Genomic DNA, 576716 nt, shown 5'->3' on the forward strand with positions numbered 1-576716 from the left:
TATCGAATCCAACATTAAATATTTGCTCATTTATAATGAATTAATTATAACAAATGGCAGATGTGTTGGTCATGCATTGCGGATGCAGTGAAGAGGGCGGTAAGGCAAGCGGCACTGGAATGCGGCTGGTTATGCAGTGGCACAGAAACGAAGTGTCTGGAACTACCAAGGAAAGGTAGCAGTGGCGTAAATAAGTTGCTTGTATCACATCAGTAACGTAGAATTTCCACTTAAGGTGGCGTGATGATGACAGTTGTGACACCTTGGACACAGATACATGCAGCATGATCGTTAGGGTATTAGTTGTAGCTGGTAGTAACGGCAAAGGATCGTCAGCAGTCGGAGGTGAAATAATGACAGGAGCATCTCGTTGCATGTCGTACTCGGTCGGTGTCGGTTGCAGCATGTGTAATTCATATTGTACCAACAAGTTGTATGTCGCAATTTGCTCAGTTGTTCAGGCGAAAATGTATGTCATGAAGCAGTCTGCTGTGTAACACTGAGTAAGATGGGGTCGAAACCAGAATCTGTCTCTATCAAAGGGTGACCTGGCGTACAAGACAAGGTCAGCAACACAGTATTCACATAACAGTTTGAGTAGAAGAGATCGTGTGTGTGATCGTGAATGTGAAACTCAGTACTCGTGGCGGCGGAGTGAGAACATGTTCACTGCTGTATGAAGCATTAATATGGCTGAAATCGTCTTCTAGGGTGAGTGAACAAGTTGCGGGCGCGACTGAGTAGTGAACGGCCGGGCGGTAAGCGTGCATAGTGTCGTCGAGTTGTTGACAAGATGCGGATGCGGTAGTTGTGGCGGGATCATATGTCACGCAGCTGTTTGTTTTGACTGGGTCAAGGTCAGTGAGCCAGCAGGTGGTGGCCGTGACATCGCTGTCGGTAGGGGTTGGGCAGAGTCAGTCCAGCTCGGGTGCTGTGTAGAGGGAGGCGTGGCACATCCAGTGATGCACTGAGAAACAGCCGGCATTGTCATTGGTGTACTTGTGCACTGTCGTTGATTGGTAGGATGTCCTATATGAAATTGTTCCTGTGAATTCGACCAGGCATGCAATTTAGCCATAGTTCGGAGTTCGTGTGAACTGGGATTTGCAACATAGTCCCCGTTTGTTGCAGTCCATTGTTTGGCATGATTGTCTGGTGTCAAAGCACTGCGCAAAGCTAATGCATTACACAAAAGCAAGTCAAAATCATCCAAATTAATCAGCAAAGGAACACTGCACTGTCCGGAAGTGAAATTACCGACGCGTTGAGCGGGTTTCGACAGATGACGTGTGTGCCTCAGTCGGATTGTCGATGTGTGAGAAGGTGACGAAAGTTACCAAAAAGCACAATTCACACAAGAGTCGGGAATTTACACACTAATTACACTTCCTGTACACTGCATCCAGATGCGGCACGATGTGAAGTCAATGGACGTATAAATCCAACAAAGGGTTGCTGCATTGTTTGTCCATGGCAATGTTCCAGTACACATTTCTGGCGTCATAAGCAGTGTTCGTGAGCATTGGGGTCACCAGTATGGCGATCGAGATGTTACGTACAGTAATGTCGAACCCAACATTAAGTATTCACTCATTAATAATGAATTAACTTTATTTTGATCATTTGGTACAAACACATCCACTCAAATACAGAGTTCAGAACATACTGAGATCAACAGTTTTCAAAGAAGTTCGTTCTCAAAGATGAGGCGGTTGCCTCTTGCTGTCGATAACTGCCACAAGCTTAAACCTAGACCATTACAGTGACATAACTTTCAACTTTGTAGCACCAATACCTTTGAAGTTACAAACGCTTTGGCTGCATGTTAGTCTCAGAAGAATTAGTTGTTGTTTCTTGAAATCAGAAAAACAAATTATCTGTGCATTGAAAGGGTATAACTTTTGTATCTCTCAGTTACTCCATTGGTACCAAGTGGTTATAATTAAAGTGAAGCTGTTCACAGAGGTTCAGTGTGGACTGGAAAAACTTGGTAGATATGCTAATGCGTTAATGTGGAACCAATTTACACTAGAAAAATGATAGTTCCAATTTTGGCCACCAAGTGCAAATCTGGTGCTGTACAGCATCTCATCAACATCACCAGTGCTCGTATTGAAGACACTGTGTAAGCAGTGGTTAATAATAAAATCAACATTACGCCTTTGTCTGGAGTTTTCAAACATTTTTTCATGGCTACAATACCTGCTCTTTGACATAGTAATCATGGAGTGTGTAACATATATTCAGCAGGGCCACGTAAGTAGTTTTTAGCTTTGTCATTTGCTGATGCATTTCTGTAGTAACCCAAAGTCCATACAGGCACTAGTATTCCTGAGCGAGACATAATGTTGGGGCTAAGGCAGATCACACCATTGCTAAATTCATTCATTCATTATGTTTTGTAGATCCCATCAGGAGGGAAAACTGCCAGGAATGTGGAATGAGTCAAGGCACATATTTAAAAAAAATAAAACAAGTAAATCATTAAAAAAAATGGTAGTATTATGAAAAGAGTAGTTGCTACTCACCATATAGTGGATATGCTAATTTGCAAATAGGCACAACAAAGCTTTTGGCCATATAGTCCTGCATCAGAATAGACAACTTAAATATAAACACTCACACAAACACAACTCACACACATGACCACAGTCTCTCAGTCTGCCATCATATATATATATATATATATATATATATATATATATATATATATATATATATATATATATATGCGCTTGGGTCTGTGTATGTGCGGATGGATATATGTGTGTGTGTGTGTGTGTGTGTGTGTGTGTGTGTGTGTGTGTGTGTGCGTGTGTGCGCAAGTGTATACCTGTCCTTTTTTCCCCCTAAGGTAAGTCTTTCCGCTCCCGGGATTGGAATGACTCCTTACCCTCACCCTTAAAACCATTCATCTTTCCCTCTCCTTCCCTCTTTCCTGATGAAGCAACTGTTGGTTGTGAAAGCTTGAATTTTGTGTGTGTGTGTGTGTGTGTGTGTGTGTGTGTGTGTGTGTTGCAACTCAGCATCTCTACTATATGGTGAGTTGCAACTCTCCTTTTCATAATACTGTCATTATTCGACCCTGGATTTTCCATTTATATCATAACATGCTGCTTTATTATGAACACTGTTACTTGTCATACATTTGAGGGAATATTGAATAGTTGTAGGTAAACAAATAGAACTCTCTCAAATACAGATTTATTCACACTTAGCTTCTACACAGATACACGTCCGGAGGCTAACTGCCATTAGTGTCCAACATCCTGCCCAAAGCCCTCTCCTCAAAGATAGCACACTTACGCACAGAACAAATATCGATATTTATGGCACTCTATGCCACATAGCCCCCCCCCCCCCCCCCCCATGCACAGTATGGAGTACGTCCCTGTGAATGGGGGGGGGGGGGGGGTGAGAAGTTAGGAAGGTAACGTACAGTTCTTCTGCGTCAGGCGGAAGCAGTCGACTGGTAGGAGACCGGGGGGTGAAACCCGGTACGTCGACGGTGAAGTCAGCAAGCGACGCCGGCAGCTGAAGACGACGTCCCGTCCTGGAGTGGAGGTGTAGCACTTCGTCAGCCGGCAGGTGGAGAATCACCTTGCCAGATGGCCTAACAAAGGCATGCAAATTGCCACTCGCAGCAATTCTGCTCAATTTAAAGCGGCGCACCACACGAGATTCTTCACTTCCTCCCTCAGTATTGTCACACGCGAGTACCACACACACCGTATCGCCATCTACGACAACAGATAATTTATGTATGTCATCAGGTTGCACATGTGTTGTGAATTCTTGGATGGCACCTGTACGAGCAATGGTAGGGATGCAGGGAGGTGTGGGAAAGCCATGGCAGGGGGAAGCATCTGCTAAGAGGGGGGTGGCAGGTGCACTGGACTGCGCAGGAGACAACCTCGGGCGATCAGCTGACAGACGAGGGAGCGTGACCGAAGGCAACGAGGAGCCAGTGTGGATTGAACGGCATGACAAAGAGCTGTCACACAAAGATGGTAACACAATGGTAGAATCCGAGTGGTTGGCAGTTTGACTGCGAGGTCTGTGAGGAGTGAAGCCCCAAAAAGATTGGCCACTCGAATTAGATGAACGCGGAGAAGGAGCAGTGCTCGGCAGAGAAGCACGCTGTGGAAAATCAATACCCGAATGCATGGTGTGGGAAGATGGATGGCCGCTCGAAGCAGGAGTGGGAGAAATAGGGACAGAATCAGGGAGGTTCACCTGAGGCTCAATGAAAGCTGGTTTCACTCGGTTGAGTGAGACCGTGGTTACAGAGTCTTTTATGAGGAGATCCATGTTATTCTCAGAGCGTTTGACAACCTTGTAAGGACCTGTGTAGGGCGACTGAAGTGGGGCTTTAACTGAGTCGTCTCTGAGAAACACGTACTCACAAGAGTCTAGCGTGCGCAGTACGTGCACGCGCGGAGGTGTATGAGCAGTGAATTATGCTGCAGTGCAAGCGCACCCGCTCGAGAAGTGAGGGGAGTTCAGAGGGCCATGGAAGTGGGGTCAGAGTGACTAATTATCCAGGCAAAACCAGAGGTTGGCCATACACAAACTCGGCTACGGAACCCTTGAGGTCTTCCTTGAAAGTCACACGAAGGCCAAGAAGCACGAAGGGCAGTGCCTCTGTCCATAGTGAGTCATGGCAACGCAGGGCAGACTTTAAGGTGCGATGCCATCACTCGACAAGCCCATTGCTTTGGGGGTGGTATGCAGAAGTATGAATTTTGACAATATCACACATTTTACATAACTCAGAGAAAACTGAAGACTCAAATTGTCGCCCCTGGTCAGTGGTGAGGTAAACAATTGAGTCAAATCTAGAGATCCACGAATCTAAGAATGCTTGACTTACTGTCTCAGAGATAATGTTCAGAATAGGCACAGCCTCAGCCCACCGAGTCATCCTGTCAATAGCTGTAAACAAGTAACGGAAACCCTCGGAGGGGGCAAAGGGCCTACGAGGTCGACATGAACATTGTGAAACCAGCCTGGCGGTTGGGCAAAACAGCCAAGGGGTGGAGAAGTGTGCCTGGAAACTTTGTTCTGTTGACACACCATGCATGCCCTTGCCCAAGACTGACAGTCACGGCGCATGTCTCTCCAGACAAACAGTTCAGCTACCAGACGGGTGGAAGCTTTGACACCGGAGTGTGCTAATGTGTGTAGTTTGTCAAAGACCTGGCGTTGAAGGGGCTTAGGAATGAATGGCCGCAACGTACCAGTCGATTCATCACACCACACTAAGTCAGATATGCCAGGGAAAGTAGAGCGTACCGGTTGGAGAGAGGAGCTGTGGTCTGAAATTAACTGCATGGTTTCGGGGTCTGCCGATTGCAACTGAGGTTGTGACAGCACCAACACGCGAGAGAAAATCAGCGACCACATTGTCCACTCCTTGGATGTAGCGAATGTCATTTGTAAATTGCAAGATGTAATCAATGTGACGAAAGCATCGTGGGGGCGGATCAGCTGCAGGATTTTTTATGGCAGGAACCAACGGCTTGTGATCAGTGAGCACATAGAAATCTTGTCCCTCAACATCAGTTCTGAAGTGTCTTATGGCCTCGTAAACTGCAAGTAATTCTCTGTCGAATGCTGAGTATTTCTTCTGCGCGTTGTTTAGCTTTTTTGAGAAAAACTGCAGGGAGGTCGTAACATTGTTGTATGTCTGACTCAGTACTGCGCCGATAGCATTGTCACTAGCGTCAGTAGTGATAAACATTGTGGCGTCTGCACGTGGGTGAGCAATAGTGACAGTGGAGGCCAACAGCTGTTTGAGTTCATTAAATGCCTTGTTCATGTCTGGTGTCCATGGTACCCGGCGGGTGCCACAAGTTTGTGGGCCAGCGAGAGCATCTGTGAGAGGAGTTGCACCGCGGAAGCAGCTGGCAAATGTTTCCGGTAATAATTAACTGTTCCGATGAACCTGCATAATCCCCTACAGGTCTGAGGGTGTAGCATCTCGAGAACAGGCTTGATCTTGTCCTGTGGTGGTGTCAGACCGTCCGATGACACAACATAACTTAGGAATGTGACGGATGACTGGTGCGATTGAGTCTTTTTATTGTTCATTTCAATACCAGCGGCTGCTAACATATCTGTCATGACTTGAACACACTCCTCACTCTGTTCCAAAGTAGAAGGAAAAACCAATATGTTGTCCATGTATACGAAACAAAAGTCTAGATGGGATAAAGTTTGTAGATGAAACGCTGCCACGTTTGGGGGGCGTTTTTCAACCCAAACGGCATAAATTTGTATTGGAACAGCCCGAAGGGAGTGGTTATGGCAGTCTTTTCAATATCCTCCAGAGCCATAGGAATCTGATGAAATGCGTGCTTACAGTCCAAAACAGAGAAGTTCTTTGCACCTGCGAGCGCATAATTGAAGTCTGCAATGTGTGGGACCGGATATTTATCAATGATGGTGTGGGCATTTAAACGCCTATAGTCTCCGACCATACGCCAAGTACTGTCTTTCTTTTGGTCAAACAGGATAGAACTAGCCCAGCAACTGGAAGAAGGTTCAACTATTCCCTTTTGTAACAGATCATCCAATTGTTCTTTTGCAATTTTCATAAATTCCGGCTTCAGGCGGCTTGGGCGTTGCGATATGGGCGGCCCATCGGTTAGACGTAACCGATGAACTGTGCCACTAGTGACTACTGCAATACGTGGCGCGGCACGACAGTCAGATGTCTGTGAAGCAGAGCAGGCAGTGGCGGATGGGCCAAGCTGTGGCGCTGAGGGCATGGAAGTACAGGTGTGCCACCCGCTTGTAGGCTGCGTAAAGGCCGCACACGTGTTAACATGGACGAGGTTGGTACACTGGTTCTTGGCAGTGGGCCGTGCCGCTATGAGCGCTGTAGGCACGAATGGGCGTGACCGAACAGCAGATGGCCGTAGTTCATTGCCACGAGCTTGGCAAGTTAATTGTCCATTCGGAACGCAAGGAGCATGAGCACTCGGGCATACACTATCATTACAAAAGGGGGTGCTGACACAGTTTACAGATTTCACAACATTGTCGTTAATGTGCGCGGGCATGGGAACACCAGATTGGCATGGACTGACCTTGTCTGTAGCTGTCGAGTCGTCTGCTTGTAGAGCCGTAAGGCGTTCTTGTGTGGACGCCAACTCGTGGTGTATGTCGCGGAGATGCAGCAGCATTTCCGTACATTCCATCTGCAATTTCAAAGACTTGGCGCATTCCACTAGCCATTTGTTTGTCCAAGATTGCAGCTCCAAGGATAGGTTTACACACTTCTTAGCACAGCACACATGTTTGGTGTTAGCCGAACTGTCACTCGGCGAAGCGAAAGGAATATGTTTGTTAAGGGAGGGGTAAAACACAGTATTTTGCACAAAATCTAGTGACAACTGATAGTGCTTGAGGAAATCAATTCCGAGAATAGGTTCTTCAATTGTTGACACTAGAAACGTCCACTCCAGCTTGCACTCGGGCGAAAGTTTCACTGTATACTAAGTGGAACCCAAACACTGTAGGGTAGACAAGTTCACTGCATGAAGTACTGTTTTGTGTGGTTGCACTTCATTGGTTGCCGCAAAGAGACGTCTGTGCCAGTGTCTACCAGAAAACATACACCTGATCGTAAATCGCGAACATAGACTCGACCACACTTACTGTTATTGTCCGAAACGGAGTGCAACGTGGGATGGTGCCCATTGTTTGCATCGCAGGAGGTGGCACCGTAGCCTACCTGCAGTTGGAGTTTGGGTAAGAACACGGTGACTGACATTTGCGGGCTTGCTCCCCGAATCTCGCGTGGAAGAAACAGTAAGGTTGGGCGGGCCTGTGCTCCTATGGGTAGTTGCTAGGTGACGGAGTATGTACCCCAGAGTCTTCCACAGAGGCCGATGCACTGTCGTTGCAGGGAGTTGAAGGTGCAGGCAGGGCGGCTAGTTTAACAAACTTGTTATTAGCAGCACCAGACAAGGGCGTGGCATCAGAAAGCGTCTTAGTGCGGTCACGTCCAGAATGCAGTGCACGGAGCTCACGTTGCCTGGCGGAGTATGCTCTGTCGGCGGCGCGTAAACGTTCATTTACTGGCCTATCTTCATACGCAGAGATTGCAGTCTGGACAGGCAAAGGCAGCTTTTCAGTCCAGATTTCTGCAAGCGTGTCATCGGGCATAACTTGCTCATCGACGAGAAGACGGATGCACCGCCACAGCTGGGATGGAGACCTGTCGCCGAGACGCTCTTTGTAGATGAGCTGTCGCACATTTTCTCTCCTGGTTTTAGAGACGCGCTCCAGTATTGTCTGTTTTGCCACAGCATACTTCCCTGCTAGGGGGGTGCTTTGACCAGATCGTAAATTAAATCGATGCGGTCATGAAGATGGTTCATGAGGCAGGGGAAGCGTGCGTCGTCAGACATTGAATGTTTGTTCAACCAGGTTAAACCAGAACTCCGGGTGAGTGGGTTTGAAGTCTGGTAATTTCGGCAGATTTGGCACTGCAGTCACTACGGAGGTGCGCCTATTACTTCGGACGGAAGTAGAGCATGCAGAAGATAGCGAGTCCGAATTATTGGCATCCCGTAATGCGGGAATCGCAAAATTCACTTGACGCCGGGGGGGCCGCTGAGAAGCGACGGACGCTCAAACAGTGTGAGGATCATAGTCAAAATGTGCATTCTCATTGACGTGGTAGCTCGGAGAGAAGCCACAAGTGCTTAAGTACGCCGGTGAATGTCCGTTATGCACACGGTATTCACTCGACCGTGAGTGGTGGGGCTGGTTGTAGATGTCAGAGTAATTATTGTCCAGCACAGAATTGTTGACTTGATTAGCAGCAACACACACGTCCACTAGGATGCACACTCGGTGTGATATTTGCTGTTTGGCGAGCATTGAACACCTGTTGACTTGCCGGCACGGAAGGATACACACGTGGCGGGAACTGATTCGAGTTTGAAGTTACTACTGGATTTTCCAAAGTAGCAAAACCTCGCTCGACGCCATGAACTATATTGAATTGTGCGTTTGACACAGGAGTAGGAATGTTCCAACCAACACTCTGTGGAGAACACGTGGGAAGGTCTAGGCTAACAAAGCCGGAGTCCACGACCGTTGGTGGTTGAAAGAAACTGGCGGCACTCGATGAATTCCACTGCATGTTCTGGCTGAAGGATTCCAAAGATTCTTGCGGCAGGTCCACTATGATGGCAAGAGTGCTGGAGAGATGTTGCTGCAATCCGGGCGGCGGTAAATACTGAAAGGCCATTGACTGGAGCTGAACAAAGGCCCTCACGATCGCGGAGAAACCCGACGCGGTAGGCACATAAATAACCTTCGGGCGGTAACTCGGACGCGTATTACACAAAAACGGGGTCACCAGTGAGGGAATATTGAATAGTTGTAGGTAAACAACTAGAACTCTCTCAAATACAGATTTATTCACACTTAGCTGTTACACAGATACACGTCCAGAGGCTAACTGCCTTTAGCGTCCAAAATCCTGCCCAAAGCCCTCTCCTCAAAGATAGCACACTTACGCACAGAACAAATATCGATATTTATGGTGCTCTAAGCCACACATTTTTAATTTTCTTTTGACTTAGCAGTATCTATGTTTAATGTAAGTAGACAATGACCAACATTCACAAGCCCAAACTGTGGACTGTTCAAAATTATTTTCATATGCTTGCTTCTTTCAATATAACTCCTGAAGCAGGCTGGTTTCTAATATTAGACATTAAAACCATTTGAAAATGGACCTGAAGGTCTGAAACTAGCTGTGTACATCTACAGCTGAGACAGGACTTTCCATACTGTGTTAACAATAAGATATATTTCGGTGTCCATTGGAGAGGTGGTGATGACAGTAATATTCCACCTGGTGTGTAAGATATATGAGATGAGAAGTACTGTCAAATTTTGAGGTGAATGCGAAGGCATAAATATTACCAAACTATCAGTTTAATAAGTCATGGATGCAAAATACTGACACCAATTATTTACAAAAGAATACAAAAAACGGATAGATACTACCCTCTTAGAAGATCAGTTTGGGTTCCAGAAAAATGTTGGAAAACATGAGACTGTACTGACCGTATGACTTCTCGTAGAAGATAGGTTAAGGAAAGGCAAATCTATGTTTATATCTTTTGTAGAATTAGAGAAATTTTCTGACAATGTTGACTGGAGTACACTCTTTACTATTCTGAAGTTTCTTGTTGCTGTGGTCTTCAGTCCTGAGACTGATTTGATGCAGCTCTCCATTCTACTCTATCCTGTGCAAGCTTCTTCATCTCCCAAAACCTATTGCAACCTACATCCTTCTGAGTCTGCTTAGTGTAACACATTTCCAGGGGCAGATGTGGACTCTGACCACAATCTATTGGTTATGAACTGTAGATTAAAACTGAAGAAACTGCAAGAAGGTGGGAATTTAAGGAGATGGAACCTGGATAAACTGAAAGAACCAGAGGTTGTACAGAGTTTCAGGGAGAGCATAAGGGAACAATTGACAGGAATGGGAGAAAGAAATACAGTAGAAGAAGAATGGGTAGCTTTGAGGAATGAAATAGTGAAGGCAGCAGAGGATCAAGTAGGTAAAAAGACGAGGGCTAGTAGAAATCCTTGGGTAACAGAAGATATACTGAATTTAATTGATGAAAGGGGAAAATACAAAAATGCAGTAAATGAAGCAGGCAAAAAGGAATACAAACGTCTCAAAAATGAGATCGACAGGAACTGCAAAATGGGTAAACAGGGATGGCTAGAGGACAGATGTAAGGATGTAGAGGCTTATCTCATGAGGGGTAAGATAGATACTGCCTACAGGAAAATTAAGGAGACCTTTGGAGAAAAGAGAACCACTTGCATGAATATCAAGAGCTCAGATGGAAACTCAGTTCTAAGCAAAGAAGGAAAAGCAGAAAGGTGGAAGGAGTATATAGAGGGTCTATACAGGTGCAATGTTCTTGAGCACAATATTATGGAAATGGAAGAGGATGTAAATGAAGATGAAATGGGAGATATGATACTGCGTGAAGAGTTTGACAGAACACTGAAAGACCTAAGTCAAATCAAGGCCCCAGGAGTAGACAACATTCCATCAGAACTACTGACAGCCTTGGGAGAGAGAGTCCTGATAAAACTCTACCATCTGGTGAGCAAGCTGTATGAGACAGGCGAAATTCCCTCAGACTTCAAGAAGAACATAATAATTCCAATCCCAAAGAAAGCAGGTGTTGACAGATGTGAAAATTACTGAACTATCAGTTTAATAAGTCACAGTTGCAAAATACTAACGCGAATTCCTTATAGACGAATGGAAAAACTGGTAGAAGTCGACCTCGGGGAAGATCAGTGTGGATTCCGTAGAAATGTTGGAACACGTGAGGCAGTACTGACCCTACGACTTATCTTAGAAGAAAGATTAAGGAAAGACAAACCTATGTTTCTAGCATTTGTAGACTTAGAGAAAGCTTTTGACAATGTTGACTGGAATACTCTCTTTCAAATTCTGAAGGCCGCAGAGGTAAAATACAGGGAGCGAAAGGCTATTTACAATTTTTACAGAAACCAGATGGCAGTTATAAGAGTCTAGGGACATAAAAGGGAAGCAGTGGTTGGGAAGGGAGTGAGACAGGGTTGTAGCCTCTCCCCAATGCTATTCAATCTGTATACTGAGCAAGCAGTAAAGGAAACAAAAGAAAAGTTCAGAGTAGGTATTGAAATCCATGGAGAAGAAATAAAAACTTTGAGGTTCACCAATGACATTGTAATTCTGTCAGAGACAGCAAAGGACTTGGAAGAACAGTTGAACGGAATGGACAGTGTCTTGAAAGGAGGGTATAAGATGAACATCAACAAAAGCAAAATGAGGATAATGGAATGTAGTCAAATTAAGTCGGGTTATGCTGAGGGAATTAGATTAGGAAATGAGACACTTAAAATAGTAAAGGAGTTTTGCTATTTGGGGAGCAAAATAACTGATGATGGTCAAAGTAGAGAGGATATAAAATGTTGACTGGCAATGGCAAGGAAAGCGTTTCTGAAGAAGAGAAATTTGTTAACATCGAGTATTGATTTAAGTGTCAGGAAGTCGTTTCTGAAAGTATTTGTATGGAGTGTAGCCATGTATGGAAGTGAGACATGGACGATAAATAGTTTAGACAAGAAGAGAATAGAAGCTTACAAAATGTTGTGCTACAGAAGAATGCTGAAGATTAGATGTGTAGATCACATAACTAATGAGGAGGTATTGAATAGAATTGGGGAGAAGAGGAGTTTGTGGCACAACTTGACTAGAAGAAGGGATCGGTTGGTAGGACATGTTCTGAGGCATCAAGGGATCACCAATTTATTGTTGGAGGGCAGCATCGAGGGTAAAAATCGTAGAGTGAGACCAAGAGATTCTGAAGGTAGCAGTGGTTAAATACAGGGAGCAAAAGGTTATGTCCAAGTTTGACAGAAACCAGACATCAGTTACAAGAGCCAAAGTGCATGAAAGGGAAACAGAGGTTGAGAAGGGAGTAAGACTAAGTTGTAGCCTATCCCCTATCACTTTGTACACTGAGCAACCAGTAAAGGAAGCCAAAGAAAGATTAGAAGAAGGAATTGAAGTTCAGGGAAAAGAAATGAAAACTATAAGATCTGCCAATGACATTGTAATTCTGTCAGAGAGAGCAAAGGACTTGGAAGTGGAGTTGGAAAGACTGGACGTGTCTTGAAAGAAAGATATAAGATTAGCATTATCTGCTAATTAATTAATAATTTTGAGGATAATAATTACAATGGAAATTTGCTGGCACTGAACAAGAGGTACAACAATAGTGAGTTCACTCAGCAGTGTGTGTCTCAACTAATTTACGCACAGCGACACACACTCCAGACACTCAGGCTTATTATTTTTCATATACACGAAAAATCTGTAACATATAATATCGGAGTACTAGATGATAGTTTTTTGAGCCTTGAATTTATTTACCTTGTCTTCTTCTTTGAAGACAATATAATGGCATCCAGCTTGCTCTGCTTAAATTTCTTGCTTCTCCAAAGCATTACAGATACCAGTAACGCAGATATATAGATCAGGTGAAATAAGGAACTAGTAAATGAAGTTGACCTCATACTATAAGAATTAATGTGTTTCACATTATTTCAGAACTAAATTGAAATCCATGTTCTCTTTCTATCAAGGACAGTAAAAGACAGACAGTATAAATTGATAAAACATCTGGTAGGAGTTTTTACAAATATAAGAAAATTAATGTTCATCTTTTCTCGCTAGCTCCACAGGTTAATTGTTGTGGTCATACTGCATTTTAATCTTTTCCATAAACTACTTAGGTAAATGAACAAATAGAAATAGAAGGAAAAATAAAAACCATAGGTTACAACTAACCCACTACTGTAAACTGGCATGGTCCATGATTGGTGGACAACAGTATACAATTGTTGGTGCCCTTTCTACCTAAAATTATAACAAGTTAAATTTTATTTCCAGGTATAACTTATATTGTATCTTTGACCTTATCGGGGTTTAAAATAACTTTATTATGGCCATTCTTATTGTAATGTATACCCTAGATGTGCCAGCTCTCCCTTTTACATTTTTATCTACATACTCTGAAAGTTTAATTTTCCACGTCTATGCTGTGCCAAAGGCAGCTCAATTATTGTGAAGTGACCACTACATGCCTCTTTCAGGCCTACACTCACACTTGTAAGCGATGTTTATTGTGCACACACCTTGTAAGTCTGTTGGTGCAACATGGCTTTGCAGTACAGTTTTTTCCACAATTTTTAGATAATTACAAATTCCATGTCATCAAAATGTCCCTAGAGCTGCTCTGTTGGATAGTGTGTATAGGCAAGTGTGTGGTTGAGAGTTTACAATGCTGCAGGGGAAAGACCCATCATTACTACCTTTGGTACTGGTGCCACATCGAGCATCATATATTTCAGTATCCAAGGCCAGCCTGTACTTCAGCATCATGTCAAGATCTCACCAAATTGCAGGTTACGTCCATGAACATTTTCACCTTTTATGTTTTTTGTTGTAACAAAGTCTAACATTCCTCACCGCTACAAATGAACAGAAAACTTTTGGCTCATGGTAAGCATCTGCACCTTCACTCACATTATCACACATAAATGTAACCCTTTTACAGAACAAACCAAGCATTTGATAATTGAATGGTTCCTCTTGATGTCTGTTTTGTCAATACATACATGGTTTCACATAAAATACACAAAATAAACATTACAATTCAACATTATTTGATTTAACCTAAGCACAGATAAGCCTACACCTAAGTGCTGCTGACATGTCAGGTACATACATGGTACAATTTATACATACTCACATCTAGATTCATTATAACGTTTATAACTCGTGCAGTAAACAATGTTTCAGTACCACTGTATGTCCTTTAAGATTTCATTTTCATCCTTAGGACACATATAACATCTCATGACATTTTAAATACACAGTACCTGACATTTTCTTTGACCCATAGAATAACAATTATAATCATTCTTTCAGTTTCATGCATGCGTGCATAAACCACTAGCCTCACATTTTGACCGACTCATGCACCTGTATATCCAGGTTGCTAATGAAAGCGAAGAAATCTTCATTATGTGTTAACCATTTCAAGCAAACATATCTACGCTTATCCCCGCCTCTCTCAAGTCTGTTGTCTACTAGGAATCTGTCTACTGATCTACAGGGAATGGATAGAAGCATTTTTTATCTGCTGCTGAAATTCATCACCTACACACCATAGACTAATTGAGTAAACTGTACTTTCAACATTGCAGCCCAGTCAACAATTGTGATAATCTAATATATAAGAAACTATCAGCCTCGATTGTGGTAATGAAACCAACCTTTACCTAGGTTTCAGCCCAAATAATTGAGCCTTCTTCAGAAGATATACCTGAATATATACACTCCTGGAAATTGAAATAAGAACACCGTGAATTCATTGTCCCAGGAAGGGGAAACTTTATTGACACATTCCTGGGGTCAGATACATCACATGATCACACTGACAGAACCACAGGCACATAGACACAGGCAACAGAGCATGCACAATGTCGGCACTAGTACAGTGTATATCCACCTTTCGCAGCAATGCAGGCTGCTATTCTCCCATGGAGATGATCATAGAGATGCTGGATGTAGTCCTGTGGAACGGCTTGCCATGCCATTTCCACCTGGCACCTCAGTTGGACCAGCGTTCGTGCTGGACGTGCAGACTGCGTGAGACGACGCTTCATCCAGTCCCAAACATGCTCAATGGGGGACAGATCCGGAGATCTTGCTGGCCAGGGTAGTTGACTTACACCTTCTAGAGCACGTTGGGTGGCACGGGATACATGCGGACGTGCATTGTCCTGTTGGAACAGCAAGTTCCCTTGCCGGTCTAGGAATGGTAGAACGATGGGTTCGATGACGGTTTGGATGTACCGTGCACTATTCAGTGTCCCCTCGACGATCACCAGTGGTGTACGGCCAGTGTAGGAGATCGCTCCCCACACCATGATGCCGGGTGTTGGCCCTGTGTGCCTCGGTCGTATGCAGTCCTGATTGTGGCGCTCACCTGCACGGCGCCAAACACGCATACGACCATCATTGGCACCAAGGCAGAAGCGACTCTCATCGCTGAAGACGACACGTCTCCATTCGTCCCTCCATTCATGCCTGTCGCGACACCACTGGAGGCGGGCTGCACGATGTTGGGGCGTGAGCGGAAGACGGCCTAACGGTGTGCGGGACCGTAGCCCAGCTTCATGGAGACGGTTGCGAATGGTCCTCACCGATACCCCAGGAGCAACAGTGTCCCTAATTTGCTGGGAAGTGACGGTGCGGTCCCCTACGGCACTGCGTAGGATCCTACGGTCTTGACGTGCATCCGTGCATCGCTGCGGTCCGGTCCCAGGTCGACGGGCACGTGCACGTTCCGCCGACCACTGGCGACAACATCGATGTACTGTGGAGACCTCACGCCCCACGTGTTGAGCAATTCGGCGGTACATCCACCCGGCCTCCCGCATGCCCACTATACGCCCTTGCTCAAAGTCCGTCAACTGCACATACGGTTCACGTCCACGCTGTCGCGGCATGCTACCAGTGTTAAAGACTACGATGGAGCTCCATATGCCACGGCAAACTGGCTGACACTGACGGCGGCGGTGCACAAATGCTGCGCAGCTAGCGCCATTCGACGGCCAACACCGCGGTTCCTGGTGTGTCCGCTGTGCCGTGCGTATGATCATTGCTTGTACAGCCCTCTCGCAGTGTCCGGAGCAAGTATGGTGGGTCTGACACACCGGTGTCAATGTGTTCTTTTTTCCATTTCCAGGAGTGTAATTTCTCTAAGAGGGCATGGCCTAGAAACGAAACTAAAACAGCCTGAATAGGTGTAGTCACATTTTAAAAATGCGGTACATAAGTACTAAGTCAACACCAAGACTTAACTTAAGCTCTGGTGTGTGCCTCGTCTCCATAGACGCAATGCGGTGGGCCTCGGGAGCTCACGTGAATCACCTGTTCAAGCAGTTTTAGTTTCATTTCTAGACTATGCTCTCTTGGACAAATTATAGATTCAGGTATATCTTCTGAAGAAGGCTCAATTATTTGGGCTGAAACCTAGGTAAAGGTTGGTTTCATTACCGCATTCGAGGCTGATAGTTTCCTGTAAATTGAGTAAACTCATTGTGCACACGTCTTTGTGTCTTTTTGAAACTACCTACTCAGTGTTTGCTAAACTAATTGCAGAATTATGAAAGTGTGGTGTCATATAAGTCATCAGTATTAATTGTCTGAAACTACCTGTAGTGAGTGTAATTCAATGTACCTAACTTATATCCCTATCTTCAGGATACCACTTCTGTGTATATAATATATTTAAATATGTCACTACAAAGATTGTGCTGAGAAAATATTGTAGGAGAATGTTCAGGTAAGTCGTGATCCCTTGTAAATGCACCATGAATATTCATATTTGGCACTCATATCAGTAGCTTCCACTTTTTACTATGTGGTCCCCACCACTTTTTTTATAAGCTCACAAATATTCAGAGCATCTCTCTCATTTCAACTAATCTTTTTTAATCCCTCCATGTTCATAGTATGATTATACCTGCAATTAATATGTGTTATTGTAGACAGGCACACTTCATTATCTTTCTTAGTTTGTCCAGAATGTGACCATACTCCTACAAGTATTCTTTCTTTCATTGTATATAGATACTTTCCTTGTAGTATTTGATTTATTTTGTATATAACTGCCATGTAAATTTGTATATACTGTAAATTATAGTGTAGTGTACAGGCAGGTTTCTGTAGTTTGTCATTCTTTCTTCCTCTGTGAATTTTCTTTGATTTTAAACCTCATTACTGTTTTAGTTTCATTGTTATAGTGTAGGCTATTTCATTGAAATAGTAATTGTGTTAAAACCTTTAGAAATGTAGCTTATTTGGTGGCTAGGTGCCAAGTTAGTGTGGGATCCAGCACGCTAAGCGGCTTGTTGGACTGAACTGTTTCTGTGCACGCGCTGAGGTTGCTGACCCATGTGTTAGCTCCTACTATGACTGTGTGTCCTCTCCCTCTCATAATGCTGCTTCATGTGTTTACATCTCAAGCTCATTATCACATTGTATTTGAGAAATGTACATATTTTAGAAAGAAACAAGAATCACCACAATCGTGTTCGATTTTCGGGGTTTATATAGCCTTTTGACATCAGACAGAATCTTAAATTACTGTAATTTACATTGCTTCCATTTAAAAACATATAAATAAATAAAGTGAAAATTTTCATTTAAAACTAAGTGAACAATTGTTGTGTTCATATTATACTGAAATATTTCATTTGCTCATGTAAAGTACTTCAAGTGAGGTTTGGTCATTGTCCAATTATTTTAGTGTACAAGTTCTCTTGGATCCTTCTGTGGATATAGTCCCTTGTCGTTTCCACTGTTAGGATAGGCTAATCTACCATGTGTAGAAGTATGAAACTGGAATTTGGTTGCAATAATTACACATCTATTGTTTGAAACTGATAAACAATATTTTATTCAAAATAATTTCCATTGCTATTTATACAGGGTGATAATAATTCAAGTTAAACTTTCAAAATGCTGTAGAAATGACGCCACTGGTCAGAATGACATCAAATTGCAACTGAATATTATCAGAGAAGGGGGGAAACATATGGCAAAAGAAAAGAAATAGTGTGAAAATTGATCAATAGATGGTACTGTATGTGTCAGAATACATAAATGAAAACACCTGTCATGCACACAACTCACTGAAGTTGATATAAAAATGCCAGGTGCACGGCTTTTCCTCCTTTCGCATCTGCAGTGTTTGCCATGACTGTCTCAATGCAGGATCGTGCTCTGCCTGCAAAGCTGTATTACAAGAATGATGACTATGCACGGGTCACACTGCAGACATTCCAGACACTGAAGGGTTTGAAAAAGGGCATTGGTCTGATGACTGCCGTGGGTCTGGAGAAAATGATTCGGAAATATGAAAAGACAGGTTCTTTTGGTGTGTAAGCTGGTACAGGGGGGGAAACAAATTGATTCAATGTCAGTAGAAGCAGCAATGCAGGAGGAGATGAGTGGTGGGTGTAAATGTGTAGTGCACAGAGAATTGCCCGAACATTGGGCATACCTGTGAGCATGGTGCGTAAAATCCTACGAAACATCCTTCTTTGCCATCCATTCAAAATTACCCATGTGCACGAGTTGCTACCTGTTGACCTGCCAACAAGAGAGACCTTTGCTTTAGAATTTCTTGCTCACATGGAAGTGGACAATGATTGACCATGGAAGATTTTGTGGACAGACAAAGCCCACTTCCATCTGACAGGATATGTCAATACACAGAATTTTCGAATATTGGCAATGGAAAATCCACACACAAATCAACCAGCCTCACTTTATCCTGAAAAGGTCACTGTGCGGTGCCAGTTTATGGCATCACTTGTCATAGGGCCATATTTTTTTAAGAGACAGGTGCTTCTGGTCCTGTTACCTGTACCATCACTGGTAAGTGCTATGAGTGTCTTTTGTGCAACCACGTCATTCCAGCTCTCCAACTGTGTAGATGGAATCATTTTTGTGCAAGATGGTGCACATCTGCACTTTGCAAAGCCAGTGAATTAGCTGCTGAAGCGCCATTTCGGAAATGCTAGAATTATCAATTGCCATTTCCCTACATCCTGGCCGTCCCGATCACCTGATCTTAATCCGTGTTTCTTCTGACTGTGGGGCTATCTGAAAGATGTTCTGTTCAGTGTTCTAACTGCAAACTTAGCTGCATTGAATGCATGTATTGCGCAACACATTCTGAGCATGATCCTGGAAACACTTCGGCCAGTTGTGGAATGTGCTGTTTCTCGATTTCAACTTGTTGCAGAATGGTGGACAGCATATTAAACATTTTTTGCACCAGTCACATTGAAATTAATAATCTGATTTGATTTTGATTGATGTTTTTTATGCAGTTTTTGGCCTCAGGACAATTAAAAACTGATGTGAGTGACACTTTTTATGTGGTTTTTGGCCTTAGAAAAAATTAAAGACCGATTTTTCCCAGCCGATGTGATTGACCTTGCTGTGGTGGATGTGCTTACATAACTAACAGTATCACACCTTACATCCATGCACACTGAGTAGTACAGTTTGTTTAGCATCAAATGTACACCTTAGGCATTGCTGTATGATTCATTTGTCATTTGTAGTTGACCACTATTAAATTATGATGCTTACAGCACCACCTATTGCTACAATTTATAACTATTTATTTTTCTTCTGCCATACGTTTTCCCCCTTCTCCGATAATATTCTGTTGCAATTTGATGTCATTCTGACCAGTGGTGTTATTTCCACAGCAGTTTGAAAGTTTAACTTTAATTTTAATTATCCTGTACATTTCTCTCATCTCTCCAGCAGGCTATGAATATCACACCAAAGAAACAGTTCTTCTTTTGAAGTGAACCAGTCAGCAAGCAATTTTCATACATTTTCATATGAATTGAGCTTTGTTCAGTGAGAGTGTGTCCCAGTGATGCAAACAGATGATAACTGGATGGAGTCAAGCTGGAGAATAAGCTGCATGCCCTAGTATTTCAGAACTAAAAGCCTCGATCATTTCCCTGACCCATTTTCCTGAGTATGATGGGGTGTTATCATGGATCAATATGACTTTGTGTTGCCTTTTTCCATATTCTGGTCATTTTTCACATAATGCTCGAATTAAATCAATCATTTGCTGTTGGTAGCGATAAGTGTTAATGGTTTCACCAGGTTTTAGCAGCTCATAACAGATGACACCCTTCTGAACCCACCAAACACAGAGCATTGTCTTCTTTGCAAAGCAATTTGGTCTTGCAGTGGATGTCAATGGTTTGCCTCGATTCACCCATGATTTATGACAATTAGGATTCTCAAAATACATCCACTTTTCTCATCACCTGTCACTATTCAATGGAGAAATGACTTTCTTTTCTGTATCAGACAATGGAAAATCCAGGATGGAATGTAACAATATTATGAGAAGGAGAGTTGCTACTCACCATATAGCGGAGATGTTGAGTGATGATAGGCACAACAAAAGTATATGCAAGCATCATGTCACAAGAGGTACTTCGATTTGCTTGCAGTCTTTCATTCGGTTTATGCGGAACCCATTTTCCCTCTTTTTACATCTTCCTCATAGATTTCAACTGAAGAGAAACAGCTTTCTGCATCACTTTCAATTGTTCCATGAGTTCCTGTTGAGTTTGAGTATCATCTTCATCCAATAAGGCCTGCAATTTGTTGTCTTCAGAATTTTTCAGTGGTTTCCTGCAGTTGTCATTCCTCATGTCAAAATCATGACTTCTGAATTTTTTGAACAACTCAAAACACTGTGTTTTACCAATAGCATGTTTTCTGAAAGCTTTGACAAGCATTTGATGCGATTCTGCAGCAGTTTTCTTCTAATGATAACAGAAAACCGGTGCTGTCCACAACTCGTAGTTTGTAGGCACAAAACTCGACATGTTTATGGGTCTGAAACAGATACCAATGTATGGAACTTGGGTTACTGTGTGTGTGTTTACATCCGTCATCAGCCATTACAGGAAGCATATGGCACTGCAGGTACAGTCTCAAGGGCCCTACACAGACAGATAGCACCATCAATAGGGAAATTCTGATTTCATACTTCTACACCTGATATATGCATCTGGGTGTGGGATTTTAGTAACTACAAACGGCCCAGTGTACAAAAATTACCATTTATGACTGGGGTTACCATATTTCATAGGGTTAGGGTGCATTCATAGTAATACCTCTTGTCCTACTTGAAATTGTACTTTGCGCCCTAATCTTTTGATGTACGACTTTTTTCTCTGTCCAGCCTTTTTCTCCAGATTAATCAAAACCTGGCATATTTTTTCTTCAAGTGACATTTCTCCACTGGGTATCTTGGGCAATGGTTTTTCCCACTCATTGACTTCTCTCCTTTTAAACATCAATTGAATAGGTGTAAAATTGGTTGAATTGTGTGGTAAGTTGTTAATGATTTGTTCAAATGGTGAGTCAAAGTGCTTCTGGGGTGTATAGGTGCATATAAAACTGTTAAATTGTTTGAATATCCCTTCTAATGGGCTTGCTTTGGAGTGCAACTGGAAACTGCTGTATGTTTTATCTTGTTTGTGTTAGTAAATTCCTCCCATCTGTTGCCTACGGAGTACAATGCATTACCAGTTAATGATGTCTGCAACTTCCCTCTCTCAGCAGGTAATCTTCTGTAATCCTCCTAATAATAGAACCTGCAATCACAGACCACACTGCACACAAATTAAAATAGTTTGTGAAAACACTGTACAAACCAATAACACATTTGACACCTCCCTACCCTTGTGGTTAGGATCCAGCAGCATCCAACAACACTAATTCTAAAGATTTTGTGGACACTGTAGGATGTAGTTCAGTCTACTTGGACTTGTTTGACTGCTTTGTCTTTTGGAAAGTAATACACTTCTGAATCCATTATCTTCAGTGATCTGAAATAGGCATGCTCCTAGTCCCTGTGAAGATGGCTCTGTACTCAAGCAAAAATCCTGTGACATGTCACAGTGGTGTGTATGTTTGCACATAGTAAGGCTTCCTTTATTTTGTCATATTCTGCCTGACGATTATCAGTCCATATCTATGGATTATTTTTCCCCAAAAGATTCAGCACTGTGTCACTATTCAGTAACTGATCTAGAATGAATTTCCTAAAAAATGAAGCCAAATTCAAAATTGCATTGAGTTGTTTCTTATTCTGTGGCAGTGGTAAATGTACGATCATGTCAAGTTCTCCTGGATCAGGTAGTATACCTGTAGTTAGATAATATGACCACAAACTCCAACTTCATTAAATTAGCTGTGATCCCATATTCTGCAAATTAATATAATACCTGTACCAAAAACCTCACATGTTCCTCCCATGTGAGAGTAGTGACTAACAGGTTGTCAGCATGGAGAGTGACTCTACTGAGGAGTGGTGGTCCCAAAACTTTGTCCAATGTGGAAATGAAAACACCTGTGCTCATGTTCAGGCCGAACAATGGAACAAAAAAAATTATAGTTTCTACCCCCACACATAAAGGCTGTATATTTCCTACAATCTTTGCATAATGCTATTTGCCAATACCACACTTTTAAATAAATTATAGTGAGGTATTTAACATTGTGAAATTTCAGGAACTGTTTTTCAAGGTTGTCAGGATGCATCCTGGTAGGAACAATGATTTGTTTTTACACTTCGGGCATAAAGCACAAGCCTGATGCTACCTTTGGGCTTGGCGGCAGCTAAAATAGTGAAAGGGGCTTGGTGGCAGCTAAAATAGTGCTACAGTGTGGGGAACACGAGGGTTGTATGATCTTCCAGTTTTGTCATCCTTTCAGTTTCTTTTCACAGCTTCTCTTTTTACCCAAGGAATTGGATGTGAAGAAAAGCAGAATATCTCATGTCGGTAAACCTCCATTTTGTATTCATAACCCTTTATTTCCCCAGGGCACCTTCTAAATACTTGTGCATACCAAAGTATTTCTTCTTGTAACTTCTCCTTCTGATCCTCTGACAAACAAGCAGATTCACTTTCTTGGTTCAGACAGTCTCCAGGTCCTGTCTTCTTCAGACAGCTGCTCGCCCTTTTTATATCAAGAAACAGTATGCTTGGATATGACATTTGTTCTCTGATATCAGTAATCAGTTTGAATGTATTTTCAGTTGTGCTGGTTTTAATTAAATTTACTGATAACCTGTGTTCATTGATTGTAAAGAAACATTTTCCTTATCCTATGTCAGTATGGACTTTGTATTGTCTATTGTTGTTGTTGTGGTCGTCTTCAGTCCTGAGACTGATTTGACACAGTGTATTGTCTAAAGGTATCCATTCCAATAAGACAGTTTACTATTTTCTTTTCCACTACCAGAAAAATACACTTTTGAGAAAAATTGCTAATGATAATGGGTATTAATGCCTGAAGTTTAACTCCTTTTCAATTGCTCCCCACTGTGGTCAGAATATGGTAATTTTGCATTGGATAAGTTGGTATTTAGAATAAACTTTGCAGCTTGTTAAACAGACCTTGTGATGTTACATTTGTCGATGCACCCATGTCAAGTACACAGGTACATTTGGATCACATATCCAGGCATAAATTACTGCTTGCACTGACTCCTCATTATCCTTGTCCTTAAACATTTTCCTGTTACAGTTCTTTCATATTTACCCCTTGTTCATATCTGAGAAAGTAATTTGGAATAAATTGCATGCATTCACCCCATCTATTGGTCTGTGACAGGGGGCTTATTGTGACCTAATTGAGTTTTCCTGATTAGTTGGAGGGGTAGCCTCTTTATTGTGAATAACTTCAACTATCTGCATGTTGCAGGTTTGACCTCGCTGGTTCGTTGTGGTGGTTCCCTCTTTTTTTATGATTAGATGTGTGTTATGAATAGTTGGAGTTAGTATTATTCTGCCTGCTGCACAACTGGAAAATTATTTAGATCAGTGATGCAGTTGTGGTACTTCTCACAGATAGTTTGCACACCATGATAATTTTATATTAAAAGACGCCACCAACAAACAAAATTCAAGAATCCTCCTACATTAACATTTATTTTTATTTCTCAAAATTAGAAAATATTAAAATATTTGTTATGACTCTGGGCCATTATCATTTAGAACAATGGCGTTGACCTCTGCTCCAATGTTCCCCTATAAAATTTGCATCGAGCATTTAAGTCATTCACTTCATGAATATAGGCTCTGTTACAGTAAAACATTAGTGACACAAAATGGCTTCTTACACTACCAAGAAACAAAACGGAAGTGAGTCCCATCCTTTCTCAAAAGGAACAGAGATTACAATAACATTCGCTTATCATATTAGTTGATTACAGAGTCTTTGTGAGTTTTCTGTGATAATATTTATTTCGTTGTGACTTCAGTTTTTTTATATTTGCAAAGTTCTGCAATATTATTTTTTCAAGTTATGTAGTGTACCACCACATGGGCCCCCTAGTGAAGGTGTTGGCACTTACTACCAGACCTGATCACTTCACATGATTTTTAAAGTCTGCAGTCACACTTGTCACTGCACTTTAACTTACACCTACAGTATTTGTTTACAATGTGTTTCAGCTTTATAATTATTTTGTCAGGGTTTGTGTTTAACTTACTCTTTGCCCTGTGTCTGCACATGAAGGCAAACAGTTCAGAATAACCTATGACCCAATAACAAAAAGCTTATACTCTCCCATTCGGGTTACAGGCGCATGGGAAAAAATGGGTTGAAAATAACCCTGCCCAGAGTCTTCGAACTGTTTAGTTTCCTGTGATATTTAATGATTTTTTTGAATGATAGGCATTTAAACATACACATATACAACAATTATGATAAAACAGTATTTACCTCAACACAAAAGAAAAATAGTTCATGTAGAAGTTGGCTAAAATGCAAATTATTTTAGAGAGTTTTTCATTTCCACTGGTTAAGAATGTCCATGACATGTCTTGTCACTTAAGGTTCAAGTCCATACCAAGTTATACTAGTTTCACATATAAGGCAAAAGTCTTTGTCAGTTTAGCAATATTAGTGAAAAGTTTGACACATCAAGTTCATTTGACTTTACACTCACGAGCAAAATGTTCCACGTTTTCTGAAGTGTTCATCTCAAATCATTGCAACGGCAGTTGACAATGATTTTGGTGAGTATTTAGAGCAGGACAGTGGCATAAGCAGGAACAAGGCACGCAGAAAGCAGGATTGATGACCCGTGTGTGACATCAGCAAACAAGTGAGCGTCACCTGGCACCGATCAGCTAAGCAGGCCAGAACTGCTACACGACCGCTCGCCACTCGCACAACGTGAAAAGTAACCCACCACGCATTACATTTCTTATCAATAGTGCTACAAAATACACTGGCTGTAAGGGAAAGATTATTAGGCCATATGCTCCACAGTCACGTGTGCATTTGTAAGTGTCTGTAGTATGTTCGCCGAGAAGAGACAATGACAGTATTCACTTGGGATTTTGGCTTTTTCAGATCACTCTTTTGCTTTAATGTAAGTAGTGATTCATAACACACATGTTCACTATGATTTTCCTGTGCATCACTCTGATGGGCGTCCGTACAAGGTTTATCGTTGTGACCCTTTCACAGTGTTCTGCTAGCATTTGTGCCGCTAACACTTGTGCCACTTACATTTGTGACTTTAGCTCACGGTCAGCTGTTTCTTAACCACACAGTTTTAACTCCAATGTATAGGTTCACTGTTTCGCAATAAACACCACTGTTTCCCGCTATGCACAGTTTAGTGAAACTATAACAACCATATAGCACTTTACTTATTACAGTTCAGCCATATGTAATGGGCATGTACCCTTGTCTGGTTAATGGCTGACACTACAATTTTCCAAGTCCCTGCAGCCATGCACTGATAAGTGGTTACATAATCACTGAGATGGGTTCACACAGAGAGCATTCCAGAGTGCCCCAGAGAGCTACAACACCAAGAAGAATTGCTTCTCGGCTTTTGGAAAGACCAATGTGTAGAGTTTTTTTTTTTTTTTTTTTTTTTTTTTTTTAAATTTAAGGAATAAGGTAGAAGGGTAACTTTATTTAATTTCTATAATAATGTGTGAGATCTCTGACTATTTTTATTTTATTACAGTTGTCAACACCTTTGACCCATACTGACACAGATTCAGATCCATTTATTTTATGATGATTCCTTGTCCTGATAACCAACGGCATGGTGGGCATGTAATACAATTTACCCAAGTCTCTGTTGTACACCTCACAGACCTGAAATATCCAAAGGCAATGATGTCATGACTGTTAATGATTTGAGCCTTGGTACTTTTTCTACTTTAGGACCACGTGCTAGAGCAATGGTAACCCAACCATTGCCATGCTGTGTGGCATCATTATTCGTAAGTGTTAAGTTCAGAACACTACCACAAAACATTGAAGGACCATGCAGAATTACTTGTGCTCCTACGTAGTTCTCGGTAGTAATAGCAACATTAGCAATTGCTTTATACACTGTGGGGCAGGTATGCCTTCTCCTCCTATAATAACATGCCATCTTCTGTGTGAGCAGTCCAATACTGTTGCTCGAGTGGCTGTATGAAGACTTATTTCCTCATGTCACTATCTGAATGTCCAGAAGAGTAATTCATATTAAAGGCACATTGAGGATATTTGATCTTTTTCATTACAAGTACATACATAAATACATATACAATCGATATTACAGTTTTTGTCAGCTTTATTGACAAGTAATTTAATCAGTAATATGCTTTGTCTATTACAAAATTATCATGTTATTTGCCAAATCCTCCTATTCATGAAATGTAAGCCATGTGGCCACACTGATATTGTGAGTTCAGTAAATTTTGCACATAATATTATCATTCAATAATAGATATAGATAGCCGTACCATAGGTGCAACCACAACGGAGGGGTATGTGTTGAGAGGCCAGACAAACGTGTGGTCCCTGAAGAGGGGCAGCAGCCTTTTCAGTAGTTGCAGAGGCAACAGTCTGGATGATTGACTGATCTGGCCTTGTAACACTAACCAAAATGGCCTTGCTGTTCTGGTACTACAAACAGCTGAAAGCGAGGGGAAACTACAGCCATAATTTTTCCCGAGGGCATGCAGCTTTACTGTATGATTAAATGATGATGGCGTCCTCTTGGGTAAAATATTCTGGAGGTAAAATAGTCCCCCATTCGGATCTCCGGGCGAGGGCTACTCAAGAGGATGTCGTTATCAGGAGAAAGAAAACTGGCGTTATATGGATTGGAGCGTGGAATGTCAGATCCCTTAATCTGGCAGGTAGGTTAGAAAATTTAAAAAGGGAAATGGATAGGTTAAAGTTAGATATAGTGGGAATTAGTGAAGTTCGGTGGCAGGAGGAACAAGACTTCCGGTCAGGTGAATACAGGGTTATAAATACAAAGTCAAATAGGGGTAATGCAGGAGTAGGTTTAATAATGAATAAAAAAAAAAGGAGTGCGGGTAAGCTACTACAAACAGCATAGTGAACGCATTATTGTGGCCTAGATAGACATGAAGCCCACGCCTACAACAGTAGTACAAGTTTATATGCCAACTAGCTCAGCAAATGACAAAGAAATTGATTAAATGAATGATGAGATAAAAGAAATTATTCAGGTAGTGAAGGGAGATGAAAATTTAATAGTCATCGGTGACTGGAATTCGAGAGTAGGAAAAGGAAGAGAAGGAAACATAGTAGGTGAATATGGATTGGGGCTAAGAAATGAAAGAGGAAGCTGCCTGGTAGAATTTTGTGTAGAGCATAACTTATTCATAGCTAACACTTGGATCAAGAATCATGAAAGGAGGTTGTATATGTGGAAGAACCCTGGAGGGACTAGAAGATAGCAGATAGATTATATAATGGTAAGGCAGAGATTTAGGAACCAGGTTTTAAATTGTAATATAATTCCAGGGGCAGATGTGGACTCCGACCACAATCTGTTGGTTATGAACTGTGGATTAAAACTGAAGAAACTGCAAAAAGGTGGGAATTTAAGGAGATGGGACCTGGATAAACTGAAAGAACCAGAGGTTGTACAGGGTTTCAGGGAGAGCATAAGGGCACAATTAACAGGAATGGGGGAAAGAAATACAGTAGAAGAAGAATGGGTAGCTTTGAGGGATGAAATAGTGAAGGCAGCAGAGGATCAAACAGGTAAAAAGACAAGGGCTAGTAGAAATCCTTGGGTGACAGAAGAAATATTGAATTTAACTGACGAAAGGAGAAAATATAAAAATGCAGTAAATGAAGCAGACAAAAAGGAATACAAACGTCTCAAAAATGAGATCAACAGGAACTGCAAAATGGCTAAGCAGGGATGGCTAGAGGACAGATGTAAGGATGTAGAGGCTTATCTCACTAGGGGTAAGATAGATACTGCCTACAGGAAAATTAAAGAAACCTTTGGAGAAAGGAGAACCACTTGTATGAATATCAAGAGCTCAGATGGAAACCCAATTCTAAGCAAAGAAGGTAAAGCAGAAAGGTGGAAGGAGTATATAGAGGGTCTATACAGGGGCGATGTTGTTGAGGAGAATATTATGGAAATGGAAGAGGATGTAGATGAAGATGAAATGGGAGATATGATACTGCGTGAAGAGTTTGACAGAGCACTGAAAGACCTAAGTTGAAACAAGGCCCCCGGAGCAGACAACAATCCATTAGAACTACTGACAGCCCTGAGAGAGCCAGTCCTGAGAAAACTCTACCATATGGAGAGCAAGATGTATGAGACAGGCGAAATACCCTCAGACTTCAAGAAAAATATAATAATTCCAAAGAAAGCAGTTGTTGACAGATGTGAAAATTACCGAACTATCAGTTTAATAAGTCACAGCTGCAAAATACTAACGCGAATTCTTTACAGACAAATGGAAAAACTGATAAAAGCTGACCTCGGGGAAGATCAGTGTGGATTCCATAGAAATGTTGGAACACGTGAGGCAATACTGACCCTACAACTTATCTTAGAAGAAAGATTAAGGAAAGGAAAACCTATGTTTCTAGCATTTGTAGACTTAGAGAAAGCTTTTGACAATGTTGACTGAAATACTCTGTTTCAAATTCTGAAGGTGGCAGGGGTAAAATACAGGGAGCGAAAGTATATTTACAATTTGTACACAAAGCAGATGGCAGGTATAAGAGTCAAGGGGTATGAAAGGGAAGCAGTGCTTGGGAAGGGAGTGAGACAGGGTTGTAGCCTATCCCCGATTTTATTCAATCTGTATATTGAGCAAGCAGCAAAGGAACCAAAAGAAAAGTTTGGAGTAGGTATTAAAATCCATGGAGAAGAAATAAAAACTTTGAGGTTCACCGATGACATTGTAATTCTGTCAGCGACAGCAAAGGACTTGGAAGAGCAGCTGAATGGAATGGACAGTGTCTTGAAAGGAGGGTATAAGATGAACATCAACAAAAGCAAAATGAGGATAATGGAATGTAATCGAATTAAGTCAGGTGATGCTGAGGGAATTAGATTAGGAAATGAGACACTTAAAGTAGTAAAGGAGTTTTGCTATTTGGGGAGCAAAATAACTGATGATAGTCAAAGTAGAGAGGATATAAAATGTAGACTGGCAAAGGCTAGGAAAGCGTTTCTGAAGAAGAAAAATTTGTTAACATCGAGTATAGATTTAAATGGCAGGAAGTCGTGTCTGAAAGTATTCGTATGGAGTGTAGCCATGTATGGAAGTGAAATGTGGACGACAAATACCACAACAACAACAACATTATCATTCCATACACAATCATTCGCTTAACACAGATTGCACACTTGCAGCTGCCTTGCATGTGAGAGTGCAGCCACAAGTACTTCTAGCTGGTTGTTGTGGTTGTGGTCTTCAATCCTGAGACTGGTTTGATGCAGCTCACCATGCTACTCTATCCTGTGCAAGCTTCTTCATCTCCCAGTACCTACTGCAGCCTACATCCTTCTGAATCTGCTTAGTGTATTCATCTCTTGGTCTCACTCTATGATTTTTACCCTCCACCTTGCCTTCCAATGCTAAATTTGTGATCCCTTGATGCCTCGGAACATGTCCTACCAACCAGTTCCTTCTTCTTGTCAAGTTGTGCCACAAACTCTTCTTCTCACCAATTCGATTCAATACCTCCTCATTAGTTACGTGATCTACCCATCTAATCTTCAGCATTCTTCTGTAGCACCACGTTTCAAAAGCTTCTATTCTCTTCTTGTCCAAACTATTTATCGTCCATGTTTCACTTCCATACATGACTGCACTCCATACAAATACTTTCAGAAACGACTTCCTGACACTTAAATCTATACTTGATGTTAACAAATTTCTCTTCTTCAGAAACGCTTTCCGTGCCGTTGCCAGTCTACATTTTATATCCTCTCTACTTTGGCCATCATCAGTTATTTTGCTCACCAAATAACTCCTTTACTACTTTAAGTGTCTCATTTCCTAATCTAATTCCCTCAGCATCACTCAACTTAATTCGGCTACATTCCATTCCTTTTGTTGATGTTCATCTTATATCCTCCTTTCAAGACACTGTCCATTCCATTCAACTGCTCTTCCAAGTCCTTTGCTGTCTCTGACAGAATTACAATGTCATCGGCGAACCTTAAAGTTTTTATTTCTTCTCCATGGATTTTAATACCTACTCCCAATTTTTCTTTTGTTTCTTTTACTGCTTGCTCAATATACAGATTGAACAACATCGGGGAGAGGCTAGCCCTGTCTCACTCCCTTCCCAACCACTGCTTCCTTTTTATGTCCCTTGACTCTTATAACTGACATCTGCTTTCTGTACAAATTGTAAATAGCCTTTCGCTCCCTGTATTTTACACCTGCCACCTTCAGAATTTGAAAGAGAGTATTCCAGTCAACATTGTCAAAAGCTTTCTCTAAGTTTACAAATGCTAGAAATGTAGGTTTGCCTTTTCTTAATCTAGCTTCTAAAATAAGTCGTAGGGTCAGTATTGCCTCATGTGTTCCCATATTTCTATGGAATCCAAGCTGATCTTCCCCGAGGTCGGCTTCTACCAGTTTTTCCATTTGTCTGTAAAGAATTCGCGTTAGTATTTTGCAGCCGTGTAATTTTCACATCTGTCAACGCCTGCTTTCTTTGGGATTGGAATTATTACATTCTTCTTGAAGTCTGAGGGTATTTCGCCTATCTCATAGATTTTGCTCACCAGATGGTAGAGTTTTGTCAGGACTGGCTCTCCCAAGGCTGTCAGTAGTTCTAATGAAATGTTGTCTACTCCGGGCGCCTTGTTTCAACTTAGGTCTTTCAGTGCTCTGTCAAACTCTTCACGCAGTATCATATCTCCCATTTAATCTTCATCTACATCCTCTTCCATTTCTATAACATTGCCCTCAAGTACATTGTCCTTGTATAGACCCTTTATATACTCCTTCCACTTTTCTGCTTTCCCTTCTTTGCATAGAACTGGGTTTCCATCTGAGGTCTTGATATTCATACAAGTGGTTCTCTTTTCTCCAAAGGTCTCTTTAATTTTCCTGTAGGCAGTATCTATCTTACCCCTAGTGAGATAAGCCTCTACATCCTTACATTTGTCCTCTAGCCATGCCTGCTTAGCCATTTTGCAGTTCCTGTTGATCTCATTTTTGAGACGTTTGTATTCCCTTTTGCCTGCTTCATTTACTGCATTTTTATATTTTCTCCTTTCGTAAATTAAATTCAATATTTCTTCTGTCACCCAAGGATTTCTACTAGCCCTCGTCTTTTTACCTACTTGATCCTCTGCTGCCTTCACTATTTCATTCCTCAAAGCTACCTATTCTTCTTCTACCGTATTTTCTTTCCCCATTCTTGTCAATTGTTCCCTTATGCTCACCCTGAAACTCTGTACAACCTCTGGTTTAGTCCGTTTATCCAGGTCCCATCTCCTTAGATTGCCACCTTTTTGCAGCTTCTTCAGTTTTAATGTGCAGCTCATAACCAATAGATTGTGGCCAGAGTCCACATCTGCCCCTGGAAATGTCTTACAATTTAAAACCTGGTTCCTAAATCTCTGTCTTACCATTATATAATCTATCTGAAACCTATCAGTATCTCCAGGCTTCTTCCATATATACAACCTTCTTTTATGATTCTTGAACCAAGTGTTAGCTATGATTAAGTTGTGCTCTGTGCAAAATTCCACCAGGCGGCTTCCTCTTTCATTTCTTAACCCCAATCCATATTCACCTACTACATTTCCTTCTCTTCCTTTTCCTACTATCGAATTCCAGTCACCCATGACTATCAAATTTTCATCTCCCTTCACTATCTGAATAATTTCTTTTATCTCATCATACATTTCTTCGTCATCTGCAGAGCTAGTTGGCATATAAACTTCTACTACTGTAGTAGGCGTGGGCTTCGTGTCTATCATGGCCACAATTATGCGTTCACTATGTTGTTTGTAGTAGCTTACCCACACTCCTATTTTTTTATTCATTATTAAACCTACTCCTTCATTACCCCAATTTGATTTTGTATTTATAACCCTGTATTCACCTGACCAAAAGTCTATTTCCTCCTGCCACAAAAATGTCAGATCCCTTAATCGGGCACGTAGGTTAGAAAACTGTAGATTAAAACTGATAAAACTGCAAAAAGGTGGGAATTTATGGAGATGGGTCCTGGATAAACTGAAAGAACCAGAGGGTGTACAGAGTTTCAGGGAGAACATAAGGGAACAATTGACAGGAATGGGAGAAAGAAATACAGTAGAAGAAGAATGGGTAGCTTTGAGGAATGAAATAGTGAAGGCAGCAGAGGATCAAGTAGGTAAAAAGACGAGGGCTAGTAGAAATCCTTGGGTAACTGAAGATATACTGAATTTAATTGATGAAAGGGGAAAATACAAAAATGCAGTAAGTGAAGCAGGCTAAAAGGAGTACAAACGTCTCAAAAATGAGATCAACAGGAACTGCAAAATGGCTAATCCGGGATGTCTAGAGGACAAATGTAAGGATGTAGAGGCTTATCTCATGGGGGGTAAGGTAGATACTGCCTACAGGAAAGTTAAAGAGACCTTTAGAGAAAACAGAACCACTTGCATGAATATCAAGAGCTAAGATGGAAACCCAATTCTAAGCAAAGAAGGGAAAGCAGAAAGGTGGAAGGAGTATATAGAGGGTCTATACAGGGGCAATGTTCTTGAGGAGAATATTATGGAAATGGAAGAGGATGTAGATGAAGATGAAATGGGAGATATGATACTGCGTGAAGAGTTTGACAGGGCACTGAAAGACCTAAGTTGAAACAAGGCCCCCGGAGTAGACAACATTCCATTAGAACTACTGACAGCCTTGGGAGAGCCAGTCCTGACAAAACTCTACCATCTGGTGAGCAAAATCTATGAGACAGGCGAAATACCCTCAGACTTCAAGAAGAATGTAATAATTCCAATCCCAAAGAAAGCAGGCGTTGACAGATGTGAAAATTACACGGCTGCAAAATACTAACGCGAATTCTTTACAGACAAATGGAAAAACTGGTAGAAGCCGACCTCGGGGAAGATCATAGTGGATTCCGTAGAAATATGGGAACACATGAGGCAATACTGACCCTACGACTTATTTTAGAAGCTAGGTTAAGAAAAGGCAAACCTACATTTCTAGCATTTGTAGACTTAGAGTAAGCTTTTGACAATGTTGACTGGAATACTCTCTTTCAAATTCTGAAGGTGGCAGGTGTAAAATACAGGGAGCGAAAGGCTATTTACAATTTGTACAGAAAGCAGATGGCAGTTATAAGAGTCAAGGGACATAAAAGGGAAGCAGTGGTTGGGAAGGGAGTGAGACAGGGCTAGCCTCTCCCCGATGTTGTTCAATCTGTATACTGAGCAAGCAGTAAAAGAAACAAAAGAAAAATTGGGAGTAGGTATTAAAATCCATGGAGAAGAAATAAAAATTTTAAGGTTCATCGATGACATTGTAATTCTGTCAGAGACAGCAAAGGACTTGGAAGAGCAGTTGAATGGAATGGACAGTGTCTTGAAAGGAGGATATAAGATGAACATCAACAAAAGGAATGGAATGTAGCCGAATTAAGTTGAGTGATGCTGAGGGAATTAGATTAGGAAATGAGACACTTAAAGTAGTAAAGGAGTTTTGCTATTTGGGGAGCAAAATAACTGATGATGGCAGAAGAAGAGAGGATATAAAACGTAGACTGGCAATGGCAAGGAAAGCGTTTCTGAAGAAGAGAAATTTGTTAACATCAAGTATAGATTTAAGTGTCAGGAAGTTGTTTCTGAAAGTATTTATATGGAGCCATGTATGGAAGTGAAACACGGGCCATAAATAGTTTAGACAAGAAGAGAATAGAAGCTTTCAAAATGTTGTGCTACAGAAGAATGCTGAAGATTAGATGGGTAGATCACATAACTAATGAGGAGGTATTGAACAGAATTGGGGAGAAGAGGAGTTTGTGGCACAACTTGACTAGAATAAGGGATCGGTTGGTAGGACATGTTCTGAGGCATCAAGGGATCATCAATTTAGTATTGAGGGGCAGTGAGGAGGGTAAAAATCGAAGAGCGAGACCAAGAGACGAATACACTAAGCAGATTGAGAAGGATGTAGGCTGCAGTAGGTACTGGGAGATGAAGAAGCTTGCACAGGTTAGAGTAACATGGAGAGCTGCATCAAACTAGTCTCAGGACTGAGGACCACAACAACAACAGGGGATGGAATAGGTGATGCAGCAGAATGTATCATGTGCTCGGACTTTCATATTGTACTCATACCCTGTGATTATACCGTGTCTTTTGGTGAACACACTGGAAAATTGGTTAAGCAACTGTGTCAGTTCACTTTGTTGCTGGTCACTCAAATATGTTGATCCGGCTACCTTTTCGACAATATTTTCCTTAATGTTCTGTAAATCCTGCACCCAGGAATATACCATATCATTTTCACTCTCTACTGAGAGATTATTCTCCTCCATTAGTTTGGGAATATCAGGGAGCACTACACTAACGTTCATGCACACATCAGGTGGCCTGATAAACACCAACTTGATCTCCTTATCATGCTATATTAAGGTGCAGATGCCCCATGCCAGATCAGTTTTTGCCTTCATTTCACTGAGAGCAACTTAACCCAGGATACAGAGTATGGTGAGATTTCTAACCACCAGGAATGAGCATGTAAATGTTTCTTTGTACAGTGTTAGCTCTACTTGCACCTCATTTTTTAGTAACTTCCACTTCCCTTGTAGAGCTCCTACCACTCTTCAGTTTTCTACTGGTAAAATCAGCAGCTTCCTGATCTTGTTCACACAATGGAACAATTGTCCATCTATCACAGATGTGCTGGCACTGGTGTCCAGAATCACTGTTATTAAAATGTCATTAATTTTAGGGTGAAAGGCAGCCTGTACCCATTCCATATCATCTGTACTTTGCTGTCGCAGTTCAGTTATTAGCTCGTCCTTTAAATGCTGGCCATCATTGTACCTCAGCATACATATATTTACATGCCGTGCGCCCCCTACTCCTCCACTGCCGACCGACCGGAAGGGGCCTACAGTGGTCAGCCAGTCTTTGACAGCCCTGTATCCTGATGCAGGTGTCTCATTTGTGATGTCCACAATCTTCACACACTCATTTTGAATGCAAGACTGACTCTGTTGTATGTGCACCGGGCATTAGGGTTAGGTGGAAGCCACGGTGATGGTGGCATGGGTATAACATTTATGTGATGGATCAGTACATTATTACATGGCATTTGACTTTGTGATTGCCAGTCTGCTGGCCCTGGCCACTGCCAGTGGTCATCGGCAATGGGCTTGTTTTTCTGGAAGAAGTTGTGGTTACCCTCTCCATCACCTCTCCTTTTACAGTTGTATTGTTTATTGTCGTTTTTTAATCAGTAAGTAGGTTATGAATATTTGTTTCCTTCCGCATGGTTAGGATGCCAATTACTATTACTCAGTTGCTGGTTATGTCCCACCTGCCTTTTATTGTACACTTCTCCATTTGAAGAGTCATTATTTTTTGTGAACCCATTCTTTCTGGGGCTACTACTATTCGACTGTCACAATTTATTGTTGTTTTGATTACTTCCCACATTGCCATATTCGTTTTGACTTGCGTCTTCTTGGATCAAATCCAAAGAATCTAGTGCTGACAAAAATTGTTCTATGTCCATGCCTGGGACATGCACAAGTTTTTCTCGAATGGGTAGTTTTCCTTTAAGAATTTTCAATATATCTCTTGCCAACATCGATTTATCCCAATAGTGCACTGTTTGACTGTTTCTAGTGCCCTCAGTGCTGCATCTCCTGTTATAAAGGATGTGACAAACTGAGTCTTTTGCCTCTCAGTCCATGAGAGAGGCAAAACATTTTTAAAACTTTTTATAAAGATAGGAGAATGCACAACCTTTTTCTCATCAATGTATATTTGTAATTGTATTTGTTTTGCTCTTTGGCAACACATGATGTGATGGGTGGGTCGACCTGCAACTGGCCTACCAACTCAGAGATACGCTCGTCAATGCATTGGTCCAAGTATTGTGTGAGGTCATCAACCATCTGGCTGATAACACTCACCTGACCTTCAAGCATGGACTGGGAATTGTCTAGTTTATTTATTCTATCATCAAGGTCATTGATTTTTTCTGGAACAGCTTTGCTTTGTTCTACAAGTTCCAAAACTTGTTGTTTTATCACATTCATCTCTTGTGATGGATGTGAGATGATAGCCTTGTCTCATTCTTCCAAAAGGTCATTTCATTTCTGTACAAGAGGGGCATCACACTCTTTCTCTCCTTCTCTCTTTCTTCAAGAGCTTTGGGTTGTACCCTTTCCCTATCCTCATGTTTGTTACATTCTGATTGTAACCCATCTTTTACCAGATGTAATAGTGCTTGTTCGTTTTGTCTGTCCTGGATATCTAATTGTGCTAACAGCATCACAAGAAAATCAGGACTGGGATATGCTGCTACTGATGCTCCATCAGCTGATGCTGTGACATCAGTCTTCATCTCTGGCCTAATTTCATGAATGTGCATGCTCACTTGAGCTTGTTCAGTATTTTCAGGAAAATTGTGAGATGTTGGTCTCTGTTCTGGTTCCTTTTGAGGAATTTGCAAACAGGTATTGTCTGATGGATCAGTTATTTTGAGCTCATGGACATTATCGTATCAGAGAGAGCCTCACTCTTGGTATGTTTCTCTCAATGTGGCCTATCCATGCTTATTCAATAACAATGTACACCAGACACACACAAAAACACAATTTCTACTTACATTCACTTTATTTTAGTTATGTAAGGCTATCATTAACTAAAATTCTTTTAAATTGTCTCAAAACTTGACTCTGTACATGAATTGAGATAGTACACCTATACAGAGCTGTACCCATTCCATATCACCCATACTTCACTGTCGCAGTTCAGTTATTAGCTCGTCCTTTAAATGCTGGCCATCATTGTGCCTCAGCCTACATATGTTTACATGCTGTGCGCCCCCTACTCCTCCACTGCCGACCGACGGGAAGGAGCCTACAGTGGTCAGCCAATGTTTGACGGCCCTGTCTCCCACTGCAGGTGTCTCACTTGTAACGTCCACAATCCTCACAATCTCATTTTGAGTGCAAGACTAACTCTGTGGTATATACACCGGGCATTAGGGTTAGATGGATGCTACGGTACTGGTGGCATGGGTATAACATTTATTTGATGGATTGGTACATTATTACTTGGCATTTGACTTTGTGACTGCCAGTCTGCCGGCCCTGGGCACTGCCAGTGGTCATTGGCAGTGCGCATGTTTTTCTGGAAGAAGTTGTGGTTACCCTCTCCATCACCTCTCCTTTTACAGTTGTATAGTTCATTGCCGTTTATTACTTGGTAAGTATGTCATGAATATTGGTTTCCTTCCACATGTCTTGTATTCCAAGGAGAATTAAGTTCTCCTTGACCTTGACCCCCACTGGATATATAATTGTTATTCCATTGATTGCAATTACAGGGTAGAGGACTTCCTGATGATCTATTTGTGATCAGTTCCTGCCAATAATGGTTTTGGTTATTGCTACCTGCTGGGGTGCATTGTGATCTTGTTGGCCATAGCCCCTCTGTCCAGTATAAGCTGGTCTACTGTAATTCTGCATGTGATTTCCTTTGATATCTCATATGTACTTTTAGTTTCCCCAGTTACCATAATTATTTCTTGTATTATTGTTGTTGCATCGGGTATATAGGTGCCAAGTGTGCTGGATATTGCCACCATTTCCATTCTGCTGTTGACTATTTTGTGGAAGCACACACAGCATATTGATGTTCTGTGATTGCAACTGCCCCTCTTCATATATTATGCCAATTGAGCCAAGTAAAGGTAAGAAATACTCTGAACCATTTTCAGGTGTAATGATCAGCTTTTTCCTGATATTGTGGAGCAGGCAATTTTTCAGTACTTTCAATAAGTCCACATGACAAAATGGGTTTGTCCAATACCTGGTTTTTCTTAAGTATTTTTCAAAATATGAGGTTCATTCAAATGAAACCTGGTCTGTGTGTCTACCTTTGCCTTACATGTAAGGTGGCACCATGTAATTGTGGGTATGGGGGCACCGTCTATTGGTAGAGAGACTGATGTGTGCACACTGTTTGTTTTTGCATAGCGCCAGTTCCACACCGAGGAGAAGATGATCACACAAGTTATCGTCCACTACCGAACAAGCAGGCGAGTAAGCAGGAACAATGATGAATGATTCGATTTTTGGTGGAAGAAGGAGTTGGAGGCTGTGAAATGTATCAGTGGATAAAGGCTGTGTATGGTGAGTACAGTGTGAGTCATTCAAGTTTTGTGGAATGGCACAGATGATTCCTTGAGGGGCGCGAGTCACTGGAAGATGATGCTCATCCCGGACAGGCTCATCATGTCATCACAGCATAAATGGTTGTGGAAGTGAATGCTTTAGTGGTCTGGGACCACCACAGAATCACCATGGATGAGATCCATCAGTTACTGGGTATTAGCATGAGCACCACCCACACCGTAATGCATCAACACTTGAACTTTCAAAAAATCTGTGCGCACTGGGTTCCCCACCAACTGACTGCTGAACAGCTCAATACTCAAATGCCGCTGCCTTTGAGTCATCTGCAGTGTTATCATGAGGAAGAATATGGCTTTCTGTCACATATTGTCGCAGGAAACAAAACATGGTGTCACCATTTTGAACCATAAAGCAAGTGTCAGAGCAAGCAGTGGAAACATGTGACTTCACCACCTCCAAGGAAATCAAAGGCCATGCACATCAGTTCTAGTAAGGTCATGGTGTCCTCCTTTTTTTGACCACAATGGCCCAGTCTTGTCAAGTTCCTGGAATGGGGAACCATCATCAATGCCCAGCATTATCGAGCCACTTTACAGAACCTTAGACAAGATATCAAGTCAAAACGCCAAGACATGTTGTCCAATGGCATTATCCTACTACATGATAATGTCTGCCCACACACGGCCAATGGGGTGAAGACAACATTGCAGCAGCTTCCCACTCTTTCACCATGTGACTTTTATTTGTTTGGACCTCTAAAACAAGCTATTTGCGGATATCGATTCACAACGGACAATGAAGTGTGTGACTGGGTCCAGGCCTGGATCCGACAGCAGCCTACTAGCTTCTTCAAGGATGGAATCGACTGGCTAGTGTTGCAACAGGATAAATGTGCCAACAGTAATGGTGACTAATTTTGAGTATGTCTACTGTGTATAACTACATTTTTGAGTTAATAAAATCATTACTGTTACTTTACACTAGTGACTGGGTTTCATTTGAATGCCCCTTATACTTTCTCAGTCCTCCATATTTACTACTCAGTGATGAGAGGTTGAAAGCCTTTCAAAATAGCCTTTCTTTGACTGCTGTGGACCAACATTTGTCCAAGAAAGCCTATTCAAATTACTCATAGGTATGGCATACCTCAGCTATACTTGTTGCCCACAATAAAGCATCTCCCTGTGTATACCCCACAACGAACAGAATATTCTGTACTTCTGTCCAGTTGTGGGGTAACACATTGAAAGAAGCTCTGATAAACACTACAGGGTTCATTCTCGTACCCTCTTTGAAAAAATCAGAAATTGCCTATGTGTGAGCAAACTCTCATCCCGAATGAGATTTTCACTCTGCAGCGGAGTGTGCGCTGATATGAAACTTCCTGGCAGATTAAAACTGTTTGCCGGACTGAGACTCAAACTCAGGACCTTTGCCTTTCACCTCAGGACCTTTGCCTCCTGCAGGAGAGCTTCTGTAAAGTTTGGAAAGTAGGAGACGAGGTACTGGTGTAAGTAAAGCTGTGAGGACGGGGTGTGAGTCGTGCTTGGGTAGCTCAGTTGGTAGAGCACTTGCCCGCGTAAGGCAAAGGTCCCGAGTTTGAGTCTCGGTCCGGTACACAGTTTTAATCTGCCAGGAAGTTTCAAACTCTCATCCGCTAGTAATGTAGACAAACTTGCAGTATCATTTGTTGCCACTGTGGCATTGTTCAAATGCATATGATTATACTCTGTTTATGTACTGGGAGATGTACTCTGTATATGTCTGCACAACTGGCATTGACATTGGCAGTGCCTGTTGCATTTTATAATTCCTTTCTTCTCTGTCTGAAGTGTTGGTAGCAAGTGGTTTGTAAGTATTACTGTATGCCCGACTCCACCTGACTGCTTGCTATTTGCGTCTCTCTTGTGACATCCACAACATTAATTAGACTGCTCTGTAACTTCTCTTCTGCTACCTTTAAGCCCACCTCAGTCCTAGCAATCAATTCGTTTTCCCTTTCTTTCGCTACCTCTTGAACTGCTTTGATATAGGTCTTATGCTCTTGTACAACCATCTGTGTGGAGGTTGTATCCTTATCTAGCATTCCTGGTTTGGCTCTGTCCTTTAAATTCTTTACTTCCTTTTCAATTTTTTCTTGTGCATTCATTATGAACTTAAGTGTCTAAATCTAAATTACTCAATTTTACTGACAGCTCCTGTAGTTCTTCTGGAAAATCTTTACATAAGGATTGTAACTCATTGTCAGTACTTGTCATAGTTACTAAATTTTGCCAAATTTCCACTTGAGCCTCTTTCATCTGAGTCTGCGTGTCACTCACAATCCTTAGCTTACCTGCCATTTTCTTTTGTGCCTTGTCTATAAATGACACTTTTCGATCAAGGTTGTTTGTCTCCTGAGACAAATCAGTGAATAATTCTGCCTTTAATTTCTTCCCCATATCTGCAAGTTTGCTTGTTAAACCATTTTAAATGTCAGTGCATAGGTTATGATTTAATTATTGAACCTCTGTAATAGGTCTTTTTAAAACCATTGAATGTTTGCTCTCATTGGTTTTTAAAATCAAGAAATTTTTTATCAAGTTTTTTCAATTTGTTCTGTAGAAATATTATTAAATAAATTCTTCATTAGGTCATTGAGGTCTTTATCTGTGTCCTGCATTGAATGCATCAATGACACATTAGCATCTTGTGTACTACCATGTTCTGTTCCATCACATTTGAAACAAGTTCTCGTGACAAGGAGAAATAGAAATTTACCAATTCTGTACTAGCGCATCTTTCACTGGCTTCATGCAAGAAGATTCTCAGTGAGATTTAAGAATTAGACTTGTCTACCATGAGCATGGTAGCATCATGAGGTAAGACATTATTGTCATTAGCATAAATTGAATTTGTGTAATATTCCCAGCTGTTGTCAATATGATTGACATTTTCGGTGTCACTATCATTTGTTGTAGCACCCATTGAGGCAACATTTTGTATCTCAATACTATTTTCATTAGTCAGCACAACCTTTTTGTAAATCTTTATTAAAGTTATGATTATGAAATAAAACCGAATTTTAATCTTAAAACTGATTTTGAGAATTTTTCCGATCAGTACATGATGTATTCTATGACAGTAGTACAGCTTATGGTTGCCTTTTACAATTTTTGTATCACATTCCAAAAAAATCAAAATAATTTTAATCCAAATCCCTATTGCTTTAAAAAAATACTTCAAATTTATCACTGGATAGGTTAAGGAATGGATACTAATTTTGATTGAGGCATTATCAATCGCAGTCATGTGAGCTATAAGTTGGAATTCATTCCTACCTTATAGATGATCTTATTAAATGTTATGTTGTTGGTACAATTTCTCCAGTTAACCACTTGTAATTTTGTAGTGTATGCATACTGTATGGTATCTGCCCTCAGTTTTCTCTCGGCAATGTTATTCCAGATGTGAAACAAAGTAAATAAAAAAACAGTTAGTGCTATAGAATGTTAGACAGCATGGATTATATCATTTAATTATTTCACCTGTCTAATCTATCTGGCACCGTCCTGGGAATGGTTGCCAGTTCTACTGATTAATTAATAATTTATGTGCAGCAATGTGCACTCCGGACAGTAAGGCTTATGATCTGTAACATATAATATTGGATTATTAAACAATGGAAAATCCAGGAAGGAATGTAACAGTATTATAAAAGGATAGTTGCTACTGACCATAAAGCAGAGATGGTGAGCTGCAGATAGGTACAACAGAAAGAATGTCACACAATAAGCTTTTGGCCAATAAAGTCTTTGTCAAAAATAGACAAAACAAACAAACACACACACACACACACACGTCCACAGTCTCTGTCAGCTGAAGCCAGACTATGAACAGCAGCACATGTTGGAAGAGGCAACTGGGTGGGGCAAGGAAGAGGCTGGGGCAGGAGGGCAAAGGATAGCAGGGTAAGGGTGGAGGAGGGAGGAGGTAAAGTGCTGTTGCTGAAGAGTGTAGGGACGAGGTGGAGGGATGGTAGGGCGCTAGATGCAATTGGAAGGTTAGATGGAGGGCGAGGGAGAGAGGGAGGGTGGCAAGGGTAGCAGAAAAAGAAAGAAGTAAAAAGAATGGGTGCATTGGTTGAATAGAGGACTGTTTAGTGCTGGAATGGGGGCAGGGAAGGGACTGGATGGGTAAGGACAATGACTAGTGAAGTTGAAGCCAGGAGGGTTATGGGAATGAAGGATATATTGTATGGAGAGTTTCCACCTGTGAAAATCAGAAAAGCTGGTGTTGGTGGAAAGAATCCAGATGGTACAGGCTGTGAAGCAGTCATCAAAATAAAGAATGTCATGTTGGGTGGCATGGTCAGCAATGGGGTGGTGCAGTTGTTTTTTGACCACAGTTTGTCAGTGGCCATTCATGTGGACAGACAGCTTTTTGGTTGGCATGCCCATGTAGAATGCAGTACAGTGGTTGCAGCTTAACTTGTAATTCACACGACTGGTTTCAAAGGTAGCTCTGCCTTTGATGGGATATGAGGTTATTAGATGATAGTTCTTTGCAGCTTGAAGTTCTTTATCTCCTCTTCTTCTTTGAAGACAATGTTACTTCATCCAGTTTGCTCTGCTTGAATTTCTAGCTTCTCTGAAGCATTACAGATACTGTAACACAGATAGATATATCAGGTGAAATGAGGAATTAGTAAATGAAGTTGTCTTTGTACTATAAGAATTAATGTATTTCACATAATTAGTGAACTAAACTAAGATCCATGTCCTCTCTCTGTCATGGATGGGAAAAGGCAGAAGTACAAGATCAATTAAACATCCGATAGGAGTTTTTACAAACATAAGAAAATTAATGTCCTTCATCTTTTCTTGCTATCCCCAAAGGCTTGACTGCTACATGCACACTGCATTTTAATCTTTACCGTAAACTACTTAGGTCAATGAATGAATAAAAATAGACAGAAAAATTAAATGTATACCCATATTGGCAAACCAGCACAAGTTCCAATCCAATTAACAAAGGCAAAACAAGGGTAATCAAATGAAATCGAATTAAATCAGGCAATGCTGAGGGAACTAGATCAGACACTAAAAGTAATAGATGAATTTTGCTGTTTGTGCAGTAAATTAACTGATGATGGCTGAGTAATTTGTTAACAGTGAATAAAACTTTAAGTGTTAGGAAGTCTTTTCTGAAGGTATTTGTCTGGCGTTTAGCCATGTTTGGAAGTGAACAGGACTGCTGAAGATTACATGAGTAGACCGCATCACTAATGAGGAGGTACTGAATGAAACTGGAGAGAAAGGAAATGTATGGCATAACTTGACTAAAAGAAGGGTTGGTTGGTTGGTTTGAAGATTAAAGGGACCAAACTGCATGGGTCATCAGTCCCTAAAAGAAGGGATCAGGATGGGAAGCATTCTCAGTCATCAGGGAAATGTCAGTTTATTGGAGGAAAGTGTTTTGGGGTAAAAATTGCAGAGGAAGACCAAAAGACAAATACATTAGGCTGGTTCTGATGGATCTGGGTCGCAGCAGTTATTCAGAGATGAGCAGGCTTGCATTGGATAGAGCAGCAGGGAGAATTGCATCAGATTAGTGATCAGGCTGAAGACCACAACAACAGCACATTTGTAAGGGCAAGACATGCTGAACTGAGCTTCTTGATTAATGTATCCACATGTTTGCTTCATTTTAACTTGTTATCCAGTTGTAGCCAAGGGATTTTAAACAAATTGTTTCATTTAGCATGTGAATGTTACTCTTTGTTTAATTTGCTTGTTTCAAATAGCATAATGTGAATCTTTGTGGGATTAAGACTTAAACCATTTGCTGTGAGCAGTTGTAAGCCTATTCAGCTGTTGTCCTAATTGTTCATGATAAGGTGAATTTGGACACTTACTACATTTGGGTCATCAGAAAACATGACAGTTTTTGACTTGCACTTTTGCCATTGTAAAATCATTGAAGTTAGTTAAGAACAAGAGTAGACCCAGTACTCTGTGTGTCACTGTGATATAAGTGATGTAGTGGATAACACTGGAAGTTCCATGAGGCTTTTAGCACACAATGCTGCTGTCTATAGCAAAGTCGGAATGCTTTATTGAACTGTAGAAAGTCCTGCAAAAGATTGATTGGTGCAGGGATTGGCAGTTGACCTTCAACATAATTAACTGTGCATAAATAGGTATGATTGCACAATTGCAGAACAATTACAGGAAACAGTCACAGCAATTAATATCAAGGACTAGGCATACAGAGTGATTTAAAGTGAAATAGCATTATAAAACTAATTACAGGTAAGGCAGCTGCCAGACTGAAATTCATTGAAAGGATCCTCATGAACTTTGATCCACCTGTAAACAGGTAGCTCACAAAACTCTCAAGCTACTAATAATTGAATATTGCTTGTCAGTCTGATAGCTGTACCGAATAAGATTGATATTGCAAATAGAGATATTCCAAAGAAGAGCAGCATGTTTTGTTGCAGGTACATTTTATAAATGCATCATGGGGATGCTCAGTTAACTCCATTGGCGGCTGTCTGCTACAAGAGGGCATTCTGCATTATGGCACAGTTTACTGTTAAAATTTTTGAGTCAAGAATGTAGGTTCCAAGAAGAGTCAATCAATATGTTGAACTGGCTGCATGTATGTTATGAAAAGACCTAGAAGGTAAAATTAGAGAGATTCAAGCTCACTGAATTGTTCTTCCTGTGGACCATCCACTCATGGTTTCAGAGGCTAGAACAGACCTGCAGTTATTTCTTGCCTTACTTGGTCAAGCTTTCACATTGTGACCAGTTTTAGGTTATTTCACACCATTTCCCCTTATCATTTTTTGACATTGTTATATATGGTCCCTTTTTAAGGTTTGACCTCCACTTTCCTTAACTTCACATAAGTCCAGGCTGTTTAGGGAAGTACATCTTACACGGTGCATAATGTATCCACCATGTGGTGTGATCACCTGCACCTCCTATTAGAGAGGATTTACGTTCACACCCAAAATCCAGTGTGGTAGCCAGTCCATGATGGTGGGGGAACGTCATATACCCTCACAGTTGTAGCCCCCTGACAATGCAGGCATTGCGCTGCTGATACCTGAGCTGTAAATATCCCCATGTATGCTGAAGAGTAGGTGTCTGTCCAGTCTGGGCCACTGAGTCCCCGGCCCATGGCTTCTATGCCAGGTAGCCTCGTAGCATGGTGGCACCCATGGGGAGAGTCTCCGATCTGAGTGAGTGGCATCAGAGCTGATGATCTGCAATGAGACAGATCAAATCCACCCACATCACTGCCCATGCCAACATGGCTGTCTCACCAGAAAGAAGACAAGATTGTAATGCAGAAGCTTACAACTCCATGGTGTTTCTATCTTTGGACACATTATGGAATGAGAATCAGACAAAGAGGAATGGAGGTGGACAGTTCACCCAATTCTTGGTTGCTCCAGAACTGATGGAGAACATTTTGCTACAGTAAAACCACTGTTTTTCATCAGAAATATTGAGAATGCAATGGAGAAAATGAAAAATGGATGTTTTTTATCAAAACTTTAATGACAACCAAGCATGGGCACTTCAGGTCTCTGACAATTTCAGCAATATACCAGTTACCATCTCTCCTCATAACAAATTTAACAGGATTCAAAGTGTTCTAAAAACTACAAACAGATGATAAACTCCATGCTAACCTCGTGGTGAACATTATTGTGTATACTCAGACAAGTGCTACTGCAAGAAGCAAGCGGCGAAAGGTATTATGTGTGTTAAATGCAAAACTTTACACCATTACAGTTGTGCAAGTGCTAATCCGAAACAAAAATTCTGGACTTGTCGGGAATGTTATGTAGACGACATTGAAAAAAAAACTGATCAGTGCAGAATGCGAAAGTGAAGTGATTGCAACATTGCTAACCGAGGTCGGCATTTTAAAATGTAAATATGACGCCTTAACACAAGAAGACCTACAGCCTGATATATTAAAATATAAAAGCGAACTGGAAGAAGCAAAAATAATAATAAGTTCATTAACTAATGAACTACAAAAACAGGCCTCACATAGAAAACCCGCAGAGATCGATGAATTTCAACAGAAAATGCATACTAGCGAAGCGAAAATCTGTGCCCAAGTGAAATATTTGTCTCCAAGAATAAATAATAAATCTTCAGGAAATCTCACTGAGCTAAATATCTACTCAGATAACCATGGATGTGGATTGGCAGAAGTACTACAAAACCATTACGATCTGGAAGTATGCAGTCACATGAAACCAGGAGCACCAATGCGGGAAATTATTAGGGACGTTTTAGTGGACCAACAAGACAACAAAAATCGTCATGTTGTATTAATTGGAGGAGCAAATGATGTGTTTTGTAACGAGTTAGCTAACGCTATTATCAGTCTCAAAAGTGCCCTCAGTTCGACAGAAAACCAAAAAGTAACTGTTATTGGTATACCACATAGGCATGACCTCATATCTGCTTCATGTGTGAACGCCGAAATTAAGGAAGCAAATAAACAGATACAAACAGTGTGTAAAGTGTACCCAAACATAAGATTTCTATCAGTCGATTTCCTGGATAGATGCAGCTTTACAAAACATGGCATGCACCTGAATAGAAGAGGCAAGTCATCTCTGTGCAAAGCAATTTATGAAACGTTAGAAACATATGAAAAACAGAGTATCTATGAGTCAGTACCAGCCATTGTAATGAACTACCAATATATTACTGAAAGCAACCATGCAGGAAGTGAATCTATCTTGGAGACAACAACTAAAGCAGCTGCAGAGCCACCAACTGTTACAGCATCTCGATCAAATTCAGTAACAATTGCAGCACCAGCAAAACCAACAGCATCTGAACCAGCTCAAGCAACAAGACCAATAACAGCAGCAGCACAAGCAACAGAAGCAGAAATGGTGTCAACAACAACTGTAACAGTTCCACTGCAGTCACTGGTAGAAAAGAGGAAGGAAACCACAGTGAGTATTGTATCACCACCTCCATCCTACGCCAAAGTGTTATCAAGTGCCTCCACTCAGCCTGCCCACATAAACTATGTAACATGTGAGACAAACAAGAACCTTGAGAAACAGACAACAAAAATGTCACCTCGATTAGCAGATAAGAAGACAGAAACCTCACAAGGGAACCTCCCCATCGCACCCCCCTCAGATTTAGTTATAAGTTGGCACAGTGGATAGGCCTTGAAAAACTGAACACACATCAATCGAGAAAACAGGAAGAAGTTGTGTGGAACTATTAAAAAAATAAGCAAAATATACGAACTGAATAGTCCATGTGCAAGATAGGCAATATGAAGGATATTGTGAGCCAAGGAGCACCGTGGTCCTGTGGTTAGCCTAAGCAACTACGGAGCGAGAGGACCTTGGTTCAAGTCTTCCCTCGACTGAAAAATTTATTTTTTTATTTTCAGACAATTATTAAAGTTCAAGCACTCACACATAATCAACTTCGCTCTCCAAAATTCCAGGACATGTTCAGTTTGCTTGGACATATGCATGATTTGACGGTCTACACACAGAAAAATTTGAAAACGTTAAAAACGTTTTGACAGAGCACTGAGAAAACTGTGCGACTGTGAAACTGTTGCATTCATTTGTTGCGGTTTATGTGACAAACTCTTATGTTTTCATCACTTTTTTGGGAGTGATTATCACATCCACGAGAAAACCTAAATCGGGCAAGGTAGAAGAATCTTTTTACCCATTCATGAAGTGTACAAGTTAGGTGGGTCAACAACATATTCTTGTCATGTGACGCACATGCCGTCACCAGTGTCATATAGAATATGTAAGACGTGTTTTCCTGTGGAGGAATCGGTTGACCTATGACTTTGCGATCAGATGTTTTCGGTTCCCATTAGAGAGGCACGTCATTTGTCTACTAATCGCACGGTTTTGCGGTGCGGTCGCAAAATGCAGACACTAAACTTATTACAGTGAACAGAGACGTGTCAATGAATGAACGGACAGATCATAACTTTGCGAAAATAAAGAATGTAAAATTTACACTCGCGGGAAGGCTTGAACCAAGGACCTTTCGTTCCGCAGCTGCTCACGCTAACCACGGGACCACCACACTCCTGGCCACATGTGATCAATAATGTTCATATATTGCACATGGACTACTCAGTTTCTATATTTTGTTTATTTTTTTCATAGTTCCACACAACTTCTTCCTGTTTTCTCGATTGATGTGTGTTCAGTTTTTCAAGACCTATCCACTGTGCCAACTTATAACTAAATCTGAGGGGGTTGCGATGGGGAGGTTCCCTTGTCAGTAAGTATTGTATCATCTCCATCCCATAGTGAAGTGTTATCTAGTGCATCAAATCAGCCATCCCATACTAATGTGTTATCAAGTAGGCCTATATCCAATCCCCCCTGCCAGATAAATTACGCAGGAAGTGAAATAAAAAAGTCTGCCACCCGAGCCTCAAACCGAACCAAAAACATACCACAGAGAAGTAATAATTTTTTATGGCCTGCCGCAAGGAAGTCCAGCCACTACCGAAACATAACACCATCACCACACCAAACATGAGGACCAGTGAAAGGCAAACAACCATGTGTGCATCCAGTTGGGCCCAAGAGACCATGCATCATCCCTCTTGCTGTGAAAAATCAATATTATTCATGCACATAAATATTAGACCTCTGAAATATAAAGCTGATGAACTTGGTGTTGTATTGAATGGAAACAATAGAATAGTATTATGTATTAATGAACACTGGTTAAGAGAAAAAGAGATAAAACTGTATGTACCACCATGTTTTAATTTAATTACAAGTCACTGCAGACCCAATGAAGGTTATGGGGGTTCCTTAATGTATATAAGTGACAACCTAGGGTTGAGATATACTGTGCTTGATGTTAGGGACGTATGTGTTAAAGGCATTCTTGAAGCGACTGTCATGCTACTGTCAACATTAAAACTCACAGTTATTTCAATATACCATTCTCCTGATGGTGATGCCGATCAATTTGTAGAGTGTTTAGATAAACTTACTCACCGTACAGAAAAATAAACCAAACACAAGACAGTAATTTTAGGAGATTTAAATTTTGATGTAAGGAAAAAAACACACAAAAATACTAATTTGCCTAACATGCTAAGATCCCATAATCTCTTCTGTGCAAATTATAGTCCCACAAGACAACTTTCTTGTCTCGACAATTTTATCACAAATATACATTTGAACTCCTTAATGTCGACCATCTGACAGATCACAAAGGTGTATGGTTAAAACTAACAATTAATGAAACAATGGGGGATTGTGAACCAACCCAGTATGTCAGGTTATTAAATGATAAAAGCATAAATAGCTTCAGGGATAAGCTGAAGGTACTAAACTGGAATAATATAATATATGCTTCCAACAATGTTGAGGGGGCTTGTAGCAGGTTTGTTAGTACTCTATCTGAAATTTTCAATACCTCCTGTCCAATGGTTACCAAACAAAACTATGGCAAGAAAGCATGGTAGAACTACTCCACATAGGTGGTTCACACCATCTTTACAGAAGCTAAGATTAATGGTTTTGATATGCTATGATAAGGTAAAAAATGGTAGCGTTGACAATGCAACATATGTTAGCCTCAAGAGACACTATAGATCACAAATCAGATTAGCAAAATGTAGAGCAAATGATATCTTCATTAAAAACTCCAATAATAAGTGTAAGGCTGCGTGGAGGGTCATTAAAGCAGAATTAGGTACAGGTAGTCATAGGGTAAAAGTTACAACTAATGTTAATGTCAACCCAGATGAATTTAACCTCTTTTTTATCAATGCAGCAAACCCTAATCCCTCATCTCCTCATAAGAAGAGTTCAAAATCAAATTCACAATCTACTTACATAAACCAGTTTTTACAAAACTTTGCTGATACTGTGCCAACCTGTAATTGGGGACATGTGGAAATAAGTGATGTAATTAAATCAGTGGCAAAGTTAAGTGACTCCAGATCGGAAGATATTTATGGCCTCTCAAATTTTGTGATAAAAAAAAATAATCAACTTGATATCATTCCCTCTCTGCACACTCACAAACTGGATATTTGACAGTGGTATTTTTCCAGAATGTTTAAAGAAGACAATAGTAATTCCATTACACAAAAAGGGTGATAAAAACTGCACTAATAATTATCGTCCAATTTCTCTGATACCTATTTTTTCAAAAATAATTGAATATTGTATACAAAAGCAAATTAACATGCATTTGTCAAAAAACAATGTACTGACTAAGTCTCAATATGGTTTTAGGGCCCAGTTATCAACAATTAATGCTGCTGAAAATGTTGTTTCTATTGTGCAATCTTCTTTTGAATCCAAATTATCTGCTGAAGCCACACTGGTGGACTTAAGCAAAGCATTTGATTCTGTAAACCACACAATACTGCTGGAAAAACTATGGTGTTATGGCATTGGGGATCTCAGTAACAGAAAGCAAACTGTAAGCTACAACGGTCAAAAGTCATAGTTACTGAATGTCACTAGAGGTGTACCCCAAGGATCAGTGCTTCGGCCATTACTGTTTATAATATTTATAAATGACCTGCCCAGCAATATGCCATGCAAATCTGTGCTTTACGCAGATGATACAACTTTCATCAATTCAGGGAAGGACATAAATAAACTGAAGGAGCAAAGTAAAGATTTTCTCAGATTATCCAAATGTGGTTCAAAGCCAATGAGTTAGCTATTAACTATGAAAAGACTGTAAATATATCCTTCAGTTTATCCAATGCTGATGTTGAGTACACTTCTACCAAACTTCTTGGCATATACTTAGATACGAAATTAACCTGGCAGAGTCACATAGACAACATATCTCGAAAGCTTTCGCGAGTTATCTATCTACTGAAAAAATTACGCACATGTGTTTCTGAAAGCCTGCTGATAAATTCCTGTTATGCATTCTTTCATTGCCATATTAGCTATGGTATTCTTCTATGGGGTAATTCTCCATGGTTCAGGAAAATTTTTATTTGGCAGAAGGAAGCCATCAGGAGCCTCTTTGGGATTACCAAAAATAACATATCATGTAGGTCATACTTCAAAGAATTACAGATAATGACAGTCCCTTCTCTTTTTATATACAGCTGCCTTTTGTACATAAAAGAAAACTTTAACAGTTACAACCTTAGGCAGTCCGTTCATAATCATAACACTCGTCAAACATTTAAGATAGACATACCAACAACTTGACTCAAGAAAACACAAGACAGTTATGAATACATGGGAATAAGGCTTTTCAAAACATCACCTGTGCAGGCACATTGTGTCTCTCTTAATATGTTTAAAAGTAAGACTAAAAAATGGCTGAAAGACAAAGCTTTTTACAGTGTTAAAGAATCTGAAAACTCTTCAAAAATAGACTTGACTTATGAAACAACTTGCAACTCTGTTTGTACCTCTTCCTAAGCTTTTTTTGTCTCTGTAGTTCCACATTTAACTGTTAAATATGTGGAGAAATCCTTATGTATGAAATGTATTCTTTTATTATGCACATTCTTTAAAATGCACACTTTAGTTATGTGGGATATCTTTATGTATCAAATGTATTCCTTTATTATAGATGTTCTTTTAAAATGTATACTTTAGCTTTGTGTGATACCTCACAATAGCTATATTTCTTAATATGTAAATTGTACATTACTCATGACGACATCGATTGCATGTAAATGCTTAAAGATGGATAAATAAATAAATAAATAAATAAATAAATAAAAAGAGCAGCATGGAGTTCACTCTATCCATCACATCTAGAGGGGATCTACGGATGACAGGATGGACACTGTAGCTTTCATACTAGCCTTTGATGGAAATGTTTTACCTGCGAAAGCTACGGTCATGGTTTATAGATGTAATGTCAGGCCCTATTTTGCTCCTTCTGTGAGATGTTTTAGGCACCAGATACTCAGACGTGTCTTCCAGCTGCACTGATTAGGATATTTGAGGGACATAAGGAAGGGTAATGCCTGAGGGTAGCCCTGGCCAACAACTGCCTACATGTGTAAACTGCCCAGAATCCCACGCCCTTCATTCACTGATGTGTACAGTTTTCAAGAGGCAGTAGAAAATCCATTAATATAAAATGCTTGACTGCCTGTCTTATAAATATGCTGAGAAAATTCCACACCTAGCATGATGAAAATGTCTTCCAGGGACTCAGCATCCATTTCTGGGTAAGAGCTTGGCAACCCTGGGGTACCTGAGCTGGGGCTGTCACCATGAGCTTTTGGCATATTCCAGCAATCACTATACAGCGCAGTGGTGGAATGTTGTGTGCCACAGGAAATGCGAATCTTGGCCTGACCACCTGGATCCAAAGAACAGTAAAAACCTCCATAAAAAAACTCTTAGTCACAAGGTGAGCTGTGCACCAATGATGTGGAACAGTCATTATTGGGAAACTTCCGGGGACTCTGTCACACTTCACATGTACAAGGCTTACCCTCAGTTGTGTGTGGCTTACTGTATCTTCCTTGAAGAAATTAATATACAGTAGATTAAAATGAGAAAGTGTATCCTATATGGTGAGTACAAAGGCAAGGCCATGCAGCCCCCATGTTCACTACCTCCTTTGTTTCAGTTCTTAAGCAGCCAGTTCAGAAAAATTATGATGCTACGCAAAAGGAGGTTTCTAGTGTCTGCACTAGTATCTGCATTTGTCAATGCACTTGTGCTGCTGTGGTTATTTCAAAGTCTGCAGATCCACTCAGAACATCAGAAAAGGCCACTGCTAAAACCGCTGATATGATTGTGGCTCTGAAACCTCCCTAGGCCAAAAAATCAAAGGCCAAGTGTCAACCTCTGTCAGAGACAGGAAGTAAGCAGTCCAACAATGTCCACATTGCTGTATCTGACATTTCTCCCAATTCATCTTCAGAGCCAGTGGACCTTAATGTTGTCTTGGGGTGCTCATCTCACTCCAAGGCTGAGCCTCCACTCATTTTGGACTCCCTTCCGCGGCTGAAAAACAGGGTGAAAGTGCTAACCCCATAATAAATGACTCCCACGCTACAGTGTAACATTAATTGGTTAAAGGCCTCTACAGCTACATCTACATCTACGTGGATACTCTGAAAATCACACTCACTCTCAGGAGACACCTCCTTAATGAAACACTGTCCACGCGGGCGAGAGGGTTTGTGTGATCCAATGATGTGGAGGGCTATACCGGCAGTAGTCTAACTACCAGCAGGGCCTCCCAAGCTGGACAGGTCTCCGTAGAGGATCCAGATGAAGTGTGTCTCGCAATGTCCCATCCAGTGTCTTGTCCTGTCCAATCCTATCCTATCCTATCCTATCCTCTCCTATCCTATCCTATCCTATCCTATCCCATCTTATACTCTCTCTTCCTGTCCTTTCCCTCTCTCTGATTGTGTGGCAGCAGGCACAGTCCCGTAATGTGGACAGTGGAAGATCCTTGGAAACCAGGACAACGGTGATGCACATAGGCCTTACTGTGAAGGGATGGATAGCGTGCTGTAGTCATGGTGAAGACAAGCCATGTAAGGGGTATAGCCTTGAAATAAAACCTTGGCAGGTGTCCAATCCATGAGGTGGCAGCCCCACCAGGACACTTGGGGGCTATGGGCTGATAACCTGCACCACCAAGAAACACATATCACAGAAACTAAAAGGTGAAACAGTCAGACAGATCTTAAGGATATTATCTTTTGCCTGAAAAGGAAAACCCATATTGGTTTTTGGAATGTAAGAATGTTGACAGAGGTAGGAAGGCTAAGAAAGGTTGAAAAAGACATGGAGAACTACTGACTAGATATATTGGGACAAAGCAAAATAAGGTGACCAGAATCTGGGGAATTCCAAAGACAGAATGGTGGAGTGTTGCTGTATGTGGGTCAGACAGGTGAGGATGTGATGCATAGGAATAGTGTAGTGTTCTTACTATCTAAAAGCAGCATGAAGAGCTTACTGAAGTGGAAACCAGTCTTAGAACGGATAATAACAGCATGTTTTAAAATAAATGTGCGATATGTCACTGTAATTCAATGCTATTCACCTACGGAAATAGCTAAGGGAGAATTAAAAGATGCATTTTATACAGAGCTTAATGGAATCTTTAGACAAACAAATTCTAGGGACATAAAAATTTTAATGGGTGACTTGAACGCAAAAGTTGGTCAGAAAATGAAGGCCTTGAGCATATCATGGGTGTGCATGGCATGTGGATCATAAATGTAAATGGTGAACTGTCGATAGATACATGTGCTGAACATGACCTAGTCACTGGAAGCACATTGTTTCCACATCGTAACTGCCATAAGATAATGTGGGTTTCTCCAGACCATGTTACTGAAAATCAAATAGACCACATAGCCGTAAGCCGCAAGTTTCGACACCCTCTGCTAGATGTCACAAATAAAAGAGGAGCAGACAGTGGAAGTTACCACCACCTAGTTTTGGTGGAATTCAGACTGAAGATAGTGGCAAATAGAATCAAGCTCAATCACAGGAGCAAGAAAATATATGTGGCTAGGTTAAAAGATAAACATTTGCCCTTGAACTACAAAACAGATTCCAGGTCCTCTCTGAAGAAAACTTCATGGAAGAGGGAATTGAAACAGGTTGGCAAAAAATCAAAGACAGTTATTTAGATGTGGGAGAAAAATTTTTAAGATTTAAGGCACATCAAAGGAAGGAATGGATTTCCGATGCTACATGGATTGAAATCAGCCACAGGAAAGAACTAAAATGTAAGTTAAATCTTTGTAAGACAAGAGTGCAGAAGAGCGAAGTACATGAAGAATACATCGAGGTGAACAAAAAAGTGAAAATATGGCTATGTTGAGATAAAAGAAAACGGATAGATGAGCAAGCAAAGTTAGCAGAAGAGGCAGCAAGACAAGGAAATATGAAGGAGCTCTACAATATAACCAAATTGTTGTCAGTGAATAACTTCAGACATGAAAGACCAGTTAAGAACAAGAATAGGGTGATGCTTACAACTCAGCAACTACAGAGATGGAAGGAGCACTTAAAGGAACTGTTAAATCATGAAGACAACCAAGAGGAACAGGTTAGAGATATTCCAGAGGAAGTTGAAGAAGATAAAGGTATAAATCTGCAGTGCCTCACAATGGATAAAATGAAGATTGCTTTGAAATCCTAAAGAATGCAAAGGCTCCAGGCCTAGACAACATAACACTGGAGCTCTAAAAAGCTGATATTGAAAGTACTGTTAAAATGCTCCATCCCTTGCTGAAGCATATTTGGCTTGAAGAGAAATCTCCAAAGGAGTGAAAAAATGGTTTGGTGGTAAAGCTCCCATAAAAGGGAAATTTATCAGACTGTAACAACTGGCTTGGTATTTCATTGTTGTCAGTTACCAGTAAGGTCCTCACCAGAATTATTTTAAACAGAATTAATGAGTCTCTTGAAAATCGACTGCATAAAGAACAGGCTGGTTTTAGGGCACAATGCAATAACGCAGTTGTGTTGATCTTATTGACACTCTTAGGATCAGTTTAGAGCAAAGCAAAGAATTCCAAGCAACCATGTAACTGACAGTCATTGATTTTCGAAAGCCCTTAGATTCTGTGAAACATAAAGTGCTCTGGCAGGTATTGTGGAAGTATGGTATACCACAGAAGATCTTAAACATCATCAAAGATCTATATGATGGCTACAAATGTTGTGTACTCCACGAGGGAAATATGACAGAGCCCATGAAAGTAACAACTGGAGTCCAGCAGGGTTGCATTTTATCACCAACGCTTTTTCCACTTGTTCTAGACTCAGTTATGAAAAGAGTCACAGCAGGCAGCAGACGAAGAATCCAATGGGGAATCCATAAACATCTGGAGGATTTGTATTTTGCAGATGATATAGTTTTATTAGCTCAATGCTGACTGATATGCAAGCTAAATTAACCTTGTTGAAAGAAGAAGCAGAGACTGCTGTCCTCAAGATAAAAATAGGCAAAACAAAGGAAATGAGAGTAAATTCACAGAACATGGAGGTGCCACTATTAATAGGGGAGCAGCAGGTGGAGACTGTCAACTCAATTCTGTATCTGGGTAGTATAGTGACAGAAGATAGTGGAGCTGGAGATGACGTGAAAAACCACATTAAAAAGGCAAATGCTGCCTTCATAAAATTGTATCCAGTATGGAAAAATAGAAATTTTAGGTACAAAACAAAAATCCATTTTTTTAATACAAATGTGAAGACTGTCCTGTGCAGCAGTGAAAGCTGGAAAATGCATAAAAAGATAACATCCCAGTTACAAAGCTTCATAAACAGATGTCTCCGACGTACCATGAATATCTGGTGGCCAGAAAAAATATTTAATGAGGAGCTCTGGTGACTAACAAACCAGATACCTATAGAAGACCTGATACGAGAGAGGGTGGTTAGGGCACACATAGAGAAAACCAGTTGGAGCCATTGAGAAAAAACCATTGGCATGGAATCCCCAGGGAACAAAGAAGAGAGGAAGACCTGAGGGCACATGGAAGAGGACAGTAGAAGAGGAAGCAAAAAGAGTTGGCAAGACCTGGGAGAATTGAGACAAATGGCCAAAGACAGAGATGGTTGGCGAGTTCTCCTGGATGCCCTATGCCTCCCATAGGGACCAAAGGAATTAAGTCAAAGTCAAGTCAGTTCAGAAAAATGATGCTGCTATGCAAAAGGAGGTTTCTAGTGTCTGCATTAGAATGTGCATTTGTCAAGGCACTTGTGCTGCAGTGGTTATTTCAAAGTCTGTACATCCACCCAGAACATCAGCGAAGGCCATGGTTGCTGATGCTGCGGAGCTCCCTGCCCCTCCAAAAGTTCAGACTACCCCACTGTCCAATGCTGCTACAACCACTGATATGATTGTGGCTCTGAAACCTCCCTAGGCCAAAAAATCAAAGGCAAAGCATCAAACGCTGTCAGAGACGGGAAATAAGCAGTCCAACAATGTCGACATTGCTGTCTCTGACATTACTCCCAATTTATCTTCAGAGCCGATGGATCTTATTGTTGGCTTGGGGCGCTCATCTCACTTCAAGGCTGAGCCTCCACTCATTTTGGACTCCCTTCCCTGGCTGAAAGACAGGGGGTGAAAGTGCTGCCCCCATAATAAATTGCTCCCACACCACAGTGTAACATTAATTGATTAAAGGCATCTACAGCTGCATTTATATCTACATGGATACTCTGAAAATCACACTTAAGTGTCTGGCAGAGGGTTTATCAAACCACCATCACGATAACTCTCTATTTCCCAATCTTGAACAGTTTGTGGAAAATGCAAACGCCTATGTCTTTCTGTGTGAGCCCTGATCTCCTTTGTTTTATTATGATGATCATGTCTCCCTATGTAGGTCAGCATCAACAAAATATTTTTGCAAAAAGAAGATAAAAGTTTGTGATAGAAATTTCATAAGAAGTTACTGCCGCAACGAAAAACGCCTTTGTTTTAATGATGTCCATCGCAAATCCTGTATCATGTCCATGACACTCTCACCTCTATTTTGGGGTAATACAAAATGTGATGCTCTTCTTTGGCTGGTGCAGGGACTGGCAGTTCATCACGAACATAAATACATGTAACATGTTGCACATAAATAGGTGAAGAGACCCACTACCTTTTTTATTACATTACCTGTGACAAATTATTGAAAACAGAGACTGCTGCAAAATACTTAGGATTAACCACCTTGGGTGACCGAACATAGACACAGGCAACAGAGCATGCACAATGTCGGCACTAGTACAGTTGTAGGGAAGCAGCCTACTCACGCTGTAGTAAATTCACATCAGTTTCCATTGTGTGCCAGCCAGTCTGCTGTAAATAGCTCTGACGTCATAAATGTTGCGCAATACCTTAAAAATCAAGCAAATGACCTAAAACTTTTCTAGCATGTCAGGAATAATACTAAATTAATGTGTGTTAAATATCAGTTCGATAACTTCAGCCATTTCCAAAATAGTTGAGTATATTCTGAAATTCACTGATAAAAAACACAAGTATCCCTACAACCTAACTAACAGAGCAGTTCAGAGTCTAATGCGCTGATGCAACTATAAATGTCCGAATTAAATGTTAAAAAGAATGCTCGCCATAATTTGATGAAAATACTTCATCAAACGCCATGCTAAATATTTGGTAGAATGTCTGTCCCGCGACTGCACGTGAAAATATGACAATACGCAAACTGAATACCGATAATTAAAGTCAACCCAGAATTAACACTATACGGCATCCGAGGCTGTTTGTAGCAGTGACACTGATGCGACGCGACTCCCGACACAGATGGCGTGTCATTCAGCGTCTGGAGAGAACTGGGGCCTTTTTTCCTCGTGCAGCGTTCTTATATATAAAGCCGCGGTGCGGACGGCAAAGAGAACGCCTGATCAGATTGGCTGTCTCGACTAGCCGCTGGGCTAGTAACGCACCACTTCAAGTTACATAATAATTTATTGCTTCTTTTGCTGATGGCCGAAGAAGCTCTTAATTTAAACGTGCATTCAGCACGCAGGTAAGTATTGATAATAAAATTTTGACGTGGCTAAGTTAAATATTCTGGGCGAGAGAATTAATTAAATTACACTGTACGCAGTAGATGAGCTCTGAACTGGCCCTTTTGAGATCCGCTATCGCTATAATTTTATAGGTATTCCAAAGAAACTTTTCACATTTTCATAGTCATAGCGGACCTCCAACCTATTTAAATCTAAACATCCTAGCCTTATTTATTAACCTACTTAATCTATCTTGCTTCCTTCAGTTTTGAGACGAAAACCAGAAAATCATGAATTTCCACTAAAGTCTTAATTTGTGAAATCCAAAGTACTGTTTTTATTAAATCATTATGAAAGATGAATCTAAATATAAATTTTGAAGTCTCTAGCTCTTTTCTGTTGCGCCAATGATTTTTTCAGAAACACGTCCAAATTTCGAAAATGGCTGAAGTTATCGAACTGATATTTAACACACATTAATTTAGTATTATTCCTGACATGCTAGAAAAGTTTTAGGTCATTTGCTTGATTTTTGAGGTATTGCGCAACACTTATGACGTCAGAGCTATTTACAGCAGACTGGCTGGCACACAATGGAAACTGATGTGAATTTACTACAGCGTGAGTAGGCTGCTTCCCTACACAGTGTATATCCACCTTTCGCAGCAATGCAGGCTGCTATTCTCCCATGGAGACGATCGTAGAGATGCTGGATGTAGTCCTGTGGAATGGCTTGCCGTGCCATTTCCACCTGGCGCCTCAGTTGGACCAGCGTTCGTGCTGGACGTGCAGACCGCGTGAGACGACGCTTCATCCAGTCCCAAACATGCTCAATGGGGGACAGATCCGGAGATCTTGCTGGCCAGGGTAGTTGACTTACACCTTCTAGAGCACGTTGGGTGGCACGGGATACATGCAGACGTGCATTGTCCTGTTGGAACAGCAAGTTCCCTTGCCGGTCTAGGAATGGTAGAACGATGGGTTCGATGACGGTTTGGATGTACCGTGCACTATTCAGTGTCCCCTCGACGATCACCAGTGGTGTACGGCCAGTGTAGGAGACCGCTCCCCACACCATGATGCCGGGTGTTGGCCCTGTGTGCCTCGGTCGTATGCAGTCCTGATTGTGGCGCTCACCTGCACGGCACCAAACATGCATACGACCATTATTGGCACCAAGGCAGAAGCGACTCTCATCGCTGAAGACGACATGTCTCCATTCGTCCCTCCATTCACGCCTGTCGCGACACCACTGGAGGCGGGCTGCACGATGTTGGGGCGTGAGCGGAAGACGGCCTAACGGTGTGCGGGACCGTAGCCCAGCTTCATGGAGATGGTTGCGAATGGTCCTTGCCGATACCCCAGGAGCAACAGTGTCCCTAATTTGCTGGGAAGTGGCGGTGCGGTCCCCTACGGCACTGCGTAGGATCCTACGGTCTTGGCGTGCATCCGTGCCTCGCTGCGGTCCGGTCCCAGGTCGACGGGCACGTGCACGTTCCGCCGACCACTGGCGACAACATCGATGTACTGTGGAGACCTCACGCCCCACGTGTTGAGCAATTTGGCGGTACGTCCACCGGGCCTCCTGCATGCCCACTATACGCCCTCGCTCAAAGTCTGTCAACTCCACATACGGTTCACGTCCACGCTGTCGTGGCATGCTACCAGTGTTAAAGACTGCGATGGAGCTCCGTATGCCACGGCAAACTGGCTGACACTGACGGCGGCGGGGCACAAATGCTGCGCAGCTAGCGCCATTCGACGGCCAACACCGCGGTTCCTGGTGTGTCCGCTGTGCCGTGCGTGTGATCATTGCTTGTACAGCCCTCTCGCAGTGTCCGGAGCAAGTATGGTGGGTCTGACACACCGGTGTCAATGTGTTCTTTTTTCCATTTCCAGGAGTGTACATCTAATAGCTTTCTTCTGCCAGAGGAAAACATCTTTTGCCCCAGCAGAGTTTCCCCAAAGAAGTATTCCATAATGCAGATGAGTATGAAAATAGGCATGGTATGCCATACGTATGCACTCCTTACTGACACAGTCCTTCAGTTTCCTAAGGAGATATTGAACTCTTGCCAACTTACTGCACAGCTTTCTGTGTGGGTATTTCAGCACAATTTGGTATCAAGATAAATGCCTAGCAATTTTACTGAATTTCTGAGTTCATTAGGTCCATCATTAATATCTCTAAGGGAAAAGAGCATGTGTTCAGTTTTATTTTTATTTAATGACAGCCTATTTTCATGGAACCAGTGAGCTGCCTTTTCCATCATGGATTTGTTCATTTGTCTGACAACATTCACATCATTATGTGATGTGATAAAAGTTGTGTCGTCACCATACATTACAGATTTATATGGTAATGTGTTGGGCAGGTCATTCACATACACAATGATTAAGAAAGGTCCCAGTACAGATCCTTGTGGGACTCCATATTTTACCTTGAGAAGGTCAGATTTGTTGTTTGAATTTGTATAGACATTTGGTTTCTGTTTGTCAAATATGATTTTAGCAGTAGTAGTTCTGTTTCAGTTATTCCATATTTTTCTAGTTTATTAATTAAAATGCTGTGTGAGACAGTGTCAAATGCCTTGGTTAAATCAACTAAAGTTGTATAGGTATGTTCCCTATTTTCAAAACCTTGTAATATTGATAAGACAACTCCCTGAACTGCTTTTATTGTTGATAGCCCAGTTCGTAATCCATACTGACTGAGCCTTATTGAGAAGGTTGTGACACTCAAAAACATCATTTAATTGGTCTTTCATTAATTTTTCAATAATTTTAGATAATATTGGTACTATTGCTATAGGTCTGTAATTTTGGGGTGAATTTCTGTCTCCCTTTTTGTATATGGGCAATACTATTGTCAGTTTAAGGCAGTCTGGAAATGTTCCCTCTGTAAACATCCTATTGATTAAGTAAGACAGTGGAATGCATATAGTGTCTATTATTTTCTTTATGGTAAAATTAGAAAAAACATGGATGTCCTCAGTTCTGGAGTTGCTTAGTGACCTGACTACATCCAGTATATCCTTAGGATAAATGGTTCTCCATTCAAATTTTGGCAAGTCTCCTGTCAACTCTATTTGCTGCAGTTTGGGAAGTCTGTCCTCAATATCATCTAAATTACTTTCATCTGTCATAGCTAATTCTCCAGAATTTATGAAACTATTATTTAGTTCAACTGCACTTAGAGGAACAGGTAAATTTTCTGCAATTAGCCCTGTTTCTGCTTTAACTATTTTTCATGCTGCTTTATATTTGTTGCTGGACTGATAAATACAGTTATCATTAGCTTTTTTCTTTGCAGAAATGATTTCTTTTTTCTCTACAGATTTTTAAATTGGCATATGAGTGTCTATACTCATTATTCAAGCAAGATTTATCACAGTAAATTCTTAACAGAATCGTTAAGTTATTTAAGTAGGCCTAAGGTGTATACCAGTCAGTTACTTTTCTTTTCTGTTCCCTCCTTGCATTTAGTCTATTGTGTTTAATGTGTTTAATGATTCATTAAAGATAGTGGTAATGGTGTCTAAGAAATAATCAAAAGCAACACTCAATGACTCATCTGGCAGCATTACACCAGCCCATGATCGTAAGTCTTTGTGTGAGATTTGTTATATTTGATGGGTTTAACTGTCTCACTGTCCTAGGTTCTATTGGTTGAGTCTGTTCTTTTTTTGAATGCCATTAATTTTAGGAAAATTCCATCATGGTCAGAGAGCACTGGTTTAACAACATTTAAGATTACATCATCTTTGCAAATGTTTGATATGGCATTATCTAGGCTGGCATTCTGCCTGGTAGGCTCATAGTTAAGGCAAGCATAACTGTATGACTTGAGGATATCTAGCAGCAATCTACTTTTAGTATTTTGCACCAACACATCAGTATTAATGTCACCAAATATTAAAATTTTATGGTTCTTATATCTAAGTAAGTACATTAAGAGATTATCTACATGCTGGACAAAAACTTTGGCACCAGTCTTAGGGGCACAGTACATGGATACTACAACAATCTTGCATTCGGGGAAGTGAATGGCAGCAATTTCAATGTCTCCTTCGTGGACTAAGTGCTTGAGATCTATTATCTTAACTGTATGATTTAGTTCACTTTTCATTAGTATTGACACTCCTCCATTTTCCATAGCTGATCTGAAATAGCCAGTTAAAAATTTAAAACCAACAGGAGTATACATCTTGGATTCATGTTCTTTAAGCCAGTGCTCATTTAGGCGCAGGATATCACAATGCAAGTCTTCCAAAAGCAGTCCAAGTTCATGAAGTTTATTTCTCACTGACTGTATGTTTATATGAAAGAAGGACAGATAATCACAATCTTTAACTTTCGATTTTAGCACAGAGTTACAATCATCTGACTTTGTAGTTAATGGTGGTGGTTGCAGTTTAATAGGCCTAGACCAAGACTTGTAAGGGCAGGTCTTGGTCATCACTGCAAGTTTCCCTGTTGGAACATTTATATTCAAGACTGTGGATTGTTTTTAGCAGTTTTATCTTATCAATAACAACTTCTTCAATAGCCTGGCATAAAGCTAATTTACCAGAGTAATTAAAGTGCTGCCCATGTTTTGTATAACAATCCCTTTTGAAAGTGCTTACATTTATTAGTGTCATGTTATTGAAATGATCACAGATTTGTTTATATCTATTATTCGTATTTAATACTTCCTTGTTTACACATGAAGCTTCTGTCAAGTCATGTCGATGTGGTATGTTCACTATGATAGTATTTGTATGTGTGAGGCTTGCTAGTGTTTTCTTGAGGGCAAAGGTTGCATCAGATGCTTGATTTTTGCTAACACCGTTTGTTCCCTCAATTACAACAACAAAATCTTTAGTAGAAAATTCAGGGAAGGCAGTTTTACCTGCAACGTTACTCAGAGAGGCTCCAGGTTTTGTAAACCCATCCACTTCAAACTTGGTTGAGTCATTCAGGACTTAACTTAATACATTGGACATGCCTCGACTATGGCTGTCTGAAAGAATCCTTATTTTGTGTTTGCTTGCAGACTTGGGCACATGACTTAAAATTTAAAGAATTTTATTTTCCCTTTTTGTTTGTTTTGCAGTAATTTCCATTGTCATTTGACACTTTTGAGTTGCAATTTTCAGATTTGGTTAATGCTTCAAATCTATTTTTTAAAGGGGGAAAGTTGATTTCATAGTCTATTAACTTCTTTGTAAGTGTTCTTTCCCTCAAAACACGTTTCCAGGGCATAACATCGTTGTATGTTTGTACAGTTTTTTCAGCACTGTTGGTAAAATTACGTTTGTTATGTTTGATATTAGGCCTACACTCTACAGCACTGACCTGTTCCCTTAGCTTCGCGTTCTCTAACTGGAGAACTTTAATATCTTCCTGTAACACTGAAATAACTTTTGTAAGGTTCATTTCTTGCAGGGCATCTCAATTTGAAGCAGGTCTACAGGTATTTTCATCCGCCATGTTTATCGGACGTATCTGTTTTCTGTTTGTTTTCATGCAACTACGGCACTTCCACTTGGTATTTTCACCTGGAAGATTATTTTCCGACACTTCAGCACAATGAAAATGACACCATTTGTCACAAGAGTTGTACAGAATTCTGTTACGTACTATTTTGTTGCACTTAACACACTTTATATCTAGTAAAACACGACTTTTTTGTTGAAGTGAAATGGACACAGCATCTCTACAGATGGCATCTTGATAACTCTACTGCAACGAGCAGAACAAATTTTGATTGGACTCCTATGTAGGCTGTTTACAGTTAGCCCAGTGGCAGGAATCATTCCTAATGCTTGGAGAACACTGATCGTTGTTTTCATTCCAAAGCCAGGGAGAACTGATCATACCAAGGCCTAGGATACAAGACCGATCAGTCTGTCTTCCTTTATTTTAAACACATTACAAGAACTTTTTAATGCACGTGTTAGGAAAGAAGGTTACCAGAGGTTGCTCTACATGTAAACCAACATGCATATGAATCAGGCAAGCCATATGAAACAGCATGCAAAAAAAGCACCACACTTTCAGGAAATTGCTCTCTGCATCTTACTGGATATCAAGAGGGCTGTTAGCAATATGTTCTTCAAACCCATAATTAGAGCTGCAGAATGGCATGGCGCTGAAGCCACCATTGGGCAGAAGAGAGGTAGAAGCCACCACAATGAATGAAAAAATAGTCATCGACACTGCCAAGTGTGTCCATAAGGAGGCACTTTGTCCCCATTACTGTGACACTTAGTGAAGGAACTCACTGAAAAGCTAAATACGTGAGGCTACTTTTGCCAAGTATATGCATATGACTTAGTCATAGTAATACTTGGCAAATTCAGTAGTATCGTTACAACAATGGCATTATTTTCAGTGAACATTGTGTGAAACTGGTGCAGGAAACAGGATCTAAGGGCCAGTTCCAAGAAAACTGTTGTAATAACATTTATGAGGAGCATATCCAGCACACATACTGGAATCTTAAGCTTCTTGATAAAACTCTAGCTGTAGAGGGGGTAATGAAGTTCCAATAGGTAACCCTTGATGCAATGCCATCGAGGACCCCTCACACACGGAATATATGTTCCAAGGCAAAAGGTACTCTTATGACATGGTTTAAAAGCACACAAGAAAAAAAATTCCTAGATTTTCCCCCAATTTCCCGGTTAAAAATACACTTTTTCCTGGGTGAAAAAATGCTATAGCCCTGTCGGAAGTAAATTTTTCTGTGTTAAGTGACATTCCCTTTGTCATAAAAGTTCCGGGGCAGGTTTTTTATTTCTGAGTTTGCAATACTAAAAAGAAACAAATGATTTTATGTTACCTGGTGTGTGTACGTCCATGAAATGACCTTAGTCATGTTTCTGCACAAACTCACTAGGTGGCAGGGCTGTGCTTAGCAACAAACTGTTTGGGTTCTTGGCACATTAGTTACAGTGACACAATGGATGCTGATTGTGAGCAAAGAGTGAATGTTAAGTTCTGTGTTAAGCTCGAGAAAACCCCAGTGAAACATGGCAATGATTAAGCAAACATATGCAGGTGAGGAACTTACAAGAAGTCATGTTTTTGAGTGGCACAAAAGGTTTTGTGATGGCAGAGATTCAGAGCAAGATGATCCCAATGCTGGTCACCTATCTACAGCACATACCAGTGGAAATGTGGAATGTGTAAGGCAGTTATTGCAAGAAGGCTGCCATGTAACTGTATGTGAGATATCAGAAGAATTTAATTTGAATTGTGATGTGTGTCATAAGATTTTACAGAAAGATTTAGGGAAATGGAAACTTTATGCAAAACTTATCTCTCATACACTAACTGGTAAGTGGAGAGGAAAGACAAAGAATTTCTGCTGAATTGCTGCATAGAGACAGACATGATCCCACATATCTGTCAAAAAGATTATTGCTGAGGATGAAATCTGGTGCTACCAGCATGACCCTTACAGTTGATGCTACCAGTACGGGTCACACGAAGCATCAAAGTGTTGAATGGTGGAGTCCTGGATCAGCAGTCTTGAAAAAAAGTTAAACAACAACCTCTGAGAACAAAGACTATGTTGATTGCATTCTTTGATAGTAAAGGATTAGTTCACCATGAGTATGTTCCTCCAGGTAAAACAGTGAACCAAACTCTTTACATCATAGTCTTGAAATGTTTGTGACAAGCAATTCGACATCACCACGTAGTTTGTAGCATTCTCAGGACTTGTTCTTATTGCATGGCAATGCAACACCCCATACTGCTTTATCTGTTACTGAATATCTGGTGAGACATTCTGTTATTGGCATCCCACATCTGACATATTCACCTGACCTTCCACCTTGTGATTTTTTTCTTGTTTCCACAAGTGAAAATGTGACTGAAAGGAAAGCTCCATCAAGAGACTGCAAACATCCAATGGGCTGTGACAAATGAGCTTACAAGCATTGCAACTGAACATTTCCCAGCTTCCTTCCAAGACATCCAGAAATGTTGGCAACTGCTTATAGATAGCCAAGGGGTTTACTTCAATAGGAGCTAGGATCATTACTTGGTACATGCAGTTTTGTGTTTTTAAAAAAACCTGACCTGGAGCTTTTCTGACAAAGTGAGTACTTTCCCTCGGAGCTGTAAAATTTGCTAATCATTTGAATGGTGAAGGTTTTATTCATCAGCATCAGACTTCCCTGCACTTTAGGAAATAAAACGCAGAAAAAAACAACACTTTTGAAAAGATCTTTGATGCACAGCACCATTTACAATGCATATTTTCATGTTACGAAAGTATAAAAATGTATTCCACCAAATACAGCAGGGTAGCCTCTGAAGCACTAAAATCAAGATTGAGATGTGGTTTTGTCAGCTAATCATAGCAAATGTCATGTGATCTCACCAATCAATGACAGTAGATATTCAGAGCATAGGACACATGATGTAGTCAGCCAGCAGCAACACCATTGTTAATTAACATAAACACAAAAATAGGAAAAGTCAATGATTTAAATTAATATACATACATCATAGCTACAAGAAAAGCTAAGCTTTCGCATATAATATTGGTCATCAAAAGACTTTTTTCCCAAGGGTGTGGTCAGATAGGCTCCTCAGAGCACAGCTGAAATTGCAGAAGCTGAACATTTCTCAGAAGAGTGATTATAAATTTCACTGCAGTCACCGAACATTTTGTGGGCTATCTGGCTGAGTACATGTTGTATCACATGCTTAAACTTTACCATAGAAAACCCAATTACATATAAAATTTCTCAAGAAGACACTTTTTTTAAGGACAGTTATACTTTTTGGCGCCATTATTGCATAATCTGTAATCTACAAATGAACTAAAAGAAATATGAAAAACTAACCTTGAAGTTTGGTCAATTTTAGCATGTGTTACCCTTTAAGATATATAAAACACAAATGTACCATTAGAATATTAAACAGTGGTATAAATGGCTGGTCTTCTAAGCCTGAAATTATTCTAAGTTGCTGGTCCTCAGTGTTAAGTTTTGAATGAGAGTCTAATGCTCCAAGATTTAATAAATCCATCACACATTCTCACATGTAAAATAGTTCATCCAAAGATCATTGCAGAAGACCACAAAGCCATTGTGAGAGTGGGAAAAAGCAACAGGGTAAACCTGCTGTGGTCCCTGGTTACTCAGGAATCAGTAGCAATGAACAAGCTGATAGGCTGGCCAGGACAGATGCAATGACTCCATTTATTGTAAAAGGATCTCTCTGAATCATTGCTAAGGTGATGGTTAAGTCAAAACTATAAAACTGGATCAGAAGACAACATATAGAGACTATGATAAAAAAATGAAAATAAGGCAAGCTAATGAAGTTCAAACCACATTTTGAAAGAAGTTCTGCAATTCTGGGCTTGAGCAGGAGACAGACTAAACTCATGACAGACCACAGGAACTGAAGGAAACACCACACAAAAGATGGGTATAGAAAATGAAGTAGCCACTAGGTGTAGGCTGTGGTGATGGTGATGGAACCTAATCTTCCAATGTAAAACCTGGGAGATCAGAAAACTGCTCAGGTCATCAAGACCAGAAGAACTTGTGTCTAATAATGAACTAGTAAAGGATCACCTACTACCCTTTATGCATACTGGTTGGCTTTACTAGCATCACAGGGAGTGAAACTGCACAGTAAACACTGTTTCAGGTGGGAAATCCTGGGCTTAGGACCACTGTTGTTTTTATCTCCCTGTTCAAACCCAAATCAGTTGCAATGTCATCAGCATCAGCATATATCTGACTAGTTTTCATAAACATGGCACCTCTTCATTGATTTTATTTAGTATGCTATGGAGGGATATACTGAATAAGATAGTGGAGGGGGCTATCGAATTGCTTCACACTTTTATTAAAGACAAAGCACATGTACGAGGGCCGTTCAGAAAGTAACCTCCGGTTGATTTAAAAAAATACACCAAGTTAAATAAAAATATTTTAATATATACATCTTACAACTACATCTTTGCACTATTTTTCTACATAGTCTGCATAGCGATTGAGGCACTTATCATATCTCTTCACAAGCTTTGAAATTCCTTCTGCATAAAAATCACCCACTTGTGCCTGGAGCCAGCCTGTGACTGCATCTTTGAGCTCTTCGTCGTCATCAAACCGCTGTGACCCGAGCGATTTCTTCAAATGCATGAAGAGGTGATAATCACTTGGCGCCAGGTCTGGGCTGTAAGGTGGATGGTTCATAACGTCCCACTTGAAGGACTCAAGAAGGGCCGTTGTTCTGCGAGCAGAGTGAGGACGGGCGTTATCGTGCAAAAAAACGATACCGGAAGTCAGCATACCACGGCGTTTGTTCTGTATAGCCCGTCGTAACTTTTTTATTGTTTCACAGTACACGTCTTGATTAATGGTCGTACCACGTTCCATGAATTCAACCAACAACACCCCTTTGGCATCCCAAAACACCGTTGCCATCAGTTTTCTGGCAGAAAAATCTTGCGAGGCTTTTCTTGGTTTGGTAGGCGAATTTGAATGTGCCCACATCTTTGATTGTTCTTTTGTCTCAGGGTTCACGTACTTAATCCAGGTTTCGTCACCGGTCACGATTCTGTTTAACAATGGTTCTCCTTCGTCCTCATAACGTGACAGAAAGTCTAATGCAGAGGCCATTCTTTGAGTTTTGTGGTGGTCGGTAAGAATTTTGGGCACCCATCGTGCACAGAACTTACGGTAACCCAATCTTGCTGTCACTATCTCGTACAAGAGAGTCTTAGAAATCTGTGGAAAACCAGTAGACAACTCTGACATTGAGAAACGTCGATTTTCACGAACTTTTGCATCAACTGTCTGAACGAGTTCGTCAGTCACCAATGATGGTCTACCACTCCTCTCTTCATCATGAATGTTTTCTCGTCCACTTTTAAATAAACGTACCCATTCACGGACAACTCCTTCACTCATAACTCTTGGTCCGTACACGGCACAAAGCTCATGATGAATAGCTGCTGCAGAATATCCTTTGGCTGTAAAAAACCTTATGACAGCACGCACTTCACATTTGGCGGGGTTTTCTATTGCAGCACACATTTCAAACTGCCACAAAAACTAAACTAGCGCAGGTACGACGTTCACTCGACCACGGCTTGATGCCGACTGACCTGTTGAGTGCGTGAACGCACAGATGGCGTCGCTACTCCCCCCACAACCCGCATTGTGACCAATCGGAGGTTACTTTCTGAACCGCCCTTCTTTCAGCACTCTGCATAATTCTTGGTAATTTATGCTGTCAAAGGCTTGTTTGTAACCAATGAATATGAACTGCACATCCACAGGTTGATTCAAAATTTCTATTACAGGCTTACAGGTGTCACACAGGGGCCATAGTAGATCAAGTTTTGATAAGGAACCCATGTCCAGAAATGTGTTGTTTGTTGTTGTGGTCTTCAGTCCTGAGACTGGTTTGATGCAGCTCTCCATGCTACCCTATCCTGTGATGTATGAATGTAAAATCAATTTAAGGATCAGATTACTCTCAAATCTCCCAATTCGCAGTACACACTCAGTGGAGGCAATGAGTTCAGACCTGTGTGCTGTAGGAGCACTTGGCATGGGCAATGTTTCAAGAACTTGTTCTCGGATTCTCTTTGCATGATGAAGGATGTACTCTTCAAATTTGACAGTGCAGTGTGTCTGTGGAGCACCACTGCCAACTTTCCTAGTTTCAAATGCACCAATTTCTTGCAGCTGTTGTAGTTGGAGAAAGATGTTGTGATATAATTACAACACGGACTGACACTGCCGCTCTCTTCTCAGTTTGTGTGCATACAGTGAAGTGGGAGGTTTGAAGCCAATCTTATTTTATATCCAAGTGGTACATTTCTAGAAATGGGTTCCTAATCAAAACTGCACATACCAAGTAACCTCCACAAACCCTATAAGCCTGTAAGAGGAATTTTTAATCACCCTGTATATTATGTTCACAAGACTTTCTGATCACAAATGTTTGATCAGTTGTTCCTAAGTCTGGTCAAAAACCACACTGATATTCCCCAAGTATGTTTTTTGCATACTGCTGTACCCTTTCATTTAGTATACTTGTCAAGATTTTTTAAGTCACTCTTAGTAGTGTTATAACTCTGCAAATTTCACAAGCTGTTGCATCTCCTTCCTTATACATTGGGATTATTAATTCAGTTTCCCAGAACGTCTGACATTAATATGTGTAGTTCCTTTATTACAGCAGCTCCACCACTTTTCATTAATTCAGAGATTATGCCATCTTCAATGGGGTCTCAATTGTTTTTCATCTTGTGGATACCCAGACAAACCTCTTGCAGTGTCAACTATCTGGCGTCACTGCCTACTCCCAGCTCCCTTTGAAGTATTCTGCCCATCTGCCCACTATGTATTTTGCTCCATTATCATTTTCTCATCTTTACTTGAGCATGCCTTTATTTTTGTTTGGTATCTGCTACTTATTTTGCCTACAGCATGATAGAATTTTCTTATTTTGCTATTTTTGGTTCTTGGAATTTCTTCCTAGTCCACTCTCCTTCCTCTTAAACTGGCCATTATCTCTCCTCCTCTTACACACAGCATCACTTAATTTTTGTCTTACATCCTCCACAGTCTCACAAAACATAACTTTAATAGAGGCCATCTGATACTGACAATCAGTCATTTCTCCCCATCAGTGCTACTTTACAATATGATCATACACCTAACTTCCATGCTGTCAGTCACAATAAGTGTCAATCCAGCAAGCTTCAGTAAATGAAAATAATTCAACCAGTAGGAGGCAACCACAGCAAGTGTGCTCATACCTGGTGTTACACCCTTCCACAGCTCTTGGGGAGGGGGGGGGGGGGGGGGGGAAGGGAATGGTCAGGTGTTGTGCTTCCAAGAAAATGATTTAATCCCTTAACTGACAAACACGTGTGAGTCTCATTGTCTGGTATTCTGGCCAAATGATGTTATCATGAGCCTGACATGTGGTTTGTTGGTTGAGCGAAATGTAAACTTCATGGGCCTGGATCACGGTACATCAGTCAAGTGAAATGTAAACTGCATGGACCTGGCCCCCAGTATGTTGTTAGGGGAAAGTTTGCAGAAAAACAAAAACATAGTGAAACAACCTAGGACTGCAAAAGATGTAAAGTTCCACTAGACATCCTTGTATGTTTCAAATCGTACCATATCCCTGAAGATTACTGATTTGTTGGTTGATTTGGGGGAGTGGACCAAACAGCGAGATCATCAGTCTCATCAGATTATGTAAATACAGGGAGGTAAGTCAGCCATGACCTTTCAAAGGAACCATCCCAGCATTTGCCTGAAGCGATTTAGGAAAATCATGGAAAATCTAAATCAGGATGGCTGGACACAGGTTTGAACCATTGGCCTCCCGAATGCAAGTCCAGTGTGCCAGCCACTGTGCCACCTCGCTTGTTTACTGATTTGTGTTATTGCTTTTTGCAATAATGCTAAATGTGTGAATTGTAAATGTTTTCAGGAGTTGGAGGTAAATGGTATTGATGTATGCGGTATCATATTGATTGATGATAAATCTTTTGTGGTATTAGCAACCCAATTATTACATAAACTTCTGATTAATTGTCAAATATTTCATAAAATTAAACGAGCTAGATCTTGCACATGTACTTACATTCTGTAAGTTGTGTGCAAGTGGTACAACATCAGACTGATTTGCCGAACCATTGAATGGCTCGATGACCAGGCGATCACTTTTTTTTATTTTGGGCCTGGTACATTGGAACTTAAATCATAAGTTAAAGGATTAAAAGTCAGTATTACACAGGTTTTTAACGGGGTCAGAACTGGTACCTTTTCTGTGGCTACTTACAAGTTATCATTTGTCTTTCAAAATGTAAAAATACTCAATACCCCTACGTCTAGACCCTCCCCACCCCTAAAAACTATCATATGGGTGCCCTTGGACCACAGTGCCCAGTTCTCAGACTCGTCACACTTGTGGAACTACAGTGGGAAGGTACAGCACTAATGTAACAGCAATGCCTCGATTTACAGTGCATGCAACCCTCAATATTAGACTCATATTCACTCTGTTTCTGACTGTAGGATGTCCATAACATAATATAATATCTGACAACTCATGCACATAGATTCATATAGTAAATGTCAAACATAGAACTTTGTGGCACATGCAATGTTATGTCCACAACATTAATTATTCTATTGTTGAGCTGCTGTAGTTGTTTTCTGTCACTTAAGTATGAGCTGATCGAAGAGATTTGTTTTTCATCAGGCTCATGTGCATGACTTTGTCAGATGCTTTGCTGACATCCACTGGCTCCGAATTAACAGATAGACTGTGGCTAAAATGAGTGTAGTAAAAATGAAATAATGTTGTCAACTGTTTTCACCACTGACAGACTGTACTTGAAGCCATCCTGTGAGTCAATGAGAAAGTTATTTGTTGAAAGATGTTCACAGATTTGGAGTTGTATGCAGCGCTTTTGAAAGGGTGGGTACAAGAAAGATTGGGCAGTAATTATTAGGATGTGCTTTGTCATCATTTTTGAATAGAGGTGTAACAACTATAATGTTTAAGGATGGAGGGTAACAGACACTCAGACACTACTAAATATGCAACAAATCAATGAACACAGAGGGTGTATTGTTATATCCATGTTTTTTTTTTTTTTTTTTTTTTTTTTTTTTTTTTTTTTTTTTTTTTTTTTTTTTTTTTGTTACAAAGTTGGAGAAACCATAGATGTCCTCTGATTTTGAGTGACTTAACATAGCAATTTCGGACAGAGTTCAAAATGTTTCTGAAAGTTGTCATTATCTGAGTTTTGGATTTTTTCATATTTAGTTCTTTTTTCTTCTTTTTCATTTGCAGCAATATTATTTGAATCACAAGCCTTAATGAAGACTGCATACATGCAGGCTGAAGTAATGATTGAAAATCTGTACCCCTTGCCAGGATTTGAACACGGGTCACTAGGCAGATGTACTAACCACTACACCACACTGGCACACCAGTTTTGGACAACTGCACAGACTACTCTAGCGAGCTTCCCTCCTCAAGCCATATTCCAATTCACACCTCAGCCCACCCAGTATTCCGCCTAAACTCAAACGACGTTATTATTAATGAAGGAACTATTGGAATAATCTGAAATGATACCAACTTTGGAGGAAGTATTTTTGCTATTCTTACTTCTAGTCAATTGGGTCTTGATAACATTTCATACAGATTTACATTGTTTTGAGAGCTACTAATGTACTCCTCATACACCTTGCATTTGGCCAGTCTCATTGCCACCAGATACTTGCTTTTTAACCTTGTCAGACTGATATTCTCTAAAATGTGACTGTTTGATTTTTCACAACAAATTATGAACAGAATTGTGAGACTTCACAGGTCATGGGTGAACCATTTATACATTAGTGCATGATCAGGTTTCCTGGTAGTTGTGTTTTTTCTACCTTACAGCAACCTACTTATAACATGTCTGAGAGTGCACTGATAAAGTACATGCATCATCAAGGAAAGAATTTTCAAGGGTGTGAATATTTTGCCATCCTTTACTGTCTTATAATTCTCAATGTTCTCACCATTCATGTCATTGCAATGCAACGCAGACATCTTAGCTTTTACCTTTAACCATATATCTATATGGGTAAAAGTTATGTAATGGTGCCCCCTTAAACTCATAACCAAACAGTCGTCTTCCAACAACACCTAGACCCTGGTATACACTACAAATCAGTCTGTCACCAAAACCTATGTAGGGGGTGGGGAGTAATTGATGCACTATCGCCCTACAAAGACCTTTATGGTCTAATAAAAAATGTGTATTGAACAACTCAGCCTCATACTGAACATTGGTTATTATATTATCAAGATGAAAAATTGTCAACTTTAATAAATTAATGCTTTATGGTCATGGGATCTTAGCATATTCAGAAAACTAAATTGTTAGGGTGCTTTTAGTCTTACATCAGTATTTATGTCTCAAAAAATAATACCCTGTATTTAGATCTTTTTTCAATACATAAGATTCAATTCAATTCAATTCAATTTTTATTATCACATAACATGTCTTATACAATCAAAGATTGTGACATAGGGGACTTGTCAGTTTTACACTATATATAATAATATTAAAAATAGACAATAAACTAATAATATATATGGTGTAACATCTTCATAGAGGTATTTTAATTACAATTGTAACACATTGTTGCCATTCATGAAATCTTCTACACTATAGTAATACTTATCTTTCAGATATTTTTCCAGGTCTCTTTTGGTACCTTTTACATTTGGGTCATCCATATCTCTCCATATTTTATTTACAAATTTCATGCCCATATAGTACGGGGTTTTTTCATATGATTTTAAACGGTGGGTAGGTAACATGTAGCTCGTTCTATACCTAGTATCATATTGATGCAAGAAGAAGTTGCCCTCAAAAAGTTGTGGGTTTCTTTTCGTGAAAGTGAGAGTTTCATAGATGTATATGCTTGGAATGCTCATTAGATCTAGTTTTACAAATAAAGGTTTGCAATGTTGCTTTGGTTTTGCTCCCACCACTGCTCGGATGATTCTTTTTTGTAGTCTAAAAGCTCTAAGTAAATTTGTTTTTTCAGACCCCCCAGAAAATTATACTATACCTAATGACTGAAACAAAATATGCATTATATACAGTTTTTCTTACAGCTAAATCAGTAATACTATACAAGATATTCATAATATATACAAGGCTATTCAGTCGACCCAGTATGTTGTCCACAAGGTGACTCCATAACAGATTTTTATTGACTAACATGCCAAGGAATTTGACACAGTCTGCAGTCTCTAATTTTTTGTCCATATACCTTATTTCACTTATAGACTGTGCAGATTGCTTTGTGGTAAAATGAACAATTTCTGTTTTTGTAGAATTTAATGTCAATTTATTGTTTTTGACCCATGCCTCCACTTCCCCAAGTGTTTGTTCAATATGATGAATTAGGTCTACCTCATTTTTACAACAGACTACAGGCTGTTGAGTCATCTGCATAGAGGATAGTATCAGACTGGACCTGACATGGCATATCATTAATATAATACAGAAAAAGCAGTGGCCCTAATATTGAACCTTGTGGAACACCTAGTATGATGACATCCAGCTAAGATATTTGCCTTGAAAACCATAGCGTGCCAATTTTTGGAGAAGCAGGTCATGATTTACTGTGTCGAAGGCTTTGGACAGATTACAAAAGATGCCTGACACACACATTCTATCATCAAGACATCTGCTGACTTTTGTGACTAATTCATTTATTGCATGGATTGTATTGTGGCCTTTTCTGAAACCATATTGATTGCCTAGGATAATGCTGTTAGATGAATTGTGATTTTCGATCTGATCACATGCAGCTCTTTCAAATATTTTTGAGAAAATTGGTAACAGCGAGATTGGCCTATAGTTGCCCAATTCATCTTCTTTGCCTTTTTTATGTATGGGCTGAACTTCTGCATATTTTAATCGATCTGGCAAACACCCCTCATCAAAAGATTGGTTGATTATGAAAGAGAGTGGATATGCAATACTGTGGCGGACTATTTTTATTATTTCAGTGGGGACCTCATCCCACCCCACAGATTTTGAATTTTTTAGGGACATTATGATTTTGATGACATCTGAGATGGAAACATGAGAAAACTTAAAACATGGGCAATTGCTATCTGTCATATTGGGCTTTGTTTTTGGTGGTGAACAGCCACCAAATTTGTTACAGTTATGAAAAAGTCATTGAATGATTCACAAATGGCACTGGGTTCTGTAACAGCTCTACCATTTATCACTATTTTAGAAGGGCATTTTCTCTCTGCCTCACTGCCAACTTCGCTTCTTATAACAGTCCAAACAGCTTTTGATTTGTTTTTTGCATTTGAAATGAAGTTGTTATTCGCAGTATGTTTTGCTAGTTTAACTATTTTGTCAGTTTCTTTTTTTTTATGTGCTTACATACTGAAGAAATTGAGGGCTTCGATTTACTTTTGCTTCCATATGCAGTTTCCTCTTAGTAGCATTAGACACTCTAATTCCCTTTGTTACCCAGGATCTACTTTTTTGGGACCTGGTCCTCACTGTTACAAAAGGGAAGCATTCATTGAATATACCCAAGAATTCAGTTAAAAAGTTATTGTAATTGTCACTTGTGGAAGTGTGTTTGCTGACTGTCCATTTGGTTTGGCTTATTTTTTTGCAAAATACTTCCGCATTTTCTTGACTGAAATTCCTACATCTTTTTGTTGTGCAGACTGAATTTTGCTTCGGTAGTGATACAAATAGTGCTTTATGGTCTGATACTCCCAAATCTAGAAGAAACTTTTCTTTTACATAATAATTATAACTACTTACAATATTGTCAATACATGTTGCAGAGGTTGCTGTAATTCTTGTATACCAATCAAAATTGAGATTTAGCCCATTTGTGGCTAACAGGTTCCTTAAGTATGAAGAAAATTTGTCATCAGTCCTCACATCTATGTTGAAGTCAGCACATATAACCACTTTCTTGAACAGTTTCTCACGTTTTAGTTTATGTAGCAATGTATCAAACTTATCTAAAAATACACAGCTTATATGGTACCCAGGGGTGCGATTGTTGTTGTTGTGGTCTTCAGTCCTGAGACTGGTTTGATGCAGCTCTCCATGCTAATCTGTCCTGTGCAAGCTTCTTCATCTCCCAGTACCTACTGCAACCTATAATCCTTCTGAATCTGCTTAGTGTATTCATCTCTTGGTCTCCCTCTACGATTTTTACCCTCCACGCTGCCCTCCAATACTAAATTGGTGATCCCTTGATGCCTCAGAACACGTCCTGCCAACTGATCCCTTCTTCTAGTCAAGTTGTGCCACAAACTTCTCTTCTCCCCAATCCTATTCAATACTTCCTCATTAGTTATGTGATCTACCAATCTAATCTTCAGCATTCTTCTGTAGCACCACATTTCAAAAACTTCTATTCTCTTCTTGTCCAAACTATTTATCGTCCATGTTTCACTTCCATACATGGCTACACTCCATACAAATACTTTCAGAAATGACTTCCTGACACTTAAATCTATACTCGATGTTAACAAATTTCTCTTCTTCAGAAACGCTTTCCTTGCCATTGGCAGTCTACATTTTATATCCTCTCTACTTCAACCATCATCAGTTATTTTGCTCCCCAAATAGCAAAACTCCTTCACTACTTTAAGTGTCTCATTTCCTAATCTAATTCCCCCAGCATCACCCGACTTAATTCGAATACATTCCATTATCCTCGTTTTGCTTTTGTTGATGTTCATCTTATATTGTCCTTTCAAGACACTGTCCACTCCATTCAACTGCTCTTCCAAGTCCTTTGCTATCTCTGACAGAATTACAATGTCATTTCTTCTGCATGGATTTTAATACCTACTCCGAATTTTTCTTTTGTTTCCTTTACTGCTTGCTCAATATACAGATTGAACAACATCGGGAGGAGGCTACAACCCTGTCTTACTCCCTTCCCAACCACTGCTTCCCTTTCATGTCCCTCGGCTCTTATAACTGCCATCTGGTTTCTGTACAAATTGTAAATAGCCTTTCACTCCCTGTATTTTACCCCTGCCACCTGTAGAATTTGAAAGAGAGTATTCCAGTCAACATTGTCAAAAGCTTTCTCTAAGTCTACAAATGCTAGAAATGTAGGTTTGCCTTTCCTTAATCTTTCTTCTAAGATAAGTCGTAAGGTTAGTATTGCCTCACGTGTTCCAGTGTTTCTATGGAATCCAAACTGATCTTCCCCGAGGTTGCTTTCTACTAGTTTTTCCATTCGTCTGTAAAGAATTCGTGTTAGTATTTTGCAGCTGTGACTTATTAAACTGATAGTTCGGTAATTTTCACATCTGTCAACACCTGCTTTCTTTGGGATTGGAATTATTATATTCTTCTTGAAGTCTGAGGGTATTTTGCCTGTTTCATACATCTTGCTCATCAGATGGTAGAGTTTTGTCAGGACTGGCTCTCCCAAGGCCATCAGTAGTTCCAATGGAATGTTATCTACTCCGGGGGCCTTGTTTCGGCTCAGGTCTTTTTTAGTGCTCTGTCAAACTCTTCACGCAGTATCCTATCTCCCGTTTCATCTACATCCTCTTCCATTTCCATAATATTGTCCTCAAGTACATCGCCCTTGTATAGACCCTCTATATACTCCTTCCACCTTTCTGCTTTCCCTTCTTTGCTTAAAACTGGGTTTCCATCTGAGCTCTTGATATTCATACAAGTCGTTCTCTTATCTCCAAAGGTCTCTTTAATTTTCCTGTAAGCAGTATCTATCGTACCCCTAGTGAGATAAGCCTCTACAATCTACATCCTTACATTTGTCCTCTAGCCATCCCTGCTTAGCCATTTTGCGCTTCCTGTAGATCTCGTTTTTGAGACGTTTGTATTCCTTTTTGCCTGCTGCATTTACTGCATTTTTATATTTTCTCCTTTCGTCAATTAAATTCAATATTTCTTCTGTTACCTAAGGATTTCTATTAGCCCTTGTCTTTTTACCTACTTGATCCTCTGCTGCCTTCACTACTTCATCCCTCAAAGCTACCCATTCTTCTTCTACTGTATTTCTTTCCCCCACTCCTGTCAATTGTTCCCTTATGCTCTCCCTGAAACTCTGTACAACCTCTAGTTCTTTCAGTTTATCCAGGTCCCATCTCCTTAAATTCCCACCTTTTTGCAGCTTCTTCAGTTTTAATCTACAGGTCATAACCAATAGATTGTGGTCGGAGTCCACATCTGCCCCTGGAAATGTCTTACAATTTAAAACCTGGTTCCTAAATCTCTGTCTTACCATTATATAATCTATCTGATACCTTTTAGTATCTCCAGGGTTCTTCCATGTATACAACTTTCTTTCATGATTCTTAAACCAAGTGTTAGCTATGATTATGTTGTGCTCTGTGCAAAATTCTACAAGGCGGCTTCCTCTTTCATTTCTTAGCCCCAATCCATATTCACCTACTACGTTTCCTTCTCTCCCTTTTCCTACACTCGAATTCCAGTCACCCTTGACTATTAAATTTCCGTCTCCCTTCACTATCTGAATAATTTATTTTATTTCATCATAAATTTCTTCAATTTCTTTGTCATCTGCAGAGCTAGTTGGCATATAACCTTGTACTACTGTAGTAGGTGTGGGCTTCGTATCTATCTTGGCCACAATAATGCGTTCACTATGCTGTTTGTAGTAGCTTACCCACACTCCTATTTTTTTATTCATTATTAAACCTACTCCTGCATTACCCCTATTTGATTTTGTATTTATAACCCTGTTTTCACCTGACCAGAAGTCTTGTTCCTCCTGCCACCGAACTTCACTAATTCCCACTATATCTAACTTTAACCTATCCATTTCCCTTTTTAAATTTTCTAACCTACCTGCCCGATTAAGGGATCTGACATTCCGCGCTCCGATCCATAGAACGCCAGTTTTCTTTCTCCTGATAACGACATCCTCTTGAGTAGTCCCCACCCGAAGATCTGAACGGGGGACTATTTTACCTCGGGAATATTTTACCCAAGAGGATGCCATCATCATTTAATCATACAGCAAAGCCACATGCCCTCGGGAAAAATTACGGCACCCAGGGGTGCAATATATGCTGATAATTAGTACGTTACACTCTTTAAATTCTATACAACAACTTTCAAATGTACCTTCTTCATTCAGATGGCTAAAATTCTGTCTGATATCATAGTCTACCATTGAATGAACTAGTACGCAAGAGCCTCCATACCCATTGCTCCTACAAAAGCTGGTTACCAGTTTATAACCTGTAAGTTTATTTAGGAGACTGATATTTTCAGATTTTAGCCAATGTTCATTAAGGCATATTACTTTCACAGATTGTTTCACAATTTCTAGCAAAATTTCTATATCATGAAGCTTCCTGATCATTCCTTCAGACAGACCTCTGATGTTTAAGTGCATAACGAAATTACTACTGCTGCATGTATTATTTGGTAGAGGGTCTTTAAAACTAATTTGACTATAAAGTAATGGAACGATCATTTTCTCCAAAAACTGTGCAAACATTTCAGTTTTACAGTCATGTTCAGGAATGACACTATTCAGCACTTCTATGCCAGGACTAAGACATTGTATAGACGGGTTGGAAAAAGCTATGGAAACAGCACTAGAAACACATGCTTCAACATACGAGGGTGAGAACACAGCAAGTCCGTCACCTGAACTCCCAAAAACTTCACTCAGTGGTAGAGGAGCAAAATAAGTGGACACATGTCTCGGCTCACCCAAAGGTACTCCAGCTTTTCCGAAAAAATGATGGTGAAAGTTTTCGAGGTACATTTTGTGCCTTTTACTGCACGACATCCTAAGACAAAATGATGGCACAATGGTTAGCATCACAGCTTTGTAATTTTGCACCACGTACTTGAAACTGTCTATTTTATTTTTATTGTTTTCATTTATCCATCCATGTCTATGGAAGGTTATTACATGAATGTTTCATATAAATTTAGGGATACAACAGTTTACATTACTTGCAAAATTACAGCTAGATTTCACAATAAGTGTCACTCATTTCTTATATATGTGTGTGTATGCTATGTTGAGGTGCTACAATCTTTATCAGTTTTCATATTCTGATAATTCATTCTCATATCCATTTTGATACTAATTCTTACATTTTATTCATATGTTTATTCTTCAGGAAAATTTGGTGCATTCCCTTGGATAATACGAATCATGAACACATTCGAAACACACATATTCGGAAGACACAAGCATCACAAAAAGGCAGGTTTGCCACACTGTCATTTCATTGTATGAATTTCATTCAGGAATGAAACGTCGTTAACAATGGTGATGATTTTGAGCATTGGCAATAATTTCCCACGAAACCATGCATAACGAATCACTTTTCAGAAAACCAATGTCTGCAATTGATTATGAATCAAGATACACTACAAGAATTTCAGTGAAAACAATTTCAAATACTTTTCCTCCCTCCCCCCACCCCCCCACCCACCCCGCCCCCCCACCCCCTCCCCTGGCCCCCTAATTCTCACACACATTCATCCGACATATAATTGAATAAGGACGACATATCAATATACTCTGGAAAACATTCATGTAGTATTCTTCTATAGACATGGATATATAAATGAAAAACACAAATAAAGGAAATAATTGGGTTTCAAATGAAGGGTGCAAAATTAAGAATCCATGACATTAATCACTGTGCCACCATTTTATCTGAGAATACAGCATCAAATGGTAAAAGGCACATAAAATACCTCGAAAACTTTGTCATTTTTTCAGAAATGGTCAAGTGTCTATGTATAAGCCAAGAAATGGGTTTGTTTATTTCGACCGCTCTTTCACTGAGCAAAGTTTGTGGGGAAGCAGATGGCAATTGCTCTGTTCTCCTTGTAAGTGAATTAGAACGTGGGCAAATTGCTGGTGCTCATATGGTGGATGTTTCTATAACCAAGGGAGTGAAAAGTGGAAACAAGGAATGCATCCAGGAACATTGTCAAACAGGATCCTTTTTGGGTCCAGATGTTATGGTATGGGGAGGTATAATGCTGCATGGGTGTACTGAACCCCAATACGCATCTTTTCAGGGGTGCATTCAGACCTTACTCCTTTTTTATGGATGACCCTGCATGACTGGATCAAACTTTGCAGTTGAAGGAGCCCTTGGAATGAGATATCTAGCTAATGGAATGGCCTCCTGTCACCTCAATTGAAAATTCCCTCGAGCACATGTAGGACGTGTCTGGAAGATATATTGCAGCACATCCACGTGCATCAACCATCACCCACCTGCCAACTGCAGTGATGAAGGAATGGAACACCCTACCACAAGCACTCCTCACCAACCTCGTTGTCAGCATGGGGAAATGTTGCAGAGCATGTCACTTTAAGTGCACAGAATTTTCTCAACAACAGAACCTAAAACAAAATTTTTCTTTTCTTTAAATCTGTGGAAGAGAGACAGATCGTGCTACAAGTGTGTATAATGTGTCGCATGCATTTGGAATATTGGGAAAAAGCTCTGTACTGTGGCACTCTTACCACCAACTCAGACTAGAGTAGTAAATTTAGTCCTCTATGGAAGAAACTATTTGAAAGAGAAGTACAGCATCAGGTGAGGGCAAGACAATTACCAGAGAGTGGCCAAAATAAAACTGCCCTGAGACAGGCATTTTGTAATAACAGTTTGGTAACTTGTTCACATCATCAACAGTGGTACTTTCTGACAAGTTTAATTCTTTTCATTAATTAGCAGCATAAATAGTTTGGACAAGAAGAGAATAGAAGCTTTCGAAATGTGGTGCTACAGAAGAAAGCTGACAACAACAACAATTAGCAGGAGATCTACATCTACATCTACATCTACATTTATACTCCGCAAGCCACCCAACGGTGTGTGGCGGAGGGCACTTTACTTGCCACTGTCATTACCTCCCTTTCCTGTTCCAGTCGCGTATGGTTCGGGGGAAGAACGACTGTCTGAAAGCCTCCGTGCGCGCTCTAATCTCTCTAATTTTACATTCATGATCTCCTCGGGAGGTATAAGTAGGGGGAAGCAATGTATTCGATACCTCATCCAGAAACGCACCCTCTCGAAACCTGGACAGCAAGCTACACCACGATGCAGAGCGCCTCTCTTGCAGAGTCTGCCACTTGAGTTTATTAAACATCTCCGTAACACTATCACGGTTACCAAATAACCCTGTGACGAAACGCGCCGCTCTTCTTTGGATCTTCTCTATCTCCTCCGTCAGACCGATCTGGTACGGATCCCACACTGATGAGCAATACTCAAGTATAGGTCGAACGAGTGTTTTGTAAGCCACCTCCTTTGTTGATGGACTACATTTTCTAAGCACTCTCCCAATGAATCTCGACCTGGTACCCGCCTTACCAACAATTAATTTTATATGATCATTCCACTTCAAATCGTTCCGCACGCATACTCCCAGATATTTTACAGAAGTAACTGCTACCAGTGTTTGTTCCGCTATCATATAATCATACAATAAAGGATCCTTCTTTCTATGTATTCGCAATACATTACATTTGTCTATGTTAAGGGTCAGTTGCCACTCCCTGCACCAAGTGCCTATCTGCTGCAGATCTTCCTGCATTTCACTACAATTTTCTAATGCTGCAACTTCTCTGTATACTACAGCATCATCCGCGAAAAGCCGCATGGAACTTCCGACACTTCCAGGGTTCAAATCCCCACCTGGCATGCAGTTTCACTCGTCTCTGCTGATTCTGTGTAAGTCCTGATGCAGTTGCTGCCAGTAATCCTTCCCCTTTCCTTTATCCCACTCCATCTTAAATTTACATACAAGGTTTTCTGTTTATACTGGCTCAAGCACTGAAAGTTTAAGTATAATCACACTGTACATGAGGAGATACGAGGTGGCCAAAATAAAATTTTACTGGAAAATACTTGAAGCCGTGTCTGTTCTTTCAGACATGTGGGTCAATCCATACCAAGTGCTCCAAGAAAAAAATAATTGGTTGCTTGACCATCGCAGAAAATTTTTATATTTGCTGGGTGAATTCCCCAATGTTTAGTAGTCACAGAAATTTTTTTTTTAATTATTGTTTATTATTTTGAAATGGGGGCCATATTTGTTCCAGGCTCCATATGTTTTTTCGCATTTGCAAGCAACTACATTTTTTTACAATTATTCAGTAGTGGATCGTCCTAAGCCTTTCAGATAAAATGCATTTAGTTCAACACACTCTGGGCTACAAAGTAACATCATTATTACTTAGCTGAATGTATTCTTTAATATATTTTTAAATGGACTTTTTAATATTTCCATTTTGTGGTCTGCAATATCTTTGTTGGGGGACAAGATAAATATCTGAAAATTTTACAGTTAGTAGACCTTTATGACATCAAACTTCAGTATAAATTTCAACTTTGAGATCCAACTGGAAGTCATGGAAAAAAATTAAAAACAAGAGTCAAAAATATGTTTTTTAACATCTGCAATATCTAGGCTTATGGAATAAGTTACAGTATATTATTTAATCATATCTATGATTACTTACTTTTTTATTGAAAATAAGCCTACTAATTACATTATATTGTTCTCTTGTTATTTGTTTCTAGTACATTGCTCATTGAACATTTGTTCACTAAGTTTGGGTGTTAGATTATAAATTCGCCCAGTCACAGTTGTAAATTCCATGGGAGACAGTTTCCTTAGTACATTTTTAAGTGGCATCCAAACTTGATTGTTCTCAATTTTTTTAAAAGATGTCCTTCGTCCTGGAGAGTGATGAAATACAAATGTACATCTCGGTTTGACAGTCAATATTATCAACTTCGCCAATCCACTACTGTTCATCATAAACACGTCCGCCCTCGGTAGCTGAGTGGTCAGCGTGACAGACTGTCAATCCTAAGGGCCCGGGTTCGATTCCCGGCTGGGTCGGAGATTTTCTCTGCTCAGGGACTGGGTGTTGTGTTGTCCTAATCATCATCATTTCATCCCCATCGACGCACAGGTCGCCGAAGTGGCGTCAAATCGAAAGACCTGCACCAGGCGAACGGTCTACCCGACGGGAGGCCCTAGCCACATGACATTTCATTTATCATAAACACAAGCCACTATGTCCTTATTTTGAAGAACCAGTTGTACAAGCTTTCCACACTAATGAAGTTCACTATCAGGCAAAGTTGATGTGATCTTAGACTTCTGTAAGTTGTGTGAATGGGGTACAAAACAATGAAAAGATCGAGTGCCTTTAATCTTCTGACAAGTGTTGTACCTTTCCTTCAAGACACTGTCATAGACTTCTTGTATTTCCTCACATTGTACAAAAACATAGGTAATTCCTTTGATATGTTTTTTGCAGACTTCAAACATTTCTTGAGGTGTTATGATATGATTGTCATCAGTCTGCTGCAGACTTGCTTTTGTGACAGCTCACCTCATTGTACCCCAACACCATCATCACAAGCATTCTTCCCATGGCATGAAGCGAAAAAGTGCCATTCTACATTAAACCCAGAATCTTCTTTATGAAAGGAGATGTTAATAATTTTTTTTATATTGACTTGCTGGCCCATCTGAAAAGAAAATCAGTTTTTTTTTTTTTTATGGAAGGGTGGTGCTGTTTAATGTAGTTTGTTAATTTTAGTTGAAAAATGTGCACTGCTGTAATGTTGTGTTCAAGGTAGTCACTTATGACACAAAAGCTGTGGCTCATTAGGATATCTTCATCTTTATAACAGAATACAAATGGATGAACTGTGGCCTGTTTGTTTACCCAGTGGTGCCCTTTTACTTCATCTTGAACAACAAAGGAATAATTTTCCGAAAAGTCAGCAAGAACTAAGCATTCATCAGCTGCCAAGGTTCGCTTTTTGTCTTTCAAAAATTTACTTTGAGCTTTTGCAATAAAATGATGCATTTTCAGATTTTCAAGGTTGGCCACCAACACTTCAAAAAACTCTTCTCGTGATTTTATGACTGTCACCATTTCAGTTCGGTCTTGTGTCACCCATTGTTTGTATTTTATATTGTCAGGCATTAAATCGTCTTCTTCAGATTCTTCAAACATGTCAAGGAAGGCTTGTTTGCCTGGACAATCTTCATATTTCCCTTGATCATACAATTGTAACTGTCAATACTGCATATCATAACTTCCAAATGGTCTTTAAGATTGGCTCCATCTATCACCAACTTTATGTTCTGATGATACAAACAAACACAAACATTATCGGTGCCAGATGCCCCTGCAACAATACGCCATCTTGGTCTCAACTCGCAAAACTATGATCTTCCAATTTTAATGTCAGGATTTTATTTTTTAAATTCAGTGAATAGTTCATTTAAATTACACAATATTAACCTTTTTTGTCTTTGAATCTTAGAACCATTTTCTTTCACAGAAACAGTCTTTTTTGCCTGACGTTAAACAGCTGTTATCATCATCGTCATAATACTTAATAACTTTATTGATTGTGTTTCCATCTACCAAATTAGATACACTTTTCTTTTGTAATGCTGGTAAAATTCCCTGTTCTTTTATTAATTGCCTTGTTAACTTAACAAGATGTTCTGACACATTAAATTCATCACTTAACTTTTCCTAGACTCCAAGAATTCGGCAGTAAACTGACAATCTTAATTTTATCCTCTTTGTTTGAAATGCTGCATTTAGTTTTTAGTTTTCCTATCAAATCATCATATTTGGTTGGTGCAGTTCCATCTGTTTTAGTACTAATTGTATTTTGAAATGGAACTTCCAAATTCTTTTTGACTGTAGATGTCACTTTCTCAATTTTTGTATTCAAGGCACTTGGTCTTTTATCTTGACTTAGTTTTCTAATTTTACTGTTGTTGTTGTGGTCTTCAGTCCTGAGACTGGTTTGATGCAGCTCTCCATGCTACTCTATTCTGTGCAAGCTTCTTCATCTCCCAGTACCTACTGCAACCTACATCATTCTGAATCTGCTTAGTGTATTCATCTCTTGGTCTCCCTCTACGATTTTTACCCTCCATGGTGCCCTCCAATGCTAAATTTGTGATCCCTTGATGCCTCAAAACATGTCCTACCAACCGATCCCTTCTTCTAGTCAAGTTGTGCCACAAACTTCTCTTCTCCCCAATCCTACTCAATACCTCCTCATTAGTTACGTAATATACCCACCTTATCTTCAGCATTCTTCTGTAGCACCACATTTCGAAAGCCTCTATTCTCTTCTTGTCCAAACTAGTTATCGTCCATGTTTCACTTCCATACATGGCTACACTCCATACAAATACTTTCAGAAATGACTTCCTGACACTTAAATCTATACTCGATGTTAACAAATTTCTCTTCTTGAGAAACACTTTCCTTGCCATTGCCAGTCTACATTTTATATCCTCTCTACTTCGACCATCATCAGTTATTTTACTCCCTAAATAGCAAAACTCCTTTACTACTTTAAGTGTCTCATTTCCTAATCTAATTCCCTCAGCATCACCCGATTTAATTCGACTACATTCCATTATCCTCGTTTTGCTTTTGTTGATGTTCATCTTATATCCTCCTTTCAAGACACTGTCCATTCCGTTCAACTGCTCTTCCAAGTCCTTTGCTGTCTCTGACAGAATTACAATGTCATCGGCGAACCTCAAAGTTTTTACTTCTTCTCCATGAATTTTAATACCTACTCCGAATTTTTCTTTTGTTTCCTTTACTGCTTGCTCAATATACAGATTAAACAACATCGGGAGGAGGCTACAACCCTGTCTTACTCCCTTCCCAACCACTGCTTCCCTTTCATGTCCCTCGGCTCTTATAACTGCCATCTGGTTTCTGTACAAATTGTAAATAGCCTTTCGCTCCCTGTATTTTACCCCTGCCACCTTTAGAATTTGAAAGAGAGTATTCCAGTCAACATTGTCAAAAGCTTTCTCTAAGTCTACAAATGCTAGAAATGTAGGTTTGCCTTTCCTTAATCTTTCTTCTAAGATAAGTCGTAAGGTCAGTATTGCCTCACGCGTTCCAGTGTTTCTACGGAATCCAAACCGATCTTCCCCGAGGTTGGCTTCTACTAGTTTTTCCATTCATCTGTAAAGAATTTGTGTTAGTATTTTGCAGCTGTGACTTATTAAACTGATAGTTCGGTGATTTTCACATCTGTCAACACCTGCATTCTTTGGGATTGGAATTATTATATTCTTCTTGAAGTCTGAGGGTATTTTGCCTGTTTCATACATCTTGATCACCAGATGGTAGAGTTTTGTCAGGACTGGCTCTCCTCTCCCAAGGCCGTCAGTAGTTCCAACGGAATGTTGTCTACTCCAGGGGCCTTGTTTCGACTCAGGTCTTTCAGTGCTCTGTCAAACTCTTCACGCAGTATCGTATCTCCCATTTCATCTTCATCTACATCCTCTTCCATTTCCATAATTTTGTCCTCAAGCACATCGCCCTTGTATAGACCCTCTATATACTCCTTCCACCTTTCTGCTTTCCCTTCTTTGCTTAGAACTGGGTTTCCTCGTCTTTTTACCTACTTGATCCTCTGCTGCCTTCACTACTTCATCCCTCAAAGCTACCCATTCTTCTTCTACCGTATTTCTTTCCCCCATTCCTGTCAATTGCTCCCTTATGCTCTCCCTGAAACTCTGTACAACCTCTGGTTCTTTCAGTTTATCCAGGTCCCATCTCCTTAAATTCCCACCTAATTTTACTAGCAGGCAATATACCCAGGATTTCACAAGCTGTATCTACTTTTTTAATGGTTGCTGATACGTCACAAAATTCTGTATCTGAGGTTTCACTACCCCTTTCTCTTGTGAGTAACAAATATCTTAGAATAGCATGTTGGACACAATGATTTTCCTGGTATGAGATTGACAAAAGGGCTTTTATTTTTAGAGTAATGATCAAATGTTATTTCTCGCAGACCTTTTGTTATAGGTTTCTTATGTTTCTCAAAAAGGTCCATGCAAGACGGACCAAAAAGGTGATGAAATTTCTTATGTTTCTCAAAAAGGTCCATGCAAGACGGACCAAAAAGGTGATGAAATTTTTTTAAGTACAGTAGAGCGTCGATTATCCGAACATCGGTCAACCGAACGACCACTTAACCGAACTGTGTACTTGCTCGCACCTGTTACTCTCCCACCCTACCGTCCATCATCCCCCTCACTCCCAGACCAAAAGTTTCCCACAGTAGTCATCGCACTGGGCCACCATTGGCGGAACATTGCTTCTAATGGGGCCTTCACAAGGCGCTGCTGACCGGCCAAGCCGCCAGTCGCTGTGTTTCAACAATCAGCACACTTCTTTCGGCTTGGCACTGGCAGTAGAAGTAGCGGTATTACAGCTTTGGCTTGTGCTAATGCTACTGGAAGTCACCGACTGCCTATGTTCGTCACTGGTAAAAGTAAAAAAAACCACGTTGTTTCAAGCACGTTAATATGTCAGCCTTGCCTGTTGTGTAAACCTCACAAAAGAGTGCCTGCAAGGATAGTACGATTTTTATGAAGTGGTTTCTGGACATTTTCATACCCTCTGTAAAAGCTCATCAGCTAAAGAATGGGAAGAGGGAGAAAACACTACTTCTCCTTGACAATGCACCAACTCATCCGTCATGTGATATTTTAAACGAAAAAGACGAGTTCATAAAGGTAATATTTCTTCCACCTAACGTAACCTCCTTATTACAGCCCATGGATCAAGGCGTTATTGAGACTTTCAAACGATATTACAGGAAAGAATTGTTGCGTAAGTTACTGTTAGAAAGAGAAGAGTATGGAGAAGAAAGTCTCTTAAGAAATCATACGAATATTGACTTGAAAGACGCATCCTACATGATCAGCACAGCATGGAATAGTGTAAAGGAAGAGAATTTGAAGAAAGCCTGGAATAAAATTTTGGACACAGAAGAAAATTCACAAGGCACTGGCAGTAGAAGTAGCGGTATTACAGCTTTGGCTTGTGCTAATGCTACTGGAAGTCACCGACTGCCTATGTTCGTCATTGGTAAAAGTAAAAAAAACCACGTTGTTTCAAGCACGTTAATATGTCAGCCTTGCCTGTTGTGTAAACCTCACAAAAGAGTGCCTGCAAGGCACAGAATGATATGTCCGAAATTCTCGGTATGCTAAAGGAAACAGATTGCCACGAATGTGATGAAGACGTTCATGAATGGATGAATATCGATGATGCAGATCCAGGACACCAAATCATGCAGGACAGCGAGATAGTAAACGTCGTCACTGATAAAGATGATGCCGCCAGCATCTCATCAACCAGTGCTCCAGAAAGTGAAGATGAAAGTATACCAACAGCTTCTGAGGCGTTCACTTGTTTAGATACTGCCTTGCGATGGTTTGTAGCCCAAGATGAAAGTGACCAGTTTCAGATATCTGTAATGAAAAAAGTACGACTTAGCTGCTCGTAAGCGTGTAGGCTTGCTTAGACAGACCAAAATAAAGGATTTTTTTAAACGTTAATTTTGTATACTGTGTGTATTGTTCATGCAAAATGCGTATGTAATATGTATATATTTTTGTTTAATAAACTGTGTCACATACTATATATTTCTACTGAAGTTGACTTTGTATGCTATTTTGTAAAACTAAAAGAGATGCCTGTTCTTATGAATAAATTTACTGTGCAGTACTTCTTATTGGCAAATAAACATGTACAGTTCGATTATCCGAACAAACCAGTTTTCCGAACACCCATGTCCCCCAATTACTTCGGATAATCGATGCTCTACTGTATTTCATTTCATGGGACCTGTATGTTGATTTGACCTCTGGACCAACTTGTAGGTAAAACAACACTTTTTCTTCTTCACTGTAATCTTCGATTAAAGAAATGTCTTTAGGATACACTCCATAAACACTTTTATGACATGCTTCATTAATAATAACACCAACAGAACACTGAGACACCATTTTTCAATTGCACACTTCAAGAACTTCTAGCGAAATAAGTGTGAGTAGACAATAGTTAGTGTAAGAGGGAAGACAACAATCAGACTTGTATAGGCTTGCAGATGCAATTGTTAGCCTGCTGAAACAATTACCACAGCATTTTTTTTGACAAATAATCATTTGCAAGTGTAATGTGGTGTGTTACTTTATGCAATTGGTTTATTTTGATTAGCCTACCAGATATCGAAGATGTTAAAAAACGTATTTTTTACTCGTGTTTGTAATCTTTTCTTCATAACTACCAACTGAATCTCAAAGTTGAATTTTATATTGAAGTTTGATATCATAAAGGTCTATTAACTGTGAAATTTTCAGATTTTTATCTGGTCCCCAACAAAGATATTGCAGGCCACAAAATGGAAAAATTAAAAATATCCATTTTTTTAAAATACTGAATTTTTTTAAGTGTAAGCTACTAACCATTGATACTCTAGAAAAAGTAACTAAACTATAGAGTGTAATAGCAGAAAAACTGTTGTTGTTGTTGTGGTCTTCAGTCCTGAGACTGGTTTGATGCAGCTCTCCATGCTACTCTATTCTGTGCAAGCTTCTTCATCTCCCAGTACCTACTGCAACCTACATCATTCTGAATCTGCTTAGTGTATTCATCTCTTGGTCTCCCTCTACGATTTTTACCCTCCAAGGTGCCCTCCAATGCTAAATTTGTGATCCCTTGATGCCTCAAAACATGTCCTACCAACCTATCCCTTCTTCTAGTCAAGTTGTGCCACAAACTTCTCTTCTCCCCAATCCTACTCAATACCTCCTCATTAGTTACGTGATATACCCACCTTATCTTCAGCATTCTTCTGTAGCACCACATTTCGAAAGCCTCTATTCTCTTCTTGTCCAAACTAGTTATCGTCCATGTTTCACTTCCATACATGGCTACACTCCATACAAATACTTTCAGAAATGACTTCCTGACACTTAAATCTATACTCGATGTTAACAAATTTCTCTTCTTGAGAAACACTTTCCTTGCCATTGCCAGTCTACATTTTATATCCTCTCTACTTCGACCATCATCAGTTATTTTACTCCCTAAATAGCAAAACTCCTTTACTACTTTAAGTGTCTCATTTCCTAATCTAATTCCCTCAGCATCACCCGATTTAATTCGACTACATTCCATTATCCTCGTTTTGCTTTTGTTGATGTTCATCTTATATCCTCCTTTCAAGACACTGTCCATTCCGTTCAACTGCTCTTCCAAGTCCTTTGCTGTCTCTGACAGAATTACAATGTCATCGGCGAACCTCAAAGTTTTTACTTCTTCTCCATGAATTTTAATACCTACTCCGAATTTTTCTTTTGTTTCCTTTACTGCTTGCTCAATATACAGATTGAACAACATCGGGGAGAGGCTACAACCCTGTCTCACTCCTTTCCCAACCACTGCTTCCCTTTCATGCCCCTCGACTCTTATAACTGCCATCTGGTTTCTGTACAAATTGCAAATAGCCTTTCGCTCCCTGTATTTTACCCTTGCCACCTTCAGAATTTGAAAGAGAGTATTCCAGTTAACATTGTCAAAAGCTTTCTCTAAGTCTACAAATGCTAGAAATGTAGGCTTGCCTTTTCTTAATCTTTCTTCTAAGATAAGTTGTAAGGCTAGTATTGCCTCACGTGTTCCAACATTTCTACGGAATCCAAACTGATCTTGCCCGAGGTCCGCTTCTACCAGTTTTTCCATTCGTCTGTAAAGAATTCGCGTTAGTATTTTGCAGCTGTGACTTATTAAACTGATAGTTCGGTAATTTTCACATCTGTCAACAACTGGTTTCTTTGGAATTATTATATTTTTCTTGAAGTCTGAGGGTATTTCGCCTGTCTCATACATCTTGCTCTCCATATGGTAGAGTTTTCTCAGGACTGGCTCTCTCAGGGCTGTCAGTAGTTCTAATGGATTGTTGTCTACTCCGGGGGCCTTGTTTCAACTTAGGTCTTCCAGTGCTCTGTCAAACTCTTCACGCAGTATCTTATCTCCCATTTCGTCTTCATCTACATCCTCTTACATTTCCATAATTTTGTCCTCAAGTACATCGCCCTTGTATAAACCCTCTATATACTCCTTCCACCTTTCTGCCTTCCCTTCTTTGCTTAGAACTGGGTTGCCATCTGAGCTCTTGATATTCATAAACGTGGTTCTCTTCTCTCCAAAGGTCTCTTTAATTTCCTGTAGGCAGTATCTATCTTACCCCTAGTGAGACAAGCCTCTACATCCTTACATTTGTCCTCTAGCCATCCCTGCTTAGCCATTTTGCACTTCCTGTCGATATCATTTTTGAGACGTTTGTATTCCTTTTTGCCTACTCCATTTACTGCATTTTTATATTTTCTCCTTTCATCAATTAAATTCAATATTTCTTCTATTACCCAAGAATTTCTATTAGCCCTCGTCTTTTTACCTACTTGATCGTCTGCTGCCTTCACTACTTCATCCCTCAAAGCTACCCATTCTTCTTCTACTGTATTTCTTTCCCCCATTCCTGTCAATTGTTCCCTTATGCTCTCCCTGAAACTTTCTACAACCTCTGGTTCTTTCAGTTTATCCAGGTCCCATCTCCTTAAATTCCCACCTTTTTGCTCATAACCAATAGATTGTGGTCAGAATCCACATCTGCCCCAGGAAATGTCTTACAATTTAATACCTGGTTCCTAAATCTCTGTCTTACCATTATATAATCTATCTGATACCTTTTAGTATCTCCAGGATTCTTCCAGGTATACACCCTACTTTTATGATTCTTGAACCAAGTGTTAGCTATGATTAAGTTATGCTCTGTGCAAAATTCTACAAGGTGGCTTCCTCTTTCATTTCTTCCCCCCAATCCATATTCACCTACTATGTTTCCTTCTCTACCTTTTCCTACTGACGAATTCCAGTCACCCATGACTATTAAATTTTCGTCTCCCTTCACTACCTGAATAATTTCTTTTATCTCGTCATACATTTCATCTATTTCTTCATCATCTGCAGAGCTAGTTGGCATATAAACTTGTACTACTGTAGTAGGCATGGGCTTTGTGTCTATCTTGGCCACAATAATGCGTTCACTATGCTGTTTGTAGTAGCTAACCCGCACTCCTATTTTTTTATTCATTATTAAACCTACTCCTGCATTACCCCTATTTGATTTTGTATTTATAACCCTGTAATCACCTGACCAAAAGTCTTGTTCCTCCTGCCACCGAACTTCACTAATTCCCACAATATCTAACTTTAACCTATCCATTTCCCTTTTTAAATTTTCTAACCTACCTGCCCGATTAAGGGATCTGACATTCCACGCTCCGATCTGTAGAACACCAGTTTTCTTTCTCCTGATAATGACGTCCTCCTGAGTAGTCCCCGCCCGGAGATCCGAATGGGGGACTATTTTACCTCCGGAATATTTTACCCAAGAGGACGCCATCATCATTTAATCATGCAGTAAAGCTGCATGTCCTCGGGAAAAATTACGGCTGTAGTTTCCCCTTGCTTTCAGCCATTCGCAGTACCAGCACAGCAAGGCCGTTTTGGTTAATGTTACAAGGCCAGATCAGTCAATCATCCAGACTGTTGCCCCTGCAACTACTGAAAAGGCTGCTGCCCCTCTTCAGGAACCACATGTTTGTCTGGCCTCTCAACAGATACCCCTCCGTTGTGGTTGCACCTACGGTACGGCCATCTGTATCGCTGAGGCACGCAAGCCTCCCCACCAACGGCAAGGTCCATGGTTCATGGGGGGGGGGGGGAACTATTAAAGCTGAGAAATTAATCTTTCTTTGGAAACCTACCGTTCAAAAATTGAGTTTTTTAAATTTGTGTCTGATAACTTTGAACTATTAAAAATATAATAAATAATACATTCAGCTAAGTGATAATGAATTTAATTTGTAGCCCAGAGTATGTTGAACTGAATGCATTTTATCTGAAAGGCTTCGGACAATCTACTGCTGAATAATTGTAAAAATGTAGATGCTTGCAAATATGAAAAAACACATGCGGCCTGGAACAAATATGGCCCCCATTTCAAAATAATATACAATAAATGTTTTTAAAAAATGTTTTTTGGCTACTAAACATTGGAGAATTCACCCAGAAAATATAATTTTTTTCTGAGATGGCCAAGCAACCAATAATAGACCACTTGGTATGGACTGACCCATGCATCACAGCTGCAAATTCACATAAACAGGAAACTATTTACTATTCAGGCACCCAAGTCAAGGAATGATGTTCAGACTGTGCACTGCAGGACTTGCGCTGTCAGTAGTTAGTGTCATGACTTGCCACTAGGCATCAGTACTGGCAGGGCAACATAGGGATGAAACATAAGCATTGGTGTGCATTACAGTTACAGATAGTCAACGTGTGTTTGGACAAGGTGTGCCGGGCATTACTCGTGAAGCCATTTTAACAAAACAGCAGCAATAGTGCTGCTATTCTTCACAAGTATCAAAGCATTAGAGTAATACGGATGGGTCCTCTCTTTCTGCACTTGAACATGATTTGTGCGTTTAATTAAATGGCGACATGGGAATTGCTCCTAGGAGAGACCGACAACCAATTGCACCACAAATTGTTGAAGAAGTTACTGTTGCCGTGGCTCAGAATGCTACACGCTATGTGCAATCTTCAAGCAGTGCATGAGCAATGTCACAACAGCTGACCATTCCTTGTTCCACCATTGTTTTGGGCAGTAGTAGAGCAGTCTCCAGTGTGGTTCCACGTGTCACAGATACAGATGGTCTTCACATTGAGTTTGTAACCCAGAACTTGATTAACAAATGTTACCATCTCATGTGTGAATTAAAATGTGTTCCTTTCAATGGCTAATTTTTTACTATTCTGCCACATGAGCATGTTTTCACGAAGTTTCACTGTCATACAATCACTTGCTTGTTTTTCATGGGGGCCCTCTAAAGTAGCGAACTTCAATTGTAACAACCCTGTATTATGGAAGCAGCAGTACTTTCAAACATTTTATTAGCCATCCATTGGGCAGTTTTACATGAGGCAGGGGCACAATATACCAAAACGATCAGAGCTTCCTTTGGATATGTATGTTTTGATCTAATTTACACATTTCTGTATGAAACTAATAACTGCTCATCAGTTTTATCTTTAAAGCCATCTAGTCTTTGAACAAAGAACAAATTACTGAATTTTTTACTGTGGATTTAATTTTACTGCCAAGCAACACGTGGACACCGGAAATCAAGAAAACAGTATACAAGGGGACAAGGAGAGAAATGTTACTTATTTTGCCATTTCAATACAATAATGGCTTGTACTATAGTTTGGGGCATAAATTTCCAGTAGGCAGGTAGTTATTCCATCCTGGACTTTCAATTTTCTTCATTAATACAATATTGTCAAGCAATGTAAGTAAGAAACTTAATGAAACGAATGGAAAGGGGAACTTTATATCAAACTGATCAATAAAGCAAGTTTCTTATAGATCACACTCACTCTCATCATGATGGAGAAAAGCTGTAAGTACGATGCTACAAAGGAGAAGAAATACTTATCAAGTTAAACAGCAACACCTCATGCAATGCTAATATCGACACATTTACTACCACTACAGACGGACAATCTGAGCAATAAAGGTGCCCTTACTGTTATCCAATACTGCAGCTTACCTATAGGACAAGGTATTAAAACAGCACATAACATGCTACTCAGACCAATAGCAAAGCTACATGATAGTGTAAAACTGTGGAATTCTGAAATCTCACTTCAACAGATCAGAGCTATGATAATCAGAACTTCACACAAAAATGAGACTACAACCTCATTTCTTGCCACTCTACAATACTGATCAAATGTTTTGCTACAAATTTGTGTATGCGTTTGATGTGGTACTTTACAGACTAGTGCTAGAGTGCCATTACACTAGCACTGTAAATATGCAGATTTCACCTGTTGGGTGAAGTCTTAAATGTACATCTGTGACTTGTTTCTTCGGTGATTCTAAAGATACCAATATTTTAGGCTATTCAATCTTAGCAGATGCTAAGGCTTAGCAATATGATGCTGTCAACCACCCCAAATACACTCAGGTGACGAAAGTCACAAGACAGTGATACGCACATATAGAGGTGGCGGTAGTACCGTGTACACAAGGTAAAAAGAGCAGTGCACTGACAGAGTTGTCATTCGAACTTAGGAACTTCTTAAGAAAAGGTTTCCAACATGATTACCGCTGCACTATGTGAATTAAGACTTAAAAAACGGAGTGGTACTTGGAGCTAGACACATGGGACCCTACATTTCAGAAATCATTAGGAAAGTCCATATTCCAAGATCCACAGTGTCAAGAGAGCGACAAGGATGCAAAGTTCAGGCATTATATCTCACCACAGACAATGCAGTGGCCAATGGTCATCATTTAACATCCAAGAGTGTTTGTATAGAGTTGTCAGTGCTTACAGACATGCAACAGTGCATGAAATAACCACAGAAATCAATGTGGGACGTACAACGAACATATCTGTTACAACATTGTGACGAAATCTGGTGTTAATGGGCTATGGCAGCACATGACCAACACGAGTGCCTTTGCTAACAGCACGACACTGCTGGGCTCATGACTAACGGTTGGAACCTAGATGACTGGAAAACCATGGCCTGATCAGATGAGTCTCAATTTCGGTTGGTATGAACTGATAGTAGGATTCAAGTGTGGTGCAGACCTCATTAAGCCCTGGATCTGAAGTTGACAACAAGGTACTGTGCTGGCTGGTGGTGGCTTCATAATGGTATGGGCCGTGTTAACATGGGATGGACTGGGTCTTCTGGTCCAGGTGAACTGATCGCTGACAAAATGGTTTATTTCAGCTACTTGGACACCATTTGCAGCCATTCATGGATTTCATGTTCCCAAACAATTGAATTTTTATGAATGACAAATGCTTTTGTCACTTAAGTGTATAATCCATCATACCCAGCAGTTGCAAAACGTTAGCTTTTGGAAGAAGAGCTTAAAAATGGCAGAAGTCTTCCGGTAAGAGTCTGTTAGCTGTTAAATTATGTATGTAAGGCACTTTGACTAATGTACTTCATTAGCAACCTGTTACTGTTTAACACATTGACTGCCTGCAAGGATGCATAGCTATAGATGTCTCCCTGCCACATCAGGCCATTGTGTCACACACAAATGCTAAGCTGTGGCTCACAGTGGCCACACGGTGTCAGTTCTCCAACATTAGTCAACCAGTAATTAATCAGAATTACTTGCCACCTAAAGACATATCGTTTACTTACACTGATTAAATTACTGCCTAAAATTTGCTATTGCAATGTGAAGCCTACAAATAGCAATACTATCAATATCACTTGCAGTACTGTTTCTGTGGGCAAATTTACTACAAAATTCTCACAGCTTTTGCTCCAACCAGACAAACACTGAATGTTTTCTTCACTTACATCTTATTTTAAAGCCAATGATGTGTAACAGGCTTAAATTATATATATATATATAAAAAAACTTCCACACAAAATTTTATCATGTATAAATCACGTGTCCAGCTGTAATACATTCACGCTGCAGGAGTCTCTAAAGTCAAACCAGAGTTGACCAGCAATGGCTCCCCCATCAGATCCCATCTATGACGAAGTGTGTTCTGAAATGAACACCAATGCAAGTCTCACTCTTTCTCGGTTGAGTTCTATGACAGCAGTGTGGTAACTTCCCAACTTGCAACTGAACTGCCTCATGACTTCTAAGCCTTTTGCCTTCTGACAGATTTCACAGAGCTGTCATATTTACGTCTTTGTTTTTTTTTTCTTCTGTTACATCCTCTGCGTGCCTAACAACATTCTGCTACTTCTCGTCACTTTCCCGACTTTGGTCTTTTACAGAAACAGCTATTGGAGAAAGGTGGTATTAACCCCAAGTCCGGCACTGTAAATCACTTCATTCACAGCAAATACATATTACATTATGTAATAGCTAAAAGTAATGTCTACAGTTACTGTTGTGATTTTGAACATTCAGAGAAGTTGTGTGCATAGAAGAATATGTTTCTGAAAACAAATTTCCGAGGCATACTACATTTACTATGCACATAGTGCAGTTTATCACAAAGAATAAACATTATACTAACCATCTTAGATTAAGATGTTTGAAACTTCAATGCAGAGTCAAAGAAAATTCTTCAGAGAACAGGGTGTTAAGCCAAACAGACTTTATATACAAAACAAAATAAAACTTCGTTTTAATCCTGACACCAGAAAGGATTAAACTTGAAAAATTTAACAATAAACTTACTCTTGTTCTTGGTCTGTTAGAAATGTGCATATCGAATTAATTATTATATGAAGTTACTTAGAAGTCAGAGCCAAGTTAAGAAGTTTAGAGAGGGGTAGTGGGGGAGTGGTGGTTCATGTAGGTGGTGAGGGGTTCTGTGGTGCAACAGACTTAGAGTGGTTGGAAGCAGATATCAAGGATGGCAACTTTGGATACGGACCAGGTTACCGAGTTCAGAAACTGTCAAGCTATTGCAGGAAGCAGAGTTCTTTGCCATGAGCCGTTTGCCTATGTTCTGAGGAATGTTTCTTCGATATGATCCACAGAAATGAAGACATAGGACAGGACCAACAATTTCCTGTGGCTCCACAGCCCAGTACAAGCTGAATGTTACTTCTGCAACTTTTGGGTCCCTAAACCACCCTAGTAATCACACATGGGAAAGGTACCCTACAGTTTAACAGATTGACTGCCAGCAGCTCTGCTGCATTACCACTGGCCTCATGGCAACCAATGTTAACATGGGGAACTGAACCACATATCATTCCTGGCCAATTTCACACCACTGACAGAAAGGCTGGCTTAAAGGCAGACTGAAAAAATCCATCGTTGAACCAAAATTTGAGACAGTGGCATAGTGAGATCAGGCCCGTGCTTTACTGCTGGACCCCAAGTTCTAAGGGTATCTGTAGAACAAGGTTGTACTGATAGTTACATGAAAGGCTGCAAGTGGCAATGGATGAAATATTCCAGAAAGTGATTGGTGTCTTTTAGTGCGAAACAAGTGTGCAGTAAAAAATGGTAACTACTGTCTGTTCATGAGTGTTTCTCTGGAAAGGATAATAGTGCATCCAGAGCAAATATCACCACAAGCAATTTCAAAATGCATTGCAGCCTGTCCAAAACAAAACTTCATTTAACCACACTAGATTTCTCTCTGTTCACATGTTCAATATTGTGCAGTTTCAGGACAGTAGCCACAACTAGCTGCATAATCTTGTTGCAAGAATTACTGTTTATATGGCTACAAACTTTTTGAAACCACAGAATTCATTTTTAATACAGGAATCTTCTTTCTGTCCACTACAAAGAATTACTGAACAACTGGTCCATTTCTGGGACCAGAATAAGCTGCACTTTCCTAAGTTGTTCTCCATTTTCATTGCAGCAACTGAGTAATGTTCAACAAAATTTTGAAAAATCTTCATGTTATTTAATTATATTTCTTTATACAACAATTTGCTTTGATAAATTCCAAGATTAGTGGAAAGTGCAAATGATAGCACCAAATGCCATCCACACCAATACTTGAGGAGGTTCCCTTCATGCAAGCAACCTATTTTGTATCACTACTTTTTGCAACTGAGCAGCCGCAATTTTGTATTTCGTAAGACTACAAAAACATGCCCAATGCTAAGCATCAGGAAGCATTCATTATTTCCATCAGTGGAAGAAGGCAATTTACAGTCAACATCTACAGAGAGCATCTCACCTTGAGATTGCTGAAGGCATTGAACTATGGACTTTTGAGGCATCCATCATCATTTCAAGAAGTCACTGACTTAACAAGAAGCCCCCTCCCCCCAACAAACCAACAAAGACCCAATTAAATATAGAAAACATGCCTTAAACATCACATACTCTAATTTGTTACGTACTGTAGCTTTTATCATCTGGATATTCTGTACAATGGAGTTAAAAGTATCACACAATTTCCAATCATATGCCGATTTGATTCCATAAAATTCCCTTACAATGAAGTTTTGTGTTTTACTGGTAGACCTACTTGTAGGTGCAAGTATCCCCCCCCCCTCCCTCCCTCCAATAAGAGCGGTTACACTTTTTGCACATTTTATTTCAGCTTCCCAGGAGGAAAATAAATAGAACAGAACAGCATAAACACACTCCTGAGAGCAAGGTCCAATGAAATTAAAAACTCAAATGTAAGAAAAAAGTTTATTTGAACAGTGAATATCAGATATGAATTAAAGCTGCATTCATTCCTAAAGAGCTTACATGACACACTTACTTCAAACACTAACTTACAGGACAAAATCACAATTCAATTCACAGGAATATTATAAATTAAAAACACACATAACTGTTCTCTCAATGCAGAATACAGCATTTGAGATTATGTCACTTTTCCACTTGTATTTCATTTAATCATGCAAATTATTTTCAACCTGGGCAGATAACAAAGACGTAACTTCCTACATGAACACTGACATCACTACCTTCTCTAAAGAACATCAGTGCTGCTACCATAAATGCAAAAGTAAAGTCATGGCTGCTTGTTACTCTCCACACATCTTGACAGATCGGAGTGTTTTCGGAAATGCTCTTTTCCATTAGATTCTTTTTCAAAAACACAACACAAAATGTGTGGAGTTTCCAACAAGAGAAGGAGCTCTAGTGGGAAAGGTGCTTTCTTTGCCACACACTTTTGCAGTGAAGGAATACCTTCAACTGTGATCTGCCAAGAGATGTGCTTTGTCACCCCCACAAACTTCACAAAATCTGTTTAAAAGCCTGCTTACCACTTAGGCAATTCTACACATTTGTAACCATGTACAAGCAAAATAATTCTCACACTTTGAAAAACATAGCAGAGCTGTACAGAACTTACACTGACATACTAACAAAAACACAGGTGTACAAATGTATAGAAAGGCCAAAACAAGCAAAGGTTCAGAACACCTAAAAATGAGACTTCATCAGCTTCCTGCTGAAAACTGGCCAGTAAATTGCTTACATTTTACACCAAATAGTGAATTACTGTATACTGCACAACATTACACTGACAAATCATACAGTAAGACGTAAAACAATAACTGGAATTCATGACAATTTTTATCTAAATTTAAAATTCTTCATTTATCAAACAACCAATCTTTTTGGCTGTTCCCATGGGAAAATATCTCTGCCAAAGTGACCGTATGTGCTTGTTTGCTGATAAATAGGATTGCGGAGATTCAGTTCCCTGCAACAGAAAATTAACAAATTGTTTTAGATAGTGTGTAGGAACTGTCAAACCACTTAACTTACTTTCCCAGAAATCCCCCCCTCCCCCACCCATACCACACATCATGATCAACACCACCATTACGTTTGCATCACAGCAATACCACCCTCAAACCTTAACTTTGTGCTGTATTTGTTACACTGGTAAGGAGAGGAAACCACCTAAGACACAAATGCCCTAACTGTTTCAAACACCAGAAGTCAAGATTATTCAGACAGACACACACAACAGACAGACAGGGAGAGTGAGAGACAGAGACAGAGACAGAGAGAGAGAGAGAGAGAGAGAGAGAGAGAGAGAGAGAGAGAGAGAGAGACTTACTTCACAATTCTTCCTGGACGCAAGTCAAAGTTTTTCTTTACAATCTCCAAAAGTTCCCTCTGGGTTTTCTGTGAAGTGCCATAATCAAATACAGTTATAGAAAGGGGCTCTGCTACACCAATAGCATATGATACCTGAAACAAAACAATTAATTACCAAAGGGTACTCCAAACCTGTTGAGTACCTACTGACTTGGCTAAATCCTCAGATTACTTTGTCGTCATTCAACCGTCAAGAGTAGCAAATACAATGAACATCATTGGGGCAGGATGAGTTTTAGTCTTTCAGCAGCAATAACGAAGAAAATTTAGTGGCAAAATAAACTATATAAAGAACAATTATTGTCACCACCCTCCACCCCACTTACAGAATAAAACAGAACAGCATTTAAATTGTTACACTAGTGTGGGTGGGGGGACGAACTCACTTGAACAAGGCACCTCCTGCATAAACCAGATTTCACCAAAGACTTCGCTACCCATCGAGCAGCGTACGCAGCAGATCTGTCAACCTTTGTGAAGTCCTTCCCAGAAAATGCACCACCTCCATGTGCTCCCCATCCACCATACGTGTCCACAATAATCTTTCTACCTGTCAATCCGGCATCACTCTGCAATGTAAATTCCCCCTCAATAAAATGCTGATTTTTACATTACAAGGATAATGTTGATCTAAATTATTTACGATAAACGTATCGTGGAACTACTGAAATATTAGCAGTCATTACCTGTGGACCTCCAACAACGAACAAGCCACATGGATTAATATGGAATGTCGTCCTTTCATCCAAGTATCTTGTAGGAATAACAACTTTTATAACTTTCTCCATAACTTCAGTACGGAGTTCCTCTAATGAAATTTTCTCAGAATGTTGTACAGAAACAACGACTGTGTGAACTCTCTGAGGTATGCAAGCTCCATGGGACATATAGTATTCACATGTTACCTAAATAAGAGAGATTAAACATTAAAGCAGACATGAAAGAATATGTACTATAAATATTCATATTTCTGGTAACCAATAAATTATTAACTAACTTGGGTTTTAGAGTCTGGCCTTGCCCACCAAAACTCTCCATTTCTCCTAAGCTCAGCAATTTTTTGATTAAGACTGTGAGCCAACACTACTGTCAATGGCATGCATTCTTCTGTTTCATCAGTTGCATAACCAAACATAAGACCCTGAAAGAAAATGCACAGTTAGTCCAACCAGTTGAAAATACATTACACCAAAGAAAATTAAGTCACTCAGTTAAAAAAAATTGAGCTTAAGAACATTTATTTGTTGTGTAAAGCATGATGCAAGAACAAACAATATTGTACAATAAGGATAAAGTGAACCAATGTAACACTAAATTAAGCAAATATGTGTTTACAGAAATACCCTAAATTTGTAGGTATCATGTTTGGCAGAAAGTAATCTAGAAGACTACTTCCAAGTGCTATACTTCAAGGTTCCCAGCTCACAAGAGCTTATGTTGTCTACATTCTGAACTTTGTACTACCAATAATAGTCACTATTTGATAAGATACAGCTTGTACTAAGAAAATTGTCAGTTTACAGCTCTACAGTTGTTCATGTTTCCGTAGAAGCTATGTTAATTTGCTGCATTAACACCAATTTTTGATGCAAATTAGTCTGTTCCATAAGAACACTGGACACATTTTAAGTTGGTACTATTCCTTTTTGCACAGAAGATCTGCAATGGTAAATGAGGCAGTCTGCCCTGTCTCCCATTACATCCCCAACATTCAAACTGACTTGCAACAATAATTTGAAGTGTGGAAGATTATGTCAATATGTAGTTATTTTCACATTTAGATAATTATCAATTGTAATGAAACTGAAACAAATAGCCCTCCCACACACTTTTTCATACTTGCAAGCTTTCATTGTTAAACACCAATTAAACTTGTCTCATAACCAACGAGGTGCTAATGCTGCAGTTCAACTGATCATGAAAATCTAAAACAATATCCAACCACTGGTATGTGGCAGGGAAATTAAAGGCATTGCACAGTAGAATATATTTATAACTAAACACATTTTATATCTTCCCATCCACTAGTGTACCCTACACATCTGTCACGCTATGCTGCTCTTCAATCAATTATTTTAATTATCTGAATTTCTCCTGTTAACCATTTTGCTGCTACAGACGCACACTCTGCATCCCGCGCTGAGGACAGCTTTTGATATGGCTGTACGGTTCACCAAATACTGGCACCTGTGCCAAGAGACTTCCAACCGATACAAAATACTTGTTATAAGGTTTTCCGAAAACTTTTTGCACGTCTTACAGTCTGATACCTTCACTCAAGGAACCCAATTTCTTTCCATTATCTGTCATACTTACTGTGTCGCATCAAATAGAGACATGGAACAAAATTTTTATTTTGGAAATGTAAAAAAACATTTTGTGAACTTTGCACATGGCAGATTTTAGTTTTCACACTGCAGTGAAAGAAATGTACATAAAATATCAAATTTTGTTTCAAATTGGGAGCAGAATGTTCTCTTATTTCATTCTCAAATTATTGGGTTTTAAATCCTAAGTTGCAATGTGTATGGAGCAGCCATTCAGATCCTTGCACACAAAGAATCATGTTGTCATAAATGTCTTATCTTGTGAACTGAAGATATCCAAACAAGATCTTTCACAAATTATAACACGGAATGACGTGTGTGTGAAAGTAGCTCGTCCACAGCAGCGAGAGGTTGGTGGCTCAGGACGCACACAGACAGCCATAGTAAACTAGGAATACCCAAGCAGTGCACATGTACACTTCCACGGCACCTGTGGAACGGCATATCAGGACGTGTGTACTAGTCCACAGCAGTGGAAGGGTTATAAGGATACCCTTCTGAAGCATATGCATAAATTTTGCAAAATGATTTTGAATGGACCCTGTTAACTGCCATGCAGATATTAAAGAAGCACATTCAGTTAATGCCCTTTCATATCACAACAAAAAAGTATAAAACTTAATTTTTGTGACATTCACATGAAAGTAAGAAAGAAAATACACTATTGCTTTGTACTATTCTAATACTAGTCAAATTCAATTAAATCACCTGATCACCAGCACCAACATCATCATCATTACGGTTCAGGTGCACACCGGCAGCAATGTTTGGAGATTGCTGATCCAGAGACAACAGCACGCTGCAGATCTTGTAATCAAACCCTACAAACCAGACAAGGACAACTTGCAACTTAACACAACACAAACATACCATAGCTCAATGCAACCCTGTTTAATTACTCTGAATCTGGAAGCACTGCAAAAAACAAATACCTAATCAAGCACAAAAATTTATCAAAATCTCAACATCTGGCTATACTTTAAAACTTGGCAACCCAATGCAACAAGCATTACAAGCATTTTGTAATGGTTAAAGCAGAGCACACTTGAGCTCCAGCAACAAAAAATCTTAATTCACAGTTCAGCAAGAAAGCTGGAATGTCTCAGAACAGTATGGGTTACAAGTGGTCTTTTCCTCTTCAAAGCATAGGCAGTAAAATTAAAGTACAGTATCTGCACAAACGATTATCAGCAAAAAGAAAAATTATTACACAGTTGAGAAGCAGTTAAGCACAAACTATTTTGTGGGACATTTGTGTGTGTACTGTAGGTTTCACGACATTCCTTATTGCTCACTGAAAATGACTGACTTAAGTCTACAACCTTTAATGCTGGAATTTTAAACGAGTATGGCAGCAAAACAATATGATTTCCTGGTATAAATATGCTACAAGAAACAGTACCACACAAAAGTTACTGGTGTAACAAAAATATTTTTAGACAGTACTTAAGGACATATTAAAGCTAATGTTCCATGAACTTTTAGAACACAAAAGGGTGCTATACACTGTGTGGAACTTTATCAGTGTGTACAATTGGGCTTTTTTTAAATTTTGTGTTTCTTCACACACATGCCTTAGTTTTTCTTTTTAAAGGATTTTTAATATCAATTTTTATGCAATTGAAGTTGTATCACGTCAATATGTGTTTATTATTGCTTATGCATGTGCTTTTGATTGTTCTGATACCTGAGAATTAAATTTTCACTGCAGTTGAGTGTGCACTCATGAACTTCCTGACAGATTAAAACATGAGCCAGGCAGACCCGAACTCAGGACCTTTGCCTTTCACAGGCAAATGCTCTACACTTAACCAACCACAATTCTCGTGACTTGTCCTCACAGCTTTACTTCCATCACTATCTCATGAACATACTGAACTCCACAGCTCACCTGCAACACTTGCGGAGCTAGCATCCCAAGAAGAACAGACATTGCAGACACGTCTCACCCAAGGGATGTTTCGAGAATGGAATTTTCACTCTGCAGCAGAATGATGGTTTTTTCGGTCAAGGGTCAAGACACGTTTAAGTTAAGCAGAGGTTGAGATTTCTTAAATACAACTGCTTTTTCTTGGGACTCACCTCAAGATTTTTTGTAGCCTGTTTAGCACTAAAGTAGAAAGTGTCTGAATCCTAGAAAAGAGAACCCTATTTAAACAAACTCATCACACCACTGCAGCGAAATTTTCATTCTGGAATTTCATAAGTCAAACATGCACATAAGCAGTAACAACACGATGTGACATGACGCAACTTCTTGCTCACTGCAGCATAGGTCCTCATCCTCAATTCTATCAAAATTGTTCTTAATGGAGAAAAGCTAAAGGGTGTGCATGAACAAAAAATTTAAAAAAGGAGAACTACACAAACTTACACAGAAGCTTCATGCCTGTTAGCTAGTTCATGTCCCTTATTCTGTTCAGATGTTTTCTAGGCAACTTAACATTTGCCCAAGTTATGCATTGCCAGCTCCCTTCAGCTTATTGGTCATTTCAAAGATTTCTTTACGAGAATGTAAGACTAAAAAATACTGTTTCCATATTTTGGTATAACAAGTAACATATAAGCCCCTACTAACTCAAATACCGATAATTTCAACCATTTAGAGCAAGAATATTTTTTCCCCATCACCTACCCAGGCAACTTTCAGCATCTGCCATTATCTACAGAGAATTCACATACTGTTAGGCAACTCAGTAAGAAAAAATTGCACGTAACATTTCTTTAGAACAAAGCCTCTAAAGCAGGACAAGATCAGGCACTGGAAAAATATACAAATTTTTTTGAACCAACCAGTGCATTAATGAATAAAATACATTAATGTTGATTTTTCCTTGCTTCAATTTATAACATACACCTGCCTGGGGAAAAGACATCACTTCCAAATTCAAACCTAACATTGGTTTTCTGGCTTAAGGACAGAGCCTGACAATGTTTGAAGTTACTTTGTAGAACATCTGTAGGAGGCCGTACAGGACAATTTTCAAAGGGGTAGTAATCTTATGGATTTGCCAGGAACAGTGCAAGGAAAAATTTTGCATAAATATTAGTGTGACACATGGTTTTGTACCAAGCTCTGTAATCTTAATTTATTCTAAAAATAAAAAGCCTATAAATGCACCTCTGTTTAGACAGTGCTATTTCTACAACATAGCTACATTTAGGAAGACCAAGGACAGTTTCAGCTTTAACAAAAGTGATGGAAAAAAAGCCTCTCACAGTAACAGTTGATCTAGCAGCTATTAAACATGTGTTTTTTACTACAGTAAATTAGCCAAGACAATTCTGTTTACAAATTCCAGCATTTGGGAATGTAGGATATATTGCAGGACGGGTTCAGAAAAGCTGGTGTTGGTGGGAAGAATCCATACGAAGCAGTCAATAAAATGAAAGACGTAATGTTGGGCAGTGTGCTCAGCAACAGAGTGGTCCACTTGTTTCTTGGACACCGTTTGTCAGTGGGCATTCATGTAAACAGGTAGTTTGTTGTCTGTCATGCCAACATAGAATGCAGCACAGTGGTTGCAGCTTAGCTTGTAAATTACATGACTGGTTTCACAGGTAGCCCTTCCTTTGATGGGATAAGTGATGTTTGTATCTGTACTAGATTAAGTGGTGGTGGGAGGATGTATGCGACAGGTCTTGCACCTAGGTCTGTTACAGAGGTATGAGCCATGAGGTACGGGATCATGAGCAAGGATTGTGTAGGGATGGACAAGTATACTGTGTAGGTTCGGTGGACAACAGACCACCACTGGGAGACATTTCTCACTTCAGGGCACATTGAGAGGCAGTCCAAATCCTGGCACACAAGGGGAATTCTCCTCTGTGGGCATAAATTAAGACTTTAGGAGGTTGTGGGGGACTGGAGATATAAGGCACAGGAGATTTGTTTTTGTAGAAGGATGAGAGGATAATTAAGGTCAGCGAACACCTCAGTGACACACTTGGTATATTTCGAGAAGGACCACTCGTTACTGCAGATGCGACAACCACAGGTGGCTAAGCTGTATGGAAGGAACTTCTCAGTATGGAAACTGGTGGCAGCTTTCGAAGTGGAGGTACTGCATGGGGTTAGTACGTTTGATGCGGACAGAGGTACTGATGAAGCCATCTTTGAGGTTAAGGTCAACATCTAGGAAGATGGTTTGTTGGGTTGAGTAGGACCAGATGACGCAAATGAGGTAGCTGCTGAGCTTCAGTAGGAATGAGCATAAGGTGTCGGTACCCTCCATCCTCTAGATGGCCCATGAATAAATTAGCACCGGATGGTGCCATGCAGGTGCTCCGAACTATACCCTGGATTTGTTTGTAGGTATTGACTTCAAAGGAGAAGTAATAGTGGGAGAGAGGGGAGAGTCATGGCGACTAGGAATCCGTCCAGCATAGGGAAAGGCAGTGTTCAACAGTAGTAAGGCTACGGGTATTAGGGATGTCATGTGTAAAGGAAGGTGGCATCAATCGTGGCAAGCAGGGCACCATGTGGTACAGGGACAGGAACTATGGAGTTGGTGGAGGAACTGATTGGTATCTTTCATATAGAAGTGTAGGTTCCTGGTAATACACTGAAGGGGCTTGTTTACGAGAGCAGAGATTCTCTCAGTGGGGCACAAACAGCAACCATAATGCAGCTTCCTGGATAGTGGGGTTTATGGACTTAAGTAAGCATGTAGAAGACAGGAGTGCAGGGAGTGGTAGGGGTGAGCATAAATATGGACTCCAGGAAGAGGTTCTGGAATGGACTGAAGGATTTGAGGAGTCACCCGAGATACTGCTGGATTTCTGGAATAGAATGATTGTGGCAAGGTTTGTAGATGGATGTACCTGACACCTGCTAGTCGTCCTGCCAGGTAATCGCTGCAGTGCAAAACAACAGTTATGTAAGGTTAGTTTCCACATTGAGGGATTTGTGGAAGGATGATGACTAAGGTTCGAGGTTACGAAATTCTGGAAAATTAATCGGTGGCAAAAATGTTTTCATTGTAGGGACTGGGAGAAGGAGATGTCCTTAAGTCCTGCACAACTTAGTTTGTGAGTGGGGCAAAAGGTGAGGCCTTTGGAAAAGTCTAACTTTTGTGGTGATAGAGCTTTCAGAGGAAAGATTCAGGGCTGTGTTTCAGGTCCTCAGTACCACCCAGTGTTTCAACTAACTCTCATCATGCCTTGAAATAAGATGTCCTGCCAACTATCCTTCCCACAGTGTTATTCCACCATTCACTGAACCTACACACTATACCCATCCATCCCTATACAACTCCTGCTCCCAAGCCCTACCTCACAGCTCATATCCCTGTAACAAACCTAGATACAAGACCAGTCCCATACATACATACCACCACCACCACCACCCCCTGTGGTTGAGCAAGCTGCCAAATACAACATCCTTCATTTCAATGACTACTTCAAAGCCTTTACCAAATGGATCCTTCCCACTAACACCAGCTTTTCTGAATTGCACAGGTGCGAACTCTCCCTGTAATATATCCTACATTCCCGTAACCCTCCTGGCCTCAAACCCCTCATCTATCCCACCCCTTCCCCGTTCCCATTCCAGCATACAGTCCTCGATTCACCAATTCACCCCTTCTTTACTTCTCTCGTTTTCCACAACCCCCCCCCCCCCTCCCAACTTCCACCCTTCTAGCCTCAAGACTAATCCTAGCTGCCCTACCGTTTCTCCACCTCATCTTTGTGTGGCTCCCCAGCAGCATTTCACTGTCCCCCACCCTGTTACTCATCCCCTCCCCACCCCAGCATCCTCCTTACCCCACCCAGTTGCCATTCTCCCATCATGCACTGCTGCTTTCACTTGCAGTGTGGCTTGCAAGCTGTATCAACGAAGACCTTATTGGCTGAAAGCTTATATTGTGAGTCTTCTTGTGCCTATCAGGCGCAGCATCTGTTATATGGTGAGTTTATTTTGTAATATTGTTACATTCCATTACAGATTTTCCATTGATTACAGGCAATATACATGGACTCATCACCATGTAACCACTTCCCAATTGAAGTGACCTACATATCTAAAGCCTGAAAAACCACCTTTTGCAGTGCAGACTGCTGCAAGACGTGCGTGAAGATAGGTTCTGGAAGGTACCTATGGGGATATGGAGCCACGTCGACTTCAGTGCCGTCCAGCTGCACTAGGTGGTTTGGTCGAGGATCCATGGCATCAACAATCTAGGTGGACCTACAGATTCTTGACTGTGTTTAAATAAAGCCTTTACGGTGGCCAGCGGGGTACAGTGAACGCATCCTGATACGCACGCACGCACACACACGCACAGTCTGCACAGGATACTTTGGCCGATGCGCAGTGGCCAACTTTCTTACACAGTGTGTGCCAGCTAGTCAGTAATAATATAAGCAATGCACATGTCCTGCAATCTTTCACAAACTATTTTACAGGAACTATTTGATAAATATATTTCACATTTGCCTTATTTATAGCTTATCGGGTTCAGGATGCTGGCACCATCACTTAATTAAAGGTCACAGTTGATCTGTATTTACATGGAAGTAAGGTGCTGACCGACATAAGAAAAAAGTTTGCAACAAGAAATAGGGGTCATTATGCAAGGTGCATGTTACATAATGTGTTGCTGCACATGAAACATAGCAAACATATTGAATTTTTCTGTTATGCTTGGAAAGTGGTCTGTCACCAATCTCGAGAGAATTGATCTGATGTAGCACACTATTTGCTGTTTTTCTCAGAGTGAAATATCCACAACATTCCTCATATTTCATGAACGGTTCGAGATACTGAAAAGGTCGTGGCAAATGATAGCCTGCAACAGGAGAATATTTTACCACACAATTATTATGCAAAACTTCGTTACCTACTATGTTATTTCACTAACAACACACATTTTCAATGAAAGAAAGTGATTTATAAGGGGCAGTTGTTGCTAGTAAATGAGAAATTCTGTCAAGTTTTGGAAAAATATAAGTGAAGATATTACACTTTCATTCTGTACTGAGGATGTGCTTTTTCATACTTTTCCTCACAGCTCCTAACGCAATAAACCGCTCTTTCAAAATTCTCTCTGTGCGTGTACAACACATTACTGAGATGATATGGAAAACTCCACGGTGTTTGGCAAAAGAAGCAAATTTCAACATGGTGACAAGCGAAATGTTTAGGCGTTACTAAAAATTCACCATTCATGGCACTTCCTGGAAGTTACAAATAATTAGCAGGTCAGGGAAAAATGAATATTTTCAACTAAATTCTATTTAGATACTAGTCAAAGTAGAAGTGAGAAATCTTGTCGAATGGTGTAGAGGCTCCACTTACCACTTACAAAATATGTGAGCATAGGCTTCAGTTTACTACAGCAGTTCTCCAGCACTCAGCCATTTCCCCTACAGCACCTGACCGTAACACCCACCACTACTGCTCTCCCCACATGAGCCCTGCCCACTGCACACCGACTGGCCACATTATTCTGTGGGGACTCCACACTGTGACCTGTGTGACATTGCATTATCCTGCTGGCAGATGCCATCATATCAAGTTTCAAGCAAACTGCATTTAGGGCTGGGCATGGTCCCCAAGGATAAACGCATACATTTGTTGATCCACTTTGCCTACAGGAATGACCCCTGGCCTGGACCCTTCTGACGAATTTTGCATAGTGTTTCATGCCATACAGAAACAGCCATCTGTCCGATGGAGCATGAAACACTATTCATTTGAAAAGGCCACATGTTGACACTCACTGGCGATGAGACACTTGATAGCTTCTTGGTTCAGCTGTGCGGTCAGTTGATCAACAGTCGCAAACCTCCGTCCTACACTCACATCTGCAGCCAGCTTTCACCCATCATCTAAGACCCATGGCACACCAGTTGTTTGGCACTTTCTGATAGCACCATTTTGCCATGCACAGTTTACTTTGATCAAGGCAACATGCAAAATGTTCACGAATGTATCTGTTTCAGAAATGCTTCCACTCTTGGTCCGAAACCCATTATGGCCTTCTGGACATCGGACATATCACTTCATTACCAAATTCCAACAAACAATGACTGCACTGCTTCCTAAAACCCCCCTCCCCAACACACCACTGCTAGTGCTGCCACTTGCTGCTTGGGTGGCTACTGCAAGTAATGTCTAACAAGGTGGTGGTCACATTAATAAGACTAAACTGTGTATTTACCTTGAAGAAGTTTAATCAAACAGTGCCAAGTAAGAATAATAAAACCCACTAGGTCACTGTATAAACAAGATTTCAACTTTTTATCAGAGAAAGAAATGAAAAATCAAGGATATTTACAACTGGCTAGTGTGTGGAATTTCCTGTCAGACCAACAATCAATTCTGTGGCAAAATACACATGTCCCACACGACTGCACTCTGATTACACTGCTGCCCTGGACTGATTTGTTTACATTTGGTTCACTGTGTTTAGGTTCAATGAGACCCCAGTTGGTTTTACACAAAAACAAAAACTAGTGCTTCTCTTGGTTGTTTTAAAGGAAAAGACAGCAGAAATCTGAGTAAAGTGGCCAATGCAAGGAAGGAAATTCATCCACATTCTGTTATTTAAGTAGCTGGGAACCAAAGATTTCATAGTTATTTAAGAATAAGTGAAACATGCACTTTAGAACTGCTTATCACCAAACTATTCTTTTTTTTTAAAAAAAAGGAGAAGCTGTTAGCTACATTACAATTTCCAGCCACTGGCAGAAGTGTGGAGGACCTTAGATTCAGTGCCGTTATATCCTCACAATTGCTAACAAAATATCCCTGAAACCTGCTATACAATTTATACTGAGGAAATAAACCATGGTAAAGCAAATTAAATAAAAAGACCTTCATATAAACATTACTAATTTATGTATCTTAAAAAACAACCTGTAAGTTTAAGAGACTTATTCAAACTTGAAGACTACACATGGTAGTGTGCACATCATCTACAATTTAGCAACTGTTAGAACAACCTTTTGTAGCTTTGTTCTTCATAGCAGAGGGGTTCAATATAGGCTGGACTAACACGTCATAATGAAGCAAGTATATTTTAGAATTAACATCCACTGAATGTTACTTTGGTTTTTAAATTACAACAGAAGCTCTATAGACTTTGCATGTGTGACAAAACCATTATGGATTCATTGAAATAATGAAAGTGCTTCACTTTTTTTTTGCAATTGTATTCCACAATGTGTCCCACGAACAACTGCAATCTTTAAATTTCTTCAGAAACCGTGACTAAAGAAAACTTGCTAGGAAGTTGGCACATCAGCACTACACAGGCCACTATTTGTTGGATGGGGTGGTTCAGCCGTCAGGTCAACATCCTCGCTATGAAAGTTTGCTTGGTCAGTCAAATATGTCTACGTGTCCAATTTGCCGGTCAGTGCATGTATAGTCGCCTCCATCTTTGTTAAGGAAAAACTGCGCAAGGATATGAAAAACAGTGTGTACAGTAATGAATAACAAGTGTTTCATATTGTTAGTCGTCTGGAGTAAACTGTGTGTAACCAAAATAACATTTTACAGTAGGGTCCAAGCAAAAGAGGCATTGCAGTTGTGAAAGACACTGACCTCATATTTGAGAGGTTGGAGTTTGCCATGTCCTGGGATCATGATTTAGATTTTCCATTTCCGGCAAATACTGTGATGGTACCTACTTTGATGCCATCGCCCACCTGTCCTATCCTCATAACAGCTGTCTTCCTATTTTGTGTGCAGGTTCATTTTAGAACTCTATATTTTCACTGTGTTGAATGACAAGTCCTAAACCATTGATTGCTGGATGAATTAACAAAAAGAACAAAAGCTAATGAATCTTCTAGATTTGGTAATAAATGGAGAGATGTGGCACCTAATGCATGTTCAACAACAAAAAGGAGCTAATCCAAGTTCTTTCATAAATATTAATGCATAAAAAGATATTTATGTCACTAACATTGTTTTAGGCATTGTGAAGCCAAATCTTTAAGTGGAACACTACGCTGATCTATTTTCATGACAACTTCACGTCTATTTCACCTATTACAGCACTGCCAGTGTAATTTAAGAACAGGAACTCAGTAAACCACAATAAGCAAGTACCAAAATTGTTAGTATGCCACAATGTTAAAAATCGTGCCACATTCAGTCAGAAAATCTGAACACATGCACTTTAAATTAAAGCAGAAATCAGTCAAAAGATTGGTTTCAATTTATCATGCATATTGTCTATGCAGGTGGTATGTTGCAATGTACACAAAGAGTAAAATATAGAATACTGGTGCCAGACGTCAACCTTCCAGGAGCCAAGTATCTGCCAATGGGTTATTAAACCAATAAAAGCAATTTCCTCAAGTATAAACAAGCAATGTAATAACTGATCTTAAAAATACTTTCAGTAGTTACCTTAGTTTATAAAAACATACAAAGAAATGTCACAGCCACCCAATGAATCATACTGATTCATTATGAAATATTTCATTAATGACCAAACAGACAGACAAAATTATAGTTTATGCATATACTTAGACTCATGGGACATCAAGTATTGTAATTGCTCGCCGAATTAATTCAAGAATAAGTCAAATTAAATTTAGCTGGAAGTCAGCATATTCAAATATTCTGTCATGGGAGGCAAAGTGAATTCAGAGCAATTATAGTAAGAACACCTGACAGACTAACAGTAAATAATAAAGCAAACAAAGCAATGTTTAGTATGGAAATTGCAGCTGCCTCCCATGATCACCCAAGTGTCTTAGGAAGGCACTTAATCCAGAACTGTGGGAGAAAAGGGTTGAGCAAATTAAATGTGCACAATTTGACTTTTTAAGCTGGCAGAAACAAATGTGGGTCAAATACAGTTTTCAATTAATGTCTCTATGCCTCCCATGACATTAAAATGTATGTTTCACTGGGTGTTCAAGATATTTTATAAATGCATAGCTAAGATAATGAAAGAAACAGCAATCTTTTACATTAAATCTTACACTACTTACAATAAGTAATTATACTGAAATGTACTATTATAACAGTAAAACCATACCCATAAGGGTGTCAGTACAGCAGAGCTGCAGTCACCTGCTCATGGAAGCAAGGTGTCGTTTACAGCATAACTGCAACCACCTTTTTCTGGAAACATGGTACCATCACAAAGCAACACTGCAACCTGTTTCTGAAAACACGGTGTCATTTACAGCAGAGCTGCGACCACCTGTTCCTGGAACGAGTATTTTACAGCAGAGCTGCAACCATCTATCTGAAAGCGTGGTGTCATTTACAGCAGAGCTGCTACCACCTATTTCCAAGAATGTTGTCACAGCAGCGCTGCACTCACCTGCATTAGAATAGTGATTTGTGTTTGCTCACCATAAATTGGTTGTAATTTTTTCTTCTTTACCTGCTTTACAAATAAATAAATAATCATACTACAAGCCATCATCCCATCAAGGAATTAAGCACAGTCAATACGGCACAAATCACAGTGTTTCTGGAAAAAGAGTCATTTGTGTAGAAAACAAGATTTATGAAAATACTTCATGGGCCAGAACCCATAAGGGTTTTCACATACGTCCATCTACCTGCCAACTAGCAAAACAAATGAACAATTGTTCATTTTGGTTTGGAATGATAGCCCAGCGTATTTGACAGTTCTCTTGAGAAAGAAATTCTGAATGCCAATTCATGCTTCAAGTATCTGCAATGGTGGAATTTTTGCTTGCTAGACACACAGCAGATGACACTGCTGCTGCTGCTTCTTACTTTTTACATGCTACAGAAAGCATTAACCTCCCTACAATAAATCATTAGTACCTGGTCCCCTGCACCTATATCCAACTCTTGCCTGTCAATGTGGACTCCATCCGCAATATTTGGCGACTGTTGTTCCAATGCCACCAGAAGATTGAGTGTGCTGTGGTCAAAGCCTACGAATGCGAGCACAGAAATCAGCATTATCTTAGCAAAAGGCACGTTATTAAACTAACCAAATCCATACAAGTAATGCTCTATGCATAATGTCGACAAATTAACCTTCACTTCATAATATACCTGACAAAGATAACTGGCCTTTGGACACAAACTTCCAGTCAGCTGTAAGAATTTACATGTTATTGCAGATCACCGTGCACTTCCTGAAGGGTTGTAAACATATATCCACAAAGTCAATTGCTGAATAGAACTGCCCTTGCTAATACACTGAACTACCTTTGCCAATTAAAAAAAAAGGTTAAGAAATTTAGGCACACAAGTTTTTTTTTTTTACTAAGCAATCTGCATTTTGTCTGGTCAACAACATTTCTAGAAAAACATTGAGTGGAGAGCAATAAAATTTAATGTACCTTTAGAAGAGTCATCATATCCTATGTGCTTCACTGTTTCCCTGACCACCTTCTGGTAGTCAACGTTTGCCTTTGATGTTATTTCACCACAGAGAAGAATCATGCCAGTTTTTGCAACAGTTTCTGGAGGAAACAAAATACAAAGTAAATTCAAGTTATGCATCACAATTAAACCGAAGATATTAGTCAATGCAAGAATAAAGTTAAATTAGTAACCACTAAGCTATAAACTAGCAATAAAAACTGTGGTACTTAAGTATCAAAATTCATCGTACACAATAAGTATGAACAGTGAAGCTAACAAATTTTACATAACCATCAACTTAAGTGGGAAAGATTTAAAAAGTACGCAATCACTATATATTTATTTAAACTAGCTGTACTCAATACATGTAATTACAAGAAAGGAAACTTAAGACACAAGATTTATGTAGTCTGCGCGCTTGACTAATATCCATAAAAATAAGTAGGAAACATTGTCTCGCTATCTGCACGAATATATTATATGCTGATCGAAGAAATAACAAAACTCGGCAAATACAATTTATTCCTCGCGCATCAACAATAACAAACAACTATCACCCCCCCCCCCCCTAATTTTTAGCATGCATGTTTGTTGTCCAACGAAACCTTGTGAATAATACAAATGCATGAACAGCATGCATATTGTTACTTACCACAAGCAACTTTGGCATCAGGATCTTGACTCAAATGAGCGTCCAGAATGGCGTCGCTGATCTGGTCGCACATTTTATCTGAAATTAGTATTAAATATTACCGGAAGAATATAGTTCCAATTATATTCAATAATATCGCAAACCACTTCATAGCGCGGTCGCCTACGTTTCATTGAATATTCACTTTACCGGAAAAGCGCATAAGATTCAAGCAAACTAAATCCGCCATGATGAGCACATGGTTCTAATAAAGTATATAACAAATTGAGTCTCTCTCTTACCTGGATGGCCTTCCCCCACAGATTCCGAAGTGAACAGGAATGTATCCTCCAGTATTTCCGGCTCCATGTGACCATTCTGTTGATAACCATTTATGTACGGCGATGAAGTCTCCGGCATTCTGAACCTACTACCCAACTCTCTTACCGCGTCAGAAGCTACTTTGGAAAAGAGGTTTACACCACGCGCAGTTCGTGTATTTATAACCTCGGCGTGATCACGTGATAGAATGCTTGAGTGGGAGAGATGGCAGCCCAATGGTTGTCTGTGTAGGAAGAAAAGAACATTTCAAACATGTAGTGCATATATGATTTTTAACAGTACTTTCTGTACGCGATCTCTCTACTTTTTTTGACTTAACGTACTTTATCTGAACTTTACTTGGGGTTATGTTCGATGTGACCGAAGTAACAGCTGTGGTTATTTTGTTCTGTTGATGCGTCTGACGAATTCTGTTAATCAAAATTAATCCACCACGACTACTCGTCATATGCGACATTGATCAAATTAGATATATTTCATGTGAGAAATATTTATTGATACAATTAGTCGTTTGCTTAAATAACTTACGCTGCTCTGTAACCGTGAAATACTGTGTGTTCCAAAGATTGTAACAACGTTGAAAGGATCTATCTAACACCACTGAAAAAACCAACACGAATAAATAAACCCCTAAGCTTATTCGAGGTATAAGGTACACACAAAAGTCAACAGCAAAAAATCGTTCAACGTTGTATAAAACTTTCATCATGGTAAAAAAATAAATACGTATGAGAGAACGAGCGGCATATCCTGAATAAAATTCACACTTCTTTGAACTGAACTATACAAATAACTGAATTTTGCAAAAATGAAACCGAATCTCAATGTAATAATAAGGTTCGCCACAAAATGTAATAAATCAGACAGCTTAATATGAAACAAATATGCAGAGGGGATGTTGAGTTCCCATGATTCTTTGATCACAACACAAACGTAACGTTTACACGGACAATAAAAATTGCATGTTGCCGACATACCATCCGGCAAATTGCAGCCATATACGCTGGAACTTTATCGTCTATTATTTCTCGCTAATGTTTGACAAACTTTTCAAGGCCACACTATAGCTACAAAATATACGCACGCGAGCTAGCAGAAAGAGGTGTCGCTCTAGTGCTTTTACACTACACAAAACAATTGAAAGAAAAACATTAAATAAAGCACCCAACGATGGATTCGAACATTTTCTATAATTTTACCACACTGCACGAATTCGAATATCTCGCACAAGCAATTAGTCCGAGAAATGCCAAAAACAGCACAAATACGAGTATAATGTCTTGTGCATACTACAAACAACTAACAATAAATTCACAAATTACACATAGAATAATTTGTCCTCTATAAATTACAATATTACAATGCTAATTTATAAAATAAAATACATGGAACATTATATACAGTATAATAAAATATTTGCAGTCTTTGTTTCATATCTCATTCTTCCACAAGTCCACATATGCCCCTGCTATTTCGCTGCACGCCATCAGGTCTTGGGCCGTGCACTCTCTTGGCTGGTTTATTAGCAGACATTGAAGCAGGTGGTCCATGGTCTGGATGTTCCCTCACGGACACAAAGTACTTTCACAAATTCCCCACTTGTGCAGATTTTTGTTACATCTGCCCATTTCTGAACGTAACCAGTTCTGGGTTTTCATCTTCCCCACTCAAATTCCGCACCTGGTGGCAGCACTTCCTCGGAATCGTGGGCATATTCTTGTTATGAACCAGTGAACAATGAACAAACGCAATGTTATTGTTGAATCGCAGATCAAAAAATTCATGGACTCGCTTGTGATCGATATTTTTAAATCGGCACACGTGCTAGAAGCTACGGGCAAATCAACATATATTACTATGCGAAATCCGACTACTTTTCGTACGCTAACATTCCTTTTCAGCCTATCTTCTATATTTTTTAAAAGCAATTTCCTACATACATTAGAAAACACTTTCGAGACGGAAGTGGCCGTGAGTAAAGGCAGCTAATTTCAAAGGAAATAAGTGTGCAATACCTATGACTGGGTGATGCTGTTTAAGAATGCGAATGCACAGTAGCAAAATAGAAACGTTGAAGTGAAAGAGCGGTGTGCCTGAACTGGGAACGTGCCTAATCCTGCTTTGTGCAAAAGCAGGACAGCAAATAGAAACGTTACCTCTCGTTTCTAAAAATTGACTCTACGTCTCCAGCCGCCTTTGTCCAGTATTTTCTATCTGCTGAAAAACAAATACTTCGAGAATACCAATGGCGGTAGGATTCTTGTCAGTTGCTGCACTGTTGTCGTCCAACGTTCATCTTACTAAAATAGGCAATTAGTGCTGAAAATCTCATCTGACACCGCAGGCAGGATAATACTTTTCTTGTAAGTCATCGACAGAGGTGTAGGAAACTTCGTGTGTACCACAGGGAAGTCAGTTGCGTACCTTGATGTTCATGTTTCATATTTATGGCCTAGCGTATAATATTTATCTCTGATTTTTGTAGACGATGCACACCGTTATCCACAATGAAGTACGGTCTAAACTAAGCTGCACGAATACTAAGTGAAACATGATCAGATTTCACAGTGTGCAAAGATTGAACTTTAAATGTTCAGCAATGCAAAGCTGTGCTGCTGACAAAACTCAAAATAAACTAGGCCTATGAGTACAATATATCAGCGGGTCGCAGCTGTAATCAGGATGTAACATTCAGTAGGGAAATGGAAAGGGACAATCACATACGCTCAGTTGAGGTTAAAGCTGGTAACCGACTTCGATTTATTGTTAGAAAAGTTTGGGGAAAGCAATCAGTCCATCGGAGAATGCTTAAAAATCGCCCCTGTAATCCATCCGGGATATTGCTAAATTGTGTGGGACCTGTTTCAAAGAGGACTAGCAGGGTATATCTAATGTATATAGCAAAGGGCAGCACGAATAATCACTTCCAACAGAGTGTTCCAGAGATGCTGGAAGAACTGAACTGGCAGACCTTAAGATAAAGGGAAACTATGAAGAGAAAGTCTACAAACAAAGTTTTAAGAACCAGCTTTAAATAATGAACCTAGGAACATTCTGTAACTCCACACACGTCACTCCCATTGAGACTGAATGCAAAATTAGATTACAGTACATACACAGGCATTAGAATCATTCTTCCCACACTCCACAAGTGAATGAAATTGGGAAACCCCTAACAACTGGTACAATGAGACAGTTTCTGCCCTGCACTTCATAGTGGGTCATGAAGTGTAGATGTAGAAAAGCATGTTTGTCTGCACTCTTAAACGATGTCCATTCAGTTAAGTGTAAGTTTTTTTATATTCATATCTACATCATCTGCTATGCAACTGATGATCAGACACATTTATATATTTATTAATTTCACATTTTTGTGAAGGCAATTATACACAGAACTGGTGCCCATACAGGGCATTATGCATTGTTGTTTAGTACATCTTTGTTTCCTTGAATTATGTATGTGATTACTTTTCTTGTGAAAGTTTGTTCTGCTATGAAATTATCCACCTAATGGATGAATTTGAAAGTAATGGAGGATAGTTGCTACAATAAGGGTGATGTTTGCCAGTGTTGGAGGTGGGCAGGATGATTACTGTGTTATTGTGTGTACATTATATTTCTAATTGTCCAGCTTCCAAATAAAGCAGTTTGATTTCCACACATGAGAAAATTAACCATCCTTTGTATTTCCTTATAATGTCCCAGTTTTTCTGATCATATTAAAGTAAAAATGTGATTTTTTATTGTTTCTATCTTCATTTTAGAATGATGGTACTGCAATACTGTTTCTCCACTGCTTATTGTTCTCTCCTCCTCGCCTTGTACATGATTCATGCTGTTGTCCATTTAATAACATTGGTAGCATAGAACACCTTCAACTCTTACTTTTTTAAATATACTTTCAAAAGCTTTATTTACATTCCCGAAATGACGGAGATTATCTCTTGTCTTGAAAATATGTGAATGGTAAATATGTGAGAATGGAAAACAATAATAATAATAATAATAATAATAATTGATTTACCATCTTTTTAATTTCTACATTCCAAACATGAGCCTGCGTTTTTCTGCCATTATTGGAGGAGGGGGCAGACAAAGAGGACACTTGCCCCTAAGAGACACCTTGAATGCTAACTTCTTATTCATTACAGAATGTTCACATATTTCTAAAAAATTTTGGGTGATGCTGTTTATACTAAATGTTGCCCACTGCAATGAGAAAGAATTACTTTAGCAAGCACTACATGATTGATTGGTTCTCTGGCTATTCACAGTACATTATATGCTTTGCTTGGCACAGCAGCAGTTTTGCAGTTACGGCAGATACACAGCTTTACAGAATATTACCAACATAAAACATCAAATGTTTTCTCTGTTACTTCCCCATACAGTTCTTATCATGCATTAGTATGCTTACCTAGAATCTGTCCCTAGTTCCCAAAAGCACATCTGCTTCTCCTGCTGCGCAGCTTAATCTTAATAATACCTTACCCTATGCCTGTAGACAAAGTAGTTCTGTTAAGGCTTTACGAGACTATATTCAGTTTTAAACTAAAGAGCAATCTTAGTACATACAAACATATGGCCATGCCATACGGTAAGTGTGTTCCAAACTTACTTCATCTATGGATCCAAATCCACTAACTGAAAAGAAGGAATAAAGGTTTTTGTTCTAGGGGAAGAGTAAAGAGCTGTGACATTTCAAGGTACGGGAAGATTCACTCCCCAGCAGCTGTGGTCTTCTCAAACTGCAACACAGTGGAACCTGCAGTAATAGAGCATCAAATTCTGCAGTCTAGTTGCCCAATAATGTCAGATGTTTGAAATCAATGTATGATCAGTCCTAGCCTGTTAAGAACCAGATTGAATAACATCAGAGAGAGGCTACAAGCCTGTCTCTCTTCCTTCCCAGCCACTGCTTCCCTTTCATGCCCCTTGACTCTTCTAACTGCCATCTGGTTTCTGTACAAATTGTAGATAGCCCTTTGCTCCCTGTATTTGACACGTGCCACCTTCAGAATTTGAAAGAGTATTCCAGTAAACATTGTAAAAAGCTTTCCCTATGTCTAGAAATGCTATAAACATAGGTTTGCCTTTGCTTAAACTATCTTTTAAGATAAGTCGTAGGGTCAGTATTGCCTCACATGTTCAAATATTTCTACGGAATCCAAATTGATCTTCCTTGAGGTTGGCTTCTACCAGTTTTTCCATACGTCTGTAAAGAATTTGCATTAGTGTTTTGCAGCCGTGACTTATTAAACTGATAGTTCGGTAATATTCACATTTGAAACACCTGCTTTCTTTGGGATTGGAATTATTATATACTTCTTGAAGTCTGAGGGTATTTCGTGTGTCTCATACATCTTGCTCACCAGATGGTAGAGTTGTCAGGACTGGCTCTCCCAAGGCTGTCAGTAGTTCTAATGGAATGTTGTCTACTCCCAGAGCCTTGTTTCGACTCTAGTCTTTCAGTACTCTGTCAAACTCTTCACGCAGTATCCTATCTCCCATTTCATCTACATCCTCTTCCATTTCCAGAATATTGCCCTTAAGTACTTCACCCTTGTATAGACCCTCTATATACTCCCATCTTTCTGCTTTCCCTTCTTTGCTTAGAACTGGGTTTCCATCTGAGCTCTTGATATTCATACAAGTCGTTCTCTTATCTCCAAAGGTCTCTAATTTTCCTGTAGGTAGTATCTATCGTACCCCTAGTGAGATAAGCCTCTACATCCTTACATTTGTCCTCTAGCCATCCCTGCTTAGCCATTTTGCACTTCCTGTCGATCTCATTTTTGAGACGTTTGTATTCCTTTTTGCATGCTTCATTTACTGCATTTTTATATTTTCTCCTTTCATCAATTAAATTCAATATTTCTTCTGTTACCCAAGTATTTCTACTAGCCCTCGTCTTTTTACCTACTTGATCCTCTGCTGCCTTCACTAATTCATCCCTCAAAGCTACCATTTTTCTTCTACTGTATTTATTTCCCCCATTCCTGTCAATTGTTCCCTTATGCTCTCCCTGTAACTCTGTACAACCTCAGGTTTAGTCAGTTTATCCATGTCCCATCTCCTTAAATTCCCACTTACACATGTATCCTCCCTATAATAGTTGCAGGTCAGAGCTAACATTCTCCATTCATGCAGCTCTCTAGGAGGGCAAAAAACTAAATAAATCTTAGGCAAAATAAGGCAATTGGATAGATAAAACCTACTGACCAAGCAGCTGCAGCAGCAGCAGAAACTTTACTAAATGCCATATTTTCACAGTTCCTACCTAGATTCACTTTCATACTATTCTGTGATCCACCCATCGGAATTTGCTTCTCTATTACTATGTTATTCCAGTACCAGTACTATCTATTACTTTTCTGTTGTATTTGTTTATAACCTTAATTATGTTATAAGCAGTTTTTCTAGCCCTTTATTAGTTGTTCTTAGCTTATCTTGCTTCAGTGAATTAATTTTATCTGGAAATAACAGTTTGTTGGGCTTTCACTTTGCTGCTTTCTCTACATAATCTTTCATTCCAATTCAACATTGTACAAGGTATTTCCTGTGACCACATAAGTAGAAAATATTTTTTCATTACTTTCCTTGCTATTACCTTTTATGACAGTATAGCTCCTGATACATTACCCTTTCCAATGCTAAACTATTTACTGCCCAGCATCCCTGCCCTTTTTCTTTCCATTCTTCTATGTAACTTTCTAATAATTTCTGTGTGTCCCAGTCAACAAATTAAAGAAACACATTATAAAAGTGATTTACAGGAACAATTAAAATTAGTCACAATGAATTCACTTGAGGAAATTAAATTTAGAAGTAGACAGGCTGACTGGCCAGCACTTCCAGAGGAGAAATTCCAATTACATTGATAGACAAAAGCAGGAAAAATCATCCTGGCTTGGGAACTGTTAGTTCCTTCAAGCAAGAAAATATTAGAAGGGTAAGGTTGAGACTCAGCTGTTGTGAGAAAGGAAAAGAAGTTTTGTGTTCACAACATGGGGTCTGAATGACCTACCCCTCTGTTCTAACCCTTTCCAACCTGTACCTTTTCCTCCTAACAGGTCTCAAAGCTAGGTTACTTTTTTCCTACTTTTATATGTTTCCACTGTCAATATTTAGAATTTCACATTAAGTAAGTAATGGCCAGCCATTGTCTCTCCTTGTGACCGTGTGATAATGCTCTTGCATTTTCCCCAAGAGAAGGCAGTTCATCAAAATAAATCTCAGTTCATACATTTTAAATAACACTCACATTCCCCTGTAACTCAGAAATTTCAACTCTGAAGTATTTTACTAACAGTACTACTCCCCTTCTTTTTTAAACAGCTGTCAAACTTATTGCAGCCCAACTGTTTCTTTTTCAGTGTTCGTTTTCCCTTATTCTACTATTTCATTATATAGTTGGAATATTTTCTACATCATGTTTATTTTTACATCCATATCCTTCATCACTGGTGATTTTATTTTGGATGGTTTACAGTTGTTAATGGCAGCAATGTCCATTACGCATGCAGGGAATTTGGAATGCTATATATTAGTTTTGACACATTGTTTGCTGCTAACACAAGCTGCTGGTCTACAGATAAGGCAAAGCAGCTAGCCAATGCAGTAATTCACGATTACCTAGCCATGTAGATGGTTCTTTGGTTATCATTGTCACAGACAGGCCTCTCCCTGTTCGGACACAGATCTGACTGCAGCATGGTACATCAACAAGTGGAGCTTCATATGGAAATGTTGTCTAAAAAAACTTCTGATTACTTTGTAAACCTTGAGGACTCTGCCTCTCAATAATAGTTTCTTATAGTTTAAGTGGCAACTTTTGAACCCTATACTTAGTTACATGATAATTTATTGGAGGGCAGCTTTTCACAGAATAGCTATCTGTATCCAATGAAAACAGATTGGACACGAGCTTGTTGACTGGGTTAAACAATTTTGAATTGGCAGTGACAAGTTTGTCATTTTTCTCACAGAAAAATCATGGGCATCTTACATGAGAACAATATTGTACAGAACTTCGCAATGATTCTGGTGAATATTTCAAGCAGTTTTGCTTGTGAAGCTGGATTAGAATCATTAAATGAACACTGTATCAGCCATTGTATGAGCTACATTAGGCAGTCTATGCGTGGAAAAGTTTCATTAGGAACTGATATGCAAGTAATTATTATGATGTTGAACAAGTCTCCAAATCTTACACTTCAAGAAACACTAACTTTATCTCTCTTTTTTGTGGGAACTGTACTACAGATGATGTTCATAAAATTCAGTTTCTGCAATGATCAGAACAATTACAGGATAGGAATTAGTTTCTGTGGAGATTTATTAACTGTTCTTGTAAGTGAAACTGATATGCAATGAAATGAAATACAACTGCATAATATTCCACAGAACAAATCAGTAAGGAGAAAGATGTTGAATAAATCTAGAAACAGGTCAGTCCACTGATCATGTGTATTTCATATGCGTTGCTTTTTTAGCTTAAAGGAATTATTCTACAAAGACAAAAGAACATTTCATTACTGCTCAGGTCATTATTAAAAGTGTGTACCATCTTAGAAGGTGAAATGAATTTGTTGCATCATCTTGGAAAACATATCCAGGTACATTCCTCAGGTAATTTGTGGAAACTGCAGAAAACTTATATGATGGTTTAAATCCATTAGTGACAACCATTTGTCCAGTGTCATCTCACCCACTGAAGCTATATTGCACCCTGGATGTTAGCAGAAAGCATTTGAAGTGTAAGGGAGTGACACTGCAGTTTTTTTAGTCTTTAATTATTTGATTTTTCTTGTAGTCTGCTTCTCCTCTACTGAAACAGCCTCACTGCTTTTGCTGTGTCACTTCCTGGTGTAATATCTCATTTGCTGTAATCATCTGAAGTTCAATCTATTCTTCACTGGTCAATTACGCAATGCAATCCACAGTACATTTCAGTCCATTTTATGATTTCTAAATTTTTGTCTAAGAATAATGTTCTTGTGAATGTGTAATTTCTCATTCTCTCTCTCAGATTCACCTCTTGATATTCTTTGTTTTTCAGTTCTGTTTTGCTTTCACTTGTTTCAAACATGGGAATGTGACTCAGTATCATGAAATATATTTCCAGCACAATTTACTTCATAGCAACTCACTCCACGCCTCACTTTTTTCATAAGAATTCCAAGACCGGTTGTACATCTGTTGCAATAAATTTTCTTGGGCAGATATTTTTTTCGTTATTTGTATTTCACTTTACCCAACAACACAAGGTGACATGTCTCCATACATCAGATTTCTCCACAACATTAACACTAAGAGCAGTTATCAGATGGATCTGTGGGTCCCACAACATGCAAAAAACAAATTTATTGGAACACTGTCATACAAAAAAGGACATCTAAAATTATAATCAGACTAGTACCTATTACTATATGGGGGCAGAAATCCACAGAATAGTAAGTGTAAGAGAGAAAGGTGAAGATTTTTTTAAAATCCTGCAGAAAATATTTGGACCTATTGGTGGGGGAGGAATGTAGGAATATGATGATCAGATGTTGTAGAAGCCAAGACAAGGATGGTTATTTTAGGTGAGGGGCACTCAACATCACAGCAATCAGCACCTTGACGAAAAGCCAGCATGGTAATCTCATGGGTTGGGACGAAGGCTGTCCCCACATGCAGAGCAGGTTTATAATGCATTAAATTCTGACTCCCGTCCCCACTAAGTTTACGAAGTTTCCTACTATTGTAACACTGGAATCAGTATCGGCGAGGATTGCAGATGATTCTCAATCGAGACAGAGCTGTCCTGATATCAGTATATAAGACACATTGCCAAAATATGCTGAACTGAAAGTGGCACAGCACAAATCTCCTAGCCAAGACAAGAAGACAGGTGGGCTGGCCACATCTATAGGAGATAGGGGGGATCAAGATAGGTAAATGTGAGAGTAGAAACCCTTAGGACAAAGACCTTTAAATAGACTGAAAATAAGATGGAGAGAACAGGTGCTTGGCGCAGGGGAAGAAAATGCTAAGGGCAGATTGCTGTGAACATAAGCAGATCCAGGGAGAGAAGGGTGGGGGTGGGGATGGCAGCAAATGGTCATTCCCACCTATCTTTCCCCCAGCAGCACAGGGGTAAGTACTAAGCAGCACAGGGATAAGTACTAAACAAACCCCACAGCTTCATAATTCAGCTTACAGAATAGGCTACATTTCACTTTTCATTGACACCAAGTGTGCTGTGTAAATCCCTCCAGTCTTTTTTGCAAATACATCAGCTCCTGTGCCATAAATGTCCATTTAATATCTTGTTCTATTTAGCACGTAGAAACTTCAATGGTACACTAGTTTACATGAATAACTCAAAATAAGATATTTACATGTATATCATGATTGATGCTATGAATTCTCCATAAATTTCTTCTCCTATCCCAAGCTTAAAAATTCTGAACAATGCAAAATCCGTGAGAGTGAGTGCTCTTATATTTGTATTCATTTTTCGTAAAGTGGGAACTCTTGCTTGAACTTCACTTTTCAGAGTGGTTGGTGCTTCTCAACTATAAATTCGAACTTTAAAGTGCGTACGCCAAGTGGGCATGGCGAAACAAAACTACGTTAATTACTATATAAACGAGACGCAGCAGGCAGCAGCATTGCCACACATGGCTGATTCACATGCAATTCATCTGAGCGCTTGGTAATACAAGCAACCGGTAATCCAGCGCCATGTCTATACAGTATACACATTGTATCTTAATACAGATCGCGAACCTGGCGATGGATTCTGCGACCTTGCATTGTATTCGCCGGTTGTGAGGCGCACCTAGATGAACAATTTTTTTAAAAAAATCGGTAAATATATGGGAAAGGCTTATAATTTAAAATATGGCAAATTTGTGTTGCAGAAATACATACTGCTAAAACAGAACAGAAATTTTAAGCACGTACATTAGGAAATCATGCAAATTTAAGCTCGCTCGGCTAGCCGCGCGGTCTTACGCGCTGCTTCCCGAGCGGACTAGGGTCAAGGTCCGGTGTCCAGGCCATTCTGTGAATGGTTTTTAAGGCGGTTTTCCATCTGTCTCGGCAAAATCTGGTTCCCCATATTCCGCCTCAGTTACAGCATGTCACCGATTGCTGCACAAACACTCTCCACGTACCCGTACACCATAATTACTCAACCATGCAAACATTGGGGTTACACTCATCTGGTATGAGACGTCCACCGCGGCCGATTTAAAGGCTACCACCTAGCAAGTGTGGTGTCTGGCGCTGACACCACAGTTTAAATTTTACGTAAGGCAGCGGCAGTGTTGTATGTTATCTTGGATGATTGAGTGTATCAATTTTTTTTTAAAGTAAGTCACATGAGGAGAGTGTTTGTTTATAATACAGGACGCATTCTGTATATTAAGGAAACATTGATCCACTACCTTCTTCCGTAATTTAATTAAAAACTACTGATCCATTTAGTGTGCTCGTACAGATAGATTTCGCGTTGCCAATACTAGCACACTACGCAGTCTCCGCCCGAAGTCAAATTTTACCCAAAATTCAAATTAAGTGAATTGAGATACCTTACATTAAAACTATGCTGAATAACGAAAATTTAACATTTTTACCAACGCCAAGATAGGGGAAAACCTGTATCTTTTCTGAAAACAGTAATGTCTTCTGAAAATTATGTGGGAACCATGCTATGACGGCTTAATAGCCCAAAAACTGAGGAGCCTGACAATGTATGTGTAGCTCCTCAATGAACTACTAGAACGAGAAATGGACACTAATGATAGGGGATTTTGGTGTCTATGAAATTTCCAAATTTGTCGAGTCCGAGGATGTTAATTACGTATTATCGTCCATGATTCAAGTTGCGTAAATAACTTTTTATAAAAACAGAAATGACACATTAAAAGTTAATAACAGCCCTAAAGTATTTCTCAGTTTCAGGAATAAGCACTGAAAAGCGAAATAAATAGTTCACAATGGTATATAAGTCGCTGGTTAGTACCTAGCGAAATGTTTGTGTCAGTCTTATCACTGCAGTTGCCCACGCACGCAGAACATGTAAAATCTCGTTGTGACCTGGAATTTGCAAACAATCTGGTCGACACTTCGCATTTCTCGTACCCCGATACTTTACCTAAAGTCCGGTTTTTTGTTTTTTCCAGCACAAGCACCCGAGCACAGAAGCTCAACCAAAGCTGACTGCTTGCGCAATAACGCAACGTGTGGACACGAGAATGATCAATTAGTTGTTTCCACAAATTTTGTGCGTGCCCTTTTATTTCCTTGTGGTCATGATTGCGTACGAGGAGGAGGGGGTTGGGTTGATTTTGGGGATGAGACCAAACTGCGAGTCGGATTCGGGACTCTTTCAAAGGAACCATCCCGACATTTGCATGAAGCGATTTAGGGAAATCACGGAAAACCTAAATCAGGATGGCTGGACGCGGTATTGAACCGTCGTCCTTCCGAATGCGAGGCCAGTGTCCTGACCACTACGCCATCTACCTCGGTCGCACGAGGAGGAAAGAGGCATTGTGGTGTGGACACATCTTGGCCCTATACACATACTAACCAATGGAAAATTTCGCCCAAGTTTTATGACTCATTGACATTTTGGGCGCTGTTATATATCGAAGTTAATCAGCAGGGACTGAGGGTTGACGATGATGAAGTTAAAATCCTCAACAGAAATAACGTTAACTGAACACGGATTTTGTATCTGACTTCGCTGTCTTCTCCTACACTTTGATGTATTTACTCATTTTCACGTTTTAATTCTTATATAGCAATACGGTGACGACATTGCTAGAGGCTTACATGCATCGATACACAGTTATGGAAAGTAAAAATAGCCCCTGAAGAAAATTGAGGAATACTAACCGTTAAGTGGAAATACAGCTTAAATGAGTACGAAAATCTTAATGAAGCTAGTGCATTTTCATCTTGAGAGGTAGACAGTTTTCCTCCAACTTTATGGCATTCAAAACTATATGTCCAAGAACTTGCTTATTGTTTTCAGCGTGAGCTTTTTGATCAACCTCTTCACCCGAAATGTGTACTTGCGACATATTAACCGTCAATAATTGCAGTTTCAAAAGACAAATCCATTCCTTAGCCTATTATTTATATAACTCAAACTTAACGGCCGTTTAAGGAAAAACCGTGACTGTTGCCCTACAATTCATTTTTCGCTTCTAAAATATTGCCTACAAACATGGAAAGCATGCTGATCTAAGACAGTTTGCACCCTATAAAAACAGAACCGTTGAATGACTGTACAATGTATTTGGTACGACGGATCAATTCGAAAATTAACTTCTTATGAATACTGAAAGTGAATATTAACTGCCGTGTCTTTTTGGAAGCAAAGATCGAGTGTTCCATCTGACAGTATAGCTAGTTTCGTCCTAGCCTTCGTTCCGAACTCACCGCACATCATCGGCTCTATGTAAACTAGTACCGGTGTATCACTTGGAAAGATGTAAGCTCACATTTGCAACGTACCAATTGCTTGTGTCCAAGTCGACGTCCAACGACGAACTGTGAGCCGAGTGGGATCGCGTCGTCGTTATAATCTCTGGCGCAAATGAGGCAACAGCGACGCAACTCCTTTATTGCGCAATCGCCTGCACACGAAGACTGCACGTGAGTCTATATCATTCTGTTATGATCTCTTTGAGAGAATTGCGACTTCCTCCCCGCCCTCGACCTCTAGCCACTCCCACTGTTCTAAAATAAGTGTGTATACATATGACAGTCGCCCAGTTACAATACAGTGCAGCGTGACTCGTGCTTGCTCTTGTCCATAAGGTGCCTGCTGCTTGTGGTGGGGATACACCTGGGGCCAGTCGCTGCGTCAACTGGTGAAGTGTTTCGAAAACGTGTTACGGGGAAAAATTGCAGTAACCGGATTGGAGCACTCCATGGTTAGCACAACAAATGAGAGAATTATTCGCACTGTTTTCTAAGTGTGAATCTCATTCGTTTATTTTATTTATGTTTTTCTTTCTTTTGATTTGGTAGTCCGGTGAATATTTGTCCAGCACCAAACGCATCGAGGTGTTCGTACGCGCCGCAGATGGCACCATTTCGTCCTTATTTTCGAATTTGATTTCAGGTAAACGAAAATTATTTCAAACCGTTTTTACGGACTTATGAAAAAATCTACTTAAAATTTAGCTGGTGTGTGATCGTCTCCTGAAACACTGCTTGTGTTGACAAACCGAGCGTAGCCGGAAGTCTAGCTCAGATTCGAAGATGACCATCTCGTTGTGAGTTGGTGAAGCCAACGAATATCAGTGTGAAATAAAGACTTCACACGCCATATTTAAGGCACTTTTCGTTATAAAAACTAAAACTGCAAGTGTATTCAGAAAACTTACCGGCCTGTTAGCTACTAAAAACGCTCCCACGAATATCCTCTGGTCCATGTTACGTACATATTTCGTACTCAAACCATGAAAAATGCAAAAGGGAACCAAAATTTCGTTACATTATACATCTTCACGCAATTCCTTTAGGTATTCACTGTTAAAGCGCTAATATCCTAAGCTCACTTCCCTTGTTAGACAGAAGATTTCGTTATGTTTTGGAAATTATCCATAATTCTTTATAGTGGAGATGGGCCAATTGGAAACGTTAAGCCCAAACACTGTTACCCAAAGTAAGATATTTACGATGGGCTACGGATGTGGTGGTTGTTAATTGTGACAACTGAATCCATCAGACGCAGTAGTATTAAGCAGGTATTTACACCGAGTTAGTTCTGTAAATAATGGTAGTTACCGCGCGATAAAATTTGTTTTTAACGATTGTTGGGAGATGAAGCTGAGCCAATAAATATCGAGAAAGCAGTATATCCGGGACACATGATGAAGATAACAAGTTGAAAGTGACTATCCAGATGGCTAGCATCGCTAGTACGTGTCTTCTTCACGTGTACATCACTTGTCTGATGAGTATGTCTCTAGGTGTTATACTTTCTATAAATCTATATCATTATTTTTTTTAGATAGTGGCCTAGAAATTTAGTACAACTAGCTCAATAGTTACCCTTTTCTGTAAAGGGAGCAAAATTATCGCTTGTCTTATAGAATTTAATGGGAAAAATAACCTTGCGACATGAGTGTCGCAAATACTCCTCATTAAATCACATTGTAGCGATAACATTTGCCCCTAATAAGACACCATCGGCTGAAGTTAATTTAAACATACTTGACCTTGTTTCCGATGGATTAATTCACTAGTATCAGTTCTTAAACTGAAAGCTAAGACTTGTTACTGAAATATTTTGCTTGAACTGCGTAGTGATTTTACAGATTTCATGTTTTATTTTCATATGGTTCATCTATGTAACTACAGTCTATTTGCAGAGGCGAAAAAAATTTTACTATTGGCTGATGAAAAACTGTGTGTCTTTTGGTAAAGAAAACAGGTTTGTGATTATAATATAAGAAAGAAAAACGCTACTCTGTCCTACCTCCCTTCGTGTTCCTTGTTTTCGAAGCTGTTGTTCCTTGGAACGTGTGATCTGCGCTGAAATGAATGTAATAAGCAAATATAAAATTAATAGTTTACTTGAGATCTTTCCAAACTGGGTGCCCGTACACCCGTAGTGTAGCGTAAGGTGTAAATTCAATATGTAAAACAAATGGAAATGTTCGGATAACATTATACAGAACACCCTTCATTCATTGTAAACATAGATCACGTGTCAGATAGGAGGAACTAGGAGATCTGAAGAACAACTGCACTATAAAACGTAAGTACCAAGAATCAGATCTATGCAACTACTGGATTTCTATTGAGCAATATTACCCCACCTACGTAAAAGAGCAGTCATCGTTTTTCAGCAGTTATGTACAACATTTTCCTGTGAGAGTGTATTTTCTATTTTGACATACAAAAACAGTTAAATGTGCAAGTTTGAGAAAGCTGAGGAAAGACGTGTGAATTTGTCCTATATCCGAGCTAATATAACAGATTTGTAATTCTCGTCAGGCTCACTATAGACATTGAATTCGTAATAGTATCGAAAAGTTTTGTATCTGTGGAAAGGTGTTTAACCTACGACTATACTGCACTCAGAAATTAAATGTGAAAACTGATATTGCTTTAAAATATAAATTGCTTCAACAGATTCTCTTTTTTTAACATCAGTGATAGCCTTGTGAAACCCTGTGTTGGAATGATTGCCGCCACGAGAAAAAGTTTGGAAAGTTTTGGTTTATTGTATTGTTCAGGAGTGGAGTACAAACCCTCATCCGGCCTTTATGACGGGTTATAATGATTTCCCTAACTACAGACGAAATGCCAGGATGTTTGCTTAAAATGATCAACGGTTTCAATCTCTTACTTCCCGTCTACTTGGTAATGCTGCCTCTGTAACAGTGTTAGCGTGTCTTACAACTCGAATTTTACTTGGAACCTTCGAGACTATCTGAAAGAAAGTACATGTTGAAACACAGTATAAGAACTAGTATCAAAATGAAACATAAGAACAGGATTCAGTTATTTGTGTGCTTTTTATTATCGTTGGGCACATTTAACGAGTCCTGTTATTATGGTACGTTGCTTCGTTGCAGCTTTTTGAAATTTTCTGTTGGTGTTTGCTTACATAAGCCTAAATAAGTGATGGATCTGACGATTAAAAATTTGGGTAATAGCTGGACGTAACACATTACGGAAACTGGCAACGAAAACAGTATTTATCGAACAAAAGGTAGAGATAAGTAGAAATACTCGAATTTCTTCTGAAACCATATTGCAACATAATCTAGGGGTTATACGAAGGCTTCAATAAGGCTATATGACGTCTTAATGTATTTGTAGGCTACGAATTCTAAAAAGTTCTTGACGACTCTATAAGATGTTGCATTCGCTGACGCAAGAATGTTGATGATACTAGAGTTTCAACAGAACTCTTGAACAGAGTGACTTGCTGATTGCGATACTGCTCACACGATATGTACGAGTGATTTGAGTTGCACGGACAAGTTCAGAAGCATGACGACTATCCTGTGGAGTTGACAGGAAAGGTTTCGTGAAGGAATAGGCCGACGTGCTTTATTTTCACATGTATCAATACCTACAATTTTCAGTTAACTTCCGGAGAATGAAGTAGTGTGAAAACTGAAGATCTCGAGCATGGGAAGGTTTCTAGAAAATTACACACAATGTGTATCACAAGATGGTTTTCAGTTGCTCCTTAAAGGATAGATTACCTTGAGGCCTGACCGAATGCAGTAAACGTTCCAGACAGGTGAAGGTGCCTATTCGCAACCTGTGTGTTTGTATTTGGAATTGGATCGTGTGGGTCCTGACCAAGGCTGTTGCTAACAACAAATCCTACACGATTCGTGAGTCGACAGGTGGAATCCGCAACCGACGGGCAGTTAGGCAGTGAAGGCAATGCCCCCACCCAACCTAAGAAGAAAATAACAGAAAGACCAACTTCCCCGAATACCGGAGGAAACACACTTGTATGGCCAGTCTGTGGACCTGTGTTCACATCATAGTGCTAAGTGAAATACTCACCAATGGTGAGTACATACTTCGATTTTACATTGTGTTAATTACGACACTGTCAAAGTTGAGTGTCTATTGCCTTTGTAGTTCCTAAATCAACTGCAAGCAGGTTCAAGTGGATGTAGGCTATAGTAGTTATTCAGAGATGAAGAGGCCTGTACATGATAAAATAACGTGGCGAGTTGTATTAATCCAGTATTCGGACAGAAGACCACAACAACAAGAAATCTGCATGGTGTAAGTACTTCTCAAATTTTCGGACGAATGCCGTGTTTCTCTGAACTGCAAATGGAAATTACGAAAAAGAGTTGTATTAAGCACTGTTGTTATTACTGTCCGACTCTGTAGCTGAGTGGTCTGCGCTGCGACTGCCATGCAGAGGATGCGGGTTCGATTCCCAGTACAGGGAATTTTTTCCTTGTTGGAAGGATTAGCACTGGGTGCCCTTAGCTCGTGAGGCCTACTGAGGAGCTACACGACCGATTAGTAGTGGTTCTAATGTCAAGAAGCTCGACAACATCCGCCTCCACACCGCATCCAGTGACGCCACTGACAGAGGATGACGCGGCGATCGGTCGGGCCCGATTCGCCCATCTAGGAGCAGAATGCGGAAACTTTATTATTATTATTAGAATTTGAGGCATGCTAAAACTGTGTGTGTGTGTGTGTGTGTGTGTGTGTGTGTGTGTGTGTGTGTGTGTGTGTTTGGAGGAGGGAGGTGGAGACGTTAACAACAAGAAGTCTGGATGGGGTGTACTTGTCGCTCTCTTCCCCCCCCCCCCCCTCCCCCTACAGACACGCCGACGATAAAACATACTTTGAAACACACTCTACCACACGAACAAACTGTGTCCCTCGCCCCAGAATCGAACCTGAATGCCCATCTGTGCCCTGATATACTGCTATCCAGAAAAAAAAGTGTAACTAGCTTGACCACCTTCTGCATTATCTTCGTAAAATGAGCGTTGGTGCCTCCATCGTACGGTATGGGCGTTGAGTACACTCAATGAGTATAGTACGATCAGGATCTAATTCAGTCCAACTGGGTCTCACGAATCGGGTAACTTGAACGATGGCTACTGCTTGTCGTATTCTGAGGGGAAAGGGAAGGGTATGACCATTCTGTTCGTAGATCAGGATATAAAGAGGCTCTACACACACATTATTCATTAATTACTGTCAGCTTGTCACGGAATATTTTAATCTCATCTGCCCATTGCATTTGCGCGGTTGTGAATATGCTATTAATATCTGATGTGTCACGTTCGTGGAGCAGAGGAGAGTTGGACGAAGAGAGTAGCTGAGAAAAAGGAATTTGAAAGTCCTGGTTCGTAGTAATAAGACGTTTGGCGGATGAGCAACTGTTACTAATTGAGCAATGTACTCTTTGTTTATTTATAGGAACGATACATTGTCCAATGAATCCCTTATAGGTTAGCTAGATTCTGAATAATTGATGTTTTCAGGTTTTGCATTATCTGCAACATAAAAGTATAAGAAAGCTTTTGTCCACGATGAAATATGTAAAGAAGAAATTCTGCACAGCGGAAAATCTCTGATTGGTCTGATGCGGCCCGCCAAGAATTTTCCCCCGCGCTAACCTCTACACCACAGAGTAGCACTTGCACCATTAGTTACTGCTACCGTTCTGAAAATGTCGTACATCTTTCCCTTTTTACATTATCTAACGCTTTTTCTAGGTCGACTTAACCGATGAACATGTCCTGATTTTTCTTCAGTCTTGCCTCCATTATCAGCTACAACGTCAGAACTGCATCTCTTGTGCCTTTACCTTTCCTAAAGCCAAACTGATCGTCATCTAACAGTTACTTAATTTTCTTTCCATTCTTCTGTATATTTTCCTTGTCACCAACTTGTATGCATGTGAGGTTAAGCTAATTGTGCGATAGTTCTCGCTCTTATCTGCCCTTGCTATATTCGGTATTGTGTTAATAATATTTTTCAGAAATATTTGCTTTCATTACGAGTCTCATAGATTCTACACACCATGTGAATAGTCTTTTGGTTGCCACTTCCTTCAATTATTTTAGAAATTCTGGTGGAATGTTATGTATCCCATCTGCCTTATTTGTTCTCAAGTCTTCCAGAGCCCCGTTAAATTTTGACTCTAATACGGGATCATACCGGGTTCCATGTGTCTCCCATATCGACTCCAGTTTCTTCTGTCACGTCATCGGACAACTTCTAACCCACATAGTGGCCTTCCATGCACTCTTGCACCTACCCACTCTCTCCTCTGCGTTTGCATTCTCAGTGTTAGCATCCTCGCTTTTATTTTCATCGAAGGTTTTCGTGACATTTCTATATGCTGAGTCAGTCCTCCCAACGACAATTCTTTTCGATCTCTTCACACTTTTCCTGCAGCCATTTCGCCTTGGCTGCTGTGCACTTCTATTTATTTCATTCCTAGGCAATTTATATAGCTGTAGTCTTGTCTTTCCCTGAACATTTTTTTGTTTTTTTCTTTCATCGATCAACTGAAGTATTTCTTGTTTTACCCAAGGTTTCTTCACATTTACTTTCATTTTACCTATGTTTAGCAGTCCAACGTCTGTGATTCCTTTTTTAAAGATGTTCACTTCTCTTCAACAGAACCTCCTCCTCTGGTATTTTTTATCGCAGTATGCACATCCTTAGCAAACTTCAAATGCTTCTCATCAGTCCTCAGTATTTCAGTATCTCACTTCCTCCCACAGTGATTCTTCCTCACTATTTTCTTAAACTTCAGTCCCCTCTTCATCATTACTTAATTGTGATCCGAGTCACTATCTGCTCCTGGGTACGCCTTACAATTCAAATTCGGATTTTGGTATCTATGTCTGACCATGATGTAATCCATGACGTAGACCAGTGGAAGCCTTGTTTCCTTCGTGCATGAGCAACGCCAATTCGCCGCTGCCAGATTTGAACAACAAAGAGTAACACTGGAAAAGTGTTAGTTATTAGATATGGTCCATGTGCTCATGTGAGTGGGAGAAACAGTTCACTACCTTGAGGGGGTGTGGGAGACGTATTTTTGCCTCCGCATCGGTGCTGGAAACACACATACGTTATTTTCTACGTGCTGCCGATGTCTGTGCCACTCATTGGTAGATCGCAAACGTTGATAGTAGGCGTCAATGGCACGAGAAACTACTAGTGAAGCATGCAGATATGAACACCGGCAGCAGGGACTATGTAACTTGATGAAAAACTATAGCTGAGTAGGCAAATAGGTCTCCCACTGTTGCAGTAGTCGTGGCATGAAATCTTCGCTCGCTTACCTCAATCCGACATGAACAAGATTTTATAAACGTCTCTAAGGCAGCGCCTGTGTTGCCATAGCTCTGCAGACAGCTATTGTTTTCACCTGCAGCCGTTTGCATTTCTCAGTTGAAAGCTGACAACAGTGCTGCAAGCTGTCAAATGGTTCAAATGGCTCTAAGCACTATGGGACTTAACATCTGAGATCATCAGTCCCCTAGACTTAGAACTAAGTAAACCTAGCTAACCTAAGGACATCACACACATCCATGCCCGAGGCAGGATTCGAACCTGCACCGTAGCAGCAGCGCGATTCCGGACTGAAGCGCCTAGTACCGCTCGGCCACAGCGGCCGGCTTGCAAGCTGTCAGGGAGTGTCTTACATGGTCTCGACTGTAGTTATCTGTTGTCAGTTCCCGCGTTAATTTTTGTGTGATGACATTCAAGATGCCTGGTATCCCATTTTCACATGTTTACACGTATTTACATGTTATGAACATTGTTTTTAACGAATTTCGCAAGAAAAGTGTAAATAAATGTAAACATCCAAAGGCGGCGTGAACATAAATGAATGTAATTTCAAATACACGTGTTTTGAAGGATAATTTACTGACGTGACGTATTGGGGAAGCGGTGCCACACACATCAGTGCGTTGCTCCATAAACATTAAGATCAAGGTCGCTAGAGTTTTGACTTTATGCGCTAGGAGTGGTCTTGTTGCGTCATGTGATCGGCGATCCTCGATCTTAAGTTTGTGATTTACGCCTGTGAGACATCAAAGATAGCACTTTCGTGGTTTAGAGGGTCAGTCTTCACATCTAACCTCAACACACCACATACTTCTGGGGCTCAAACGGGCGAAAAATAAGCAATTAAAGAGGCACATCTATGACTGTTTTAGAACGTTATGCCCATCAGAAATTGTCTCAGCAGCCCAAGTTGAGCCCTGGTTAAATTCCACATGTAGGGGGTAGTTCACGACGATTGACCAGTAGAGCAGATGGAACTAAGAGAATTAACAGACATCTACGTCTACGTCTACATCTGCGTGATTACTCTGCTATTCACAATTAAGTGCCTGGCAGAGGGTTCAATGAAACACCTTCAAGCTTCTCCCTACCGTTCCACTCTCGAAAGGCGCGCGGGAAAAACGAGCACTTAAATTTTTCTGTGCGAGCCTTGAATTCTCTTATTTTATCGTGATCATCATTTCTCCCTATGCAGGTGGGTGCCAACAGAATGTTTTCGAAATCGGAGGAGAAAACTGGTGATTGAAATTTCATGAGAAGATTCCGTCGCAACGAAAAACGCCTTTGTTTTAATGATTGCCACACCAATTCACGTATCATGCTTGTGGCACTATCTCCCCTACTTCGCGATAATACAAAACGAGCCGCCCTTCTTTGAACCTTTTCAATATCATCCGTCAGTCCCACCTGTTACGGATCCCACACCGCACAGCAATAATCCAGAATAGGGCAGACAAGTTTAGTGTAAGCAGTCTCTTTAGTACAGTAGATCTGTTGCACCTTCTAAATGTTCTGCCAATGAATCGTAATCTTTGGTTTACTCTACCCATAACGTTATTTATGTGATCGTTCCGGCTTAGGTTATCTGTAATTGTATTCCCTAAGTATTTAGTTGAATTTACCAAGCTGCGACATTGTCGCGAATAAAACAGTGACCCGTATATACAATAAGTTTTCTTTAATTTACGTCTATGGTCACAAATTTTTTTGTTAACAGATTACCGGTGTCGCTCTGTAACGACGATCATCAGATCTGTTTTATAAAATGTAAGTCCTAATGTACTGCCACTGCAAAACAGATCTGGTGATGGTCATTACAGACCGAAACCGATAATCTGTTAACAAAAAAAATTGTGACCATAAACGTAAATTAAAGGAAACTTATAGTTGAATTTACAGCCTTCAGATTTGTGTGACGTATCACGTAATCGAAATTTATCGGATTTCTTTTAGTACTCATGTGAATAACTTCACACTTTTCTTTATTCAGAGTCGATTGCCACTTTTCGCACCACACATATACCTTATCTACATCATTTCGCAATTCTGTTTGGTCATCTGATAACTTTATAAGACGGTAAATGACAGCATCATCTGTAAATAATCTAAGAGGGCTACTCAGATTGTCTCCTATGTCGTTAATATAGATCAGGAACAGTAGAGGGCCTATAACACTTCCTTGGGGAACGCCGTATATTACTTCTGTTTTACTCGATGACTTTCCGCCTATTACTACGAACTGTGACCTTTCCGACAGGAAATCACGAATCCAGTCGCAAAACTGAGGCGATATTCCATAGGCGCACAGTTTTGTTAGAAGATGCTTGTGAGGAACGGTGTCGAAAGCCTTCTGAAAATCTAAACATATGGAGTCAATTTGACATCCCCTGTCGATAGTACTCATTACTTCTTAAGTATAAAGAGCTAGTTGTGTTCGGCAAGAACGGTATTTTTTAAATCCGTGTTGACTATGTGTCAATAAATCGTTTTCTTCGACGTACTTCATAATGTCCGATTATAGTATATGTTCCAAAAACCTACAGCAAATCGACATTAGTGATATGGGCCTGTAATTCAGCGGATTACTCCTATTTCCCTTTTTGGGTATTGGTCTGACTTGAGCAACTTTCCAGTCTTTAGGTACGGAACATTCTGTGAGCGAGCGGTTGTATATAATTGTTAAATATGGAGCTATTGCATATGCATGCTCTGAAGGGAACCTGACTGCTATACCATCTGGACCGGAAGCCTTGCCTTTATTAAGTGATTTAAGCTGCTTTGCTACACCGATGATATCTGCTTCTATGTTTCTCATCTTCGCAGTTGTTCTTGATTGGAATTTGAGAATATTTACTTCATCTTCTTTGGTGAAGTAGTTTCGGAAAACCGTGTTTAATAACTGCTTTGGTGGCACTGTCATCCGTGACTTCACTGTTGTTACCGCGCAGTGAAGATATTGATTGCGCCTTGCCACTGGTGTGCTTTATATATGACAAGAACCTCTTTGGGTTTTCTGCCACATTCCGAGACAGAGTTTCGTTGTGGAAATTATTAAAAGCATCTCGCATTGAAGCACACACTATATTTCTAACCTCTGCAAAACTTTGCCGATCTTAGGGATTTTGCGTTCTTTTAAATTTGGCAAGCTTTTTTCGTTGCTTGTGCAACAGCGATCAGACCCGTTTTGTGTACCATGGGGGATCAGTACCACCACTTATTAATTTATGTGGTTTATATCTCTCAATTTCTGTTGATACTATGTCTTTGAAATCATTCCACATGTTTTCTACGCTTACTTGATCAGATCGTAAGGAGTGGAGACTGTCTCTTAAAAAGGCGTTAAGAGCATTTTTAACAGTTTTTTTAAATAGATGTACTTTGCGTTTATTTTTGATGGTTGTGGATGTTACGGTATTCAGCCTAGCAGCAACTGCCTTATGGTCGCTAATCACTGTATTCGTAATAATACTCCCTATTTGTCCAGGATTATTTGTTGCTAAGAGATCAAGTATGCTTTCGGAACCATTTACGCTTAGAGTAGGCTCATGAACTAATTGTTCAAAATAATTTTGCATTCAGTAGAATTTTGGATGACGTTTTATGCCTGCCACCGGCTTTAAACGTATAATTTTTCCGGCATATCGAGGGTAGATTGAAGTCGCCACCGACTGTAATTGTATGAGTGGGGTACCTATTTGAAATGAGACTCAAGTTTTCTTTGAACTGTTCAGCAACTATATCTTCTCAGTCAGGGGTCGGTAAAACAATCCAATTAATAGTTTAGTTCGATTGTCAAGTATAACCTCTACCCATACTATTCGCAGGAACTATCTACTTCAATTTCACTACAAGGAAAACTACTTCTGACTGCAAAAAATACTCCACCACCAACTGTATTTAATCTATCCTTTCTGAAAACTGTTAGATCGTTTGAAAAAAAATCGGCTGAACTTATTTCCGGCTTTAGCCAGCTTTCTGTGCCTATGACTATTTGAGCTTCAGTGTTTTCTATTAGGGCTTGGAGATCTGGTTCTTTCCCAACACAGCTACGACAATTTACAACTACAATACCGATCGTTTCTCCACTACATTACTGTGTTTCATCTGCCCCCTTTTAGACGGACGCCGTTTCTGTAGTTTCATGAGACCCTCTAACCTAAAAAACCGCCCGGTCTCTTCCACACAGCCCCCGCTACCCGTGTAGCCGCTTCCTGTGTGTAGTGGAAACCCACCACCCGATGGCGCAAGTCAAGGAATCTGCAGCCTACAAGGTCACAGAACCGCCTGGGCCTCTGATTCAGACCCTCCACTCGGCTCTGCACCAAAGGACCACAATCGGTTCCGTCGCCGACCGCCTTAATCTCGGACGCAAGACTGGCAGTCTTTACCATTTCCGTTATCTGCCCAAAACCAGAGAGAATCTCCTCCGATCCAAAGCGACACATGCCACTGGTACCCACATGGGCTACCACCTGCAGTTGGCTGCACCCTGTACTCTTCATGACATCTGGAAGCACCCTTTCCACATCCGGAATGACTCCCCCCAGTATGCACCCAGAGTACACAGTGGCTTCCTTCCCCTCCTTGGCAGCCATGTTCCTAAGGGGCCCCACTACGAACCGAACGTTGGAGTTCCCAACTACCAGAAAACCACCCTCTCTGAATGCCCAGACCTTGTGGGCCGAGAAGCTTCCTCTGGAACAGGGTGGACGACTGCACCCGTCACGAGAGACATTGTCAGCCACAGATAACACCTAAAACCTGTTCATCAGACGAACCAGGGAGGCCCTACGATTGGCCCCACAGAAAGTCTTTCACTGCCTGTCAGACTTTGGAATGATCTCTCACTCGACCACAGGTGAGGGGTCAACCTCAGTGCAGGCAGTACCCGGGGCGCCACAGCAATGGATCGATCGGGAGGGACATGTGGGTTGTGCTCGATGTCCCTTGCATCCCCACGTTCCACCACCCACGGTGATATGCCGGCAGCAGCCTCAAGCTGTGTGACGGAAGCCAACACTGCCTGCAGTTGTGAGCGAAGGGTCACCAACTCAGCTCGCAACTGTACACAGCAATCACAGTGCCTATCCATTTCTAAACTCGCTGCTGTTTGAAACTCGTAAAGATATGTAATAAACAAATGGTGTATTCACCTTATTAGCAGCAGGAACTCGCGGTGCTCTCTCACTGACAGGCTAACCGACATGTTATCCACACACTGAAATAGACTGCACTGTAGCTCTAAACTGCCATGAATATTTGCATGCACACTCTACAGCAGTAACGCAAGCATGCACAGGAGGGGCTACTTGGAGTGTGCTTTCTGCTTGTTGATATAATGGTTTACTGTTACTGTTAGCAGATGTGGTCATCACCTAACTTCATGTTTTCACATTGGAGATTGAGTATTTTTCTGAATAAATTTTCGTAAGTTCATTGATTAAACAATACCTGTATTATTTGCTGATTGCGTAAAACATTGTTTTTATTGGTTGCTTCGTATTTTGGAATGGATCCAACAAGCAGTGAGCCATCCTAGTTCTAGCGTACAGTGAGGAAAACTTTCTATATGATCCTTACAACTCTCTTTATCATAATAATTTGACAATCGTTTATATGTGAGTAAATATGCATATGACTTTACATGTGTGATTTTCGATTCGTATATGTAGCAACGTAACTGACGAAGTTCACTTTTGATTTGACTGCATCTTTTGCTTTATTTCAGCATGACAGGAAGAAGAAACTGGCGATAATAGGTGAAAAAATCAGAAGTTTTGCCTGATGCAACAGATGAGGTCTGCAGAAGTCGTATTACGTTGTACAGAAATGAAAACAGTAAGAGTAAGTGAGAAGAGTGGCGCAGGGACGAGTGGCGTTTAGCAACCTCTTGCGTTGTGTATCCTCCATATGAGGTTCCTAAGGAACCGCGTTGTACCTAGAAGAACTGTAGGAGACAAGATGTATTGTGGCTCTTGAACGAATTCCATCTTCTATCATAGACAGCAGCTTGTGAGAATAAGCCATCAGTTCTCACGAGTTCCGAAATTACTGGGGATCTTTGGGACTCAATTGATCTTTGGGCCACAATAACACTGATGGGGGAACACCCTAACGTAGATGTGGGCTACAAATGTGGAAATCCATTGAGATAAGCGACTTTGACAAAGGGCCTGTGAACGAGTATCTCACTAACGGTGAAGCTGGTCGAATATTCACATTCTACTGTCGTGAGCATGTACAAAAAGAGGTAGGACAGTAAAACTACCACTAGACACTAAATGGTTGGACGTCCGCGACTCTTTGGAGAACATGGGGTTCGGAGGCTTGTCTACTCAATGAAGTAGGATGGATGGTGATCTGTGGCATCTCTGCCAAAGTAGCACAATGCTGATCATTGCACAAGTGTTTCGGAGCAAACCGTTTATTGTGCGTTGTTGAACATGGAGCTCTGCAGCAGACCACCGCTAAGTATTCACATATTGACCCAACTAAATCATCAGTTGCGATTGCAGTGGGTACTGACCATCTGGGCTCGATCGTCAAACATTGGAAACGTGTTGCTCTTCGGGTGAATCACATTTTTGCTACACTAGGTCGATGGTCGGCTCCACAAACACCGTCATCAAGGTGAACGACGGCTCGAAACGTGCAGTGCGCCATGAACGTAGGCTGGTGGTAACAGTATTATGCTATGGGAGATATTTTTCTGCTCTTGCATGGGACGTGTGGTAGTGACAGCTGTGAACCACTTGCATCCCTTCATGCTTGGTGTCTTCCCCTATGACAATATCATCTTTCATCTTTTAGCAGTATAATTGTCCATGTCTCGGAGTCATAACCATCGTACAGTGGTTTGAGGAGCATTATAATGAACTCACGTTGATGTGTCTGCGGCCAAATACACCTGATGTAAATCTTACGGAATCCATCTTGGTCGCTATCGGGTGCCAGCGCCGCGTACGCAAATCAGCGGCTCGTTATTTACGCAAATTACTTGACCTGTGCGTAGGCATTTAATGCCACACACCTCCACAAACCTATCAACAACTGTCGGATCACTGATATGCAGAATCAGTGATGCACGTCGTTCCAAATATGACAAAGAAGCTGTTAAATAGTTGGTTTAATGTTTGTTTCATCAGCGTAATATGCTCCTGGCTTCGTTCCTTCTTCCCAGCCAGAATTGAACCCAACAACACCTGGCTTTTCGTCGTCGTCGTCGACGACGTCGTAGTGGTGGTAGTAGTAGTAGTAGTCGTCGTCGTCGTTCTGACCAAATACTAACAGTTACAGACAGTGCCAAGTTAATAGCGCCAAAAACAGCTACATCCTCCAAGAGCTTAATTTTGTATAAATGTAAATTTACATAAAAGCATATGTAACCAAATGTCATAATATAAAGCGAACAGTTGAGTCCCTAATTGTGAACAATAACAACATTCTGTGATACCTACACGAGAGAACAAGAGTCACTTAATAAATAGTAATAATTATGACAATAGATATAAACAATTACTTGATAAATAAGAACCTTGAGCTTGTGGAACTTTTTAATTTGAATGAACGACTTGACATTAAGTCAGACAGTCCTCTTGGAGTTCCACACAGTTATTACTGTGCAGTGCGTAAGGGAAGATTAGCACCAGGAATATCCTGTGTGTATCGTGTAGTTGGGCAATGTGAACCAGTGTACAGTACCAAACATGTAAGTTCGGGGTGCTCCTGTATAGGTGTACATCTCAGGTGCTTCATGTCATATGGGCTTAAGGAATTCTTGTTGGGCGTTGAACAACCAGTAAGCATTTGCAAGAGGTGGGATGGTACTCATTCTTAAGACACTAAAATCTAGGTCAATTAGAAACTACAGGTTCATAACTATGTTGAATACCGACATCAAGCTTTCACATGGGCAATCAACAGCTGATTCAAAATGTAACCTGTACCATTCTGAGCACCTATCAAACCAGTGCATTGTCCAGGGGATGTTAGATGCACTGCTTACCTACAAGTTCCAACATGCGTAGGTAGCTTGGGTAATGGACAACCCAATGAGCTTGATTTTCCTGCATTTTCAAGATGCATGTGACGGAAATGTCATCTAAACGCGTACGTCACTGAGTCTGAAAGTGCTAGGTTTCCAGCAAAGCATTATTAACGCTGTGTGGAAGTGCATTTCAAGCACACACACTTTCATCAAAGTTAACGAAATCATGACCATGCGAATATGAATCCAGAGAGCTTTTCAGGAACAGTGGCCCCTCACTGACATCATTACTGAGGACATTGACCAGTGCCCTAAACAAGAGTAGTATTTCAAGGAGTTAAGATGGTAGCAAATGCCCATGCAGACGATATTATCACAATCTTATCTAAGCAAGAGGCTGCCGAAATTGCGACTCAACCAGGAGTGTGTACAGGATAGTGGGGCGATGCTGAACAAGGATAAATCAGCAATTATAGCAATCAGGTAAAAGCCCCTTATCACCAAAATGGAGGAGGTAAAGAGCAATCGGGCTTGTGGGTCGATGCAAATGTGGCATCCATGGAAATTGCTATGTCATCTACGTGATCTTAATGACGCAAAAGAAAGCAGCCCTCAACAGGTTCCAAAAAGTGCTCTTTTTTGCTAATTTCCAGCACTTTGCCGCGGTTCTTCGTCACCCAGTCTTGCGAAAGTGGTTTCGGCAGTGGTGGGTTAGTACAATTGGTGTATGAACATGTTTAAAGTTCAGTACATCTATATACATGCTCCACAAGGCACCACATGGTGGAGAGTTCCTTGTAACACTTCTAATCATTTTTTTTCCTTTTCTACTGCAGATGATGCAAGGGATAAACGATCTGCCAATCCCTGATTTATCGTAAATTGTTTTCACAATGCGTACGAGAGATTTGTGTTGGTTGCAGTAGCATTGTTCTAGTCCGTCACCACGCCACGTCTCTGTAGTGTTTCAGGAAAACAATGTCTTCTTCCCTTCAGGGATTCCCACTTGAGTTCACTTAACATTACTGTTGTATCAGCGAGTTGATCAAATCTAAACGCCTTTAAAACTGTCTTCACTTAATCTGGGAATCCCAAACAGTCAAGCAGTACTCAAGACTGGGTCATGTAAGTGTTTTCTATATGTCTCCTTTGTACATGAGCTAATCTCTCCTAGAACTCTTCCAAAAAACTAGAGTCATTCACCTACCCGACAGATCTTTTGTGTGCTTTCCATTTCGCGTGACTTCGAAACATTATGCTCAGATGTTTAATCTGCCAACTGTTATCACCAATATGCCTCTGAGCAATGGCAGGCAGGACTACAGGCTCTGAACGTACATTGCAGATGATCAGCCTAAGAAGAACGTGTAAGATAGAAGCAAACTGAAAGATTTGATAACTAAGTAAGTATTTAAGACGCACTGATCTGACCTTTGCAACTGCTTATTTAGACTCAGTATACTACCACTATCTGTCATATAGGTAAATAGACACTTCATCACGCCACGACTTGCATATACAAAAAAAAAAATCGTAGAACTACCCATGCCAATCGCAGAACTATACTACACAGACACCCCACACAGAGATTTCGCCACATCTGTGTGAATGTACGGAATGAATTCTTGCCCACAGTGTGAAGTGGTCACATACACAGTTCCTATTAGGCAGAAACGTTAGGACACCATGTAGCGATAGCTCCATATCGTGAGACATGACATGTGGTGGCATCCTTATCCCACCATTTACGTGCTCCGACCAGTACAAGATCTGGAAATGGAGACTCAAAGAACTCATTTCATAACTAGGTCGGCGTAACAGATGTCTTCGAGCGATGTACTGATAGCAGACTGGAGTATCTAGCCAGCATCCAAACATAATGCCTACACATGTTCACATGAAAGCTTGGACATTTATTTACGACATACTACATTTATTTACTACATACTATCAGTAAACAAACCAGAGAGAACTACAGATATTACCCAGATTGATTGTCACTAGAAGCTGCAAACCTGCCTAGGAGATAAATATATCTCTCTTTAGAACTTTATTAATAATAATATGAGATGAGAATACTGTTAGTTGAGTTGGGAATATGTCCTAGAATGTGCCGGACAATGTTTGCTGGATTGCTACAGATTCTAGAAAAGTAGCTTTCTTATCATCTATTCCTCTCTCTTCTATGTTTTATTATTTGTAGCAATTTTCTTAACTCTTGAGAACAAAGTGTTCGTTTTACTTTGGTGCCTCTGGTGGGATGTGCAACTTTAACAGAATTCACACTCAGAAGATTGGAGAGTCTCATCGGTTTAGGCATAAATATCTACCAAAGCTGCTTCATTTGCCTTTGAAATAAGGAGGAACAGGAATATTGTGGTAAACCTCCTTCAGAAGAGAATTTCTTTAGCCAAGTGGTAACACCAACGAAGGCGATTTTGGTAAGAGTGAAGTGGGCTATAAGGAGTAGTATTAGTGAAAATAAAAGATAGCGTTATGGTTAAGGCTGCTGCTCGCAATAAACAGGACAGCTAGAGTTGAACCTTGGTCTAGTCCATAATTTTAATGCACCGATACAGCATTTTTACTTTGCCATCTGGTATCGCCTACTATATTTTCACTGTTCATGTAGTCGAAACTTCATTATCAGGCATGATGCCTGAAGTTACTACTTCTTTATTGCTAACTCTATTCTCGACAAAGTTTGTAAACAATTATGCATTTACATCTGAATATCTGCATATTACATCATTGTACTACACACAGTTCAGATGTGATGTCGTGACACTGAGATGCGTGAAAAAGTTGCTTTTGCTTGAAATGCAGTGCAAATTACCTGGATTGTATTCATCCAGTGTTTCACAATGGAAGTACTTGGCGACTTCCAGTAAACTTTAAGCATAATTTTGAATCTTTACGAATTTTTTTCTTGCATACTCACTGGTTATGTAATCAGGCGTTTGAAGCTGTGTTACACCGAGGAATTCGATTCTTTGAAGTATCAGGTGTTTACTGGTAGAAACCTAACTAATTACTCAGCGGAAAGAAATGATTGATAAATGACAAATAGCAACAAAAACAACACAAATTATATTTGCTTAGTCATTACGAAACCGATCACATAAAGCAAACTTATAAACAGAATAACCACCATTTGGAAAAGGAAATTGCTTCCACTAGTACCAGAATGCAATAAACAACAAAAATATCAACGTGTCTACAAACTGTCTACCTAAACTATCACATACAGTAACACAAATAACATGAAATTTGCACACGGTGAACACCTTACGCTTTCAAAAATACATACAAAAGAAACGGTATAGCTTATTCATTTCAAACCTTAACCTGTTTGTGGAAGTGTTTTTATGTGTGGGCGCAGGCCTTTTGTTGCAGGATACCGGCGCCAGGGAGTGCTAGTATAGAAAATGGCGGCTACACAACAACAGATGATCTGGTATGCCCTTCATTTAGCAATAAGAGAATTTGCAACCGCGAATTTCGCACACACTCTTTCATCAGGAACCACCCAGCAGAGTCTCTATTTATGCCCAGTGCAAATAGTTTGAAGAGAAGGGCTGTATTTGGAAAGGAAGAAAACGTTGTTTGCGTTTGAGCAGCTTCCACCGAAGCCCACAGAAACCAACACGTCGAGCAAGTGGTGACGATGAGATCTCATAAGCAACCGTTTCCAAAATCTTGTATAAGCGCTTGCTCGTGAAACCATACACATTGCAGTTGTTCCTCGCACTTACTTCAGAAGATTATATTGTACGATCTGACTACTGCACTCAATGACGACGATACATAAAGAGGTTAATATTAATGATGAAGCAACACTTCACACTAATGCCAAAATGAATCAGTAAAATGTTTCTTTTTGGAGAGCAGAAAACCCCCATTTCTACGTTGAACACGAATGCCCAGGGAGAAGGTTTTTAATTGGGACAACAGTCACAGGCATTTGCTACCTCGACATGCTTTTCTTTGCCTCGGTTGAAAGAAGATTACAATAACTTCAACTTGCAAGAAGATATGGTACACCTCCTCACTTCCACTTGGCTGCAGGTGAACACCTAAACGCACATCCGCCTGGACGATGACTCAGTGTGCAGGAACTGATGATGAAGTATGGGAAGATGACAACCATGATCACCAGATTTAACTCATCATAATTTTTAAGGGAATATGTTCAAGTCAAGGTGTTTGTCCCACCCCTGCCGCAATCCTTGCCACAGTTACGTTATCGAAGCGCAGCTTACAGCAGCAAGTCGCAGCTGCGGTAGAGTCAGTCATCCCAATGTGTAGCACAAGGTACGGGTAGAGTGTGAATAACGTCTCGACGTTTGCCATATGCCTCGAGGAGCACATATCGAGTTCCTGCAATCTCCAAAAAAACTTGAAGAGATAATTCATTAACAGGATAAGGTTTGAAGCGAAAAAGCTGTACCGCTTTAATTGTAGAAATTTTTGAAAAGGTAAAGCTCTCTTGTGCTCACCTGTATGTTGTGTTCTCGACACAGATATGAGATACATAGCTGAAAGGAACGTGTGAATGCTTTAAACTTCCTGACCTTTACCATTGCTCATTATCTAGATATCTTATTATGCATTTATCAGTCGCATGAATTTTGTGTATTTCAAATGTATCCAACGGGCATGTGTATGTTAGGTAAACGTTATCACAATGAGTACCGGATACTATTTCAGAGTAAGAACACAGACAAAGAAACATGTTTTTAAATAACAAAGACAACCTGGAATGACATCTAAAGATTCCCAGTGCTATCACATGGTCCAGCAAGGAGAATAGTAACTCTGTACTACACTGAATAGCCAAAGAAACTGGTTCACCTGCCTAATATAGTGTAGAGCGCCCGAGAGCGTGCAGAAGTAACGCAAGACAGCGTGGCATGGACTCGACTAAAGCCTGAAGTAGTGCTGGGGTGAACTGAAACCATGAATTCTGCAGGGCTGTCCATAAATTCGTAAGAGTGCAAGGGCAGTGGAGATCTCTTCCGAACAGCACGTTACTAGGCATCCTAGATGTGCTCAATATTGTTCATGTCTGGGGAGTTTGGTGACAAGCGCAAATGTTTAAACTCAGGAGAGTGTTCCTGGAGCCACTGTGTAGCAATTCTACCTGTGGGGCGTCGCATGTCCTGCTGAAATTGCCCAAGGCCGTCGGAAATGCACAAGGGACATAATGGATGCAGGTGATCAGACAGGATGTTCGCCCCCGGTAGCTGAGTGGTCATCGCGACAGAATTTCAATCCTAAGGGCCCGGGTTCGATTTCCGGCTGGGTCGGAGATTTTCTCCGCTCAGGGACTGGGTGTTGCGTTGTCCTAATCATCATCATTTCATCCCCATCGACGCGCAAGTCGCCGAAGTGGAGTCAAATCGAAAGACTTGCACCCGGCGAACGGTCTACCCGACGGGAGGTCCTAGTCCCACGACATTTACATCAGACAGGATGCTTATGTGCGTGTCACCTGTAAGAGTCGTACCTACACGTATCAGGGGTCCCAAATGCACACGCTCCACACCATTGCAAGAGCCCCGACCAGCTTAAATAGCCTCCTGCTGACATGCATGGATTCATGAGGTTGTCTTCATACCCGTGCACGTCCATCCGCTCGATACAATTTGAAACGAGACCCGTCCGACCAGGCAACATGTTTCCAGTCATCAACAGTCCAATGTCGGTGCTGACGGGCCCAGGCGAGGCATAAAGCTTTGTGTTGTGCTGTCATTAAGGGTACACGAATGGGCCTTCTGCTCCAAAAGCCCATATCGATAATATTTCGTTGAATGGTTCGCACGCTGGCACTTGTTGATGGCCCAGCATCGAAATATGCAGCAGTTTGCTGAAGGGTTGCACTTCTGTCACGCTGAACGATTCTTGTCAGTCGTCGTTGCTGTCGTTCTTGCAGGTCCTTTTTTCCGGCAGCAGCTGTCGGATTATTGAATGTTTTACCGGATTCCTGATATTCCCGGTACACTCGTGATATGGTCGCACGGGAAAAATCTCCTCTTCATCGTTACCTCGGAGATGCTGTGTCCCATCGCTCATGCGCCGACTATAACATCACGTTCAAACTCACTTCAATCTTGATGACGCGCCGTTGTAGCAGCAGTAACCTATCTAACAACTGTACCAGACAATTGTTGTCTTATATAGGCGTTGCCCACCGCAGCGCCCAATTCTGCCTATTTACGTATCTCTGTATTTGAATAGGCATGCCTATAGCAGTTCATTTGGCGCGTCGGTGTATTTTAGATAAGAACCGATTCACTTTGTGTGAAACATAAATTTGCACCAAAAATATATGCCATCTCTAAAAAAAAAGACCTGAAACTCAATATTATTAAATCGTTCATACACGCACGTACTTGCTGATTGCAGTGTTTCTTTTTCCTATTGCTATTTACCTAAACAGCTGTGGTGTTCTCTATCCATCAAGGACAAAATAAATATTTGTCATAAATACAGTTTGTTGTACCACCGTGAGTTGTCTGGTATCCCGTACGACAAAACTATTTTAGCTGCTGCAAAGCATTTGCAGTGACATAATGCGTTTGAGGATATTGTCTTCATTATACACTCCTGGAAATGGAAAAAAAGAACACATTGACACCGGTGTGTCAGACCCACCATACTTGCTCCGGACACTGCGAGTGGGCTGTACAAGCAATGATCACACGCACGGCACAGCGGACACACCAGGAACCGCGGTGTTGGCTGTCGAATGGCGCTAGCTGCGCAGCATTTGTGCACAGCCGCCGTCAGTGTCAGCCAGTTTGCCGTGGCATACGGAGCTCCATCGCAGTCTTTAACACTGGTAGCATGCCGCGACAGCGTGGACGTGAACCGTATGTGCAGTTGACGGACTTTGAGCGAGGGCGTATAGTGGGCATGCGGGAGGCCGGGTGGACGTACCGCCGAATTGCTCAACACGTAGGGCGTGAGGTCTCCACAGTACATCGATGTTGTCGCCAGTGGTCGGCGGAAGGTGCACGTGCCCGTCGACCTGGGACCGGACCGCAGCGACGCACGGATGCACGCCAAGACCGTAGGATCCTACGCAGTGCCGTAGGGGACCGCACCGCCACTTCCCAGCAAATTAGGGACACTGTTGCTCCTGGGGTATCGGCGAGGACCATTCGCAACCGTCTCCATGAAGATGGGCTACGGTCCCGCACACCGTTAGGCCGTCTTCCGCTTACGACCCAACATCGTGCAGCCCGCCTCCAGTGGTGTCGCGACAGGCGTGAATGGAGGGACGAATGGAGACGTGTCGTCTTCAGCGATGAGAGTCGCTTCTGCCTTGGTGCCAATGATGGTCGTATGCGTGTTTGGCGCCGTGCAGGTGAGCGCCACAATCAGGACTGCATACGACCGAGGCACACAGGGCCAACACCCGGCATCATGGTGTGGGGAGCGATCTCCTACACTGGCCGTACACCACTGGTGATCGTCGAGGGGACACTGAATAGTGCACGGTACATCCAAACCGTCATCGAACCCATCGTTCTACCATTCCTAGACCGGCAAGGGAACTTGCTGTTCCAACAGGACAATGCACGTCCGCATGTATCCCGTGCCACCCAACGTGCTCTAGAAGGTGTAAGTCAACTACCCTGGCCAGCAAGATCTCCGGATCTGTCCCCCATTGAGCATGTTTGGGACTGGATGAAGCGTCGTCTCACGCGGTCTGCACGTCCAGCACGAACTCTGGTCCAACTGAGGCGCCAGGTGGAAATGGCATGGCAAGCCGTTGCACAGGACTACATCCAGCATCTCTACGATCGTCTCCATGGGAGAATAGCAGCCTGCATTGCTGCGAAAGGTGGATATACACTGTACTAGTGCCGACATTGTGCATGCTCTGTTGCCTGTGTCTATGTGCCTGTGGTTCTGTCAGTGTGATCATGTGATGTATCTGACCCCAGGAATGTGTCAATAAAGTTTCCCCTTCCTGGGACAATGAATTCACGGCGTTCTTATTTCAATTTCCAGGAGTGTATATGAAGGTAGTACCTGTTCCTGAAAGAACAGTTACCGTTGATGACCATGCAGCTTTCGTTAGAATGGAATGATAATTAAATGGGCACCCTAGCTGCAAACAGGCGTTGATATACTTCATTGGGGACATGTTGAAAATGTGTGCCCCGACCGGGAGCGTGCAAGGGATAAATCTCTGCAGGCGCACTATCCTCTATGCCCTCGGTGGATCAGATGGATAGAGCGTCTGCCATGTAAGCAGGAGATCCCTGGTTCGAGTCCCGGTCGGGGCACACATTTTCAACATGTCCCCAATGAAGTATATCAACGCCTGTATGCAGCTAGGGTGCCCATTTAATTGTCATTTCATATTGTCTTCTCTTCGCAGAGCAAATAATGTCAGTAGATACTATGTCATGACATGACTGTTCAAAATTGCATCAACGCTGAAGGCGTCGCAGTAATTAAGCCACAGGGCTTGTATCGGAGCGGAGGGTTTCTGTGGTTTTCCTATATCTGTTAAGGCAAATGCTAGGGTAACTCCTTGAACTGGACTGATGGAATTCCGTACCAATACTTGTCCAGTCAGAGCTTATTCTCTGTCGCTAATGATTAGGCAGGACACATTGTGAATTATCCTGGGTGTAGCAGATTATGTATAAATGAGAACATGAGCACATGACTGATGCAGAAGGAACGTTAAATCAATCGAAAAACTATTCAGAAAATATCATCCTAGTCTTTGCTACAAACTAAATTTTTCTCCCAACTTCATATAATCTTTCTTATCATATTTATGCATTACAGATTAAAATTCACTTGCCGATATGTGTCTTGTGATACGTTAGTTAGTGTAATCTTATTGCTTGTAAAATCTGATTTTAAGACTTGTTACTGAATGTATATCTTACCTATAGTCTGTTATGAATTTTCATCCCTGCATAATTATTTTTTTTTCTTTTTGCGTTGTGCGTCAAGATGTCTGTTATGAGAGTTGTTTGTAGACTTCGTTGCTATGTATCTCTACGAGCAGTCGTAGTTGGCAACCTGAACACTGGCCACTAAGAAAACATTCTCTTTCAGAGAAAAATCGATGCATATTCATTAAGCTGTCGTGGAGAGCAAGCGGGAAAATTTACATCCTACTTGAGTATGCATATCTAATCCTTAAATGCTGAACAGCTTAGGGACAGAAATGAAACGGTCGACCTCGACCATTGGTAGTGACGTTTCTGTTTTGTAACAAAGATTGCTGCCAAGGCGCTTACGTCGGAAAACAAGAACCAGTTAGTCAGTTCTGCATGCCGTATTTTTTCTTTTTCTTCGGCTACACAGTAAGCCTTTAAAGAGTAAAAACGAAAATCTGCCATTAACACAAAGATTCTATTGAACGCCACATTGTTTAACAAGGTGCTAGTTTACTAGAGATGGTATGATCATACCTTATACCACCTGAGAACCGGTTTACAGAGCCAGTAAGTGACCATTGCAACAGTTGTTTCCGGTAATATTGCGCGTCGTAAACCAGCAGGTTTCTGAAACCGCCAACTCTCTTACTGCAAAGATGCGTTCCCACAGGAGTTAGGAATATACCGGAGATATCAAATAGCGCACGAAAACATTGCAATACCAAAGTTTGCATCTATATCTAAACTCTCCACTCTACACGGTGTGTGATAGAAGTTACTTCTGGAACCACTATCATTTTCTTCTCTTCCTGTCCCGTAGTATGCATGCATGCATCTCCGTAACGTTCACATATTTACTAAACTATCGCGTGGCAAAATGTGCAGCTCTTCTTTGGATCGTCCCTCTCTCTTCTAATAATCCAATCTAGTACGGCCCCATACTGATGCGCGAACCACAAGAATCGGTCTTGCAATTGTTTTATGAGTCACTTGTTTCTTGAATGAAGTACATTTTCTTAAGATTCTTCCAATGAAACTCAGCCTGGCATCAGCTTTTCCTACAACTAGGTCTATGTGGTTAGTGAGCTTTAGGGCGCTCCAAACTGTTGCTTCCAGGTGTCTTGCAGTTGTTACCGGTCCCAGTGATTTCTCGTCAATAACGTAGGCGAACAGTAATTGATATGTTCGCCTATACATGCGTTTTTTTTTACTCGTCTGGCTGGTTTGATGCGGACCACCAATTACTTTCCTGTGCCAGCCTCTTCATCTCAGAGTAGCACATGAAACCTACGTCCTCAATTATTTGTTTCCTGTATTCTAATCACTGTCTTTCTGTGCTGTTTTTACTCCCTATAGCTCCCTCTAGTACCATAGAAGTTTTACCGACGTCTTAACACATGTCTTTCTCCTTGTTAGTGTTTCCCGTATATTCCGATCTTAACCGATTCTACGGAGCACATCCTCATTCATTAACTTATGAGTCCACTAATCTTCAACATTCTTCTGTAGCACCAAGTCTCAAATGTTTCGATTCTCTTCTGTTCCGGTTTTCCCACAGTCCACGTTTCACTAGCATACAGTGCTGTGCTTCAAACGTACATTCTCAAAAATTTCTTCCTCAAATTACGACCTATGTTTGATACCAATAAACTTCTCTTGGTCAGGAATGCCCTTTTTGCGTATTCTAGTCTGCTTGTTATGTCCTTCGTGCTTCTTACATCATGGATTATTTTTCTTCCGAGGTGCCAGAGTTCCTTAACTTCGACTGCTTCGTATTAACAAATTTTGATAAGCTTTCCGCTCTTCTCTTTTCTGCTAATTGTCATTACTTTCGCTTTTCTTATGTTCATCCTCAGAATATATTCTACACTCATTAGACTGTTCATTCCATTAAACAGACCCCGTAATTCTTCATCACCGTCACTGAGGATAGCAATGCCATCGGCGTTTCTTATCGTTGATATCATTACAACCTGAATTTTAATCGCACTCTAGAACCTATATATATTTCCGCCATTGCATCTTCGATATCTAGATTGAACAGTACGGACGAAAGTTTGCATCCTGTCTTACAGCCTTTTTAATAAGAGCACTTCTTTCTTGGTCTTCCACTCTTATTGTTCCCTCTTGCTTCCCGTAAATATTGCCGGCCGGGGTGGTCAAGCGGTTCTAGGCGCTGAAGTCCGAAACCGCGCGACCGCTAAGGTCGCAGTTTTGAATCGTGCCTCGGGCATGGATGTGTGTGATGTCCTTAGGTTAGTTAGGTTTAAGTAGTTCTAAGTTCTAGGGGACTGATGACCTTAGAAGTTAAGTCTCATAGTGCTCCGAGGCCTTTGAACCTTTTGAACCCCCGTAAATATTGTATACCAGCGAACGCGAAAATGTTTTGCAATTGCTAAAAGTGAACGGGAATTAGATACACGTCCTGACCTCCTTTTCCGCTCTTTCTGTCCACATCCTTCATCCCCTCTCTTTGTCCATCTCTTCCTCCTCCCCTCCCCCTTCTCTCCATCTGCGCCACATTCCTGTTCTGTCCATCTCTTCCTTCCCCACTCTATGCTCATCTCCACCTCTCACCTCTCTATCCATCTCCTCTTTCACCCCTCTGTATTATTTATTGTTATTACCAACGAAACGTTGATTGGGAATTTTAAGTCGCTTGAAATGAATGAGTAAGTCAGTTGGAATCATTGGTACACAAGATATGAGACCTCTCCTGCTGCTGGATCTTTGAGGACAGCAGCTTGACTGACAACTTTTAGCACAGATTTAATCTGTATTTGGGTCTGATTATAAAGGTTCGGACGATTGAGATTACATTGTAATATCCTAATCATGAGCTGATAAGCCATAAATACACGTTCCTGTTTCCTTTAAATGAAATCTACATCTACATCTACATCCACATGGTTACTCTGCAATTCATACTTAAGTGCCTGGCAGAGGGTTCATCGAACCATTTACATATTACTCTCTACCATTCCACTCTCGAATGGCGTGTGGGAAAAAGGAACACCTAAATCTTTCCGTTCAAGCTCTGATTTCTCTTATATTAGTACGATGATCATTTCTTCCTACGTAGGTGGGCTTCAACAAAATATTTTCGCATTCGGAAGAGAAAGTTGGTGATTGAAATTTCGTAAACAGATCTCGTCGGAAAGAAGAGCGCCTTTGTTTCAGTGACTGCCACCCCAACTCGCGTATCATATAAGTGACACTCTCACCCCTTTTGCGCGATAACTCGAAACGAGCTGCCCTTATTTGCACTTTTTCGATGTCCTCCGTGAATCCTACCTGGTAAGGATCCCATACCGCGCAGCAATATTCCAGCAGAGGACGGACAAGTGTCATGTAGGCTCTCTCTTTAGTGGGTTTGTCGCATCTTCTAAGTGTTCTGCCAACAAAGCGCAGTCTTTGTTTCGCCTTCCCCACAATATTATCTATGAGATCTTTCCAATTTAAGTTGCTCGTAATTGTAATTCCTAGGTATTTAGTCGAACTGACAGCCCTTAGATTTGTGCGATTTATCGTATACCCAAAATTTATCAGATTTCTTTTAGTACCCATGTGGATGACCTCGCACTTTTTTTTTGTTTAGTGCCAATTGCCACTTTTCGCACCATACAGAAATTCTCTCTAAATCATTTTGTAATTGGAACTGATAGTCTGATGATTTTACTAGACGGTAAATTACAGCGTCATCTGCAAACAATCTTAAGGGGGCTGCTCAGATTATCACCTAGATAATTTATGTAAATCAGGAGCAGCATAGGGGCTATGACACTACCTTGCGGAACGCCAGATATCACTTCTGTTCTACTCGATGATTTACCGCCTATCACTATGAACTGTGACCTCTCTGAGAGGAAATCACGAATCCAGTCGCAAAACTGCGACGATACTCCATATGCACTCAATTTGATTAATAGTCGCTTGTGAGGAACGGTGTCAAAAACTTTCTGGAAATCTAGGAATATGGAATCGATCTGAGACCCCTTGTCGACAGCACTCATTAGTTCATGGGAATAAAGAGCTAGCTGTGTTGCACAAGAGCGATATTTTCTGAATTCGTGTTGGTTATGTATCGATAAGTCATTTTCTTCAAGGTGATTCATAATGTTCGAGTACACTATATGCTCCAAAATCCTACTGCAAATTGAGGTCAGTGATATGGGTCTGTAATATCAATGGGTTACTCCTTTACATACGACCAGAATCTCTGTGGGTTTTGTACCATATTTTGAGACAGTATTTCATTGGGGAAACTATTAAAAGCATCTCGCATTGACGTCAGCACTAAATTTCGAGCTTCCGTGAAACTTAGCCAGTCTTGGGGATTTTGCGGTCTTCTGAATTTGGCATGCTTTTTTCGTTGCTTCTGCAACAGTGTTCTGACGTGTTTTGTGTACCATGGTGGATCAATCCCGTCTCTTATTAACTTATGCGGTATGAATCTATCTATTGCTGTCGATACTGTATCTTTGAATTTGAGCCATATCTGGTCTACACTTACATAATTAGCTTGGAAGGAATGAAGACTCTCTCTTAGGAAGTATCAAGCGAATTTTTATCTGCTGTTTTAAATAGATATATTTTGCGTTTATTTTTAGTGGGTTTGGTTAATATGGTTTTGAGCCTCGCTACAATGACCTTGTGTTCACTAATCCCTCTATCCGTCATGATGCTCTCTATTAGATCAGGATCATTTGTGGCTAAGAGGTCAAGTGTGTTTTCGCAACCATTTACAATTCGTGTGGCCTCATGAACTAATTGTTCAAAGTAATTCTCAGAGAAAGCATTTAGTACAGTTTCGGAAGTTGTTTTCTGTCTACCACTGGCTTTGAACATATATTTTCGCCAACAAATCGAGGGTAGATTGAAGTCTCCACCAATTATAACTGTATGAGTGGGGTACTTATTTTTAACGAGATTCAAGTTTTCTTTGAAGCGTTCAGCTATTATATCATCTGAGTCGGGTGGTCGGTAGAAGGAGCCGATTATTATTTTGGTACGGTTGTTGAGTATAACCCCTACCCATAGTAATTCGCAGGAGCTATCTATTTCAACTTCACTACAAGATAAACTACTACCAACAGGCACAAACACACCACCTTCTACTTTATTTAACCTATCCTTTGTGAATACGGTTTGCGCCTCTGTAAAAATTTCGGCAGGATTTATCTCCGGCTTTAGCCAGCTTTCTGTTCCTACAACGATTTCAACTTCAGTGCTTTCTACTAGCGCTTGAAGCTCTGGTACTTTTCCAACACAGCTACGACAGTTTACAACTACAATACCGATTGTTGCTTAGGCGATTCTCGTCGTTTCTTTGCCCTGTACCCTTTGAGACTGGAGCCCTTTTTGATCTTTCCCGAGACTTGTCTAACCTAAAAAAACCGCCCAGTCCACGTCACACAATCCCTGCTACCCGTGTAGTCGCCTCCTGTGTGTAGTGGACACCTGACCAATTTAGCAGAACCCGAAACCCCACCACCTTATGGCCGCAAGTCGAGGAATATGCAGCCTACACGTTCGCAGAACTGTCTGAGCCTCTAATTCAGACCCTCCACTCGGCTCTGTACCAGAGGTCCGCAATCGGCCCTGTCGACGATGCTGCAGATGGTGAGCTCTGCCTTCATCTCGCTAGCAAGACTGGCAGTCTTCGCCCTCAGATAGCCGCCGGAAACCAGAGAGAATCTCTTCCAACCCATAGCGACACACGTCATTAGTGCCGACATGAGCCACCACCTGCAGTTGGCTGCACCCTGTACCCTTCATAGCACCCGGAAGGGATGATTCCCCCCCAGTATGCACACGGAGCGCACATTGGCTTCCTTCCCGTCCTTAGCAGCCAGATCCCTAAGGGCCTCCATCACCCGCCTAACATTGGAGCTCCCAGTGACAAGCAATCCCACCCTCTGCGCTTATCCGAACCTCTCAGGAAGGCCGGCCACTGCCGCAACAGGCGAGGCCGCCCCTTGCTGGCTCAGAAGTACTTTCAGCAGTGGGCAGTACCTCAAACCTGTTACGGAGGCCTTGCGGCCAGCACCGACTTTCGCCTTCCGCCCAGGGATTCGCGACCCCGCCACAGTTCGCCAGTCACCGTCAGGCAAGTGTCGACCGGCAGGGACGTCCGAATCCGAGGGCGCAGTTTCATCAGAGATCCCAGGCGATGCTACAGGTTCCCCGCTCGCCTCGGGTGTCCCAGTGTCACCGCGGCCCAGGGCAACAGCCTGGAGCCCGCGAACCACAGCCAACACAGCTTCCTGCTGTTTAAGGACGGTGGCCATTTCCCCCTGAATCCGTACACAACAGGCACAGTCCCTATCCATCCTTAACAAATTTTTTTCCTCTATTTTGTCTCACAAGCCGTTCAAAACAAACACATGACTGATGACTACGCGAATTTACACTATACGGTTACTAAAACGCGATGCTACAACTCTCAAATACTAGAACACGCCCGAAATTTGTGAATTAAACTATGCAAGTACCCAAAAACACGAAAGAAATTAAGAATTAAACTATGAAACAAATAAGTGAGCTAAGAGTACGACATCTGCTGTCTGCTGCTTATCCATCGGCGGCAGGGAAGATATGTCACCAGTCTCACAGGTTCTACAGACCAACTTGATTAGTCATTTGGTTGCCGCTTCCCCAATGATTTTAGAAATTCCGATCAATTGTTATCTATCCCTTCTATCTTGTTTGATCTGAAATCTTCCAAAGCTCTTTTCAATTATGACTCTAATTCTAGATCCCTATCTCTTCCGTATCGATTCCAATTTCTTTTTCTTTCACGTCATCGGAGAAGTCCTTCCACACATAGAGGCCTTCCATGTACTTTTTCCAAGTATCCACCCGCTAGTTTGCATTTAAGTGTGGAATTCCCATTCCATTCTTAATGTTACCACACTTGTCTTGAATTTCACCAAAGGTTGTTTTGACTTTTACGTGCGCTGAGTTAGTCCTTCACGCAGCCATTTCACCTTTGGTTCCCAGCACTTCCTTTTCATTTCATTCCCAAGAGACTAGTATTTCTGCATTCCTGAAATTCCCTGAACATTTTTGTGCTTACTTCTTTCGTCGATCAATTGAAGTGTTTCTTCTGCTACCCATGATAGTTTTTGCAGTTATTTTCTTTGTACCTATGTTTCTCTTTTCAACTTTTGTGGTTGCCCTTTTTGAGATGTGCACTCTTCATCAATTGAACTGCCTGTTGAGCTATACTTTATCGCAGTATCTATAGCCTCAGAGAACTTCAAGCGTATCTCTTCATTCCTGAGCAGTCCCTTACCCCACTTCTTTGCGCATAGATTCTTCCTGACTAGTCTACACTTCATCACTAATTATGATGTGAGTCTATATTTGCTCCTGGGTATGCCTTAGAATTCAGTATTACATTTCGGAATCTCTGGCTGACCATGATGTTAACTAACTGAGATCTTCTCGTATCTCCCGCCTTTCGTGATTCTTGAACAGAGTATTCCCTATTACTATCTGAAATTTATTGCAGAACTCAGTGTCCGTCCTCTTTCAATCCTAGTACCAAGCCCATGTTCTCTCGCAGCGCTTTCTTCCACTCCTTCTTCTACAAGCGCATTCCAATTCCTGTGATGACTAGATTTTTATGTCCATTTACGTACTGAATTACATGTTCAATGTCCTCATATACTTCCTATATCTCTTCATCTTCTGCTTACGACATCGTCATGTATACCTGAACTATTACCGAGCGAGGTGGCGCAGTGGTTAGCACACTGGACTCGCATTCGGGAGGACGACGGTTCAATCCCGTCTCCGGCCATCCTGATTTAGGTTTTCCGTGATTTCCCTAAATCGCTTCAGGCAAATGCCGGGATGATTCCTTTGAAAGGGCACGGCCGATTTCCTTCCCCATCCTTCCCTCACCCGAGCTTGCGCTCCGTCTCTAATGACCTCGTTGTCGACGGGCCGTTAAACACTAATATACTCCTCCTCCTCCTGAACTATTGTTGTCGGCGTCGGTTTGATGCCAAATCTGATGAGCACAACCTTGTCATTGAATTGTTCACAATAACTCACTCTCTGACCTACCTTCCTATTCCTAACGATCCTACTTCAGTTACACCATTTTCTGCTGCTGTTGATATTAACTTATGTTCTTCGGACCACAGATCCTTATCATCTTTGCATTCCACTTCATTGACCCCCACTATACCTAGACTGGGCCTTTGCATTTCCCTTTTCAGATTTTCTAGCTTCTCTGCCCCGTTCAGACTTCTGAAATTTCACGCCCCGACTCATGCACTCGTGTCAAAAATTAATGCAGCAAACGGAAATTTTGCAAGATTGCGTTTATTTTGCTTCAAAACAGGATAAACAGATGACAGTAAAGTAGAAACAATGACAGGAATACAGAACGTAATAAACTGCAACTTGCATAACGGTAGACGAAAATATTCTTGTTTTTTTTTTCCAACTTAACGGATTTGCACACACATTCTGACAAGTGATCAATGTGCTCAGTGTGGGGTGTGACCACCTCTGGTACCAATACAGGCCTGACAACGATGGGACATGCTGTGAATAATGTCATCAATCTCTGTTGAGGTAATAACGCCCATTCTTCCTGCAGAGCTACTCACAAGTATTGGAGGGTGGTTGGTGGACGCTGACGTGATGCAACCCGTCTCCCTAGTGCATCCCAGACATGCTCTACGGGATTCAAATTGGGAAAACAAGCAGACTAAGCCAAGTGTGCAATATCTTCCGTTTCCAAAACAACATCACCCACCCGTGCTGTATGAGGTCGAGTACTATCGTCCATCAGTGCGAAGTCAGGGCCCATAGCACCTAGCAACAACTGTGCATGAAATGCCAAGATCTTCTCACAGTACTTGACAGCAATTAAATCTTGCTGATCCAGCCGTACAATTTCATCAAGATGTGTTAGAGTCGTCAACGTAATCGCTGGCCACACCATTAGGGATTTTCCTCGATATTAGTTTCTTTCAACAATGTTTGTGTCCCGAAATCGTGTTCCACGTGCTCTCCAAATGCGAATCCGTCAAGAATCACTCCTCAGACCAAATCGGAACTCGACTGTGAAAAGAACATTGGTCCATTGTTAGACTGTCCAGGTGGCTTGTTGATGGCTCCTCTAGACGTTCCATTTTGTAAAGACACGCCAAAGATAGACAGCAGGTCTCCAACAATAAAGGCCACTCTGCTGAAGTCTTCCGTACACCGTTCGCCTCGATACAACACGTCCAGGGGATGCTGCGAGGTCAGATGCCAGTTGCAGTGCAGTACTAAGGCGGCACCGTCGTGCCCTCACAGTCAAATAACTGTCCACTCTTCCTGAAGTCAGACGTGGTCGTCCCTGTGCTGGTCTCCCGGATACAGTTTCGGTCTCTATAAATTGTCGCCTCATCCGAGAAACGTCAGAACGATTCACATTAAGCCATCGCGCCACTTCAGTATGCGACTCCCTTGCTTCCATTCTTCCTATGGCCCTCCGCAGCAGAGGGTTCGTAGGCTTCTTCTCTGTGCCATACTACACCGTCTGTGACTGTGTGTACAGAAGATGTGGGACTACTCTTCAAACACTACCCCGCTTGATATGTGCCCTGACGTCATTGTTGGAACGGTTGTCCATTGATCGGAATACCATCTTCCGTGCAGAATACGATTGTAACGACATCTGGTTGACAGTTCGTATGATTTATGACGGGGAAACTCTAGTTTGTTTGCTTTAATTTTGGAGACCATTGCGGATTGTTACCTTTCGTTCGGTACTAAATTTTTCCCTCGAGCACGATTGGGGACTATTCACGAATAGTTTTCCAACTGAGAGATCATCATGACACTTTTTCACTTACGGGACACATGTCCTGCGGATACGCCTTATGTGTCTCCAGTGCGGTGGTTCCCATTGCCTTCTGCATCCTCATGCCGTTGATCATTACTCCTTCATCTACCTTTAGGGGGTATTCCCCAGCCCAGGTGCAAGAGACTATCGTGAACTTGTGTCTGCTTCTCTGTCAAGGCCATTCGCTGAACGAGGGTGATTTCTTATGCCGCCACTGCTGTTGACTAATTTTATTGAAAATTTAAGCCGTGGCTCGGTTCGAACAGGGAGGAGGTTTCGATATAGTCCAAGATGCTACCCATACATCAAGGATTCCAGTAATACTAACAACGATAACGTTATATTTCTGTAGGGTGCTTGCTTGAGTAGTGATGTAATTGCTTTAACGTCGTTCGATCCCCCGTTGGTTCAATGACTGTTTCCGGAGTGTTTTATGCATGCCGCTTATAGGACTACACCCACTAGCGCATGGCGGTGTGCAAACTGACGTTTGGACTGACGACTGCGGCAATATCTGAGCATTAGACGTGTGTTGTGGCGTTCAGCTTGTCGTGGAAATTATTACAGTCGCTTCGTAACGTCGGTTAGAGGGTCTGGCTTGTGACCAACGAGAGCGATGTGAGAACCAAGTATCTTGTATTAATAACATGTTATTTATTTGACAATGTTTGTGTTGTAGACTAAATTGGCTTGCTCGCAGCCGCGGCTGATGGGGAGCTCATGTCAAATACAGCTGCATAATTTACCGCTTTTAATGGTTAATGGCAGCAGTATCCTAAAAAGTACCAAATGTATACGAATGTCTTCACCTTGTTTCCTTCGTAGATAATCCAATGGTACATAATCCCATACCATATAACTTCGAGCTTCTTTGCTGGGGTGCAACTGTCGCAAATGTTCTTCTATACCGTGTGTATCGTAGTAGTCCTCCCAAAAAAGTGGTGGAAACTTCGGATTGCTCAAGAGCTATGACAGCGGCGGCTCGCTGAACACGCAGTACCTTCAGTGCGGCTACACCGCTCTCACAGTATGTAAATCGTATCATATACCGTGTAAAGACTACCTAAGTATCTGCAGTCTACAAACAGAAAAGTCGTGCATGATATCAAAAACCAGTCTATGACCCATTTCAGATGGCAGGAGGGAAGAAGGGAAAATTTAGGTTCAATGTCTCGTCGACGACGAAGTTATTGGAGCACAAACACGGAATGGGGAGTGACAGACAAGGAAAAAAGCGCAGGTGATTCCAGTATGTAAGAAGCGTAAAAGAAAGGACTGAATTACAGACCAATATCTCTAATTTCTGTTTGCTGCAGAATCCTTGAGCATATTCTCAGTTTGAATATAGTAAACATTCTTGAGACTAAGAGGCTTATGTCCACGAGTCAGCATGGTTTTAGAAAGCATCGCTCGCGCGAAACTCAGCTTGCCCTTTTCTCACATGATATACTGAGAACTATGTATGAAGGGCAACAGGCAGAATCCATATCTCTAGATTCCGGAAGATTGCAGGCTTTTAGCGATGGTACGAACATATGGAATAAGTTCACAGATATGTGAGGGGCTCGAAGACTTCTTAAATAATCGAACCCAGAATGTTGTCCTCGACCGCGAGTGTTCATCAAAGACAAGGGTATCGTCAGGAGCGCCCAAGGAAAGTGTGATATGACCACTGTTTCTGTATATACACAAATGATTTGGCTGACAGGGTGGGCAGGAATCTGCGGTTGTTTGCTGATGATGCCGTCGTGTACGATAAGGTGTCGAAGTTGAGTGACTGTAGGAAGATACAAGACGACTTAGACAAAATTTCCAGTTGGTGTGATGAATGGCAGCTAGTCCTAAATAAGGAAAAATGTAGGTTAATGCGGATGAGTAGGAAGATCAAACCCGCAATTTCGGGTACAGTATTATTAGTGTCCTGCTTGACACAATCAAGTCGTTTAAATCTGTCTATCGCTTGAGCCTTGTCCCGCAGTGTCAGCCATCGTTAATCGGATTTGGCTTGTTAATGTTTAAGGGGTGGCCAGATGCCCTTCCTGCCGCCGTCCCCCGTACTTCCCGAGACGGAACTAGTGTATTAGTGTACCCCAACTGTCTGCGTCGAGTGTAATCCATGGAACAGTGCGAAAGTGTTCAGATGTCTGCGAGCCGTGTAACTGAGGCGGAACGTGGGGACCAGCCCGGTAGACACCAAGTGGGATGTGGAAAACCACCTAAAAACCACATCCAGGATGGGCGGCACATCGGCCCTCATTGTTAAACCACCGGGCGGATTCGATCCGGGGCCAGTGCGCCTACCCGAGTCCAGGAAGCAGCGCATTAGCGCTCTCGGCTACCCTGGCGGGTGCAATCAACTCGTTTAAATATTTGGGTATAACGTTGCGAAGCGATATGAGGTGGAACGAGCACGTGAGAACCGTGGAAGTGAAGGCGAATGGTCGATTTCGGTTGCTTTGGAGAACTGTAGGAAAGAATGGCTCACCTGTAAAGGAGACCATATACAGGACGCTGGTGCGACCTATTCTTGAGTGCTGCTCGAGTGTTCGGTACCCGTACCAATTCGGATTGAAGGAAGACATCGAAGCAATTCAGAGGCGGGCTGCTAGATTTTTTACCTGTTGGTTCAAACAACATGTAAGTGTTACGGAGATGCTTCGGGAACTCAAATGGGAATCCCTGGAGGGAAGGCGACTTTCTTCTCGAGAAACACTATTGAGAAAATTTAGAGAACCAGCATTTGAAGGTGACTGCTGAACGATTCTACTGCTGCCAACACACATTGCGCGTAAGGACCACGAAGATACGGGAAATTAGGGCTCTTGCGGAGGCATACAGGCAGTCGTTTTTTCCCTCGCTCTATTTGTGAGTGGAACAGGAAGGGAACGACAAGTACGGTTGTTTGCGGAGTATCTAAGTAGATTTTGAAATCGGTGTTTCCCTTTTTGATTGCAGTGTATTTAGGTGTAGTATTCTCAAAATATTTACACTTTTAAATAATTTGTATGCAACTAAACGAGACTAAATCATGGAATAAACAATCAGCTTCATCTATGGAGATCGTACTACATACGGCGGTTATGCTTTCAACACATGTGAAAAGCGGAGAAATCGGTAGTCATCGGGCGCAAAACGGAGAATCTGCCGGACAAACAGTAATTATCGCGTACTCCAGGAGCCAAGCGTAAGCTGTTAGAATCCGTAGTATTTTTGAATGGAGCACGCATAAATTAGAATGCAATAGATAAGGACAAAACAAAATTCATCTCTTACAATGTTAGGAAAATGAAGAGAATTTTACGTCCTTAGAAACGGAACGCACGCTCGAATCCTACGCGAAGGGGTGGAAAATCGGCTATCCTTTCGAAGGAACCGTTGCGATATTCTTGTTAAGTGATTTACCATCGTCATTAAATACCTAAATCCCCCTTATTGTGAATAATTGCCTTAATCACTACGCCACTGATACGGGTGGTTATGAGTCCAGTCTCGTAAGCAAGCACTGTGACACCTCATTCTGCGATTAACTTCATCCTGGAAAGTCATATATTCTAATAACTCATGAATTCGGATCCTAGACAAAAATACGAGCTATTTAGCAATCTGAGTATCTAAGATGAGTGTAAGAACTTCACCATTGTGTGAGAAGCCAGAATGAAATAATTTTTGTTATATAGCCGCTTCAAATTGTGTACGCGGCTCTATTGACCTTTAATCATGAAGATTTGTACCCATTTATGTATTCCATAAGCCACCAAACAAATCGTGGGAAAAGGCATGCGACGTAACAGTACAATTACGGCAGAATGTCAACACTTCTGTCTCTGAAAGATTTGCATGCAGTCCTATCGCAACATTCTGAAACGGATACCGAATATTTTTATATGTGTATGAAGCCAGGAGGAATAAAAAACCATTCTCAATTAATGCGTCCGCAGGAACGTGTTATGAATGTGTAGAGCGATTATGACTTTATAGTCATAGTGATATGTCGAGGAAATTAAAAAAAAAAAGGAATGAGTTAGTTGGAAATTTGAAGAATGATTAATGTTCCCAGACCCAAGCCATTAGAAGAACAGAAAAATGAAGGCATCACTCAGATAACGAAATACAGAAATTGCGTCATTCAATGTTAAGGTCTCAATATTTAGCTTCTATCTGCGACAGCAACCCAGTCCTCTGCAGAAATAATATCGGGATATTCGCAGGCTATTATCGCGTTTTTAGCACCTCTGTTGCGTGTTTGTTCGTATTATACAATTTTGATAAATGTAACTGACAACTTTTTTGAAATTCATATAAGTTTTAATGCAGCTTGTTTTCAAGTAACCTCTGCTTAACTTTTTTTTTTATAATCTTTGGAGTATTGCACACACTTTTGCGTTCATCAGTTTCAGTTTACCTGTTACTAAATGACTCTAATCACTGAAGCCGCTTGGAACCATGATAAGCTGTAATCGTGACATCCTTATGCGTTGTTCTCACTGTCAAGCCAATGTTGCGTAGTTATCTTCAAACTTACGCCGGTGTGTTTTTTTTTTTTTTTTTTTTTTTTTTTTTTTTTTTTTTTTTTTTTTTTTTAACTCCACAGTCTCCCACTGTGTGCCGGCCGGAGTGGCCGAGCGGTTCTAGGCGCTACAGTCTGGAACCGCGCGACAGCTACGGTCGCAGGTTCGAATCCTGCCTCGGGCATGGATGTGTGTGATGTCCTTAGGTTAGTTAGGTTTAAGTAGTTCTAAGTTCTAGGGGACTGATGACCTGAGAAGTTAAGTCCCATAGTGCTCAGAGCCATTTGAACCTCCCACTGTGTTGATTAACTGGGACTGATGACCTGAGAAGTTAAGTCCCATAGTGCTCAGAGCCATTTGAACCTCCCACTGTGTTGATTAACTCTGTGTATGATCATAAATACCTAGTTAACATCTTGGTCTTCAGGTATGATCTGCTAGGAAGTCTCACTTTTTGTGATTAGGAGTGTTTTCTACTCATTATTTGCCTGAGAATTTCTCCATCATCGAGCGAGGTGGTGTAATGGTGAGTCACTGGACTCTCACTCTGGAGACAGTTGTTCAAATTCCCCTCTGGCCGTCCAGATTTAGGTGTTCCATGGTTTCCCTAATTCGCTTAAGGTAAATGCCACGATAATAATAATAATAATGAGCGTATGGCATTGGTGGCCGGGAGACCCCTCGCGGGGCGGTTCGGCCGCCGCTCCACAAGTTCTTTAACGGCACTACGGTGATTTGCGAGTGAATGAGGATGAAATGATGATGAAAGACACACAACACCCAGTCATCTCGAGGCAGAGAAAATCCCTGACCCCGGCCGGGAATCGAACCCCGTGCGCGGGAAGCGAGAACGCTACCGCAAGACCACGAGCCGCGGACAATGCCGTGATGGTCTAATTCGACAGATTTTCCAATTAGATCTTCAACTCCGACTGTAATGACCTCGTCTTAAAAACAGATCATTTTTTCTTTAAATTCTCCCTCGCATTTCTCTGCAAGATTCAAGATGCAAATTTTGGCAGCTTCACTCTCTCTTACTCTGCTTACTGATGCATGTAAAGTATGAATTCTTAGTAATTGCTTGTTGTGTAATAACGTTTCTTACGAAAGGAGAACCTCTCGACATGCCTTTTTTTTCAGTAGAAGTTGAGACATACTTTTCCCTATGCACCTCCAACAACTGAATTCCTTCCTCAAAGAATACATTAAATGTATTCGCAATAGCGAATATGGACCACCATCAGCTGTAGAATGGAATAACGATATATGACAATGACTTTGTTATTCCGAATTACGATCCGAAGTTCGTTTGGACACAGATAATCAAATGATAAAGCGACCGCTCGCGTTTAGCAGGAAGTCCAGGTTCGAGTCTCACTCCAGCACATATTTTCGTAGTCGTCATTCCATTCTACAGTCTATGGTGGTCCATATTCGTTATTGCAAATACGTATTTCATAGCGGCTGCAGTCACCGCAGTGTCTGTTTCTTTGGACAGGCAAGAACGTCCAAAGAAACTTTGCATCGTAATTTGGAATAACACAGGCACTGCAAGATCGTATCCTATCCCTCAATGAAGTTTGTACGTGTATATCACATTTTTGGCAATATTGAGTTTCCATTGTAATAAAGTCCGCCTCGATAGCTATTATTGGCCAGTGCGACGGATTGTCATACCAAGGGGCTCGGGTTCGAGTCCCGGCTGGGTCGGAGATTTTATCCGCTCAGGCACTGGGTATCTCTATCATCATCATCTCATCCCCATTAACACGCAAGTCGCCGAAGTGGCGACAACTCAAAAGATTTGCACCAGGCGACAGGTCTACCCGACGGGAGGCTCTAGACATACGGCATTACCATTACTGTAATAAAGAGGCATATCACTCGAGCAACGGATTTTTTTGTTTACAAGTTGAGCTGTCTGTAGTTGTAAAGTTGACCATTCTGGAAGAACGTTGTATAGCAATGAAAACGGCAGATGTGGCTGATGTAAGTTTTTCTCCAAAGGATATTGCGCCATGAAATAAGAGCACAAAAAGGAAATCAGATTGAGGAAACTGGAAGCAGAATCTCAAAAAAAAGTGGGAGGAACGATAAAAATCTTATATGTCTACGGCTGGCAAAGACGCACCTGAAAAAACAACATCAAATGTGCTGCGCGCAAGAATGTTGTGTACCATCAATTGTACAGTAGAATAATTTGTTTGGTCTGGTTGTTGGTTTGAGCAAAACAACAACGGGACAATGACCCTTTTACAAAATTACCTTGTTTTGACAGGATATTTTACAACAATAGAGCAAATGTTTATTGTTTCGGGAAATAGCTGTATGTCCTGGTCTCGTACTTTCGCATTAATCGGAAAAAGAAGAGTAATAGAAGTCATGATTACGTATGAATGGATAGTATGTAATATCTGAAGCTGTTTTAAGTACGTCTTTCCTTACAAAGGAAATGAGGCTGTCAATGTTCTTGAAGGAATTGGGAAGTGTGACCAAAACTTGAAAATTATTAGGTACATGGTTGAACATCAATGGAGGTAATCCACATTCAGTATATCTACGTCGTACTCATACTCTCATTCACTCTTGGGTACATTCTTTGCTGAAAACAAAAGAAAAAATGGACCTCAAGTTAACATCCCTAAACCTAATAGATGGTTTCCTACATTTGCAGCTACATGACTACTATGCTGTGCAGCTCAGTCTTAAGTGCCATTCAGAGAAGCACTTTCACATGATTTCTCTTCCATTCCGCTAACAGCGCGCGGAGAACGAACACCAACTTCTCCGTGCGACTCTGATTTCTCGTATTTTATTACAATGATCTTTCCTCCGTACGTAGATGGGTGTCAACAAAATACAGGGTGTACATAAAGTCGGGAGATACTTTCAATTACTTATTGCACAAGAACTAATCATTGTACAGATGCCATACATATCGCATTTTGAAGAGAAACTCTGAAAGGTTTTTTTTTTTTTTTTTTTTTTTTTTTTACAAACATTCGATATGCGAACCATGAGTGACCCGGCAGACGTCAATACGGTAATTGATTTCCCCCCATACCCGTCCCAGCATGGCATCGTCGACTGTGGCAGTCGCTTCCCGTGTTCACTCCCGGAGCTCTGCTGCATCACGAGGTAGAGGCGGAACATACGCCAGGTCTTTAGTGTGACCCCACAGAAAAAAGTCGCACGTAGTGAGATCTGGTGATCAGGGAAGCCATTTGATGAAACAGCTGTCCTCTTCTGTAGCACGGCCAATCCATCGATGCGACAGCTCCGTGTTCAGGTACCCACGAACTTCACGATGAAAATGGGGTGGAGCCCCATCCTGCTGGAAGATGAACGAAGAGTCCGATTGCATTTGAGGCATCAGCCATTGCTGCAACATGTGCAGGTAGGAATATCCAGTGACAGTGCTCTAGGCGAAGAAGAATGGCCGGTTCAGTTTTCGACGTGTCAAGCCACAAAAAAAAAATTGCCTTTGGGGAATCGTGCTCAAATTCAATGCATTCGTGTGGATGCTTTGTACCCCAGATTCGACAATTATGCCTGTCCACTTTCCCATTAGTGTGAAAAGTGGCTTCGTCGTTAAAAATGAAGCGATCAACAATGCCATCCACATCCTCATTTAATTGTTGCAACTACGAACACTCAAAACGATTGTCTTTGTCGTCATCATTGAACTTCTGCGCTAGCTCCAATTTGAATGGTTTCATAGACGGCTTCTGTCGCAGGACTTTCCACACTGTCATTGGAGCCATTTCGAATTTACGGGATGCACGACGCACCGATTTCTTTGGACTCCTTATGAATGTCTCTCGTGCGTGCTCCACATTCACTTCACTCACACTGGGACGTCCGCTTCTCTTTGCCAGGCACAAGCAACCCGTCGAACGAATTTGTTGTGCCAGTGGTGAATGGCCTTCCTCGTTGGTGGCTTGTTACCGTACTTGGTTATAAAAAACCGTTGAACAGCCAGTAGCACACTTGTTTTTGTCGAACTACAACTCACAGGAGGCTCTCTCCTCACCTGAACTCGCCATGTTTGCGAAGAGCGCTAACTATCGACAAAGTACCACACTACGCTGTGGCGGTATACACGAAAAAAAAAAACTTTTAGGGTTTCTCTTCAAAATGACATATGTATGATATCTGTACAATGTTTGGTTCTTGTGCAATAAATAATTGAAAGTGTTCCCGGACTTTATGTACACCCTGTATTTTCGCATGCGGGAAGAGAACATTGGAGACTGAAATTTCGTGAAAAGATCTCGCCGCAACGAAAAACGCCTTTGTTTTAATGACTGCCATTCCAACTCTCTTATCATATCCGTGACCTCCTCTCTTCTATTTCGCGATAATCCAAAACGAACTGCCCTTCTTTGAAGTTTTTCGATGTCCTCCGTCAATACCAAATTGCTTTTTTGTATAAAGAGCTTCATCCTGTGTGGTGCGGAAAGTGAGAGACCTGATTGTAAGTGAACTTAGCTTCTGAGTGAACAGTTAAATTTATTTTCCCTCAGTTTAATTTTTTCTTTGTTATAGTTTCTTGTCCTATATGGAACTAACTTTTCAGTCTGAAGCTTAATTATATGAAGAAATTGTATTGTTTCCGTATGTCAGATAATATATTCTGTTAATACTTTCCAGTAATTTCGCCATTGTAAGAGAAAATAATATTGTATTGATAAAAAACGTTATTCCCCAACGTACTTTTTACACGGAAAGGTACATAAAATTTACGCTAACTTTCTAAATATTGTAAAATAAGCTTAATACATGTCGCTGTTCTATAATACACACTGTAACACTTGATCATACATAATAAACTGTACAAGTAAACAGTACCAAAGAAAAATAACATTTTTTTATTTCCTGAAAAATTATGAAATTGAGATATACTGAACAAACTTTTCTGAGGGAGATCTTCAATTATCTTACTGGGACTATATTGCCCAAGGCAAATAAGTAATTAAAATATTTCAATTACTTTTCAGTCACGTGTATGGAGCAAAAATTTTGAATCTGTTGATGTAGGAAATCAAAGAGAGATTATAACAATGAAGTCTTGCATATTAATCATATCGTAATAGCAATCCTAGACTTTTTGATAAGTTTTCAAAGTGGTGCAGAGATTTGCAACTTGCTTCAAATGTTCAGAAATGTAAAATTTTGCACTTCACAAAACGAAAACGCTTATGACTATATCAATGAGCCACTGTTGGTATCGGCCAACTCATACAAATACCTGGATGTAACCCTTTGTAGGGATATGAAATGGAATGATCGCATAGATTGAGTTGTGGGTAAAGCAGGTAGACTTCAGTTTGTTGGTAGAATACTGGGGAAGTGCAATCAGTCTACAAAGGAAATTGCTTACAAATCAATCGTGCGACTTGTTCTAGAATATTGCTTAAGTGACTCGGACCTGAATCAAATAGGACTAACAGGGGATATTGAACGTATACAGAGAAGAGCAACACGAATGGTCTTTTAATCCACAGAAGTGTGTCACAAAGATACTGAATGAGCTGGATAGAAAGGATCTTGAAGATAGACGTAAACTATCTCGACAAGTCTACTAACGAAGTTTCAAGAACCGGCTTTAAATGATTACTCAAGGAATATACGCCAATCCCTACACATCACTCACATTGGGATCGAGAGGATAAGATTGGTATAATTACTGCACGCACAGAAGACATTCAATCATTCTTCCCGCGCTCCATACGTGAGTGGAACGGGAAGAAATCCTAGGAACTGGTACAATGGGACGTACCCTCTCCCATGCCTCTCACAGTGGTTTGCAGAGTATACATGTAGATGTAGATTTCTTCAAGTATTAGTTTTACATGCTTGCTAACTATTAGGAAGTAAACGATCCGCATTCGCCATATAAAGTTGCCAGACAGAAGGGGATCTGAAACCCATGCGTCCAGTATGTGAGTCCGTTAATTCGTTCCGTCATTTAGAGATTCTTGTCTAGAAATGTGCACCAGTAGCATGAGACACAAGCGTTGTTCCAAACGACGTTTCTATAAGGATGTACAGATATATCTTAAACAGTACTTCAGTTCGGTCTGGATTCCATTTGTAGAAAAGCAAAGAAACTAGGCACAGCTGGTATGGTAAACAGAGGATTGTAAAGGAAGAGCATGCGCATTACATGCTCAGGACAAATTCTGCTTATTCTCAGTGGTTCTGTTTTCTAAAAGCACTCATCGGATAGCCTTCAGCCTGCTACTTTTTCAGCTACTTCATCGTGTAGTTACAATGGAACATAAAGCCCATTTCATATGCTGCAGATTATAATCACTGGCATCCGTAATGTTGATGTTACTTTGATGTCTTCGCGCTCCGTTACATGTCTCATTTCCTGATCGGGTACTAATTCTGACAATCGTCTGTCGCCAGAATATACATCAGTCCAACAGTACCGGTACGACGTATTTCAGTCTTGCACCATCTGTATCATTCCAATTAAGCGTTTAGTGTTTACGTACAAATAACGATACATCTTGATCAGTCATCGAACGTAATAAGTTACGCAAATATGATTGATTATGTACAAAAATTGGACCAAAGGGCTTGATATTAATATCTGTATCGTAGATACAGAGTAAGGAGGGAGGGGGGAGATAATAAATTGCCGTCCTGTATACAAACTCATCTGACGCAACCCAGCATCACAACGTTGTTCGTCTGACGAAAGACGACGCAGTCTGAAACCACCGCACAACTTGCAGTTTCTTGCTTGAGCTACAAAAAACGAAGCTGATGTCTGTTATCATAACGCCGCACGGATGACTGACGGTGCCGTTACTGAGCGGTCATTTCCGTTGCACAATTCAGAAAGGCGTTCGATGACCGACGATAGCTACTTTATCGGACGGAAAAATGTTTATTCAGCATACAGTAAGATGCTGCTAACACAGTGGAACTGACGTTATTAGTTTAAGGATGTGTGTTATGTCCTTAGGTTAGGTAGGTTTAAGTAGTTCTAATTTCTAGGGGACTGATGACCACAGTTGTTAAGTCCCGTAGTGCTCAGAGCCATTTGAACCATTTTTATTAGTTTAAAAGAGAGTATCCGATAAAACATCATAATCGACAGCAAAACAAATGTGAGAACGTTTGAAGAGAGCTAATACAAATCAGCGGACATACGTAAAAAGCAAGAAGAGCCAAGTGAACATTCGAAAAGCAATCACCTTTTAATCGCAACTATGAGAATTCAATGTTTAACGCTCTGAATAGTTACGGAAAAGCATCTTTATTTGAATATAAAGTGACTCAACGATTGCTTACTAGGTTAGAAAGGGCAATAGAAAAATGAATTGAAGAAAAATCTTATTGTACACGACGAAAAGGGTGGGTGTAAACGACGTACTTGGAATTTACTTATCTGTTCTTCTACTGAGATTCGTAGAAATAAAGAGTAATCCAAGATTCATATCTACAACTTATACTGACAAACTGAAACCAAATACCGCTAACTGCGCTCTTTAAGTGAGGTTCAGAGTTGTTAATCGTAGTAGCACCGGAAAACAAAGTGTTCAGCGCATTTTATTTAAGTTGGTCAGAAAAACCACTGATACCCTATACCTGGATGACCGTCTGTCCGAATTATTTGATACGGTATTTACCCGCATAGTCCAGAGAACCGAAAATTCCCAAACGAGAGAAGCTGAATCTTGCCTCGTGGGATTTTTGTGCCATAAAATCCGATGCGTAAATTATTTGTAATGTAGTGCATGCTACAGTACCATGAACTGCCCATTGGGCGAAGTTATTCACAATTTCGGGAGAGCGAGACAGCTTATTTTCACTGATGAACTTTGAAATTACTTTTAATCTTCTATAGTGTTTTAGAGATTCTGGACTGGATGTGAATATAAAATACCGAAAGAAGAAGATTCACATCACGTCAGATTGCATGGACCTCATTAGCGAGCAAGCTACAATTACATATCAAGCAATTAACTCCATCAAAATATAATGTAAACAAAATAAAGAATTTCTGTTCTTAAAGGAGGAGAGCAATGCGACTTTATCGAAACGCCCAATAGAGGGCACTGCCACCCCATAATGTAAATCAATTTTATTGCAACTGTGTTTTAACAGTTCTCATGACAGTTGATAGCACTCCTTTTATCACTGGGCTAACGCTTACAACTGATTTTTAATAATGATTGTTTCACACTGTAGGTTTTCATTAATGATATATTTTTATAAAATGTAATTCACTTTTGTTAGATTAGATTAGATTTACTTTCATTCCAATTGATCCGCAGTGAGGAGGTCCTCCAGGATGTAGAACATGTCAGAAAACCAATAATACATGACAAATATTTACAACTCAAATAAATAAGCTAATGTACCATTCCACGGGTCTCAAGCGGAATGATCGTCATTTTTTTAATGAACACTATATGAAAGAATAATTTTACAAATACTAATGTACTGAATTTAAAATAAAAAAGTTTTTAAATTTATTTATAAGGTAATAAACGTGTAATAGAACTACTATAATACTTACTTACAATGCATACATTACTGCACTGAAATGCTGCAGAAGTTAAATTGTACTTACACACACACACACACACAGACATACTTATTTACAATGAACACATTACTGCACTGAAATTATTCGCTAATCGTTTATTGTTTATACACATGTAAATGTTTCAATACGAGCACTATCAAGATCAACCCTTCAGAAACACAGATAATAATTATAGTACAAACCACTCACACCTTCCGTCATTACTACTTCTGTCCATTCTATCCAGTTAACTAATACAGTAAAATGTCGTGAATTAACCCTAGGGTGTCAATTAACCTACTAATCATCCTACAGCAAGCCGACAATAGACTAAAACCACTAAATGGCCAAACTGTGGGTTGCACCCTTCTACTACCCTCCACATCTACAAAACGTTGTTCCAACCCATTGCATGTGTGCATATCCTCCCCACCTAAGTTCTACAGGTCCCTCGAAATCCTTGAACGTCATGTTCTCCGCCTCGCTTTCCGCATCCGTTTACCTTCCCTCACGCGGATACTTTACCGTATCATTAAATTCCCGCATGTCCTAACTCACACTGAACATCTTCGAACAACCTACACCATCTGCAAACTCGACTCCAGTAATCCTACTGTGTCCCCTCTAATTTCCAGTCCTTACGTTGCCGCGCCTCTATCGACACATTCCACCAACACTATACCTGCACAGCCTCTACATCCTCTCCCAGACCATGAAATACTCACCAACGTTTACACATCGTATCAACTATAAATCCACCCTACCCATCCCATCTCATCAGGCCCCCTTGTCCTTCCCTCCCCGTATTTCCCTATCTATTTTCCCCTTCCCCTTATCTTTCTCTACTTCAAAAAGAGGACCTTCAATGTTATGGCATTGCCGACACCCCCACCTGTTCCCCCCTTCCTGCCTCGCAACAACCATTCCTTCTCCATCGACACTACCCAGCAGTCCACCATCCTTCTACCTACAACCTTCAAAAATACTAAAGCCCCACTTTTTTCACCTTCAACAACAGACGATCTTTCCTAGGGCCGGTACTTCGACTTTTAGTGACAAATGAAAACCTAGCAAAAATCATTTTTAAAAGTTTCTCGTGTAAATATCTCACCTTTTACTTTGGTATATTTTGGTATTATGTGTTTTATATATTGCTGATGACATGTCCTTTGGCTGAAGGGTGCGTTGATTATAGCGCTGCCTGCCCATGTCCGGCCCATATGGGACGAGGGGACGAAACAACAGTAAAGAAGCAAATGTAATATGGGCACTTGTATTTTAATACAACATAATTCTACAAAATTTGTTTTGAATGTTAGATTAGGCATTAAAATGTTTATAAATTTTAAACGATTTGAAGATACGACAGCCGCTGACGTATGCATAAGTTTTTAATTTTTCATGTTACTTTCGAAAGTAAAGCAAAACTTAAATTTGTTTGTTTTATAACTTTGTTTTCTCTCCTGTGCTTTTAAAAGCATCAATTTTAAACGAGTGCCTACAGTAGATTCTGAGTACGTTGTTTTTCGCCTCGCTTCGCTAGTGTATCCCCCCGTCTCCCTCCTATCCCGTCACTCCATTTTACCTTACCCCTCTCTCACATAATCCCTATGTAATTACATAGGGTGACATCGGAATTTCAGTCTTTTCTCCACGTGACGAAATGATGTACATTCTTTGAATTATTTTAAATGACTTTATGATGTTCAAGTGCCTAACAGTGTTTGATTTAAGTGGATTAAGCACATCTAGGCGCTGCAGTCCGGAACCGCGCGACCGCTACAGTCGCAGGTTCGACTCCTGCCTCGGACATGGATGTGTGTGATGTCCTTAGGTTAGTTAGGTTTAAGTAGTTCTAAGTTCTAGGGGACTGATGACCTCAGAAGTTAAGTCCCATAGTGCTCAGAGCCATTTGAACCATTTTTGAAACACATCTGGAGAAGGCAGGCAGCTACTCGCTGAAACCAGTAATGTGAATATTTTAAAAATATTTAAGTGACCGTGGCGCAATAAATTATTATACAAATATTTGCACTTCCAATTAATAACATGTCACTTTTAAAAATCGACTATATTTCCGTATTATTGAAGTCATCCACTCAGCACATAAACTCACACCTTCTATTCGTACTTGCGAATAAATATTCTTATTCAGTGCGTGAGCGGACAGTATGCTGCTGACGAATCATACACTCTAATAAAACAACTGCAGCCATTGGATGATGGACATGATAGATCGTAACCGGTCATTCTTGTACAATAAATCATTTTAAAAGTGTTTCTGGCTGGTTGACTCCTCGACCAACACCCCTTATCTGATAACAGTCTCAAAGTTCAGCATCCAACACGCAAAAAAATGGCATGTTGAATTGTGATTTTGGAAAAATTATATCTACTCACTACTAATGATCATGACGTTAGCTGCTGACTGGCTGCCAGAAATATATTTCTGAAGGATATAAATTCCTCTTTGAGATCTGTTAAACTGTGATTATCGTCCTCGTACGGTGAGAGAATTAATTCTGCGTGACACACGTTTTTATTCAGAGGCAATATAAACCAGTGTCTTACTGGTAGGCGAATATATTGTACCCAGAGATGCCATATTGATTACTGAATTTAATGGTAACGTTATATACATAGAGATGATGGAAAATTACCTGCTCCGACCTGTGACTTACCAAAATATCCGTTCGTTCACTGTTTCCATCTGTTAGGTATACACTACTGGATAAAACGAGGATGTTGAAAATTACCTGGCCTGATAAGATGAGAAATGAGGAGGTTCTCTGCAGAATTGGCGAGGAAAGGAATATATGGAGAACATTGGCAAGAAGAAGAGAGAGAATGATACGAACATGTGTTAAGACATCACGAAGTACTTCCATTACTGGAGGGACTGATAGATGGTAAAAACTATAAGGGAACATAGAGACCGAAATACATCCAACAAATAAATGGAGTCGTTAGGTGGCATTGCTTCTCTGTGATAAAGAGGTTGGCACACGGGAGGAATTCCTGGCGGGGCCTTATTAAGCCAGACAAAAGATTGATTAAAAAAATAGGCCCGTTACCAGATATCACTGGCAAGAGTCATCAAAAAAATTCGAAGAAAGGCAGCTCGTTTTGCATTATCGGGCAGCGACTGTCGTAGATATGATAAGCAAGCTGGGATGGCACTCATTAAATCCTAGCCATTTTTCGTTTTGGTGAGATATTTTCACGAAATTTCAGTCGCCAACTTTCTCTCCTACACGACAATATATTTTTTTGACTCCCACCTACATAGGGAGATGGTTATCCTGATAAAATAAGAGAAATCGGAGCTTACACGTAAAGATTTCGGTGTGTATTTTTCCTATGCGCTACTCGAGAGTTAACGGTAGATAAATAGTTTCAAAGTGGTTCTATGAGCTCTCTCCGAAACACTTAAACTTACCGTAAAAGAACTTTCTTGGTTCACCTACCATGTATTTACCAGGCTAAATTTCTCGACACCCTATATTACACTTTCATTACAGTCATAATTACATATTCCACTGTTCCCTTATCCGTCTGTTTTCCTACCTCTGCAAGTAATTTCCAACATGCACATTTCCACTGCTTGCTGAGCAAATTCAAATGGCTGCAAAAAGTATGGGACTTAACTCTGAGGTCATCAGTCCCCTAGACTTAGAACTACATAAACCAAACTAACCTAAGGACATCACAGACATCCATGCCCGAGGCAGGATTCGAACCTGCGACTGTAGCAGCAGCGCGGTTCTAGACTGAAGCGCCTAGAACCGCTCGGCCACGGCGGCCGGCGTGTTTGCTGAGCAACTCACTTTTTTGGTATGGTTTTCCACCTCAAAAGTTCAGGTCTCATCGCCACAAATCAAAGTGGGCAATAAACAGGGTGATTCAAAAGGAAAGAACGTATTTCAGTTTTTTATTACAGACGAACTATGAGAGATATAAACACATTGCACATGTCACTGGACAGAGGACGGTTCAGAGTTTTTTGTTCGCACCGACAATGTACTATACACTCAACATGAGCTCGAGAAACATCGACACGGTAGTCCATTTCATTCCACACATGGCTCAGGGGGTCACTGACTCAACAGCATTAACAGTTCGATTTCTCACTTCTTGAAGAGTTGCTGCCATAGCTGAGATAAGAAATCCGTCTTTTATGTATACCCACAGGAAAAAAATCGCAGTGTGAGGTCTGGTGACCTGGGAGGCAAAAAGCAATGAACAAACTCTTGTTGTTCACCTCTTCCAATCCAACGTTGTGTGTTGGTGCTGTTAAGACAACGCCGTACCTCAAGGTGAAAGTGAAGGCGGATCGCCGTTATGCATAAAAATTAACTCGCTGGAATCTTCATGAAGTTGAAGAAACAGCCATTTTTGCAGGGTGCCCAAAAATGACATTCCTGTCCATAAACTTGGTGAACAGAAACAGCACAAAACACATTCAATTTTTTGGCGAGTCTCCTTCAAGTTCGACGACGATGCCAGGAATTTGTGACTCCCAAATTCTTATGGCGGTTTACTTTAACCGATAAGTGAACTTCGATTCGTCCAAAAAGATGAGTCGTGCGGAACTGCGATGTCCTGGAGAACTGAAATTCGTACCTTCTGTTGTGATCACCAGGTAGCAACTGCTGCAGTAACTGCAACTTCTCGGGCTTCATGTGTAAGCACCCACGCCGTTATTTGAGGAAGTTTAAGTTCCCGGCCGTTTTGGGGACTTCCGAGGGCGCGGCGTGAACGCATCTCGGATATGTTCGACATTTTCATCAGACGTGCGTGGCCGACCCGTACTCTTCCCTTTGCATATTCAACCAATTTCCAAGAACTTTGTATGCCGGCTATAAATCAGCTTGTGCAGATGCAGTTTTTTTGAATCGACGTCGGAATACCCGTTGCACTTGTACAATAGACTGACTTCGCGCAATTTCCAAATTACGATTTTTCTTGTGTTGTCACCATGTTGCTACAAACTAAAAACAGCGCACCTCTGACAAAGCTTGAACCTATACGATACATTACCAGGGTTGCCACACGTTTCCCCATGTGAAATTCCCTGATATTTCCAGACAAGTTTTAGCATTTTTCCCTGATAAATTTTAAGATGTCAAGGGTAAGTAAAGACAAAAGTTGACAAAAAATGTAGGGACTTCTGTATTTCTCCCCAGTCAGCAAAGATCTTACGTACTAACATCAACATATTTTGTAATGAACTGTTCTAGATGGAGAAAGCAAGCCAAATGGTATATGTGTTTCATTAAGACTACCGTTGTTATTTTGTTCCAGTAAAACAACACGCATTTGATGACAAATTACGCATTTCCTTGGTGTTGCAAGATTGATTTAAAATACCTTCACTGATTTCAGAAACAACCTCAGAAAAAATGTAGGCCTCTCGAAAGAAGTGTATAAGGCAGGGAAGAGTTGTGTATACCAACACTATGCGTGACCGTCAATAAAATGTTAGTTCTACAATGTTCGTTATTGTTGGTTATTACCCACTGTGTTACGTCTATTATTTTACGGATATTATGTGAATTTTCTTTCGAGAAATATTTGAGTACATAGCGTGCAAGCCGCCAAAGACGGCCGCAATTTTCTTCTTCTCATCGTCCATATTTTATAATATGTAAATTATTTTCGAATTTCCAAAACGTACCAGAATAAATAAAATGTCTATAAAACAGCGCACTGTACAATGTACTTGCGGTGAGACAGTTGCAATTCCTAAAACCAGTCGCCCGTGGCTTCTGGCCTACCGAGGAGCAGAACAGTCCTGGATCCGTGGATAAACTCCGAAAATTAACCGCATTGAGCCACATACAAAAAAAAAATGGTTCAAATGGCTCTGAGCACTATGGGACTCAACTGCTTAGGTCATTAATCCCCTAGAACTTAGAACTAGTTAAACCTAACTAACCTAAGGACATCACAAACATCCATGCCCGAGGCAGGATTCGAACCTGCGACCGTAGCGGTCTTGCGGTTCCAGACTGCAGCACCTTTAACCGCACGGCCACTTCGGCCGGCTCCACATACAGACCCAGGCTGCAGACATAACGGTGAGACTAGATCTGACGGGCAGGACCTGCACACTAGGGAGAACCGATGGGCTTCAAATTGGCAGGCCTGATCCGTTACATATACCTGCAGGAACGACCCGCATTTTGGCCCGTCGTGGAATTCCACTCATATGGACAGCTATTCACGCGTCAAAGACACCATATTGTTGAAATGAGAGCGCAGTGATCAATCCATGTAAAACATAACTTGTACAAATAATGAGATTTTCACTCTGCAGCGGAGTGTGCGCTGATATGAAACGAGTTCTAGTCTCGGTCCGGCACACAGTTTTAATCTGCCAGGAAGTTTCATATCAGCGCACGCTCCGCTGCAGAGTGAAAATCTCATTCTGGAAATATCCCCCAGGCTGTGGGTAAGCCATATCTCCGCAATATCCTTTCTTTCAGGAGTGCTAGTTCTGCAAATTTCGCAGGAGAGTTCCTTTAAAGTTTGGAATGTAGGAGACGAGGTACTGGCAGAAGTAACGCCATGAGGACGGGGCGTGAGTCGTGCTTGGGTAGCTGAGTTGGTAGAGCACTTGCCCGCGAAAGGCAAAGGTCCCGAGTTCGAGCCTCACTCCGGCACACAGTTTTAATCTGCCAGGAAGTTTCAACTTGTACAAATACTCTGAGAATCAGTACTAGTGAGGATAGGTAGCAGCTCGCCGTAAAGATGATTACTGCGCCACAGACAGGCATGTAGAAATGTATCACACTTTCACCACTAAATTTTCGGCCATAGCTTTTGCCAGAAAATAAGAGCACACAAACACATTCACACAATCACTCAGACACAACTCTTGCTCACATGACCACCATCTCCAGCCGCTGCGTCAACAATCTCTGAGAATCAGACCCAAACTAACTCTCCCTCACGCCTCCCTGCCTCTTGTCGGCAGCTGCTAGGCTAGTGGCAAGAAGTGGTGGCAGCACTAACTGCAAGCTGAGGCTAGTCTGTCTGTCCAACAGAACAGGCACTGCGGCGACTATGAGAATAATGACAACCATCAGCTGTAGAATGGAATGACGACAATGACAGTTAGTGCTGGACTGGGACTCGTACCCGGATTTCCCGCTTATCGGGAGCGGTCGCCTTACCATTTGGCTATCCGTGCACGACTCACGGACAGACGGCATAGTTGACGACATATGGAAGTTTGGATCTGGCTGTGAGTCGTGAACGCATAGGCAAATGGTTTGGCTATCCGTGCACGACTCACGGCCATACGACATAGTTGACGACATAAATAAGTTTGGATCTGGTATAGTTGACGACATATGGAAGTTTGGATCTGGCCGTCAGTCGTGCACGCATAGGCAAATGGCAAGGCGACCGCTCGCGATAAGCGGGAAATCCAGGTTCGAGTCCCAGTCCGGCACAAATTTTCACTGTCGTCATTCCATTCTACAGATGATGGTTGTCATTATTCCCAATTGCGAACATATTTAACGTATAAACTTGAACCATCCTCTATTCAGTGACATGTGAAATGTGGTTCTATCCTTTATTTCTTTTCGAATCACCCGGTACACATATTAGACGCTTTTCACTCCAGGTTCGTTGGAAGACGCGTTTTGAAAACATCCAATATTTTGTTTAAAGCACTGCAGACCGTGTTTAGTCTCCTGCTTATTTCTTTTGCTATCCGCCTAGTCGTTGTCATCGTCTGCCCTAAATTAAAAAATCCCATATATCATAATCATAACGTCTACTCATTTATTTTCAGTGTGACGATTTATATTATTTTAGTCTTACTATCATTAATTTTAGGGTATACATTTGATCTTACTACTTCAACACATGGTTTCAAGGTGCGGCATCCACAACTTAGCTGGTGCATGTTAAAAAATTCTTTATTATTTAAGTCTTCTAAAGAGCTTCAGGAAACCGTATTGGCTCTTCATGATCCTTTATTTCAAGGTTATAAACGACCTCTTTCTCGATACTATAATCGCATCTTCGGATGAAAAATGCAGAAAAACGTACAATGTGCATTGGGAGCAAATTAATAATACAAAAAAGTGGCGTACCTAAACAAAAAAAAGAGGGAGTGAAACGTAAGTAATGTAGCATTAGGCCATTGCGATAGTATGGTCTCCCGACTTTTATACGGCATTTGTCTGTAGCACTGCCAGTTAAAATGGATGTTGCTTAATCCAGAAAAAGAAAACCAAGAATTGGTAGTTGTACACCGTGTAATTGAACACGGCAAGTCGCGTTTCTAGACCTAAAAATGGAGACATAGCGTAATAAATCTGAAAAACTATGTCTTTTTCCTGTTTACGCCGGTTTCGCACCACTGGAGAGCGACCATTCCTTTACTTTAACGTAAGTTAATTTCCCCATAATTGTCAGGCTTCTTACGCTATGTCCCCATTTTTAGGTATATAAACGCCACTTGGAGTGCTCAGTTACACGGCCTACAATCCCTAATTCTTGGTTTTCTTTTTCTTGATCACTCAGCATCCATTTTAACTGGCAATGCTAATGACAAGTGTCGTTCGAAGGTTGGGAGACCGTACTATTCCAACGGCCTATGTTACATTAGCTATGTGAATATTTCACTCCTTTTTTTGGTTTATATACCACACATTTTTGGTATTATTAATTTGCTCATGAAGCACATTGTATGTTTTTGTAGATTTTTCACCTAAAGTTCTGATTACAATACCACGACACCGGTCGTGTATAACTTTGGAATAAAGGATTATCGACAGCTAATGCTGTTTCCAGACATTATTTAAAAGATTTCATGAATGATTTTTGTTGAAGTTTATTTATGCTAGAGGCAAATAGTACAGTGTCACCTGCGAAACGATGGTTCAAGTACGTAAACATTAACACGTTTATTCGCTCTTCCTCTTTCACAGTTTAAGTATCTGAAAACATCCTCTAGGATTGCTGAGAATTGTTTTTGGGATACGGAATTTGCTTGCCTGACTGAACTCTCAATTCAGAATTTTCCACTATTCTGATGAAGTCTAATGGATGTTGTAGAACCGATGTACATATGTGCTAACGTATAATATCAATCGACGCCTTCTCAATGGCTAATGTTCAAGCAGAGGACAGCTTCACTGTCTTTATGCCAGAGGTGAAAGGAAAGAAATCTTAGAATAAGTTGTGGAGTAAACCCCATACTTCGTAGTCATACGCTTGTCCCCTTAGTAGTGGCACTAATATTTACAATTTGCTGTTTTCACATTTATGTACAGACAAAAAGAACCTTACCAAACCAATAAGACTACGAGTAGTACCCTAGACTTTTTCAATTTAGAGACCAGAATGTACGTTGATGCGCGTCTACAAAATTGGCGACAAACGTGTAGCTTTTTTTCACAAACGTTATTACTTCGTCTGTTGCTTCTACTGATTTCGGCCTCGTCTATCAAATTATTACAATATTTTATAAATGCTTCATCGAACAGTATGTATTCTGTCATTTCTCCACAACAATTCCATGCTGCTATTGGTTTAGGCGTTCCTAATCCACAATACTAAGAGAGATGAATAATGCGAAGTTGTTAAGTAATTTCATCTCGTGTTGCAATCTGCTGTCAGTATTTGGTTTATAATGCAATCACGAGATAAAGCGGTAGAACCGGATTTTCTGATGTCAGTTATTGGTTGTCGGCAGGAATGAGTGCTCATATGTACAACGGTTGTTAATGTCGCTAAAATGTTATTAGCAATTCGAAAACGTTTAGCGAGAAGATCACCTGTTTGTCCACTTGACACTGGGTATAGCTGAGTCATGCTTATCATTTACAGATGACCGGTGGCTGCTACGTAAGACATGATGTCATCGGCCTACGGACTGCAGACGGTATCTTCCCTTCGTCATTCTGAGACGTCACAGTGCAAGTTTCGTACTTATCCAGATAGTATAAAAACAGATTGTCGACGTAACACGGGAAAGTTACACGTAAATGAGTATACTCTGGTAACTCTATTTTTAAAAAGAAATGTGTTCGAGCTGCAATTAGCTCGAGCAGTTTCTGAAATAGAAAAAATACGAAAATGCCAAATAGGTTTTCTCTAAAATTAGCTATGAAACATGGTGACCTATCCTTTCTCTTTTTTCCCACTGTGTGCCATAAATGACTATACTGGTATGCCAATGGAATAATTTCGTTCGAACGTGATGCGTTCAAAATAGGTTAGTTTCAGTACAAAAACACTGCGTGCATAATTAAAGCCGAAGAAGTCTCAAAGATTGTAATAGCTTTCGTATTGAACGTTTCTTACCTTTGAGCAGCCATATTGAAGTTTTTCGCTGGCGATGGTTTATAGTTTTCCATTATTGAGTTATTTCGTCATACATACTATTACGTTCTACAAAATGTTTGTACTAAACTCACAAGTAAGTGTAATAAAACGAAGCGCGTATTAGTAAAAACAAAAAAAAAAGCTGACACAGCTTCGCGTTCTCTTTGAAATTTGTTTGTTTAGAACTACGCAATACTACTTACATCAATACTATGATGTAGAGAACAAAACAGGATATACGTCTGCTACAAAAAAATTGTTGCCACAGATGGAAACAAAGATATATCGACTGACGCTTCGAGAGAATGTTAAGTTTAAATATTAAAATGTGATTACCGACTCTGGTCGATAAGAATAAAAAATTAAAAGACACTTCAAAACTTGAGTAAATCTGTAGTTCACAATCTACCTCGGCAGAAATGGTAAACTTAAATGTCTTCGGCTTATATTTCTGATATTTATTCTGAGAGATTAATGGCATGTTTTACGGGCTTCTAGATCAGTTGACAATTATATCGATCCGTAAAATGAAATCGTTAACGCACCCAGAAACCTGAAACAATCTTTCTTTGTAAGTTGGAATATATCGTCATGAAGTAACATAGCGCAGCAAACCAAATAGTGAACTGCATGCTACGTCTGCTTGTTCTGTGCGCTGCGTTCCTATTTATTCATATACAGGAGTCCGAGGAGGTATAGTCACTATTCAGGGATATGGCAGGGACGATCATTCGAAGCAATGGTCTCCAAAATGGAGACCGTAAGAGCTAAGAGGATTACTTCGTCTTCCATATTGCGAAACAAATCTCCGACATTGCAAGCTCTTCGCTTTAAATATTTTGAGAGGTTGTAGTATGTACCAAAACAAGAAAAAAAGCTATTCTTAAACATGAGCTCTAAAGTACATAGCCGGCCGGAGTGGCCGAGCGGTTCTAGGCGAGTCTGGAACCGCGCGACCGCTGCGGTCGCAGGTTCGAATCCTACCTCGGGCGTGGATGTGTGTGATGTCCTTAGGTTTAAGTAGTTCTAAGTTCTAGGGGACTGATGACCACAGCAGTTAAGTCCCATAGTGCTCAGAGCCAATCTAAAGTACATACCCTAAGAGCTACAAGTTCTTGTTCATATTCGCTAATGTGTAACACATCTCTTCTAGTCAGCAAATGTTCATAGCTCTTAAGTCGGCCCTTATGACCGAACGGTTCTAGGCGCTTCAGTCAGGAACCGCGCGACCGCTACAGTCGCAGGTTCGAATCCTGCCTCGGGCGTGGATGTGTGTGATGTCCTTAAGTTAGTTAGGTTTAAGTAGTTCTAACTTCTAGGGGTCTGATGACCTCAGATGTTAAGTCCCATAACGCTCGGAGCCGCCGACCAGTGTGGCCGAGAGATTCTAGCGCTACAGTCTGGAACCGCGCGACCGCTACGGTCGCAGGTTCGAATCCTGCCTCGGGCATGGATGTGTGTGATGTCCTTAGGTTAGCTAGGTTTAAGTAGTTCTAAATTCTAGGGGACTGATGACCTCAGCAGTTACGTCCCATAGTGCTCAGAGCCATTTGAACCATTTTTGCTCAGAGCCATTTGAACAATCATAGCTCTTAAGGTATGTGTTTTAGAGCCGATGTTTGCAGACTTTTTTTACTTCAAATGATCGTTCCTTTCATATCCCAGAATATTGACCATTCCACCTGAGACACTCTGTATAAATCAAAAGTAATAGTTGGACCATATTCATATATTTCTCAACTTCGGGAACTGACTAGATCAGGAAGTTAAGCATTTCAAACCCGCACTACGTAAACACCCATTTCTCATCTCGTGAAATATCGTGCTTCGTAAGTAAACAGACATTCCTAGATTTTCAGCATCTTGCATACTGGAAAGGGAGATGGCGGATTCTATATAACACACAATTTGGGAACGCGGAAAGATTATATCTTTGTGTAGTGTGCGTAATTCTACTCTGAGTTCATTTCGGAAACTGTCTTTCAGGGGTAACTGTTTGACTCCGGATATTCGAATAGCTTTATTAGCGTCTCATTTAGCGCCAAAGACAGTACTTGTTGGACAATAAGCTGGCTCAGGTGTATGTTGATCATTTGCAATCAGCGTAACTGACTTCTATAAAACCATTCGACACGAAAATGCAATATGGCGTCTTTCCTTGTGTTCGGTTTACTTTCAAATACTTAATTTTTTATTTCAGTTATTTTAGATTATGGAGTCGAACAAGCAACAAAAATAGCTTGGATTAGTTGTTCAGTTCCACTGTACATAACAGCATTAAACAGGACAAAACGTAGCAACATTTGAACGGTCTTGATTAGGATATCGTCGTTACTTTACTCGCCAATTACGTACACATATTGATCGTCAACAAAGAAGATTCAAGACAATGTATAATCACAACTGTATGCTTCAGAAGATTCGCCAGAGTCACTTTCCTTGATGTTCTAGGAAGTTGTTAATGTCTGCTTAGTCATCAAAATCGAATAAAGCTTAGATACACATCTGCGTATGAATACGAGCCGATGACTGTTTTACGAATAATGAATACAAAAATTGGAGCATTAGATGACAGGAAAGTACAAGCGTCTCTGTGCTTGGTCGACCGCACTGTACAGGCCACAGCACCCTGAACACCAATTGAACAGGTACGATAACAAATAATGTCTCTATCATAATAGGACTCCAAGCCTAATTGCGGCTTATCACTGCCCCTTACAATAGCAATAGTTAACCAACTATTACCAGTTATAACCTCTGTAGTTGTACAAGAAAAATGAATCTTAGCTCCTACAAAAGTAATAGGTCCATTTAGTAGCTCTTCTTGTGCTATATTATTAGGAGTAAGACTAAATGTATCAACAGTCTTGTACACAGGCAGTCTTGATTTTCTTATATATCTGCTCCTCCTGTACGGCATGGCTGTGTGCTCAGTGCGGCTGCCTCGAGTCAAGCGTTCTCGCTTCCCGCGCATGGGGTCCCGGGTTCGATTCCCGGCGGGGTCAGGGATTTTCTCTGCCTCGAGATGACTGGATGCTGTGTGTGTTTCGTCATCATTTCATCGTCATTGACTCGCAAGTCGCCGAAGTGGCATCAGCTAAAAAGGACTTGCAATTTCAGCGGCCGAACACCTCGCATGGGGTCTCCCGGCCAACAATGCCGTATGATCATTTCATTTCAGCACTGTACATTCTGTTCTTATGTCACTGGACTGCAAAAAGGAAAATAATATCCACTGCTGGCTACTACAGATTTCTTGGGTGAGATACTGACGGTATAGGTACAATATCCGTTCACAAAATTGAAACAGCTCTTATCAAAAACGTGCGAAGAATGATATTTGCGTCCGCTGCCTCAAATCGCTCAGTTTATCCCTCCCGCACCTCCCCCCCCCCCCCTCCCCCCACAAAAGGAAACAATTGTGAATTGTAATATTTTGTTGTTTAGATCGAAAAACTGCATCGGAAGTTAATTTACTAACAAATTGCATTTCAGTTTTATCATAAGAAAAGTACCTGTCCATATTACAAACATACTCAAAGTCACATCAGTTCTTGTCGACACTTTCCACTATAATGCTTCGTGTACAGAAGTTACAGTTCATGTATAACACGAGACAGACTATGGCTTCAGTATGATCCGTATGCCGATCTTTCACGTTCTCGACTCCAATTATCCTGTTTTGCTATTCGTGCGGGTTCATACCAGATGGGATACTGAGCGTTCACAAAGAAGGGCAGTACGATTAGTCAGAGATTTTTTTATTAACTGACGGAAGAACGCCACGGAAATGTTGAAAAAACGTGCACTGGCAGGCGCTTCAAAGTAAGAGTCGACAGTCCTGCAAAAGCTTGCTTATAAAGCTTCGGGAACCACTGTTACTTGACAATTCCAGAAACATGCTACAGATCCCAATGTATCGTTTCCGCAGCGACCGTGGAGGGCAAGGTTTAGAGTAACTTCAATGCTCAAGGAGTTGTCCAAGCAGTCATTCTTCCCGCGTTTCATACGTAAATGGAGCTGAAAGAACCACGAAACTCTTTTATTGTACCATGGTACTCGTAGTTCAGTAAATAACGCCCGAAGTTTTTTTATAGCGTTAATATACACAGGAAAAGAACATTTTAGATACTTCAGATTTGTTGCGTCTTCTGCACGTGTGCGAAGTTTCCAACAATGCCGACAGACGATGGAGTCGTAGTGAATCACTCTAGCAACATGCTATAATTGAATTCTTGGTTGCGGAGAAAGTGTCTTGAATATCTGTAAAGGTTTTTGCGCACTGTTCGGTAACGATGCAGTTGATAGGAGTAACGAGAGTTAATGTGTTAGCAAGCGAAAAAATTGTGCTGTGGGTTCGGGATGTTCTGTCACGGCCATTGCTCCCGCCCTCGTACTTGCGTCTGTTTGGGCCACCTGACGGTTCTCTATGTGTGACACAGTTTGAAGATGATGAGAAGGTGATTCGTGCAGTGAAAACATGGCTATCAGCACAGAACAAGAGCTTTTATCAACAGGGAATACATGTTCTTACACAACATGGCGTAAGGTCGTAGAACGCGAAGAAAAATAGTGGCTCTAAAAGAAATGTCTACTGATAATGTTACCAAGCTCTAAGTCTTAAGAAAAATTATTAAAAATTACTTTAAAAATTGTGAAGCATAATTGTTTTTACGACCTTCACTTGTCACGTAACTAATATCCTGGTCTGTTTCGAGTTCTTAGTAAGTCGTCATCAAACGCTCTGTTTAAAAGGAAAGGAAAAGGGAGCTAGTGAAATACTAGAAAACTAAATTACAAAAAATAACATCTATACACAGCTATAAGCACTTGAATCCTGCCGGCCGAAGTGGCCGTGCGGTTAAAGGCGCTGCAGTCTGGAACCGCAAGACCGCTACGGTCGCAGGTTCGAATCCTGACTCGGGCATGGATGTTTGTGATGTCCTTAGGTTAGTTAGGTTTAACTAGTTCTAAGTTCTAGGGGACTAATGACCTCAGAAGTTGAGTCCCATAGTGCTCAGAGCCATTTGAACCATTTTTGAACTTGAATCCGTAATGTACGAACTACATAGTCAAGTGAACATGCGAATAGAGAATCTGGCAATACGAGTATTTCTGCACTATGATTGTTGGGCTTTTTAGGCTACGTTTCACTACGTGGGCCTGACAGTATTAATTTAGTACATCTAAACTGCAAAAATATAAGATTTAAATATTCACAATATGGAACTGAATGTAGGAGAATGCTTTCTCAAAATGGAAACTGGTAATAAATTATGTAACTACTTACGTAGCTGTAAGCTAGACATATGCAAGTCACAGGAAGCCTGAAAACGAGATCCGTGAGTAGCAAAGTGGTAGTTCTTGGTCCGGAGAATACACAAAACAATTGCAGTGAAACAACAATTAAAGCCAGCTACGATTGGACAAGTGCGAGGCCGCAGAGCACTAAAAAAAAAAAGGAAAAGGCAAAAAACAGAAAAAGAGACTTCATATCAGATCAGAAAAATTACGAAAAGAACTTTAGTACTGAATCACTTCATACATATAACAAAAAAGCTCTGTTCTGAATCCCATGTAATTAAATCTGTACCATTTTCCATTATAAATGTACCACTTCATCTCAATTATGTATGTACTATGTTTCATATGTCCATCATTGGCTATGATTATTCCTGTTTAATAATGTGTCTTTCCCTTAGCAACTGTCAAGTCAAGCATTATACTTACAGTGTTCTTGAAAGCGGACATCATAAAATCAAACCGTCTGCGCTTTGTAAAATTTTGGACAGCCCATTGTGTTCCACTTATACTGTCTGTGTAGGGAAGAAACCATAATATTGAAAGTACTCTCTGCCATGCATTTCACATCGGTTTGCAGGCTATGGATGTAGATGCATGTGTAGGTCAAATTGAGTGTGCTGCTCTTGTCACAACTCCACCTTAGGACTTTTCTTGCTTTTACTGTAACAGAATAGTTGATAAAATCTTCAGAATTTATATACCTTAAAGCTTTATCACTCAATACTGACACTAGTTCCACCAGTATCCCCCGGATCTCTGAACTTTGTATGCAGACAGTATTAACTTTGAAAAATTTCTCTTGGCGCTTCCAGCTGATATAGAACACATCAATTAGATTTCGGGAATGCAGTCCCAATAACTCCTGTTCTTCAACTGATTTTGGCCATAGTATTTTTGGCAATATTCCGAGTGACGAAACCTACAGATTTTATTGCTAGTGGCGACGGATGAGGTTTTAGCACATTGCATCGCAGTTAAAAAGGCGTCGGACAAAATGAAAAAAACCCTCCCTCAATGAGACTTTCACTCTGCAGCGGAGTGTGCGCTGATATGAAACCTCCTGGCAGATTAAAACTGTGTGCCGGACCGAGACTCGAACTCGGAACCTTTGCCTTTCGCGGGCAAGTGCTCTAACCAACTGGGCTACTCAAGTACGACTCACGCCCCATCCTCAGAGCTTCGGCCAGGAAGTTTCATATCAGTGCACACTCCGCTGCAGACTGAAAATCTCATTCTGGAAACATCCCACAGGCTGTGGCTAAGCCATGTCTCTGCAATATCCTTTCTTTCAGGAGGACTAGTTCTGCAAGGTTCGCAGGAGAGCTTCTGTAAAGTTTGGAAGGTAGGAGACGAGGTACTGGTAGAAGTAAAGCTGTGAGGAGCGGGGCTTCAGTCATGCTTGGGTAGCTAAGTTGGTAGAGCACTTGCCCGCGAAAGGCAAAGGTCCCGAGTTCGAGTCTCGGTCCGGCACACAGTTTTAATCTGCCAGGATGTTTCAAAACCCTCCCTTCTCGGCAATATGAATAATCATCATTCAGAGTATGACAAGTGCATGGGACATAACGTGCACAAGGATTATAACTATTCTTTTCTGCAGACTACTTTTCTTTCCTTTTATGTTACCCCCATCACCCTATCCTTGCTAAGGTAGGTCTTAAATTGGCAATGACACCTCATGTAGTTGGTTAAGCACGACATTTGTCATAGCTGCTGGTGTTGTTTCACAGAGATAAAAAGCTCAAAAATATTCTATTACATTTCTTTGTATTATAGGGCTGATGTATGTGAACTGATTACTACTACAGATCTGATATCAAGAAATCTAAATATCGTGTTCGCTTTCTCTGCATGTCAAATGTCACATGTGCAATCAAGAAAATTAAAGTAATTTGTTCTTCATTTCTTGAGCTGTTGAAATGATTTTACCTTCAATAGCAGTGGCAAAATCTTGGGTTTTGAATAAATTTTTCCAAATAATGAACATGTCTTGATTTCTCTGTTTTGATTCTGCAAAGTCACGGCTTTTTCTGTATACTGAAAAATGTATATACAAAGAATGCAGGCTTTGTAAGATTATAATAACTGTCTTGTGACAGCCAGAGCGAGAGCACCAGCAGCAGCGAGTACTGTTTGTATAAAGCGTTTATTTTGCATTTTGTTTACGACCATCCACTAAGGAAGGGATTCTATTTGTGTTTATCTGCTCTGCATAGTAACTAACAGTTCTTGATAAAACTTTACGTAGTTTTCGTGTTAGATTTCTTAGTGTTTTCTTGATCGTTTAGAACAGAAAGCGCCCTAAAACCGTCTTTTGTTTGTTTCGCGGCCGTTAGCCACTAGTCACTTGAATCAGCAGTTGTCTTGTGACAGCCAGAGCGAGAGCACCAGCAGCAGCGAGTACTGTTTGTATAAAGCGTTTTTGTACTTATTTGCTGCGCTTAGCTTTTAAATAGTTTTTCTGGGAAAACCTAGCGTAGTTTTCGCGTCTCGTATTTCAGTGAGTGTTTCTTGATTATCAGAGTAGCTCATCAGAAGATTATCTTGGGAATTTGTCACCGTATAGAGTAGGGTAAACATAGTCATGTGTAGGGACTGTGGTTGTTGTGAGCGGACGCAAGGAGAATTGGCCACTCTTCGGGGGCAGGTGGAGGCTTTGTCTGTTAGGCTCATCGAGCTCGAGGCGCAGGCGTCGGCTCGTAGTGGCGTTGGGGCAACTGTGGTGAGACCTATGCCTACTTCGGTGGCCTTGGAATCACATGGAACCCCTGATGTCGCTGCGTCTTCCGGCAGTGAGCATCTTACCGGTCAGCCATCACTCCAGGGTGAATGGCGGACAGTGGTGGGCTCGCGCGTGCCTGGCCGAAAGGCGAAGGTGGGATCTGGCCGCGTGGCAGCTGCCTTACCCCTTTCCAACAGGTACGGGGTGCTTCCTAGTGGTGATGACATCGTTTCCGAGCCACCACAGGATGCCTCGCCTGTTGGGCCAGTGGCCGATTCTCCGGCAAGGTCCCGACAGTCACAGAGGGCGGGCCTATTAGTTATAGGGAGCTCCAACGTTAGGCGGGTTATGGAGCCCCTCAGGAAAATAGCGGGTAGGTCGGGGAAGAATGCCAGTGTGCACTCGGTGTGCTTGCCGGGGGGTCTCGTCCGTAATGTGGAGGAGGCCCTTCCGGCAGCTATTGAACGCACTGGGTGTGACCGGCTGCAGATAGTAGCACATGTCGGAACGAATGACGCCTGCCGCTTGGGTTCTGAGGCCATCCTTGGTTCCTTCCGGCGGCTGGCTGATTTGGTGAAGACAACCAGCATCGCACGCGGAGTGCAAGCTGAGCTTAATATCTGCAGCATAGTGCCCAGAGTCGATCGCGGTCCTCTGGTTTGGAGCCGTGTGGAGGGTCTAAACCAGAGGCTCAGACGACTCTGCGACTATAATGGTTGCAAATTCATCGACCTCCGTTATTGGGTGGAGAACTGTAGGGCCCCCCTAGACAGGTCAGGCGTGCACTACACACCGGAAGCAGCTACTAGGGTAGCAGAGTACGTGTGGCGTGCACACGGGGGTTTTTTAGGTTAGAGGGACCCCCCCTTGGGCGAAACGATAAAATACCTGACGGCTTACCAGAGAGGACATTATCATCGTTGATAAAGAACGTCCGTCCTCAGAGACCAAAAACAGGAAAAGTTAACGTAATATTGGTAAACTGCAGGAGTATCTAGGGCAAGGTTCCTGAATTAGTATCTCTTATTGAAGGAAATAGTGCGCATATAGTATTAGGAACGGAAAGTTGGTTAAAACCGGAAGTGAACAGTAACGAAATCCTAGGCACAGAATGGGATATATACCGCAAGGATAGGATAAACGCCAATGGTGGAGGAGTATTTATAGCAGTAAAGAATTCAATAATATCCAGTGAAGTTATTAGCGAATGCGAATGTGAAATAATCTGGGTTAAGTTAAGTATCAAAGGTGGGTCAGATATGACAGTCGGATGCTTCTATAGACCACCTGCATCAGCAACCATAGTAGTTGAGCGCCTCAGAGAGAACCTGCAGAACGTCGTGAAGAAGTTTCGTGATCATACTATTGTAATAGGGGGAGACTTCAATCTACCAGGTATAGAATGGGATAGTCACACAATCAGAACTGGAGCCAGGGACAGAGACTCTTGTGACATTATCCTGACTGCCTTGTCCGAGAATTACTTCGAGCAGATAGTTAGAGAACCAACTCGTGAAGCTAACGTTTTAGACCTCATAGCAACAAATAGACCGGAACTTTTCGACTCCGTGAATGTAGAAGAGGGTATCAGTGATCATAAGTCAGTGGTTGCATCAATGACTACAAGTGTAATAAGAAATGCCAAGAAAGGAAGGAAAATATATTTGCTTAACAAGAGTGATAGGGCACAAATCGCAGAATATCTGAGTGACCACCATCAAACGTTCATTTCTGAGGAAGAGGATGTGGAACAAAAACGGAAAAAATTCAGAAACATCGTCCAGTACGCCTTAGATAAGTTCGTACCGACTAAGGTCCAAAGCGAGGGGAAAGATCCACCGTGGTATAACAATCATGTACGAAAGGTACTACGGAAACAAAGAAAGCTTCATCATAGGTTTAAGAGTAGTCGAATCATAGCTGATAAGGAAAAGCTGAACGAAGCGAAAAAGAGCGTAAAGAGAGCAATGAGAGAAGCATTCAACGAATTCGAACATAAAACATTGGCAAACAATCTAAACAAGAACCCTAAAAAGTTTTGGTCATATGTAAAATCGGTAAGCGGATCTAAATCCCCTATTCAGTCACTCGTTGACCACGATGGCACCGAAACAGAGGACGACCGAAGAAAGGCAGAAATACTGAATTCAGTGTTCCGAAACTGTTTCACTGCGGAAAATCGTAACACGGTCCCTGACTTCAGCCGTCGCACGGACGCCAAAATGGAAAATATTGAAATAAACGATATCGGAATTGAAAAACAACTGCTATCACTTAGTAGCGGAAAAGCATCCGGACCAGACGAGATACCCTTAAGATTCTACAGTGATTATGCTAAAGAACTTGCCCCCTTTCTATCAGCAATTTATCGTAGATCGCTGGAAGAACGTAAAGTACCTAGCGACTGGAAGAAAGCGCAGGTCGTTCCCATTTTCAAGAAGGGTCATAAATCAGATACGAATAATTATAGGCCTATTTCGCTTACGTCAATCTGTTGTAGAATAATGGAACATGTTTTGTGTTCTCGTATTAAGACGTTCTTAGATAATACAAATCTCCTTCATCATAACCAACATGGATTCCGCAAACAGAGATCATGTGAAACTCAGCTCGCCCTATTTGCCCAAGAAATTCACAGTGCCGTAGACACTGGCGAGCAGATTGATGCCGTATTCCTGGACTTCAGGAAGGCATTTGATACGGTTCCGCACTTACGTTTAGTGAAAAAAATACGAGCTTACGGAATATCGGACCAGGTTTGTGATTGGATTCAGGATTTCCTAGAAGAAAGAACACAACATGTCATTCTTAACGGTTCAAAATCTGCAGATGTAGAGGTAATTTCGGGAGTACCGCAGGGAAGCGTGATAGGACCTTTATTGTTTACAATATACATAAATGATTTAGTTGACAACATCGGTAGCTCCGTGAGGCTATTTGCAGATGACACGGTTGTCTACAAGAAAGTAGCAACATCAGAAGACTCGTACGTACTCCAGGAGGACCTGCAGAGGATTAATGCATGGTGCGACAGCTGGCAGCTTTCCCTAAACGTAGATAAATGTAATATAATGCGCATACATAGGGGCAGAAATCCATTCCAGTACGATTATGCCATAGGTGGTAAATCATTGGAAGCGGTAACGACCGTAAAATACTTAGGAGTTACTATCCGGAGCGATCTGAAGTGGAATGATCACATAAAACAAATAGTGGGAAAAGCAGGCGCCAGGTTGAGATTCATAGGAAGAATTCTAAGAAAATGTGACTCATCGACGAAAGAAGTAGCTTACAAAACGCTTGTTCGTCCGATTCTTGAGTATTGCTCATCAGTATGGGACCCTTACCAGGTTGGATTAATAGAAGAGATAGACATGATCCAGCGAAAAGCAGCGCGATTCGTCATGGGGACATTTAGTCAGCGCGAGAGCGTTACGGAGATGCTGAACAAGCTCCAGTGGCGGACACTTCAAGAAAGGCGTTACGCAATACGGAGAGGTTTATTATCGAAATTACGAGAGAGCACATTCCGGGAAGAGATGGGCAACATATTACTACCGCCCACATATATCTCGCGTAATGATCACAACGAAAAGATCCGAGAAATTAGAGCAAATACGGAGACTTACAAGCAGTCGTTCTTCCCACGCACAATTCGTGAGTGGAACAGGGAAGGGGGGATCAGATAGTGGTACAATAAGTACCCTCCGCCACACACCGTAAGGTGGCTCGCGGAGTATAGATGTAGATGTAGATGTAGATACTTTGGTCAGATTATTTCCCACCTATATGTAAGAATTATTACGTTTTGGCAACAGCACTGTGAAGTGACACGAGAATGTGACATTTCCACTCTTTGTATGTCTTACAGCGAGCTTAGTTGTATGGGATTGGGTGGGAGATGACGGAAAAGGGACAGGGGAATGCAGCAGTAACACCTATTGTTATTCTGCTAACGGCGGCATGCCTAGCTGATTTTTCTTCGTTTATATAAAACAGCTGTTGCAAGATTCCTCCATTTATTTGTCATTATACTGAGGTGACAAAAGTCATGGGATCCTCCTAGTATCGTATTGGACCTTATTTTGCTGTGTGCAGTGGAGCAACTCGACGTGGTATGAGCTCAAGAAGTTGTTGAAAGTTCCTTGTAGAAATATTGAGCCAGGTGCCCCTATAGCCGTCCATAATTGCGAAAGCGTTGGCGGTGCAGGATTTTGTGCACAAACTGATGTCTCAATTATGCCCCATAAATGTTCGATGGGTTTCATGTCGGAGGGTCTGGGTGGTCAAACTATTCGCTCGAATTGTCCAAAATATTCTTCAAACCAATCGGGAACGATTGTGGCCCTGTGACATGGCGTATTTTCATCCATAAAAATTCAATCGTTGTTTGGGACCACGCAGTCCATGAATGGCTGCAAGTGGTCTCCAAGTAGCCGAAATAATCATTTCCAGTCAGCGATCAGTTCAGTTTGACCAGCTCTTTCGATGTTAACACAACCCACCCCATTATGGAGCCATCACCAACCGGCACATTGCCTTGTTGTCGACTTGAGGTCCAGGGCTTCATGAGGTCTACGGCACACTCGAACTCTATCATCAGCTCTTACCAACTGAAACCTGGACTCATCTGACCAGGTCACTGTTTTCCAGTCGTCTATGGTCCAACCCATTTGGTCACGAGCCTAGGAGAGGCGCTGCAGGTGATGTCATGGTGTTAGCAAAGGCACTAGGTCGTCTGCTGCCATAGCCCATTACCGCCGTATTTCGCCGAACTATCCTAGCGGATACGTTAGTAGTACGTCCCACGTTGATTTCTGCTGTTATTTCACGCAATGTTGCTTATGTGTTAACACTAACAACTCTACGCAAACGCCGCTGCTATAAGTCGTTAAGTGAAAGCCGTCGACCGCTATGTTGTCTGTGGTGAGAGGTAATTACCCGCAATTTCGTATTCTCCGCACACTGCGAATATTGAATTCTCTAACGATTTCTGAAATGGAATATCCCACGCTTCTAGCTCCAACTACCAGTCCACATTCAAAGTCTGGAAAACTTTCGTCTTGCGGCCGTATTCTCTTCGGAAACCTTTGCACATGACTCATCTGAAAGCAAATGACATCTCTGCCAATGCACTGCCCTTTTATACCTTGTGTATGCGATACTACTGCCATTTGTAGATATGCATATTGATGTCTCATGACTTTTGTCACCTTAGCGCATTTCGCTTAGTGGTATGAAAAATATTATGCAAATACTCCAGGGGACAGGCACAAAACCGGAATGCATTGAGTAAACTATATATCAATTTCAAAAACGATCTGCATCTATGTCCCAAGAGTCAAGATTCTGGCAGAAACGCTACTGCAAGTAAACGAGACTTTTTGTTACACATCTGAGTTATCTGATGCGTCGAGAACGACCCCACAAATGTTATTTCCGCCTGTATATCACTTATGATGCAAGAATACTGCTCTCCGGAGAGGGAATCACCATTTCGAAACGCACGCGTGCGCTATTAGTAGCGGGTAAGCACCAGGTGGTGGAACTGATAGCGGAGGCTGTTGGACCTTGACGATGGAATATGTTCCGCTACGTTGTTAGGTACCCAGGGGCGCCAAGGTCGCTACCAGTGTGGGCCGTGAATCATGGAACCCCGGCTCTAAGTGTTGTCTGCATACAGCGGTATCACTAAATAAATAATTTAAAAAAACACAGAAATGGAGAAGACGTCAGGCACCTGGTTACCCTTGGGAACGAAATAAACAGCGTCGTGTTGTGTAGGAGGCGTAGCACACCATCAACCTATCTACATCTAGAAACAAATTCTGCAAACTACTGTGAGGTGCATGGCAGAGCGTACTTAGCTTCAAATCACATGCTGGAGATTCTTTCCGTTCCAACCACTTTTGGATTGTGGGAAAAACCACTGCTTGAATGTCTCTCTGCAGACTGTATTTAGTACAATCTTTTCATCGTGGTCTGTACAGAAGCGATATGTAATGGGTTGAAGTATAATTCTCGATTCGTCATTCGTGTTTAAACCTTTCCTAGTACATTTTCGCGGAATAATTGGTATCTGTTTTCAAGTATATGCCAATTCGGAGTTTTCAGCTTTCGCTCCCCCCTTCCCTCCCGCCTCCTTGAGTGCTTGAGTGGAAAACAAAGCTGTACTGCCTCTCTTTGTATACATTCAATATCTAATGATAGTACTGTTTGCTATAGGTCCCACACACTTGAGCAATGAGTGTTTTGTAACCTCCTTTTTAGGTGTGTGTGTGTGTGTGTGTGTGTGTGTGTGTGTGTGTGTGCGTGTGCGCGCGTGTGCGTGTGCGTGTTGGTGGGCGGGTGGGTGGTGTCTCTAGTTGTAAGTGACGTGTGAGTGTGTAGGGGTGCCCAGGGGTGGGGCGGGTGGTGGGGGTGGGGCGAGGGTGTGTGTGTGAAGCAAACTCCAAAAAATGGCTGGCTCTGAGCACTATGGGACTAAACATCTGAGGTCATCAGTCCCCTAGAACTTAGAACTACTTAAACCTAACTAACCTAAGGAAATCACACACAGCCAAGCCCGAGGCAGGATTCGAACCTGCGACCGTAGCGGTCACGCAGTTCCCGACTGAAGCGCCTAGAACCGCACTGCCACACCGGCCGGCTAAGCAAACTCCACTGGAAAATGTTACAAGAGAGGCGTTGCACATCACAGACAAGTTTACTACTATTGGAACGTCGAGAGAGCATTTTCCCAGCAAGAGTCGGACAGCATATTACTACCCCCTACACACATTTCGCGTAATGATCACGAAGAGAAAATTTGTGAAGTTAGAGCCAATTCTAAGGAGTGTGGCAGAACTCTCCATTACATTGTAAACAATATAGCCAACTTAACCCTATGCTTTGCATTGTGCAAGGCTGGAAATAAATAAGCACTCAGATATCGATAGTAACAATCTGAGGGGGAAACATGGGAGCGCGATTCTAAGTAGTGCCGGGCGAGAGCTAGGACACAGAAGACGTGTCACGCTGCCCTCACGTCGGTGATAGCAGATCTTACCACACTCAAGGCTTGATTTCATTTACATGACCAGTAGAAATTTAGATGAGTTGACTACGCTTAAAGGTGCACTTCCAGGTAAAATGCGCAAGTATAGCGTAAAGCGCAATTGCAGGGTTGGGCTCGTGATTGTTAATCCGAGTTTGCAATAATCCCATGTTTTTCTTGTCAGTTAAAGAAGCCTCGTTATCCTCCAAATAAATATTCTGTGGCTATTAAATGTTAATGTAAATTTGAAATTGAAATAATTTGTTAATCTGGCATTCAACCATTATTGATACTTATGTCATTGTCAGGCATTTCGCCATTACTAATACTGGTCAAACTATTATTGGTCATGATGATTTCTGAAGTTTTAAATAGACTTAATTTATGAAATACCTTCTTACAAGTTATTTAGTAGTAAAGGGACCCAAGCAAACTTCTCTTTATTAAATTCATTCTTAGTAACAATTAGCTTTAGCTGCTGCTGCTGCGAGTTGCTGTAAACCACTTGGAAAAAGGCAGTCATCTAAAGAGGTGAGTGCAAAACGTAGGGCCAAAACAGAGACACTGATACACCACAACATGTCATGTACTCTAATCCAGTAAATTTCGTTGCACAAATCAGATTCTGTATCACTTGTAAATTCTTATTCAAAAACGCAATCAGATAGCTTAGGTATTCACTGTTACAGGTTCATTTGTTCCTTCAGTGTTTCATATTCAGATATGCAGTCAGATAGCTTATCCAAATGTTAGTTTCAAGTGTTTCGTGTAACGGTCTGTTGAGGGCTTAAATGACAGTGAAACTGACACTTATACAACATGCACACAGTGTTATCCAGGATAGATTCCGATTACTGATAGTTCAGGGTTTCATATTCAGATACGCAGTCAGATAGCTTATCCAAATGTTAGTTTCAAGTGTTTCGTGTAACGGTCTGTTGAGGCCTTAAATGACAGTGAAACTGACACTCATACAACATGCACACAGTGTTATCCAGGATAGATTCCGATTACTGATAGTTCAGGGTGGGGGAGGATCAGGTAGTGGCACCAGAAGAGCCGTCCATCGCACAATATTAGGTGGCTTGCGTAGTATTATGTAGATGTGTGTGTGTGTGTGTGTGTGTGTGTGTGTGTGTGTGTGTGTGTGTGTGTGTGAACCGAAGTCTGCCACCTGATTTACCTACGACTGAGCTTACGTCATCATATGTATAAATTGTTGCACCAAAATATGTGCATGACATGGCTGATTCCATTTCTGTACATTTACAGCATGATGCTAAACTTTGAAATCTTGCAGAGGTATGTCTGGAAATTTGTACACCAGTTTCAGACAGTACTTCATTATTATAAACGGCAACTAAAAGATGTAGAATTATTTATATCTCGAGTAAACTAGATAGAGACTGTAGTCTCATATCTCAATGAGAAACTTGAAACTTTTTGCTCAAGACAGGAGCATGTAGAGGAACTAAGGTACAACTTTCAGTGGTGACCATAAACTGGATAGATTTGTACCCAGTAGATCAGATCATGATGGGAGGGACCCTCCGTTGAGTATAGTCACTGTAAAGAAACTTCTAAAGGTACATAGACTACTGCAAAACAGATATAAAACAAAGCATAGAACTATACCATAGAGAGCTGACGAATGAAACGCATTTGGCTTCCAAGACGGCTATGCGAGAAGCCTTCAAGAACTACCATAGCAGAATATTGCAGAAAGATTTCACAAGCCGGCCGAAGTGGCCGTGCGGTTAAAGGCGCTGCAGTCTGGAACCGCAAGACCCCTACGGTCGCCGTTTCGAATCCTGCCTCGGGCATGGATGTTTGTGATGTCCTTAGGTTAGTTAGGTTTAACTAGTTCTAAGCTATAGGGGACTAATGACCTCAGCAGTTGAGTCCCATAGTGCTCAGAGCCATTTGAACCATTTGAAGATTTCACAAAATCCGGTGAAATTCTTGGTTGTATGTAAAGACTATAGGTGGCACCATAGTTAGCCTCCAGACAGTTACGGACGAAACAGGAACTGAAACTGATTATAGCAAAACAAATGCTTAACTGCCTCCGTAGCGCAGCGGTAGCGTCTCTGCCTAAAGGGGGGCCAGGGTTCGATTCCCGGCAGGGGACTGGGTGTTGTGTGTCCATCACCATTGACTGCCGATGTGGCGTCACCTAAAAAGGACTTGCAATACGGCGGCCGAACTCTCCCGAATGGTGCCTCCCGGCCAACAATGCCATACGATCATTCAATTTTTCTCCAAATGTTCTTTTACAAGGGTGAATCCAGAAGTTTTGACCCATTTCAATTCTCTTACAACTGCAAAGATAGTGAAATAGATATGCTGTCAGTGACGCTGAGGAACTGCTGCAATCTTTAAAATGAACAAAGCTCGTGGATCTGATGGAATCCCTATCAGACTCTATACCGAATTTGCGGCTGAATTAGTCTGCCTTTTAACCATAATGTATCGAAGATTCCTTGGGCAAAACGCTGTGCCCAATAGTTGGAAGAAAGCACAGCTCACACCCATGTACACGAACGACAACAGAAGGGATCCACAGGACTATCTTTCAGTAACTGTGACAATGATTTGTTGCAGAATGCTAGAAAATACGAAAACTTGTCTCTAGGATACTTGCAGACCAAATGAGCTTCATTCGAAGACCATTTTACTTTGTCTCTGCTATCAGCTTCTTCAAACTTTGGGGAACCTTTTGAATCACCCTGTGCAGTAAAATGTACTACATAGCACAGGGTATCCATAAATTATCTTTACAGTTTAAGACTTTACTATCTTTAAAACTATCCTAAATGTTAACAACTTGATTTTCAACGTGTGATAAGATAACTCATATAGTTTTGATTCCTCATTGATACACATCAGTGTGTCCGCCCTTAACGGCACGGACAATGTCCAGTCGAATTCCATTTCTCTCCAAGATCCCCACGGTGACATGTTCAAATCCATTGCGAATGCGTGTCTTCAGGTCCTGTAGATCTCTAACCTCGGTTTGGTACAGTAGTTCTTTTACAAAACCCCGCAGGAAGGAGTCCAGTGGTGTGAGGTCAAGGGATCGTGGCGGCCATTGAATTGGATCATCTCGTCTATTCCACCTGTCAGGAAAAATTTTCGTCTAGAAACTGATGGAAATTTAGGGATTAGTGGGCTGGTACCCCATCCTGCTGGAATATGATATCAGGTTGTACATTTTTCAATTATGGCACAACAATTTCTTTTGACATGTCCAGCTAAACACCACCATTTGCTGCAGACTCGACGAAAAAGAATGGATCAGTGATGCAATTGTGCTACTGTCCGTACCAAACATTGACCTTGGGACTGCCTCTTTCCATTTCACGTGTGACATGACGATGCTTTGAACTTTGTATATGAACATTATGACGATTCAGTTTGCCTGACACATAAAACGTTGGCCAAATCTTTTCCGAAAAGTCATTGTTTCTGCCAGTCTAGCCTAGAATATCCACTGCAAACTGTTCGCGCTCAGGTTTGTCTGTAGGCGCTAATGTCTGAAGCAGCTGCACCTTTTAGGTATACAGCCATAACCTGTTATGCAAGACATTGGGCAATGCTGATCGTCTCATTTCTAACTCTCTGGCCGCCGTGCTCATCGATTTTGTCACTTGCTGTACCTTGTCCACGTTGGCGTCTGAAACAGGTGAGCGGCCCGTCCCCTTTTTATGGAGAACACAACCTGTTTCCATAAATGACAAATGCTAGGCCCGAATAATTGGTCTGGACTGTGGTTGGCTTCCATGTTGTTGTTGTTGTTGTGGTCTTCAGTCCTGAGACTGGTTTGACGCAGCTCTCCATGCTACTCTATCCTGTGCAAGCTTCTTCATCTCCCAGTACCTACTGCAGCCTACATCCTTCTGAATCTGCTTAGTGTATTCATCTCTTGGTCTCCCTCTACGATTTTTACCCCCCACGCTGCCCTCCAGTACCAAATTGGTGATCCCTTGATGCCTCAGAACATGTCCTACCAACCGATCCCTTCTTCTAGTCAAGTTGTGCCACAAACTCCTCCCCAATTCCATTCTACACCTCCTCATTAGTTATGTGATCTACCCATCTAATCTTCAGCATTCTTCTGTAGCACCACATTTCAAAAGCTTCTATTCCCTTCTTGTCCCAATTATTTATCATCCACGTTTCACTTCCATACATGGCTACAGTCCATACAAATACTTTCAGAAACGACTTTCTGACCCTTAAATCTATACTCAATGTTAACAAATTCTCTTCTTCAGAAACGCTTTCCTTGCCATTGCCAGTCTACATTTTATGTCCTCTTTACTTCGACCATCATCAGTTATTTTGTTCCCCAAATAGCAAAACTCCTTTACTACTTTAAGTGTCTCTTTTCCTATTCTAATTCCCTCAGCATCACCCGATTTAATTCGATTACATTCCATTATCCTCGTTTTGCTTTTGTTGATGTTCATCTTATACCCTCATTTCAAGACACTGTTCATTACGCTCAACTGCTCTTCCAAGTCCTTTGCTGTCTCTGACAGAATTACAATGTCACCGGCAAACCTCGAAGTTTTTATTTCTTCTCCATGGATTTTAATACCTACTCCGAATTTTTCTTTTGTTTCCTTTACTGATTGCTCAATATACAGATTGAATAGCATCGGGGAGAGGCTACAACCCTGTCTCACTCCCTTCCCAACGACTGCTTCCCTTTCATGTCCCTTGACTCTTATAACTGCCATCTGGTTTCTGTACAAATTGTAAATAGCCTTTCGCTCCCTGTATTTTACCCCTGCCACCTTCAGAATTTGAAAGAGAGTATTCCAGTCAACATTGTCAAAAGCTCTCTCTAAGTCTACAAATGCTAGAAACGTAAGTTTGCCTTTCCGTAATCTTTCTTTTAAGATAATTCGTAGGGTCAGTATTGCCTCACGTGTTCCAACATTTCTACGGAATCCAAACTGATCTTCCCCGAGGTCAGTTTGCACCAGTTTTTCCACTCGTCTGTAAAGAATTGGCGTTAGTATTCTGCAGCTGTGACTTATTAAACTGATAGTTCGGTAATTTTCACATCTGTCAACACCTGCTTTCTTTGGGATTGGAATTGTTATATTCTTCTTGAAGTCTGAGGGAATTTCGCCTGTCTCATACATCTTGCTCACTAGATGGTAGAGTTATGTTAGGCCTGGCTCTCCCAAGGCTGTCAGTAGTTCTAATGGAATGTTGTCTACTCCCGGGGCCTTGTTACGACTTAGGTCTTTCAGTGTTCTGTCTAACTCTTCACGCAGTATCATATCTCCCATTTCATCTTCATCTACATCATCTTCCATTTCCATAATATTGTCCTCAAGAACATCGTCCCTGTATAGACCCTCTATATACTCCTTCCACCTTTCTGCTTTCCCTTCTTTGCTTAGAACTGGGTTTCCATCTGAGCTCTTGATATTCATGCAAGTGGTTCTCTTTTCTCCAAAGGTCTCTTTAATTTTCCTGTAGGCAGTATCTATCTTACCCTTCGTGAGATAAGCCTCTTCATCCTTACATTTGCCCTCTAGCCATCCCTGCTTAGCCATTTTGCACTTCCTATCGATCTCATTTTTGAGACGTTTGTGTTCCTTTTTTGCCCCTTTCACTTACTGAATTTTTATATTTTCTCCTTTCATCAATTAAATTCAGTATCTCTTCTGTTACCCAAGGATTTCTACTAGCCCTCGTCTTTTTAGTTACTTGATCCTCTGCTGCCTTCACTATTTCATTCCTCAAAGCTACCCATTCTTCTTCTACTTTATTTCTTTCCTCCATTCCTGTCAATTGTTCCCTTATGCTCTCCCTGAAACTCTGTAAAACCTCTGGTTCTTTCAGTTTATCCAGGTCCCATCTCCTTAAATTCCCACATTTTTGCAGTTTCTTCAGGTTTAATCTACAGTTCATAACCAATGGATTGTGGTCAGAGTCCACATCTGCCCCTGGAAATGTCATACAATTTAAAATATGGTTCCTAAATCTCTGTCTTACCATTATATAATCTATCTGAAACCTTTTAGTATCTCCAAGGTTCTTCCATTGTAAGTAGGCTGTTTAGGTTAATGTTCGTCAGGGCCATTCTTTTGTAGAGATTTTTGAAAGTCAGATTTCGTTGCGCTAAAAATATTGCGTGACAGTTTAAGCACAGTCATGTATAATTGTTCAAAAGGGGACGTTTCATACCATGTATACAACCTTCTTTCATGATGCTTGAACTAAGTGTTAGCTATGATCAAGTTTGCTCTGTGCAAAATTCTACCAGGCGGCTTCCTCTTTCATTTCTTAGCCCAAATCCATATTCACCTACTACGTTTCCTTCTCTTCCTTTTCCTACTGTCGAATTCCAGTCACCCATGACTATTAAATTTTCGTCTCCCATCACTACCTGAATAATTTCTTTTATCTCATCATACATTTCATCAACTTCTTCATCATCTGCAGAGCTAGTTGGCATATAAACTTGCGCTACTGTAGTAGGCGTGGGCTTCGTGTCTATCTTGGCCACAATAATGCGTTCACTATGCTGTTTGTAGTAGTTTACCCGCACTCCTATTTTTTATTCATTATTAATCTTACTCCAGCATTACCTCTATTTGATTTTGTATTTATAACACTGTATTCACCTGACCAAAAGTCTTGTTCCTCCTGCCACCGAACTTCACTAATTCCCACTATATCTAACTTTAACCTATCCATTTCCCTTTTTAAATTTTCTAACCTACCTGTCCGATTAAGGGATCTGACATTCCACGCTCCGATCCGTAGAACGCCAGTTTTATTTCTCCTGATAACGACGTCCTCTTGAGTAGTCCCTGCCCAGAGATCCGAATGTGGGACTATTTTACCTCCGGAATATTTTACCCAAGAGGCCGCCATCATCATTTAATCATACAGTAAAGCTGCATGCCCTCGGGAAAAATTACGGCTGTAGTTTCCACTTGCTTTCAGCCATTCGCAGTACTACAACAGCAAGGCCGTATTGGTTGGTGTTACAGGGCCATATCAGCCAATCACCCAGACTGTTGCCCCTGCAACTACTGAAAAGGCTGCTGGCCCTCTCCAGTGTTCGAAAGTCTCGTTGCCCTTAGATATCGGACGTCCTCTGTGTGAACCAGGCCACATACTGAGATCTCTCCCGTGGTGTCCACATTTTATGAGCTTTTAGAAGTTCAATTTTGCGTCAAAATTGCGTCATCACACTCTGAAAACCGTTTGTTAATACACTACTGGCCATTAAAATTGCTATGCCAAGAAGAAATGCAGATCATAGACGGGTATTCATTGGACAAATATATTATACTAGAGCTGACATTTGATTACATTTTCACGCAATTTGGGTGCATAGATCCTGGGAAATCAGTACCCAGAACAACCACCTCTGGCCGTAATAACGGCCTGATACGCCTGGGCATTGAGTCAAACAGAGCTTCGATTGCGTGTAGAACTACAGCTGCCCATGCAGCTTCAACACGATACCACAGTTCATCAAGAGTAGTGACTGGCGTATTGTGACGACCCAGTTGCTCAGCCACCATTGACCAGACGTTTTCAGTTGGTGAGAGATCTGGAGAATGTGCTGGCCAGGGCAGCAGTCGAACATTTTCTGTATCCAGAAAGGTCCGTACAGGACCTGCAACATCTTCTTCCTGTCGGTTAAATTTCGCGTCTGGAGCACGTCATCTTCGTGGTGTAGCAATTTTAATGGCCAGTAGTGTAACTAGTAATGTGTTAAAGTTATTAAAGTCTTAAGTTGCAAAGATAATTTATGAACACCCTGTACCATGAGCAGACTTCAAAAAGGAAGCTATACATTATTGTGCCAGGAATGGTAATTTTTACTGAATGCTGCACTACACTTCAGAGTGACACATACATATGACACTAATTTCCAACACAATCTTCAAGTTTCTGTAAACAGTGGTCGGATCTTTCTACCAGTCACTCAGTTCCTTGATGACAGAAATCCGCTTCTTGGTCCGGGGCCGTACGAGAACCGCTATGGATGGGAGCCATATGGTGCAAGATCGGGACTACCTGATCAGTGCGACCTTGGTTAAACTGTTGGCACGATTTCATACTGTGGCAAACGGCACTGCGTTTGGTCCATATGTAGCCAAAATTTCACGATGAATCTGTGCGTATTGTAGACGTTTTGCCCGCAAGGATCGTACTGTGCTCGTACTTCAAATTTTTAGTACATTTCCAGTTTCTGCATCATTTCACGGCCACAATGTGATGCGCCTTTTATCCGTACCACAGCAGAACTTAGTCTGCAGAAAACCTGGAAATGTACACACTTCTGCCAATGCACGACTTTTGGTACGGCCGGCCGGTGTGGCCGAGCGGTTCTAGGCGCTTCAGTCTGGAACCGCGCGACCGTTACGGTCGCAGGTTCGAATCCTGGGTTCGAATCCTGCCTCGGGCATGGATGTGTGTGCTGTCCTGAGGTTAATTAGGTTTAAGTAGTTCTAAGTTCTAGGGGACTGATGACCTCAGATGTTAAGTCCCATAGTGCTCAGAGCCATTTGACTCTTGATGCGCAATGGTCTTAGCGTAGGATGACATATTTTACTTATTTTCTGGAATCCTTACATGCAATGAAAATAATCAGTTTGCTCAGCTTAAAAGCTCGTGTTGCCGTTTTCCCATGTTTTGAGAGTTAAATTAATTTTTTTTTTTTTGGGAAAGGTTTCACGTCTTTGTAAATTCGTTTCGTGCGAAAAAACTGCCAGTTGGGTAACAGAAGGTGTGGAATGCAGAGTGTATAATTACGACCCACTAACCACGTAAAACATAACAAAAGAACGTAAAATCCATAAATTCAGGACACCCTGTTCAATCCGACCGTTAAAATAATTCAGCTTCGGGCGAGCAGTCGAAACAAAATAGATACGCATCCTATAGTTTCATGCCTAAAATAGAGAACTTATCAAAAGGAGGTACAGTAGAGTCCCGTTAATCCGAACTAATTGGGACCGGACCTTGTTCGGATAACCGATTTGTTCGCATTACCCGGAATTACGGTGACGAGTGTCTAGAATGAAGAATACCAAGCAGATAAGTAGGTACACCATGGTAACAAATGGGAACAAGTGTGAGAACAATGGCTTACTCTCACTCCTTGCCCTTGTTGTTGTGAATTGTTTGGACCTTTCTAGTGTCTGACGTCAGTGCACTGCCAATTGGCTCGCAAAGCGCTTGGTTATGTTAGTTATCGATCGCTGCCGCGCGTAACAGTTGTATTGTATTCGTTCAGGTGTAGTGGTGTACGTATTTTCGTCATGAGTAAACAGAAACATACAACGTTAACTCTCTAAGAAAAACTTAATGCTTTGAAGCGGATAGACAATGGTGAGAATGTATCTAAACTGGCAATGGAACTGTGTGTTGGTAAAGCAACCATTTGCGATTGGAAGAAGAAAAAAATTTGGGAATTTGTGGTAAGGTCTTATGGGACCAAACAGCAGAGGTCATCGGTCCCTAAGCTTAGGCATTACTTAATCTAACTTACACAAAGGACAACACACACACACACACACACACACACACACACCCATGCCCGAGGGAGGACTCGAACCTCCGACGGGGGGAGCCGCACGGACGTTGACAAGGCGCCCTAGACCGCGCGGCGATTGGAAGAAGAACCGAGTGAAGCTTGAACAGTCCTGCGCAACGTCTTCAGGAAAAGCTCTCGAAATTCGGCAGACTCTGAAACAGCCCCAGTACGATAAAGTGGATGAAGTTCTTTTCCTTGGGTAACGCAGAAAATAGAAAGGGGGACTCCTCTGAGTGGAGCACTGGTTCAGGAGAAGGCTGTTTACCTGCCAAGTTAATGAATGGTGATGAGTATTTTAGTGCGAGTACGAGTTGGTTGGACAGATTCAAAAAAAGTCATGGAATCCGTCAGCTAAGAATTACTGATGAGAAGATATCTTCTGACGGTGATGCAGCGAAGGAATACACTTGGGTGAGTTTGAAAAAATGGTAAGAGAGGGAAAGTATTCTCCCCAACAAATTTACAACGCTGACGAGACTGGCCTTAATTTTAGGGCATTGCGAACAAAAAGCCTGGCATCAAAAGCAGAAGACAATGCTCCTGGTTTTAAAATGTGCAAAGATCGTGTTACTTTATTAGCGTGCAGCAACGCTGCTGGTACTCACAAGCTGCCTTTAATGCTGATCGGCAAATCTGCTAGGCCCAGAGCTTTTAAAAACTGCAACATGAAGCCCAGCCCGTACATTTTCGCAACCAGAAAAAAAGCATGGATGGATGGTAAGCTGTTCAAAGAATGGTTTCACGGCCAGTTTGTTCCCTCTGTTCGACGGTTTTCTAAGGAAAATCATTTGTCTTCCCGTGCAATCCTTTTGATTGATAACGCGCCATCTCACTAAGGAATTATGTGATGGAGAAATTGTGGCGAAGTTTTTGTCGCCGAACGTTACACCACTTTTACAAAAATGGTTCAAATGGCTCTGAGCACTATGGGACTCAACTGCTGAGGTCATTAGTCCCCTAGAACTTAGAACTAGTTAAACCTAACTAACCTAAGGACATCACACACATCCATGCCCGAGGCAGGATTCGAACCTGTGACCCTAGCGGTCTCGCGGTTCCAGACTGCAGCGCCAGAACCGCGCGGCCACTTCGGCCAGCTACCACTTTTACAGCCGATGGACCAGGGCGTACTGCAAACATTAAAACTGATTTACAGAAAACAATTATTAAGAATGCTGATTCAAGATGGTAGCATTCCTTTAGTGGACAAAATAAAAAAGACCAATGTGAAGGATGTTGTTTATTGGGCCGCTGAGGCATGGCGGAATTTTTCAGAAAATACTCTGAGGAAATCATGGAGAAAACTGTGAACATATATTGAATTTCAGGACAGCCTAGTTGGAAATGAAGAGGAAAATCTACTACAAATGATACAGACAATCCATGGATGTGAAGAAGCTAGTGAAGGAGACGTAGATGAATGGATGGCAGCGGATGGGGCATGTGTGGAGAACCCTGATTTAGATGTTGCTGTGACTCAAGACCAGGAAGAAGTGGACTGCTGTGACGGAAGTGTCAGTGAGCCTGAAATCGACAAAGGAGATCTGGTGCCCCACAGTGACGCAGCAGAAGCCCTTGACCTCGCGCTACGTTATTTGGAGCAACAGCCCACTGCTACACCTGCTGAATTGATGTTTATGAGACGCTGGCGCGACTATGCGTCATATAACAGGCTGTCTTTATTACGCCAAAAAACAATGAGTTTTTGTCATCTAAAAAGTAGGTGTAAAATGTCCGCTGTATTTTAATAAGTTTGACAGGTTTTCTTTCATTGCGTTGTTTAAACCTAATGTTTTCTTGCCAATTTTTCTAATGCATGTTTACTGTACTGTGCATATTAAAATCGTGTGTATGTACAGCAGTTTGCCGCGCAGTTTTCCATACTTAGACTACCATTCTTTATGTTCGGATTAACCGAACGTCCGGATTACCGGGGCTTGGATTAGCGGGACTGTGCTGTATATACAAAGTAGAAACCAGGGGTCTGGTACGTGAACACAAGGAAAACCTTGAAAAATTTGTCAATTTTCTAAATAGCGTAGCTCAAAGACTAAGAACCGATGAAATGCTTACCATCTTCTAACAGATCCTTTGGGGGGGCAAGATGATGTATGAACCATCGCTTTCGGCGTCACTCTTTTTTCTGAATTGTATTTCGTGTTGCAAATGAAATAAAGCATGTTAATTATTTATGTACAGCATAGGTACACATATCTCAAAATAAAACAAAGTAGAAGCTTGATTTTTCCTGAAGTTTTTTACACTGTTATGTTTAAAGTACTTTTAAAAAGGTGCTGCTGTCATAAATTGTGGTTAAAAATTTTTAAATAATGATTATCCCTCTACCACGGGTCCTCCATTACCAAATTAAATATTGCTTAACGTCTCAGTACGCCTCCTATCAAACTGTCCCTTCGTTCAGGCAAGCTCATCCATGAAGCTCTTTTCTCCCTAATTCAACTCAGCGCTTCTTCATCAGTTACCTGATCTACTTATCTAATCTTCATAATTATTTTGTAATACGACATTACAAAAGTTATTTTCTCTTATTGGCTATACCGTTTACCATCCTCCTCTTATTGGTTACACCGTTTACCATCCACGTTTCACTCCCATGTAAGGCTACGATCCAGACACATACGTTAAGAAAACGTAACATTTAAATGTATATTAAGTGTTAAACATATTTCTGTTTCGCATAGAAGATATTAGTGTATCCTGGGAAAACGTTGTGGCCACAATCAGTAGATTTAAATATATGCAAGAGCATGACTGAGAATAAAATTGTGACTGAGGGAGCTTATGAACTTACAAAAATATGCTATATTCATAATCATATTACGACGTGCATTCAATAAGTAATGCAACACTGTTTTCCTGAAGGCAGCTTGGTTTTATTCAGGATACCAATACACCATATTATTCCCTAGTCTTTTGGCTACAAAAGGCTATTTTTCAATATAATCTCCGTTCAATGCGACGGCCTTAGCCACGTTCCTGGGAGGACCTAATGCCCGCACGGTACCACTCTCTACTATGATGGTCGACCTCGGAGCCAACGTCTTACTACATCAATAACCAAAATGTTCAAATGTTTGTAAATTCCTAAGGGACCAAACTGCTGAGGTCATCGGTCCCTAGACTCACACACTACTTAAACTAACTTATGCTAAGAGCAATACACACACCCACTCCCGAGGGAGGACTCGAACCTCCGGCGGGAGGGGCCGCGCAATCCGTGACATGGCGCCTCAAACCACGCGGCCACTCCGCGTGCCCAGCAATAACCTCCTCACCATCCACGTACTGCTTCCCGCGGGGTGCATCCTTCATTGGGCCAAATTGATAGAAGTCCGAAGGTGTGAGATCCGGACTGAAGAAGGAAGAACAGTCCACTAAAGTTTTGTTACCTCCTCTCGGACGCGCAGAATTGTGTGAGGCCTTGCGTCGTCATGGAGGAGGAGAAGTTCGTTTGAATTTTTTTGTGGTGACGAACACGTTGAAGTATTGCCGACGTACTGAATTTTCGATGAGATTTCGAGATTGCAGCCGGATCATGTTGAGTTCTCGCCACAACATTTCGGCTGGCAATCGTCCAGCCGTCTTCAGGTGAGTGTCCGTCACTCCGGACACTCACCCGAAGACGGCTGAATGGTTGTCAGCCGAAATGCTGTGGCGACAACTCAGCAACATCCGGCTGCAATCCCGAAACCTCATCGAACGCGTTGAAGTAGTTTCCACATTTTCCTGAGGGTAGCACAATACACTTCAGAGTTGATTATTGCACCATGAGGGATCACTTAAAACAGAACAACCCCTTCAGAATCCCAGAAGACCGCCACCATAACTTTACCAGCTGAGGGCGTGGCTTTGAACTTTTTCTTCGTAGGAGAGTTGGTGTGGCACCACTGAAAGGATTGTTGTGTTGTTTCCGGTTCGAAGTGATGAACCCATGTTTCATCTCTTGTGACAATTTTCGACAAAGAATCGACACCATCAGCCTCGTATCTCTGCAAGCAATTCCGCCCATATGGTCCTTCAATGGTAATCAATGTATGCGTAGTGTAGCGACCTTTGTTTAGTTTTAGCTTGATATGTCACCGCCGGCCGGAGTGGCCGTGCGGTTCTGAGCGCTACAGTCTGGAGCCGAGCGACCGCTACGGTCGCAGGTTTGAATCCTGCCTCGGGTAGGCGGCTGATGACCTCAGAAGTTAAGTCGCATAGTGCTCAGAACCATTTGAACCATTTGATATGTCACCTCTGCATCTAATATCAGTTGCTCTTTACATCCTCGTGCTCCTTTGCAACAAAAAAATGGTTCAAATGGCTCTGAGCACTATGGGACTTAACTTCTGAGGTCATCAGTCCCCTAGAACTTAGAACTACTCAAACCTAACTAACCTACGGACATCACACACATCCATGCCTGAGGCAGGATTCGAACCTGCGACCGTAGCGGTCGCGCGGTTTCAGGCTGTAGCGCCTAGAACCGCACGGCCACTTCGGCCGGCTATGGTCCTTCGTTGCTCTTCAAGATTTTCTGTTAGTCGGCGAGGAACGCAGAGGGCACACACCTTTGGGTACCCCAACTGGTGGATGAGTGTGTCAACACTATCACAGGAACATCCAGTTGAGCAGTGTGGTGTTGGATTGTGATCCTCTGTCACCTCGAATGAGAGTGTCGGCGCGTTTCAACGTTGCAGGAGTCAGAGCTGTGTGTGGCCTGCCGGCACGCAGGAGATCGGACAGGGGTACGCGACCTTGTTGAGATGTGACAGGGGCCTCGCACAACGACTCACTGTGCTTTTGTTTACTGCCAGGTCTCCGTAGACATTCTGCAAGCGCCTATGAATATCTACGATGCTCTGGTTTCCCACCAAAAGAAATTCACTGACAGCTCTCTGCTTCGAACGCACCTCCGTTACAGACGACATTATAATCCTACGTATAGCGCCGCCATCAACAGGAACTTCATAAAACTGTAGGAACTGAAGCGGGAATAACCCACGACGTCTCATAACGAATTCCTCATTTTTCAACCGAAATTGGCCGAGAAAAAAAAAGTGTTGCATTACCTATTGAACGCCACTCATACTACACTGGCGAACACACAATTGCTTTGCAACTGCTAAATATATATTGTAATTGGATATACAGGGTGGTCCATTGATAGTGACCGGGCCAAATATCTCACGAAATAAGCATCAAGCAAATAAACTACAGATAACGAAACTCGTCTCGCTTGAAGGGGGAAACCAGATGGCGCTATGGTTGGCCCGCTAGATGGCGCTGCCATAGGTCAAACGGATATCAACTGCGTTTTTTTAAATAGGAACCCCCATTTTTTATTACATATTCGTGTGGTACGTAAAGAAATATGAATGTTTTAGTTGGACCAATTTTTTCGCTTTGTGATAGAGGGCGCTGTAATAGTCACAAACGTATAAGTACATGGTGTCACGTAACATTCCACCAGTGCGGACGGTATTTGCTTCGTGATGCATTACCCGTGTTAAAATGGGCCGTTTACCAATTGCGGAAAAGGTCGATATCGTGTTGATGTATGGCTATTGTGATCAAAATGCCCAACGGGCGTGTGCTATGTATGCTGCTCGGTATTCCGGACGACATCATCCAAGTGCCCGGACCGTTCGCCGGCTAGTTACGTTATTTAAGGAAACAAGAAGTGTTCAGCCACATGTGAAACGTTAACCATGACCTGCAACAAATGATGATGCCCAAGTAGGTGCCTTGGCCGGAAGGTGGAAACTCGGGCAAGTAGGCGGCGAAGGGCGAGAGGTGCATCCGCCTCTCCGGAGTGCGGGGTGCAGTTGCCGAGGAGCGTCGCGTGAAATCGTCGACGACGGTGACACCGAGGAGGACCAGTGCACTGGCGACGGTGCGCTGAACCTGGCAGCTCTGAAGTGCCCTTGACCTAGGGGCGAGGTCGGTGGGTGAGCTGCAGAAGTCCCCCCCCCCCCCCCCCCCATGCCAGAGGAGCCGGTCCGGGGCAAGAGACGGGCTTCCACCCCTTTTTTTTTCTTCACTCGTTCATCATGGCTACAAACGAAACGAGTGACTCGTGTGCGCCTCAACGAGCTTCCACTGCGCCTGATCCCTCTCCCCAGGACGAGCAGGGACAGGCAGAGAATGAGACAGTGATGCAAAGATATACTAGAATCACGTCGCTTATGGAGCAACAAATTAAAAATGGCAAAATAAGCCAAGCTGGGTTCGCCATTATTAAGAATGAGCTGGCAGCATGGGCTATTGCCCACACTAAACTAGAAGGAAGGGCGGAGGAACTTGAAAAGGAGAACGATAGATTGAGGAAACAACCGGCAAAGACGTGGGCAGCCGTGGCCGCGCAAGCGCCCACTAAGCGCCCACAAAACTAGACTAAAGTCACTATAGATAAAATCACAAAAAGAACAGACACAGCAGTCTTCCTCAGGACACTACCTGGGCAAGACACAAGTGTCAAGAAGATCCAAGAACTTTTTACAAAAAGCATAGACCCTGTTAAAGACAAAATAAGAATTAAAAAAGTAAAACCAAGTAGAAATTCTGTCATAGTTGAAGTGGCTTCAGAGGAAGATAAAGAAAAACTGCTGAACAACCTAAAACTGAACTCGGTGGTCAAATGCGAACCACCGAGGAAAAGAAATCCCCTAGTAATATTATATGACGTTCCTACAATAATGACTAATGAAGAACTACTAGAAACAATTAGGCAGCAAAATTTTGACCTAATTAATGAGGAAGAATTTAAGAACTGCTTCAAATTAAAATTTAAGACTGGGCCACGGGGTCGTAATGTTGTTCATCACGTCGCCGAGGTGTCAGCGCAAATGTGGAGAAACATTACAACAATGGGCAGAATATATGTTGGCTTCCATGCCATTAACACAAAAGATTATGTCGTGGTACCTCGTTGCCACAACTGTGGAGACTTGGATCACGTCTTAAGGTTGTGCACCAGGGAGCCGGCGTGCGCTAAGTGTGGGGAACATGGTCATGGCCGCAAAGATTGCAAAGCGGCGGCAGTCTGTATACCATGTAAAAGTCGAGGAAAGAAGTCTTGCGGAGCCACAGGCAGGAATTGCCCGACATACAAAATGTTGGAGCAAAGCTTAATTTCCAGAACCGACTATGGCTGAGCCAGGCATGCCGAACAGGATGCCAAAACGAAGTCCCCGAGCAAGAGGAGGAGGGACGCCATGAGGGCAAACAGATTCAAGGATTTTCTGAGGTCGCTCTCCTGCGCCACTAAAACTGAAACACGAGATAAAGCAACTCAGACTGACTTCCCAACAATGGACATTGGCATACAAACCAATCTCCCCCTCATGGCTGAAACTCTCTCCTCTGGAAGCCGGGGAACAAAGCCGGAATTATACCAACAACGGCAAGGGCATCCTGTGACTGTGGTAGCGCCTAAAGACAATCACACTAAGCATACAAACCAAAAACCCATTCAAGAAAATACAGTGACAAGCTCATGTACGAGCCCCACTGTACAAAGCTCTCCAATCGTCAGAGTGCCACCGGTCGATCCGGTTAGGGTGTACCCCAACTTGGAGTACACTATGCAACTATCCAGATTAGAGCAGCCGGCTACCCTGACCACTGCCTTACGACATGTGGTCCGAGTAGGACACGAAGAAGGCAAAAAGATAACCTTCTCGGTTATGGAGGCTGTTGACAGAATCCAGCTAAAATCAGTGAATCTCCCCACCGACTTCGGAGCCTTGCGAGATCTGCTCAAGAAAGTTTTCGAAAGACGAGGAGAGAAATTTAACCTTGACGACTTATACGAACAATCGGTAGTAGCATACGGACGAATTGCTTTCGACTGGAGCAAGACTTGGCCACATGACCGAATACATACATACTTCCCGTAATGACAAAAATAACTATTGGACAGCTTAACAGTCACAACAGCAGACTCGTTATGCAGGAGCTCCGAAGGGAGGTGGAAGAGAGGAGACTAGATGTACTCTGTCTACAGGAGCCATACTCCCTGGCTGGAAAAATAGCTTTTGCTGCTGCGAGCTGGCAAATAGTCAGCAGAGGAGATGACCCGAAGGCCGCAATCATAATTACAAATAAACTCCTGAGAGTCACCACACTCTCACTGTTCACAACTAGCCACTGCAACGTCGTGGAGCTTCAAACCCCTATGGGAACAATAACTCTTATAAACATGTATTTCCAATATGGGGACAACATAGAACTCTACATAGACCATCTAGCGAGAGTTACCACGGCGTTGCAGGGAAGAATAGTAGTAGTAACAGCTGACATTAACGCAAAATCCCCCCTGTGGTACAGTGGCACAAGAGATGCTAACGGAGAAAAAATCGAGGAACTCATAATGGCATCACAACTTGTGGTGGCAAACAGGCCCGGCAATCCTCCTACCTATGCTGCAGGGGGAGGACAAGGCACAAATATTGATGTCACTCTTGTAACACCAAATATGGCTAACAGTATTCAAAATTGGAGAGTCATAGAGAACGCCACCACAAGCGACCATGATTTGATATGTTTTACCTTGGGAGAACGAGATTGCCGCTGGGCCACAGGGTGGGAGGTGCAACTAAATTATAGAAGAGCCGACTGGGAACGCCTAGCCAGGGAGTGTGACATTCCTCCATCACCGGAAGGCGACATGCATCTGGACATAGACGTAGACCAGAGAGCAGAGGAACTGGTGAATGCAGTGACAAGAGCGGTGAAGGCAGCCGTACCAACAAGGAGGAGGGCCATGGCGGCCTCTCCGTCACCATGGTCTGCTGAACTAAGTGAACTACGTCAATCTGTCAGAAGGCTGAGAAGGCACTATCAGCGCAGTGTCGTCTGGCAGGAATGCCGAAGGTGGCAGGTGCTATATAGAGAGGAAAAGCGGAAGTTCCAAAAGGAACTACGCGAAGTCAGGATGAGAAGTTGGGAGAATTTTGTGATCAACCAGTTGGTTACGGACCCATGGGGGCTTCCATACAAGCTGGTGAGGGAGAAAATCCGCTCTCCTCTGGAGTTATCAACAGTCAGGTACGGGGGCGGGATGACGGAGTCCTGGCAGGAAACTGCGGGGGTCCTCCTCCGGTCCCTGTTGCCTGACGATAATGCGGATGGGGAAACAGAGGAACAGAAACAACTCAGAGACGAAGATCAAGAAGAATACAGTAATGAGACGGCTGTCTACCCCTTTTCAGAGGAGGAGGTGGCAACCCACATAAGATCATTGAAAAAAGGAAAAGCACCGGGGCCGGACGGCATTGTGGCGGAGGTGGTGCAGTTTCTGGCGCCTCAGCTGACTGCGCCACTAATACACTTATATAACGAATGCCTCAGACAGGGAAAATTCCCAAAGAGATGGAAAACGGCAAATGTAATTATTATAAAGAAAGGACCGGACAAGAACCCTGCGGAAGTAAAATCTTACAGGCCGATTTGCCTGTTAGATATATTTGGCAAAATACTAGAGAAATTGCTGGCTGACAGGTTGACGGCACATCGAGTGTTGTGTGGGGTGAGCGACAGGCAGTTCGGGTTCAGGCCGGGGCGGTCAGCATCTGATGCAATCGCCCTGGCGGCCGAGGTCTGTGGCTCGACCCCACACAAATACGTGGTTTGCATCATGGTTGATATCAGTGGCGCCTTCGACAACCTTTGGTGGCCTTCGCTCTTCTCTTGCTTGCGAGAGAAAGAGTGTCCAGGGCCTCTATATGGTTGCCTGAGGAGCTATTGTAACGATCGGGAGGTATGGTTATCATCATATAGCGAAAGAATCAGAAAGATAATTACCAAAGGATGTCCCCAAGGTTCCGTCTTGGGCCCCCTTTTCTGGGACATCCATATGGAGCCTTTATTAGATAAATTACAACAGAGCGATGAGGTGCTAGAGGTGATAGCCTACGCGGATGACCTCCTCCTGTTGGTTGGCGGCCGTAGCCGCGAAGACATTGAACCAAAAATAGAGACAGCATTAGACAAACTCCAACAGTGGTGCCACGCGACTAAAATGACGATCTCACCCAGTAAATCCACCTACTTACTACTAAAAGGAAATCTTATTAGAAACCCGACTGTCAGAATAGACGGATTACCAGTTCTCCGACGACGAGAGACACGTTACCTGGGAGTTATCATTGATGAGAGGTGGAGCTTCGGAAAGCACATTGAAACTGTCACTCAGAGAGAGCCCTTCAGATATTAAATAACCTAATCTCCATAGGTCACAACAGATTCCATCTCCCTCCACACCTAATTAGACTATATCATAATAGTATCTTAACCTCAGTTGCGGGCTATGGCTCGGGAGTCTAGGCGCACAGGCTCACGAGGGTAGTGCCCGCCATGGCAGTGAGAAGGGTACAGAGAAGCATGGTATTAAGATCCGTGGGTGCCTATAGAACATCTCCAGGGGGGGCCCTATTAGTCATAATGGGGATCTGCCCCCTGGACATAAAGATAAGAGAAGAGGCGGCTTGGTATTGGGTCAAGAAGGGAAACTATGAGAAGATTGCTGATATTATGGGTACCAGAGTGGGGGATAAAAGAGAGATAAGGAAAAGAGGGGAGGAGCTTTGGCAGGAGACTTGGGAGGCAGAAGAGACTGGACGAAGAACCTTCCAGTTCTTACCCGATGTGAGGGAACGACTTGGAATGAAGTACTTCGAGCCCACGCGAGGGTTCATCCACTTTCTCACTGGCCATGGACCCTACCCGACTTATCTATGTCGATTTGGGAAAAGGACAACACCAGCGTGCGACTGTGGCGATCCGGAAGGAACGCCTGAGCATGTAGTTTACGAGTGCCCCTCTTCAATGATATCGCCAACACACTGCGAGACAGACTACGCAACCGTGACACACACCAACTACTTAGACGAGAGGAGACTTTTCAGACTCTAAACACCTTGGCAAACGAGGTATCTCGAAAAGTTTTAATTGACTATTTAGGAGAGATACAGTAAACAATAAGCGACAATAACCACCAATTGTGTCAAAGAGCCCTATTCCCATACCGCCTGTGCGTGGACTGGCCGACTACATCTAAGTTAGGATCCGCCACGTGCAGGACTAGGGGGGATGGGGAACAACTACTAATTGCGACACACACACCGGACATGACGTAGGATAGGTTAGTTTGTAGGACTTAGTTATAAGAAATTAAGATAGACTGCAGCGAATTAACATCGAGGCCCGCCCAGTGCCAGGGGCATGCTCTTCGGGATTAGCTCGAAGAGCAGGGCGTGAAAAAGTAGGTTTATATCTTCTTCACTGGCACAATGTGACGCTGCAGAATACATATATAATTAAATTAGTAATAGTAATTAGGTATAATAGTACAAGTAGACATTAGTTGCCCATTGTTACTAACATTAACTGTAGCTCACACACTAACAGTACACTAAGCTGCAAAATTTAATGTAAATATATCATTGGTAGGACCCACTAATGAATTAAGGTAGTGGGTTATATTTGTATAATTGTAATGGTATTGAATAAAGAATTTTTTTTTTAAAGTAGGTGTTTTAGATGCTGTCGCGGCTAATCCGCACATCAGTAGCAGACAAATTGCGCGAGAATCGGGAATCTCAAAAACGTCGGTGTTGAGAATGCTACATCAACATCGATTGCACCCGTACCATATTTCTGTGCACCAGGAATTGCATGGCGACGACTTTGAACGTCGTGTACTGTTCTGCCACTGGGCACAAGAGAAATTACGGGACGATGACAGACTTTTTGCACGCGTGCTATTTAGCGACGAAGTGTCTTCACCAACAGCGGTAACGTAAACCGGCATAATATGCAATACTGGGCAACGGAAAATCCACGATGGCTGCGACAAGTGGAACATCAGCGACCTTGGCGGGTAAATGTACGGTGCGGCATTATGGGAGGAAGGATAATTGGCCCCCATTTTATCGATGGCAATTTAAATGGCGCAGTGTATGCTGATTTCCTACGTAATGTTCTACCGATGTTACTACAAGATGTTTCACCGCATGACAGAATGGCGATGTACTTCCAACATGATGGATGTCCGGCACGTAGTTCGCGTGCGGTTGAAGCGGTATTGAATAGCGTATTTAATGACGGGTGGATTGGTCGTCGAAGCACCATACCATGGCCCGCACGTTCACCGTATCTGATGTCCCCGAATTTCTTTCTGTGAGGAAAGTTGAAGGATATTTACTATCGTGATCTACCGACACTGCCTGACAACATGCGTCAGCGCATTGTCAATGCATGTGCGAAAATTACGGAAGGCGAACTTCTCGCTGTTGAGAAGAATGTCGTTACACGTATTGAGGTTGACGGACATCATTTTGAGCATTTATTGCATTAATGTGATATTTACAGGTAATAACGCTGTAACAGCATGCGTTCTCATAAATGGTAAGTTCACAAACACTGGAACAACCGAAATAAAATGTTCAAACGTACCTACTGTCTGTATTTTAATTAAAAAAAACCTATTTGTTACCAACTGTTCGTCTAAAATTGTGAGCCATATGTTTGCGACTATTACAGCGCCATCTATCACAAAGCGAAAAAAGTGGTCCAAATAAGACATTCATATTTCTTTACGTACTACAGGAATATGTAATAAAAATGAGGGTTCCTATTTAAAAAATCGCAGTTGATATCCGTTTGACATACGGCAGCGCCATCTAGCGGACCAACCATAGCGCCATCTGGTTTCCCCCTTCAAGCTAGACAAGTTTCCGGCTTTGTATTTTTTTTTTTTGTTTGTTTGGTGGTTATTTCGTCAGATAATTTGCCCGGTCACGATCCATGGACCACCCTGTATGTCCATCTCATTCTGCCCTCCTCTCTCTTCCCTCCGCCCCCCTATGTCCATTTCCTCCCCTACCCTGCCCCCCCCCTACCCCCCTCACTGGCCATCTCCTCTTCCCCTTCTTTCTAACCTTGAGTCGGGTTTATTGTTATTGCAAATGAAACCTTGATTGGGAACTGAAGTCGCTTAAATGAAAGGGTAAACCGGTTGGGACCGTTAGTATACAGGATGCACAATGATACAATTTTTTGGGTACGTCCAGCGGCATACGTGAATACTGTTTCCAAAATGCGTTGGGAATAGAATTTAGTTGCAAAGAAGTAATAAATTTAAACGTCATGCACAATGCGGCAGCTTTTCACGCATGCCGTCGTTTATGACGTCATACCTCTTGAAATATGTGTGGTACCATGATATAATTTTGTATGTGCATCTAGCGGCATATGTGGAAACAGTCTGCGAATTTTATTGCGAATAGAATTTGTACCACAGAAGTAATAAATTTAAACGTAATGCACGATAGGATTGTTTTTCACGCGTCTCATTGTTTATGGCGTCATGACTCCTAAACTATAATAGGTGTATGGTTATTACCCACACAGCGATTGTTGCCCGACAGTAAGAGATATGAGTGCCAAGTTTGGTTGAAATCGGTCCAGTGGTTTAGGAAGCGATGTGGAACATGCACACATACATACATTCACTTTTATTATATGTATGGATTAAAAATATTGCCTATGTCCATCCGAGTGTTTTTTAGAACATCGTGTAAGGATTTGAAGTAAACTGATCGAGAGCTTTTCGAGATTCTGGGTTTCAATGTTGACAACGAACAGCCTTCAAGAAGCATGTAAAAAAAAGGGGACAAAGAATAAGTTTAACGCTCTCAACATAGAGGTCACCACAGACGTAATGCGTGTAAAAAAAGTATAACCTGAATTCATTTACCGTACGAGGAAGACGCGTGCCTTCGAGGCCACGGTTGTCAGCAAACTTCCCGTAAGCACTATTATCCTGAAATTTATGAGAAGGTCGTATTTTTATTACTTGCGTAGCTAATGTGTTATTGTAAAACTTTTTAGAAATACTAATAGCACGAATGACTTACAGTATTTAAACAAGTTGATATTCACAGCGACACCGCTGCTTCCTCGACGTTTCACGCATATATTTCATTTACTCAGACTGCGTACGAACAGCCTTCAAGACGCATATAAAGAAGGGGGAAATAGAATAAGTTTAACGCCCTCAACATCGAGGTCACTACAGACGTAATGCGTGCAAAAAAGCTATAATCTAAATTCATTTATCGTACAAGGAACATACGTGCCTTCGAGGTCACGGTTGCCAAATGGCATTTCAAGCAGTCAAAACTGCGGACGATGTCTACGACGCATTCATGATTTGGCTCCTAATCTCGGCAGAGGGCGGGTACAGAGACTGATGATGACGTGTGACTGTCACGTCAAACTAATGGCCGTGATAAATACTGCGGATATTGCGAAATATCAATAACAGTCGCCAAGGTTACTCTTTCGTCAGACTGTTTTTATTGTGGTCCTCTGTCCAGAGACAGGCTTGACACAGCTCTCCAGGCTACTTTATCCTGTGTAAATCTCTTCATCTTCGAATAACTACTGCAACCGATATCCGTTTGAACTAGCTTTCTATATTCATCTACTTATCTCCCTCTAGAATTTTAAACTACCCCCCCCCCCCTTGCCACCAATACTAAACTGATGATTCCTTGTTGTTCCAGAATGTGGCCTGTCAATCGATCCCTTCTTTTAGTCAAATTGTGGCATAAATTTTTCTCCCCAATTCTGTTCAGCAGGGGAGAGAGTTGTACTTTTTGAGACTTTCGCCTCCAGCCAGCTCTATAATAGAAGTTTAATATATTATCTTCTCTTGAAAAAATAGCTGTCAGTTAATGTGTGCTGCAATTTTTCTCTGAAATTTCAAAAATTACTATGGAAAAGTAAGGTTTTTTCAAATGTGAAAAATTGTTCCAAGGTAAAACATGCTCGTGTACCCAGGAACAAATATTCTACTGAAATTGAAAAGGGTTGCAAACGAGAAAATCCTGTCAATACGGTATTTAATAGTACAACCGTTACATTATTGACCTACTAGGTGCATTCAAGTTCTAAGGTCTCCGATTTTTTTCTCCAGACTGGAAAGAGATACAAACATGCGCATTGTTTTAAAATGAGGCCGCGTTCATTGTCAATACGTCCCAGAGATGGCAGCACTGTACGGCAGATGGAACTTTACGGCCAGCGGCGAGAATGAGAGCTGTTTTAAATACTTAAAATGGCGACTTTTCCTTACTTGAACAGCGTGCAATCATTCGTTATCTGAATTTGTGTGGTGTGAAACCAATTGAAATTCATCGACAGTTGAAGAAGACATGTGTTGATGGAGTTATGGATGTGTCGAAAGTGCGTTCGTGGGTGCGACAGTTTAATGAAGGCAGAACATTGTGTGACAACAAACCGAAACAACCTCAGGCTCGCACAAGCGGGTCTGACGACACTATCGAGAAAGTGGAGAGAATTGGTTTGGGGGATCGCCGAATGACTGTTGAACAGATCGCCTCCAGAGTTAGCATTTCTGTGCGTTCTGTGCACACAATCCTGCGTGACGACCTGAAAATGCGAGAAGTGTCACCCAGGTGGGTGCCACGAATGCTGACGGACGACCACATGGCTGCCCGTGTGGCATGTTGCCAAGCAATGTTGACGCGCAACGACAGCATGAATGGGACTTTCTTTTCGTCGGTTGTGACAATGGATGAGACGTGGATGCCATTTTTCACTCCAGAAACAAAGCACCAGTCAGCTCAATGGAACCACACAGATTCACCACCACCAAAAAAATTTCGGGTAACCGCCAGTGCTGAAAAAATGATGGTGTCCATGTTCTGGGACAGCGAGAGCGTAATCCTTACCTATTGTGTTCCAAAGGGCACTACGGTAACAGGTGCATCCTACGAAAATGTTTTGAAGAACAAATTCCTTCCTGCACTGCAACAAAAACGTCCGGGAAGGGCTGCGCGTGTGCTGTTTCACCGAGACAATGCACCCGCACATCGAGCTAACGCTACGCAACAGTTTCTTCGTGATAACAACTTTGAAGTGATTCCTCATGCTCCCTACTCACCTGACCTGGCTCCTAGTGACTTTTGACTTTTTCCAACAATGAAAGACATTCTCCGTGGCCGCACATTCTCCAGCTGTGCTGCTATTGCCTCAGCGATTTTCCAGTGGTCAAAACAGATTCCTAAAGAAGCCTTCGCCGCTGCCATGGAATCGTGGCGTCAGCGTTGTGAAAAATGTGTACGTCTGCAGGGCGATTACGTCGAGAAGTAACGCCAGTTTCATCGATTTCGGGTGAGTAGTTAATTAGAAAAAAAATCGGAGGCCTTAGAACTTGAATGCACCTCATACTATTATCAACAACTAATTACAAATTAAAAACATTTTGAAATGTCCCTTTTCAAGACAGTGTAAATTGTTAAAACATTAAAGAAATTCAGTTCATTTTGAAATATCAGATGTTCCACCTTATTCTTTGTCAACGCACAAGACGGTGCATGACCGACGAAGAATAGCTTAATCGTTCACACGTTACATAACTAGTTTTAGAAATACCAGGTGATCAGAAAGTCAGTATAAATTCGAAAACTAAATAAATCACGGAATAATGTAGATAGAGAGGTACAAATTGACACACATGCTTGAAATGACATGGGATTTTATCAGAACCAAAAAAATACAAACGTTCAAAAAATGTCCGACAGATGGCGCTTCATCTGATCAGAATAGCAATAATTAGCATAACAAAGTAATACAAAGCAAAGATGATGTTCTTTACAGGAAATGCTCAATATGTCCACCATCATTCCTCAATAATACCTGTAGTCGAGGAATAATGTTGTGAACAGCACTGTAAAGCATGTCCGGAGTTATGGTGAGGTATTGGCGTCGGATGTTGTCTTTCAGCATCCCTAGAGATGTCGGTCGATCACGATACACTTGCGGCTTCAGGTAACCCCAAAGCCAATAATCGCACGGACTGAGGTCTGGGGACCTGGGAGGCCAAGCATGACGAAAGTGGCGGCTGAGCACACGATCACCACCAAACGACGCGCTCAAGACATCTTTCACGCGTCTAGCAATACTTTTTTTTTTTGGTTCTAAAAAAACCCCATGTCATTCCAAGCATGTGTGTCAATTTTTACCTCTCTATCTACATTATTCCGTGGTTTATTAAGTTTTCAAATTTATACTGACTTTTTCATCACCCGGTATATAGGATTTTACTCACCATAAAACACTGTAACTAAAGAATTAACAATATTGTCAAAATACTTGTAACAAATTACACAGCACTTAAATATCTAGAACTCGTTGTATTTATAAACACTGCACATAACACAATTAATGTCTCAGACAACAATAACAGAAAATTCCAGAAACTGCTTACAGCGGTTTCTAGTGCATATTCCATCGTGTGTTCGTGGTACACAATCCTCCAGGTGTAACACTCAATTAAGTCCTCATTCAGCGTTCTTCTGTGGCACCACATTCCAAAAGCTTCTATTGTTGTCTTGTCTATACTGCTTATTGTCCACGTTTCACTTCAGTACTACGCTCCAGTTAAATACCTTCAGTAACTATTTCCAAACATTTAAACCTATATATTTAATAAATTCCTCTTTTTCAGAAATCCTTAACTTGCTACAGCCAGTCTGTAATTTACATGCTCTCTACTTCGACTATTGCAGTTATTTTGCTACCAAATAGCAAAACTCAACTACTAATTTTGGTATTTCATTTCTTAATCTAATTGCTCAGCATCGCCTGATTTAATTTGACTACATTTCATTACTATTGTTTTGCTTTTGTTTATGTTCATCTTATATCCTCCTTTTAAGACACCATTTATTCTGCTCAACTGCTCTTCCAAGTTCTTTGCTGTGTCTGACAGGATTACAGTATCATCGGAAAAACTCTAATTTTTTGTGTCTTCTCCCTGAACTTTTAATTCATTTGCCAATTTTTCTTTAGTTTCCTTTGCCACTTGGCCAGTGTACAACAGTCACAAATAGGCTATAACTTTGTCTCACTTCCTTCTCAACTACTGCTTCTCTTTCATACCCTTCGACCCCTAGCTCTAAATGCAGGAAAATGTAAGTTAATGCGGATGAGAAGGAAAAACAAACCAGTAATGTTCGGGTACAGCATTAGTAGTTCCTGCTTGACACTGACACGTCGTTTAAATATCGGGGCGTAACGTTGCAAAGTGGTATGAAAAGGAATGAGCATGTGAGGATTGTGGTGGGAAAGGCGAAAGGTCGACTTCGGTTTATTGGGAGAATTCTGGGAAAGTGTTGTTCAAATTCAGAATGGTTCAAATGCCTCTAAGCACTATGGGACTTAACATGTGAGGTCCTCAGTCCCCTAGACTTAGAACTACTTAAACCTAACTAACTTTAGGACATCACACACATTCATGCTCGAGTCAGGATTCGAACCTGCGACCGTAGCAGCGACCGCAGTAGCGCGGTTCCGGACTGAAGCGCCTAGAGCCGCTCGGCCACAGCAGCTGGCAAAGTGTGGTTCATCTGTAAAGGAGACTGCATACAGGATGCTGGTGAGATCTATCCTTGAGTACTGCTGGAGTGTTTGGGACCCGTACCAGTTCGGATTAAAGGGAGACATCGAAGCAATTCAAAAGCGGACTGCTAGATTTGTTACTGGTAGGGTCGAACAATACAGAAGTGTTACGGACATGCTTCGAGAACTCCAATGGGAATTCCTGGAGGGAAGGCGACATTCTTTTCTAGGATCGCTACTGAGAAAATGTAGAGAACCAGTATTTCAAGCTGACTGCAGAACGATTCTACTGCCTCCAACATACATTGCACGTAAGGTCCACCAAGATAATATACTAGAAATTAGGGCTCATACGGAGGAATATAGATAGGTGTTTGTCCCTCGCTCTGTTTGCGAGAGTAACAGGAAAGGAAATGACTAGTAGTGGTATTCGGTATCCTCCGCAAAGCGCCATATGATGGATTACGGAGTAACAATGTAGATGTAGATGTAACTGCCGTCTAGTTTCTGTACAAGCTGTAAATAATCTGTCGCTTCCTAAATTAAGAGCTGTTTCCTCTGTAATTTCATGTAGTGTATTTCAGTCAACAATGTCAAAAGATTTAGAGAAATCTATAAAAGCTATAAAGGTAGACTTGTCATTTTAAGCCTGTCTTCTGTTGTAAGTTATAGGATCAGTATTACCTCGCGTAATCCTACATTTTTCCAGAACCCAAGCTGATCTTCTCCGAGCTCGCCTTTACCAGTCTTTCCACTCTCCTGTAAATAGTTCGTGTAAATATTTTGCAACCATGATTTAGTAAACTGATAATTCGGCAGTATTCACACCTGTCAGCACCTGCCTTCTTTGGAAATGGAATTATTACATTCTTGTTGAAGACTGTTTCATCCATCTTTGCACAACAGGTGGAATAGTTTTGTCAAGGACGGCACTACCAAGGATATCAACAGCTCTGAGGGAATGTTGACTACTCCAGGGTACATGTTACGTATGAGATCTTTCAGTGCTCTGTCAAATTCTCTGCGCATTATTGTATCTGCCATCTCATAATCAGCTACTTCCTGTTCCCAGCCCCGCGCGGTAGCCGCGTTGTCTGGGGCGCCTTGTCACGGGTCGCGCGGCTCCCCCCGTCGGAGGTTCGAGTCCTCCCTCGGGCAGGGATGCGTGTGTTGTACTTAGCGTAAGTTAGTTTAAGTTAGATTAAATACTGTGTAGGCTTAGAGACCAATGACCTCAGCAGTTTGGTCCCATAGGACCTTACCACAAATTAAAAAAAAAAAAAATCCTGTTTCCTTTCTATGATATTGCATAAGTTAATTTCCCCTGCATAGCCTCGCTATGTATTCCTTACATCTTTCATCTTTTCCTTCTTTGCGCAGTACTGCTTTTCAGTCTTAGCTCTTGATATTCATACTGCTACTTCTCTTTTCTCCAAACGCCTCTTTAATTTTCCTGCAGGTAGTATCAATCTTTCTCCTAGCTTCCTCTAGCTGTCCCTGCTTACATTTAGACCAAATTGGATTTTTGTATTTTTTATATTTATGGTACGCGAAGTTCAGAAATCTAATATAAATATCCCAAAGCAGTTCGACGTAACTCTAAAAAATCGCTTGAAAATCCTCTTTGAAGTTTTCCGACTCTCTTTAGTACGCTAAAGTAAGGTCGTTTGATTCATTAGCAGGGTGCTTCTGTGGTAGAGTTCTCGGCAAACACTTGGGGGACATGTTCTCGATTCCTAAGTGATTGAGCTTTTTAAGCAAAGGTGCATGTTATACGAGCATTTCCGTGCAATGTAAAATACATAAAGAGGGAACAAAAATTAATTTCTAAATTTTTAAAATCAAATAATCTTGATTAACTGTCTTGATAAAAAAATCTTTCATAAAAGATAATTGTTCGATAATTAAGAATTTAAATTCGCATGAAAACTGGATTTGTATCTGCAGTATGCAGTTAGAAATTAATTTTCATAGAAATAACTATTAGGCATATGTTAATTAGTATACATTTGATAAATTTTATATTTAAATGACTTACGTTTTCGAACTACGCGGAAAAAACGGAAAAAATAATGATCGTAACGAGATTCGAGCCAGCAATTGTCACTCTCTAACACCACCGATTTTTTCTATCTATATGTACTGTATGCTTCACAGGAACGCTCATAGAGCATGTACTTTTGTTTAAAAATTTTAATCCAATGAAAATCGAACTCATGTCCCTCACATGTTAGGTGAGCAGTCTACCACAGATCCATGCTGCTTGTACAAATGATCTTACTTTAGCATTTTAAAGAGGGTCGGAAAACTTCTAACTGGATTTTCTCGACAATTTCCGAGACTTGCTTCGAATTTCTTCGGAATATTAATATCTGAGTTCTGAACTTCACGTACCACAAACACAAAGAAATGCAAAAATCCGATTGCCGTGTGGTCTCTTGTTAGCCGTTTTGCTCATTCTGTCAGTCTCATTTTTTAGACGTCTGTATTCCCTTTCAACTGATTCATTTGCCCTGTATTTTTATATTTTCTCCTTTCATCAATTAAAATCAGTGTCCTGTTGGAGGAACATCAGCAACTGAGCATTATACCAGAGGCTGAAAATGCTGCTACAGTTGTAAAGTTCTTTTATTATCACACGACCGGTTTCGGCCTCTTGTACGCCCATCTTCAGGTGCCGTGACTTGGTGCCGTGACTCCCGGGCGCCGCGGTGGACGTGTACGAGGCGCGGTGTGCCACCTACGAGCGCAGAGAATGCCTTTATGACCCTTTTTGCTCCTTATCCGTTACATACAGGGTGTTTACAAATTAGTTATACAAAAGCAACCTTTAATTGTAAAAAAGCTAAATAATTTGCAGAAATGTTCGATACAGCCATGAATGCAGTATATCTACGAGGCCTGTTCAGAAAGTAAGCTCCGATTGATTGCCAAATTGAAACCACAGTGAACATCAGAAATGTTTTACTTGTAACAATTAACTACACCTTTCAGCTACTTCTCTACGTAGTCGCCGTTCTGACTTAGACTTTTGTCATAGCGTTGTACCAACTTTTCAATAGCCTCATCATAGAAGGCAGCCGCCAGTGCTGTCCGCCAATTCTCCACGCTGGCCTACACCTCGTTGTCTGTGTCAAAATGTTGTCTTCAAAGACAGCGGTTCATGTGACCAGAGATGAAACTCAGGGGGAGACAATTGCGGACTGTATTGTGGGTAATCTCACATTTCCATTTGAAAACGATGCAGGAGCATCTTCATTGCCCCTGCAGAATGCGGCTGAGAATTGTCTTGAAGAAGAAACAGCACGACAGTTATGTAATGTTAGCTGCATAGCTTCAGGCGAAATTTCTCACCAGGCCCTCGTACTTGGCGGCAGACACTATTTTCTAGACATCTTTACGCACTCACTGCGAGCTCAGAAATGAGAAGAGCGACGTGATGCTAACTGGGGTTATACTAGAGACACTACCCAACACATCTGTGCAAAGCTTTATCGGATTTTCATAGTCGTTTCCATTTCGCGACCAATCGGAGCTTACTTTCTGAACGCCCCTCGTATAAATTTTATCTACGAATCTACAGTGTGGCGACCTTTCGTAACACGACAAATGTTAACATCTCCAGTCAGTTACCTGCCTAATCCTATGAAGCAGGTCTTGACGTATGGTGGCAACTACTAGTGTTTTCCACTGTCGCAGCTTGTCAGCGTTTTCCGGAAGCAGAGGAACAAACACTCTGTCTTTAATGTAACCCTATACAATGAATTCCATTGGAGTTAAATCAGGTGATCGTGGTGGGCAGGGTATTGTCGCTAATGCCGGGATGGTTCGATGGTTTCTTTGAAAGGGCACGGCCGACTTCCTTCTCCATCCTTCCCTAATTCGATGGGACCGATGACCTCGCTGTTTGGTCCCCTCCCCTCAAATCAACCAACCAACAATATTGTTCCACCACATGGAAGCCAAATCGGCACATTCCTACAGATATAAGCGACAGCTTCACAATGATAATGTGGCGTCGCGCAATCTTGCTAGAAAATGAATTTGGTGCCATATCCTGTTGTAATTGAGGCATTATATGTATAATGTTTAAGCATGTCCAGATATGATATACCAGTTATAGTAGACTCGGAAAAAAGGAAAGGACCGAACCTTGATACAGATTACAGCGCAAAAAATATTTACCTGAGGCGAGTCCCGTACGTATTGGATTACGTGACGTGATTTCTGCTCGCCCCATATCCGAAAATTATACCGATTCACTTTACCGCAGATATGGAAGGTGGCTTTGCCATGGAACACAATTTTACTAAGAAAATAGTCTTCAGTTTGCATTTTGTTAAACATTTCTACACAAAACACTCCTGTTTTTCTTTGTCACTTTCTCTCGAAGCTTGCAACATTCCAGTTTGTAGGGTTGACAGGCATTTCCGTAATATATTCCACGCTGTAACATTAGGCACTTCTCTTTGATTTACCCAAACTACGAATGTAAGATTGCCGAACCCAAAATTGCTGCATCAGAGACTGCTGGCCTACCCTGACCTGGCGTTCTATGTGGTACACAGCCAGTTTCGGTGAAACGATTCTGCCAATTAATAACAGTTTGTTTTTGAGGTGGTGGCTTGCAATATTTAGTCCTGAATTGTCTCTGATGGTAGTAGCGGATTTCGACTCATGAAATCATAAACAGCACTGCGCACACGCTGCACCGTTATACGACTCTATGATGACTGCGATGACTGTTGGTATAGCTCATTCGCGCAAGCCACCAAACAGTGTTAGGCGGGAACTAACAGTGTTAGGCTGGAATAAAACTTGCAGACATATTGCATTCAGTGCTGTATTAAAAATTTCTGTAAGTTATTTACCCTTTCCAGAATTAATGGTTACTTCTGTATAACTAATTTAAAAACGACTATGAGAAAATGAAACGCCTACATCCGTCATTATGTTTTTTTTTTTTTTTTTTTTTTTTTTTTTTGCAACTAGTTTCGGCGCTTCAGTGCGCCATCTTCAGGCAGTAGTTGATGCGGAAGCGGTTGACACGATCCCTATATTACCGCATCAGTGGCCAGCACAACTGGATTGTTGTTGTTTTGGTCTTCAGTCCTGAGACTGGTTTGATGCAGCTCTCCATGCTACTCTATCCTTTGCAAGCTTCTTCCTTCATCTCCCAGTAATATGAATATGCTTAGTGTATCCGTCTCTTGGTCTCCCTCTACGATTTTTACCCTCCACGCTTCCCTCCAATACTAAATTGGTGATCCCTTGATGCCTCAGAACATGTCCTACCAATCGACCCCTTCTAGTCAAGTTGTGCCACAAACTTCTCTTCTCCCCAATCCTATTCAATACCTCCTCATTAGTTATGTGATCTACCCATCTAATCTTCAGCATTCTTCTGTAGCACCACATTTCGATAGCTTCTATTCTCTTCTTATTCAAACTATTTATCGTCCATGTTTCACTTCCATACATGGCCACACTCCACACAAATACTTTCAGAAACAACTTCCTGACACTTAAACCTACACTCGATGTTAACAAATTTCTCTTCATGTTTGCTTGCCTTGCCATTGCCAGTCTACATTTTATATCCTCTCTACTTCGACCATCATCGGTTATTTTGCTCCCCAAATAGCAAAACTCCTTTACTACGTTAAGTGTCTCATTTGCTAATCTAATTCCCTCAGCATCACCCGATTTAATTCGAATACATTCCATTATCCTCGTTTGCTTTTGTTGATGTTCATCTTATATCCTCCTTTCAAGACACTGTCCATTCCGTTCAACTGCTCTTCCAAGTCTTTTGCTGTCTCTGAGAGAATCCTTCCCAACGACTGCTTCCCTTTCATATCCCTCGACTCTTATAACTGCCATCTGGTTTCTGTAGAAATTGTAAATAGCCTTTTGCTCCCTGTATTTCACCCCTGCCACCTTGACACGATCCCTATATTACCGCATCAGTGACCAGCATAACTGGATATGCAGACTATCAGAAAACATTGGTGTCAGCACGCCAACAATCAAGTGCCAATTACTTCGTGGTATAAGAGAAGGAGGGCAACGGCCTTGCCGCAGTGGATACACCGGTTCCTGTCAGATCACCGAAGTTAGACGCTGTCTGGCGTGGCCGGCACTTGGATGGGTGACCATCCGGGCCGCCATGGGCTGTTGCCATTTTTCGGGGTGCACTCAGCCTTGTGATGCCAACTGAGGAGCTACTCGACCGAATAGTAGCGGCTCCGGTCAAAGAAAACCATCGTCACGACCGGGAGAGCGGTGTGCTGACCACACGCCCCTTCTATCCGCATCCTCAGCTGTGGATGACACGGCGGTCGGATGGTCCCGATGGGCCACTTGTGGCCTGAAGACGGAGTGCTGTATAAGAGGAGGAGGGGGCGTAGCAGCTTGTGTGATAATAAATGTTAAGGGCTGGAGGGGCTTCGTTAAAATGTGACGCAGAAATCTTCATAACAATATTCTATATAATACTCAAATAGCAACGATGGAATGTTTCGTATTTGAGAACTATCAAAACTGATTAGTGACAACTTCCCTGATAGACATCTCCAAGTACTGCTCGACATATAGTAGACCTTTGGTTTTAGCGCATTTGATGTGGTGCTCATTTTTGGCGAAAAATGCCCTGTTGCCCGAATTTAGTCTTTTTATTTTCTGTAAGCTTGAACACTACAGTGCTTTACCAGGCATGGTATTTACCAGGTGATATGCCGTTGCGTTCCTCCGACCTTTGAAGTGAATTACCCACTAAATTATAGGGGGACCTACAGTTTGCTGCGAAACTTTAAACAATTTGGGAAGACACACAGTCATGAGAATTTGTGAGGACGGTCGTGTGTTGAAGTACAGGGTGGTTAGAATTAAGCTCTCGCTGCTTGAGAAGGCCCTCTTGAAAAACGAAAGATCGTAAAACATTGAAACTTTGTTGAAACATCTGCGAGGACTTTCGAAAGAAAACTATGGAATAAACCAATGAAGTAAATACATTTTAGTTTACACTTAAGAGAGTAATATTTGTTAACAGCATACCGTGTTTACATTCTAAGTTACAAACGTTGCTTAGTGTGAAGACCATCTGCATCCACGACAGTCTGGAACTGTGCCAGGGGTACCATCTCAAAATTGTTCGCAGCACTATTCGAACAGTGGACGATGAAGTGTTCAGTTGTCGTGACACAGCTCTTGTAACTGCTTGAAGATCGCATAGTGCTTCCAGCATTCTCAGCTATGCAGCTTTGTGCTCGACATTTTCCTTTGCCAAACTTGTCTTCTCACAAGCTGAGGAGTAGGAGGGTATCGAAATGAGCGTATGGCGTCAGTGGCCGGCAGTTCCCAGGCGGGAAGTTCGGCCGTCAACTGCAGGTCTTATTGAGTTCGACGCCACAATGGGCGACTTGCGCGTCGACAGTGGGGATGAAATGATGATGAGGACAGGCACACTTGTTACAAAAACTGGTTTTTGTCCGTTTCAAGGATGCTCGATACAATTTATAGGATGTGCATTTGATAGTGATCTACTACGTTATGCACGTTATTTGGTAACCGTGATAGCGTTACGGAGATGTTTAGCAAACTCAAGTGGCAGACTCTGCAAGAGAGGCGCTCTGCATCGCGGTGTAGCTTGCTCGCCAGGTTTCGAGAGGGTGCGTTTCTGGATGAGGTATCGAATATATTGCTTCCCCCTACTTATACCTCTCGAGGAGATAACGAATGTAAAATTAGAGAGATTCGAGCGCGCACAGAGGCTTTCAGACAGTCGTTCTTCCCACGAACCATACGCGACTGGAACAGAAAAGGGAGGTAATGACAGTGGCACGTAAAGTGCCCTCCACCACACACCATTGGGTGGCTTGCGGAGTATAAATGTAGATGTAGATGTAGATTCGATGCACCACGTATTGTCTACCAAGCAACCACAATATTGGCTGCAAATGGCAGCCGGAGGTACCCAATGGTGAGCACAGCATGAGGCTACGGATTGTAGTTGAAATGCTTAGTCGACGATTAACTCACAACAGTACTACTGCTAGTACTAAAATGTAGACTTTCACGGCCGGAAATGTCATGTCCATAATGATTATCCGGGCTATTATGCCGTGGTCGGTTGATGAATTTTGTCTCAATTCCCAACGTTTCGTCCCCGTCTGCGGGAGACATCTTCAAGGGGGTCTGTAGCTCGATGGAAGGTTCAACACACCCGCTGGCTCGCTACTGACTGCCGCTGACACGGAATTTGCGAAGTTGACATTTCGTCAGAAAGACAGCCAAGGAATTTCGCAGAGTGAGAGAGAAGTGGCAGATGAAATATTACCGTTTCTGCAAGATGAGCCAGTGAAATGTGCGATGTCGTATACACTCGACTGTGCAGTAGATGTACGTAAGGAGTACAATGATGGCGATACGTGTTTATCAATGTTTAACAAGTGAAAGCGATATTGAAACTGGTGTCGACCCATGTAGTTCATCATTCTTGTTGGAAAAGGAGCAGCAAATCCAGTCTCCAGTGAAACGTAGTAAAGAACAATTTTTGTCCAAGGAGCGGGTACTGAACATTATTACGTACATGAAATATCATCCGCAACGTAGTAAAAAAACGATTATCAACAGATTCCGAATACGTCCGCAGCAATATGATCGTGTAGTGAATAATAAAAACTAAGGGTTTTCAAAAGAGGACAAGGCATACTTGTTACAAAAACTGGTTTTTGTCCGTTTCAAGGATGCTCGATACAATTTATAGGATGTGCATTTGATAGTGATTACTACGTTATGCACATCAAATTGCTCGGGACATTGATTACAGTGATTTTAAGGGAAGCAGTGGCTCTTTAGATGACTCGAAACAGTGCTGCAGAACTGAAAGACCTAAGATAACGAAATTTCAGACAAGGCGTCAACTTAACGATGCACAGCATCGGCCTGAAAATATGTGGATGAGTTAAACAAACTTATCCTATCATTCAGTAAGGAATTTGTTCTCAACCTCGACCAATATGAATTTGAAGAGGACATGCATATGAAAGGAATACTGGAAATTATAGGTATCAGGAAACCCGTAACGAGATTAACTAACATCAATAGCTTAACGCATTTGCATAAAATTATACCGATTGTTAATCTGGATGGTAAATTGGCTAGAAACTTGTTTATTGTGCTACGAGAAGTTGGAGGTGCTCCCCTACAGTTCTTTCTCGTGTACGTGATATTGCAAGGGCAGTAGGGAATATTTACGTCACAGCAACCAAGAGTGGGAAAATGGGCGTAGGAGGAGTACAACTATAGTATGAGCACTACTTTTGACCAAAAGCAGTCGAAATGACTTGCTTTTGCTTGATTCCTAGTCTGTGCACAAAAATCACACTCTTTTAGAGCAAACCATCCTTCCTGAAAAGTGTGTGACATTGCAATTCATACCATCTGGAGAACCACTTGACAAATTCAGCCTATGGATGTTTGTTTTTCCCATGCATGTAAAACATATTATCGCACTATGTGTAGCTACGCCTTAAAGGATAATCAGTTTCACGACAAGCTCCAAGACAGATTGTTTCGGATTCGGTTGCATGCCATCACATTCGAACAGTTCTCATCGTCCCTTACACCAATACGATACTACACGCGTTCTTTAAGATTGTATACCTAACAGTGTCCTGCAAGGTTTGTAACTCCCAACGATTTCACCTTCGCTCTTGATATTGCGAACCTTTGTGACCGTTGTGACAAACCATTTTTATTCAGTGTACATGGTGAAAGTTAATTATCAGTTTTGAACATTTTTTTGAATGTCGACGATATCCATTTTGTGAAGTGTAATGCATCCATTCCACAGAAGTTTGATTTCTGCATCTCCCGGACACTCATTTTCTGTTGCACCCCTGATGCACGTAGTGAGTCGTTAGCAGCTACTGTTTTTCTCTCATAACTGTAAACACAACACTTTCAAAACAGTCTTGCTAAAGATTGAACTTGTGACTGCGCAGTCAAAGGATTCGTTGTTAATGTCTCTTCTTTTTTCCTTCAAATCTCCGTTGCGTTATCTTCTGTGCACTGCCTGAGGACACTGTGTGTGCAGCAGCCATTAGTCAGCCGTCAAGCATCACGGCGATCCTGGTACGGTACTTCCGTTCCATTTGTTCAGTGTCTTGATGGTACCTTTCTCCCTGTTCCTCACTCACAGAACCTAAATTTTCTGGGAGATGACGACGTAGTCCAAAAAGTGCCGCTTCAAGCTCATTGGGACGTCCAATACTTTGAAGGTATCCAGCATGTCTTTTATTACAGTCTTGTAATCAAGGTCTTTTAAGTCGTCAAGATACTCGTTAACACCGTGTTTAAAAGATAACCGAGGAGATATTTAAATTTAATTTGTTTTATCTTCACATGATTCGTCTTTCATTAGTTACCAAACGTCAGAGCCGATGAAAACCCGTTCTTTCATCTCAGCGTCTGAAGCCGAGGCAACTCACTTGAAATAGTCACCGCCTTTTGACAGGGCTTTAATAAATTGTTCATGGTAAACAAATGGGCATGACGTCCTACTACTGCTAGATTTCAGATATAGCTGGTGAAGGGGTTAACACCTCGAAACCGTAGTAGTGTATAGCAATTTCTGTCGTGCAAGACTGCTGTCAATAAAAGCAGTTTACTGCTGTGGCGGATTTGTTTACCATGAACACGTTACAGAACAGTTGTGGAAGACCCACACGTAAAAAACTGTGCTTTAATAAATTGTTTCATAATGTCAAGTTTTATGTGACGTGGAAGCAGAAGTTCTTTTAGGCCGAACAGAGAAAAGAATGAAATTACAATGAAATGAACACCCTCAGCTGCTTACAGGCGTTGACATACGTCAAAGGGGACAGATGAAAATGTGTAGCCCGACAGGGACCCGAACCCGGGATCTCGTGCTTACATGGCAGACGCTCTATCCAACTGAGCCACCGAGGAGACAGAGGATAGCGCGCTTCAGGGATTTATCTCTGGCACGCCTCCCGCGAAACCCACCTCAACGTATTGTCCCGCACTACATTCATAGTGCCCCCGCCCATTATGTGGGTTTCGCGGGAGGCGTGCCAGAGGTAAATCCCTGCAGTCGCGCTATCCTCTGTGTCCTCGGTGGCTCAGATGGAGAGAGCGTCTGCTATGTAAGCAGGAGATCCCGGGTTCGGGTCCCGGTCGGGGCACACATTTTCATCTGTCCCCGTTGACGTATGTCAACGCTTGTAAGCAGCTAAGGGTGTTCATTTCATTGTAATTTCATTCTAACCAGCTGCATGGTCACCGCTGATATCTGTTCTTTCGAGCATGTCCGAAAGAACAAATACCATCTTAGTATATATAAAGAAAAGAATAATACGTCTTCCCTCCAATTTTCGGTGATCTAGTAGGCCATATTTCCTGATACGAATCCCTGTATTTTTTACGATCGCCCCATACCCATAGGAAGCAGGTGTACTTGGAATAGCCAACCTGTTGAATAAGAATCACGGAGGCAACTTTCAACTCCCTGCATATAGGTTTGGAATCACATTTGTTCCCACAGTGTAGAAGAACGGCTTTGAGACTTATTTTTGAAGAATTAATGAAGAGTCTCCAATCTTCTTTATAATTAAGCTTTCCCAGAGAAAAAGGCTGAATCTGTTTCAGATCTTTTGAATACCCAGCAGGTATGTAATCACATTTGTTCCCATAGTGTAGAAGAACAGCTTTGATACTTATTTTTGAAGAATTAGTGAAGGGTCTCCAATCTTCTGCGTCGTTCACAATTTCAAACACTTGCATTAATTTTTTTTCTCTATTACTGATCCAAGAGGAAAAAAATTTCAGATACTGACAAGTTTTTTCCTGCAGTCTAGAGGCTAACAGGTGTGCAGCATTGCAGCATGTTTTAGAAGTGACTGATCACTGGTCGAATCCTTCAATTCGGATTGAGAAAATTATTGTGGCTTACGGCAGTCCTTCGTAATCTCCATCAGAAATGTCGTGGGTCTCGTTCTCAGAAAGTCGAAACACATCATCAAGACTATCAGGCGACAGAGATACAAGAATATCAGTTCCACGAGGCACAGGACGCAACGGAGGTTTATTGCTTGGTGTTGTGTCTAGACAAGACAGCCTAGACACAATGAGAGGAAGCCGAAAGGCACGCGCTAAGCTAAAGCAGGATGGCGTGAGGTCTGAAACAGGATACGTAATGAATGGTATAAAGAAAAGTACGTAGCTGCTGGAATACTTAACTTTAATCCATCCTTGTGGTACATCTGGAGATTGTGGCGATACAAGTGAGACTCTTTAGATACATGCAATGTTACTAATGGCGCCTTGCTAGGTCGTAGCCATTGACTTAGCTGAAGGCTATTCTAACTATCTGCCCTGCAAATGAGCGAGGCTTCGTCAGTGTGCATCGCTAGCTACGTCGTCAGTACAACTGGGCGAGTGCTAGTGCGTCTCTCTAGACCTGCCGTGTGGCGGCGCTCGGTCTGCTATCACTGAAAGTGGCGACACGCGGGTCCGACATGTACTAATGGACCGCGGCCGATTTAAAGCTACCACCTAGCAAGTGTGGTGTCTGGCGGTGACACCACACTTGGATAACAGGTTTCCTTTCTGGATTTACAGTTGAGTCCTCGTATGGTACATGAACAAAAGTAATACTCGGCACTCAACACCGTAAGCACCCCAAAACTGACAGAGTTCATCTTATGCTTGGTCCACACACGGAGTTCTTCCTCGCGACTTGGATGCACTCAATCTGAGATGGCTTGCCCTGATATTCAACCTTTATGCCAGAGTATAATAAATATACTTCTTTATCAGAGTCTGAGATTATCCGCTGCTGCTTTAACACTACAAGCTTAGCATAGATGTGGCAGAAGGAGTCAGCGAATATGACGTCTTGAAGCCATGAAATTCGCTGCTGAAGAATAAGTGGAAAATGATATGTAAAACAAACATATAGACCTCGACATTACGACATCAAAAATAAAACATATTTTTGTATCATGTCACTTTACAAACCTTCACAAAAGCAGTAGTGACGTTATTATAACGATTAAACAGCTACATTTGTATACCTCACAGAAATTCGCATTTTGTGTCACGACTGCACGTGACTGAACATTATGTGTTTTACCTGAAATCAGCATCAAAAATACATCAGAACAATCCTTTGCCTCTAAGAAAAAAATTCAGTGGCTGATGGTCTGCATACATTGTGAAGCCATGCGATTTCACCACCAATCAGAGGCGTCTAATTGCTTCGTAGGTATGGGCCTACCGGGGCCCAAGAGAAATACGGGTCCCACAACAAACTTGCGTCTTCATACTACTCGGCTTATCCGCCACACTTCGTGAATGCTCGGATCCGTGCAGGGCCCACGGTAAATCAATAGGTAATTGAAAAGGCTCCCACTAAAGGTGCTATCGAGAGGTTGCATGCGTTGAAAGAGACAGTAAAAAATTATAAAACTCGTCTGAAATAGTTACTTGCTCCCCGCCTGAGACGGCTGCTGGTACTCTAAGACATGTACCGACCGGTGTAACGCAGTGGTTAGCACACTGGACTCGCATTCGGAAGGACGACGGTTCAAACTCGCGTCCGACAATCCTAATTTGGTTTTCCCGTGATATTCCTAAATTGCTTAAGACAAAAGCCGGGATGGTTCCTTTGAAAGCGGACGGCCGCTTTCCTTCTTCATTCTTCCCTAATCCGAGCCTGAGATCGTCTATAATGATCTCGTTGTGGACGGGTCGTTAAACACCCTCCTGCTCCTCTAAGACGTGCAATGTCACGTGCTGTGAAGTACGCGCCACCGCGTGTCTTTCTCGTGGGCCTCAGGCCTTTTGGAAGTGATATGTCCGTGCTTCCCATCGACTTTGGAACCGACTTAACCTGGTAGGTATAGCAGGACCTACAGTTGAATGTGCACGCCCAACCACGGGGCATTAACAAATCATTGCCAGAAGCGGTAAGTGACAGAAACAAATCATTTGACCGACTGGGTATCTAATTTCTGGACTACAGATTATTAGGCTGATATGTAGCCACTCAACCATCGAGCCACACACACAGTACGCTCTTAGACGTTTACTAATCTCTGGAAGCTACGAATTATTTATTTGCGCTAGTTCATGGTTTATCAAAATTGTTTGAAATGCCTCTAAGCACTATGGGACTTAACATCTGAGGTTATGAGTCCCCTAGTCTTAGAACTACTTAAACCTAACTAACCTAAGGACATCACCCACATCCGTGCCCGAGGAAGCATTCGAACCTGCGACCGTAGCAGCCGCGTGGTTACGGACTAAAGCGCCAAGAACCGCTCGGCCACCGCGGCTGGCTAGTGGTTTATTAAATTAATAATTGTTGGTATTGTTTTTGAGTGCACAAATGAAGACGCTTGTAAAAGTTCCCAGACTTTAAGCCGAAAAGTGTTCGACGCTGAACATCGGGTAAGTTTTTCTGGAAATTTTAATACGGTGTTTCTAAAAGTTCCTGTGGTGCGATTATCAGTTTCACGTACGTTTTTGTACTTGTCTCACTGATTTCATAAGTGTCATGATAACGTTAGTCCTTTTCCTGATTGTTTCTCAGAATTGTAACTTCGTCCTTGTGCACTGCTTGTCAGTTATGCAGGGGTTGGAAGAATGTGGAAACACGGCTAGAAAAGAGTGCTTGAACATAAATGCAGACTCTAGCAGAGTCTGCTCGTTGGCTGTTGTATTTGACTACGAACGGCACCCGTACAATGTCCTCGATACGTTCCAAGTGTCAGTCGTGGTTAGAACAGCGTTCTGTGTGGTTGTGAGTGCTTGATGTCGGAGCTTGGCAAGTTCGAACGTTGGCAAACTTTTTGTACTGGTGCGGTGGGCGCCTCCCTAAACAAGGTAGTCGGAGTGATAGGTGTTTCAAAAGGCACCGTATTGAAGATGTATGCCGCATACAGGGAAAGCGGAAAAACGTCATCCGGGAAGCCACAACACGGATGAACGTGTGTACTGAGTGATTGTGACAGACGACCAATGAAGAGGATTGCGACAAAAATATGGGGACGACAGCTGCCAAAGCCAATGCAGAACTGAATGTTGCACTCGCAAACTCTGTTAGCACCGAAACAACACAAAGGTACACTATGTGATCAAAAGTATCCTTACACCTGGCTGAAAATGACTTACAAGTTCGTGGCGCCCTCCATCGGTAATGCTGGAATTCAATATGGTGTTGGCCCACCCTTAGCCTTGATGACAGCTTCCACTCTCGCAGGCATACGTGCAATCAGTTGCTGGAAGGTTTCTTGGGGAATGGCAGCCCATTTTTCACGCAGTGCTGCACTGAGGAGAAGTATCGATATTGGTCGGTGAAGCCTGGCACGAAGTCGGCGTTCCAAAACATCCCAGAGGTGTTCTATAGGATTCAGGTCAGGACTCTGTGCAGGCCAGTCGATTACAGGGATGTTATCGTCGTGTAACCACTCCGCCACAGACCGTGCATTATGAACTGGTGCTCGATCGTGTTGAAAGATGCAGTCGCCATCCGCGAATTGCTCTTCAACAGTAGGAAGCAAGAAGGTGCTTAAAACATCAATGTAGGCTTGTGCTGTGATAGTGCCACGCAAAACAAGAGGAGTGCAAGCCCCCTCCATGAAAAACACGACCACACCATAACACCATGGCCTAGGAATTTTACTGTTGGCACTACACACGCTGGCAGATGACGTTCGCCGGGCATTCGCCATACTCACACCCTGCCATCGTATCGCCATATTATGTACCGTGATTCGTCACTCCACACAACGTTTTTCCACTGTTTAATCGCCAAATGTTTACGCTCCTTACACCAAGCGAGGCGTCGTTTGGCAGTTACCGGCGTGCTGTGTGGCTTATGAGCAACCGCTCGACCATGAAATCCCAGTTTTCTCACCTCCCGCGTTAACTGTCACAGTACTTGCAGTGGATCCCGATGCAGTTTGGTATTCTTGTGTAATGGTCGGGATAGATGTCTGCCTACTACACATTACGACCCTCTTCAACCGTCGGCGGTCTCTGTCAGTCAGCAGATGAGGTCAGCCTGTAAGCTCTTGTGCTGTACGTGTCCCTTCACGTTTCCACTTCACTATCGCATCGGAAACAGTGGACCTATGGATGTTTAGGAGTGTGGAAATCTCGCGTACAAACGTATGACACAAGTGGCACCCAATCACCTGACCACGTTCGAAGTCCGTGAGCTCCTCGGACCGCCCCATTCTTCCCTCTCACGATGTCTAATGACTACTGAGGTCGCTGATACGGAGTACCTGGCAGTAGGTAGCAGCACATTGCACCTAATGTGAAAAACGTATGTTTTTGGGGGTGTCCGGATACTTTTGAACCCATAGTGTAGCTTCAGAAGCAGGGAATCGCAGGGCGAGCTGGGATTCCAAAACCAGTCCTGACTAATGAAAAAGGCCGCAACAGAAAAAAGTGGTGCCGAAGCCATAACATCTGACTGTGGAGCAATGGAAGAATGTCATTTTCTAGGATGAGTCTTGTTTCACGCTGTTTCCAACTTCCCGCTGACTTAACGACCCAAGAGCTCAATGAAGCTTTGGGCACCCGTATCATGGTATTGCGTGGGCCCCATGGTTACTCTGCAAGGTCGAGTTGCTGCCAAGGATTATGCGACCATTTTGGCTGATCAGGTCCATGCCACGGTACAAAGGTTGCTCCCCGATGGTGATGCTGTGTTTCAAGATGACAGCTCGCATCGTACGGGACGGGTTTTGTGAGTACGAGGATGGGCACCACAGTCACCAGATTTGTGGTCTACTTTGGAGGGAAGGATGCTTAATGGCTATCCACCTTCTTCATCGTTATCTGAACTTGCAACTGTTTTGCAGGAAGAATGTTATAAAATAACATTGAAAACCGTGTGGAACATGTATTTGTCTATTACGAGACGACGACCTGCTTTGACTGCCAACGGTTTCTCTGTACCGTTTTAGGCATGTTAATGTGCAGTGTTTCTGGTGTTTCCGTTTATTATCCAACCATGTAACTGGAAAACCACGGTGGTCTCCGACAAGCACTCGTTTTATACCCTAACAGCCATGCTTTCACCAATCTTTTAATATTGACAAGTTACGCGTACTAAAGATCTTGTTGTGACCAACACTGTACTTACTTGCTAGTACATTTTTCAGTCCCGACGTACACATATGTGTACATCAGGTCTTTGTAGTGTCACCCTGCCAAGTGTCGTTTTCCCGAATTGAGACCTGATGTGAACGACTGTGCACATCATGCGGTTTCTGTTTTTGCCACTAGGTCGCGCGCAAGTCAGTTTTGGCGGGTCTTCTCGCATCCTGAAGCTTCCGATCATAAGGATGGCGTCATCTGCGACACACGAGAAAGGTAAATTCAGTTTCAGTATTCGTTTTTTAATTGTACTGTAGTTTTTATCGTGTCTTACTCCAAAACAAGGCATCAAGGAAGTGATATGCGTATGCAATTAAAAGGATTGTTTCGTAGTTTTACAAACATCGACTGTTGAATTTAAAGTACACATTTGTGTACATCAGGTCTTAGCTCACAGAATGTAGTGGTACTAACGCTAAGACTGATTTCACAGAGAAATCGTAATTTAAAACGTAGTATAGATCAAAATCTGAAAGTTTAGCTACTAATACAGTAGAGTAGGAGCAACGTCGTTGTGGGTGTTACGGGTAGCATGATGGACGTGTAACTAATCACAGTAAAAGCTCTAAAATTTCTAGTTTTGTTATTAGGTTCACTTTCATTTCTTTATTGAATTACTTCAACAGTTACCTTCACTTTATTTAATTTTCGCTTCTCAGCTCTGACAAACGATGAAATTATGAAACTACTTGAGACGAGTGACTTGAGTACCTTGTCAGATGAATAAGAGGATTCTGTTGATGAACTTCCAACTCCACCAGAACGTATTGGTGTGCCATTATTAATTCAAGGATTATGTACAATAGGTGTTGTCAAAAAGAAGGGATACCAAAACAAAAGTGTAAGTCTCTCATTAATTTCAGAATTCACTTGGACACGACTTCGTGAAGTCTTCAAAAATTGTACACTCACTGGAACTGTCGAAAGAAATTTCTCCGAGTGTAGCACAGGAGAATATCAGCAGTTCTGATGAAGATGAGGAGCATCAAACCACACAAAACGAAGATGAAATGTGCCAAAGCAACTAGAGAAAGCAAATGTGACAGGGTTGGCCACCTTCCTGAATATAATGAGAGTATTTTAGCCTCAAGGTGTCGGCTACCAGGGTGAAAGTCACGTTCTCGCATAATGTGTGAAAAGTGCAAAGTTTATTTCTGCGTCTTAAAAAACAATTGTTGTGCTAAATTCCATAAACATGAGAAGTTGTGTGTTCAAAAATGTAATGTGTACATAAAAATGAGAACAATTTTCATCGTAAATAAAAATATGAAAACACTACGAGATCGGCATTTTTTTCTCTGTTAAGGCCCGATGTACATATATGTGTACATTCAGTTATTCAAGCATTATCTAAAATAAAATTACTTTGATATCAACTGCACCAAAAAAAGTGACTGAAATATTTTTCCATTCTTTTTTATCTTCGGGACTGAAGAGGGTATAGTGTAAATATGGTAGGTTTTTTACTATTATAATTTAAATGCTTTTATAAAAATGTATGTTTAAGAAATATTGTTAGGAGGTTTTTACATTAGCTGAGAGACAATGTTGCTGTTTATGTCCATATATATCCGAATGGTTCACAGTCAATCGAAACCGGTTATCAACTAAATGTAACTACATTTTATTTCGATCAAGACCATTAAAATCTATGATAAACAACACCGATCGCTGTGGCCGTCTCACCAGACGATCTGAGTTCCAGCAAATTATTATTAGGTATTTATCAGATTTATATCTATCAGAAAAGCAAATGAAAATTAACAAGCCATTCGAAATGAACTTTAATTGAGTCAGAACTAGGTATGGCTCGTAAATACATAACTATAAGACGAAAACTGGGCGTGGTTCTTGTTATTCTTCCGTAGCCCAGTACGTGAATTCCTTGTCTCATAATCGAGGGAGTTTTTCCAACTTAGTGCTTCATTATTCACACGGGGAATCACGTATAAATAACTCACGATGCGGTGAGAGGTACAGTTCCTCACAGCATCGCGGTTCTGTAGCTAGCGCGCACGGAAGCCTGTGAGTGTGGTATGCCACGTCACGTGCTCAGCGCTGTATCGCGTTCCTTGGTCGCGTTCCAGCAGGCCGGGGATCTACCTACTTCTCCGAAGTGGATGTTTTTCCTTCCTACTTATTCAACCACTGGCAGGGAATCCACAGCACCTACGTTAGCAAGTCACGTCAAAGGATGGACTTCAGTCGACGGTAGTCAGACCGCATCCCACAGAATTTTATGGATTCTTATGAAACGCCGATTAAAATCGTTATTCGAGTCACACTGTCACTACACTGACGTAACAACAGCCCCTTCCTCCAAGTATTCACAGAATTGTTGCAAACTGCTTTTCACAAGCGATCCCTGGTATTCACTCCAATAAAAAAGCCACCAGAGATATCAGTAGCAAAACTATATCGTGAATGCGAACAAATTGCGCGACACTCAGAACATTTTATTCTGGATTTACAAGAGGCCCAATATACGTAAGAAGCCTTCTTTCGCCAAAATCACTACACTGATGTAGTAATTACCCTTTAGCAGACCCTATGACTCCATGGGCAGAAACATATGGATATACCAGAATGAAAAATCCTCCTATCATCGCACAAGAAAGGCAAATGTGTCCTGGGCAGAGTTAAGGACGTGAAAGAAAGGAACTAGCTTTTCGACTCATACCTTCAAAGACACATAAATCAAGACACGTTGACGTATTCGCGCTTTTTTGCCTTTCAGTGTTATAAAACATGTCATGTAATATAATGAATTCCGAAATGCCTTCACAAAAGAAGACGAAGTAAATATTCTAGAATTCGAATCGAGAACAGCTGCCAACATGAATAACGTAGAAGCAAATATCCTCGGAGTAATGAAGCAACTTAAATCAATAAAAGCAAGTCTTCTGGTCCAGACTGTATACCAGTTAGCTTCCTTTTGGAGTGTGCTGATGCATTAGCTCTATACTTAACAATCATATACAACCGTTCGCTCGACGAAAGATCCGTACCCAAAGACTGGAAAGTTGCAAAGGTCACACCAATATTCAAGAAAGGTAGTAGGAGTAATCCACTGAATTACAGGCCCATATCGTTAACGTCGATATGCAGCAGGATTTTAGAACATATATTGTGTTCGAACATTATGAATTACATCGAAGAAAACAGTCTGTTGACACATAGTCAACATGGGTTTAGAAAACATCATTCCTGTGAAACACAACCAGCTCTTTACTCCCGTGAAGTGTTGAGTGCTATTGACAAGGGATTTCAAACTGATTCCGTATTTCTAGATTTCCTGAAGGCTTTTGACACTGTACCACATAAGCGGCTTGTAGTGAAATTGCGTGCTTGTGGAATATCGTCTCACTTACGTGACTGTATTTGTGATTTCCTGTCAGAGGTCATAGTTCGTAGTAATTGACGGAAAGTCATCGAGTAAAACAGAAGTGATTTGTAGCGTTCCCCAAGGGAGTGTTATAGACCCTTTGCTGTTCCTTATCCATATAAATGATTTGGGAGACAATCTTAGCAGCCATCTTCGGTTGCATGCAGATGACGCTGTCGTTTATCGACTAATAAAGTCATCAGAAGATCAAAACAAACTGCAAAACGATTTACAAAAAATATCTGAATTGTGCAAAAAGTGGCAGTTGACCCTAAATAACGAAAAGTGTGAGGTCACCCACATGAGTGCTAAAAGGAACTCGTTAAACTTCGGTTACACGATACATCAGTCTAATCTAAAAGCCGTAAATTCAACTAAATACCTAGGTATTACAATTACGAACAACTCAAATTGGAAGGAACACATAGAAAATGTAGTGGGGAAGGCTAAGTAAAGACTGAGTTTTATTGATAGGACACTTAGAAAATGTAACAGATCTACTAAGGAGACTACCTACACTACGCTTGTCTGTCCTCTTTTAGAATACTGTTGCGCGGTGTGGGATCCTTACCAGGTAGGGCCGGCCGCGGTGGTCTAGCGATTCTGGCGCTGCAGTCCGGAACCGCGGGACTGCTACGGTCGCAAGTTCGAATCCTGCCTCGGGCATGGGTGTATGTGATGTCCTTAGGTTAGTTAGGTTTATGTAGTTCTAAGTTCTAGGGGACTTATGATCTAAGATGTTGAGTCCCATGGTGCTCAGAGCCATTTGAACCATTTTTACCAGGTAGGACTGACGGAGTACATCGAAAAAATTCAAAGAAAGGCAGCACGTTTTGTGTTATCGCGAAATATGGGAGAGTGTGTCACTGAAATGATACAGGATTTGGGCTGGAAATCATTAAAAGAAATTCCAATCACCAACTTTCTCCTCCGTATGCGAGAATATTTTGTTGATACCGACCAACGTAGGGAGGAACGATCACCACGATAAAATAAGGGAATTCAGAGGAGGAGGAGGAGATTAGTGTTTAACGTCCCGTCGACAACGAGGTCATTAGAGACGGAGCGCAAGCTCGGGTGAGGGAAGGATGTGAAAGGAAATCGGCCGTGCCCTTTCAAAGGAACCATCCCGGCATTTGCCTGAAGCGATTTAGGGAAATCACGGAAAACCTAAATCAGGATGGCCGGAGACGGGATTGAACCGTCGTCATCCCGAATGCGAGTCCAGTGTGCTAACGACTGCGCCACCTCGCTCGGTTGAAGGGAATTCAGAACTCCTACGGAAAGATATAGGTGTTCATTCTTTCCGCGCGCTATACGAAATAGGAATAATAGAGAATTGTGAAGGTGGTTGATGAACCCTCTACCAGGCACTTAAATGTGATTTTCAGAGTATCCATGTAGATGTAGATGTAGACTATTACTATCGCTGCCAAATCTTCTTGATTTTGGGCAAAGGATCAGGGACTTTAGCTTATAAAGTGCAGGATGCAGGAGTGCCAACACATTGCATCTATGAGAGCTCGTTGCTCAGGGGAAATGGAGTTAACTCGTAGAAAAGCGCAAACATGTCAAGATTTTTGATTTAAATATCTTTGGAGCTGCCAAATAAGTCGAAAAGCTAGTTCTCTTCTTCTACATTCCTAACTCTCTCCAGGACAAACTCGCCTTCTTATTTTTATTCTGGTTCCCAACTTTTACTGTACCACAATTTTGACATTAGATTACCACAGCATGACAAACGAAGTGAATTTTTGTTGACACGGTCGATAACTGATCCGGTGAACGTTTTTGTTTTTATTGTGTTTCGAACCATGTTGCGTGCCGCTGCTATCGTTACCTTCCTGGTATGGTTGAGGCCACCCAGTATAGCCTACTGTGTCCTCAGAGCATACAGCTCTCACCACCACGTCAAGATCACATTCTTGCGGGAGGCTTTTGTTTTATTTTTTAAATTTTTAAAATGTTTCATGTTTTTTACTTTTCATTATTTTGTTTTGTATTTTGAATTAGTTGAAAATTTCAATTTTTTTGTTTTTTAAGTTTTTGTTTTATAGTTACACACATTTTATTCACATAAGCATGGGACTGTGTACGCAAACATATGAAAAATAACCATAAATGCTTGATACAGTGCACAAAATAACAGAAATCTTAAATACGATACCGAACGAACTATCAAATACTCTGCAAAGTTTATGATACTAATAATAATGTATTAAATAGTTTATAATACTTCGATAAAATTAAGGTACGGCAATATTACAGAGATAAACTTCCTTAAAAGCTTATTATATAGCAAGCTGAACGGCTCGCGCAACAACTAATAAGTGCCGGCCGCGGTGACCGAGCGGTTCTAGGCGCTACAGTCTGGAACCGCGCGACCGCTACGGTCGCAGGTTCGAATCCTGCCTCGGGCAAGGATGTGTGTGATGTCCCTAGGTTAGTTTGGTTTAAGTAGTTCTAATTTCTAGGGGACTGATGACCTCAGAAGTTAAGTCCCATAATGCTCAGAGCCATTTTGAACTAATAACTACAGAAACACATACATCTTGTTATTATCTCTTATCTCAAAATTCTTGTCGTTGTTTGCGTAAAGTAAGCAATAATAAAAACTGAAAATTAAGAAAACTCATTGAGTAATTTTGGTGCGAAATGTTACATCAACCAGTCCGAATTAAATATGAGTATGATTGTCAGATATAACGATAAGAACTGCGAAGCAATGAGGCGCGACAAAATACTATCAACTTTTCAGTCCTGTACGGAAATTAACGAACTTCAGCTTGTTTTGTCCGAAAATAAATTGTCTGCAATATAGCATACTAGTTTTTGAAGAAAATGAAATGAAATATTTTCTGTTGATTGGAAACAAGGTGACCTTTTTTCTAACAATCATTTGCATACCAATTTTCAGGTCAGTTTAATCTTCTGCGCGTCATCGATAAAGATTTACATGTTCGATCAAACAGTATACCATTTTTTACAAGGCTGGGCATAATTCTGGCTTGGTTCATGCGTTGTTTTGTACATCCAAAGATTTTACGCCACTGCTGAATAAAATCTTAGACCTAAAAACAACACACCAATAATAAAAGGCAATAGCCTGTTTTTTTAGATACATCCAAAAGCAGCGCTTAAGATGCAACGTCCTGTCTACAAAACACAGGTTCATGTGCAAACGCATGATTTTTCGACGTAATACCCGAACTATGAAAGATTTTTGCAAACACTTCTTACAATTGCGATAAGAATGTATTTTTTAATATCATCTGTACCACTTTGAAACGTCTCAGCGAGTGCGATTCGCGTAAAACTGGATTTTACGTACGTTTTATGGGCGACTTCAGACCGCTATATCGTGGCAACGGGTAAAGCTATCACAAACATTGCATACCTTCTTACAAAATTTGAACCGATTCGCACAAGTTAGAACCATAGGAGTGACGAATGACGATAGGATTTGGAAGCGAGCTTTCAATTTTATCGCAAAAACGCTTTTTTTACTTTAAACACTTCCGCACATACATTTCCCGTAAGAACGAATTTTATGTGCTTCACTGAGCTCGACTTTAAACCCTCGTATCTCGACAACGCATAAAGATTATTGGATAAAAAAATCCATTTACCTACCTTCGTGCAAAGTTTGAGCCCATTCGTACAAGTTTAAAGTGCAGAAGTAAGGCGCTTCAACAACCTCCCAGAAAAACGTGTTTTTGGCGTATAAAATACAAACGAAGCAAGGTTTTTACAGACGGTTTAAATTACTTTAGACCAAGGTTCTATACATCGGTGGGCCAAATATGGCCAATCAGTCTCGCTGTAGTACGTAGGTGAGGATTGCTGCACATAAAATCCGAACGAGGGTGACTGTTTTTGTGTGTAAAATCCGAACGGGGCACATAAAAATTGCACCATTTACTGAGCATTAATTGCAGCTCCATTTCAATCTTTTGCAAAAGGAATTAATCGATTCACATAGTTTGCCTGGAGGCCAGCTCCGGTTCGTCGTTCCAACCTTGCTTAATGTATAGTAACATAGCTACAGTAAGACTGATGTTCGAGTGGCTATACGAATCCCGCCGCTGCTTAAATTTTGATTAATAATCACCATTGGCGGCCAAAGACTTGCCGCATAAGTCACCCCTCATTCTGCCAACGGCCTTGCCAAAGAGGGCAGAGGAGCGGGCAGAGGTTCAGGGCACTCTCTAGTCCTAGGGGTGGGAAACTGCTCCAAAGGCGGAAGAATCAGCAATGACCAACGGCATGAGGATGCAGAAGGCAATGGAAACCACTGCATTCATTTAAGATACGTAACGTGTATCCACAGGACATGTGGCCTGTAATTGAAGAAGTGTCATGATGATCTCTCCATTGGCAAAAGATTCCGGAATTGTCCCCCATTCGGATCTCTGGGAAGGGACTGCCAAGGAGGAGGTTACCATGAGAAAAAGACTGAATAATCAACTAAAGGATAACGTTCTACGAGTCAGGCCGTGGAACGTCAGAAGCTTGAACGTGGTAGGGAAACTAGAAAATCTGAAAAGGGAAATTCAAAGGCTCAATCTAGATATAGTGGGGGTCAGTGAAGTGAAGTGGAAAGAAGACAAGAATTTCTGGTCAGATGAGTATAGGGTAAAACCAACAGCAGCAGAAAATGGTATAAAGGGAGTAGGATTCGTTATGAATAGGAAGGTAGGGCAGAGAGTGTGTTACTGTGAACAGTTCAGTGACAGGGTTAGAATCGACAGCAAACCAACACCGACAACGATAGTTGAGGTACACATGCCGACGTTGCAAGCTGAAGATGAAGAGATAGAGAAAGTGTATGAGGATATTGAAAGGATAATACAGTATGTAAAAAAGTATGAAAATCTAATAGTCATGGGAGACTGGAATGCGGTTGTAGGGGAAGGATTAGAAGAAAAGGTTACAGGAGAATATGAGCTTGGGACAAGGAATGAGAGAGGGGAAAGACTAATTGAGTTCTGTAACAAGTCTCAGCTAGTAATAGCGAATACTCTGTTCAAGAATCACAAGAGGAGGAGGTATACTTGGAAAAGGTCGGGTGACACTGGAAGATCAGTTAGATTACATCATGGTCAGACAGAGATTCCTAAAACGTACCCAGGAACATATATAGACTCAGGTCACAATTTAGTAGTGATGAAAAGTAGGCTGAAGTTTAAGAAATTAGTCAGGAAGAATCAGTACGCAAAGAAGTGGGATACGGAAGTACTAAGGAATGACGAGATACGCTTGGAAGTCTCTAAGGCTATAGATACAGCAATAAGGAATAGCTCAGTAGGCAGTACAGTTGAAGAGGAATGGACATTCCTAAAAAGCGCCATTAAAGAAGTTGGGAAGGAAAACAAAGGTACAGAGATGGTAACTGCGAAGAAACCATGGATAACAGAAGAAGTACTTTGTTTGATCGATGAAAGGAGGAAGTACAAAAATGTTCCGGGAAACTCAGGAATAGAGAAATACAGGTCGCTGAGGATTGAAATAAATAGGAAGTGCAGGGAAGCTAAGACGAAATGGCTGCATGAAAAATGTGAAGACATCGAAAAAGAAATGGTTGTCGGGAGGACCGACTCAACATACAGGAAAGTCAAAACAACTTTCGGTGACATTAAACGCAAGGGTGATAACATTTAGAGTGGAACAGGAATTCCACTGTTAAATGCAGAAGAGAGAACGGATAGGTGGAAAGAATACATTGAAAGCCTCTATGAGGGGGGAAGATTTGTCTGATGTGATGGAAGAAGAAACAGGAGTCGATTTAGAAGAGATAGGGAATCCAGTATTATAATCAGAATTTAAAAGAGCTTTGGAGGATTTAAGACCAAATAAAGCAGAAGGGATAGACAACATTCCATCAGAATTTCTGAAATCGTTGGGGGAAGTGGCAACAAAACGACTATTCACGTTGGTGTGTAGAATGTATGAGTCTGGCGACATACCATCTGACTTTCGGAAAAGCATCATCCACACAATTCCGAAGATGGCAAGAGCTGACAAGTGCGAGAATAACCACACAATCAGCTTAACAGCTCATGCATCTAAGTTGCTTGCAAGAAAAATATACAGAAGAATGGAACAGAAAATTGAGGATGCGCTAGATGACGATCAGCTTGGCTTTAGGGAAGGTAAAGGCACGAGAGGGGGAATTCTGACGTTGCGGTTAATAATGGAAGCAAGACTAAAGAAAAATCAAGACACGTTCATAGGATTTGTCGATCTGGAAATTGCGTTCGACAGTGTAATATGTTGCAAGGTATTCGAAGTTCTGAGAAAGTCAGGGGTAAGCTATAGGGAGAGACGGGTCATATACAATCTGTACAACTGCCAAGAGGCAATAATAAGGATGGACGACCAAGAACAAAGTGCTCGTATTAAAAAAGTTGTAGCCTTTCGCTCCTACTGTTCACAATGGTGGAAATGAAAGAAAGGTTCAGGAGTGAAATTCAAATTCGAGGTGAAAGGATATCAATGATACGATTCGCTGATGACATTGCTGTCTTGAGTGACAGTGAAGACGAATTACATGATCTTCTGAACGGAATGAACAGTCTAATGAGTACAGAGTATGGACTGAGAGTAAATCGAAGAAAGACGAAGGTAAAGAGAAGTAGTAGCAATGAGGACAGCGAGAAACTTAACATCGGGATTGATGGTCACGAAGTAGATGAAGTTAAGGAATTCTACTACCTAGGCAGTAAAATAATCAGTGACGGACAGAGCAAGGAGGACTTGAAAAGCAGACTAGAAATGGCAAAAAAAGGGCATCCCTGGCCAAGAGAAGCCTTAATTTCAGGAAGAAAATTCTGAGAATGTGCATCTGGAGTGCAGCACTGTATGGTAGTGAAACATGGACTGTGGGAAAACCGGAACAGAAGATAATCGAAGCATTTGAGATGTGGTGCTACAGACGAATGTTGAAAATTAGGTGGACTGATAATGTAAGGAATGAGGAGGTTCTGCGCAGAACTGGAGAGGAAAGGAATATGTGGAAACCACTGATAAGGAGAAGGGACAGGATGATAGGACATCCGTTAAGACATCATGCGCTGTAGAGGGCAAAAGCTATTGAGGTAGACACAGATTGGAATACATCCAGCAAATAATTGAGGACGTAGGCTGTAAGTGCTACAATGAGATGATGTTAGGACAGGAGAAGAATTCGTGGCGAGCCGCGTCATATCAGTCAGAAGACTAATGGAAAAAAAAAATTAAAAATGGTCGCTGGTCCGGGCTAAACCAAAAACTTTTGACCGTAGTTGAAATAGGAACCGACCCCCCCCCCCCCCCAAAGTTTTATTCTGCGTGCGGGCTTTTCGTACATATTTGTTATAGTGCTTCCGCTTCCGCTTCGGTAATGCTAGCGACTTGGAGTTTTGTATGTCGTAGGATTTCTGAACCGAAAGCGACAGAAACTGTCAACAATTCTTTTTTATTTGTTTCCGGTCAGTATTTTCTGTTTCATTTTACATCTACACTCCTCTGGGCTACTGAGTGTTTTGAGCTGTTTTCAATTCTATGCTCAATTACACGGATGATCCAAAATATTATGACCACTGCCCACCTCGAGGCTGAATGCTGCCTGGTGACGTAGTGAGGAAAGTATATATGCGGAGTAGAGACGAACGTAGAATCGCTCTAGCGACAATAGGACCGCCACAAATGGGGAAATCCACCGCCAATCCTTCGACAAAGAACAGATTATGGCCCGGCGCCTAGGACCGAGCATCTCGGAAATAGCAAAGTTGATCGACTGTTTGCGTGCTACTGTTGTGAATATTTATGGAAAGTGGTTGAAGGACCGTGAAACCACCATTCGGCTACAAGGTGTAGGACGTCCACCTCTCATAACACAACGCGCATGTCGGCGACTTGCCTGCATTGCAAAGCAGGACAGGCAGTGATCTCTGGCAGATGACGACTGAGCACAGTGCTGGTACTGGTACAAATGTTTGAAAGCACATCATTCAGCGAATATTGTTGAACATGGGGCTCTCCAGAAGATGACCCCTGCGTGTTCCTGTACTGACCCAACAGCACCTTCGATTACGAATGCGGTGGACATAAAATCACCGAGACTGGACTGTGGATCAGTGAGAAGGTGTCGGCTGGTCGGATGAATCATGTTTCTTGTTACACCAGGTCGTCATCCAAGCGAATGGCTGCTCGAAACACGCACCGTGCTACAGATATAGCTGGTGTGGTAATTTTTTTGCTATGGGGAACATTCACCTGGACTCCCGTGGAACCTGTGATACTAATCGAAAGTACAGTGATAGCTATGGAATAGGTGAACGTTATTAAGGACTACCTGCATCCATTCGTGCTTAATATCTTCCTCGACGGCAATGGTTCTTCCGGCAAGATAACTGTCCAAGTCGCAAGTCCAGAATCGTGGTAAGGTGACTGATGTAATCGCGTAGCTTCCGCGCCCAGAGTCAGTCAACATAAAAAGTTTTTTTGAGGGTGGTTTTCTTCTTCTCCAGAAAATGACCACTATAATCGTGGCCGAAACGTCGGTTTTTATCCAGTGACCCTTCTCCATGTCGAGAAAACTATGTTGACATTGGTGTCTTAGCTACTAAATTCGCCTGATCTGATATCGAAGAAACATATCTGGGACGCAATCGGCTCTAGCTCTGAACCTACCAACAACCGGCCAAGAATTTACGGGAACTGGGTGATGTGTGCGTAGATATCTGATCTCACTCCCGTTCAGAAACCTACGAAGAGCAGAATCACTTGTGTATTATGTTCCAAACAAGGATGAACAAGCTGTTAAGCAAGTGAACATAATGTTTTGACTCATCAGTCTACAAGTATTTCTATGCAATTCATTTTCACATCAATGTGATCCACGAACGGGAACTGCGTTGTGATCTTCTTCTGAGAAAAGATCCAGAAAACAGAATTTAATATTTTAGCCTTCATTTTATAATCTTACGTTTCAGTGTACCGTGGTCAAGGCTCGTTTGGACAAACGAATTTGTTTCATTGACTGATTTTATATAGAAAAACTCTGGAGGTAAGATCTTGTATTCGAATTCACTGAACTCTCTTCGTAATCTGGTAGCTGTAGTATCGCTTGCTGTGTTTGTTGTCAAGGGTTCAGCTACATTTGAATCTGCTGTGCAACTCTGTCTGAGATATTGCAGGACACTCATTCCAGAAATCTGCACGTGGTCCCACATCTTCAACTTGCCTCAGCCTGTGTATTCATTCATCCAAAACGATGACCATGTTTTCATGCGTTCATAATGTATATTATGAAGACCATCTCACCAAAAAGTGTCATTAGAACGATTTTGTGAACATTTACGTAAATAAAGAAACATATTCATGTTGTCAGCAACTCACTTAATCTAAAGTAACATTACGTTTGTGTTGTAAAACACTTCAAACAAAAGTACGTTTTTAAAAGTGAAACAGACTGCTTTAAATTGATGATAAGAAAAATCTTTTTGAGATATATTATTTTCCTGAATTTATCACGGAAAACTTTATTCACACCAAATACAATGTTTAAACAGAATTTTACAACGAACTTGAAGTGTTTACAGAGTGAGTGTAAGGGAATCTTCTTGGTGTCAGATAAACAATGATAATAGTATGCAACACAGTTAAACGCCAAATTATGCTAAGTCTTATGTCATTACATTTTTTATTAAAATGCAGGTCAAGGGATAACGTTATTAACCTGCAAGAACGAGATTTTAATTGGCACTTAAAGATGTCCTGTGAAGAAAACATGTAGCAGTGGTTGCCAGTAGATGATTTTCTCTGTATAAATCAGATGATTTTGAAAGTATGAACAGAACTTAGTTGTTGAAATCTACATATACATTTGCACTCAGCAAGTAATCTTCGAAACTTTCACAGTCACCACATACTTTACTAGTATAATTTAAATTTACCTGTCTTCTTTAGAATGATGTGCAGAAAAAGAACAATTATTTGTGCACTTAAGTATGTCCTGTGTTGTCTGTTCTACTGTCACAGGCTTTGTGTGGTAGGTTCGATTTAATGTAGACATTATGTATGCAGTGTTATTGTTAATATATTAATGTATTCAAATACACGTGAAAGATTAGGCCTTAGGCCTTAGGCCTGTTCCTACTGGCCAAATGCTGCGTACAAGGCAAGATCGTGGGTCATACGATCAGTATGTCACCAATCCCTCCAGCTGTTATTACCAGTAGATGAATCCTGATGATGCCACTACTTCATTCAAGCCATTTGACTATGGAAGCAGTCTGTTCAAGTATATAATAATTTAAAATCTTCAGCTGTATTTCAGGTTTAGATTTACATAATAAATTGTCCTTATAACCAAAACTGTAATCTCATTCTTTATTGCAGATATGTCATATCCGTTACTTTTGGGCTGCTATGGCAGAAATCTGGTTATGTCTCCACAACTAGTATGTAAAAGATTCATACATATGAACATTAATGCATATATTAATGCATTCAATTTAATTGAATCTTAGTATTGTCCGCCCACAGTAACTGAGTGTTCAGCACGACAGAATATCAATCCTAAGGGCCCGAGTTCGATTCCCAGCTGGGTGATGAGTTGTCCTAACCATCATCATTTCATCCCCATCGACGCGCAAGTCGTCAAAGTGGCGTGAAATCGAAAGACTTGCATCTGGCGAACGGTCTACCTGATGGGAGGCCTTAGTCACACGACATTTCATATTCATCTTAGTATCCTCCTTAAGGGTCATTTCACAAATCGATTTACTCAAAGTTATGATTTGTAATATTATAATTGTTACTATTGCTGCTACTATTACTACTACTACTACTGGTGCTGCTGCTGCTGCTGCTGTTACTACTTCCAATCATAATGATAATAATAGAAAGTATCATCAAAGAAAATTTACAGAAAACACTGCAGTGTTCTCATCTAATTACAGCTAAAGTAATGACAATACCAACTACTATCAAAAAGTGTACTTCTTATACCACATAATGCACCTCAAGTGTTAGTAATATTCAGATGTTTAGATATAGTGATAGTAGTAGAGGCATAATGAACGTTATAGTAAAAGTGGATTGAGACTATAATCAGAGAAATGAAGAGGAAGAATGACAGATTTCTGTCTAAGTTGAAATACTGCAATAATAATGGTAATAAACAGTTACATAATAATATAATTATGTTATTATTATTATTATCAGTTACTTGTTAATATTATTATTTTATATGCCACAATAAAAGGTATAGCAAAAGATATAGCCCCTACCTCTTATGTACTTACAATATTTGCATTTTCTAATGAAGTAACGGTTGTAACAGTTACAGAGAAAGAGGGAATACCAGAGTTAAAGACACTGATGATATAAGAATGGAAATAGAAACTGAAGAAAGAGAAATGAAAGTGGAAATAAGAAGGAAACAGTGAAATTGAAACAAAAGGCAGCAAACACCAAATATACAGGTTTAAAGTGTAATTTTGTTTAATTAAGTATGTATGTATGTTATGCTCACACATATTTATTACATAGATTAGAAAAGTGTATTATATGAAAATATTTAAAAAATATCATTAATATGTATGACATGAAATACGTGCTAAGGTAATTGCTTCTCTTAAACTGAAGTTACATTATTAATAATGCTTTTACTTGATCTGTGTTAACTTTATTTGGTGAATTTTGACTACATTGTGAAGTAATTTATCGTAACTTCTCTATTGATAGTTTTTATAGGCATTATACGCATCTGTTATAAATTATGATACTTCAACTGTTATTTGCTGTGGGTTTGAGAGTAAGCTTTAAGATAATATAGTAGTTTGATGTCAGACACATCCAAATCTTTCATGTAATTATTAAACATGGTGATTTGCACTTCTAGTTGTCAACAGTTTTTGTGTGTTGTGGTTGCAGTTCATGTATACCTTGTTTTTTTTTTAAAAAGTTACAAATGCCAATATTCATTTATGCTTGTTTGCATATTTGCATTTGTGTCTTTTGCTTGAAACTAACCAATACTCGAAATTATAATCGTAATAAATGAAGAAAATTGACGTTTTAAGACAGAGTTCGCTGTTTAATTTGAAGATAATATATTAGAAACATCATAAACATAATATTTATCATCGAAATGAAATTGATAAAAAATGCCTTTAGTCTGGAAACGTTGCACATCTGTCATCAAAAACGTGTGATTTTTTCCAACAACTTGTCTTGGGACTATATCATCCCATTATAATCTGCTATAAACAAAGAAACACAAATCATAATGTCACACTACTACATATATTGACCATAATGTAATCCTATCTACATTTCCTTGTAGTATTTCATAACTTAAAGTTACTACGCCATTAGGCACCATCAAAAGTAAAAAGACAGCAGCAAATTTACAGTATAAAACGTGTAAAACTCTTCTCTGAACTTTCCATATAGGTGCATAACACTTTCACAAAGCTTGGTTATTAACTAAAAGCAATATCCTATAACTAAAAGCAATAACCTTCACCAAGCCATTATGTATATTTCCCAGTCCCCATCGATGCTACTGTCCACAGTAAGATCTTTGAACCTTATTATGTCAGATCCTACAATATCCAATATTACACTTATTTATCAATGTTGGAATCTGAACAAAACATTTAAACTTAATTTACACTAACAAAATTAGGTTGGTGGCTGCTACTCAACGAGGATATAGCTAAAGTGCGCCCATAAATGCCCCTTGGACACTTCAGTCTTTTAATTTTACACACGTTCGTCTCTTAAACTGCAAAACATCATTATTTCCCCTAAATTTGATAGCAACCAATCTTTATCTTCAAAGTGCAACACATTTATGCTGGCTCTGATGTTTCCCAACGAATGGTGCTCATTCATGACAGGCTTTGCCATCGTTTGTTATTATGCTCTTTAAACCTTGTTTTAAAGTTTCTTCCTGTTTGATATACGTAATTAATCTCCAATCCTGACAGTTTAGTTCATAAACTCCCATTTTCCACATTCAGTTCTCAACAGTGGCAGTTTTATACTACAGCCTCTGCTCCAATTTGTTGTCCATCCTGAATGCAGTTTAAATATCTTTGTTGTTGAATAGCCTCGCCACTTTATATGAGATAGTTCCCCTTTGCAGCCGACTCTATAGCTCTTAGAAAAACCCATCAAGCTATATGCACCAGGCATTTATCAACAATATCAGAGCTAAACAAATTAATATGAAGTGAGCAGACAAATCACATCTTTCAAAAACGTTGCAAACACAGATGACGGCAAAAGAACGTTGTTTTACGAGAGTCGTGGTCAATAACCATCATATGCGGAACATTTCAACAAGAAAAACAGTCGGTAGTGTCAGGCACAGGACACGGCGCCGTCTAGTGAAGACATGTTGAACACACCAAGCGAGGTGGCGCAGTGGTTAGCAGTCGCATTTCAGAGGAGAACGGTTCAAACCCGCGCCCAGCCATCCTGATTTAGGTTTTCTGTTATTTCCCTAAGTTACTTCAGGCAAATTCCGCGATTGTTCCTTCGAAAGGGCACGGCCGATTTCCTTCCCCATCTCTCCCTAATCCGAAGGGACCGATGACCTCACTGTTTGGTCCCCTCCCCAGAATTAACTAACAACATGTTGAACACAGTGGTGCAGTGGCACACAATAGCATGCAGTCCATACTTTAGACATATTTTTGAGACGACAGTCATGCACACTCCCCTGTGAGCTGCCGGGCCAGCTCCAGATAGCTGCGAGATGTGCTGTGTAGACGCAACCTCTGCAGGTGTGTATCATGCGACATCGTGGACGCCCAGCTAGGTGACGGAGAAACGACACCTCCTGAGCATGGAATCTTGAGCTGTTAAACCTTACACAAGTCTCAAAAAATCTCATGTTTGCTCCAAAACACGTTCTAAGGTACCTGCAGTGACATAAGAGCTTGTTAATATTTTTGAAATGAAATTTAAGGTAAGGTCTTGTAGGACCAAACTGCTGAGGTCATCGGTCCCTAAGGTTATATACTACTTAATCTAACGTAAATTAACTTAACACTAAGGATAACGCACACACCCTTGCCCGAGGGAGGACTCGAACCTCCGACGGGGGTAGCCGCGCGAACCGTGACAAGACGCCCTAGATCGCGAGGCTACCCAGCACGTCTGAAAATATATAAAACGACAAAATGTGACAGTCCAGATTGTGATTTTATACATCTTCTGTCCTGTAAACATAACACAAAGGAACTTTGCTGCCTAAACCGACATAGCCAACAACTGTATCACAATTTCTGCACCTTTTAACGTAATATTTCCTATAAATAGCTGGTACAAAATCCAATTTTGTACCATAGTTAAGAGAGTTACGCTACCATCGAGGAATCTGAAGGTCGATTGATTAACTTAATCAAAGTGGGCACTTCAATACAAATGAGGCAAAACATAATAGCCATATGGTTAATAGTGTTGGTATACCTTTTACACCCCGTATATCATCGATTCTGCGTGATACTATCCCTAAGGTATGTGGCATCAAATGTCGCTGTCCGATTACAGTCTGGCATTTGTGATTTTTCATCAGTCATACAGAATGCACGGTAACCCAAAAACGTCGGAGAATAGATCATTAGTGAAATGTGCTTCCTGGTTTTGATAGCCGCACTGAACACATGTCTGAACTCACAAAATGAACTTGCAAAGATTTAACACCATCCTAAGGTTCATATGTTAAAGTAAAATCAAGAGTACTACTGCAGTGATCCGCTGCAGACGCATTTATAAGCACTGTGTAGGTTCCGGACAGCAGCGCCTAGAACCGCTTGGCCACCGCGGCCGGCAGAAATTCGAAAACTGTAGAAATGAAGTCGTTCAAATCATCATCGTAAACACACGAGCGAAACAGAAAAAGGGGTCTGAAATCAGACAGGGGCGAAGTGTGAACGAACTAAATACTTAGGAGATTAGCTTGAAATAATACGATAAAAACAGCTCTTGGTTTTAAACAATACCTATGGTAAGCTGCCATCTTGTTATTTGTCTCAGTAGGCTTCTGGCTGTATTTACAAAAGAAATGACTGTTATCAATCCGTATCTCACTGACCAATGCGATGAAAGGGAACCCCTTGACAGAAATAGACACTTGCAGAGTATCAGCGTTTGAATTCTGTACTTAACAGTATGCTGCTAATATTGTATTACTGTCCGCCTCTGCGGCTGAGTAGTCAGTCCGCCTGAATGCCATGCGAGGGGCACGGGTTTGACTGCTGACCAGGTCAGAGATTTTCTCCGCTCTGGGGCTGGGTGTTTGTGTTGTCCTCATAAACATTTCATCATCATCGGCACACAAGTCGCCAAAGTGGCGTCAATTAAAAAGACTTGCACCACGCACCTGAACTTCCTGCAAGGGAACTCCCAGTAAAATATGCCAAATGCACAATGTCGTGTCATTGTACTTACGTCAAAAATAGAATACTAGCTCACCCTGATCTCTCTCCTGCAATAATTGCCAAGCAAGTGTGGGCTTCGTGCTAACAGAATCAGTGTCACTGTCACTGACCCAGAATCGCTACAGCTATGAAACTGAAAGAGTCATTTTATTTTCAAGATGCTTGCAAGTTTACCGGATACGACAGAGAAATGATGCACTTCATCCCAACATGGACCTTTGGTTGGCTGAGTAACTTCAAATGGGAATACAACTTAATCTTTCGATTTTGTGTCTAAATCAATGAATTTTAGGTTGAAATAGGTTTTCCAGCAATTTTTATCTGTTGTTGTTGTTGTGGTCTTCAGTCCTGAGACTGGTTTGATGCAGCTCTCCATGCTACTCTATCCTGTGCAAGCTTTTTCATCTCCCAGTACCTACTGCAACCTACATCCTTCTGAATCTGCTTAGTGTATTCATCTCTTGGTCTCCCTCTACGATTTTTACCCTCCACGCTGCCCTCCAATACTAAATTGGTGATCCCTTGATGCCTCAGAACATGTCCTACCAACCGATCCCTTCTTCTGGTCAAGTTGTGCCACAAACTTCTCTTCTCCCCAATCCTATTCAATACTTCCTCATTAGTTATGTGATCTACCCATCCAATCTTCAGCATTCTTCTGTAGCACCACATTTCGAAAGCTTCCACTCTCTTCTTGTCCAAACTATTTATCGTCCATATTTCACTTCCATACATGGCTACACTCCATACGAATACTTTCAGAAATGACTTCCTGACACTTAAATCAATACTGGATGTTAACAAATTTCTCTTCTTCAGAAACGCTTTCCTTGCCATTGCCAGCCTACATTTTATATCCTCTCTACTTCGACCATCATCAGTTATTTTGCTCCCCAAATAGCAAAACTCCTTTACTACTTTACGTGCCTCATTTCCTAATCTAATTCCCTCAGCATCGCCTGACTTAATTAGACTACATTCCATTATCCTTGTTTTGCTTTTATTGATGTTCATCTTATATCCTCCTTTCAAGACACTGTCCATTCCATTCAACTGCTCTTCCAAGTCCTTTGCTGTCTCTGACAGAATTACAATGTCATCGGCGAACCTCAAAGTTTTTATTTCTTCTCCATGAATTTTAATACCTACTCCGAATTATTCTTTTGTTTCCTTTACTGCTTGCTCAATATACAGATTGAACAACATCGGGGAGAGGCTACAACCCTGTCTTACTCCCTTCCCAACCACTGCTTCCCTTTCATGTCCCTCGACTCTTATAACTGCCATCTGGTTTCTGTACAAATTGTAAATAGCCTTTCGCTCCCTGTATTTTACCCCTGCCACCTTTAGAATTTGAAAGAGAGTACTCCAGTCAACATTGTCAAAAGCTTTCTCTAAGTCTACAGATGCTAGAAACGTAGGTTTGCCTTTCCTTAATCTTTCTTCTAAGATAAGTCGTAAGGTCAGTATTGCCTCACGTGTTCCAGTGTTTCTACGGAATCCAAACTAATCTTCCCCGTGGTTGGCTTCTACTAGTTTTTCCATTCGTCTGTAGAGAATTGGTGTTAGTATTTTGCAGCTGTGACTTATTAAACTGATAGCTCAGTAATTTTCACATCTGTCAACACCTGCTTTCTTTGGGATTGGAATTATTATATTCTTCTTGAAGTCTGAGGGTATTTCGCCTGTTTCATACGTCTTGCTCACCAGATGGTAGAGTTTTGTCAGGGCTGGCTCTCCCAAGGCCGTCAGTAATTCCAATGGAATGTTGTCTACTCCGGAGGCCTTGTTTCGACTCAGGTCTTTCAGTGCTCTGTCAAACTCTTCACGCTGTATCGTATCTCCCATTTCATCTTCATCTACATCCTCTTCCATTTCCATAATGTTGTCCTCAAGTACATCGCCCTTGTATAGACCCTCTGTATACTCCTTCCACCTTTCTGCTTTCCTTTCTTTGCTTAGAACTGGGTTTCCATCTGAGCTCTTGATATTCATACAAGTCGTTCTCTTATCTCCAAAGGTCTCTTTAATTTTCCTGTAGGCAGTATCTATCTTACCCCTAGTGAGATAGGCCTCTACATCCTTACATTTGTCCTCTAGCCATCCCAGCTTAGCCATTTTGCACTTCCTGTCGATCTCATTTTTGAGACGTTTGTATTCCTTTTTGCCTGCTTCATTTACTGCATTTTTATATTTTCTCCTTTCATCAATTAAATTCAATATTTCTTCTGTTACCCAAGGATTTCTACTAGCCCTCGCCTTTTTACCTACTTGATTCTCTGCTGCCTTCGCTACTTCATCCCTCAAAGCTACCCATTCTTCTTCTACTGTATTTCTTTCCCCCATTCCTGTCAATTGTTCCCTTATGCTCTCCCTAAAACTCTGTACAACCTCTGGTTCTTTCAGTTTATCCAGGTCCCATCTCCTTAAATTCCCACCTTTTTGCAGTTTCTTCAGTTTTAATCTACAGGTCATAACCAATAGATTGTGGTCAGAGTCCACATCTGCCCCTGGAAATGTCTTACAATTTAAAACCTGGTTCCTAAATCTCTGTCTTACCATTATATAATCTATCTGATACCTTTTAGTATCTCCAGGGTTCTTCCATGTATACAGCCTTCTTTCATGATTCTTAAACCAAGTGTTCGTTATGATTATGTTGTGCTCTGTGCAAAATTCTACCAGGCGGCTTCCTCTTTCATTTCTTAGCCCCAATCCATATTCACCTACTATGTTTCCTTCTCTCCCTTTTCCTACACTCGAATTCCAGTCACCCATGACTATTAAATTTTCGTCTCCCTTCAGAATCTGAATAATTTCTTTTATTTCATCATACATTTCTTCAATTTCTTCGTCATCTGCAGAGCCAGTTGGCATATAAACTTGTACTACTGTAGTAGGTGTGGGCTTCGTATCTATCTTGGCCACAATAATGCGTTCACTATGCTGTTTGTAGTAGCTTACCCGCATTCCTATTTTCCTATTCATTATTAAACCTACTCCTGCATTACCCCTATTTGATTTTGTGTTTATAACGCTGTAGTCACCTGACCAGAAGCCTTGTTCCTCCTGCCACCGAACTTCACTAATTCCCACTATATCTAACTTCAACCTATCTAACTTTTTATCTAACCTAAAGTAATCACAGTCCATATAGTTGCTTTTCTAAGGTCACAATTTGTAGCTTATCAGAATCGTGAAAGTCTTGTATTTACAAGTGCTGCAAATATTTATAAATGTGTCAGAGTACTCTTTTGATTGGTGAAAGTTTAAAACTGCTGTGTAGTAGATGAACAGTAACAAGTGTCACAGATTTGTGATCAAAGAAGACGAAAGATGACTATCCAAAACAGGAGAATAGAAAATCTACATAGTGTCTACAGTACATACATACAACAAAACCGTCAATTGTGCGTTGAAATCAGCGAATTTCATATCAGAATCAACTTGTATAAAAAGTCCAAGGGAGAAGCGCTGGGATCGAAAGCGTTAGTCGCATTGGTCTACAGTATAAGCATATATAAGTGTGGTTTAGACAACTGATGATTTCACAGCATATCTAAATCATTTTGGGTAAATACAGGAATGCTTCCTTCAACAAGGGCGTTTGTGTGGTAAGTTTTTTGCTGACCAAGGCTACAAACGGTCGTGATACTGAGGGTCTGCTGTTATGGCGTACACCACACTCTACATGATTATTTAGGATTGTTGCCAGAGCAAACATGCTAGCAAAGCAGTGCTACAGCGGATTCTTCTATATTTTCAGAGGTATCTGACATCACATGTTTACGAGACATCACATGTTTATGAATTTCCCATAAATTGTGGATGCAAAGCTGACATCCAATGGGGTTATGTCAGAATTCAGGACAAAAAACGTTAATGTAGAACTCTGAAACACCGACCATGTTACTGGACTAGCACACAGTACGTTTATGACTACCCAAGAGCACTGAAAATATACAAGAAGTAGAATACCACGTGGCGCACCCCATTATAGGAACCCGAATTAAGAGGCTGACGTATGCCAACAAAGCCATACAGCGTGTGATTCTCATATGTGTAAAGATTTAACCGAGTTGTTTGGTGAACATTAGAACACTTCAGGAGTATTTGCTACGGATTTAGGCCATGTTGTTCACTTGCCTTGACTGTGACATTCCAACACCGTAAATCACATACAGGGCGTCCCATTTATCTTGACCATCCTAAATAAATGTTTGTCCAGATGCAAATTACAAAATGTTTCAAGCAAATGTTCTTTAGCCGTCAGGGGGACATCAATCAGCATGATTGCCTTAGTTGTAGCTTTGTTTTTTTACAAAGATATGAACAGAGGTATGACTTTTTTAAATGGCACCCCGTATTTTTTTATTTGGTAATTCATTTCCTTTCCTAAAGACCTATTCAAAAATGTATCACAGTGTACCATTCACTGAAACACAACGTTATTAATTACATAACACAACACTGACTTTGAGCCCAGGATCACAAACTTGTCCACTTGCTGGAGTTCTCAGAAACAAATGAAAACCCAGTAAAAACATAACATAAAATTGACTTTGACTCTCCTGTACCATTGCCCAGCAATAGAACATTCAAAGGTGCTCAAAGTGGTGACCCTGGACACCGATACACTGGTGCACTCGTTGAATGAAAGAAATATTTACTGCTTCCAGTGTTGCCTGCAGCCGGCCGAAGTGGCCGTGCCGTTCTAGGCGCTACAGTCTGGAGCCGAGCGACCGCTACGGTCGCAGGTTCGAATCCTGCCTCGGGCATGGATGTGTGTGATGTCCTCAGGTTAGTTAGGTTTAATTAGTTCTAAGTTCTAGGCGACTCATGACCTCAGAAGTTAAGTCGCATAGTGCTCAGAGCCATTTGAAACATTTTTTTGTTGCCTGCTGAAGAGAATTACAAGCAAGCACGATATGTTCCTGCATGTCCTCTGGAGCTGTTGGCATATCGCGATAGACAACATCTTTAATGCACCCCAAAGAAAAAGATGCAAAGGCTTTAAGTCAGGAGACCTAGCTGGCCAAGTAACTGTTCCTCCTCGACCAATCCATCTGGCAGGATACCTTCGATTCGGAACACGACGTGCACGCAAGGCATTATGTGTTGGACATCCATCGTGCTGATACCAAATAAGGATTTTGGTACTTAGTGGCACTTCATCCAGAAGAGGAGAAAGAATTCGTCTGAGGAATTTGGCATACGCTGTGCCGTTTCGACTACGATTGATGAAAGAAGGGCCAATAATCGTTGTACCAAACATTCCACATCAGATCTTAACTCTCTATTGACACAGATATTCCACCTGTCTAAGCCATCGTAGGTTGTCGCTAGACCAATAATGCATGTTCCTTGTATTTATCTGTCCTGTGTTTGAGAAGGAACATTCATCGCTAAATAGAACATTGGAGAAGAAGTTCGGGTTGGCGAGGATTTGCTGCTGTGCCCACTGGCAGAACTGTACACGATTCTAGAAATCATTCGCACGCAATTCTTGATGTAGGTGTACATGGTAAGGATGGAACCGGTGACCTGTAAGAATACGATGTACACTGGTTTTAGTAATGCCAATCCAGTGATCAAGCTGTCGTGTGCTCACATGTGCATTCATAGCAACGGAAGCGAGAACAGTATCTTCGGCAGCTTCGTCTGTGCGAGTGCTACGACGATTACGTTGTCGTGGGTTGACACTTCCCGTTTCCTGAAGTGTCGCAACAGGAGAAAACATCCGTCGCGAAGGTGGGTTCTTGTCAGGATATCGCTCTCTGCACAGTTCCGCTACCTGCGTAGCATTTCGCCTGACTTCAACAATAACAATAAAAGAATCTTCATGTCGATGCCGTTTGCAGGAAGGACAGCCTTTATTGTATGCCTACTCTACACAACAGTATTTAAAAGGACTAAACTACTGTACTAAATGTACCAGTACACAAGAAAGTAGTGCCGGCCGGAGTGGCCGAGCAGTTCTAGGCGCTACAGTCTGGAACCGCGCGACCGCTGCGGTCGCAGATTCGAATCCTGCCTCGGGCATGGATGTGTGTGACGTCCTTAGGTTAGTTAGGTTTAAGTAGTTCTAAGTTCTAGGGGACTGATGACATGAGAAGTTAAGTCCCATAGTGCTCAGAGCCATTTCATTTCAACATAAGAAATTAGAATTGCAATTACTGTTTTGCTAACTTAATATTCCCCATAGATGAGCAGCATTTCTAGCTTTTCGTTGGTGTACATTCTACTCACACAACGCTTCAACTGACGATGGTTGACGGAATGACGGGTGTGCATTCTTCTTATGTTTACATTTGTCCTCTGTCAACATCAGCACGTGGATGTGTTCCATTACCCCGGGTACCTGCACTAAGTGCTGGTGGCGTCAAAGTCAATGTTGTGTTATGTAATTACTAACGTTGTGTTTCAGTGAATGGTATACTGTGACACATTTTTGGGTAGGTCTTTAGGAGAGGAAATGAGTTACCGAATAAAAAATACGGGATGCCAGTTAAAAAGTCATACCACTGTTCATATCTTTGTAAAAAACAAAGCTACAACGAAGGCAGTCATGCTGATTGATGTCCCCCTGACGGCTAAAGAACATTTGCTTGACACATTTTGTAATTTGCAACTGGACAAACAGTTATTAAGGATGGTCAAGATAAATGGGACACCCTGTATATGAAACTTGCTATTTCTGGTCTACATTCCCCTATACCATTACACTGTGAGTAGTAACCAGCATGGACATGTTTAAAACAGAAGCACATTTCATCAGCTATTTACGACTAAACTACTTCCGCCTATTCTCTTTCTCATCTGAGCATGTAATTCACATTCTAGGAATGTGATACAGATACCACTTAGTACGGTTATAGTGTTTATTTCTATAACGTTACCCTACATGTACTAACCTGCATGGATCTGCAGCATATTTTAGTCAGCTTCTAGCTCGTAAACATTCTGTGGCTGGCACAGCCTGCGTAGTTTGTCAGTTTTCCCACCTCCCACAAGGTTTTCCCTTATGTCATAGTGGATGTAGATCAGATGTGCTAAGCACTGTATGCTAGATGACTACCAGTGCTAAATATAAGATAAGGATGGGGAGAACTGTCTGGTTAAAACCGATACCGATATTTTAGTTCTGAATAACCGGTATTTTTCGGTATTTGTTTGGTCTCAGTTATAACAGATGTTTTTATATTTTACTAACAACAGGGTAAAAAAACCGAAATACCAATTAGCCAAAGCAGCAATATTAAAATATTTCGTTTTTAAATAAACCATTTTCAAAGAACGAGTAATTTTTATTCAAAAAAATCTCAGTTGCTTTGAAATATTACTTTATTACAGAAAATCGGATAAGCTATCAGTGCTATTTTAATAACAAAGCCAACAGAAACGTGCAACATACACGTGGCATAAGAAACGGTACAGCAGTACGAAGACAGTAACGCACCTGTTACCATGTGCATGTACATGCAGTGCGCAGGATTTGCCCCTGATCTGGTCTATATGATACTTTTTCACTTTCGTTGTTGCATATGTTGTACACTGAAGCGCCAAATAAAGTGCTACAGGCATGTGTATTCAAATACAGAGATACGTAAGCAAGCAGAATACGGCGCAGTTGTTAGGTCTGTAATGGCAGTTTATCAAGATTTAAGTGAGTTTGAACGTGGTGTTATAGTCGGCGCACGAGCGATGGGTCAGAGCATCGCCGAGGTAGCGATAAAGTGGGGATTTTCCCGTACGACCATTTAACGAGTGTACCGTGAATATGAGGAATCCGGTAAAACATCAAATCTCCTACATCGCTACGCCCGGAAAAAGGTCCTGCAAGAACGGGACAAACGACGACTGAAGAGAATCGTTCATCGTGACAGAAGTGCAACCCTTGCGTAAATTTCTGCGGATTTTACTGCTGGGCCATCAGCAAGTGTCAGCGTGCGAACCAACCAACGAAACATCATCAATATGGGTTTTCGGAGCCGAAGGCCCACTCGTGCACCCTTGATAACTGCACGACACAAAGCTTTACTCCTTGCCTGGGCCCGTCAACACCGATATTGGACTGTTGATGACTGGAAACATGTTGCCTGTTCGGACGAGTCGCGTTTCAAATTGTACCGAGCAGATGAACGTGTACGGGTATGGAGACAACCTCATGAATCCATGGGCCCTGCTTGTCAGCAGGGGACTGTTGAAGATGGTGGAGGCTCTATAATAGTGTCGGGTGGGTACAGTTAGAGTTCTATGCGGCCCCTGATGCGTCTAGATACGACTCTGACGGGTGACACGTACGTAAGCTACCTGTCGTAACCTACGTGCATTCCGACGGCCTTGGGCAATTCCAGCAGGACAATGCGTCACCACACGCGTCCAGAATTGCTGCAGAGTTGTTCCAGGATGACTCTTCTGATTTTAAACACTTCCTCTGGCCATCAAACTCCCCAGAAATGAAAATTATTGAGCATATCTGCGATGTCTTGCAACGTGCTATTCAGAAGAGATTCCCACCCTGTCGTAATCTTACGGATTTATGGACAGCCCTGCAGGATTCCCTCCAGCACTATTTCAGACATTAGCCGAGTCCATGCCATGTCGTGTTGCGGCGCTTCTGCGTGCTCGCGGGAGCCCTACACGACATTAGGCAGGTGTATCATTGTCTTTGGCTCTTCATTGTAGTACAGAATGGCGCCATCCCTAGTCTGGAATTATTTTACGAAGCGCAGTATCAATGAAGTACAATGCTCCATTTGCTGAAAAAAAAAAAAAAAAAAAAAGAACGGGAGGAAACACAACCAAGTTGCGACATGATATAAGGAAAAAACGTAAAACTTAACAGTTCATCCGTAGTTTACGATAAAAATAGAAAGCAGCTGGTCTGCTGTCTTACCCTGTGGCTAGTAACCAGCACGGACGTGTCCAGATCAGAGGCACATTCCATCAGGTATTCATAGATAGGCTACTGCCCCCACACTATAGTCACTTCCTAGGAATGTGATACAGTAAACCACTTTCAGGAGAAACTCCCCAACGCTCCCCCATCAGATTTAGTGGTAAGATGTCCAGTGGATAGTCTCTCAAAAAATCGAACACCGTTCAAGCATGACAACAGGAAGAAGGTGTACTGAACTGCCGAAAACGAAACACTGAACGGTCCAAAGTCGGCATCAGCAACATCGAACGAAATGAAAGAACCATGGCGTCTCGGTTTTGCCGCCACGGTGTCGTACTGCGAAGCGGGAGATACGTGTTCAAACGTCCCTGGTGCTCCATTTCCCCCCCCCCCCCCCCCCCCACAATGTTATTAACTGTCCGTCTGCTCAGTGACGTGTCTCTTTCTGTAGTCACGGCAGTTGTCATACTATACATATGTTACAGAATGTGAGACGTGTAGTAAGAATAGATTACCGTCACAGTTAAATGTGGTGCAAAATGAGAGCAGACGAGATGCCGCATAGAGCTGTTACAGAAATGAAAACGACAAATAAAAGGGTGTGAACTATGTTACAACAAGCTCGCCCGACTAGCCGCGCGGTCTAACGCGCTGCTTCCCGAAAGCGAAGGCGTGCCGCCCAGCGGTTTACTGTCGAGGTCCGGTGTGCCGGCCAGCCTGTGGATGGTTTTTAAGACGGTTTTCCATCTGCCTCGGCGAATGTGGGGTGCTTCCCCTTATTCAGCCTCAGTTACACTATGTCAGCAATTGTTGCGCAAACACTGTCTCCACGTAAGCGTACACCGTAATTACTCTACCACGCAAACATTTGGGGTCTACCATGAGATGTTCGCTGCGGGGCGGGGGACCACTGGGGGCTGAACCGCACAATAGCCCTGGGTTCAGTGTGGGGCGGCGGTGGGATGAGTGGACTGCTATAGCCTGTTGAAGGGTTGTGAAGCACCGAGGGCTACGGCGCCTCTCCGCCGTTTCTAAGTCCCCGGTTCGATACACAATACACAATGTTACAACAAAGGAATTCAACTTCTCAAATGGAACGCAAGAGTCATAACATTTGGCACTTGTGTAGAACAAATAGGAGGTACGTACCTACGTCTGGAAGTGCCTTCCTTTTACCTCGCGGTTGCTAATGGAAGTTACACCGCGACACAGACACAAATCTGAATACAGCGAACAGACACGTCAATGACCAGACGAACAGTTCATAACTTTATGGGGGAAATAAATGGAGCCACGAGGGAGTTTGAATACGGATCTCTCCCTTCGCAGTCCAACACCGTGACTACATAATCACTATCACGGTATAACTACACATGTGTGGGTGCACTTTATCACTGGATAATTATATATTTTTATTTTTATAATTATATATTATATGATTTTGGTTGGGGTGGCTTTAAATATTGTGGGCTAGGATGAGACTTTTAATTAACTTACAGAGCGATAACACTCGTACGGGCATCGGCTGCCCCCAAGTGCGTACGATATAATATTTTTTAGACACAACGCGCGACTCACTGCCTTCTAATAAATAGTTTGCGTGAGCTCTGCTATTTAGAAAAGAAAATTTGCGTACTCTTACGCAAACTGTAATTATTTATGTACTAAATGTCCCAAAAATTAACTGAGATATTGCGGAGCTTATTGAATGTAATGATTTTCAATATTTCTTGTTCATTATTTGCAAGGCAAAACTGGAGAGAATCTCATCTGCGTTAGGCGGCCAAAATGAAACATACTGAACTCATTCACTGCTGTGAATTTTGGTAAATGAAATCTATCACTACTCTTTATAACTTTGAAATTAATGAAAGATCAAAATTGAGAAATCTCTCGCATTTACATTTAATATTATGACATGAAATTTTAATTAAATAATACAGTCAGCGTAATGGCCGACTAAATCCTGCTAGGGGAGATGAGCTCTTTGCCCTACGAAGTTCTGTAAAAACTTTGTTAATTATAATTAATGGTTGCGATCATGAGAGGTGACAACTAAGTCGTTAATACACACTTTCTAATAACAATTCTATTTTACTAAATTACAACTAAACTTACATTAAATATTATCCAGCGCTACAATGGCGGCCTACCTCTAGACGAAACAAAAACAGTAGTGCTGGTTCAATCAAAGCATTGTCTCTGATCTTCATGGCCTATGTTACACAGCGATTATACCAAAAAACTGTCTTTTGTTAATTACATCGCTATTTGTGTTTTGATAATAATAACTTACGTTCTTTACTATTTGTTATACATCGCGCAGACGTACTTAGTCTTTAGATAATTGAGGCACTCGGTCGTAAAACATGGTATCTAACAATTTTTGCCAATTGGCGTTTTTGGCAACGTCGGACTCCTTACAGCTGATGTGATAGGTTGGTGAAGGAACCTGTGGGAGATGTGTACGTTGTAAGAAATTATGTTGGTATTATGTTATGGTAAGTGACAGCTCACTGCAGGTAAAACATTGTAAGTAACAAACACGGTGGCCCGACACAGTCTGTTCCGTAGTGATGAGGAACTTGAATCGAAAGTTTCGAGCGCTAACAATAATTCTGACTACAGTTCTTCCTGTAATGACGAAGATGAAAGCCCAGAGTATTATCCTGTTTATGAGTGCAAACAAATCGGATCTAAATTACTCCTTAAAAAGGTAAGAACAGATGCCTTTATGTCTTAATCTGTTGGAAGTAAAAGATGGTATGTACTGCACTTACCAAGTTTTACTGCCTGTTCCGTATTGAAACTTTTCAAAAACGGAAATTCTGAACGTTCCTTTCATCAAATATGAATTGAGTACGTGGTAACCAAACTTCGTAAAACATAAACACAATGCATTATATAGAAATAACCGAAATAGGTTTCATTTTGACTCGCAAATTATAAATATGTGCGAAGGTGACCACGGTATCTACTAGAGTTACCATGTTTTACACCCATTAGGTTAAATCATTCAGGATTTTTTTCTATTATCATGGTGTAACTCAGCTCTTCAGAAGAAATGTCTTCCTGAAACGTAAACACAACACTTTTGCCTTACGTCCTGTAGTGTAGCGACTTAAGTGCTTGACTACCAAGCCAAAGGTCACGAGATTGAATCCTGGTCGGATCACGAAGCGTTTTCAGTTAATGGATCGTCGGTACCTCTTGAACAAAAGGATACTGTAGATGATCAGGAAAAATCAAACAAAAAAGGTAGCAAAAGGAAACGTGGGGTAAACCAACAGGAAAAAAATAAAAAATCAAGAAATTTAGGTAACAGCTATTTGTCTTATCGAGGGAAAGGAAATCCACAAGCACCTCGAGAAGCAGGCCCAGATTGCCTTTGTAAGAAAAAATGTTTTTCAAAGATTGATGCTGACGAACGACACTCGGTGTTTGAAGAGTTCAATAGAATGAGAAACTACAACATCCAAAACGCTCATCTATTTGGTCTAATAGATGTTAAAAAATCTGCCAGAAGTACAAAAAAGAGTGGAAGTCCCTCTCGAAGAAAATGTACCGTTACTTACAATATCATGGTTGAAGGGCAAAAAGCAGATGTATGTAAAACTGCTTTCCTCAACATCCACGGACTGCAAAAAAGTAGAGGGAGAGTCGAAATTTTGGTTTTAAAAAAATCAATGGCGCTCATACTCCACCATCAGATAAAAGAGGTGCACATGGGCACCACAAGGAAAAGTATTCAGAAGACGATATAAAAAATGTGCATACTTTTATATCAAAACTTCCCAAACACGAAAGTCATTACACCAGGCGCAAAAATCCTTATAAGATGTTTATGTCTATGGAATACACAGTTAAACGTTGTTTTGAAGAAAATACTCAGTTCTGTTCAGAAAGTGGTAGCAGTCCTGTATCTTCAGACAAGATCAGAAGAATATTTACGGAAGAATTTAACATAGGATTCAAGTCTCCTAAGACAGACACATGTAAGAACTGCGACTCAATGAGAGTTGAACTGCAACAAGCCGAAAACGATAAAAATGACGCTAAATTCCAAGAAATTGGACACAAAATCGAGAGACACCACCTACATACTGCTGCCGGCCAACAATTTTTGCAAGTTGCCCCAGAGAAGCCCTTGTTCTAACATTTGATCTCCAACAGGCGTTGCCCATTCCAAAATTATCCACTGGACCTGCATTTTACAAAAGAAAATTGTTTTGCTACAACCTCAGCATTCATGATTGCTCCAATAACGTAGGGTACTTTTATTACTGGGACGAGGCTACTGCTAGGAGAGGAAGTGATGAAATTGCAAGTTGCATATTGAAACACTTCACCGTGAATGACATACAGTGCAAGAAACTGGTAGTAATATCAGATAGCTGCTGTGGTCAAAATAAAAACTGGACAATAGTCGCTCTCTAGCTTAAATTATTGGCAAGTGGCCGTGTAAAACGTGTTGAACATGTTTTTCCAGTAGTTGGACATACTATGTTGCCATCAGATAGAGATTTCGGCCGAGTAGAGCAGTATGTGAGGGATCACATTCAGTATGTGTACTGCCCCGAGGAATGGGGACAGATCTTGAAAAACGCCCAACGCTTACCTCCCTTTAATGTGTACAGAATGCAGCAGGGAGATTTCTTTCAAGTTTCTTTACTGAAGGCATTGTTTAGAGCACCCAAGAATGTAATTGCTGCGTCTGTCAAACTACTGTTGGTCCGCGAAGAACCAGATTCTCTGACTGTTTATAAATCATATTTCGGATCTGGTGAAGAAATATCATAGAAGCTAAAAGGTCGCCCTCTTGCAGAAGATATTCTGGGGAAATTTAACGCACCTCTTCCACTGCTGTGTAATACACCAATACCAGCCAATAAGGAAAAATTGCGCGATGTCCTCAGCCTGTACAAGTATATTCCAAAGGCATATCACGTATATTACACGAGCTTAGTTCCTGAGCATTAAATGTAAAATTATTGTACCTAAAAGTTACTAATAAAACAATTGGTAATGCAACTTTTGGCTACTTTATTTTATTTCCAATGTGATTATCATGTTACACCACTGCACTGTAAACATCCTGGTAAGGTTCCATCTATGTGGTAACTGCCACGTACCAGAAGCAACATTTAACGTCAGTTGTTGTGAAACATGGTATCTAGCAGATAACAAGGTAGCAATGTCTCATACGTGAATGAAAAATATGGCATCTACGGGCATCTTTCCTCTGATTTTAGTTCTTATATTCGCAAACAAACTGTTATGAGGAGCGGCTAAGACGAATTTTACTTTTCAGTACACATAGAATATTTGCGCAACATAATTATGTGAGTTTTGTTAGAGCAAACTATTTGATATTTTCCTCAAAACTTAACAGCCGATTTGCTGCAAGTTTTCATTTTGTTGGTTACCATGTTTTATGACCGAACGCCTCAATTTATGTTTCACACGTCTTATAGCAAAAACGTCTTTTCCCTTTCTCCAAATGTCCATTTATGTGACGTACCGTCACACCACGACGTCGTTGCTATCTAGAATCACACGATATGCTTCTTTTTTCACGGTTCAGAACACCTTCTTTCCGTTTTCATGCTTGATCTATGTCTATGAACCATCTTACCACTAACCGGGGGGGGGGGGGGGGGTTGTTAGCAGGGTTATGGGTTATGGTGCTTCTTTAATATTACCCCACCGGTACTAACCCGCACGAATCTGCATCACATTCACTCAGTTTTCTCGCAAACATTCTGTAGCTTGCACAGTCTGTGTGGTTTGTCGGTCTTCCCATCTCTCACTGGTTTTCCCTGATGCCACAAGGAAAGTAGATCATATGTGCTAAGTACAAGATGCGAGATGACTACTGTGCTAAATATAAACCAGTATTTTAGTTCTGAATGATCGGTATTTTTCGATATTTGTTTGGTCTCAGTTATAACAAGTGCTCTTATTTTGTACTAATAACCGGATAGAAAAACCGAAATATCAGTTAGCCATAGCAGCAGTATTAAAACGTTTCGTTTTTAAGTAAACCTTTTTTAAATAACAAATAATTTTTATTCATAAAATCTCCATTGCTTGGAAATATTGCGTTATTATAGAACATGGGAAAGGCGATCAGTGTTGTTTTAATAACAACGCCGACAGAAAACGATCGACAAAACATGGCGTAAGAATTGATACAGCATTGCTGAGACAATAATGTACCTCTTACTACGTGGTATGACCTATTAGATGGTACGCGTGTATATGCAGTGTGCAGAGCTTGCCCAATCTAGTCTGTCTGATAGTTTCTCACTCTCGTTGTTGGATATCTGTTGTATTACACAATGGCACCATCCCTAGTCTGGAATAATTTTACGAAGTACAACGCCCCATTTGGTTTAAGAGATTAAAAACGGAAGGAGCGACAACCAACTTGTGATATAATATAAGAAAAAACATAAAACTTAACATCAGTAGTTTACAATAGAAATAGATCTACTGCCTGTGTCTACATAGCATGCTTTTATCTGCTTGTAGCCATTGAAAACTGTCAAATAACTTGAAAAAAAGAATTCTTCAAGCCTTAGTTTTCTCCCATTAGCACTGACTACTCGTAATAACCAAATAGTGGTATGGGCTCCGATTACAACATAATTTTTGAGCAGAGTTTCAAAAAATTAGAATCAGTAGGAGAATGCCGCTTTTTTGTAGTAGTCAACCATTTATCACGTTCTAAGGAAGGCAGCGAATGGTGGATGGATAAGTTTTATTTTATTTGCATATGTAATTTTAATATTTTGATTCTTTGTGCCATGAAAATGAGGGATTTCTACGATTTTTACATAAACTAATACGAATAAAAATCCGAAAAGCGGTTATTTCAGAAACCGGTTAGTTTGAGTGGTTTAAATTTTCCGGTTGAACTGGCATCGAAAACAACCGATATAACCGAAGAGCAACTGTTTCAACGATAACCGCCACCCACAGTATAAACGTCAAGATACTCATCGCACTAGGCTTCCCTCTATATGAGTTTCACTTGTTAGAATTTCACTGTGACATGTGGCAGTTTATTTCAATCTTCGCATTAACGTGGGACAATTTGTTACCATTTTTTCTGTAACGTGGGGACGTTGCTACAATTTTTACTTTAAAATATTCACCAATTTGTTACAATTTTAAGCGCAACTGATTAAGAAAGCACTATTTCTTTGTTAGAGCCTTCATCGAAAGGTGTTACTGAAACAAAGTAATAAGATAATGTCTCGAGATTTCGAACAAAATTTCAACTTTCATGAATAATCCAATCCTGCATGACTATTTGCGAATTACTGTTCAGTATTCTTCCGGCACCCGGCGTAAAATTCAGGTTCACTACTTCGCTTTCTTTCGAATATTTCTTCCAACCGGGTGTCCGCGCTAGGCTATACCTGTAGACTCGTATTAACTAATACCGCAGTAGCACGCGTACAAAAAAAAAGCAAGCAATAGTAAAAGTCATTGTTGGGCCCTGAGATATTTACCCGCGTGTTGGCGCCATATTGTTGTCATGACGTCAGAAACTTGAAGCCAACGTCCGCCATGTTAGGAGCCCCAAACATTAGCTTCTCTAGTAAATGTTTTGATAAAAAAAGCCCGGTATGCATCATTTATAGGTGTACTAGTCGTTCTGACTATAAAGCGTAAACAAAAACACATTCCTTCAAGCGATATTTTCTTTCATATGCATGATTTTAGTTGCGCTGGTTACTTTTAGTGTAGTGGAAACTCCGGTTGAACACTGTGAGAAGGAAATATTACGAACAGTGCATACATAGCGAATATGTCTCAGTGCTGTAGCAGATGAAACATCAGTTTCGTAATTCCGTTTAAGGGAAACGTTGGATTACGAAACCAGCCCTCGCTTCTTAGCTATTTGGAACGTGTAACAAAAAGAAAGTTACATTAACAAGACCAAATGCGTCGTGTTACTGGCTCAAATAAGTCTTTGACACCAGAAAAACGTCTGGAAATGCCTTCTAACACAGTGTTATTCACGAAAGTCTGGTAATATTTACTATTTAAAATAACTATCGCATGTACACGACAGAAATTTTGAACAAGAAGCAGTTGTAAACGGTAGTCCGCTAACGTTTAGGGCCTGCTAACATAACGGCGCCGGCTTCAAAGCAACTTGCACCGGGTAAATCGTAACGCCACCTCCCTTTATTGTACCTCCATGGTGGTCGCAACACACAGAGACTGTATTTGTTCTCGTATCGATCGAGATGCAACAATTGAACCTATATGCTTCATTTTTGAAAGACGTGTTCAGACGAAGCAATGAACCCTTCCAGACTCTTGTAAACCTTAGAAATTACGTTCTGAAGAGCCTGTTTATCTTGCTACTATTTGATTAAATTGTACACACTTTACATCGTTGAAAATCTCTTAGGAGACTCCTTACAAAGCCACAGGACGAAGCTTCATTTAAAAAACGTTTGTTTCATAACACAAACGTTAAAACCGACATTCGCAGGTCAAAAAATTCGCCACGTTGAGCTTTGTAACTTAACAAAAACCGCATCTCAATATACAGTATTCATTCGTTCTAGATAAATATTTTGAGTGCCCTTTTTTAGCTCTCTCACCTTGTTTGCAACAAAATAATGGCACTTCAGAAATTGTAACTTGTCGGAAGCCTTATTTCGACATTTTAAAGCGTTTTAGTAAGTGACTGGACTTTTTTGCCAGATGTTCAAATGGCTCTGAGGACTATGGGACTTAACTTCTGAGGTCATCAGTCCCCTAGAAGTTAGAACTACTTAAACTTAAGGACATCACACACATCCATGCCCGAGGCAGGATTCGAACCTGCGACAGTAGCGGTCGTGCGGTTCCGGACTGTAGCGCCTGGAACCGCTTGGCCACTCCGGCCGACCCTTGCCATATATCCTGTCGCCTTCGAGATTAACGAAGAAAAAGTGGTTAGTAAACAGTATTTTCTCGATGTCGAGATCACAGGAGATGGATGATTTGCCTAGTTGGAGAATAATAAGAAGAAGTAAGCAGTAATGATCTATGTAAGGAACCACCCCATCAGAATCGTTATGTGAGTTAGAGAAACCATGGATGACTCGTATCAGAACTGCCAGACTGGAATTCCAGCACTGATCTTCGTAAATATTTTAGTGTCTTCCTCATTCCAACAAGCGAAGTGAAGCAGTCGTTAGCTAAATAGACAAGGATTTTCGAGTGCAATGGTTCAATCTGCGCGCAGCCATCCAGATTTAGGTTTTCCGTGATTTCCCTAAACCGCTCCAGGCAAACTCTGGGACAGTTCCTTTGAAAGGGCACGCCGGTTCCCCTTCCATCTCCTTGACACTTTCGGAGTTCGTGTTGCGTTCCTAATAACCTCGACGTCGACAGGACGTTAAATTTTAATCTTCCTTCATTCCTCAATGCAACACCTCTGTCGCTTGGCACCGTTATAGTAGCAGCTCAACTGATGAATAACAGACATACATGTCATTTCCGAATTACCAGAAACATCTATATCAGCAGTTGCTTTATCCGCTTATGAAAATCACAGAGAACGTACATCAAGCCAAATATGATTTTTCCTCAGTGCGAGAGTTAAGTACGCTATCTTTATCATTAGCATTAATGGCAGTAAAACTAAGTTGCCCGTGTTAAAGCCCTTATGTGTTCTGATCTTTGAACCGTTACAACTTCGAATCTGTTGCATAAGCGACACAAACACCCACCAGGACACATTACACCGCCACAAGGACTATCGATTATCAGTGCTTTCAGAAAACGTAAAGCAAGAAAGAAAAAAGTGCGAATTCGTCGAAGACCTTGGCAACGAGCTGTCGCCGTTTCGCAACCGCCTGACCAGTGCGGCAATAGAAGCACCATGGCCTGGGACCAGCGATAACCCGCGTGGCGCCGCCACTGTGCCGTGCACGGGCAAGCGCATGCGCAGAAACGTGACCGCCGGCCGTTGAGCTGCTCACACCTGCGGAATGCGCAGATGCAGATGCTGTGGAGCGAGCTGTATCTTTATGTGGTTCAAGCTCCTTCTCGGTAACAACCTAGACGTGCCCTGCGAATCCAAAACTACTTTCACTGTTCCGCTACTTTACGACGAGCCTCGAAAAGTGCCGTATCACCCGTTTACATTTTCCACTCCGTGCGCGCTGCCACGCCATTCCAGATAAGGATCGTCGCCAGCAAACAACTGGCTGTACGTCCACGCAAACACAACATAAACACGGCTTTGCGCAAGCGATGGCGACGTTAACGAAACCAGTATGTGACATAAATGGATAACAAGCTACGCACTGAGTCATGCACCGTGAAATGAGCCAGAACGCGTGAAATGAGCCAGAACGAGCACATACTTCAGTTAATGAAAGAAAGGAAGGGATCTCAGAGTTTTAACTTCCCGTCGATAACGAGGTCATTAGAGGCGCAGCGCAAGCAAGGACTGGTGAAGGTGAGGAAGAAAATCGAATGTGGCCTTTTGAAATAAACGTTTTGCAATTTGGGAAAACGACAGAAAACTGGATAATGATTTTAACTCCTGTCTCCCCGAATGCGAACTCAATATTTTGGTAAAAAAGCCACTTTGATTGACAGTTCAATTAATTCTGGCTAGGTGACAGGCTTCTTCTTTGAACTTTCTCGATATACTCTGTTAACCCTATCTGTTAACCCTGGTAAGGATCCCAGACCGCGCAGCAGTACTCCAAAAGAGGACGGACAAGCGTAGTGTAGGCAGCCTCTTTAGTAGATATGTTAAATTTTCTGTGTGTGCTGCCAAGAAAACGCAGTCTTTGGTTAGCCTTCCTCACAACATTATCTTTGTGTTCCTTCCAATATAAATTGTTCGTAATTGTAATTCGTAGGTATTTGCTTGAATATACGGCCTTGAGATTTGACTCATTTATCGTGTAACCGAAGTTTAACGGATTCCTTTTAGGACTTATGTGCATGACCTCACGTTTTTCATTATTTAGGGTCAATTCCCAATTTTCGCACCATACGGATATCTTTTCTAAATCGTTTTTGAATTTTGTTTTGGTGTTCTGGTGACTTTACTAGACGATAAACGACAGCATCATCTGGAAACAATCTCGTCTGCTCAGATTGCCTCCAAAATCGTTTATGCAGATAAGGAACAGCTGAGGTCCTATAACACTACATTGGGAATCGCCAGAAATCACCTCTGTATTACTCGATGACTTTCCGTCAATGAGAACTAACTGTGGCCTCTCTGACAGGAAATCACGAATACAGTCGCGTAACTGAGAAGGTATTCCAGAAACATACAGTTTCGCTACAAGCCGCTTGTGTTGGTACAGTGTCAAAAGCCTTCTGTAAATCAAGAAATACGGAATCAATTTGAAATCCCTTGTCAATAGCACTCAACACTTCATGTGAGTAAAGAGCTAGCTGTGCTTCACAAAAATGATGTTTTCTAAATACATGTTGAGATTTCTACTATTACCTCCACCGTATTCGTCACAAGCAACTGATTATCCAAACTGCTGCTGTGATGGCCTTATGTAGCCCATACGCAACTTCTGATTGGTCGGTAATTACGTAATCATGTCGCAGATGGCGTCAATGTCAACGGATCTGCCTCTTCTCTACATCGAGAGCTGGCTCCATGGACCGCTAATATTATATCCGCTGCCACAGTTGAAGCTCTTCTCCCACATTCTTATTTCGATAGACGCTTTAATTATAGAACGCAGTGTGTAGGATCCTGAGGAAAAGCTTTTGTTTTGTCAAACAGTGTTTTGTGTTCGTTTGTGAGGGTGTGGTGCTCATCAACTGTTGGCTTGCCCAGTTCTCGATTTTTAAGGTGCCGTTGTTCTGCATAGCTGTAGGAAGCGCTGTGGATGGATTGACTGATGTCATTGCTGAGACGGAGTCTCTCCTTAACAGGTTGTAGCATCTCCTTTATCTTCTTAGGAGATCGGAAAATAAGTCTTATACCTCGTCTTCCCAGGACTCCTATTTTTCTGGATGTAGCGCCGCAAAGAAAAAAAAAAAGAGGAATATAAGCGGTGGTACCGGCCAGGGTGGCCGAGCGGTTCTAGGCGCTACAGTCTGGAACCGCGCCATCGCTACGGTCGCAGGTTCGAATCCTGCCTCGGGCATGAATGTGTGTCATGTACTTCGGTTAGTTAGGTTTAAGTAGTTCTAAGTTATAGGGGACTGATGATCTCAGAAGTTAAGTCCCATAGTGCTCAGAGCCATTTGAACTATTTAAGCGGTGGCTTACGAACGTTCGACATTTTACGATTCCTTTTCTTGCAGAGGGCAGACTCCGTGTCACGTATACCATAACCGTTCTTTCCGGATCACGTACTTCAGATGATTAATTTCGGAACCCAGGTGGTCCTCGACAGAAACAGTTTTGGTCTGTGTACCAATTGATATGAAACTGCTCTCTTCTAGAGTGGATGATGGTATAAGACCTATTTTCCGAAATCGTAAGAAGATAAAGGAAATTCTGCGCCTTGCTAAGGACAGTGAGCGAGGAAGCAATTACATCTGTCACTCGTTTTCGACCGCTGTGGAGAACATCAACGGCATATTAAAAATCGAGAACTGGATGAATCTGCAGTTGCTGAGCACAGCCTCACAAACAAATACAAAATACTGCTTGACGAGACAAAAGTTTTGTCCCAGGCTCCTACATACTGGGATTCTGTAATTACAGGGGATGTAGAAACAAGAATGTGGCGCGAAGAACTGGAACCGTGACAGCGAATATAATATTAGCGATGCACGGAAGCGAGCTCTAGATGTGGAGACGATGCAGAGATATTCGTCGCAATGTTTACACTACTACGAGAACGGTCGCGCCACCAGCGCAGACGTTGACACCATCTGCAACAGCATTTCGTAATAACCGACCAATAAGAAACTGTATGGGCTATCTAAGATCACCACTGCAGCAGTTTTGACAAGTAGTTGCTCCTGATGAAGACGATGGTCGTATTACTCGAAAGCTCGATGTTTTACCCTCAACTGGCGCGGCAAGAAGTCCGAAAATGTTTTATACAACTTAGTATGAGACTAAGAGCTTCCTTTCGAACGTTTAGCTTTGCCCCTGAGTGGTTTCTTTATCCGCATAATACGAAAACCATTCACCCTTGGATGAGGACGAAAAAGTTACGCGATGCGCATCGAAAAGCGCAGCACCATCAGGATCGCAGGCGATTCCAGAGGCACTATAAATGCCACGACTTTCGCCACCGGTGTTGGCGTTTTTTGGGGGAGGAGAGACCAGACAGCGAGGTCATCGGTCTCATCGGATTAGGGAAGGACGGGGAAGGAAGTCGGCCGCGCCCTTTCAAAGGAACCATCCCGGCATTTACCTGAAGTGATTTAGGGAAATCACGGAAAACGTAAATCAGAATGGCAGGATGCGGGATTGAACCGTCGTCCTCCCGAATACGAATCCAGTGCGCTAGCCACTGCGTCGCCTCGCTCGGTCGCCACAGGTGTTCCAAACTTGTTGCAGCCAAGGGCAGTAGCCTGATTACTGGAACCGTGACCCTTGTAGTTTCTGTTCTCTGACAGGGGCCAGTTTCCGCAACATACGTAGTCTTTGACAAGCTTCCACTACGCATAGCACGTTGAAACGAAATGATCGTATGGCACTGTTGGCCGGGAGGCGCCATTCGGAGGAGTTCGCCCGCCGTATAGCAAGTCCCTTTTAAGTGGCGCCACATCGGCGACTTGCGAGTCAATGAGGATGAAAATGATGATGAATGACACACAACACCCAACCCCCTGCCGGGAATCGAACCCGGGCCCCCTGTATGGTAGGCAGTAACGCTACCGCTCCGCTACGGAAGCGGACGTATAGCACGTTATCATGGTATAACTACAATGAGACCGCTATAAAAACATAGCGGTGTAACTTGCATAAAGACTTACTACTATAATTTTAAACTACAAAGAATGGAAACAAGAAAACCAAAAGATACTACTGTCTTTTAGACGGTAAAAGACGGTTAATAATACTACGTAATTAACCTCTTCCACAAAAGCTAAACCGCATACTACGAGGGTTGGAACTTAAATAGTTACAACTATTTATTCATAACCGATACAAAAGAGTTACATGTTTGCACCTGTTACTGTCCTTCAAAGTAGTCAGTCACCAGCGTTGTGTACGACCCGTTGCCAGCGATGTGGAAGGCGTAGTATAGCGTTAGCAGAGCCTGTTCTGTTGACGGTGGGAATGGAGCGGTCTACTGCCTGTCGAATCTCTGGAACAGTTCTGAAGCGAGTGCCACGAAGTGGTTACCTCATCTTCGGAATCAAATCAAAGTCACAAGCACTTTAAGTTCGGGGAGTATCGTGAGTGGTACAGTACTTTCCACTCCCATCGACCGAACAGAGCAGCCACAGCTTGCGCTCTTATGTGCCCGCGCATTATCGTGCAAAACGATGGCTGGGTTGCGCAGAAAGTGTGGCCGCTTCTTTCGCAAAGGTGGTCGCAGGTGATGCTCCAAAAACGAACAGTAATACTGTGCATTGACGGTTTGCCGTGGAGGAACGTAATGCGTTAGGATAAAACCATCACAGGCGTACACGAGAATCACCATAACTTTAGACCGCTCTATTTGCATCATCAACAGAACAGGCTCTGCTAACGGTATACTACGCTTTCCACATCGCCGGTAACGGGTTCTACACAACGCTGGTGACTACATTGAAGGACAGTAACAGGTGCAAACATATAACTCCTTTGTATCGGTTGTGAATAAATAGTTGCCACTATTTAAGTTCCAACCCACGTATGTGCGGTGCGGTGGAGGTGAGGAGACGGTAGGCTGGTTGTAGTTGGAGGGGGAGGATAGTTTCTCGGGGATATATCGCTGGACGCGTATAATTAATTTACACGCAACGTGGATGATTATACAGGGGGATTCACAATATTTTAACCTTTTCAGATGTGAATAGCGTACGCTAAGAGCGAGATACAGCGATGGCGACGCCTTCTGTTAGTAGTGTGGAGTGTCAAGTTTCATCCTATATACAGGTCAGTAATCATGTCATACGGGACGAAGCAACATCATGTCTTCGCGGTGGAGTGCTATATTCGCTACGGCGGATCTGTCATTCACACACAACGTGCCTTTTCTAACCATTTCAAGATACAGCCACGATATCAAATTCCTGCTCATGGAACGATGTTGAACTGGGTAACAAATTTCCGTGTTACTGCCAGTCCATCGAATCGAAAGTTAACCGGTCCTGGTAAAACAGTCCATACTCCCAAGAAAATCGAACGTGTGCAAAGTATTTTACGGGCAAGTCCTCGTCATTCGTTACAAAATCTTTGGGACTAGACTGAGCGACATGCCACACATCCAACAAGGCCTTGCAAGTTCTCTTTGAAGCGTCTGGTTGCTGCATAGTTTCCAAACGCGCTTGTGTGGAATGGCTGCCTCGCTCGTCTGATTTAACATTGTCAGACTTTTACTTGTGGGGTTATTTAAGGGCAAGAGTGCACTCCGACCGGCCGAGAAGCTTGCAACAGTTAGAAGATGGAACTCATGATGAAATTTCCAGAATTTCTCCAGCAGATACGAAAAATGTGTTCAAAAGTGGGTGAAACGTCTCCACTATTGTGTAGCCGCGAATGGTCCTCATTCGTCCGATGTAGTAGATTTGAATAACTGTTGTACCTTGTGTAAAATGTTCATCTTTGTTTCGAGATTAGTTTGTGTGTTATACAAATCTGAAATCATCAAAACATTGTGAAACACCCTGTATAATTCATCCCTTGCACTCGCAATTCGTACTTCATTGTTTCCTTGAGAGAGAGGAACGTGTCCTGTAATTTTACTGATAGTAAATTTCCTATTTACCACGACTTGCAGGTGTTAAAGTATCTCCTTCCTGCCGCCATTAATCAAACCAATAAAAATTTGTATTTATGAGAGAAAAAAAGTAAATGTAGTTTATTAATGGCTTTAGCGGTGAAAAAAAAAGCTGATATTCGTCTACCAGAACCGTGTTCAGTACACTAAAGTTGGCATCTATCTGTGGCCAAAGGGGAGTGGCTGGGCGGTTCTAGGCGTTACAGTCTGGAAACGCGCGACCGCTACGGTCACAGGTTCGAATCCTGCCTCGAGCATGGATGTGTGTGATGTCCTTAGGTTAGTTAGGTTTAACTAGTTCTAAGTTCTAGTAGTCTAGTGCCGACACGGTAGCTCAGCGTGTTCGGTCAGAGGGTTAGCTGCCCTCTGTAATAAAAAAACTGAGTTAAACGATCAACAACGAACTTAAAACGGATGTCTTACGACGTCCGCCCCGAGCAAATGCAGCGAACAAAATGGCATTTTTTTTTTTAAAAAAAAGGGGGGCAGCGTCTTTGGTTCATAATCAAAAACGTCTTCGATTCCGGGTTCGATCCCCGCCACTGCCTAAATTTTGATAAATAATCAGCATTGGCGGCCGAAGACTTCCGGCATAACAAGTCAGCCTCATTCTGCCAACGGCCTTGTCAAAGAGGGCGGAGGAGCGGATAGAGGTTCAGGGCACTCTCTTGTCCTAGGGGTGTGCCTAAAGGCGGAAGAATCAGCAATGATCAACGACATGAGGATGCAGAAGGCAGTGGAAACCACTGCATTAAAGGCACGTAACGTGTATCCATAGGACATGTGGCCTGTAATTGAAGAAGTGTCATGATGATCTCTCCATTAGCAAAAGATTCCGGAATAGTCCTCCATTCGGATCTCCGGGAGGGGACTACCAATGGGGAGGTTACCATGAGAAAAAGATTGAATAATCTACGAAAGGATAACGTTCTACGAGTCGGGGCGTGGAATGTCAGAAGCTTGAACGTGGTGGGGAAACTAGAAAATCTGAAAAGGGAAATGCAAAGGCTCAATCTAGATATAGTAGGGGTCAGTGAAGTGAAGTGGAAGGAAGACAAGGATTTCTGGTCAGATGAGTATCGGGTAATATCAACAGCAACAGAAAATGGTATAACAGGTGTAGGATTCGTTATGAATAGGAAGGTAGGGCAGAGGGTGTGTTACTGTGAACAGTTCAGTGACCGGGTTGTTATAATCAGAATCGACAGCAAACCAACACCGACAACGATAGTTCAGGTATACATGCCGACGTCGCAAGCTGAAGATGAACAGTTAGAGAAAGTGGATGAGGATATTGAAAGGGTAATGCAGTATGTAAAGGGGGACGAAAATCTAATAGTCATGGGCGACTGGAATGCAGTTGTAGGGGAAGAAGTAGAAGAAAAGGTTACAGGAGAATATGGGCTTGGGACAAGGAATGAAAGAGGAGAAAGACTAATTGAATTCTGTAATAAGTTTCAGCTAGTAATAGCGAATTCCCTGTTCAAAAATCAGAAGAGGAGGAGGTATACGTGGAAAAGGCCGGGAGATACGGGAAGATTTCAATTAGACTACATCATGGTCAGACAGAGATTCCGAAATCAGATACTGGATTGTAAGGCGTACCCAGGAGCAGATATACACTCAGATCACAATATAGTAGTGATGAAGAGTAGGCTGAAGTTCAAGACATTAGTCAGGAAGAATCAATACGCAACGAAGTGGGATACGGAAGTACTAAGGAATGACGAGATACGTTTGAAGTTCTCTAACGCTATAGATACAGCAATAAGGAATAGCGCAGTAGGCAGTACAGTTGAAGAGAAATGGACATCTCTAAAAAGGGCCATCACAGAAGTTGGGAAGCAAAACATAGGTCCAAAGAAGGTAGCTGCGAAGAAACCATGGGTAACAGAAGAAATACTTCAGTTGATTGATGAAACATGTTCCGGGAAAATCAGGAATACAGAAATACAAGTCGCTGAGGAATAAAACAAATAGGAAGTGCAGGGAAGCTAAGACGAAATGGCTGCAGGAAAAATGTGAAGACATCGAAAAAGATATGATTGTCGGAAGGACAGACTCAGCATACAGGAAAGTCAAAAAAGGTGACATTAAAAGCAACGGTGGTAACATTAAGAGTGCAACCGGGAATTCCACTGTTAAATGCAGGGGAGAGAGCAGATAGGTGGAAAGAATACATTGAAAGCCTCTATGAGGGTGAAGATTTGTCTGACGTGATAGAAGAAGAAACAGGAGTCGATTTAGAAGTGATAGGGGATCCAGTATTAGAATCGGAATTTAAAAGAGCTTTGGAGGACTTACGGTCAAATAAGGCAGAAGGGATAGATAACATTCCATCAGAATTTCTAAAATCATTGGGGGAAGTGGTAACAAAACGACTATTCACGTTGGTGTGTAGAATATATGAGTCTGGCGATATACCATCTGACTTTCGGAAAAGCATCATCCACACAATTCCGAAGACGGCAAGAGCTGACAAGTGCGAGAATTATCGCACATCCAGCTTAACAGCTCATGCATCGAAGCTGCTTACAAGAATAATATACAGAAGAATGGAAAAGAAAATTGAGAATGCACTAGGTGACGATCAGTTTGACTTTAGGAAAAGTAAAGGGACGAGAGAGGCAATTCTGACGTTACGGCTAATAATGGAAGCAAGGCTAAAGAAAAATCAAGACACTTTCATAGGATTTGTCGACCTGGAAAAAGCGTTCGACAATATAAAATGGTGCAAGCCTTTCGAGATTCTGAAAAAAGTAGGGGTAAGCTATAGGGAGAGACGGGTCATATACAATATGTACAACAACCAAGAGGGAATAATAAGAGTGGACGATCAAGAACGAAGTGCTCGTATTAAGAAGGGTGTAAGACAAGGCTGTAGCCTTTCGCCCCTACTCTTCAATCTGTACATCGAGGAAGCAATGATGGAAATAAAAGAAAGGTTCAGGAGTGGAATTAAAATACAAGGTGAAAGGATATCAATGATACGAGTCGCTGATGACATTGCTATCCTGAGTGAAAGTCAAGAAGAATTAAATGATCTGCTGAACGGAATGAACAGTCTAATGAGTACACAGTATGGTTTGAGAGTAAATCGGAGAAAGACGAAGGTAATGAGAAGTAGTAGAAATGAGAACAGCGAGAAACTTAACATCAGGATTGATGGTCACGAAGTCAATGAAGTTAAGGAATTCTGCTACCTAGGCAGTAAAATAACCAATGACGGACGGAGCAAGGAGGACATCAAAAGCAGACTCGCTATGGTAAAAAAGGCATTTCTGGCCAAGAGAAGTCTACTAATATCAAATACCGGCCTTAATTTGAGGAAGAAATTTCTGAGGATGTACGTCTGGAGTACAGCATTGTATGGTAGTGAAACATGGACTGTGGGAAAACCGGAACAGAAGAGAGTCGAAGCATTTGAGATGTGGTGCTATAGACGAATGTTGAAAATTAGGTGGACTGATAAGGTAAGGAATGAGGAGGTTCTACGCAGAATCGGAGAGGAAAGGAATATCTGGAAAACACTGATAAGGAGAAGGGACAGGATGATAGGACATCTACTAAGACATGAGGGAATGACTTCCATGGTAGTAGAGGGAGCTGTAGACGGCAAAAACTGTAGAGGAAGACAGAGATTGGAATACGACAAGCAAATAATTGAGGACGTAGGTTGCAAGTGCTACTCTGAGATGAAGAGGTTAGCACAGGAAAGGAATTCGTGGCGGGCCGCATCAAACCAGTCAGTAGACTGATGACAAAAAAAAAAAAAAAGTTCTAGGGGACTGATGACCTCAGAAGTTAAGTCCCATAGTGCTCAGAGCCATTTGAACCATTTTTGAACTGTAACAGGTCAGGTGAATCGGGATGTCATTTTGCACCATCAAACCATGACCTCCATGCAGGTCCCTTTCAAGGACATTAAGGGGTTGGTATCTGGTTCCTGGTTCGCGCCAGATGAAAAGCCTGAACTCGTGCGTGAACATAACCTGGGACCACTGACCCAATGACCATGTACTGCGTTCTTGACAACAGGTTTTACGTGCTCTCCTGTGACCAGGGGTCAGTGGAACGCACCTTGCAGGTCTCCAGGCGAAAAACCCATGTCTGTTCAGTCATCTGTAGACTGTGCGTCTGGAGAAAACTGTCCCAGTGGCTGCGGTAAGGTCCCGAGCAAGGCTACCTGCAGTACTCCGTGGCCTTCTGCGGGCACTGATGGTGAGATATCGGTCTTCTTGTGGTGTTGTACACTGTGGACGTTCCGTTACTGTAGCGCCTGGACACGTTTCCTGTCTGCTGCAATCGTTGCCATAATCTTGAGATCACAATTTGTGGCACACGGAGGGCCCGTGCTGCCACCTGCTATGTTTGACCAGCCTCCAGCCGCCCTAGTATTCCACTCCTCCTAACGTCATCAATGTGTGTTCCTTGAGCCATTTTCAACACACAGTCACGATTAGCACGTTTGGAAACGGGGAAGGGGGCTTGTTTAGGTAACCGCTCCAGCTTCTAGTGATTCATAAAAATCGTGGCAAATCTAAACCGTGATAGCTGTCTCCTCTAGACCGTGAATCCAACGGCTTAACCACTGTGCCAACTCGCCTGTTACATCTGCTGTGATGATTCAGGAAGTGCTTGCTCCGGCTGGAGTACATCTGGTACCTGCTCATTTCGTCTGTGTCAAGTGTAGGTTGTCTGTGATAAAAATAAGTGTTGACTCTGACCTAGTTTAATACTTACAAGAGTAAAAGGTTGGGGAAGTAGCGATGAAGTACTTACGAGTCGTTGGGCGTATCTTGAGATACCATATCCGAAATACAGAGATAAGACAACAGTCCATAATCACCAAATGAGCTCTAGATTGCATTTGGTCAGAGGACGCTGTAAAGATGATAGCAAACTACCTTTTTAGACGAAACAGGCAGACTGCCAACGTAAAATGTCAAACTGAAGAAGAACCAGACGAAATTGACAGGATCTGCCACGCCATTGGAAGTTAAATAAATGGTAAGAATGATACCTCCGAAATCCACCAACTATAACAAAACACTCCTACACTTGGAGCCATTGGGAGCTTGAACCACATAAAAATAACGTATTTTTTGTCAATATTCCTTTACGAGAACATCTCCTTGTCAAACAACGGTTCAAGAGAGTGATAACGTGTTTCAGGCGTACTAGAGCTCCACATCCCCAACCTGAACAAAATTGTGGAGATGGGGGCGGGAGGATTCTGTCTCTTCACTTTAAAGTTATTACTTTTCGTTTTTAGTAGATCACTACTTTCCTTTTTCTGCTGGCAGTGGCTCAAATAAGGGAGCATCTGAATTTAGGCCACAGTTGTTGACGAGACGACCAATTACAGCTGGTAACAGTGCCGTTTCCACATCTCACATGTCACTGCCCATTTAAATAGTCGTCTACCTGATGGTATTTCATGCAGTGCCTGTTGTTCCATAACGGAGCTGCCAGTCACGAATGAAAATTCAGTAGACACCAGCTGAGTGTGCAAGATGCGGCAGTTAGAGGTATTTCACCGTCTTGCCAAGACGGATGAGACCAGTAAAATAACGACTAGACCACTCAGTAAAAATGCTAAAAGTTGGGTGAACGATTGGATGGGACGGATGCTAAAATAAATGATCAAAGTAGAAGTTTAGATCTACAGGAGACTCAAGCAAGAGAATGTAGGGAGACGGCAAAGAAGCTGTGTAAGAAGAGAAGTTTGGGGTAGTCTGGTAGGGAAGATAGAAAATTTATGCACACAGGTTTGGGAAGAACTGAGGACAGAGTCTTCTTTTCTTCTTCTTCTGCCAGCCCTGGATTAGGCTTTATAGCGCGTTCTGACTTCACCATCTCATCCTCGACCTCCACACTCCTTCCAGTGGGATTGTATTCAGTTGCTTGTCGAGGAATTTGTAAGTAGGCTGTTTAGGTTCTTATATTGGTAACGCCACCGTCACTTCGCGTTCTGTATGAAAATCACTGGCGGTACTGTGTGCAGTCTGTGGTTGGGTGGCATTGTTGGAATTCGCTATTGTAGTGTTGGGCAGTTGGCTGTTTACAGCGCGTAGCGTAGCGCAGTTGGAGGTGAGCCGCCAGCAGTGGTGGATGTGGGGAAGTGAGATGGCGGATTTTTGAGAGCTGATGATCTGGACGTGTGTCCATCAGAAACAGTACATTTGTAAGAATGGATGTCATGAACTGCTATATATATATATATATATATATATATATATATATATATATATATATATATATATAATGACTTTTGAACACTATTAAGGTAAATACATTGTTTGTTCTCTATCAAAATCTTTCATTTGCTAACTATGCCTATCAGCAGTTAGTGCCTTCAGTAGTTAGAATCTTTTATTTAGCTGGCAGTAGTGGCGCTCGCTGTATTGCAGTAGTCCGAGTAACGAAGATTTTTGTGAGGTAAGTGATTTGTGAAAGGTATAGGTTAATGTTAGTCAGGGCCATTCTTTTGTAGGGATTATTGAAAGTCAGATTGCGTTGCGCTAAAAATATTGTGTGTCAGTTTAGTGTTGATCAGAATAGGTAAAGACCGAAATGTCTGAGTACGTTCAGTTTTGCTCAGCTGTTTGAAAATCAAATAATGTAAGAGATTTATCAGCACAGTAATTCACTAATTTTTCTAAGGGGACGTTTCAAATTCTCTGAAGTGACACGCGCGTTAGATGATCTTTCCAGTTATGCTTTCGTTAGGTAACTTTTTCAGTTAGTGGCTGTACCCTCAGTCCTTTCCTTATTTCTTCGTTTCCTATTTCGTCTTCTCTCGTGCAGCCTTTCACAGATCTCAGAAACTTCATTTCTGATGTTCGAAATCGTCTTAGCTCTTTTGATCTTAATGTCCAACAATGTGCTCTGTATAGTACTGCTGGTAGTGCCATGATTTTATAAAATTTCATTTGGATTCCTCTTCTCGTTTTACCATTTACGTTCTTATCGTGCAAGTATGTGTTGATAGGTTTCAATTTTCTTCGACAAAAGTTATGTGATATCCTAGGTAAGGGAAATGGAGTACCAATTCTGTTATTTTGTTACTGATTATTATCTCAGTTCCTATGGAGTATTTTCCTAACAAGGCCACAGTTTTTGTTTTTGTTGATGATGCTTTCCGGTTGTAATTTAATCTTAAGTTACGTCACATTCTAGATACGGGAAATGGAGCACCAGTTCTATTATGTTAGTGATGATTATCTTAGTTCGTGTGGAGTCTTTTCCTAACAAGGCCATAGTTTTTGTTTTTGTTGTTGATAACTTCTAGCTGTCATTTAAGATAATTTGGTTTAATCTACATATCGCTATTTGTAATTTGTTTCCGCTGTCCGGCAGGATTACCTGGTCGTCGAAAAAAGCAGTGTACTTAGAAATTTATCTGTCTCAATTTTTGTACCTTAAGGTAGTTTGTGCCCCATCCGTTCCCTGACCAGACCATGGATGTAAATGTCGAACAGTTTTGGTGACGTACCACGGCCTCGCCTTAACTACCTGGCTAACCTCTGTTTCTGGTTTCAGCTTTTCTCCCGTATCTATTCTTATTTGTGTTTTTATATAGATCTTGGCATACTTTTATTAGGTGCCTGGGGAAATCTCTTTTCTTCACTACGACCAGAGCTTTTTTTCTGTGGATGCTGTCTAATGCTTTTTCACAGTCGACGAGTGCTAGGTGTGTTTCATAATGAATTCTCGTTTTTTTTTTGTATGATTTTTTTCGGGCTAAACACTCCTTCTTTTAAGAAGCCTGTTTTCTGTTTTAATAAAACTGAATTAGAGATGCTTCGAATCTTTTCATTGATTATTTTTGTACGTATTTTATAAGAACCATTCTGAAATCTGATTCCCTTGTAATTTGTTGTGTTAATTATTGATAATGAATGAAATATTGTCTAAGAGGTTCTGCAAATGTTCAAACATTTTTAAAATATTTCTTATTACAACTGAGACTGGAATAGTAAATATTTTTAAAAAATATATTAATTCTGTCTCCTTATTCAAACCATGAAATAGCTCTAGCGCATTGCCATTCGTCTGTTGTTTCACATGTATGCCAACATTTGTTACAGAGATGGAACATTCCGAATTCTAGAAATGTTCCACCATATTTTATCAGTTCTGACAAGTGAGTTAATTCTGTATAATCTAGCGGTTTTTTTTTTTTTTTTGCTTTTTGTTCTCCTGTTCGTCTGTTTTCTCCTCCGCTGGCTCTTCTGCATCTGGATTACACCATATTTTCTTACAATAGTTCATTTAGTTTTCTGAAGGAATGTTATCTGTATTTGCAGTATCTTTGTCTGGTTTTTTAGCTGTCTGATTAGTTTATATGATGTTTCTTGCCTACCATGAAGGCCATGTTCAACTCTGCTTACAAATGTGTCTCTTGAAGGTCTGTCTGCTTGTCTCACAAAATTTTGGTTTCATTTATGATTTTCTTATACTTTTCTTTAGTTTTCTCTGTTTGTTTATGCAAGAACTCCCTATACGATTTATTTTTACTCTCTGTAGCTTCTTCTATCTCTTTGCTGCAAATGATGGCGAAGTATGAAGCAAAATTTGAAGAAGTAGATCACTGGTAAGGATTGCGGAAGTTGAGCAGAGTCAGGTTAGAGAGGAGGGATTGGAACGGGAAATAAGGTGCAGCAAAATTCTGGGAGGCTAAAGGAGCATTGAAAACAGGATAAAGAGGAGTTGTTAGATCAGTAAAGTGGCGTCGCTACGACTGGTGAGGTTGAATACATTAGGGAGAAAGAGAGAAAATGGAACAGTGATCCAGAGATTGGAACAGAATCTGGAAACACTAAATCTGAGCACGAGAGAAGAGAATTTACGTTTGAACAGTGAAATTGGCGAAGTTTCTGAGCATGTGGAAGAATCGGTGAATGCAGATCTGATGCAACAAAGTCTATTCCTCGTAGAAGATACTAAAGAAGTGAGGTTCTAACTGAAATTTAAGCAGAGATAAAAATTAACTGGCACCAGAAAGAAAATGCACGTGAATTACACAAAAGGCTTGCATGTGTGGAAAGAAAACTTTTTCGAGTTGGTAGGTCTGGAGAAGCCCTTCATGATCACAATAACTCTGACGATGGTGAATATGATTCTGGTAATGAAAATGGACTTGAGTACATTTCAAATCATTACTACGCAATAGGTTACCTAGATTATGTCAATAGATCAACACTCCAACAAGAAATGGGTGGATTTGGCTACAAATTGCAAATATTTTTTTGTCTGTGAAAAAGTTCGAATTTTTTAGAAATTCCGTTCTTGGCAACCTCCCCACTGTATGATTTGAGGAGTTTTATTATTCACTCCCACTCGGTCAGTCATCAACAACTTGAGCTCATATGTGGCTACCTGGAGGGAGATCCTGCTATGCGAATGAGACAGTTTGTTCATGAGTGTACATCATATCGAGATTTCTGACAAGTGTTTCACTCGACCTGTTTGTATAATGTGGCACAGGACTGCGTGAACAATAGAATAATCATACTGCGCAGGTAAAATCAAACATAATTTTTGAGCCCTGCAACGTTTTTCGTTAGTGTGGTTCAGAAAAGCTAGTCCCTGTGCAACCTATACAGTCTGGTGGTATTAATACGCACGCATCTGTTCGCTAAAGTCTCTGTACAATTGAGACTCATAATTTTGGTGGGTAGATGCAAAGATAGTCGGCAGATATTCCAAAGCTTTTTACAGGAACTTGAATATGACATTGCAGAGGCTCCTCAGCGAAATGGACCATGTGAATTCAGCGAATATGTTCCACTGGCGCAACTCAAAGCTAACGGGTAGCCATAGTGACACGTACTGAGATCGTGAACGCTATGGAAATAGACATCGAGTATAGCAATAAAAGTCTTGCGAAATAATCGATATGATCAAAGAAAAAACAGGAGGAAGAAATAACAGAGGAGGCTGGGACAGGCAAGGACATCATAATGATGGACAATATGGTCAAAGTCATCAAGGAAATGAAAGAATAAACCCCCTCGCAAATCATAGACACTGGATCAGCTAATCCGCCCAGTGGACAGTAGTCTCCCACCACAGCAGAGACAAGAGGTAGCAGTGGAAGAGAAAGAACAGAACGATGTGGAAGCTGTCAGAACATACGACGTGAATTATATTGGTATGAGGTATGGGATCCATGTTTGCTAGATACAGCAGCTTTAATCAGTTACTGGAAAAACTGGCAGCGAAAGAATGGTCAATAAAACCTAAGCAGGAAAAGAGTACACATGAACTACATAGTCACCTACTAAAACTATTACACTAAAGCGCCAAAGAAACGGGTATAAGCATGGTATTCAAATACAGAGATATGTTGACAGGCAGAATACGGCGCTACGGTCGGCAACGCCTATGTACAAAGTGTCTGGTTCAGTTGTTAGATCGGTTACTGCTGTTGCAATAGCAGGTTATCAAGATTTAAATTACTTTGAACGAAGTGTTACAGGGGGCGCACGAGCGACGGGACACAACATTCCCGAGGTAGCAATGAAATGGCCATTTTCCTGTACGACCATTTCACAAGTGTACATGGATATCAGGAATCCGATAAAACATCAAATCTCCGACATCGCTGCAGCCGGAAAAAGATTCTGCAAGAATCGGACCAACGACGACTGAAGAGAATCGTTCAACGTGACAGAAGTGCAACCCTTCCACAAATTGCTGCAGATTTTAATGCTGGGCCATCAACAAGTGTCAGCGTGTGAACCATTCAACGAAACTTCATCAATATGGGTTTTCGGAGACGAAGGCCCACTCGTGTACACCTTGATGACTGCACGACACAAAGCTTTACGCCTTGCCTGGACCCATCAACACCGATATTGGACTGTTCATGACTGGAAACATGTTGCCTGGTCGCACGAATCTCTTTTTAAATTGCACAGAGCGGATGAACGTATACGGGTATGAAGACAACCTCATGAACCCACGGACTCTGCACGTCAGCAGGGGACCGTTCAAGCTGGTGGAGGCTCTGTAATGGTGTGCGGCGTGTGCACCTGGAATGATATGGGAACCCTGATACGTCTAGATACTACAGTGACAGGTGACATAAACTTAAGCATCCTGTCTGATCACCTGCATCATTTCATGTCCATTGTACATTCCGACAAACTAGAGCAATTATAGCAGGACAATACGACACCCAACTCATCCAGAATTGCTACAGAGTGGCTTCTGGAACACTCTTCTGTGTTGAAACACTTCCGCTGGCCACCAAGCTCCCCAGACATGAATTTCATTGAGCATATCTGAGATGCCGTGCAAAATGCTGTTCTTACGGATTTTTGGACATCCCTGTAGGATTCATGGTGTCAGTTCCCTCCTCAGCACTACTTTAGACATTAGCCAAGTCATGCCACGTCGTGTTGCGGCACTTCTGCGTGCTCGCATGGGCCCTACGCGATATTAGGCAGGTGCACCAGTTTCTTTGGCTCTTCAGTGTGTAAGGATTTCGTTCTGCCAAAGTACTGTACTTAACTGAGACATAATCAACCGTCAGTCTCAATCCAGTTGAGAAAATCGAACCACAGACACTGAGGAAAAGATTCGAATATATAAAAATGTTCGATACAAAAGCCCGGAAGATCTGAGTTTCTTTGCACGGAAAATTCTCGAACATTTACTCATTATCAGCTAAAAAAATATTCCATATCATAAATGGAACATGAAAAATCAATGTTCGTTCACTAGGTGACAACCAAAAGAACTTTGAAAATATTAGCTGCTGAGATGATATAAATTATCTTCGCTTATAGTGCACATTTACATGATTATTGAAAATATGTAACATGACAAAAACAATTTATGTACACACTCGAATGTAACAGAGACGCTATTTTCTCAGTTTTGGGAGGTTTTTATAGTTAGGGGGAGCTTATTGATATTCGCGAATATTCATTTTAGATTTATAAGAAAGGCGTCGCAGAGGTGGCATAGGTCCATAGCAGAAGTAGTTCTGGCTGATTGTGTAATAAACTGCTGGGAAGAAGTTTCAGAAGAACACGCAGAAGAGTCAGAATTTGGAGGAGAGTCTGAAGTAGATAATGTAGTTACTACCTCTACCGTTTCAAACACTACTACTGTAACTGGTAGTAGTCTAGAGGACCTGTGGATCAAACGTCTAGTACACATTCAGCAGGTGGAGTAGACTGTTTGCCTGTGCTTGAGGAAGCACTTTAAAGAAGTTGTGCAACTGACTCCGTTGTTGAAGTGCCTGCAAATGGAGATTTATATGCATGATGTAAAGTTGGTTGTGTACCTTTTTACTGTGGGATTTGTCTTCCTCCTGAGGATATAAGTGTACTAGCATAAGTTGTCATTGATACACTACTGGCCATTAAAATTGTTACACCAGGAAGAAATGCAGATCATAAACGGGTAGTCATTGGACAAATATATTATACTAGAACTGACATTTGATTACATTTTCACGCAATTTGGGTGCATAGATCCTGAGAAATCAGTACCCAGAACAACCAGCTCTGGCCGTAATAACGGCCTTGATACGTCTGGGCATTGAGTCAAACAGAGCTTGGATGGCGTGTACAGGTACAGCTTCAACACGATACCACAGTTCATCAAGAGTAGTGACTGGCGTATTGTGACGAGCCAGTTGCTCGGCCGCCATTGAACAGACGTTTTCAGTTGGTGAGAGATCTGGAGAATGTGCTGGCCAGGGCAGCAGTCGAACATTTTCTGTATCCAGAAAGGCCCGTACAGGACCGGCAACATCCCGTCGTGCATTATCCTGCTGACATGTAGGGTTTTTCAGGGATCGAATGAGGGGTAGAGCCAAGGGTCGTAACACATCTTAAATGTAACGTCCACTGTTTAAAGTACCGTCAATGCGAACAAGAGGTGACCGAGACGTGTAACCAATGGCACCCCATACCATCACGCCGGGTGATACATCAGTATGGCGATGACGCATACACGCTTCCAATGTGCGTTCACCGCGATGTCGCCGAACACGGATGCGACCATCATGGTGCTGTAAACAGAACCTGGATTCATCCGAAAAAATGACGTTTTGCCATTCGTGCACCCAGGTTCGTCGTTGAGTACACAACCGCAGGCGCTCCTGTGTGTGATACAGCGTCAAGGGTAACCGCAGCCATGGTCTCCGATCTGAGAGTCCATGCTGCTGCAAACGTCGTCGAACTGTTCGTGCAGATGGTAGTTGTGTTGCAAACGTCCCCATCTGTTGACTCAGGGATCGAGACGTGGCTGCACGATCCGTTACACCCATGCGGATAAGATGCCTGTCATCTCGACTGCTTGTTATACGAGGCCGCTGGGATCCAGCGCGGCGTTCCGTATTACCCTCCTGAACCCGCCGATTCCATATTTTGCTAACAGTCATTCGATCTCGACAACGCGAACAGCAGTATCGCGATACGAGAAACCGCAATCGCGACAGGCTACAATCCGACCTTTATCAAAGTCGGAAACGTGATGGTACGCATTTCTCCTCCTTACACGAGGCATCACAACAACATTTCACCAGGCAACGCCGGTCAACTGCTGTTTGTGTATGAGAAATAGGTTGGAAACTTTCCTCATGTCAGCACGTTGTAGGTGTCGCCACCGGCGCTAACCTTGTGTGAATGCTCTGAAAAGCTAATAATTTGCACATCACAGCATATTCTTCCTGTCGGTTAAATTTCGCGTCTGTAGCACGTCATTTTCGTGGTGTAGCAATTTTAATGGCCAGTAGTGTAATTTCTGCAGATGTTTCCAAACTAACCAGTGAAGCTACGATGTAAGATTTTGTTCTCCTTATTCGTTGTATGAGTATTTACCACTGGCATGTATTTCATTGTTCTGTTGGCTAGGCCATTTTGACACTTGACTGGTTAAAGGGCCAAACGAAATAAGACAAATGTGAATTTTATTCGGTTCCGTAGTGTTGCAAGAACTGAAACTCTGAATGTGATACTGGTACTTCAGTTAACACCAATCTTTTGTTCAGTAATATTATTTGTTCACATGTGGCCGTTATATGATCTTGGGGAACAACTTTCTGAACAACTGTCCAAATTAGAAGATTTTATTACGAATTTGCAGAATAACGACTGAGCTCCATTATTTTGCGTAATCTTCCCCAACCATTGGATGATATGGCGAAAATGCATTGACTTCATCTCTCTGTAGTTTCTACATCTACATCTACATTTATACTCCGCAAGCCACCCAACGGTGTGTGGCCGAGAGCACTTTACGTGCCACTGTCATTACCTCCCTTTCCTGTTCCAGTCGCGTATGGTTCGCGGGAAGAACGACTGTCTGAAAGCCTCTGTGCGCGCTCTAATCTCTCTAATTTTACATTCGTGATCTCCTCGGGAGGTATAAGTAGGGGGAAGCAATATATTCGATACCTCATCCAGAAACGCACCCTCTCGAAACCTGGCGAGCAAGCTACACCGCGATGCAGAGCGCCTCTCTTGCAGAGTCTGCCACTTGAGTTTATTAAACATCTCCGTAACGCTATCACGGTTACCAAATAACCCTGTGACGAAACGCGCCGCTCTTCTTTGGATCTTCTCTATCTCCTCCGTCAAACCGATCTGGTACGGATCCCACACTGATGAGCAATACTCAAGCATAGGTCGAACGAGTGTTTTGTAAGCCACCTCCTTTGTTGATGGACTACATTTTCTAAGCACTCTCCCAATGAATCTCAACCTGGTACCCGCCTTACCAACAATTAATTTTATATGATCATTCCACTTCAAATCGTTCCGCATGCATACTCCCAGATATTTTACAGAAGTAACTGCTACCAGTGTTTGTTCCGCTATCATATAATCATACAATACAGGATCCTTCTTTCTATGTATTCGCAATACATTACATTTGTCTATGTTAAGGGTCAGTTGCCACTCCCTGCACCAAGTGCCTATCCGCTGCAGATCTTCCTGCATTTCGCTACAATTTTCTAATGCTGCAACTTCTCTGTATACTACAGCATCATCCGCGAAAAGCCGCATGGAACTTCCGACACTATCTACTAGGTCATCTATATATATTGTGAAAAGCAATGGTCCCATAACACTCCCCTGTGGCACGCCAGAGGTTACTTTAACGTCTGTAGACGTCTCTCCATTGATAACAACATGCTGTGTTCTGTTTGCTAAAAACTCTTCAATCCAGCCACACAGCTGGTCTGATATTCCGTAGGCTCTTACTTTGTTTATCAGGCGACAGTGCGGAACTGTATCGAACGCCTTCCGGAAGTCAAGAAAAATAGCATCTACCTGGGAGCCTGTATCTAATATTTTCTGGGTCTCATGAACAAATAAAGCGAGTTGGGTCTCACACGATCGCTGTTTCCGGAATCCATGTTGATTCCTACATAGTAGATTCTGGGTTTCCAAAATCGACATGATACTCGAGTAAAAAACATGTTCTAAAATTCTACAACAGATCGACGTCAGAGATATAGGTCTATAGTTTTGCGCATCTGCTCGACGACCCTTCTTGAAGACTGGGACTATCTGTGCTCTTTTCCAATCATTTGGAACCCTCCGTTCCTCTAGAGACTTGCGGTACACGACTGTTAGAAGGGGGGCAAGTTCTTTCGCGTACTCTGTGTAGAATCGAATTGGTAGCCCGTCAGGTCCAGTGGACTTTCCTCTATTGAGTGATTCCAGTTGCTTTTCTATTCCTTGGACACTTATTTCGATGCCAGCCATTTTTTCGTTTGTGCGAGGATTTAGAGAAGGAACTGCAGAGCGGTCTTCCTCTGTGAAACAGCTTTGGAAAAAGGTGTTTAGTATTTCAGCTTTATGCGTGTCATCCTCTGTTTCAATGCCATCATCATGCCGTAGTGTCTGGATATGCTGTTTCGAGCCACTTACTGATTTAACGTAAGACCAGAACTTCCTAGGATTTTCTGTCAAGTCGGTACATAGAATTTTACTTTCGAATTCACTGAACGCTTCACGCATAGCCCTCCTTACGCTAACTTTGACATCGTTTAGCTTCTGTTTGTCTGAGAGGTTTTGGCTGCGTTTAAACTTGGAGTGGAGCTCTCTTTGCTTTCGCAGTAGTTTCCTAACTTTGTTGTTGTACCACGGTGGGTTTTTCCCGTCCCTCACAGTTTTACTCGGCACGTACCTGTCTATAACGCATTTTACGATTGCCTTGAACTTTTTCCATAAACACTCAACATTGTCAGTGTCGGAACAGAAATTTTCGTTTTGATCTGTTAGGTAGTCTGAAATCTGCCTTCTATTACTCTTGCTAAACAGATAAACCTTCCTCCCTTTTTTTATATTCCTATTAACTTCCATATTCAGGGATGCTGCAACGGCCTTATGATCACTGATTCCCTGTTCTGTACATACAGAGTCGAAAAGTTCGGGTCTGTTTGTTATCAGTAGGTCCAAGATGTTATCTCCACGAGTCGGTTCTCTGTTTAATTGCTCGAGGTAATTTTCGGATAGTGCACTCAGTATAATGTCACTCGATGCTCTGTCCTTACCACCCGTCCTGAACATCTGAGTGTCCCAGTCTATATCTGGTAAATTGAAATCTCCACCTAAGACTATAACATGAAATGTATTCCAAATTTTCTCTCAGTTGTTCTGCCACTAATGCTGCTGAGTCGGGAGGTCGGTAAAAGGAGCCAATTATTAGCCTAGTTCGGTTGTTGAGTGTAACCTCCACCCATAATAATTCACAGGAACTATCCACTTCTACTTCACTACAGGATAAACTACTACTAACAGCGACGAACACTCCACCACCGGTTGCATGCAATCTATCCTTTCTAAACACCGTCTGTACCTTTGTAAAAATTTCGGCAGAATTTATCTCTGGCTTAAGCCAGCTTTCTGTACCTATAACGATTTCAGCTTCGGTGCTTTCAATCAGCACTTGAAGTTCAGGTACTTTACCAACGCAGCTTCGACAGTTGACAATTACAATACCGATTGCTGCTTGGTCACCGTATGCCCTGACTTTGCCCCGCACCCGTTGAGGCTGTTGCCCTTTCTGTACTTGCCCAAGGCCATCTAACCTAAAAAACCGCCCAGCCCACACAACCCCTGCTACCCGTGTAGCCGCTTGTTGCGTGTAGTGGACTCCTGACCTATCCAGCGGAACCCGAAACCCCACCACCCTATGGCGCAAGTCGAGGAATCTGCAGCCCACACGGTCGCAGAACCGTCTCAGCCTCTGATTCAGACCCTCCACTCGGCTCTGTACCAAAGGTCCGCAGTCAGTCCTGAAAGATAGTCATAGCAGAAGTCTAACGATCATCGTTCAGCACTCTTACTTATCAAATAAGGAAGCAAGAGTACTCATGTCGGAACATCATATCAGGTTAGCTGATAAATTTTGTCTTAAGGTGTGTCGTAGAAACTTCTGTGTCAAGTAATCTCAAACAGATTAAAAAATAAACACTAGATAAACTCACATGTGACTATAATCGATGATTCACTGTATGTATTGCATCTTTTAAGCGATGTAATGCCGTGACTCTCGAGGAAAGCTTACAGGAGTAATTACGGGACAGAGTCAAAAGATACTGCAAGCTCATACATGTTGCGCGGCCGTGCGTAATTCGTCATACAAGAAAATGAACGTGCCGCTGCATTTCAAGTCTAATAATTAAGCGATTACATCGAGAAATCTAAATCTGCAGACAAGTATTATACGTTCAGCACTGCAATATAATGTCCAGCGATCTACAACTGAGGGATTAGTGGCCATTAACGCATTGGACGCTATAATGAGGAGTCTATTACTTCTTTGTGATTTATTTATTAATTTAATTCACTGCAACACTGGGACCATAGGCCACCGCTTACATTTAGCTAGGTGTATTCTCTTTACGCTTAACCTTGTAACACATACAGTAGATGATTAAATACTGCCACTATTACTACAACTAATAATAATAATAATAATAATATTAATTGCCATGAAGTCCTGGACAGGATTCCAGAAGAATGTAACATCAAATGTCTACGCACAGGTCAAGCAATTCCCGCAAATAATGGGATGGTGATTTGCAGGCACGCAGCTGGCGACCGATATGTGTTCCAATGGGTACCGGTTAGGCACATTTGCTGGCCGAGACATCAATGTGAGTTCACTTTAACGCCTCTCAAACCACTGCTGCTCGATTCTGACCTTGCAGCACGGGAAGTTATCCTGCCTTAAGGGGGAGAATTCTAGCAAGAAACGATGCAAGTGGTCCGCACATAGTTCACATCTGTCATGATGTCTTCGATTACCACCAGGATCCCACAGAAGCCCAACTGAATGTGCTCTACAACATAAATCTGCTCTCACGGGCCTGCGTCTGTGGTGCGGCGTGTGTTTCGTGCAGCCGTTTACCTGGATGACGCCATATAAGCACCCAACCAACGACCTACTGTAACAAGAAATGCGATTCATTCGACAGGCGACATGTTTATATTGGTCCACGGTAACAACGCAGTGATGCTGTCCCCACTGCAATCATAACTGACGATGTCGTTGGGTCAACACAGGAACACGTACGGGTCGTGTGATGTGGAGCTCCGTGTTCAACAATGGGTTTAGAACGGTGTGCTCCGAAAAACTCGTGCCGGCACCAGCATTGTACTGTATCATCAGATCTGCCACAGAGCGGTGCCTATCCTGGATTACACAATGGAGACTCCTCTGACCTCTACCTTTTGTAATGAGACGCGGTCGTCCGATACCACGCGGCCTACCTGTTATTTCACCATCCTTCAACGGCTTTCCATATGTGCTCACGACAGCAGTAAGCCAACAAGCGACAAGCTTCGCCGTTTCAGAGGTTCTTGTTTCCAGCTACAGCGCCAGAACAATTCACCCTTTGTCAAAATCGATGGAAATGGAAATGAGCGTTTGGCGTCATTGGCCGGGAGGCCCCTTACGGGGCAGGTCCGGCCGCCTTGTTGCAGGTCTTATTACATTCGACGCCACATCGGGAGACCTGTGCGCCAGGTGGGGATGAAATGATGATACAGACAACACAACACCCAGTCCCTGAGCGGAGAAAATCCCCTACCCAGCCGGGAATCGGACCCGGGCCCGTAGGACGGCAATCCGTCACGCTGACCGCTCAGCCATCGGGTCGGACGTCAGAATCGATTATATCAGTGGATTTCGGCATTTGCGATCCATATCTTCGCTATAATGGCTATCCATTCGTCTCTGTTCCGTTTAGAATCTTTTTTTACTGCGTCACGTGCCTGCAACACCATCAGGTGGCATTCAGCATCGCGATGGGCCGTGGTCATAATGTTTTGGCTCTTCAGTATAGTTATTTCAACACTACCAGTACTACTGACATTTTAATAACTATGTTTTTCACAATAAAAAGTTCCCATCAAATGAGAATAATGATATACTAAAACCAAGAAATAGCAGTAGTATCAAAAAATATCACATCTAGTGAAGAGGTTAATTGATCTGAGGATGAGCAAGAAATAATGGGAAAGTGGTAGCAGAAGAGACAGTGAAAGAAAAACCAGTGGAAAAAAATAAAACAGACATTTAATATCCGCGCCAACAATTGATATCGATTGTGACTCAGAGGCGCTACGGAACGGAATGGACGATCTCCACCAGGTGCATGAGCGGCATGTCACGTGGGCCAAGCCACTCGCTGTAACAGCACCAGTCAGCTGTGTCTGTCTAGTACAGGCTGTTGCACGAGGCGCTATGAATTACGCCCTTCTGCTTACTGAATTTCTATCCAGTATTGTACCTGGACTTTCTTGTTCTCGCTATTGTCTTTCATTTAGTATTCTGCTCGTGACAAACTTGGCTTTGTTTATGGATTACACGTTCGTACCGGGAGTGGATAGAAAAGTGGTGACAAGATCTTACCCTATTGTCCTTTCAGTGACACGTTCGCACTTTTTACCAGTGTTATTGATCTCAAGTCTCTGGAACTTTGGGAGCAACAGCTGCAACAACAGCAGCAACAGTTTGCAGCTCAAGGGGACGGGCACCAGCAACAGCTGTCAATGTACCAGGAACAATGTAAACAACTGCAAGAACGGCATACTGCTCTCCTGCAGCTCTTGTCTCAACAGCAGTAACTTCAGTCGGTGGACACTGCTACGCCCCCAACGGCATTCGTCTGCTTTGGTGGATAGCTGGGAGGTATACATTCGACGCTTTGCACTGCCTTCCCTATAGAATTTACGGTAAGCAGCAAAGTCCTCTACTCCTGTCTTGTAGCAGTCGTTTGTACGAAGTAGTTCAAATGTTATGACAAGTCTCTAACACTAGTGATTTGTCTTTTAATGAATTATGTGCTCTGTTAACCAATTACAACAGTCATCAGGCATAATTCGTTGCGGCTAGGCTTCAATTTTAGTTTCTCCAACGTGGATAGTCTTATGCAGTATAGGCTGCCGACTGGAAGGGTCTTGCACACCAGTGCAAAAAGTAAAATAAAGTCGTGTGGCATGAACGGCTGCGAGATCCTGAACGGCAGGTTCAGCTGCCTAATTGGATAGGTTTTCCCTCCTTTCGTGTCCTTAGGCGCTTTCCTCGTGTATGTAAGCGTAAGTGACTGCAGTCACTGATCACTAGTCTTTGCGCCACTGTCCTGGATTAAGCCCCAACCTGCAGTGTCTCATGAAATGAGGGCATGTGGTACTGTCCGTGATGATCCATTCCTCGGTCAGGGAGCTATTCGATAGCGGTAGGCTACGTGCCGGCACTGGGATTCACCAACTCCCTTCTTTCATCATCTCGTGTGTGTGTGTGTGTGTGTGTGTGTGTGTGTGTGCGTGCGTGTGTGTTTGTGTGTGTGTGTGTGTGTGTGTGTGTGTGTGTGTGTGTGTGTGTGTGTATTGTCGTGTTGGAGATGAAGAGAGAAGGGAGTGAGCGCGGGCACGTCGCCTACTCTTACTGAATAGCTTCCTAACCGAGGAACGGATCACCGTTCTCACTTCATGAGACACTGCAGGTTTGGAATTTAATCCAGGACTGTGGCGCAAAGACTGGTGATCAGGAACTCTATGCCACCATCTCCCTTCTCCTTGCCGGTCAAATTTCGTCCACCACCAGGATTCGAACCAGCTTATTACCGAGTCTAGTGCCACCACACAAGCGTGCGTTAGCGACCTCGGCTACGGAGATGGGCCACGCCAGAAATGGAAATGAGCGTTTGGCGTCATTGGCCGGGAGGCCTCTTGCGGGGCAGATCCGGCCGCCTTGGTGCAGGTCTTATTACATTCGACGCCAGATTGGGTGACCTGCGCGCCGGATGGGGATGAAATGATGATGAAGACAACACAACACCCAGTCCCTGAGCAGAGAAAATCTCCAACCCAGCCGGGAATCGAAGCCGGACCCGTAGGACGGCAATCCGTCACGCTGACCACTCAGCTATCGGGGCGGACGGTCACGCCAGAGCAATATGTAACGTTTCCTATACAGAGTTGTTGACTCACGATGTCCCGACAGGGTAAACATAGCTAAAGCTTTGGTCACATTTGATCCTAGTCTTAGGGAAGAAGGTTGCTAAATCTTTGGAGATCGCTTCCGATACTTAGCACATTTTCACTAAGGAAATTAGTGTGTCAAAAGTACACTACACCATGAAGATGACGTGCTACAGACGCGAAATTTAACCGACAGGAAGAAGATGCTGTGATATGCAAATGAGTAGCTTTTCAGAGCATTCACACAAGCTTGGCGCCGGTGGCGACACCTACAACCTGCTGACATGAGGAAAGTTTAGAACCGATTTCTCATACACAAACAGCAGTTGACCGGCGTTGCCTGGTGAAACGTTGCTGTGATGCCTCGTGTAAGGAGGAGAAATGCGTACCATCACGTCTCCTACTTTGATAAAGGTCGGATTGTAGCCTATCGCCATTGCGGTCAATCGTATCGAGACATTGCTGCTCGCGTTGGTCGAGATCCAATGACTTTTAGCAGAATACGGAACGCCGTGCTGGATCCCAACGGCCTCGTATCACTAGCAGTCCAGATAACAGGCATCTTATCCGCATGGCTGTAACGGATCGTGCAGCCACGTCTCGATCCCTGAGTCAACAGATGGGGACGTTTACAAGACACCAACCACCTGCGCGAACAGTTCGACGACGTTTGCAGCAGCATGGACTATCATCTCGGAGACCATGGCTGCGGTTACCCTTGACGCTGGAAGTTACATTTCAGATGTGTTGCGACCCGTGGCTCTACCCTTCATTCGATCCCTGCGAAACCCTACATTTCAGCAGGATAATGCACGACCGCATGTTGCAGGTCCTGTACGGGTCTTTCTGGATACAGAAAATGTTCGACTGCTGCCCTGGCCAGCACATTCTCCAGATCTCTCACCAATTGAAAACGACTGGTCAATAGTGGCCCAGCAACTGGCTCGTCACAATATGCCAGTGACCACTCTTGATGAACTGTGGTATCGTGTTGAAGCTGCATGGGCAGCTGTACCTGTACACGCCATCCAAGCTCTGTTTGACTCAATCCCCAGGAGTATCAAGGTCGTTATTGCGGCCAGAGGTGGTTGTTCTGGGTACTGATTTCTTAGGATCCATGCACCCGAATTGCTTGAAAATGTAATCACATATCAGTTCTAGTATAATATATTTGTTCAATGAATACCCGTTTAAATCTCACACGAGTTCACGGTCATCTGGATTGCTGGTTTCTCATGAGATACGCAAAAACTTCGAGCCATTTGCTGTCCCCTCGGCGTCGAGAGACCCTTCTTGTAGTGTTAAACAGGCGCGCCAGAAACGTCATCTCTCCTGCTTGCGCCGTGCTTCACTCAAGTCGAAGGATCTCCCGTCCTGTCGCGACTGAGTAACTCGTATCCCAGAAGCAGCTGCCTGCAGCGAACTGTTGGGCCTGAGTTAAGCGGGCCATCTCACAACAGTGTGTCAAGAAGCGGCCCGAGGATGCAACCCTAGCTGCGGCACAGGAACAGCAAATCGGCTACCCGCTGCAGTGGAAGCTTACCTTGGATCTGACGCTTTCCAAACGGCCACAGAACTCCAGCTGGATACCGCTATTGTCGTCTCATTAATCAATGAGAAGTGCCCGGTGTTGGATCATGTCTTTCTGCCGCAATCCAGTCCTGTCCTCCAACTACCATTGGAAGCTCCGTAAAAAACGGCGAGACTCTACTTACCTTCTTAGTTGAACATTCTCCTGGTACTGCTAACAGTTTCGACCTTTATTAGTTTTTATTTAAGATCGCCAAACAGGAGCGCAGTTTGAGAATTTATTTTATTTTCACTAGTTTCGTCAATTCAGTATGACATCTTCATAAGGACACTCAAACATATCGATATTGGCATACTGGAATCATCAGTTTCTGTATGTTGTGAATTCGTATTTCAAGTGCTTCCTGACAACTTTAGTTGCTATCAACTCTTCGAAGGAAGCACTTGAAAAGCGTATTCACAACATATAGAATCTGATGGCTCCAGTATCCCAATATCCCAGTTTGAATACCTATATATGAGGTGCATATGGACCCTGAAGATGGCTTACTCAATTGGCGAAACTAGTTGTGAAAATAAAATAAAACAACTTCTCAAATTGTATGGCTGTTTGCGACTTCCCTTGTTAAATATTTGACCAGCCACTGTACAGCGTCCACAAAGGATCAACAGAGATTTACCAGCTTTAGTTTGAAATTAATGAAACACGTAAATTTGTTGTCCAAAATGGTGCTTTTTTCTGACCTTGAAGCTCCGTGCAGCTCGTTTAAGGAGATATTTTTCTCATGTGTACACATAAGCTTACTACTAACATCACTATGGAGCCTTCATCGATGTCATAATTTTGTAGAGTTCGTATGTATCGGTTGCGATTGAAGGGGATGTTCAAGCGCAACTCGAACTGCTTTAGGACCAAGGCGTCGTTTGCCATGTTTCAACCAGTCAATGGGTCACACGTATGGTTAAAACCCCAAACGCATTTTTGGTGATTTTGAGTTCAGCCCAATACCGATCGTTGCCCTATGCCTCGCCCAGAGGATTTACAGTATTAACGAAACTTACAGGCGGCCACTATTTTTCAAAGAAAGCATACTTACAACTGCCGCCCGATGATGCATCGCATTTACACCGTTGGCTTATACTGATACATCTACTTACCGTTTAGGTTTTTTTTTTTTGTGCACCCAACCTTTTCCCAAACTACTTAGAACAATTGATCCAAGATATTCCGCACTGTGTCAATTATTTGAATGGTACCATTGCGTGGGTACCATGCCCAAGCATGAATAGCTCAAAGCGATCACTGATCTGTTGACCCATACTAGTCTTAAACAGTTGTAATCATTCCTGGATAAACTCACGTACTGTGCCAAATTTATTCTCCAAGTCACGCAAATCGCACACCCCCTAAATCAGATGTACAAAGACGACAAATTGTGTAGTCAACCGCTTCTCAACAGACTTTTTAGCGCGTTGAGGTAGTTCTCAATGTGAAACAGTATCTAATGCTTCTGACTGCGACGGTTTTGCCTCATATGTTGTTGGATGGTTCTAAATGGCCAATCGACCTCACTTTCAAAATATTTTCTGTGGCGCAGCTCACCTATTCACAAACTGAGAAGAAGGAGGTAGTATTTTTGGGGGTCAAGAAATTCCATGTGTATTTGTATGGCTGGAAATTCCACCTCTTGACTGATCCAAGAGCCTTGGTTTGATTCTTCAGTATTGTTGTATGCTTCTGGAAAAGATAGAACTGCATCTGATGCTTTGAGCATTTTTTTTTTTTTTTGTCACAAAGGATATACTAGCGTTGACCACGAAGGGCCCTGAATGCTGAGTCGCCATTCGCTCCACACTCTGGCCCCGCATCTTCAGCCCTTTAATGCTTCACATTGGGAGGGTGGCATGCATGAAGTCATTGGGCTGGGGACAAGTCTATTGGCCCGGCATTGATGCCAACACTGAATATGCATTTCTCGCCATGGCTCCGCTTTTACCGTCAATGGCGGAAGGTCCACATTGATTTGCTGGGCCCTTTCAGGGGGCTTTGTAGACCCTGGTGGTGGATACTCTAACTTCCTTTATGCGGCGAGGCTGTTACCCACTGGCACCCCTGCTGCCAGCTGTGCCTTCTCGATGATACTTGCCGCGGTTTCCGTTAACGGGGCGAATTTACGTTGACGCGTTTCCATGCTTTCTATCATCAAACACCTGATCACCAAAAATGTGGAAGCTGAGCAGATGGTTTATATTTTCAGATTACAGACTGTAAGGTCTTGAAGACCTCCCCTATCGAGGAAGTCAAGCATGGCTTCCTTGCAATGTACCGGTACAGCCCCGTCAACGGGCTCAGTCCGGCTGAAATAGTGCATGGCTTCTAATAATTTCCGGGTATGCAGCCGGATCCCGTCGACATTCTGCCACGATATTTCGGCCCAGAGACGTCCGGCCATCATCAGGTGAGTACACAACTACTGAAGAGCCCAGATGCAGTCGCGGTATTTATGCCGAATCTCGCGCATGTGAAATGTACTGGCATCCTACAGCGCATGCGTCAGGTGTTGACATGCGCAGCATAGCCGATCTGTACGTGCTGCCCTCGGTGGTGGAAATAAAGGTTCATCTAGTCATTGAGTATCGAATGACACTGTCGATTCCGCTGTGATTGTATAATTTTAATAACAGGATTCCAATTTTTATCCAGCTGAAAGCCGTTGTCACGATTTATAAGATTATTGGCAAGACGTATTTCCACTGATTCCTTGATTACGGAATCCCAAAAACCGGACACCGGGGATAAAATTTTTGTTACATTGTATTCCATTGAATGTCCCAAGGAAATACAGTGCTCTGCTACTGCCGATTTTGACGGTTGCCGCAGACGGGTGTATCTTTCATGTTCTATACATCGTTCATGGACAGTTCTTGTCGTCTGGCCAATATATGTATAGATATGTATAGAACATGTATAGAACATGAAAGATACACCCGTCTGCGGCAACCGTCAAAATCGGCAGTAGCAGAGCACTGTATTTCCTTGGGACATTCAATGGAATACAATGTAACAAAAATTTTAACCCCGGTGTCCGGTTTTTGGGATTCCGTAATCAAGGAATCAGTGGAAATACGTCTTGCCAATAATCTTATAAATCGTGACAACGGCTTTCAGCTGGATAAAAATTGGAATCCTGTTATTAAAATTATACAATCACAGCGGAATCGACAGTGTCATTCGATACTCAATGACTAGATGAACCTTTATTTCCACCACCGAGGGCAGCACGTACAACTCGGCTATGCTGCGCATGTCAACACCTGACGCATGCGCTGTAGGATGCCAGTACATTTCACATGCGCGAGATTCGGCATAAATACCGCGACTGCATCTGGGCTCTTCAGTAGTTGTGTACTCACCTGATGATGACCGGACCTCTCTGGGCCGAAATATCGTGGCAGAATGTCGACGGGATCCGGCTGCATACCCGGAAATTATTAGAAGAAGAAATACGCCGGGAAAATTTCAGAAGTCACATAGTGCATGGCTATCAGCATCGAACATTGTTAGACCTCATGCAAACTGTAGTGTGTGCTCAGCTAGCGTACAGGCCCATCATTGCATGGGGCACCTGTATCAGGGCAGGCATCCAGATGACGTCCGTAGTGCAACCAAGGTAAGGCACGTCCGTCTGATCCAACACCACAACTAGCTCCAGCCGTGACTACAGTTCTTTGAAAACTTATGAATGTAAATGAACACTTGTAGTGGCTTCCAGCATGATTCACAAGTAGGTTTACCAATTCCAAATTATTAAAAGCCGTACAGTGTTTCACAAAAGGCAGGACATTTTCTTTTAAAAACCCGACAATTTATGTAAGAATCAATAAAATGCTTATATTTTATACAATGGATTAATAAACGTGCTCTAATCTCAATATTACCAGGTGAGCCAAGTAATACATCGAAAATCTGCTATAGTATTAAACAATGGCATTTAAGTGTTACAGATACAATGCAATTACCTTGACGCAATTTCCAGTATTTCCCAATGGTGTTTGTTTTCAAAGTGTATTTTTCAGTGGAATGTGCTACTGAGGGAAGAGCTGAATTGTTATCTTGAAGGATATAGTTATAAAATTCCTCACAAGACGTATACTTGAATTTGTACATGAACAGCAACATTCCTTTGACAGTGTCCATCAACAAACGATTTCTTTCTTTTATCCATTGACTAGATATGAGCGAAATCACTCGTTCAATAAATGCACGACATCTAGGAATCGCAAGGAGAACTTGGCAAATTTTCAAAGTTTCTGAAACCGTTTCGACATTTTGTCGCTTTTTAAACAAAGAACACCACTGTCGACTTAGTGTAGAGTTTTCGTCCAGAATTTTATATCTGACACAATTCTTGACATTTCAGAGCTGAACAGTTTTGAATCACCTAATTTCACACCTTTAGTTTGTAAATATGGAAGACATGATAGAATATCCATAAAGCAAAGCTGATTCGAGTCACTGAGTTTAAGTCATTTAAAGCACTTCACTTCTTTCACTGGCTGAATCCGTTTTCTAGGTATTTAGTGCAAGTTCCATGGAAACAAGGTACATTTTCCAAGTACTTCTGACTTCTGAAAAGGAATTCATAGCGTGTCTGACTTCGAGAGAGTGAACTTATTCTCAAGTCAATTTTTAGTGAGACGTTTTAGCCCAATTACGCTACACTTAAATTCGTTAGATGACCAATAGGTCAGACATTTTCTAAGAAAACAGAAATACCGGCCGGACATTTGGTAACCTACTCACGAGAAAATCCGATGGGGTAGACACTAGATAACACGCAGCGCACGGTGTGTAGTGCTGCATTGCGAAACAGCTTGAGAGTGATGCATGAGTTCCCATGCTACACACCAGCCGTCGCCGAAGGACTTTCCGGTTCACAAGATCGGAAATTTTGTCATTCTGCGAAGACTGGGTTGGTGTGGTTATGCAGTGTAGATTGTTCGTTGGGTGAGATTGCAAATTGAGCCCACCAATGACAAAGACAATAAACTTTCAGCGCCGTGGAGGACAGAATATGAGAAAAATGAAGAAAATTGGCGAGCGAGGTGAGCCTCATGGGAGAGAAGAGAAATGGTCGAGCGAGAAGAGGTCAGTCTGTTTGTGAGTTAAGGTAATGCTGGATCGATAAATGATACAAGGACTCACAGATGCCTGAGAAGTAGTGCTTTTCGTACTGTTTCACACAAAGCGTTCTAACTTTGCCTTTTGTAGGTACGTCAGTCTACTATAGTATCAATTTTCACACTCTCGACCCAGATTCCTCCATTCATTCCGCTGCATTGAACCCAGTACGTTGTCCTCGATGTTGAGTGTTCATCGGAGGTGAGGGTATCATCTGGAGTGCCCCAGGGAAGTGTGGTAGGTCCGCTGTTGTTTTCTATCTACATAAATGATCTTTTGGATGGGGTGGATAGCAATGTGCGGCTCTTTGCTGATGATGCTGTGGTGTACGGGAGGGTATCGTCGTTGAGTGACTGTAGGAGGATAGAAGATGACTTGGACAGGATTTGTGATTGGTGTAAGAATGGCAGCTAACTCTAAATATAGATAAATGTAAATTAATGCAGATGAATAGGAAAAAGAATCCCGTAATGTTTGAATACTCCATTAGTAGTGTAGCGCTTGACACAGTCACGTCGATTAAATATTTGGGCGTAGCATTGCAGAGCGATATGAAGTGGGACAAGCATATAATGGCAGTTGTGGGGAATGCGGATAGTCGTCTTCGGTTCATTGGTAGAATTTTGGAAAGATGTGGTTCATCTGTAAAGGAAGCCGCTTATAAAACACTAATACAACCCATTCTTGGGTACTGCTCGAGCGTTTGGGATCCCTATTAGGCCGGATTGAGGGAGGACATAGAAGTAATTCAGAGGTGGGCTACTAGATTTGTTACTGGTAGGTTTGATCATCACGCGAGTGTTACGGAATTGCTTCAGGAACTCGGGTGGCAGTCTCTGGGGGAAAGGAGGCGTTCTTTTCGTGAATCGCTACTGAGGAAATTTAGAGAACCAGCATTTGAGGCTGACCGCAGTACAATTTTACTGCCGCCAACTTATATTTCGCGGAAAGACCACAAAGATAAGATAAGAGAGATTAGGGCTCGTACAGAGGCATATAGGCAGTCATTTTTCCCTCGTTCTGCTTGGGAATGGAACAGGGAGAGAAGATGCTAGTTGTGGCAGAGGTACCCTCCGCCACGCACCGCATGGTGGATTGCGGAGTACGTATGTAGATGTAGATTTTCCGACATACTCATTTTCTAGTTTTTGTATGACCATTCTTTTGACTGGAGGTCTTACGGACAACGATCGATTACTATTGTAACAAAATGAAACACGTCTAGACGTTCTTCTTCAGGTCGTAGTTGATTCTGAAGGGATTATCACGATCCACATATAACCGCATCAGTAGCCAGACTGATGACCTCAGAAGTTAAGTCCCATAGTGCTCAGAGCCATTTGAACCATCAGTAGCCAACATAACTGGTTTACTCAGACTGTCTGTAAACTGTATCTGTGAGTTCGCAGTTGATGGTTGGAGTGCAGACACTGCCTCTGCAAGATAATCGCTACAGACAGTAGACACTATGCGCAAGGACAATAACAGAGCCTCTGCCGCTGGGCCATGCTCTACATCGAGGCACTGGGTCGGCAGTGACCAGCGGGAGAAGGAAGCAGTTGAGCTGGCCCGGATCGCCCGACTGGCGCACCCGAGTCGGAGGACACAGCAGATCAAGGCTGCCGGCGGTCAACACACGCCACACCATTAGAGGGGAAGTCCACTCGTCGCATCGACATCGCATCAGCTGCACACACCAGCAAATAACGCCCCCTCGTGCCGTATTACTGAGTCGTGTTTGTGCCCAAATCGACCATGAGACTGGAGTTGTATTCTTGATCTATGAACGGTAATAATAGTAAATGTAAGTGTTCCCATGTGTGATCAGTCTGAATTCATTACATTCTGGCACCCAGCGAGGGTCCATTTGCACACCAGTCCGTCAATCAATTTGAGTTCACAACAATTTGGTGCCCAACGTGGGGCTGTAAACATACCAGTCACACAGTCAATTTACTTCACAATTTCTTCCAACACGTTTACTGTTACCAGGCACTGTTTATTTATTATTGCTATTAACACGACAGCGAAAGGAACCTGTGCCTACTGGAGGTATTTTCAGCCGAAGACCTCCACAAAACCATGAGCCTCGTACCGAAACAGTGTTTTGCTTCTCTCTACTAGACAGTGCCAAAGGTTTCTCTAATGTAATACAAGACATACATGTCACATTAATAAAAAAAAAACCTACCTATTGATGGAGCTTTAAGCCTCCGTAACGCGTTGTGAAAATGAATAAACAACGATTGATAGTAATAAACTTGCTGTTTCATTTGATATCAACAACAATCATGGGGAAGCCTAACCATCCAGATAATTCCTGTATATATGTGCCTTTAAATTAGTGTTAACACACTGTTCAATGAATGTGGCATGAGTGTTTCCAAGTAAAATTGTATATATATTAGTGGAGGTCAGTTCTGATTTCGAAGAAAGTGAAAGGTGTCATCTCTTTTTTAACTCAACACAGCCTCAGATTTCTTCATTCCACCGGCTATGTGTAATATAAATCTGTGAAATTTCACCGACTGCTAAAAACTCTTTAGCCTCTTCTTTCTGCCTCCAAATGCAAATTCAACACTCAGACAGATATAACTCATGTAAATCAAACATATCTTTACTACAATTTGTGAATAATAAAAATTATCGCCTTTGTTGTCAACTTCAGCCATTTTATACCCAGTCCTCCTGGATTTTTCCTTGTTTTAGGATCGTCAGTTATAAGCATCATTTTCAAACGTCACCTATCCACCTTTAATTTGGATGTCAGCCTTTCCTTGTCCTTAGGAATCCAGTAAACGGCTTCCTTGGTCCATTTACAAGCTAGTCACCTGGCTACAGGGCCTGATCTCTAAATTTATTTTTCATTATAGTCGTAATTATGCCTGCAACTAAATAATGTGATGCAATCAATGGTAATGTTGATTGTAATAGTTGCTTTTGTAAAACAAATAGGAAGTAATAAGTTGTAACTCAAAAGGAATAACTGTAGGTCAGTTATTGCATTTAATCATTTACCTATGAAGTCCGCCAAGAAAAGACTGAAAAACTCAAATGGAGCTCATCATCATCTTGAAGATAACACGCAGAAGATTATACGCTTGTAGAAGAATACTTACTCAAAGCAGAAGATTTGTCAGAACCCTGTTTCAAGATAAAGTATAGGGAATTTCAGTGATCGAGATTAAAATTAGAATGTCATAGTTTCTCTCACTAACGTTTCATTGCAGGCAGATTACATCCTATGAACAAATAGGTATAATAATCCCTTGCACAAATAAACATTTAAAAATTAACACTTAAAAGTCTGGAAACAGTAAAAACACAAATCCAGTCATAATACACTCCTGGAAATTGAAATAAGAACACCGTGAATTCATTGTCCCAGGAAGGGGAAACTTTATTGACACATTCCTGGGGTCAGATACATCACATGATCACACTGACAGAACCACAGGCACATAGACACAGGCAACAGAGCATGCACAATGTCGGCACTAGTACAGTGTATATCCACCTTTCGCAGCAATGCAGGCTGCTATTCTCCCATGGAGACGATCGTAGAGATGCTGGATGTAGTCCTGTGGAACGGCTTGCCATGCCATTTCCACCTGGCGCCTCAGTTGGACCAGCGTTCGTGCTGGACGTGCAGACCGCGTGAGACGACGCTTCATCCAGTCCCAAACATGCTCAATGGGGGACAGATCCGGAGATCTTGCTGGCCAGGGTAGTTGACTTACACCTTCTAGAGCACGTTGGGTGGCACGGGATACATGCGGACGTACATTGTCCTGTTGGAACAGCAAGTTCCCTTGCCGGTCTAGGAATGGTAGAACGATGGGTTCGATGACGGTTTGGATGTACCGTGCACTATTCAGTGTCCCCTCGACGATCACCAGTGGTGTACGGCCAGTGTAGGAGATCGCTCCCCACACCATGATGCCGGGTGTTGGCCCTGTGTGCCTCGGTCGTATGCAGTCCTGATTGTGGCGCTCACCTGCACGGCGCCAAACACGCATACGACCATCATTGGCACCAAGGCAGAAGCGACTCTCATCGCTGAAGACGACACGTCTCCATTCGTCCCTCCATTCACGCCTGTCGCGACACCACTGGAGGCGGGCTGCACGATGTTGGGGCGTGAGCGGAAGACGGCCTAACGGTGTGCGGGACCGTAGCCCAGCTTCATGGAGACGGTTGCGAATGGTCCTCGTCGATACCCCAGGAGCAGCAGTGTCCCTAATTTGCTGGGAAATGGCGGTGCGGTCCCCTACGGCACTGCGTAGGATCCTACGGTCTTGGCGTGCATCTGTGCGTCGCTGCGGTCCGGTCCCAGGTCGACGGGCACGTGCACCTTCCGCCGACCACTGGCGACAACATCGATGTACTGTGGAGACCTCACGCCCCACGTGTTGAGCAATTCGGCGGTACGTCAACCCGGCCTTCCGCTTGCCCACTATACGCCCTCGCTCAAAGTCCGTCAACGGCACATACGGTTCACGTCCACGCTGTCGCGGCATGCTACCAGTGTTAAAGACTGCGATGGAGCTCCGTATGCCACAGCAAACTGGCTGACACTGACGGCGGCGGTGCACAAATGCTGCGCAGCTAGCGCCATTCGACGGCCAACACCGCGATTCCTGGTGTGTCCGCTGTGCCGTGCGTGTGATCATTGCTTGTACAGCCCTCTCGCAGTGTCCGGAGCAAGTATGGTGGGTCTGACACACCGGTGTCAATGTGTTCTTTTTTCCATTTCCAGGAGTGTATTCTTGGCTACCAGCGCGAGGATTTTAACAGACAGAAACGGTAGAAACAGTCACAACAAAAACAGCCATGTTAAAAGTTTATTGATTTCTAACCACGACTCTTCCTGCGTGTTTTCTTTTTCTGCTCTTTCCCGCTTGTTGCCCCCCCCCCCCCCCAGCCCCTCTCTCTCTCTCTCCCTCCTCTCTTTCTCTTTTCTTTCTGTATTTTCTCTCTTCTCCCCAACCTTTTTTTCACGTTCATCTCTCCGCGTTTGATGATTTGTGTACATGAGTTGCTGAATTTGGATTAGCAGTTCCCGAATATCTAACTGGCTTTCCGCCATCTTCATTGTTTCACTGTCGTCAAAAGTCAGCAGAAATTGAAACACACAAAATCTCCCGGCTACATATTTAAAATATCCTGTCTAAACGGTGAATCATGAGCACGAAATTCAGCAAACCGAAGCACTAACGAGAAAAGCAGCTGAGACGACAAAACAAATCACTCGCATTCAAGTTGCTCAAACTGCATCGCGCTAAGCAACTAAGATATCGATAAGAGCGGAAGCCAAAAGCGGGTTGAACAAGGTAACAACGTGACTTTACAGACAGTACAAATGGATAGTCAGTGCAAGAACTATGGAACGAAAAACAAGAAGACGACGACCACGAGATGTAGATGGGTAGTTATCCCGGAACTGAGAGCAGCGATCTCAAAACAGATACCCTTTTTGCATAAAATTTTTTTTTGAATTTTGGGCCTGTAGCAGGAATGAGTGATATTTATTATGATTCTGAGAAATAGTAATATCTTTATGAGAAGGATACTCCTGTTAACAATCTCTCCTGAATATGTTTTTATGTATAAGAAATACGACTGTGCAGATATTGAAAACTATGATTCCAGCATAAACATTTGCAATTTTAAACTATTACTAATACGATTTTTTTTTGTTTTTGCATGCAACGAATGCCTGAGTAAACTCCATACTAACGCATATTAATTGAGGCTGAGACCTGTATTAGAAGTTAAGAGGGACCAACAAGGCATACCTGGAAAATGTACACCACCAGGTTGGATGATCCAATAACTAACTACGTATCAACAGCCAACATCAGTTTTATTATCTATACTCCCATATGAAGGGGAAAGGTTGTTAGCAAAAATGTCGAGAAGTTCTTGACAGATTTGCTTCACATTTTTACAGGATATTTCAGAAAACATTCGAGCGGACGTAGGCTATATATTTTTAGACTGGAACGTACAAGACTTCATTTAGATTCGACTGCGAGAAAGAAATTGCTGTGCTGTGAAAATGTGCGGTTTCGTTTTAATTCCTCACAGTCGGTTTTAAGAGGAAACCTGTGATTTAAGAAAGTTGTATTTATGGCTTATCGACTTGACATTAGAACACTACTATGCAATTCGAATCGCCCGAAAATTTGTAATGCTACCCGTTTGCAGATGAAATCTATTCGAAATAGCGTCATTGAAACCATTACACTCACAGATCCAGCAGCTGGAAAGACCACCTTCATACCTCAAAACCAGTTATCCCAACCGGTCTACCCGTTCATTTTAAGCGACTTTAGTTTCCAACCAGGGAAGACTCAAGGTCAGACTTTCAAATACGCTAGAATGGATGTACAATCACAGAGTTTTTCGCGTGGTCAGAATTATATGTTGCCCTTTCACGAATTGTTAGTTAAAAAAGCCAGTTCATACTCTTACCACACAGTATGCAAAAAAAATAGTATATTCGGAAGTTTCAAGCAAAATAACCTTAACATTTGGTTTAAAAATCATGAAAGAAGGTTGTGTATGTGGAACAGGCCTGGAGACCCTGGAAGATTTCAGATAGATTATATAATGGTAAGACAGAGATTTAGGAACCAGGTTTTAAATTGTAAGACTTTTCCAGGGTCAAATGCGGACTCTGACCACAATTTGTTGATTATGAACTTGAGACTAAAACTGAAGAAACTGCAAAAAAGTAGTAGTTTAAGGAGATGGGACCTGGATAAACTGAAAGGACCAGAGGTTGTAGAGAGTTTCAGAGAGATCATTAGGGAACGATTGACAAGAACAGAGGAGAGAGATACAGTAAAAGAAAAATGGGTAGCTTTGAGAGAAGAAATAGTGAAGGCAGCAGAGGATCAAGTAGGTAAAAAGACGAGGTCTAGAAGAAATCCATGGGTAACAGAAGAGATGTTGAATCTAACTGATGGAAGAAAAAAATATGAAATGCAGTGAATGTGTGGTGTCACCGCCAGACACCACACTTGCTAGGTGGTAGCCTTTAAATCGGCCGCGGTCCGTTAGTATACGTCGGACCCGCGTGTCGCCACTATCAGTGATTACAGACCGAGCGCCGCCACACGGCAGCTCTAGTCTAGAGAGACTCCCTAGCACTCGCCCAGTTGTACAGCTGACTTTGCTAGCGATGGTTCACTGTCTACATACGTTCTCATTTGCAGAGACGACAGTTTGGCTTAGCCTTCAGCTACGTCATTTGCTACGACCTAGCAAGGCGCCACATTATTCAAGAATGTATTCTGAACAGATAATATTGTGAATCATGTACCGTCAAGAGCGACGTTCATCATTAATGGCTTAAAGTTAAGTATTAAACTAATTATGTCCGCTTTCTAAATTCTCATTCCTTGTCATGTTCCAGACCTCACGTGAGTATAGTTCTTCCCTCCTCACGCCAGCACGCGTGCATTTTGGCCTCTTCTAGTAACACGGTGTTGGCTCTTCTGCAAACACATCAGAATGAAGCAGGCGAAAAAGAATACAAACGTCTCAAAAATGAGATCCACAGGACGTGTAAAATGGCTAAGCATAGATGGCTAGAGGACAAATGCAAGGATTTAGAGGCATATATCACTAGGGGTAAGATAGTTACTGCCTACAGGAAGATTAAAGAGACCTTTGGAGAAAAGAGAGCCACCTGTATGAATATCAAGAGCTCAGATGGAAAACCAGTCTCAAGAAAAGACGGGAAAGCAGAAAGGTGGGAGTAGTATATAGGAGCTCTATACAAGGGCGATGTACTTGAGGGCAATATTATGGAAATGGATCAGGACGTCGATGAAGATCAAATGGGAGATATGATACCTGCGTGAAGAATTTGACAGAGCACTGAAAAACCTAAGACGAAAAAAGGCCCCAGGAATAGACAACATTCTATTAGAACGACCAATAGCCTTCCGTCTGGTGAGCAAGAAATATGAGACAGGCGAAATACCCACAGACTTAAAGATTAATATAATAATTCCAATTCCAAATAAAACTGGTACTGACAGGTGTGAAAATTACCGAAATATCAGTTTAATATGTCACTGTTCCAAAATACTGACACGAATTCTTTACAGACGAATGGAAAAACTGGTAGAAGCCGACCTCGGGGAAGATCAGTTGGAACACGCGTCGGATTGTTGCAGATGTCCAGCGCTCATGTGTGATCTGGTACTGTCATGCTGAAGAAGAGTGTGCTCCATGTGTGGAGGAACTCTTCGAATTCGAAACTCGATTACAGCACCCTGTTTCCCACCCACCGAAATTGTTACTTTACACGCCGCCATGTTACGTGCTACAATTCTGAGCTCTTTAGTGGCAGAGGGCTCCAAATATGTAGACACGAAGAAAAAAGATTTTGAATGTTGATAATGTTTCCTTCATTAAATCCTCATAATATCCTCTCTGGAGTAGTATAGTGAAAGCAGCAGAGAATCAGAGACAGATGTATGCAATATACACTCCTGGAAATTGAAATAAGAACACCGTGAATTCATTGTCCCAGGAAGGGGAAACTTTATTGACACATTCCTGGGGTCAGATACATCACATGATCACACTGACAGAACCACAGGCACATAGACACAGGCAGCAGAGCATGCACAATGTCGGCACTAGTGCAGTGTATATCCACCTTTCGCAGCAATGCAGGCTGCTATTCTCCCATGGAGACGATCGTAGAGATGCTGGATGCAGTCCTGTGGAACGGCTTGCCATGCCATTTCCACCTGGCGCCTCAATTGGACCAGCGTTCGTGCTGGACGTGCAGACCGCGTGAGACGACGCTTCATCCAGTCCCAAACATGCTCAATGGGGGACAGATCCGGAGATCTTGCTGGCCAGGGTAGTTGACTTACACCTTCTAGAGCACGTTGGGTGGCACGGGATACATGCGGACGTGGATTGTCCTGTTGGAACAGCAAGTTCCCTTGCCGGTCTAGGAATGGTAGAACGATGGGTTCGATGACGGTTTGGATGTACCGTGCACTATTCAGTGTCCCCTCGACGATCACCAGTGGTGTACGGCCAGTGTAGGAGATCGCTCCCCACACCATGATGCCGGGTGTTGGCCCTGTGTGCCTCGGTCGTATGCAGTCCTGATTGTGGCGCTCACCTGCACGGCGCCAAACACGCATACGACCATCATTGGCACCAAGGCAGAAGCGACTCTCATCGCTGAAGACAACACGTCTCCATTCGTACCTCCATTCACGCCTGTCGCGACACCACTGGAGGCGGGCTGCACGATGTTGGGGCGTGAGCGGAAGACGGCCTAACGGTGTGCGGGGCCGTAGCCCAGCTTCATGGAGACGGTTGCGAATGGTCCTCGCCGATACCCCAGGAGCAACAGTGTCCCTAATTTGCTGGGAAGTGGCGGTGCGGTCCCCTACGGCACTGCGTAGGATCCTACGGTCTTGGCGTGCATCCGTGCGTCGCTGCGGTCCGGTCCCAGGTCGACGGGCACGTGCACCTTCCGTCGACCACTAGCGACAACATCGATGTACTGTGGAGACCTCACGCCCCACGTGTTGAGCAATTCGGCGGTACGTCCACCCGGCCTCCCGCATGCCCACTATACGCCCTCTCTCAAAGTCCGTCAACTGCACATACGGTTCACGTCCACGCTGTCGCGGCATGCTACCAGTGTTAAAGACTGCGATGGAGCTCCGTATGCCACGGCAAACTGGCTGACACTGACGGCGGCGGTGCACAAATGCTGCGCAGCTAGCGCCATTCGACGGCCAACACCGCGGTTCCTGGTGTGTCCACTGTGCCGTGCGTGTGATCATTGCTTGTACAGCCCTCTCGCAGTGTCCGGAGCAAGTATGGTGGGTCTGACACACCGGTGTCAATGTGTTCTTTTTTCCATTTCCGGGAGTGTATGTGACATACACGTTCGCAAGCGAAGCTGCAGGTAAGAAGGTAGTGAGTATATAAAGATGAATGAGTTTATGAAAAAGACAAATTTAATTGATATTGTTTTTGTTAGACCAGCCAACTTCAAACATTATGCTTTGTATTTTTACAGTTTTACTGTCGTTATTGTGTAAGCCACCTGTTATTTGGATAGGTCAGGTAGGTTCCACAGTATTGTTACTCGTTAGAATGCGCAAGGAAGTGTGGGTTGTAGAGATGTTTGAACAGAATTTTCTTTCTAGTTAAATTGAATCAAATTTCATTTATTATGCGAAGTTCAGAGAATAGAAACTTTTTTTTTATTTTTAGGAGGGTGGCTATATCTTCGGAAACCTTCGAAACGACGTCATGTTTTACTAACTGAAAGTAATTAAAACTTTTTATAAGTGAATGAATGGTTGCCTCATCTGAAATCGGCCGTAATTTTATGTGTAAGTTTAATGAGAAAAGCATCAGTAAGAAAAGGAAATTTTTTGGAAGAGTATTGTACCCATTGGCCAATACCGTGAAGGCATTTGGTGGAATCAGTGAAAATCATAGTGTACGACGTAGGGACGCTGCAGCGCTGGAAAGGACGCCAAAGTAGCGCCCCTACGCATCAGCACATCAGTACAGGAGGATTACGGCACTGGATGTCGAGACCGGTGGACTTAGAGTGAATAACGGAGAAAGATGAGGGAATGCTATAGAAATATTGATTTAACTAACAATTTTGGATGAATACCGAGTGCATAAAATGGCTTGACTACTGAATAAGAAAATTATAGAAGAAATTTTATTTTAGCATAGTAATGAACCTAGTGAAATAATGTGGTGCAATCAGTGATAACGTTGTATGATGTGGTTGATGCCGTGAAACAAATAGGAAATAATAAGTAGTTACTTCAAAGGAATTACTGTAGGTCAGTTATTTCATTTGACCATTTACCTACGAATCAACATCCAGAAAAGATTGATGCACTCGGGTGGAGCTCGCTATCATCTTGAAAACACACAGCAGATTTTACGCATGATAGGAGAATACTTCTTCAACGCAGAAGATATATCAGAAAACCGTTTCAAGATAAAGACTCGGGAATTTCAATGTTCAAGATTAAAATTTGCGGGCCATAGATAATCTCACTAGCATTTCATTGCAGTCAGCTTACATCATATGAACAGATACAACAATTCGTTGCACATACAAACATTTTAAAAATAAGCCTAATTCCGGAAACAGTAAAAACACAATGACGGTCATAGTATATTTGGCTACCCGTGCCGCGATTAACAGAAAGAAACAGTACAAACAGTTACTAAAAAACCAGCCGTGTTATAACTATATTTAATTTTTGGACATACAGTCGTTCTTTTCAAGTGTTTCAAACAATAATTAAAAAAGACTTAATCAGCTAATTCTGTAATTCCATTGCTACTTTTTACTTATTCCGATGTGTTGATTATTAATTGTCTGAGTCTTAATGCAATCGATTTTCAGTCCTACGTAACAACTTTCACTTGTTTCCCCCACTCGCTGTCGAAGTTCATCTGCACTAGAGGCAATCAGTATAGTGCAATCAGCAAAACGAGAATGCTTCACACATATTTCATTACAATGCATTCTTTCTTTTTTTCCTACTTTAAGGACTTGAAAAGTTCCCCTATGACACCTGAGAATTGTTTTAATGGCATGGAAACTCCTTGTTTGTCCCCTGTTTCAATTTTGAATTTCTCACTGTTCTGATGAAGTATAATGGATGGTGTAGCTTTGATGTATATATTCTTCAGTCTACTGACATAGATTCAGACAATTATTTGTTACTCAGGAGCCGCCAACACAGATTTTATTGGAAGTGAGACAAAAGCTTTCTCAAAAATACATAAATTTCAATCAAAATGTTAATCCATAGTCTTTTCTCTACTGCATAATTTAATTCGTAACTTACGACATCCCATTGTGCATCGTACACTTCTACAAACAGTATGTTGTCCCATTAAAATACAAATTTTTATACCTGGTACTTTACCGATCGAAGGCTAGAAGATCTGATGTTTCTGATGTCTCATTTGTTCACTTTCTTGTGACGGAAAATGATTACAACAGTGTTCTCGGAAGTTGTCTACTTCTATAAACACACTGTAAATAGCATTGGTTGCAGCATTGTTCTCGGAAATTGGGTTCTTCTATAAACACACTGTAAATAGCATTCCAAGGTCCTTGTGTATAACTTTTCCTTTAGCTTTAATCATTTGTTTTGGAACACCATCAGCTCCAGGCATCTTTCGCTTCTTCGTTCCATGAAAGACTCTATACACCCCTTCAGGCATTACTGTCCCGCAGACTGAAAAATTCACTCTACTTTTCTTTTACTTTTTTCGCACCTGCAAGATCTTCTGCTATTTGCATAACACCTTTCTTAAATAGCTGTACGTTCGTCTGTTTCCGCGTAGCTCTCATTTTTTTGAGATACTAAACCTAATTAATTCAGTTTTATATAGCTCTCCCTTTTTAGGCAAGTACTCTTAATCTGTATTGTTGAGTTTGGTGTTTCTTTCTAGCTTTGTATCTACTTTGGCTCTACGTCTTAGGGGTCACTTGCAGTTCGGAAGACCATCACATTTGTAAGTCTGTTATTTGATAAAATGTAATTAGTTTCACTATTAGAACATTTTTGTTCTTGTCAAGTGCGTCGTTCATTAGTTTTTCTCTAGTCGAATACAATAGTAGGAATCAGTATAAAGGCTGGGTTTATTCGATATAAAGGCAGGGTTTCTACGAAAATAATAGTACAGTGTCTGTAGAATACTATATCTAACTAATGATAAAAGTAATAGATACGAGTACATATAAGACTTAAACAATTATGACAAAATTACATAGTTTCTTTCATAACAGGTGTAACAAAATAAGGCGTTTGCATTTCATGGCTGGAAACTGGTATAAAGGCACTCACTGTCTTATTGTGTTGTTGCATTGTTGGTAGTTTGTCCAACCTACCTTCTTCCTATTTACCTCAAAAGTTCTCTTCGGCATTGATTTTGTTAGGGTTTGTAGTTCTTTCAGTGAAATTGTCGCTCACTCTTCTCGTATAGCACTTTGCAGTTCACATCTGGCCTAAAAATGCCTTCCATTGCGATAAACATGCCTTGTAAGTACTCCCCAAAGGTCTCTACGGGGTTCATCTCTGGCCTACGTGCAGGTCAGGGCAAGACATCGATATTTTTATCCTGAAACCATTTTTTGGATGTAGCAGAAACACTCACAGATCAATTATTTTGTCGAAACATTAGACTTTCGTTCCATAAGTACTCATACATTCTAATCAGTTCTGCCTCTAGCGTCTCGGTGTACATCTTAGAGTTCGTTCTAATGTTCAGACAAGTAATACGTGATTTACCTTTAGCGCAGGAGGCTGCCCAAACCATAATACTTTCCCCACCAAACTTTCTGCTCATTCTTGCCTGCTGCTCTGTTCTTATATCATGCGTATACTGTTGAAGTCCATCCGGTCCATCTAAATTAAACTGCTTCTCGTCACTGAAGATCACTTTATCCCATTACGAAGTCCATGACTTATGTTTATCAGCAGACTCCAATCTAACCTGTTTATTTTTAGATGTCAGAGCAGGTTTCTGCATTGTTTCTTTCTCATTTAACAAAATTTGTTGTACACGTCTGACAATTACTGACAACTGTAAATCAGCAATAAATTGAGAAGAATAACGGTTTGTGACCCTTGCTTTGCGCAAAAGGAAGAGTTTCGATGCCTCAAATAAATTTCTACTTAGCCCGTAATTTCCGTCCCGTCCTCATTGTGCGCCCAATCTAACAAAACTGTCAGTTGCTGTAATGAAACGGTTAAACTTCTTCGTATATGACGATTAGAGAGTCCTATTTCCTCGCGCGCACCGAGACTTCCTTTGTCATCTCATGATAAATGCTATACTATTTGACTGCATTTGTCAGTATACTGTACCTGATACTACTGCATATACATTGTGCACAACTGTTCCAACCTACAATGTTAATTTGCCTACAAATATTCATGCCTGTATAATGATTTCCACTACTGCATGTCAGGGTTAAATATGTTGTTCTACTCGACAAATTCTACTAAACCATGACCTCTGTAATTTATGAAAGTGTATCCTAAGTTTCCCACTGAAGTGCGATGTGTTGTTATTTTTCAACATCTGTAATAATTCGTATTCTACTTCATCAGAACGTGAGGACGCAGGTGCATAGATTTGAATGATTTCCGTGGAATATATTTTATGTATTTTTAAAACAGGTCTTACTAATCTGGACCATACTGGGACCGAAACGGAAGAAAACAGCGAGAAGGGCGAAATACTGAATTTGGTGTTACTAAATTGTTTCACCGTGGAAGGTTGTAACACGGTCCCTTCTTTCAATCACAGTACGAACGTCGAAATGGCAGATATTCAAATAACCGGTAGCGGAATAGAGAAGCAACTACAACGCTTTGTAGTGGAGAGTCATAGGTCTAGACGAGATACCTACAAGATTCTGCAAAGATTATGCGAAAGATCTTGCTCCCCTTTCAGCAGGAGTTTATAGTACATCGCTGGAGCAACGAAGGGTACCTAGCGACACGGAAAAAAGAAATAAATAAAATAAACGCTGGTCATTCCAGGTTTGAAGAACGGCCATAGGACAACGCACATGATTGCAGACGTATATTAGTCTGTTGTAGAATTTTGGAACATGCGTTCATCAAGAATTATGACGTTTTTGCAGAACGAAAATCTCCTCTATGAAAATCAACATGGATTTGGCAAACAGAGGTATGCCGAAACTCAGCTCCCCTGTTGCTCCCATGATACACACAGTGCTGTAGGCAACGGCGCTCAGGTTGGGCCCGTGTTCCTTGACTTCAAGATGACATTTGACACTGTCCCGCATTGCCGGTTAGTGAAAGAAATACGAGCTTATCATGAATCGGACCAGATTTGCGACTGTATTCATGACTTCCTTGCAGACGGAACTCAACATATTTGCTTAACGGAACAAAATCGACGGACGTAAAGGTAATTTCCGGATTACACCAACGAAGTGTGGTAGGAGCGTTACTATTTACCATGGAGGTAAGAATAAGGAGAGATGGCGCCACGATCCCAGCCGTACTACGTTTTGAAGCCATGGGGGCGTGGCTCGCTGCCATGACACTCTGACCAAAACATTGCCAGTGTGCTATAGCGCTGCGTGTATTACAGTCGCTAATTGCACCATATACGCATGTAACGTCATCAGATTGGTTGTTTCAAAGTTTTTGTTTAAAATCAAATCTCGCAAAGGCGAAATTCCGCGTTTCTTCTGATTAAAAATAGTTTTTAATGTAATATTACGAATAGCTAGCCTTCAATGTAAACGATACAATTTTGTTAATTCAGTAATAAACGTGTATCACAAACTAAATAATAGAAACTGAAAACTAAGTTAGCTATACCCTCCCTCCAAAGCCCCATAAATACATCTTGTTTGTAATACGTACTGGGACATTTCAGTTGCGTTACACTACTGGGAAACACTGTTCATTACCACCAATATTTACTGAAATACGGTACACAGAATGGCAAATCTACACAGTGTCCTGTTTAGGCCTATACTTTACGCCAGTTAATGTAGTCTTAGCTTTTAATTTGGTACATGATGAAGACAAAGTGCCGGCCGAAGTGGCCGTGCGGTTAAAGGCGCTGCAGTCTGGAACCGCGAGATCGCTACGGTCGCAGGTTCGAATCCTGCCTCGGGCATGGATGTTTGTGATGTCCTTAGGTTAATTAGGTTTAACTAGTTCTAAGTTCTAGGGGACTAATGACCTCAGCAGTTGAGTCCCATAGTGCTCAGAGCCATTTGAACCATTTGAAGACAAAGTGAGTTACTCAACACTTCGATTATCGGCGATACGTACGTATTATACTGAAACTTGAACTTGAAAACTAAGAATTTAATTCTTTGAATCAACATACCTTTTGCAAATGTTTTGGGTGTGTAGGGAAAACTGATGCTACAGCATTTTCTCGGAGCCTTACTGTTGAAAGGGAAGTTCGGTCTATGTCCTCTTCTCGGAAATGCTAAGAACATACAGAGCTCCATTTAGACGCACGCCAATTCTTCCTCCTCGCGGTATTCTCCCACAGAGCTTTCCGACTTTCATTTTTAGGAAATCTATAAAATCATACAGGAGAACGATTCGTACATCCGAACACCACCCAAGTCACCATAATAGCGCAAAATCCTTCCAAAAGCGAGCGACAAGCCTATGCACACACGCTTACAGCAGCAATGTTTTGGTCGGATTGAGATGGCTACCCTCGGCTTCACATAGCTTCACAGCTGTGACGTCACGGCGTCTCCCTCTATTCTTACCTCCATGCTATTTACAGTGTATATAGATGATCTAGCAGAAGGCGTCGGAAGTGCTGCAAGACTGTATGCAGATAACGCTGTTGACGATAAGAAAGTATCAACGCCAGAAGACATTATTTATTTGCAGAATGACTTGCAGATTATGAGGTAACGGGCGAGTTATGGCACCCTGAAAATATTCCAAGTTCGGAGTTGGCGCGGCCGTATGGGCCGCTCGGCAAGCTGGGGCTCATCAGCAACCGCGTGATGCCGAACCTTAGCCGGAGCAGGAGGGGTAGCCAGGCTGACTGCGTGGCTGGGAATTCCATGTTGACGCTGTGTCGAGGACTGTACTTTGTGTCCATGAACGAGATTTGTATGCCAAGAGTGCCAAAGATGGCGGACTTTGTGAAACTATAATGGCAGGCATTTCACAGTTCATGTAGAAATTAATAATAGCCAGAGAAATCATGATACCTTGAAAAGAAACATGTACATTACCATTATTTGCATGACGATTCTGATGGTGTAATTAGATTTTCAATACAGAATGAAATTTCCACTCTAATGGTTCAAATGGATCTGAGCACTATGGGACTCACCTACTGTGGTCATCAGTCCCCTAGAACTTAGAACTAATTAAACCTAACTAACCTAAGGACATCACACACATCCATTCCCGAGGCAGGATTCGAACCTGCGACCGTAGCAGCAGCGCGGCTCGGGACTGGAGCGCCTAGAACCGCACGACCACCGCGGCCGGCTAAATTTCCACTCTACAGCGGAGTGTACGCTCATATGAAACTTCCTGGCAGGTTAAAACTGTGTGCCGGACCGAGACTCAAACTCGGGACCTCTGCCTTTCGCGGGCAAGTGCTCTACCAACTGAGCTACCCAAGCACGACTCACGCCCCGTCCTCACAGCTTGGGTAGCTCAGTTGGTAGAGCACTTGCCCGCGAAAGGCAAAGGTCCCGAGTTCGAGTCTCGGTCCGGCATACAGTTTTAATCTGCCAGGAAGTTTCAGATTTTCAATATCTTTATTAGTTTAAAGTTTAGTGTCTGACTGTAAATTACACAGAAATTCTTCCAATCCATATATTTGATGATGCCCTTTGGCTACTCTGACTAAAGGATTCTTCTAAGAAATACCAAATTAAGATAACCTGAAGATGCCTAAATAAGGCGAAACGCGTCGTTTAAAAATATAAAACTAAAATTACAACCAAGACTGTTTTAACCAACGCTGTAAATTACACACGTAACAACCAGCAACGAATTTCCAAAATCTAAACGATTCATCCGATTTTGTCAATCGACATGTCTTTAGAAAGCTATTAGCGTAAACCTAATTTAGTATGAATTACAGGCATGTAACTTGAATAGTACATGAGTTATTGGAGGTCAAAGTGGCCGATTACTATTGATTGCGTCAGGCCATAAGTAAATATAGTTATTCGTCTATATCTTTGTTTATACCTGATATATACAATCCATGAAGAAATTGGTCAAATATTTACTGTGTTTTAGAAAGCAGAGAGACATTAGGCTACTGGCCTACTTTTGCTTCTATCCCTTTGATATATGTTTATTTAATTTGTTTATGTATTTAGTAATGTGTGTTAGAGCCATAGGAATATTTATTTAATTCAAGTTATTTAAATGTAAATCCAATATTTCATATGTGTTTCAATATGTTTGTGAGTGTGTATTGGCTTGGAGACATGACGGGAGCGCTCTAGCCAATCACAGTGCTCGTTACTATGGTAGGCGACTACCGAAGTCAATGGAGAGACTGTATGGAAGTGGGGGAGGAGCATTGGGTCGCACAGGACACGGGGGGGGGGGGGGGGGGTGCTGGACGGGAAGGTGCATCGAATGGTCGCAGTTTCCTGCGACTTGGAGAGTGTCGAGCAGTTTGCGCGTGGTCGTGGGAGATAGAAATATTTCGTAGTGCTGACTTGTGCACTTGTGAGATTTCCGTGGCTTCTGCAGTGAAGACGTAGTATGCGTTTAGAAGTGAATATCTCGCGATCTATGTTTTGCTCATAACTAATTACGTGAAGTAGGAATCTAAAAAATGGCTCTGAGCACTATGGGACTTAACTTCTGAGGTCATCAGTCCCCTAGAACTTAGAACTACTTAAACCTAACTAACCTAAGGACATCACACACATCCATGCCCGAGAAAGGATTCGAACCTGCGACCGTAGCGGTCGCGCGGTTCCAGACTGTAGAGCCTAGAACCGCTCGGCCACTCCGGCCGGCAGTAGGAATCTATTGTTTCCCTGTTATTCAACTTATATTTTATTTAATTGGTGGACCAACGACACCAAATGTGTTTTTCAGTAATAAATGGTATTCTTAAAGGTACTTCTGCTATCGTACTCATCATTTAAAGTCGTTAAAATAGTACCTGCAGATTTTATTTAATTGCAATCCTAAATTTATAAAATTCTATGTTATTTTTAAAATTCGTAATTGCCAAGTGATACGGACCTTCGACCATTCCGTGCATGTGTTTATTCATATTGTATATTGTAGACTCAGCAGTATTTGGCTTGTAATGCGGCAACTACGTATCCCAGCCCCTAGACAACGAAACCAGCCAAAACTTTTAAAATTTCAACTCTGAATCTGAGGGTACATAGTTGATGGTCACATTTTACTATCTGAAAGATCGCAAGATGACTGATGAAACGATGCACGCTCTAGCAGTTGATCCTGATATAAATGCTGTAAATGTAATATGTTGCACATACATAGAAAACACATTATTGGTGACAAAATACTGGAAACAGTGCCTACCGTAAAATATCTGGGAGTAACTATCCAGAGCGACGTTAAGTGGAGTGACGACATAAAACAAATAATAGTAAAAGCAGATTCATACAAAGAATCTTAAGGAAATGTAATCCTCCAGAATAGAAATGGTTTACAAAACACTTATTTGACTGAAGGGAGGAAGGAAGATTAGAGTTTAGCCTCCCATCTACAACGTGGTCATTAGAGACGGTACACATGCTGAACCAACGAGATGATGGCGAAGGAAATCGGCCGTGCTCGTTTCAACGGAACAATCCCGGCATTCGCCTGGGGTGATGTAGGAATATACTCATTTCACCGAAAACCGAAATCTGGGTGGCTGGATGGGGATTTGACCGGTCGTTCTTCCAAATGCGAGTCCAATATGCTAACCGCTGCCCCACTTCGTTCGGAGTATTACTCTTCAGGTTGGATTAATAGAAGAGATGCACAAGATCCAACGAAAAGCAGTGCATTTAGTTCACGGAATCATTTAATCGGTTCAAGAGCATTGTAGAGATGCTCGACAAATCGCAGTGGGAGAGGTTACAAGGGAAGCTTTGTGCATCACGGAGAGGTTTGGTATTGAAATTCCGAGAGAATACGTTCCGAGAAGATTCGGACAACGTATTATTTACTCCCCTACATCTCTCGAAATGACCACAACGAGAAAACTCGAGAAATTAGATATAATACGGACATATACCGACGATCACTCTTCCTATGCGCCGGCCGGTGTGGCCGTGCGGTTAAAGGCGCTTCAGTCTGGAGCCGCGTGACCGCTACGGTCGCAGGTTCGAATCCTGCCTCGGGCATGGATGTGTGTGATGTCCTTAGGTTAGTTAGGTTTAAGTAGTTCTAAGTTCTAGGGTACTGATGACCACAGATGTTAAGTCCCATAGTGCTCAGAGCCATTTGAACTCTTCCTATGCGCCATTCGCGAATGAAAGGCGGAAGGAGGATCAGGTACTTGTACCAGAAGTACCCTCCGCTACACACCGTCAGGTGGCTGTTGAATTATAAATGCAGATCAAGATGATTGTACACTCCTGGAAATGGAAAAAAGAACACATTGACACCGGTGTGTCAGACCCACCATACTTGCTCAGGACACTGCGAGAGGGCTGTACAAGCAATGATCACATGCACGGCACAGCGGACACACCAGGAACCGCGGTGTTGGCCGTCGAATGGCGCTAGCTGCGCAGCATTTGTGCACCGCCGCCGTCAGTGTCAGCCAGTTTGCCGTGGCATTCGGAGCTCCATCGCAGTCTTTAACACTGGTAGCATGCCGCGACAGCGTGGACGTGAACCGTATGTGCAGTTGACGGACTTTCAGCGAGGGCGTATAGTGGGCATGCGGGAGGCCGGGTGGACGTACCGCCGAATTGCTCAACACATGGGGCGTGAGGTCTCCACAGTACATCGATGTTGTCGCCAGTAGTCGGCGGAAGGTGCACGTGCCCGTCGACCTGGGACCGGACCGCAGCGACGCACGGATGCACGCCAAGACCGTAGGATCCTACGCAGTGCCGTAGGGGACCGCACTGCCACTTCCCAGCAAATTAGGGACACTGTTGCTCCTGGGGTATCGGCGAGGACCATTCGCAACCGTCTCCATGAAGCTGGGCTACGGTCCCGCACACCGTTAGGCCGTCTTCCGCTCACGCCCAAACATCGTGCAGCCCGCCTCCAGTGGTGTCGCGACAGGCGTGAATGGAGGGACGAATGGAGACGTGTCGTCTTCAGCGATGAGAGTCGCTTCTGCCTTGGTGCCAATGATGGTCGTATGCGTGTTTGGCGCCGTGCAGGTGAGCGCCACAATCAGGACTGCATACGACCGAGGCACACAGGGCCAACACCCGGCATCATGGTGTGGGGAGCGATCTCCTACACTGGCCGTACACCACTGGTGATCGTCGAGGGGACACTGAATAGTGCACGGTACATCCAAACCGTCATCGAACCCATCGTTCTACCATTCCTAGACCGGCAAGGGAACTTGCTGTTCCAACAGGACAATGCACGTCCGCATGTATCCCGTGCCTCCCAACGTGCTCTAGAAGGTGTAAGTCAACTACCGTGGCCAGCAAGATCTCCGGACCTGTCCCCCATTGAGCATGTTTGGGACTGGATGAAGCATCGTCTCACGCGGTCTGCACGTCCAGCACGAATGCTGGTCCAACTGAGGCGCCAGGTGGAAATGGCATGGCAAGCCGTTCCACAGGACTACATCCAGCATCTCTACGATCGTCTCCATGGGAGAATAGCAGCCTGCATTGCTGCGAAAGGTGGATATACACTGTACTAGTGCCGACATTGTGCATGCTCTGTTGCCTGTGTCTATGTGCCTGTGGTTCTGTCAGTGTAATCATGTGATGCATCTGACCCCAGGAATGTGTCAATAAAGTTTCCCCTTCCTGGGACAATGAATTCTCGGTGTTCTTATTTCAATTTCCAGGAGTGTAGATGTAGATCAAGATGTAGCCTAGAAGGTAGCAGAGTACAAATCACCACGCTATCTGCAGTGCTGGCTGGTAAGCTGCCGATTCATACTTGTTTCTCATCAAACTATCAAGATTTTTACATTATAGGTACTAACAAAAGAACAACGTAAACGTTTCGACTGGACACTGCATTTTCCCCATTGGTTCCAGAATAGATAATTTGTAATTACTCTTTTCATTCTCATTTCTGTGCTCTTGTTTACCTCGGTGGGCTCAGCCACGGACATACACTTGCTTTACATCACCAAATCAGCACATGACGACTCACATACATACCGCTCAGGAAGGCTGTCAACGACATTAGGAACGAAACTTCACTTTGCGTCAGAGATAACTAGCGCCTTGCCTGTCGACGTTAACGTAACACTGACGGGACAGTCTGAATTGCGCTGGCAACTTCTGACATCTAAAATGTCACATTAAGGAAACACGACAGGTAGTGTCTAGCATCAAGTGCAGTAATTTAGCTTGATGAGGTCAACAGAAATAAACTGAAAAACAGACAGATATCTAATCACCTACCACGAACAGTATTTGCGGAGCAAAGTAAATTTCTTCGCCCGTTTTCTGCTGAGGATAGTCTGTTGTAAAGTTCCTCATGTTTCCTTTCACAGTCCGTTGACATAAGCAGGACAGTGGTTGGCAACAGTGCTCTTTTAATCGACCAAACAGCAGCAAACTCGGTCCACTCGTTGTTATTTATGTGTCTCTTTAGATGAATGATGGGTCGCTTCGTTACCGCAGGTTCCAACCATATTCCTTTGCGATGTGTGTGTTATGCAAGCAAGATCTCTGTCTAGAGCCTTATTTAGGGTCTTCAGACGCCTAGTCTGAACTTGTGGTGCAGGAGAAGTTCCATGATAATTAACCTCCAAAACAGCATTTTAGAGAAATTTTCAAAATGGATGCCTATAACACAGCATTTACGGTTTATTATTTGATTGTATAAAAGTTCACTGTACATGTTATGAATTAATAAATTGATGAGATTAAAAAATGAAGAGAGCTGAAATCATTAAGTGTTCAATTTGATTTTTTAACCTCAATATCAAGAACAATATTTGACTTAAGAAAACAACAAAAAGATGAAATCATATAATAGAAATTCAGTTTTAAAAATAACTTATTGTAACTAAAAGTAAACAAGTTTGTTAGCCAAACTCAGGATAACAATAGGAATGCGACAACCAGGAAATTTTATTTACTTTTAATTCAAATACAATACATTCCCAAAAAATAGTCGTAAAATAAAAGTTTCAGATAATCTCATTCGTTAACTGGTTTGCACCTAGACTTCATACTTTTGAAGGTACTTAAAGTACTTTCACAACGCAGTTGTCTCAAAACATTACTTTCAGTACGTCAGTACTGAATGAAGCCAAAACATTGAGCGTTTCTTCTAACATTGTGGTTCGAAGCTCCTTTTTTATCAACTTCAATTTTGAAAAAGGACCTTTCTTCACCCTTGGTATTATCAACTTCAATTTTGAAAAGGACCTTTCTTCGCCCTTGGTTTGTGAGAATAATTGGCAGGTACGCTTTTGGAGCGACTTCAATTTTAACAACAGTCTTTGTCGAGTCTTTCTCTCTCTCTCTCTCTTTTTTTTATTTATTTTTTTTATCAAGGAGGAGTCTATACGTCTCTCTCTCTTAGCTAATCACATTTTCATTTTCCTCATGAAAACTTGTGGTAAAAAACATTAAGGGCACAGTGTACCTTTTTGGTTCCATATTATTTGAAAATCAGAATCTGGTTCTTCCAGCACTATTTACTTTGTATATGCTTTAGAGTTGTGTAGTTTATCGCAGTTAATACAGCATGCTTTCTACACAATTTGCAAGTATTTTGAAATGTGTAGAACTTACTGATTTTTATAAAGACAATTACTGAAAATTAATGCACAAAATTTTCTAAAATGGTTTCTCAAATTCAGGTACCATTTAATCCAATAATACACACGTGAAGAACACCAAATATTTACAAGATAAGTATGACACGATAACTGAGATACTTGACACATTCCGTTCCACAGATTATGTATATTAATCACAGAAAACAATGTTGTAACTTATATTTTAAATCCAGAATGAAATCCTCACTCTGCAGCGGAGTGTGCGCTGTTATGATACGTCCTGGCAGATTAAAACTGTGTGCCAGACCGAGACTCGAACTCAGGATTTTTGCCTTTCGCGTGCAAGCTTTCCCAGCACGACCCACGACCCCTCCGCACAGATTTAATTCCGCCAGTACCTTGTCTGCTACCTTCCAGACTTCACAGAAGCTCTCCCGCGAACCTTGCAGAAATAGCACTCCTGGAATTCTGAAACATCCCCCAGGCTGTGGCTTAGCCATGTCTCCGCAATATCCTTTCTTCCAGGAGTGTTAGTTCTGCAAGGTTCGCAGGAGAGCTGCTGTGAAGTTTGGAAGGTGGGAGACAAGGTGCTGACGGAATTAAAGCTGTGAGGAGGGATTGTGAGTCGTTCTTGGGTAGCTCAGATGGTAGAGCACTTGCCTGCCAAAGGCAAAGGTCCCGACTTCGACCCTCAGTCCGGCACACAGTTTAAACCTGCCAGGCGAGGGTTTTAACCCCGCCTCTCCAAAATGCGAGTACCGTTCTTTAAGCATTACGCCACCTCGACCGATTAATAAATTTGATTTAAACCGTGAATCGGTGCAGGCAGAAAATCGAAAATTTAACACTTTTCCCTGATTGCCTAACACAGAATTTCTGTGCCCATTGAAGTTCCTGTATCTGAACAAAGTAGCTGTGACTTAGAGCTCATATCAAAAAATACAGATAAGAATCTTTCTTGTCACTCTACGACAGTGATGGCGATCAGGATTCCCCGCTTTGTTGTGCAATAGATCCAGCTAAATATGAAAAAAAGTTAATTTAGAAGTCTGACTCAGCAATATAGATTACTTTAAGCATCGTTAGCATCAATGAAGTGTTCCTCAGATACGGGAGAGAGATATATTCTAAGTCATCAATGGAGATTAAAATACGAGTATATCACTGTATGACAAACTGTCTCAGAGAGGTGAGGTTTCTGTCGTACCAACTCTGTATGTTGTATTTCAGTGTGCAACTGTATGTAGTAACTTATAATAAAACTCTTGTCTTAACCTCAAGTATTTATTGTAGTTCTTTAATACTTACGCTTTTCAGCATTAAGCCGTTTTCAAAGGCACAAAATCCTGTTGATACAAACTGTTACGTCAAAGTTAATCACATGAAGCAAAGCTTATATGCAGCAGGCCCATATATGTCAATCGTAAATGACTGACATATAAAATGCTTTGCGAACGTTGAATGTGGAATTAAATTAAGAATAAATGAATGTAACTAGAAGATCATGGCTTACAAGCCTCATAGAACACCGAGGTAATTTCATGTCACCTCTCTCAGAAACAATAAAGATGATCGCATCTGCAGAGATACAGGCTGGAGTGATTTCGTGCTTTATCATTCAGAAAATAAAGTCTAGAATATGGCTGTAAACAGCTACTGTAAAGCGATAATCTTGGAAAGATAATTTTATAATTATCGAAACCTAGGTCAAGGATTCTAAGAAACCTGCGTTATGTAACTGGTTGGCTTATTCTTTCATCTTTTCAAGACTGTTCAGAAAATACACATGAATTACAATCGCTTATTAAAGATACGTAGTCGTCTTTGATTCCTCCTCCGATTACGGTCAGCACATAGCACTTACTGACTTGTTTGTTACAACATACAGTTGAAAATTGCATGCTATATTAACTTGTGACGTCACAGGACACTGATCGATGAGAATATAATTTTTTGTCTGACTTACACATCTGTCTTAGAACATTTTGTAATTACTACCGTTTGTCAATCCAGTATGCAAGCAATTGAAATTCACGCTACACAGAAAAATATTACACATTAGCCAGACAAATGATTTATACAACTTCCCGCGTTCTCATTCCCTTATACCGTCAACACTTTTCCTTCTAATGAAAGATAGCATTGGCAACAATAAACACACTAACGTGGAGAAAGCTTAACGGTAACGCATATTAAATATCGCAAACTCATCAAGCATAAATAATTGGAGTGAGAATGAAAAGCACAACAGATTTGCATCTCTCCCTTCGTTGTTACTATTCCAGTTACACTTAATCCTACCGCCAAATATGTCAACATCTTGAAATAAAAACAATTAGCAAAATATTTACTACAGTATTTTTGTAACTAATGATGTACTGTTTTCGCATAAAGAAATTTTAAGTTACATTTACGAATGCTGGCTTTGTCGGAGACTATCTTCTCGTGTATTTAGATGATAGTTTCTAAACATATTAAAAAATGACAAGTAGAAAATTCTGTAGAACACTCAATCGTCATTTTAAATTCGGCGCATTTGTCCGTAACAATTGACGAAGTGAATTGATGTCTTTCCTGAGGATCATGACTGAGTACATATTCAGATTGAATGTCAGAAGCTCAAAACGACGGATACGTTTAGCTGCTTGGACATCCTAGTGACTTAAAATAAAGAAGCGAGCAACCGTTTGACAGGGAAGTCAACAGTTGTTTTAGATCAGAAACTGACTTGGTAAACCGGGCATGCGAAGATCTCTGTTTATACAGATGCTGATCGGCACGGTCTTCTTTATGCCGTGGTTGATGGTCACCATATTATACCCACATCAACAAACTAAAAGATTTCAGACACTGAGCGACAAACAGATTTCATTAAGAAAAGACGCTCCGATCAACTTCATTCAGCCCTACAATTCGATGTACGGTTTGTCGGTGCCTCATCCTGAGAATATTAGAAATGATTTCGGCAGTAATGTCGAAAAAGAATTTCTACATTCAGCTAGTCGCCTACGAAGTCGAATGAGCACACGAAACGCTCCCTTCCCTCAAAGGAACGCTGGCGGTAGATACCTCATCGACATCTCATCTTCACTGGTCGACCTGGATAGTGTACTTTTATGCTGGATGAGCGGGTTCAAATATCCATATGACCATCAACACATAAGTTATCTGCGCTTTCTATAAACCATTTCAGGAGAATAGAAACCATTTCAGGAGAATAGCCGGCAAAGGTGGCCGAGCGGTTCTAGGCGCTTCAGTCCGGAACCGCGCGACTGCTACGGTCGCAGGTTCGAATCCTGCCTCGGGCGTGGATGTGTGTGATGTCCTTAGGTTAGTTAGGTATAAGTACTAAGTTCTAGGGGACTGATGATCTCATATGTTAAGTCCCACAGTGCTCAGAGCCAATTGAACCATTTTTGAGAATAGCTTGGAAAGGCATCGCTGCTTTTCCTGTCAAATATTTTTCCGATACCAGCTTGTGCTCAGTGTCCAAAGACTTAGTCATCACCGGGACGATAAACCGCAAAATTTCTTTTATTACGCAATCGGTATTGATGCCGGCAGTTCTAGAAGAAATGTAAGGACAATAGATAAAAAGTTGCTTATACTGAGGAGACATCACGCTCACGCCGCATAACACAGCCACTAATCTTGATTATGGTCGCAACTCGTACATGGCGTGAGTCCCTAAGTTTCTTTAAGTATGGCACATCCAGCTGACGCCACTCACTGTTAGATCCCGTAGAGCTGCCAAATTGCGGGATATCGATTATTAGTACATTGCCGCAAAAAAATATTAGCACAGAGATTTCTAATTCACACAAGATTCATTGTTGCAACAGTGCATAAGGAGTACAAGAAATGATTACATTTACATATCAATATTACAAGCGGTTCTGAAGTACCAGCTATCGACCCTCGCTGAAACACTCATGTTAGTACGTGTGTAGCCTCCAAGGGCAGCAATGCAGGCGCCGACTCTGGCAAGCAGTCGATCGTACAAATGGTCAGTACTGTCCTGGGATACGTTATGCCACGCCTGATCGACCTGTTAACGTAGTTCTGTAAGAGTTGTTGGTTGCGAAGTCGCACGAGTCACTTCTCGTCCCATCACGTCCCAAACGTGCTCGGTTGGATAAAAGTCTGAAGATCGTCCTAGCCAGGGAAATTGTTGTGCATCTTGCGGAGCATTCTGTGTTTCATGGGCAGTGTATGGGCGAGCACTATCCGTTGGAACAACACATCACCTTCCTATTACAAGAAAAGCAAAAGAACAGGTCTAACAACATTCTGCACGTACCGAGAGCTGATTAGCGTCCCCTCCAGAAACATCAAAGGTGAACGAGAGTTACAGCTTATCGCACCCCACACCACTCTACGAGGTAGCGCTCACTAGTTCTACGTCGTACTTGCAAACGACCATCACTTGCGTGCAGGTACAACCCGCTTTCATCGCCGAAGACCTCGGCGCGCTATTCCATCTTCCAAATGGTCCTCTGACAGTACCAGTCGAGCGTGCACGTCGATGCTTTTGCGTGAGTGGAAGACAGGCTGGAGGTGTGCGTGCCAGTATTCCCACTGCTAATAATTTGTCGGCAACAGTTCTTATTGACACGCCTGGGCCCACAAGCCCTCTTATCCGTGTTGTGGTGGCTGTACGATCTGCCACTGCTGCCATTAAAATACGACGATCCCGGCGGACGTCTGTGCTGCGTCGACGTCTCGAACGTTCTCTGTAGGTGTGAGAATGTTCACGTGACCACAGATACTAGCATCGTTCCACAACTGATGCAGCAACCATCGGAAAGTACCATCCCGCCGAAGGCCACAATTTGATCTCTTTTAAACTCGCTCATTTGGCTGTAGGAAGCTCGAGTGCGTCTCTGCAGCATGGTTGCCTGCTTGCTTTACAGCTTTGAACCACACTGAGCCTTCCGGCTGTGAGCATTCCCTGTTAAAGGATGGTGCTCTGGTAGCTACGTCACTACGCTATCTGTTGGCAGACGACACTGAAATCATGAAACCATTCTCAATACTTCTACACCCCCCCCCCCCCCCCCCCCCCCCGTAGTACCTCGGTGTCTACCTTGACAAAAAATTGCTCTTTACGCAGCATATTGACGACAAAAAGACGACAGCCAAGAAGATGGCCAGGTCATTGATTCCATCAGCCAAGAAGATGGCCAGGTCATTGATTCCGTTCCTAAAGAGTAATGATCTCAATCCTAAGACTAAACTCCAACTGTATAAGGCAACGGTGGAACCCACAATGTTACGTGGCTCCACCTCGTGGGGAACTATGTGCGTCTCGAATTACAACAAACTGAAAGCGCTGGAAAACATTTGATACCGATGGATCACAGGAGCTCCAGGGTGGTCAAGAAACGTCGACATCCGCACCGCACTCCACGAGACCACTATAAAAGAGAAGATAAATGACAAAGCTCTACGAGTTTTTGACAAAATTGATGCCCTTAGGGACGAAGTTCGACAATTAGAATCGGTAGTAACGGTAAACCCTGCAAGATGGCACAAGTATCGAGTACCGAAGTCAATAACGTTTCACTCCCCATAGGCGATCTGCCATACCACGAGGAAGCAGTCACACAGCCTAGACACATCTGAGCCTCCACAGGAGATAGACATCACCAAAGACAGCAGGCTAAAGGATCCACTGAGTGCCCAAGCCTAACTGAAAGTGTAATAAATAAAGTGTTTTCCTTTTATCCTTACATCCTATCGTAGAAGAATAAGTAATCAAGAATGATCTCTTCAGTGCACACTAAAAAAAAAATTTCCCCCCGTGGCGAGTGCCGTCATCATATCAAAATCGACGTCGTCTTTCCAGGTGTACTAATTTTCCGGCAGTGTATTCACCCGCTGAACCAAATATTCTCAGATAATATCAGGCAAGTTGACTTGTGATAGGGTGCCTGAGTATTCCCCACACCAGGAATGTATGCGTGCAGCTCTGTCATCTTGTATGTCGGAGGTGTCCACAACTTACTCATCACAAGAACCAGAATGACGGACAACACTTGGCCACAGGAATATTGAAATAAACACGCTGGTCCATGTTCGCAACAACCTGTATGTGGGACCCAAGGATCATTCTATAATTACTGTTTTTATGCCGTGTTGCATGACTGTGAGCAGAGCACCATTCCTTGGAAACACGATGATACACCAACAAATCGTATCATATGCACAAACAATTACGACAGTTCCTTGCTGCCTTTCTGCGACTTCCCCACGTCCGACAGTCTTACTGCACTGACTCTGAACACATCAGTTCACTGGCAAGATTGTTGATGCTTTACAGAAGCTCGAAATTTAGTAAAAACTTGGATCCGAAATGCTTTTGATGCTTTTCACAATGAAACTCTCTCTAAAAATATGGCAGAAAATGCAAAGATACTGTGGTCATACACCAGCGGCAACACACAATCAAAACCTTCACTCTGAATGATAAAGTTGTCGATTACAGCACCACTAATGCGAAGTTACTAAATACGACATTCCGAAATTCCTTCGTCAAAGAGGATGCAGTAAATATTCCAGGATTCAAGTCATGAACAGCTGCCAACACGAATAACTTAGTAGATACCCTGGTGTAGCGGAGCAACTAAAGTTACTTAATAAAGGCATATTTTCCGATCCAGATATAGTGTACCAACTGAGTTCCTTTAGGAGTATGCTGATGAAAGCTCCATATTTAGCAATCATATACAACCGACCCCTAGACGAAAAATCCCCGCCTAATAACTGCAAGGTTTTACAGATCAAACCAATACATAAGAAATTCGTAGAATTATAGGCCGATATCATTGACATCGACTTTCAGATGCAACATATACTATGTTAGAACATTACGAAATACTTAGTGAAGTCTAACATTGTGAGGAAGGACACGGTGATATTAACGTAATTTATTAAATGCTAAATTTTTTTATGTAAAGAACTTTTAATGCCTAGACCACAATTTTCAGTATATAATGAAGGGACTGGCCATTTTCCTTCTTTGTTACGTCATCTTGTGAGATTATGGTGCACAACCTGGCTCGTTCACTATGAAGTTTACAACTACGTATTGCCAATCTCTTACACAGTTTGCCGTTGAATTTGTCGTTTACCATCTAGTAGAAATATCATAAAATCAATACGAACTGTACAATGATTTAGACAAGATATCTCTAGCGAAAAGTGGCAATAGACCCTGAACAATTAAAATGTCTGGTCCTCCACATGCGTACTGAAAAGAATCTGTTAAATTTAGGTTACGCGATAAATAACACAACCCGCCAGGATAGCCAAGCGCGCTAACGCGCTGCTTCGTGGACTCGGGTAGGTGCGCCGGCCCCGGATCGAATCCGCCCGGCGGATTAACGACGAGGGCCGGTGTGCTTGGCCAGCCTGGATGTGGTTTTTAGGCGGTTTTCCACATCCCGCTAGGTGAATACCGGGCTGGTCCCTACGTTCCGCCTCAGTTACACGCGTCGCAGACATTTGAAACACGTCCGCACTATTTCACGATTTACACTAGATGCAGACAGTTGGGGTACACTGATTCCGTCCTGGGGAGTACGGTGGCGGCAGGAAGTGCATCCGGCCATCCCTAACACTAAAACTGCCAAATCCGTTGTAATCCCGCGGACCCTCCGATCGCTGCGGGACTATGGCGTAAGCGAAAGAAAGAAATGCGATAAATAACACAAATTTAAAGGTCGTCAATTCAACTAAAAACCTAAGGATTGTAATTTTGCACAACTTAAACTGGAACCATCACATAGAAAATGTTGTGGAGGATCTGAACCAAAGACTGCATTCTATTGGCAGAACACTTAGAAGATGCAAGAAATTTACTGTGGAGACTTACTGCACTATACTTGGCTGTCGTCTGCTAGAATAATGTTGTACTGTATGGTATCATTACCAGACAGTACTGATGGAGGACCCAGAAAAAGTTCAAGAAGGGCAACTTGTTTTGTATGACGGGTACTCAAAAAGTAATGCAACACGTTTTTGTGAAAGCATGTTAGCTTTATTCAGGATTCCAAAACACTACATTATTCCTCACTCTTCTGGCTATAAAACCCTGGTTTTCAACTTACTCTCCGTTCAATGCGACGGCCTTACGCTACCTTACTGGGAGGGCCTATATACCTGGATGGTAGAACTCTACTGGTCGATGTCGGAGCCAACGTCTTGCTGCATCAGTAACATCCCAATCAATCACCCACTTACTGCTTCCTTCATTGGGCGGTATGAACCCATTAGCTTGTTTAGCTTACCTTTTTACATTAAGGTATATGATGCACGTTAGTTTTTGATACTAAAGGAGGTAGTTTAATTCTGTCTTATGTAATTTTTAATGAAGGTAATTTTTATTTACTTGATTTACCCTATCAAGGTGAAACAGATGGAAGTCGGAAGGTACGAGATCCTGGCTCTAGTGTGGATGAGAAAGAACAGACCAGTGAAGTAAACTCCTCTCGGGTGTGCAGACTTGTATGAGGCCTCGCTTTGTGATGTAGAAGGAGAAGTTAGTTTGCATTTTTGAGGTGACAAACATGTTGAAGTCGTTTCTTCAGTTTCCTGAGGGTATCTACGGCTGGCCGGTACACAGGAAATCGGATAGGTTTGCGCGACCTTGGTTACGATGATGACAGATGCCTCACCCACCGTGCTTTTAATCACTGCCAGGTCTCGGTAGATATTTAGATATTCTGCAAGCGCCTATAAATGTCTGTGATGTTCTGGTTTTAGGCCGAAAGAAACTCAATGACAGCTCTCTGACTGCAACGCATCTCCGTTACAGATGCTATTTTGAGGCTACGTGTAACGTCGCCTCCTATAGGGGCTGAAGCGGGAATATTCCACGACGTCCCACAACAGATTCTACGTTTTTTCAGCCAAAACTGGCAGAGGAGAAAATGTGCTGCATTACTTACTGAATATCCTTCGTATTATCGTGAAACAGGGGAGAGAGTGTCACGGTTATGATACACGCTCAAGTGTGGCAATCATTGAAACAAAGGTGTTTCTTGCTGCTGCAAGATCTTCCCAGAAAATTTCAGTCAATATCTTTTCCTCCAAATGCGAAAATATTTTGTTAAGTCTCACGCACACGGGAAGGAATTACCATTTTAATAAAGCAAGAGGAATCAGAGCTCGCAAGAAAGATTTAGGTGTTTATTTTTCCCACGCGGTATTCGAGAGCGGAACCGTAGAGAAACAGGGTGAATGTTGTTCTGTGATCCTTTTGTTAAGCACTTGGATGCGAATTTATGTAGATACAGGTCAGCGTGGAGCGTCAGGTGACCACTTGGTACAAGTTCTACGATAGGGACGACCAGAGCGTGCCAAACCGCATGCGAGACGGATGCGGTGCACGTGCTGGCCGAGGCACGGCCTGTCTCAGCTTTGTTCGGTCCTTCTCGGAAGTACGAGTACCTGGTACTGTGCGACTTTTCATTTCTTATTGAGGCGTGGCACAACTCTCTCCAGTTGTGCAGAATCGTGGTATCAGCACTGTTTACCCTTTGCTATTTATTCGTGGTATGAACGATGTTCACAGGTCCAGTGGCTGTAGGAAAGGGATGATAATTCTGAATATCTATTATGCAGTCGCTTAATCAACGGGAATTGTAAATTTACAATGAAACAACATTACAACTACTGCAGGAAGAACTTAAAGATTTAGTTGACAATCAAAGATAAAATTTACAACGATCGACAGATGGGATTCATTGTTCTGTACATCAAGAAGCACTCTATCCTAAATTTGCAGGCATCGTGCACGTGAAGAAATTTGTGGTGGGAATAGTAAATTTTCAGAATTCGCACGCATTATTCCACTGTCAGTTGCGACAGTTTTCGAAGCAACTGAACGGTGAGTATGGAGACTTAATATATTACAGCAAAGTACGTTGGTTAAGTCATCTTTCAATTTAAAACCCACTATTGTTGAATTTATGAAAGAAAAAGGAGTGCAGGAACTAAAATTAGGACATCCAGACTTGATTGCATACCTCGTATTTTAAGTGGACTTGACTGCACACTGTCCACGGTATGACACTGCAAGATGAGACAAAACTTATTTTTGATTTTATGTGGATGCATTTAAAAAGAAAACTGTATTGTAGAAGGGACTAATTCTGACAAAGACAGTCTAGTTCCCCAAGAGTACTGCGTCAAAGAAAACGCGAGATTTGAAGAATTCATTATGGCCTTGAAAGAATTACAAGGATAGTTTTCTAAACATTCCGAGGACTCTGCCATTCTTTGTTTTCGAGCCGCTTTCGAGACCATTTGCCGTTTCAGTTGAAAGTTTTTCTGTGTATTTGCAGATGCAAGAAGATTGATCTGCAGCGTAATTCAGTTTTTAAGGTTGTAAGTAGGCTGTTTAGGTTTTTTTATTGGTAACACCACCTCTGTATGAAAATCACTGGCTGTGCTGTGTGCAGTCTGTGTCTAGTTTGCATTGTTGTCTGCCATTGTAGTGTTGGGCAGCGGCAGCTGGATGTGAACAGTGCGTAGCGTTGCGCAGTTGGAGGTGAGCCGCCAGCAGTGGTGGATGTGGGGAGAGAGATGGCGGAGTTTTGTAATTTGTCATGAACTGCCACATATATTATGACTATTAAGGTAAATACGTTGTTTGTTCTCTATTAATATCTTTCATTTGCTAACTACCCCTATCAGTAGTTAGTACCTTCCGTAGTTTGAATCTTTTATTTAGCTGGCAGTAGTGGTGCTCGCTGTATTTCAGTAGCTCGAGTAACCAAGATTTTTGTGAGGTAAGTGATTTGTGAAACGTATAGGTTAATGTTAGTCAGGGCCATTCTTTTGTAGGGATTTTTGAAAGTCAGATTGCGTTGCGCTAAAAACATTGTGTGTCAGTTTAAGCACAGTCATTTGTATAAATTGTTCTAAGGGGACGTTTCAAGGTCAAATCTTTTTACGCTAAAGCTTTCCAGCACGTCTACGTTGTTTCCAATGGTAGAGTTTCCACATCTCCATAATGATGTTGCAACAGGGCTACAATATTTCGATTAACATATGTATGTGAAGGTCCTTTCTAGGTTTCCGATCCGCAGTCTGTAAAAAAAATACTGAGGACGAAACCCTCACCACAGGACAGGATCTCTTTGTTGTCCGTCTGTCTGTCGGGTTGTTAAGAACCCTGTTTCTTAGGAACGAGTAGACGTATCAACTTCAAATTTACGTCACGTACTAGTGTCTATTGTCCCTTGTCGGTGTAAAACTTTTAACCATCTGAGGCAATGCAATCAAAGGATACGGCCATTTATGTCACATATTTTTATACTCGGAAACTCACTCATCAAAACCTAAGGGGTACTTCCCGTTGAACAAGAATCATAAAATGTGGTAAGGTGCGAGATTTTACAGTACAGATAAAGGAAAAATCCACTAATTGTTGATTGATAGTTATATAGCACGAAAAAGTATTTGTTGTCTTTTTTTATCCGTCGTTCTGTTTGTCTGTCCGCCTGTTAAGACCCCTTTCCTCTGGAACAATTTGGCGTATCAAGTTCAAATTTTTGTCACATACTAAGGTCTGTTATCCCTTGGCGGTATGAAGATTTTAACTTTCTAAGTCAACGCAACATACAGTTGTTTATGTCGCGTATTTTGATGCTCGAAAACTCACTCATCAAAAATGTATAGTTTGCTTCCCATTGACCTAGAATCATGAAATTTGGCAAGAAGAAAGGTTCCGCAGTACGAGTAAAGAGAAAAATCCGAAATTGACAGTTTGTAATTATATCACACGAGAAAAATCTTTATTTAGCTGCTTGTTATCTGACTTCAGACTTGAAATTAAAAGATTTCCGAAAGTCTTGGTAACCCTGGGAGCAATCACCTGCCAGTATCAGTGTCAGCAAAAGGTAAAAGCCTCTCTATATTTGTCCGGAACCCTCAGTGTGTGGGTCTTACTTACATTTGGGCAATTTTTTTCGATTACTGAACTAAATAGGACACGACCGATTACGCGGCAACGTGACGGCAAAATTCTTTGAAATTGCATGTGTCTGTCGCATACCGATAATTTATGTCAGATGAAAATTATATTACGTCTTCTGTATGCCAAAAATAATAAAATAATACTAAAAATTTGTTTCGTTTATGATCTGTGTTGCCGAGAAATATGAAATCAAGTCGTATGCAGTGCGACTGCATAGCCATATAAACACGGCACGTTTGCAGCTTCCCCACCTTCACCTCTCTCCTGCTCCGACAGCGTGGCATGGCGGTGGGGGCAGTGTGCAGTCAGGCTGGGTGCTATGGTACAGCCGGCCGCGGTGGCCGAGCGGTTCTAGGCGCTTCAGTCCGGAACCCCGCGACTGCTACGGTCGCAGGCTCGAATCCTGTCTCGGGCATGGATGTGTGTGTTGTCCTTAGGTTAGTTAGGTTTAAGTAGTTCTAAGTTCTAGGGGACTGATTGATGACCTCAGATTTTAAGTCCCATAGTGCTCAGAGCCATTCGAACCAATTTTGCTATGGAACATGACGCAGGGTACGGCTTGCGAGCCGAATTCTTGGTCGCCGTTGTTCTACACCATCTATAGCGCTCCAAAACGATTAGAGTGTTCAGTTAAGGAATAACAATTCGTCCGTTGAGCCTGCATTATTCATCTTCATCGAAATAATCTTACATTATTTTTGCATGCATCTGAGTAGAAGCGTTTACACTGGTGTACCAAAGAAACTGGTATAGGCATGCGTGTTCAAATACAGAGATATGTGAATAGGCAGAATATGGCGCTGCGGTCGGCAACATCTATGTAAGACAAGTGTCTGGTGCAGTTGTTAGATCGGTTACTGCTGCTACAATGGAAGGTTATCAAGATGTGAGTATGAAGGTGGTGTTAACAGTTGGCGCACGGGAGGTGGGACACAGTGTCTCCGAGGTAGCGTACAAACATTTCACGAGTGTATCTTGAATATCAGGAATCCGGTAAAACATCAAATCTCCGACATCACTGCGACCGGAAAAAGCTCCTACAAGAACGGGACCAACGACGACTGCAGAGAATCGTTCAATGTGAGAGAAGTGCAGCCCTTCCGCAAATTGCTGCAGATTCCAGTGCTGGGCCATCAACAATTGCCAGCATGGGAACCATTCAACGAAAAATCATCAACATGGGCTTTTTGGAGCCGAAGGCCCTCTCGTGTACCCTTAATAATTGCACGACACAAAGCTTTTACCCCTCGCCTGGACCCGTGAACACCGACATTGAACTGTTGATGAAACGCGTTACCTGGTCGGACGAGTATCGTTCCAAATTGTATCGAGTGGATGGACGTGTACGGCTATGGCGACAGCCTCATAAATCCATGGACCCTGCATGTCAGCAGGGGACTGTTCAAGCTGGTGGACGCTCTGTAATGGTGTGGGGCGCGTGCGGTTGGAGTGATATGGAACCACTGATACGTCTAGATACGAATTTGACAGGTGACGCATAAGTAAGCATCCTGTGTGATCACCTGCATCCGTTCATGTCCATTGTGCATTCTGACGGACTTGGGCAACTCCAGCAGGACAATGCGACACCCCACACGTCCAGAAGTGCTACAGAGTGGCTCCAGGAACACTTTTCCGAGTTTAAACACTTCCACTGGCCACCAAACTCCCCAGACATGAACAATACCGAGCATATCTGAGATGCCTTGCAATGTGCTGTTCAGAAGAGAACTCCACCCTCTCGTACTCTTACGGATTTATGGACAGACCTGTAGGATTCATGGAGTCAGTTCCTTCCAGCACTACTTCAGACATTAGTCGAGTCCATGCACCGTCGTGATTCGGCACTTCTGCGTACTCACGGGGCTCCTACACGATATTAGGCAGGTGTACCAGTTTCTTTGGCTCTTCAGTGTAAAATGCACATATTTTGTTAACCCTCTACTTTGCGATCCGAAAAAATTCTGTGATTATTTGTGCGAGACGAAGGTCGCTGAGACAGCGTGCTGTACCACTCCCGCGAGGAGTGAACAGGACGCAGCCCTTAGCGCTACGCTGACGTTGTCAGACAACAGAGCGGTGCAAAGTGGAACTTGTTTATCGAGTTGCCGGTCCGGCGAGCAGTATCGCACCGCCGCGCGCTCTCTCCCAGAAATAGCGGCGCAGCCCGCCGGCTCGTTCGCCAAGGTCAGTGACCCCCCGCAGTCGGATGCCGGCCCCGGGGGCCGCGACTGACCGTCTCAGGCAGCCGCCGAGGCACTGCGCTTGCGCAACCGCCGCGCCGGGGCGGTAGGCAGCGGCTGGCGCGAGATACGGCACTACGTCACCGCTACAAGCTGCCCGCGGGAGTTTGTGTTGACGCTTCGTGGCAGTCTCATACTTCACGCCCTCTCGTTAATCGAGATTAGCGACAGAGTCAGGTTTCACAAGTGCTTAAGCATCATCAGGCCTCTGTCTCTATCTCACTCAACATGCTTCAGTTTCTTTCCTGAGGATGATCATCCATATTTATTTATCATGGAAAAGAGGTGACCAACCCCCTCAGATTTACTGGTAAGATGGCCCAGTGGATAACTCGTCAAAAACTGAACACAGATCAAACATGAAAACAGGAAGAAGGTGTACCGAATTATGAAAAAAGAAGCAAAATCGAAACAGTGAACAGTCCAAACTAAAGATGTGCTACATCGGGCGGGTTTGAACTGCCACGGCGTCGTGGTTATGTGGTCACGGTATTGGACTGGGAATGGGGAGATCTGTGTTCAAATCTCCCTCGTACACCATTTTTTCCTCTTTTTCACAAAATTATGATCTGTCCGTTCGGTCGTTGACGTGGCTCTTCGCTGTATTTAAATTCGTATCTGTGTCGCAGTGAAGCGTCCTTTGCAACTGCGAGGTGTAAGGAAGGGACCTTCAGACGTACGTACCTCCTATTTTTACTACGCAATTACCTCATTTTATGACTCTTGGGTTCCGTTTCGTAAGTTCTGATACTTGAATTCCTTTGTTCTAACATAGTTCACACCCGTTTATTTGTTGTTTTCATTTCTGTGAGCGGACCATGGGGCATATCGCCTGCTCTCACTATTCATCAAATTTACTGGTGAGGGTGATACATTCTTACCACATGACTCATATTCTACACTGAAGAGCCAAAGAAACTGGTACACCTGCCTAATATCGTGTAGGACCATGCGAGCACGTAGAAGTGCCGCAAGTGGCATGGACTTGGCTAATGTCTGAAGTAGTGCTGGGGGAAATTGAAACCATGAATCTTGAGGGCTGTCCATAAATCCATAAGAGTACAAGGGGGTGGAGATCTCCTCTGAAGAGCACGTTGCAAGGTATCCCAGATACTCTCAACAATGTTCATGTCTGGGGAGCTTGGTAGCCAGCGGAAGTGTTTAAACCCAGAAAAGTGTTTCTGGAGCCACTCTGTAGCAATTCTGGAAGTGTGGGACCTCGCATTGTCCTGCTGGAAGTGCCCAAGTCCGTCGGAATGCACAATGGACATGAATGGAAGCAGGTGATCAAACAGGATGCTTGCATACGTGCCACCGGTCAGAGTCGTATCTATACGTATCAGGAGTCCCATCTCACTGCAACTGCATATGCCCTGCACCATTACAGAACCTCCACCAGCTCATAGGCAGGGTTCACTGATTCATGAGGCTGTCTCCGTACCCGTAAGTACACGTCCATCCGCTCGATGCAATTTGAAACGAGACTCGTCTGGCTAGGGAACATGTTTTCAGTCATCATTACTACAACGTCGATGTTGATGGGCCCAGGCGAGGCGTAAAGCTTTGTGTCGTACAGTCATCAAGGGTACACGAGTGGGCCTTCGGCCCCAAAAAGTCCATGTCGATGATGTTTCGTTGAATGGTTCCCAAGCTGACACTAGTTGATGACCCAGCATTGAAATCCGCAGAAATTTCCGGAAGGGTTGCACTTCTGTCATGTTGAACGATTCTCTTCAGTCGTAGTTGGTCCCATTCTTGCAGGATCTTTTTCCGGCCGCAGCGATGTCGGATATTTGATTAATTTACCGGATTCCTGATATTCACAATACACTCGTGAAATGGTGCACGGGAAAATCCCCACTTCATCGCTACCTTGGAGCTGCTGTGTCCCATCGGTCGTGCACCGACTAAAACACCACGTTCTTACTCACTTAAATCTTGATAACCTGCCATTGTAGCAGCAGTAACCGATCTAACAACTGCGCCAAACACTTGTCATATATAGGCGTTGCCGACCGCAGCGCCGTATTTTGCCTGTTTACTTGCCTCTGATTTGAATACGTATGCCTATATTAGTTTCTTTGGCGCTTCAGTGTATAACCAGTGTACAGCACGACAATTACCGTGACTACACAAGGGGAACAGACATGTCAATGACCAGACGGAAAGTTCATAATTTTGTTGAAGAAAGGACCACAAGGGAGATGAAACACAGTTCTCCCGCTTTGAAGTAGTCCAACACCGTGATCACAAAACCACGACGCCGTGATCCTTGCAGTTCGTTCGATGTTGTACATCTTGAGCTTGTACCGTTCACTGTTTCGATTTTGATTCTTTTTTCACAGTTCATTACCCTTCTTCCTGTTTTTATGCTTGATCTGTGTTAAGTTTCTGACGGGGTATCCATTGCATCATTTTACCACTAACTGCCGGCCAGTGTGGCCTAGCGGTTCTAGGCGCTACAGTCTGGAATTGCGCGACCGCTACGGTCGCAGGTTCGAATCCTGCCTCGGGCATGGATGTGTGTGCTGTCCTTAGGTTAGTTAGGTTTAAGTAGTTCTAAGTTCTAGGGGACTGATGACCTCAGAAGTTAAGTCCCATAATGCTCAGAGCCATTTTACCACTAACTCTGAGGGAGACGCGATGGGGAATTTCCCTTGTGAGATGCACACATCTCAGCGTCTTAAGCACCTTTTATACTGTCGACTTTCTTGTCTCAATTGACTATTCGAGACAAGTGAGTCTATCGCAGCGCTCCTGGCGTTTTATTCTGTACCGAACCTCGTCTCTCTCGAGAGGTCATTTTCATTTACATATCAGCGCCAAAATTGCATCTGTTGTGAGAGCTGTCTGGTGTGCAGTTTGCACGTGAATGGCAATAGTGTGCTTATGAGAGACTGTCTTTATGTAAAAACCGACAAACAGTAAGAAATTGTAGGAACAAGTAGCAGGCCTTATTCATAACGGAGAAAAATTCATAGTAAATGTTCTTGTTGAATGTCGGGTGGTAAATTTCTTACAGTGTTGAAAGCTGAAAGAATAAGAAAAGTATCGTCTAAACATGCATATTTATTTACTCGAGGAAGTAGATATCAGGGCCTCGTGCAACTTTTCGCTGCGTTACGGAAACAAAGCAACCAACACAATAAAGATTAAGAAGACACGAAAGCACAAAATCCATTTCAGTAAAAGGAGTGAGCTCATTTAGAACAGGTTAACTTCTGATATTAGCAGACGCCGCCGAACTCCCCTTTTCTGCGCGTACTCAGTGTGCAGTGTATTCGAAAATTTAGTAATCCACACTCGACACTATCTATAGGTCATTGACGTCACAGATACACAAGTGACGTGGTCAGGTGCTGATTTACACACAGGCACGAAACGCACCCACCCTTCGAGTAGTCGATTTTGACCACAAAGTCGATCTGTAAATTGACTCTAGCCTACATGATAGTCCATCGTGGTATTGATTTCACAACGTGGTGGGACGCTATCATTACCGCTAATGTAGCAACGGGGTCCTCGTAAAAGAACCTGATTCTTGACCTCGGGTTTAAGGTTATTTATCTTCTTCAGCAAGTACCGTTATGAAGACAGAGGCCTAAGCCAGCTTAACACACTAGCAAACAAGTAATCACCCCCCCCCCCCCCCCCCCCCCCGATGTCATCGCGCTAATATCGTGAAACACCAGCTCTAGCATTTATAACGGTTTTAATTCGCCGAAGAAATGTTTCTTCAAGTATGAAATATCCAGCTGAAGCCTCTCGTTGATGATCACATCCCATATTGCTACCGTATTGGGGGAATGTTGACTGTATGTTCCAGCTGCTTTTCTAAACAATACCAGACATGTAATAAGGGACTAAGAACGGGTAATTCTACATCTGCATCATACTCCGCAAGCCACCTAATGGTGTGTGTTGAAGGGTACTTTCGGTACCACTATCTGATCCCTCCAACCCCGATACACTCGCGAATAGTGCGTGGGAAGAATGATTGTCGGTAAGCCCCTGATTTCATGAATTTTCTCCTCGCGATCAACACTCGACATGTACGAGGGTCACTCCAAAAGAAATGCATACTATTTTTGTAAAAATACGGTTTTCATTCTGCATGTGTGAAAGTTTTACAGTGTTTAGATACATCCTTCCAGCTAGTTTTCAAACTTAGTTCAACCTGTTCCCCTGAGTGGCACCGTCACAGCATGTCTTCAAGATGGCTGCTACACTTGACGGTCGTCAGAAGTAACGTGCTGTCATAGAATTCCTGTGCTGTGAAAACGAGACAGTGGGAAACATCGACAAGACATTGAAAAAGGTGTATGGAGATGCTGCTGTCGATTGCAGTACAGTTAGTCGGTGGGCAAGCAGGCTACGTGATGAAAGCGAGCACGGCAGTATTGAGGATTGTCCTCGCAGCAGCTGGCCTCGCACTGCACACACTCCAGACAGTGTGCAGAGAGTTAACGAATTGGTGACTGCTGACAGACGCATCTCAGTGAACAAATTGTCACGCTACATTGGGATAGGGGAAGGAAGTGATTGCAGAATACTGAAAGTGTTGGCGTTAAAAAAGGTTTGTGCCAGGTGGGTTCCCAGGATGTTGACCGTGGCTCACAAAGAAACAAGAAAAACGGTATGCAGCGAACTTTTGGAACAGTACGAGCATGGTGGAGATGAATTTCTTGAAAGAATTGTGACAGTTGATGAAACATGGCTCCATTATTTTTCATCAGAGACGAAGAGGCAATCAATTGAGTGGCATCATGCAAATTCACCCAAGAAAAAAAAAAATTCAAAACCACACCTTCTGCTGGAAAAGTTATGGCTACGGTGTTTTCGATTCCCAAGGACTATTGCTTGTGGACATCATGCCAAGTGGAACCACTATAAATTCTGATGCATATGTGACGACACTGAGGAAACTTCAAGTTCGACTGAGTCGTGTTCGACCACATCGGCAAAAGCAGGATGTTTAGCTGTTGCACGACAATGCACGGCCACGTATCAGTCAAAAAGCCATGGAAGCTATCACAAAACTCGAATGGACAACACTGAAACACCCGCCTTACAGTCCTGACCTGGCTCCATGTGACTATCATCTCTTTGGGAAACTGAAAGACTCTCTTCGTGGAACAAGGTTTGAAGATGATGACTCTCTTGTGCAAGCTGCCAAACAGTGGCTCCAACAGGTTGGTCCAGAATTTTACCGTGCGAGTATACAGGCGCTGGTTCCAAGATGGCGTAAGGCAGTTGAGAGGGATGGAAATTATGTGGAGAAATGAAAATATTGTTCCTAAAGGATGTATCTACACACTGTTAAACTTTCAAATATGTAGAATAAAAGATGGATTAAAAAAAAAAAGTGTGCATTTCTTTTGGAGTGACCCTCGTATGTGGGAAGAGGTAGTATGATGTCCGACTCCTCCTGAAAAGTTCCGCCCCGCAATTTCAATAGTTCACTCTCCGTGATGCACAACGCCTCTCTTCTAACGTCTGCCAGTGGAGTTTGTTTAGCATCTCCGTAACGCTCTCTCGCCGGCTTAACGATCCCGTGACGAAACGCGCCGCTCCTCGTTGGATCTTCTGTATCTCCTCTATCAGTCCTACCTGATAGGGATCCCAGATGGATGACAACACTCAAGAATCGGGCAAACAAGAGACTTATAAGACACTTCTTTCGTGGATGAGTTACATTTCCTTAAGATTCTTCCGATGAATCTGAGTCTGGTGTCTGCTTTTCTGTTTTATGTGGTCATTCCACTTAAAGTCGCTCTAGATAGTTACGCCTAGATATTTTACGGCAGACGCTGTCTCTAGCTGTTTTTCATCAATAGTGTAGCTGTACGGTAGTGGATTTCTTTTCCTATGTATGCGCAATATATTGCATTTATTTACGTATTGTAGATAGCAAAGGTGCTATCATACTTCCCTGTGGTACTCCGGATATTGCATTTACATCTGTCGATTTAGTTCTGTTAAGAGCGACGTGTTGAGTTATACCTGCAAGAAAGTCTTGATCCAATCACAGGTCTGCTCCAATACTCCATAAAATCTTTTTTTTTTCATTAAACGGCAACGGTGGTGTCAAATGTCTTACTTAAGTCAAGGCACACGGCATCAACCTGAGCGCCGTTGTCCACTGCGCTGTGGATCTCACGAAGGAACAGATCGAGCTGAGTTTCGGAGGATCTCTGTTTGCGGAATCCATGTTGAGTTCTATAGAGGAGATGTTCATTTTCCAAGAACGTCATAATTCCTGAGTATAAAACATGTTCCATAATTCTACAACAGATTGACGTCAACGATATAGGTCTATAATTGTGTGGATCTGTCTTACGGCCTTTCTTAAAAACGGGAATGACCTGCGTTTTTTTTCCAGTCGTTAGATACCTTCTATTGCTCAAGTGATCTACAATAAATTACTACGAGAAAGGGAGCAAGTTCTTTCGCATAATCTTTATAGAATCTTATAGGTATCTCATCTGGTCCTGAAGCCTTTCCGCTACTAAGCGATTGTAGCTGCTTTTCATTTTCGCGATCGGTTATCTCAGTATCTGCCATTTCGACTTTCGCACGACGATTGAAAGGAGGGACAGTGTTACGATCTTACGAGGTGAAACAACTTCGGAAGACCGAATTCAGTATTTCGGCCTTCTCTCTGTTATCTTCCGTTTGCGTGCCGGTGTGGTCGCTGAGAGAACGAGCAGATGATTTTGACACTCTTACTGATTTTACCCCCCCCCCCCCCCATGAACCATGGACCTTGCCGTTGGTGGGGAGGCTTGCGTGCCTCAGCGATACAGATAGCCGTACCGTAGGTGCAACCACAACGGAGGGGTATCTGTTGAGAGGCCAGACAAACGTGTGGTTCCTGAAGAGGGGCAGCAGCCTTTTCAGTAGTTGCAAGGGCAACAGTCTGGATGACTGGCCTTGTAACAATAACCAAAACGGCCTTGCTGTGCTGGTACTGCGAACGGCTGAAAGCAAGGGGAAACTACAGCCGTAATTTTTCCCGAGGTCATGCAGCTTTACTGTATGATTACATGATGATGGCGTCCTCTTGGGTAAAATATTCCGGAGGTAAAATAGTCCCCCATTCGGATCTCCGGGCGGGGACTACGCAAGAGGATGTCGTTATCAGGAGAAAGAAAACTGGCGTTCTACGGATCGGAGCGTGGAATGTCAGATCCCTTAATCGGGCAGGTGGGTTAGAAAATTTAAAAAGGGAAATGGATAGGTTGAAGTTAGATATAGTGGGAATTAGTGAAGTTCGGTGGCAGGAGGAACAAGACTTCTGGTCAGGTGACTACAGGGTTATAAACACAAAATCAAATAGGGGTAATGCAGGAGTAGGTTTAATAATGAATAGGAAAATAGGAATGCGGGTAAACTACTACAAACAGCATAGTGAACGCATTATTGTGGCCAAGATAGATACGAAGCCTACATCTACTACAGTAGTACAAGTTTATATGCCAACTAGCTCTGCAGATGACGAAGAAATTGAAGAAATGTATGATGAAATAAAATAAATTATTCAGATTGTGAAGGGAGACGAAAATTTAATAGTCATGGGTGACTGGAATTCGAGTGTAGGAAAAGGGAGAGAAGGAAACATAGTAGGTGAATATGGATTGGGGGACAGAAATGAAAGAGGAAGCCGCCTGGTCGAATTTTGCACAGAGCACAACATAATCATAACTAACACTTGGTTTAAGAATCATGAAAGAAGGTTGTATACATGGAAGAACCCTGGAGATACTAAAAGGTATCAGATAGATTATATAATGGTAAGACAGAGATTTAGGAACCAGGTTTTAAATTGTAAGACATTTCCAGGGGCAGATGTGGACTCTGACCACAATCTATTGGTTATGAACTGTAGATTAAAACTGAAGAAACTGCAAAAAGGTGGGAATTTAAGGAGATGGGACCTGGATAAACTAAAAGAACCAGAGGTTGTACAGAGATTCAGGGAGAGCATAAAGGAGCAATTGACAGGAATGGGGGAAAGAAATACAGTAGAAGAAGAATGGGTAGCTTTGAGGCATGAATAGTGAAGGCAGCAGAGGATCAAGTAGGTAAAAAGACGAGGGCTAGTAGAAATCCTTGGGTAACAGAAGAAATATTGAATTTAATTGATGAAAGGAGAAAATATAAAAATGCAATTAATGAAGCGGGCAAAAAGGAATACAAACGTCTCAAAAATGAGATCGACAGGAAGTGCAAAATGGCTAAGCAGGGATGGCTAGAGGACAAATGTAAGGATGTAGAGGCCTATCTCACTAGGGGTAAGATAGATACCGCCTACAGGAAAATTAAAGAGACCTTTGGAGATAAGAGAACGACTTGTATGAATATCAAGAGCTCAGATGGAAACCCAGTTCTAAGCAAAGAAGGGAAAGCAGAAAGGTGGAAGGAGTATATAGAGGGTCTATACAAGGGCGATGTACTTGAGGACAATATTATGGAAATGGAAGAGGATGTAGATGAAGATGAAATGGGAGATACGATACTGCGTGAAGAGTTTGACAGAGCACTGAAAGACCTGAGTCGAAACAAGGCCCCCGGAGTAGACAATATTCCATTGGAACTACTGACGGCCGTGGGAGAGCCAGTCCTGACAAAACTCTACCATCTGGTGAGCAAGATGTATGAAACAGGTGAAATACCCTCAGACTTCAAGAAGAATATAATAATTCCAATCCCAAAGAAAGCAGGTGTTGACAGATGTGAAAATTACCGAACTATCAGCTTAATAAGTCACAGCTGCAAAATACTAACACGAATTCTTTACAGACAAATGGAAAAACTAGTAGAAGCCAACCTCGGGGAAGATCAGTTTGGATTCCATAGAAACACTGGAACACGTGAGGCAGTACTGACCTTACGACTTATCTTAGAAGAAAGATTAAGGAAAGGCAAACCTACGTTTCTAGCATTTGTAGACTTAGAGAAAGCTTTTGACAATGTTGACTGGAATACTCTCTTTCAAATTCTAAAGGTGGCAGGGGTAAAATACAGGGAGCGAAAGGCTATTTACAATTTGTACAGAAACCAGATGGCAGTTATAAGAGTCGAGGGACATGAAAGGGAAGCAGTGGTTGGGAAGGGAGTAAGACAGGGTTGTAGCCTCTCCCCGATGTTGTTCAATCTGTATATTGAGCAAGCAGTAAAGGAAACAAAAGAAAAATTCGGAGTAGGTATTAAAATTCATGGAGAAGAAATAAAAACTTTGAGGTTCGCCGATGACATTGTAATTCTGTCAGAGACAGCAAAGGACTTGGAAGAGCAGTTGAATGGAATGGACAGTGTCTTGAAAGGAGGATATAAGATGAACATCAACAAAAGCAAAACAAGGATAATGGAATGTAGTCTAATTAAGTCGGGTGATGCTGAGGGAATTAGATTAGGAAATGAGGCACTTAAAGTAGTAAAGGAGTTTTGCTATTTGGGGAGCAAAATAACTGATGATGGTCGAAGTAGAGAGGATATAAAATGTAGGCTGGCAATGGCAAGGAAAGCGTTTCTGAAGAAGAGAAATTTGTTAACATCCAGTATTGATATAAGTGTCAGGAAGTCATTTCTGAAAGTATTCGTATGGAGTGTGGCCATGTATGGAAGTGAAACATGGACGATAACTAGTTTGGACAAGAAGAGAATAGAAGCTTTCGAAATGTGGTGCTACAGAAGAATGCTGAAGATTAGATGGGTAGATCACATAACTAATGAGGAAGTATTGAATAGGATTGGGGAGAAGAGAAGTTTGTGGCACAACTTGACCAGAAGAAGGGATCGGTTGGTAGGACATGTTCTGAGGCATCAAGGGATCACCAATCTAGTATTGGAGGGCAGCGTGGAGGGTAAAAATCGCAGAGGGAGACCAAGAGATGAATACACTACGCAGATTCAGAAGGATGTAGGTTGCAGTAGGTACTGGGAGATGAAAAAGCTTGCACAGGATAGAGTAGCATGGAGAGCTGCATCAAACCAGTCTCAGGACTGAAGACCACAACAACAACAACTGATTTTACGTACGACCAAAATCTCTTGACAACGTCTTACTTTCAAAATCGTTGAACGCTTCTCTTATTGATCTCCTTACGCTCAGTTTCGCTTCGTTCAGCTTTTGTTTGTCAGCTCGGTTTTTACTTCTCTTTAATCTGAAATGAAGTGTTCTTTGCTTTCGAAGCGCTTTTCTAACACGGCTATTAAACCATGGTGGATCTTTCTAGGGCATATTGAACGATGCCTTTGAATTTTTTCCATTCGTTCTCCACATCTTCGTCCTCATGACCAAATATTTGATGCAGACTGCTGAGTATTCTGAAATTTGTATCCTGTCATCCTTGCTGAGCAAATATATCTTCCTACGTTTCTTAACATTCCTTGCAGGACCCGTCGTCGTAGACGCTGTCACGATCTTATGCTCACTGATACCTTCCTCTATTTTAAGTGATTCGGTAAGTTCAGGTCTGTTTGTTGCCAGGAGGTCTTAGACGTTACCCTCAGTTGGTTCTCTAGCTGTCTGCTCAAGGTAATTTTCGGACAAGACATCCAGAACAATGCCACACGATTCCCTGTCTCTGGCACCAGTTTTGATGGCATAACACTCCTATACCTGTCAAGTTGAAGTAACCACCTATTACAACGGCATCATCAGGACAATTACTTATGATATTCAGCAAGTTCTGTCTGAAGCGCTCTGCAACTACAGATCCTGACCTATGTGGTCTATAAAAGCATCTGATCACCATTTTTGACTGTTCTTTCATACTCAATTTAACCCAGATTAATTCACAATCGAAATCCGTTATAACCTCGCTAGATTTTATCGAATTTTTTACTGCAATAAACACGCCTCCACCATTGGCGACTAACCTATCCTTACGATAAACATTCTAATCTGAACTTAGGATTTCGTTATCACTGATGTCTGGTTTCAACCAACTTTCTCTTCCCAATACCATCTGTGCGTTATAGACTTCAGTAAGCGATACTAATTGTAGCACCTTTCTTTGTATGCGCCTGCAGTTTACTAAAATCATATTACTCTTTTCTACCTCTGATCTGCGAGGACCAAGATTCCCTGATTTAAAAGGCAAATCGTCTTTCATCCCGAGGGAGGGGTTCTCTAACCTAAAAAAGCCCCGTGTGCACGCCACACGTACTTCGCTACCCTAGTAGCCGCTTCCTGTGTATAGTGCACGCCCCACCTATTAAGGGGAAACCTACAATTCTTACCTGATAGCGGAGGTCGAGAAATTCGCATCCGATACCGTCGCAGAGTCGTCTGAGCCTGTGGTTTAGACCTTCCACTCTGCTCCAAACCAGAGGACCGCTATCAGCCCTGGGTACGATGCTACAAATAGACAGCTTAGTCTGCACCCTGCGGCTGGCCGAAGTGGCCGTGCGGTTAAAGGCGCTGCAGTCTGGAACCGCAAGACCGCTACGGTCGCAGGTTCGAATCCTGCCTCGGGCATGGATGTTTGTGATGTCCTTAGGTTAGTTAGGTTTAACTAGTTCTAACTTCTAGGGGACAAATGACCTCAGCAGTTGAGTCCCATAGTGCTCAGAGCCATTCTGCACCCTGCGTGCATTGCTAGTTGCCTTCACCAAATCAGCTAGCTGCCGAAAGGATCCGAGTATGGCCTCAGAACCCAAGCGGTTGACGTCATTCGTGGCGACATGTGCCACGACATGCAGCCGGATGCACCCAGCGCGCTCGATAGCCCCCGATAGGGCTTCCTCCACATCACGGATGAGACCTCGAGGCAAACATACCGACTGCACACTGGCATTCTTTTCCGCTTTGCCTGCTACCTCCCTGAGCAGCTCCATCACCCGCCTAACATTCGATCTCCCAATGACTAGCCTAGCCAGCATCTGTACTTGTCCGGATTGGGCAGGAAAAATCGACCGCTGGCCCAACATGAGAGGCATCCCGTGCTGGCTCAGACTTATCATCAACACTGGGAAGCACCTCGCACCTGTTGCTAAGACGTAGGGAGCCAGCCGCATGGCCAGCTCCCTCTTTCGCCTTCCGCCCAGTGACACGCGAACCCACCACTGTCTGCCACCCACTCTGGAGTGAAGACGGACCTGTCAGATGTTGCGTATCGGAAGCCGCAGCGACGTCGTCCGGATCACCAGGGGATTAAAGTGGCACCAAAGGTGTCGCAGGTCTCGATACTGGCGCCCCGACGTCACCGCAACTTTGAGCAGTAGCTAGAAGCTTGTCGACGGTAGACAACGCAGCTTCCAGCTGTTCACGGACAGCAGCCAACTCTCTTTGTATCCGCTCTCAACAAGCACTGTCCCTATCCATATCATACTGTGTATAAAATAGATACAGGGTCTCAAATGGCGCTTCTGGTCTTGAAAATATGCCAGAGGAAAATAAAGTAACACTAAAAGTTGCTGTGCAGGTTTCTCACTGTACTCTGAGACGGCAAGCTATCAGACAGAAATAAATTACTCTACTAAAGTTGATCTATTTACAGATACCTGTTATTAGAAATCCTGTTTGGCGAAAAGTTACTGCATGAGATAAATATTCAAACTAGGATGTACTCATCTTGACTGTGTGCTATCTACTAGCACAAAATTAAGACTTAGTGGCGTGACGGAGTTTCTGGCGACGGGAAAATTTACACTTGGAAGCCGCCCTACACAAGGATATTCACAAGAATTACGCAAAAACAAAAACTACGATTAATTTTCAAACCACTAGTCTACCCAGTAAAGTACACACGTACAGTTCACTTCTTTGCAGAAGCACGTGAACAAGAAACAAAGACAAGTGCTGCTGCTGCTTTGCTGCGCGTCCTCTCGGCTCGGCGGCTGCGGGGTGAGTCGAGGTGCGACTAGATTCCTGAATGTTCGTCGAACTAGGAAAGTGTGCGTGCAGAACAGTGAACAGAACTGTCTATTTTGGAAGATGGCAATTCTTGCAGCGTACTCACGGTGAAGAAAGGGCAACATTTTGTCATCGAGACTGTTGAAATAAACATCCCGGTTCATGTCTACGGTAACGCGAATGAGTGAGCCAAGTCATGGTACGAAGAACCTTAGTCACCTAGCCATCATCTGGGATAGTGAATCGCAGTGTGGAAGCTGCAAGCCATGTCTTAGCACGCTGTCTAAGCTTTGCAGTGGCGGGTACAGAAAAACGTCGAGGACGGGGCGGTTAAGATATCTGAGTTACCTTTACATTTACCGTAATAAAAAATAATCAGGACACATGCAAAGATTAAGAAAGTTTTATTTAAACTGATTATACACATTTACAAGACAATGCCATCGTATGACATAAAAAGCTACGACTGTGGTTCTCTTCCTTAAATGATGAATTCTATGCGCCTATTCTTCCTGGTAAATTGGTTAATTGCACCGTCAATTGGACAATCAATCTAAGGGTCAGTGTTAACAGAGCTAAGCCTTTAAGTCGATCCTCCTTCGTTGTCGACCTCATCCATGTCTTTGTACACCGCAATGTTGAAAAAATTCTATCTACTGTAGCAATAGATGAAACCTGGTTGTCAAGGGAAGGCAGGATTCGGTTATGATTGTGGACGGGGCAGTAATCAGTCACCATTGGTTGCCCTTTACAGTTACACACATTTATTTTTAAAACAGTAATTCTAGACTCAACAATAAATAAAAAATACCATACATTATTAATGAAGGAATAAACAACTGTATAAATAATAGTATTTTCAGTGCGTTACAGTTTAGCAATCACCATAAAATACTGATATAGATGATGTTTGAAAAAAATAAGCCACTGTGATCACGGCTGAAGGCCTTACACGCCAAGAATGGCAATAAATTAAGAATGTTTAAGAACTCTCTGCAATTACAACTTACAGGTATTGAAATATTAAAAGGTAAATGGCCGCAAACACAGCAGAAGGTATCAGACGCCAGGAATGGCAGTCAATAAGGTTTTAAGGCTTACTGCTAAAATATTTTTTCAAACCAAATGACCACAATCACGGCTGAAGGCCTTACACGCCAGGAACGGCAATTATATAAAAAAATTAGAAACCTGCTGTAAAGCAGCAAACAAAAGCAAAGGTTAATTAAAAGAAGCAGGCAACTGACTACCAAACGGGTGAAATAAGATGATGGTAACCTTGTAACACAACCCTTACACTGCTAGATTTATTCCAGAAGGCACCAGAACTATTAACTAGACACACATTACAAGGTATGGTATTAAATAATACATAATAAAACACAAGACCAGTCTCAGACAGTGCTCCAGGAATCGACCTCTGAGAAGGTCCGGCAACAAACACTTTCGCGAGCGATGAGATATGCGGCCAAGAGTTGCGTTCCCTTCACAAGATGGTAACTCGAACTAGTTGCAGTCTAACGAATGACTAATGATAATCTTGCTGAAGCTACCTGACAGCCAATAAACCAAATGCAAGAATGGAACAACAAGCCAAAGCCAGAACCGGCAGACTGCAGTACGCCCCCAGATTACTGTGCTTAGAGGGCCCGGAACGAGAAAGGAATCATTACCACCAGAGTTGAAGAATCACAAACGGACTACAATGAAGAAAGCTTTAAAAAACTACAAGCCTTACCGGACAGCAGCAGCAAGGTGAGGAAACGTACACTGCTGTTACATACACTAACCCCCAGGGCAGGTAACTGGAGCGTTAGCACCCATCAGGCAGGAAAAATACCGCTGGTTGAACTTAACAAATAGTAACAAGCTGAAAGCAGTAAATAGTAATAAGAAGTCGAGGAGAGCTAATCAGATCTGCTTTCCCCAAACACTCCACTCATTGCTCTTCACCTTGGCGGCACTACGAGCAGCAACACGAACCCAAGTCACTGGAGAATCTCGAGATGTCACAGTGGTGGAGGGTTCTCTACTTGAATTGAAATGCAGTCATCTTAAAGCCTGCAGGATCAGGTTTACGACGAGGTCGTGCACCCTCGAGACCACAGCCCTTCCATCCGGCAGTCCATGCCCACCGCCAGCGGTCCCGGCATGTTCTCGCATTGCGCGGATCTGGCTCCTCCTGAGCCCCCAACTGAACTGCCACACTCACATGGCACGTAAAACATCGACGTCGCCCCAAAGGTAGGGCAACAGTTACTACATATCGATAACTGCCGCTGCTGCCACTAGCACATAGGCAACGCTTGCGAAACGAGTGGCGCCAGTCAAGAAGAGAAGAAGACAAACAACCACAACCATGCCAGCTAAAGGATACGGTCTGACCTCCAACAGAGGGTGGAAACCTACAAACAGTACCAACGCGAGCCGCCGCACGGCTCAATACGTGCAGGTAGACAAGCAAATATTTTGTACAGAATGTGCAAAGTAGGATAGTCAGATCTAGGGCAAACAGACAACGCTTGCGTAACAGATTCACAATCATTAAGGGCGTTTATGCTCGTTTGCTTGTATTGAAGAACCTGTCCCCTTTGTCTCTTTTTAATCACAAAGAATGATCCTTCTTCAAAGAACGGTAGTTCAGTTAAACACTGATTCAGTTAATGTGCCAGATCATTACCGTCATGTTTCAGTATTTGTGAGGGCAAAAGTATATTTAATTTTAATTGGCAAATATTTTCTTGAGGAAAACGTTCTCTTATGTCTGTCGTAACATGGTCCAGTGTTGGAATGAAAACAGTTCTTTTCCATTATGTCATAGCATCGTCATTGTGATGCAGTTTTTCCTGTGTCTTTGTCTGCCTGCAAGAACACTCATCTCCACTTGAATTCCTCCATAACTGCCTTCGCCTCTTCAACAATATGAGCAAAGTGGTTATCAGCATTAGCTCTCATGCCGTCGTACACCTTGAGCGTCGAATCCAATTTTGCTTCTGCCATCGCGACGTCCAAGCTAGGGTCTTGCAAAATTTTGCTGACTGGATATGTTATGCTCATGTCACTCAGTGCAAACAGAGTGATAATAAACTCGCAATTAGAGAGAGAACTTGAAGAAGAATATTGGCTTTGGCAGCCGTTGTTCTATCCCTCCAACACTGTATATCTTTAAGAACTTTGCAAACTGTTCCGAGATCAGCTGCGAATTGCATAACTGCATCATGTCGCTCAACCCATCTCGTTTAACAATGTGGCTGCAGCGAGTGTTTTAGGTGACTCTTCAACGTTGCGAACAGCTTGCTAGACGGCTGTAAAGAACGATGCTACTTCGCCAGTAGTACCAAGTGAGTTTCTCACACTTGTAACTTTGCAACTGCAAGAGACTGCGAGGTTGATCTGAGGACTTCGGCACGGTGCTACTTGCACGTTGATAGCTTTCTTTTTTATTGTAGCCACAGCTCCTATCAGTTCCGACATATTAACTGAGCAACCATCACAGCCTATACCCACATTCTCCAGTGACAGAGAAAGGCTTTCCATTCTCCTTACAATCGTAGTACCTAATACTTCACCATTAACGCTACGCTCTTGATCTTGACTCTCTTGAAGTTCATCGTCAATGTTTTCACTACAAACATTGTCTTTATAGATGTCAACGAAACTCAAAAATCTTTCGTATAATTTGCCGTTACCATCAACATACAGGGTGTTTCAAAAATGACCGGTATATTTGAAACGGCAATAAAAGCTACACGAGCAGCGATAGAAATACACCGTTTGTTGCAATATGCTTGGGACAACAGTACATTTTCAGGCGGACAAACTTTCGAAATTACAGTAGTTACAATTTTCAACAACAGATGGCGCTGCAAATGATGTGAAAGATATAGAAGACAACGCAGTCTGTGGGTGCGCCATTCTGTACGTCTTCTTTCTGCTGTAAGCGTGTGCTGTTCACAACGTGCAAGTGTGCTGTAGACAACATGGTTTATTCCTTAGAACAGAGGATTTTTCTGGTGTTGGAATTCCACTGTATAGAACACAGTGTTGTTGCAACAAGACGAAGTTTTCAACGGAGGTTTAATGTAACCAAAGGACCGAAAAGCGATACAATAAAGGATCTGTTTGAAAAATTTCAACGGACTGAGAACGTGACGGATGAACGTGCTGGAAAGGTAGGGCGACCGCGTATGGCAACCACAGAGGGCAACGCGCAGCTAGTGCAGCAGGTGATCCAACAGCGGCCTTGGGTTTCCGTTCGCCGTGTTGCAGCTGCGGTCCAAATGACGCCAACGTCCACGTATCGTCTCATGCGCCAGAGTTTACACCTCTATCCATACAAAATTCAAACGTGGCAACCCCTCAGCGCCGCTACCATTGCTGCACGAGAGACATTCGCTAACGATAAAGTGCACAGGATTGATGACGGCGATATGCATGTGGGCAGCATTTGGTTTACTGACGAAGCTTATTTTTACCTGGACGGCTTCGTCAATAAACAGAACTGGCGCATATGGGGAACCGAAAAGCCCCATGTTGCAGTCCCATCGTCCCTGCATCCTCAAAAAGTACTGGTCTGGGCCGCCATTTCTTCCAAAGGAATCATTGGCCCATTTTTCAGATCCGAAACGATTACTGCATCACGCTATCTGGACATTCTTCGTGAATTTGTGGCGGTACAAACTGCCTTAGACGACACTGCGAACACCTCGTGGTTTATGCAAGATGGTGCCCGGCCACATCGCACGGCCGACGTCTTTAATTTCCTGAATGAATATTTCGATGATCGTGTGATTGCTTTGGGCTATCCGAAACATACAGGAGGCGGCGTGGATTGGCCTCCCTATTCGCCAGACATGAACCCCTGTGACTTCTTTCTGTGGGGACACTTGAAAGACCAGGTGTACCGCCAGAATCCAGAAACCATTGAACAGCTGAAGCAGTACATCTCATCTGCATGTGAAGCCATTCCGCCAGACACGTTGTCAAAGGTTTCGGGTAATTTCATTCAGAGACTACGCCATATTATTGCTACGCATGGTGGATATGTGGAAAATATCGTACTATAGAGTTTCCCAGACCGCAGCGCCATCTGTTGTTGAAAATTGTAACTACTGTAATTTCGAAAGTTTGTCTGCCTGAAAATGTACTGTTGTACCAAGCATATTGCAACAAACGGTGTATTTCTATCGCTGCTCGTTTAGTTTTTATTGCCGTTTCAAATATACCGGTCATTTTTGAAACACCCTGTACCTTGCAGCTAAACTCATGTGCGCTATGTCCGTAGTCTCATCGAAGATTATGCTGTAATAACGAGAATCTTTGATTTCCTGCAGTATTCTCGATAACATCACTGTTTCACAGTATGAAATAAGTTCGTTACATGTTGTTTTACTTATGTAAGTGGCGTTAGCTTAAGTGGTCTCAAGGTGATGTTTTAGTTGCAAGTCTCCAGCGCCAATTCTAAATCTTAGAAGAGCTCTAAAGTTTCCTTCGTTACTCACTATACTTTCACGATCATTCTCGTTTTCTAATAGACTCCCTTCATCTCTATGCACCCGCAGAGGAGTATTTTGCTTTCCATGAAATATGATTCTCTTTATTATAGGTACAAGAGGGTCTCTGTTTTCCCTAATTCTTTCTATTTTCTGTCTTGACAATTGAGTTATGACCTCAAGTTCGCGGTTGTCTCGTGTCGCCAAAAATAATTTTGCATCTGTTGACGCTTCAACGTCGTACTTGAGCTGAGAGTGGGTCTACAGGTCACCATCTTTACCAGTAAGTCTGGCAGACTTTGTTAGTGGTTCAGTCACAAGTGTCTTGGCAATAATGGATTTCTATCCTCCAACCATTTTATTATTCACAAAAATTAAACAGTTAATGCAAAGAAGTCCCTTTTTAACTTATGAGAACACCAGCCATGGATACTTTTCCAAGTGATAATGCTGCACTTGTCTGCATTCAACATGTCCTCTACTGTTGTGCTCGGAAGTAAGAAAGATATAACCTTTTTCAGGTTTCCTTGGGGCTGTGAGAAACTTGTGCTCATATCAGCACTAATATTTCCTGACGCTAATATATCCAAATAATTGCCAATATCCGTGCGATTAAAGGGATCAGTCGATGAACTTTTTTGTGGAAGTTTCGACGATGTGCTGGGCTCTGCCTGTGGCGTTTTTGCAGCTGAATGGTGACCGTAATGTTCAGATTTTGTACTTTTCTTTTTATTATTACATAAAGATCCATTTTATTATATTGTTACGACGTAGGTAAATTAGATGTCCGCGTATTTCTAATATCACTAAGCACAGTACTGACTGAAGTCCGTGGTAATAACGAATAATCGCAGTTGTTCACTTTTTATCATTTCCAAGTTACTGCGACGATTGTAGCTTTCTAACTGACTACCTGCAGCGATTCTGCTTCCCTTATGTAAGTGCCTCGGTTGTTTCGAGAACATTCGCTGCCAGAACGTTCGCTTCCAGAGTTATATGGATTGTGAACAAATATCTACTGTGAAAGCGACAAGCCGATATGTACCTTACGACGTATAATAGAAGGGCGAGTTTCCAATGATGATGTCATCCGGAAATTTATGTGTGTGGAACTTTTATTGTCGATTCCGTTCCCTTCTAGTGCATTCGATAGAGGACCTATATTACTTACCCCTCAGAAATTCTCATATCATATCGCAACGTAATAATTAACGGGGGGGGGGGGGAGGGGAGGGGGGAGTATGTACACAGGAGTTAAACCAAGACAAAACTGAAACCGGTAATTTTTACAACAGAGCCAGGGCAGCTACGCACTGTAGAGGGCGCCCCAGTAGGAATCGCAGATGTTCACAATTATGACAGGAACCATTTGAAACAGAAAACTTAATATGGGCATACGCCCTATTCCGAATGTTTCCCGAGATAGAACGTGTTCAGTGTACATTATTATTTATTTTCTGTATCGCTAAATATACTGTCAGGTTGACAAAGGTGCAACAGTTAGTAAACATTACAACATGCATTTTACAAAGCATCAACTGAAAAATACGTATTTGTAACACATTCACCTCTAAGTATTGTCGTACGCGCAACATTATAACCATTGTACAGTTCAAAATAAATGTTCGATTATCCCGTCGTCAACTTCACTGCATTTGTGGACTCTTGGAGAACATGTGTTGCTTGTCTGAGTTCCTCTGCGCGATGCATAAAGAAGGCAGCAGCGTTTCAATCCCTCGAATTACTTCACCCACAACACACGATAGACAACTGCGTATTCAATGGGATAGTTTAATGGCGGAAAGATATCCCGAACAACGAGCTGAAAGCAATACGATAGTTGGACTATACGAAAACGTCAAAGAAGTTCGGTCGATAGGACACATAAGCCTGCTGCACCAGCCAAAAAATAAATGTGCATTATCTTGGAAACTGTTCGGAATAGGCCGTATGTCCATATTAAGCTTTTTGCTTCAAATGAGCGTTCCTGTCATATCCATGAATATTAACCATTCCTCCTGGGACTGCCTGTACGTGTTCATGTATGTGTTTTTCGCCCTCTGTATCCCACAACACGTAGTAAGTGAAAAAGATCTGAGTTAGTGTGATAGCAAATGCACGTGTTTTGAAATTCCACAGCTACACAATTTTACCTGGATAGCTGCACATTTAATTTAAAATAAAAATAGGCTCACTGCTGAAGGTAATTTACTCGCTCTCTGCTTTAAATGTAGTTAAAGCCAACGTAGTACGTTCGGAAACGTATTTTTTAAGTTAACACGTGTAGAAAAATGGTACACGTGACACGGAAATGAAAAGTAAGTACGTAAGAAATTCATATCATGTTTACAGTTAATGGTTCAAAATTGTTCAAATGGCTCTGAGCACTATGGGACTTAACTTCTGAGGTAATCAGTCCCCTAGAACTTAGAAGTACTTAAACCTAACTAACCTAAGGACATCACACACATCCATGCCCGAGGCAGTATTCGAACCTGCGACCGTAGCGGTCCCGCGGTTCCAGACTGTAGCACCTAGAACCGCTTTTCTTTTTTCTTTTTTTTTGCGTTTGGTCTGGGCGGACGTCACAAGACATCCGTTCAAGTTGATCATTGATTCCTTTACTCAGTCTTTTTTATTACAGAGGGCGAGCAGCCCTCTCACCGGAAACGCTGAGCTACCGTGCTGGCTATTGAACCGCTCGGCCACCACGGCCGGCTACAGTTAATGTATTATTCAGAAATGGAGCACGAAATCTCTTGCTTCATATAAAAATACTACTCAAGTCTTCACATTTCACTCACACACAACATGTGAACGCCTGAAATAGTATTTGATGAGTGGAAGATAAACGTCCTGAGAGCTGGAACGCAAGATTTGTGTGTTGACTGTCACGTGTTACATCGAAGCCGCGAACTCGAACAAACGCTTAACGTTTCCCAAGCCAAACACGACTGCAAAGTATCACGCGGAAAAAAAACTAATGTTCCACAAACTGAAAAGATTCGGAACGTACAAGCGCGTAAACAGCGTGCAAGCAAGCAGCTAACAACCATCTCACTATTATCTAGAACGGTCACTTCTGTATGGCCATTTTACTATCAGATGACAAAGCACATCCTCACGCAACAAGTGGAAGAAGAAAGTGTCCAAACAAAACTGACTTCCGATCACGTGGCCCTCGCGGCCTGATTCTGCACAACGAGCTTTTTCGATTGGCTGTTGGACGTCAAAGCAGCGACGGATACATTTGGTGGGCGAGGGGGGGGTGGGGGTGGAGAGGGGTGGGGCGCGGGGCTGCTTCTCTCGAGTAGCACACACAGGACCACCGGGCTCACTGTCCCCATTCGACCGACGGATCACGATCAATGATGACTCATGCCCACACTTTACGAGACACTGAGGAGAGGTTCGGAATTTAGTCGTGGAGAGTGACAGCAGCTTTGCACCACTACCTCTCCTCCTGTTGCCAGATAAATATTGATGGTGAAAATTTTTTCCATCCCCAGGATCCGAACTGGCCATCTTGGGTAGAGTGCCCGCGAACAAACATTCGTTAACGACCTCGGCTACAGAGGTGAGTGTCAGGATAAGTAGTCGTTTCAGTGATGCTACGTATAAAATTATTGGACAATAATTACATCATATTAGTGGGTTTCCTCTTCTCTCTCTCCTTCTTCTCCTTCTCGCCCTCCCGTCTTCTCCTCGTTTTGGTTCTTCAAGCAGTAGTAAAGGAAAAAAAAGAAAAATTCGGAATAGGTATTATAATTCATGGAAAAGAAGTAAGAACTTTGAGGTTCGCCGATGACAGTGTAATTCTGTCAGAGACAGCAAAGGACCTGGAAGAGCAGTTGAACGGATTGGACAGTGTCTTGAAAGGAGGATATAAGATGAACATCAACAACAGCAAAACGAGGACAATGGAATGTAGTCGAATTAAGTCGGGTGATGCTGAGGGAATTAGATTAGGAAGTGAGACACTTAAAGTAGTAAAGGAGTTTTGCTATTTGGGGAGCAAAATAATTGATGATGGTCGAAATAGAGAGGATATAAAATGTAGAATGGCAATGGGAAGGAAGGCGTTTCTGAAGAAGAGAAATTTGTTAACATCGAGTACAGATTTAAGCGCCAGGAAGTCGTTTCTGAAAGTATTTGTATGGAGTGTAGCCATGTATGGAAGTGAAACATGGACGATAAATAGTTTGGACAAGAAGAGAATAGAAGCTTTCGAAAGGAGGTGCTACAGAAGAATGCTGAATATTAGATGGGTAGATCACATAACTAATGAGGAGATACTGAATAGGATTGGGGAGAAGAGGAGTTTGTGGCACAACTTGACTAGAAGAGGGCATCAGTTGGTAGGACATGTTCTGAGGCATCAAGGGATCACCAATTTAGTATTGGAGGGCAGCGTGGAGGGTAAAAATCGTAGAGGGAGACCAAGAGATGAATACACTAAGCAGGTTCAGAATGGTGTAGGTTGCAGTAAGTACTGGGAGATGAAGAAGCTTGCACATGATAGAGTAGCATGGAGTGCTGCATAAAACCAGTCTCAGGACTGAAGACGACAACAACAACAACATACTTCAGCCGGACAGGAAAACTGCATTAGTGTCCAAAGGTTAATCATGACCGTTGGTAGAGGCGGACAGAAGGAAAAAAGGAGAGCAAACTCTGCGAGCATCAATATTTCCGCACAAGTTGTCTTCGAACAGGAGTGTGAATAAAAGGTAATAAAGAACAGAGAATTATGCTTCAACATCACACTGATGTTTATTCTTTTGTTGTGATCTCTTGGTGATATTGGCTACGTACCCTCCAAGAAGAAGGCTTTTAGAACCCTTCTACATTTTTGGAATTCGCGAACGCATTGAAATATATCTTCCCGCAGGTTGGACACATCCAGAGGATGAACCGGCCAGTCAGTCCTCTTACAGAGCATTCCTGGGAGGCAGACGAATTGCAGCATGTCAGCCACCACCAAGGAGTCTTATTACCTCGCACGTCTCTTTCTCATGACCCATGATTTAGCGGTTATGTTGTCAATTTTTTCTAAAGGTGTAGCTTCTATTTCCAAACATGGCTAGTTATGTGTTGTGGTGAGGCTTTACATGGTTCTCTAACACTTCGGACATTCTGTGCAGGAGCTACGCTCTCATTTATACATCACCCTACCATTGGACAAGAATATAATGGAAGACATGACACCGTTAATACCTACCTACGCTCCTGATGTGCAGGGCTCCACCGTAATGGTAGTAGTCGAGTTCTACGAACTTCACCTGCTGACACACAGAGAGGCTGCCGCACCATCCGACCTGCGTAACTGCCTGTTACGAGCCATTGTATTTTTGTACCCCGCGAGAATTTAACCTCCTTGGCGAAGGCACTGTACCCATTACGGCGACTCGGAAAGCTATTCCAGGGCAAGGCCGAACACGCTGAGAGCCAACGGACCAATAGAAGAGCCAAATGTCCCGTGCCAGTATTGTAACCTAACACCACTTTCGTCATCTTAAACAAATTATTGCATTTTGTCAGGTACTATATTTATGAGACATGCGAACTGTAACAACCTTCTCCTTCTTTCCGATTCGCGGTTAAAGTCCAATACACGTTGAGAGACGCAGCGTTCCCTCACATACACAGGTATTTGGGGGGAACCAGCTGAAGCCTTCAAGGAATCACTTAAGTGACGCAACTTAGCGAAATGAGCCATGCTGGTAGGACCGAAAATACGGGAGTCACGTCTTATAGATTCTGTTAACATTATTACTAGTAGCGTACCTTCTAGTTGTGAAAAGTTCTCACCGTTTAGCCACGAGAATTTAGAGAGATACAGGGGTTCGACAAAAATATGGAAATATCCCAAACATAATACATTACCATGCCTAATATGGTGCAGGAAAACCACTGACATTTAAAATACACTGGTATCCAAAATTAAAGCAATAAACTGAAATTTTGGAAGGTTGCGTTTGTTTTGCCACAAAACAGTATAATCAGGTGATAGTAAAGCAGAAACAATATATAGTATACAGAACGTAAACAACTGCAACATGCGATAAAAATGTTCTTCATTTCTTTCGACTTAACGTATTTACACACACATCCCGACAACTGAAAAATGCGCTTAGTATAGGGTGTGACCACCTCTGGCAGCCATACAGGCCTCGCAAAAGACGGGGCATGCTGTGGATGATGCCATCAATTTCGTGTCGAGGCGATAACGCCCATTCTTACTGCAGCGATAGTCCCAAGTCTTGGAGAGTGGCTGGTGGATGCTGACGTGATGCAACCCGTGTTCCTAGTGAATCCCAGACGTGCTCTATGGGACTCAAATCGGAAGAGCGAGCAGGCCAAGCCATGCGTGTTATATCTTCCGTTTACAAGAAAGCATCAGTCACGCGTGATCTCTGAGGTCGAACATTATCGTCCAGCATTACAAAACCTGGGCCCACAGCAACTTGCAGCAACCGCAAATGAGGTCCCAAGATCTCGTCACGATACCTGACAGCAGTTAAAACTTGCCGGTTTATCCGTAAAATTTCACGAAGAGTTGTTCAAGTGGTCAACATAGTACATGCCCACATCATTACGGATCATCCTCGATATCAGTCTCTTTCCACAATGGTTGGGTCTCGAAACTTTTGAAATTTGCGGTAAGTTCCTATGGGACCAAACTACTGAGGTGATCGATCCCTAGGCTTACACCCTACTTAATCTAACTTAAACTTACGCTAAGGACAACACACATACCCATGCCCGAGTGAGGACTCGAAACTCCGACGAAGGGAGTCACGCGAACCGCGGCAAGGTGCCACAGACTGTGCTGCAACCCCGCGCGGCGGTTGGGTCCCGAAATCGTGTTCCACGTGCCCTCCAGATGCGAATCCGTCGACAACCACTGTCCATACCTAATCGGAACTCATCTGTGAAAAGAACATTGGCCCACTTTTCGACCGTCCAGGTGGCATGTTGACGACTCAACTCTAGACTTTCCCTACTGTGAAAACACGTCAGAGGCAGACATACCGCAGGTCTCCTACAACAAAGGCCACTCTTCCGAAGCCTTCTGTGCACTGTTTACCTCTATCCAACACAACTGGTAGATGCTGCGAGGTCAGTTGACAGTTGCGGTGCAGTACTAAGGCGGTGCCCTTACAGCTAAATAATGGTCCTCTCTTTCTGATGTCACACATGGTCGGGCCTGCCCTATGTTACACATGGTCGGCCCTGCCCTGGTCTTCGCAATACAGTTTCGATCTCTATAAACTGTCGCCACCTCCGAGAACAACAGAACGATTCATACTAAGCGATCGGGCAACATCAGTTTGTCCTGCTTGTATTATTCCCATGGCCCTCCACCGTAAAGAGTCTGGTAGGCGTCTTCTCTGGGCGATACTGCGCCTTCTATGACTGTGTACAAAGCGATTGTGTATGTGCAACTACCCGGCAAACACTATCCCGTTTGTTAGGTGCTCTGACGTCATCGTTCGCGTGCTTATCCATTGACCAGAATGTCATCTTCCGTGCAGGACACGGTAGTACGGACATCTGTTGACAGTTGGTAGGATTATATCGTGAATTAGACAAAGGATGGGGAAGTAGTGGTTTGTTGCTTTAACTGTGGACACCAGTGTAGCTTGCAGTCGCCTCGGAGTGGATAAATACAACTCTTGTATGGTTTTCAAGGGAATGTTATTACATTATTCCTGCAAAATAGTGGCACGTTCACCTAACGATGATGGAGACGGATAGCGACACATACTGTTCTCTCCAAAGTAGACAACAAAGTCTCCCTACTATTGAGTTCTCGTGACTGAGGTAACCATGGGGGATGTGACAATTCATCCTCATGATCGCCAAAGAGGCCCTGGACGATGCGAGCTATTGAACAGGATCCTTGTCGTCTTGGAACACACGTCACCGCTGGGAACAAATATTGTACAGAGGGATGGACCTGATCAGCCAAAATGGTCACGTAATACTTGGCAGTAAGAGACCTTGCATAACAAAAATGGGGCTCATAAAATACCACGATATGTCGTCACACAGCTCCCGCCATGTTTCACTCTTGTCATGTAAACTAGACCATAAGTTGGAAACAGTGTAAAACAAGACTCATCCGACTAAATGACATTCTTCCATTGCTCCAAAGTCCAGATTTTATGGCTTCGGCTCCACGTTTTCCTGTTACGGGCATTTGCATCACTATATGTGGTTCTGAAATTCCAGCTGGTCCTGTAATTCCCTGCTTATGGAGCTCCCTTCACGTTGTTTTGGTACTGACAGGCTGCGCGAGAGTGACATTCAGTTCTGCAGTGACTTTTGCAGGTGTCATCCCCTTATTTTTCGTCACAATACTCTTCAATAACCATCAGTCACGGTCACTTAAATCACACTTTCGTCCGTGTTGTGACTTAGCGGAGGCGAATTCATGTAGCTCCGACATAAAGTACTTACAATTACTCAGAACACTGTTCTGACCGCTAGTGACACACTGCCGACTTTACACAGGTGCCGTTCGCGGTCAAATGCAACAGCGCAACTTGTAGGTTTTGCTAACAACTGAGTTCATGTCCAAGCATGCGTTTCTCTCAGCGTTTCCAATTTTTTGTCCAATTCCTGTAATAACACTATTATTTTCCTTCTCATCATGTTGTTTGAACGATCTCTCCTGTGAACTACGAGGATTATCGACGCTTTACCATGAACGCCCCTTAGATACTGTATATACGACACTTGGACCGCACGGCGTTTAGTTCTATGGATTAGTGAAAGTTGAATAAGGAAATGAGGCGATACTGCAGTAGTTAGCTAAGTGTTATCGCCGGCCATCTTCTGTCGCTTGTCATAATTTAAATCACTTGTTCGTTCCAATTCATTAGGTACTTATTTTCATTCTTAGTGAGTTTGAGATAGTTTGGAAGAATTGTTTTTCTTTCAGGACAAGTTTTACTTTTTTCGTTGCTTTATAGGTATGGATTTATCTATTCCGATAAACGTGGACGATTTGAAGAAGGAATTAGGTGTAGATATACTACTGGCCATTAAAATTACTACACCAAGAAGAAATGCAGATATTTAACTGATACTCATTGGACAAATATATCATACTAGAACTGACATGTGATTACATTTTCACGCAGTTTGGGTGCATAGATCCTGAGAAATCAGTACCCAGAACAAACACCTCTGGCCGTAATAACGGTCTTGATACGCCTGGACATTGAGTCAAACAGAGCTTGGATGGTGTGTACAGGTACAGCTGCCCATGCAGCTTCAACACGATACCACAGTTCATCAAGAGTAGTGACTGGTGTATTGTGACGAGCCAGTTGCTCGGCCACCATTGGTTTTCACTTGGTGAGAGATCTGGAGAATGTACTGGCCAGGGCAGCAGTCGAACATTTTCTGTATCCAGAAAGGCCTGTACAGGACCTGCAACATGCGGTCGTGCATTATCCTGCTGAAATGTAGGGTTTCGCAGGGATCGAATGAAGGGTAGAGCCACGGGTCGTAACACATCTGAAATGTAACGTCCACTGTTCAAAGTGCCGTCAGTGCGAACAAGAGTTGACAGAGACGTGTAACCAATGGCACCCCATACCATCACGCCGAGTGATACGCCAGTATGGCGATGACGAATACACGCTTCTAATGTGTGTTCACCACGATGTCGCCAAACACGGATGCGACCATCATGATGCTGTAAACAGAACCTGGGTTCATCCGAAAGAATGACGTTTTGCCATTCGTGCACCCAGGTTCGTCGTTGAGTACACCATCGCAGGCGCTCCTGTCTGTGATACAGCGTCAAAGGTAACCGCAGCCATGGTCTCCGAGCTGATAGTCCACGCTGCTGCAAACGTCGTCGAACTGTTCGTGCAGATGGTTGCTGTCTTGCAAACGTCCCCATCTGTTGACTCAGGGATCGAGACGTGGCTGCACGATCCGTTACAGTCATACGGATATGATGCCTGTCATCTCGACTGCTAGTGGTACGAGGCCGTTGGGATCGAGCACGGCGTTCCGTATTACCCTCCTGAACCCACCGATTCCATATTCTGCTAACAGTCATTGGATCTCGACCAACGCGAGCAGCAATGTCGCGATATGATAAACCGAAATCGCGACAGGCTACAATCCGACCTTTATCAAAGTCGGAAACGTGATGGTACGCATTTCTCCTCCTTACACGAGGCATCACAACAACGTTTCACCAGGCAACGCCGGTCAACTGCTTTTTGTGTATGAGAAATCGGTTGGAAACTTTCCTCATGTCAGCACGTTGTAGGTGTCGCCACCGGCGCCAACCTTGTGTGAATGCTCTGAAAAGCTAATCATTTGCAAATGACAGCATCTTCTTCCTGTCGGTTAAATTTCGCGTCTGTAGCGCGTCATCTTCGTGGTGCAGCAATTTTAATGGGCAGTAGTGTATGTTGTCTACGATTGGTTTTTTGCAATTGTATGGAATTACGGCTGATTATATGTACGTTATCGAGAGTGCGGCGAACATATGCGGCCGATTAATGTTTCAGCTCGACGTTCTCATGATTGGTACATCTGGAAGTGCAGCAAAGATAGATTATGGCGTTGAATTCGAAGAGGAACCTGGTTTGAGAAGTCGAAGTTGGCCTTGAGAGATATCGTAAGGATCACATACTGTCACTGTTTGAGAAGTATCCTTTGTGGTTGTGTGTTCATGAATCTCTTGTGACTGAGTGTACCGCCCGCCGAAGTGGCCGTGCGGTTCTAGGCGCTGCAGTCTGGAACCGCGAGACCGCTATGGTCGCAGGTTCGAATCCTGCCTCGGGCATGGATGTGTGTGATGTCCTTAGGTTAGTTAGGTTTAACTAGTTCTAGGTTCTAGGGGACTAATGACCTAAGACGTTGAGTCCCATAGTGCTCTGAGCCATTTGAACCATTTTGAACTGAGTGTACCGTTCTTGACTGACACTCTTTTTGCAGGGAAGTCTGTGGGGAATATATAGGGTGAAAATTACTAAATTATATAAGAAACTACGACGTGCACACACTTTATTCAACATTTAAACGTTACTACAGATATTCGGATTTAGGTTATGACTTATTCGATACGCCTGCCATTACTGGCGATGATGTGGCGCAGACGAATTGCGAAATTCTGCATGATCCGCTGTAGTGTCGGTACATCGAACGCTGTCGATGACCTCCTGAATGGCTGTTTACAGCACAGCACTGATTTTAGGGTGGTTGGTGTACACTTTGTCTTTAATAAAGCCCCACAAAAAGGAGTCGCGTGTGTTCAGATCCGAAGAATATGGCGGCCAATCGAGGGCCTTGCCAGTGGCCTTTGGGTACCCCTGAGCCAGAATACAGTCCCGAAAGTGCTCCTCTAGGACATCAAACACTCTCCTGCTTTGATCGGGTCGAGCTCCACCTTCTATGAACCACATATTTTCAAAATCAGGGTCATTTTGGATCATGAGGATGAAATTATATTCCAAAACCTTCACGTGCCATTCGGTAGTCACCGTCCCATCGAGGAATATCGCACCGATTATTCTGTGATTGGACATTGCGCACTACGCAGTTGCACACTCGTTGAGAGTGACGAGACTTCTTGATCACGAAATGCGTATCAGCAGTCCCCCAAATGCGCCACTTTTGTTTATTGACGAACCCATCCAAATGAAAGTGGGCTTCGTCGCTAAACCAACTGTATACCGCATACTAATTCCCATCGTTCCCCGTTGCCAACCATATTGTTTGAACGTCCTAACGCAAATCGTTTTGAAGTTATGAAGATTTTATTTCATATAGTTCAATAATTTTCACCCTGTCTAAGGTATAGGTGGCCTTTGGTCCGGGTGTCATTGTCGAAACTGATGACTCCGCTTTTGGCAAAACGAAATGTAAAAGGAGTGCTCCTGTAGTGGGATTATGGGTTTGGGGGCCCTAATTTCAGGTAGAGAGTGGTCCGATGTAATTTTCAAAGTGCTTCCTAACCAAACAAAGAAAGTTTTGGTTAAATTAATCAAGGAGCATGCGACCGGAAGCTCTGTGGTAATTTCAGACGGGTTTTCATCATATAGGGATTTTGGAAGGGGAGCTATCAACACTTCGTTGTTAATCATAGAACTTAATTCAGCAGTTCAACTACTGGGGCTTGTTCGATTAGTTTAGAGTGTTATCGGGGAGCCATAACGATGCATTTCAACATTAAAGAGCCATTTGGATGAATGTTTATGGAGGCGAAGTGTACCGGAGACATATTGCCAGTTCAAGTGTGTTCTTAAAAGTGTTGAGCAGAGGTACCCAACAAAATTTGTTAGCTAATTTCATATTGGGGTGAGGCGTAAATGATAATTAAAAAATGGTGGGTTTTGATGCGGATTGTTAAAGTATTTATTTTGAGTTTTCGGGGTTGTTTCATCTTTTTTTCCTTTTCTTATGTTGGGTAATGTTTCATTTGAGATTTTCTTTTTATTATTTTCTTTCATTTTGTTTATGTGAACTTCTGGATATATCTCTTTGTATGTATGTGTTTGTGTATCTGTGAGTTGTGATGTTGTTTTAGTTCTGTATTTCCACGTCGGTACGTGATTTTTGTTGACGGCCCTCAAAGCCAGTTTTGGTTTCTCTGGAGGAGTTTGTGCACGGTAAATTTAGTGTCTCATTTTCAATTTACAATAATTTTGACTTCTTCCATTTATCTCATAGTCGTTTCATAATGTTTCCCGTTGTCTTTGGGCTCGTTCGGGTTTACTGTCTGGGTAATACTGTACCAGTAGGGGTGCTGTTTCCTATGCAGTTGATTCGTATCCTGTACTATGTAGATCAACTGAAGAACAGGATGCTATCACTAGCGAAAGCAAAAAAGCGATCACTGGCAGTAACGCAGTTGAACTTCGAAAGCTGTATCCTATTCCTCAGTTGACCGATATAGGGCAACTGAAACACAGGATAAAAATTTTACGTTGTCCTCTTTTTTCGCCATGATCCTATTCTTCACTCGACCTATATAGTTCAACTGAAGTACGGAATGCAAATTTTATGATGTCGCTTTTTTCGCCTTCGCTAGTAGTGCTAACATATTCTCCAGTTGATACTATAAGAGTACTATCGAAGGCGAGAAGACCGACATAAGTAAAAGTTGTATCGCGGACTTGAGTTGACCGATATACAGGTAGGTGCATCCCATATATGTCAACTGACGTACCCGTGTTAATATTACGTCCGTCGTTTTTTTTTTTTTTTCGCTAGCAATAGTATTGACTTGTGTTGGTCAACTGAAGTACGGGATACAAATTTCCAGTCGCTTAGGCGCTCTGCAACTTCTATGTACCTATTTTATTTGTTTGACAAACCCTGTTGTCAGGGCTATATTTTATATGATTAATGTAACTATGCAGATGTTTGCCTAAACGATAAGGACATATCACTTCATGTTGTTATAATACTGCATCTTCTGAAGAAGATAGATTTATATCTATTGAAACCTAGGTAAAGATTGCTTTATCCTTTGCAACTGGTCGGCTGTTCTTAGTTTGATTTACGTGGAACCATTGCTGTAGCGCAGCTATGTTTAAAGTACTGGAATTTTACATATGTCGCTTTTTTCGGCTTCGCTAGTACTAGCGTCACATTCTTCAGCTGATACTAGTAATATCGAAGGGGAAAAGGCTGGCATACGTAAAATTTGTATCCTGTACTTCTACTGATCTATGTAGGTCAATTGAAGTTCGGGATACAACTCATGTATGTCAACTGAGGTACTCTGTGCTATTGTTACATATGACCCTAGCTACATAGCTCAGCTGAAGAGTAGGATACTAGGACTCGAAAAAGCGATATACTTAACATTACGTTCGAAATATGAATTCACATGTATATGTCCACAATCTGTTTTCTCTGTAGTGCATTCGTTTGTTTGTCAACATTCATCTATGCTTTTAAACTTTTGAAATGTATCATCCGTGGTAACTTGCGACGGCATTGCTCAAAGCCGACGGGTTGTATCATATTCTTCAATATTCCCTGCACCGCATGGTGTTTAGCTCTAAGGATTAGCGAAAGCTGGATAAGGAAATGAGGCGATATTGCGGTAGTGAGCTAAGTGTTGTCGCCGGCCATCTTCTGCGTGGTATCTAGGTCTACAAGCTCTTCATAAGCAGTAGTTTCGTGAATGACGCGAAAGCACACAGCGGTGAGGTCAATGTTGTCCCGACTGCAAAACTATGTATACATCTGCACCTACATCTGTTCTACGCAACTGCTGTCACACACGAAACTACTGCATAAGAAGGGCTCACGTTCGTAGACGGTATACAAAAGTTGGAGGAGGGTATTTTTAGTAAACTATCTCAAACCCCCTCCCCGCCACCTTCCTCCTTTCCTGTCCCATTCGCAAACGTGATTTTCTTCTAGTGTTCATATCACGTGGGAGGGAGTGGTATGTTTCCAGACTCTTCCTGGATCATACGCTCTCGGAATTTCAACAGTAAGCCTGTCCGTTATGCACATTGTCTCTTTTGTAGCATCTGCCACTGGAGTTATTGAGAATCTCTGTAATACTCTCACGCTGACTAAACGATCCCGTGACGAAACGTGCCGCTCCTCGTCGGAACTTCTCTGCCCCTTCTACTTATCCAATTTGAGAAGCGTGCCGAAATGATGAACAGTAAGCATCGGTGGAACAAGTGTAAGCCACTCTTTTCCTCACTATTCTCCCAATGAATTTCAGCCTAACATCTGCTTTTCATACACCTGTTTAGGTAATCATTTCACATGGTGTGCTCTGAAAAATGAGTCCTATGTCTGTGTTTACGGCGGTAACTGTTTCCAATGGTGTTTCGCCAACAGCGTACTGAAACAGAAGCTGATCTCTTTGCTCCATCTCATCATCATGAGATAACATACGGATTAAGATTTTGGGACCTGATTACTCTCCATATTATGGACATAAGCAAACAACCTGAGCCGTGGTTGGCTCACGCTATGCGCTGGATTAAACCTTCGGTGCGATTCTGTGTTTAGTCTCCCGCGATTATGCTGTTATCCTCTCCTTCTACGGGTGGAAGGTGTGTATCGATATTCGCACCTTGGACTATCTTTGACCTGGCGCTTATAGTTTCCGGCTGGGCGGTGTGCGAGGAGTCGGTCGGTTGGTGTGGAGCAGCGAGGAACTCTCCACGGGACGTAGTTTAGCCGGGGCCGCTCGCGGTCTCTACGTGGTGTCGGAGTGTGAGGGGCTGTTTCCATTGCTACGAGGTCCGTGGCTCACCGACCCCGGACACGAAAGTTGAGTTTTGATTTGATCTACCAGCAAGTCAAGACTGTTCACATTGTGTCGTTTGGAGTTCGTTGTCTGCTTTTGTGATATTCCCGCGAGCAACAACGTGGTTTTAAAGCTGGAAAATTCCAGCCACCCTCCAGTGGAGTGTCACTGTATTTGTTTGTTATTTGAAGTGAAGTGCACCAGCGGAATCTTCTGTCTTGTGGCCGTTAACGTTCCGGTTACCCGCCCTGGCGATTAACGTAAATTTCAGGCAGTGTAGTTTCCTCATCGCGTTGTTGATGCCCAGCACGGTGTGTTGCTTGACAGCTCCATGTATGATTGGTTGTGGACGCCAATATCTTGTACATTGTTCCGTTGAACTCCCTGTTGCGCATTGAGCGGGTGACATGGAAGTTATCTTGTCGGTGGGTCCGTTGACTGTTGGTTGGTTGGGTTGTCGTCGTATAGTGAATGGTTCGCCCGACTGCTTGTCTCACCTAAGCGAGTGTTAGTGTATGAATTGCAGGCCGACCTTCGAACATCTCAGCGCCCTTGGGTGTACTGCCTTTTTTTAAAATTTGTCCTTGTTGTTTGTACTTGCATGGCTTATAGCCGATTTTTTTTTTTAAATTAAGGTTGTTTTGCCCTTAAGGCGTAAGACTTTTTAGGCCTTCTGCCTAATTGAAAGTATTGTTTCACGTAAGACCTTTGGCATTTTAAACGTTTTAATATTGTTGAATTTTAAGTGTCGGGCCTTCAGCCGATTTTGAGTTTGAGTTGTTTTGTTCTTAAGGCCTTCAGCCTAAATTAAAGAAATGTTTCACGTAAGGGCTTTGGTATTTAAAAAAAATTAATGTTATGGAATTTAAAGTGTTAGGCCTTCAGCCGATTTGAATTTAACTTGTTTGCTCTTGAAGTGTCTATTTCTTTGGGCCTTCAGCCTAACTAAGGAACTGTTTTAACATAAGGCTTTGCCTTTTAAATTTCTGTTTTGGTTGAGTTTTGCCTAATTAAGAACTGTTTTACGTAAGGCCTTTGTTTTTTTAATTAATGTTGTTTAGCCTTAAGTGTTGGGCTTTCAACCGATTTTGAATTCAAATTGTTTGCTCTGAAAATCTCAGATTCTTTGGGCCTTCAGCCTAAATAAGGAACTGTTGTAAGATATGGTTTGCCTTTTAAATTTCTGATTATGCTTGCGTTTTAAGTTATTGGCCTTCAGCCGTTTTTCAATTAAAGTGGCTTTCAGCCAGTAATTAAGTCCCAAAGATTAAAGCTGTGTGTTTAAAGACACAAAAAAATTTTTGATCAAATAATAAAGTTGTATGTTCGAGTATAGCTGACAGCCCCTTATTTTGGCCCCTTTCCACAATTTAAACTACCTGTCCTGTCCTGCAGGTTAGGCCGGGGCGTTTCACAACCGTTGCCTATCGTTCTCCAATAAGAGTTTCCACAGAAAATTTGAACCGCAGTCAGCCAGTGACGAACCGGGCTTCTCGGCGAAGAGGGCAAATAGCCAACACCAGAAATACTCAAGGAAACACCTTTATCTCTTGCGGAATTCCTGGACACCGACGGATCTGCAAAACTTCCTTGTTTACTGAATTACCTGCTTGTTCCCGTCCTACACCAGGATTTTCCTGTCTTCGAGCAGTGTTTTGTGTCCATTGGTAAGACTACGTGCGTCTGACCACATCCGACTTCACAGTTTGCCTAATTTTTATACAGATGAAGTGTTGCATGCAGCTTTTGTTATCAGAATGAATGGGTTATCTCACGTACTTCATTCGCACAGAATGTTGTTAATAGTCATAGGTGTTAACCGTGTTTGAGTGGATGCAGTTGACCCTTATGCAAAGGTTTCTTTAAATTACCGCTACCAGTCACAAACTTTGTCAACTATTGTATTGCTTATTTATTTAGCGACATGTTTCGAGGGTTATACCTCATCTTCAGGCTAAATGGCATTACAAAAACAACTTTACAATACGGTCATGCTGGTGTTACATAGTCTTTTCGTAAATGCTGTAGTCATCTTAGTTCTTCTGTCGGTGGCAGTCTCGTTGTGATGCGTTGCGGTGTTTCCGTTTCCGTGACTTTCTTGGTCACTGTTCACAAATTGTCACTAACATAGCAGTAACTTGGAAACACGATCACAAACAGTTCTGTAGTGCAGTGGACAAGATGGCGGTCGAAATACAGCTGGTTTCGATTTGACTATCGATTTGTCAATCTATGTGGTGTCAGATGTTTAAATGTCTTCTGCACGTCTTGTTATCGTATAACAGATGTAGGTTGACGAAATACATTACAAATTGAGCACCTGTTACAATATTATTGAGCACATCATGATATAAAGTATTTATTTTACACATTTCTAAGCTGTTGTTGGGGCTAGAGCCATACGACTGTCATGTTATGTATCTTTTATTTTAGGAGTACTGTAGTGAAATTGGAGAAGAAATGTGAATTTTTGAAGTCTGTCATTTCGTTCAGGGTCTCGTTATTCCCCATGTGGCCATGGATGAATATTTCCATGTCTTCCAAGATGTCCATTTTCCAGGTCTTTTCTAAATTATGCAGTACTTTGAGATCGTTGTCTATTTTTATACTGTGCCCTGTTTCATTTATATGTTTCCCTATAGCTGATTTATTCGGTTTGCCAAGTCTAAAACAGTCAATGTGTTCTTTAAAGCGGGTTTTAAAATTTGTTCCCGTTTGGCCAATGTAATATTTGTTGCAATGACTGCATGTAATTTTATAGATTCTTGCTTTGTTAAGTTTCTCTGTGGGAAACTGATACATGACATCTCACATCCCACATCGACAAATCGATAGTCTAATCGAAACCAGCTCTATTTCGACCGCCATCTTGTCCACTGCACTACAAAACTGTTTGTGATAGTGTTTCAAAGTTACTGCTATGTTAGTGACAATTTGTGAACAGTGACCAAGATAGCCGTGGAAATGCGGTGGCAACGCATCACAACGAGAGTGCCACGACAGAAGAAGATGAGCACAGCATTTACGGAAAGACTATGTAACATCAGCATGACCTTATTATAAAGTTGTTTTTGTAATGCCATTTACCCTGAAGATAAGGTATAACCCTCGAAACAAGTCGCTAAATAAATAAGTAATACAATAGTCGACAAAGTTTGTGACTGGTAGCGGTAATTTAAAAAAAAACTTTACATACTTCTTGAGACAGTCACGGTCGAAAAATAGTCAAAATGGCTTCAAATTCAGTTGACCCTTAATTTAACTAAATCGAAGCGACAAGGGCATCGCGTGTAACAGTGTGACGAGAACTTGAACACCTTGGTAGCAGATAAACATTGAGCCGCACTGCCTCACAACCGTCGTTATTGCGGCTCAAGATAATGTGTAAAAACTGACCTTGCGATTATGTCCGATAAACATTAGCAGGGGTTCATGTCGGCCAATCTCGGTGGCCAAATCATCTGCTCTAATTGTCCAGAATGTTCTTCAAACCAATTACGAACAATCGTGGACTGGTGATATGGCGCATTGTCATCCATAAAAACGCCCTCGGTGTTTGGAAACTTGACGTCCACGAATGGCTGTTCAAAATGGTTCAAATGGCTCTGAGCACTATGGGACATAACTTCTGAGGTCATCAGTCCCCTAGAACTTAGAACTACTTAACCTAACTAACATAAGGACATCACACACATCCATGCCCGAGGCAGGATTCGAACCTGCGACCGTAGCCGTCGCGCGGTTCCAACCTGTAGCGCCTAGAACCGCTCGGCCACCCCGGCCGTCTTGAATGGCTGTAAATGGTTTCCAAGTAGCTGAACATCCAGAGGATCCAGTCCATTCCATGTAAACACTGTCCATGCCATTTTGGAGCCACCGTCAACTTGCACAGTGCCTGATGTCAACTTGGCTTCATGGCTTCGTGGGGTCTGTCCCACACTCGAACCCTAACATCAGCTCTGTCCACGACATTATGGAGCCACCACCAGCTTACACAGTGGCTGATGTCAACTTGGCTTCATGGCTTAGTGGGGTCTGCCCCACACTCGAACCCTAACTCCAGCTCTGTCCACGCCATTATGGAGCCACCACCAGCTTACACAGTGCCTGATGTCAACTTGGCTTCATGGCTTCGTGGGGTCTGCCCCACACTCGAACCCTAACATCAGCTCTGTCCACGACATTATGGAGCCACCACCAGCTTACACAGTGCCTGATGTCAACTTGGCTTCATGGCTTCGTGGGGTCTGCCCCACACTCGAACCCTAACATCAGCTCTGTCCACGCCATTATGGAGCCACCACCAGCTTACACAGTGCCTGATGTCAACTTGGCTTCATGGCTTCGTGGGGTCTGCCCCACACTCGAACCCTAACATCAGCTCTGTCCACGCCATTATGGAGCCACCACCAGCTTACACAGTGCCTGATGTCAACTTGGCTTCATGGCTTCGTGGGGTCTGCCCCACACTCGAACCCTAACATCAGCTCTGTCCACGACATTATGGAGCCACCACCAGCTTACACAGTGGCTGATGTCAACTTGGCTTCATGGCTTCGTGGGGTCTGCCCCACACTCGAACCCTAACTCCAGCTCTGTCCACGCCATTATGGAGCCACCACCAGCTTACACAGTGCCTGATGTCAACTTGGCTTCATGGCTTCGTGGGGTCTGCCCCACACTCGAACCCTAACATCAGCTCTGTCCACGACATTATGGAGCCACCACCAGCTTACACAGTGCCTGATGTCAACTTGGCTTCATGGCTTCGTGGGGTCTGCCCCACACTCGAACCCTAACATCAGCTCTGTCCACGCCATTATGGAGCCACCACCAGCTTACACAGTGCCTGATGTCAACTTGGCTTCATGGCTTCGTGGGATCTGCCCCACACTCGAACCCTAACATCAGCTCTGTCCACGCCATTATGGAGCCACCACCAGCTTACACAGTGCCTGATGTCAACTTGGCTTCATGGCTTCGTGGGGTCTGCCCCACACTCGAACCCTAACATCAGCTCTGTCCACGCCATTATGGAGCCACCACCAGCTTACACAGTGCCTGATGTCAACTTGGCTTCGTGGGGTCTGCCCCACACTCGAACCCTAACATCAGCTCTGTCCACGCCATTATGGAGCCACCACCAGCTTACACAGTGCCTGATGTCAACTTGGCTTCATGGCTTCGTGGGGTCTGCCCCACACTCGAACCCTAACATCAGCTCTGTCCACGCCATTATGGAGCCACCACCAGCTTACACAGTGCCTGATGTCAACTTGGCTTCATGGCTTCGTGGAATCTGCCCCACACTCGAACCCTAACATCAGCTCTGTCCACGACATTATGGAGCCACCACCAGCTTACACAGTGCCTGATGTCAACTTGGCTTCATGGCTTCGTGGGGTCTGCCCCACACTCGAACCCTAACATCAGCTCTGTCCACGCCATTATGGAGCCACCATCAGCTTACACAGTGCCTGATGTCAGCTTGGCTTCATGGCTTCGTGGGGTCTGCCCCACACTCGAACCCTAACATCAGCTCTGTCCACGCCATTATGGAGCCACCACCAGCTTACACAGTGGCTGATGTCAACTTGGCTTCATGGCTTCGTGGGATCTGCCCCACACTCAAACCCTAACATCAGCTCTGTACACGCCATTATGGAGCCACCACCAGCTTACACAGTGCCTGATGTCAACTTGGCTTCATGGCTTCGTGGGGTCTGCCCCACACTCGAACCCTAACATCAGCTCTGTCCACGCCATTATGGAGCCACCACCAGCTTACACAGTGCCTGATGTCAACTTGGCTTCGTGGGGTCTGCCCCACACTCGAACCCTAACATCAGCTCTGTCCACGCCATTATGGAGCCACCACCAGCTTACACAGTGCCTGATGTCAACTTGGCTTCATGGCTTTGTGGGGTCTGCCCCACACTCGAACCCTAACATCAGCTCTGTCCACGCCATTATGGAGCCACCACCAGCTTACACAGTGCCTGATGTCAACTTGGCTTCATGGCTTCGTGGGATCTGCCCCACACTCGAACCCTAACATCAGCTCTGTCCACGCCATTATGGAGCCACCACCAGCTTACACAGTGCCTGATGTCAACTTGGCTTCATGGCTTCGTGGGGTCTGCCCCACACTCGAACCCTAACATCAGCTCTGTCCACGCCATTATGGAGCCACCACCAGCTTACACAGTGCCTGATGTCAACTTGGCTTCATGGCTTCGTGGGATCTGCCCCACACTCGAACCCTAACATCAGCTCTGTCCACGCCATTATGGAGCCACCACCAGCTTACACAGTGCCTGATGTCAACTTGGCTTCATGGCTTCGTGGGGTCTGCCCCACACTCGAACCCTAACATCAGCTCTGTCCACGCCATTATGGAGCCACCACCAGCTTACACAGTGCCTGATGTCAACTTGGCTTCGTGGGGTCTGCCCCACACTCGAACCCTAACATCAGCTCTGTCCACGCCATTATGGAGCCACCACCAGCTTACACAGTGCCTGATGTCAACTTGGCTTCATGGCTTCGTGGGGTCTGCCCCACACTCGAACCCTAACATCAGCTCTGTCCACGACATTATGGAGCCACCACCAGCTTACACAGTGCCTGATGTCAACTTGGCTTCATGACTTCGTGGGGTCTGCCCCACACTCGAACCCTAACATCAGCTCTGTCCACGCCATTATGGAGCCACCACCAGCTTACACAGTGCCTGATGTCAACTTGGCTTCATGGCTTCGTGGGGTCTGCCCCACACTCGAACCCTAACATCAGCTCTGTCCACGCCATTATGGAGCCACCACCAGCTTACACAGTGCCTGATGTCAACTTGGCTTCGTGGCTTCGTGGGATCTGCCCCACACTCGAACCCTAACATCAGCTCTGTCCACGCCATTATGGAGCCACCACCAGCTTACACAGTGCCTGATGTCAACTTGGCTTCATGGCTTCGTGGGGTCTGCCCCACACTCGAACCCTAACATCAGCTCTGTCCACGCCATTATGGAGCTACCACCAGCTTACACAGTGCCTGATGTCAACTTGGCTTCATGACTTCGTGGGGTCTGCCCCACACTCGAACCCTAACATCAGCTCTGTCCACGCCATTATGGAGCCACCACCAGCTTACACAGTGCCTGATGTCAACTTGGCTTCATGGCTTCGTGGGGCCTGCCCCACACTCGAACCCTAACATCAGCTCTTATCAACTGAAATTGGGACTTATTTGACCAGGCCACGGTTTTCCAGTCGTCTATGGTCCAACAGATATGATCTCAAGCACAGGAGAGGCGCTGCAAGTGATGTAGTGCTGTTAGCAATGCCACTCGCGTCGGTCGCCTGCTACCGTAGCCCCTTAACCCTCTGTTCTAACGGGTACTTTCGCCGTACGTCTCACATTGATTTCCACGGTTATTACATGCAGTATTGCTTGTCTGTTAGCACTAACAACTCTTTGGTCGCTAAGCGAAGTACGCCGACCACTGCGTTGTCCGGTTTCAGAGCTAACGCCTGAAATGTGGTATTCTCGGTACATTCTCGCCACAGTGAATCGCAGAATACTGAATTCCCAAACGATTTCCGAAATGGAATGTGCCATGCGTCTAGCTCGAATACCCGCTCCGTGTTCGGAGTGTCTTAACCCCCGTCGTGCGGACATAATCACGTTGGAAACATTATCCCATGAATCACCTGAGTATAAATAACAGCTCTACCAATGCACTGCCCTTTTACATCTTGTGTATGCGATACCACCGCGATCTGTATATGTGCTTATGGCTATCCAGACTTTTGTCACTTTAGGCGTGAGTCAATATCGTACACGGATCAGCCAGGTGATGCCGCAACTCTCAAATAGCAAATGGCTCCATAGATCGTACTTGGTTACCATTCGGAGTTCAGTTCGGAAACTGGCATTAAGCCCGCCGCCGGTGTCTACTGCGTTGCCAGTACTGCATGCCGACGGTCGCTCGCCACTATTACTCGTAGTTACGTCATCCGGCGCTACCAACTCACTACCGCCTCCGCAAAGTTTGGCAGCACGTTAGTAATTATTCTGCAGTACCTATGACGCCTCTGTCGTGTTAGCAGTTTACTGCATTTCTATGTTGTTCCGAACGATTGAAGGTTAGGTACAGTTGAAGGTCTCGCGAGGTCCAAGTAAAGAGAGAGAGAAAGCACTACAGTAATTCGATGGACAGTATGGGAGATAAGTAATCGGTCGTGGGTTGTTAAACAAACCATGCCAGTCCTCATCCCAAGTGACTTTCGAACCGATTGTGGGATAATCTAGATCAGAATGACCGAAAGGGTATCTGAATTTCGTTCTTTCGGAATCCGAATGCTATGCAGTAACTCCTGCACCACATTGCTAGGTCTCTGTTATTTCCTCTACGTGATACCAGAGCCCAACTTTTCAGTAGCTGTCGTGTTTCTGCATCATCTTTCGTGTCCTTTCATAAATGCAGTTTCTCCCTTTACTGCGGTCGCGTAAACATTTATCGCGTAAACATTTATCGCGTAAACATATACGAGGTGTAATCATAATGTTTTAATTATACCTCGAAAACATCAAGCTGCAGACATGAAACTTGGTGGTGGTCAGTTGAGTGCACTGAAATTTTCGTCAAGATGAGTAGTTACAAAAGAATAAAATGTCATTTTTACATTTGAACTTAGCTGATCTCTATACATTAAAGGCGATGCTCCGACTGACCGTTTCACTCTCACTGACTCATTAATACCCTGCCAAAACAACTAATGATAGAAACTTGAAATACGCAAAGGATGTTGATCTTACATTGTAGGTGTCGTTTAAGAAGGGATTTTTCGATGTTGCATCCCTAATGGGCTGAAATAGATTTCGCTATTAAGGCAATTTCGAGACTAGAACTATGAAAATTGGTATTTGATTTCTTGGTCAGAAATTCAAAAATACGTATTTTGGCTTTTTTTATAAGTTCAGACGCTAAGAGGTGAAACAGGAGATGAAAGATTTTTTTTGAAAATAAATTATTATTAAAGAATAAATAAGGCATTTTCAAAGCTACATCTATGAAAATTGGTATTAGACTACGAATAAGAAACACGTGTTTCAATATATCTGGAAAGTCAACCCGAAAGGGCCTTGGAATAGGAGATGAAAATTCTTATGGAAATATTTTATTTTTGAAGCTAAATCTACGAAAATTAGTATTTTGCTTCCCTGTTAGAAATAAAAAATACGGATTTCATTGTTTTTTGAAATTTAACCCGTAAGGGGGTGAAACGTCTTATGAAAATATTTCATTGCGCCGGCCGGGGTGGCCTAGCGGTTCTAGGCGCTACAGTCTGGAACTGCGCGACCGCTACGGTCGCAGTTCGAATCCTGCCTCGGGCATGGATGTGTGTGATGTCCTTAGGTTAGTTAGCATTAAGTAGTTCTAAGTTCTAGGGAACTGATGACCTTAGAAGTTAAGTCCCATAGTGCTCAGAGCCATTTGAACCATTTTATTTCATTGCGTAAAGCATTTTTAGAGCTAAATCATTGAAAATTCGTATTTGGCTTCTCAGTTGGAAATGAAGAAATCCGCGTTCCACTGTTTAAGGAGGTGAAATAAGGCCAGACTGATTCCCTGATTCATCCTCGCCCAGCCTAACCCCAAGGATAGAAACTTGAAATTTAGAGATATTGATCTCATACTGTAGACACCGTTTAAGAAGGGATGGCTCAAAAATCAATTTCTTTAAGAAGCTATTGTTCGAAATTCCAATCCTTTAAGAATGGGGTGTTAAAATTCCACTCCTAAGGGATGAAAGGCCTTTTGAAAGTATGTTGCTATTAAGACAATTTTGAAGCTAGAACTACGAAAAATACGTGTTCCAGCAGTTTTGGGAATTCAACCACCTGAGAGAGTGAAGTAGGGTATTAGAAGTATTATAAAATTGTTTCATTATGGAAGCATTTTCAAAGCTAAATTTGTGAAAATTTGTACTTGGCTTCTCTGTTACACATAAAGAAAGTATCTCACTGTTTTTGGAAATTCAACTCCCTATGGGGTGAAATAGTGAATGAAAATTTTTAAGAAAAATTTCCTTACATTAAACAATTTTTAAAGCTAAATCTATCAAAATCGGTATTTAACTTCTCAGTTAAGTGTAAAGAAATTTGTCTTGGGGGACGAAAGTTTCAGTGGAAACCTCACCTCAAGAATGCAAAAAGCATAATTAACAAAGACCGTGGATTCCAGATACCAGAATCGATTAAAAGTACATTCGGTAACGACCATGTTTCTACGGCCTTAATTAGTGTGAAAAGTTTAGAAGGTGTTGCAGTTTGTGAACAACATAAAATTTCAAATAAAGGTAAAAAATCTCTGTAGGTCATACAGTCTACTTGAGCGAAACAACGGGCGCTGAGCTAGTATGTAATAAAGTTGGATTTTGGCGAATTCGTTGGTTAGCGAGACGTACAATTCAGACATTGTTAGCCGCAGAGATTCTTTTCAGGTAAAAAAAGAGCAAAATTTGTAAGTCGTTCCTCAGTTTGAGAACTATAAAATAGTTTTATTTACCCTCTTAAGGCATAAAAGCTTCTCTCGGCTAAAACACTGGATACAGGAGTGGTCAAAATAAGTTCAAAGAGATTTACTGTTCACAGTACGCCGCCTAGTCCAGATGACAATAACTTCAACAAATCATCATCTCTTTTACGATGCAGTGCTCCAGAAATACACTCAGTGATCTTAACATGAAAATCCAAAGAAATGAACCGTAGCAGTCTTTAGTGATTTCAATACAGTTTCAGTGTGACAATTTTTATATTGATCCAAATCATGTACATTCAAAAATTACAAAAAATGTAGAGACTCCAAGTTACTGAATGTATCTTGTAACTGACCCATCACGATGTCCAAAATTTTGCAATTGATTCTTCTAACTTCTGTTTCCGAATTGATTGCAGCGTTATGTATCTCTACATCTACATGACTACTCTTCAGTTCACACTGAAATGCCTGGCAGAGGGTTCATTGAATCACCCTCAGTCTATTGCTCTACCATTAAACTCTCAATCAGCGAGCGGGGAAAAGGAACGCTTAAACCTTTCCACTCATACTCTAATTTCTCTTATTTTATTACAATGATCGTTTCTCCCTATGTACACACATCAAAAAAAAGTTTTATATCACGTTGGTTCCGAGAGTTCCGGAATCTGTACAGGAAACTAGAATCGAGATCAACATAAACATCATTTCCGCCCTTTTTACTGCTCATGAAAGCCACACATTGCATATTGTACCACCATTCAGCGAGACTTTCCACAGGTGGTGCTCCAGATTGCCGTACACAGCGGTACCTCTAATACCCAGTAGGATGTTCTCTTGCATTAATGCATGCCTTTATTCGTCGTGGCATACTATCCACAAGTTCATCAAGGCACTGTTGGTCCTGATTGTCCAGCTCCTCAACAGCGATTCGTCGTAGATCCCTCAGAGTGGTTGGTGGATCACATCGCCCATAAACAGCCCTTTTCAATCTATCCCAGGCATTTTCGATAGGGTTCATGTCTGGGGAACATGCTGGCCACTCTTGTCGAGCGATGTCGTTATCCTGAAGGAAGTCATTCACAAGATGTGCGCGATCGTACAGCCGTTATGGCGCATTCCATGACCACCAGCGGCGTACGTCGGCCCCACATAATGCCACCCCAAAACAGCAGGGAACCTCCACCATGTTGCACTCGCTGGACAGTGTGTCTAAGGTATTCATCCTGATCGGGTTGTCTCCAAACACGTCTCCGACGATTGTCTAGTTGAAGGCATATGCGACACTCATCAGTGAAGAGAATGTGATGCCAATCCTGAGCTGTCCATTCGGCATGTTGTTGGGCTCGTCTGTACCGCGCTGCATGCTGCCGTGGTTGCAAAGATGGACCTCGTTACGGACGTCGGGAGTGAAGTTGCGCACCATGCAGCCTATTGCGCACAGTTTGAGTCGTAACACGACGACGCTGGCCGGAGTGGCCGTGCGGTTCTAGGCGCTGCAGTCTGGAACCGAGCAGCCGCTACGGTCGCAGGTTCGAATCCTGCCTCGGGCATGGATGTGTGTGATGTCCTTAGGTTAGTTAGGTTTAATTAGTTCTAAGTTCTAGGCGACTGATGACATCAGAAGTTAAGTCGCATAATGCTCAGAGCCATTTGAACCATTTGAACGTAACACGACGTCCTGTGGCTGCACGAAAAGCGTTATTCAATATGGTGACGTTGCTGTCAGGGTTCCTCCGACCCATAATCCGTAGGTAGGGGTCATCCACTGCAGTAGTAGCCGTTGAGCGGCCTGAGCGAGGCATGTCACTGACAGTTCCTGTTTCTCTGTATCTCCTCCATGTCCTCCTTACAAAATCGCTTTGGTTCACTCCCAGACGCCTGGACGCTTCCCTTGTTGAGAGCCTTTCCTGGGACAAAGTAAGGATTCGGACGCGATCGAACCGCGCTATTGACCATCTAGGCATGGTTGAACTACAGACAACACGAGCTGTGTACCTCTCTCCTGCTGGAAAGACTGGAACTGATCGGCTGTCAGACCCCCTCCGTCTAATAGGCGCTGCTCATGGATTGTTGTTTAATCTTTGGGCGGGTTTAGTGACATCTCTGAACAGTCAACGGGACTGTGTCTGTGATAGAATATCCATAGTCAACGTTTATCTTCAGTTCTGGGAACCGGACCGATGCAAAACTTTTTTTGATGTGTGTACATGGTCGCCAGAAATTTTAGAATTCGGAGGAGGAAGATGGTGATTGAAATTTCGTGAAAAGATTTCGCCACAAAGAAAAACACCCCAACTCTCGTACCATACCCGTGACACTCTCTCCCCGACTCCGTCCGAACAGGTTTCGAAACATCCTAACGGTACTGACCGACCGCCTTGTCATGCTTAGCCTAAAGGCATCATTGGACGCAGATATGGAGCGGCGCGCGGTCAACATACCGCTCTCCCGACCGTTGTTAGTTTTCGTGACCGGAGCCGCTACTTCTCAGTCAAGTAGCTCCTCAATTTGCCTCACAAGGGTTGAGTGCACCCCGCTTGCCAACAACGCTCGGCATGGTCACCCATCCAAGTGTTAGCCAAGCCCGACACCGCGTAACGTCGGTTATCTGACGGGAACCGGTGTTAGCACTGCGGCAAGGGCGTGGCACGCTATCTTCTCTACTTCGTCAAAATAGGAGGGCTACCCAGAAAGTAATGCACCGCATTTTTTTCGTCAACAGTTCTTTATTGAACACAATGAGAATTAGACACACGAAAGAATAGTATGTTATCTCCACACCCTATTTTTCCACGTAATCTCCATCGTGTCGTATTGCCTTCCTGCAGCGCGGAACAAGGGCGTGCATTCACGGTCGATACGAATCCTTGTCCTGGTGGCGGAGCCAGTGCTTCACTGTCTGAATCACCTCCTCATCGTCCTCAAAATGTCTTCTACGAATGGCATCCTTTAATGGCCCAAGAGGTTGACATATGCTTCTGAATTAATGGTACCGCCTCTTGGCATCACAATCAGTGACCATCACACCTTGACAGTCCCAGATCACAGTGATCATTTACCTTACCGGCGGAAGCAGTTGCTTTGAATTTTTCTTCTGTGGGAATTGGGAATGGCGCCATCCCATCGACTGCCGTTTTGTTTCGTGCTCAAAATGGTGAACGCAGGTTTCATCACCTGTCACAATCTGGGACAAGAAAGTTTCCCCCTCGCTTGAGCAACAAATCAAGATGAATGTTTTTTCTGCGCGATTTGTGATCCACCGCTAGACACCGCGGGACCCATCTTGCACACACTTTTGAATATCCAAGAGCGCTGATAATTGCATCCACACTTCCTCTGCGATTGACAACATTAACACGCTGCAACATGTCAGGTGTGAGAGCCGTGGATGGTCTCCTCGACCACTGCAAATCGTGGAGCTCCGCCGAACCGCCTTCTGTGCCCAGCGATTAACTGTACTTCTGTCAACAGCAGATACTCCATAGACTTTGCACAAACGTTTGTGAGTATTCCCCACATTTTCTTTCTCTGCGGTGAGAAATTCGATGACGGCACGTTGCTTGTAACGTACATCTCCTACAGATGCCATTTTGAAAGTGTCCTGCAGCTACGCTGTTGGAAGTGACGGCAACTTGGCGCACTCACTCAGGAGACTTCAACTAATACATACGTAATGTTTCGCATTAGTAGCATTGTTTTCAACTGAGAAAAGATGCAGTGCGTTACTTTCTAGGCAACTTTGTACAAAAGGAGCTGCCCTTCTTTGAACTTTTTCGAAGTCCTTCGTCAATCCTATCTGGTAAGGATTCCATACCGTGCAGCAAAACTCCAGAAAAGGATGGACAAGACAAGTGTAAGCAGTTTCTTTAGCAGACCTGTTGCATCTCATAATAGTGTTTTGCCAATAAAACGCAGTCTTTGGTTCGCCACATCTTTTTCTGTGTGATAGTTCCAGTTTAAGTTTTTCGTAATCTTATCCCTGGGTCCTTAGTTGAATAGATAGCCTTTAAAATTTAACAGATTCCTTTTATCAGTCATGTGGAGGGCCGGACACTTTTTATTACTTAGATTCAATTGTGTAAGGGTCTACGGAGCCGTATGGTACTTAACACGCGCTCGCCAGCTGACCTGTCTGGAATGCTGACAATTTCCTTGGTCAGTACACTTGTGTCCGGCCACATTGGGACGCAGTAGTAAGCCACTGACCGCCATCTGCAGCGCCCCGTATTAACTAGCATAGACTTCGGCGCGAATAAGTCTCTTTTCTTAGCTCACCACGGAGCCTTTCGATACGACCGTAATTAGGATGTCAGACACAGTGATGATGGGTGCACGTAGCGTGCATCTTTTATAATCAGCCTTTGTTAATAAAACTGTTTAACCTTATTTCCCGGTGTTCGCTTATTCTCGTACCTCGAGGACCCACTGCTTACAAATCCTGACTAATATTTCGTGTAATTATCATCCGGGGCATCAACACAAATAACCCCCTTATAGAAATGGTGTCAGCATGGGGATAATTATGGAATACCTACAGTCCTGAAGAGGTGCAGCACAACATGAACTTCGAGCAGCAGCAGCATCTTGAACATCTTCCGACTATGCGGGGACATCCAACGCTGGAATTCAGGTTGGTCTACTCCAGTTTGGCTAGAATACGAAATGCAGTGATGGATTTTATTGTACATTTGAGTGACTCATTGGCGTTAAATTAGACGAAATGTCGCAATCCAGTCAGAGTAGCGTTGTCGATCTACGAACTGTTATTAAAGAACTGCAGGAAGAGATTCAGCAGTTAAAAGTAGAAAGAAGCAAGCGTAACATTCTCAAAGACTTGGAAAATGATAGTTCATGCAGTACAGGTACAACTACAATAAAGAATTTTTCATTATTACCATCAGTACCAGTGTTTAGCGGGAAACCCAAAGATTATGTGAAGGTGTTTTTTCGTAAACTTGTAACCTCCACACAAAATTAAGGAATGAAGATTGATCATAAACCCACAATTATATTAATTAAATAATGAACCATGAACCGAATGTAACATCTCAACAGAAATAATAATATCTGGCCCTGTGTTCTGAATAAAAAAAGCAAAAATTCTTACCTCAATAAAAACTGCATCTATATCTGCTCTTAATTATACATTCTTCGACACAGCTTCGTGCAATGCTGGCGTATATATATATTTTTTGATTCTTGGAGGAAATGCATAGGAAATATTCTTTAAATTGAAATGAATGTTTTTCTTCAAAAGAGTTACTTTATAAAAAATTATTTTTGGGGCATTTTTGAACAAATTAATTACAATTAACGTACATTATTAGATATGCGCAATGCTGCTTCTTTACCTTCTACAACAATACTCATCGTCCAGAATCGTGACCAGAGTCGCGAGAAGAGCACCCCGCCGACCCATGCCGACTCCCGCTCAGTCCAACCGTCCACTCGCTACTCTCGACCGACTACTACTACTGCCGACTCGCTACACACTACTGTCGACTCGCGTGGTCAAGCGCAGACTAGCAACAGCCAACGATAAACTACTCTCTGGTCAGAGATTCTGTCATGCCTCCCCCATCGCTGGTAATGTATTCGTCTTTCATAACCCTCCACTGGGGGGGCAAAAATTTGGCAGCGATGGTGAGTCATTTGGACTTGCCATGAGCAACAAATTTTTCTTAACTAACTAACTAACTTTACAATCACAATATATACAGATATATAGGTGCAGAACATGAAGTAAATATAGTGCACATGCACTGAGTACAGAACATATCAGGCAATGACAAAAAATATATATACAATGAGTACAAATCATATTAACAAATGACATAAGTGCACATGCACTGTAGTTCACAACATATCAGCAAATCACAAAAATGTATATGCAATGAGTAGAAATCATGTTTACAAATGACAAAAGTGCACATGCACTGTAGTTCAGAACATATCAGCAAATCACAAAATGTATATGCAATGAGTAGAAATTATGTTTACAAATGACAAAAGTGCACATGCACTGTACTTCAGAACATATCAGCAAATCACAAAATGTATAGGCAATGAATACAAATCATGTTAACAAAATGATTTTTTGCTGTGTTACAAGAATTATGATAGGAAAGGGAAGGATTGCGTCATGGTTGTAGCACTTTAAGTTGGACGCAGCTGCACTGAAAGTCCATATCTTTCTATAGAAGCACAACACCAAGTGAGACAATCTGAAGTTCTTTTCCCAGAAGTATTAATCAGTGTAGCCAAGACACTGAAATGTCGTAGTAATATTCCATGTTATCATTTTGGTAGTACATTAGGTACACCAAACAGTGGCACCATAACAACATCTCCATCGCTTACGGTGGTGGACAGCATGTCGTGTCAACACCACATTCTTGTAAGGTACACCAACGTAGAATTAGTGCAAAAACCAAATATAGTGCTCCATGATCATGAGGATATACAGGACAAACGGATATTGCAGTAATTTCTGGTAATTAGGTCAGAAGGTGAAGGATATTAAGTCACATACTAGTCTTCATTGAGAATTACACTAGTCTAACAACTGATTTGAGTAATTGGTGGCACTCATCGCCCAGTTACTGAACATTTCTGTACCATGTATGTAGTATTACAGAATAATGTTCATAAATCGTTTGTTTACACAGAGAACATTGGCACTCATTGCCTAGCTACAAACCATTAGAAGTCATCATTCAAAACAGGAGCTAATAAGTGGCATAGTATTACAGAATAATGTACATAAATCGTTTGTTTACAGAGAACATTGGCACTCATTGCCTAGCTACAAACCATCAGAAGTCATCATTCAAAATGAGTTAATTATTGGCATAGGATTACAGAATAATGTACATAAATCGTTTGTTTACAGAGAACATTGGCACTCATTGCCTAGCTACAAACCATTAGAAGTCATCATTCAAAACGGGAGCTAATAAATGACATAGCATTACAGAATAATGTTCATAAATCGTTTGTTTACAGATTACATTGGCACTCATTGCCTAGCTACGAATGATCAGAAGTCATCATTGAAAACAGGAGCTAATAAGTGACGTAGTATTACAGAATAATGTACATAATTAATCTAATTATAGTAATCATTGGCATTCATTGGCCAGTTACAAAGCATTATTTTTTTATGCATTATTCAGAAGTGATCATTCAAAACAAGGGTTAATGATTGGCATAGCATTTATAGAGTATAACAAAAAATTATTTACAGAAATTATGCACATAGTATTTATGCATTATTACAAAGTATCACTCAGTATTACTCAAAATTCATTATTCAAGTGACATACTATTCAGAGGTGATCAGTATTACTCAGAACTCTCTTAAACTGCGTTGGGTAATTACTGGGGAATGAAAATATTTGCTTTTGAGTTATTGCTGCAAATGAAGATGTGTAACGTCATTCGTCATGAGTCAGCTGTAGCAAGGTTATGAAACAAGTAGAGTATATGTGATCACATTCATAAATGACATAGGTTTAATGAACAACTGCTTATAGCACATTAATTTCATGAATAATTTCTCCTGCAAAATATACAAAAATGGATTATTAAACTGAAAGAAGAAACGCATTTTATGCTGAAAAGTAGTGAACTTCGAATTAACAGGTAGTGAAATGTGTATAAAAATATATGTATCTTCTCTAGCTGTCCTTTCCAAAACCTTCAGTCATCATACTATGCAATATAACACATACTGTCAAAACGAACTGCAACAAATACTTAAATAACTACATAGCATAAATATATAGACTTCAACATTATCCTCATCTGTAAAGAAAAAAATTTCATTATCCATATTATCATAACTCCATTATTATCATCACCTGTAAAGAAAAACTTCATTATCCATAGTAGCATATTCTTCATAATTATTCATCACCATTCATTATCATCTGCAAAAAGTCACTTCATTATTCATTACACAACTATTCCTTATTTCTAGCATATTTCATCACTAAAACTAAGATGTGTAGTTCTGTCTGACAACCTGCATCAATTGCCTCGTATTCTGAAAGAAAAAATTAGTTAAGACTGCTATTCTACGATGTGTATAGTATATTCTTGTTAATGCTTGTTAATTCTGATCCATTTACTCTTCCTCATGAGGTATTGCATCTTCTTTCATTCATTCCGAAGGTGAAATTCCCATTTCTGTTTAATTTATTTCTTTTACACGTTATTTCTTTCTGAAAATGATGAACAAAGATTAATGTCTTGCATTTAAATCATATACTCACTAAATAAAAAGTGGTTTATAGTAACATAATTGAGCATACAGCATAGCATGACAGCAAACGTAATATGTGAAAAACATAGACAGTGTTCATAGGCAAAAATATACACAGTGTATCAAAATGTAGCAGCAAAAAAAAAAAAAAAAAAAAAAATGTAAAATAGTCACGATGTTGAGATATCATAAGGCAAAGTGTCAAAGTCAACTGGTGTTTGCTATATCTTAACTATTTCATAGTGCATACAAACAAAACAGGAAAACAATCATACATACAAAAAAAATGATGACAAGAAATGTGACCTTCTTTGTGTTCAGCTTGTATGTTGTGTAGTTAATAGAGTCGAGAATTAAAGACTTTAATGGAGAGAGAATTTAATAAAATTAATATGTCACTAGATAAAATTGCATAATTATTCATAAGATACGTACGTTTATCTGGAAAAATGTGCACTGTCTGATGTGTAACGACAAGAAAAGCGACCTGCTAACCTTACCTTGCCGGGCACTTGCCACGAAAAAAATACGACAATCATCAGTAAGTAGTCAAATAAATATAATTGCATAAATGGTCATAAAATGTGTAAGTTCATCTGGAAAAATATGCACGGTCTGATGTGTAACGACAAGAAGAGCGACCTGCTAACCTTACCTTGCCGGGCACTTGCCAAGAAAAAATACGATAATCATCAGTAAGTAGTCATGTGAATATAATTGCATAAATGGTCATAAAAAATTAGGAAATGGCATTACAGTATGATGATTCATAAAGTATGTTCATTCAATAAAGGGTTTGATGTGCGATATGTGGTGGTTCCCTTTGGTTTTTCTGGTTCTCAAAGTTTCGACGTGTACAATATTGGGGTAAGGAACGCTGCGAATCCGATATGGACCTGAGTATAGAAGCTCAAATTTACTGCATCTACTCTTTCCTTTGTTGGATAAATAGTGTGTACGTACTAATATCTTCTGTCCAATGTGAAAGTCACGGCGTGTACAAACCTGTTTTTGCTGTCTTCTCCGGCGCTCTGCGGCACGTTTGATGTTGTTCAGCGCAATGTCAATTATTTCATGGTGTCGTAGTCGACGAGATGTAGGAAAGGTTACTAATTCTTTAATTTTGTTAGGTGGTTCAACATTTTTCAGTATAACAGACGGAGATAGCATAGTAGATTCGTTTGGTATGGAATTAATTACATCCTGGAATGAGAGTATGTGTGTGTCCCAATCAATATGTCTTTTATGGCAGTATATTCTACACAGTTTACCAATTTCTTTCATTAATCGTTCACAAGGGTTCGAAGAAGCATGGTACCTGGATATATAGATCGGAGCAATGTTTCTAGCTCGTAACATACGTGTCCATATAGCAGATCGAAACTGTGATCCATTGTCGGAAATTACTTTCAACACATGCCCTACATGAAATAGAAAATGTTTTACAAATGCTTTCGAAACAGTTTTAGCAGTAGCTTTGCGTAACGGAGTGAAGGTAATAAATTTTGAAGTGAGTTCAACAGCGACAAAGATGTAGCAAAAACCTCTATTAGTTCTGGGAATCGGACCAAAAATGTCTACCGCGGCCATATGTCTCAGTTTAACAGGTACAATGGGATGTAATGGAGGAATATGTGAAGTCGTGTCTGACTTAGCTTTCTGGCAGATTTTACATGACGCTAAAACTCGTCGTATACGTTTCTCCATGTTGGCAAAATAACAGTTCTATCCCAGTATAAGAAAACATTTTCTGGCTCCGTAATGTGCGTAACTTAAATGATTATACCAGATTAATTTGTTAACAAGTTCATCAGGAATGCATAATAACCAATTGTTGCTGTCAGGATGAGAGCGGCGAAACAGAATGTCATTGCGTACAGTGTAATGGTTTCTAATGGTAACATTATTCCTATCTTGCCAAAGGTGATTAATTTCTTTCCACACGTTGTCTTTACTTTGCTCTTGTGCTATTTATTGTAATGACGACGAAATGAAATTTTCAAATGCAACTTGTTGAATGTACATGACGCTGAAATTTGCTTTGCAGAAGTTGGTTGCGATGTCTTGCTGATTGTTCTGAGAGAACGAGATAGGGTGTCTGCTACAATATTTTGTGTGCTGAGAATTTGAACAATTGTAAAATTAAATTCCTGCAAATAAAGTTTCCATCTGCTTTATCTGTCGTGAGTAAATTTAGCCGAAAGTAAAAACTGTATAGCTCTATGGTCTGTGTAAACGGTGGTGTGTCTTCCATAAAGAAAATGCCTAAATCTCGTAAAAGCCCATACAACACATAATGTTTCAAGTTCTGTAACAGAATAATTTCGTTCAACAGGTGACAGAATGCGACTTGCAAAAGCGATGTTTTTAATTACTGTACAACCATCTTCTTCAATTTCCTGAAAAATATGTACGCCTAAAGCGGTGTTAGAACTGTCGGTGGCAATGGAAAAATTTCTAGTAAGATCTGGGTGTGATAAAAGTGGTGCATTCAACAAGGCTTCTTTCAGGTTCACAAATTCAGAATGTGCTTGCTTATCCCAGTACCAAATAGTGTTTTTATCTGTCAATTGACATAATCTAGGGGTGTCTAAAGCAGAGTAATGAATAAATTTACGAAAAAAAATTAATTAAACCCAAAAAGCCGCGTAGTTGTTTCTTCGTCGTAGGAACATTAATGTCACGTAAAGCTTGAAGTTTTTCCGGGTCAGGCGCAATGCCCTCTGCTGAAATTACATTTCCAAGAAATTTTATAGAAGTTTTGCCAAAGTGCGATTTACTGAGATGAACTGTGAGTCCTTGTGCACGAAAAGTTTGCAACAGTTGTTCAAGAATCAGATTGGGTTCAGACTAGTTAGCTTCTGCAATAAGAATGTCGTCTACGTACGTTGTGATTCTGTCTTTAAGTTCTGTCGGAAGTATTCTATTCAAACCGCGAATAAAAGCTGCTGAAGAAATTGTTAAACCGAACGGTAATTTACAAAATTGATAATAGTCACCAAAACAGAGAAATGCTGTGTACTTTCTGCAGTTCGGATGGAGCTGAATTTGCCAAAATCCCGATTTCAGATCTAATGTGGAATAAATAGCAGTACAATGAAATTTCTGTATAAGTTCTTCTAGTGTCTGTGGGCGATCTGTTTCATTAATAATGATGTAATTGATGTGACGCGAATCAAGTACGAGGCGAAGTGAACCATCTTTTTTCTTAACAATATGGAGCGGGTTTATGTACGGACTAACTGCCGGTTCAATAATTCCTTGGTCAAGCGTAGCTTGAAATTCTTTCTTTACTTGTTCTCTATGAATATATGGAATGGGATAATGCTTGGCTTTAAATGTGTCATGCTGTTTAACTTGAAACTCATACATAAAACCGGACATAGTACCAGGAACGTTGTCAAAAACTGGAGCTTGCTGTAAAAGAATTTTGTGTAGTTGCGTGCGTTCGTCGTCTGTATTTGCACTGCTCTGTTTAACTTTATCAAAAATCATCTGTATTACGTCATAGTCGGCTTCGTCTGGAGTATTATAGCTATGTACGTACATATCTGTGAATAATATGGAATTACAGTCTATGTTACGTGATGCGGAAATGACCTCTGTACGATTAATTGTTTGTTCTTCCGCAGATAAAGAGTGCTGAAATTCTAAAGCCAGTTGTACGCTTTCATCCTTTAACATTAAATAGGAATTTTGAAAGTCAATAATTGCGTCATGTTGTACCAGAAAATTCGTACCTAAAATAACGTCTGTTGTCAGTAACGGAACAATCCAAAAATTTGAGTGAAATGTATGACCTCCAATACAAAATGATAAATGTGTCTGTAATTTAACATCTACTCCTTTACTCGATACTGCTCCTTTTACTTTCGTTTTGCCTAATGGTAACGTGGGATAGGTATTCTCTTTGTTACACTCGTAGAAAGTTTCTTCATTTATAACTGACATAGGTGATCCAGAATCGATTACTGCTGAAAATTTCGATGATCCAATTTTAATTTCGATGACAGGGTGTGAAATGGTTTTTTGAACAACTGGTCTTTCCTGCAAAAGAGTGTCTCGGATGTCGTCAAAAGTAATAACATTTTCATGAGCAACATACTGTGTATCTGAAGTATTGCTTACGTTGCTGGAAGATGCAACCTGTACTGTATCTAGTCAAATTCTATCCGACATGTTATTATTTTCGGGAGGATGCTGTGGCATTTCGACTATTTGAACTGTTCTGTTATTTCTTCCAGACGTATTACACTCTGGATGATACCTACTGTCTGGTTCATTTATGATAATATGTTGTTGCGGATGATTTTGCTGCTGATGAGATCGACTGTTATTGAACGTACGCTGAAAATTGTACTCATTATTTTTACGTCTGTCATGATAATCATTTCTATACGGTGCATTGCGATAGGAATTGAAGTAGTGTGTCTTCTGTACGTACTGATTCCCTTGTTGCTCTGCGTTACTATTTGTTGGGGGCGACGCTATACGCGTACGCGGCGAAACATTAAAGCCTGGTTGACTACATTGCATTGTTGGTTAGGTATGCTAACCAGTTGGTTTTGTTGCTGTTGTTGGGATAAACGTGTATTGTTACCAAAATGTGATTCTTCTTGCTGATAATTTTGTCGATACCGATAATTAAAATTTTGTCTGTTATTAACATTCTGGTGGTTGTCGTTCCTGAAGCGTCTATTAGCTTTGCTATTGAAATTGCGTGACTGATGGTAATTGCTGTATGTTTGTTGACCTTGGTTACTATATGAAAAATTTTTGTTTATGAAGGAATAATCCGATTGCTGCACTTCCAAAAGCTGTAACAGATCTCTGAATGCCGAAATATTTTCTTTCTGCTGACCCGTTAAAAGTGACACTCTTAATGATCGTGGTAATTTAGAAATACATAATTAAATAAGTGCAGATTCACTGTACGGTTCACTTAAGTACTGGTTTTGTTGGACCATGTGCTCAAAAAATTGTGTGACAGTGGAAAAAATTGAGTTCTCATAATTCGGTAAGCTAATTAATTGATACTTAATTCCGCGCTATGTCGTCTTCGACCAATACGCTGACAGAAAAGCATTCTGAAATTCTTCTACCGAGTAGCATTGTCTCGCGATCGGTCTCATACGAGTTGCCGGTTCGCCTTCCAAAAAACTGCAAATAAATTCAAGTTTGTGCGTTACAGGCCAAGTCGGTGGAAAAGCAAAGCTAAAGTGTTGTATCCAATCCAGGGGGTGAATCTGTGTTCTGTCATTTTTAAATACTTTAAATTTTCTCACTGATAGAAAATGTTTGTAATCAAAATTATCGTCTCTGTATGTCTGAACAAGTTCAGGATTGTATGAGAATCTATTTGTCTGTGTCTGTTTGGAATCTAAGTCGCGTACTCTCTGCAAATTACCCAAATTATACCGGCTGTGTGAGTGTGAGAAATGTTCGGAATGTGCCGTATGCTGTGACGTGTTAAACGCTGAAACATTTTTCATTTCTGTTACTTCTTGCTGTAAAGTTGACAATTTTCTACGTAATGTATTATTAGATGAACCTATCTCACTGATTGTCTGCTGTAGATTTTGGAATTCAGGTGTTTGGTTAAACGAAATCGGTGAAGTATCATCTGATTTGCTGTCATTATTACTTTCAATAACGTCAATACGACTGCCAATTCATTATATTTTTCAGTCAGTATTTTTACCTGATCATCGGTTTTAGTGTCACAAGCATTCATTTGTTTTTGTATTTTACGTGTGGTTTCGCTCAATTTTTTAACGTCAGCTTTAATGACATCGGAATCCTGTGTTAGTTCTAATTGATCGAGTCTGTCTGTCACTGTCTGAAAATCTACTGTGTGTGTATCTGTTTTTGATTTTAGATCGGAAATTTCATCACGCAATTCTGTGTTCAACTGTTTGATGGTATTAATTTCGTCTGATACTGTAGTAATATTGTTGTCTACGTATGTTTTTGCTTTCGCAAACAATTTACGTTTATCTTCCTGTCTCTGTGCGGTAATTGTTTCCATAACTTGTCGCTTTACTTTATTCTGTTCTTGTATAAATTTTCGGAAACGCGTTTCACTGTTTTGTAGGTGGTGATTAAAACGTTCGTCAATTTGACTGTTCTGTTGGTCGAACTTCGCGTCTACTTTTGCATCCAGTGTGCGCGAAAGTTCTGCTGTCATTACTTTAAACTCGTCGCGTAATTGTGTTGCTTTTTCAGAGCATTGTTTACCGACTGCACTAATTTCGTCTCTAAGTGATTCTGTTGCAGCTGTTTGCATATCCCTTAATTCTTGAGCAACAGACCTAATTTCTTCACTACTTTTCCTAGCACAAGCCTCAATTTCCTCACGTAACTGTTCTTTAGTATCATGACACTGAGCAGCAACGGCTGTAATCTGTTCACTAAGCTGTCTGGAATTGTTGTCTAATTTTTCATTCAACTGTTTGGAATTGTTGTCTAGTTTTTCATTAATTTCATTAATTTGTTGTTTGTTCTGTTCACTAAATTGTTTGAAATTCTCGTTTTGTTTTTCATTCTGTTGTTTGGTAATCTCGTTTTGTTCTTTCTTAAACTGTAGCAATACTGCCATAATTTGATTCAAGCCAAAAGTAACTGCTGCATTCTCTGTGCCATGTGATGCTGTATATGCATTTGTCACGTTTTCTGTAACCATTTGGTCATTCTGTAATTTTTGAAAAGGTTTGCTAATCGGATGTGCACTGTTGGTCACTACACCGGAATTAAATAAATCTGTCGTCCTCTGATTACACTGTTCATTTTCATTAGAAAAATTTGTCTGTTCATTACGTAAATTATGCAAACTGGGTGTTTCAAGCTGTGCAGCGTTCATTGTAACAGAACGTGCCGCGTCATCAATTGTCGTTAAATTAACAGACGACACAATTGAATTTATCTGTTCATCACTAGGATCAAAATCAATATTAGTGGTCGGTACGCACTGATTGTCTGAAAATGGAGGATTATCATCATTACACTGCGTGTCGCAAGTACTATCGGTCAAATTATTAGAATCGGCTATTTCACTCATTACACATCGTGATGTACTATTAACAGTTTTTCGCGGCATTTTTCACAAATCAGAATCATTCACAAATGACACAAGCACAATGCAAAATGCAACAAACACTATTACAACAATGAGCAACAAATTGCCGATGATCTGTGAAAGAAAGAGTGACAAATCAGTAAATGCGTTGCGCCAGATGCAAACTACGTTTAAGTAAATAAGAGCAGATATATGACTACTTCTCAGAAGATTCACAAAGAAATACGATCCTGGCAGGGTCGCCAAGTGTAGCCTCCCCACAAAATTAAGGAATGAAGATTGATCATAAACCCACAATAATATTAATTAAATAATGAGCCATGAACCGAATGTAACATCTCAACAGAAATAATAATATCTGGTAAATTTTATAAGGGCAGCAGCGCTGACCTTCGGCCTCTTACCTCAATAAAAACTGCATCTATATCTGCTCTTAATTATACATTCTTCGACACAGCTTCGTGCAATGCTGGCGTACATATACTTTTTTTTTGATTCTTGGCGGAAATGCATAGGAAATATTCTTTAAATTGAAATGAATGTTTTTCTTTAAAAGACTTACTTTATAAAAAATTATTATTGGGGCATTTTTTGAACAAATTAATTACAATTAACATACATTATTAGATATGCGCAATGCTGCTTCTTTACCTTCTACAACAATACTCATCGTCCAGAATCGCGACCAGAGTCGCGAGAAGAGCACACCGCCGACTCATGCCGACTCCCGCTCAGTACAACCGTCCACTCGCTACTCTCGACCGACTACTACTACTGCCGACTCGCTACACACTGCTGTCGACTCGCGTGGTCAAGTGCAGACTAGCAACAGCTAACGATAAACTACTCTCTGGTCAGAGATTCTGTCATGCCTCGCCCATCGCTGGTAATGTATACGTCTTTCAAACTTGAAGGTGCCGCCCTGTTAGGATCCTGGACAGATTCCAATAAGCTAGTGGTTTCCAAATCAAGAATTCAGGGAGTAGCCCAAGATTTCATTAGTGCAGCGATTACTTGCGTGAAAACAGAAGATTACAATGAGTTTAGAACGATTGTTGTTCAGAGATTTAAACGTAAAAACGACATCAGATTTTACAGGGAGGAGCTTCACAGTTTGCAAAGGCGACGAGATAAATCTATTGAGCAGTTTGCTGACATAATTCGAAATATCAACATACAAGTTACCAGAAGATGAAAATGAAAATCGCATTCAGTTGTTCGAAGCAGACCAGAGAGCCTTGGATGCATTCATTCATGGGTTGCATGGAGAGTAAGTAAGCATAGTTGTTAGATTGGCACGATGTAAAACGTTTCAGGAAGCAGTAGAATCAGATATTTGTTTCGTTGAAGCACTAAGACAACCGAATGAGATGCAGAAACAAGAACACAGAGTTTTCAACACAACAGTACAATGCTACAGATGCAATAAGCTGGGTCACAAGCGTAAGGATTGTAAAGAGAAGCGAATCTGCTGTTATCGTGGGATGCAGGGTCATGTTTCGAGAGATTGTCGCAACAAGAAGAAAGATAATGTGAACAACAGACAATCTGACAGATCTTTAAACGAGTACTGGGATGTAGGGGCCACTAATCCGTCCGCCCCTTGCCAGAGACAGTGATTACTGTTAGTTCCAGCGAAAATCAGACCGAAAATGACTTTGTGATAGGTGCTGTATATCGTGGGAGAAACATCACACTACTTATTGATAGAGGAGCACAGACCTCATTAATGTGGTGTGGCGTAGATAAACGGGATAAACTGAAACCGCCGTTATTAAAAGTGCGAGTGTTAAATGGAGGAAAGCTACGTAACTGCATTTCACTGATGGATTCAGTTTTACGAGGGCTCACCCCAACTCAAGCACTTTTTTACCTTGATGATGTAATAAATTTTGGTGAAAACACGAAGCAGCATACTGAGAGACTACAAGCTGTTTTTGAGATTATAAGAAGGGCAAACCTGTCTTTATCAATAGTTAAATGTCACTTTGCACAAAGTAAAGTTAACTATCTTGGTCATGTTATAACCAGTGAAGGTATTCGACCTGATCTAAAATTAATTGAAGATGTAAAGAATTTTCCTGAACCACAGAATTTGAAAGAACTACAATCATTCTTGGGATTGTCAAATTCTACAGACGATTTATAGCCGGTTATGTGAATATAGCACGTCCAGTGACACAGCTACTGAAGAAAGGAGCCACATTTAATTGGTCAATAGAGTGCAAAAAGGCAATGGAAGAACTTAAAACTGGTCTAACCAAAGCCCAGTGTTAACCTATCCAGATTTCGGTAAACCTTTTATTCTTTCAACAGATACATCCAATTTCGCAATAGGTGCAATCTTGTCTCAAGAAGTTGATGGTCATGAACATCCAATCTCATATGATTCCAGACTATTAAACACAGCAGAATGTAATTATACAACTAGTGAGAAGGAGTTTTGTGCTTTGGTTTTTGGTATAACACATAACAGATGTTTCTTAACATGAAAAGAATTTACAGTTATTACAGATCATGCCCCACTTCAATGGCTATTGAGCTTAAAGGATCCAAGTTTCAGATTAACAAGATGGGCATTAAGACTGAGTGAGTACCAATTGAAGGTTATTCACCGACCAGGTAAACAACATGGGAATGCTGATGTAATGTATCGAAAAGTCAATGTTTATGTTACAATAAGTGGAGAAGAAGACATAAAGGCAGCTCAGGAAGAAGATCAACAATGCAAATTATGGAAAAATGATCAACGTTTTGTCAAAATAGATGGATTATTATACAAAATCACTAGTAAATGAAACTTCCTAGTTATTCCAGAAAGCCTGAAAGAGCAAGTCATGAGAGAACAACACGATTCTTTATTATCAGGACATTGCAGTAAAAGGGCGACAAACATTAAAATAGCTCAAATGCTTTGGTGGCCGAGCCGCAAAGCTTGCGTTTGCGAGTTTGTTTCACAATGTGATTCCTGTAACAGACAGAATAATGTAGGAAAAAGTAGAGTACCATTGCAAGAACTGCCAGAGACAATTGAATCATTTGAATGAGTAGGACTAGATGTTGTAGGACCGTTGCCTAAGACCAAAGATGGAAACAAATACATATTGACAGTGTTAGATCATTTCTCTAGATACCTTCTCATGCTACCAATACCTGAGCAGAGCGCTGAGACTATAGCTAAAGGTTTTGAAAAAGAATGGATTCTCAAGCTTGGATCACCATTATGTATAATCAGTGATCAAGGAACGAATTTTAAGAGTGAATTACTTAAACAGACTTGTAAGCTCATGCAAATAACTCAGTTAAGGACTACACCAACACACCCTGAAGGAAATGGAAGAGTCGAGCGAGTCCACAGAACAATTATTAAAATGGTTAGCCATTATGTGAGCAGCAATCACGACAATTGGGATGTCTGTTTACCGTACTTGGTAAGCTGCTACAATACCAAAATGCACAACAACTGGCCTAAGTCCATATGAGACCGTCTATGGAAGAACAATGCATTCACCCTTGGACTTTGCTCGGTCGACTGCCGGAATCAGCAATGAACATGTAAGGGATCTAGCACGCAAGCTAAAGGAAGCATGGAGGGAAGTGAAACAGCAAAATCATCAAAGGTCTTCAGCAAGCAAGACAACACGACCGCCAAGCGGCAGTACCACAGTATCGAGTTGGAGATCTTGTGTATCTGAGCAACGTGGTGTTAAAGAAGAGTCAAGTCAAAAAGTTTAAGAAGTTTTGGAAAGGACCATATCCAATCTTGGAGGTGTTGTGGCCAGTCACTCTTAAGCTCCAACTGCCCTTTCGTTCGATTGTCGTTCATGTCAATCGTGTAAAATAATATCTGGGTAGATTTTCTGTAGTATCGCAAGACGACGAGGACCGACCGAGGGGCAGACCTGCTGTGTTCGAACCCAGGAAGCGAGAATCGCGAGGTCGTAGTCCAGACTTCGAGGCCGAGGCATCGCCACATTCTAAGCGACCCTGTTCCAGACACCCCTACAATCTGCATAAACATGTGTAGGATGTGAGAGTGCAATGCATATGTTTATTTCAGCCGTGTGCTTACGTGAATGTGTTGTGGAAATTTAGTATTGAAGCTATTGCACAAGTGCACAAGTGAAACTAACCCTTTTGTTCCACAGGCTACCACAAGAAACTCATTTATTTTATGTTCATTGTTAACTCTAGTATTTAGAACTAATTAACCATGTTCATTTTTATTCTAATGTTTGCTATAATAGCGTATTCTACTACTGCTGTGGTAATAGTGCCACAGAGTACAGGTTTTGTTTGAACCACGATGAGACATGGTAGTTTCAACAAGTAATGAAAAACTTGTACTCAAGTACAATCTGAGCGAAATCCAGCAAAAGATCAGTTCTGTAAAGAAGGAAATTGATCTAATTCGTTCTGTTAAGGTTAATGATACAATTTTGGAAATGGGTACATCTTGGTATAATAACTGTATCACAGCCAAAATGCAGTTAGAGTCTACGTTTGCTAATTATGAAAAATGCATTTACTGTTTTTTAAAGCCTTTGCCACACAAAACTTTAATTAGGCGTAAACGTGCCTGGTTTAATTGTGGTACTTTAACTAGTTACGATCTACTGGAAGTTGAAGGCAAAATATTAGCTCTTGAACAACAGTTCAGTACAGATTCAACTAATCTCTTCAACGAAATTATCATATTAAAGAATATGCAAAGAACCATTACTAACCACACAGTTTTCATTGAACAGATTGCAAAGCAATTTATCTCACATTTCCATGTAATACATAATGAAACGAATGCAAATATCCAAGAACTATTCCAAGGATTAAATGCTCTGAGTGCACACTTCGATTTAAACACTCTTTTGTTATGGATTACTGATAGTTTATCAAATGCTAGAATTGATGCCCTTAACTTAAGAACAGCCTTAGAAAGTAGTTCAAATGATTGTTTGAGCAGTTTACTACTACATCCAGAACAATTTTTACAGATCCTACAATCAATTGAGCGAAAGCTAGATGCAACCTATAATTTATACGATTACTACAAGAAACCCCCCCCCCCCCCCCCGGAACCATGGACCTTGCCATTGGTGGGGAGGCTTGCGTGCCTCAACGATACAGATAGCAGTACCATAGGTGCAACCACAATGGACGGGTATCTGTTGAGAGGCATGGTTCCTGAAGAGGGGCAGCAGCCTTTTCAGTAGTTGAAGGGACAACAGTCTGGGTGATTGACTGATCTGGCCTTGTAACATTAACCAAAATGACATTACTGTTGTGGTACTGCGAACGGCTGAAAGCAAGGGGAAACTACAGCCGTAATTTTTCCCGAGGGCATGCAGCTTTACTGTATGGTTAAATGATGATGGCGTCCTCTTAGGTAAAATATTCCAGAGGTAAAATAGTCCCCCATTCGGATCTCTGGGCGGGGACTATTCAAGAGGACGTCGTTATCAGAAGAAAGAAAACTGGCGTTCTACGGATCGGAGCGTGGAATGTCAGATCCCTTAATAGGGCAGGTAGGTTAGAAAATTTAAAAAGGGAAATGGATAGGTTAAAGTTAGATATAGTGGGAATTGAGGAACAAGACTTTTGGTCAGGCGAATACAGGATCATAAATACAAAATCAAATAGGGGTAATGCAGGAGTAGCTTTAATAATGAATAGGAAAATAGGAGTGCGGGTAAACTACTACAAACAGCATAGTGAACGCATTATTGTCGCCAAGATAGACACGAAGCCCACGCCTACTACAGTAGTACAAGTTTATATGCCAACTAGCTCTGCAGATGACGAAGAAATTGAAGAAATGTATGATGAAATAAAATAAATTATTCATATAATGAAGGGAGACTAAAATTTAATAGTGATGGGTGATTGGAATTCGGTAGTAGGAAAAGGGAGAGAGGGAAACGTAGTAGGTGAATATGGATTGGGGCTAAGAAATGAAAGAGGAACCCGCTTGGCAGAATATTGCACAGAGCACAACTTAATCATAGCTAACACTTGGTTCAAGAATCATGAAAGAAGGTTGTATACATGGAAGAACCCTGGAAATACCGACAGGTTTCAGATAGATTATATAATGGTAAGACAGTGATTTAGGAACCAGGTTTTAAATTGTAAGACATTTCCAGGGGCAGATGTGGACTCTGACCACAATCTATTGGTTATGAACTGTAGATTAAAACTGAAGAAAAAGGTGGGAATTTAAGGAGATGGTACCTGGATAAACTGAAAGAACCAGAGGTTGTACAGAGTTTCAGGAGAGCATAATGGAACAATTGACAGGAATGGGGGAAAGAAATACAGTAGAAGAAGAATGGGTAGCTTTGAGGGATGAAGTAGTGAAGGCAGCAGAGGATCAAGTAGGTAAAAAGACGAGGGCTAGTAGAAACCCTTGGGTAACAGAAGAAATATTGAATTTAGTTGATGAAAGGAGAAAATATAAAAAATGCAGTGAATGAAGCAGGCAAAAAGGAATACAAACGTCTCAAAATTGAGATCGACAAGAAGTGCAAATTGGCTAAGCAGGGATGGCTAGAGGACAAATGTAAGGATGTAGAGGCTTATCTCATGAGGGGTAAGATAGATACTGCCTACAGGAAAATTAAAGAGACCTTTGGAGAAAAGAGAACCACTTGCATGAATATCAAGAGCTCAGATGGAAACCCAGTTCTAAGCAAAGAAGGGAAAGCAGAAAGGTGGAAGGAATATATAGTGGGTCTATACAGGGGCGATGTTCTTGAGGACAATATTATCGAAATGGAAGAGGAGGTAGATGAAGATGAAATGGGAGATATGATACTGTGTGAAGAGTTTGACAGAACACTGAAAGACCTAAGTCGAAACAAGACCCTGGGAGTAGACAAGATTCCATTAGAACTACTGATAGCCTTGGGAGAGCCAGTCCTGACAAAACTCTACCATCTGGTGAGCAGGATGTATGAGACAGGCGAAATTCCCTCAGACTTCAAGAAGAATATAATAATTCCAATCCCAAAGAAAGCAGGTGTTGACAGATGTGAAAATTACCGAATTATCAGTTTAATAAGTCACAGCTGCAAAATACTAACGCGAATTCTTTACAGACGAATGGAAAAACTGGTAGAAGCCGACCTCGGGGAAGATCAGTTTGGATTCCGTAGAAATGTTGGAACACATGAGGCAATACTGACCCTACGACTTATCTTGGAAGCTAGATTAAGGAAAGGCAAACCTACGTTTCTAGCATTTGTAGACTTAGAGAAAGCTTTTGACAATGTTGAGTGGAATACTCTCTTTCAAATTCTAAAAGTGGCAGGGGTAAAATACAGGGAGCGAAAGGCTATTTACAATTTGTACAGAAAGCAGATGGCGGTTATAAGAGTCGAGGGGCATGAAAGGGAAGCAGTGGTCGGGAAGGGAGTGAGACAGGTTTGTGGCCTATCCCCGACGTTATTCCATCTTTATATTGAGCAAGCAGTGAAAGAAACAAAAGAAAAATTCGGTGTAGGTATTAAAATCCATGGAGAAGTAATAAAAACTTTGAGGTTTGCTGATGACATTGTAATTCTGTCAGAGACAGCAAAGGACTTGGAAGAGCAGTTGAACGGAATGGATAGTGTCTTGAAAGGAGGGTATAAGATGAACTTCAAGAGAAGCAAACCGAGGATAATGGAATGCAGTCGAATTAAGTCGGGTGATGCTGAGGGAATTAGATTAGGAAATGAGATACTTAAAGTAGTAAAGGAGTTTTGCTATTTGGGGAACCAAATAACTGATGATGGTCGAAGTAGAGAGGATATAAAATGTAGACTGGCAATGGCAAGGAAAGCATTTCTGAAGAAGAGAAATTTGTTAACATCAAATATAGATTTAAGTCTCAGGAAGTCATTTCTCAAAGTATTTGTATGGAGTGTGGCCATGTATGGAAGTGAAACATGGACGATAACTACTTTGGACAAGAAGAGAATAGAAGCTTATGAAATGTGGTGCTACAGAAGAATGCTGAAGATTAGATGGGCAGATCACATAACTAATGAGGAGGTATTGAATAGGATTGGGGAGAAGAGGAGTTTGTGGCACAACTTGACTAGAAGAAGGGATCGATTGGTAGAACATGTTCTGAGTCATCGAGGGATCACCAAATTAGTACTGGAGGGCAGCGTGGAGGGTAAAAATACTAGAGGGAGACCAAGAGATCAGTACACTAAACAGATTCAAAAGGGTGTAGGTTGCAGTAGGTACTGGGAGATGAAGAGGCTTGCACAGGATAGAGTAGCATGGAAAGCTGCATCCAACTAGTCTCAGGACTGAAGACCACAACAACAACAAGATTTATACTTACCTTGTGAAATGGAGACAGGGAGGTATTCACGTAAAGTACGTACTGAATGATTATCTACTGATCAGCAAAGATCGAAGATATGTTGTGTCCCTAAATGAAAATGATTTGCATATGTGTAAACGTAGTCGTAGATTGATTTACACTGAATCAGCAATATTCTTAGACAGTAGAGTGTACAGCTGTGAGAAAGAATTGTTTATGAATCATCAACCAAGAGATTAGCCTAGAATTTTAATGCATCTTTATCACCCGCCAGCCGGAGTGGCCGAGCGATACTAGGCGCTTCAGTCTGGAACCGTGCGACCGCTACGGTCGCAGGTTCGAATCCTGCCTCGGGCATGGATGTGTGTGATGTCCTTAGGTTAGTTAGGTTTAAGTAGTTCTAAGTTCTAAGGGACTGATGACCTCAGATGTGAAGTCCCATAGTGCTCAGAGCAATTTGAACCATTTGAAGCCATCTTTATCATTCATTTCTTAAACTATGTTCTGAAGGTATAATTTTCTCATTTAACTCCACCCTTGATGTCACATTTACATCTAAAAACTTTGATACACCTGAGCTACCCTTTACACTCAGACTGAATAATATTGGATTAATCTTGAATGCCACATTTTATGATTTATGATGTGAACTATTTGATATGCCTAGTGTATTGCCAACTATATTTCATACAACTGGACATTTGCCATTAACGAGAATGTTATCTATTTATTACAATGATTCATACATATTACCATATGGAAAGCATTCCATATCAAGTTTGCTGAAGACAGTAATTTAATTTAGGACATCTATGAAAATGTAATCTCTTCCAATAATGACTTAAACTTCATTGAAGCAGCAAATAGAATTAAATCCTTCGATTCATCCAGTAATGTTAATGCATACTTGATAGTCAGTATTGTGTTTTTACTGCTTTTATTAATTTGTGTTTTGTCAACAGCATTTGTCATGTATGAAAATGTCATCCTGAAGGCACGCTTCTCTGTACCGAACGTTACTGTGTCTGCAAATGAACTTCATGTTGCAATGCCTTCTGATGCCACAAATGGCGAAATAGATTCATAACGCCCAGGAGGTCGTTTTGAGCCACCTATGGTCCTGTCTAGAATGCTGACAATTTGCTTGGTCAGTACACGTGTATCCGGCTGCAGTGCGACGCAGTAGTTACCCACTGGCCGCCGTCCACAGCGTGCCGTATTAACTAGCGTGCCCCCGGGTACGAATATGTCTCTTTTCTTAGCTCACCACGGAGCCTTTCGATACGACCGTAATTAGGATGTCAGACACAATGCTGATGGGAGCGCATAGCGTGCGTGTTTTATAATCAGCCTTTGTTAATAAACCTGTTTAAACTTACTTCTCGGTGTTTGCGTATTGCCGTACCTCAAGGACCCACTGCTTACAAATCCTGACAATATTTCGTCTAATTATCATTCGGGGTAACAACACAAACAACCCCCTTATAATTGCCACTTTTTGCACAATACATATATCTTGTCTAGATGATTTTGTATTTGCTTTTGATCTTCTAATGACTTTAATATATAGTTGATCGTATGAGCAATGCTGATGTAAACATTACGTTGTGTAGCCTTCCGCGTTAGTTATTACTACAGTGAATTTTATTTCCCACAGAGCTTCAGCTGTGTATTGTGGGGAACAATAATAACCTAACGTCTTATGCGGCAGCGTAGCTTGGCCACACGACACTTCGGCCAGCGCATTTTTAACAGGGAAGCCGTCCCATCGAGACCGCAGTGATGTGAACAACTGTAGATAATCATGTGGAAGCTTATTCGTTTCTGTTCGACATTCCACAGCTGAATGTTAATAATGTCTCGTTTAACAGCTTTCCAATTGCTTTATTTTAACACTTCTCACCGACAGGTATTTGAAAATGTTGGAACACTGATATCATTTACGTCAAAAGTATTAAAATAAAACATTTGGAATCAGATGAGACCGAATATTTCACCTGAAGATAATTGATAAAATCGCCAAACAGCGGACAAATAATAAAACTTGAAACGCTATTTAAATTTTAAAAGGTGTTAATATACAATAATACTCTGCTAATACGCTTCTTAAAGGGACAGTTTGGAACTATATTTTAGCTTTGAAAAAGAGCATAAAAATACTTGCACAAACGCGGTATAATTTATCTATGAGAGCAAGTTGTGTTTTTATGAGAGTATTGGAGACCTTTTGCTGTATAGTGGAATACTGAAACCACTTAAAGTATTACTGACCTCAGTGTCCTCTGAACTCCTTCCATCTCTGAATCTGAATATGAAGAAGATAGGTCATCAGTGGAACTGCCATCTTCAACACTGGTGAGTAGCCGACAACAGCACGATCTATGATACCACTTTTCGTCCTCTTTTTCTTTGTTACGTGTTGTTCTGCATCCCACCAGCGTTCGGCAGTGAGGTGCGACAGAGATTCGTGCATCAACTGAAGCACTTCTGGTAGCTTGGAAGTCGTATTACTTTTTATGACGGATCCAATAAGCTGGCTCCAAATAATCTCTGTGGAGTTCAAGTTGCAGTGGCACGACGGTAACCTGACGACAATGAGGCCCGCAGGCTGCGCCGTTTGAGCAATAATGGACTGATGTAAAACGTAAGCTTCAATCTGTTTCAGTGATTCAAGCTTAATAGCAGAAGGATCGACATGTCCTCCCTTTACCATCAACCAATTTACAATGTCTCTCGCCCCCCATGATATTTGTGACCTAAACGGCAGTAGGGTCGACATGTGCTGCCTTTTCCATCAGCCAATTTACAATGTCTTTTTTCCTCCACGATTTTTGTGGCCTACGCTCAACCTTAATACTATGATAAGAAGCAGTGTCCATAATTATAACACTGTTGGACTCTACCATTTTAGGAACACTTCACCATTCATGTCTTCATAATAACCTAGAGTCTTTTTTTATTAAAGTATCTATTCAGCACCTTCCACAAAACAACAGTTGCTTCCTATATGCACTACAATTAGCATCTTTCCTTTTCCAGTCGCATTTTTTAACTGCTGTAATACAACTGCAACAAAAGCTTTTCTCTTACTGGTCACTGTATTATCAGCCCATGCTTCTTGTGTCACATGACCTGTGTTAACTCATATTTTGTCAGAGTAATAAATCTTCGGTTTATAGCGTTTAAACTGTTAAATGTGCCGGAGACAACGACTTCTCCACAAAGGAATACCATATCTATGTGTAATTATGCTATTTCGTTTCGTTTTTTGAACTGAAAACCAATATCTTTATCAGTTTCTAAAAGCCATTCTTTTAAAAGTAGGCAAGCCATAGTCATTATTTATCTCTTGAAGTTTATTGTAGGCACTTTGTTCGTGATGACGAATGCCTCCACATTTGACTGCACAGCATTTTGAAAAAATACATCAATTTTCCTAAACACCCGACTGAAGTTATCATGACTGTCCGCACTGCGTCTGTCTCTATGCGCTCACATTACACTTGTCATAGAAGCACCGATGAACTCGGATGTTATGGCTAGGAGTTCCTTTGCCAGTAGCGATGGATGTTTTTAGGATAACTTTTCAAAAAACATTGAGAACTATCAGTTTTTCACCACTGTTTAACGATGTTCCTCTTCAAAAGAACACGACACAGTTTCAGCCATGTTCACCGTACACATAGGAAACACGAACAAGTATGAAGCGTCACAATAACTGCTGATGTGATTGTTAAGAAGAGTTTGGGAGGGAGGCGGGGGGCGAACATTTCCGCCATTTTCTTCAATACTCACAACGGGAGAGGTTCTTTGCGTCCTCGTACCCTCAGCATGTTTCTTCAGAATGAAGTCCATAATTAAACGCTCCTATACGGGAGGACCACCGCTGAAGAACTGAGGAATGGTGGGCAGTGCATAGTCACACTCAAAGGCCGATTTTCCTCCACACACTCCATTTACTCTTAGGTGTACAACACATGATGTCATTTCGATTAACATTCAAAAAAATTAATTTGGAGTGGAGTGGAACCCATAACCTTGCGTGTACAACTCAGTATTTTCACTACCCTACCACAGTTGTGTGGATTTGGTAATATTTTTATAATGACAATATCATCTTTCTCAAATTTATTATAAACAAGTTGAAAACTTAAGAGTTTCGGAATTTTACGTTCAAAGAAGAAATTGAGAGAGTATTTACGAACCAAGCCGTAATCTACCGATCGGAACTAGTCATACAGTCGTGCACGGAACCGGTCAGATGAAGCGACTGTACACAGAGATTTGAAATAATAAATACATAGCGTGAGCATTTAGCTGCCGATCAGCAGTACCATTGTTGTCTGTTAATGCTTTAGAATGTCTGAAAGTTTCATCAGCGGTAGTATAATACATAATATCTAATACACGATGAAGGTCTACTTCCAATGGCGTAACAACGCCTGCGAAAAAGTGGTAGAATTGCTACCTCTCATGGGTTTGTTTACATCAGGATCGTTCTTACGAAGAATACAGACGGTACAGAACAACATCATTTGCAAACAATCTGAGAGGGCTACCCAGATTGTCTCCTAATTTTTTTATGTCGATTAGAAACAGCAGAAGGCCTATAACACTTCCTGGGAACGCCAGATGTTACTGCTGGTTAACTCGATCACTTCGCGTCAGTTACTACGAACTCTGTCCTTCCTGATAGGAAATCACGAATCAAGTCGTGCAACTGAGACGATACTTTATAGACACGTGATTTGCTTAGAGGTCACTGGTGGAGAACGCCTTCTGGAAATGTAGCTCCTGAAACCTACCTTCTGGTTCATCCATATGTTGTCCATGAATAGCTCTTTCCCATATTCTTTCAAATCTGCCACCCTTGGCTTTCACTATTTCTTGGAATTCATTAATTTTTATTACACGGTAGCAAATTTTGCAACACGCCAAAAAGGGCTTCAGGGAGAGGCACTTATTTGTACAATGATGACTAGTTTCGGTATATCCGAACTGCGATTTTCAAATCACATTAGTACGAACAGCAGTATCTGCAACGACTATTATAGGTAGGCACTTGGTCATAATCGATAACAAAGTTACTGATAATGAAGGTAATATCGTATAATCTTCCATGGCAATTAGGGAAATAAAATGTACGTCAAATGTTGCAAGTCGTTGGTAGCAAGTACATTTAGCCAGTACCATGTCAGGCAACACTTTCATGTTAACACTTGGTAGAGTCTACTTACTATCAAGGACTTGTAACATTTGATATAGATTTTATTTCTCTAACGTCCTTTGAACATTATTTAGTATTACCTTCACTACGAGCAACATTATTATCGTTTATTACAAAGTATCTACCTACAATGGCCATTGTAGACGCTACTTCTTGTACTGTCATTTGCCTTAACCATGATATGTTTTCCATAGAACCAGATATAAAAATGGAACCTTCAGTTCTTCCAACCTCACACCAAGGGTCAATAGTCACCTTAGACGTGGTAGCGACACGCTATCTCCCTGTCCACTGTCATTTCCGAATCTAACATTACATAATCTCCTGAGCTGTGGAAAAGCTTAGCTTGTATTTGAACAGAGTAGAAAATACGCTCTGTAGATTTCTCACTTCATTGATGCAATCCGAATCTAAATCCGACATGTGGTTCAAGAGTTTCGTGAATTTTAATCGAGTAGCATATCAGAATTTGGGTCAATGAGAAGCAGCCACGTCAGGTCATTATCATTCAGGTGAAAAGGCATCTCCGCAAGAGGCGGGAGTCCGCTAAGTGTGGGGACGCGAGGTCCTGGAGGAAAGCTGAAACGAACTGTATAGAATGTTCTAGAAGCTTGGCCTAGCAACACTTGTGTCGAAACTACAAAGTAAGACACAGTTTTAGTGGAAAGACACCCCTTAGGAACACAAACAAGCACTCAACTGTGACCGTGAAGGTTAACAGAAACAAAGTAGACCTTCTGTAAAAATACATTGTGTAGTACAGCAGCAGAGTCCCTCTAATCCGAACGTTCGTTTAATCCAAACATGAAAAAGGTTAGTCTAAGTAGGAAAACTGTGCAGTAAACTGCTGTACATGCATACTATTTTAATTCACACGGTACAGTAAATATGTATTAGAAAAATTGGCAAGAAAACATTAGGTTTAAACAATGCATAACATTGAAAGAAAAGCTGTCAAACTTACTAAAATACAGCGGACATTTTATCCCTACTATTTACATGACAAAAACTCAGTCATTGTTTTTTTGCGTAATGAAGACAGTCTGTTATATGAGACGTAGTTGCGCCAGCGTCTCATAAACATCAAATCAGCAGGTGTAGCAGTGGGCTGTTGCTCCAAATAACGTAGCGCGAGGTCAAGGGCTTCTGCTGCGTCGCTGTGTCTCCTTTGTCGCTTTCAGGCTCATTGTCACTTCCGTCACAGCAGTCCACTTCTTCCTGGTCTTAAGTCACAGCAGCAACTAAATCAGCGTCAGTAAGATTCCCCACACACGCCTCATCCGCTGCCATCCACCCATCTACGTCTCCTTCACTAGATTCATCACATCCAGGAACTGTCTGTATCATTTGTAGTAGATTTTCCTCTTCATTTTCAATTATGCTGTCCTGAAATTCAAGAGATGTCCACAGTTTTCTCCACGATTTTCTCAGGGTATTTTCTGAAATAATCTGCCATACCTCAGCGGCCCAAAAAACATCCTTCACATTGGTCTTTTTTATTTTGTCCACTAAAGGAATGCTATCATCTTGGATCGGCATTCTAAAAAATTGTTTTCTATAAATCAGTTTTAATGCTTGTAGTACGCCTTGGTCCATCGGCTGTAGAAGTGGTGTAACATTCGGCGGCAAAAACTTCACCACAATTTCTGCATCACATAATTCCTAAGTGCTGGGGTGAGATGGCGCGTTATCTAGCAATAGGATTGCTCGGGGAGACAAATGATTCCTTAGAAAACCGTCGAACAGAGGGAACAAACTGGCCGTGAAAACATTCTTTGAACAGCTTACCATCCATCCATGCTTTTTTCTGGTTGCTATAATATACAGGCAGGGGCATCATGTTGCAGTTTTTAAAAGCTCTGGGCCTAGCAGATTTGCCGATCAGCATTAAAGGCAGCTTGTGATTACCAGCAGCGTTGCTGCACGCTAATAAAGTCACACGATCTTTGCGCATTTTAAAATCAGGAGCATGGCCTTCTGCTTTTGATGCCAGGCTTTTTGTTGGCAATGCCCTAAAATTAATGCCAGTCTCGTCAGCGTTTATAAATTTTTTGGGGAGGATACTTTCCCTCTCTTATCATTTTTTCAAACTCACCCAAGTATTCCTTCGCTGCATCACGGTCAGAAGATAGTTTCGCTGCATCACGGTCAGAAGATAGCTTCTCTTCAGTAATTGTTAGCTGACAGCTTCCATGACGTTTTTTGAATCTGTCCAACCAACCTATACCTGTACTAAAAGACTCACAACCATTCATTAACTTGTGGAGGTAAACAGCCTTCTCCTGAACCAGAGCTCCATTCAAAGGAGTTCCCCTTTCTCTTTCCAGCGCAAACCAAAGGAAAAGAGATTCATACAGAATGAGATTTTCACTCTGCAGCGGAGTGTGCGCTGGTATGAAACTTCCTGGCAGATTAAAACTGTGTGCCCGACCGAGACTCGAACTCGGGACCTTTGCCTTTTGCGGGCAAGTGCTCTACCAACTGAGCTACCGAAGCACGACTCACGCCGGGCACTCACAGCTTTACTTCTGCCAGTACCTCGTCTCCTACCTTCCAAACTTTACAGAAGCTCTCCTGCGAAGCTTGCAGAACTAGCACTCCTGAAAGAAAGGATATTGCGGAGACATGGCTTAGCCACAGCCTGGGGGATGTTTCCAGAATGAGATTTTCACTCTGCAGCGGAGTGTGCGCTGGTATGAAACTTCCTGGCAGATTAAAACTGTGTGCCCGACCGAGACTCGAACTCGGGACCTTTGCCTTTCGCGGGCAAGTGCTCTACCAACTGAGCTACCGAAGCACGACTCACGCCGGGCACACAGTTTTAATCTGCCAGGAAGTTTCATACCAGCGCACACTCCGCTGCAGAGTGAAAATCTCATTCTGGAAACATCCCCCAGGCTGTGGCTAAGCCATGTCTCCGCAATATCCTTTCTTTCAGGAGTGCTAGTTCTGCAAGCTTCGCAGGAGAGCTTCTGTAAAGTTTGGAAGGTAGGAGACGAGGTACTGGCAGAAGTAAAGCTGTGAGTGCCCGGCGTGAGTCGTGCTTCGGTAGCTCAGGTGGTAGAGCACTTGCCCGCGAAAGGCAAAGGTCCCGAGATTCATACACATTATCGTACTGCGACCGTTTCAATGTCTGCCGAATTTCGAGTGTTTTCCCCGAAGACGTTGCAAAGGACTGTTCAAGCTTTACTTGATTCTTCTTCCAATCACAAATGGGTGCTTTACCGACAACCAGCTCCGCTGCCAGTTTATATAAGTTCTCACCATTGTCTGTCTGCTTCAAAGCATTCAGTTTTTCTTTGAGAGTTAACGTTATTTGTTTCCGTTTACTCATGACGAAAATACGTACACCACTACACGTGAACGAATACAATACAACTGTTACGCGTGCCAGCGAACGATAACTAACATAGCAAAGCGCTTTGCGAGCCAACTGGCAGTGCAATGACCTCAGACATTACAAAGGTCTCAAAAATACATAATAACAAGGGCAGGGAGTGAGAGTGAGCCATTGTTCCCACACTTGTTCCCATTTGTTACCATGGTGTACCTACTTATCTGCTTGGTATACTTCATTGTAGAAACTCGTCACCGTAATTCCAGCTAATCCGAACAAATCGGTAATCCGAACACGGTCTGGTCCCAATTAGTTCGGATTAACGGGACAATACTGTATACAGATTGATCGCAGAATCTGTACAAGAACGGCTTCGAGTGAGGCTATGTGTGAGTTGCAGGTGTATTTCATCAAAATTGCTAAATTGTGAATGTTAGGAGAAATGTCATCTCTCATATCACAGTTTGTTTGCTACAAAGTTACAAACTGGGGTAGTGTCCCCTTGTTCTCGGTAGACTGTAATGGGTGCTGGCTGAGGTGGGACCTAGCGGTTGGTGACCATTCAACCTCAGCGATGTAGTTAGGTTCACTGTAAGTTTATCTGACGTTTGCACACTATAACTGTGCACTGCCATGTAGGAAGCAACTTTGATTGGTGCTCAAAAGTTACCTTTCCAATCTTGAGAACTACACATTTAGATATGATTAGATCAGAGGAACAAAGCTTATGTCATGCCATCACATCATGCCTCGCGTTGGTACTGGAAAATTGGGCTCCACTTATTATCTTGCTGGGTATGTACTCAGTGTTGTGACAGATAGTCCCAGGTTGCCTCCTGGTCACCACTGTGTATGGAAATTTAATAATAGTGGAGAATCTTGTGAGTCCAGGCCATAAACCATATCCTTACTATCCTGGTGTTCCTCTTATAAAGTTCTGTGTGGCAGCACATCTTTTTCTGGTCTCCCACTGTGCTCACTAGTTGATCAAAGTTACATTGAAAAATGATTATTTTGAATTGGTAGCTTCCATGAAGGTCAATGAATCATGATGTGATGCACATTTAGCTTGATTTGCAAAAGTTACCGATGTACACCAGCTTAACTGAAGGACACATGGCTTCAAAAATATAGTCTGCTTTTACCAGGCTTGTTGGGTATTTATTTACTGGCTAAGCAACCTCGTCCAAGACCAGCCGTTTAATCCAAAAATTGTGTAATTGGTACCAGTTGGAGTGCAACCTCGAAATGAGGGCAGGTGAGATTGAAACGTCCCCTTAGAAAAATTATACATGACTGTGCTTAAACTGACACACAATATATTTTTAGCACAATGCAATCTGACTTTCAAAAATCCCTACAAAAGAATGTCCCTGACTAACATTAACCTATACCTTTCACAAATCACTTACCTCACAAAAATCTTCGTTACTCAAGCTACTGCAATACAGCGAGCGCCACTACTGCCAGCTAAATAAAAGATTCAAACTACTGAAGGCACTAACTACTGATAGGCATAGTTAGCAAATGAAAGATTTTAATAGAGACCTTAAAAGTCATAATAGCAGTTCATGACGTCCAGTCTTACAAATTTCAAAACTCCGCCATTTCTCTCCCCACATCCACCACTGCTGGCGGCTCACCTCCAACTGCGCAACGCTACGCGCTGTTAACATCCAGCTGCCCAACACTACAATGGCAGACAACAATGCAAACCAGCCACAGACTGCACACAGCACAGCCAGTGATTTTCATACTGAGCGCTACGTAACGTTGCCAATAAGAAAACATAAACAGCCTACTTACATAGCCCCCATGCTCCCCACAAAAAATTTGACAAATTGTTTTGGGCAGTGGCCAATAATGATTTGATAAAATTTTTCATAATTACAATAACAAAGATATCAAATGCATACACTTATTGATACAATGTTGGTCAAAAGCTAAAATATTCTCACAGTCCATAAAGACAGTCCTGATCGTTCATCACAGTAAAATTGCAGTGTTTTTCTCAAAGTCTCAGCAGTAAAAGAGAATGCACACGGAAGTAGTGGATTTCCATGCAGTCTTGAAGAAGTAGCGTTGTCCTTCCAACGGAAAGACAGTGCTGACTCTTGACATGCAGACAGGTAATGGGCCACAACAGAGCAAACCCACCGCAGAGTCAGTCGAAGTTTTGAAGAATACTGGTAGGTAGGTCATCACAGAGCAGACCCACTGTAGTCCTGGTAGAAATTACGGTATTGGTGGGCCACCAGAGGGGGAGACCCACTGCAGTCCTTGTAGAAATAATGGTACTGGTGAGTCAGCAAACGTGTAGACCCACTGTCGTCCTTCTAGAAATAATGGTATTGGTGGGTCATCGAAGATGCAGACCCACTGTAGTCCTTGTAGAGATGGCCAGCAGCCATCTGTTGTGACTGTGCAGGTGCACAATCACCGTTGAAGAGTCTTGCGGATAATATAGCAAGTCCATGAACCACCACTCGTGCACTCACAAAAAAATTTTTTTTGAAATGTCCTTAGAACCAGCAATGCTGTTATCCAGTCCCTTGATGAATTATTAACACACTTGCAAACACTATCAGTCCCTACTTCTCACATATTGTCCATATACTATGACCAACAGAAACGTGTGCAGTGAAATGTAACTTACAAGTTACTTAATTTGATGAACTGGTGTCACATACAATTTTATAACATGAGAATACAATTACAAAGGTACAAAATACATCATTAAAGAACATAACAATACATATAACATTTGTAGTAAAACAGGCTTTACAAAAGAATAGAAATAGATATATACATCAGTGTTACAGGAATTATGACATAAGTACATACATGAAAGATCAGAATAACTTTTGAAACATCAACTTCACACATGAGCATTAAAACAAAACAGAATAAATAATGTCTAAACATCTTTACAAAGTAAATAACATATTATTAATGCCAAGTATATTTGAGGATAACAGTATTCCTCATCATAGTGAATGTAGCTTAGAATTAGAAGAGAAAAAAATTCTATGAAACAGTGCACAGAGACAGGAAGAAAACAAATACACAAGTGTACACAAACACATAGGGGGATAAAACAATGGAAAGGACATGGTTCGTTTTCAGTGTAACATTTGGTTTTGCGAACAAAGTTCAAGCAGAAAAAATATTACACTAAAAATGGCCAAGTCTAATACCTATGTCACATCTTAACACTGGAGTGATGCATCACAATTTATTCTACAAAAGAAATTACCAAGTACTTGAAAAGAAAATTCTGTATGCAATTCCTGTGAAGGGAAATGTCTTTTTGTGCTCCTTCATTTTCTTTAAGTACATCATGAAGTTATTCTTTACTGGGTCTGTAGGCATAAAATATTTTTAGTAGTACATCTATAAAATTTAATTTTAACCAATGCTGCAGGGCAGCTAGAAACTAAATATTAAACAAATTGAGTAAATAAATACATAAAGCAAGCCATATGGCATTTCTCTCAACTAGCAAGACAATAGCCGTGAAATGTTTCTCATCGTTTCAGTAGGCATTTTAGAAAATATCATAAATTAAGAGCTCCACAGTATAATCATATGTTTTCAAGTTTGAGCGTGTCATATTTGCATTGCTTTCTACAAAGGAATGTCAATTTATTTATTTTTATTTATTTATTTATTTGTTGTTCCGTGGGACCACATTTAGGAGAAGTCTCCATGGTCATGGAACGAGTCAATACATGAAATTATAACACGATTGTAGAAACAGATAAAATGAAATACAAGAAACACATTCAGGCGACAAGTCGTTAGTTTAAATAAAGAAAATCAAGAATGTAACACTGGAATTTGCTTAATTTTTTAGCTCTTCCAGGAGCTCCTCGACAGAATAGAAGGAGTGAGCCATGAGGAAACTCTTCAATTTAGACTTAAAAGTGTTTGGGCTACCGCTAAGATTTTTGAGTTCTTGTGGTAGCTTATTGAAAATGGATGCAGCAGAATACTGCACTCCTTTCTGCACAAGAGTCAAGGAAGTGCATTCCACATGCAGATTTGATTTCTGCCTAGTATTAACTGAGTGAAAGCTGCTAACTCTTGGGAATAAGCTAATATTGCTAACAACAAACGACATTAAAGAAAATACATACTGTGAGGGCAATGTCAAAATTCCCAGACTATTGAATAGGGGTCGACAAGAGGTTTTCGAACTTACACCATACATAGCTCGAACAGCCCGTTTTTGAGCCAAAAATACCCTTTTCGAATCAGAAGAATTACCCCAAAAAATAATACCATATGACATAAGCGTATGAAAATATGTGAAGTATACTACTTTTCGTGTTGAAATGTCACTTATTTCAGATACTGTTCTAATGGTAAATAAAGCGGCATTTAGTTTCTGAACAAGATCCTGAACATGGGCTTTCCACAACAGCTTACTATCTATCCGTACGCCTAGGAACTTGAACTGTTCCGTCTCGCTTATAACGTGCCCATTCTGTCTGATTAAAATGTCAGTTCTTGTTGAATTGTGGGTTAGAAACTGTAAAAACTGAGTCTTACTGTGATTTAGCATCAAATTATTTTCCACAAGCCACGAACTTAATCATGAACTACATTATTTGATAATGTTTCAATATTACACACGAGATCCTTCACTACCAAGGTGGTGTCATCAGCAAACAGAAATATTTTTGAATCACCTGTAATACTAGAAGGCATATCATTTACATAAATAAGAAACAGTAGTGGCCCCAGCACCAACCCTTGGGGAATGCCCCATTTAACAGTGCCCCATTGGGACTGAACATCATTACCACTCTCAATATTGCGGAGGATTACCTTCTGCTTTCTGTTCTTAAAGTAGGAGGCGAACCAATTGTAAGCTACTCCCCTTACTCCATAATGTTCCAACTTCTGCAGTAATATTTTGTGGTCAACACAGTCAAAAGCCTTCGTTAAATCAAAGAAAACACCTAACGTTCGCAACCTTTTATTTAATCCGTCCAAAACCTCACAGAGAAAAGAGACTATAGCATTTTCAGTTGTTAAGCCATTTCTAAAACCAAACTGTACATTTGACAGCAAATTATGTGAATTTAAATGCTGCAGTAACCTTGTATATACAACCCTCTCGATAACTTTAGCAAACACCGATGGCATAGAAATAGGTCTATAATTGTCAACATTATCGCTGTCTCCCTTTTTATAAAGTGGCTTCACTACCGAGTACTTTAATCGGTCAGGAAACCGACCACTCCTAAAGGAAAAGTTACAGATATGGCTAAGTATTGGTCTAACATACATAGAACAATACTTCAGTATTCTGCTAGATACCCCGTCATATCCATGAGAGTTCTTGGTCTTTAGAGATTTAATTATTAACTCAATCTCCCTCTTGTCAGTATCATGGAGGAGCATTTCAGGTAACAGTCTCGGAACACTTTTTTCTAAGAGCGCTATATGATTCCCTGTTGGGACTAGGTTTCTATTTAGTTCACCTGCTATATTCAGAAAGTGATTATTAAGTACTGTACATATATGCGACTTATCAGTAACACGGACATCCCCACTACGCACTGATTCTATATTCTCGACCTGTCTCTGCAGACCAGCCACTTCCTTTACGACTGACCATATGGTTTTAATTTTATCCTGAGACTTAGCTATTCTATCTGCATACCACATACTTTTTGCCTTCCTAATAACTTTTTTAAGCACCTTACAATACTGTTTGTAATGGGCTGCTGCATTTAGATTTTGACTGTTTCTAACGTTTTGATATAATTGCCACTTTGTTCTACAAGATATTCTTATCCCTTTAGTCAGCCACCCAGGCTGCCTGTTTGTGCTAGTACCCTGTTTTGAACGTTCTAACGGAAAGCAACTTTCAAAGAGCATGAGAAAAGTCTTGAGGGAAGCATTATATTTATCGTCTACTGTATCAGCACTATAAACATCTTGCCACTCTTGTTCCTTGATAAGGTTTACAAAAGTCTGTACAGCAACTGGATTAGCTTTCCTAAAAAGTTGGTAACTATATTTAACATGTGTTGCAGCACAAAAATCTTTTAGATTTAAAATTTGTGCATCATGATCTGAAAGGCCATTCACCTTTTTGCTAACAGAATGCCCTTCTAATAATGACGAGTGAACAAAAATATTGTCTATGGTTGTTCTACTGTTCCCTTGCACTGTCGTTGGAAAGAATACGGTTTGCATAAGATTATATGAATTAAGGAGGTCTACCAGCATCCTTTTCCTTGCACAATCACTTATACAATTAATATTGAAGTCACCACATATAACTAACTTTTTGTATTTCCTATAAAGTGAACCAAGAACCTCCTGTAGTTTTAGCAAAAATGTTGTGAAATCGGAGTCTGGGGATCTATAAATAACAACAGTAAGAAGTTTAGCTCCACTAAATTTAACCACACCTGCACAACATTCAAACACCTTTTCAGTGCAGTACTTTGAAACATCAATTGACTCAAATGGGATACCGTTTTTGACATACATGGCTACTCCCCCACACCGCAAAGAGGTCCTAGAAAAACTGCCAGCCAACCTGTATCCTGGTAAAGGAAGCCTCTGAATTATCTCCTTATTTAAGAAGTGTTCAGATATACCCTTTTTTTTCCACCTGTGCCTCTGAAAGGCACACACTAATGGCTTTCTTCCAGGTGATTGTCGCGCAGCTGGGTGTAAAGTATGATTCTTGGTTTCCAACATCCTTTTCCACAAATCAAAGTCCCTAACCACTACTCATTATTCCTTACCTTACTATACATGCACATATTCATCGACACTTCTTCAATATTTCATCATAAGAAATACGTAGCATAATCAAATTCCTTATATAGCATCAGCTTATTGATCATAAACATACCTCAACAGCATAATACACATCGTCGTCATAAAAATAACATCATAACACCTCAGTCAAATCTCAAAAACGTAAAAAAATGGTCTGCTCATTTCAATAGTGTCATCTACCTCAAACGTACTTTAAAAATCATGATCCAATATCAAATACATCATTCAAAGCTCTCATAGTATCACAATGGTACCGAAAAAATATGAACAGTTCACAAAGTACAGACAAAATACAATTTCATAAGTGTGAAATTATCCAACTGTGTAATTGCGTAAACATGTGTCAATGAACATAAAAAAAAATGTTTCTCTGTTAAATAATCAGATAGCTGTGTAATTCTGTGTTGGAGAAATATGGTACCAATGTGTAAAGTTGTATAAGCAAATACCATATTAGCTAGGGCTCCTTGTGCTTGCCACACACATGATAAACAAAGTAAGCGTGTACCCTCCTGAGGATTAATGTAATTATACCCTCAGGTGTTACAGATTACAGCAATGGAATGAAATGTATCACGGAAATCTTTCTTTGTAATTCAAAAATTTTTAAAAATAAATGTTTTAAGTACAAAATTAATCACTGAAATGCATGTCCTGTAGCGCTAAACTGTGCGTCTTGTTGTAAGATAATCTCTGTGGAAGTGTCGTAGTTATCGTCCTCCGAAAGCTAAGTTCCGCAAAATTCAATGTACTTACCTCATGATAAACAAAAGTGAAATGCTTTGCGTATAGATGTCTTAGTTATTACGTACAGTACCGTGATCAAGAAAGTACTCCACTGTAACGTATTGTTGTGCTACAAAAAAAAAGGCTGTCTTATTGTAGCTATACCACAAAGTTACTACTAAAACATGATTTACTTTCCAGAATAATGCAGAAAAACGTGCAGATATAAAACAGAGACACCGCAAAAGCAACATTGTAAATTGTCACTCATTAGTAGCGTCGTGATAAAATCGTGTAGCTGTCACATAAACTAACCACTGTGTCATCTGGTATCTCACAGAAAGTACTTTAAATCCAGAATGTATTTTCAAGTAAACCAAAATGTTGCATTAAAATCTCATTAGCAGTACTGGTAAATGTTCTAAGTATGTGAGCCTTATAGTCGTTAAGTAATCATGCAACTAACAAGCAAGAATGTACACACACAATAACACTGTGTCGTCTGTTCACAATAACAATGCATTCGTAATTTCTGTTTAAAAATGTTCCCTAGGTTCTAGGGTGGATAGTTAACTTCAAAACATTGTTGCATGTTAACAGTTTCTCAGTGTGACAAATTGTACTAGTAGTGTGAAGTGAAAAGTTTTATGGCAAAGACTAAGTTAAAAAGCAGATTATCTTCCAATAAACTGTTTTACATGTGAAATGTGGTGTAACCCTTTACTCTTCCTAGTACGCAGAGTTTCAACTTCAACGCAATTATCATGTGGTATACATCGGTAAGGAATGCTAAAATTTTTCTCAAGGTTAGCGTCTGTTATTTTTCTCTGAGCCAGCCGGCGCACACGGCTGCCTGCGGTGCGAGTCATTGTCTGTTCCTTTGTTGGCGCGCGTCGTTATTCTACAAATTCTCCTTGCCCAGAGGGCCCAGCCCTGTTTAAATCCCGCCAGTTCTGCTGAAATTCAGGTCTGTCGTTATGATTATATCGTCTGTCGTCATCTCGGTAGTTCCTGTAGTTTCTTTCTTGTCGGTTAAGTGGTGGAGAATTTCTCCCTGAATTATCACTGCACGGTGGACCGTTGCGTCTGAAGTTATTCTGTCTCCCTTGATAATATTTATTTTGGTTCCCATATTGTCTGTTTCTATGGTTGTCTCTGTCACATTCATTACTACGAAAATGCGATCTTTCTCTGTAACTATTACTCTGCCACTGGTTGTCATATGGGTGGTGTCTGTTTTGGTCACGATTTACGTTGTAAGAATAGCCTTGTCGTGTCCAGTTATTATTTCTGTCATCGCAGAATTGTGACGGATGTGACCAGTAATTGTTGTGTCCCTGTTTTCGCGTTCCGCGATTGTCAGTGTCAATTTCTAATTCTTGTAAGAGTCCCTGAAAAGCTTCAATGTCGTCTTTGCAACGTCCTGCTAAAATAATATGTCGTAAATGTTCAGGCAGTTTGATTAAGCAAATGCGGATGAGTTCTGAGGGGCTGTATGGGTTTGACAGGTACTGATTCTTGTGCAACATGTCTTCAAAATATTTCACAAGACTGGAAAATTCAGATTGTTCGAAATGTTTCATCGTTATGATGCTATGTTTTACTCGGTCTTGTGTAGCTTGAGACCAATATGCTGAGAGGAAGGCATGATAAAAATCTCCTTCACTGTGACAATCGTGAATGACCGATCGCATTCTTACAGCTGGTTCATTCTCCAAGTACCTACACATAAATTCTAACCTGTGCTCCAATGACCAGCTGGGAGGAAAACAATGAGAGAATTGATGGAGCCACGCTTGTGGATGAACGTCGTCGGCAGAATTCTTAAATGTTTTAAATTTACATGTAGTAATGAACAGCTTATAGTCAAAATCATCGTGTCGGCGAGTAGCATATCGGTCATTGTTACGTCGTGTCGGAGGTTCCATCTCAAAATTCGGTGCACCTTGCCAATTTCTTTCATAATTTCCGAAATGCCCTGTGTTGTTATTTTGTGGCTTTTCCGTATTTCTAAGTTCCTCTTCCCGTGTTGGAGCGCGAGTGTCCTCTGAGATATGAAATTTTTGTATTACTTGTGCCAACTGATCTTGTACTTCCCGGATTTCTCTTTTGTATTGCGTATTAATTTGATTGTGATTTTGTTTGAATTTCTTTATTTGTTCATACTCTTCTGTGTCAGTGATGGCTACAGGTCTTGTGTCCTTCAGATCATCATCTACCTTTGCAGATAAGTTAGTGAACTGATCCGAAAGTTCGGTTACTTTCTCCGATAGTGTACTTATTTCCTCAGTGTGTTTTTCTGAACCAAGTTTCAGAGTGTCCATTTGTGTTGAAATCGTATCTACTGAGTCCTTTAAGTTTTCTTGAGTTTTTGCAAGTTGCGTAACCGAATCGGTAGATGCAACTGAGTCAATTTTAGCTTGTAAGGTGTCGTGATTTTCATGAACAATAGTTTGCAGTTCTTTTATGGCTGCTTCGTGATTCTGTAATGCATTTTCATGACGCGTAAAAATAGGTTGGAAATGCTCACAAATTTGTGTTTTTACGTCATTACAGACTTTTTGACATTTCGATTCGATGTTATGTAACTCAGTAGTTAAATCTTCACGTGTTTGTTCAAGCGTGGTGTTTAACTTTTGAAGATTTTGTTCCATTGTGTCTAACTGTTGCTGTGTTTGTCTCTGATTTTGTTTCATTTGCTGCATTAATTGCAATAGTAATGTATTAGTGTCTGGAATCTGTTCCTCTATGCTTTTCGGCAGTGCATTTGCACCGGCAACATTTACATTTTGACGAGCAGAAAATGTGTCTTGACTTATTTGAGAAAACGGTGAGGACCCAAAACCTGAGTCTACAGTAGTTGCAATATTGTGTTCTGTCATTTCGGATTCCTGAGGCGAGCTGTTGCTGACCGATTGATCGATAATGCTTCCCTGTTCACTACTTGTTTCACTGTCTACACCATTATTTGCCGCCCGCTCCATTTCCCTATGCACTATTACCAAATTACTACTTTGAATGTCTGTTACTTCATTACACAGTGGTGCTGATAAGCTACGCTCGTCGTCGCTATTATTTCTCAGTTTACTTTAGAGCCTAGTATTACATTTTTCACACGCCATTATTGTCACAATATTTCACACGATAACACAGAAAAGCACATTTTGAAGAGCAAAAATAAGAGAACACATTAACATAACACTGAAAATAATATCTAGTTAATTGCAGCTGTGAAATACTTGGTGCAAATCTACGTGCATGCCACAACTGTTTTACTGTACAACAATGAAAGACAGCAGCTACAAAGGAGATTTTCTCGACAATTACGCGCTAGCAATAAACAAAAGCTACACTAATTACAGAAACTACAAGAAAAAATCAGAAGATTCCAGTGAGGTATCCTCGGCTAAGGGTCGACATATGAAACGTCCCCTTAGAAGAATTATACATGACTGTGCTTAAACTGACACACAATATTTTTTTAGCGCAACGCAATCTGACTTTCAAAAATCCCTACAAAAGAATGTCCCTGACTAACATTAACCTATTGTTGTTGTTGTTGTGGTCTTCAGTCCTGAGACTGGTTTGATGCAGCTCTCCATGCTACTCTATCCTGTGCAAGCTTTTTCATCTCCCAGTACCTACTGCAGCCTACATCCTTCTGAATCTGCTTAGTGTATTCACCTCTTGGCCTCCCTCTACGATTTTTACCCTCCACGCTGCCCTCCAATACTAAATTGGTGATCCCTTGATGCCTCAGAACATGTCCTACCAACCGATCACTTCTTCTAGTCAAGTTGTGCCACAAACTCCTCTTCTCCCCAATGCTGTTCAATACCTCCTCATTAGTTATGTGATCTACCCATCTAATCTTCAGCATTCTTCTGTAGCACCACTTTTCGAAAGATTCTATTCTCTTCTTGTCCAAACTATTTATCGTCCATGTTTCACTTCCATACACGGCTACACTCCATACAAATACTCTCAGAAACGACTTCCTGACACTTAAATCTATACCCGATGTTAAGAAGTTTCTCTTCTTCAGAAACGCTTCATATCTAATTTAAAAGATTAAGAAAAAGGTTTCGAAGAGCATGAAAGGACAGTGCGACGTGGTAGTCCTATGTTTGACCTTGAAGTTGAGCGGCGGGTGAAAAGGATCCGTGTGGCCCGCCCTGCCCTTATATTATATCTTGTTCGAAGCCAGTGGCGGCTGGCGCTCATTTTCGTCTGAGGGACCGATACAAAAAGTCAATAAACATGGTAATGAAATTGCTCAGAATTGTTTGCTATATAATCTTCATGAAGGTCATACTGTTTAAGAACACCAGAAAAAAAAATACTAATGGAAATTATATGGCTACAAATGTAAGTCTAATCCAAGAACTACTGTAGATAATAATAAATTATATACAGATATGAAGTCAATTTTTTTATATTTAGTGTGTGTGTGTTGTGTGTGTGTGTGTGTGTGTGTGTGTGTGTGTGTGTGTGTGTGTATGTGTGTTTGTGTGTGTGTGTGTGTGTGTGTGTGTGTGTGTGTGTGTGTGTAATGTTGAAGTAGACTGATTTGTGTCCAACCGCTTGATTTCTGAAAAATGGCTCTGAGCACTATGGGACTTAACTTCTGAGGTCATCAGTCCCCTAGAACTTAGAACCAATTAAACCTAACTAACCTAAGGACATCACACACATCCATGCCCGAGGCAGGATTCGAACCTGCGAATGCAGCGGTGGCGCGGTTCCAGACTGTAGCGCCTAGAACCGCTCGGCCACCCCGGCCGGAGCTTGATTTCTAGCTTCTCTTCCATATTTAATAAAATAAAGCGCATTTCTCGCAAACAGTGTTTTATTCGTTTTAAAATTACTGTAAAAATACTCATATTGCAACCACAGAGCTCCAGAACACGAAACACTACTGAGAGATTGCCCCATTTGCTGTTTGCAACATTTTCCGATTACAGTGGGGGGAGGAGACGGAAGGAATGCGGTATGTAACATGCACCACTTGGGTTACGTGTCATGCTCTGCGTAATCGGTGTCGTCCTGCAAAATTACCGTGCGGAGGGAATCGTTTTGATACCGAAGATTCGCAGAGCAGCGCAGAGACTTATAGCAGGAGCGCATGCGCTCAAGCAACTGATGAGCAATGCTGGCAGGATCTTAAATACGAGAGCGTGGTGTATTGCTGGTCAGTATCCACCTGAAGAGGCCAGAACAATCCGCGCTGAAATATCGCGCCAGCAAGTTAACAGACATTCGGTAGTTCTCCCGTAATTTTACGGAACAACGAAATTTTTGCTGGTACTTCGATACAGTAATACAAGATTTCAAAGGATGGCCACAGAGTCGTGAAGCAAATAACATGCTGTTTAATCGTAGACTTCCTATTTTTGCCTATTTCTGACAACTAAGGGCTCTTTAAGCTTAACTGTTTCAAAATACAGGATGTAACAAAAAGAATCATCCGGTTCGAAAAAATCATAACTGTTATGCTATTTGAGATATGTGCGTGAACAACGTACTCTTCGAAAGAGCAAACTCTCGATCTGTATGTGGTTCCCGCTAGGTAGCAGTACTGTGTGCCCACTTCAGTTCCAGTACAAATGATGTCGAGACAACAGAAAGCGTTTTATATTCTGTTTTGCGCAGTGTGGGTCAGTAATAAATTTTCAGCGTGACTTTCATACTAGGTGTGGTGTGGATCCTTCTACAGCCCAGAGCATTAGACGATAGCATGAACAGTTCCGGAAAACAGGTTGTTTGCGTAAAGGCAAATCGCCGGGGCCTCCCCGAGTGAATAACACAAACGTCGAACGCATCCGCCCTACTTTCACAAGAGTCCACAGAAATCCGTTCGCCTTGCAGCTCGACAGTTCAGCGTGTCCCCGATGTCCGTCTGCCGTGTGTTGCGTCGATGTTTACACACGAAACCTTACAAAATTCATCTACTGCAAGTTCTTCGTGAAAGTGACAAACAACAACGTGTGGAGTTTTCTAATTTCATTCTTGGCATGATGAGGCGTGACAGTATTCTTCCACACTTACCGTTTAGTGACGAGGCAACATTCCATTTAAATGGAAAACTGGTGAACCGTCATAATGTGAGAATGTGGGGTACGGAACAGCCACATGAAGTTGCATAACATAAGAGGGACTCTCCAAAATTTAATCTGTCTTGTGCAGTTTCACGCCGACCGGCGGTTCTAGGCGCTTCAGTCCGGAACCGTGATGCTGCTACGGTCGCAGGTTCGAAACCTGCCTCGCGCATGGATGTGTGTGATGTCCTCAGGTTAGTTAGGTTTAAGTAGTTCTAAGTTCTAGGGGACTGATGACCTCAGATGTTAAGTCCCATGTGTTCAGAGCCATTTGAACCACATTCAAGTGCCTGGCAGACGATAATTTAATGTAAAATGCAAAATGTGATATCATTATCAGTTTAAAGAATTTTCTTTGAGAATAATATTTTGCGGTCTTCTAAAAATTTAACTTATCAAGAACGCTGGTACTGGTTTATTAATATCCAAAACTATTCAGTTTTAAAAAAATGGCTCTGGGCACCATGGGACCTAACAGCTATGGTCATCAGTCCCTTAGAACTTAGAACTACTTAAACCTAACTAACCTAAGCACATCACACAACACCCAGTCAGTTTTAAAAGCAGTGGAGGTGGGGTGATATGTGGCAGTGACATGTTATTTCCCTGTCCACTCTCATTTCCGAAACTAGCATTACGTAATCTCTTCACTTAAGGAAAAGCATAGCTTGTGTTCGAACAGAGCATAAAATATACTCTATGGACTTTACACTTTTTTTTGCATCACGCTTCTAGATCCGACGCGTGGGGAATTTTTAAGAGTAGTGCATCAGAAATCGGCGAGACACGGGGCAGCCATGTTCGACCATTTTCACGATTGGTGGCGAGGCACGCCCGTGAGAGGCGGGAGTCCGCTAAATGGGGTGAACCGAAGTCCTGGAGGAGGGGGGGAGGGGGGCGAAAACGAGTTGTCTCGAATGTTCTAAAAGCTTGGCTTAGGAATACTTGTGCAGAAACTATTTAGTAAGACGCAGTTTTAATAGAAAGACAGCCCTTGGCTCATTTCTGGCCATAAAAGATGCCAGAAACAAAATAACTGTTCGTAAAAATCCACCATTTGTGTCATGACATTAGCGCAACTTGTCCACTTGAGTATCTTCAAAGAACGAAACCGCTCGTAGCATAATGAATGTTTTATAATACAGATGAGGTGGTTTTCATAAATCATTAGAAATGTGCCGATGGTTGACAATATTGCAATCGACAGCGACTGTGTCAAAGATGAAGTGACCTTTTTGCAACATTATCTGATAGAAATGACGGTTCAAATGGCTCTGAGCACTATGGGACTCAACTGCTGAGGTCATTAGTCCCCTAGAACTTAGAACTAGTTAAACCTAACTAACCTAAGGACATCACAAACATCCATGCCCGAGGCAGGATTCGAACCTGCGACCGTTGCGGTCTTGCGGTTCCAGACTGCAGCGCCTTTAACCGCACGGCCACTTCGGCCGGCGATAGAAATGACGGACAAGCAGTGAACGGAGATGGAGGTTCCGACTGCAGCGACAGTAATTTGTTTACGGGTCACTTAGGCGAATCGTTTCTGCACCGTTGCACTGAACCACTTTCAGCTGCACTGTGGTAACGGGCTCCTAATTAATATTTGCTGGTTTTGCAGTGATGTTCGAGCTTCCCAGGCGGGAGCAGATATATACGTATTACAGCGTGCGGCTGCGTTTGCCTGTGCATGTGTGTGTTCACAAGGAAGCAACAGCCACTTTCGACAAGCAATCTCTCCCGCCGGAGGTTCGAGTCCTCCCTCGGACATGGATGTGTGTGTTGTTCTTAGCATAAGTTAGTTTAAGTGTTGTGTAAGTCTACGGACCGATGACCTCAGCAGTTTGGTCCCTTAGGAATTCACAGACATTTGATCATTTGAACAATTGGCCGCCATTAAGCGGCAATTTCAAAATATCGTAATTATTATCCCGTTCTTTCCACAGGCGACACTGGAGATCGGCGATATTATTTCTTTTATTTATGATATATAGGAAACCGATATTTTCAAAGTACTTAACGATTTCTTCAGACGATTTATGTTACATGCTATAGGACACAGACTTGGTCTGCACTAAGATGAAATTAAATCACACGTAGGGTCTTACGTATTGAAAATGATGAAATACTTTCTTGTGTGTGTATATAGCCTATAATGATTAATCTTTTTCGAGCACGGATTCGTCTAAGTAACTTCAATAATTATACAGGATCCCATGCTACATTTTTGTGTTAGTAAAATCTAAGAACGATACGTGGCTTCGCATGTCTTTGCAGTGAAACCAAAATAAAATAAAATAAAATAATAGAACCCCACATTCACATTCCATTCAACAATACACACATTAATAGGTTATGTATACACATCTGGCGTCCAACGTGGGGCCAGAATAATAGAAAATATACACGGTATCAAATATAATTTCTCAGTAACATTTATATTTTTGTGATTTTATGTGTGGATATTTGTATCTATAATTTGTATACAACCAGCACCCAAACTTCTTTTACATGAAAATTACGAGCATCTAAGGAATAGTATATGGATTTGAACAAAACCGACCCTGAGATACATCAAAGTGAGAGCAGCCAAGCTGAAAATAAAGACAAACCAATACAGAATACAGTGATAAAGGTAAGGACTACCATACTGTCCTGTTGTAAGTTTGGCATGCACTGCAACTGATGACTCATGGTAAGGCAAAAATTCATTTCAAGCTACAGTTTTAGAACAATTACTGATATAAAACAGTGTACTGTTACTGAGTTTAATTTTCACTTTGCCACAACAACCAAGGTTAGCATTGTGCATTTGTAATAGTACATGCTTTGTGATTATAAGTGCATATGTACATATGTTTTTGTACCGTGTCTAAGTGTGTACAGACTTGTTACAATAGCAAAATCTAGTTATGGGCAAAGCGGGCAGAATTATGGATGCGAAAGCAAACATAGATTTTGTTCAGCATGATAACGTGTAGGACATGAGTTGTTTTGTTGATGATAGTACAGCCACTGCCTCAGCAGGTAAGATGAGGGGGCAACTGGCAGTAGTTGTCAGGTGGAATACCTGACACCAACAAATATGTTGGATGTAGAGGATGTCAGACCGTTAACAGAGAACTTTTGTCACCTGTGTGCTCTCCACTGCCCGATCCATTTGCGGCCTTACTACGCAAATTGGAAGAACGTGATAAGGAAAGTGATCAGTTAGCGCTGAAAGAGATGAAGGGCTGAAACGAGGACTAGAAGAACGTGATAGATTAGAAGCTGAGAGGGGCAGGCAAATGTTATCACCGTTAGCTGAGCGAGAACAAACTAATGAAAAATGCTATCAGATTATCTTGAGAAAATTTCCTCAGAGGTAACTGAATTAAAGAATTCCTATCAGGGCTGCCTGCAACTAAGCTTTGGAGGTAAGGACTATACAGACAGAACAACTTCCCATGGTGCTTGAAATAACTGGAATAACTTTCCCACTTCCTTTCGATCTTTAGCAATCCAGAAATGAGTATGCCATTAACTTATCGCCAAATTTAAAACATGGCCTCGCTGCCGTCTCATTATATTTCAAATCCATTCTTTGCACTCTGAGTGAATCTAGCTTGTACACATGCAATAAAGTAACGCTCTTCAAGCCATTTCAGTAAGTTTAACAATGCTTCTCCAAGCAATTATTTCCCAACCCACCTCCATAGTCACCAAACCAGTACTCGCATGAGACATTTCTTTTAACAATAACTCAAATTCGGGTGCTAGATCTATCCATCCAGTGTGTCGTTCAGCACATTATGTCCTACAGATCCTTCTCAGTTCCCGCATCATCTATACTGTCTTGTTGCTCTGTGGATAGTATTTCGGCATTAGTACATCCTTAATGTTATATTTAGGCATTAAGTCTTTAAAATCTTTACTAGTGAACTGACTTCCATTATCTGTTAGCATCCTCTTAGGTATAACAACGTTTGCAAAATAATCTTTTTCCATTCACTTCACCGTAATCCACCATTCGCATTCTCTAATGGAAATAAGCGAACGTGTTTCGATCAGCATTCACTTACAGCAAAAATTTAATGAATCCCTCTTTTCCCCCGAGGCACAGGTCCGTAATAATCCTCAGACACTGAGCCCCGTAGACCTTTAGGTATCACTGGATACATTGCATACAGCTGCTTTACTCGTTTGCAGACTATGTACGATCTAATAATCGTTTGTATCGTACTACTCATGTTCTTAAAATAGTAACGCTTAATAATATGTTATATATACTTCCTGACACCACAATGGTGATAACTTTGATGAATATATTCTGTAAGACTTATTATAGCATGACTAAGTATATATAATCTCCAGTTTGTACCGTTTTCCCCACATCTCCAATACGAAATATCGTTACGTACCAACTAGTTTCCTTTTTCGTCAGTTGTTGCCTTTAACAATTTTAGATAGGTGATAATCTTACTAAAATTCGGATATAGTCCTTGTCCTTTGTAATCATGTGTGATAATTTTCTGACACCTCGATTATATTCTCCTATTTTCAAGAAATAAATTATAAACCTAGTTTCGAATCAAGGGCTGGATATTTATTATCATAACGTAAAGATAACGGGGATAAAACATCGGGAACAACGTTCTTAATTCCTTCGATACATTTGACCTCTAGGTCGAACTCCTAAAGGAATAAGACCCATCTCATAAGTCAATGGTGTAGCAGTTTGTTATTCGTAAGAAATGTCAATGCTTGATGGTCCGTGTATTCTGTAGTTTTACTATCAGCTAGCAGATACATAAATCTCTTGAAGCTCCACACGATCGCTAATGCATCCTTGCCCGTTATCATATAATTCCTTCCGTGTTTATTCAGTACCCAACTAGCAAAACCCAAACTGCGGTAGTTACCTGTTTCGCCAGATACATCTGCCTGAAACACATCACAGGCAATTCCATAGTATGATGCATCCGTGAATAACTTAAACTCTTCCTCAAAGTTTGGATGGTTTAATAATTTAGCATTCACCAATTCAATTTCTGTCAAATACTACACATTCTTTGTCAACCAGGATGACTTTTGTTTTAATAAATACACACTATTAGGATCACTTACTTTTGAATTTTCCAAGAATTTCCTAAAAAAATTGACCGTACCTAAAAGTGATTGTAGTTGCTTCTTTCTTTCCGGATAATGACATTCAGCTATTGCGTTAACCCACTGAAGATCTGGTCGTAACCCTGTTGCATCGACAGTACGATCAAAAAATCTAACAGCCTTCTTACCAAATGCCGACTTTGATAACTTTACCGTAATGCCTTTCTGTCCAAACTTAACAATTACTTCTTCCAATATTAATATGTGTTCTACTTAGCACTTGGATACAATGTCATTTATAAGGTAATATATTTTTAACAGTTCTTCCGCTAAGGCCAGATCTAAGGTTCTCATAAATACAGACACAGATACTTTGACAGTGTTACGTAAAGTAACCTCCCCATGAACCATGGACCTTGCTGTTGATGGGAATACAGATAGCCGTACCGTAGGTGCAACCACAACGGAGGGGTATCTCTTGAGAGGCCAGACAAACGTGTGGTTCCTGAAGAGGGGCAGCAGCCTTTTCAGTAGTTGCAGGAGCAACAGTCTGGATGATTGACTGATCTGGCCTTGTAACACTAACCAAAACAGCCTTGCTGTTCTGGTACTGCGAACGGCTGAAAGCAAGGGGAAACTACAGCCGTAATTTTTCCGAGGGCATGCAGCTCTACTGTGTGGTTAAACGAAGGCGTCCTCTTGGGTAAGATATTCCGGAGGTAAAATAGTCCCCCATAGTAGGTGAATATGGATTGGGGGTAAGAAATGAAAGAGGAAGCCGCCTGGTAGAATTTTGCACACAGCATAACTTAATCATAGCTAACACTTGGTTCAAGAATCATAAAAGAAGGTTGTATACATGGAAGAACCCTGGAGATACTAAAAGGTATCAGATAGATTATAAAATGGTAAGACAGAGATTTAGGAACCAGGTTTTAAATTGTAAGACATTTCCAGGGGCATATGTGGACTCTGACCACAATCTATTAGTTATGAACTGTAGATTAACACTGAAGAAACTGCAAAAAGGTGGGAATTTAAGGAGATGGGATCTGGATAAACTGACTAAACCAGAGGTTGTACAGGGAGAGCATAAGGGAACAATTGACAGGAATGGGGGAAAGAAATACAGTAGAAGAAGAATGGGTAGCTCTGAGGGATAAAGAAGTGAAGGCAGCAGAGGATCAAGTAGGTAAAAAGACGAGGGCTAGTAGAAATCCTTGGGTAACAGAAGAAATATTGAATTTAATTGATGAAAGGAGAAAATATAAAAATGCAGTAAATGAAGCACGCAAAAAGGAATACAAACGTCTCAAAAATGAGATCGACAGGAAGTGCAAAATGGCTAAGCAGGCATGGCTAGAGGACAAATGTAAGGTTGTAGAGGCTTATCTCACTGGGGGTAAGATAGATAATGCGTACAGGAAAATTAGAGAGACCTTTGGAGAAAAGAGAGCCACTTGCATGAATAGCAAAGAAGGGAAAGCAGAAAGGTGGAAGGAGTATATAGAGGGTCTATACAAGGGCGATGTACTTGTGGACAATATTATCGAAATGGAAGAGGATGCAGATGAAGATGACAACATTCCATTACAACTACTGACGGCCTTGGGAGAGCCAGTCCTGTCAAAACTCTACCATCTGGTGAGAAAGATGTACGAGACAGGCGAAATACCCTCAGACTTCAAGAAGAATACAATAATTCCAATCCCAAAGAAAGCAGGTGTTGACAGGTGTGAAAATTACCGAACTATCAGTTTAATAAGTCACAGCTGCAAAATACTAACGCGAATTCTTTACAGACGAATGGAAAAACTGGTAGAAGCCGACCTTGGGGAAGATCACTTTGGATTCCGTAGAAATGTTGGAACACGTGAGGCAATACTGACCTTACGACTTATCTTAGAAGAAAGATTAAGGAAAGGCAAATCTACGTTTCTAATATTTGTAGACTTACAGAAAGCTTTTGACAATGTTGACTGGAATACTCTCTTTCAAATTCTAAAGGTGGCAGGGGTAAAATACAGGGAGCGAAAGGCTATTTACAATTTGTACAGAAAGCAGATGGCAGTTATAAGAGTCGAGGGGCATGAAAGGGAAGCAGTGGTTGAGAAGGGAGTGATACAGGGTTGTAGCCTCTCCCCAATGTTATTCAAACTGTATATTGAGCAAGCTGTAAAGGAAACAAATGAAAAATTTGGAGTCAGTATTAAAATCCACGGAGAAGAAATAAACACTTTGAGGTTCGCCGATGACATTGTAATTCTGTCAGAAACAGCAAAGGACATGGAGGAGCAGTTGAACGGAATGGACAGTGACTTGAAAGGAGGATATACGATGAACATCAACAAAAGCAAAACGAGGATAATGGAATGTAGTCGAATTAAGTCGGGTGATGCTGAGGGAATTAGATTAGGAAATGAGACACTTAAAGTAGTAAAGGAGTTTTGCTATTTGGGGAGCAAAGTAACTGATGATGGTCGAAGTAGAGAGGATATAAAATGTAGACTGCCAGTGGAAAGGAGAGCGTTTCTGAAGAAGAGAAATTTGTTAACATCGAGTATAGATTTAAGTGTCAGGATGTCGTCACTGATAGTATTTGTATTGAGTGTAGCCATGTATGGAAGGCCGGCCGCGGTGGTCTCGCGGTTCTAGGCGCTCAGTCCGGAACCGCGTGACTGCCACGGTCGCAGGTTCGAATCCTGCCTCGGGCATGGATGTGTGTGATGTCCTTAGGTTAGTTAGGTTTAAGTAGTTCTGAGTTCTAGGGGACTGATGACCGTAGCTGTTAAGTCCCATAGTGCTCAGAGCCATTTGAACCATGTATGGAAGTGAAACATGGACGATAAAAAGTTTGGACAGGAAGAGAATAGAAGCTTTCGAAATGTGGTGCTACGGAAGAATGCTGAAGATTAGATGGGTAGATCACATAACTAATGAGGAGGTATTGAACAGAACTGGGGAGAAGGGGAATTTGTGGCACAACTTGACAAGAAGAAGCGACCGGTTAGTAGGAGATTTTCTGAGGCATCAGGGGATCACAAATTTAGCATTGGAGGGCAGAGTGGAGCGTAAAAATCGTAGAGGGAGACCAAGAGATGAATACTAAGCAGATTCAGAAGGATGTAGGTTGTTGTAGCTACTGGGAGATGAAGGAACCTGCAAAGGATAGAGTAACATGGAGAGCTGCATCAAACCAGTCTCAGGACTGAAGACAACAACAACAACAACACGTGAAGTAAACAATAGTTCCTGCTTGGCCAAATTCCCTCTATTGCCTGTAATACTACTGATCCTGGTAATACAGAAAATCACTCACGTTATTGAACATTATCACAATACGACTGATCAGTTTCTGAGATTTCGTTCTCAGAGTTTATAACAATATTAAACTTATCTCCCTTCAATATTCTTCGAATAATAGGTCTTACAAAGTTCCCTTTCCTCTTGTGTTCTATGTACTTCCCCATAGTTTCGTCTATGCTTTTTATAAATGTTGTTAACAAAGCGCTTTACCTAGCAATGCTGGTTACTACGTACTTTCCCTCCCGCACGAGAACCTCCCTTATCCTCCCTGAAACCATCCCTGTTAGCTCTACAATGATTTTCTTCGCGTGTATTTTCAAAATATCCAACTGTTCTAGGAAACTGGTAATCGCATTTACCTTACCCACTCTCTCCTTACATATGATGGCATGCGGCTAGTTAACACCTTGACTACATGGTCTCACTTACAGGCTAATTCAAGAATTTCAGTCTGTTGCGGTCCACAACAAGTGTTCCCGAAATCCTAATAATTCTAAATTCTAATAATTCTAAAGTTAACTTCTGTTGTTCTCCTTCAGACCAGTATCTGTCGTTCAGTTGTGTACAAAAATCCTCCCGACTATTAAATTCATTAGCACTTCACTCCACTTTGATGCCTGTTTCTCTAGCTGAGTAGACACAAATCTGATTTCCTTGCTATAATCCCTTGAGGAAGAAGTGCAGTTTCAAAAAGACTCAAGAAAATTGTAGGATGTATGTTTTCTTTTGGTTTCAATAGCGAAAATCCATTTGCAAGATGTCCTCTTTCTATACAGAATTCTTCCCAGCAATCTCTGGCAGATTGTCTGTCTTGGTTAACTACACAATAACTGCCTTACCCTTTCTCCGACTAGCGCATGGGGAGGATACCCAGTATGTATTTGAAGTGCTACAGAACCGTTAGAATGTTCTCCAGTGTCTCCTACCTAGATGAACTGATCGTCATTATTGTTTGTTCATTTTGAGACAGCCTGGGCTAATACACTTGAACTGGTACTGCTGTGCAATTCGCCATAGACTGTGTTATGCTGTAGTTCCCTGACCTTCTGTGCGTCTTGTTCGACTTGCTGCTATAATTTCTCGATTTCCTTATGTTCATCGCGTACTTTCCTTGTAAAGTCAGCTAAGATATCCTACTGTTTGTATTCTAAATCTAATTTCACCTCCTTGATTTACTCTATGAATTCCTTTCTTGCAATATCAATATTTGATGCCCCTTGTTTTGATCATTCTCAGTCTCACTGTCTAGATCTTAAAACAGTGTAGTTAAGGTTAGTTACATCATCCATTAGAGTTTTAATATACTAACGGATTCACGCTTTCGCGGATATGAGTCGGGAGTTGCTTCCCAATACAGTTATGTGCCGCGTGATTTCTCGATTACATCCGTTTTCGGCTCTGTCATCTCAACTCTTTATATCTCTATTAGCTTTCCTTAATTCTCTATTTGTCTCATCTAATTATTCCTTCAGATCTTTTGCTAATTCCACTCAGTGTTCTTTCAACGTCTAATTTATTCCTTCTTCTTATTCCTAAGACAATTAACTAACTACCAAACACTCACAACAATACTACGTTCAAATCCACACACTGTTAACTCGTTCATGTTTCCTCGGCAAACCTACACTTCACATATCACAGCAATGTCGATCTTTTGAAAAAGACTCGCCGTTAAGTCACTGTTTCTTGTATACCCATAACGGCGAACCGCGACAACCGCACGACCGCTACGGTCGCAGGTGCGAATCCTGCCTCGGTCATGGATGTGTGTGGTGTCCTTTGGTTAGTTAGGTTTAAGTAGTTCTAAGTTCTAGGAGACTGATGACTTCCGAAGTTAAGTCCCATTGTGCTCAGAGCCATTTGAACCGCGAAGGGGGGTCGCTCGCTGCCCGTCTGTTCTCCGCCGGCTGCGCTCCTATCGGCTGGCGTGGAGATGACGGTTGCTCTCGCAGTATCCCTAAATGCGCTCGCGGACTCGAACTCTGCAGCCAGGACTGGCAGCCAGTCCCACAACTATTTACTTGGTACGATAAGCAGAAAAATATTAAACACACAATCCCACATTACATTTCTTGAAATGGGTACGTGCTGACATCTTAAGCCCTCGGGAGCCTTTCCGAACGTACAGAGAAATATCTGGCATGTCAGATATTCCGAGCGTGCGTCTGAGCGTTGACCAATGAGATGTCACAACGCCACCTACGTCACACGCACGCCGTCTCCCTTTAGTACAGAGTTGTGAGGCGCCATATTTGGCATTCATTTCAAGCTTATATTTATATATGCCATTTCTGAGCACCAGCAAATTCAGATTCACAGCAAAACCCGTTGTTAACTCTGTGATTCGTTCCAATAGAATAACGAGAAACATCATATTCATGGCAAAAAAATTATTGTAACAAGCGTATTATGAGAGTAGGCTATTTGAAGGCAGCGACACACGAAAGATCCACCCAAAACGCATTGTTCTTGGTACAATTTGTTATAATTAAATTTCAGTTAGTATCATATCTACGATAAGGTTTTCTGCAACTGGTAAGATACTTTGGTTATTTGTACTGTCTGTATGTTGTTGGTTTAGGACTGCGTTCGCGCTGTCCCGGTGTAAAAAAAAAAAAAAAAAAAAAAAAAAAAAAAAAAAAAAAAAAAAAAAGAGAGAGAGAGAGAGAGAGAGAGCGTAATGAGCAACGTCATTCTCTGGTATTGATTTGGTAGTTGGGGCGGAGGTTCGCATCTTGACACCCGTAAATTTTATTTCCTAACATTCGCGTTTCTATTAGGTTCTGATATTTATTATTAGTTCAATATAAGTACAGGGCGTTTCAAAAAGAAAGAGCAGATTTCAAACATTTATTTCTCAAAAACTACAAATGATAGAAACACAATTCCAACGGTCCTTCACTCAATATGAGTACCAAATGTTACACAACAAATATCAAAACTGTACCTCAATATGAGCACCATTTGTTACACGACAAATATCAAACCGGTATCTCATTTCTTGCCACACACGACGCAACTGGTCTTTAGTTACCGAATTCACGGCCGCAACAATTCGATGTCGTACCTCTTGAAGAGTAGCGGGCATAGGTGGGACATAAACACAGTCCTTTATGTACCCCCACAAATAAAAATCGCAGGGAGTAAGGTCTGGTGACCTGGGAGGCCACAGACGATGACATTGATCTTGTGCTCCTGCTCTTCCAATCCACCGTCCTGGAATGGTGTTATTTAGGTACCGTCGTACAGGTTCAGAGAAGTGTGGTGGGGCGCCATCTTGCATGAAGATGAAGTGATTTGAATCTTCCTGAAGTTGAGGAAATAGCCAGTTTTCTAACATGTCCAGGTAAATGGTTCCTGTGATAGTTTTCTCCATGAAAAAGAAAGGTCCATAAACTTTGTTTACCGAAATTGCACAAAAGACGTTAACCTTTGGTGAGTCTCTTTCATGTTGAATAACGTCCCTCGGAGTTTCACTCGCCCAAATTCGTACGTTATGCCGATTAACTTTACCAGAAATGTGAAACGTTGATTCATCTGAAAAAATTAATCGTTCGGCAAAATTGTCCTCTTCCATGTCCTGTAGAATTGCAGTTGAAAATTCGAACCTTTTGTTGTGGTCGTCAGGACGCAATGCTTGCAATAACTGCAGTTTGTACGGCTTCATGTGCAGACGGTTACTCAGAACGCGCCATACCGTTGTTTTAGACATGTTTAGTTCGTGACTTGCCCGTGCCGTGGATTTTCTAGGGCTCCTTTCGTAAGCTGCACGGACACGCTCGACATTTTCATCCGATGTGCGTGGACGACCCGTGCTTTTTCGCTTGCAGATGCAACCATCTTCTACGAATCTGTGATGCCACTCATAAATTTGCTTATGACGAGGCGGCTGTTTGTTGAATTGACGGCGGAATGCACGTTGCACACCAACAATGGACTCTAACTTTGCAAATTGCAGCACACAAAATGATCGTTCCTGTGGTGTCGTCGCCATTTTCCTACAAACAAACGCCAGCGCCACTGCGGATTTGCATGGAACTTCTGCGCGGACCATTGAAAAACTTTGAACCTTTCTCTGACAAGAAACGTTTGAATTGTGTTTCTATCATTTGTAGTTTTTGAGAAATAAATGTTTGAAATCTGCTCTTTCTTTTTGAAACGCCCTGTATATACTATAATATTTGATGTTATGTAAATATAACTTTACCTTTTTTTGATGGGTGACTTTGTTCGATTGGTTTAATCTTCAGGACAGCTTGCGCTACTTGTATAAAGATATTTTGTTCCTTTTTCTTTTACGCTTCGTAATTCACAAGTTGCAAAGATCCTACTACTGGGTAGGAACAGTGATTAAGTAAGACTGACCTTGGGGTTTTACTAAAATGTGGGAATGATGAAATAATGTTTACCTTATGCGGAGAAGTATTCAAAATTTGTACCGCACTGTTTGTAATGGAACTTTTATATGTCTCTGTCCTTAATGATTGGTCATTGTACATGTGCGTTTTAATAGAGCTAACGTGAGAATCCTACGCACGCCCATTGAGTAAACAATGTAATTTACGAACTAGAAACATCTGTCAACTGCCGCTGGAGTGCGTTGCGATCGCGTATACCACGTTAGGGCCAACGTACCGTATGCACAAGTCGCATCGTTCCTGAGCGTTCAGCAGCACGTTGAACTAGGCACGCTCAACGTTAACGTTCGACAGCACTGTCCGTGTGCCGACGGCTTTACAGTTTACTGTATTTTCAGAATAAAATAGTTTATTCCATCAAAATATAGCTCTTCGATAACAGAGTGGACTGCTAGATTCGCCCACGTCCATTCAGTGGCATCACTTACCTAGTGTTTGAGGATTTGTAATAATTAATTAATTTGATAATATTAGAACTGTGTTGTCGCCAGCCGCAAGTGGTCGTATAACAGCGGAATCCGTGCTTTCAGTGCAAACAAGCAATCCTGCTCCGCTTCATAATCACATCTTCCTCAAATTAACGAGCTGCAGTTCCTTTTTGCGAACAAAAAGCAATAAGAAAAAGTTCTGGAAGTAAAATGTGTGTTAAAACTTGTGTATTATAAAACTGAATATTTTTTAAAAACAATAGAAGTTGTCGTTAATATACTAAAGAGCCAAAGAAACAGGTACACCTGCCTAATATCGTCTAGGGCCCCCGTGAGTACGCAGAAGTGCCGCAACACGACGTGGCATGGACTCGACTAATGTTTGAAGTAATGTTGGAGGGAACTGACACCATGAATCCTGCAGGGCTGTCCATCAATGCGTAACAGTACGACGTGGTGGAAATCTCTTCTGAACAGCATGTTGCAAGGCATTCCAGATATGCTCGACCATGTTCATGTCTGGGGAGTTTGGTGGCCAGCGGAAGTGGTTAAACTCAGAAGAGTGTACCTGGAGCAAATCTGTAGCAATTCTGGACATGTGAGATGTCGCATTGTCCTACTGGAATTGGCCAAGTACGGCGGAATGCACAATAGACGTGAATGGATGCAGGTGATCAGACAGAATGCGTACGTATGCGTCACCTGCCAGATTCCTATATAGACATACTAGAGTCCCCCATCACTTCAACTGCACGCGCCCCACACCATTACAGAACCACCACCAGCTAGATCAGTCCCCTGCTGCCATGCAGGATCCATGGAGATTCATGAGGTTGTCCCCATAACCGCACACGTCCATCCGCTCGATACAATTTGAACCGAGACTCGTCCGACCAGGCAACATGTTTCCAGTCATCATCAGTCCAATGTCGGTGTTGGGGGACCCAGGCGAGGCGTAAAGCTTTGTGTCGTGCAGTCATCAAGGGTACAGGAGTGGGCCTTCGCCTCTGAAAGCCCATATCGATGATGTTTCGTTGAATGTTTGGCACGTTGACACTTGTTGATGGCCCAGTACTGAAATCTGCAGCAATTTGCGGAAGGGTTGCACTTCTGTTACTTTGAACGATTCTCTTCAGTGTCGTTGGTCCCGTTCTTGCAGGATCTTTTTCCGGCCGCAGCGACGTCGGAGATTTGATGTTTTACCGGATTCCTGATACTCACGATACACTCGTGAAATGGTGTACGAGAAAATCCCCACTTCATCGCTACCTCGGAGATGCTGTATCCCATCGGTCGTGCACTGACTATAACACCACGTTCAAACTCACTTAAATCTTGATACCCTGCCATTGTAGCAGCAGTAACCGATCTAACAACTGCGCCAAACACTTGTCATATACAGGCGTTGCCGAACGCAGCGCCGTATTCTGTCTGTTTACATATCTCTGTGTTTGAATACGCATGCCTTTACCAGTTTCTTTGGCGTTTCAGTGTAGTTTATAGACTCTCCGTTAATATCTCTGGTTCCGTCAACTCGTAAAAGAACTTTCATTTCCAGGCATCGTACCAGTTCAATGATTAATCACCTACTAACGCTGCCTTTTAGACCTAAATTGAAGCACTCCCTTAACATTCCTCAAACCCATTTAGAAATATATTTATGTAACACAGTCAGCCAGTGATGACGTTGTGAGTCACAAACACACAAACGCGTTTGTCTATAAATAATTCTTAATGCTCTTTAAAGTTCCACCACAATTTGACTATGAATGTTTACTGGGATTTAAGAAATCTGGAGTGTAATATTAGTATCTTTTACTGAAGTCTCCGAACACAGATTTCGTAGCTGTTTATTCTAGTTCTTGACAACACGTACGAAATCCTCTCACACAGCCACTGGCGTTGAATCATTGTTCTTCTAATACTTCTCCGAAACTTTTCATGATCTGTCAAATTCAGTATTTGACACACCCACTTGAAAGCATGTATGACGACTGCGTGCCAGGGGCCTGAGGTTAGTACTGTGTGCCGAAACCAGTAGCCAATGGCCAAAATGAATGAATTGTGACTATACATATTTTTTCAGTATTATATTGGCCTCTGTTCTACCGACAGTACGGCCGGAATATGTCGTTTATGATTCATGAATCTGCTGGTCGTAACTGTTATTCATTGTTGCGCCATTTGTGCTAATGGAAATAGTTAAACAATTACAACTCCGAGACAACCTTTATTGCTGCAGATTTCTCCTGCAGCCAACAGGTCGTGCAGTGTCTCCAGATTTTTCCTCCCCTCTGATGTCAAAAAATTCAAAATGACGGAAATAGCCCTCATGTGCTTATTAACCCATTAGTGCCTTAATTATTGTTAATTTTTTACATTTATTACCATTATTTTTGTTTGTTACATTACGACATAAGTATTTAAAGTGAAAAAGAAATTTTTACCTTCCTAGTTTTAATATAGTATTCTGTAATACACGTGTAACACTAAGCACTATTGAGAGCGAAACGTACATTTATATGAAAAGGTTACACATTTTTGTACTGAAAGAAACAAATTAAACGTATCTACAAATGGCAAATCGAAAACAGAAACAACTAATTACTCGGTCCGAGAAGCAGATGAAATATTCAACACACAGTCCCACATTACATTTCTTGAAATTAATACGTGCTGACTTCTTACAGTTTACTCCAACACATTATCTTCTTTCGAGTGCCTGTATTTTCACAGTCAAGTAGTTCATTTCATGTAAATATAGCTCTTCGATTACAGTATGGAGTGTGAGATTCCTCCAGTTCCAGTCAGTGGCATTACATGCCTCCTCATGCACACCTGCACAATTTGTCTTCAAAAATTTACATGAGAGATTGTTTATTTGTGGTATAGCATTCAGGAATTGTGTACAGCGACATCCAATAAGCAACTGAGAGAGCCCAGCACGGGTATCTATCCTGCACTGATTCACATTTTGATGCACTGGAGTAATTCGTCCCATGTGACTGTTGTATTCTGTCGATATGCAGGATCGAGGAACTTCAATGCGTTTCCTTGAGTGCCGAGAATATGTTTTAACGTGAGTTACTGTGCTCACACCAGGTATATTGGACACTGCAGAAACAACGGAGTTGTCATACCAGTTACACAGAAACAGATCATTTTACTTTTGTATGGGAGAATGAACAGTATTTCTGTCATCTTTCTGCATTTACTTCTTCTTTGAAGGGAGGCAATTTTGGGGGATACCATTTTCTCTCAGAATAGCAGTGCCCCCAAACTAATTGAAAATTACAGTAGCAACAGACATAAAAGAATAATACATATACATGAAAGTTATTAAAATGCTTTCATTAGTGGCAATTCAGTGCAAATAGCCGTTGTATTCATGATCTTGATATTCAGTTGCCAAAAGTGTTATTGGTCAAGCACGAAGTATGTGATTGAAACTTCTCAGGAACAGTGAGTACTTACAATACCGCAGATAACATGCACATTTTTAAGCTGAACGTCTATTGTTCATGGAGGTGTATAACAATAACACAACAATAATTAATACAAATTTTAAAAACCCTTTATTCACGTACTAACCATAAACACGATTTTAATAAAGATGAAACTTAGCTAGGCTTGAACCAATTTTTATTACACGCTGATTTCAGCTTTAAGTTTTATGGAATTTCTTATCTGAAACGTGGAAAAAATAATTGAATAATAAATTTTTAAGCTCACGCTGTAATTAGGCTGCGATGGGCTGCCGTGAAACATAAACGGCAGATGGTCGACAACGGCCTCATCGTTATCGATGGATGTCGCCGCTGTTTCTATGTACTTTTTATTTTTGTACTACTCTCCATGGAAGATACTATAAAAACTTTTAATTTTTAACAACTTACACGCAATCTTACACTGTTTTTACTAAAAAAGACACTTATTCTAAAATTTTGTCCTACAGTTTTTGATCGCTGTTTCTTTTCTAACACATGGCTGTTAACCGAATGGCTCCCGGTATAAGGAGACCAACCTTACCAAGTGCCAATGGCCAGTGAGGGGCGGATGATCGGGTAAGGAAGGGGCACCGCCTTGTCCCAGGGATGAGAAATTGTCCCTAAAGGTGGAGGAACCATTAAGATGGTCAACGGCAGGAGGATGCAGAAGGCAACGGGAAACCACTGCATTAACAGTCCCATACAGTATTCCGAAATAGAAATATGGCTACGTCCAATTCAAAATTTTCCGGAGTTTCAAGTCCCCCATTCGGATCTCCGGGGGGGGGGGGGGGGGGGGAATGTCTTGGGCAAGGCTGTAAGGAGTAAAGGAATAAAAGAACAGATGAGAATTGGAACGTGGAATGTCAGGACCCTATTAAAAGCTGGGAAACTAGAAGAGGTTAAGATGCTGATGGAAAAGTCGCAGCTGTACATATTAGGAATCTGTGAAACTTGATGGGGCGGTAACGGTGATTTTATGTCAGAGGATTTCAGGATCATTCACAGTGATAGTGTTCGAACAGGAAGAAATGGCGTCGCTATAATTTTGAGAGGAAAATGGAAGAACAACGTGTTTAACACATACCACTGCAGTGATAGGATAATGATGATTAAAATTAAAGCACAACCCACGGATTTGTGTGTAATCGCAGTTTACTTACCAACAACAAATAACAAGGATGAGGAAGTAGAAGTAGTATATGAGCAAATTGATGACTTAATGAAACTGGCTAAAGAAAAGGACAATTGGTGATTTCAATGCATCGATTGGTGAAGATAACAAAGGATTATGGAATCGCAAGTTCGGGCTAGGAAAAATGAATGCTAGAGGAGAAAGGTTGCTAGATTTCTGTGAACAGGATGAGATGATAGTCACCAACACTTGTTTTGAAATGCCCAAGAGAAGAAGATATACATGGAAATGTCCAGCAGATGGCAAAAGGTATCAGATAGATTATATCCTAGTCAAGAAGAAATTTATGAATCAAATAAAGTCTAGCAACTCATACCCTGGATATGATACAGACAATGACCATGTTCTAGTGATAGCAGCCTATAGTAGCAGATTTAAGAAATATAAAACAACTAACCAACATAGCTGGTTTGTAGAAAAACTTAAGGAAAAGCAAGTAACCGCGGACATGAAAGAACTGACCGATAACCTGATAGGTAACAGGGAAGGATGGGAAGGATTCAAAGAGACCGTAGAAGTAGCTGCTAAAGAACTAGTAGGATTAAAGAAACTGGAACCGAGGAAACCATGGATGACCAAGGAAATACTAGACCTTATTGAAGAACAGGCTAAGGGAAAAAGATTTCAATAAGTACAAAAGACAAATCCTAAGACAAGTACAAAACAGAACTCCTAAGACAAGCTGCCAACCCCAAATACAAAAGAAGAGCGAAAAAATGTTTCGACACGGAGTGTTACAGTCTAAGAAAAGAAGTACTAGGAAGCCTACATCAACGAAAACGGTGCGCAGAGAACCCTATACTCCTCAGGAATTACGCCGAAAAACGAAACATCTATAAGAAAACTCTAAAGGAAAAGAAGAGATCATTCTGGGCAAAAGAAGGAAAGAAACTAGTGGAGGAAGCCTCAAAAGACCCATATATTGTGCTACGACCCAGAAAACGAGCGGAAACACATTACATAGACATGAAAATATGGGAGACGCACTTCGACAACGTACTGAATACGGAAGGACTAGGAGGGAGACCGGAGGGCAAAGAGGACATAATGCTGCAAACAACTGTGGATTGGATCCCACTTACCACGGAAGAGATCAAAGATGCCATTAACAGCACCAAGAGCAAAAAAGTTGCAGGCCCTGACAGACTTTATAGCGAATATCTGAAAGACACTGCCCAAATACTAACGCCAATTTGGACAAAACTCTATAATAAGTGTATAGAAACAGCCTCCATTCCGGAACAGTGGAGACAGTCAAAAGTAAAAGTGCTTTATAAAGGGAAAGGAGACCCCAAGGACCCTAGCAAATACAGAGGCATAGCCCCAGAAAACTTACCTTTCAAAGTGTTCACAAAAATAATAACAGAAAGAATAAAGCAAATAATCGAAGAAACACCTCCCCGAAAGCCAAATGGGATTCAGAAAGGGAAGATCAACTCTGACAGCAATAGAACTCCTGGCAAAGAGCGTATGGGAAGCCCTTGAAGACAGAGAAAAGTTCTATGCAGTATTCATAGATTTTACAAAAGCCTTTGACTTTATAAACAGAAAATTAATGACCAAAAAACTAGAGGAAACCCTGGGAAAAAACAACATCTGGACAACGAATTATAAGCGCAGTACTGCAATGGAACGAAGTAAGAATATCAGACAATCTCTCCCTATCGGAGCCGATACTCCAATCAAACGAAGTACTACAGGGAGACCCACTGAGTCCTCTGTTATTTATCCCTGCAGCAGAAGAAATTGAAAGAATACCCCAAAGGAGGGTGTAGTCTCATATGCATATGCAGACGATATTGTAATAAGTGCAAAGAATATTGCAAAGTTACAAGAAGCGATAAACGATATGGAAGATTTGTGTGTTGAACACGGCTTCGAAATAAATGTGGCGAAAACAGAAATGATGGTACTCAGAAATGGAGGAAGAACACCTGCATCAGCTGAGATCTTCATACGAGAGAGAAAACTGAAGATTGTACCGGACTACAAGTACCTAGGGGTCACAATACAAACAACTGCAAAATGTTTCACATAACATGTAACAGAGAAAGCAATGCAAGCAATAATGGCATTACATGAAATAGAATACATCAGCTCCCAATACTGACGTACGGCATAGAAATTATTGGACCACATCTTACAGTGAACAACCTAGCAACACTAGAAAGTGTGAAGGCGATCTATATAAAGAAAGCAATAGGAGTGCCCAAAACAACACGATCGAGACTTGTATACCTGCTGGCGAGGGAACCCTTCCTCATTGAAGACCTTCGGACAATCCTGATGCTACCCAATAGCAGCGCCTTGGAAAGTCTACATAAAACATAGGAGAAAAAAAGGGAAGGCATCCCTCCAGAATTTTACTGCACAGGTGCCATGATTGACCGAACATGGACAACGGAAAACTTCAAAATGAGACACGTGATCACCAGATTGGCAGTCCATGGTTTCCACCACCTTATTTGCAACAACACGTCATATCATGAACCAAACGAAATGTGTGAGTATAAACTGTGTCACCAAATTTGCAAACGTTACCATATAGAGCTTTGTACCAAAAGGACACGAACAATAAATGACTATGCAAATCACAATATGTGAAATTTCTAATTTATCTTATTATTATCACTGTACATTGAATTTGTTTGGCTATTTGGCTGCAGTAAACTTATTATTATTATTATAAGTACAAAAGAGTAAAAAATGCCTTTACACATAAATGTAGATTTGAAAAAAGAAAAGTGGATGCACGACAAACATAAAGAAATTCAACAAGATCGAAGTGGAGGTCAAATTGATTGAGCCTATTCTAAAATTTAATCAATGTAGATAAAGCCAAGAACAAAAACAAATATGGTGAAGAATAAAAACTGTGACCTACTTTTCGAATTAGAGGACGTATGCGAAAGATAGAAAGAGTATATTGTGGAACTATATGAAGGAGAAGATATTGCTAATGAGGGGGAAATTCTGGAAGAAGAGAGCAGTGTGGATATCGACATGATAGGGCCATCTGTATCTAAAGAGGAATTCAACAGTGCCTTGAATGATCCAAGTAATGGCAAAGCGACAAGCACAGATAACATCCCAGCAGAAATACTGAAGGAAATTGGAGAATCAACAAAAGAGCACTTATATAAACTTATTAAAGAGTACCATGAAGATGGAAAAGAACAACCTACAGATTTGCTAAACAGCCAAACAGTAATAATCCCAAAAAATGAAATGCTCTGGACTGTGAGAACTATAGAACTATCTCCATACTATCCCACACTTCCAAAATAATGTTAAACATAATAAAAAATCGAATAATAAAGAAAATTGAGGCAAATCTAGGAGAAGACCAATTTGGTTTCAGATCCTGAAAAGGAACTAGAGAGGCAGTACTAGCTCTGAGGATGGTATTAGAGGGACGAACTGGAGTTAATAGGAAAACATACTTGACCTTTATAGATTTACAAAAAGCATTTGACATGGTTAATTGAAAATTGTTATTCCGAACAATGAAGGAAATAAATCTTGATTGGAGAGACAGAAGATTGATCTGGAACCTGTAATGTCTCTTGCAGCGGTCTCTCCGCGATATTTTTAGAAATTTTATAAATTATATAACTCAGTACATATCTCGAAATATCTCTTCTTATCTTACCGATTATCAATGCAAAGTAGTTTCAAGCCCAATTATTCCTTGGAGCGTCCATTTACTCCATGGAATAGCTTCTCTGCTATCTATGTTTTCTCTTAGGAAAAGAATAGACTTCTTGCCGATTAGTCGTGAAAGAAGGATGTATATGTATGTATTGTTGAGCTAGTCGCCATCTTGATGAGATTCTGTATGAGAAGGAATTTAATACATGAACTAAACTAAAGTAAGTGTGTTCGCGTATTATTTAACGGATTATTATTATTGACAGTGTCTGCTTACTACGCTGTGTTGCACGGGATCAGTGGGGAACGTCTGATTTACACTGGAGAAACCTACCGTTTTGTATGCTCAAGATATCCAGTTACTTCAGATAAATAGGCTAACACGGTCTTACCAGCAGATCTCCGGTCTTCCCCATGTGATCACCGAAAGTTAATAATTATTACAAATGTTTCCAGGAGATCGACTGACAATTTTCGTCGCACCGAGACTTCGAAATTGCTTCACTGCCTTATGGAATTTAAGTTAAGCTTAATTTAATCAGGATAGAACAGTATTGAACTGTGTGAATGTGATAAGCCTGCTTTGTCAATGAAAATTCCCTTAATATACGCATGTTTCTACTATCCTGATCAGTGAAGCTAAATCAGGCCGGTGTGAGAGAGGTTTAATTAAAAATTAAAAAAAAAATATTAAAAACCTGTATAAAAGGCAGGAAGCAGAGATAGAAGTGAATGGTGTGAAGAAGAAAGCAAAAATAAGGAGGGGAGTAAGGGAAGGATGCCCGTTATCACCATATTTGTTCAACTTATTTATTGAAAAATAAAACATTGAAAAATTGAAAAGAATAACCAAGGAATTAAAATTAACGGGGAACGAAAACACTGTATCCGTTTAGCAGATGATATAGTAGTACTTTACTGACTCAGTAAAGGAAATAGAGTTTATGTTGCTGAAATTTGCCAAAATCCTAAGAGAATTTAATCTAATAATAAATAAGAAGAAAACAAAAACTATGGTAGTAGGGAAGACAAAAGAATATGGTAAAGTTAATATTAAACTAGAAGATGATGTTCTAGAGCAGGTTGAGAACTTCTGTTATATGGGGAGCACAATCACTGACGACAATAAATGTATCACAGATGTAAAGAGAAGAATAGCCTTGGCAAAGCAAGCTTTCCAAAATAAAAGGAATTTACTAACAGACAATCATATAAGCCTAGAAAGTAGGAAAAAGTGTGCCAAAACTTTTGTCAGGAGTGTCTTAACATACGGATGTGAAGCGTGGACTCTGGGAAAGGCATAGAAAAAGAGACTGGAAGCAGTGGAAATGTGGATATGGAGAAGAATGACGAAAACAAGCTGGGTAGATAGAAAAAGTAATGAACAGGCCTTAAGAGAAATGAATGAGAGCAGAACGCTGCTGAATTATATAGGAAGAAGAAAATCGAAAATGATAGGGCACATAATGAGACACAACCTGGTCCTATAGAATGTATTTGAAGGAAAAGTTTTAGGGAAAAAATCAAGAGGCAGAGCAAGAGCAATGTATTTTAATAACATCAAAGAAGATATGGGAATAAAATCGTATGAAGAATTGAAGAGGATGACAATGGAGAGAGGGACATGGCTAAATCGACAAGGCATAGCCTTTAGGTTATGACGATGATGTTTCCCAGGAATAACTTTTCAAAAATTTCATGAAAAAGTTCATTAATATTGTTTTTAAATCCAATGCTGAACAACGTGGCATAATTTTTATTACCTTTAAAATTGTGTTTTTCTGAAAAAATATGAAACATTATGAAAATTACATTAAATTTAGATTCTAAAAATACGAATAAATACCATCTCAAACTATACAATAGCAGCTAGAATCTTTAGTTCGAATTTCATTTGCGATTTTTACTTTGGATCCTTTCTGAGCTACTTGTTTATCACAGCTGCTATTTCCAAAAGACACTAACACCCAGTTTAAGTCACAGAAAACTGAACCACCACAAAAAACGCAAAGATTCCTTCTGCCCGAAGTGAAATGGAACAGTCCATACGTTTCGCGAAGTGACCGCGACGAAAAGTCACAGACACTACAGCACGTCAGTTGTTCTTCCCAAACACCGTTCGCTACTGAAACAGGAATGCGCGGAGATGGTAGTGGTACCGCTACTAGTGTACGTCGCACACTAAGGAGGCTTGGGGAGTCCAGATATTGATCTAGAGGTAGATGTCGCTGCATTCATAATGGCCTCAGCAGATAAATCTGCATCAGAGTAGTGTAATCGACTATAGGAACCGTCTTTCAGTACGTCTCTCAATGAACATGAGCGTGGACGCACTCTCCACAATCGTTGCCATTTGGATGTCAGTCCATTCACCTACTTTTATTCGCATTTTGTGTCTATGTAACGGGGATGTTTATTTATGATGCCTGGTGGCTCCTCCGTTTTAGGTGATTATCAATGACTTTCTTGCTGGTGCCGCCACGTTTCCATGAGCTATTCCTGGCTTAAGGGAAAACTGCACAGGTGTCCTGCCTGGAGGGATTTCAAGACATGTAAACACAACGCGTGTTTATAACACCAACTCTTATCGTAACTCCGTTTCTCGGTAGGCAAGCTGACTGCGGCGCACCAGTTATCTGCAGAAAGCTTGAGTGTCCGTTATTTGGCAATGAAAGTCTACAGATAAAGCGGGCTGACGGACACGTGCTGTGGCGTCGCAGTGGCCGCACGTTCCTGTTCGTCGTTTTGCTTCGTGTGATGAACTACTATCTGCAATGTTTGGTAACCTTCCAGTTCACTCGACTGTCTATTTACGTTACGCAGCAGTGTTCACACTCCTTCAGGCTTACGAAATCCCTGAAATTCGTGTTACTTTTATCGAGGCAGTTTCTGGCAAGCGAGCTGCAACAAAATTGCTACATTTACTTTCCTGCATCGTACGTAGTTTTATGACGATCTTATTTCCATACTGATAAATTCTTATTCTACAAACCTATGTTGCTGATATTTTCTTTCTGCTCCTTTCTGGCCCATCAATGTTGCATCAGAGGATACTGAAACATGAGTTGCAGCTCTTAAGTCGCAGTAGGTTGTCGCTTCCTCGATGTTAGTGTCACAGTGGGGCCCACTATATGCTGAAATGGTAAGTACTGCTACATACCATACCACACCTTTTGGACAAATCGTGCTCGCCATGTGCTGCATATCTTTCGTAACTGTACATTTGAGATGGAACCCAATAGTTAGTTTAGATTTTGCTTACGGGAACGTGGATGGTTGGCTAAAAACTATGTGTGGACGTTAAGCGAGCATGGACAGTTGCGTAAAATTACGAGGGTACTTCTTAAAGTAAGTTACTCATGTCGTTCCATGGTAATATCTTAGGACAGCAAGAGTGGCGCATTGTCAGAAGAGAGCACATGCCATGGGTTTTCTGCGGAGACAGTTCTGCTTTGGTGCAGTGAACAGGTGCATCTCAGTGTGCGAGGGAATTGGCGCGGCAACTAGAAATGTGCTCCTTCACAGCGAAAACCAGCTCCAATAAACAAAAACATACAACCGTTGTGAGTCTGACAAACATGCAACTGTTGTGAGTGTGGTAAACTTATAACTGTTGAAAAAGCTGACAACAATTTCAAACTCTTATAAACACACGTTCGGCGTTTTTATTTTTTTGTCACAGAAAAGTAATGGAAATGGATTCCGACTGTGAAGATTTGCCATTTGTTATGGTGGGAGATAATGATTTGCTCTTTCAGAGCACATGATGAAACCATACACAGGACAGCAAGAGAAAGACAGTAAGGAAAGAATGTTTAATTGCAGAATATCTCGCGCTAGAAGAATTATGGAGAATTTTATTGGAATATTGTAAGCAGTCTTTCGGTGTCTTAGAACAACTATGCACGTAAGTCCTGATAAATCAACGTCAGTGACATCTGCAACTGTTTCTTTCCATAGTTTTCTTAGAAGAAATATAGAAAATGTCACAGTGTACTCACCACCTGGCAGTTTTGATGTGGAAGATCCAGAAACAGGCAGGGTTTTGGATGGCAGTTGGAGGATGCCTCCGCAAAATAAATGTCTTCAGAGAAAGGGAGGCAACGCAGGAAGAACCACAAGGAATATATGGGATAAATTTGCAGTCTACTTTGTATAGGATGTTGATAAAGTGAAATGGCAAGAGAAATATGAATAAATAAATATCGAGTGAAAAGACAAATTTAATTAAAAACTTCCGAACAAAACCCTTATAGCTTTAGTTATTAAGTATGTAAATCTTAAATCTGTGAACTACTTTGTATCAGTAGTTGACAAAATTATATGACAAGAGAAATGAATTTCCCATGAAAATACAGTTGTAATTACAAAATTTCCGACCAAAACTCTTACAGCCTCAGTTATGCAAATGAACGACATTTTACTTACGATTGTAAATATTTTTCTCTCTGGCTTGTTCACGCTTTCCAAATACATCATATGCTAATAAAATATCCATTTCGGAGCATAGATCTCAGTTGTCCCAGATCCACTTTTAGTCTTAATCGTTTTACAATGCTCACGATTATACCGTGTTTTCATATTTGTCCATTTCCTTTCAGACTCCACAAGCGGTACACCAATTTTATTCCAAACTTCTTTCAATAGGTCTTTCCTTTTATATCTGTCTTTATATGCAGAATCAACGATATCAGGCAGAATCATACAGAAGTCTCCTCATTTCAATTTCTAACAAAAGCTGAATTGTTGGATCTGTTCACGACTCGTGAGTTGCCATTGTCGAAAGAAACACAGCAGACGACACGGAAAATGCGCATGCGCAAGTCATACAACTCTGCCGTGTTTTTGCTCAGAGATCATAAACTACAAACGCGACATAAAACTTCCCTCAACTAGTTGTTCAGACTCGCGACTTCAAATAACTGTTGACAACAGTTGAAAACTAAGTCAAACTTCTAGCTGAAAACAGTTGTCAACCGATTTTGTTGGACTTCGTTTTCATCGTGAAGGTACCTTAAAAGTTGAAGGTCGCGAGACAGTACGATTCTTGTCGTCCAAACGTTTAAACTGCACACAGATACCTCATGAAATTGTGGCGGTATACAGACCAAATGTAATGTCGGTCCAGCCGTAATGGAACGGTCCCAACAATTTGACCAAGGCTTTTAATTTCACCGAAGGTTGTTTTGACTTTCCTAGATGCTGAATCAGTCCTATGGACAATAATTTCTTTTTCTATTTCTTCATATTTTTCATGCAGCCATTTTGTCTTAGCTTTCCTGCACTTCCTATTTATTTCATTCCTTAGCGACTTCTGTATCTCTATCCCTGAATTTCCCTGAACATTTTTTTACTTTCATCTGTCATCGATCAAATGAAATACTTCTTCTGTTACCCATGGCTTCTTCGTAGTTAGCTTCTTTGTACATACACTATGTGATCAAAAGTATCCGGACACCTGGCCAAAAAGATTTACAAGTTCGTGGCGCCCTCCATCGGTAATGCTGGAATTAATGTTGGCCCACCCTTAGGCATACGTTCAATTAGGTGCTGGAAGGTTTCTTGGGGAATGGCAGCCCATTCTTCACGGAGTGCTGCATTGACGAGAGGTATCGATGTCGGTCGGTGAGGCCTGGCGCGAAGTCGGGGTTCCAAAACATTCCTAAGGTGTTCTATAGGATTCAGGACAAGACTCTGTGGAGGCCAGTCCATTACAGGGATGTTATTGTCGTGTAACCACTCCGCCACAGGCCGTGCGTTATGAACTGGTGCTCGATCGTGTTGAAAGGTGCAATCGCCATCCGCGAATTGCTCTCCAACACCGGGAAGCAAGAAGGTGCTTAAAACATCAATGTAGCCCTGTTCTGTGATAATCCCACGCAAAACAAGTGGTGCAAGCCCCCTCCATGGAAAACACGACCACGCCATAACACCACCGCCTCCGAATTTTACTGTTGGCCGATGACGTTCACCGGGTATTCGCCACACCCAAACCCTGCCAACGGATCTCCACATTGTGTACCGTGATTCGTCACTGCACACAACGTTTTTCCACTGTTCAATCGTCCGATGATTACGCTCCTTACACCAAGCGAGGCGTCGTTTGGTATTTACTGGCGTGATTTTTGGCTTCTGAGCAGCCGCTCGCCCATGGAATCCAAGTTTTCTCAACCCCCACCTCACTGTCATAGTACTTGCATTGGATCCTGATGCAGTTTGGAATTCCTGTGTGATGGTCGGGATAGACGTCTCCCTATTACACATTACGACCCTCTTCAACCTTCGGCGGGCTCTGCCAGTCAACAGACGAGGTCGGCCTGCACGCTTGTGTACTGTACGTGTCCCTTCACCTTTCCAGTTCACTATCAAATCGGAAACAGTGGACCTAGGAATGTTTGAGCGTGGGAATCTCGCGTGCACACGTATGACACAAGTGACACCAAATCACCTGACCACGTTCGAAGTCCGTGAGTTTCGCTGAGCGCCCCATTCTGCTCTCTCACGATGTCTAATGACTACTGAGGTCGCTGATATGGAGTACCTGGCGGTACGTGGCAGCAAAGTGCACCTAATACGAAAAACGTATGTTTTGTGGGTGTCCGGATACTTTTAATCACAAAGTGTATGTGTTCCTTTCGAACTTCTCTGATTGCCCTTTTTAGAGATGTCCATTCATCTTCAAATATACTGCCCATTGAGCTTTCCTTATTGCTGTATCTATAGCCTTAGACAACTTGCATGTTGATTCTTCCTGACTAATCTCTAAAACTTCAGGCTAATCTTCATCACTCCTATACTGTGATCGGAGTCTGTACCTGCTATTGGGTACACCTAAAATCCAGTATCCGATTTCGGAATCTGTCTGACCATGATGTAATCTAACTGAAATCTTCCCGTATTTCCCAGCCTTTCCCAAGTATAATTCCTCCTCTTGTGATTCTTGAACACGGTATTCTGTATTACTAATTGCATTTTATTGCAGAGCTCAATTAGCCTTTCTCCTCTCTCATTCCTTTCCCCAAGCTCATATCCTCCTGTAACCTCTTCTTTTGCTCCTTCCGCTACAACTGCATTCCAGTCCCCAGTGACTATTACATTTCTTCTCCATTTACATACTGTATTACTCTATTTATATCCTCATAGTCTTTCTCTATCTCCTCATCTTCAGCGTGCGACATTGGTATGTATACCTGAACAATCACTGTCGGTGTTGATTTGCTGTCGATCCTGATAAGAACAATCCTATCACTTAATTGTTGGCAGTGACACTCTCTCCGTCCTGCCTTCCTATTCATAATGAATCCTAATCTCGTTATACCGTTTTCTGCTGCTGTTGATGTTACCCTATACTCATCTGACCAGAAATCCTTGTCTTCTTACCAGTTCACTTCAGTGGCCCCTACTATATCTAAACTGAACTTTGCATTTCCATTTTCAGATTTTATAGCTTCCCTAGCATGTTCAAAATTCTGACATTCGACGCCCCGACTCATAGAACCTTATCCTTTCGTTGGTTATTCAATCTTTTTCTCATGTCACCTCCCCCCTGGCATCCCCTCCCGGAGATCCGAATTGGGGACTATTCTGGAATCTTTTGCCAATGGAGAGATCATCATGAGACTTTTTCAGTTACAAGCCGAATGTCCTGTGGATACACATTACGCGTCTTTAATGCAGTGGTTTCTATTGCCTTCTGCACCCTCAGGCCGTTGACCAGTGCTGATTCTTGTACCTTTAGGGACAGTTCGACCCTCAAGGAGAAGAGAGTGCCCTGAACCTGTGTCCTCTCCTCTGCCCTCTTTGACAAGGCCGTTGGCAGAACGAGGGTGACTTCTTACGTCGGAGGTCTTCGGCTGTCAGTGCTGATTATTGGTTGGTTGGTTTTTTGGGGGAAGAGACCAAACAGCGAGGTCATCGGTCTCATCGGATTAAGGAAGGACAGGGAAGGAAGTCGGCCGTGCCCTTTCAGAGGAACCATCCCAGCATTTGCCTGGAGCGATTTAGGGAAATCACAGAAAACCTAAATCAGGATGGCCGGACGCGGGATTGAACCGTCGTCCTCCCGAATGCGAGTCCAGTGTGCTAACCACTGCGCCACCTCACTCGGTCAGTGCTAATTATTAATCGAAATTTAAGTCGTGGTGGGCTTCGAATCCGAGACCGAGGACGTTTCGATTACTAATCAAAGACATTATTCCTACATCACAGGTACCGCTCATAGTGGTACGCAAATGCCCTGCTCACACAGGGCTATAGGCTGGCTAAGCCATTAAATGAACAAAGCAAAGCCCTACTTCTCTTGGACATAATTTCCTTTTGAACGAAAGGCCTCTTTTAGCTGGAGAAAAAAGTCTCTCTGAATAAATGGTTCAAATGGCTCTGAGCACTATGCGACTTAACTTCTTAGGTCATCTTAGGCCTTAACTCATTTTCGGGTGTTAAGATGCTGAAAACAGCAGTTGCCAACATTAATAAAACAAGTACAAAGCATGTGAGCATGCACTGATCAGCCAGAACATTATGACCACTTACCTAATTAAGTTGTCCACCCTTGCCACAGGTAACAATGGCGACACATCGTGGCATGGAAGCAATGAGGTCTTGCTAGGTCGCTGGAGGAACAGAATAATTAAGAGAACGATAGGTTAAGGATCTGTCAATCAGCACTACTTAAACCTAACAACCTAAGGACATCACACGCATCCATGCCCGAGGCAGGATTCGAACCTGCGACCGTAGCGGTCGCGCGGTTCCAGACTGTAGCGCCTAGAACCGCTCGGCCACATGTGAAACCGGTGCTGGTCGCTAGTTTACAAAATTTTTTCACAAATGCAGTTTCGGCCTTAAGTCATTTTCGAGTGTTAAGATGCTGAAAACACAGCAGTTGCCAACATTAATAAAACAAGCACAAAGCATGTGAGCATGCACTGATCAGCAAGAACATTATGACCACTTACCTAATTAAGGTGTCCACCCTTGCCACATGTAACAATGGCGACACATTGTGGCATGGAAGCAATGAGGTCTTGCTAGGTCGCTGGAGGAACGGAATAATTAAGAGAACGGTAGGTTAAGGATCTGTCAATCAGCACTACTTAAACCTAACAACCTAAGGACATCACACGCATCCATGCCCGAGGCAGGATTCGAACCTGCGACCGTAGCGGTCGCGCGGTTCCAGACTGTAGCGCCTAGAACCGCTCGGCCACATGTGAAACCGGTGCTGGTCGCTAGTTCGCTAAATTTCCACAAATGCAGTTTCGGCTTTAAGTATTTTCGGGTGTTAAGATGCTGAAAACACAGCAGTTGCCAACATTAATAAAACAAGTACAAAGCATGTGAGCATGCACTGATCAGCCAGAACATTATGACCACTTACCTAATTAAGTTGTCCACCCTTGCCACAGGTAACAATGGCGACACATCGTGGCATGGAAGCAATGAGGTCTTGCTAGGTCGCTGGAGGAACGGAATAATTAAGAGAACGGTAGGTTAAGGATCTGTCAATCAGCACTACTTAAACCTAACAACCTAAGGACATCACACGCATCCATGCCCGAGGCAGGATTCGAACCTGCGACCGTAGCGGTCGCGCGGTTCCAGACTGTAGCGCCTAGAACCGCTCGGCCACATGAGAAACTGGTGCTGGTCGCTAGTTTATTAAATTTCCACAAATGCAGTTTCGGCCTTAAGTCATTTTCGAGTGTTAAGATGCTGAAAACACAGCAGTTGCCAACATTAATAAAACAAGTACAAAGCATGTGAGCATGCACTGATCAGCCAGAACATTATGACCACTTACCTAATTAAGTTGTCCACCCTTGCCACAGGTAACAATGGCGACACATCGTGGCATGGAAGCAATGAGGTCTTGCTAGGTCGCTGGAGGAACAGAATAATTAAGAGAACGATAGGTTAAGGATCTGTCAATCAGCACTACTTAAACCTAACAACCTAAGGACATCACACGCATCCATGCCCGAGGCAGGATTCGAACCTGCGACCGTAGCGGTCGCGCGGTTCCAGACTGTAGCGCCTAGAACCGCTCGGCCACATGTGAAACTGGTGCTGGTCGCTAGTTTATTAAATTTCCACAAATGCAGTTTCGGCCTTAAGTCATTTTCGAGTGTTAAGATGCTGAAAACACAGCAGTTGCCAACATTAATAAAACAAGTACAATGCATGTGAGCATGCACTGATCAGCCAGAACATTATGACCACTTACCTAATTAAGTTGTCCACCCTTGCCACAGGTAACAATGGCGACACATCGTGGCATGGAAGCAATGAGGTCTTGCTAGGTCGCTGGAGGAACAGAATAATTAAGAGAACGATAGGTTAAGGATCTGTCAATCAGCACTACTTAAACCTAACAACCTAAGGACATCACACGCATCCATGCCCGAGGCAGGATTCGAACCTGCGACCGTAGCGGTCGCGCGGTTCCAGACTGTAGCGCCTAGAACCGCTCGGCCACATGTGAAACCGGTGCTGGTCGCTAGTTTATTAAATTTCCACAAATGCAGTTTCGGCTTTAAGTCATTTTCGAGTGTTAAGATGCTGAAAACACAGCAGTTGCCAACATTAATAAAACAAGTACAAAGCATGTGAGCATGCACTGATCAGCCAGAACATTACGACCACTTACCTAATTAAGTTGTCCACCCTTGCCACAGGTAACAATGGCGACACATCGTGGCATGGAAGCAATGAGGTCTTGCTAGGTCGCTGGAGGAGCAGAATAATTAAGAGAACGATAGGTTAAGGATCTGTCAATCAGCACTGCTTAAACCTAACAACCTAAGGACATCACACGCATCCATGCCTGAGGCAGGATTCGAACCTGCGACCGTAGCGGTCGCGCGGTTCCAGACTGTAGCGCCTAGAACCGCTCGGCCACATGTGAAACTGGTGCTGGTCGCTAGTTTATTAAATTTCCACAAATGCAGTTTCGGCCTTAAGTCATTTTCGAGTGTTAAGATGCTGAAAACACAGCAGTTGCCAACATTAATAAAACAAGTACAAAGCATGTGAGCATGCACTGATCATCCAGAACATTATGACCACTTACCTAATTAAGTTGTCCACCCTTGCCACAGGTAACAATGGCGACACATCGTGGCATGGAAGCAATGAGGTCTTGCTAGGTCGCTGGAGGAACGGAATAATTAAGAGAACGGTAGGTTAAGGATCTGTCAATCAGCACTGCTTAAACCTAACAACCTAAGGACATCACACGCATCCATGCCTGAGGCAGGATTCGAACCTGCGACCGTAGCGGTCGCGCGGTTCCAGACTGTAGCGCCTAGAACCGCTCGGCCACATGTGAAACTGGTGCTGGTCGCTAGTTTATTAAATTTCCACAAATGCAGTTTCGGCCTTAAGTCATTTTCGAGTGTTAAGATGCTGAAAACACAGCAGTTGCCAACATTAATAAAACAAGTACAAAGCATGTGAGCATGCACTGATCAGCCAGAACATTATGACCACTTACCTAATTAAGTTTGTCCACCCTTGCCACACGTAACAATGGCGACACATCGTAGCATGGAAGCAATGAGCTCTTGCTAGGTCGCTGGAGGAACGGAATAATTAAGAGAACGGTAGGTTAAGGATCTGTCAATCAGCACTACTTAAACCTAACAACCTAAGGACATCACACGCATCCATGCCCGAGGCAGGATTCGAACCTGCGACCGTAGCGGTCGCGCGGTTCCAGACTGTAGCGCCTAGAACCGCTCGGCCACATGTGAAACCGGTGCTGGTCGCTAGTTTATTAAATTTCCACAAATGCAGTTTCGGCCTTAAGTCATTTTCGAGTGTTAAGATGCTGAAAACACAGCAGTTGCCAACATTAATAAAACAAGTACAAAGCATGTGAGCATGCACTGATCAGCCAGAACATTATGACCACTTACCTAATTAATTTGCCCACCCTTGCCACAGGTAACAATGGCGACACATCGTGGCATGGAAGCAATGAGGTCTTGCTAGGTCGCTGGAGGAACAGAATAATTAAGAGAACGATTGGTTAAGGATCTGTCAATCAGCACTGCTTAAACCTAACAACCTAAGGACATCACACACATCCATGCCTGAGGCAGGATTCGAACCTGCGACGGTAGCGGTCGCGCGGTTCCAGACTGTAGCGCCTAGAACCGCTCGGCCACATGTGAAACCGGTGCTGGTCGCTAGTTTATTAAATTTCCACAAATGCAGTTTCGGCCTTAAGTTATTTTCGAGTGTTAAGATGCTGAAAACACAGCAGTTGCCAACATTAATAAAACAAGTACAAAGCATGTGAGCATGCATGCACTGATCAGCCAGAACATTATGACCACTTACCTAATTAAGTTTGTCCACCCTTGCCACACGTAACAATGGCGACACATCGTAGCATGGAAGCAATGAGGTCTTGGTAGGTCGCTGGAGGAACGGAATAATTAAGAGAACGATAGGTTAAGGATCTGTCAATCAGCACTGCTTAAACCTAACAACCTAAGGACATTACACACATCCATGCCTGAGGCAGGATTCGAACCTGCGACGGTAGCGGTCGCGCGGTTCCAGACTGTAGCGCCTAGAACCGCTCGGCCACATGTGAAACCGGTGCTGGTCGCTAGTTTATTAAATTTCCACAAATGCAGTTTCGGCCTTAAGTCATTTTCGAGTGTTAAGATGCTGAAAACACAGCAGTTGCCAACATTAATAAAACAAGTACAAAGCATGTGAGCATGCATGCACTGATCAGCCAGAACATTATGACCACTTACCTAATTAAGTTTGTCCACCCTTGCCACACGTAACAATGGCGACACATCGTAGCATGGAAGCAATGAGGTCTTGGTAGGTCGCTGGAGGAACGGAATAATTAAGAGAACGGTAGGTTAAGGATCTGTCAATCAGCACTGCTTAAACCTAACAACCTAAGGACATCACACGCATCCATGCCCGAGGCAGGATTCGAACCTGCGACCGTAGCGGTCGCGCGGTTCCAGACTGTAGCGCCTAGAACCGCTCGGCCACATGTGAAACTGGTGCTGGTCGCTAGTTTATTAAATTTCCACAAATGCAGTTTCGGCCTTAAGTCATTTTCGAGTGTTAAGATGCTGAAAACACAGCAGTTGCCAACATTAATAAAACAAGTACAAAGCATGTGAGCATGCACTGATCAGCCAGAACATTATGACCACTTACCTAATTAAGTTTGTCCACCCTTGCCACAGGTAACAATGGCGACACATCGTAGCATGGAAGCAATGAGGTCTTGGTAGGTCGCTGGAGGAACGGAATAATTAAAAGAACGGTAGGTTAAGGATCTGTCAATCAGCACTGCTTAAACCTAACAACCTAAGGACATCACACGCATCCATGCCCGAGGCAGGATTCGAACCTGCGACGGTAGCGGTCGCGCGGTTCCAGACTGTAGCGCCTAGAACCGCTCGGCCACATGTGAAACCGGAGCTGGTCGCTAGTTTATTAAATTTCCACAAATGCAGTTTCGGCCTTAAGTCATTTTCGAGTGTTAAGATGCTGAAAACACAGCAGTTGCCAACATTAATAAAACAAGTACAAAGCATGTGAGCATGCATGCACTGATCAGCCAGAACATTATGACCACTTACCTAATTAAGTTGTCCACCCTTGCCACATGTAACAATGGCGACACATCGTGGCATGGAAGCAATGAGGTCTTGGTAGGTCGCTGGAGGAACGGAATAATTAAGAGAACGGTAGATTAAGGATCTGTCAATCAGCACTACTTAAACCTAACAACCTAAGGACATCACACGCATCCATGCCCGAGGCAGGATTCGAACCTGCGACCGTAGCGGTCGCGCGGTTCCAGACTGTAGCGCCTAGAACCGCTCGGCCACATGTGAAACTGGTGCTGGTCGCTAGTTTATTAAATTTCCACAAATGCAGTTTCGGCCTTAAGTCATTTTCGAGTGTTAAGATGCTGAAAACACAGCAGTTGCCAACATTAATAAAACAAGTACAAAGCATGTGAGCATGCACTGATCAGCCAGAACATTATGACCACTTACCTAATTAAGTTTGTCCACCCTTGCCACAGGTAACAATGGCGACACATCGTGGCATGGAAGCAATGAGGTCTTGCTAGGTCGCTGGCGGAACAGAATAATTAAGAGAACGATAGGTTAAGGACCTGTCTGTCAAAAGAGAACAATAGGTTAGTCCCTAAATTTATACCTGTCCCTGATGTAGGCAACCCGCAATTTGCTCTGATGCCCTTCTTTGTCCCGTTACTTCTGGCAACTCTCAGCAAAATTAAGTATGACGATGATGCCATTGCTGATATCATTAACCGTCGCAACGATGCTCGCTTAGACTGAATATATAGCTTCCGCAGCTCGTGGTCGTGCGGTAGCGTTCTCGCTTCCCACGCCCGGGTTCACGGGTTCGATTCCCGGCGGGGTCAGGGATTTTCTCTGCCTCGTGATGACTGGGTGTTGTGTGATGTCCTTAGGTTAGTTAGGTTTAAGTAGTTCTAAGTTCTAGGGGACTGATCACCATAGATGTTAAGTCCCATAGTGCTCAGGGCCATTAGAATATACAGCATTAGCATGACAAAACAATATGTGCTGGGCACACAGCCTGTATGTTTAATGGATAACACTGTATAGATCAGTGACAGGGAATTCCAAAGAACACCATATCACCTTAATCTTATTTTCCTAAGTCCCTCAGAAACCGTAAATTACTGAAAGATATGGAAATTTATGGTGAAATATTACATTTGACGGATGAGCATAAGAAAGCTGATGGGAGACTAAAAAGCCAACGCAACACGAATTACAAACCTATCATAAAACCTATATTAGCTGCAGGATGCAGTAGCGGTGCTGATATTGACAGTCAGCATAAAAGAGTGGACAATACATTCCCACAGTATACATACACTCCTGGAAATGGAAAAAAGAACACATTGACACCGGTGTGTCAGACCCACCATACTTGCTCCGGACACTGCGAGAGGGCTGTACAAGCAATGATCACACGCACGGCACAGCGGACACACCAGGAACCGCGGTGTTGGCCGTCGAATGGCGCTAGCTGCGCAGCATTTGTGCACCGCCGCCGTCAGTGTCAGCCAGTTTGCCGTGGCATACGGAGCTCCATCGCAGTCTTTAACACTGGTAGCATGCCGCGACAGCGTGGACGTGAACCGTATGTGCAGTTGACGGACTTTGAGCGAGGGCGTATAGTGGGCATGCGGGAGGCCGGGTGGACGTACCGCAGAATTGCTCAACACGTGGGGCGTGAGGTCTCCACAGTACATCGATGTTGTCGCCAGTGGTTGGCGGAAGGTGCACGTGCCCGTCGACCTGGGACCGGACCGCAGCGACGCACGGATGCACGCCAAGACCGTAGGATCCTACGCAGTGCCGTAGGGGACCGCACCGCCACTTCCCAGCAAATTAGGGACACTGTTGCTCCTGGGGTATCGGCGAGGACCATTCGCAACTGTCTCCTTGAAGCTGGGGTACGGTCCCGCACACCGTTAGGCCGTCTTCCGCTCACGCCCCAACATCGTGCAGCCCGGCTCCAGTGGTGTCGCGACAGGCGTGAATGGAGGGACGAATGGAGACGTGTCGTCTTCAGCGATGAGAGTCGCTTCTGCCTTGGTGCCAATGATGGTCGTATGCGTGTTTGGCGCCGTGCAGGTGAGCGCCACAATCAGGACTGCATACGACCGAGGCACACAGGGCCAACACCCGGCATCATGGTGTGGGGAGCGATCTCCTACACTGGCCGTACACCACTGGTGATCGTCGAGGGGACACTGAATAGTGCACGGTACATCCAAACCGTCATCGAACCCATCGTTCTACCATTCCTAGACCGGCAAGGGAACTTGCTGTTCCAACAGGACAATGCACGTCCGCATGTATCCCGTGCCACCCAACGTGCTCTAGAAGGTGTAAGTCAACTACCCTGGCCAGCAAGATCTCCGGATCTGTCCCCCATTGAGCATGTTTGGGACTGGATGAAGCGTCGTCTCACGCGGTCTGCACGTCCAGCACGAACGCTGGTCCAACTGAGGCGCCAGGTGGAAATGGCATGGCAAGCCGTTCCACAGGACTACATCCAGCATCTCTACGATCGTCTCCATGGGAGAATAGCAGCCTGCATTGCTGCGAAAGGTGGATATACACTGTACTAGTGCCGACATTGTGCATGCTCTGTTGTCTGTGTCTATGTGCCTGTGGTTCTGTCAGTGTGATCATGTGATGTATCTGACCCCAGGAATGTGTCAATAAAGTTTCCCCTTCCTGGGACAATGAATTCACGGTGTTCTTATTTCAATTTCCAGGAGTGTATAATTGTTTGAGCGATTGCTGCAGACGGGAATGAAACGATATCCTCACAGTCTTCAAACCAATCATGGAGGAGAGTTTTACAATAGATATGTCAATACTGTGATGGAATAGTATAGGATACACCATTACTCGACATTCTCCACCTGAAGACAAGTATCGCGGAATGTTTTAACAGAAAGCCCAAATGTGGATGCACTTTAGTCTTTGTGGTTCTTACAAATGGTTGCACAGTTTAATCGAACCAAATATCACACAATGAAACTGAGGTCAAGCGATGTTCATGATAATGGGCTCCTACATACAGTATGCAACCACATTAAAATAGTGGATCCAGGTAAACAGAAATTTGATGTATGTGATTTAGTCAATATTTCAAACACTAGATTGTACTTGAGAAGTCATACCTACCAAACTGGTGGAGTGGGATATTTATAGTTTCCAAAATGCAGAGAAAGAATCCCAGAACCTATATCTAAAAGGATAGTGGTGGTCTGATATTGCAGGATGCTTTTACACTGAGGAAACGCAGAAGAGCTTGTAACTGTGTGTTTCTCATGGCGAGGGTCAAACGACAGAGGGAACAGATCACTAGTTAAATGGCTTGGTCTTTCTGCAACAGAAAACAGGTGGATTGATTCCAACGTTTTGCTGTGTAATGGGGCATGCAGACCACAACCACCACAGTAGTATAACATACACAAAAGATGATGCATTGTTAGCAAACTACAGTCACATTACACATTCTCAGATAACTATTGTAAACCTTGAACAAAGCTTCAGAAACGGCTGGCACATGGTGATGAGCAAATTAATCTGCTCGATGAGGCATATGGAACATGACATTGCACATGCAACTAATAAAGATCTCCCTGGACGTCATGCTGCAGCTCAGATTTTAGCTGGTAAAAGTAAGGCAAAATGTGCGAGAAGGGATATTAATATATGTCAATGCACTGCAGTATTTGCCATGTGTGGTAAAATTAACTTGGGTATGGTGGTGAATTTCAGCCAAGTCATGAATGCTGCACATCGTGCACTAAAGAAGAAAAAGAAGACGATGACGATGAAGAAGACGAAAAAGATAGAGCAGGTGTGTTTGAAAAACTGTTTCCTGACAACTATGTACGCAGCTGAAAGCGCTCTGAAGTAGAAGGGAGCGAGAAGACATCAAAACACCCAGAGTTTTGTCAATACGCAAGGCGTCAGTTGGAATTATTCCCTTCCTTGTCCCAGTCCTTGGAGGTCCCTCAGCAGTGGATTCACTGGCTGTTGATGTTGCGGCTAGTGCCAGAAATCAAAGGAGCAACTTGAAGCAGCAACCATCGGAAAAGGCTCAGATGTAATACCAGTTCTAAGCAAACAAGAGAAAGCAGAAAGGTGGATGGAGCATATAGAGGGTCTACACAAATGTACTTGAGGACAATATTATGGAAATGGGAGAGGATTTAGATGAAGATGAAACAGGAGATACGATACTGCGTGAAGAGTTTGACAGAGCACTGGAAGACCTGAGTCGAAACAAGGCCCCGGGAGAAGACAATATTCCATTAGAACTACTAACAGCCTTGGGAGAGCCAGTCCTGACAAAATTCTACCATCTCGTGAGCAAGATGTATAAGACAGGCGAAATTCCCTTAGACTTCAAGAAGAATATAAAAATTCCAATCCCAAAGAAAGCAGGTGTTGACAGATGTGAAAATTGCCGAACTATCAGATTAATAAGTCACAGCTCCAAAATACTAACGCGAATTGTTTACAGACGAATGGAAAAACTGGTAGAAGCCGACCTCGGGGAAGATCAGTTTGGATTCCGTGGAAATGTTGGAACACGTGAGGCAATAACTGACCTTACGACTTATCTTAGAAGAAAGATTAAGGAAAGGCAAACCTACGTTTCTAGCATTTGTAGGCTTAGAGAAAGCTTTTGACAATGTTGACTGGAATACTCTCTTTCAAATTCTAAAGGTGGCAGGGGTAAAATGCAGGGAGCGAAAGGCTATTTACAATTTGTACAGAAACCAGATGGCAGTTATAAGAGTCGAGGGGCATGAAGGGGAAGCAGTGATTGGCAAGGGAGTGAGACAGGGTTGTAGCCTCTCCCCAACGTTATTCAATCTGTATATTGAGCAGGCAGTAAAGGAAACAAAAGAAAAATTCGGAGTAGGTATTAAAATCCATGGAGAAGAAATAAAAACTTTGAGATTTGCCGATGACATTGTAATTCTGTGAGAGATGGCAAAGGACTTGGAAGAGCAGTTGAACGGAATGGACAGTGTCTTGAAAGGAGGGTATAAGATGAACATCAACAACAGCAAAACGAGGATAATGGAATGTAGTCGAATTAAGTCGGCTGATGCTGAGGGAATTAGATTAGGAAATGAGACACTTAAAGTAGCAAGAGGAGTTTTGCTATTTGGGGAGCAAAATAACTGATAATGGTCGAAGTAGAGAATATATAAAATGTAGACTGGCAATGGCAAGGAAAGCGTTTCTGAAGAAGAGAGATTTAAGTGTCAGGAAGTCGTTTCTGAAATATTTGTATGGAGTGTAGCCATGTATGGAAGTGAAACATGGACGATAACTAGTTTAGACAAGAAGAGAATAGAAGCTCTCGAAGTGTGGTGCTACAGAAGAATGCTGAAGATTAGATGGGTAGATCGCATAACTAATGAGGAGGTATTGAATAGAATTGGGGAGAAGAGGAGTTTGTGGCACAATTTGACAAGAAAAAGGGATCTGCTGGGAGGACATGTTCTAAGGCATCAAGGGATCACAAATTTAGCATTGGAGGGCAGCGTGGAGGGTAAAAATCGTAGAGGGAGACTAAGAGATGAATACACTAAGCAGATTCAGAAGGCTGTAGGTTGCAGTAAGTACTGGGAGATGAAGAAGCTTGCACACGATAGAGTAGCATGGAGAGCTGCATCAAACCAGTCTCAGGACTGAAGACCACTGCAACAACAATCTAAATGGTGCAATGCATGCTGATTTCCTACGTAATGCTCTACCGATGTGACTACAAGGTGTTTCACTGCATGACAGAATGGCGATGTACTTCCAACATGATGGATGTCCGGCACATAGCTCGCGTGCGGTTGAAACGGTATTGAATAGCATATTTCATGACAGGTGGATTGGTCGTCGAAGCACCATACCATGGCCCGCACGTTCACCGGATTTGACGTCCCCGGATTTCTTTCTCCGGGGAAAGTTAAAGGATATTTGCTATCGTGATCCACCGACAACGCCTGACAACATGCGTCAGCGTATGGTCAATGCATGTGCGAACATTACGGAAGGCGAACTACTCGCTGTTGAGAGGAATGTCGTTACACGTATTGGCAAATGAATTGAAGTTGACGGACATCATTTTGAGCATTTATTGCATTAGTGTGGTATTTACAGGTAATCACGCTGTAACAGCATGCATTCTCAGAAATGATAAGTTCACAAAGGTACATGTATCACATTGGAACAACGGAAATAAAATGTTCAAACGTACCTACGTTCTGTATTTTAATTTAAAGAACCTATTTGTTACCAACTGTTCGTCTAAAATTGTGAGCCACATGTTTGTGACTACTACAGCGCCATCTATCACAAAGCGAAAAAAGTGGTCCAACTAAAACATTCATATTTCTTTACGCACTACACGAATATATAATAAAAAATGAGGGTTCCTATATAAAAAAACGCAGTTGATATCCGTTTGACCTATGGCAGCACCATACAGAGGGCCAACCATAGCGCCATCTGGTTTCCCCCTTCAAGCTAGACAAGCTTCGTTCTTTGTAGTTTTTTCGTCAGATATTTGGCTCGGTCACGATCAATGGACCACCCTGTATATGACAGTCACATCACACGAGCAAGTCTGTGTTACGTAGACAAAGAAAGGAGTAGACAGGAGGTGCGATTGGTATCCTCCGTTAGACGTAGAAGGAATGAAGATTTAAATGTAGAAATAGTAGGACCAAATAAGATCAAAGCGGTTATCTGGATTAAGAAAGAAAAAGACGTTTTAGATCGAAGGCAGAGGGCCTCGAGTTTACCAGAAGTAATTTGGTTAATGGTGGTTCGATGACAAGGGCAAATAGGTTGCTGTAGGCCGCCATCGAGGTCACACGGTTCAAGGAAAATTTTACATGCCTAATATAATTAGATTTGTTTTTAGAATGTTTTTAATTTTATATTTAAAAGAAATTACATTTTTTGTAATGTTGATGTCTATCTGAAGTAGTAAAGGGTTTCAAGGGGACTTGTGTGTGGAGTTTTGGTAATTAGAAATTACTGGTGGCATTTGTTTTTTGCATAGTAAAAGCTGCTACAGGCTATAACACCAATTAAATAACTATACACTCTTTCGAAATTACTTAACAGAGAATTCTCCACTAACTTTGACTCCATATGCAACCGTTGTGCACAGCGACTGTATAGTATTATAAGGAAGGGTAGGAATACAGCAATCACTAGCAATCCCATTGGTTTTTATTATTCTTGCATCTCTAGATTTCAGGTATAAACAGCCGTCTTCAGTGTTAAAAATCAACTAAATTCCAGAGTAAAAGTTGATTAATTTGTTGATCTATGTAAATCAGTTCTGATTCTGTAATTTCCTTGTATTTTAGCACTGAAGATAGGTTTTTATAGTTGATACCTAGATTTGCAGGAATAATAAGATCCAATGGGATTGCGACTCACTGCTACATTCCTATTCCTCCTTAAGAGAGAGTATCCTCTTTAAAAACCGTTTTGGCGTTGACTATTTAATTCATATGTTAAATAGTTGGTAAGTTCAGAGGCTCACTGATACGAAAGGCGATAACTCAGTTATTGTGGAAGTCGTTAGAAACAATTTGATATTAGGTGGAGTGGTCGTTTGGAAACAACAGGACATCCTGAAGATTAATTGCTACCCAGAGGTATACTTTCATGTGGAGTACACGGCAGGTGTAAATAATCAATAATACACTACTGGCCATTAAAATTGCTATACCACGAAGATGACGTGCAACAGACGCGAAATTTAACCGACAGGAAGAAGATGCTGTGATATGCAAATGATTAGCTTTTCAGAGCATTCACACAAGGTAGGCGCCGGTGGCGACACCTACAACGTGCTGACACGAGGAAAGTTTCCAACCGATTTCTCATACACAAACACCAATTGACCGGCGTTGCCTGGTGATGCCTCGTGTAACGAGGAGAAATGAGTACTATCACGTTTCCGGCTGTGATAAAGGTCGGATTGTACCCTATCGCGATTGCGGTTTATCGTATCGCGTCATTGCTGCTCGCGTTGGTCGAGATCCTATGACTGTTAGCAGAATATGGAATCGGTGGGTTCAGGAGGGTAATACGGAACGCTGTGCTGGATCCCAACGGCCTCGTATCTCTAGGAGTCGAGATGACAGGCATCTTACCCGCATGGCTGTAACGGATCGTGCAAACACGTCTCGATCCATGAGTCAACAGATGGGGACGTTTGCAAGACAACAACCATCTGCAAGAACATTCGACGACGTTTGCAGCAGCATGGACTATCAGCTCGGAGACCATGGCTGCGGTTACACTTGACGCTGCATCACAGACAGGAGCGCCTGCGATGGTGTATTCAACGACGAACCTGGGTGCACGAATGGCAAAACGTCATTTGTTCGGATGAATCCAGGTCCTGTTTACAGCATCATGACGGTCGCATCCGTGTTTGGCGACATCGCGGTGAACGCACATTGGAAGCGTGTATCCGTCATCGCCATACTGATGTATCACCCGGCGTGATGGTATGGGGTGCCATTGGTTACACGTCTCGGTCACCTCGTGTTCGCATTGACGGAACTTTGAACAGTGGACGTTACATTTCAGATGTGTTACGACCCGTGGCTCTACCCTTCATCCGATCCCTGCGAAACCCTACATTTCAGCAGGATAATGCATGACCGCATGTTGCAGGTCCTGTACGGGCCTTTCTGGATACAGAAAATGTTCGACTGCTGCCCTGGCCAGCACATTCTCCGTTTCTCTCACCAACTGAAAGCGTCTGGTCAATGTTGGCCGAGCAAGTGGCTCGTCACAATACGCCAGACACTACTCTTGATGAACTGTGGTATCGTGTTGAAGTTGCATGGGCAGCTGTAGCTGTACACGCCATCCAAGCTCTGTTTGACTCAATGCCCAGGCGTATCAAGGGCGTTATTACGGCCAGTGTGGGTTGTTCTGGTTACTGATTTCTCAGGATCACCCAAATTGCGTGGAAATGTAATCACATGTCAGTTCTAGTATAATATATTTGTTCAATGAATACCCGTTTATCATCTGCATTTCTTCTTGGTGTAGCAATTTTGATGGCCAGTAGTGTAGAAAGAAACAGTGAAAGAAACTTAAGGTATTGGAACTGCCTTTCTATGCGATTTTAGTAAGAGTAAAACAAACTGCACAGATACGTAATGAAAATGTGTATGACCTCTGGACCGTACTTAGAGTTAGCTAAAGACTAATAAAAAAACTGAAGTATGAAGTTAGATAAACGTTAGGGTAGCTTCAAGAAGAGCCCTTGGCACTTTAAAAACAGAAATAGAAGCAGCCTGCCTTGGTAACCACAGAAACATTTTTTGTGTTTTGTTTGTAGACAGAGCGAGAGAGTTAATGTTAACTACTTTTAAGAGTGTTTCCATAATAAGTTAAGGCCAGGAGAAGGCCCTGTAACGCGCCACAGTAATATTGCTCAGTACGTTGCGGGTCATGTGACACCTCAGTTCATTATGGATAGAACAACAGCAAAGTATTAAACTAAAAGCTATAATGTGACAGCTTAGTTCACCATGACGTTATATGTGCTGTATGTGTATTGTAATGTAGAGGGAGAAAGATTCGGGAGGAGGCGAGAAGCCACCGTGTCTGGTGGAACCAGAGGGGAGTCTCCTACAACCACGTTACGGGTTGCAAAGAGGCAGCGCAGGCAGCTGGACGGGCCCATCGAGTTTACATTTCGTAGAGTTACACAGCTCCTTGCAGCAACCGGCAACCGACATTGACTTGAGCTCCAGATTGACGATGGTCACAACACTGAGAGGTGCGAGGCTATCGTTTGTATGTGTGCAAACTAAACTGCTTTATTTGGTGAATAGTTTAATTTTTCTTTCAGTTTGTGTGGCGAAATATAAATTAAACATGCTTGGATTGTGTTTAGCGTTCAACTAAACAAATCAAAGCGACAGGAACTAACGCAGAGATGGGCAGCAAATATTAGACGGGTGAACCTGTTACATCTCCACCAGGTTACCTTCCATTCGGAAAGTCGGTGCACTCAGCGACTGTTATGTGGCTTATAAATTATAGAGGGCAGCAATCAGTCGTCCTTTTTTAGATTTTATTACGCAAATCCAGCTTTCAGCTAGTGGCTAGTCATTCTCAATACACTATTTTCTATTCTCAATGCATGTAAGTCCCTGTTGTCCGGGCGTCAGTCACAGTTCTTTGAATATTCAGAGAACTGTTTGTAATAAAATCTAAAAAAGGACGACTGTTACATCTGCTCAAATTACTTTGAAGTGAAATATGTTTGCGACACAAATGATCAGAGGCATCTTTTGTCGAAGGCAATCTCAACTGTCTTTAATTTTCCACAAAAAAAGTTTCACAACCAGGACCCAGAAAGAGAACATTTGACAATTTGGTCAATCATACTCTTAATATGTCATCAGTACATGTAGCAAGTTTGTAATTTAATAATTTTGCTGCTTTTACATATTTTCATACAAACAAAAATTCCGTTTGTATAGATAATCACAACGCATTTCGAAGTTTGCTCCATAATCTTCAGGTGGCACCTGCTCATTTGGTATTGACTTGCGTTCAGTTTGCGAGCAACAAGGCGTTATGGGTGGACGATGATATTTTAGGTCGTCTTGTAGTTTTATCTAGGTCGAAATGTTTATCCGTATATCGACTAAGACTTTCCTCGTTCCTGCCACTCAGTCTGCTTCAAACATGAAGGACGTACAGCCACTCTATGAAACTTAAGCTCGTTGAGCGGGCCGCTATTCCACTTAGCGGCGGCCGAATTCAATAATCTGTACATTGTTAAAAGTGTCCTAACGCTATTTATTTATTCACGTTAATGGTTTCAAACCAGTCCTACATGGTTGTAATGATAGCGCAGTTGTGCACAGAGACGACTACTTGGGGGACTGTAGCCGGCCGAATTGGCCGTGCGGTTAAAGGCGCTGCAGTCTGGAACCGCAAGACCGCTACGGTCGCAGGTTCGAATCCTGCCTCGGGCATGGATGTTTGTGATGTCCTTAGGTTAGTTAGGTTTAACTAGTTCTAAGTTCTAGGGGACTAATGACCTCAGCAGTTGAGTCCCATAGTGCTCAGAGCCATTTGAACCATTTGGGGGACTGTGAGTACAGGTCGCTCTGTACCAAGTCGAGTTGTAAAAGTACTGTTTCGGAAAATTCAACCTGAACGTTTAACTACTCATGGTATTCGACGTTCTTTTTTTGGTCATCGGTCTACTGACTGGTATGCTGCGGCCCGCCACGAATTCCTTTCCTGCACTAACCTCTTCATCTCAGAGTAGCACTTGCAACCTACGTCCTCAATTATTTGCTTGACGTATTCCAATCTCTGTCTTCCTCTACAGTTTTTGCTCTCTACAGCTCCCTCTAGTACCATGGAAGCCATTCCCTCATGTCTTAGCAGATGTCCTATCATCCTGTCCCTTCTCCTTATCAGTGTTTTCCACATATTCCTTTCCTCTACGATTCTGCTTAGAACCTCCTCATTCCTTACCTTATCAGTCCACCTAATTTTCAACATTCGTCTATAGCACCACATCTCAAATGCTTCGATTCTCTTCTGTTCCGGTTTTCCCACAGTCCATATTTCACTACCATACAATGCTGTACTCCAGATGTACATCCTCAGAAATTTCTTCCTCAAATTAAGGCCGGTATTTGATATTAGTAGACTTCTCTTGGCCAGAAATGCCTTCTTTGCGAGTCTGCTTTTCATGCCCTCTTTGTTCCGTCCGTCATTGGTTATTTTACTGCCTAGGTAGCAGAATTCCTTAACTTCATTGACTTCGTGACCATCAATCCTGATGTTAAGTTTCTCGCTGTTCTCATTTCTACTACTTCTCATTACCTTCGTCTTTCTCCGATTTACTCTCAAACCATACTGTGTACTCATTAGACTGTTCATTCCGTTCAGCAGATCATTTAATTCTTCTTCACTTTCACTGAGGATAGCAATGTCATCAGCGAATCGTATCATTGATATCCTTTCACATTGTATTTTAATTCCACTCCTGAACCTTTCTTTTATTTCCATCATTGCTTCCTCGATGTACAGATTGAAAAGTAGGGGCGAAAGGCTACAGCCTTGTCTTACACCCTACTTAATACGAGCACTTAGTTCTTGATCGTCCACTCTTATTATTCCCTCTTGGTTGTTGTACATATTGTATATGACCCGTCTGTCCCTATAGCTTACTCCCACTTTTTTTCAGAATCTCGAAGAGCTTGCACCATTTTATATTGTCGAACGCTTTTTCCAGGTCGACAAATCCTATGAAAGTGTCTTGATTTTTCTTTAGCCTTGGTTCCATTATTAGCCGTAATGTTAGAATTGCCTCTCTCGTCCCTTTACTTTTCCTAAAGCCAAACTGATCGTCACCTAGCGCATTCTAAATTTTCTTTTCCGTTCTTCTGTATATTATTCTTGTAAGCAGCTTCGATGCATGAGCTGTTAAGCTGATTGTGCGATAATTCTCGCGCTTGTCAGCTCTTGCCGTCTTCGGAATTGTGTGGATGATGCTTTTCCGAATGTCAGATGGTATGTCGCCAGACTCATATATTCTACACACCAACGTGAATAGCCGTTTTGTTGCCACTTCCCCCAATGATTTTAGAAATTCTGATGGAATGTTATCTATCCATTCTGCCTTATTTGACCGTAAGTCCTCCAAAGCTCTTTTAAATTTCGATTCTAATACTGGATCCCCTATCTCTTCTAAATCGACTCTTCTTCTATCACATCAGACAAATCTTCACCCTCATAGAGGCTTTCAATGTATTCTTTCCACCTATCTGCTCTCTCCTCTGCATTTAACAGTGGAATTCCCATTGCACTCTTAATGTTACCACCGTTGCTTTTAATGTCACCAAAGGTTGTTTTGACTTTCCTGTATGCTGAGTCTGTCCTCCCGACAATCATATCTTTTTCGATGTCTTCACATTTTTCCTGCAGCCATTTCGTCTTAGCTTCCCTGCACTTCCTATTTGTTTCATTCCTCAGCGACTTGTATTTCTGTATTCCTGATTTTCCCGGAACATGTTTGTACTTCCTCCTTTCATCAATCAACTGAAGTATTTCTTCTGTCACCCATGGTTTCTTCGCAGCTACCTTCTTTGTACCTATGTTTTCCTTCCCAACTTCTGTGATGGCCCTTTTTAGAGATGTCCATTCCTCTTCAACTGTACTGCCTACTGCGCTATTCCTTATTGCTGTATCTATAGCGTTAGAGAACTTCAAACGTATCTCGTCATTCCTTAGTACTTCCGTACTCCACTTCTTTGCGTATTGATTCTTCCTGACTAATGTCTTGAACTTCAGCCTACTCTTCATCACTACTATATTGTGATCTGAGTCTATATCTGCTCCTGAGTACGCCTTATAATCCAGTATCTGATTTCGGAATCTCTGTCTGACCATGATGTAATCTAATTGAAATCTTCCCGTATTTCCCGGCCTTTTCCAAGTATACCTCCTCCTCTTGTGATTCTTGAACAGGGTATTCGCTATTACTAGCTGAAACTTGTTACAGAACTCAATTAGTCTTTCTCCTCTTTCATTCCTCGTCCCAAGCCCATATTCTCCTGTAACCTTTTCTTCTACTCCTTCCCCTACAACTGCATTCCAGTCGCCCATGACTATTAGATTTCCGTCCCCCTTTACATACTGCATTACCCTTTCAATATCCTCATACACTTTCTCTATCTGTTCATCTTCAGCTTGCGACGTCGGCACGTATACCTGAACTATCGTTGTCGGTGTTGGTCTGCTGTCGATTCTGATTAGAACAACCCGGTCACTGAACTGTTCACAGTAACACACCCTCTGCCCTACCTTCCTATTCATAACGAATCCTACACCTGTTATACCATTTTCTGCTGCTGTTGATATTACCCGATACTCATCTGACCAGAAATCCTTGTATTCCATCCACTTCACTTCACTGACCCCTACTATATCTAGATTGAGCCTTTGCATTTCCCTTTTCAGATTTTCTAGTTTCCCTACCACGTTCAAGCTTCTGATATTCCACGCCCCGACTCGTAGAACGTTATCCTTTCGTTGATTATTCAATCTTTTTCTCATGGTAACCTCCCCCTTGGCAGTCCCCTCCCGGAGATCCGAATGGAGGACTATTCCGGAATCTTTTGCCAATGGAGAGATCATCATGACACTTCTTCAATTACAGGCCACATGTCCTGTGGATACACGTTACGTGTCTTTAATGCAGTGGTTTCCATTGCCTTCTGCATCCTCATGTCGTTGATCATTGCTGATTGTTCCGCCTTTAGGGGCAATTTCCCATCCCTAGGACAAGAGAGTGCCCTGAACCTCTATCTGCCCCTCCGCCCTCTTTGACAAGGCCGTTGGCAGAATGAGGCTGACTTCTTATGCCGGAAGTCTTCGGCCGCCCATGCTGATTATATATCAAAATTTAGGCAGTGGCGGGGATCGAACCCGGGACCGAAGACGTTTTGATTATGAATCAAAGACCCCTTCCCACGGTTTCGGACTTCGCGCCTAGAACCACTTTTTTTTTTGGGGGGGGGGGGGCAGGAAGGCAGGGTAAACAAACAATCTTTATTCGTACAATTGTACTATCTTAGGGATAAGAAAAGGATCGAGACAGCAAAAACAATTTGGAAACCAGAAAATCAACGTAAAGGTTGCCCTGTTTTTTTTGTGTAACATGAATAAAGTAAATGACAATCCTAGTCACGGGCGGGAGTGAAAATGAAGTTATCATCTGCATCACAATTCCTGCAGCACACGGTGTCGCATCATAAATCTGGCAGACAGCCATATAATCTTGACCATTTCTGCCTTTGTGGGCGGCATATATTTATGTATTTCTCCTGCGTCGACCACGTAGGGGCCAGTTTTCTTCTCAGTGTGCTGTATGCCAATATAACTGAACCGCGCAGTATTGTCTCTAGTCGTTCTGCTGCAGGAGTCTTCTCAGTTCTGGGACACCCCAGCTGTCGGGCGGATTTTGAAAAACACTTCCTAAAAATTGGAAAAGTAAGTCCTGTATTTCGTATGACTCCGTATGAGCTCGTGTTGTTCTTGTAAATACATCCAATAATCCATCACGGACTTAATATCGTACGAATACAAATATTTCGTCGCATGTCCAGCGATCCAATTGACCGCATACGTCTTTTGTTTGGGAAAAAAGGTCTTGTCCGGTAGAAAAAGTACATCCGATGTGATTTCTGCGTAGTTAGTGCGCCGAAGGAAGGCCAATATTCGACGCGTCAGCATCCAGACGTCCCTCGCTGCGCCACACACTAAACCATGTTCTTCCGTTGCTAACAGGCCACAGTTTGTGCAAAGAGGAGAATCGACCATATGAATTGTATGTAATCGACTCCTGGTCACAAGTTTACGGTTTATAAGAATGTACCACATCGATCTCACTGCTGTTGACAGTAATGGAGTATGCACTGCACACCAAATGTGGTTCCACGTTCTCGACGGGTATTTGAATTCCATTACGTTGCGGGCAAGGTGATCCATCAAGCACCTATAGATCTCCCGAGTCGTGGGTATTCTCGTCGAAGGTACTTTCAGACGAACATAACTGTAATCAACAAGAAATGAGGCAATGCGTGCAATAGAAGGCGAAATATTGCCCACCGCAATAGGGGGTTCGTACGAAGGCGGAACAAGTACTTCTGTCAGAGCTGACGTTATGGTGTGCTTTCGTTGTTGCCAATTTCGTATCATTGCTCGCATGTAAAGCGCCAGAGCTTTGTTTCGCACGTTTGTGAGGTTGAGGCCACCGTTCCGGAATTGTAGCGTTAACGTGTCATATGTGATCTTAAATAACATCCCAGTACTAACATACGAGTAGTAACCAAAGGCAGCCATGAGGCGGTCTGCAATACCCTTCGGTATTGGTAGGATCTGCGCTAAATGGGGCAGTCGTGACGCTATGTGAACGTTAGTGTATGCCACACGCTGGATCATGTCAAAGGCTCTAGTGAGTTGTTCCGTATCGCCAGACGAACATTTTGCAGAAGCCGCCGAGAACTCGCCGCCGCTGACCGCCGTAGTGAACGGGTAAATGTGATCCCCAGACATCTCAGCGATTCCACCGTCTGAAACGGTCCCGGTATGTCTTCCAGACCCCGTCCAATGTGCATAATTTTGGATTTCGTCATGTTAATGACACTGCCTGCTGCCGTCCCGTAAGAGTCTAGATATTCAACAGCCTGATGCACTTCATGACCTGATCTGACAAGAAGGATCAGGTCGTCCGCATAACGTGACAAACGAAAGAGTTCTCATTAAGCGCTATCCGCTCACTTACGAGCGCCTCATAACACACATTAGCGGCTCAAGCGCTATCGCAAACAGCATCATGGAGAGTGGGCACCCTTGTCGGACGGAGCTGTTAATAGGAACCGAGCCCGCTTCCCGACCGTTTACAATCACCTTCGATGTAGCCCCTCGTATTAGCCTCATAATGATGGAGATGAAAACAGGTGGAATCACCATTCGGCTCATGACTGACGCCAAGAAGTCATGGTTTATCCTGTCGAACGCACGATCGAAGTCCACAGATATCATCGCTGCTCGCATTTTACAAGCTTCCGCAAGGGCGATAACGTCACGGTATTCACTTAACGCCGAGGAGATGTTGCTTCGCACCCCTAGGCAAGCCTGATCAGGGGATATTGTCCTGGATATCGCCAGCTTGAGACGAGACGCTAGTAGCCGTGCAAAAATTTTATAACCGGTGTTTAGCATAGTGAGAGGCCGATATTGATTAACACTGCGACTCCCCGCCATCTTCGGGATGGGAAGAAGAAAGCCCGTCACAAAATCCGACGGTAGGCGCATGTTCGGACTCATCGCCTCATTGTACATCGACACCAACTGTGGCATCATCATGTCCACGAATTCTCGATAAAACTCTAGCGTAATCCCATCTGGCCCCGGTGATTTATGGGCCGCTCCTTTTGTGAGTGCCACCTTTATATCGTCTTCTGTGAGTGGCTCCATAAGCGCTGCCTTATCCGTCTCTGTCAGTGTCGTTTGCAGATGTTGCAGTATCTCTTCCCCTACCTGACGGTCCGTCGGTGTACCGGCATAGAGATGGCGGAAATGCTCTAAAAATTCATTTGCAATGTCCTGTTGTGTTGTCAGTTGACGGCCATCTAAACCGTGGAGCACTGTTACCAATGCCCGGCGGTAACGCTTATGTTCCCGTGACGCATGATGCATCGAGGTACGTTCCCCAGTGATGGTATCAAAACATCTTGCCCGTATTGGGATGCCACCCAGTCGTCGTCGCGTGATCGATAGGATTTGTGCCTTGACACGATGAACTTCCGCATGATGTTCTGCAGACGGCACCTGGAAGGACAGCTCACGAAGCATGGTGTAATAATAATCAAGAGTGACTCTCTGCCATCTCGCCTTATCTCGACCATACTGTATTAGAGCTCTTCTTATTGCCGTCTTAGTGCACTCGAGCCACCATTGAAGCACGGAGGTATACGTTGGTAGACGGCGTTGACCTGTGGCCCATACCTCCTCGACTCTCTGACGACATTCTGGGTCCGCCAAAAGGGACGAATTGAGCTTCCATGTACCGCGGCTTCTCCACACACTTTGCCTAGGGAGTGACATGGTACAAATGTAAGCCAGATGATCAGTAAATGCCGCAGGCCATCGTTCCGCGTCGACCACCTTATCCTGTAGGCCAACCGAAACATATATTCGATCGAGTCTGCTCGCCGAGTGACCGGTAAAAAAAGCATATCCCTCACGGTTCCTATGAATCATGTCCCAGGTGTCGCTTAACTCCAGATCCCGGCACAGCACATGCAATTCACGACAGGTATTGTAATGTGGTGTCTGGTCTTTTTGGGCTAAAACACAATTGAAGTCACCACCTATAATGAAATGATCGAATCTGCCGGTAAATAAGGGCACAATCTCTTCCGAATAATATCTCGCACGCGCCCGTCTGTTGTCTGTGCCGGAAGGGGCATAAACATTGAGAATGCGAATTCCGTTAACAGTTATCGCCAGTCCTCGAGCCGAAGGTAGATAAGCCAGGTCTCGGACCGGAATCCCGTCCCGGACCAATATCGCCGTTCCACTGTCGTTGTTCGAGTGCGGCGAGGTGTGGGAGATGTATCCATGTACTTCCTGGAACTCAGGAATGTAAATTTCCTGCACCATCAGTATATCCACATCCGACGCGTATATCATGTCCCTAAACAACTGCTGTTTCACGGGCGATCTAATGGTATTTACATTCACTGTCCCTATTCTGTATGCCTGGGGTCGAGTAGCTGTCATCTCCACATGATTTTAAAATGAGAAAGTTTCACCGTGTCGATAGTCCCTTTGCACATCCGCCGAGGGTCGCCCGAGGAACGTGTCCCTGCGGCATTAGGTTTCTTGAGATGCGGACGGATGCAAGGCCCCACCAATAGAATGGTCCGCATCGGTGATGTCGTCGTCCTGCTCATACCAGCTGATACTATTGGTGTGCTCCAAATTTTCCTGTGGGGCATTGATGTGTGACATCTGTTGTTCTTTCGCAGCTGTAGACTCCACCGCCGAAGGGGTAGCAGGCCCCTGAGCGGATGCGTCGTCTGAGCGATATGACATCATTTCACTGTCCGAATTCATATGATCTGCGACATCCGAAGCTTGTGGTTCCATGTCAGACAGGTCCATAGTGTTAGACTCGTCTGGGCTCCCTAGAAGAGAAGGGAGCCTCTCCGCAGAGTTTAGTCGGCGCTTCTTGCGGCGCTTTGGCGAACGTTGTTTGCGGGCCCTAACCTCGGCCTCTGGTGTTGGCGCATCTTGCATCTCCTGCGTTCCCGCCGCCGCCACAATGCCCTGGGGCCGTTCCACTTCAGCTTCCATGCCTATTGTGATGCTCTCATCCTCTTTCTGCGCCACCTGTAGTGTCTGAGATTGAAGGTTGGTCGGAGCCATTCCTTCTTCAGTGGCGTCCGAAGGCGCCTCAATCAACTGCGGCGTCGGTTCGATGGTGCGCTCCGACATCGGCGTCACCTCCCCGCGAAGTGCCGTCACGTAAGTCATCGGCAGTGACGTTGGTGTAGTCGGATTCTGGTAGTCTCCGCTGGGGAGTTGCACGAGTCTCCTCTGCATACACGCTGATCGAAGATGTCCTTCACCACCAAACCCGGAGCATGTCCGGGGCTGTCCATCATAGATGACAATAGCTCTACAGCCGCCGATGTTTACGTACGATGGCACATGTTTCGTAAGGGCAATTCGCACCTGTCGGACACCATTGAGCACTGGATACGTGCTAAGACTTGCCCAGCGTTCGGCCGTATGACTAATAACTCTGCCATATGGCTGGAGTGATTCAGTGACCAATGATTCGGGTACCTCGAAAGGCAGCTCGAAGATTCGAATCGTACGCACGCCCAGGCCCGAATGAGCGACTAAAACTTCGCCAATATGACCATCGGAGTGTCGGAACTGTAATCCTCGTTTGGTGGCTTCAATGATCCTATCACATGCTGCGTCGTCAATCATCTTTACGTAAAGAGTGCTGCTCACGATTGATAAATGTATTCCAATAATCTCCGTGTAATTAAGATGCACTTCGTCCCTCAAGAAACGTTCGATTTCGAAAGCCTTCGGTCTTGCATACTCGTTACAGAACGTGAACTGTATCGTGGTTTTTCGGAAATTGTGTGCCATTGCGTTCGATTCAAACAGTAACACACGCGAGTGTCGACGGTGTAAACACCGCTTCTTCCGCGACCGTTCGCAGCCGAGACGTAAACAAGTCCGAGCTGCTCCGCGGCGAAAGGCGGACTATAGACCACGGGCTAGAAACATGCCTCCATACTGATCATTTATTAGTTCTTCGTTTTTTAAATTAAAGACAGACAGACAGACAGATGCCATCCAGCAATTCCTACCCATCACACATTACAGTAATAGACAGTCTTCTGCAGAATACGAGGAGTTGTCAAAAAGAAATGTTTTCTGTTTAGCTCAAATTTTACTTTGCTGTTTTTCAGCCTTTTTACGTAATTGTACAAATGACCAGAACTTTCGGTTGTCGCATTGTGAACCCCTGTTTGTGCTAAATCTTAGTGTGGCGTATTGAATGTCAGTTTTCTCTTCTGCTGTTGTAATTCTCTACATCATTGTTCCCGCTTAAATGCAGTGGATTATTTACAAACAAACTTTATGAGGGCATAACTATACTGAGAAGCGGAGAGATTGCTACTCACACAGAGCACCAGATATGCGCGACGAAAAGAGTGTTCATATACGTTTTCGGCCAAAGTCTTCTTCACAAAGGAAGCAAAGCTTACGCACGCATTGATACAATCGCACAAAACTCACGTACACGAGACAGCTGTCTCCGGCTGTTCTAGCTAGAATTTTTAATTGAAAGATGGAAGAAATGTGAACAACGAGCAATTATCGGTGGGAGAAATGTAACGGGTGACATGCTGCACCGACAATAAGCGCGGCCACGTAGCCGTGCGTTGCGCGGAGGCGAGATCGTTGATACAGTGTGGCGCAGATGTCGAAGCGTTTGAGGTTTGGAAGACAACGAAAAACACAGGAAACAATAAAAGTAAACACTGCAACCACAATTCATGTATACAAAAGAAAATATTTCTTGATTGGCTCCACTTACAGATTGGATTAGATTCAGTTCTCGTTCCATAGACCCAAAAATGAGAAGATTCTCGTGGGTGTGGAGGAAGTCAGAAAGTATAGCATAAAAAGCACAAAACATTTGAATATGATACTTATTTCCACGGTCACTTATCGGGAGATTGTCAAAATATGTGAATACATTACAGTACACTGGAAGTGCTAATAATTACAGAATTAATACACTCTCAGAATGAAACATACTGAAGCCTTTTTATAAACTTATCACATACAAAATATCTAAACTTATCTGTTGTGACTAAGTGTTGTTAAAACTGAAATCTGTCAAACATTTTACGGAAGCTGGTCTAACAGTCCCTGTTAAGATAATCATCTACAGAGTGAGAGGACCTACCTATCAAAAAATCCTTCAAACCCTGTTTAAACTGTACTTTATCTTAAACTAAGATTTAATGGTTGTTGGCAATTTATCGAAAACGTGTGTTTCTAAACATGTCTGTATTTGCAGTGCGAATGATGTCAGATGTAGCAGATACAAATCTAAAACAACTTGCATACTTTACTTACTTTCATTCTACTATACCATATGGGATCATATTCTGGGGTAATTCGCCAAATCGAGCAAATTTTTTAAAGTGCAAAAGCGTGTAATAAGACTCATTTGTGGTGTACATCCAAGAACATCATGTAGAAACATGTTCAAGAAACCAAGGAACTGGGTATTCTAACCACTGCTTCTCAGTATATTTATTCCTTAATGAAATTTGTTGCAAGTAATATTTCTCTGTTTTAATATTTCTCTGCTTCCAATCAGTAGCTCAATGCATTCTATCAATACTATGAACAAGAACAGTCTACATAAAGACCAAAAATCACGTACCTTGGTCCACGATTTTGTACAACAGCATTATCCGCGAAAAGCATCATGGAACTCCCGACCTTATCTATTTGGTTGTTTACTTATACGTAAATTTTGAAAAGTAATGGTTCTATCACACTCCCTTGGGACACGCGCGAAGTTACTTTTATGTGTGAACACTTCTGTTCACTCAGAATGTTATGCAGTTTTCTGTTTGCTACAAACTCTTTAGTCCAATCACACAGTTGGCCTAACATTCCGTACGATTGTACACTCCTGGAAATTGAAATAAGAACACCGTGAATTCATTGTCCCAGGAAGCGGAAACTTTATTGACACACTCCTGGGGTCAGATACATCACATGATCACACTGACAGAACCACAGGCACATAGACACAGGCAACAGAGCATGCACAATGTCGGCACTAGTACAGTGTATATCCACCTTTCGCAGCAATGCAGGCTGCTATTCTCCCATGGAGACGATCGTAGAGATGCTGGATGTAGTCCTGTGGAACGGCTTGCCATGCCATTTCCACCTGGCGCCTCAGTTGGACCAGCGTTCGTGCTGGACGTGCAGACCGCGTGAGACGACGCTTCATCCAGTCCCAAACATGCTCAATGGGGGACAGATCCGGAGATCTTGCTGGCCAGGGTAGTTGACTTACACCTTCTAGAGCACGTTGGGTGGCACGGGATACATGCGGACGTGCATTGTCCTGTTGGAACAGCAAGTTCCCTTGCCGGTCTAGGAATGGTAGAACGATGGGTTCGATGACGGTTTGGATGTACCGTGCACTATTCAGTGTCCCCTCGACGATCACCAGTGGTGTACGGCCAGTGTAGGAGATCGCTCCCCACACCATGATGCCGGGTGTTGGCCCTGTGTGCCTCGGTCGTATGCAGTCCTGATTGTGGCGCTCACCTGCACGGCGCCAAACACGCATACGACCATCATTGGCACCAAGGCAGAAGCGACTCTCATCGCTGAAGACGACACGTCTCCATTCGTCCCTCCATTCACGCCTGTCGCGACACCACTGGAGGCGGGCTGCACGATGTTGGGGCGTGAGCGGAAGACGGCCTAACGGTGTGCGGGACCGTAGCCCAGCTTCATGGAGACGGTTGCGAATGGTCCTCGCCGATATCCCAGGAGCAACAGTGTCCCTAATTTGCTGGGAAGTGGCGGTGCGGTCCCCTACGGCACTGCGTAGGATCCTACGGTCTTGGCGTGCCTCCGTGCGTCGCTGCGGTCCGGTCCCAGGTCGAGGGGCACGTGCACCTTCCGCCGACCACTGGCGACAACATCGATGTACTGTGGAGACCTCACGCCCCACGTGTTGAGCAATTCGGCGGTACGTCCACCCGGCCTCCCGCATGCCCACTATACGCCCTCGCTCAAAGTCCGTCAACTGCACATACGGTTCACGTCCACGCTGTCGCGGCATGCTACCAGTGTTAAAGACTGCGATGGAGCTCCGTATGCCACGGCAAACTGGCTGACACTGACGGCGGCGGTGCACAAATGCTGCGCAGCTAGCGCCATTCGACGGCCAAAACCGCGGTTCCTGGTGTGTCCGCTGTGCCGTGCGTGTGATCATTGCTTGTACAGCCCTCTCGCAGTGTCCGGAGCAAGTATGGTGGGTCTGACACACCGGTGTCAATGTGTTCTTTTTTCCACCTCCAGGAGTGTATTTTCTTCAGTGGTCAGGAACACTTCGCTACTCCAAAGACCTACGGTACACCGCTGCTAGAAGAGGAAAAATTCTTTCGCATACTCTGTAGAATCTCAATGGTATCCAGTCATGTCCAGTGGTCTTCGTTCTTTTGAACGATTTCAGTTGCTCTTCTATACCTTGGTCACTTACTTCAATATCAGCCATTCTCTCGTTCGTGCGGCGATTTAAAGGAGGAACTACAATGCGATCTCTCTGTGAAACAGTTTGGGAAAAGACATTTATTATTTCGTCCTTATCTATGTCGTCCTCCGTTTCAGCCCCACTGTGCTCACAGAGTGCCTGGACAGATGACGTCGATACGATTACTGATTTAACACAATACCGAAACTTATTGCGGTTTTCTGTCAAGTCCGTAGACAGAATTTTACTTTCGAATTCGTTGAACGCTTAGAGCATGGCTCTCCTTACGTTAATTTTGGCTTCATTTAATTTTTGTTTCAGGCTTTGGCTACATTTAAATTTACAGTGAAGCTAACATGGCCGTCGAACCACGGCAGATAGTTTCCATGCTTTCTTTTGTATTCTATTTATAGCCGTATTCGATGGTGCTGTGACGTTCTTATGATCATTGATTCCCTGTTCTCTGCTGAGTCCAAAAGTTCGGGTCTGTTTGCCACCAGCAGGTTTAAGTTGTTATCTCCGCGAGTCGGTTCTCTAATTAACTGCTCAAGGAAATTTTCGGATAATGTACTTAGAACGACTTTGAATGATTATCTGTCGTTGTTACCCGTCCTAGTGACTTGAGTCTCCCAATGTATAGCTGGTAAGTTGAAATCTCGACCTGATACTGCAACATGACCAGGAACTATTCCGCCGCTAGTGATTCTGAGCATCCGATGACCGTGTTTGATTCATGTTTAACACTTGTCTTCGCACAAACTATTTCGCATCGAAATCTGCACGAATTTCACCAGATGTTATCGTATTTTTTAAGACAACCTATCTTTGCGGTATACATTCAAATTGGCATTTAGGCATCAAATCAGAATTTTGACCTGGCTTCAGTCAGCTTTCTGGCCCTAGTATTATGTGGGCTTTGATACCGGTTAGAAGTGAGATTAATTACGGAATCTTTCCGTAGATGCCTCCGCAGCTGCAACTACCTAAAGCTATAATAACGCTTTCTTATTGAGATTTGGCAACGGCCGTTAAGAGCTGTCGGGCGTGGCCGGCACTTGGATGGGTGACCATCAGTGCCGCCATGCGCTGTTGCCATTTTTCGGGGTGCACTCAGCCTCGTGATACCAATTGAGGAGCTACTCTACCGAATAATAGCTCCGGTCAAAGAAAACCATTATAACGACCGGGAGAGCGGTGTGCTGACCATACGCCCCGCCCATCCGCATCCTCCGTTGAGAATGACACAGGGGTCGGATGGTCCTGATGAGCCACTTGTGGCCTGAAGACGGAGTGCTTATTGTGATTTGCTATTACTGATGCTGCCCTGTCAAGACTCAGAAGGCACCTTATCAGACATGTCGAGGGATTTCCCTGTCCTGAAAAACCACCATATGCAAACCACAGGTACCCTAGTAGTCACTTACTTCGTGTAGTGCATGTCTGACGTATTATGGAGTGCCCTACAATTCTTCATCCGATAGCGGAGGTCGAGAAATCTGCATCCGATATACTCGCAGAATCGTTTGGATCTCTAGTTTAGACCTTTCACTCCACTCCAAAACACAGGACCACGATCGGTTCTGGTAACGAGGCTACAAAACGATAAGCTCTGCTTCGCCACCATAGGCGAGACCAGCTGTTTCCACCAAATCAGGCTGCCCCCTGTAGGAATCACACATGAGCCACGCTGTGCATCCGGGTGCACCCTGTGCTCTCAGTAGCTACCAGCAGGGCCCCTCCACCACATCTCGAATGAGACCCCCCCTTCTCCCTCCCCCCCCCCCCCGCCATCTCACAGCTCGCAGACAGAGTGGACACTGGCCTTCTTTCCTGAACTGAGGGGCTCCATCACCTGCGTAACATCGGAGCTCCAATTGACAAGCAACCCCAACCTCTACGCTTATCCAGACCTCTCAGAAACATCGGCCACAGACAAAAACAGGCCAGACATCCAGTGGTGGTTCAGATTTACTGTCAGCTGCATGCAATACCTCAAACCTGTTTTAGCCCTTTCAGCCCCTCTCGCTACAATTGTGTACACTAACTTTCACTGTGTCTTATCTGCAACAGAAGCATTTGTCCCAGTGAAAACTGAGATACACATATGTGAATGTTCAACATTTTCAACACGTTCAAGTGCTGCCAACTTTTGGGCATCACTATAAAAATATCAGCAAGTCAATGTAGCAGTGCACAGCAGCTCGTGACCACAAGAATACACGCATCTGGCGGGTTCGCTATATTCCACTGCATAATTTAATATTGATATTTTTATTTTGCGTGATAATTATTGACTACCATTTTGCTATTTATTGGTATATTTCGGATTTAGTTATTTTAGTCCATAAAATGAAGCCAAGTGTACGAAGTATGTTTTGAAAACGGTTACAATTCTATGTAGATCATTAAAAAGTCACCTAAGAGCATTACCACACGAATAAAAATTTTCCTTCCTCCAAAAGAAATCGAGGTCTGAAAGAGTTAAAGACGTAAGGGACATGCGTGCGGACGGTACACACGTCCGTCTTCTGCATAGAGATTCACGACCCTGTCACTACTCGCCAATCACCGTTACGTAAGATTCGACTGATCGGGGCGTGTGAATCTGAATCTCTCTCTAGCTGCAGACCTATGCTTTCTCTTATACCTGTTAGGCATTAGTCCCTGTTTCTTTAGAAGATTTTTAGTGTGACTCCGTATCATAGAAGGTTCTGTACCATAATGAACTGTTCTCCTGAGTACATACCTATTCAGTGCATGGTCTATCATTCTTTTAAACTTGATCTTTAGTTCTTCTATCTGCTCGTGTCCCTAGCTGAAAGTTTCAAGCCGGCTGAGGTGGCCGAGCGGTTCTAGGCGCTACAGTCTGGAACCGCGCGACCGCTACGGTCGCAGGTTCGAATCCTGCCTCGAGCATGGATGTGTGTGATGTACTTAGGTTAGTTAGGTTTAAGTAGTTCTAAGTTCTAGGGGCATGATGACCTCAGCAGTTAAGTCCCATAGTGCTCAGAGCCACTTCAACCATTTTTTTGAAAGTTTCAAGTTCCTCCTTGAGATATGACACTACCGATTGTTTGTCTAGTTTAGTCAACGTATAAATCTTTCTACTTGTTTTAGTTGTCCTTTTTACTTTCGTAATCATTGTTGCCACAAGTGCGCCATGATCACTGAGACCAGTTTCGATATGAACATCGTCAAAGACGTCAGGCTTGCTTGTTGCCATTAGATCTAACACCGGGTTGCGCAGTTAAAAGTAGCCGCTTCGAATGTGAATGCTGTATTTCGACTTCTGAAATAAATAGCTACCACAATGGACAGTTATAGGCAATAATCGATTGTTAGCATTCTTCTGTCAGCATTTCAGTTTACATGAACAGTGAAGTTGGATACTTCTCTTTACGGTCTACAAAATGACTTTCTCGGTAGAAGAAAGAATTGCAATTGTGGAAGCATATGCAAAAACAGGTTCGATTGAGGATATTCGCGGAATTTTCGGTTTCAAGTATCCGGATAGAGGACTACCAGCAAAGAGGGCAATACAGATTCTGTATAAAAGTCGACGCACCTACGAATCTGTGCAAAATGTAAAACGACAAAGAGTTCCTTCGGTTCACACCTCAGAATTTATTGCAGACGTTCGCCGAAGAATTATTTAGAGCTCAAAGACGTCTCCACGTAAACTGGCCAAACAGGAGCTTGTATGTAGGTGGAGTTGCCAGTGAACACTGAAAATTCTTAATTTCAAGCCACATAGTGTGATGGTTGTGCAGCAATTACGGGAGCATGACAGAAACTTGCAGACTTCTTCACGTGGCTTTCGAATAACATCAGGGATGGTTTAGTAGATCCTTCCGATTACATCTTGAGTGATGAAGCATGATTTCATCTTCCCGGTTACGTGAATTCACAGAATACGAGGTACAGTACTGGGCAACGGAGAATTCCAACACTGTGTGTCAGCAACCATTCCGTGATGAAAAAAATCGGCGTTTGGTGCGGTGTAACAGGAACGCAGATCACTGGACCGATGTTTTTGACACTATCCTCAACACGGTTGCATATATGGAAATTTTTGATAATTTTGTGCTCAACTCACTGAATATGAAAGACAATACTGCTTCTTCCAGCAAGATGGAGCAACATGTTACACATCTAAGGTACCCATGGAACGAGTCCATGGTGTCTTCAAGAAGAACGAACGATCAGCAAACATTTATGGCCACCACGTTTGCCGGATCTAACAACATATGATTCTTTTCCTGTGGGGACGCTATAAAACAAGTCCACACACAGTACAGGAAATGAAAGACATCAGCCGTCAAGTTGCCGCCATCGATGTCCGAACTTTACGCAGGGTGTATCTGAATATGCTTAGACGTTTGCAGCTGTGTGTAACTGTTATAGGGGGTCACTTTCAACGTCTTCTATAAATATACTTGTCACTGTATTTTTCGTTGTAAATAAATGGTAAGTACATTTATTTCAGCTCTTCGTTTCCGTAATTTCACTGCATGTCATATATATTTACGTCAGCTACTTTTATTTGCGCCATCCTGTATATTTTAATCATGACTGAGGTTCGAACTAAGTGTTCAAGGTAGTTTTCAGAGAATGTTTTGCTACACCGACCACTAAAAAAACTGTACTTAAAACACTAACTGCCTACACGTGTGCTATCAATTACCAAATTTGATATTTAGATGCAGTCTAATATTACCCTCTGTAAGGCTTTTTGTAGGTTTGACCATGGCATGCGTAAAGGGATTTTGCTTATCGGACACGAAATTAAATTTACGAAAACACACAGAAAGTAACAGATCTAATTTAGAAACTGTTTTAAGTACTCAAACTTATTCAAATGGAATAGAATACGGTAGCCCACCTCATTTGGCATATAAATGTGAAACACTTCTTTTAAAGAGAAAGTAGCCAGTTTTAGTGGAAAAACTCAGTCTGTACTTCTTTCCTATGAAAGTGAAATGAACCCAGTAACAACCAAAAAAGTGGTGAAGTGGATATCACAGTTATTGTAAAACATGCCTATCCTCAAAACACAAAAGACTGTTACACTCATCAATGTTAAATACTTCGGCAAAACTGAATAATTTCATCAACATGTAATCTCCCCACGGAAAATTACCCTCTACCACGCAATAATTAATAATGGTCAACCAAATCATCCACATGTATTTACGTTTGAAAAGTATCTGATCAGATTTTCTAGTAATATATGCGCCGACAGCTCGTCGACGCCAAGGTATTTTTCTAGTACGTTTATTCCTTGGAACAACAGAGGTACAGAAATGTATGCTCCATGGTTATTATAGAGAGAGAGAGGAACAGCTTCGGAAGTATCGGTTGGAAGATTGTCGGATTGCTAGGAGATTTATTTACTCTTCTTCGCGCTAAAGCGAGCTAGGAAAGTTTGTGCCGCTAGCGTGATAGATAAAGAGAAAGAAAAACCTGTAAAAGAAAATTACATGAGACTTGGAACCAACAGAAAACGAAACATGTACGGAAATGGATTTAATATACAATTTTCCTCAGAAATAAGGTTTGTGACCATTTTATTCTAGAGTGAATGACGAATGAGTTCTCTGTCTGAACCATTGATGATTGTCTGGGCCCTGTAATTAATTGGGAAGTTTCAGCTGTGACGAAGAGAGCCTGCAATCTCTGAGTTTTTGAAATCGTCCAAAAAGGCTTCGTCCACATCTGAAATTTTAGATCTGTCGTAAACTGAACGAATTGTTCAAACGATCGATTTTCCCAACTGAATGCAGCGCTTAATAATAATAACAAATGTAAAGATCTTTTCTAGCAAGCCAGCCGCTGAATATTAAGACGAAGGGCTCCACCAGAGATTCTACTAGGCTGATTTCACGTAAATAATATATTTAAACTGTACACAGATAAAGGACAGAGAGAGAGAGAGAGAGAGAGAGAGAGAGAGAGAGTGAGAGAATCCTCCATTAGCATAATTGTTTCTCTGTCTTTTCACGGATCAGCCTAACTAGAAAACACGAAGCCCTGACTTTATTGTACCGATTTATGTGTAAGAGGGAAAGAACGATAAAGGCGACAGATACACTTCTGTACAGACAAAACATTACACCAAGTTAGCGGCAAGCTGCATTCACATAGACTTTCATCATTTACAAAAGCAGAGTAGAATTCATTATAAACACTACAAATGCAAGTCACTGCTAAACTGGAATTTGGGCATGGGTCTAGTCTTATTTCATTAGATATTTTCCACACAGTACAAATTTAAATAAAATTTACATGCAGTAAGATTCACACTACTCTCTAAAAGCAAAGAAGTAACTGTTTTCATGGATAATGGCATTCATAGTAACCTTACCTTCAGTGAGAATAAAGCAGTAACTGGGTGCTGATAAACTGATATTACACCTTTTAACACACAATGTGCACAAAACTCAATATAAATTTTAAGAGTAGTTGGAACTTTCGATAATCAAGTAACTTTGTGCATTTTGAACAACTTTCAATGGGGGCCCCCTAATCGTGACTACTATAATAAAGCAAACTAAACACACTTTCATGAACAGTATCATGAATACCAACTTAAGAAAACAGTTCTTTGTAAATTGACTCACCTTGTGTGCATTTTCAACAGATTCTACAGTCAATGTATTTACTAGGTACTGCTTTTCAAACCAATTCTTAAGAACAGTTACTTTAAACTGACCTCAACATGGTATGTTTGTTTGTTATCATCTCAGTTGTTTAGTTTTGAAACCATAGGTTAAGCAAGCAATTTTAAGAGTTTAGTTCAATTACTGGGAGGCTTTCACAAAAGCTACACGTACTTTCTCCTTCAAATTCCCCAAAATCCACAGTAATTTTAGATAACCTATTTCAGTCAATTTTGAACAAATTTAATCAAATAATTGTCTTCCTTTTTTTTGATAATCATTTCTCACAGTCTGGACACTCGGAAATCATAGTTCAAAAGGAGAGGATCCTGTTAGGTGTTATGATTGGGAAAAAATCAAGGTAGGTACATAAATTTTGGTATGAGTTACCTTGTATTTGCACATACTAAATGTGGTGATCCATTACTTTACAAACTATGGTTTCTCCTCTCTGTTACAGTGATTGCACAATATTTGTGGCGAGATGGACTTGCCGTTGGAATTGAAATGCTCTGGTATTTTCTTCATGGCGGCGATCATCAGATTTTATAATACTCCCAGGCCACAGAGCATCGTATTAAATCCATTCATCCAAGCGAGGCTTTGGCGTAATAATTCCAAGCACTAAAAGCCTCACTCGGCACCTGCACAATGCACTTTCCAATTGCTAGCTGCCAACTGCACGGTAACTAGTCTCCGACTGAATCTCATGGCCACCTTTTTACTCGCACCAACCGCAATTTGCGCGAGCTAAATAACTTCCGTTTTAGAGGCGAACCACTGCATCTTTTCCCATAAAATGAACCAAGAGCCCTAAGTGTGGATCAGCAGTTACAAAGTAGTAAGTAAACATGTTCAAGCAACATTGCATTTACCCATATTAACAAATCAATACAAAATTATTTAACCAAAATCAACCCTTTCTGAAAACAACCAAAGCAATTGGTCAGTGAAGAGGAAACATATTACAACATGTCAAAGAACACATATTAAAGAAAATACACTTTACGCAGAGCATAATTAATAAGAAGAAAAAAATTACATAATATCTTACTATGGTGTTACGTACTGTCAAACAATGTGATTGTGAAACTTACATACAAGTGAACTGTGGGTTTCTCTAGAGTTTTCAGTAATATCAGGGTGTGTCTGGTGGTCGATAGTAGGATCCAATTATAAGTGTATGCCCACCGTTGATACTGAGTCTTGTCCAAACAATCTCACACGCAGCTTCAATTTCGATCTCAGTTGATTTGAGTTTCTTATCTATTTCGACAAAAATACCACCTCCATTTCTCATTAGCCTATCATTTTGTTATACGCATAAATTATTCCAAAAATATCGCTGCTGTAAATTTTTTTTAGCTGCTTTTATACCTAGTATTATGTGAGCTTCACTGTTTGTAAGGAATATTTCAAAGTGGCACTTTGTTGCGAATGCTTCGGCAGTTTAACAACTAGGATTTTAAACTCGCCTGCTGGGGGTATTTCTTATTGTGATACTTCTCGATCTCCAACAGCGATAGCTATCTGGACTGAATGGAGTTGCCTAATCTAAAATACTCTTGCGTGCACTCCACACACAGTCAGCTATCTGGGTAGCAGTCACTGATCTCAATCATATGGCTCAAGTCCAGGAAGTCACAGCCAAACTTATCACAGAACGTTCGCAGTTTCTATTAAGCCTCCCACTCGACTCAGAACCAGAGGACACAATCTGTTCTGAGGACAATGCTGCAGATTGTAAGTACGTTGAAACTCCGCTAGTACGGCTGGTATTCTCAAACTTCTCTGCCAGTCGTTGGAATGATTCAAGTATGACTTCTGAACCCAGACGAAAGACATCGTTTGTTACAACGTGCGCCAAAGTATGCAATAGGCTGCACCCTCTTCCCTCAAGGGCTGCTCGAATAGCCTATTCTACATGTTGAATGAGGTCTCGGGCATACACACTGTATGCACATGCTATTCCTTTCCACCTCTTGCTGCCACTTTCCTAAGAGATGCCATTATTCGCCGTACGTTTGAATAGCCGAGGATTAACAGACTCCCCCCCCCCCCCCCCCTTCCCTTCCATGTTTGCCTTCTCTTGTCAGAGACACAGAACGTTTCCCGACACGTGAAGCATGTCTCACCTTTAGTTTCAGTGGAAGACAGCACGTTGAATATGTTTATTAGGGTGATGGAACATCCCGAGTTCTCGCTGGTCCGCAACTCCATTGTACAGGACGCCTGGACCCACCACTGACACGACACTCATAGCCAAGTGGACAAGTAGAGATGGATCACACAATTTCTGCAGAAGAGGCTTTACCCACAGGACAGTATAGTACTTGAGGTATCTTTGTTATCTCTGCTACATGACTCTCTGTAGCCCATTCGCAGCAGCTTCCAGTCGCTCGATAGAAGTCAGAGCGATTTCTAGTTGCCTATAAACAGCAACTAACTCATCCCCTGCCCGAGAACAGCAAACGCAGTGGGGCTACATTGTGCCTCGTTATTTACGATAACTGCAAATCCTCCATCTGCTTCATACAATTTTAAGACTGATCTCTTAGGTAAATCATTGATACTTGGTAACACAGTATCGATAAACTTATATAAATGACGTTCAAAGGAAAGAGTACATTAATTTAAAAGAGCTTTGTAAGACATATTCATTGTTACAAGAATATTGACTGTGATGGAGTAAGTTAGAGAGGAACTGTCAAAGCCTTATAGAGAATGAACTGAAAATGTTTCTGACAGTAGAGGCAAACCACCCTTGTCCCCCCAACGGCACGGCAATAACCACGTATCTCAATAATTAATTGTGTTGTCGCCGGGATCCCGTATCGATCGGCCGTTTAATCATCGGCGCGACACGTGCATTCTTGCTGCCAAGTACGCGTTAGACAATGGTGCCATTCTGAAAAAGTGAGAAGTAGGGAACACACGAGATAGAAAAGTCTTAGACCTTTACCTACAGAGAGAGCGGACCTTATCGACAATCTCAGTATAGCAACGGGAATTAGCGACCATGATGTCATTACAGAATCTGTAATTACGAAAATTAATAAATCAGTCAAGATGGTTAGGAGAGTGTTTCTGTTAGACGGAGCAGATAAACAGTTGTTAGCATCTCACTTAGACAGTGAATTGGCCTCACTTAGTTCCAGTAAGATGGATGTAGAGGAATTATGGGGAAAGTTTAAGCAGATAGTAAATCGTGGTCTAGAGAGTTACGTGCCTATTATGTGGATAAAAGACGGAAAAGACCCACCATGATTTAATAACGAAATTCGGAGGATGCTGAGGAAGCAGAGGCTGTTGCACTCTGGGTTCAAAAGCGGACTCACAAATGACGACAAGCGAAGGTTAGTAAAGATTCGGGCGTCTGCGGAAAGATCTATGCGCGAAGCATACAACTACTGCCTCAGAAAAAGATCTGGTCTTACGTAAAATCGCTAAGAGTGTCTAAGGCTTCCATTCAGTCCCTTGTTGACCAGTCTGGTGTGGCAGTTGAAGATAGCAAACGAAGGCCGAAGTTTTGAATTCACGTTCAAGAAATTGTTCAAACAGGAGAATCGTACAATCATACCGTCATCAGACCGTCGGACAGGCTCCCGTACGGTCAACATAGCGATAGGCGTCGCTAGCGTAGAGAAACAACTGAAACATTTGAAAGCAAATGAATCACCAGCTCTGGATGGAATCCCAGTTCGATTTTACAAAGAGTACTCTACGGCATTGGCCCCTTACCTAGCCGCTATTTATCGTGAAAAAAGCGCAGGTGACTCCAATATGTAAGAGGGATAAATGAGCGTAGAGAAACAACTGAAACATTTGAAAGCAAATGAATCACCAGCTCTGGATGGAATCCCAGTTCGATTTTACAAAGAGTACTCTACGGCATTGGCCCCTTACCTAGCCGCTATTTATCGTGAAAAAAGCGCAGGTGACTCCAATATGTAAGAGGGATAAATGAATGGATCCACAAAATTACAGACCAATACTCCTAAATTCGGTTTGCCGCAGAATCCTTGAACATAATCTCAATTCGAATATAATAAACTTACTTGAGACTGAGAAGATTATGTCCACGCCGGCCGAAGTGGCCGTGCGGTTAAAGGCGCTGCAGTCTGGAACCGCAAGACCACTACGGTCGCAGGTTCGAATCCTGCCTCGGGCATGGATGTTTGTGATGTCCTTAGGTTAGTTAGGTTTAACTAGTTCTAAGTTCTAGGGGACTAATGACCTCAGCAGTTGAGTCCCATAGTGTTCAGAGCCATTTGAACCATTATGTCCACGAATCAGCACAGTTTTAGAAAGCATCGCCCGTGTGAAACTCAGCTTGCCCTTTTTTCACATGATATATTTCGAACAATGGATGAAGGGCAACAGGTACATCCATATTTATAGGTTTCCGGAAAGCATTTGACAAGGTGAGCTGTTGCAGGCTGTTAACCGAGGTAAAAGCATATGGAATGAGTTCACAGATGTGTGAGTGGCTGGAAGACTCCTTAAGTAATAGTACCCAGTGTGCTGTTCTCGAAGGCGAATGTTCATCAGTGACAAGAGTAACGTCAGGAGTGCACCAGGGATATGTGTTAGAACCTCTGATTTCTCTACATACATAAACGATTTGGCGGACACGGTGGGTAGCAATCTGCGGTTGTTTGCTGATGATGCTTTGGTGAACGTAAGGTGTCGAAGTTGAGTGAGTGTAGGAAGATACAAGACTACTTGGACAAAATGGTTCAAATGGCTTTGAGCACTATGGGACTTAACATCTTAGGTCATCAGTCCCCTAGAACTTAGAACTACTTAAACCTAACTAACCTAAGGACGTCACACACATCCATGCCCGAGGCAGGATTCGAACCTGCGACCGTAGCAGGCCGGCGGTTCCGGACTGAAGCGCCTAGAACCGACCGGCCACCGCGGCCGGCCTACTTGGACAAAATTTCCAGTTTGTGTGATGAATGGCAGCCAGTTCTGAATGTGGAAAAACGTTGTGTGGATGAGTAGGAAGAAAAGACCTGTGATGTTCGGATACGGTATTGGTAGTGTCCTGAGTTACACAATGAAGTCGTTTAAATATCTGGGCGTAACGTTGTAAAGAGATATGAAATGGAACGAGCACGTGAAAACTGTGGTAGACAAAGCAAATGGTCGACTTCGCTTTATTGGAAGAGTTTTAGGAAAGAGTGGTTCACCTGTAAAGGAGACCACATATAGGACGCTGGTGCGACCTATTCTTCAGTACTGCTCGAGTGTTTGGGATCGGTACCAGGTCGGATTGAAGGAAGACATCGAAGCAGTTCAGAGGCAGGCTACTAGATTTATTACCGGTAGGTTCGAACAACAAGTAATTGTTACGGAGATGCTTCGGGAACTCGGATATGAAATCCTTGGAGGGGGGGGGGGGGGTAACGAATCCACTGCAACAACATAGATTTCGTTTAAGTACCACGAAGATAAGGTACGAGAAATTAGGGCTCATAAGGAGGCATATAGATGAAACTTCCTGGCAGATTAAAGCTGTGTGCCCGACCGAGACTCGAACTCGGGACCTTTGCCTTTCGCGGGCAAGTGCTCTACCAACTTTTTTTTTATTTTTTATTTTTTTTGTTTTTTTTTGTTTTTTGTTTTTTTGGACTTCCTGTCAGTTCGTTTCGTAATTTTATTCAAGAGAAACACAGTGCGTTTGTTGTCAGGATGATCTGCGCAGAAAGAAAAATAATTGGCCCGTGGGGGGATCGAACCCACGACCTTCGCGTTATTAGCACGACGCTCTAACCAACTCTTTTTTTTTTCTTTTTTTTTTTTTTTTTTTTTTTAAATCCCTGACCCAACGGGGTATCGAACCCGGGCCCGTAGAACGGCAATCCGTCACGCTGACCACTTTTTTTTTTTTTTTTTCTACTTAGAAAATTAATTAATTGATGAAATGAATAAAACTGAAAATTCCCAAATGAAAGACATGAAGACATTGCGGATAGTACAAATACAAAAGAAACATGCCCCTGTAGCAATGAAATGAAATTCGTGTCGGGGGCGACACCTGCTCACGACCCGACGTTCGATAGAGCAAGAGAGCCATCTATCGACTCGTTCTCCAGACGTTGGTGTAAGACTGGGTCGTCTTCTCGAAATGAACTAAGGGTCCGTAAGTATGATCGATGTCTATCTCGGCTTCTTCGTCTATCTCATCTCTCACCCGTCACACCCCATCTGGCCGGCGGGTCGGTAAATGTAAGTCGCAAGTAATTAGCGAAGTCTTGTCTATATTTCTTATGCTGTTGCAGCTTCGTGTGTCCATCCAGGAGAAAATGCCAAAAATCAATTTTGTCCTTTTCCGATTCATTATACACGTAGCCCACCACCATTCCCCGCACCCATGTCACTGCATTGGTTTTTTGGACCGGGAAATAATATTCTTGGGGGAAAAAAAGCGTGTCTGATGAAATTGTGTGAGGGGCGGAGCGTAACAGGAACGCCAATATCTGTTGTGCCAAGTGCCACACTGGAGCCGTCCCACTACATGTTAAACGATGTTCATCAGTGTCCACTGTTGCGCAGCCTAAACATAGTGGAGTGTCTGCCAAATGAATCGCGTGCCGCCGTTGATTCGTTGCGAACTTCCTATTTATCACCACATACCATGTTGAGCGTACCGACGTTGGGAGGTAAACGTTCCGTATAACGCGCCATATCTGTCGCCAGTTCTTGTCTGGGTACTTCTTTTCCAGGGTATTCCTGGGGCACCGGCGCAGTAAGAGTTGGTATACGTCTCGCGTCGTCGGTAGTCGTGTTGTTGGGAAGAAATCTGTGACATAGCTAAGCTCCAAAAAAAAAAGACTTGAAATGTGACAGCTTCGGTGAAATATGGCCCACATCGACTGGGGGCAGCATTGAAGTGGGCGCTAGGACGTCGGCCAACGCACCCGAGATATTGCGAAATTGACCGCGCCACTGTCGGAAAATCGTACTGACGAATAACGCCCGTGCCTTTTCATATACGTTCACTAGACCAAGTCCACCCTCTCCAGGTGGTAGCGTAAGCGTTGTGTATCGGATCTTAAACAGGTGTCCCACACTCACGTAGGTTCCGAAAGTTGCTTGTATCCGTGATGCCATTGTGCGCGTTAAAGGCAGGACATGCGCTACGTGAGTGAGTCTCGGTGCTAGGTATACGTTAACATAGGCCACCATCTGAATCATATCCAACGCTCTTAATTTCTGTAACAGCACCATTGGCCGCATCAGCTTCAATATGCGTCGGTAGTTATCCGCTGCTGTCCGCTGCACATCCGTGTGGAACGTAATACCTAGGCATTTTATGGTCTTAACCAAGATGAGCGGGCCTTCCTCCCCCGGTTGTAATCCTCGACCGACATTCATGCAGCGTGTTTTTTGTAGATTAAGCACGCTTCCTGCCGCCATCCCATATCGCTGTATCCATGCCAACGCCGTACGTACTTCTTCGCCTGTCCGTGCCACCAGCATCATATCGTCAGCATAAGCGCGGCAATGAAAGGTCAGTTGTGGTAACGGCACTCCCTCCAGCCGTCTTCGGAGACCATATAGACAGGGTTCCAAAGCCATTGCATACAAAAATATCGAAAGGGAGCAACCTTGACGAACTGACCTTGAAATAACGATGTAGTCAGTGCCCCGCCCATTCACCGAGACCTTGGATCGTACGCCGTGTAACAGTCGCATGATCACTAGGATGAAGGCCTGTGGGATTCCCAATCTGCCCATCACCGCATGCAAAAAGGTATGATCCACTCTGTCGAATGCATGATCGAAGTCAATAGCGACGAGTGCCCCACGCACTCGGCATGCCGCTGCTAACGCGATGATATCTCGGTAGTCACTGAGCGCCGTATGTACGTTGCTCTTACCGCCGAGGCAAGTTTGATCTATGAGGAGTCTATCAGAAAGTGAAGACCGCAGGCGAGCCCCAAGGATGCGCGCGAAAATCTTATAGTCGCAGTTCAAGAGAGTGAGTTGTCTATAATCTCCTGGATTTCTGCCACCGCGTGGTTTGGGTATTGGGTTGATGATACCCTCCGTGAATTCGGCAGGTATCTCAGTCTGTGGTAACAGGAGTTCGTTGTACATCTTAATCCAGGTCCGTCCCATGAGGTATGCAAAGGCGCGATAAAATTCAATTGGGAAGCCGTCCTGTCCTGGGGACTTGTTCGGAGCCCCCCTGGCAATTGCGTCTGTCAACTCGTCCTCTGTTATCGCTGTGATGAAAGTCTCTGCATCCAGTGGTGGTCCTCTATCTGGCATTTCCGAGATGACATCATGTAGTGTCTCGTGGTTCACATGTACAGGTCCATATAACTGGCGGAAATAGTCGGTAAACACATGCGCAATATCACGCTGGTGCACAACTTGCTGGCCAGTTTCAGAGATTAGTTCCCTGATCAAAGTCCTGCGTCGTCGTTGGCGTTCACGTACCACGTGGTGCATGGAGGGGGTTTCGGCAGCAACTGTGTCCGCCAGTCTCGCCCGGACCATTATACCTTCCATTCTTAGTCTCGTCAGCTGTAATAACTTGGCTTTTATCCTGCGCATGGCCGTGTGCCTTTCCGGCGATGGTTGTTGGGTCATCAGCTCCCTCAGGGCTGTAAAATAAAAATCAGCCGTTGTGCGGTTCCACTGCGATTTGTCCTGCCCGTATCGTATCAACGTTCGCCGTAACGTTGGTTTTGCGCATTTAATCCACCACTGGAGAACCGAGGTGTATGCTCGTTGGCGGCGAACGCAGGTCTCCCAGGCCGCCTCTATCGACCGGTGACATTCAGTGTCACGTAAAAGTGCACAATTCATTTTCCAGTGACCTTTACTCCGCCATATCTTCTGACGCGTTAGTGAAATCGTACAGACGTACGCCATATGATCCGTAAAAGCCGCTGGCCAGATTTCGGCATCCAGTATCGTCGTCCGTACAGCGCGTGTCACGTACACTCTATCAAGTCTACTCGCCGAGTGTCCCGTGACAAACGTATAACCCGGTCTGTCACCATGCTGCAGTTCCCAGGTATCCAAAAGCGCCATTTCGGTAATCAACGCACGCAGTTCCATGCATGGCACATAATGAGGTACTTGGTCCTTTTTGTCGACGACACAATTAAAGTCGCCGCCCACTATATAGTTATCAAAGCGTCCAGCGAACAACGGTGCTATCTCTTCGGTGTAAAAAGTCGCCCTTTCTCTTCGTTTTGTGGAGCCAGATGGTGCGTACAAATTGATGAATCGAACGCCGTCGACAGTGATCGCTATGCCGCGTGCCGAAGGGAGAGACCTGACGTCCTCCACTTCTATTCCTTCCCTGGTGAGAATCCCCACACCGCATCCACTTTCATCGTGCACTGAATAATGTGCCTCGTAACCGTAGAACTCTGGCGGCGATGTGAAACGCACTTCTTGTAGGAGTACAATATCCACGTCCGCAGCGCGTAACATATCTTTCAGCATTTGAATTTTAAGCGGTGTCCGTATGCCATTAATGTTTATCGTGGCAATGCGGTACGCCTGGCTTGTGTTCATCAGTTGTAGGGCGGTGTCATTAAGCGTCCATCTGCACCCCCGGCGCTCCTCAACACTAAGTTGGTCAACATTTCCCGACCCCTCCCGGCCTCTGGCCAGGACTGTCCTCAATCGTCGCGTTCGTATTTTCATCCTGTTCCTGTTGGTCCATTTCTTGCGCCCAGTCCCCCAGCATATTTCCGGAACTGGTCGAAGGATGGGAGGTAACGTTGTCATCGCTCTGATGTTGGACAGTTGTCATCTCCACTTCCGCCTTCCGGTTACCAGAAGGAGAGTTCAAGTTATCGTCGCTGTGTAGTTCCTGCATCGTCATCTCGGTATCTGTTGAATCCACTGGTCTCAGGTCGATACTGTCGTTGTCGTCCACTGTCCCCTCGGGACTATGGCTATCGTCAGCAGAAGTCAGTCGACGCTTCTTCCTTCTCTTCGGCGAACGCTGTTTCCGTTGCCTTGCTTCCGCATCGGCTGTTGGGGTTGCGTATCCTCCGTCTTGGGCCTGGCCTATCACGCTCTCGTTGGAAGCACTGGCAGCCACCACGGATGAGCCTGGAGCGGCCGTCAGCTGCATCTCTTCTGTGGTGTCCTGTGTCTGCTGTGGTGGAACCGGTGGTCGGAGTTCCAGCCCGTTGGCGTCCATGTTCTCTATAGGGGGCAGCTGCTGGTGCCCATCGGAAGTCTCCCTCACGTCGCCTCTCAGGGCTTCCACAAAGGTCAACGGTAAGACAGTCGTCGGTTGTGGCGCCTGAACGTCATCCCGTGGAGTTTGCACTAAACGTCGCTGGAGGCATTCCGAGCGGACGTGACCTTCTTTCCCGCACCCCGAGCAAGTGCGAGGTTGCCCATCATAGATTATAATCGCTCGACAACCTCCTATGTACAAATAAGAGGGGACGTGCTTGCGCAGTTCTATCCGTATTTGTCTCACCCCATTTAAAACGGGGTACGTGGTAAAACTCGTCCATTTTTCGGCCACATGGGATAGAACTGTACCGTATGGTCGAAAGGCGTCGGTAACAAGTTCAGACGGGACTTCAAACGGAAGTTCGAAGACTCGTATAGTACGGATCCCCATTCCCGCGTGATCGACTGTAACCGCACCAACATTCCCGTCGGCATGACAGAAACGATACCCGTTCGGTGATCGTTGTAGAAGTCTTTCGCAAGCAGCCTCGTCAACAAGCTTGACATAGACGACGCTTGAAACGAGCGATAAATTGATTCCCACGATTTCCTGTGGATCGATTTTTACCTCTTCTCTGAAGAAACGTTCAATCTCGTGTGCCTTTGGTCGTGTATAGTCGTTCGTAAAACTGAACTTCAAAGTCGTTTTTCTGTACGAGTGTGCCATCTCGTTCTAGACTCACAACACCGCACACGCGAAGCTGCTCCGGCGTAAACAAACAGGCGCGCGCACCGCAGCGCGGCCGGCAGGCAACACGGTCCGCACTGTGTCACTGCCGAAGGCAGACTGGCCCAACTGAGCTACCAAAGCACTGTTCTATTTTTTTCAGTTGTACGAAGTAAAAATTTTAAATGGTAGCTCTTTCTAGTAACAGCTCTGTATATGGATAAAATATAACTGTAGTGGTAAAACAAGATTATGGAACATGCGAAATACCTCAGAATACTTCGGGTCTCTTCGCTTTGGTAGCTTTCCCCAGCTGTACGTATCATTTGCTTACATTAGAATCTAAGGTGCTCAGCTCATTACACCTCTTCCAAGGAAGATATGTTATGACTGTAGCCAGTTTCCTTCATAAAGCGAGCAGAGTGCATGTGTCTCTAAAACACAGTGTACGCAGTCAGACTTACAGGGAAGGCTGTACTGATCAGAACCACTACTTCTTTTCAGTGGGAGCGGGGCGTCTTAGTTAGCCACAGAAAATTGTTGACGTTGGCTTGATATTATATGCCTCCCCTCCCCCTCACCCCCACCCCCAACCCCCCGGCATCCCACCTTCTTCTTTTTCCCTTTTCGTCACTCAATTATTCTGCACACTGACTTTACTCGTTCTTTTTGTTACTTCTGATATATTTTGCTAGCCTTTTTTTTAAAGTTCAAGACATGTTATTTCAGGTACATACCTATAAACGAGTGTTTATAAGGAGGACCATTATTTTTACCCAGTGTGGGGCTGAACATTTCGGAATATGTAACATATTAGCAGTACTGTTACATACATACTGCGGAGATGTACTTTGTGGCTTACGTTACTAATTACAAATGGTGTATAGCTTGCATTACGCTTATGTATTTTAAGATATATTTGACATTGCTATTTTAACGTGGTCCCATCTTCCACTACTCCCTATTTTTCTCGATCGTTCACTGCCAGCAACCCACACCCCCTTCCCCTCTCTTATTTCCAATACCCTCCCTCATCTGCATGGATATCAATCCTCCTACCCCCCCACCCCCACCTTACCCCTACCTCTCACCCCACCATCGCCCACATACTACTTAATTTGGCTATTTATTTCTTGTGTCTGTATCTTAAATCTATAGTATAATATTTTAAAACTATACTATAAAAATTTTATTATTTTAATGTCCTGTTAGTTTCGCATTCATACACCTGCTGTACTTGCAAATGTCTGTTTTATTGTAATGGGTTTTTTGCGCGTTATATTCAGGCATTACCAGTACCACCAATATTGTTAATGGTCGCTTGATACCGTTTGACAGTAAAATATACCATTCTTACTATTGTTTGTCAGCCACCTACGTATGTCTTTGGACACATAGCGCCACCAAGTACTTGGAAATTTTAGAAATTTGTGGTAAGGTCGTATGGGACCAAACAGCTGAGGTCATCGGTCCCTAAGCTTACACACTACTTAACCTAACTTAAACTAACTTACGCTAAGGACGACGTATACACCCAAGCCCGAGGAAGGATTCGAACCTTCGAGGAGGGGAGCCGCGCGAACCGTGACAAGACGCCCAAGACCACGTGGCTACCCTGCGCGGCAATTACTTGCATCATGTGATCTATACTGCGTGTAACGTTTATTAATGTTTCCTTTATTATGTCATTAAACTAGATCATTACATTGTATTCCCATGTGCACTGACGTGCCACTTACCATTTTATCATTTTGTGTAATTTATTATCATAGTATGTATGACACGGTGCCACTATGTTTACCCTGCTGCCACCTAGTGGCAATTTTGTCTTCCTATCCCGGTTTTACGTGAACTCGCTTAGTAGTCCGTCATCTTATGTTACGTGCAGAACTGGTAGCACTCCTGTCTTGTACCAGGTTATAAGATAGGAGGAACGGACTGTATTTTCACTTTTGTTTAATGTTGCTTAGTTATTAACGTCTAAACAGTTATTATACATTTATTAGATCATGCTCACAGTGAATTGCAATCTTGCACTGTTAATCACTTATATACACACATTAAAACAAGTTTTGCATCACCTCGGTTCCGAGAGTTCCGGAACCCGTACAGAAAATTGCACATGAAAACCACACATTGCATGTTGTACTACCATACAGTGAGACCTTCAGAGGTGGTAGTCCAGACTGCTGTAAACGCCGGTTCATCTCGTACTCAGTACCACGTCCTCTTGCATTGATGCATGCCTTTATTCGTCGTGGCATACTATCCACAAGTTCATCAAGGCTCTGTTGGTCCAGATTGTCCCACTCCTCAACGCCGATTCGGCGTAGATCCCTCAGAGTGGTTGGTGAGTCACGTCGTCCATAAACAGCCCTTTTCAATCTATCCCAGGCATGTTCGATAGGGTTCATTTCTGGAGGACATGCTGGCCACTCTAGTCGAGCGATGTCGTTATCCTGAAGGAAGTCATTCACAAGATTTGCACCATGGGGGCTCGAATTGTCGTCCACGAAGACGAATGCCTGGACAATATGCTGCCGATATGGTTGCACTATCGGTCGGAGGTTGGCATTCACCTATCGTACAGTCGTTACGGCGCCTTCCAAGACCACCAGCGGCGTACGTCAGCCCCACACAAAACAGCAGTGAACCTCCACCTTGCTGCACTCGATGGACAGTGTGTCTAAGGCGTTCAGCGGTCATCCACCTTGGGTGGCCTGAGCGAAGCATGTCATCGACAGTTCGTGTCTCTCTCTATCTCCTCCATGTCCGCACAACATCGGTTTTGTTCACTCCGAGACGCCTGGACACTTCCCTTGTTGAGAACCCTTCCTGGAACAAACTAACAATGCGGACGTGATCGAACCGCGGTATTGACCGTCTAGGCATGGTTGAACTACAGACAAAACGAGTCGTGTACCTCCTTCCTGGTAGAATGTCTGGAACTGATCGGCTGTCGGACGCCCTCCGTTTTATAGGCGCTGTTCATGCATGGTTGTTTACAACTTTGGGCGGGTTTAGTGACATCTCTGAACAGTCAACGGGACTGCATCTGTGATACAGTGTCCACAGTCAACGTCAGTCGTCAGGAGTTCTGGGAACTGGGGTGATGAAAAACTTTTTTGATTTGTGTATTTTGCTGAAGATAGAAATAATTCTGGAACGCGTCATGCATACTTTATGACCAATACAGTCATCCCTCGCCTGCTGTATGACTTTTTATGCGACCTAGTCAGCTTAACTATACACCTATAAACATTTATTGGAATGGTCGCTATCCTCCTACGTGATTTTATGTCACACCTTCATTGTATGTATATGAATCCAATAAATTTTTGCTCTCTCCTTGTATGGACTGGACGTAACAGCGACTAGTTCAAATGGTTCAAATGGCTCTGAGCACTATGGGACTTAACATCTATGGTCATCAGTTCCCTAGAACTTAGAACTACTTAAACCTAACTAACCTAAGGACATCACACAACACCCAGTCATCACGAGGCAGAGAAAATCCCTGACCCCGCCGGGAATCGAACCCGGGAATCGAACCCGGGCGTGAGAAGCGAGAACGCTACCGCACAACCACGAGTTGCGGACACACAGCGACTAGTGCTTCCTCCAGTGCTTGAGGGGCACCCTGAAAAACCTACAGTTAATATTACTTAATGTTGGTCAGTATATATCAACATGACGAAGTGGGCATATATCCTGAAAAATATTATTGAAAATGAGAACGATTACGGAAACTCACGTGTCGCTCATTTCAATTTCTGTGTCTGTGGGTTTTTTTGAAACAAGATACGTCCTGAATTCTCAGGTTGCCAATATCGAGGTCCCACATCTCTATCCATCACTGACTCTTGTTCCTGTATTCCGTCTTACTCTACACTATTCTTTGTAATAGTAAAAGTGATGCATCATATGCTTTCTACAGACATATCAACATAATATCAACAACTTGTTGAGAAGATTTTGATATTACGTTGACCTGTTTCTGGTAGTTTTTTTAGTTTTGGGATAATATACTGAATAAGAGGTTATTTTATTTGATAAGTGCGATATCTCTTCGCTTAAAAGTGTACCTGAGTGGAAATGAAAAGAGATTAGTATTGCCGGCTTGGGTGGTCGAGCGGTTCTAGGAGCTACGGTCTGGAACCGCGCGACCGCTACGGTCGCAGGTTCGAATCCTGCCTCGGCCATGGATGTGTGTGATGTCCTTAGGTTAGTTGGGTTTAAGTAGTTCTAAGTCTAGGGGACTGATGACCTAAGAAGTTAAGTCGCATAGTGCTCAGAGCCATTTGAACCAATTTTGAGGTTAGTATTACAGAGTCACAAACACTTGTGATGCAATTCATAATAAGTTCACTTAATCATGAAGAGTATTACACAAATTTAAGCACAATAAATTAAAAATAACGCAAATAATACATAGTTACTTATCCACAGCAAAATCTTTTCCGGAGATGTACTAATGAGCCAAAGCACTACGATCACCGCCGGTCGAAGTGGCCGTGCGGTTAAAGGCGCTGCAGTCTGGAACCGCAAGACCGCTACGGTCGCAGGTTCGAATCCTGCCTCGGGCATGGATGTTTGTGATGTCCTTAGGTTAGTTAGGTTTAACTAGTTCTAAGTTCTAGAGGACTAATGACCTCAGCAGTTGAGTCCCCGCAGTATTCTCTGTGGCACAGATTTGCAAAGTCGTTTGTAGATTTCCGGAGGTGTGTAGCACCAGATTTCTACGCACAGTTCACGCAATTCCCGTAAATAACGGGCCTGTGGCCTGCGGGCACGGAGCTGCCACCCGATGACGACCCAAATATCTTCCATTGGGTTCAGATCAGGCAGTCCTCAAACCACTGTAGCATAGTTCTGGTCTTGAGAGCCAAGCAGTTGTCCTGTTGGAATATCCATTTCTGTCGTGGAAGACACAAGCACGAAGGGGTACCGGCGCTCCGCAATAATGATCATGTAGTCCACTGCTATTATGAATCTATATGTAACACATGTCCCGCGAAAGCCCAGTAGAATGTCCCTAATAGCGTAATTACACTCGTGTTCAGACAAACAGAACATCATGAACGACTAGAGATAGGACGCTCATATTCGAAGGACATGTACACTAGCATGTTCTGCAGAAATGATCAGCATCTCAGTCAACTTCGTTCAGCATGTGTCGTGTTACCTAGTAGGCACAGGGTCTGCAGTGGACCCTGATAACTTGTTCTGTGTGTAATGCCATCGACGCACATAAAGCGCGAATGGCGTCCTGTGGTATAGCCATCAATGCTGCATTCACGTGGTTCCAAAGTTCAAAATCTGGTGGTTGGCATGGGTCACCGCACCGCACCCGTCGTTCCACCATATCCCAAACATTTTCGATTGGCGATAGGTCTGGTGATCTGGCGGGCCAGGGCAAAATCCTGGCATCCTGTGACACCGAGAAGGCACGTGATGGTGCAGCAGTATGTGGTCGTCTATTGTCTTGCTGAAAAATGGCGTGTGGGGTGTTATGCAGAAGGGACATGGCTACGGATCACAGGATGTCATTCACGTAGGTGACAGTGATCACAGTGTCATTGACACGCACCAACTGTGATTTGTGGCTGTACCCAACAGCATCCCACACCATACAGACGTTAAAGTAACCTCTGGCGTGCCACAGGGGAGTGTTATGGGACCATTGCTTTTCACAATACACATAAATGACCTAGTAGATAGTGTCGGAAGTCCATGCCGCTTTTCGCGGATGATGCTCTAGTATACAGAGAAGTTGCAGCATTAGAAAATTGTAGCGAAATGCAGGAAGATTTGCAGCGGATAGGCACTTGGTGCAGGGAGTGGCAACTGACCCTTAACATAGACAAATGTAATGTATTGCGAATACATAGAAAGAAGGATCCTTTATTGTATGATTATATGATAGTGGAATAAACACTGGTAGCAGTTACTTCTGTAAAATATCTGGGAGTGTGCATGCGGAACGATTTGAAGTGGAATGATCATATAAAATTAATTGTTGCTAAGGCGGGTACCAGGTTGAGATTCATTGGGAAAGTCCTTAGAAAATGTAGTCCATCAACAAAGGAGGTGGCTTACAAAACACTCGTTCGACCTATACTTGAGTATTGCTCATCAGTGTGGGATCCGTACCAGATCGGGTTGACGGAGGAGATAGAGAAGATCCAAAGAAGAGCGGCGCGTTTCGTCACAGGTTTATTTGGTAACCGTGATAGCGTTACGGAGATGTTTAGCAAACTCAAGTGGCGGACTCTGCAAGAGAGACACTCTGCAGCGCAGTGTAGCTTGCTCGCCAGGTTTCGAGAGGGTGCGTTTCTGGATGAGGTATCGAATATATTGCTTCCCCCTACTTATACCTCCCGAGGAGATCACGAATGTAAAATTAGAGAGATTCTAGCGCGCACGGAGGCTTTCAGACAGTCGTTCTTCCGGCGAACCATACGCGACTGGAACAGAAAAGGGAGGCAATGACAGTGGCACGTCAAGTGCCCTCCGCCACACACCGTTGGGTGGCTTGCGGAGTATAAATGTAGATGTAGATAAGGCGTTGAGCTGGCGCTGTATCTCGTGTGCGAATACAGTTACTGTGATGTCGCAACACATGTCTGCTGCGAACCCCAAATTCGACCATCACTTTCAAACAAACAGAACCTGGATTCGTCCAAAAATACTACCTGAGGCCATTCCTGCCCCAGTGACATCGTTACATAAATCATTGCCGTCTAGCATGTTTGTGCACATTCGTCAAAGGTAGGCGGAGAAGTGGACGAGGCGCACGTGACCCTTGCTGTAAAAAATGGCGACGGACAGTCACCCTGATAGCGCACGGTGTGTTACACTGTCCCAGTGTTGCACCAGAGCCGAGGAGGACGCAGACCTGTCCTGCAATGCCAATCTTCTCGCGGGGGTGTTCTGTGTTGTGCGACCTGACCCATCCCGAAGTGTTGTCCGCCCCTCCGTGAACCCCTCTGCACCCAATCATTGCATTGCTTCGTCCCACACGAGCACCAGTTTCCCGGATGGATGCATCACATTCTCTCACGCCGGTAATGCGCCCTCCTTCAAACTCCCTGATTTGACGTTACGGATTGTGCATACGGCTGCGAGGCATCTTGCACGTCTGTTCAAGTCACACTGATCCATTAACTTCGGTTTATAGCGACAACGAGAGCCGCAAGCACATCTTACCTGTAGGTGGTGTTGCCCTGCGATATTGATGTTGACCTAGCACCCGCGGGTCGACATTGTCCAATCCAAATGCTTATCAGTCCTGCGGAACATACTAATGCACATATCCTGTTAATATAAGAGTCCTATTTCTAGTCGTTCAAGGTAATCTGTCTTTTCTGAACTTGAGTGTACGTCGCCACCAACCTTCGTACGTGGTGCACTGCTACGAGCAGCAGTTCGCCTAGATGTCGGCGTATCCGGACATACCGACCTGGCGCAACAACGAACGTGAGTCTTCCAATCAGGCGACACGTTTTGATTTGTTCAATGTCCAAACTTGTCCCGAGCCCAATGCAGCACGTCAATGTGGAAATACATAAACATCGTGCGCTGCGGATCCCTATGCTCAACAATGTGCGTTGATCACTGTTATCCAATATACCTTTACCTGTACTAGTATTGTACACTGGCATCAGATATGTCGCAAATCGCGGTCTATCCTGCGTTACAGAGCGAGCAGGCCTCCTATCACCGCGTTCTGTGACGAGGCGTGGACGGTCGACACATCGTGGCACACTGGTGGTTTCAACTACTTTCCAAGGTGCTCATGACAGCAGCATGCGAGCAGTCGACCAATTTCGCCGTTTTCCGAGAGTCTCGTTCCTAGGAGCCAGGCCGTAACAATCTATCCTTTGTCAAAATCGCTTATATCAGTGGATTTCCTCAGTTGCAGGCGGTATCATCGCTAGAATGATTCCGAAATCGTTTCTGCTCTGTATATGTACACTGACGGAAAAAAATCGCAACAACAACAATAATTAATGTAGAGTAAAGAAAATTAGAGAATACATTTGCCTAGATAACATAAAAAACGTTTTGCACTACCCTGGTTCCCAGAACTCCTGAAGATAGACGTTGACTGCGGATATTGTATCACAGACACAGTTCCTTTGACCGTTCAGAGACGTCATTAAACCCGCCCAAAGATGTAAACAACCACGAATGAGCAGTGCCTATTAGACGGAGGGGGTCCGATAGCCGATCAGTTCCAGTCATTACACCGGGAAGGTGGTGAACGGCTCGGGTTGACTGTAGTTCAATCGTGCTTAGAGGGTCAGTACCGCGGTTCTAAGGTGGCCGCATTGTTACTTTGTTCCAGGAAAGGCTCAACAAGGGAAGTGTCCACGCGTCTCGGAGTGAACAAAGCGATGTTGTTCTGACATGGAGGAGATACAGAGAGACAGGAACTGTCGATGACATGCCTCGCTCAGGCCGCCCAAGGTCTACTACTGCAGTGGATGACCGCTTCCTACGGATTATGGTTCGAAGGAACCCTGACAGCAACGCCACCATGTTGAATAATGCTTTTGTGCAGCCACAGGACGTCGTGTTATGACTCAAACTGTGCGCAATAGGTTCCATGATGTGCAACTTCACTTCCGACGTCCATGGCGAGTTGCACCTTTGCAACCCCAACACCATGCAGCGCGGTACATATGGGCCCAACAACAAGCCGAATGGACCGCTCAGGATTGGCATCACGTTCTCTTCACCGATGAGTGTCGCATATGCCTTCAACCAGACAATCGTCGGAGACGTGTTTGGAGGCAACCCGGTCAGGCTGAACGCCTTATACACACTTCCCAGCGAGTGCAGCAAGTTGGAGGTTCCCTGCTGTTTTGGGGTGGCATTATGTGGGGCCGACGTACGCCGCTGGCGGTCATGGAAGGCGCTGTAACGGCTGTATGATACGTGAATGCCATCCTCCGATTGGTAGTGCAACCGTATCGGCAGCGTATTGGCCCCTCTGGTGCACATCTTGTGAATGACTACCTTCACGATAACGACAAATGGCTCTGAGCACTATCCGACTTTACTTCTGAGGTCAGCAATCGCCTAGAACTTAGAACTAATTAAACCAAACTAACCTAAGGACATCACACACATCCATGCCCGAGGCAGGATTCGAACCTGCGACCGTAGAGGGATAAAGACATCGCTCAACTAGAGTGGCCAGCATGTTCTCCAGACATGAACCTTATCGAACATGCCTGGGATAGATTGAGAGGGGCTGTTTATGGACAATGTGACCCACCATCCAATCTGAGGGATCTACGCCGAATCGTCGTTGAGGAGTAGGGCAATCTGGACCAACAGTGCCGCTATGAACTTGTGGATAGTATGCCACGAAGTATACAGGTATGCATCAGTGCAAGAGGACGTGCTGTTGGGTATCAGAGGTACCGGTGTGTACAGCAGTCTGGACCACTATCTTTGAAGGTCTCACTGTATGGTGGTACAACACGCGTTGTGTGGTTTTCATGAGCAATAAAAAAGGCGGAAGTGATGTTTATGTTGATGTCTATTCCAATTTTCTGTGCAGGTTCCGGAACTCTCGGAACCGAGGTGACGCAACACTTTCTTTTGTGTGTGTATATAAGTGATTAACACTGCAAGATTGCAGTACAGCGTGAGAACGACCGAAGCCATAGCAAATGTAAAAGCTGCGCGGGGTAGCCGTGAGGTGTAGGCACCTTGCCATGGCTCGTGCGGCTTCCCCGTCGGAGGTTTGAGTTCTCCCTCGGGCATGGGTGTGTGTGTTGTCCTTTGCCTAAGTTGGTTTAAGTAGTGTGTAGGCCTAGGAACCGACGACCTTAGCAGTTTGGTCCCATAGAAACGTACCACAAAATATCGAAATATTCCAAATGTAAAATGCTGGTACATTAACAACCAATGTAACCGCCAGAATGTTGAATGTAAGAAATCAAACGTACATGCTTCATGTTGTACAGGTGCCGGATGCCATTTCGTGCGATTGAGTTCCATGCCTGTAGCACTTGGTCTCAGTACAGTTAATGCTGCTTATGAGTGATGCTGGAGTTGTCGTCCAGTGATGTTCCATATGTCCTCGATTGGAGACAAATCTGGAATTCGAGCAGATCAAGGCAACATGTCGACCATCAAGAGCAATTTGAACCAAACAACAGCAGTATATGGGCGAGCTTTATCCTGATGGAAGAGACCCCTTGTAATGCTGTTCATGAATGGCAACACAACAGGTCGAGTCACCAGACTGACGTACAAATTTGCAGTCGGGGTGTGTGGGATAATCTTGAGAGTGCTCCCGCTGTAAAACTAAATCGCACCCCAGACAATAACTCCAGGTGTAGGTCCAGTGTGTCTAGCATGCAGATAGGTTGGCTATAGGTCCTCAGCTGGCCCCTTTCTGGCCAACAAATGGTTCAAATGGCTCTGAGCACTATGGGACTTAACATCTGAAGTCATCAGTCCCCTAGAACTTAGAACTACTTAAACCTAACTAACCTAATGACATCACACACACCCATGCCCGAGGCAGGATTCGAACCTGCGACCGTAGCGGTCGCGCGGTTCCAGACTGTAGCGCCTAGAACCGCTCGGCTACCCGGGCCGGCTTCTGGCCAACACACGACCACCACTGGTACCGAGGCAGAACTAGATTTCATCAGAAAACTCAACAGACCGCCACCCTGCCCTCCAGTGAGCTCTCGCTTGATACGACTGAAGTAGCAAGTGGCGGTGGTTTGAGGTCGGTGGAACGCACGTTAGAGGACACCTGGCACGGAGCTGTCCTTGAAGTAACCGACTTGTAGCAGTTCATTGTGTCTGCTGCTCAAACTGCTGCTGCAGATGCAGTACAGTGCGCCAGATGCATACGCTGAACACGATGGTCTTCCCTCTCGGTAGTGCCACGTGTCAGCCCGGAGCCCGGACTTCTTGCAACCATATACTCTCGTGACCAATGCTGCCAGAAATCATGTACATTGGCTATATCCTTGCCAAGTCTTTCTGCAATATCGTAGCCCCATTACATGACGTCATTCAAGCTCAGTGAGGTGTTGAAAATGGCCCCTTTCTTGCCTTAAAGGTACTCATTACGAACATCAAATCACTGCGTCCAATCTCAAAGGCAAATAACGCTCATGACCGTTATAGCGTGTATTTAAAGCACACCTGATTTGCATCTTCATAGTGGCGCAAAATCTGGGTAGGCATCATCTTTCAGATGTACAAACACGCCTACCAACTTTCGTTGATATTGTAAAACTTATTCTTGGTGTTGCGATTTCTTTTCCTCGTCAGTGTATGCAGTTTGCCCATCATAGGAATAGAGAGTCTCAACGATTTTTGTCTACGGTATAGATAGTGGCAAGATGTAAGTCCTGGGAATTCCAAGGTCATAGCAAAATCTCTACAGTAATTTCTGAGACTAGGCCGGATATGCAAAAAGAAGCGAACAGAGGAGTTCAGTGTATACAAGTGGACATAGAATATTTAATAAAACATTTTATTTAGTTGCTAAAACATGACTACAACTTACATTTTGTGTATGCATGCAGTAATTCCGTCTATTATGCTTCTGACGGATGACGAACACAATGTATGTTCCAACGACCAAAAGATGTTTTTTATGTGATGTAACAATTCTACAATTTTCAGATTTTTGTTTTTTTTGTACTGTGAAACCATGCTTCTTGCCAAATTTCTTGATTCTATGTTAATGGTAAGTACCTATAGGTTTTGATAAGTGAATGCGTGTATCAATCTTTTGACTGCAGTAACTTAGAAGCTTAATTTTGTACACCGCCAAGGCACCATAGGCCTCAGTAAGTCATACGATTTGAATTTGAGACGCCAACGGAGGGGTATGTCTTGAGAGGCCAGACAGACGTGTACTTGAAGAGGGGCAGCAGCCTTTTCAGTAGTTACAGGGAAAACAGTCTGGGTGATTGGCTGATCGGACTTGTAACACTGACCAAAACGGCCTTGACGTGCTGGTACTACGGACAGCTGAAACCAAGGGGAAACAACAGCCGTAAATTTTCCCGAGGGCATGCAGCTTTACTGTATGGGTAAATGATGATGGCGTCCTCTAGAGTAAAATATTCCAGAGGTAAAATAGTCCTCCATTCGGATCTGCGGACGGTGACTATTCAGGAGGACGTCGTTATCGGGAGAAACAAAACTGGCATGCTACGGATCGGAGCGTGGAATGTCAGGTCCCTTAATCGGGCAGGTAGGTTAGAAAATTTAGAAATGGAAATGGATAGGTTAAAGTTAGATATAGAGGGAATTAGTGAAGTTCGGTGACAGGGAGAGCAAGACTTTTGGTCAGGTGAAAACAGGGTTATAAATACAAAATCAAATAGGGGTAATGCAGGAGTACGTTTAATAATGAATAAAAAAATAGACCCGCGGATAAGCTACTACGAACAGCATAGTGAACACATTATTGTAGCCAAGATAGACGCGAAGCCCACGCCTACTAGGCCAGAACATTCTCCAGATCTCTCACCAATTGAAAATGTCTGGTCAATGGTGGCCGAGCAACTGGCTCGTCACAAAACGCCAGTCACTGCTATTGATGAACTGTGGTATCGTGTTGAGGCTGCATGGGCAGCTGTACCTGTACACGCCATCCAAGGTTCTGTTTGACACAATGCCCAGGCATATCAAGGCCGTTATTACGGCCAGAGGTGGTTGTTCTGGGTACTGATTTCTCAGGATCTATGCACCCAAATTGCGTGAAAATGTAATCACATGTCTGTTCTAGTATAATATGTTTGTCCAATGAATACCCGTTTATCATCTGTATTTCTTCTTGTTGTAGCAGTTTCAATGGTCAGTAGTGTAGTTTTGCTTGCATCTGAAGAATAAAACAGCAGAAAGGACTTTGAATGTAAAACTTGGAAATGAACAGGTGCCTGAAACTCAAGCGATACTGATTCTATAATTGATAACGTTGTTGACGCACGAATCGATATGGGTAATTCCGATTTGTCACGCAGTCCTGCTGTGTATACCGTGGAGCTCGTTGCCTTCATTACAGTCGCCATAATAAATGAGGCACTTCACTTTAATTGATGTTTGAGACAGGAAACAAGGCTAATTATACAAGGACAGGATTGATTTCCGCAGATGGTGCGTCCAGCACTGTGATCGCTACAGTCTAATAGTCGAGCTCTTTGGGGAGGATTCTGATAAATAAAGTGACCACGAACTCTTTCTCCCTTTTTAAAACGGTGTGCTGGATCAGAACCATATCCTCGCTTGTGGTGGACAACGCTGTTGAGCTATCTGAAAAAGGCAATACAGCAACAAAAAACTTCAGTCTCTACAAAGTTTAGAAATTCCAGTGGGTTCAGCTGCAAACATTATTAGTATAATACCCACAACGGAAAGCATATTGTGAAGGAGTGTAATGTCCCCTGGCGAAGTGTTCGTGTAGAATAAAACTTTCACTCTACTATGGTGTGCGCTCTTAGAGGAATCTTTTTACAAGGTGAATTGTGTGCGCTAGATCAAATGTCGAACCTTCCTACATTAAAACAAAAGTAGGATATCTGCACAGGAAGACTGATCTTTCAAAACAGTCCGTGAGGATAACTTAAATTTCTTCTATAGTAATGCTCTCCCAGTGGGAAGCAGGATGACCATTTGCTAATAGCGATGTGGGAAACAGTTTTGAGTTATCAAGAAAATTGATATGAACCTCAGAAAGGCACATTCCCAGGTGTAAACAAACGAGCTCGACAAAACGTGACGGAGATGTGGAGGGGGTGAAGAAGATGAAGCAATATGTATTGTTCCGTTTTTGCCCGGTTTCTCTTTCAAGAGGGAAAAATAAACCCCCAAAGGTGATTTGCCGTATTAGGTTCAAAGGTAATATCTTCAAAACCATGATATATAAAAAACGTGTTACACATAAAAATTGAAATGCAACTGATGTTCTTGGAAACTGTATAATAAACTTTTGTAACAATTTCAAAATTTCTAAAATACACCATCACCACTAAATAACTTTAAAAAATGAAAACTTTTGTTACAATAAAAATTAAACAAGATTTCATGCCACATCCATCCATGTGTAATATAACTGGTTTCTGAAATACAGTTTTAGTAAAACAAGCTGTACGCATTATGCTGTCGGAGTAATTTTGACATGCATAATTAAAATATCTAAAAATTCATTATTATTCTAATCATTTGTTTTACATACTTTTGTTTCATGTTTTAAATTGTTATTTTACTTTTTAAGTTCATGACTTTCTCGTTTTTTTTTTTACTTTTTCACATATATGTATTTTTTAACTGAAGATAGTAACAAACTCATTATTATGATACTAAATCATTACAATAATAATCAAAGGTAAAGAAATTTTTAAAACGTGAAGTATCTTTACACCATACCCATTAAATGAACGAAATTTCTTCGCACAATACATATGACAGACAACACAATACAAAACTCAACAGTATTCTCAAACTGAGGGCGATCCTCTAAATATGCTGAATTGTACCAGGCATGCTTCAGGACAATGGAAAATCTTGGTGTAGGAAACCGATTATGTACTAGTAACTGTAACTGGATTATACTGCTTTTCCAGTGGAAATAGACGTCACAATCATTCAGCAAAACCAGATCTGAAAATCTTCTTACATTTTTCATGGTTAATTAATGGTGGTGGGGTGTTTTCGGAAATTTCAAATTGTTACAAAATTTGATTACACAGTTTTCAAGAACGTTGATTATATTTCATCTTTTGTATGAAACACATATTTTATACTACGGATTCGAAGATGTTTTCAGAGTGCCAAATTACCTTTATTGGTGTGTTTTACCCCTTACAACTGAAACTGGACAAAAACGAGAAAATATATACTGGAGTATTTTGACCCCTTTACATATATGCTAAGTTTCATGAAGATTGTTAATTTGCACATGGGAATATTCACTTGTAAGTTCTGTTACAACGACCTGGGTAAACTCACACTGTGATTACCTAAAGCCTAACTCCCGCTCCATACGGGGTGTCCTAAGACGAATGATCAATGTTCAGGGACATGTCAGGAACGATCATTCGAAACAAAAATGTGAAGTAATACAAGCTCTAAAATGCTTTCCTTAAGAGCTCTGAGCACTTCGATACTGTGAAACAAATCACTTCTGCCGCAAGCTCTTTGTTTTCCATATCTTGAGAGGTTGTAGTATGGACAAAAGCAAGAAAACAACGTCCAGTATACATGGGCTCTAAAGTGGATACCGTAAGAGCTGTAAGTGTTCTCCATCTTCGCTACTGTGAAACACGTCTCTTCTATTGAACAAGTGCATGTAGCTCTTAAGATCTGCATTTTAGGGCCCATTTTCGTCCGTATTGCGTCCTCCCAAAAAGATAGACAGCAAATGGCTTGCAGTAGAAACGATTTTTTTCACAGAATTTAAGATGAAGAAGTGTTCATAGTTCTTACGGTAAGCATTTTAGAGCCTATGTTTACTAGATTTCTTGCTTCGAATGATCGTTCCTGCCATACTCCTGAAATTCACCATTCCTTCTAGGAAACCATGTATAACTGAGACCTCTTCGTATTCTTTTTGTATTCTACGTAATCAAAAGTGTAACTAGTACTACGTAAGTGCCATTACGAAATTGTAGCCTTACCAGTCTCGTGCTACCTTGTCCTTGCAGTATCAGATTTATCGGTACTGGACTACTTGTCTGACAGTGCGTCAGCAGTTTCTTGTGTTTCCTCACATACTGCGTCACGTAGACCCCGAGTAACGTCAGCACATCGTTCAACGTTATCGGTTTGTGTAACAGGAAAGTTGGATTCTTTCAACATAGGTATGAGAACGTAATTTAGTCTTCGGATGCCTCCTGAAGGTTAATATATTCCTGCGATGTGCAACGCACCGAAAAGCAATATATTATTTACTTGTCTTGTAAAAGTAAACTTTCCCTAACCGTCTCTCAAATAATGCAAATTCTTGTGCTGTAGGAAATACTGCAACTGGCCACAAGTCTTTTGAAACGATTTTATTGTTTCGTTACTAGTTTCGGGCCAGAGCCCACCGTCAGAATGTAGCGTTGACTTCTTTGCAAGTTTTACATTTTTGTCTTCATGAAAAGCTCTCCTTCACATTTTATAAGACAGAGGTTTGATTTTCTTTTACGATCCACGCTGATCAATGAACTGAACTAACGAAAAGTTCATTGATCAGCATGAATCGTAGAAGAAAACCAAACCTCCGTCTTACAATATGTAGAGGAGAACTTTTTATGAAGATACAAATGTGAAACTTACAAACAAGTCAGCACTACAGTCTGACGGTCGGCTCTGGCACGAAACTAGTAACGGAACAATAAAATCGTTTCAAAAGACTTGCGGCCAGTTGCATTATTCCATACAGTGTAATTTATCAAAATGAATAAAATAATTCAAATTCTTGTGTCCTCGGATTCTTTCGCGGAGGCAAACGTATCTTCTCCTCGTTATTTCAAATACTGTTACATTGCAAATTCTTCATTGCATTTAACTTCTTCTCGCTGACTGGCGTCACCAGTTCATTAGCAAGGCAGCATTTGTGTTGATAGAAGCTTGATCGAATTCTGCTGGCAAAAACATTTTAATCTCTACAGTCTGGCCGATGAAGAAAGACGAGACAAAACATACAGTTTCATAGGACCAATTTTACTAGCCAGTATTGTCATTAAATTTATAACATATGTGTGTCAAATGGTAATTTCTCTAAGTGCCTGTCATTCGAATTATATATTAAAATCATTTGAGCTTTCTGCGTTTTCTAGCTGCTTATGAAGATTTCCTATTGCACTTTTAAGCCTTTATCTTCCTCCTCTTTTGCACTTCACTTGTGCCTGATCCGTCTTCACTTTTCACTGCCACCTCGTTCTGGGTCGTCCTACGCCTCTTCTTCCTCTCGTCTGGTAAAGCATGGCCTGACATGGTATTCTCTCTAAATTCATTATTTGTCGATGATGTTTCTGTAATTTTTCTGTTTGATTCTATCTTTTTATTAATATTATAAATACCTAATTGATGCCTAATACCTCATTATTGTATAGTCTTGCACGGAAACACCAATAACTTCCCTGAGTATCACATTTCTGGTTCTTTTAGCTTACTTTTATCATTTTTAGGGGTCCTTGACTCACTTCCATCGCTTCAGAAAATTTTAATATTCTTTTCCTTCCCTACTTTGTTTTGGAATGTTTTGTTTATCACTTCTCATATTGACTGGTATTTTTTAATCTTACTTTCTATATCTTTGTCCGTATCATGGCTTATAATCACTTCCTAAGAAATTAAAGGTGGTGACGTACTCATGTGGGGTATTATCTATTACTGTTTAAGCTTTAATCACAGTATTATTATTATTATACAGCGCACGTTATTGAAAACGGCCTAAGATCTACACACGCATTTATTTTGACCAGAAAACGCAAACGTATCGAGATATATTCATGATTTCTACTAAAAATCCTATTTCACACAATTTTCTGATGTCTTGATTGTTGTATTAATGATCATTTCAATAGGACTGTGGCCTAATTATGAAGGTCAATGAAGACATTTGTGTTAGTGTCGCTTTCGTTCTTAATTTTCTTGTTTGAGTTTGTCAGTGTGCTAGCCATCAATATCAAAATGAATTATATAACCCCATCCTTTCGTTCTTACAACCGCATACGAAAATTGCATTTTGATTTCTTTTCTTACCGTTCTGCATGATCTCTACTCTCAGTTTACTGGGGCTGGAGTTACGATTAGTGGACTTCATTAGTTTCGGAACTGGCTGCCACTGACCATGGACTTCTGTTATCGCGCAGGGTTTCCAATTGTGCCCCTGGGGAAGGGGACCACCCCTACAGAGCATGCGAAACACGCTCCCCATGACTAGGATTACCATATTTTTTGGATCGAATCCAAGATATATTACCAGTTTTTGAGTCCACCCTTGGATCTATTTTTTAAATTACTTAAAAGTCTCAACGGTTTACTGGAACATTAAACTTTATTTATTAGTTTGAACTGTTCACTTATACATGCCCTTTTTTTCAGAAACGGTCTGTTTGTTTTAATTACATCATAAAACACATAACAAAAAAGTTCTGGATTAATTTAAACATTTAGCAGATGTTTAACATTGGATAACGAAAGTCTACCCCTTTCCGCAGACCAAATGTTCCTCATGATTGAAATAGCTCTCTCAGCTGGAGCAGATGTCCCAGGCAAGGATATCGCAAACTCAATCATTTTAGAAATATTGCAACGCGAAATACCAGTTTTTCGAAACACCTCCAACATTTTTCTTATGTCTGGTGAAACAGTATCATAAGTAGCACTTCTGTTTTTAGCTGTTGCACGTGGTCTTTATTGTTATCCTTCCCTTCATGTGCAACAGAAAAATCCCATTATATAGTGTGCAATGAACACGTTCATTGTTACTGTCATCACACAGTTTCAATAATTGTTATTCCTTTTGCTGCTTAAGATTAAACACATACTTTTTTTGCCCGTTGCTAAAGAATGAGACAAATAACGAACAAAGATAAAATGATCAAAACTATGTAGACGAGTTACTTCACACACGAAAACGGCTTCAACACATTACCTGTGTTATGTTAGCAAATGACTAATAATATAATTAGCCGGAACTGTACATCTTGGGTTCTCTTCCTCTTTCCGTTGAAATTCTAGATAACGATATTTTTTTCACACCCGGTATTGGAAGTAGATACTTCGTGCCTAATCGCGAGATGACGATCAGAGACGTTCGAGCGTGTCGTATGCGAAAATAAACAGTCAGCTTCCGAATTCCATACCTTCTGCACGTAACATTAAGCCGCAATATATGAGGTACAAAACGTGGTACAAAGAATAAATATTCCTCCATCTGTGAAGATAAAATGTACTTCAAATAATGAACGTTTATCTTGCCTAGCGGTGGGAAACCTGAAAAAAATGTAAAATTGTAAAAAAGTTTATTATTAAGCAAACGGACCAGTGTACGGAAATCTGTGAAGTGCATCGAACCTGTGCACTCTGGGCAATAGAGAAACATTTTTTTTATTGGTAGCTTTAATTCTAGACGCATCACGAGATTGTAAGAACTACGTTTACTCTCCGACTGATACCAATAACAGCTGTATGATTAAAGAAGACAGTAATTATAGCGTTCATTGAACTGGGAAATGACGTCAGTGTTTACGCAGCATTCAAGCGTCGCAGATATCGAGTGAAAGAATAAGCTGAGTTATATGGTTTAATTATATCGCCGATGGTAGATTATGAATGTAGTAGTTACTGTAGAAGAAAAGAGCAAATAAAGGAGAGGGTCTTATGCAGAAAGCACAATGTAAATCACATATTTTCGTTATGTAATGATGACCAGTTTGGGCCGAATCTTCAGATCATAAATACGGAAAGGATGATAATTATCAAGGGAAACAGCTCATGCACGTCATTACAATTTTAAAAAATCGTGATGAAGACTGTGCTTTGTTCAAAACTTGTAACACATGTTCACTGTTTCCCACTGGTCACAAAATATCGCCTATCTGGAGAGAGAGAGAGAGAGAGAGAGAGAGAGAGAGAGAGAGAGAGAGAATCAGTATGACAAGAAAGACCAACAAATAGAGGATCAGCTGCGATGTTCTCATAAACATGTTAATTAAAATACGAAAAAACTTACAAAAAAAGACTAGAATCCCTTATTTATCAAGATATGGCGATACTGAAATTCCGTAGACATGCAATAGACGACAGAGCAATGAAGTAATATATGTTGTTGTAATTACTATATTTTTGCTGTTGCTGGCAGTAGGAGCAATGTGAATAAAATAATACCTCAGTACATGTTTATCAGCAATAGGTGTACCAGTAGTCATGTCATCTTCTGCTACCTGCTCATACAACTAAACCACTCCCTATTAGTGAAAATGTCATTTGGTTTATTTCTCTACGTCGTCGTTTACCGCTCACCACCGTTAATCACGAGAAGCGACAGCCACTTCTCCCGACGGGTAATGAAAGACACATTATGCAACTGTAATTTTTTTTTTTTTTGAGAATCTCTCCAGTTTGGGCCCAGAAGCAGAACATCTTCACATCTGAAATACGGAGAGGATGATTATTTATGGCGAGAAGCAGCTGATGCGCGTCATCACAATAAAAAAATACGTGATGAAGACTGCGTTTTGTTCAAAAATATAACACACGATCACAGAGTCCTCCAGGAGACACAATGTCACCTTTCTGTAAGGGAGAGAGAGAGAGAGAGAGAGAGAGAGAGTGAATCAATACGACAAGGCCAACAAGTAGAGAACAGTTGCAATGTTCTCATAAACCATATTAACTAAAACACGGAAAAACAAATAGTTGATGTCATGTTTAGTTAAAAACTTAAGTAAATACTAGAATCCGTTATTTAGCAAGATATGGCGATAGCGAAATTCCTTAGTCACGCAGTAGACAACGATGAAGTGAAATAAATCTATGATGTTAATCAATACGTTTTTGCTATCGCTGGCACTAGGAGCTTGCAGACGATAAGTAGGGTCCTTATGACGCAGATTCAGCATTTATGAATATATTTGACTGATTTCGAATAATGTCATTCCACTTCATAGCTTTCATTCTTATAAGTTCCAATCATTTCATCTGAGTAAGTTTAACCCTATTGAAACTTAAAAGAAAACTATCTCTATGGTTGTCAACTTCTACTCTGCAAAGAAAAATTTGACTAGATTATATAGACAGTGCGTCCGTCAAGTCATGGCGTAGTTATGAACGCTTGTTGTGGCTGACCGAAACGAAACGAAAGGTTGGAACTTGCGCTACATTGGACAGTTTCTCCAAGAATTTCAGTAGTATGATTTTCAACAGAGTGCTCGAGCAGGTGACGACGCAGTACAACGAACCGAGTAGCAGCATCGGCTCAGGCCGCGTCAGTCGCGAAGAAACGCCTCCGTTCTTCGTTTATCGTAGTTTGCATTTGTTGAATGCTATCAAACCGACTGACAGAAGCAAACGATTCGAATTTGTTACACAAATGCTTAATGAGATCGACTATGATGAACGATTTATGAAGATGATTGTGTTTAGTGATGAGGCCACATTCCATGTCTGTGATCATGTTCATCGTTCTAATTTCAGAATATGGGCCTACATTAAGTATGAAGGTAACGCCCCAAAGTTAAACGTGTGGTGCGCCCTGATGCATGAGAAAGTTATACAGGGTGTCCGAAAAGTCTTTCCCTGATAACGTAAATTGATAACTCAGGCTAGAAGTAAGATACAAATATGAAACTGGTGTCTAATTGTTTACAAACTATCAAAGTTTTTTTCACACATCAGTAAACTTCCACCTGAGCACCCTTGGTAGCACGTAGCACATCTAGGCGATATTCAATTTCCGTCCACGCATTAGCCAACATCACTGAAGGGATCGGTTCAACGACTGTGGTTATCCGTTGCCGCAGGGTTTCAAGATCGGGTACATGTGTTCGGTAGACCTCGTCCTTGACATAACCCCATAAAAAGAAGTCTAATGGCGTTATGTCAGGAGAGCGTGGAGGCCAAACCGTTGGCCCATCACGACCAATCCATCGCCCAGGAAAGGTCATATCGAGATCGGCACGGACGTCCAAACCCCAATGAGGCGGTGCACCGTCTTGCTGAAACAAGACATCGGGCTGAGACTGAAGCAGCTGAGAAACAGCATACAGTTGCAACATGTCCAGATACACTGCAGCTGTGATGATAGTCTCAGCGAAGAAGAATGGCCCGATAATTCGATCGTGCAGTAGCGCGCACCAAACATTCACCTTTGGACTGCCTCTGGTGCACTCCAGGATTTCGCCAGGGGTTGTGAACCCCAAATGCGAACATTATGGCGATTCGCTACTCCACTGACAAAAAAGGTCGCTTCGTCGGAAAAGGCAATTCGTCTGAGATAACCATCATCGTCCTCAATACGTGATAGCATTTCGACCGCAAAGTCATATCGACAGGTACTGTCATTGGGCAACAAGGCCTGAACGATTTGCACTTTGTACGCACGAAACAATAAACGTTTGTGTAATACGTCATGGATAGAGCTTTTTGGCATCTGTAATTCACGTGAGGCCCTGCGCACCGATTTCTTCGGACTTTGCAGAAAAGACTGCCTTACAGCTTCCATCCTATCTGCTGAGGTTTTTGGTCGACCAGACCTTGGAGGTCAGCAACCGATCCTGTGTTCTTGAACCTCTCATACCAGGCTTTAATGCTCTTGACATCAGGTGAATTCCTTCCAAATGTTGTCTGGAAGTGTCTCTGCACGGTGGTTGGTGATCGTGTCTCATGGTACCACAGGACACACTGTGCCTTCTCCTGATTGGTTAACATGGCTTCTTGGGCACTGCACCTCATCCACTACTTACGTACTGCGAACCTAAAACAGAAAAAAACTTTGATAGTTGTAAACAATTCGACACAAGTTTCATATTTGTATCTTACTTCTAGCCTACAGTCTGTAGATCCATTTTTCTTTCGGAGCAGACTGTGACGTCAGACAACTACCTTGACATTTTGCAATTGTATGCAGTGCCACAATTTTGAGAAGCTCTAGCAATGCCAATAAAATTCACCAACAGCCGTATAAGATATTTTATTATATTCTGGAAGCAACCAGTTTCGGCGTCTCATTATGCCATCTTCAGGCCCCATACGCTTCTATGCAAATAAACGAACTTGTCGTATAGCGTCATAACGAAATGCCGAAATTGGTTGCTTTCAGAATAAAATACAATATCTTAAAGTATTTGGCTGTTGGTGAATTTTATTGACATTGACAGTTACTTACCAGCCGATGTCCCCTGGCCATGATGGACCAACAGAGATTTTCAGAAGGTGTCATCTTTCAACAGGGCGGTGTTCCACAGCACCACGCCGACAATGTTCACGAGTTTCCGGATAAAAAATTTCTCCAACGGTAGATAGGAAGGGACGGTGTTATGTCGTGGCCACCACGATCCCCGAACCTAACGCCGTTAGAAAAAAAATGGTTCAAATGGCTCTGAGCACTATGGGACTTAACAGCTGTGGTCATCAGTCCCCTAGAACTTAGAACTAGTTAAACCTAACTAACCTAAGGACATCACAAACATCCACGCCCGAGGCAGGATTCGAACCTGCGACCGTAGCGGTCTTGCGGTTCCAGACTGCAGCGCCTTTAACCGCACGGCCACTTCGGCCGGCTAACGCCGTTAGACTTTTACTTTTGGGATTATGTGAAGCAACGTGTGCACAGCGAACGTATCAACGACGTTTATCACTTAGAACGGAGAACCACTGGCGCCATTCACTCTGTTACAGAACTTGTGCTAACATATGTATGGGAAGAACTAGAATATCGTTTAGATATGTGTAGAGCAATAGAGGGAAGCCACATAGAACTGCATTGAAAAAGGTACTTTACGGACGCACTATGTATGTACACTAACGGGAAAAAAATCGGAACACCAAAAAATTATTAATGTACAGTAATGAAATTTAGGGAATACGTTTGTCTGTCTAACAGGTTAATGTAAGCATGATACAAGCCACTGCAAATTTGAAATGTTGGTACATTAACAACCAGTGTAACAGCCGGAATGTTGAATGCAAGCATTATACATTATGTAGTACCGGTGCCGGATGTCATATAGTGCGATGGAGTTCCACGCCTGTTGAACTTGGTCAACACAGGGAAGGTTCAAACTGTTTGTGAATGATGCTGTAATTGTCGTCCGATGGTGTCCTATGTGTCCTCGATTGGAGACAGATCTGATAATCGAACAGATCAAGGCAACATGTCGCCAATCAAGAGCAATATCGGTTACAACAGCAGTAGGTGGGCGAGTTTTATCCTGATGGAAGAGACCCCCTGCAGTGCTGTTCATGAATGGCAACACAACAGGTAGAGTCACCAGATTGACGTACAAATTCGCCGTCAGGGTGCGTGGGATGTTCTCGACAGTGCTACTCAGACAATAACTCCAGATGTAGATCCGGTGTGTCTAGCACGCGGACAGGCTGACTGCAGGCCCTGGACTGGCCTCTTTCTAGCCAACACACGACCATCACTGGCACCGAGGCAGAACTAGCTTCCAGCAGAAAACTCAACAGACCGCCACCCTGCTCTCCAGTGAGCGCTTGATACCACTGAAGTCGCAATTGACGGTGGTTTGAGGTCGGTTGAATGCATCTGAGGACATCTGGCACGGAGCTGTCCCTGGAGTAACTGACTTGTAACAGTTCGTTGTGTCACTGTGGTGCGCACATCTGCTGCTCAAACTGCTGCTTCCCGAGCGAGGTGGCGCAGTGGTTAGGACACTGGACTCGCATTCGGGAGGACAACATTCAATCCCTCGTCCGGCCATCCTGATTTAGGTTTTCCGTGATTTCCCTAAATCGCTCCAGGCAAATGCCGGGATGGTTCCTTTGAAAGGGCACGGCCGACTTCCTTCCCCGTGCTTCCCTAATACGATGAGACCGATGATCTCGCTGTTTGGTGTCTTCCCCCAAACAATCCAGTTCAAACTGCTGCTTCTGATGCAGCACGAGACGCCAGATCCATACGCTGAACACGAAGTTCTTCCGCCCTGGTAGTGCCACGTGTCAGTCTGGAGCCCGGTCTTCTTGCGTCCGTACATTCTCGTGATCACTGCTGCCGGCAGCCATGTACAGTGCCTACGTTCATGCCAAGTCTTTCTGAAGTATCGCAAAAGGAACATCCAGCTTCTCGTAGCCCTGTTACACGACCTCGTTCAAACTCAGTGAGGCGTTGATAGTGTCTTTGTCGCATTAAAGGCATTCTTGACTACCATCAATTCACCACGTCCAGCTCACGACCGTTACAGCGTGTATTTAAAGCAAACATCCTCGTAACAGCGCCATTCTTATGCGACTGAAAAGAATTCGATACGTTGCGCCGTCTCCGAGATATTTAGGATTGAAGTTAACCAATCATCATCTTGCGCTCGCAAATTCAAGCAGCCTTTCAGAGAAAATTTCGGCGAACCTCTTCTTCGTTTGGTTTCATCAAACAAACAAAAAGCATCTTTTGCTCACCTAGCTTAAATTTATCACTTCCGGAAAAGACACATTTTTAACTGGTGATGAGCATTCAAACAAGTGGTAATTCATAAACGCACGGAGTCAGTGCATTAGCGTTTTTTTAGAGAGTACAAGTGCTTGAATCTGCCGAGGAAACGACTATATATGAGTTATTCTTCATGGTCCTTACTGTTTTGTGGATGCATACTGAATTTTACACTTTCTAATGCTGATGCTAGTGCACATGGTAATGGTTGGGTTACTGTGGCTCCAGTTCGTGTGGTAAAGAGGAGACTGTAACAGGGCTGGAGACTTTTAACATATTGATAGTGACCGGGCGAAATATCTCACGAAATAAGCATCAAACGAAAAAACTACAAAGAACGAAACTCGTCTAGCTTGAAGGGGGACCAGATGGTGCTATGGTTGGCCCGCTAGATGGCGCTGCCATAGGTCAAACGGATATCAACTGCGTTTTTTAAAAATAAGAACACCCATTTTTATTACATTTTCGTGTAGTACGTAAAGAAATATGAATGTTTTGTTGGACCACTTTTTTTGCTTTGTGACAGATGGCGCTGTAATAGCCACAAACGTATATTTACGTGGTATCACGTAACATTTGCTTCGTGATACATTGTCCGTGGTAAAATGGACCGTTTACCAATTGCGGAAAAGGTCGATATCGTGTTGATGTATGGCTATTGTGATCAAAATGCCCAACGGGCGTGTGCTATGTGTGCTGCTCGGTATCCTGGACGACATCACCCAAGTGTCCGGACCGTTCGCCGGATAGTTACGTTATTTAAGGAAACAGCAAGTGTTCAGCCACATGTGAAACGTCCACCACGACCTGCCCAAGTAGGTGTTTTAGCTGCTGTCGTAGCTAATCCGCACATCAGTAGCAGACAAATTGCGCGAGAATCGGGAATCTCAAAAGCGTCGGTGTTGAGAATGCTACATCAACATCGATTGCACCCGTACCATATTTCTATGCACCAGGAATTGCATGACGACAACTTTGAACGTCGTGTACAGTTCTGCCACGGCGCACAAGAGAAATTACGGGACGATGACAGATTTTTTTCACGCGTTCTATTTAGCGACGAAGCGTCATTCACGAACAGCGGTAACGTAAACCGGCATAATACGCACTATTGGGCAACGGAAAATCCACGATGGCTGCGGCAAGTGGAACATCAGCGACCTTGGCGGGTTAACGTATGGTGGGGTATTATGGGAGGAAGGATAATTGGCCCCCATTTTATCGATGGCAATCTAAATGGTGCAATGTACGCTGATTTCCTACGTAATGTTCTACCGAAGTTACTACAAGATGTTTCACTGCACGACAGAATGGCGATGTACTTCCAACATGGATGTCCGGCACATAGCTCGCGTGGGGTTGAAGCAGTATTGAATAGCATATTTCATGACAGGTGGATTGGTCGTCGAAGCACCATACCATGGCCCGCATGTTCACCGGATCTGACGTCCCAGGATTTCTTTCTGTGGGGAAAGTTGACGGGTATTTGCTATCGTGATCCACCGACAACGCCTGACAACATGCGTCAGCGCGTTGTCAATGCATTTGCGAACATTAAGGAAGGCGAACTACTCGCTGTTGACAGGAATGTCGTTACACGTATTGCCCAATGCATGGAGGTTGGCGGACATCATTTTGAGTATTTATTGCATTAATGTGGTATTTACTGGTAATCACCTTGTAACAGCGTGTGTTCTCAGAAATGATAATTTCACAAAGGTACATGTATCACATTGGAACAACCGAAATAAAATGTTCAAACGTACCTATGTTCTGTGTTTTAATTTAAAAAACCTACCCGTTACCAACTGTTCGTCTAAAATTGTGAGCCATATGCTTGTGACTATTACAGCGCCATCTATCACAAAGCGAAAAAAGTGTCCCAAATAAAACATTCATATTTCTTTACGTACTACACGAATATATAATAAAAACGGGGGTTCCTATTTTTTAAAAAAACGCAGTTTATATCCGTTTGACCTATGGCAGTGCCATCTAGAGGGCCAACCATAGCGCCATCTGGTCTCCCCCTTCAAGCTAGACGAGTTTCGTTCTTTGTAGTTTTTTCAAATGTGTGTGAAATCGTATGGGACTTAACTGCTAAGGTCATCAGTCCCTAAGCTTACACACTACTTAACCTAAATTATCCTAAGGACAAACACATACAGTCCATGACTGCAGCGCCTTAAACCTGTGCTTTGGAGAGAGAGAGAGAGAGAGAGAGAGAGAGAGAGACTGACAAGCAGACAGTGAGAGAGATGATGTTTGGTTTGTGGGGCACTCAACTGCGTGGTCATCACCGCCCGTACAAGGTCTCACTTTTTACACAGTCCAGTTTCTTTTTTACACAGTCAAATCTAACCACAGTCACAAATGATGATGAAATGATGAGGACAACACAAACAATAAGTACCCGGGCAGAGAAAATTGTCAATCCGGGCGGGAATCGAACCCGGGTCCCCGTGATCGAGAGGGAGAGAGAGAGAGAGAGAGAGACTACTGGCGAGAAAGTGTGCATTTCCATTAATAAAAGAAAACAACCTGCGTAACCGGTTTGCTCGATATCTGCGTCATTCGTCCATTGAAAACAACTTTGTTTGCGATGATCTCTGCAAACAATGTTACGAAAGCATTCCTTTCATAACGCAACGCACGGTTCGGTTGCTCGTGAGTGACGCTCTTACTGAGCAGGTATGGTTCCATCCCTTCTAAATTTAATTCAGTTATCGTGAGTAAAACTTTTCAGATGTATTACGAAATAAGGCACGAATTTCAGCTTCATGTTGTTGCATAACAAAATCATCGATGAATGTGAAAATATCTCGACCGATCTCGATTGTACCGTTCTTGTTTATACACATACCGATCCTTCTATCAATTTTTGGTTCAGTATTTTCAGCTTGGTTCTGAAACGTTTGCCTTAGGTTCTGACATTATTTTTCAACGAAGGCTATACTTGGAAATTACAGTATTTAATGACGTCGAAACCAAAGCATCAGACACCAAATAAGTGCGAGTAGCTAAAAACGAAAGTCCATGTTCCAGAAAAGCTGTTCGGATAGAATATATTCATTTTAATCTCACAAACACGATACAACTATGGATGTCAGATACATCGTCCCTACGGGAGATATGTTGGAAATACAAAAATATGAAATTACACTACTGGCCATTGAAATGCTACACCACGAAGATGACGTGCTACAGACGCCAAATTTAACCGGCAGGAAGAAGATGCTGTGATGTGCAAATAATTAGCTTTTCAGAGCATTCACACAAGGTTGGCGACGGTGGCTTCACCTACAACGTGTTGACATGAGAAAAGTTTCCAACTGATTTCTCACACACAAACAGCAGTTGACCGGCGTTGCCTGGTGAAACGTTGTTGTGATGCCTCGTGTAAGGAGGACAAATGCGTACCATCACGTTTCCGACTTCGATAAAAGTATCGCGACATTGCTGCTCGCGTTGGTCGAGATCCAATGACTGTTAGCAGAATATGGAATCGGTGGGTTCAGGAGGGTAATACGGAACGCCGTGCTGGATCCCAACGACCTCGTATCACTAGCAGTCGAGATGACAGGCATCTTATCCGCATGGCTGTAACGGATCGTGCAGCCACGTCTCGATCCCTGAGTCAACAGACGGGGACGTTTGCAAAGACAACAACCACCTGCACGAACAGTTCGACGACTTTTGCAACAGGATGGACTATCAGCTCGGAGACAATGGCTGCGGTTACCCTTGACGCTGCATCACAAACAGGAGCGCCTCGGATGGTGTACTCAACGACGAACCTGGGTGCACGAATGGCAAAACGTCATTTTTTCGGATGAATCCACGTTATGTTTACAGCATCATGATGGTCGCATCCGTTTTTGGCGACATCGCGGTGAACGTACATTGGAAGCGTGTATTCGTCATCGCCATACAGGCGTATCACCCGGCGTGATGGTATGGGGTGCCATTGGTTACACGTCTCGGTCACCTCTTGTTCGCATTGACGGTACCGTGAACAGTGGACGCTACATTTCAGATGTGTTACGACCCGTGGCTCTACCCTTCATTCGTCCCCTGCTAAACCCTACATTTCAGCAGCATAATGCGCGACCGCATGTTGCAGGTCCTGTACGGGTCTTTCTGGATACAGAAAATGTTCGGCTGCTGCCCTGGCCAGCACATTCTCCAGATCTCTCACCAATTGAAAACGTCTGGTCAATGGTGGCCGAGCAACTGACTCGTCACAATACGCCAGTCACTACTCTTGATGAACTGGGGTATCGTGTTGAAGCTGCATGGGCATCTGTACCTGTACACGCCATCCAAGCTCTGTTTGGCTCAATGGCCAGGCGTATCAAGGCCGTTATTACGGCCAGAGGTGGTTGTTCTGGGTACTGATTTTCCAGGATCTATGCAGCCAAATTGCGTGAAATTGTAATCGTATGTCAGTTCTAGTATAATATATTTGTCCAATAAATACTCGCTTATCATCTGCATTTCTTCTTGGTGTAGCAATTTTAATGGCCAGTAGTGTAAATGGTTAGCAATACTTGGTTTGTGTTCTCATTTCACCATTTCTGAAGCAACGCGTTAATTGTCGTGTTAAAGGTACAGATCGCCGACGATGTGCTCCAGGTTAAACAATCGGACGCACTCGATCAAACAGGAATCTTGCACATGAGAGAGAAAGTCACCCGAGGCATCAACCTCATTTCATGTAGTGTAAACACCCTCTGCACGAAAAAACCTCCGCCATTAATCTGAACAGTGACCAGCATGAGAAGCATCGCCTGGCATGGTTTTCGTATTTCTCGTACTTGCTCTCGGTGTGTGCCAATTTGTATCGCGACTCACCTGTCCAAGAGGTCATTTTTCATTCCGTGAGCTTTCAATGTTGGTGTTCCTGTGCTCATCCTTGGACGGGTGACCGTTCATGTCTGCCAGGCGCTGTTGGCAAGCGCGGTGCACTCAGCCCTTGTGAGGCAAATAGAGGAGCTGTTTGACTGAGGAGTAGCGGCTCCAGTCACGAAAGCTGACGAGGACGGGGAAGCGGTGTGCGACCATATACCCTCAATATCCGCATCCAGTGACACTTGTCGGCTCGGGATGACTCTGCGATAGGTCGATATCGTTGGGCCTTCCGAGGCCATCTCGGACGGATTTCAATTCCATGTTTCCCAGTCACAGCACCACCGGAAATGTAGCAATTTGCGTCAGGGTGTTAACAGCTGCCTCCGCATGGGACGGTGATTACATAGTCAGACAGCAGCTAGTCTGTGGCCAGTGGTGCGGGATGACAGAATGAGTCCTTCACTTGTTCTCAGGTGGCAGCAGCAGACGTGAAGGGCTTACCATGTGCTTGGTGCGATTCTCCGTTATGATGATCGCATATAGTCTGCCAGTCTTTGACGACGAGCATGTCTCCCCCCAGTTTCTCACGCAGGTCCACATCTCGTTACTATCACATCCCAATTCCCCACAAATCTAGATATTGCACGATTCGATCAGCTGCCCAGATGAAAACTCATATGAGGTCCATTTCAAACTCTCCTAGTGGCTCATAACCCTGTCTCATTCGAGTATGCGATATCTCGGTGTCCTTCATTGACATTACTCAACACCTGATGATCTTCAGGCCCCTTGTATACAAAAAAATGGTTCAAATGGCACTGAGCACTATGGGACTTAACTTCTGAGGTCATCGGTCCCCTAGAACTTAGAACTACTTAAACCTAACTAACGTAAGGACATCACACACATCCATGCCCGAGGCAGGATTCGAACCTGCGACCGTAGCGGTCGCGCGGTCCCAGACTGTAGCGCCTAGAACCGCTCTGCCACCCCGGACGGCCCTTGTATACCCTAATAGGTCTGAAAACATCACTAAAGACGGACGACACTGATGCACCCTGGCGGTTGTGGTTGTTGCAACTGTAATCATTAACATACCCGCCAGTGGTGTGTATGTGCACGAACTTCTATTGACATCCGACCATGTTTTCTGGGTACTTCACTTTTGTTTTGTCAGGCAATGTACTTGTGAGTTTATCAACAATTACTATGAAATGCCGTAGAGCAGACAAGCAATTAAAACTGCTCAGTGATGGAAGGCCACTGGACCGGATGGAACAACACATCAATCTGTTGTGGTACTATGAAACGTGTTTTACGCACACATATGATGACGTATTTAGAGAACGATTATTTCATTTAAAAAAACGAACATTCCGCTAACAGGGATCTTGCGAAACGCAACTCACTCGTCTATGATATCCAGAGTGCAGTGAATAACAGCACAAAGATTGATACTGTTTTCCTTTCCATCCAGAAAGCACCCGTGGTCTAGGGGTCTAGGGTTAGCCGGCACGGTAGCTCAGCGTGTTCGGTCAGAGAGCCGGTTGGTAATAAAAAAACTGAGTGGAAGGATCAACCACCGAACTTGAACAGGATGCCCTGCGACGTCCGCAAGGACCAAACACAACGATCAATAATGAACAATAAAAAAAAAAGGGTAGCGTCTTTGATTCATAATCAAAACGTCTTCGGTCCCGGGTTCGATCCCCGCCACTGCCTAAATTTTGATAAATAATCAGCATGGGCGGCCGAAGACTTCCGGCATTAGAAGTCAGCCTCATTCTGCCAACGGCCTTGTCAAAGAGGGCGGAGGAGCGGATAGAGGTTCAGGGCACTCTCTTGTCCTAGGGGTGGGAAATTGCCCCTAAAGGCGGAACAATCAGCAATGATCAACGACATGAGGATGCAGAAGGCAATGGAAACCACTGCATTAAAGACACGTAGCGTGTATCCACAGGACATGTGGCCTGTAATTGAAGAAGTGTCATAATAATCTCTCCATTGGCAAAAGATTCCGGAATAGTCCCCCATTCGGGTCTCCGGGAGGGGACTGCCAAGGGGGAGGTTACCATGAGAAAAAGATTGAATAATCAACGAAAGGATAACGTTCTACGAGTCGGGGCGTGGAATGTCAGAAGCTTGAACGTGGTAGGGAAACTAGAAAATCTGAATAGGGAAATGCAAAGGCTCAATCTAGATATCGTATGGGTCAGTGAAGTGAAGTGGAAGGAAGACAAGAATTTCTGGTCAGATGAGTATCGGGTAATATCAACAGCAGCAGAAAATGGTATAACAGGTGTAGGATTCGTTATGAATAGGAAGGTATGGCAGAGGATGTGTTACTGTGAACAGTTCAGTGACCGGGTTGTTCTAATCAGAATCGACAGCAGACCAACACCGACAACGATAGTTCAGGTATACATGCCGACGTCGCAAGCTGAAGATGAATAGATAGAGAAAGTGTATGAGGATATTGAAAGGGTAATGCAGTATGTAAAGGGGGACGAAAATCTAATAGTCATGGGCGACTGGAATGCAGTTGTAGGGGAAGGAGTAGAAGAAAAGGTTACAGGAGAATATGCGCTTGGGACAAGGAATGAAAGAGGAGAAAGACTAATTGAGTTCCGTAATACGTTTCAGCTAGTAATAGCGAATACCCTGTTCAAGAATTTCAATTAGATTACATCATGGTCAGACAGAGATTCCGAAATCAGATACTGGACTGTAAGGCGTACCCAGGAGCAGATATAGACTCAGATCACAATATAGTAGTGATGAAGAGTAGGCTGAAGTTCAAGACATTAGTCAGGAAGAATCAAGAGCTGACAAGTGCGAGAATTATCGCACAATCAGCTTAACAGCTCATGCATCGAAGCTGCTTACAAGAATAATATACAAAAGAATGGAAAAGAAAATTGAGAATGCGCTAGGTGACGATCAGTTTGGCTTTAGGAAAAGTAAAGGGACGAGAGAGGCAATTCTGACGTTACGGCTAATAATGGAAGCAAGGCTAAAGAAAAATCAAAACACTTTCATAGGATTTGTCGACCTGGAAAAAGCGTTCGACAATATAAAATGGTGCAAGCTGTTCGAGATTCTGAAAAAAGTAGGGGTAAGCTATAGGGAGAGACGGGTCATATACAATATGTACAACAACCAAGATGGAATAATAAGAGTGGACGATCAAGAACGAAGTGCTCGTATTGGCTCAAATGGCTCTGAGCACTATGGGGCTTAACATTTGAGGTCATCAGTCCCCTAGAACTTGTGCTCGTATTAAGAAGGGTGTAAGACAAGGCTGTAGCCTTTCGCCCCTACTCTTCAATCTGTACATCGAGGAAGCAATGATGGAAATAAAAGAAAGGTTCAGGAGTGGAATTAAAATAAGAGGTGAAAGGATATCAATGATACGATTCGTTGATGACATTGCTATCCTCAGTGAAAGTGAAGAAGAATTAAATGATCTGCTGAACGGAATGAACAGTCTAATGAGTACACAGTATGGTTTGAGAGTAAATCGGAGAAAGACGAAAGTAATGAGAAGTAGTAGAAATGATAACAGCGAGAAACTTAACATCAGGATTGATGGTCACGAAGTCAATGAAGTTAAGGAATTCTGCCACCTAGGCAGTAAAATAACCAATGACGGACGGAGCAACGAGGACATCAAAAGCAGACTCGCTATGGCAAAAAAGGCATTTCTGGCCAAGAGAAGTCTACTAATATCAAATACCGGCCTTAATTTGAGAAAGAAATTTCTGAGGATGTACGTCTTGAGTACAGCATTGTATGGTAGTGAAACATGGACTGTGGGAAAACCGGAACAGAAGAGAATCGAAGCACTTGAGATGTGGTGCTATAGACGAATGTTGAAAATTAGGTGGACTGATAAGGTAAGGAATGAGGAGGTTCTACGCAGAATCGGAGAGGAAAGGAATATGTGGAAAACACTGATAAGGAGAAGGGACAGGATGATAGGACATCTGCTAAGACATGAGGGAATGACTTCCATGGTACTAGAGGGAGCTGTAGAGGGCAAAAACTGTAGAGGAAGACAGAGATTGGAATACGTCAAGCAAATAATTGAGGACGTAGGTTGCAAGTGCTACTCTGAGATGAAGAGGTTAGCACAGGAAAGGAATTCGTGGCGGGCCGCATCAAACCAGTCAGTAGACTGATGACAAAAAAAAAAAAAAAAAAAATCCACACAGACGTTTTGCGAACAAAATACGAGCTTGCAGAGAGTCGAAACACATTTGTGATTGGATTTATGACATTCCCTGCACACATAGCTCAAAGCATCATTCTTAAGGGAATTGCAAAGATAATTCTTGGAGTAACCAAGGGATATAACTAAATTTTCCTCGAGTTATTTGAGTCTCATCTTAATCTTCGGTAATGATAGAAGCTTAAAAAATGAATTAAAATTTGTGCCATGGCCGTAGCTTGGGCGCACATGTCCTTGCTTACTAGGCAGGTATGCTAGCCATTGCACGACCGCCACCACATTATTACAGCTGACGTAAATGCATAGACTGCCCGAGTCAATTACTCTCTCTCCCCAACGATAGTTCAGGTATACATGCCAACATTGCAAGCTGAAGATGAAGAGATAGAGAAAATATATGAGGATACTGAAAGGGTAATACAGTCTGTAAATGGAGATGAAAATCTACTAGTGATGGTGGCTTTGATGCAGTTGTAGCGCAAGGAGTAGAAGGAAAGGTTACAGGAGAGTATGGGCTTGAGACAAGAGGTGAAAGACTAATTGAGTTCTGTAATAAATTTCAGCTAGTAATAGCGGAGACCAAATAAGAGGAGGTACGATCTCAAGTACAGAGCGCTCTAGAGTCAGTCAGTAAATCGATCAAGCAGGAATCATCGATACCCGGAACCACCGAAATCATAGAACAATTTAAAGCCGAATTTCAGAATATTAAGGAAAAGATAATCTCAGAAGTTTCCGCTTGGCAGAGTCAAGTCAACAATCTACACTCCTGGAAATGGAAAAAAGAACACATTGACACCGGTGTGTCAGACCCACCATACTTGCTCCGGACACTGCGAGAGGGCTGTACAAGCAATGATCACACGCATGGCACAGCAGACACACGAGGAACCGCGGTGTTGGCTGTCGAATGGCGCTAGCTGCGCAGCATTTGTGCACCGCCGCCGTCAGTGTCAGCCAGTTTGCCGTGGCATACGGAGCTCCATCGCAGTCTTTAACACTGGTAGCATGCCGCGACAGCGTGGACGTGAACCGTATGTGCAGTTGACGGACTTTGAGCGAGGGCGTATAGTGGGCATGCGGGAGGCCGGGTGGACGTACCGCCGAATTGCTCAACACGTGGGGCGTGAGGTCTCCACAGTACATCGATGTTGTCGCCAGTGGTCGGCGGAAGGTGCACGTGCCCGTCGACCTGGGACCGGACCGCAGCGACGCACGGATGCACGCCAAGACCGTAGGATCCTACGCAGTGCCGTAGGGGACCGCACCGCCACTTCCCAGCAAATTAGGGACACTGTTGCTCCTGGGGTATCGGCGAGGACCATTCGCAACCGTCTCCATGAAGCTGGGCTACGGTCCCGCACACCGTTAGGCCGTCTTCCGCTCACGCCCCAACATCGTACAGCCCGCCTCCAGTGGTGTCGCGACAGGCGTGAATGGAGGGACGAATGGAGACGTGTCGTCTTCACCGATGAGAGTCGCTTCTGCCTTGGTGCCAATGATGGTCGTATGCGTGTTTGGCGCCGTGCAGGTGAGCGCCACAATCAGGACTGCATACGACCGAGGCACACAGGCCCAACACCCGGCATCATGGTGTGGGGAGCGATCTCCTACACTGGCCGTACACCACTGGTGATCGTCGAGGGGACACTGAATAGTGCACGGTACATCCAAACCGTCATCGAACCCATCGATCTACCATTCCTAGACCGGCAAGGGAACTTGCTGTTCCAACAGGACAATGCACGTCCGCATGTATCCCGTGCCACCCAACGTGCTCTAGAAGGTGTAAGTCAACTACCCTGGCCAGCGAGATCTCCGGATCTGTCCCCCATTGAGCATGTTTGGGACTGGATGAAGCGTCGTCTCACGCGGTCTGCACGTCCAGCACGAACGCTGGTCTAACTGAGGCGCCAGGTGGAAATGGCAAGGCAAGCCGTTCCACAGGACTACATCCAGCATCTCTAAAAAATGGTTCAAATGGCTCTGAGCACTATGGGACTCAACTGCTGAGGTCATTAGTCCCCTAGAACTTAGAACTAGTTAAACCTAACTAACCTAAGGACATCACAAACATCCATGCCCGAGGCAGGATTCGAACCTGCGACCGTAGCGGTCTTGCGGTTCCAGACTGCAGCGCCTTTAACCGCACGGCCACTTCGGCCGGCCCAGCATCTCTACGATCGTCTCCATGGGAGAATAGCAGCCTGCATTGCTGCGAAAGGTGGATATACACTGTACTAGTGCCGACATTGTGCATGCTCTGTTGCCTGTGTCTATGTGCCTGTGGTTCTGTCAGTGTGATCATGTGATGTATCTGACCCCAGGAATGTGTCAATAAAGTTTCCCCTTCTTGGGACAATGAATTCACGGTGTTCTTATTTCATTTTCCAGGAGTGTATTATTACTTAAAGAAAGCGAGTCAACCGAGCTAAAATCGCTGGATAAATTGTCCGATCGACGTTCACCGACGAAGTCAGAGATAAAGAAGAGGAGGTGTAACAACTGCCGGGAGAAATTGGTCAGTAGTAGCGAAGTTTCAGATTACAGGAATCGACGTTTTGACAGTCGAAGTGCAACTTCGTCGGCAAAGGTCGAAAATAGTACATTTAAAGTCAGGCAGTTCAGTACGTTTTCAACAGAAAAAAATTCTGTTCACCACACGGTGTTCATAAAAGGTTTCCTAAACGTGTTTCCTAAATCCTGGAATGAGCAGAACAAAATTCAGTTTACAGTGTCCAAAACCAGTGGTGAAGTCTCACTATGGGCATCTGAGGTAGCTGAGACTTGTACGTCATGCTATGAGTTTGAAAAGCCATTTATTGCGAAATACTGGTCGAAGGGTAAACAAAATAGGGATTTACAGTCTAGAATTTTACAACCCGAAAAAGAGCACACTTTGAAAGTATTTCGAAAGGTACGTAAATAAGACCCGATATTGGGATGATCCCATCAAACACAGGGATTTTCAAGAATTCTGAGAGGGAAACTACCAATTCACCTGCGAGAGAAACTAATTAATGTACCCGATGATGACGTAGATCAATTACTGTCAGTAACAGACTCACTAGATGTAATCCAAGAGGACGCTAGGCAGTTCGGAAATCAGATATATAATTCGAATTCATACAGTGTATACCACGTTAATTGTTGCAATTAACGGAAACTTGGAAATATAATAACGGTAATACGAATAATCGAAATTGCCATAATAATAATTAGGGTAATGGCGATCATTCGGGAAACAGAAGGTGAATGATCATTAGCCGGGTAACGGCAATAATAATAACGGTGAGATGCACGATAAAATAATAGGCATTTTGGACAGAGACCGAACGACAATAATAATGGTTCATTCAACTATACACCGAAGCGAAAATATAACGGTCATAATATGCCACCGGAGAATAATAACATGAGACACGTCCAATGGGGTAACTACTCACCCGTTCCATGGATAGCGTCTGCAAACGTAATAGAGACGTGAGAACAATACATGCACCTCAAATGATAAATAAAACTGAAAATAGGCCGTGTAATCAAGACCGTGAATGAGTGGCTCAGAACCATGAAGTACGAGTGGTAGTTGCAGAGGAGGGAATAATGACAGGACAACTGAACCAACAAACTAGAGCCAGCCTGAAACTTCCTGGCAGATTAAAACTGTGTGCCGGACCGAGACTCGAACTCGGGACCTTTGCCTTTCGCGGGAAAGTGCTCTACCAACTTTTTTTAAATATTTTTTTAAGTCTCATTTTGTTCTATATTGTTCGTTGACTTTGTTCGTAGCGGACGTCGGATGACACTCGTTCAGGTTGTTCGTTGATCCGTTCACTCAGTTTTTTTATTGCAGAGGGTATCGAAACCCCCCTTTTTTTTTAAATTCTCATTTTTGTCCGCGTTTGTTCGTTGTATCTGCTCGGGGCGGACGTCGTAAGACATCCGATTAAGTTCTTTGATGATCGATTAACTCAGTTTTTTTTTATTACAGAGGGTACGTAACCCTCTGTCCGAACACGCTGAGCTACCGTGCCGGCGCAACCCTCTGACCGGTCAACTGAGCTACCCAAGCACGACTCACGGCCTGTCCTCACAGCTTTACTTCTGCCAGTATCTCGTCTCCTACCTTCCAAACTTTACAGAAGCTCTCCTGCGAGTAAAGCTTGGAAGGTAGGAGACAAGATACTGACAGAAGTAAAGCTGTGAGGACGGGGCGTGGTTCAATGGTTCAAATGGCTCTGAGCACTATGGGACTTCACATCCGTGGTCATCAGTCCCCTAGAACTTAGAACTACTTAAACCTAACTAACCTAAGGACATCACATATATCCACGCCCGAGGCAGGATTCGAACCTGCGACCGTAGCAGTTGCGCGGTTCCGGACTGTGCGCCTAGAACCGCTAGACCACCGCGGTCTGCGACGGGGCGTGAGTCGTGCTTGGGTAGTTCAGTTGGTAGAGCACTTGCCCGCGGAAGGCAAAGGTCCCGAGTTCGCGTCTCGGTCCGGCACACAGTTTTAATCTGCCAGGAAGTTTCATATCAGCACACACTCCGCTGCAGAGTGAAAATCTCAGTCTAGAGCCAGCCTCTTAACGCCTTCCGGAAGTGGCTGGTCATAAAGAGGAAGGCGAAACATCATTATAAGTAATAGTGCTAAGATACAATGATGGGATGGACATTCTAGAAGAATTACTAGAAAATTCGAGTGGACTTAGAATAAAAACTAATGAAATGGTACAGGCAGTGATCAAAGTTTTAAATAAATAATGAACCTGTAAGTATCTGCATGGTACTGGAGCGACTTTTAGTGTGATGAGCGTTTGCCTGTTAAAACAATTGAATAGTAAGCAAAGATTGCTTGTGTTGGTAATTTCAAACCGTACGCTGTCAGGTGCTTTGAGTGCTCATTCCGTTCCTGTGAAGTCACAGGTGTTGGTAGAAGTGGTAGCACAAGGGGAAAGATTATTAAGCACCTTCTTGTTAGATCCTACACTATCCTATCCGCGCATCTGCGCTTGGGATTTTCTGAGGGACAAAAATGCAGTAATTGACCTCTTAAAAGGGATATGCACCCTAGCCAACGACGGGTGAAATATTGTTTTGAACTTTGCGAGGAAATTGGAAATGCACCGAAGATTCTGTCAGAGAATATAGATTAATTGTTTAGGTCCCAATTTACTGTATTTAATTGACAATTGTCGACTAAGTAGTTTACCAACACAGAACTCATCGGACTTTGAAAACGTTATTTAGAATAAGGTAGTCGAATCTGAATACTTAACTGAAGCACAGCGGAATGAATTAGCTAGCTTGTTAAAGGTATATTTGGAAGACTTCGATCAGAAACCTGGTGTGATCACGGATTACGATTATGAGATGGGTGTCTTTCCACATCAAACTTATTGTAAAGCCTCTTACTCCTTTCCTTGGACCAAGCCACTTTCGACTGCAAGACGTAGATTTAAATATGTAACTGCCTTTTATGACTTGTTTCCAAAATACGTGAAAATGTCTAGTAAGAAGGTCAACTAATGTGAAGCCTATGTTGGATCAGCTAATTAAAGACTACATGCCTAAGGTTGGTAAGCCGAGTGTTATTCTATCAGATAATGCATAATGTTATACCAGAAAGGCTTTGAATGAGTGTATGTTAAAATTAGACATAAAGCATATCTGGATAGCACGATATCATACAGAAGCGTCGCCAGCTGAACGTATACTTAGAAACTTTAACAGATTTATTTGCACTTATGCTGCAACGCAACAATATAAGTGGATAGGTTACGAATCGGTCTTTGAAGAGATTTATAATAACATGCCGCACTCATCTACCAGGCATACTCCAGCGGAGATAATATACAACACGTCCGAATATAATGGGTGGGTTAAATCTTTACCGATCTTGGTTGAGCCAAACAAAGATAGGAAATCGTTGTTGGATGACGTGCGTGAATCACTGAAGGATGCTGAATGACTGAGGTCGTAAATTGGGTAGAACTGTGACATATACCATAGGTGATAAGATCTTATTGAGAAAACACCCTAAGTCATCGACTCTTAAGAGGTTAAACAAGAAATGGGAACATGTTTACGCCGGACCTTCCCGCATGAGGGAAGTTGTTTGTTAGCTAATGAAGGCAAACTAAGGGTTTGTTTCCTCACAAAGGTTTGAAGAAATTTTACGGGTGAAACCTTTAGTGACAATTAATGGAACACTGAATGAGAAGCTTTCCCTAAGTAGTTTTTATAGTTTAGTTTATTGTTTTAATAATGTTCTGATATTAGTAGATATGTTATAGTGTAAGTGGAAGATTAGGGAAGATAAACCTTCCCTAGTGGATGCAGACCATCACTAAAATGACAGTTTACCGTAACCACATCCACTAGTGAAGGTGAACTGTCACTGTACTCGGCTAGGGAAAGTTGTAAGTAGGCTGTTTCGGTTTTTATGTTAGTAACGCCACGTAGCGCTCTGTATGAAAAATCACTGGTTGTCCTGTGTGCAGTCTGTGGCTGGTTTGCATTGTTGGAATTTGCTATTGTGGTGTTGGGCAGTTGGTTGTTAACAGCGCGTACCGTTGTGCAGTTGGAGGTGAGCCGCCAGCAGTGGTGGATGTGGGGAGACAGATGGCGGAGGTTTGAGAGCGGATGATCTGGACGTGTGTCCATCAGAGACAGTAAACTTGTAAGACTGGATGTCATGAACTGATGTATATATATATATATATATATATATATATATATATATATATATGATGACTTTGGAACATTACTAAGGTAAATACATTGTTTGTTCTCTATCAAAATCTTTCATTTGCTGACTATGCCTATCTGCAGTTAGTGCCTTCAGTAGTTAGAATCCTTTATTTAGCTGGCAGTATTGGCGCTCGCTGTATTGCAGTAGTTCGAGTAACGAAGATTTTTGTAAGTGATTCATGAAAGGTATAGATCATTGTTAGTCAGGGCCATTCTTTTGTAGGGATTATTGAAAGTCAGACTGCGTTGCGCTAAAAATACTGTGTGTCAGTTCAGTGATGATCAGAATAAGTAAAGAGAGAAATGTCTGAGTACAATCTGTTTTGCTCAGCTGTTTGAAAATCGAATAACGTAAGAGGTTTATCAGCACAGTAATGCATAAATTTTTCTAAGAGGACGTTTCAAAGTGTACAGTAGCACATTATCCACTAGTGAAGGTGTACCATCTCTGCTCCCGGCTTGTTAACGGTGCTTCCAACAATGCTATCACGCATCAGTATGAATATAACTGCAGTGCAGTTACAGTTTACAGTATTGCTGATGTAGTTGATAGTACTGCAGTTACGGTTCACATCAGTGCAGCTGTGGTTGAATCAGCGAAGTTGTCTGACCATCTTAGAGTGGAACGGGGAAATCTCAGGTATACTTCTGTCTTCAAGGTCAGAGAAGAGTACAAGTCATTTACCAGCAAGGCTAAATTACTAAGATGTGGACGGAAGACGGACGGCAATGACTACAAACTTTTGAAGAGATGTGAAGTGTTGGAAGTGAATGGAGTATCAAATTAATACAACCTGTGAGTGTAGAAGGTAAAATCAAATACTGTGTTTATGATGAAGAACTCTATGATATTCTGCAGGATGTTCATGTAATGACTGGCCACGGTGGACGCGACGGAATGATGAAATGCTTGAAGTCAAAGTTCTGTACTATAACATGCAGAGATGTCCATATTTATCTTTGTTTGTGTGAGCCTTGTTTACAAAAGCAAAAAGATCAGAAAAAAGGAACAGTAGTGAAGCCAATGCTGTTCAAGGAGCTAAATTCCAGATGTCAAGTTGATCCCATCGACTTCTAATCGCAACCAGGTGGAGATTACAAATTCGTAATGGTTTATCAGGACACCTCATTAAATTCGTTGTTCTTAGGTCACTGAAGTCCAAAACAGCTGAAGAGATATGCGATAACATTATTGAAATTTTTGCGCTGTTAGGCGCTCTATCAGTATTGCCGTCTGACAATGGTACAGAGTTCGTTAGCAAAATAATGAGCAGTTTAACTTAACTATTGCCCAATTTTAAGATTATCAACGGTAAACCTAGACACAGTCAGAGACAAAGGAGCGTAGAGCGAACAAATCAAGACATTTAAAATATGCTGACTACATGGATGCAGGAGCACAACACCACTGAGTGGAGCTGTGCGTTATCATTTGTACAGCTAATGAAGAACAGCGCTGTACATTTTGGAATTAAAAGATATCCGTGTGAAGCGATGTTTGGCTGCCCTCCTAATCATGGTTTGTCGTCAACAAGTTTACCTTCTGAATCATTTATGAACGTTCACTCTGAGGATGACATCGAAAATATAATTAATCAAGTGCTGTTCGCAGTGAGACAAGAGACTGAAACGTTGCAGGATGATTGATGATCACAGTAAATCTCCATTGCAGGAGGATAACATACCAACAGGAATAGAGGTTGGGAACAGAGAAAAAGATAGTATTCCTGACAATAATGACTACTGTCTGACTGATTTAGATGAGTCAACTCGTGCTATTAAAAAACACAGAAGTGAAGCGTGCAAGTTCTTAGAAGAACAAGCGCAAAGAATGCGGCAGTGTTCAGATCGCTGCTTTCCAACAGTGGAAAAGAGCTGTAGAGTGAGAATCCCAGTTCCCGACTTCGGTAGAGGGGATGCTAGGTCGATCTTGTGTCGTCCTCGAGACAACGACCGATCGCTTCTACCGAATCGGGAGAAGGAATGGTGTGCTGAATTGTTTCAGGTCCCAGTTCAGTACTTGCCCTATAAAAATAATCTCAGTCGAGGAAGTTCCAGCAGCGGAAATTGTTGCCCTGAGGGCAGCTGCGACGTCTCAGTCGATGGTAAGCAACCAAGGATTCTTCAAATGCAACTGCCAGCAGAAATGTCAGACACTGAGATGCTTTTGCAAAAACAAAAATCTGCTGTGTAACTTAAAGTGTAATAGTGGACGTCCTTGCTGCAATAAATGAATTTTACATAATATGACTATGTTTTCAAACTACAGGTGATAAATGCAACTTTTGAAGTACGACTGTTTTGTTATTACAGCCGTGGTTCACATTCCTCACCTCTTGGCAGTGGAGGTATACATTCACTAGTGATAGTGCACTATCCCTAGTCAATGTTTATTGTTTGACAGACCTGGAATCAGTAATCCACTTCCACTAAAGGGGCCAGTGAAGCTGCACTATCACCATGATGGTATACTTTCCCTGAAACTTCCACTGTAACAGATATAAATGTATTCTTTGTTTAACAGTACAGTAGTTAACAATAATTTGTTAATGCTTGGCTCTGCAATTGTTTGAGTGCCTCACTTATAACTGTTAGGGAAGAGAACCCATAGATTAAGAGCAAGCACAATGAGATATCGAATTTATTTGCATATTGAACTGTCGCCGTGCCACTTGCCCAGTGAAGTGTCAATTATTTCAATAGAGTTGTGCCCGGAGCCGAATTGGGCAGAATCTCGGTATAGCCTAATGGAAGGGAAGTAACAGAGTCATCAATCCAATACGATTGTGTCTGGAACTGCATAGGACAGGATCTCAGCATCACCAGGTGAAATGAAAGTGATTTTAGCATTAAGAATAATTGCGAAAGAATGAAATATCGCATGTGCAAACGGTTAGCGTCTGACACTAGTGGGAAAATGAATGCTGTGAACTGTGAACTATTAGAAAGGCTAAGAGACTGCATACGTTAGCGAAAGAGAATACTGATTGTTTGGGATAACATTTAATGAGTGATATTAATTTACATTACGTTTGTATGTCATGTCTACGTGACATGTCTTTATTTGTTACTTACGTTCTATATTCGTCGTTCTGGAGGCCGCAGCCCAAACAACCTGTGGGACTGCTGCTGTTATCTGATGGGGCAAGTCATCATTTGGCTGCACAGCTCGAGAAACGCTAACTATGAGCTACGAGACATCCCACGACGTAGGCGGAGAGCGTCGACGGCGGGGGCTCGCTCGTCCTGCAAACTAGAGGCGGAGCAGCAACGAGAAAACAAGAACCAGTCACATGAAGTTCATCACTCGAAAATGTTATACAAGAAACTAGCTGTTCGTTGGTGTCAGTCGGAAATTTAATTGTCAGTTCAGTCAAGAACATCACGAAGGCCTACAAGCATCATCGCTATGAATCAGACGAAGAATTTGAAGAAAAAGAAGACCATAGCGCAGAGGGTCGGCATCTCTAGGCAATCCGGAGAACACATTACGAGGCTTAACAGTAGAGACGTAGAATCAGAGAATAGAAGTTGAAGAGAACGAAAAATCTAAGATCACGCGTAGTATGGCGTATAATCATCCGAGAAGCTATGCGATGTGAAGGGCAAGAAAATTCATTGTTACCATGGCCATGTTGCATGCTACAAGACGAGGTATCATGAGTCAAATAATGAATACGTTTTGATGCCACTGAACAGGCGGTACAACATATACATGATGCAAGCTTAAGAAGAGGCAATACGGGTCAAATACTGAAAACGTTGTGATGCTTACCCATTGAAGAGGCGGCACAACAAATGTAATCATGTTGCAAGCTACAACAAGAGGCAAGAATGAAAAAGTCGTGTTGCTTAGCCACTGAAGAGGCGGCACAACAAAAGATGGCGTAGATTACCCATATTCCCTGTGTCCCACTGTTGCCACCGCACAGATGGCCTGCAGAACCTAAACGATCATTCTGTGCAGCCACACAGGGGCAGCGAGATGAATGGACATTGCAGACCTCGCCGGGCAAAACAAAAGACAAGATTACAATCAAGTTCCAAGATTGTTACTGAAATATCTATTATACATGATTGGAATGTGTAATTAGTGTAAACCGACTTATTCAGTAATGGACACAGAATGAATATTTAAGTTGTGTCTAGTATCTAAAATGAAATTTATAGTTAACTTTAAACTGACTTATTCAGCATAGATTATAAGTCAACGAAATATTTTATTAATATTAGGAAAAATGGAAATTTTTAAGATTTAGATAATAATTCGAAATATTTAAGCTATTCTTTAATGAAGAATCATGTATATAAGGAACACACACACACACTCACACACACACACACACACACATATATATATATATATATATATATATATATATATATATATATATATATATATATATATATATATATATATATATATATATATATATATATATATATATGCCGCTCGATCATAAAAAGGAAAGAAGAAAAAACTACGGTCCCAAGCAAAGACCCAGAACCATTATCCATAAAAAGAAACTAGAATCCTGAGTCAAAAGTCAAACATAGTTAACGAAGAACCCCAACACTCTAAGAGAAAATTTAAACAGGCGTAATGTTAGCATATCTCACGGTTGCCTTGAACGACGACAACTTGATGTAAATGTAAATGCCGTGTGCCTAGGGCCTCCCGTAGGGTAGACCGTTCGCTTGGTGCAACTCTTTAGCGTTGACGCCACTTCGGCGACTTGTGTGTCGATGGGGATGGAAGGATGATAATAAGGACAACAGCCAGTCCCTGAGCGGAGAGAATCTCCGACCCAGCCGGGAACCGAACTCGGCCGCTAGGTATGACATTCCGCTGCGCTGACCACTCAGCTACCAGGGGCGGACGACAACTTGATTAAAATAAAGTAGTCAGCGTTGGGGGGTCGGGTAAACTCTCATTACATTGTTTTTAACTAAAATTTGTTCGCACTGGCCATGAATAATTCTCAAATTTCATATAAAATCACGAATTCTCGTTTTAAAGAAGAAAAATTAAATAAAAGTATAATAAGAGCCAATGGGATAGAGAAATATATGCAAAGTAGCTAGGGGCTTTATTCAGAGAGTTTCTGTCGAATATCCCGTTTGTTTCATGACTGTTACATAAACCCAACGCATCTATTGTTAACGTCGTTCGCACCTGTTAGTCTTTCGCGTCTGTTAGCCTTTCGCACCCGTCAGTCTCTAGCGTCTGAGTCTTTAGCGTCTGGTAGTCTTTGTGTTCCAGATTTTGGTGTCCGAGCTTTTAGCGTTAGTTCTGAGTATTCGCGACTCTTTTTAAGTTCGTACACCACTGCTTGAAATAGCTAACCTCACTGGAAGCCAGGCTAATTAAAACTAAATTTCTTCGACTTTCGATTACACACATTTATTATCGGGCTTAAGTATGAATATCCTTCATAGTAAATCATATCAAATCAACTATGTTAAATGAACCCTGAGACTTCTGAAAGAATTAATTCGGTGTACATGTGTTACGCAAAATCAAAGATATCAGTTCATTTTGAGACACCAATAAGCCGCCTAGTAACTATTAATGAGCATCTTTGGCGGTAACGCTAAACAACGCAAGTAGCTTATAGATCAACAAATACTAACTGCAATGACAGATAGTGTTGTGTCGCCTTGCTCTCACGTATCCCGAAAAAAGTGAAGAATACTGGCTGGGCACAAAAAAAGTACACACTTCAAAAAAAATTTTGCATCACCTCAGTTCCGAGAGTTCCGGGACCTCTACAGAAAATTGGAACATATAACAACATAAACATCATATCCGCCCTTTTTGTTGCTCATGAAAACCACACATTGCATGTTGTACCACCATACAGCGAGACCTACAAAGGTGGTGGTCCAGATTTCTGTACCCAGTACCACGTCCTCTTACATTGTTGCATGCCTGTATTCGTCGTGGCATACTATCCACCAGTCCATCAAGGCACTGTTGGTCCAGTTTGTCCCACTCCCAACGGCGATTCGGCGTAGATCCCTCAGAGTGGTTGGTGGGCCACGTCGTCCATAAACAGCCCTTTTCAATCTATCCCAGGCATGTTCGATAGAGTTCGTTTCTGGAGGACATGGTGGCCACTATAGCCGAGCGATGTCATTATCCTGAAGAAAGTCATTCACGAGATGTGCACGATGGGGGCGCGAATTGTCGTCCATGAAAACGCTATGGTTGCACTATCGCTCGGAGGATGGCATTCAAGTACCGTACAGCCGTTATGGCGCCTTCCATGTCCACCAGTGGCGTACGTCGGCCCCACATAATGCCACCCCAAAACAGCAATGAACCTCCACCTTGCTGCACTCGCTGGACAGTGTGCATTCAGCCAAACCGGGTTGCCTCCAAACACATCTCTGACGATTGTCTGGTTGTAGGCATATGCGACACGCATCGGTGAAGAGAACGTGATGCCAATCCTGAGTGGTCCATTCGGCATGCTGTTGGGCCCTTGTGTACCACGCTGCAATGTGTGCTGGTTGCGAAGATGGACCTCTTGTTAACGTCGTAACACGACGTCCTGTGGTTGCACGAAAAGCGTTATTCAACATGGTGGCATTGCTGTCAGGGTTCCTCCGAGCCACAGGCCGTAGCAATCGGTCATCCACAGCAGTAGTAGCCCTTGGGCGGCCTGAGCGAGGCATGTCATCGACAGTTCCTGTCTCTCTGTATCTTCTCCCTGTCCGAACAACATCGCTTTGGTTCACACCGAGACGCCTGGACACTTCCCTTGTTGAGAGCACTTCCTGGCACAAAATAACAACGAGGTCGCGATCGAACCGCGATACTGACCGTCTAGGCAAGGTTGACCTACAGACAACACGAGCCGTGTACCTCCTTCCTGGTGGAATGACTGGAGCTGATCGGCTGTCGGACCCCCACCATCTAATAGACGCTGCTCATGTATGATTGTTTACATCTTTGAGCGGGTTAAGTGACATTTCTGAACAGTCAACGGGACTGTGTCTGTGATACAATATCCATAGTCATCTTCTGTCTTCAGGAGCTCTGGGAACCGGGGTGAAGCAAAACTTTTTTTGATGTCTGTATATTACGCTTCCACCTAATGTGGAAGTGGCAGCAGGCAGCAATAGGGGGCATCGCAGGGGCTATACTTGGAAAAGCCCAGGTGATACGGGAAGATTTCATTTAGATTACATCGTGGTCAGACAGAGAATCCGAAATCAGATGCTGGATTGTACGGAGTACCCATGAGCAGATAAAGAGACAGATCACAATTTAGTAGTGATGAAGAGTAGGCTGAAGTTAAAGAGATCAGACAGGAAGAATCATGCAAAAAAGTGGGATACGGGAGTACTAAGGAATGACAAGATAGGCATGAAGTTTCCAGAATGAAATTTTCGCTCTGCAGCGGAGTGTGCGCTGATATGAAGTTTCCTGGCAGATTAGAACTGTGTGCTGGACCGAGAGTCGAACTCGGGACCTTTGCCTTTCGTGGGCAAGTGTATAGCTCAGTTGGTAGAGCACTACCACACAGTTTTAATCTGACAGCATGTTTCAGGCATGAAGTTCGCTAACGCTATAGATACAGCCATAAGGAACAGTTCAGTAGGCAGTACAGTTGAAGAGGAAAGGGCAATCACACAAGTTGGAAAGAAAAACATAGGTACAAAGAAAGTAACTGCAAAGAAACCACGGGTAACACAAGAAATTCTTCAGTTGATCGATGAAAGAAGGAAGTACTGCGGTTCTAGCGGCTACAGTCTGGAACCGAGCGACCGCTACGGTCGCAGGTTCGAATACTGCCTCGGGAATGGATGTGTGTGATGTCCTTAGGTTAGTTAGGTTTAAGTAGTTCTAAGTTCTAGGGGACTTATGACCTAAGATGTTGAGTCCCATAGTGCTCAGAGCCATTTTTGAAAATGATATCAATGATACTATTCGCCTATGACAGTGCTATCCTGAGTGAAAGTGAAGAAGAATTACATAATCTGCTGAATGGAATGAACAGTCTAATGGGTACAAAATATCGATTGAGAGTAAATTGATGAAAGACGAAAGTAATGATAAGTAGCAGAAATGAGAACAACGAGAAACTTATAAACATCAGGACTGATGGTCACGAAGTAGATGAAGTCAAGAAATTCTACTACCTAGACAGCAACATCACCAACGACGGATGGAGCAAGGGCGACATCAAAAGCAGACTAACACTGGCAAAAAGGGCATTCCTGGCCAAGAGAAGTTGTAAGTAGGCTGTTTCTGTTTTCTTATTGGTAACGCCACGTAGCGCTCTGTATGAAAATCACTGACTGTGCTGTGTGCTGTCTGTGGCTAGTTTGCATTGTTGTCTGCCATTGTAGTGTTGGGCAGCTGGATGTTAACAGCGCGTAGCTGTGCAGTTGGAGGTGAGTCGCCAGCAGTGGTGGATGTGCGGAAAGAAATGGCGGAGTTTTGAAATTTGTAAGAATGGATGTCATGAACTGCTATATATATTATGACTTTTGATGATATTAAGGTAAATACATTGTTTGTTCTCTACTAAAATCTTTCATTTGCTAACTATCCCTATCAGTAGTTAGTGCCTTCTGTAGTTTGAATCTTTTATTTAGCTGGCAGTAGTGGCGCTCGCTGTATTGCAGTAGTTCGAGTAACCAAGATTTTTGTGAGGTAAGCTATTTGTGAAACGTATAGGTTAATGTTAGTCAGGGCCATTTTTTTGTAAGAATTTTTGAAAGTCAGATTGCGTTGCGCTAAAAAAATATTGTGTGTCAGTTTAAGCACAGTCTTGTATAATTGTTCTAAGGGGACGTTTCATAAAGTCTACTAGTATCGAACATAGATCTTAAATTGAAGAAGAAACTTCTGAGAATGTGTTTGGAGCACAGCACTGTATGGTAGTGAAACATGAACTGTAGGAAAACCGGAAAAGAAGAGAATAGAAGCATTTGAGACTCAGTGCTGCCAACGAATTGATGAGATAAGGAATGAGGAGGTTCTGCGCAGAATCGAAGAGGAAAGCAGTATGTGGAAAACAGAAGGACAAGAGACAGGACGATATGACATCTGTTAAGACATCAGGGAATCACTTCCATGGTACTAAAGGGAGCTGTAGGAGGCGAAAAATGTAGACAAAGACAGAGATTGGAATACATCAAACAAATAATTGAGGACTTAGGTTGCAAGTTCTTCTCTGAGATGAAAAGGTTAGCACACGAGAGGAATCGTGGCGGGCCACATCAAACCAGTTAGAAGTCTGATGACTCAAAAATAAGAAAAACATCGTCACTATTGCTGAGACTCTCCGGTATTGGAATAGCTCCCCAGCGTTGTACGTAATGGGGAAATCGTGCCTGTACCTCAGGCGTAGGTGATCTATAGATCTGATATAATTAAATTTTCCTCAGCCGGCCGTTGTGGCCGAGCGGTCCTAGGCGCTTTAGTCCGTAACCGCGCTCCTGCTATGGTCGCAGGTTCGAATCCTGCCTCGAGCACTGATGTGTGTGATGTCCTTAGGTTAGTTAGGTTTGAGTAGTTCTAAGTCTAGGGGACTGATGACCTCAGATGCTAAGTCCCATAGTGCTTGGAGCCATTTTTTGAATAAATTTTCCTCGAGACATTTTAGT

The 576716-nt window shown here is 42.2% G+C and overlaps 1 protein-coding gene, 1 long non-coding RNA gene and 1 other non-coding gene across 6 annotated transcripts; 1 reads left to right on the forward strand and 2 right to left on the reverse strand.

The window, feature by feature from the left end:
- Nucleotides 1-102093: 102093 nt before the first annotated feature.
- LOC124616869 (S-adenosylmethionine synthase) lies at nt 102094-383631 on the reverse strand. Of its 4 annotated transcripts, none has more exons than XM_047145219.1 (10): nt 383526-383631; nt 119121-119383; nt 118840-118917; nt 118163-118285; nt 106574-106686; nt 104536-104679; nt 104225-104443; nt 103925-104107; nt 103498-103631; nt 102094-103134 (listed from the first exon to the last, which is right to left on the reverse strand). In XM_047145219.1, the coding sequence occupies exons 1-10, from the start codon at nt 383615-383617 to the stop codon at nt 103032-103034; spliced, it is 1452 nt and encodes a 483-aa protein (XP_047001175.1). In that variant the 5' UTR covers nt 383618-383631; the 3' UTR covers nt 102094-103031. The 4 variants fall into 4 exon arrangements, with proteins under 4 accessions (XP_047001175.1, XP_047001178.1, XP_047001177.1 ...); XM_047145222.1 differs by lacking the exon at nt 383526-383631 and adding an exon at nt 228567-228614; XM_047145221.1 differs by lacking the exon at nt 383526-383631 and adding an exon at nt 132679-132831.
- A 51786-nt stretch (nt 383632-435417) lies between these two features.
- Trnal-caa lies at nt 435418-435492 on the reverse strand. The gene has a single exon. It is a non-coding gene; the product is annotated as a tRNA-Leu (tRNA).
- A 38816-nt stretch (nt 435493-474308) lies between these two features.
- On the forward strand, nt 474309-475857 carry LOC124549343. The gene is made up of 4 exons (XR_006967712.1): nt 474309-474476; nt 474588-474682; nt 475223-475410; nt 475501-475857. It is a non-coding gene; the product is annotated as an uncharacterized LOC124549343 (long non-coding RNA).
- The last annotated feature ends 100859 nt before the right edge of the window (nt 475858-576716 follow it).

The sequence above is a fragment of the Schistocerca americana genome, chromosome 1 (genome assembly GCF_021461395.2).
Source record: "Schistocerca americana isolate TAMUIC-IGC-003095 chromosome 1, iqSchAmer2.1, whole genome shotgun sequence".
Lineage (NCBI taxonomy): Eukaryota > Metazoa > Arthropoda > Insecta > Orthoptera > Acrididae > Schistocerca > Schistocerca americana.

What these genes read in the sequence shown, in the direction of transcription:
- LOC124616869 (XM_047145219.1), bottom strand. Translation starts at nt 383,617, where the DNA reads ATGGTGCGGCAGCCTCTCTGTGTGTCAGCAGGTGAAGTTCGTAGAACT. An exon ending in TGATGCCAAAGTTGCTTGTG is followed by an intron (nt 118,286 to 118,839) that starts GTAAGTAACAAT and finishes TGTTTCCTCCAG; the next exon opens with AAACTGTTGCAAAAACTGGC. An exon ending in ATATGATGACTCTTCTAAAG is followed by an intron (nt 106,687 to 118,162) that starts GTACATTAAATT and finishes TCTGGTTTGTAG; the next exon opens with GGTTTGATTACAAGATCTGC.